We start from the raw sequence: 457,211 nt of genomic DNA, 5'->3' as shown, positions 1-457,211 counted from the left end.
AGCGGCCGAGGCGCTAAGGATTCCCACCCCCGAGCAAAGGCCGCCTGGTCACCGACTGGCCTCTCCTCCCGCTTCACATGAAGCCAGGCTCGGCTCGGCTCCCCCTGGCGCCCGGGCACAGGCTGCAGGCCAGGCGGGTACGGAAGTAAAGGCGGCCGCAGAAGCTGCTGGCGGCTGGGTAGGAGGGGAAGAAGGTGGTGAGTGAGGCAGGGCGACAGAAATAACAACAGAAAGTGCCGGAAATATTCAGCAGGCAGTAGCTGTGTTGTGAGAAATTAGTTAACGTTTCAGATCGAGGAACTTTCATCAGAACTGGGAAAAGTTAGAGATGTATTTGAGCAAAGGGATGGGGATGAGACATGGACAAAAGGAAGGTGACAGGGTGGATGACAGGAGAGATTAAATGACAAAAAACAAAATGGGGGGGGGGAAACACAGGTTATGGTGAGACAGCTCCTGGTGGAATAGCATCTCATCTCTTTATTAGGCACTTGATATTGAGTTCGACAATTTCAAACCGTAAACTCTATTTTGTTTCTTTATCTTTGCATATTTCCGTCTTTCTCATTTTCACTTTCAATTCGCAGCATACCTGCTCTAGGCATATTTTCTATTTCTTTTGATCCATCACCATTCCCTTTGACCCTGGAAGACTAATCCTTACATCTTTCAATCTCTCCTGATTTTCACCTAACACAGACAGACCTTGTTGTCCTCATCCCACCCATCCCTTGCTCAAAGCCTGTTATATCTCTAAACTTTTCCCAGATGAAAGATCATGAACCTGAAACATTAACTCTGATTCCCTGTCCATAGATACTGCCATAACCTGCTGAGTATTTCCAGCATTTTCTGTTTCACTTCCAATGTCCAACATTTGCAGTATTCTGCTTTGAGGAAGCATGACAGGATCTCGAAACTCATGGTCAGGAAGAAGCTGTAGCCTGGAAGCTGCTCTGCCTCCATAAGTCAGTTGGTAGCCAACATGGGAGAGTTCAGGATGTGGAGATAATTGATACTGATGAGCAATAAGATTGAAACCCTCTTGTTAACTGTATAAAATTCCTGTATTATAAGAAAGTGTCAAGGCTCATGCCAACTACATCAAACAGAGCCCCTTCTTAAAGCTTAAAATAAAGAAAATTGCAAGAGAATTCCGTCGAACCAGAAAACATACTGCTCCCAAATGAGTGGAGTCACAATTCTATCAATGACATTGTCCACACAGATGCCTTGTATAATCCACCCTGTAAATACTATTTACAAAGCGGTATTGTTTTCAGGAGCCACGGGCATTCACACATACTTTGACTGGCTGTCACCTTCCCAATAAATTGCATCTTCGCCATAAAAGAATTAAATGCTACTTCATTTTTGTTGATACCCTGAACCTGCCAACCCAGAAACTGTCAGACAACAACCACTGAAATTCTGTGAGAAGGGAAAGCCAATTTGATGCAACAAGGCATAAACCTGAGCCATTTCCATATGGCAGAATTTACCTACTTTATAAAAAGACCACATCTTTATGACATTTGTCCCCAAGATAAAAGCAAAATACTGCTGATGCTGCTCCCAAGATGGTGGTCATCAAGTCGACATTTTTTCCACATTGGTTAAATTCTTTGTTCTTTCCTGTATTGATTGTATTCTAGTTCCCTTACACTTGTATTATTTATTATTACACAAGTTCGTCCTCACTTTTTAAATTTTCCTCCAATCACCTTGCACTAAAAGTCTAACTAATAGCATTCCACCAAAAAATAAATCCAAGATATTGGCCCTGATTTAGCAGTGATTGCAAAACTGTCAGCATTTGCCATCATTACTCCATTGAAACTGACAGCTACTTCTGTGGTCTGCCTAGGCACAGAATAAAATGGAAACCAGAAGTTGCTGTCAGTGATTGCAATTGAGCAAAGATTGCTAGATCTTTTGTGGACAGCTTTCTTCAAAGGCAATGCAAATGCTGTTGCCAAGTCAGTGACTGCAAAATCCAGTCCAATGTCCCTGTTGTAGTCAAAAAATGGTATTGGGCACAGCAAGGTTTTACAAACAGCAATGAGGAAAAGCCCAGCTAATATATTTTAGTGGTAAAAACAAAAAACCAAAAAAAAACTGCGGATGCTGGAAATACAAAACAAAAACAGAATTACCTGGAAAAACTCAGCAGGTCTGGCAGCATCGGCGGAGAAGAAAAGAGTTGACGTTTCGAGTCCTTATGACCCTTCGTCAACTCTTTTCTTCTCCGCCGATGCTGCCAGACCTGCTGATATTTTAGTGGTGTCGGTTGAGGGATTAATGATAGCTAGGGCATTAAGGATAAGATTTTAACTCATTCAAAACCTATTCGCACAGAATAAAACTGAGGAGTCTAAAGGTTGAGTCTTCAAGCTCCCCCTCTAGAGACTTGAGTACATAACCTGGACTGACACTTCAGTGCAATACTGAGGGAGTACTGCACTGTTGGAAGTGCCATCTTGCATATGAGACATTAAATCGAGGCCTCAACTGCCCACTCAGGTTGAATGTAAAAGAGCCCTTGTGAAAAGAACAGGGAAGTTTTAGCCAATATTTATCATTCAACTAATATCACTAAATCAGATTATCTGGTCATTATCTCATTGTTGTTTGTGGGACCATGCTGCGTGCAAATTGACTGCCGTGGTTCCTACATTACAACAGTGACTTTCAAAAGTACTTAATTGACTATAAAGCACTTTGAGATCTCCTGTCATCATGAAATGAAGACATCAGGAGAACTACCCTACACTTAAAATGGTACCATTGGATCCTTTATGTTCATCTAAACAAACGGTCTCCATTTGACTCAGCATCTGAAAGACAAAAGTCTCTGTCAGTGCAGCACTCCCTCAGTATTGTACTGAAGTGTCAGTCTAAGTTTGCACTCAGAACTTGGAATGGGGTTTGAATTTATATTCTGAATCAGTGAGAATGAGAGTTTTGCATCTGTCCTGCTAAATGCAAAATGACAAATGTAACTTCTGACGAAAGGTCACAACCTGACTTTTTAACTCTTTTTCTCTCTCTCCACAGATGCTGCCAGACATGCTGCATATTTCCAGTATTTTCTGTTTCCTTTTCAAATTAAATTCCAACCTTTTCCCACTTCTTCACAAACTGTCTAGTGCCAGCCACAGGCCTCTGGTATCCCAGATTTTAGGTACATCCTTGTCCCAATACCTCACAATAATTGCAAGGCTAACTGCTCAGGATTGGAGGCCTGTTAATGTAGATGTCAATCTTCAAGTTCAACAAATGCATTGTTCCGGTGTACACCAACCCTTCTCCCAACACCTAAACCGCAATGCCCAGGAAACAGGAATACTGTTTTAAGGATAAGTGTGACAATGGGGGAGTCTTAGGCCATGAAGCCTTTTGTAGAAATGAACCATCTGCACTTTTCTGAGAGGCTAACCTTTATATATTCTCTCCAACTTCTGCAGGATGTTCAGGTTTGAAATCTTAGGAAAGTTAAAGTCACTTGTCAGTATTACAATTTTCTGTGCAGGTGTCTTTAATTAAGAGATTTGACACATGCATTTCCTTATTAGGGAACTTTTAGTTGACAAGATCATCAAAGACTTAGCTACTAAGATGAAACCTGAATTTTCCTTATTGTTGCCTTTGACTCTCTACCTCATGAACGCCTTCATCTTCGAAAGGTGGATGAGATGGAAGACTCTTGAAGAAGCACAGGATGAATGTCCAGACACTAACATTTTAGATGATTGTCATTGCTTCTTTTTATTGATTCACTAAGGATATTTGGATTGACTTGTGAAAGTGGTCTTCGCTGATCATCTGTGCACCTCATTGTTCACAAACTCAGTAGTTGTGCATCAAGGTTGCTTGACAAGGAAAGTCTATGACAGAGGAATAGTATCCTAACCTACTGAAAAGTTATTTAAAAGATTAGACTCACTGGCTAAGAGGTCTTTCTTATAAATATATGCACAAACAAAGGGTGTCACTTGGATCCACTAAATTATTTTTCCCACCAATGGACATTCAAGCTTTATACTGTGGTAAAGATTAATCATGGGCATGACCACTGTTTTATTGTGACTGAATCATCCATGTTCTATGTTTATGACATGGGATTTCTGGACATTTAACAATTTATTCAGGATTGCATTCTGCAATTCCATCCAATTTAGTTAGGCCCATCAGTTTATGATTGTCCAATACATCAAATTTAGTTTTTATTACAAGATTTTAAGATTTCCAAGAGCATTTCCAGGAATATGATCGAGGTGTACAAGATTATGAGGGGCATGGACAGGGTGGATAGGGAGCAGCTGTTCCCCTTAGTTGAAGGGTCAGTCACAAGGGGGCATAAGTTCAAGGTGAGGGGCAGCAGGTTTAGAGGGATGTGAGGAAAAACTTTTTTACCTAGACAGTGGTGACGGTCTGGAGTGCACTGCATGGGAGGGTGGTGAAGGCGAGTTCCCTTGCATCCTTTAAAAAGTACCTGGATGAGCACTTGGCACGTCATAACGTTCAAGGCCATGGGCCAAGTGCTGGTAAATGGGATTAGGTAGGTAGGTTAGTTGTTTCTCACATGTCGGTGCAGACTAGATGGGCCAAAGGCCCTCTTCTGCACTGTGAATCTGTGTCATTCTGTGATATTTTGGGAATGTTGTTCTTCATTTCTGTCTCTTATTGGTCTCACAAAACAGGCCTTACCATCTGCAATCTCACTAACTCATGGGGGAGTCTCTCTCAGATGTCAGGTTAAATCATGCAGCTGGTTGAGCTCCATCTTGACAGTACAAATAACAACACTTTAATTATGGTGTAGTACACAGGAGACTGAGTGGGATGCAACTAGCCTACTCCAAAAGGCCATAAATAACATACTGTCAAACTTCTAAGTTCAGGTTAAAATGGCTAGAATTATCTAAGTGAGATAATTACATTGTGAGGGACTAAGACCTCACCCTGTATATTTTTATAAAATATATATGGACATCTCATTGCTATTTTGTAAATTGTAAACCTGAACAAAGACCCTTAAAATGGCTGAAACTATGTCTGCCTGTGGCCCCGAACAAAAGAAACTACATTGCAATTTCAAGGAAACTCGCACCTCGTTATCTCTGAGGAGCTACAAGTGCCCACCTCTGAACTACACAGCCCAACTTCAAAGAGAGATACTACAAAGGCCAACTGCATTTAATATCCCAGGCTGGCCAGAAGGAGACAGATGGTCTGCTAAGGCAAAAGGCCCTGTGGCCTTTCTTACATCCGTGATGGCTGAGACATTTAGCAATCTTCAAAACCCAGCCACATTCCAAACAATGGATACACATCCTTTATTGGAGACCGGGTGGAGAGGTGGTGGGTCATGTGACATAGGCCTCTGGCTTGTTGAATAAGTTAACACTGCCTTGCTGAGCTGAATAGCTCAGTCCGCTCTTTATTATCTGACTAACAGCCTCACAGACAAGGAGCTCTGTCAGGTGGAACACTTGGCTCCATCTACTCTGTTTCTGCTGGAAATTCTGTACCATTGCCTACAAGACTGATTCATCTCTGTGTGCCTATCTCATCTTGTGAAGTCAGCACCATCCGAAAAGTGATTTATACAGCATTGGTTTTCAGTTCACCGACATCCATGAAGGAATACCTCACTGGACTTTGATTCTGGACTCTGGAACCCAAATGAAACCATATTTATTTTGTCTGTGGTCTCTGTACTATAAAATCTTCTCACTATCCCTCTTTTTGCTGTATGAATGCAAGGAGGTGACACTGCAATCATTCTTTCTGCATTTTGAGTGTGTGAAAATAAACTAATCCTTTGAGTTTACTGTGGGGTTATTAAAAGGAAATTGGGTCACATCAAAACTGAGGGGTTGGGAAATATGCCACCACTTATAAAGAGGGAAACAAGTCAAAACACCTTTCTGTTTATGGAAGGTGGGCAGAAGAGAAATTAATGCTGTTTAAATTAATCCCTCTCCTATCCGTAACAACGTAGAAGCAAAAAACACAACAAGGTGCAAACATTTCAATGCCAGTTACTATTGAAGCAGTCAACAATTGAAAATGTCCTTTTTAGGAGATAATTCTCGCACAGTTAGGTAGTTAGGTATCCTGCAAGATTTTTAGAGAATAGTATTTTGCAGACTTCCGATGTGGTGCATTATGAGTGAGGCACTATTCTTGTCAATGTTGTGGAGTTCAAGAGCCAAATTTTGCCATCCCAACACTGAGCAAACTCACATGGACTGAAAGTGAAGGTAGGGGTGTTGTAATTTTAAATTTCCAGGACAATTCATGCCAGACGCCATTTTGTCTGGTGAAGGAAACATGAATTAACCTGACAGTCATGCGAAGTGACGTCAGGATTGCCATAGGTTCTCCCTAGCCTAGCTAATGCAAAAACATCCATCTACACAGATACAGTATAGTTCCCTCTATAGACACATTAATCAAATCTCTCTGAAGCCTATGCTTCTCTTGGATAGTAAGACCCAGTTCTCTAATCCTTCTTCTTCAGCTCTCTGCCAGAAGGCAGATCTGACCCAGAGTGCCACGATCTCCATCGCAGATGGGGCAAGGCAGCAGCTTCTGGATCAGCAAACTTGTAAATAGGGCCTGGGCCATTTGTTCACCATGCAAACTTGATGCTGAAATAGGGCAGATCAAAGGCATCCTGTGGGATAATGGCTACCCTAATCAGGTCATTTCACACTGTATAAACGGGCCTAAGGCTGTCGCTTTCAGCACTGAAAAGTGCCCAGTCTACCTCAAATTACCCTGGTGGAGTAAAGTGTCTCAAAAATTTGAGCAACAGGTGAAGCTAGCTGTTTCACTCTGCTATGATGCAGTAGCAACACAAGTGGTATTCACCACTAACAGGATGCTGCCGCCAAGCTTAAAAGACGTTCTGCCTATCACACAAATGAGTAATGTGGTACATTAATTTCAGTGCCAGTGTGATGCTAGGTATGTAGGCTGTACATCCTAAAGGCTGGCAGATCATATCAAATAGCATGTCCCAGTTACTGTTCACAATTGGCAAGGCACAGACTGTACCCAACCAACCTGTGCTTGCAAAACTCAAAACACAATGTCTAACATTCGATGTGATTCTGCGATTGGACAACATTTACTCAATAATCCTCAATGTGCTAAGAATTACACTGACAACCAATTTAAGATTATTAGTCAGGCTCGCAGTGTGGAATATTTGCATGTACAGGAAGCTACATATATTAATACTCAGGGCCCTGTTCTTTGCAGGCAAAATGAAGTTGTATACACATTGCGCCTGTTTCAGCTAAACAAAATAAGTGACAGCTAATTCATTCCTCAGGGCAATGCCTTGACCAATCAAGGTCAAGCTGCCTGGTTTAAACTTCAACAATGCTTGGAAGTAAACTGTCAATCACCATCACTGGTGCATTTTCCATGGCAACGCCTCTACCAATTAGAGCCCACTTGCCAACCAATCAGCACTTCTTCTCATACAGTATAAATTGTTGTTTTTCCCTTATATTGGTATTCTTGCAAAGTGTCCTGGTGAGTGCAAGTCAAAAAGCTTTGACATGTCTCTTTTTTCAGTAATAGTCAAAGATTTTGAAGCCAGTGGAACAGAAAAAGGGATAAATAAGATTTCAAAATTAGCAGAACCAGTGGCACAGGGTGGCATTGGTTGTATCACCTCTGTGCCCCTGTCAGGGGCATCTGCGAAGGGATCAGTAGCCATCTCTTCAAGTGATATCCCTTGTCCGTAGGATCCACTTACACACTTTGGGAGTTGGAGTGAAGATATAAGGCAGCCTGGGCTTGCAGAGTATGAAAGGGTCATGACAGCTGCCAGGAAAGAGAGTGTGCACATAGAGGAAACTCCATGTCACAGACTTGTTGGTCGCTGAAGGAGTAAAAGACCTTTCTGTTGATGACAATCACTGGCCAACTATGGGTGCCTTGATGACCAGATGGACACAATCGATGAAGCCCTGTACCTGGATAAGTGTAGCGATGGAGGTGAAACTCAAAGCCCTCTGTTCCTATGAGGCTGTGTCTATGGTTAAATGAATATGCTGCAAAGACATCAAGCTTCTAAATGGCCTCATTTGGGAGGAGACCGAGATTCCCGTCCCTCCCATCCTTAGCAGCAAAGATTATTGTCAGCGCAAGGAATGACATCTTAACTTTGACACATCCCCCAGTGCCAATATTTTGAGGGCCCTTGCTCCTGTTCCTAACCTCAGGACCATCCAAAATTCATTCTTTTTCTCTCTAAACAGATGCTTCCTATCCTGCTGAGTATTTCCATTGTTTTCTGTTTTTATTTCAGGTTTCCAGAATCCACAGTATTTTGCTTTAGTAAAAGTTGGGGAAAGGCCAATTTTCGTCAGTGGGATGTGATTTGGCGAAAGTGGACTGGAACCAGCCACTTGAAGGTAATTCAGTGTCAGAGTATTCAAGGAGTAGATTGAAAAGATTCGTAACAAGTATGTTGCCACGAGGGAAAAGATCGGGCTCCCAAATCTAAACCCCCCTAGATGTCAAAGAGGTGAAAAGATAAAATTTATGTCAGAAGCCAAAATCTCAAAACTACTGAAAATCTCATGGAGTATAGAAAGTGTAGAGGTGAAATTGAAAAGGGAATTAAGAAGGCAAAGACAGGGCATAAAAATTTTGGCAAGTAAGATCAAAAAAACACCAAGATGAATACCTAAAGAGCAAGAAAATAACTGAGGAAAGAATGGGACCAATTAGGTAACGTGTGTATGGAGGCAAAAGATGTGGACATGGCTCTTAATGAATATCTTGCATTTGTCTTCACAAAAGAGAGGGAGAAGCAAGCATTGCAGTTAAGGAGGAACAGTGTGAAACATTGGATGGGATAAACAGTGAAGGAGGAAATATTAAAGTGTTTTGTATAATTGTAAGTGGATAAGAAGACTGGATGAAATGCACCCCAGGCTGTTAAGGAAAACAAAGGAAGACATAATGGATTTTCTAATCTTCTCTGGTTACAGGTGCGGTGTCCAAGGACTGAAAAACTGCTAATGTTGTACTGTTGTTTAGAAAGGGAGCAAGAGATAGCCCTTGTAGTCACAGGCCCGTCAGCCTAACCTCGGTGGTGGATAAATTATTGGAAAAAATTCTGCAAGATGGTATAAATTGTTATTAAGAAAGTATAATAAAGGACAGTCAATATGGATTTCTTGAGGGCAGTGCTACGATCACCTCAGAGATCAACAAACCAAAGTAACCAAATTGACTTAATCCCAATGATAAACCAATGGACAAGGTTTCACCTTTTTAAAATTTTACTGTAAAAATCAAACAGAATTAACATAAATTAAACATAAACTAACAAGCAAATCATGATCAATATAAGTTATATATTACACGTTAAATTGCATTTACAACAAAGATAGAGCTCACAGATTTACTGGGCAGATTACATGGCATCAATTTCAGCCAGGGTCCTTCAAGGCTCCAAGCTTCCAGATGCAGAATTGCAGCCCCTTTTCAAGGATTTAGCCGCCGGTTCTCATCAGACAGCAGCTCCCACTCAACCTGTACAACCTTCAACAAAATGGCGCATTTCTCCAGAAACTTCACAGCTCTGCTCCCTTCAGTTTTGGTTGCATGGATCCACCAAAATCACCATTATCTGAACTGTTAGTAATGGATGATTCTGGTCATTCCATTACTTGAACAGAAACAGAAGCAGTGACAGGGCATTGTATTTGCTTATTCATGCTCCTGGATCCACCCTTCAGGTTCTCCCTTTCCAACTATGCCATCACCTTCTTCTGCACAAACCTGGTCACATGGGCCCATTTCACATCCCACCCTCAAGGTTACAGGATCACGGTATTTTGCAGGCACACAAGGACAGGGCCTATGAATTTTCCAAACACTGCCCTTCCAAACCTGCTCTCTAGGAGGAGCCCAAGTAACTCGCTCCATGACAATGCCCATGCTCGAAGCTTCTCAAAATGCTCTCTGCAACTGTAGCTCATGAACCAAGCAGTTAAGGACAAACTTCCCTGCTGGAACATTGGAATATAGGAGCAGAAGTGGGCCATTCAGTCCCTCTTGCCTGCTCAGCCATTCAACTAGATTGTGGCTGATCGTCTATCGCAATGCCATTTTCCCATGCTATCTCCATGTCTCTTGATTGCATTAGTATCTAGAAATCTATCGCTTTCCGTCTTGAATATATACATTGACTGCGCCTCCAGCAGCCCTCTTGGGTAGAGAATTCCAAAGATGCACAGCCCTCTGAGTGAAGAAATTCCTCCTCATCTCAGTTATAAATGCTTACGCCTTATTCTGAGATTGTGTTTACTGGTCCCTTCAGCCAGGGGAAAAATCTTGTCTGCATCTACCCTGTCTAGTCCCTTAAGAATTTTACAAGTTTCAATGAGATCACCTCTCATTCTTCTAAACTACAGAGAATACAGGCTCAGTCTTCTCAATCTGTCCTCAGAACAGTACCACCATTCCAGGAATTAAAAATGGTGAACGTTCGCTGCACTCCCTCTATGGCAAGTATATCCTTCCTTAGGTAAGGAGACCAAAACTGTTCACAATACTCCAGGTGTGGTCTAACCAACGTTCTATACATTTGCAGCAAGACATCGCTATTCCTGCACTCAAATCCTCTTGTGATAAAGGCCAACATACCATTTGCCTTCCCAATTTCTTGCTGGATCTGCATGTTAGCTTTCAGTGACTTATGAACAAGGACACCCAGGTCCCTTTGGGCATTAACACTTCCCAATCTCTCACCATTTAAAAATTACTCTGCACCTCCATTCCCTGTACCAAAGTGGATAACCTCACATTTATCCATATTTTATTCCATCTGCCCTGTTCTTGCCCATTCACTAAGCCTGTCCAAATCCTCTTGAAGCCTCTTTGCAGCTTCCTCACAACTCATATTCCAATCTAGCTTTCTGTAATCTGCAAACATGGAAATATTACGTTTGGTCCCCATGTGCAAATCAATGATGTAGATTGTGAACAGCTAGGGCCCAAGCACCTGAAGTGCCAAGTACTCAAGTAAAAACAAAAACAGAAATACCTGGAAAAACTCAGCAGGTCTGGCAGCTTCGGTGGAGAAGAGCACAGTTGACGTTTCGAGTACTCATGACCCTTCAACAGAACTAAATAAAAATAGAAAAGGGGTGAAAAAGAAGCTGGTTTAAGGGGGTGGGGTTGTTGGGACAAGAAGAGCTAGGTAAAGGGCCAGTGATAAGTGGAGATAACCAAAAGATGTCACAGACAAAAGGAGAAAGAGGTGTTGAAGATGGAGATATTATCTAAAGGAATGTGCTAATTAAGGGTAGAAAGCAGGACAAACAAGGTATAGATAGCTCTAGTGGGGGTGGGGTGGGTGAAGGAATACTAAAAAGGCTAAAAGGTAGAGATAAAACAATGGATGGAAATACATTTAAAAATAATGGAAATAGGTGGGAAAAGAGAAATCTATATAAATTATTGGAAAAAACAAAAAGCAGGGGAAAGAAACGGAAAGCGGGTGGGGATGGAGGACCGAGTTCATGATCTAAAATTGTTGAACTCAATATTCAGTCTGGAAGGCTGTAAAGTGCCTAGTCGGAAGATGAGGTGCTGTTCCTCCAGTTTGCGTTGAGCTTCACTGGAACAATGCAGCAGGCCAAGGACGGACATGTGGGCATGAGAGCAGGGTGGAGTGTTGAAATGGCAAGTGACAGGGAGGTCTGGGTAATGCTTGCGGACAGACTGAAGGTGTTCTGCAAAGTGGTCACCCAGTCTGCGTTTGGTCTCTCCAATGTAGAGGAAACCGCATTGGGAGCAACAAATGCAGTAGACTAAGTTGAGGGACATGCAAGTGAAATGCTGCTTCACTTGAAAAGAGTGTTTGGGCCCTTGGACAGTGAGGAAAGGGGAAGTGAAGGGGCAGGTGTTGCATCTTCTGCAGTTGCGTGGGAAGGTGCCATGGGAGGGGGTTGAGGAGTAGGGGGTGATGGAGGAGTGGACCAGGGTGTCACGGAGGGAACGAACCCTAAGGAATGCCACCGGGGTTGGGGGGGGGGGGGGGGGGGGGGGGGGGGGGGGGGCTGGTGTGGGTAGGGGTGAAGAGAAGATGTATCTGGTGGTGAGTTTTTCCAGGTATTTCTGTTTTTGCTTTTGTTTTGGATTTCCAGCATCCGCAGTTCTTTTATCTCTATGTTTAATCGACTGCCACTTCTCTTCAAGGAATACCTACCTTGAAGAAGTTTTGCGCTACTCTCCGTCAGGATTTTCATATCTCTCTTTTGCCTTGTTCACCTTCATTGCTTTCCATTTCTCTCGTGGTGTTTGACAAGGTGTTTACTAAAACCGCTTTCAAAGCCATATTTCCTTTCTCAGTGACTATCTCCATCTCTGACTTACCCCCCGTGGATTTCAACTGAAATTCCATCCCTCATGTTTCGAACCCACCCATACAGGTATCTCCAGGACATGCAATGCCCCTCAGACTGCTGTTCTCGTCACATTCTGAGATCCACACTCAGTGCCAGGTGCCGCCATATGAACACACTCGACCTCTCCCTCCAGCACCACCGCCGCACCCTTTTTCAAAGCTGCACGTGCCCCCAGTTTCATTTTATTCTTCATCTCATCTGACGCCTCAACAAGAAACTTTTTCTCTTTCTCTCAAGTGCTAAGGAACGCTAGCTCCAACAACTCATCGACACTAACACCCATTCAGGACCCTCCACCCCTGCCTGTCCCTCTGTCTCCATCCTGTCTTCCAATCCCAGCCCCGGCCGTGTATTCACTATACCCCCTGACCTTCCCCTCTCCAATGCTGAATGCTCAGTGCTCAGCAAAGGACTTAGTTTCATATCCTTACGCCCTCATCTCAATGAATTTCGGGCTCAGCATGATGCTGAACTCTTCTTCCGCCGTCTTCGTCTCCGGGCTCACTTCTTTGGGCAGGAGTCCTCTCCCCATTCAACGGATCCTTTTACCCACCTCCAATATTCTCCCTTCACCTGGACCCCTCCCTCTGGATTCTTACCTTCTCTTGATCTTTTCATTGAGAACTGTCGGCGTGACATTAGTCGTCTCAATTTCTCTGCTCCTCTCACCCATTCCAACCTGTCTCTCTCTGAACTTGCTGCACTCCGTTCTCACAGGTCCAACCCTGACCTTGTCATCAAACCCGCTGACAAGGGTGGTGCTGTTGTTGTCTGGTGCACTGACCTCTACCTCGCAGAGGCTGAGCGTCAACTCGCAGACACTTCCTCCTACCTCTCCCTGGACAATGACCCCACCACTGAACATCAAGCCATTGTTTCCAGGACTGTCACTGACCTCATCTCCTCTGGAGATCTTTCTTCCACAGCTTCCAACCTGATAGTCTCCCAACCTCGGAAGACCCGCTTCTACCTCCTACCCAAAATCCACAAACAGGACTGTCCCGGCAGACCGATTGTGTCAGCCTGTTACTGCCCCACGGAACTCATTTCTCGCTATCTTGACTCCCTTCTCTCTTTCCTGGTCCAGTCCCTTCCCACTTGCATCCATGATTCCTCTGACACCCTACGTCGCATCAACAATTTCCAGTTCCCTGGCTCCAACTGCCTCTTCTTCACCATGGATGTCCAATCCCTCTACACCTCCATCCCCCACCGGGATGGTCTGGTGACTCTCCACTTCTTCCTCGAACAGAGGCCCGAACAATCCCCATCCACCGCTATTCACCTCCGTCTGGCTGAACTTGTTCTCACACTGAATAATTTCTCCTTTAACTCCTCTCACTTCCTCCAAATAAAAGGTGTGGCTATGGGTACCCGCATGAGCCCCAGCTATGCCTGTCTCTTTATGGGGTATGTGGCCCCCTCCCACAACTCTTTCTCCGGTACATCGATGATTACTTTGGTGCTGCTTCATGCTCTCGTCGGGACCTGGAAAAATTTATTAATTTTGCTTCCAATTTCCACCCCTCCATCATTTTCACATGGTGCATCTCTGACACTTCCCTTCCCTTCCTTGACCTCTCTGTCTCAATTTCTGGTGATAGACTGTCCATCAATATCCATTACAAGCCTACCAACTCCCACAGCTACCTCGACTACAGCTCCTCACACCCCGCTTCCTGTGAGGACTCTATCCCATTCTCTCAGTTCCTTCGCCTCCGTCGCATCTGTTCTGATGATTCCACTTTCAAAAACAGTTCCTCTGACATGTCCTCCTTCTTCCTTAACCTAGGGTTTCCACCCATGATGTTGACAGGGCCCTCAACTGTGTCCGATCCATCTCCCGTGCATCCGCCCTCACACCTTCTCCTCCCTCCCAGAAACATGATTGGGTCCCCCTTGTCCTCACTTATCACCCCACCAGCCTCTGCATTCAAAGGATCATCCTCCGCCATTTCCACCAACTCCAGCATGATGCCACCACCAAACATATCTTCCCTTCAGCCCCCCGGCGGCATTCCGTAAGGATCATTCTCTTCGTGACACCCTGGTCCACTCCTCCATCGCCACCCCCACACCTCAACCCTCTCCGATGGCACCTTCCCATGCAACTGCAGAAGATGCAACACCTGTCCCTTCACTTCCCCTCTCCTCACCGTCCAGGGGACCAAACATTCATTTCAAGTGAAGCAGCATTTCACTTGCACGTCCCTCAATTTAGTCTACTGCATTTGTTGCTCCCAATGTGGTTTCCTCTACATTGGAGAGACCAAACGCAGACTGGGTGACCGCTTTGCAGAACACCTTCGGTATTACCCAGACCTCCCTGTAGCTTGCCATTTAAACACTCCACCCTGCTCTCATGCCCACATGTCCGTCCTTGTCTTGCTGCATTGTTCCAGTGAAGCTCAATGCAAACTGGAGGAACAGCACCTCATCTTCCAACTAGGCACTTTACAGCCTTCCGGACTGAATATTGAGTTCAACAACTTTAGATCATGAACTCTCTCCTCCATCCTCACCCCCTTTCCAATTTTCCCCCTTCTTTTTGTTTTTTCCAATAATTTATATAGATTTCTCTTTTCCCACCTATTTCCATTATTTTTAAATGTATTTCCATCCATTGTTTTATCTCTACCTTTTAGCCTTTTTAGTATTCCTTCACCCCACCCCCACTAGAGCTATCTATACCTTGCTTGTCCTGCTTTCTACACTTAATTAGCACATTCCTTAGATAATATCACCACCTTCAACACCTCTTTCTCCTTTTGTCTGTGACATCTTTTGGTTATCTCCACTTATCACTGGCCCTTTACCTAGCTCTTCTTGTCCCAAACCACCCCCCCACCCTTAAACCATCTTATATTTTGCCCCTTCTCTATTTTTAATTAGTTCTGTTGAAGAGTCATGCGGACTCAAAACGTCAACTGTGCTCCTCTCCACCGACGCTGGCAGACCTGCTGATTTTTTCTAGGTATTTTTGCTTTTGTTTTTGTTTTTGTTTTGGATTTCCAGCATCCGCAGTTCTTTGCTTTTATTATGGTTGTATCCAAAATTGGCTCATTTGCAGAAAGCAAAAAATAATGATCTATGGATGTTTTTTGTGACTGGAAGGCTGTTTTCAGAGGGGTTCTGCAGGGCTGAGTAGTGTGTCCCTTGCTGTATGTGCCTCAAATGAATGACTTCAATTTAAATGTAGGGGCATAATTAAGAATTTTGCACATGATAATATGCAAATTGACCATGTGGTTGATAGTGAGGAAGGTAGCTATAGACTACAGGAAGGTATCCAGGGACAGGTCAGGTGGGCAGGAAAGTGGCAAATTGAATTCAATCCAGAAAAATGTGAGGTAATGCATTTGGAGAGGACAAACAAGGCAAGGGAATACATGATAAATGGTAGGATACTGAGAAGTGTAAAGGGGCAGAGGAGCCTTGGAGCGGATGTCCACAGATCCCTGAAGGTACCAGCACAGGTAGATAAGGTGATCAAGAAGGCATATTGGCTAAGTTTCCTTATTGGCCAGGGACTAGGGTATAAGAGCAGGAAAGTTATACTAGAATTGTATAAAACACTAATGAGATCACAACTAGAGTACTGCATACAGTTCTCAACACCACATTACAGCAACAATGTGGAGCCAAGAAAGAGCAGAAGGACCCATTTCTGTTGGCAGAAAAGTCAATAATCAGGGGCATAGATTTAAGGTAATTGGTAAAACAATTAGTGGGGTGTTAAGGAGTGATTTTTTTCACTCAGAGAGCACTGAGGGTCTGGAACTCTTTTTACCATCTGAAAGGATGGCAGAAGCAGAAGCCCTCATTGAATATGAAAACACTTGGATATGCAACTACAGGGTTACAGACCAAGAACTGGAAAGTGGGATTAGGCTGGATAGCTTCTTTTCAGCTGATACAGTCATGATGGACTGAAAGGCCTCCTTCTTTGGCATAAATCATTCTAGGTTCCAAATTTCTGTGCAATACAAAAACACACAGCTGATGGTAAATGCTGAGCTGCTCAAAGGGAAACTTAAAACAACTGTTTTGCATTTCGTATAAATTTCGAGATGTGGGCTTTGAATTCAATATTAATAAGACCATTGAGTCTTCTAGGTTTCTTACAAAACTACATTAAACCTTTATTAATAGAAGAAATGATTTTAAATACATACATTGATCTTCAAATTACTACTATGATAACTAGTTCATCTAACTCCCAGCTACACTTTCGTTAAGGCAATAGTAAAACACATAGGGCAGAATTTTGTCACCGGCAAGCAGGGGGCAGGGCCCACTCACTGATGTGTAAAATGGCGCGGGATGATGTCGGGGGAAACCCCCGATGTCATCCCGCCCCATTTAAATTTTCAGGGAGGCGGGGGCACAGCCAAATCAGCTGTGAGCCCGCCGACCTGTCAATGGCCAATTGAGGCAATTGACAGGATCATTAAAACAATTAAAGGACCTGCCCATCCAACCTTAAGGTTGGTGGGCAGGCCAGGAGCCCCGGTGGGCAATAGAAAATACATGAAACCTCACCCACTGGTGGGATGAGGTTTCATGCAGGGTTTTAAACATTTTAAGAAAGTTAGTATGTATATTATGAACATGTCCCATCTCATGTGACATTGTCACATAAGGGGTCATGTTAGGGAATTTTTTTTTCTATTTTTAACATTTTTAGAAGTGTAAGCGATCTCCCTGAGGCAGCACTTAGCCTCAGGGAGATGTGCGCTCTTTCATGCACATGCGTAAGAGAGTGCACTCTGACTTTTGGGGAATCCCCTCCCCCCTCGCCCCCCCCGCCTGCACAGGGAACGCATAGCGCTTCCCGCCAGATGTCACGCTGGGAGCGTCTTAATTGGCCTGCCCACGTAAAATGGCGGCGGGGCCCGCTTCTCTAGTGGGGATCGGCTCCCTGCCCGCCGGAGATTGGGTCGGGCCCGTCCGCCCAACAGGCAGAAAATTCTGCTCATAGATTTTAAAAGACCCAGACAAAGAAACATGATACCTTAAACAATCCAATTCAAAGTGAGTTTTCTTAACTTCGGTACTTTAAAGACAGCAGCGTGAGGCATAGATGCTGAAGGCTTTTTACACTTGTTCAATCTTAGAATGCCTAACCTTACACACAGCCTTTGCTCCTTTATACATATTTTTCAGTTTAAATGCAAATTCCCATTCTTTCACTATGTCTTTGGACTTTATATTTCTAATAATAAAAACCTCTCATTGTACCAAGTTTATCAGTAATCTTTGGGAAAAATAAACACACTGCTTCTTAACTTCCTCTGGCTAGGTGTAATATTTTACTCCCTCTCTTTGAATCCAAGCTAGTCTGGTTTATTTAAAATGCAAATGTTCCCTTTATCTCTTACATTCTAATACATCCCCATGTTTACCTACTTAACATCTCAAACCCAGCTTATTTTCTAATACATCAAAGTCTTCAGATCAGCTGCCTTTAATTCAATCAAATCACACACATAGTCATAGACACAAACCCTACTATTACTCTACTTAACAATGAATTCCAATAACATTATGAAAATTATTATATCTTCCTGACAAGCAGTAGAATAAAACATAATTTATTACATGGTAAAATTAATCTGTCCTCGAACACCTTTTGACTCATTGAGCAGCACTATGGGATAACCATTAGTGATATTTTTAAAATATAAATGCCATGCCCCAGACATTGAAATCTGTTCTTCACACAAGTTACAACTATATAACCATCTTAAAATATTGGTTGCTTCAAAGTTACAACCTCCAATAGTTAAGTACATTCTAGCTTGAAAATTTCACAGAATAACAATTAAACTCTGATTGTTCTGAACCTCTATTTGTATCTTTACAGGGTTGCAGCTCCACCTTGCTGGCAGAATAATACACATGACATTCCTTTTCTTATCAAACAGTAGTAAGTTATGATAATGTTGGTTGACTAATATAAATAAAAGCCTTGTGTCTTGTCTGTATTTTGCCTGTTAAATTTCATATGCCAAGGGCCCGATTTTTGTCTCCTAATGGAGCTGCAAATTAAGTCATGAAAATCTGAATGTAGCTTTTTATTGGAAAAACAATTTTCCTGTGCCTTTCCCACCCTACACCAATTTCATGTGGCCTTTTGGCAGGTCAAGAAGGATTAGAGTGGAAAACACACACGCACCTCCTCCGAGGTTGGAGCCTCCATTGTAAGGACCACAGAAAAATTATAATTCCTCCCATGCCTTATTTTCATATGCTGGTGTGAGTTTTGTAAGCCCTAAAAAAGGCATCTCCTTGGAGAGTTATGACCCCTGGGGGAAGCCTACTGGGAAGTTGGGAACATTCAAAAGCCATTATTAGATGCAGCATGTAATGTAGATGTGTTATGTGTTTTTAATGCAATGATTCATCATAGGGATCTGCCTGCAAAGATAAGTTGACCCTAACATTGACCAGCATTGTGTAATTGTTGTCATGCATTGCACTACTTTCCCAACTGTCAAAAGTGCTGTAACACATTTAAAAATGTAAAAAAAAGAAGTCTTGTCAGCCTTTGCTGTCACATTTTGTGTTATGATTTGAATTGACTAACAGCCCTGGCTGTTGAAAAAAACCCCTCCATTGATTGATAGGCACTCTATTTTAAAATACAAATGGGACACCATTCTGTTCTGTCAGTTTCAGGCAATATGACAGCTGTAGCCATTATGAATGCTTGGCTGAGTTTCAAAAGCCACTAATAGGTTCAGCTCATTAGGTTAGGTGACCTATTAACCCAAGAATGACTGAAAATTGTAAAAGGCTGTAATAACAGAATATGCTTTTGATATGACTTTTTTTTTTACAAACCTAATAGGTACTTGAAGGATTATATATTTTTTTGCACTGGAGTTTTTTTTCCCAGTGTCAATGATAGCACATTAAAGTACAGGGTTTTATTAGATTGTTAGAGGTTTTTTTCCCCCCAATGATTTCACAATAATTCCCATTGCTATTTCATGGCCACTGAGGACTATACATACTGCATACTGAGTGAGTGGCTATGGGGGAAATGGAGGTGGCATGGATGATCTGAGGGAGCATGCAGTGGCATGGGGCTGTGGGTGAGATGTAGGGTTCTTTAAATTAGGTTGGGAGCTATACTACCTTTTGGAGAACTGAGGTGGCCTCCTAACCGGCCTGTCTCTGCACCTACATTCCATCATGGCCCACAAAATGCACTGCAAACCTAACCCGTGTGAAAATACAAAAATCCCTGACAAAGTCACACATGGAGCAAAAGCAAAAATAGCTGGAAAAACTCAGCAGGTCTGATAGCATCTGCGGAGAGGAAGACAGTTAACCTTTCAAGTCTGCGTGACTCTTCATCAGAACCCATGGGTTGGGTGTGAATTTTGGAAGGTGCAAAAGTACGCAGGTCAGGTTTTTCTGAGCCAACATGAAAAGCCGGGACCAAATATGCCAGGCTTAGAAATTGCTGCAGCACACTTGCACCTGATTTCTAAAACAGTAACAAATCATAGCTAAGCAGATGGTGGATGTACTCATTAAAAGCTGTAAAAGAGGAAAGGAAAACAATGAATCAAGTACTAGTGAGGACACACAGAAGGAGTTAAATAAAACCACAACTGGGGTAACATGTGCAGCTTATGGGCTCCACACCGGGAAGGATATTGAGCCACTAGAGAAAGTATAGTGCAGATTCTCTGCCATACTGCCCAGTATGTCAAAATGAAGAAAACAAAGAAAGCAGAGGGCATGATCTGGTAAAAATGTTTAAGGTTATAAGGAAATAGGATAGAGTAGATTGAGGAATCTAAACTGAGGGGACATAATTGTAAGGTTAATGTGAGAGATAAAAGAGAAAGTGCAGGAGAAACCTTTTGACACAGGATTGGGAGGCAGTAGAATGCACTACAGAGTTAGTGATTGAAGCCAAGTCCTTGACTATACTTATGAATAGGTTAGATAGTTGGTTGAAGGAAAGAGGGGAAATGGGATAGGGGAACAGGGTATACTTATTGAATAAACAATATTGCTCATGCGGAAGATAGACACCAACGTGGGTGGCTTTAGCCAATCGGCTTGTTTCCATGCTGAAATTTCCACATAAATGTATGCATTAAAAAACACCAATCAGAAACAAACATCATCAAAAAAGCAATAGTGAGGAGAGAACAGGAAACCACTCAATCTTTTTAGCCACTGTCCTTTCTTTGCCAGTTGCCTTGAAAATATTTTTAGTATTCAAAAAACAGTTTAAAAATGCATTAATACTAAATTTACCCTTTGATCTTTGTGTGTCGAAACATGTTCATGAACATTTTTGTTTGGAGAAATGTAACGTTTTGGAGGTCTGATCTTCGGGTTTTGCTACTTCCTTATGTTCCTTACTGAAGAGGATGGATTACCAAGCAGACAGCCAGAATGTACTCATCTCAATGTGCTTGTCATTCTGATAGTCTACAGCTACTAAATTAAGTCTTCATAAACCATTACTGTTCTGATATAGGTGACACGAGCAAGATTACATAAAATTGTCCATTTGTAGCTGCTTTGTGAAGGTGGTGCTATGCCTTCTTAAGCCAAGTGGTCTTCCTGGTGAGGTACTGCCACATTAGTATTTGGTAAGGAATTTCAGAATACTGACCCATTTGTGTTAAGGGACAGCGATATATTTCCAAGTCAGGATGAGTGAGGGAAACTTGTAGGTAAGGGCGTTCTCATGACATTGGTCCTCTCTGCAAAGGAGGAATAAGTTATTGAAGTAATCTCGCTGATTTACTGCAATGCATCCTGAAAACTGTACATACAATGGGCACAGTGGATATCAGATCACTAACAGGGGAAATGATAAAATGGTTTTGGACCATTCTTGGCTAAATGAGCCATGTCTACAGAGCTTTGCTCTGCTCTATTAATTGTGAGACTGCTTAGCTCTGTCTATAATTTGCAACTTTTGTTGTATAGCATGCAGGTAGCCTTGTACCAAAGCTTCATTAGAATTGTACCTCATTTTAAGATATGCCCTGTGCTGTTCCTAGCCAAGCAGGTTTGGTCTTCTGGCTTGATGGTGATAAAGAGTGATGGATTTATAGATTGTGGTGATATACAATTCTGTGGGACCATGGCTGTCTGTGGCAGCAGAATCTGTTGCTTAAAGTGGCAGCGTTTGGCAGTTAGTACACTTTATTTCTTCACCCCTTTTAGGTTAACATAACAAATAAGGAGACAGTGAGAGGGCAGGGGGCCTTTAAACATGAATTCGTTTGCTTCCTGCTGGGCAGCTGCTAGTTGGCCAGTCATGTTTGATTTGCTGTGATGAAACAGCAGGGATGGGAGCAAGCAAATCACACACTTCCTGTTTCACCTCCACCAGCTTACCAGAAACCATAAAATCCAGCCACATATTAACTTTGCCTTATCATTCTATGATTTTCTAAGTGCATTGTTAAGACTTCCTTAATAACATACTGAAGGTCTTGTGGCACTGTGGTAGTGTCTCTATCTCTGGGCTAGAATCTACAGGTTCAAGTCCCACTCCAGGGCTTGATGGCCATTGAAAGTGTGTTCATAATGTGGCCAAATAGGTTTATTATCAGCCTGTAAGAGTGGGTAACGTGGTAAGAGTGGAGGAGTTTCCTTGTCAGCTGTACTGCAGAAGGCAATGGCAAACCACTACATTACTTAGCTAAGCATAAGCATGAACCAATCCAATGAAAGTCCATGCTCACCAACACCTTCATAGGGCATGATACCTGAAGGAGGAGGAATAATTAAGGCCTGTGGTCCCCTGTTTTCTGTCTCTCCCTCCTTTCTTGAAAAGTTGTGTGACATTTGCTAACTTCTAATCTGATGGGACTAATCCAGAATCTAGGGAATTTTGGAAAATCATAGCCAGCTCGTTCACTATCTCTGCAGCTATTTCTTTTAGAACTCTAGTATGTAGGACATTCAGTCCCGGGGATTTATCTGATTTTAATCCCTCATGCTTCTCCAGTACTCTTTCTCTGCTGATATTAATTACCTGAACCTTCTCACTCATTTTAGCACCTAGATTGACTTCTATTTCTGTTATGCAACCTGTGCCTTCTAGTGGGAAGACAGATAAAATGGGCGGAATTTTACAGCCCCATCAAGTGGGGGCGGGGCTATAAAATGCAGCGAGCCATTCGTAAGTCCATTGACTTCAGTGGGACCATAAAATACCACCAGCGTAAAATTCTACCCAAAATGTATGTTCAATGTTACTTCCATTTCCTCATTTCCTATAATTTTTTTTCTGTCCCTGCTTCTGTCTATCACTTACTGCTTCTGCTGCTTGGCATGCAAGTAGTCCTATGTTGTAGCTTCCCCAGGCTGACACCTCATTTTTAGGTATGCCTGGTGCTGCTCCTGACATGCCCTCCTGTACTCTTTATTGAACCAGGGTTGATTCCTTTGCCTTGGTGGTAATGGTAGAGTGGGGGATATGCAGGGCCATGAGGTTGCAGATTGCCTGGAGTACAATTCTGCTGCTGCTGCTGATAGCCCACTGGGCCTCATGGTTGCCCAGTCTTGAGCTGCTAGATCTGTTTGAAATCTAACCCATTTAACACGGTGGTAGTGCCAGACAACATGATGGTATCCTCAATGTGAAGACGGGACTTTGTCTCCACAAGGACTATGCGGTGGTCACTCCTACCGATACTGTCATGGACAGATGCATCTGTGGCAGACAAGTTGATGACGATGAGGTCAAATATGTTTTTACCCCTTTTTGTTTCTCTCACCACTTGCTGCAGACCCAGTCTAGCAGCTAGACCCTTTAGGACTTGGCCAGCTTGGTCAGTGGTGGTGCTACCGGTCCACGCTTGGTGATGGACATTGAAGCCTCCCACCTAGAATACATTCTGTGCCTTTGACACCCTCAGTGCTTTGTTCCTCCAAGTGCTGTTCAACATGAAGGAGTACTAATTCATCAGCTGAATGGGCTTGAGGGGGGGAATATGGTAGCGTTGCGTGGTAATCACAAGGAAGTTTCCTTGCCCATGTTTGACCTGATACCATGAGACTTGGGGGCCGGAGTTGATGTTGAGGACTCCCAGGGCAACTGCCTCTTGACTGTATACCACAGTGCTGCCACCACCTATGCCCTGCCAGTGGGTCAGGGCATACTGAGGGATGGTGTGGCGGTGTCTGGGATATTATCTGTAAGGTATGATTACGTTAAGCTGTTGCTTGACTAGTCTGTGAGACAGCTCTCCCAGATGTCAGTAAAGAGGATGAAAGGGCTGGCTTAGCTGCTGTTGTTTCTGGTGCCTAGGTCGAGGTCGATGCCGGGTAGTCCATTTGGTTTCATTTTTTTTTAAATTGGCTTTTTAGCGGTTTGATATAACTGAGTGGCTTGCTCAGTTATATCAAACCATATTGCTGTGGATCTGGAGTCAGACCAAGTAAGGATGGTGGATTTCCTTCCCCAAAGGGCATTAGTGAACCAGACGATTTATGACAGTGGACAATCATTGGATTTTTAATTCCAGATTTTTTATTGAATTCAAATTTCACCATCTGCCGTCGTGGGATTCGAACCTGCGTTTCCAGAGCATTACTCCGGGTTTCTGAATTATTACCGTAGGGCCTCCTCCTTTGATTAAAGCAAAAAACTGCGGATGCTGAAAATCCAGAATAAAAATAAAATACCTGGAAAAACTCAGCAGGTCTGACAGCATCTGCGGAGAGGAAGACAGTTAAGGTTTCGAGGCCAAATGACTCAACAAATCTTCCTATTGATTATTGGGCCAGCGTCCCTCATACAGATGGCCCAACTTGGTTTCCCTGTTGTCAAGCCCCCTTTGAGTGACAGCGTGTTCAGCTGTGTATGGGCGGGGTCAGCTGCTGTCAATCAGCCCGGGGTTTGTGGATGAATTCAGGGAGGAGGTCACGTGCATTGCCGGGTTCGAGGGACGGGCGTGGGCGGGGCCCGGGCGGTCTCCTAGCAACGGCTTGTTTTCCAGTTGGTGTGGAGGTTTGATGGTGGTTTAGAAGTGGGACAGTTAACCTACTGCCTCAATGGAGCCATTGCCCGCCGGCTTTTATGGGAAGTTCGATGAGAAAAACCCCGTTGTATCTTCACTCGAACAGAAGCTTACCCGCTTTATGAGAAACTTGGAGAGAGTGGCTTCCCACAGCTCGTACACCAGAGGGTAAGAGTAGAAACCCACCTCCCCTCCTTACAGAGCCAGAGCAGAACTCCCCAGCACATCATGTCAGACAGGCTCCTTCTTGTATTTGTATTCATTGTACTGGATCCTGTACAGATTTATATCCAATCAAAGCCAACTGTAATCGCAAATACAAAATCTCTGTTCCTGAGTTTTGGAAGAGCTGGACTGGAAAATGCTCCACCTAACTATTTTATATATGTGAATATATATATATATATATATATATATAACGGATACCTGCATTCATTTCCCAACTGCAAAACCTTACTTACCTTTTTTCTGCCACACTTCAACTTGTCAACTTTAAGCCATTATAAATTCTTTTTTTCTGCATTTATCAGGGAAACGACCAATGTAAACTTGTTATGCTGCAATTGCGCTCTCCTGCCAACTGTGGCACTGTAATACCTCTGTTATGCATGTCCTTGTTTGTCAGCCTGTGCTGCAGAGAAAAGCCTCTCTCCCCCAACTTGGTGAGGTGTGGGTGAGGATGTCAAATTTGATTCACGTGGTGGGCCTCATCTGACATTTGGCATCGTCCACATACAGCAGAGCTCTGAAGAAGAGTTATCCGGACTCAAAACGTTAACTCTGTCTTTCCCTCCACAAATGCTGTTAGACCTGAGTTCTTCCAGCATTTTCTGTTTTTGTTTCAGATATCCAGCATCCACAGTATTTTACTTTTATATCACAGCAGAAGTTATCTGGACACATGGTAGAACTTAATATTTACACTGTGTACCTCTGTAAACTCTTCCTGGCCTCTGATATCACTGGAACTTAGTGATGCATTTATTTTGCACCTTTAATGTATGTTTTTGTTGTTATGCCTGTTTTGGGTGTAAATTAAACCCACTGAATATCAATTTTTGAGTCTGAGATCGTGCATCTAATCTGCACTTCTCAAATTAACTATGCAAAGAAGAGCTGTTTCCAGATCCTTCTGTAAAAATGTTTGGAAAACAAGGTGAAGCAAACTCCAACAATTTTTCCAATCCCAAGAACAGTTGCTTAGGCTTTTGTAAAAGGATTGGTGGAGGCTGCTGAAGAAATGATAAGGGACATTTTTTTGACTTTGCCTTCTGTGAAGCCAGGAGATGCACGTGGAGCACAGAGGAGCAGGGCAGGAGTGCTCCTCCCAGCTCCACAGCACCAGTGTGGATCCTTGCCAGCTCATACTCATTCCTTCTGAATCTCACTTCTCCATGTACAATGCTTGTGATATAAAAATCAGAGGCTGCAGCTTCTTGGGCACAGTGAGAATCTTCCTCCTTTGTCCTCTAGTTACCCATTCTCCCACAAGTTGTAACATTCCTTCACTATACCCACAATAAAGTCTCCAGGTTTCACATTCCCATTACCAGCTGCTTCTCTCAGCCCACTCCCACTCACTATTTTGCTGCTGCTGCTCATAGCTCTGCAAGAAATGCAGGGCCTAATTCTCTAGTCCCTTGCTTTCCTCATTCCTTCTATTTGACTGTTAATTGGACTGATGTCCAGTCCCTCGTCTTCATCTCACCCCCCACCTGAGCCTCATTCTTTTGATCCCCATTGTCAAGTCTCCTTCCCACACCTCAGACCCTATCTTCAACCCCCAGTAACTCTCTTCTGACCACCCCCACCTCCCCTGCCCCCACCAAGTCTCCTGTCATCCTCTCCCCAAACCTTATTACCCTCCCCTTCGGTCTAGACCATTCTTCAGCTGTTGGGAAACATTTCTATCCTCTTACATAGTTCAAAAATACTTTCAGAGCTTTTCTCTTATTTATCTCCCCGATCTCACAACCCTATTACACCAAAGTGCCAACCTCCAAAGTTACATTTGCATGCCTTTGTCAAATTATCTCCAACTCTCTGATCCCACTTCATCTGAAGATGCATGGTCTGGAGTTTCTGTGCACAGATCCACAATAGATCAACTAATATTTTAAATGTGTGATTTTAATGACATGTTTTTAATAGCAGTAGTATGAACATCTACATATCTATTCACTTGTCCTTAAATTGCGCCTTGAAAGCTTAGATGTCTGTTTCCCCCACCCCTACCAAAGCAGCTTACTCAGTATCATTACTCTGTTTCAACTTATCAGAGCCAATGATTTATTCTGCATCTGGAACATGTATGAGAAACTGCTACCAGCTCGTTATTACCAAGAAAAACTGCTGAAGGTTGGAAGTTTTCTTGCGCAGCTGAAGGTACATCTGTTTGAATTGAATTGATACAATCAACACAAAATAAAATATTTTTATAATGCAATGAAATATTCTTCAAATTGTCTACAGTACTGTGTTCATTGAATATCTATTTATTCATATTGGATAAATATGTGTCAGCTTGGCTCCTGGACTCTGTCCACTGTGTCAGAAGGTTTTCAGTACAAATCCTGACAATTAAGTGCAGTAATGTGCTTTTTCAGATGAGACTGTAAACCGAGGTCTGACCTGCCTGTACATTTGAAAACAGAAGATCCTATAGCACAATTCAAAAAAGGAGAACCAAGCTCTTTTGGTTTCCTCAACCCACAACACCAAGAGCAGATTAGTCAGTCATTCATTATTTTGATGCTCATGGGACTTTGCTGTATGCATGTTGACTGCTGTATTTCCTTACATTACAAAAAAGACACAACTCTGACATACTGATGCCCTCCACGGAGAGGCTAACATGCATTTGACAGCCAATACCAATGCCTTGACATTTCCAGTTGACTGGGTGGGCACCTCTTTCTCCAATTCCATATATGCCTTTCATCACAAGCTTTATATTGTACCCTGAACTTAGCTTGCCAGATTACATCAGATGATTCTTTCGACACTCCAGCCATATATGTGGCACGACTCCACGGCTGCTCACCACCTCTACCATCCATGCCTGTTTGGTCTGACCAGCTAGTCTTCTCCCTTCCCAAGAAAACAGGACTTTCTTCCAAGGCCTTTCAGCCTCGAGGAGCACCTCCAGGGCGATATCAGAGAACCTGGACACCACCCTTGCTCTCCCTTCTGCCAAGTCATTATTTCTGTCGTTGCCAGAGCTCCCTTTAGGCTACTGACTTTAAAAGTACTGCTAGCTGCCTTTTAAAGATGGGGCCAGTCTCGCTTGCGCCGGTACTTCTGCCTGCTCAACCCCCCTCCATCCCCCCAACCCCAAGTAGTCAGCTCCTTTGCCTGTCAGCCATTAGTTGGGCAGCCCTGAGAATATGGCACTCCCACTTCTGCTCCCACTTGCATGGCCACACCATCCATTTTAGTTTCTGACGTTGGGACTTCATTACTGCCAGGAAAATTCCCAACCATAGAATGATCAATACTGTAATTAACTCTTCTCACACCAAGTAAACTAAATGTTTCCTATGAATATTTTGACTTTTGTGTTTTTTGTGGTGTGGTATTTGAATAAATGTTGGTATTCGTCTTCAGTTCTATAAGTTGGCTTCGTGGCAGTGTTATGGACGATACCTGCAGCAGTTCGGCTCTCCCAGAATTGATGACATTACAGATGTAAAGAAGTTTAAGGCCACCTTTTTACCGGGTCAATTTGAAATTGAGAATGCTAGTTTAACGGTATGTACAGAAATTTGTCATGGTGAGAAATGTAAAACCATATTCTTTTATATATTTATGTTATTATTGAATGTCTGAATCTTGTCTTAACTTATTTTTTGTTCCTGTCTTTCCCGCAGTTTTTTTCTTTTTTATATTCAATAATTGTTCTAAACTGATAGTTTTTTAGATCCTCAAGTGCTCACTTAATTTTTCTTTCAGCTGAAGCTGGGACTAATGGGATAGGGAAGGGCACTTGAGAAATGCTATGCTGTTTTACAATGTGTTCCTGTGCCACTTAGAAAATTTCCTGCATAACAATGTAAGCTAAACATAATCAAAGTACAGAAGCATTGCAATTATGTTTCTGTTTTTTTCTAAACTTAAATGAACAGTAAGTACTTGTTCTAAATGCAGTTATTTATTAGTCACATGCAATTAATATTAATATATGCTAAATGAAAACATACAGTCAGTATCAAAAAGACCTGGTTTTCCAACAGAAACCCAGTAAAGCGAGTGGATTAAACTTAGTGTAACAATCAGAAGCTAATAACTTCAACAAAACATAAGTGTTAATAACTTCCAGCTAATTCCTCCTAATTTATTATTCAGTTATTTATACCAGAAAAATCAATGTTGGGCTATGACATGGTTGTCAGGCTATATTTAGTCATTATGTTGACATAACAGCACAATTTTGATGTGCTGTTACAATCTCCCAAAAGACTGGTAACTTTTCCTAAAAAGAAAGGAATCCCCATGTCGCCAATGGAAAGTAAACCACAGGATAAGGTTTCACTTTTTAAAACTTTTACTGTAGCAAATCAACTAAAATCAACATAATTTAGACATTAATTGACAGGTGAAGAATATTTCAGACAAATAGATAAATTTCACTTTAAATAGTCGATACAACAAATATACGCCTCACATAGTTACATTATTCACACTTATATTACTTCTTGGACAAATGTGGCACCATGTGTAATCTCAGTCTTTCCAACTCGGCCACTGCTATGTAGGATCTCTCACTTCCCACTTAATTGTTTTTGCTCTTAAGTCGCATTCACCGGCAGCCATATTCCATCCAAAGTCCCCGGACACGGTAACCACCAACAAGGAGCACGTCTTATTTACAAGTCTCTTGACATCAAGGTGGCATTTGACCGAGTGTGGCATCAAGGAGCCCTAGCAAAACTGGAGTCAATGGGAATCAGGTGGAAACTCCGCTGGTTGGAGCCATACATAGCATAAAAGAAAATGAATGTGGTTGTTGGAGGTCAATCATCTCAGTTTCAGGACATCATTGCAGGAGTTCCTCAGGTCATGTCCTAGGCTCAACCATCTTCAGCTGCATCATCAATGACCTTCCTTCCATCATAAGGTCACAAGTGGGGAGGTTCGCTGCTGATTGCACAATATTCAGCACAATTCGCGACTCCTCAGATACTGAAGCAGTCCATGTTCAAATGCAGCAAAACCTGGACAATATCCAGGCATGGGCTGACAAGTGACAGTAACAGTGCCAGGCAATGACCAACTTCAACAAGAGAGAATCTAACTATCACCCCTTGACATTCAATGAAATTACCATTGCTGAATTCCCCCACTGTCAACAACCTGGGGATTACCAATGACTAGAAACTGAACTGGACTAGCCATATAAATACTGTGGCTACAAGAGCAGGTCAGAGGCCAGGATTCCTGTGATGAATAACTCACCTCCTGACTCCCCAAAGCCTGTCCACCATCCACAATGCACAAGTCAGGAGTGCCTTGGAATACTCTCCACTTGCTTGGATGAGTGCTGCTTCAACAACACTCAAGAAGTTTGACACCAACCAGAACAAAGCAGCCTGCTTGATTGGGACCACATCCACAAACATTCACTCCCTCCACCACTAACGCACAGTGGCAGCAGTGTGTACCATCTACAAGGTGCACTACAGGAACTCATCAAGACTCCTTAGATGACTCCTTCTGAACCCACAACTGCTACCATCTAAAAGGACAAGGACAGCAGATACATGGGAACACCACCACCTGAAAGTTCCCCGTCAAGCTTCATATCTTCCTGACTTAGAAATATATCACCCTTCCTTCACTGTCACTGGGTCAAAATCCTGGAACTCCCTCCCTAACAGCACTGTGGGTGTACCTACACCACATGGACTGCAGCGGTTCAAGAAGGCAGCTCATCATCACCTTCTCAAGGGCAATTAGGGATGGGCAATAATGTTGGCCTAGCCAGCGTCATCCATAGCCCAGTGTGAATAAAAATAAAGAAGTCTTTTCTCTTCTAGTGTGTAAGAAGCCCAACAAGGGAGGATTTATTTCTGAATCAAGTAATGGGGAATGAACCAGAGCAGATAAAAAAATTAAAAGTATGGATGATCTAAGCAATAGTGACCATAATATAATATGCTTTATTTTAATAATTGAGAAGGGCATAAGCATGACAGGGACTAGGGTTATAGATTGGAGAGATGCCAAATGAACATACAAGTTTGGAGCAGGAGTAGGCTGTTTAGCCCCTCAAGCTTGCTCTTGCTCTGCCATTCAATAAGATCATGGCTAATCTGATTGTTGCCTAAGCTCCACATTCTGCCTACCCCCAATGACCTTTGACTCCCTTGTTAGTCAACAATCTATCTACCTCTGCCTTAAAAATATTCAATGACCCTACCTACACCACTCTCCAGGGAAGAGAGTTCCAAAGATTCATGGCCCTCAGAGAAATAATTTTTTCTCATCTCCGTCTTAAATGGGAGACCACTTATTTTTAAACTGTGTCCCCTGGTTCTAGCATATCCCACAAGGGTAAGCATCCTTTCAGCCCCCACCCTGTCAAGTCCCCTCAGAATCTTATATGTTTCGTTAAGGTCACCTCTCTAAACTCCAGTGGCTACAGGCCCAACCTGTCCAACCTTTCCACATAAGATAAAGCTCCCATCCCGGGTGTCAGTTGAGTGAACTTTCTTTGTACTGCTTCCAATGCATTTATAGCCTTTGTTAAATAAGGAGACCAAAACTGTACACAGTAATTTAGATGTTGGGTGGAATTTTCCCAAATTTGCACTAAGTATGGTGGGCAAAATGGCGTTCCACCCACTGAGGGCGATGGCGGGTTTTCATGCCATATTGTCCCGAGCTCATCCCATATGCATTCCCAGGAAACACGCCATTTCCATGGCGGGTGGGCTGTCATTCGCCCACCTGCCTTCACCCCACCGTTGCATCACGCCGGCTGCCATAATTAAAAGGCAGCCGGCGACAAAGCGCTCATTGCCGCCAGCTCACCACTGCTGTCCGGGAGTCATGGCCAGCAAAGGAAAAAAGACTGCAGCCCTCTGCTTCAATGATGGGTCCCTTGAGCGACTGCTGGATGCCTTGGAGGCCTGCCGGAATGTCCTGTACCCCAGCTCTGGCTGCAGGATGGGCAGCAAGGTGATCAATCCAGCTTGGGAGGCGGTGGCAGCGGTGGTCAGCACCAACGTCCTTCAGAAGAGGACAGCCAGCCAGTGCCACAAAAAGATGAATAATCTCCTCTGTTCCACCAGGATAAGTCACTCTTCTCATCACTCTTATCTTACATACTCTCAAACCCATCACACATCCACAGGGCCCACACTCACTGCCAGTTCAAGGGACATCAGCTTTCACTCTCACTCACTGTCATTGTCCTCATCCCGTCCATCGGACCACTCACCACACCACCCAGGCATACTTATCATCTGGCCTGCAGGCGCCCTGCTTACACTTTCTCCATCTCTATCCATGCAGAACAAGCTGGCACACAACAAGAGAGAGAGGTCGCAGACCAGTGGCGGAATGACTGAAATCAAGGTCCTCACAGACTTTGAAAACAGAGCCATCCAGCTGCCGGCCACGATCTGGACCGGTCCTGCGCTGACGGTGAGGTTGGTGTTGCTCTACTAAGTGAGGATCCAGCAGTGTAACATCCATCAGACAGCCATGTAGTGAGTGATGTGTCCTGTTTCACAGGCCCCTGCCATGCACTAATTACCTCCCTTTGCTTTCGCAGGCACATCTGCCACATAGCCGACAGAGCCCATGACCCAGGGCCTCCAATCAAGCCCTAAAGAAACCTCTGAAGAGAACTCTGGAGGCACCCTCCCTGAAGTCCCGTCACAGCCCTCACCCACACCCACACCCTCCACCAGCGCAGAGACACACACCTCTGTGGGACCTAGCTTTAGAGTAGCCCTGGGATCACAATCTGGTGAGCACATCGTACTGTCTGATCCACAGCTGGTGATGGCAGGGATTTCTTAGGTGTCCACCACTCAGAGGACTGCTGGAGACCAGAACATTACTGAGTCTGAGTCAGATGACAAGCCTCTGGATTTGGTTATGTCACAGTTGCTGGAGCTGCCAAGGCAAGCTCGGGAACATCAGGAAGGGATGTCCGCTGCACTCCTCAGATTGCAAGGCATGATGGAGGAGTCCATCCGCCTTCAGGCTGAGGTGATAGTGCAGGCATGCCAATACACTGAGGTCAATACTGGTAGGATGGCGGCCGCCATGGAGACCTTGATCCAGGACTTCGCTCCTGCGTTGATGCCAGGGCTCAACTCCATCGCTGATGCTATAGTTGGCCTCCAACAGTGTGTACATGATAGGGGTGCTGGGTAGTTCGATCTCACTGCAGCTACCCCTGCTCCTCAAGGAGTCAGCCTGGGGCCCCCTGGCACCCATAGGGAGGAGGATCAGCCGGTGCAGACTCCAGCCCCATCCATCCAGGTGATTGAGAGCGTCCGGCCCATCCGACTCCCCTTTTCCTGTGACCTCAGCAGCTCTAGCTCCACAGGCCGAGGAAGGTGTCACTGCCACACAGCAGGACCCCAAAGGCAGGCTGGGGTCTTCAAAGTCTCGGCCCTCCAGAGGACGCCCACCAAAGTCATCACAGACAGGGCGTCACAGTCAGCAGGCTGCCCCAGCTCCACTGTGGATATTCGGGGAGCACCAAGACGTAGCGGTGAGGTTAGGAAAGTCAAGGAGAATTAGCCAGACTACGGGTGTTAATCACTTGTACATACTGTTCACTATTGTCAATAAACCCCTAAGAACATCTCCCTGCCTATGGCTCCTTGTTCTTAAGAGCAGTGTTCTTGTCAGTCAGATGTGGAACCTTTCTGCACAAGATAAAGGCAGGTGTATCAGTCCAAGGTCTCTTCCTTGTGCTCTGTGCAGCCTTCAGACCAAAGTGATGATCCAACCTCACACTCCCTGGAAACATTACTGATGCTTGCACCTTGCTGGTGCTTGTCATTGCTGCCAGAATGTAATGGGCAGGCACTACAGAGTTCTCTCATCCTCTCAATGTGCTCCCAGCACCTTTAAGGTGGGGTTGGCCCCTATGTCTTCAGCATCTGTGACTGCTGTGCTCCAGCTCCTGAAGGGCTCAGGTGCTGAAGGTGAACAAAGCATCAAATGCTTCTAAAGCTTCACAGCTGCATCTGTGATATGACCACGATCACAGAGTGCAAGCGAGCTGCCCTCAGCCAGACAGGTGTCAGACATTCTCAGAGGCTATGCGAAGATTTATGGAGTGTCCCCGCTGCATGTTGTCATCATCCTCCTGCAATTGAGCGACTATTAGGGCCTCCACTGCGTCTCAATGACAGGAGCATTCTCACAGAGGGTATTCGCACTGCCATAAGCCAGACTGGAGTCAAATGTTCACAGATGCGATGTGAGGATCTATGGGGTCACCTCACTGCATGTCATCATAACCCTCCACAAATAAATCAGCTATGAGGGCCTTCCAAGTACGCCTGCCAAGTCTAGCCAGTGCAAGAGCCTCATCCCCATCATCATCGCCTCCAAGGAACTTCTCACCCTCATCCACGTCAGCATCGTCCTCATTGGAGGAGATGTGTTGCTCCTTCATCTCTGCCTCAGCCAGCTCACATCCCCATTGGAGTGCCAGGTTGTAAAGGGCTCAGCAAACGACGACAATCCGAGACACCCTCTGCAGACTGTATTGCAGGCTCCACCAGACCGGTCCAGGCACCTCATTTTCAGCATCCCGATGATTTGCTCCACCAAATTGCGAGTTGCAGCATGAGCCTCATTATACTGTCGCTCTGCTGCAGTCTGAGGCTGCTGCACAGTTGTCATTGGCCACAGCCTGTAAGGGTAGTCCTTGTCCCCAAGGAGCCATCCCTCCAGCTTTTGTGGACCCTGGAAGACTCCAAGGATCTGTGACCGACTGAGGATGTAGGTGTCGTGCACACTTCCTGGAAACTGTGCATACACCTGCACAATGTGTTTCTGGTGGCCACATACCAGCTGCACATTCAGTGAGTGGAATCCCTTACAGTTGATGTAGTCCACTGACTGTAGCGATGGAGACCTGAGCGCCACATGAGTGCAGTCACTCGCAACCTGCACCTGTGGGAATCCTGAGATCCGAGAGAATCCTATGGCTCTTGCATCCTGGCTGTCTCGGTCTTAGGCGAAATCCACAAAGTTGTGTGCCATGGAGAACATGGCATCTTTGACCTCTTGGATGCATTTGTGGGCGGCGGCTTGTGAAATCCCACCCAGGTCATCTGTGCAGCCCTGAAAGGAGCCACTGGCATAGAAATTGAGCACCGCGGTCACTTTCACAGTCACTGGCAGTGGGTGCTCTCCATGTCCGCCTTGGCGACAAGTCCTGCAGTAAGTGGCAGGTGTGAGCGCCCAGATGCCTAGACATGTGCAGTCATCGTTGACACTGGTTTTCGGTCATCTGCAGGAATGACAGGCGACGTCTATAGACCCTGGGTTTCGCTAGGCGCCGACCAGCCACGGCTTGCTGTCGCTCCCGGGTAGTGTGTGCGGGAGTCTCAGCAGCCTCTTCTTCCTGAAGTTGCTGCTCCTGCCTTTGTGCAGCCAGGAGCCTCAGTCGCAATCTCCTCTGTCTTCTCCTCTCTCTGCAGGCCATCATGCATACACCAGGCACCATGCTGCTGATGTGGTCCTCCTGCGGCATGAAAGGGAGAGAGACGTGGTTAGCATGGGTGTACTTAGCACCTTTCCTGGCCCTGTGTGACGGTCCTTTAACCCTTCAAAGAGAGTGCTGGCCATCCCTCGGATGGCCACAGATGAGTGCGCTGCATGGCTGCCCTGTCAGCCTGTGACATTCGGGAAACTGCTCCGAACTGGGATGCTGAGGTTGCAAGGAGCTGTGAGTGCCTCCAGCAGTGACTGTCACAACATATGTTGTCATTTCCTGCAAGGGGAATGGAATATAGAAGTAGGGATGTTTAGCTACAGTTGTACAGAGCGTTGGTGAGACCATGGGTGGAATTTTCCATGCTTTCCTAATCACCTGCTGGACCTGCATACTAGCTTTTTATGATTCCTGATCCAGGACACCCAGATTATTGCTCTGTACTCAGGGTTCTGCAGTGTCTCCTTATTTAAATGTTACTTTTCTATTCTTCCTGCCAAAGTGGATAAGTTCACATTTCCCACATTATACTCCATCAAGCCGATTTTGAGGGACTGAGGTTACAACTTGGGAAACTAAAATTAAGAGAAATATTGACAAATATGATCATAGCTTAGAATTATGGAAATTTTCAATATTGTAGTAGGCCATTTAGCCCATTGTGTCTATGCCAGCAGTAAAAGAGCCATCTAGCCTAAACCCCCTTTCCAGCTATTGGTCCATAGCCTTGTCAGTTACAGCATGTTCAAGTGCATATTCAAGTACTTTTTAAATGCAGTAAGGGTTTGTGCCTGCACCACCCTTTCAAACAGTGAGTTTCAGACTCCTGGGTGAAAACTTTCTTCTCAACTCCCAACTATGCGTTCTATTGATTTCTTTAAATCCATGTCCCTGGTTATTGAATTCTTTGTTAAAGGAAATATGTCCTTCCTCTGTTTAGACAAAAGGCAAAGTGTAGGGATAAAGGGGTAACCAGTCAGAGTTTCAGAGTGGCAGTAGGTGGAAAGTGCTGGGATCAGTGTTGTTCATAATTTATATTAATATCTTAGACTTTGAAATCAAGAACACAATTTCTGAATTTGCACATGACATCAAATTAGGGAGGATAGTCAATACTGTGGAGGACTGCATAAGATGGCATTGATAAACTTGCAGAATGGGCATATAATTGGCACATGAATTTCAACACAGGTAAGTGAGAAGTATTACATTTTGGTAAGAAAAATAAAGAGGCTATATATCACTTGACAGATGAGATTCTAAACAGGGTAGGGGGAGGCGCAAAGGGATCCAGGAGTACAAATACACAAATCACTGAAAGTGGTGCCACAGGTTAAGAAGACCATAAAAAACAAGCAACAAACATATTTCCAAAGAGATTGAATTGAAAAATAGAGAAGCTGCTGAACACTACCAAACCTTAGGATCATAGACTCATAGATGTTTACAGCACAGAAGGAGGCCATTTGGCCCATCGTGTCCACACCAGTCAACAAAGATCTGACTACAATAATCCCATTTCCAGAGCTTGCCCTATTTCCCTGGAGGCTATGGCAATGCGAGTGAATATCTAAATACTTCTCAAATGTTACGAGAATTTCTGGTTCAATCACCCTTTTAGGCAATAAGTTCCAGACTCTCACCACCTTCTGGGTGAAAAAATTTCTCAACTCCCCTCTTAGCCTTCTACTTCTTACCTTAAATCTATGCCCCCTGGTTATTGACCCCTCTACTAATGGAAAAAATGCCTTCTTATCCACCCTATCTATCCCCCACATAACCTTATACACCTCCATCAGGCCCCCTCCCAATCTTTGCTGCTCCAAAGAAAACAACCCCAGCCTATCCAATCTTTCCTCATAGCTCAGATCCTCCACCCCAGGCCCCAACCTGGTAAATATCCTCTGTACCCTCTCCAGTGCAATCACATCCTTCCTATAATGTGGTGACCAGAACTGCATGCAGTACTCCAGTTGTGGCCTAACCGTTTTACACAGTTCCAACAAAACCTCCCTGCTCTCATATTCTACTCCTCGGCTAATGAAAACAAATATCTTATATGCCTTCTTAACCACCTTATCAGCTGCTCTGCTACCTTCAAGAATCTGTGCATATGCACACCAAGGTCCCTCTGATCTTAAGTACTTTCCAGGGTCCTACCATTCATAGTGTAATCCTTTGCCTTGTTCGCCCTCTCCAAGTGTATTACCTCTCACCTTTCCGGGTTGAATTCCATTTGCCACTGCTCAGCCCACCTGACCAGCCCATTGATATCCTCCTGCAGTTTATGGCTATCCTATTTACCACCCAAGCAATTTTCATGTCATCTGGGAACTTCTTGATCATACCCTCTACATTTAAGTCCGAGTCATTTATGTACACCACAAACTGCAAGGGCCCCAGCACCAAGCCCCATGGAACCCCACTAGAAACAGACTTCCAGTCACAGAAACATCCCTCTACCATCACCCCCTGCTTCCTGCTTCTCAGTTAATTTTGGATCCAATGTCCCTCTTTGCCTTGGGCCCCATGAACTCTTACTTTCTTGACCAGTCTGCCGTGAGGGACCTTATTAAAAGCCTTGCTAAAGTCCATGTAGACCACATCAAATCATCCTCACCAATAGTCCTGCTTGACTGAAAAAATTCGATCAAATTTGTCAAACACAACCTTCCCTTAACCAATCCATGCTGACTATCCCTGACTAATCCTTGTCTCTCTAAGTGCAGATATATTCTATCCCTCAGAATTCTTTCTACTAACTTCCCCATTACTGAGGTTACAACTGACTGGTCTGTAAATTCCTGGTCTATCCCTTCTTCCCTTTTTTAATAATGAGAGTGTTAGCAGTCCTTCAGTCTCTGGCACCTCACCTGTGGCCAGATAGGATTTGAAAATTACTGCCAGGTCTCCTGATATCTCTTCTTTTTCCTCCCTCAACAGTCTGGGATCCAGGCCTGTGGATTTGTCCACTTATAAGGACACTAAACCCGCTTGTACCTCCTCTTTCTCTATGTTAATTTCCTCTAATATTTCACAGTCCTCCAGCCTGACTGTCTATACCTGCGTCACCATTTTCCATTGTGAAGACTCTACAGACTCTCCTTAGACTGTACTTGGAATATTGGGCTGAAAGAGTGGAATAGGAAGGTGGGGCTGAAAGGTCAGTAGGGTGCGTGATTGCCCTGAACCATGAAATATATCGCTGTTCTTTCATCATCACTGACTCAAAATCCTGGAATACCCTCCCTAATGGCACCATGGATACACCAACACCACATGAATTTCAGTTCAAGGAGACAGCTCACCACAACCTTTTCAAGGGCAATTAGGGATGGACAATAAGTGCTGGCCTTACCAGCAACACCTACGTCCAATGAAGGAGCAACACAAAAAATTGCTTTCCTAATTGCTTATTGTACCTGCATTTTAACTTTTTGTGATTCATGTGCAAGGAAACCTAAATTCCTTTAAATCCAACATTTACTGGTCACTCATCTTTAAGAATAATTTGCTTTTTCATTCTTCCAACCATAGTGGATAATTTCACATTTCCTCACATTTTACGCCATCTGCCAACTTGTTGCTCAATCACTTAGTTGGTCTTAATTCTTTTGTGTCCCTCTCACAGTTTACTTTTCCACATAGCTTTGTATTGTCAACAAACGTGGATATATTGCATTCGGTACCTTCATCTAAGTTATTAATATATATTGTGAATAGCTGAAGTTCAAGTACTGATCCTTGCAGCATCCCATGAGTAACAGCTTGTCATCCTGAAAATGATCCATTTTACATAGGACCTAAAGCACAGAAATGAGCCATTCGTCCCAACCAGTCCATGTTGGGGTTTATGTTCTACTCGCGCCTCCATCCATCCTTCATGATCTATTGATGGCCTCTAGTTATGCCCTTCCCCACAAGAGGCAACATTCTCTCTTTATCCACTCTATCAAAATCTTTCATAGTTTCAAAGATCTCCACCAGGTGACCCCTCAGCCTTCTTTTTAGAAAAGCGACCAACCTGTCGATCCTTTCCTTATATGTATACCCATGTAATTCTGGCATCATCCTTGTAAATCTTCTCTGAACCCTCTCCAGTACCTTTATATTTATTTTTATAATATGGCGACCAGAACGGCGTGCAGTACTCCAAATGTGGCCTAACCAAGGTTCAATGTAGTTTCAGCTTAACGGTTCCTACTTTTCAATCCTATCCCTCTAGAAATAAAGTCTAGTGTTTGGTTTGTTTTTTTTAATGGCCTTGTTAACCTGTGGTGTAACTTTTAGTGACTGATGTATTTATACTCCGAGATCCCTTTGTTCCTCTACCCTACCTAAACTTACACCTTCCAAGTAACAAGTGACATTTCTATTTTTCTACCAAAATATGTGGACTCAAATTTATCTGTATTGAATTTCATTTCCGAATTATTTGCCCATTCTGAAACTTTTCAACAGGTTGATTTGATGGCCTGGTGTGCGGGTGAAGAGTGTTAGCATGGTTTCTGCTTTTGTGTGCTAGTTTGCCCCTCGTTTTCAGCCTGCACCACTGGCTAGAGCTAAATGTATAAGTCTCCCCCTGTCAATACGCAGCTTCTCAATGGGCAAATCCTCTGCTGTGCCTCCTCTGGCAACACACAGAAACTGGGTCCCTGACAGTCTAAGGCCAAAGCTTCAGAGGAACTCGGAGGTGTTTGGCTCCCAGACATGTAGTGTGCAGGCCCACAGGTATGTGGACATGCCCTGGCACTCATGTACCAAACTCCAGCTATGGCTGAATAGCTTCACTGCTTTCTGGATACCGAGAGAGAGTTGAAATCTAAAGGAGTAAATCCTCAAAAAATATTAGGAGTGGAACCCAAAGGTAGTCTGATGTCTAAATACATCTTCTTTCTGGAAACTCCTGCAACCAAGCCGATGCTAAATGTAATGCTTTGCATTCCTTTGGACTCATCTGGAGACATTAAGAAACCTGATGTTTGGGCAGCCCCAGGATCTCCATAAATTTTGCCCAGGCCTGTGCCCTGGAAAGGACACTCCAGTTTCACTGCAAACCATGAACACAACATGGGAGATAGCAGTTACAAGTGATAAGCCCAACTTAATTGGCATAGAGAATGGGTGCTACGAGCTGCATCTGATGGTGGGAGGACTACCATGACCCACTGGTCAGCCCACTTCAAGATGGGCAGTCCCTTCCATGGTCCTTCTACTTGAGTGGGTGCTTGGAGCTTGGAGTCTCTGCTCAACATTAACAGAATCCATTGCACCAGGCAATCAACCAAAACAAAAGAAAAGAAAGGTGTCAACTCTTTTATTGTCAAGCTGGAACATCAGAGACTGACAGACGACTTGCAGCTGGCCGATAACACGTGCAATACCGCTGTGATCGACATGGAACTTGATAGGCTGAACATTGACATAGAGTCCCTCCAAGAGATGAAGCTCGCTGAGAGTGGATCACTGAAAGAAAACCATTACACATTTGTCTGGCAGGGGAAGAATTCAGAGGAAACACGTGAGCAAAGTTTAGGCTTCGTTGTAAGGAACTTACTTCCAATGATAGAGTTCCCCACAAATGGTTCAGAAAGTGTTCTCTCCATTCGCCTCTCAATTCAAACAGGGCCACTCAATCACGTGAGTATCCACGCTCCAAACGCTGTGCCCCATTTGAGAGGTGAAAGATCAGTTCTATGAGGATGTTGGTACTGTTTCAGCAGAATCCCCAAGTCTTTATCTACTGGGAATTTCAACAGAAGAGTGGGCACGGACCATGAGCCATGGCTCTCCAGCCTTGGACATCATGGTCTGCTAAAGGTAAATAAGAATGGACAGAAATGACCTGAGTTTTGCTGCTACCACTTTGCCATAATATCCAAGTGTCTTGACACAGGGAATGCTAGGGACATGTATGAATGTTTCAAAAAGGCAACCAGTCTATCAGCAAAGAAAACAGCTCCATAGAAAACAAGGCGGGGAGGTCATCACTGACTGCAATAAACAGTTGGAGAGATGGGTGGAACACAGGCCAGTTAGCTCAACATCTGTCATAGGGAAATTGCTGGAATCTATTGTTAAGGAGGTTATAGTGGTACACTTAGAAAATCTCAATGCAATCAAGCAGAATCAACATGATTTTATGAAAGAGAAATCATTTTTGACCAATTGGAGTTCTTTGAGGAAGTAACAAGCAACGTGGACAAAGGAGAAAATGTGGATGTGCTGTACTTAGATTTCCAGAAGGCACTTGATAAGGTGCCACATCAAAGGTTACTGTGCAAAATAAGAGCTCATGGTGTAGGGGGTAACAGATTATCATGGATAGAGGATTGGTTAGCTAACAGGAAGCAGAGAGTAGAGAGATAGCTGCGTCTTTTTTTGGGTTGGCAATATGTGACGATTGGAGTGCCACAGGGATCAGTGCTGGGTCCTCAACTATTTACAATTTGTATCAATGACTTGGACAAGGGACCGAATGTATTGTTGCTAAATTTGTTGATGACACAAAGATAGGTAGGAAAGTAAGTTGTGAAGAGGACATAAGGAATCTGCAAAGGGAGATAGATAGGTCAAGTGAGTGGGCAAAAAATTGGCAGATGGAGTATATTGAACTTGCCCACTTTGGCAGGGAAAAGCAGCATATTGTTTAAATGGAGGGAGATTGCAGAGCTCTGAGGTACAGGTATCTTGGCACACAAATCAGGAAAAGTTAATATACAGGTTCAGGGATGTAAAAGTAGAGATGTTTTGCGACAGTTGTACAGGATGTTGGCTACTCGCTATCAGTCACACTCTCCCTTTCTTGAGACTGTGTTTTCCCTTGGGGTTTGACTATATTTTGGGTAAAATTGTTCAGAAACTCCTCTCCCTCTCTCATGATTATTTTTACTTATTCTTTCATGGGATGCTTACATTGCTGGCAAGGCCAACACTTCTTGTCCATTCCTAATTGCCCATGAACTGAATGGCTTTCTACGCCATTTCAGAGGGCAGTTAAAAGTCAGCCACATCACTGTGGGTCTGGAGTCTTATGTAGGCCAGATTGATTAAGGACAGCAGATTTCCTTTCCTAAAGGACATTCGTTAACCAGACGGGTTTTTACGACAATCGATGATAGTTGTTATGGTCACCGTTACTGACACTAGCTTTCAGTTCCAGACTGCCATGGTAGGGTTTGAACCCATGTCCCCAGAGCATTAGCCTGGGCCTCTGGATTACTACTCCAGTGTCAAAATCTCTTCCACATGCACTCCAGCTCAATGGCTGGAATTCTTTGCTCCCGCCAGCAGTGGGAAATGTGGTGGGCAGGGGAGCAGGAATTGGCAGGAAGCCAAAAATCAGTTTCCCGACGTTGGGAAGTTAGCTTTGGAATCTTGTTTTCCCGACTTTCATGGCAGCTTAAAGGCTAATCGAGTTTCCCGCTAATCTTTGTTGAGAAATCCATTTGTATCTCATGAATGCTCGTTAAAACGGCAATACACTGGAATCTTGTCCTCCCTCGAAACAGGGGAAGTTAGAACATTCTGTTTCATGGCTGCATATAAGTGCACCTGGCGAGGAAGACATCCTTGATTTACCAGGCACTCGATGCTGTCTTCCCCACTCTTGCACACTCCTCTCTGGTGCCAAGAGCCAAAGCTGCTGTGCATGGGGAGGGGAGTGGGGTGGGGTAGTGAAAGGCTGTAAATGGGGATGAAGGCTGGAAGGCTGGAGATGGGGTGAAGGCTGGAAAGCTGGAGGTGGGGATGAAGCATGGAAATGGGGCGGAAGGCTGGAGGGGGGGGGATAGGGCTTTGAAGGCTGGAAGGGGGAGTAGAGTGTTTTAGAGGGTATGGTCTGTGGAGTTGATGGTGGAGTCCTAGGGGGAGAACTCTGGGTACTTGATGATTAGAGAGAACAGTGAGCGGGAAAGGGTGGAATGCGGTAGGGTGAGAGGTTCAGAGTGTGTGTCTTTTTATTTAATCATTCACGAGATGTGGGCTTCACTGGCTGGGCCAGCATTTATTGCTGATCCTTAGTTCACAGAAACACACAGAATCACAGTGCAGAAGAGGCCCTTCGGTCCATCGAGTCTGCACCGACACATGAGAAACACCTGACCTACCTACCTACCTAATCCCATTTACCATCACTTGGCCCATAGCCATTGGTCCATGTTATGACGTGCCAAGTGCTCATCAGGTACTTTTTAAAGGATGCGAGGCAACCCGCCTCCACCACCCTCCCAGGCAGTGCATTCCAGACCGTCACCACCCTCTGGGTAAAAACGTTTTTCCTCACATCCCCCCTAAACCTCCTGCCCCTCACCTTAAACTTATGCCCCATTGCGACTGACCCCTCAACTAAGGGGAGCAGCTGCTCCCAATCCACCCTGTCCATGCCCCCCATAATCTTGTATACCTCAATCAGGTCGCCTCTCAGTCTTCTCTGCTCCAACAAAAACAACCCAAGTCTATCCAACCTCTCATCATAACTTAAATGTTTCATCCCAGGCAACATCCTGGTGAATCTCCTCTGCACCCCCTCCAGTGCAATCACATCCTTCCTGTAATGTGGCGACCAGAACTGCACACAGTACTCCAGCTGTGGCCTCACCAAGGTTCTATACAACTCCAACATGACCTCCCTACTTTTGTAATCTATGCCTCGATTGATAAAGGCAAGTGTCCCGTATGCCTTTTTTACCACCCTACTAACATGCCCCTCTGCCTTCAGAGATCCAGGGACATACACACCAAGGTCCCTTTGTTCCTTAGAACTTCCTAGTGCCATGTCATTCATTGAATACTTCCTTGTCAAATTACTCCTTCCAAAGTGTATCACCTCATACTTTTCAGGGTTAAATTCCATCCGCCACTTATCTGCCCATTTGACCATCCCGTCTATATCTTCCTGTAGCCCAAGACCTGGTAATGTGCAACTTGCTTTCTTCCATTGAAGCTTTGCTCAAGTAACCCTTGAGAAGGTGGTGCTGAGCTGCCTTCCGGAACTGCTGAAGTCCATGTGGTGTTGGTACAGCCACAGTGCTGTTAGGAAGGGAGTCCCAGGATTTTGACCCAGCGACAGTGACTTGGAGGGGAACTTCCAGGTGGTGATGTTCCAATGTATCTGCTGTCCTTGTCCTTCTAGATGGTAGTGGACATTGGTTTGGAAGGTGCTGTCAAAGGAGCCTTGGTGAATTCCTGCAGTGCATCTTGTAGATGGTACACACTGCTGCTACTGTGCGTCGGTGGCAGGGAGAATGAATGTTTGTGGATGTGATGCCAATCAAGCGGGCTGCTCTGTCCTGGACAGTGTCAAGATTCTTGCGTGTTGTGGGAGCTGCACTCATCCAAGCAAGTGGGGAGTATTCCATCACACTCCTGACTTGTGTCCTGTAGATGGTGGACAGGCTTTGGGGAGTCAGGAGGTGAGTTACTCGTCACACAATTCCTAGCTTCTGACCTGCTCTTGTAGCCACAGTATTTATATGGCTAGTGCAGTTCAGTTTCTGATCAATGGTAACCCTCAGGATCTTGATAGTGGGGGATTCAGTATTGGTAATGCCGTTGAATGTCAGATAGTGATCGTTAGATTCTCTCTTGTTGGAGATGGTCATTGCCCGGCACTTGTGTGGCATGAGTGTCACTTGCCACTTGTCAGCCCAAGCCTGGTCCAGGTCTTGCTGCATTTGGACTTGGACTGCTTTAGTACCTGAGGAGTCGCGAATGGTGCTGAACATTGTTCATTCATCAGTAAACATCCCCACTTCTGACCTTATGATGGAAGGAAAGTCACTGACCAAACAGCTGAAGATGGTTGGGCCTAGGACACTACCCTGAGGAACTCCTGCAATGATGTCCTGAAGCTGAAATGATTGACCCCCCAACAACCACAACCACCTTCCTTTGTGTTAGGTATGACTCCAACCAGTGGAGAGTTTCCCCCTCCCACCGCCCCAATTCCCATTGACTCCAGCTTTGCTTGGGCTCCTTGATGCCACACCGGGTCATATGCTGCCTTGATGTCAAGGGCAGTCACTATCACCTCACCTCGGGAGTTCAGCTCTTTTGTCCATGTTTGAACCAAGGCTGTAATGAGGTCAGGAGCTGAGTGGCCCTGGCAGAACCCAAACTGGAATGTTGTCAGGGCCCAAAGTCTTTGCAGTATGCTGTGCCTTCAGCCATTTCTTGATATCACGTGGAGTGAATCGAATTGGCTGAAGACTGGAATCCTTGATGCTGGGAACTTCTGGAAGAAGCAAAGATGTATCATCCACTCGGCACTTCTGGCTGAAGATTGGATCAAATGCTTCGGCCTTATCTTTTACTCCACCATTGAGGATGGGATATTTGTGGAACCTCCTCCTTCGGTGATTTGTTTAATTGTCCACTACCATTCACAACTGGATGTGGCAGGACTGCTGGATTTGATCCGGGGAGGTGATGGCGTAGTGGTATTGTCGCTTGTAACCCAGATACCCAAGGTAATGCTCTGGGGTCCTGGGTTTGAATCACGCCACGGCAATTGGTGGAATTTGAATTCAATAAAAATCTGGAATTAAAATGTCTAATAATGAACAGGAAACCATTGTCGATTGTTGTAAAAACCCATCTGGTTCATTCATGCCCTTTAGGGAAGGAAATCTGCAGTCCTTACCTGGTCTGGCCTACATGTGATTCCAGATGCACAGCAATGTGGTTGACTCTTAAATGCCCTTTGAAATGGCCTAACAAGCCATTGTTTCAGTTGTTTCAAACTGCTAATAAGTCTCAAAAAAGGAATGAAACTGGACGGACCTCCTGGCATCAACCGAGGCACCGGAAACGGCAGCTAACTCAGCCCTGCCAGCACTATAAAGACCCCCTTACTAACATCTGGAGGCGAGTGCCAAAATTGAGAGAGCTGTCTCATAGATTAGTCAAGCAATGGCCTGACATAGTCATCCTCATGGAATTATATCTTACAGATAATGTCCCAGACACTACCATCTGTCCACCGGCAGGACAGGCCCAGCAGGGGTGGCGGCATAGTGGTTGGGAGGGAGTTAGGGATCCTCAGCATTGACTCTGGACCCCATGAAGTCTCATGGCATCAGGTCAAACATGGGCGAGGAAACCTCAAACTAATTACCACATACTGCCCTCCCTCAGCTGATGAATCAGTACTCCTCCATGTTGAACACCACTTGGAGGAAGTACTGAGTGTGGCAAGGGCGCAGAATATGCTCTGGGTGGGGGGGACTTTAATGTCCATCAATAAGAATGACTTGTTAGCACCACTACTGACTGAGCTCGCCGAGTCCTAAAAGACATAGCTGCTGGACTGGCCCTGCAGTAGGTGGTCAGGAACCAACAAGAGGGAGAAACACACTTGACCTCATCCTCACCAACTTGCCTGCCGCGGATGCATCTGTCCATGACAGTATCAGTAGGAGTGACCACCACATAGGCCTTGTGGAGACAAAGTCCTGCCTTCACATTGAGGGTACCCTCCGTCCACCATGCTAAATGGGATAGATTTCGAACGGAGCTAGCAACTGAAGACTGGGCATCCATGAGGGCCATCAGCAGCAGCAGAATTGTACTCAAACACAATCTGTAACCTCATGGCCTGGCATAACCCCCCCTCTACCATGCCATCAAGCCAGGGGCCAAAACACTCCTTTCAAGTGAAACAGCATTTCACTTGCACTTCCCTCAATTTAGTCTACTGCATTTGCTGCTCCCAATGCGGTTTCCTCCACACTGGAGAGACCAAGTGCAGACTGGGTGACCGCTTTGCGGAACACCTTCTGTCTGTCCGCAAGCATGACCCAGACCTCTCTGTCGCTTGCCATTTCAACACACCACACTGCTCTCATACCCACATGTCTGTCCTTGGCCTGCTGCAATGTTCCAGTGAAGCTCAACGCAAACTGGAGGAACAGCACCTCATTTTCTGACTAGGCACTTTACAGCTTTCTGGACTGAATATTGAGTTCAACAATTTTAGATCATGAACTCTCTCCTCCATCCCCACCCCCTTTCCGATCCCCCTTTATCCAATAATTTATATATATTTTTCTTTTCCCACCTATTTCCATTTCTTTTAAATGTATTTCCATCCATTGTTTTATCTCTACCTTTTAGCCTATTTCAATCCGTTCTCCCCACTCCACCCCCACTAGGGCTATCTGTACCTTGCTTGTCCTGCTTCCTACCCTTAATGTCACCGATTAGCACATTTCTTAGCTAATATCACCACCGTCAACACCTCTTTGTCGTTTTATCTATGACATCTTTTGGCAATCTCCACTTATCACTTGGCCCTCTATCCAGCTCCACCTGTCTCACCCCCCTTAAACCAGCTTATATTTCACCTCTTTTCTATTTTTCCTTAGTTCTAATGAGTCATTCGGACTCGAAACGTTAACTGTATTCCTCTCCGCAGATGCTGTCAGAACTGCTGAGTTTTTCCAGGTATTTTTGTTTTTGTTTTGGTTAGAGGAGTGCTGTGCAGGAGAATGCTGGAGGTCAGAGACTGATGGCTGACAACTAAAAATGGTATACATCTTGCCTTTCCTGACCTAACAATGTGATTTAACCTTTTTTGACACTACATCCAGGTCCTCAGCACTCCTGTTGTTGACAACAACAACTACTTCTTGCCACTTGCTTCCATTTGTGGATACTGTAGTTACCACTCCCCTTGGTTTGCAGGATGTCGGAGAGATTGAGCAGAGGCAACACAGGGGAAGAAAAGCTGCCCACAGAGTGAGGAAGAGATTCGGGAGGAAGACTCTTAGTAGTAGACCATTGCCTTCTAGGATCATCAGGGAGCAATTCTTTTCCCTCAAGCCAAGGTTTTAAAGGAAGTAGCTGAGAACATTGCAGATGCCCTAACTATAATTTTGTGAAGTTTTCTTGATTTGGAAATGCTACTTTAGGTTGGAAAACTGTGCATGTCACTCCATTCTTTAAGAAATGTGAGAGGGAAACCAGTGAATTATAGATCGGGTTAGCCTACTGTCTGTTGTTTGGAAATTACTAGAATCTATAATTAAGGATCGGGTGAAATTTTGAAAATTTTCAGTTGATGGAAGAGAGCCAGCATGGATTTTAAAGGGTAGGTCATGCCTGATGAATTTGATTTTTTTTATGAGGTGACTAAAATATTAGAAAGGGGAATAACTATGCATGGATTTCAAGAAGCCAATTAACAAAGTTCCTTATAAAAGACTATTAGCTAAAGTTGAGACTCGTGGAGTTGAAGGCAAATTATTGACTGGTTAGGAAATTGGCTGAATGACTGGAGACAGAGGGTAGGGATAATAGGCAGGTACTCTACTTGACAAAATGTGACAGTGGTGTCCTGCAAAGATCTGTGTTGTGACCTCAACTATTTCCCATATTCTTAAACTATTTAAACTACTACAACCATCTTCAGCTGCTTCATCTGTGACCTTCCTCCCATCATATGGTTGGAAGTGGGGATGTTCGCTGATGATTGCACAATGTTCAACACCATTTGTGACTCCTCAGATACTGGAGCCGTCCATGTCCAAATGCAGCAAGATCTGGGCAATATCTGAGCTTGGGCTGGCATGTGGCACAGGTGGCAAGTAACATTCACTCCACAAAAGTGCCAGGCAATGACCATCTCCAGCAAGAGAGAATCTAACCATTGCCCCTTGACATTCAAGGCATTACCAAGGGTGTCCCCGCTCTCAACATCCTAGGGGTTATCATTGACCAGAAACTGAACTGCACTAGCCATATAAATACTGTGGCTACAAGAGCAGGTCAGAGGCTAGGAATCCTGCAGCGAGTAACTCACCACCTGACTCTCCAAAGCCTGTCCACCATCTACAAGGCACAAGTCAGGAGCGTATTGGAATACCCTTCACTTGCCTGGATGAATGCAGCTTCAAAAACACGCAAGAAGCTTGACACTATTGAGGACAAAGCTGCCCGCTTGATTGGCACCCCATGCACAAACATTCACTCCCTCCACCACCAGGGCACAGTGGCAGCAGTGTGTACCACCTACAAGATGCACTGCAGGAATTCACCAAGCCTCGTAAGACAACACCTTCTAAACCCACGACCACTACCATCTGGAAGGACAAGGGCAGCAGACACATATGGGAGCACCACCACCTGGAAGTTCCCCTCCAAACCATACACCATCCTGACTTGGAGATATATCGCCGTTCCTTCACTGTCACTGGATCAAAATCCTGGAACTCTGGCCCTAACAGCATTGTGAGTGTAGCTATAAAACATGGACTGCAGTAGTTCAAGAAGACAGCTCACCACCACCACCTTCTCATGGGCAGTTAGGGAAGAGCAATAAATACTGGCCTAGCCAGAGATACCCACATCCCACGAAAGAAAAAAAATGTTGGCATAGAAAGCCATTTACCCAGATTGGCAGATAAAAGAAAGATTTACGTTTACACAGCACCTTTCATGACCACCGGATGTCTCAAAGCACTTTACAACCAATGAAGTACTTCTGAAGTGAAGCCAATGTTGTAATGAAGGAAATGCTGCAGCCAAATTGCAATAAAACAACATGATAATGATCAGATAATCTTTTCTGAGATGTTGATTGAAGCATTGGCTAGGACACCAGGGGCAGGATTTTTCCCCCATTTTGACTCGAGGCTAAATGGCACGTCGCCATTTTACATGGGAAGGCCAATTAAGGCCCGCCCAGCATGATGTTCCCATCGGAAGCGCTATGTGCTCCCTGTATGGGCGGGGGAAATCCCTAAACCCAAGAGTGCACTCTTTCGTGCATGCGCATGAAAGAGCACACTCATCTCCCTGAGGTTAAGTGCTGCCCCAGGGAGATCGGCTCTACTGTCAAAAATATTAAAAATGGAAAAAGAAATTCCCTGACATGTCCCCTCATGTGACACTGTCACATGAGTTGGGACATGTCCATAATTTAAAAAAAACTTTAATTACATTTTTTAAAACCTATATGAAACCTCATCCCCCCGTGGATGGGGCGCGGTGACGGGAGTTCCACCTGAAGTCATCGTGCATCATTTTACGTGTCGGCGAGGGTGGGGGGGTGGGGGGGGGGTCTGCTTGCCAACGGGAAAATCCTGCCCCAGAGAAAACTCGCCTGCCCATCTCAAATTGTACCATGGGATCATTTACATCCACTGGAGAGGGCAGACAAGGGGGTAAAATAGACTCGAGGGGCTAAATGGCCTTCGCATGTTCCTGTGTTCCCATGTTTAATGCAGACTGCATGCTGCAAACATGTAAATGAGCAGGCAGTGCAAAGTTTGTATGCTGCCTTCATTGCAATGAATGAGCTTGGGTTTATTGTGCATCGCAATCTTTGTTCCTGTGTTCAGGCCTTATCCAATTTCTCCCCCTGCCTCTTCTGAAGGTCCTTAAACTAACAATATTAAATAAGTTGAAATATCACTGGATATCCAGAAATAAACAAAGTAGATCAGCTCATTACGAATAACATAATGCAGCATTACAAAATGAGTGTTTTTCAATATATTCAGGAACCGAAGGAGAATGAAAGTTGAATCAACAGTATTCATTTATGCGAATTATCCCATTATTATTTACCCTTCTCAGAAATTAATTATGCCTCATTATTCTATTTGCCACTCTGTAGATTCATGCATTGCAAATGAACAGCATTTGCAGTTACTATATGGTGAAAGAAGCTGATCCAAAACTGCTGAAATTGGAGTCCCAGAGGAAGTGCACAAGCATTCTTAAGTTCCTTCGACTTATTATGCAAGTGGCCCTGCCAAAAGAACAGCTTTGCTGGCTTATTCTTAATGGTAATGTATTCTTGATTTTCAAAACTTATATTAGATTTATCCCATAAAATACATTTATTGCATGTTCATGTTTGATTGTTCAGAAGTTAGAAATTATTCTTCTGTGTTGCAAATACCACAGTTATAAGTCAAGTATATTTTTTCCTTTTTTCATGTTGTATTTAGCTGAATTATCTATTAGGTTGGTTTTCTGAGTTTGTGGGGTTGGCAGGGAGTCTCGCTCATCAGCTACACATATTTGGAAATACAGGCACGCTGTCTGAAATTTCCATGATGCAGTTTAGAGCTGTGGTTCCCTTTTGACAACACAGATTCCAATGATTGACCCTAAATATGATAAGAATAAAATTGTTGTGTCTCTTTTGAGCAGTCTTACTGGCTGATAGTAAGCACATGATTGTCCTGGGCAGGCTGATGATTCTGATTCAAACAGAATACAGAATGTGGAGAGGAGAACTGAAAAAAGGAATAAGAAGGGCAAAGAGTGTGTATGATAAAAGGTTAGTGGGTTGCATAAAAAGGAACTGTAAAGTATTTTATAAACATACAAAGAGTAAAACAACAGCCAAAGGAAAGGTGGGGTTGATTAAGGACAAAAATAGGAATCTTCTTCTGGAGACAGGGTGTGGCAGAGATACTGAACGAATACTTTGTGTCTGTCTGTGCTAAAGAAGAGGATTCTGTCATGTCCTGTAAAGGAGGAATGGGCACATAACCTGGACAGAATAGCAGTTGTTAAAGTGAAGGCGCTTTAAAGATTGAGAGTGCTCAAAGTAGAAAAAGTCACCCAGTTTGAAAGGGTGAATCTTTGGTTGCTGAGGGGAGTAAGGGTGGAAGCAGCAGAGACTTTGGCTGCAAACTTCCAATTCTCTTTGAATATGAAAATGAGGATTGGAAGGTCACAAATGTTCATTAAAGGACAGAGAGTTGAATCCAGCAACTGTAGGCCAGTCAGCTTAATGTGGTGGCAGGAAATGTTCTGGAGCCCATAAACTGGGCTAAAATTGATTGTTACTTAATAGAGTTTGAGTTAATAAATTACAGCTAACATGGAATTGTCAAAGGTGAATCATGTCTGACAAACTTGATTGAGTTCTGCGATAAAATAGTGGAGAGGGTTGATGAAGTCAGTGCAGTTAATGTTGTGAACATGGACTTTCAAAAATCATTTTAAGAAGTGCCACATATTTGATTTGTTAGCAAAATTGAAGCCCATGAGATTGAAGAGAGGCACAGATCCAAAATTGGCTGAGAGATAGAAAGCAGAGAATAGTGGAGACCAGTTTTTCTGATGGAATAGTGATTCCCAGAGAGTGGCTTGGGATTATTGCTCTTTTTGATGTAGATTATTGATCTGTACTTTAGGAAGGATGTCAAGGCCGCAGAGAAGCTGCAGGTGAGATTTACTAGAATGGTACCAGGGATGAGGGACTTCCGTTATCTGGAGAGACTAGAAAAGCTGAGATGGTCCTTTTTAGACTAGATCCTCAGTAACCAATATATATTTTAAAACAGACATGTGCTGTCATCAGTAAGTGTTCCTTGTGCTCATTTCAATGTTAATTGTGTTGACACCTCTGTTACATGTGGTGACATCTTCCCCGTTACATTTTGTTACATGTGGTGACATCTTCCCCATTACATTTTGTTACGACCAGTCCCCGGGTGAAGTCCCCCAATTTGTTAACTGCCCAAACAGGATTGCAATTGTGTTATGCCCCCGGGTGAGGAGGAATGAGCTGGCTCCTCTTCTTTATTTAACCCCTTGGTTGGTCGTAACAAGGTTAATCTAAAAGGGATCCCTTCCCCCGTGGACACTTTTACCCAGCCCAAATGGTTTTTTTTAGAAGGAGCCAATTTAACCAGGCTTTCTTGAGTTAAAGAAGGAGTAAGTTTAGTAGTTACTAAAAACCCAAGAAAAATAATAAAAACGCAACACATATACACACAGATCAGAAATGAGAATGAACAGTCCAAATAAATGTTAAAAAAGATAAATGAATCAATATTTGGCTTGTCCGTGAGGAGTAGGTAGCAAAATGTTGGGCCGTTAAGTTGAGTGATTCTGGTAGAGCTGACCTTGGCAGTTTCTCAGTGGGTTTGGAGACACTTTGTTCGGCAGGATAGCTGAAGAAGCTGTCCTATTTCCTTTTAGATTGTGGCTTCCGCTGACCCTTGCCTTCAGCAACAGAGAGAGAGAGACTTTGCCTGCAACTTAAGGGGTGACTAGATGGGCTTCTTCTTGCTGTCACACACACAGCACACTAGCACTGCTTTGCAGCTAGGTTTTTAACCCGTTTTTCGCTGTGTATTCCTGCAAGGGAAAAAGAACCATGCCTTGTGCCCAGAACCTGTTTTCTTTGATCTCTGACTATTTTACACATTCTGAGATATGAATCAACAGGAGATGGATTTTAGGTGCCTGCTGAGACATGGCAATCAGTCTTTTGTCTCTGCAACCACAGGCAATTTATTTTTTACTCATTAATGGAATGTGGGCCTCGCTGGCTGGGCCAGCATTTATTGCCCATCCCTAATTGCCCTTGAGAAGGTGGATTGCTGCAGCCCATGTGGTGTAGGTACACCCACAGTGCTGTTAGGAAGGAAATTCCAGGATTTTGGCCCAGCGACAGTGAATTTCCAAGTCAGGATGGTGAGTGACTTGGAGGGGAACTTCCGGGTGGCGGTGTTCCCATGCACCTGCCCTTGTCCTTCTAGGTGGCAGTGGTCATGGGTTTGGAAGGTGCTGTCTAAGGAGCCTTGGTGAATTTCTGCAGTGTGTCTTGTAGATGGTACACACTGCTGCTACTGTGCGACGGTGGTGGAGGGAGTGAATGTTTGTGGATGTGGTGCCAATCAAGCGTGCTGCTTTGTCCTGGACGGTGTCCAACTTATTGAGTATTGTGGAAGCCGCACTCATCCAGGCAAGCGAGGAGTATTCCATTACATTCCTGACTTGTGCCTTGTCGACGGTGGACAGGCTTTGCAGTGTCAGGAGGTGAGTTACTCATCACATGATTCCTAGCCACAGTATTTATATGGCTTGTCCAGTTCAGTTTCTGGTCAATGGTAACCCCCAGGATGTTGATAGTGGGAGATTCAGTGATGGTAATGCCATTGAACATCAAGGGGCAATGGTTGGATTCTCTCTTGTTGGAGATGGTCATTGCATGACACTTGTGTGGCGCGAATGTTATTTGCCACTTGTCAGCCCAAGCCTGGATATGTCCAGGTCTTGCTGCATTTGGACGTGGACTGCTTCAGTATCTGAGGAGTTGTGAATGGTGCTGAACATCGTGCAATCATTAGTGAACATCTCCTCTCCTGACCTTATGACGGAAGGAAGGTCATTGATGAAGCAGCTGAAGATGGTTGGGCCTAGGACACAGATTAAAGTTCAGTCTTTTGCATCTTTCCTATCTCTCTTTCAAGTCCCTCTGCTTGAAGAAGGCCATGGCACCTTTTCAGGTGCGACATTCCATGTTCTCAGGCAGGTCTGTCGGTATAATCCACATAGAAATTTTCCAGAAAATGGTCACTTTACATTATTAGCCATCTTGTTCTTGCTTGTGTTTCTTTAAAAACACACACATATTCATTAAAAAGTTCAATATGCCCATGAGTAATTTGTGGCTTTTCATGACTACATTTTCAATGGGATTTTCGCATTACAATACTGTGACAGTTTGTGTCACTCAAATACTTTAAGAACTGTTTTAAGTGTGCCTGCTGTTGCTGAATCTGACCACTAGATGTCATAGTGGAGCAGTTTTTCAAGTTCTGGAGCTTTCACTATGTTCATCATTTCCATAGGTAAGAAATAGCTTTCCTTCTAAAGTTTGTTTTAAATTTAAATTTTTAAACTTTTATCATTCTTACAGGCTTGCTGGAATGTCAACACTGCCACTTCCCCACTTTGGGCATTGGAGACTAGTCCTGCTACCACTGCCCTCAAAGCCATTCTGGCTTTGAAGTGATCATCACAGCTACTTTATTGTGAACCCAGTTCTGTAATTATTGGCAGTCTTAATTGTCTGCCTACATCGTTTTCAAATCAATGGTTTAAAAACACTATGAACTTCAGAGAATCATAACCTTTTAGTGTTTTGGGAGCACAATAAACTTACTGCTATTATTTATGTGAATGCCAGATAATCTGACAATTGATGTAATATTTCCTTACAGTCGCTTCAATGTGGAATTTTTATTTTGCAGAAGACAAAATAATAAGATATAGTTATTAATCAATAGTTTCTGACTTTTCTAAATTGACATCAGTTGTCTTTAAGAAGAAAACGGAGTACATGTGTTTTTAAATTTAATTTTTCAATTATTGGTTGGAAATGCATTAACATGCTTCTATGTGTTTTTAGGTACGATTCACATTTACACCATCTGTAGACATATGATGGTTTTAGCACTTTATGCTAAGGTAAAGCAACATGTATATTAAATTTGATCTTCTATAGCTCTTTCTGTGGTGGTTGCTCTGGTAATGTAGTAGATTGTGTCAGTCTGGCAGCAGAGTAATTTTATTTTTATACTAAGTAGGTCCAGCTTCATCTATGATGTGCTGCTGCAACAGGTTTAACCTTCACAGTGAATGACAGATAACATTCATGACTCTGTGTCTATCTTTTGATTTTCTCTCTACAACAACAAAACAACTTGCACTTATATGGCATCTTTAATGTAGCAAAATATTGCAAGGTGCTTTATAAGAGCATTATTGAACAAAATTTGACATCTATGTGTTCTCTGTTTTTAATACTTTTTCTCTTTATTCATGTGTGTATTGATGATTCAGCCTTTTTCTGTCTCTTTTTAATGTATTTGATTCTCTCTCTATCTGTATGTGTATCAACTCGTCTTTCTCCAGCATTCTGTGTAGAACAATCAAAATTGCATCAGAAAAGCATCTTTAATAACATCAGAACATCCTAAAGTGTTTAACAGCCAATTAAGTACTTTTGAAAATGTAGTTGCTGTTGCAATCGATAACCTATTTTAGTGCTGCTAACTGAGAGGTAATTGTTGTCCAGGACATTGAAAAAAAAACCCCCCAGCTCTTCTTCCAGTAGTGTCATCGGCTGTTTTACACCCACCTGAGAGGACAGACAATGTCTCAGTTTTATCTACTTCTTTCTTGAGTTCTGTGGCTGAAGGCAGGTCCTTGGTGATTATTAACTGAACCAGAGCAAAGTTCCATGAGTTTTTACTATGAGTAGGACGAGGGGTCGGGTCTTGTGTTTACCTCTGCTAGAATGGGCCTCGAACCCTTTGCAGTTGGTGTTAATCAGATCAACACGCTAGCCCTCTAGCCAACTGAGCTAACCTCACCACCAGCAAACCCCATTGCCCACCTTGGTTTTATGTTTCATGCAACAGGTGGCACCTCTGATAGTGTAGCACTTCTTTAGTACTAAAGTGTCAGCCTGGATTATTTGCTTGGGTCTCATAACCTGATTCAGAGGAGAAGGTGCTACCACTGAGTTAAGGCCTATAAATTTATCATTAAAGCTTTTTTCTCTTTCTTAGTCACTCTTCCTCAATTTTTCACTCACTATTTGTGGTTTACTTATTGTCATAATGTGGTTGTTGTTCTCTCATGTATCTGTCACTGTCAGTACCATAGCCTGATCTCTCTTTTTCAGTGTGTGTGTGTTTCCCTTCTGTCCACACCAGTGCCTGTATTTCTCTGTCTGTGTAAAATCAACTGGGGAATTGGGTTAGCAGCAGACTTTCAGGAGAAGATAAAGTGCAGTTTGCTTTTGGATAGATACATGTGAAATTAGATTTGGGTAAGCTGAGAAGGAAAAGAGCAGAAGATAGCAAGAAGGGCAGAAATTCAGAGTAAATCCATAAGCCAACTACTAATTGTACAAAAATCTAACTATAACATCCTTAATGTGAGGAGAAAGTTCTAAGAAACATCATAATTGGAGGGAAATATACGATCTTTGAGATTTGGGCTGGATGAATCTAAAAAATAAGGAAAAATGATCGATTTAGCAAAAATGGGAGGTAAGATTTAAGAGCTGTCAAGGAGATAATAGGCGAGGGGTTGTCAGTGAAATGGAGAGTGACTTGCAGGGTTAATCTTAGACATGCTATAGGTCAACTTGGAGACATAGGGAGAAGAATATTGGAAAAGATTGGTGGAAACTCTGCAGTGTCAGGGAGGAAAAAGTACAGTGGGTATAATTTCATCTTCACCACAAAGACAGTGATCTGGCAGAGCAGAGTACCCTGCCTTAAATCACAGAGCTCTCCTAATTTCAGTTGGAATGGGTGTAATTCAGAGTGGACCCAGGAACTATTTGTAAACCATGCCAAACTCTAAAAATAGCATCCTCAATGTGGGGAGAAAATTCTAAGAGACATCATAACGGGACGGAAATATAGAATGAAATAACGAGTGGGTGCTTGATTTCTGCCCAAGCAGTGGAAAGGAAAATTTACTTAGTTACATGGAAATGGAGCAGAATCATGGAAGTAAATACCAGGGGTGGGAGCTGACAGCATGCAGTTGTTGTGGTGGATTTCCATGTGCTTGTTCTCCATACCCTTTATTTTGTATAGAGTGCTGCGAAGATTTTTTTCCTTTTTTTGAGGCTTAATAATATTTCTATTTCATATGTACTTTAAAGGATCCAATTTTTTAAAGCTAATATATTAATATTGCTAAATTTCTTTAGATGCCTGCTGATGCTGTCTGTATATGTGAGTGAGAGCCACTGTTTTAAAATGTATAAATGGGAGCTAGAGAACATAGATAATCATGTAAACGATATTACAGTGTAAGTTGGTTGGAATCAGTTATTTTCTGGTTGTCGCTCATGGTTATGTTAAGTACCTGATAAGTCTGAGAATATTACATAATTATTTTGCTGTTTGATCAGGCCTTTGAATATATACTGTGGGCAGCCATCTGCATGGAAACATCTTTTCCACTTTCAACAGTTCGCTATCTAAGATGGAGAGCTACTCTTTATACTGCTGTGTGTCAGTGTTACTATGACTGTGAATCTGACATACTTGCTGAGGTATAGTATTTTATTAGTATTATTGCACAATCTATCTGTTGCATTCTTGGCGTGAATCTCACATAATATCTTTTGAATATGCTGTTTAATGTCTATAATACATGTTTCAAAAAATACAATATAATGCATTGAAAAATACAAACCATCTCCAACCTATATTCATATCTGCCTGGGCTGTGTGTTGGTAGGAACATAACCTCAACAATTCCCTTCCACGACTCTTATTGTGGTCTTGAAAACATAAAGGCCCAGATTTTTGCTTCCAAGTTGGGTGCGCAGAGACGGGAGAATTCCTGGCTCTGCGAACCTAACCTTGAAAAATGGCGGCCTGCAGTTCTGATTTTTGTTCTGGGTTGTTGGGCTGGATTAGAAGTCAGGGCCGCTGCCCTCAAAAGATTAAAACAAAAAAAATAGTCCTTCACCTCTCATCCCCCATCTACCCCACACGCTCCCCATGCCAACATTTGCTACCTCATGTCCCTCACTGACTCCTCATACCCCCATGCCAAACCATGTCCCTCTACCCACCCCCTGGCCCCTCATGCCCCCTATGCCAACCCATGCCGCTCTACTCACCTCTATGTCCACTCACAGTCCCTATGCCAACCATGCCCCTGTACCCACCCCCATGGCCGCTCATATCCCCTATTCCTCCACAGTCATGCCCCAACTTAGTGCTAACTCATGCCAACCCATGCCCCCACTCACCACCCTTTGTTCTTACCTTCTCCATGCCAACTCACCTAGTATCCTGTGACAGCCGTTTCGTAACTTTGACAGTTCTTTGACAGCTTTGACTATTCCAATGAGTTTATGCACTTACAAACAATCATGTTTACTTTTAACAATCTCAAAGAGTACCTAACTCTCCCAAAGGTGTCCTGGCACCTTATCCAAAGGAATACCCTGACTGTTTAAATGAATCCACCAAGTTCAGATCAGTCCTTTCCTGGTCCAATCTGCACATGCCAGGTTTCACACTCCTGACCTACTAAAATCCCACTTCAGTGGAGGCAGCTGATGATTTAAATGCCCTGCTGCCACCATAAACTGTGCACGCACAAACCCTGGCCTGACTCCAGTCCCGGGGCGGGACTTTGGATTTCCAGGCTATTCTGCCATTTTTGCCACAACAGAGAAGGTATCCATCATGGTGAAAATCTGGGCTGGGCCATGATTTTTCTCCTTTTAATAAATTTTCTAATTGTACTTTCTATTTGATCTTTTCTGGAGCTCTTCTTATGCTTTCAAAGGTTTCTTGCCTAAATTCTTGCATGACCACGTTCTTACTTTTGATCTTGATTATGTTAAATGAACCTGTACAAAGGTTACTGGACCCCACATATATACTTGCTTCTGAGTTGGATTTTGTGAACCACTAAGCTCATATAACATGCTCAGGTTCTCTCTTTACATATTTTATGAAGATGCTGTCACTGTTTACCCTCCTAAAGTTGTTTGTACCTCAACCATTCCTTTCCAGTTATCCTGTTGTCCATGCAATTTACCTATCTACTTTACCACTTTATTGTTGTGAGATATTGAAATGCCCCCTTTTCAGTGTATGGCAATGGGATTAATTTTGGAGTTTTCTTGGAAAGAGCGCTGTTCTGTGAACCTCTATGTTTCTTTTATAATTTGATCACCTCTTTCAGATCTGCACTTAGAACATAAGAACTAGGAGCAGGAGTAGGCAATTCAGCCTCTCGAACCTGCCCCACCATTCAATATGATCATGGGTGATCTCATTTCGGCCTCAACTCCAATTTGCCGCCCTCTCCCCGTAACCTTTCAACCCATTACTAATTAAAAATTTGTCCATCTCCTCCTTAAATTTATTCAATGTCCCGGCATCCGCTGCACTCTGAGGTAGTGAATTCCACAGATTCACGACCCTTTGAGAAAAGTAATTCCTCCTCATCTCTGATTTAAATCTACCACCCCTTAGCCTAAAACTATGGCCTCTCGTTCTAGAATGCCCCACATGGGGAAACATCCACTCCATGTCTCCTCCCTTTAGCATCTTATATACCTTAATTAGATCTCCTCTCATCCTTCTAAACTCTAGAGAGTATAGGCCTAAGAACTTGAACTTAACCTTCTCTCATCCAGTGAATTCAGCCCAATATTTTTCAGGTATTTCATAACTGTATCTTCTCATCCCTGGTGACAACTTGCTGAGTCTATGACACACCTTTTGCAAGGCTCTGATATCCTTTCATTAATAGGATGCCTAAACTTTGCACTGTTATAGAATTATATAATCACACATTAATTTTAAAATGATGGGCATTAATCAATGAATTCCAAAGCACAAAGGAGACTATTAAGGTCAATTTTGAAATCAATAATTAAAACAGGAATGACATCCTTCTGACAACATTGTGAATAATTCAGTAATATAAATTAAGTTGCTTATGTAGATTAATTTTAACATGTGCAACATTTCACGGCAAGTTAAGATTGTACGTATTCTCTGATCTTTATACAGCATGTTAATGTTGTCTCTTATTTTAAATAGACATTTGCTCGCCGTGCTTTAGGCAAGATCAGTGAACTAAGCCAGATGGAAACCATGGGCTCCTCTCCTCAAACTCCTGAAGTTGCAAAAGCCTTTAGAGAGGCCACTGTCAAGGTACCAGGAGCAGCAACATTGAATGATATCAATTTAATAGAATGTAATATTCACTTCCACTTAACCAATACATTTAACTGAAAATGTTTTGCTTCCTTTAGGTGTCCATAATGATCTTTAAAAGAGCAGTTATTGAAAGTAGAAGAAAACCAAAAGGGATTTTGCGGCCTAAACAAAAAACTAACTACAAAGAGTCTCAAAATGTGAGTTTTTAATTAGCCCTAGTTTATTTACCAAATGTAAAGTTGTGATTGATTTCTAAAATGTTTTGCTTAAATTTCTTGCTGCTATGAGGTACACATTTTCAAGGCAGAGCTGCATCTGTATGAACTCAAACACAGCCATGAAATATTGTTCACTGTTAAACTTCTAACAGCCAGTCGGTGAAGGAGGAGACCAGAAGATAATCTTTACTCAGGTTTTAGATTTATTCCCAAAGTCAAACATTATAAATATATATCTCCTAACTCTACAACCCACTGTCATTGTTGTTGGCTGTCCCTCGATTCAAGTCTACTCAGGGTTACGAGTTTCTGCCAAGGGTCTTGATGTGACTGAACAGGCTGATCCTCAACCCCCAAATCTTTGGGCACTTGGGGCAGGACAGCCCACGAGGTAATGAGATTTGGAGTGCAGGATTTTCTTCCTTTTCTTTCCTTCTTTGCCACTGCTCTGCTTCACTATTAAGGTGTTTGGACTCGAAGCTTGATGCAGCTTGATGGACAAGTTATCACCATTTTGAATGATTGGAGCAGCTCCTCCCAATCATTGTCAATGCCGTCATGCTTCAAGGAGAACTTTAGAATGTCTTTGAAGCATTTTCTTTGTTCTCCCCTGAAATGCTGGCCATTTGAGAGTTGAGAAAACAGGACCTGGCAGGGGAGACACCCTTTGGTTACCTGGACGTAGTGTCCAGTCCATTGTAGTTGAGCTTTCAGGAGTTTTGCCTAAATGATTGTGGAGCATGGTTTCAAGAGGGACACCAATGGTTGTTTGATGGTCCTCCCATTGAATCCAAAGGATGCAGTGGAAACATTGCTGCTGGAATTTCTCTAGCGCTCTTATGTGTTGCAGATACACAGTCCAGGTCTCATTGCAGTACAGGAGCATGGTGACGACAACTAACACTAGAACTCCTGTTGGCTTACAGAGATTTTTGTTGTTAAACACTTGCTGTTGTAGTTCGAAGAAGTTTGAGCTGGCATGTCTGATCCAGTATCGGATCTCCTCTTTAACGATAGCCTTTTGAGAGAGGTGAGTGCCAAGGTTTGGGAAGTGCTCAACATATTCCAGAGTCTCTCGTTTAACATATATGGAGGTGGAATATTTGACTGACCAGGTCTGGGTTGATATGAGTTTTGTTTTAGCAACATTCAAGGACAGGTCAAATCCCTTGTATACAGAATTCAAGGGCAGGATATTCCCCCCGTCAGGGGTGAAGTTGAATTGCGGGCGTGCACAGGCATGCTTCCGATTGGCACCTCCAATCGGGGACGCGCGCCATTTTACGAGGGCGGGCCAATTAAGGCCCGCCCAGTGCGACGTCCACACGGATGCACTATGCGCTCCCTGTGCGGGCGGGGGGAATCCCTAAACTTGAGAGTGCGCTCTTTTGCACATGCGTACGAAAGAGCGTACTCATCTCCCTGAGGCTAAGTGCTGCCTCAGGGAGATCAGCTGTTCTGTGACAAAAATTAAAAATAGAGAAAAAAGAATTCCTGACATGTCCCCTCATGTGACACTGCCACATGAGTTGGGACATGTCCATAACTTTTACAAAAACTTTAATAAAATTTTTAAAAACCTACATGAAGCCTCATCCCGCCCGTGGATGAGGTTTCATGCATTTTCTAATTCCCACCGGGGCTCCTGGCCTGCCCACCAACCTTAAGGTAGGACGGGCAGGTCCATTAATTAGCTTAATGACTCTGTCAGTGGCCTCAATTGGCCATTGACAGGTTGACAGGTGCACAGCTGATTTTGCTGCACTCCCGCCAACCTTAAAATTTAAATGGGGCGCAGTGACGTTGGGACTTCCGCTTGACGTCACCGCGTGTCACTTTCCGCGTCGGTGAGCGCCCCCGTCCACCCCCTGCTGGCCAACGGGAAAGTCCTGCCCCAAGAGATCGATAGTGGCTCGCAAATCTGGTGTGGAGTGGGCAACGACATTATAGTCATCTACAAACTGTAGCTCATGTGTGTCTATGGTGGTCAGTTTAGTTTTGGCACAGTGGCAACTGAGCTTAAAGAGTTTTCCATGTAAGCCATATTTAATAATCACACCAGAGGACAGTTGATCTTTGATGAGGTGAATAGTCACTGTCAGGTAGATTATAAATACTATGGGGGCTATCAAACAGTCTTGTTTGACACTGGTCTGGATTTGGAAGGGGGACTGTTTTAGATCTCCCACTCAAGACAGTTGCAGTAATGTTATCATGAAGCAATTGTAGGACTGGGATGAAGTTTCTTGAACATCCAAATCTTTGGAGCACAATCTATAGAGCCTCATGATTTCCTGAGTCAAATGCTTTGGTCAGATTGATGAATACAATGAAGAGTTCCTGGTGTTGTTCTCAACATTTTTCTTGGATTTATCTGGCAACAAAGGCCATGTCAGAAGTTCCTATGGAAAGTCTGAAGTCTGCTATGGACAAGAGGCAAATACCTCAATACTTTCCACAGCATCATTTATCTCCCTTCTTGAAGATAGTTACAATTGTGGCATTCCTAAAGTCAGGAGGGAATCTCTTTTTCCTCCCAAATCCGTAGGATTAATGCATGGAGTCTTGATGTGAGCAAAAGGTCACCAGCTTTGAAGACCTCAGCTAGAATGCTATCAGGGCTGCAAGCTTTGTTTGATTGCCTGTTGCAGATTTTCCACTGATGGTGGTTCACCCATGGATTCTATCACAGGGTACTGGGGGATAACCTGGCGACTATCAGTTGCCACTGTGGATTCATGATTGAGAAGTTGTTAGAAATGTTCTTTCCAGTGTTGCCAGGTGGAATTGTCATTCTTAAGAAGTGAGATACCATCCTGTGAGCAAAGGGGATTTTGTCCATTTGACCTTGGTCTATAGATGGGCTGGTGGCTTCAAAAAAGCTTTGCGTGTCATGACGGTTAGCAGACTGTTGGATCTCTCAGGCTTTCTCTTCCAATCACTTTTCCTTTATCTTCCTTATTTTACAACCCACCACCAGTGTCCCTAAGTATATCATTATATGTGCTTAAGTACTTATCTAATGACTGCACCCCCCCCCACCCCCATCTATATACACTTTAATTTATACAGTTAACAGATTCCCTTTTTCTTGTTAAAATAAAAGCTAAATAATATTCACAATATTTCAAAACAAATGAAAAAATGATTTTCCATATTCTTTCTGAAGCATTACATTACAAGACGCCCCTCTTCCAGACCCCAGATAATCTTTTGGAACAAGCACTTCTTTTTGTGAAACAATCACACAAATGTTGACTTGCACCAGCCCATTTTATCTTGGAGATTTCTATTTTTCTAACATTTGCTAGCAAGGTCAATCTTTCATCTTTTATCACTTACACTTTTTGTAGCGTGTACGTTTCCCACAAGCAGCGATTATCTAACATTCAATGGGAAAACAGTTTTCAGTTTTCCCCATGTACAGAATTTCCCCTAAAATATTTGCCAAATAGAATCCCATATCCACTACTTCCATAATAATCAGAATTCCTCTGAAGCCAAAATACTTTTAATGACTCTTACTTTAATTACTTTTAAATTTACTCTCAGGCTAAAGGAAAACATTCATTACTCATTTTCACCCACCAAAAATATTATGTAACCCACTGCACTAGAATACCCATCAGGAAGGTTGACATAAGAAGCATCACAAAAAGTAACTAATTTAGTAATATAGAACTTGAGTGTTGATGAAAAGAAAAAGATTTTTTTTGTCGAATCTTTTTGTCTTGTGCTCATCAGGACAATGCACAAGAAAATGCCAATGTCAGGGGAAACAACAATTTACACAATATGGGAAGAGAGTGCTGATTGGTTGAGGCATTGCCATTGAAAATGCACTAGTTGCACCAAAGCTTCGACAAAAATACCTGTTTTTTTTTCAGCAATAACTAATTTCATGTTCTCTGGGTCACCCATGTATTTATCCATATTTAATTTTTTTTAATGTTTTATTTTTCCTTAAAGCATCCTGGACTTTAGCTTGTTTCATGATAGTACTTAATTCCAATACATAAAAGCTAGTATCTGGTCTTGTCTGAGTGCATAACCAATTCAGCTGACCAATTCAACCTTGCAACAATTCTGTCTCTTCTTTAGATGTGACATCACCATTCTGTGATGACCCAGCACAATTAACCGGGATAGGAGTAACACTCTTTAAATGGGATTGCTGATTCAAAGTTACTCCAGACCAATCGTGTTTAATATCTGAACCAATATAGTTAAAGTCCTCTTAAGCCTGACTTCCAATCTTAAATTCCATTTTAATCTTATTAATAATATATTTCTCAAATTCCACAGTACAACTTCAAAAGAAATCATTAACATGTATCATGAAAATGCCTGAAAGTTTCCCTTTTTGATATTCAATAAAACATTGCAGGATCTGCCTTTAAGTTGAAAACAGCCTACTTTCAACAAAGCAGATCTCACCTAAAAATACCACACCCTTGAGGTATCGTTTAGTTTCCATACATTGCCTTCTGCGATTTGCCTCTTTGTGTTTTCAGAAACACTTCTCTCCGATAACTTTGACCCTGCAGAAACGTGGCTTTTATGTCAATTGATCTAAACTCCCATGAATATGTGGTAGAAAGAACTAAAAGGACTGTCACGAATACTTTTCCCGTTGTGGGAGAATCCACTCCAACATCTGTACTGTCCAATGACTCTTCAAAAGCCTGAGCAACTTGTCTCACTAAGGCCACATAAGCCCCATCTGCAAGGACGTTTTCTGTACAAATCCATATATGTGATGAGGCTGGTTGTCCCCTGTTTTTTTATTTATTTATGGGATGTGGGATTTGCTGGCTAGGCCAGCATTTATTGCCTATCCTTAATTACCCCTTGAGAAGGTGTAAGCTGCTTTTTTGAATCGCTGCAGTCCCTGTGACGTAGGTGCACCCACAGTGCTGTTAGGAAGGGAGTTCCAGGATTTTGACCCAGTGACTGTGGAGGAATGACGATATATTTCCAAAATCAGATTGGTGAATGGCTTGGAAGGGAACTTCCAAGTTGCGGTGCTCCCATGTATCTGCTGCCCTTGTCCTTTTAGGTGGTAGTGGTTGAGGTTTGGAAAGTCCTGTCTAAGGAACCTTGATAAGCTCCTGCAGTGCATCTTGTAGATGGTACACACTGCTGCCACTGTTTGTTGGTGGTGGAGGGAGTGAATGTTTGTGGAAGGGGCGCCAATCAAGCGGGCTGCTTTGTCCTGGATGGTGTCAAGCTTCTTGAATGTTGTTGGAGCTGCACTCATCCAGGCAAGTGGGGAGTATTCCAACACTCTCCTGACTTGTGCCTTATAGATACTGGACAGGCTTTGGGGAGCCAGGAGGTGAGTTACTTGCTGCATGATTCTTAGCCTCTGACTTGCTCTTGTAGCCACGTATTTATATGGCTTGAACAGTTCAGTTTCGGGTCAATGGTAACCTGCCAGGATGTTGACAGTGGGGGATTCAGTAATGCTAATGTTAAGGGTTGATGGTTAGATTCTCTCTTGTTGGAGGTGGTCTTTGTTTGGCATGAATGTTACTTGCCACTTGTCCAGGCCTGCATTTAGACATGGATTGCTTCTGTACCTGAGGAGTCGCGAATGGTGCTGAACATTGGGTAATCATCAGCAAACATCCCCACTTCTGACCTTATGACGGAAGAAAAGTCATTGATGAAGCAGCTGAAGTTGGTTAGACCTAGGGCACCACCCTCAGTAACTCTTGCAGTGATGTTCTGGAACTGAGATGATTGACTTCCAACAACCGCAATCATCTTCCTTTGTGCTATGCCTGACTCCAACCAGTGTAGAGTTTTCCCCTGATTCCCATTGACTCCAGTTTTGCTAGGGCTCCTTGGTACCACACTCGGTCAAATGCGGCCTTGATGTCAAGGGCAGTCACTCTCACCTCACCTCACCTCTGGAGTTCAGCTCTTTCATCCATGCTTAAACCAAGGCTTCGTAAGGTCTGAAGGTGAGTGACCCTGGTGGAACCCAAACTGAGCATCAGTGAGCAGTTTATTGCTAAATAAGTGCCAATTGATAGCACTGTTGACGACCCCTTCCATCACTTTACTGATGATGAAGAGAAGACTGATGGAGCGGAAGTTGGCCAGGTTGGATTTGTCCTGCTTTTTGTGCACAGGACATACCTGGACAATTTTCCACATAGCTGGGTAGAAGCCAGTCTTATAGCTGTACTGGAACAACTTGGCTAGAGACATGGCAAGTCCTGGAGCAAAAATCTTCAGTACTATTTTGGAATATTGTCAGGGCCCATAGCCTTTGCAGTTTCCAGTGCCTTCAGCTGTTTCTTGATATCATGTGGGTTGAATTGAATTGGCTGAAGACTGGCATCTGTGGTGCAAGGTATCTCAGGAGGTGGCTGAGATAGATCATCCACTCAGCACTTCTGGCTGAAGATTGTTGTGAATGCCTCAGCTTTATCTTTTGTACTGATGTGCTGGGCTCCTCCATCATTGAGGATGGGGATATTTGTGGATCCTTCTCCTTCTGTGAGTTGTTTAATTGTCCATCACCATTCACAACTGGATGTGGCAAGACTGCAGAGCTTAGATCTGATTTGTTGGTTGTGGAATTGCTTAGCTCTGTCTATCACTTGCTGCTTATGCTGTTTGGTATGCAAGTCATCCTGTGTTGTAGCTTCCCTAGGTTGATAGGCTTAGGTATGCCTGATGTTGCTCCTGGCATACCCTCCTGCACTCTTTGTTGAACCAGGGTTAATCCCATGGCTTGAAGGTGATGGTAGATTGGGAGATATGCTGGGCCATGAGGTAACAGATTGTGGTTGAGTACAATTCTGCTGCTGCTGATGAACCACAGCACCTCATGGATGCCAAGTCTTGAGTTGCTAGACCTGTTTAAAGTCTATCCCACTTAGCAAGGTGGTAGTGCCACACAAACACGATGGAGGGTATCCTCAATGTGAAGACGGGACTTGGTCTCCACAAGGACTATGTGGTGGTCACTCCTACTGATACTATCATGGACAGATGCATCTGTGGCAGACAGGTTGATGAGGATGAGGTCAAGTATGTTTTTCTCCCTTGTTGGTTCCCCCCACAACCTACCGCAGATCCAGTCTAGCAGCTATGCCCTTTAAGACTCGGCCAGCTTGGTCAGTAGTGGCGCTACTGAGCCGCTCTTAGTGATGGACATTGAAGTCTCCCACCCAGAGTACATTCTGCACCCGTGCCACCCTCAGTGCTTCCTCCAAGTAGTATTCAACATGGAGGAGCACAGATTCATCAGCTAAGGGGGGCGCGGCACGTGGTAATCAGGTTTCCTTGCCCATATTTGACCTGGTGCTATGAGACTTCATGGTGGCCAGTGTTGATGTTGAGGATTCCCAGGGCACCTCCCTCCCGACTATATAACGGTGTGCCACCACCCCACTGGGTCTGTCCTGTTGTTTAGAGTAACCTCCAAATTCCTTCCAATGATCAACTTCCTGTCGTTTTGTCTCATTGATTTGTTTATCCTCTAGTCTATTGGCACAAATAAAACTTGGCTTCTGCCTCTAGTTCTATCTTGAGACTGTTCCATAGCCCTCATTTTATTGTGTAATAAGTTGTGGTGTTTACATGTCCTTTGATGTGTTTCAGGACTACCACTAATACTAGTGGGGCAAGGAAAGTGGGGAGGGGGAAGGTGAGAGTGAATGCCCTTGATAAAAGCAAAATACTGTGGATGCTGGAAACCTGAAACAAAAGCAAAAAATGCTGGAAAAACTCAGCAGGTCTGATAGCATCTATGGAGAGAAAGACAGTTAACGTTTCGAGTCCGTATGGCTCTTCTTCAGAGCTGAAAGAAAGTAGAAATGTGCTGAAATATATACTATTTAAGGCAGGGGGAGGGTTGCGGAACAGGAGAAGCTGGATAGAAGGCCAGCAATAGGTGGAGGCAAAGGAGGGAATGTGAAAGATGTCATAAACAAAAGGTTGTTAATAGTGGTGGTTCTGGCTAAAGGAGGTGCTCATGGTGACAATAGTGGTGGTTCTGGCTAAAGGAGGTGCTCATGGTGACAATAGTGGTGGTTCTGGCTAAAGTGATGCCCTTGATATCAGTGCAGCATTTGATCAAAAAACCCTGGTAAAATTGAAGTCAATGGGAATCAGGGGTAAACTCTCTGCTAGCTGGAGTCATACCTCACTCAAAGAACAATGGTTGCAGTTTTTGGAGGTTAATCATCTCAGCCCCAGTAATGTTGGATTTCCTCAAGGTAGTGCCCTAGGTCCAACTATCTTCAGCTGCTTCATCAAACATAAGGTCAGAGTTCGGAATGTTCGCTGATGACTGCACAATGTCGGATACCATTTCCAACTCCTCAGTTATTGATGCAGCCTGTGTCCATATGCAGCAAGAACTGAAAACATTCTGGCTTTGGCTAATAAGTGGCAAGCAACATTTGTGGTGCACATGTGCCAGGCAATGACCATCTCCAACAAGAGAGAATATAACCATCTCCCCTTCACATTCAATGCCTTGAATCCTCCTCTATCAACATCCTGAGAGTTACCATTGATCATAACTGGACCAGCCATTTAAATACTGTGGCTATAAGTGCAGGTCAGAGCTGGAATTCTGAGAGGAGTAACTTACCTCCTGACACCCCAAAGCCTGTCCAGCATCTACAAAGCAAGTCAGGAGTGTCATGGAATACCCTCCACCTGCATGAATGCAACTCTAACAACACTCAAGGCACTCTATACCATCCAGACAAAACAGCCCACTTGACCGGCACCCCATGCACCAACTTAAACATTCACTTCCTCCAACAACACACAATGGCAGCAGTGTGTACCATCTACAAGATGCGCTGCAGCAACTCACCAAGGCACCTTCAACAGCACCTTCCAAACCACCTGGAAAGATGAGGACAACAGGCACATGGTAACACCATTACCTGCACATTCCCCTCCAAGCCACACATCATCCTGACTTGGAACTATATTGGCATTCCTTCACTGTTGCAGGATCAAAATTCCAAAACTCCCTTTCCAATAGCATTGTGGGTTTACCTGGAGCAGATGGACTGCAGCAGTTCAACGAGGCGGCCCCACCACCACTTTCTCAAGGGCCCACATTGCATGAAAGAATGAAAAGAAATCTCTCTCTCACCTGGTTGGAGACTCTTCCTCTGGTACGTGATTATTTTCTAAGGCAAAAGTCACTCTCAGACCCACCATTAAAACTTGCAATGCGTTTTCTTACTTTCCAATCTTATACCCCATTTTGCTTGTCCATGGACCTCACATTTTGGCCATCATCTTGAAAATTTAACCGGTAATTAAACTTGCCAGTAGCTTTTCCTGCACTCCCACAATAGTTGCATCTTGCTGAAAAGAGAGACACATTGCCGAAGCTTTGTGTCTTGGCACTCATCAGGACAAATGCAAGCATGTCAACTTTCAAATGATCACAGCAATTTATTCAACAGGAGATAGGGTGCTGATTGGTTGGCAAGTTGACTCTGATTGGCCAAGGTGTTGCTATGGAAAAAGCAACAGAGAATTATAGGCTCCTGAAACTCCCATGTAATTCAAAAAGCCACAAGCTTGATTGTATTCCTTTTTTTTTTACTTTGTACAGGTCACTGCATATGACTGTATGTCGCTTCTAGCAAGTGTAAATGAACCACATTACGAGCTCGAATAGCTGCATCCCTTAATTCATTGGACCCTTCTGGAACATTTGCTAACCAAATACCCATTTCAGGCAATTGGCCTTTGGGTGTGATAGCCCTACACCTTTATATCCTTAACTTTAATATATATAATTAACATTCATTTTTGGCCATCCAATACGATGTTTTAATGCGTGAAAAGAGCTATCACACCAGCTCTTAGCCATTAAAATGTGAACTGTAGAACAAACCACACCAGTTGTTTATATTAGGACAAATTATTTTCTTTACAATCTACTTCAGCTGTTATTGCTAACAGTGTAGTGATGTTAAATTTATATTTTATATTGCACAATCAGGGCTGAATTCTTCCCATGTTGGTAGGTGACAGTTTATAAATTAAGGTTAAGTGTATACAGTTGGGGGTGGGTGGGCACTAATTAGATAATTACTTAAGCATATAAAGAGGCACTTATTGACACTTGTGGTGGGTTGTAGAGTTAAGAGCTATACATTTGTAATGTCACTTGGTGAACAAATCTAAAATTGAGTCAAAATTGATTTCAGGCCTCCTCCTTCACTAACTGGCAGTCAGAGGTTTCACACTAGGTCAGTGGTAGGATGGGAACTTTACCACCACTGTGACCCTGCTCTTACCCTGACCTTTCTTCTTTGGTTGCCTTTCACTTGGCATCATGTGAGCCCCTGCTTCACCATTAGGAGGGTGCCTGCTGCTGATAACACAAGCCCATGATTGCAGTGCCTGGAGTTGTGGCTGGGATTCCAAAGAGTGGGGGTGGGGGTTGTTGGTGGTGGTGGTGGGTGGTGTGTGCATGAAGGAAAACCCAAAGGAGAAGCAGAGGATTTCTTTTTTAAGATTTTAATGGTTTGCATTTGAAGTCTATACGGAGGGAGAGAGGCCCACTTACTGGGCTTTCTCCCAACATCCAGTAACTGGTTGCTTGTTCCTCTACCACAGAGGCTGCTGTCATCTTTGTCCTGATGGCCAGTGGTGATAGTGACCAGAAGCTGGGAAACCTGGTTATTTATCAGTCCTACCTTACTGCTGGCATTAATGTGCAAAGGGCAGGAAATGGATGTCCTGGTGAGGGTGGGGAGGAAAAAACTTGAAGTTGTGGCAGGGCTGTGAGGTAAGACTTACCACCCAATTTTTTCCTACGTTCTGCTGTTATTCTGCTTAACTTTGAGTAGGACAGCAGAGGAAAATCCAGCCCACCAGTGCTTGACCTATGTCAGAGAGCATGCTGCTGCACCAATGCTAAAGTGTAGTATTTGGTGATCAGTCTGTGCTAAAAAGGATCATCAAGCACTTCTTGTGCTTGGAGTGTGAAGCCCTATGGTGGATGTGACTGGCGCAGAAGGAATCATGGCAGCTCCCAGGCTCCCATGCATAGACATGTATAGAAACCATCCTGTGGTCACGTACCAGCTGAACATTGATGGAGTGGAATCCCTCCCAATTGACAAAAAATTGCTGATTGATCTGATGAGTGCAGCCTGTGTGGGAATCCAGCCACGGCAACAAATGTGAGAGCCTCTGATTCTGACTGTCCTATAAGTAGCAAATGCAAGTCCCTGATAAGTATGGCATCAGTCACCTGGGAGATGCACTTGTGGGCAGCAGATTGCAAAATCCTGCAGATGTCACCAGGACATTCTTGGAAGGAGCCAGAGGCATATAAATTCAGGACTGTGGTGACCTTAATGACCATATGCAATGCGTGCCTATCTGGTCCACTGGGAAGGTGGACTTGTTCCAGGAGGCCACAGATGTCAGCAACGACATGCTGTGCAGGTCTGAGCTTCCTGAGGCACTGTTGCTCCATAATGCTGAGAAAGCTCATCTTCTGCCTGTAATACAAAAAAAAATACCTGGAAAAACTCAGCAGGTCTGGCAGCATCTCCGGATAGGAGCACAGTTAACGTTTCTGTACCTTGCTCGTCCTGCTTTCAATCCTTAATTAGCACATTCCTTTAGATAATAGCATCACCTTCAACACCTCTTTGTCCTTATGTCTGTGACATCTTTTGGTTATCTCCACCTATCACTGGCCCTCTATCCAGCTCTTCTTGTCCCACCCCCCGTTTAAACCAGCTTATATTTCACCTCTCTTGTATTTTTACTTAATTCCGTTGAAGGATCATTCGGACTCGAAACGTTAACTGTGCTCCTATCTGCAGATGCTGCCAGACCCACTGAGTTTTTCCAGGTATTTATGTTTTTGTTTTGGATTTCCAGCACCCACAGTGTTTTGCTTTTATCCAAAAAGTTGGAAATCATCTATAAAGCAGTGAACGCACATTCTCAGAAAAAATCTTGTGAGAACAAGCCTTTCACATAGACAGGAGAGCAGCTGTGCAGTTTCACCCTAAATAGGCTTCCCAGGCTGTCTATTTCACTGAGTAATAAATCCCCATCGTGTTTTTTGTCTAGGCAACCCTAGTGAGCTTGACATAGCTAGGGAGTCCCATGCACTGGTTGTTAGAGCCAGAATGCTGGGTTAAAGTTAGAATAAATTAGCTCATAAAATTTTTAAATTACATACCTGACATCTCCACAGGAATTTCCCTCATGCCTCCAAATGTGTCATGGTAAAAGCCAGAAGTGATTGAGTTAGATCATAATGGTTTTCGGACCCACCATCAGTCCTTACCCCTGCAGCAGTTTTGAGGATTTAACCCCTCACCACCCATGCCAGAACCCATGACCCCCTACCCCATCCCCCTTCAGCAGTTACTTCAGGCTCAGGTCAGTGACCTTTTATTAAAACACAAGTGATAGGAGCAGAAGTAGACCATATGGCCCATTGAGCCTTCCCTGCCATTCAATATGATCTTGGCTGATCTTGGGCTCCACTTTCTCACACGCTCCCCATATCCCTTGATTTCCTGAGAGCCCAGAAATCTGTCTATCCCAGCCTTAAATATAGTCAGTGATGGAGCATCTAGAACTCTTTGGGGTAGAGAATTCCAAAGATTCACGACCTTTTGAGTGAAGAAATTTCTTCCCATCTCAACCCTAAGTGAGCGACCCTGATCCTGATTCTGTGTCCACAAATTCTAGATTCCCCAGCCAGGGAAACAATAGGCTGAACTTCCATGGAGTGGCAATCAGAGTCAGATTGCCACTCCGCTCCTAGTTATTCACCTGGAAATCCAGGTGATCCTTTCTTACCTGACCTTCTGACTCAGGCCAAGTGAGAACTGTATAGGGCAGCGTGCTCCTGAGGCCTTCAGTCGAAGGTTGTGGAGTTGGAAGTAGGCAAGCCATGCCCCCTTTATGGCACCAGTTTCCTTAAGGCAAATAAGTTTAAAGGTCCAGCCACTTTCAGAAGCCAGGGCCAAGCTTGAGAGGTGGGGGGATTTGGGAAGAATCAGGTGGTCCTTCAGAATCTTGTACGTTTCAATGAGATCGCCTTTCATTCTTCTAAACCTATATAGGCCCAATATACTCAGCCTCTTATCAAAGGACAATCCTCCTATCACAGCTACCACGCTAGCGTACCATAATTGTACAGCCTCTCATTTAAGTATATCCTTCCTTAAGTATGGGGACCGAAACTGCACTGTTCTCTAGTTTTGATCTCACCAAAACCCTGTGCAATCATAGCAAATCTTCTTTATTCCTGTACTCCAATTCCATTGCAATAAAGGCTAACACGCCATGTGCCTTCCAAATTGCTTCCTATACCTGCATGCTAACTTTGAGTTCCTTGAATGAGCACACCCAAGTTTCTCCGAACATCAACGTTTAGAAGTTTTACACCTTTTAAGAAACATTCTGTTTTTCTATTCTTACAGCCATAGTGAATAACTTCACACTTCCCCACATTGTACTACATCTGCCAGATTGTTGCTCACACATAACCTGTCCATATCTCCATGCAGCATCCCTGTGTCCTCCTTACAACTTAGATTCCCACCCAGCTTTGTATCTTCAGCAAACTTAGACACATTACTCTCTGCCTCTTCATCTAAATCTATAGATTATCATCTATAGATTAATCAATTCCTAATGAAAATAAAATTGAATGAATAATATCCTGTAGAAAGCCCACAAAGTTTGTTGGAGTGTGAATTGAAGTGCCACATTGGTGAAATAAGGGGAGCTTAGTTCTGTAGATGGCTGTGCTGTATCTGACCCTTTATGCACTGGGTGCCTGAAATATGGAAATGTTCACTCTGAGCCTTGATAACTTAGGAAAGTATTAACTTGTTAAGGCCACTTAAATCACAAGCAAAGACAATTTATTTTGGTGCTCTTATTCTTATTGTTTTCTTCCTGACTAACATTTTCTTTTAATTTCCTACAGTTGCCCTGGCCACACAATGCCACGGAATATCTGCTGGCAGAAATGTTTCCCGGCAGTGCAGCTCAGTTCCTTGCTATTACAGAGGCATTGTCAAGTGGTAATAGACGTGTACTACAGACTAGGCCTCCCTTTCCTGCTGAACATGAAGTAATCGACGTGACAACTGAACTTTTCTTGGCAGGTCTCCTACTCCTCGCAGGTGTGATTTTGAGTTTTTACATCAACATTGCACTGCATTGTGTTGCCTTTATAATGTTATAGCTATTATACCATTTAGGTTTTTCTGCAATTGTCATTATTTTTATGAAGTATCCTTGCATGAAGAAGTGTTTCCTAATTTCATTCCTGAAAGGCCTAGCTCTAATTTTTGACTATGCCCCCTAACCTTAGGCACCCCTTCTGGTGGAAATAGTTTCTCCTCATCTATCCAATACATTCCCCTTAATATCTTGAAACTGTTGATGAAATTACCCCTTCACCTTCTAAATTCTGAGAATACAATCCTAGTTTGTTTAATCTTTCTTCATACCTTAACCTTGAATTTCAGTATCATTATAGTAAATCTACTAGATTCACTTCTGATCAGGCTGTAACTTTGGAATATGAACGATGTTTTTCGGAACAGACGCAAATTCTCCAGAAGTTTTTTCCTTTTTAAATTTTCGAACGAACAATGAAAATGTTGGGCTTGATTTCAATGGTAAGCATCGAATTATAAATTTTGGATTATATACACGGAATATCATAGAATTTTACAGCACGGCAAAAAAGCCATTCAGCCCAGAAAGTCCATGTGAGCCTTCTATCTCCTTGCTTCATCTAACTCTATCAATATATCCTTCTATTCCTTTTCCCCTCATGCACCTATCTAGCTTCCAATTAAATGTATCTAGACTACTCAGCTCAACTGGTCGATGTGGTAGCTAGTTTTACTTTCTGACCACTCCCTAAGAAGTTTCTCCTGAATTCCTTTTTGGATTTATTAGTGACTATTTTATACTTATGGACTCTAGTTTTGCACTCCCCACAAATGGAAACAACTTTTCTATGTCTATCCTATCAAATTCTTTAATAATCTTGAAGACCTTTGTCTGGTCATCCCTCAGCCTTTTCAAGAGAAAAGAGCCCCTGCTTGTTTAATCTTTCCTGATAGCTGTACCCCATCAGTTCTGATAACATCTTTGTGGGCAGGATTTTCCCCCCGTCGGGGGCGAAGTTGAATTGCGGGCGCACACAGGTGCACCTCCAATCGCTGCCCCCAATTGGGGTGGGGGGTGGGGGGCGGCGCCATTTTATGTGGGTGGGCCAATTAAGGCCCGTCCAGCATGACGTCCACACGGAAGTGCTATACGCTTCCTGTGCGGCTGGTGGGGAATCCCTAAACCTGAGAGTGCACTCTTTTGCGCATGCACACGAAAGAGCGCACTCATCTCCCTGAGGCTAAGTGCCGCCACAGGGAGATCGGCTGTCCTGTCTAAAGTATTAAGAATAGAATTTAAAAAATTCCTGACATGTCCCCTCATGTGACACTGTCACATGAGTTGGGACATGTCCATAATTTAAAAAAAAACTTTAATAAATTTTTAAAAACCTATATGAAACTCATCCCGCCCATGGATGAGGTTTCATGCTTTTTCTAATTCCCATCAGGGCTCCTGGCCTGCCCGCCAACCTTAAGGTTGGACGGGCAGGTCCATTAATTACTTCAATGACTCTGTCAATGGCCTCAATTGGCCTTTGACAGGTCGGCGGGCGCACAACTGATTTTGCTGTGCCCCTGCCTACCTACAAATTTAAATGGGGTACGGTGACGTCAGGACTTATGCCCGATATCACTGCGTGTCATTTTATGCGTTGGCAAGCACCCCCCCCGCCACAACTTGCTGACAGGAAAATCCTGCCCTGTGTCTTTTTTTGCACTCTTTCCAGTGCTTCTATATCCTTTTTATAACATGGAGACCAGATCTGAGTGCAGTCCTCTTAATTGTTATCTAACCAAGGTTTTATGTAAGTTTAACATAACTTCCCTTCTTTTAAAGAATATTCCTCGAGAAACAGTGCAGGAGTATTTTGACATGTCTTAGGAAATATTTTTTGCAGAAGTTAGCAAATTATGGTGTATAAGCTTCATACAACCATTGCGAAGATGGTAAACATACTGAAACTTGTGTTGCTTTCTTAGGTGGTGGTGGTAATACTCAGCTTAGTGCAACTGCCTGCACAGGTCCGATTGGTGGGATAAACAAATCAAGTTCCCTAATGGAACTTGCAGCTGCTGGTAAGAATTTGTTGTCCTCTGTGCAGCAAAGAATTTGGTGGGGGGGGGAAACGGGAGAAAGGGTGGGGGGGGTTGTTGTTGGGGGGGGATGGGGATGGGGATGGGGGGCCAATGGCGGGGGGGTGTTCAGGATGGGGGTGGTGGGAGGGTTGTGGGGGGTGAATATTAACCCTGCCTGACTGGAAGAAATTGGGCCTTCTCTGAAGCCATGTGATGACTAGGACCAACCAGCAGGGTCCTTCATAACATAGGTATGTACAGTCATAGTGGTATCATCAGGCCAGACTATGGTATTCATGATAGGCTTGAGCAGGAAGTGGTAATGAGTTTCCTACTCGGTCAACCTAGTACAGAAGTGTGTTGAGTCACAAGAGGTCCATAAAGTTGTTTCATTTCTCATTTCAACTTTTCTTTTTGGGCTTGGGGGGAGATGGTGGCATAATGGTAATGTCACTGAACTAGTAATCCAGAGGCCTTGGCTATGCTCTGGGACATGGATTCAAATCCCACCTGGTGGAATTTAAATTCAATTAATTAAACTCTGGAATTGAAAGCTAGTCTCAGTAATGGTGACCATGAAACTATCATCAATTGTTGTAAAAACCCATCTGGCTCACTAATGCCTTTTAGGGAAGGAAATCCATACCCGGTCTGGCTTAAATGTGACTCCAGATCCACGGCAGTGTGGTTCACTCTGAACTGCCCTCTGAAATGGCCAAGCAAGCCATTCAGTTCAAGGGCAATTGTGGATGGGGGGCAACAAATGCTGGCTATGCCAGCGAAGCCTACACCCTGCGAAAGAATAAATAAAAAAATGGAAGCCACTTCTCACATTCTTCCTGCTTCAGATCAATATCCATTGGAATCTGTGGATATCAGTCACTGACAAAAATATTAGACAGTGCGTTAGTCTGATTTTTATTTTCTTCGCTAGCTTGCTATGATCCCTGTTCCTTATTTTCCTACCTTCACCTCACCCTCTTTCCACCACCTGCTTGTCATTTCCTGTTCCTCACTTTAAATGTTACTCGAAAATTTTGTTGTTATACTCATTGTCTAACCATGAGCTGTAAATCTGTATTTTAAATGGAATAATGGGCTACATTTGTTGTGAGGGCTGAAGTCCTTTAGGGGCCAATAACGGGAGGTGACCCCACTTCAGCAGGTGGTGGGACCTGGATTTGCATTTTGCCAGTGGCGGCCAATTAAATGACCGCTGGGGCCAGCGTTCCACTAAGGATGGTGGCCCGCCTGCAATGAGAGGGCTGGCCTTTAATGGTGGCCATTGCTGAAGCTGCAACTGCAGGGAAAAGGCGCCTCAATGGCTGGACACCCTTGAAGAGGGGTAAGTATTGTTGGGGGAAGCCAGGGTCAGGCAGGCCCTGATGCTCAAGGAGTGGGGTGATGGTGGGCTGAGCGCTGGCAGCACAATTCTGCGAGAGTAGCCATTACAATGCAAGGGGTCCCTCTGTGAGCCATGAAGTGCCCATGAAGGAGGACCCTCCAGAACCTGATGAGACACTGCCAGGTTTCATGTAGTGGTCTCCCTGTGCCAAGCTGGACCTTCCCAACATGGGCAAAATGCCTTAAGTGGCTCAATTGGCCTCCTGATTGATAGTCGATCTGCCAACTTTCTTGCCACTGGAAAAATGATGTGGAGGATTATGAGGATTTTGAATGATTATAGGACTGGGGGATATTACGGAGTTAGAGAAGGGAAAGGTCAAGGAAGGATTCAAATACAAGAATGAGAATTTTAAAATTGAGGCATTGTAGTGGCAGGAACCAATGTAGGCCATTGAGCAGAGGAGTGATGGGTGCGCAGGACTTAGTGCGAGTTAAGATATGCACAGCAGAATTTTGGAAAAACTCGAGTTTATGGATGTTGGAGAGCATTGGAATAGTTGAGCCTGGAGGCAACAAAGGCATGGATGAGGCTTTCAGCAGCAGATGAGGTGAGTGGGTGGGTGGTGATAGACAATATTACAGGTGCAGAATTAAGCAGTCTTGGTGATGGAGAGGATATGGGGCAGAAGTTCAATTCAGGACCAAATTGGATGCAAAGGTTGCAAACAGTCTAGTTCAGCCTCACACAGTGCCCAAAGAAGCGATGGTATCTGTGGCTAGTGTGACCAATAACTTTAAAAAAGAGATGAATTTCCCAGCGACTGGTGATAAGCAGAGGACAATATTTCATATTTTCAGACTTTTACTGTAACAAACTAAAATAAACATAGACTAAATATTACTTAACAGACAACTAATACACCAAACTAAAGAAAAGGTACTTTCATATTAACTAATTAACATAATCGAGATATACCTTATAACTCCTTTTGCTATACACTGCACTTCTGGCAGATGTGTAACAATATAAGATTAAGTCCCAAATTACTCCCAGCTTTCCAGCAGGCTCACTTCTCCATGCTGCGCTATGCCAGGTCAAATCTTCCAGTGCCCTTCAAAAATCATTCCACCAGCCTGGCCTATCTGTGACCCCTGACAATTTACTTGTAAGTATCCTCTGAAATGGCTCAACAAGGAATGGACAGTAAACAACAGCCTTGCCAGCAATACCCATCTCCCAAGAATGAATAAAAAGTATTATAGATGTTTGTGCAGTATTTCTCACACTTTCTTTCAATTGATATTTGTAGGTGAAGACGGTGTGTCCGTGGAGGCTGCTGTGCGGTTTGCAAAGATTGCATTCTGCTATGAATATTTGGAAATATTTGATGTCATCATTGCACCACTTCTCACTTTCTTAAGGGTAAAGCCTCTATATTATCCTGCACAAATGAACACAGTGAGCTGTAAATGGAATCACCTGTTTTTCTTTCAAAATTGCACTTTTTTGTCTTTTCCAGAAACATGAAAATATGGCCTGGAAGAGTTATGAGCTAGATTTGGATCTACTGATTGCTATGGAACCATTTGTTTCAGCACGCAAACCAAAGCATGGTCTTCCTATAGTAGGAAGCTGTGCAAGAGGTAGGTAATCTTAAGAGTTCGGCAGTCTAAAAGACCTGTACATCTTTGGGCAACAGAAACATCAAATGGATGTGATGGGCACAAAGGTCATGAGAATCATGGAAAAGGGGAAGGGAAGCAAATGGAGGAAGCTGGTGCAGCTGAGGACAGAAATGTAAGGAGGCGGAGACAAAATCATGGCACCGAATAGAAGGGATGTGTTGCTACAATTCTTTAGCGTTTTGCTCATGAATGGCACTCAAACACTTGCTGCTGGTTCTAGTAAAGCAGTGTTGTCCAATAGGATTTCAATGCTCGCCAAACTTGTGGTGATCAGGTCACCATATTTGCTACATGATACAAAATATATGCAATAAATAATAAAATAAATGTGAAAATAAGTGTGAAGTTCTAAATGGTCAGCAGTCAATTCAGATATACCCACTGCCAGAGGCCAAGAGGACAGCTTCAAAACTGTTTTACAATCCAGCAAACTGTTTTACATGCCAGCAAAGCAAGCCTGCTGCATATGCTTTCAAAAGGTGGTGACAATCTGTTAACTGAAATGTTCTATTTCAGACAGTGTGCAGCACTTCATTTCAAAAGCAACTTTCTTCAAAAATAAACTGTCTCTATTTTATTGGAATTGATATATTAAGAAATCCGGGGAATCACAGAATTGGTGCAGAAGGAGGCCATTCGGCCCATCATGTCTGTACCGCCTCTCCAAATGAGCATTATGACTCAGTGCCATTCTCCTGCTTTTTCCCCATAACCCTGCACATTATTTCTATTTAAATAATCATCTAATGCCCTCTTGAATGCCTGCATTGACTTTACCTCCATCACACTTCTAGGCAGTGCATTCCAGACCTGAACCACTTGCTGTGTGAAAAAGCTTTTTCTCACATCACATTTGCTTCTTTTGAAAATCACTCTAAATCTATGCTCTCTCATTCTCGACGCTTTTACAAGCGGGAACAGTTTCTCCCTATCTACTCTATCTAGCCTCCTCATGATTTTGAACACCTCTATTAAATCTCCTCTAAGCCTTTTCCTCTCCAAGGGGAACAGTCCCAACTTCTCCATTCTATCTACATAACTGAAGTTTCTCGTCCCTGGAACCATTTTTGTAAACCTCTTCTGCACCCTCTCCAATGTGTTCGCATCCTTCCTGACGTGTGGCACCTAGACCTGTATGCAATACTCCAGCTGAGGTCTAACTAATGTCCTATACAAGTTCAGCATAACCTCCTTGCTCTTGTACTCTATGCCTCTATTAATAAAGCCTAGGATACTGTATGCTTTATTAACTGCTCTCTCCACCTGTTCTGCCACCATTAATGACTTATGCACAGATAGACCCAGGTCCCTCTGCTCCTGCACACCCTTTAGAGTTGTACCCCTTATTTTAAATTGTCTTTCCATGTTCTTCCTACTAAAATGAATCACCTCACACTTTTCTGCATTGAACTCCATCTGCCACCTATCTGCCTACTCTACCAACTTGTCTATGCCCTTTTGACGTTCTACACTATCCTCCTAACAGCTTACAAACTTCCAAGTTTTGTATCGTGTGCAAACTTTGAAATTGTCCCCTGCACACCAAGATCTAGATTATTAATACATATCAGGAAAAGCAAGGGCCGCAATACCGACCACTACAAACCTTCTTCCAGCCTGAAAAATATCCATTAACCATTACTCACTGTTTCCTATCACTCAGCCAATTTTGTATCCACTTTGCTACTGTCCCTTTTATTCCATGAGCCATAACTTATCTCAAGTGTGTTTTGCGGCTCTGTATTGAATGCCTTTTGGAAGTCCATGTACACCACATCAAGAGCATTACCCACATCAACCCTCTCTGTTATCTCTTCAAAAAACTAAAGCAAGCGAGTTAAACACGATTTTCCCTTAAGAAAACCATGCTGGCTTTTCCTAATTGCCCCACATTTTTCCATGTGATCTATTAATTCTATACCGAATAATTGTTTCTAGAAGCTTCCCCACCACCGAAGTTAAACTGACTGGTCTGTAATTGCTGGGCTTATCCTGACAACCTTTATTGAACGAGGGCATAATGTTTGAAATTCTCCAGTCCTTTGGCACCTCCCCTGAGTCTAGGAAGGACTAAAAGATTATGGCCAGTGCCCCTGCAATTTCTACAATCTCTCACTTCCTTAAATATCCTTGGATGCATCTCATCTGGCCCCGGTACCTTGTCAACTTTAAGTACCAACAGTTTATCCAATCCTCCTCCTTATCAATTTTGAACCCCTCTAGTGACAGAGCTTCCTCCTCTGACATCATGGTCTGTGTAGCATCTGCTTCCTTGGTAAAGATGGATGTAAAGTACTTATTTAACGCCTCAGCTTTGCCCCCTGCCTCCATGTGTAAATAACTTTTTTGGTCCCCAATTGGCCCTACTTCTCCTTTTACCACCCTTTTACTATTAATGTGCCTGTAGAGGATTTTGGGATTCCCCTTTATGTTGGCTGCAAGTCTTTTCTCATAATCCCTCTTCGCTTCTCTTATTTGCTTCTCACCTCTCCTGTGAATCTTCTGTTTACAGCTTGGTTCTCAATTGTATTTTCTACCTGACACCTGTCATAAGCACCCTTTTTCTTCTTTATCTTAATTTCTATCTCTTTTTCCATCCAGGGAGCTTGGATTTGTTTGCCCTATCTTTCCCTTTTGAGGGATTATACTTTAACTGTGCCCGAGCCATTTCTCCTTTGAAGGTAGCTCATTGTTCAGCTATAGTTTTTCCCTCCGACCTTTAGTTCCATTCTCTCCAGCCCAGCTCCGTTCTTGCCCAATTGAAGTTGGCTCTCCCCCAATGGAATACTCTTTGTCCTTTTCTATTGTCATCCTAACCCTTATGATACAAGATCACTGTCTCCTAAATGGTCCCCTGCTGACACTTGATCTTTCCTTAGAGGAAAGAAACAATGGCGGGAGGTGATGTCGGAGTGGTATTATTGCTGGACTAGTAATCCAGAGATCTAGGGTAATGCTCTGGGTAGATGGTAGAATTTGAATTGAGTATAAATCTGGAATTAAAAGTCTAATGATGACCATGAAACCATTGTCAATTGTTGTAACTGTCCTTTAAGGAAGGAAATGTGCCTTACCTGGCTTGGCCTACATATGACTCCAGACTCACACCAATGTGGTTGACTCTTAAAATTCCCTCTGAAATGGTATCAAACCACTACAAAGTCTTAAAAAATGGAATGACACCGGACGAACCACCTGGCATCAACCTAGGCACCAGAAACCACAATGGCAAACTAAGCCCTGTTGACTCTGCAAAGTCCCCCTTTGCAAAGCCCCTAACATCTAGGGGCTAGTGCCAAAATTGGCACAGACTAGTCAAGCAACAGCCTGACATAGTCGTCCTCATGGAATCATATCTTACAGATAATGCCCTAGACACCACCATCACCACCCCTGGGTATGTCATTGGTAGGACAGGCCCAGCAGAGGTGGCAGCACAGTGTATACAATTAGGAGGGAGTTGGGAGTTCTCAGCATTGACTCCAGACCCTGTGAAGTCTCATGGCATTAGGTCAAATATGGGCAAGGAAACCTCCTGCTGATTACCACGTACCACCCCCCCTCAGCTGGTGAATCAGTGCTCCTTCATGTTGAACACTAATTGGAGGAAGCACTGAGTGTGGCAAGGGTGCAAAATATCCTCTGGGTGGGGACTTCAATGTCTATCACCAAGAGTGGCTCGGTAGCACCACTATTAACCAAGCTGGCCGACTCCTTAAGGACATAGCTTCTAGAGCATAGCTGGGTCTGTGGCAGGTGTTGAGGGAACCAACAAGAGGGAAAGACATACTTGACCTCACAGATGCATCTGTCGATGACAGTACCAGTAGGAGTGACCACCGCACAGTCCTTGTGGAGACGAAATCCCGCCTTCACATTGAAGATACCCTCTATCATGTTGTGTAGCACTACCACAGTATTGATTGGGATAGATTTTGAACAGATCTAGCAGCTCAAGACTGGCATCCATGAGGTGCTCTGTGCCATGTAGGAATCATGTTCAACCACAACCTGTAACCCCATGGCCCGTTATATCCCCCGCTCTACCATTACCATAAAGCTAGGGGATCAGCCCTGGTTCAATGAAGGGTGCAGGAGGGCATGCCAGGAGCAGCACCAGGCATACCTAAGAATGGGGTGTCAACCTGGTAAATCTATAGCACAGGACTACTTTCATACCAAACAGCAAAAGCAGCAAGTGATAGACAGAGATAAGTGATCCCGCAACCAACAGATCAGATCTAAGCGCTGCAGCTTTGCCACATCCAGTCATGAATGGTGGTGGACAATTAAATAACTCACTGAACGAGGAGACTTCACAAATATCCCCATCCTCAATGATGGGGGAGCCCAGCACATCAGTACAAAAGATAAGGCTGAAGAATTTGGAACAATCTTCAGCCAGAAGTGCCAAGTGGATGATCCATCTTGGCCTCTTCCAAAGGTCCCCAGCATCACAGATGCCTCCAGCCAATTCGATTCACTCCACATGATATCAAGAAATGGTTGAAGGATATTGCAAAGGCTATAGGTCCTGACAATATTTCGGCAATAGTACTGAATACTTGTGCTCCAGAACTTGTCGCGCCCCTAGCCAAGTCGTTCCAGTACAGCTGCAACACTGGCATCGACCCGGCTGTGTGGAAAATTGCCCAGGTATGTCCTGTACACAAAAAGCAGGAAAAATCCAACCCAGTCAATTACTGCCTATCAGCCTACTCTCGATCATCAATAAAGTGATGGAAGGGGTGATCAACAGTGCTATCAAGTGGCACTTGCTTAGCAATAACCAGTTCACTGACGCCCAGTTTGGGTTCGCCAAGGCCACTCAGTTCTTGACCTCATTACAGCCTTGGTTCAAACTCGGACAAAAGAGCTGAACTCCCAAGGTGAGGTGAGAGCGACTGCCCTTGACATCAAGGCAGCATTTGACTGAGTGTGGCATCAAGGAGCCGTAGCAAAACTAGAGTCAATGGGAATTTGGGGGGAAAACTCTCCACTGGTTGGAGTCATACCCAGCACAAAGGAAGATGGTTGTGGTTATTGGAAGTCAGTCATCTTGGCTCCAGGACATCGTTGCAGGAGTTCCTCAGGGTAGTGTCCTCAGCCCAACCATCTTCAGCTGCTTCACCAATGGTCTTCCTTCCATCATAAGGTCAGCAGTGGGGCTGTTCGCTGATGATTGCACAATGTTCAGCACCATTTGCTACTCAGATGCTGAAGCAGCCCATGTCCAAATGCAGCAAGACCTGTACAATATCCAGGCTTTGGGCTGACAAGTGGGAAGTAATATTTGCGCATCACAAGTGCCAGGCAATGACCACCTATGACAAGAGAATCTAGCCTTTGCCCCTTGACATTCAATGGTATTACCCTCACTGAATTCGCCACTATCAACATTCTGGGGGTTATCATTGACCAGAAACTGAACTGGAATAGCCATATAAATACTGTGGCAACAAGAACAGGTCAGAGGCTAGGAATCCAGTGTCGAATAACTAATCTCATCACTCCCCAAACCCTGTCCACCATCTACAAGGCACAAATCAGGAGTGTGATGGAATACTCCCCACTTGTCTGGATGAGTGCAGCTCCCACAACTCTCAAGAAACTTGACACTGTCCAGGACAAAGCCACCTGCTTGATTGGTACTACATCCACAAACATTCATTCCCTTCACCACCGATGCACAGTAGCAGCAGTGTGTACCATCTGCAAGGTGTACTGCAGGAACTCATTACAGCTCCTTAGACAGCACCTTCCAAACCCACAACCACTACCATCTAGAAGAACAAGGGTGGCAGATAGATGAGAATGCCACCCCCTGTAAGTTCCCCTCCCAGCCACTTACCATCCTGACTTGGAAGTATATCGCTGTTCCTTCATTGTTGCTGGGTCAAAATCCTGGAACTCCCTTCCTAACAGCACTTTGGGTGTACCCACACAACATGGACTGCAGCGGTTCAAGAAGGCAGCTCACCACCACCTTCTCAAGGACCAATGGAGATGGGCAATAAATACTGACCCAGCCAGTGAAGCACACATCCCACAAATTCATTTTTAAAAATCTTTATGTAATGGCTATTGCGCTGGCTCTTGCCTTCTTATACTCTGTCACCTGCCATTTCCAAGTACAGTGACCGGACATTTAATGGAAAGTTGGTTCAAGATCGACCTCCTCTAATCTCTGCTTCTCACCCCAGTAGCATCCTATTCCTTTCAATCACTCATTTCAACAGATGTAATAAGATGTAGGCTGAACGCATTTGCATGTTGCTGCAGCTCCTCAGCTTGCCAAAATTGCATACTTCAACCTTAATTGGCAGCCATGCAGCACTATCCGTCATTCAACTGTTTTGTGAAAACTGCCAACTACCAGCTGAAAAAAACAAGTTCTTCACTTAGCACCCCTCTGTCACTAGATTCCCCAAGGAAATTTCGAGAATAGTTGGACCGCTGTCCTTCTGAAGGCCAGCCCTGCTTTCATAGAGAGGTGCCACAGATCTAAATGTATCATCAGTTAGAGGTACCCAGTGAGAACAAGAACAGAGAAGGTAACAAACAAGATTTTCTTTGTTTCAATCAGCTATGGCTCTTCAGCCTCCAGGTCACTATAAACCTGCCAACTGAACTATATTCTAATAAATATAGTTACGATCTGACTGATATGTGGCTTCTGCCCTGTCTTCTTCCTTGTTTAATTAGGGAGAGATAACAAATAATACTCTAATGAGTGACACCCATACTCACCTGTGCAACTTCAATACTATTCAGTATTGTGTGGCTCTGAAAACAAACAGCAACAATTCGCCACATGTGGCGAGCGGTGAGCATATTGGACAACACTGTACTAAAGGTACATCCACTACAGGTCTTGCAACAGGGCAATATTATTTGGAATAGATGATAGCTCTCTCATTATGATTTGGGCATGTAAGAAAAATGGTGTGCAGGAAAACAGCACTCAGTTGTTCATTGTACAGTGCACCATGGCCATGCAACTTGCCTCTGGCATCAGCTATTATTGATGTAGCTGCTAGGAAACACTTGAGAGCACTGATGGGTCACTCTTATCATTTCCTCACTTCCATTGTTTGGAAGCATGTGGCTTTCACTCATCTTACGTCCTGACAGAACAACATAAATCATTGTGAGAAACCTACTACTAAGTGACCCCAGTGAAGCAACTGCCAGATTTCCTCCATCATGGCCACTGTGATCAGGAGAAGGAAAATCCCACCACCTCAATCTAGATATTGTAGGCAGAACCTTAGAAGCACTTGGTGAACTATTCCCATTCCATCAAACACCTTGGTCTCTGCAGAGGCTCATTTCAACAACTACATGTATATAGCAAAGTCTTTCTACTGGAGACCGATTTTAAATTCTTTAATGAATGGCATGTGCTGAAATACATTTTTCTGTGTCCCATATGCTATGTAGATTAGCAGCCTGTGGAGATTGTAACACTTAAAGTACAGATCTTTCAATGCTTGTTACATTTATTCCTGTCTAGTAACAAGGACAGCACCATCTTGGAGAGTTTTGAAAGGTCACCAGATTAGTTCAAGGATCAGTTTAAGTGAGTCAGTCAATCAGTTTTAATCATAAGTCAAGTGTCCCAGGCAGGGGATGGTGTTGCCAGAGGTCACCGGTAACAGTTGTTGGCTTAGTACAAAGAGGAGAAGAGTCAATTCTCTCTTAACTCTAAATTCACTTTATTCACATCATTACATCATCTACATATAGCTTATATGTCTGGTTAAATATAGACATGCAGTTTACTGCAGGTTATACAGTTTTATACCCAAAACTAGGATCTAAACGCACATCCACTAGGTTTCTCTGACACTCCCTGAGTGGTCACAGAATATAAAAGCTAATACCCGAAAAGGAGAGCTGACGCTGGCCAGGCATTCTGTTTTCTCTCTCTTATGTCTCTACATTGCTGATGTAGGTTCTTCCCTTTCTGCGATGGTTGGTCTCCAGAGTCTCGCTGCCTCCATGCTCGAAACTCTCCATTCTTATTCTGAAATTTTATCTCCCCAAGCTGTGCTGTCTCTCTCCTGTTGGTTTAGGCCTGCTTGCCTAGTCTGTGGCATATTCTCATTGGCTCTGTTCCAAGACTTAGGTAACATTAACCTCGTTATTCCTTTTCTAAATAAGGACTTGTGTCTCATCACATTTCCTTTATCTTTGCTAATTCAAACTGGTTCCAGCCAGCTCAGGCCAGGGACTGAGCTCAGGTTTCAAAAGTTGCTCAGGAGTTTCTCTGCAGCCCCTGGCTAACATCTTCCCCCCTTTTGATCCAAAGATACTTGTCTTAGGATCATTATTCTTCCTTTCTGTGTACCACTCCTGAGGTTGTCATTGTCCCTCAATGAGCATGTTACATCCACGATATCATATGGTTATATAAAAATATAAAAGAGATGCATATATAAAATATACTTCACACAGTGTCCTTATATTGATATTCAATCAGTGCAAAATTTCAATTTTCCACCTTCTAAGCTGATATATGTTGAATATGGCAAGTATTAAAGCACATATGATCACAACTAAAGCAGCATGTGATAAAATCCTGACCCATGGATGTATTTGAACATTAGATCCCCAATTCTAAATCTTATCCCAGAACCTGGGGTCCCGTAGCAGTTCCTCTGCTTTATCAGCATGAGTTCTAATTATTTTAATATGTTTACTCCATTGATGAATTATCTCATTGGCTTCCTCCGCTATTTGCGTCCAATCTGCAGTCAGGTGCGGAATGGGTGGTAGTTCAGTAGGAACGTATTTCCGCCGATCTTGGTCTATATCGGTACATTGGACTGTGTGGTTTGCATTTATTACCATTCTCATTATTGGCTTAGGCAGAACTTGTCCACTGATAACCAGGTCTAAGGTCACATTGTTAATAGCCATATTGTGTCCTTCCAGAGGGCACTGTTTCCATCCTTTGTTATAGTTCATAGCCGCTGTGGCTATCTAATACGTTTGTCCCACAAAGGCGTATTGTAAAAAGGACTGGATGTTAACAGGCAGAATGGACAATGAACGATTTTCATAAGTACTGACAATTGATGATGATCCAGCTAATCTTTCTAAAATGCCTGCTATATCCTCCCCAATCAATATCCCTCCGATATGAGTCTAGCTCTGTCAATATTCACATAGGTGTGGTCCCAGTGGACCATAATTTTACCTCGACCGTTGCTCCCTGATGGTCACTCAATAAATGGATCCACAAATTGACTAATGGTTTTTCCCTCTGGGATTACCAACAATGTCACCTCTAGAACTTTGTTGCATGAAAATTGTACTCCCGCTCCCTCCGGTATACCCAAAGTTTTCCCCGCGCACGTTAACCCATCCATTCCCATATAATACAAATATAAGTCCTCTCTTTTCCCTTTGTTGGTTCGGACTGTCTTATTCTGCAGAGCAAAGTTGTTCTTGGTCTTGGGATATCCCTCCTCCGTTGATACTGCTTCAGGCACGTTCATTCGTTGTGACGGCTCCGAGGCAGGTTCAACCGCAGTTCTGATGACGGTCAATCCAATAACAACAAAATGCATTATCCCCTTCATTTTAGGCTGGACCTGTAATGAACAAGTGTAGTTTCTGTTCTTATTTACAGTTTCTTTTGAGTACTATTTTAAGTCCACTCTCTCCATATACTGAGCCAGACCGTCCAAATCCTGTTCCTATTTTGTTTCAGATTCTAACTGTCAGTTTCTTCTAACCCACTTATTCCCCCTCTTTTTTTTATTTTTCTTTCATTTTTCCCTGGATTCGCCTCTGCATGTGAACGGACACTATCAAATTTGTTTTCAATCATTTCCTCTTTGATCTGTAGCTGCTCCTGTTCTTGATCTCCCTGACCTTTGGGATTCGGAACATCGTTAGCATCGAGCAGCACACGCCAATGGTGATTATCTTGTTTTTTTCCCACTAACCTTAGCTGATTAATGTGATACCAGCCACTCTTATCTGGTATCGTTAATGTCTTGTATACAGATGGGCTAGCTTTAACTACTATCTCATAGGGGCCAGCAAAGTTTGGACTCAAAAATGAGGTGGGCTGGTGTATTCTAATCATTACTCTTTGTCCAGGGCTCAACTCTATTGGGCTGACTTTTGCGTCAAAATAAGCCTTGCATTGCTGTTTTTTCTTTCCCTGTCGGTGAGCAGCTACATGATTTGCTTCTTTTACTGTTTTTACTAGCTGTTGTACCCATTTTTCTGATATAACGTGGTCTACCTCGGGTTCAGACAAATCCAAACCTACCAACCCCTCCATTCCCCTCATCCCCCTTCCAGTCATGAGTCTATAAGGAGTGTAGCCTGTTGATGAAGCCACCGTATTCCTGGTTAACATCAGCACATTGGGCAGAATGACCTGCCAGGTTGTCTTGTGCTGCTGCACCATTTTGGCTATCATGTTTTTCAATGTCCGATTCATTCTTTCCACAATTCCACTAGACTGTGGTCAAAGGGTATGTGGAATCTCTGTCTGACCCCAAAAAGGGTCATAACATCTTGCATTACTTGGGCTGTAAAATGTGTTCCCTGACCCGATTTTATGCTTCAGGGTAAACCCCAACGGGTAAACACCTTTTCTAATAGAATTTTCGCAGTAATTTTGGCTGTGTTCTGTTCAGAAAAGCTTCCACCCATTTAGTGAAGGTATCCCCTATTACTAGAATGTACTTGTATCCTCCTGGAGTGGGGGAAGGGGTCCTACATAATCTATCTGTAAATTAGTCCAAGGTCCTTCTACTGGTCTAGTATGTCGGAGGGCCCTTTTCTTAACATTTCTATCGGGGTTGTGTTGTGCACAGATCAAACAATTCTTGACATATTATTCCACGTCACCTTTCATTCCGGGCCACCAGCACACCTCCTTTATCTGATCCAGGGTGCTCTCCGTCCCTTTATGTCCCCATAAGTCATGGTACCAGTGGATAATTTGGTTATGTCCCTCCTCTGGCACCACAAATTTTCCCTCACATAAAACCACTCCGTATTGAACATAGACCCCTCATGCCTTTTGTATCTGTCTGACTCTGCTCCTCCTATTAGTTTTTTCAATTCTCCGTCTTTCTTTTGCTCCTCCGTTAAATCCATTACTTTAGCCTGCTTCTCTTTCTGGCCTCCAATTTCCCCAATCGGTGGCTGCCATTCCTGTCCACTTACAGCACCTCGTTTGGCTAGTTCATCAGCTTTCCTGTTCCCTTTGGGAGATAGTTTTGAATGAGCTTTCACTTTTGTGACCCCAAATCCTTTCCCTTGTGCTTCTTCAAAGATGTACCGTAAGAGCGGGGCCGAAGGAAGGGGCGTTCCATCCGCTGAGACAAATCCTCTCGCTTCCCATAGGGGCAAATGTTCTGTGAGGCTATTACAGACATACATGCTATTAGAGTATATGACTAATCTAGGCGGAAAGTATTCCGGGTGACCAACCACATGCGACGGCTGCAAGTTCTGCTGCCTACGCACTCATGGTTTTAGGTAATTTCAAAGCCGCACTATATCTTACCTGTCCATGTTCATCCTCCATGTATATCCCACAGCCAGTTCTCCTTTCCCCATCCTGTACTGATGAAGCGCCATCCACAAAAATTTTAAAATAGGGTTCTTCCTTTCCTGCTTCCTTTGTTTTTCTGCTTTCAGGCCCCGTCTTACTCCCTCCCTTTTTCTTTGATACAAATGGGCCTTTGGGATCATTTGTGATCATCAATTGACACTCATTGTTTTTCTCCCTGATAAACTAAGTTGTCTGCTAACATAGTGGTGGTTTTTTTAGCCCCTTTACGGTTATATTTCTCCCTTGCAGCAACAATGCCCATCTAGCGATTCTATTTTGGCTAACTGCACCATCCTTAATCCTTCCGTCTAACAGTAGCTGTTTTGTTAATATTGTAAGTGGGTTTGGTCCCACTATATAAGTAAAATGCTGCGCTGCCCAAAAGACAGCTAGCAAGTGTTTTTCGCATACCGTATACCCCTGCTCTACTGGTGAGAGCATACGTGTGGCATATGCTACTGGTCGTAATTTCCCGTGTGCCTCCTGTAATAGAACGGCCGAAAGGATGGTGTCTGTGGTAGGCACCTCCAATGAAAACTGCTCAGTTGGGTTTGGGGTCTTCAGAGCAGGCGCAGCAGTTAGTGCTTGCTTTGGAGCGGTCATGGCCTGGGTGTGTTCTGTTTTCCACTCCCAAGCTACATTCTTTTTTAATAATTCCTTTAGTGGGGCTGCTTTTGTCATGAATCCATCAATGTGGTCCCTGTAATATCCCACCAAGCCTAAGAAGACCTTAACCCTTTTACATCCCGCGGAACAGGAAGTCTGCCAACCATCTCTATCGTTCGCTTGTCAATTTCCCTCTTGGCGTCAGAATCATTCCCAAGTAAGTAACTTTTTGTTTCATGATCTGCGCTTTTTTAGGGTTAATCTTTAATCCAAAGTCATGTAACAACTGCAGTAATTCACTTAGCAGCTGATAATGTTCCTTTTTGGTTTTAGTTTATAGGAGTAAGTCGTCTACATACTGCACTAGACATTCAGGCCTCGAGAATCCTTTTAACCCTTCCCTCAGCCGTTGGTGAAATATGGACAGGGAATTGTGAAATCGCGGTGGCTGGGCAGTCCATGTATATTGCTGTCCTTGGAAAGTAAACGCAAATTTATATTGACATTCCTTCTCCAGTGGAATAGACCCAAATCTGTTACTTATGTCCAAAACTGTAAACCACTACGCATCCTCATTTTGTTGAACTACTGTCTCTGGGCTAGTTGCCACAGTAGGGGCTGTTGATGGGGTGACTTTATTTAATTCTCTGTCGTCTATCGTTAGTCGCCAGCTACCGTCGGGCTTCCTCACCGGCCAAATAGGTGCGTTGTTAGTAGAAGCTATTGGTCTTACTATCCCTTGCTGCAGCAGACTCTGTATCATCTTCCCTATCTCTTCTTCTGCTTGTTTTGGGAAACCGTATTGCTTTTGTGGTTTGGGGTCTGGACCTTGTATACACAAACTCCCGATCATTTCCCCACAATCATGTTTATGTTGGGTGAATACTATTGAGTTCTGTGCAATAATTTGTTGTACTTCATGATTATCATTCATTTCTCCTGGTTCTATCCACATTTCCCCGATCATGCATATCCTATCCTGATTTCCCCCACCGGGACGAGTGTGTGATTAATACTGCCTACGCCCAAAGGCATTTGCCAAATCATACAATCAATGGGGTCAAAGCAGAGTCCCACTTTGGCCATATAGTTACTGCCTAATATATGTTCTTATTCTCTGGGTAATTTGATAAGGATTACTGAATGGTCTATCAATATGTCTCCCACACCGACTTCCAACGGTACACTCACATATCTCACTTGTGAATGCCCTGTGAATCCATTTAGAATAATTTGTTTTGAATTTTCCAATCTACGTCATTGATCTGAGTGGTGTTAACGGTGGTGTGGGATCCCCAAAGGAATGTAATAGGGTGGCCTCCAACCCTACCATTCACTAGGGGTCTCCCCGTGTCATCCCACCGCGTATCTCACACCCATAACGGAGAGGCCTGAGACCGTCATTGCAGTTCGGGGTACAACCCGGAACTCAGTGGTATTTCTATCATATCACACTGAGGACTTGGTCTATCCGGCCCTTCCATGGGTAGGCTCTGGTTCCCTCCCCGACCTACATTCTCTCGTCTCGAGTTCGGGCAGTCCCTTGCGAAGTGTCCCTCTCAGCCATGGTTATAGCATATGGACACCTTGCCCTGAGTTCTCCCCGTTCCTGAGAAGTTTCCTTTTCCTCTGCCTCTACCTCTTCCCACTGTCAGATAAGCTGGAGGGGGTTCCCTCTGAGTAGGTCCCCTCCCTTCATTTCTCCAGGTTGTTGCCTGATCCTTAACAGGTATTGCTCTGATCCTGGATGTCTTGGGTAGTTTTGGTGTTTCCCTTTCCCATACTCTAATCATCTTCCTAATTATCCAGGGCTCTGTATGTGTGTCATCAGTGCGATCAAACCGATCTAATGCTTTCCTCGACTCCTTAGTGCCATGTGACACTAGCATTCTGAGCCATCAGTTTTTAATCTCCGGCTGTAAATTATCCCTTCCTAGGCCTTTGCCGTAGACCCCTTGAAACATCGCCCAAATACGAGCCGAAAATGCGACAGGGTTCTCACCTTTTCTTTGATATCATTTCATCAGCGCCTCCACTGGGTCCCCTCTGTTATTGCCCATGACAGACAATACTTGGTTTTTTAAGGCCTCATTTGTGCCTCTACCAAGTTTTTGTTCCTCCAATAGGGCGGAGTGTATATGTGGGTGTAGGCACATTAGAATTAATTTTCTTTCCTCAGCATCTCTGTTGCCTGACCGCTAGGAACAACTTCCTAGGATCATCCCCGGGCGCGCACAATCCAATATCTTTCATAATATCCCTCGATTCTTGTACCCCAAGTGGGGTGTGTTGCCGGAGGTCACCGGTAACGGTTGTTGGCTTAGTACAAAGAGAAGAGTCAATTCTCTCTTAAGTCTAAATTCGCTTTATTCACGAAGTTAGATCATCTACACATAGCTTAGACGTCTGGTTAAATATAGACATGCAGTTTACAGCAGGTTATACAGTCTTATACCCAAAACTAGGATCTAAACGCACACCCACTAGGTTTCTCTGACACTCTCTGAGTGGTCACAGAATATAAAAGCTAATACCTGAAAAGGAGAGCTGACGCTGGCCAGGCATTCCGTTCTCTCTCGCGTCTCTGCGTTGCTGATGTCGGTTCTTCCGCTTCTGCGATGGTTGGTCTCCAGAGTCTTGCTGCCTCCACGCCCGAAAATCTCCATTCTTATTCTGAAATCTTATCCCTCCAAGCTGTGCTGTCTCTCTCCCGTTGGTTTAGGCCTGCTTACCTAGTCTGTGGCATATTCTCATTGGCTCTGTTCCAAGACTTAGGTTGCATTAACCTCGTTATTCCTTTTCTAAATAAGGACTTGTATCTCATCACATTTCCTTTATCTTTGCTAATTCAAACTGGTTCCAGCCAGCTCAGGCCAGTGACTGAGCTCAGGTTTCAAAAGTTGCTCAGGAATCTCTCTGCAGCCCCTGGCCAACAATGGGGAGAGGTCCTAAAAGAAGAGTCCCAGAAAGGGGACAAGTAACGGTCCCAGTTAAGTTAAAACAAGAGGAGCTGAGAAAGATGCTTCCATTTGGTAAAGGGCTGTGGGTAGCAGACTCTAAATGAAGAGGGCCCAGGAAGAAACCTGAAGACCCAGAAAGGCAGCTGAAGGTTGGTGACTCCATGCTGTAGGCTGTTGGGGTGAAAGTTCTGCTTGGCTTGGACAAAGATCTGAAGCTGTGCTTGTGAGTTGGTGCTTGAGTGTACTTGGGAATCCAGGGCAGTGGAACCTTGGGAGATGAGGTGCGCTGTTGTTGATGCTGTCCGTGTTAGAGCGACTTCTCGATTGAATTTTCAGGTTGGATCTTCGAAGATGAAGACTGGAAACCCTCATGAGAGAACAGAGTTTCAGTGAGATTGGTTGACTCACAGTGAATTCTGGGTGGGTTGTTGAGAAATCCGTGGACTCTGTCTTGGTCGCATCTGCATTTATTGTGCAATGTGGTGCATTCGACCACAGTTTGCCTATTAATTCACATGTACATCATATATGTTAGAGTTTAAGAATTTTAGAGAATAAGATCGATATTGTAAATTGTTTATCTTTCTCACCTTGTACAGTAAAGTTTATTTTTATTTGTTCAAAACCTTGGAATCTTGAGGCTTTATTCACTGAGCAAGTGTTTTGAATCTCAAACTTTGTCTACTTTAATGGTCCCTAACTGGATCCCTTAACAACAACTTGGGGCTGTGGTCTCGGATCATGACAGGTATCATCTCTTTAGGAGGAAGATTGAATCAAAGCTGAACTGCAGTTAATAATGTACATTAATCTGATTCTTACAGGAGGAATACTTCAACCTGGTGGGGCCATCATTTTATGTGATGATCTTGTGATACTAGCAGAAGCATTGTTTGCTTATACTTGTACCCCTCTAGAGGTATGTTTGTAAAAATTTTGAGAATGAGATCTTCAAATTAGGACATTGGTGAACTGCAGGACCGCATCATGATATAGATTGCTGATATATTTAACATTTTAAAGGACTACCTTAGGCTTGCAACAGGGAAAAAGAAGCATTAAAATCCAAATCATGAACAGAAAATGCTGGAAGTACTCAGCAGATATGGCAGTGCTAGCAGGTGGAATTTAATGGTCACAGTGGTGGGCCCACCACCGACTGGAGAGCTGGTGACAACCCCGTTATGGCCATTTTGGGAGTCCCAATGGGATTTAATCCCAGTTAGCAGTCTGCTGGCTGCTTTTGGGGTTCCCAGGTCCCTGCAAGGGGGGGGAGATCCCCACAGTATTTTCTCCCGCAGGGTGGATGCCTCGCCTCCAAGGGATGCTAGCCAATCAGAGACTGACAGCTGTCCAGAACCAGCAAGGCCACGGGTATGATGGCCACTTCCGGTATTGCAGCAGGCCCAAGGTGGAGGATCGTCACTAGAGCCTTTGCAATGCAGGTAAGTTTAGGGCCTCAATTGGAAGGCTGTCCTCAACCATTCCTGCCCTGGACTTATTTGGGGCAGAGTTGGGAAGGTGATCTGCTCTCCACTCCTTACTTTTCTGGCCCATTTTACTCCTTCTCCCAGCTCTCTCCAGGGTGGAGTGGCATTAACTCAGACACGAGAAGGGAGTGCATTTGCATTAAAATTGCTATATCTGATTATTGGATTTATAATACTATATAGAGTATTTAATTTATACTGGTTGGGGCTGCTTTAAATCTGCTTGCCAGTTGGAAAGGAGACATGAGGTGGTGTGAGGTAAACTTTTATCTGGAAGCTCTCCACATCATCCCATCCCCACTGTTTTAACTCAGCAGGTTTTGGCTTTGGGCCAAATGTCTGCCACAGGCAAGCTTCATCCAAATTAAAAGGTCAAAGTGATGCCCAGATAACACCCTATATCTGCACCCACTGCATTTTAACACAAAATTACATTACCCCGTCAAGTCTTGGATCCATCAGCAAAGCTAAGCTTGACTGGTTCTGACAGTATACAAGGGAGCACTCAGCTGCAGCTCCCTAGATCATCAGCTCTTTTCCTGTCTGGTTTGCCAGATTCTAAACTTTCCAGCTTTTAAATCCCTACTTCTATACTTCCATTACCCTGCAATCCTGTAGTCAGCTATATCCCCCTACTATGGGAACCTATTCTTGCTTGTTATGCTGGCCTAGCAACCACTACCAGCATCTGATTTTCATAAGTCAACAGGTAATGGTGGTGGAGTGCTGTATGCAGGAGGCTATACCCAGCACACGAGGTCTGCAGGCCAAGAGACACCTTGTTGGACTTCTCTGTGCAGCAGTGTAGGTGGAGGCTGTGATTCTTCAGAAAGGCTATTGCAGACCCCTGGAATGGGATCTGCTACCTTCTGGACTGGGGGCCATGCCACAGTCCTAGATCTTTATGCCATTGAACCCTTTCAGAACCTACTACAATGGGCATCAGCTGCACCATTCAGTCTGCAGTGACCCTCTTTGCCAGGGCAGATAAGATTGCAGAAAATGATCAACCCCATCAAAGCCTTTATTCATTTGATCCACAAACCTCTCCATTGCAGTGTCTTCCCAGCAGTCACTTGAACTATCATCAAAGCTACAAAATCTGCTACCATGGACTCTTGTGAGAGCCTGGCTGCAGTGTCCCTGGAGGTGACTACATTTTCAAGGTAGATTGCTGGGCGATGAAGCCATGTGACACCTCACTGCTAGGGCTGGATGTGGATTCCTCCAAACTCTCCATAATAGTGATGAAACTCCTTGAAACAACTTCCAATACCTTGCACAGCTGTTTATGTAAGGTGAACAGATTTATTAACATGACTGGGCCTGTGTGAAGATGAGGATATTTGGGATTCCTCACCAGCCTTGTTTCTCTCCCTGGCATTATGCAGAATGAGAGGTTCTGTGTGTGTATTGAGATGGTGAGAAGAGATGGGTATTGTTCATATTGTGAATGCAATAAAGGGTGTAGCTGAAACAAATGGGACTCAAGACAGGGAGGTGTTGAATCTAAGGAATTTATGTGATGTGAAATGAAAAAGGAGTGGTAGTTGGTAGTTGTGCAAGTGTTTGTTTGGGAGAAGAGAATGTTGTTAGTATGTGGTGTAATGAGAGTGAAGGAGTAGGTGACTAGCTTGAAATGAGCAAGAGAAGTATCTTGGTATACATTGTATGTTGAAGAAGCGATGGAGTATTTAAGATGTGTGAGGGAGAGGGTGAGTTGAGAGGTGTACTTAGACTTAGACTTGTAAGGTCATTACATCTCTTTCTACATTGAACCCAGGTCCTGGGGTGTTGCTGCTTGTACTAACCCTAACAATCATCTCTGTCCAGGTCTGCCAAACAGCGGTCCTGGGGATGCTCCTACAGGTGCTGAGGAAGACTACCTTCCTCCTGGCCTTCACTTCTTTATTCAGGATATTCATAGAGGCATCAGGAAAACGGGGCAGCTCCCCCCCTCCCCCCCCACCCCCACTCATCTCTGCTGCAAGCAAATCTTCCATACTGATTCAGTAAGAAATGCAAGCAGAGGATGCAACCTTGCTTTTGAAGGTTCCCTGTTGGTTTTGTTTGGTTGGTAGTTTTAATTAGAGTTACCATATATATAAATCCTATTCTAGTTGATGTAAATACATATTTTCCACATTATCCTTTTAATAGTGAAAAAGTTGTCAAAATTAACAGCCATTTGGACAAGCATGAGTAAATAAAGGAAAGCAAGCACAGATTTTCTAAGGGCAAATCATGCGTGATTAACTTGTTTGCGTACTTTTTGATGAGGTAATCTAGAGAGTGGATATGGGCAGTGCAGTTGACATTGTGTATATGGACTTTGATAAGGGCCTTGATGGGGCTGCATAGGAGAGAATGCTGATGTTGAGCTGAGGTGCACTGGCTGGCGTGCTGGATAGCTTCCTATCGCTCTCAAGGAGCATGGAGGGGCCCAGCTGAAACTTGGCAGAGGGTTTCACATAAAGCTTGCTCTCTGCAGCATCTGCTTCAATTCCCTGCCATGCTGCAGACACAGAGGCAGTACAAGTGCAGCCTCAATACCTGTTCCAGCCTTTGTGTTATCACCAATCCTCTGCCCTCCCTGTGAAGATTCAGAAACACTCCCTGCCAAATCCTGGAACTCACTACAGTACCCCAAGAAACACTCCAGAGTACTTTCAGAAACTTGACAACAGAAGAAGTCCACTTTACCTGTAAATTGGATGTCTGATCTTGTAAGTGATGCGAGTGCAAGGCCCCTCTTGCAGCTGAATGCTTGATCTTTGAGTGATATACAAATTTGTTGAATGGATCTGTTGGTGGTTCAAATTTGATTAATGGGCATCACACAGCCGAAAAGGCTGTATGACATTAGCTTAGTGCTGACTCCATTGCTTGCAGGGAATGTCTGTATGACATTCACAAGATGGTATGTAGTGTGGGCCACGCTGGAAGCAACTGGTGGTGCACTGGTCATCCCAAGAAGGGTATTTGGCTTTAGTGGCACCATTGACCTGAATTTTGCATCCAGATACTTTACACTATTCAGTTGTGATGTGGTTGAAGGGTCTCGAGGTGAGGCATGAGAACTGATGCTAAAAAGATACCAGGGATGCTCAATGCTAATTCAGTCTACTGAATAGCCCAGTATATGTTAATATGTTAAAATATGAAGAGTAGTACAATGAGGAGTAGCATATCATTTGAAGTACTAGCGCAGTGTGGTGAGGTGTAAGCTTGATGCCCCATTCCAGTTAGCTGTGGTCCTGATGCAGATTAAGATAGCCTGGCAATGTCTAGGAAGGAAAACAAAATTCTTTCAGGAAAGACTGGTAGCAAAGGGTTAGCATCACCTGGTAGCACGAAGAATGGATCCTTTAAGTTGAGAGGTATAAATGGGCTCTTCATAAAAGTTCAAAACAATGTGCTAACCCAAAGAAAATATGAAATAATTAGAAAATTAGTTGTTTGGTAGTATAGAACTTGAGCATTGCTGAAAAAGAGACTTGCTATTGAAGCTTTTCATTTTGCACTCATCAGGACAGATTCACAAGAATACCAATTGTAAAGGGAACAACAATTTATATTGCATGAGAAGAGAGTGCTTATTGATTAGCAAGTAGACTCTGGTAGAGGCATTGCAATGAGAATGCACCAGGGAACAGTTAACTGCCAAGCTTTTGTTTAAACTCAAACCAGGCAGGTCAAGTCTGATTGGTCAAGACACTGCCCTGGGAAATGAACCAGGGAGTGGTGTCCCCCAAGCTTTTGTTTAGTTGAGAAAAGTGCAATGCATGAACTTGCTCCTTCTGTCTGCAAAGGACAGGGCCCTGTGTGTGAATATATGTAGCTTCTAGTATGCGTAAGTGAGCCACATGCGAGCCTGACTGATAATCTTAAATTGATTGTCAGTGTAATTCTTAGCACAATCAGGATTGTTTATTAAATGTTGTCCAATTGAAGAATCACATCTAATATTGGACATTATGTTTTGAGTTTTGAAAGCATGGGCTGGTTCGGTACCGTCAGTAATTTGCTTGTAGGAACAACCAGAGGGCCGTCCTTTTTAATAGGGTGTGCATGTCATTGAGATGTACGGTCTACATACTTGGTGTCACACAGCACTGAAATTCATATACCACATTACTCATTTGTGATAGGCAGAGTGTCATTTTGGCTTGATGGCAGCATCCTGTTAGTGGAGAATGCCACTCATGTTGCTACTGCGTAGTTGCAGAGTGAAATGGCTAGCTTCACCTGTTGCTCAAACTTTTGAGACTCCTTATCCTTCCAGGGTAAACTGAGGTAGACTGAGCACTTTTCAGGGCTGAAAGTGGCAGCCTTAGGCCCATTTATGAGTTTGCACGATATAGAAGGAGCAATGATCTGATCAGAGTAGCCATCATGCACAGGATGGCTTTGATGCCCTATTTCAGTATCAAGCTTGCACTGTGAGCAAATGGCTCAGGCCCTATTTGTGAGGTTGCTGATAAGGCCAATCCTGTAGCATGTGGAACTATAGGAATCCTAACGCATGTATTGACCAGTGAAGCTAGGCTTGCAGTAGACAGTAGTAGAGAACCCATTGGCAGATTTCTCAACTAGCATGTCGAGGAAAGGGAGCTCATTTGACTGTTCCATTTCAAATCTGAATTTTGGTATTCTTGCGAATCTATGCTGATGAGCGCAAGACAAAAAACTTTGATAGCATGTTTCTTTTTTCCGGCAACACTCAATTAGAAAATTGCATGTTATCAAAGATTATCTCATAAAATAAGCCAGTTGTCATTGAAGTTTTTAATTTTCAATTCCAGGGTACCACTCCAGACATAGACATGGTTGTGGATGCCATTCTTTTTCTGTGGCAGAAGTGCAAGACAGTTCTACAGAGAGGCAACTTCGGGATTATTGGTTCTACTAAATACCTAAAGAAGATGGATAACTTTGGAAAGGTATGAGCATTCATTAACCATCAGCCTGATTGCAGACTCATGACAAAAAATACTGTGGTTGCTGGAAATCTGAAATTAAAAACAGAAAATATAGGGAACACACAGTAAGTCGAGTAGTATCTTGGAGAGAGAAACAGAATTAACATTCCAGGTTGGTGACTTTTCATCTGAATTGGAAGGTGTTCAAGATTGACTGTTTTTAACTAAGCATGAAGACATGGAAAAGTGAGGGGGTGGTGGGGTAGTGATTGTTGATGCATGGTGATAGGTTGGAAGGCAGAAATGATTTAATGACAGAAGGGATGATGGTGCAGGGCCAAAGTGAATGGCAATGGGACAAGTCAAGAAATAAAAGAATGATCCAGGAAAGAGTAAATAGTTATAGCAAAATAGGAGAGAGGGAGGGAAGCATGAGAATTCTGGCAAAAAGAAGAAGGCTGCCATGGTGGAGAAGAGAAGGGATTGTGCACAAACAGGAGAGCCGCATCCCAAGCACCAGCTCATATTCCCTCCATTAGATAAATGTCTCCAGTTTCAAGGAGGTACTTCAAATCATACATTGTATGTGTTCTCCTGAACTGTTCATTGTTGATGACAGTAAGAACTGCAAAAACCACCGTGCAAGTAAAATCCAAATTCATTACAGAGCAATATCACCATCAACTGGACAAAAAATGCCATTATAGTTATTTCTGACTCATTAAAGTGATGTATTAACTTTGAGGGGAGAAGAATTGCACTAGTTGATTTATATGTATATAGTGTCATTGTGAGTACATTCAGAAAGAATGGGTAGAATTTAATGACCTTCCCCCCCAACAAGAGGTGGGCTTGGAGGCTGTTTGGGCAGACGGGTGTGGAGATCCCACTGCCTCCCTGCCTCTGATCAAGTCTGGGCGCAGGAAGGCTTGCGGGTACCTTCCTGCCCAAGACGTTAAACCAATGTCCCGTTTGGGAAAAGATCCCTTGGCGCTACTTCAAAGAAGAGCAGGGAAGTTATCCCTGGTGTCCTGGCCAATATCTGTTCCTCAATCAACACCACAAAACACATTATCTTGTCATTATCACATTATTAACCATATTGATTTATAAATGCTGGCAGAATATGGCTGTTAGTCTGTGATGCTGACACAACCAAAGAAGAGGTGCAGTTCCTCAAATTTACCCTGAGCCTCGCTGGAACAGAGCAGCAGGCCAAGGACAGAGATGTCAGCATGAGCACAAGGTGGATAATTAAAATGACTGGCCACTGGAAGCTTAGGATCATGCTTGTGCACTGAATGGAAGTGTTATGCAAAGCGGTCACCCAATCTGTGTTTGGTCTCCCCCCTTGTAGAGGAAACGCACTTCTGATGAAGGGTCATCGACTTGCAACGTTTTCCCTGTTTCTCTTTCCACAGATGCCTGACCTGTTGAGTATTTCCACCATTTTTTTGGTTTTATTTTGGATGTCTAGCATCCACATTATTCTGCATTTTAATTAGTGAACATTCTTGTTCTCTTCATTTAACTTTTATTAACTATAACAATATTTACTGACCCCTTTGGGCATAAGCTATCTTCTTTCTTTAGTTTTCAGTACTAAGATAGTAGTTTACACTTTCACATGGCTGACATCTATGCATTTGTCTTTTTTTCTCAGTGGATGCATATCCTGTCCATACTTCAAGAAGTGACTATTTGGTGCAACTTAGGGGATGTTGACCCTGTAGTAATGGCAGATATTACACTGTACTCAGCAGGGTTGCTTGAAACCCTGGCTGATTCAAGTGTGAAGACCAAGAGAAAGCCAGGTATGATGTTTAATTATAGGGAACTAATAGATGAAGAAAAATTAGATGTTTTGTTTCTGACATTGTGTTTAAACAAAGTAGCATATTTTTTGCTACTCACATGATAACAAGTCAAAACAGAAAAGAGAGATTTGCATTTATATAGTGCCTTTCACAACCTTAGTGAGTTGGAAAGTACTTTACAAAGTGTTTTTGAATTGTAATCAGTGTTGTAATGTAGAAAACACAATAGACAATTTATAAATAACAGTGTCCCACCGACAGCAATGTAATAATAACCAGGTAATTTATTTTAATGATCCAACAATAATTACCTTCTAGAGGAATGAAATTTCACATTCATAAGATTAAATTTTCAGGGCCAGGGAATATTTGGCAACAATTATTAATTAACACGCCATTAAAAATTCACTTATTCCTAGAATGCAACAACCCTAACTTCCCCTAGCATCTTCAGTGGGGAACTAATGGACAAGAACCTGAATATCACACCGTAGGCTGATTTTACATTGCGAAAGTGGGACTGCTGTAATCCTGCAGAAGCGTAATATCTGTGTGATGACCCAGGTCATGAACCTGCATCATCACATGAATCCATAATAGGGTAGGCGGCTGGGCTCAGAAATCGGCAGCCCACCTGCCATTTTGAAATTATTAATTAAAGGCTGTTTAAACTACTTAATAAGCCAATTGACTGCAATAAAACATTCCCATCAAAATAATGAGGTGGGAGCATGTGAAACACGCCTGGTAGGAAGCATGATTTTTTTCAGGTTCTCATGAAAGGGCAGATATAAAGGCTGGAGGTGGATCTATGCCTGATTTTAGCAGGAGAGGCTGCTGATAATCATTTCTTTTGGAGATTGTTATTATTCATAAACCTCTAATCATAATCAGGGCTATCCCTCAGGGGAGGGTCCAAAAAAATTAGTGCTCTGGTCATCTTTGAGCACCGCACCATGTGTGGTGTGAAACATTGTCCCCTTTTGGCATTGTATATTCTATGGGAGGTACCTGTCGGGAAGGTGGGCAAGCTGCTGAGAAGCGAGAGGCTGGAGAGGGAAGGCAGCAGCAGGCATTCAGAAGTAGGCGAAGGCCGAACCGTGCTAACCGCGTTTACATGGTGCGAATGTTGTAACTTAAGCTGACAGAACAACAATGTCTCCACAGACTTCGCCTTTCATGAGATAGTATCACATCCCTATGTGACATGCTTGAGCCTAAGTTAGCCTCCAATTATGTGGGTAACCAATGCCTGTGGCATTAAATCTGACAGTCGCGTTGAACATCTTTGCCTCTGATTCTTTTCAGGTGGCCTGTGGATACTTGAGTGGGATCACCCATCACTGCATAAAGGTATTCACAGATACCATGTTTAGGTGTGCCTGTCAATATGTCTCCTTTACTACAGAACATCGGTCAGTTGGAAAGAACCATAGGCATTGCAGCCTTGGCTGGTTTCCTGCGGGTGCAAGGGGTCATTGATTGTACCTATGTAGCCTTCAAAGAACCAGCAGGGCAGCCAGGGTCATTCATCAGCCACAAGGGATACCACTCCATTAATGTGTAGATTGTGTAGGTTTTTGCAAGGTACATAGGAAGCAGCAACGACTCTTCATCCTCAGACACTCCCAGGTACCTGGGATATTTATGGGGCTGAATGCTTTGGATGGATGGCTGCTTGGAGACAAAGGATACCCTCTGAAACAGCGGCTGATGACTCCAGTTTGAAGTCCAAGGACGGAAGCAGAACAGTGATAGCCAGGCATCAACCAGGTCCATCATTGAACAGAACATTGGTCTGCTGAAGATGAGATTAGGGTGCCTGGATAGATCAGGTGGAGCACTCCAATATGCACTAGCCAGAGTCTCCCACATGGTGGTAGCTTGCTGTGCGCTGCACAACCTGGCCATCCAGAGAGGGGAAACTCTGTCAGAGGATGAATTAAGGAAGACAGCCCAGTCCTCTGATGAGGAATCAGAGGAACAGGAGGCTAAGCTGCATCAGGCATATGTCCAAGCCTGTCCCATGGAGGGTCTTGATGGCCGTGACACAAGGGAAGCTCTGATAATCAGAAAATTCATCAGCTGAGTCTCTCCAACTCACTCAGCTTCATGACTAGTAACACCTTCTTCAGCACTTCCATGACATGAACACTCACGCCATGTGTGGGCAATGGAACATAATCACAGAATCAAAGAAGAGCATCATTTGAATCCACACAGTTAATGAAGGAACGTGGCTAGATAAGATTTGGAAAACAGCAATCATTTATGTATACACTTATGAGGAAAATGTGCAAATCTCAAAAATAAACAAGGCACACATGTGCATCCTGTTTCTTGAATCTTTTCTGGATGTTACAGTGTAGTGCTCCCCCCTCACAGCCAGCAGCTGCAGAGGCAGGCTGCTGACCCTTATTCCCCCTTGTCTTAGTGGCCCTCCTGTGGTCGCCTGATGGCGAGAGTGCCATCACTGGGGTTACCTGCACAGTGGAAGGCTGGCCCATCAGTCACCATGGCACTTGAAGGTACCTATGCCAATGGCGGAGGGACGGAGGAGAGGTTGTCCCTATTAGAAGTGCCTTGACAGTTTCCCCCATTGACGTCAGCTGCTGCTCACCTGCTGCCATAAGATCCATTTGGCCCCTGCCCCTGCTTTCCTGAGAGAGACCAGGAGCTAGATGTGACTGCAGGCTCCTCATCCCCATCTTGGGCCATGGAGCGCAGGTCAGAACGCATACCCACTATGACATCACTGATCTGCTGTGTTTGGCCCCCTGTGACAGTCGCCAGGCTCTCAGTAGAAGCCATGCATTCTGTAGAGTGGGTGATTGCAGTGCCCATGGCCTGCATGGACTCCTACAAATCTGTGCCAGAACACCCAAACCCTCTGGTGTCTCTGCCATATCTACACAATCCTTCCATTGTATGTCTAGCATCTGCTGCATGACAGACGACTATAGAGGCTCGCCATCAGTCTAGAGCTCAGCAGCTAGGTTGCTTCCAGTACTCCTGTGACTGCCAGAGGCCTGCTCCATCTCAGTCTCTGTCACCTGTATATGTGACTGTGATGTGCTTTCGCCAGTGTGTGTTTCCCTTACAGTCAAGGTATACATAGCCACTAAGGTGCGTGTATCTGCACTGGCGCTGGGTGCAGAGTAAGGATATGATGTTACACCCTCTGAGGCATCCTCTTCCTCCTCAGAGGTTAATGCCAGCCTCTCGTGCTAGTGCCAGCAGCTGCTGATGTTGCACCTGTGTAGGAAACAAAAGGAAGGTGAGTTAGGGGCACCTTCAACCTTCAGGGTCCATGTGTTGAGACATGCTTCTTCATTGCAAACACTGGAACCATTGGGAGATGTGACTCAGTGTTTGGACCGTACACCATACAACATGGAGACACACCTTCCTCCCTGATACATGTAAGCCTTCACAAAGTATCAATGCTTCTTTCCTGACAGCTTGCCCAGCCTCATGTACCATTCCCTCCCCAGCCCTCTTAACAAATGTTCGGTGGAATTATAAAAATGCTCCCTTGAAATCTTGGTGCCTTCCTCCTATCTTGCCTCCAGCAATGGCCCAGCTCCACTCATGGCCAGCCAACTGCAGCATCTCTTCTTCGATGGGAGTCAATATGGCCAGGTTTGGCACACCACCTCCGGTCCTCTTTCTCTTCCTGGCATTGTGCACCCTCTTCTCCTGTAATTAAAGAGGGAAATTGTAATGATGATGATGCTTTCCTACAGTCATGTCTTTAAATGTATGGCCATTATGTATTCAGTTGGCAGCACACTTTTCTCAATGTACTTTGCCAATGAACAGGTGTTGCAATTTCCCCTCTTCATAAACCCTGTTGCCCTGCTGAGTGGCATGTGTGCATCATGCCGGCTTGCACGCTTGGACAACACACAAGACAATGGACACATGATGGACCCAGAACAAAACCTTCCATTTATGTCCATCTCAAGAATAGTGACACACTCACCCTTGCAGATTTCAGATCTTTGAGTCTTTTGGGGTACTGAAGCCAGGTCATTCACTGGACGACCCCAAAGCTGCTCTCCTACATCCGGGCTGCTTTGGTCGAGCTGGGTGTTCTCCTCTTCCCATCATAAGGATGAGGACCTTCCACCTATCAATTAGAGCCTGGAGGAGGGCTCACAGGGAGTCATCGTCAAACATCGGGGTTGCCCTTGTTCTTTTGCCCTCCCCAGGTTCTGGCTCCATTATCTTGGACATCTTTGGAGAGACACCTGATATTCATCAGGGGATGCCTAGCTGCATTCCAGTGCTATTCCTTTCCTGGCAAAAGTCCTGAATACTTCCAAACTAGAAGAAAAGTCACACACCTTTAAAAATAATCACTTTTTTTTATTCCTCCATGGGATGTGGGCATCACTGATAGGCCAGCATTTATTGCCCATCCCTAATTGCCCTTGAGAAGGTGGTGGTGAGCTGCCTTCTTCAATTGCTGCAGTCCATGTGTTGTAGGTGCACACAGTGCTGTTAGGGAGGGAATTCCAGGATTTTGACCCAGCAACAGTGAAGGAATGGTGATCTGTTTCCAAGACAGAAACAGTAAATGCATTGATTGTAATCTTCCAAAGTTCCTTAAATTCTGGAACAGCCTCAGAAAGTTTGAAAACTGCAAAACCTAACACTCCCATTCATGGAAGGAGGGAGGCATAAAGCAGATAACTATAGGCCAGGTAGCCCAATACCATCATTGCTGGAATCCTTTATTAAAGAAGTAGTAGTGGGACATTTTGAAGATCATAATGCAATCAATGTCAACTTGGTTTTATAAAAGGAATATTGGCCAGAATTTTCCAGTCTCCCGTGGCAGGATCGGCGAGCCAATGAAATCTCCATTCACATCGACAGGACTGGAAGATACTGCTGGCGAGAGGGGCTGGAAAATTCTGGCTGTTATATTTGACAAATTTATTAGAGGATATAACATGCAGAGTGGATAAAGGGGAACCAGTAGATGTTTGGGTTTTCAAAAGGCATTTAATAAGGTGCTACATAAAAGGTTACTGCACAAGATCAGAGCTCATGTTGTTGGGGGGTAATATATTAGCATGGATAAATGGTTGGCTAACTAATAGAAAACAGAGTTGGGTTAAATGTATCATTCTCAAGTTGGCAAACTGTAACTTAATGGGGTGCCACAGGGGTCAGTGCTGGAGCCTCAACTATTTACCATACATATAAATGACTTGGATAAAGGGGGGCTAAGTCCTCACACTCTATATTTTTATAATATAGATGTATCATTGTGGCTAACTTCTAAATTTTTAAAAACTGGACATTGACCTTTTAAAATGGCTGAAGCTATAACTGCCTGTGACCCTGAACAAAATTTGACAGTATCGAAGAAGATTGCACCTTTTCATCTCTGAAGAGACTCTAATGGCCCCGTGTGGGCTGCAGAGACCAAAATCAAAGACAGAGGCCATCTACATTTCAGCTTGCGAATTCTTCCACCTCTTCCCCAAAGGGAAAAAAAAATTGTGTCTAGGTTCAATTAAAAAAATGCATGTTATTGTTGGCTCTGTCATTGTAGTATTTGGTTACTCTTGCAAAATGTATGGAGGATGCTAAATGGAAAAAGAAAGATATTGAAGATATACATCCTCCACAGACACTGTCCTGACCATCTTTTCAGTAGTTGCAGTGAAATTTAGTTTTAGGATTTTAGACGAGCTATAAGTTAAAATAAATTTGTGACCAGTGATTATGCAAGATTCAAAACTAGATATCACAGGCAGAATCTTGTGGAGGTGACGGGAAACTTGACTGCTGATTGGACAGCTAGTGAGACTCCTGCGAAGGTTCTTTCAAGATGGCCTGCCTCATTGTGTGCCACTAAGGCAGTTAACAGGCCAGAGATGGACCTTCCCTCAGGATCAAGGACCCTGACGACTGAGGTCCCACCCACCAAGTGCTACCAGCCAATTAGAGGCCGGCAACTCTTCTGTACTTAGCAGTGTCACTGGGGAGGCAATGGTGGCTGTCGATGCGACACCCACCCAAGGCCTCAGATTGAGGAGGGACCCAGGCACACATGAATGATAACGGTAAGGGGGTCACTGGAAGTGGGGGAAGCACAACATTTGCAGAAGAGCTGGGGTGATGGCTTCAGTGGCCTTCCCCCTTCCTGATGCTCTTCCTCGAGCAGGCATTAACTGCCCACTTAAGGGCCTCAATTGGTGCCCTTCCGTCAGAGTTAATTAGGATGGAGGCAGGAAGGTGGTAAGTTCCCCTCCTGTCACCCTCTCAACTAACTAAATGCAACCCCCCACCAAATTTGCCATTGGGTAGGACACAAAATTTTGCCACACATGTAGCACAACATTTCTCTGCAATGTAATTAAATAAGCTTACATAGAATAAAAGTAAAATACTGTGAACGCTGGAAATTTGAAATAAAAACAGATAATGCTGGAAAAACTCAGCAGCCTGATAGCATTTGTGGAGAGAGAAACCGAGTTAATGTTTCGAGGGGTTTAAACAGTATAAATTCCATCTCATTTCTACTTCTCTTTAGCTCTGAAGAAGAGCCATACAGACGCGAAACGTTAACTGTTTTTCTCTCTCCTCAGATGCAGTCAGACCTGCTAAGTTTTTCCAGCATTTTCTATTTTTATTTAAACTTACATTGAACATGGTTTCCCCCAAAATAATCTTGTCCTGATTTTACTCCTGGATGAATGTTTTTCAAAGAAAAAAGAGCCTAAAAGTTGTAATATCCAATTTTAATTTATTTTAAAATTCAAATTTCATAGTTAAAGACTTATAAGCCACTTTACATTGAAATAGCAAATTGTTCCCTGAGTTACAAAGTTAAAACATGGATGTTTTTGCATTCTAAAGGTTTGGTGTTAGCTAATTTGGGAGAGGTACGACTGTGGATATTGCTTTCAGCAAGTAATTACTTTAGTTACTAGATTATAATGCTTTATTATCAGTTTCAGCACTTGCCTTGGCAGGTAGTAACGCTGCACATGAGGATCAAAGTGACACAGCAACATCTACACAAACTCCAGCAATATCCACGCAAACAGAACACTGTGCTCCAATGAACTTATTAATGGTGAGTTATGTTATCAAGTTGTAAACTGAAGAATATAAAATAAATAGGAATGATATAATGTCTCTGACTAATCCAGATTGCCTCCATCTATCCTTAATACCAGTCTTGTATCCTTTCTTGATCAGAAACAGGGCTTTTGCTTCTTAAAAGGTTATACAGGTACAGTTCCTGCTTATTGTGTGTGTTGGTGTTAATGGCCAAAATCTTCCAGCCCCCCGATGGGTTTCCTCGTGGAGGGACCAGCGAGCCATTGAAATCTCCATTCACATCACTGGGGTCGGAAGATCCTGCTGATGTGAGGGACTGATAATTACAGCCAATGTGATTTGCCCATGATATGTGGTGAATGGTAAAACCAAAAAGGTGAGTTACCAACAAATAAAAAAACATGAAATCTTACTTAGCTGCTTTCTGTCCTAATTGTTAGCACTCAAAATCTAGAGTCTCCTTATTAAGATAATTAATTTGGTGCAAACAGCTGAATGAAACTGCCTGAAGACCCAACTGTGGCGTAAGTCAGGAGAGCTTTTTGAATAGGTAACTATAGGGTAAAAATTAATGAACTGTCTGAAGTATATGGCACACTTAATGTTTTTGGTGGTGCCTTTGCAATTGACACCTTGGGTAATGGAAGATGGTTAGCGCTATTTGCCTAATACAGCTGTTTACCTGTGCTAAGCATGGCTGTGTATGTGTTGGGAACAATACTGCATCCATTGTACTCAATGGAAATGTAGTCTGTAGCTTTACAACTCAAAGTGCAAAATTAAACCTTAAAGAATGTCTAATATGTGGGTTCCAAAGCTTTTATTCTCAATTGTGGCAAGGCTTCAGAGGTCAGCCTTAGGCTTCTGAGGCTTTGTTGCTCTGTCATGTTAAGGACACTGGTCCTCTGCTGGGTGTGTTGCTTCCTTTGAACTGGACCTCTGTGTCTTTCTCTGCTGTCCCACTAAGTGCATGTGGAGAAGGCAGCTACTGTTGGTATTGTAGCAATCTTCCATGAGTTGCAAGGGTGAGTTCAATTTCCACTCGAGAGTGGAGTTTATTGTAATGGATCCACTTGCGCTGCTCAATAATTGTCCTTGTGGATATGTGGTTCTTGTACCTCACCTCGGCATTAGTGGTTGGGCTTCTCACAGTAATCATCAGCCAGGTCCTCAGAAGGTAGCTCATGTTTCCAAGGAGGCACCTGCTCCATGCTCTGTGGGGGCGTGAAGACCTTTGGCAGATGTGACTGTTGCAGAATGAAGGAGTCATGGCACTTTCTAGGATATCTTGCACAGACATTCATGATAATGTCCTTGTGGTGACATTTGAGCTGAACATGGAAGGAGTGGAATCCCTTCTGATTGATAAATGCTCTAGCAGATTCCTGGCAGGAGGCTGAGGCAAAGGAATTCAGGGCTGTGGTGATCTTGATAGTCACTCACAATGTGTGTCACCTGGCCCTCTTAGAAGGAGGTCATTTTTTCATTTAACATTTTATTAACAAGGTTGAGGACACATAAACCTCTGGAAGAGGTCAGACTCCACAGCTTGTGCTCACTGATCCTTCAGCTCCTGCAGACAGCGAATTGCAGACTTTACTATAATGGTGGAGGTGGTGTTGTCGGCCCATGCTCCTCCAGCCACTGTTTTTATGCAAGACCCACGATGCCAGATACCGACTGCCCTTCACTTCATCTTTGTTTTCCCACAGAAGGAGCAGGTATATTTGGCGTGTTGGCTGATCCCAATCTTTTTCACTATCTTAGGAGTGAGGCTCCATAACGGGTTCCATATTTTCCCACAACCCCCACCTTCTTGGTGCACTTCACCATCTTGTTGCACAAGGCGGCAGATGTCAGCAATGACCTGCTGCGAAAGCCTGAGGTTCCTGAGACATTGTTGCTCTGTGCTGGGGTATTGCTTCCTTTGAACTGTTGCCCTGTGTCTATATCTGCTGTCCCATTAAGTGCATGTGGCTGTGGAGAAGGCAGCTACTGTTGACATTGTTGCTGCTCCTGGTGCTGCTTTGTTGACCTAAGTTCGTAAGAAATAATGGGAGTAGGCCATTCAGCCCTTCAAGCCTGCTCTGCCATTCAATAAGACCATGGCTGATTTGATTGTGTCTTCCTGTCAACCTCCCATAACCCTTGACTCCCTTGTAGATCAAAAATCTAACTCTGCCTTGAATATATTCAATAACCCAACCTCCAATGCTCTATGGGAAGAGAGTTCCAAAGATAATGACCCTCTGAGAGAAGAAATTATTCCTCATCTTAGTCTTAAATGGGAGACCCCTTATTTTTAAATTGTGCTCCCTAGTTCTAGATTCCCTGACGAGGGGAAACATCCTGTCAGCATCTACCCTGGCAAGCTCCCTCAAAATCTTACATATTTGAAGAAGAGGGAGAAGCAGAGACGTAGTGGTAATGTCACTGGGCTAGTAATCCAGAGGCTCAGTCTAATGCTGTGGGAACATGCATTCAAATTTAAATGGTGGAATTTAGACTAAATTAAATTTTAAAAAAATCTCAGTAATGGTGACCATGAAATTATATCGATTGTTGTAAAAACCCATCTGGTTCACCAATGTCCTTTAGGGAAGAAAATCTGCCATCCTTAACTAGTCTGACGTACATGTGACTCCAGACCCACAGTGATATTGTTGACTCTTCACTTCCCTTGAGGGCAATTAGGGATGGGCAACCAATGCTGGCCTTGTCAGCGATGCCCACATCCCATGAAAGAATTTTTAAAAAATCACCACTCATTCTTCTAAACACCAATAGACCTATCCAGCTCAATCTTTCCTTATAAGACAACCCTTTTATCCCAGGAATCAGCTTAGTGAACCTCCTCTGAACTGCTTCCAATGCAAGAATACCCTTACTTAGGTAAGGAGACCAAAACTGTACACAGTACCCCAGGTGCAGACTCATCAATGCCCTGCACGGTTAGAGCAATAAAGGCTGGCATTCTAGTGGGTTTTGAATTATTTGCTGCACCTGCATGCTAATCAACTTGTAATGATTCATATGCAAGGACACCCAGATTCCTCTGTACCAAAGCATTTTGCAATCTCTTTCCATTTAACTAATATTCTACTTTTCTATTCATCCCACCAAAATGAATGACCTCACATCTTCTCATGTTATAATCCATCTGCCAAATTTTTGCTGACTCATTTAATTAGCCTATATCACTTTGCTAACTCTGTGTCCTTCTCACAACCTGTCTTGTGTAGTAACTTTTTATGCAGTAACTTATGGAAAGCATTTTGGAAATCCAAATGGACGACTACTGATTCCCCTTTATTTACCCTGCTTGTCACATCCTCAAAGAACTAATAAATTTGTCAAACACAATTTCTCTTTCAAAAAACCATGTTGAATCTGCCTGATTGTATTATAGTTTTCCAAATGCCTGCTACTACTTCCTTAATAATGGATTCCAGCATTTTCCCAAATGACAGATTTTAGGGAACATAGAATACCTGGCACAGAAACAGGCCTCTCAGCCCAATAACTCAATTTTTAAAATTCATTCATGGGATGTGGGCATCGCTAGGCCAGCATTTATTGCCCATCACTTTTTGCACTTGAGAAGGTGGCTGTGAGCTGACTTCTTGACCTGCTGCAGTCCATGTGATGTAGGTACACAGTGCTCTCAGGGAGGGAGTTCCAGGATTTTGTCCCAGTGGTGGCGTTGTTCCTATATGTCCGCTGCCCATGCACTTCTAGATTGTAGCGGTTGTGGATTTGGAAGGTGCTGTCTAAGGAGCCTTGGTGAGTTTCTGCAGTGCATCTTGTAGATGGTACACACAGCTGCCACTGTACATCGGTGGTGAAGGGAATGAATGTTTGTGCATGGGGTGCCAATCAAGTGGGCTGCTTTGTCCTGGATGGTGTCAAGCTTCTTGAGTGTTGCTGGAGCTGCACTCATCCAGGCAAGTGGAGAGTAATCCATCATACTCCTGACTTGTGCCTTGTAGACGGTGAACAGGCTTTGTGGAGTCAGGAGGTGAGTTATTTGCGGCAGGATTCCTAGCCTCTGACCTGCTCTTGTAGCCACAGTATGGCTGGTTCAGTTCAGTTTCTGGTCAATGGTAACTCCCAGGATCTGGACAGTGGGGAATTTGGCGATGGTAATGCCATTGAATATCAAGTGCTGATGTTTAGGTTCTCTCTTGTTGGAGATGGTCATTGCCTGGCACTTGTGTGGCATGAATTTTACTTGCCACTTGTCAGCCCAAGCCTGGATATTGTCCAGGTCTTGCAGCATTTGGACATGGGCCGCTTCAGTATCTGAGGAGTCGCGAATGGTGCTGAATATTGTGCAATCATCAATGAACATCCCCACTTCTGACTTATGATGGAAGGAAGGTTTCGCAGCTAAAGATGTTTGGGCCTTGGACATACCATGAGGAACACCTGCAGCGATGTCCTGGAATTGAGATGATTGACCTCCAAGAAGCACAACCACCTTCCTTTGTGCTAGGTATGACTCCAACCAGTGGAGAATTTTCCCCCTGATTCCCGTTGACACTAGTTTAGCTTGTGCTCTTTGATGCCACACTTAGTCAAATACTACCTTGGTGTCAAGGGAAGTCACCCTTATGTTAGCTCTGGAGTTCAGCTTGTTTCTCCATGTTTGAACCTAGGCTGTAATGAGGTCAGGAGCTAGTGATGCTGACAGAACCCAAACTGACTGAGAGCGAGCAGGTGATTGCTAAGCAAGTTCCACTTGATAGCACTGTTGACAACTCCTTCCATCACTTTACTGATGATCGAGAGTAGACTAATGGGGCAATAGTTGGCCAAGCTTGATTTGTCCTGCTTTTTGTGTACAGGACGTACCTGGGCAATTTTCCACATTGCAGGGTAGATGCCAGTGTTGTGTGGCAAATTCTGGAGCACAAGGTTTTGGTTCTATTGCCGGAATATTGCTAAGGCCCATAGCCTTTGCAGTATCCAGTGCCTTCAGCCATTTTTTTATATCATGTGGAGTGAAGTGATTTGGCTGAAGACTGGCATCTGTGATGCTGGGGACCCCTGGAGGAGGCTGAGATAGATCATCCACTTGACACTACTGGCTGAAGATTGTTCCAAATTCTTCAGCCTTATCTTTTGCACTGATGTGCTCAGCTCCCGTATCATTGAGGATGGGGCTATTTTTGGATTCTCCTCATTCAGTGAGTTTTTTAATTGCCCACCACCATTCACAGAACAAGTAACTGAAGACTGGGCGTCCATGAGGCACTGTGGCCAATAGCAGCAGCAGAATCATATTCACCACAACCTGTAACTCCATGGCATGGCATGTCCCCCATTCTACTATTACTATCAAGCCAGGGGATCAACCTTGGCTCAATGAAGAGTGCAGGAGGGCATGTGGCAGCACTGCAGCACTTAGATCTGATTCATTGGTTGTGGAACCACTTATCTCTGTCTATCCTTTGCTGCTTATGCTGTTTGCCATGCCAATAGTCCTGTGTTGCAGCTTCATCAGGTTGACACCTCATTTTTTGGTATGCCTGGTGCTACTCCTGGCACCCTCAGAGCTTCCTGCAAGTTGTGTTCAACATGGAGGAATACTGATTCATCAGCTGAAGAGTGAGTGAGTGTGTATGTGTGTGTGTGTGTGTGTGTGTGTGTGTGTGTGGTTAGGGTGGGCGGAAAGTGGTAACCAGCAGGAGGCTTCCTTGTCAATGTTTGACTTCATGTCATGACACTTCATGCAGTCCAGAGTCGATGTTGAGGACACCCAGGTCTAAGCCCTCCTGACTGTATATCACTGTGCCTCCACCCCTGGTGGGTCTGATGATTGGAAAGGACAAACCCAAAATAGTGATAGTGGTGCCTGGGACATTGTATGTAAGGCAAAAATCCACGAGTCTTACTATGTCAGGCCATTGCTTAACTAAAACAAAAACAGAATTACCTGGAAAAACTCAGCAGGTCTGGCAGCATCGGCGGAGAAGAAAAGAGTTGACGTTTCGAGTCCTCATGACCCTTCGACAGAACTTGCATTCGAGTCCAAGAAAGAGTTGAAATATAAGCTGGTTTAAGGTGTGTGTGTGGGGGGCGGAGAGATAGAGAGACAAAGAGGTGGAGGGGGGGGGGTGTGGTTGTAGGGACAAACAAGCAGTGATAGAAGCAGATCATCAAAAGATGTCAACGACAATAGTACAATAGAACACATAGGTGTTAAAATTAAAGTTGGTGATATTATCTAAACGAATGTGCTAATTAAGAATGGATGGTAGGGCACTCAAGGTATAGCTCTAGTGGGGGTTTTTTTTTATATAATGGAAATAGGTGGGAAAAGGAAAATCTTTATAATTTATTGGAAAAAAATGGGAAGGGGGAAACAGAAAGGGGGTGGGGATGGGGGAGGGAGCTTACGACCTAAAGTTGTTGAATTCAATATTCAGTCCGGAAGGCTGTAAAGTGCCTAGTCGGAAGATGAGGTGTTGTTCCTCCAGTTTGCGTTGGGCTTCACTGGAACAATGCAGCAAGCCAAGGACAGACATGTGGGCAAGAGAGCAGGGTGGAGTGTTGAAATGGCAAGCGACAGGGAGGTTTGGGTCATTCTTGCGGACAGACCGCAGGTGTTCTGCAAAGCGGTCGCCCAGTTTACGTTTGGTCTCTCCAATGTAGAGGAGACCACATTGGGAGCAACGAATGCAGTAGACTAAGTTGGGGGAAATGCAAGTGAAATGCTGCTTCACTTGAAAGGAGTGTTTGGGTCCTTGGACGGGGAGGAGAGAGGAAGTGAAGGGGCAGGTGTTGCATCTTTTGCGTGGGCATGGGGTGGTGCCATAGGAGGGGGTTGAGGAGTAGGGGGTGATGGAGGAGTGGACCAGGGTGTCCCGGAGGGAGCGATCCCTACGGAATGCCGATAAGGGGGGTGAAGGGAAGATGTGTTTGGTGGTGGCATCATGCTGGAGTTGGCGGAAATGGCGGAGGATGATCCTTTGAATGCGGAGGCTGGTGGGGTGATAAGTGAGGACAAGGGGGACCCTATCATGTTTCTGGGAGGGAGGAGAAGGCGTGAGGGCGGATGCGCGGGAGATGGGCCGGACACGGTTGAGGGCCCTGTCAACGACCGTGGGTGGGAAACCTCGGTTAAGGAAGAAGGAGGACATGTCAGAGGAACTGTTTTTGAATGTAGCATCATCGGAACAGATGCGACGGAGGCGAAGGAACTGAGAGAATGGGATGGAGTCCTTACAGGAAGCGGGGTGTGAGGAGCTGTAGTCGAGATAGCTGTGGGAGTCGGTGGGTTTGTAATGGATATTGGTGGACAGTCTATCACCAGAGATTGAGACAGAGAGGTCAAGGAAGGGAAGGGAAGTGTCAGAGATGGACCACGTGAAAATGATGGAGGGGTGGAGATTGGAAGCAAAATTAATAAATTTTTCCAAGTCCTGACGAGAGCATGAAGCGGCACCGAAGTAATCATCGATGTACCGGAGAAAGAGTTGTGGAAGGGGGCCGGAGTAGGACTGCAACAAGGAATGTTCCACATACCCCATAAAGAGACAGGCATAGCTGGGGCCCATGCGGGTACCCATAGCCACACCTTTTATTTGGAGGAAATGAGAGGAGTTGAAGGAGAAATTGTTCAGTGTGAGAACAAGTTCAGCCAGACGGAGGAGAGTAGTGGTGGATGGGGATTGTTCGGGCCTCTGTTCGAGGAAGAAGCTAAGGGCCCTCAGACCATCCTGGTGGGGGATGGAGGTGTAGAGGGATTGGACGTCCATGGTGAAGAGGAAGCGGTTGGGGCCAGGGAACTGGAAATTGTTGATGTGACGTAAGGTGTCAGAGGAATCACAGATGTAGGTGGGAAGGGACTGGACAAGGGGAGAGAGAAGGGAGTCAAGATAACGAGAAATGAGTTCTGTGGGGCAGGAACAAGCTGAGACGATCGGTCTACCGGGGCAGTTCTGTTTGTGGATTTTGGGTAGGAGATAGAAGCGGGCCGTCCGAGGTTGGGAGACTATCAGGTTGGAAGCTGTGGGAGGGAGATCCCCAGAGGAGATGAGGTCAGTGACAGTCCTGGAAACAATGGCTTGATGTTCAGTGGTGGGGTCATGGTCCACGGAGAGGTAGGAGGAAGTGTCTGCGAGTTGACGCTCAGCCTCCGCGAGGTAGAGGTCAGTGCGCCAGACAACAACAGCACCACCCTTGTCAGCGGGTTTGATGACAATGTCAGGGTTGGACCTGAGAGAATGGAGTGCAGTAAGTTCAGAGAGAGACAGGTTAGAATGGGTGAGAGGAGCAGAGAAATTGAGACGACTAATGTCGCGCCGACAGTTCTCAATGAAAAGATCAAGAGAAGGTAAGAATCCAGAGGGAGGGGTCCAGGTGGAGGGAGAATATTGGAGATGGGTAAAAGGATCCGTTGAACTGGGAGAGGACTCCTGCCCAAAGAAGTGAGCCCGGAGACGAAGACGGCGGAAGAAGAGTTCAGCATCATGCCGAGCCCGAAATTCATTGAGGTGAGGGCGTAAGGGTATGAAACTAAGTCCTTTGCTGAGCACTGAACGTTCAGCATCGGAGAGGAGAAGGTCAGGGGGTATAGTGAATACAAGGCTGGGGTTGGGATTGGAAGAAAGGGTGGGGACGGAGGAACAGGCAGGGGTGGAGGGTCCTAGATGGGTGTTGGTGTCAATGAGTTGTTGCAGCTTGCGTTCCTTAGCACTTGAGAGAAAGAGAAAAAGTTTCTTGTTGAGGCGTCGGATGAGCCGAAGGATAAAATGAAACTGGGGGCACGCGCAGCTTTGAAAAAGGGTACGGCGGTGCTGCTGGAGGGAGAGGTCGAGTGTGTTCATATGGCGGCGCATGGCACTGAGTGTGGATTTCAGAATGTGACGGGAACAGCAGTCCGAGAAACGTTTTATGTCCCGGAGATACCTGTAATCCTGGGTGGGTTCGAAACATGAGGGGTGGAATTTCAGTTGAAATCCACGTGGGGTAAGTCGGAGACGGAGACAGTCACTGAGAAAGGAGATATGGCTGTGAAAGCGGGTTTTAGTAAACACCTTGTCAAACACTAGGAGGGAAATGGAAAGCAAGGAAGGTGAGCAAGACAACAGAGAGATACGGAAATCTTGTCGCAGAGAGGAACAGAACTTCTTCAAGGAGGTAGGCATTTCTTGAAGAGCAGTGGCAGTCAATTAAACACAGAGATAAAAACAAAAAAACTGCGGATGCTGGAAATCCAAAACAAAAACAGAATTACCTGGAAAAACTCAGCAGGTCTGGCAGCATCGGTGGAGAAGAAAAGAGTTGACGTTTCGAGTCCTCATGACCCTTCGACAGAACTTGCATTCGAGTCCAAGAAAGAGTTGAAATATAAGCTGGTTTAAGCTGTGTGTGTGGGGGGCGGAGAGATAGAGAGACAAAGAGGTGGAGGGGGGGGGTGTGGTTGTAGGGACAAACATTGCTTAACTAGTCTGTGGGACAGCTGTCCCAATTTTGGCACATGCTCCTCCTCTTTCTGGGTGCCTGAGGGCCCCTCCCTGAATCTTTGAAAGGAAGGGGCACCTGGAAGATTAAGGTGCCCTGCTCCTTGCCTAGCCACTGCTGAAATGACCCAGGGCTAAAGTGATGGGGTGCAGGTCCGAGCGCAAATCCCGCAAAAACTGTGTGTTTTGTTGGACCTGGGTCTCCAAGCCAGATGCCACCCTTCCTATGGAGATTTGGATGTGCATGCATGCCAGAGCCATGACATCAGACAGAACATGGATGGGATCCTCCATCTCTTGTCCCAGTCTGTTGATGGCCTCTGACAGCTCTTACTGATGTTTCCTGCCTCTGTTTGCATCCCCAGCATGTGTCCTATGGTGGATTGTAGAGGCTCATTATCTGACTCAGGCTTTGGAGGGGCCTGGTCTCCAGCAGTCCTTTGAGTGCCAGAGACCTTGGTTCTCAATGCCTCCGCCTAATGTCAACAGGTGTCCATGTAGTAACCACCACTGCGTGACCCCGAGCCTACCGCGCTGGTGGAGGGTGCAGGTGAACGCAGTGACAGCTCTACAGGTGAGAAAGTGTTGTCTTCCTCCTTCGAGTGGCCTAGGGGCTGGGGCTTTCTTCTTTGGGGGCTGCTGGCCTCCCTTTCTTCCTGTTGGTACCTGGAATGGAGAAAAGAGTGAATGAGTGACTGCCTAGGCTGACTCAAACATTCCACACATTACTTACAGTCATTGTCCAAATGTTGTCTCTGTATAATAGATGCTGCCTCACTGGGTTGCTGGGAGAGGCCAACGTCACCCTCGGCACAGGCATGGTCTGCATCCTCTGCTGCCAGCTTTGTAGCCTGCTGCTCAAATTTGGTGAGGTTCCTCGGCTCCTGTTTTCTCTCTCTCCATCCTGTTATCTACTCTTGCATAAAGACAGATCGATTGAGTGTGAGCACTGTGGATGAAAGAGCAGGTCAGAGCCTGGGTAATTCTGCGAAAAGTAACTCACCTCCTGACTCCCCAAAGCTGGTCCACCATCTACAAAGCACGAGTCAGGAGTGTGATGGAATACTCCACATTTGCCACGTTGAGTACAGCTCCAACAACAAAGAAACTCGACACCATCCGGGACAAAGCAGTTGGCTTGATTGGCACCCCATCCGCCACTTTAAACATTCACTCCCCCCACCACCGACACATAGTGGCAGCAGTGTATACAATCTACAAGATGCATTGCAGCAACTCAACAAGGCCTTTTTGATAGCACCTTCTTAACTTGTGACTTCTACCACCCAGAAGGACAAGGGCAGTAGATCGGAACACTACCACCTGCAAGTTCTCCTCTCAGCCACACACCATCGTGACTTGGAATTATATCGCCATGCCTTCACTGTTGCTGTGTCAAGATCCTGGAACTCCCTAACAGCTCCATGGGTGTATTGACACCACAGGGACAGTAGCGGTTCAAGAAGATGGCTCTTCACCACCTCCTCAAGGGCAATTAGGGATGAGCAATAAATGCTGGCCTAGCCAGTGATGCTCACATCCCATGAAGGAATACAAAAACAAAACAATGCTAATGTTCCATCTGTTAACAGTATGTGACATCTCTGTGGACTCTAACCCTTAGACTTATGAGTGTGAGTCTGCAGTGTGTAGAAGCTTCACTTACCCTCATGGAGCGGATGAGATCGTTCATCCATTTCTTGCGCTGCAGGGCAGTGCTCCCTAGGACCTCACGGAGGCTGACCATCCTGGCGACTTCCTCCTAGGCTGCCGTGGTCAGACAGGAAGGCCTCCTGCTCCCATCTCTCAGAAAGAGAACTGCCATCTTTCCTTGACTGCCTGGAGGAGAATCTCAAGGGAGGCTTCGCTGAACCATGTGGCCGGAGGTTGCTGCCTTCTCCTTGAAATTCTTTCCCGGAATGAGTGGTCCTGGCCTAAAGTGAGTGAACGGCTGTCCGGGTGCTGTTTAAATATGGCGCCGGGACATGCTGGTGGGGCGGGCCACTTCCTGTCACAATGCATTTGGACAAGAGGTACAGGTTGCCTTTAAGTAGCACCTACAATATCTACCCCTTGCTGATGCATGCAGCCAATGAACAGTGTGGGGTGTGCTAGTTGCATGCAGCAAGCAACAGGCAGTACAAATTTAGCATACTGCCTGCATGGCAGTGAGTGGCCAAAGGTTAATTGCTTGTTGTAATCTTTGTGCCCATTTCAGGTAGTATCCAATTCTCTCCCTCGGTTTGTCTGATTGGCTGGACTTTCTCAATTACGACCCAGGTTTTCTGATCATGAACATATTTGTTTTATATTTGATCTTAAAAATCCAAAAAAAGCTTGCAGCTGATTTTAACCATTTTTTCCTACAAATTCTGAAAAAAAACCCCTAAATATTAAGGTATCTCTTTAAAGGGAACCACAAAGCTGTAAGTGGTATATACTGTGCTTACCTTTCAGAAACACCCAGCTGAACAACTTGATATTGCGTGTAAAATGCTCGAAAAGGCAGTGGACAGCATAGCGGCAGCTCGCTCTGTTTCAACAGAGAAAACCTTGCTGATTGACAATAGCTATATAAAGGTAAGAAAAGCTATCAATTGACCTAATGATGAGTGTTTTTAGCAGGTCAGCTAAGACGATGGCGTCTGTTACACAAGTCCACTGAATAAGCCATCTTCTCAAATTATTCAGGATACCATCAATGCATATGAATTCAAGCTGCATTTTAAGGGCTGATTTTAACCCACCTTGCCTGATGGAAACCAGGCGACAAACAGTTAAAATGGCCTTAGCAACTTACCTGCATTGCCTACCCCCTACAGGTTGCAATTTAAATCAGCTTCTTGGAACACCTGCTGAAAGTCAGCGAGGTTCTTCTCTAAAGGTGCTGATGGGAATCTGATGACATCCTCGAGGTTCAACTGCAATTTTAACTAGTGGCTTGTGTGGGAAAGGTGCTGTAAATTTCCTGTCAGGCCACCCAGGTGTCAAACAGATCCAAGATCAGAACAGGCAAAAAAGATTGGTTAACCATTTTCTTTTTGTTTGCTTGCAGGCCAGGAAGAGCAAGAATGCTCGTCACAGCCCTGCAAGGAGACCTCAGGCCGCCTCTGCCCTGGGCTCTGCTTCCTCTCCCTGAACCCAAGCCCTCCCGGCTTCCCTCTCAACCACTTAAGTGTGTTAGGGACCATTACATTGGATCCTCAATGACGTACTTCTTCCACTTGTCGCCAGGTTTAGACAATAGACCTTTTAGATGAGACTTGGGACTTAGAATCTCATTGGTCTTATGCTGCCGTGGGCCAGCCAATTTTCCATCCATCTTGGCCTCTGGTTGCACGATTCTCATTATCAGGACTGTGAAGCACAATGTACGTGGTAGCCTTGCGTCTGGGAGCACCAAAGTCGAATGCACTTGAAATAGAGATGTCAGGGCTAGGAATGCACCCTCCTGCCCCAAGTTTGGCATGCACTGAATCATGGAATCGTAGAAATTTACAGCAGAGAAAGAGGACATTCGGCCCATCTCGTTTGGGCTGGCTGACAAGTAGCCATCTGAACTACTTCCACTATCCAGCTCTTTGTCTGCAGTCCTGTAGGTTACAGCACTTCAAGCATATTTAAGTACTTTTTAAATGTGATGAGGATTTCTGCCCCTACCACCCTTTCAGACAGTGAGTTACAGATCCCCACTCTCGATTCCCGCCTCCTACCTCTTACACTAAATCTCTGTCTCCTGAATATGGATTCCTCAACCACAGGAAATAGAGTTGTCTTATCCACTCTATCTAGACCCGTCATAATTTTATATGCCACATCAATTAGGTCTCACCTCAGCCTCCTCAGTTCCAAAGAGAAAAACCCTAGCCATCTAATCTTTCCTGATAACTAAAATTCTCCAGTCCTGGCAACATCCTCATAAATCTCCCCTGTACCCTCACCAGTACAATCACATCTTTCCTATACAGCGGTGACCAGAATTTTCTTTAGTTATTCTCTAGCTCTTTAGGCATTCTTAAAATTTTTTTGGGTTTTCCATGATCTTACTTGCCAATATTTTTCCTTCCTTCTCTTTGTTTTCCTCAATTCCTTTTTAACTTCACCCCTACACTTTTTATACTTCTCCAGGTTTTCTCAGTTTTGAGCCCTCATTATCTGTCATAAGTTCTTTAGCTCTGAAGAAGGGTCATACAGACTCGAAATGTTAACACTCTCTCTCTCCACAGATGCTGTCAAACCTGTTGAGTTTTTCCAGCATTTTTATTTTTATTTCAGATTTCCAGCATCCACAGTATATTGCTTTTATCCCTTTCTTCTTTATACTTTCTTTAAGTGGCTTGACATCCAGGGAGCTCGGAAGTTGTTAGTCCCATCCTTTTTCTTTTAGGGAACGTACTTGCTTTGAACCTTCACTATCTCTTTCTTGAAATCCTGCCACTCAGCTGGCTGTTTCCAGTTCACTTTAGCTATATTACTGGACTAGGTACAGGACTAATTACTGTTACTGGACTCGTAAAGACCTGGACCAATGTTCCAGAGACATGGGGCAGAATTTTACCAATCGGGTGGATGGCCCGCCACTGGCTGCAAAAGTTGTTGGCTGAACGCCTGGGTGGCTGGCTGGATTTCCCCTTCAATTTTATGGACGATTTCAGGACAGGCGCCCGCCCCGAGTGCTGCCAGCCCAATCAAAGGGCCGGTAGCCCAGGAGCCTCTGTAGCACAACCAGGTATGGTGGTCACTTCTGAGGCAGGCTGAAGACCTGTTGCATTCTGCTGATAAATGGAAAAACAATTAATAAAAAAATTACATCTAAGTGATGGAGGGGTAACTCTTCCAGGGAATACGCTGGGGCCAAGTGGGGTTGCCTTCCCTAGCCGTGGCTCCCTCTATGCTTTCAAAAACAATCACCCCCTCCCCACAGCCCCCACTGGGCTGCCACTGGGAGGCTGCCTTTGTTTATATGGCAGCCTCCCCATATGGCGGGGGAGTTAATCCACCATTGACAAAATAGTGACTCTAGCCACCACCTAAGCTCTGAAACCTGGAGCTCAAGCTGCTCTAGCTGGCAACACTTACTGCACGTGTGGTCATCCAGGCCACAAAAAGTGTTCAGGATTTCCCAGATGGCACAGGATGTGCATTGCATGAGGCTGAGGCTCCCTGTCATGCTTTTACTTTCAGCTACTCATCAATATGATGAGTATTAAACTCCAATGATGGAGTTTAATCCAGACAAATGCGAGGTAATGCATTTTGGAAGGTCTAATATAGGTAGGAATTATACAGTAAATGACAGAACCCTTAAGTGCATTGACGGGCAGAGGGATCTAGTGAGTGTCTGGAATTGGCTGTCAGAGGAGGTGGTGGAAGAAGGTACGATAGTGGTGTTTAAGAGGCAGCTTGACAAATACATGAATAGGATGGGAATAGAGGGATACGGACCCCAGAAGTGCAAAATGTTTTAGTTTGACAGGCAATATGATCGGCACAGGCTTGAAGGTTCCTGTGCTGTACTTTTCTTTGTTCTTAATAGGCTCCTGCCCTTTTTGGGATGTCAATGTAGCTGTTGCTTTTATAGTTGGAGATTTCCCTCTACAGGAATTTCCCTCTCTACCAAACCCCCCCCACCCCCCCCTTCCACCCACCGTGCCACCCACCCCACCTCCTCCTCTTGAACTCCTTGGTTGCTGTGCTCGGTCACCAACCCAGGTCTGCTACTGCCATTTCTGCCCTTGAGCCTTTCTTAAATTCTCTGAGTTCAGTACTCTGTCGAACTGATGTTCCTGCTACTTATCCTGCTCTGCTTCTCAATTTTGGAAAACCTGAGCAGCATAAAGGTGTTCAGAGACTTGACAAAATGTGTTTTGACTCTGTTTTCTGGCCAAGGCACCTGGAATTTGGACATTTTCCAAGAACAAAATGCAAAAAAAGAAAATCGACAAGCATTTTTATCTCCTTTGTTTAATTTTTATTGCATTGCTGAATTTATTTTGTCTTTGTTGCAGTTAGATGAACATATTTACCAGTCAACTAGCCAATTAGATCTACAGGAACAAAATAATGTTCCGCAAGAAGATTCTTATAAAGCAACAGCTCTCTGCAGTCTCATCATGGATTTACATCTGGAGCTTATTCAGGTTTATTACAGAGTGGCATTTAAACTTCTCAAAATGAATCATGGTTAGTTATCATACCTCTTACAACTCTGTCAACCTTTAAGTATTTAATAGAATATTATGATAATTAAAATTACATATTTGTAACATTTAAAACTGTATATGAGAAAATTACTTTTGCTGTCAGAGAGGAGTAACTTTTGTGAAAATAAGAATTCCTTAATTCTCTCCCCAATACTTGCAGCTATAAGTTATGAGTAGTTGAGGTGACTTTATTAGGCACTATCAATGTTGCTTTTAACTGGCTGTCTGCTCCTTTCTCTTTGTGGAAGAAGTCTCCATGTAGCAGCACCACTGAAGTCAGCAACTCTGCTAGGTGGGCATTTCCTCTATTGTAGCATATTGTTTGCCTATTTTGCTGTGACACTTTGCTACTTATACAACATCTGTTAATATGCTATAAAATCTACTTTTTTGCCTCAAAGTGGTTAATAAATTTGAATGCTGATTACTCCCAGTTATTTTCTGGCTTTCTGTCTGTTGGTGACATTTCCCCCTGAGTTCAATAGTGGGTTTGCTTCTGTAATAGTAGTATTCAATGTTATGTGAAAACTTACAAATGGTCTGGCCAGAGCAGACGATCATTTCCCCGGATTTGTCCATCCTCGCACGGTTATTACTCCCTCCCTCTGTAATCTACTGCCTGGAATACTGGAAACATAGGCCAGAATTTTTCCATCGGTGATTTGGAGGCGGGACCTGCTTGCTGACGTGGGATGATGTCAGGACGAACCCCCGACATCATCCCGCCCCATTTAAATATTCAGGAAGGCGGGCGGACAGCGAAATCAGCTGTCCGCCCGCCGACCTGTCAATGGCCAATTGAGGCCATTGACAGGATAATTAAGCCAATTAAAGGCCCTGCCCATCCAACCTTAAGGCTGGTGGGCAGGCCAGGACCCCCAGCGGGCTTCTGAAAAAACATGAAACCTCATCCACAGGCGGGATGAGGTTTCATGTCTGTTTTAAAAAACTTTAATAAACTTTATGTGATATTTATTAACATGTCCCATCTCGTTTGACGTTGTCACATGAGGGGGACATGTTAATAATTTTTTTATTTTTCTATTTTTTAAGTTTATAAAACTATCAGTGCTCTCCCTGAGATAGCACTTAGTCTCAGGAAGCTGTGCGCTCTTTCATGTGCATGTGTGAAAGAGTGCACTTTGACAGTTGGGAAATCCCTCTCCTAACCCCCGCACAGGAAGCGCATAGCGCTTCCCGTTGGATGGCCCGCCCACTCAAAATGGAAGCGGGGCTGTTTCAGCGGCGGCGATCAGCTGCTCGACGGCCGCCGAGCCAGTGGGGCCTATTTGACTATGGAAGAGCAGGGAGATATAGGGACCCAAGTATTAAAATCACTAAAAGCGCCTGGATAAATGCAAAAAATCATTACAAGGCTAATGGAATGGCAGCTTTTATCTTAAGGGAATTGGAATAGAGAGAACTAGTTCCCCTGAGGGGTAGCCTAGAACAAGGGGGCAAATCCTTAAAGCTAGACCAAGGCCATTCAAGATAATGTCAGGAGGCACTTCTTCACATCCAGGGTAATGGAAATCTGGAACTCTCTCTCCCAAGAAGTTGTTGAAGCTAGGTGAGTTGAAAGTTTCAAAACTGAGATTGATAGATTTTTGTTAGACAAAGATGTAAAGGCTATGGAATCAAGGTGGGCCACACTTTCACAAAGGTTCCCCCTTGCCCTGGCACTGAACTTGCATCTTTCTCCAGTTTCTCTTCCATCTCCCTTTATATCGCCTCTGAGCTCATCTTGTCCATGAGACCCATCTACTGCTCCCTTGACCCTATCCAAACTGCTGGCAACCTAGCTTGCCTTCCTGGCCCCAGTGAAGGCTGATACTGTTAAAGGTACTCCCTTCTCAGGTACTGTCCTCCCTCTTTCAAATCTATAGAAATAACACCCATCCTCAAATAAATAATCCTTGACCCCTCCATCAATGCAAACTACTGCCCCAAATCCAGCCTTTCTTTTCTCTCCAAAGCCCTTGACTTGTTGCCTTCCAATAACCTGTCCATTTTTCCTGGAGCTCCATATTTGAATCCTTCCAATCAGATTTCTTCTTTGTCACAATACCAAAATGGCTTTGATCAAAGTCACAAATGATACCCTATGTGACTGAGACAAAGGTAAACTTTCCTTCCTCCTCCTTCTTGACCTGTTGGCAGCCTTTGATATGGTTGACCACAACATCCTCCTCAAACACTTCTCTGCTTTCGTCCAGCTGGGTGGAACTGCACTCACCAACTCCATTCTTATCTATCCAGTCATAGGCAGAGAATCATCTGCAATGGTTTCTCTTCTGACTCTCACTCCATTGCCTCTGGTGTCTCACCAGGATGTGTACTTCTATACTTGACCCCTCAACCATTTCTCATCTATAATCCATCAGCATCAACATCGCATATACTCTGGTGATACCTAGTCTACCTCACCATTACTTCTTTTGACCCCTCCACTTGTTCTAAAATGTCAGATAGCTTGCCGACACCCGGGAGTGAATTTCACCCAACTCAATATGATGAAGACCAAAGCCATTGCCTTTAGCCTCCACCACAAACTCCATTCCCTAGTCACTGACTCTATTCCTCCCCATGGAAGTTGTCTGAAAATTAATCAGAATATTCACAGCCTTGGTGTCATATTTGACCCCTGGTTGAGCTTCTGACTGCATATCAGTACCAGCATTGACTATTTTCACCTCTAACGTTGGCCAACTCCAACGCTGTCTCAGCTTATCTATTTTTTCATTCATTTATGTCACTGGCTAGGCCAGCATTTATTGCCCATCCCTAATTGCCCTTAATAGGTGGTGGTGAGCTGCCTCCTTGAACCGCTGCAGTCCCTGTGGCGTTGGTACACCCACAGTGTTGTTAGGGAGGGAGTTCCAGGATTTTGACCCAGTGACAGTGAAGGAATATATTTCCAAGTCAGGATGCTGATGGCTTGGAGGAAAGCTTCCAGGTGGTGGTGTTCCCGTGTGTCTGCTGCCCTTGTCCCTCTAGATGGTAGCAGTCGTGGGTTTGGGAGGTGCAGCCTAAGGAGTCTTGGTGACTTTCTGCAATGTATCTTGTAGATGATACACACTGCTTCCACTGTTCGTCAGTGGTGGAGGGAATGAATGTTTGTGGAAGGGGTGCAATCAATCAGCTGTTGGAAGCTCTAGATTTGGCACTCATTGCCAATCTCCCATTTTCTACCCTCAGTAAAACTTCAGCTCATCCAAAATTCTCCTTCCAATGTTTAACTTGCACCAAGGCCATTCACCTCTGTGAATTCTGTGCTTGCACACCTACATTGGCTGCTGGTGAAGTACCCCTCAAGTTTCAAAATTCCCTTTCTAGTTTTCAAATCCTCCATGGCCTCCCCTCTCCCTATCTCTCCACTGCTACAACCTTGCGAGATATCGGCAATTTTTCAATTCTGGCTGCTTGCGCATCCCCAGCTTTAATCACTCCACCATTAGTGTCTTCAGCTGCCAAAGTCTGAGCAATGGATTTCCTTTCTTAAACCTCTCCACCTCTCAGCCTCTCTTTCATCCTTTAAGAAGCTTCTTAAAACCTATCATCTGCTGTAATACCTTCCGAGGTGCCTCAGTATCAAATTTTATTTGATATCACCCCTGTCAAACACCTTGGGATGTTTTAGTACATTAAAGATGCTATATAAATAAAAGTTGTTGTTGTTGCTAAATGGAGTGAAGATAAAAATCAGCCAAGATCCAATTGAATGGTGAAACAGTTTTGAGGGGTTGAATGGCCTACTCCTGTTCTGAAGTTCCAGAATTACCTGAATTATTGAGACTGGTGAACTTTCCAGTTACTACTTACTTGTGGGAAAGTGCTCTGGTTCTCCATTGATGCTCCTAACTGTTGATATCAGCAACTTGATCCAGCACAAATCGCTTTTGTCACAGATATCACCAAAATCCTTTTCCTTGTTTACAAATGCGTGCATGCCTTCAGTGTACTCAACCTCTGCAGCTTTCTTCAACTCTACATCCATGCTCAACCAACTATTGCCTATTGTGTATATCCCCTCTCTACTCTGTAGCGTCGATGACAGATATTTCACAGAATCACAGAATTGTTACGGGGCCATTCAGCCCATCAAGTCTGCACCGGCTCTCCGAATGAGCATTATGACTTGGTGCCATTCTCCTGCCTTTTCCCCGTAACACTTCACATTGTTTCTATTTAAATAATCATCTAATGCCCTCTTGAATACCTTGATTGAACTTGCATGACCACACTTCCAGGCAATGCACTTCAGACCTGAACCAGTCTTTGTGTGAAAAAGCTTTTTCTGACAGTGCATTTGCTTCTTTTGCAATCACTTTAAATCTGTGCCTTCGCGTTCTTGATCCTTTTTGGAGCGGGAACAGTTTCTCCCTATCTACTCTATTGAGCCCCCTCATGATTTTGAAAACCTCTATTGAATCTCCTCTTAGCCTTCATCTCACCAAGGACAACAGCCTCAACTTCTCGAATCTATCTCATAACTGAAGTTTCTCATCCATGGAACCATTTTGTAAACCTCTTCTGCACTCTCTCCAATGTGCCTCCCTATAGTGTGATGCCCAGAACTGTAAACAATACTCCAGCTGAGGTCTAACTAGTGTCCTATACAAGTTCACTCTGTGCCCCTAATAGTAAAGCCTAGGATACTATATGCTTTATTAACAGATTTCTCCACTCTCCTGCCATCTTTAATGACCCAGGTCGCTCTGCTCTTGCACACCCTTTAGAGTTGTACCCCTCATTTTATATTGTCTCTCCATGTTCTTCCTACCAAAATGAATCACCTCACATTCCCTGTATTGAACTCCACTTGTCTGCCCATTCCATCAACTTGTCTATGTCCTTTTGAAGTTCTACACTGTCCTCCTTGCAGTTTACAATGCTTCCAAGTTTAATATCATCCGCAAACATTGATATTGTCCACTGCACACCAAGATCTAGATCATTAATATATATCAGGAAAAGCAAGGGCCCCAATACCGACCCCTGGGGATCTCTACTACAACATTCCTTCAGCCTGAAAAATATCCATTAATCATTACTCGCTGTTTCCTATTACTCAGCCAATTTTGTATCTACTGTTGCTACTGTCCCTTTTTTTCCCTGAACTATAACTTTTCTCATGTTTGTTTTGAGGCTCTGTATCGAATGCCATTTGGAAGCCCATGTACGCCACATCGACAGCATTACCCTCACCAACTCTCTCTGTTATCTCTTCAAAAAACTAGAGGAAGTTAGTTTAACATGATTTTCCCTTAAGGAATCCATGCTGGCCCTTCCTAATCAAACCACATTTTTTCGAGACTATTAATTCTGTCCCATAGAAACTAGGAGCAGGAGTAGGCCATTCAGCCCTTCGAGCCTGCTCCGCCATTCATTATGATCATGGCTGATCATCCAACTCATTAGCCTGCTCCCGCTTTCTCCCCATACCCTTTGATCCCTTTCATCCCGAAAAATTGTTTCTAGAAGCTTCCCCAGCACCGAAGTCAAACTGACTGGCCTGTAATTGCTGGGCTTATCCTTACCTATTTTGAACAAAAGCGTAACGTTGTAATTCTCCAGTCCTTTGGCACCTCTCCTGAGTCTATGGAAGACTGAAAGATTATGGCCTGTGCCCCTGCAACTTCCACTCTCATTTCCTTCAATATCCTTGGATGCATCTCATCTGGTCCCAGTGCCTTGTTAACTTTAAGTACCGACAGTTTATCCAATACCTCCTCTTTATCAAGTTTGAATCCTTCTAGTGACAGAGTTTCCTTCTTTGTCACCATGGCCTGGGTAGCAGCTGCTTCCTTGGTAAAGACAGATGAAAAGTATTCACTTAACATCTCAGCTTTGCCCCCTGCCTCCTTGTGTAAATCCTCTTTTTGGTCCCTATTTGGCCCTACTCCTCCCTTTACAACTCTTTTACTATTTATGTGCCTATAGAAGACTTTGGGATTCCCCTTTATTTTGGCTGCTAGTCTATTCTCATAATCCCTCTTCGCTTCTCTTATTTGCTTCCCACCTCTCCTCTGAACCTTCTATTTTCAGCTTGGTTCTCAATTGTATTTTCTACCTGACATCTGTCATAAGCACACTTTTTCTTTATCTTAATTTCTATCTCCTTTTTCATCAAGGGAGCTCTGGATTTGTTTGCCCTACCTTTCCCTTTTAAGGGAATGTACCTTTACTGTGCCTGAACCATTTCTCCTTTGAAGGTAGCCCACTGTTCACCTACTATTTCTCCTAACCAACCTTTGGTTCCAGTCTCTCCGGCCTAGCTCCATTCTTGCCCCATTGCTCTCCCCCAGTTAATTATTCTCACTCTGAATTGCCCATTGTCGTTTTCTACCATCATCCTAAACCTTATGATACAATGATCACTGTCTCTTAAATGTTCTCCACTGATACCCATTTCAACCATGTGCTCCCATATGCAGGAATTCTTTCCTTCAAAAGCTTTCTTTGAATCTGATTCTCTAGAGTTAAATTCTCTAAAGGCCATTTCCATTATTTGCCGTACTGCTCCTCTTGGGTTTGACCCTGAGTCTTAAAGCAATTTGGGGCATTTTTTTAAATCTAAAGCGCGACATGAAGGCATTGTCCTTTAGGAGCCACTATTCATCATGTTGAAGAATAGATAAACTTTTAAATTTGGATAGAAGAAACAGTACAGAAACAAGAAAGGAGAGTAGTAAGTGAAATTGGGTTGGAGTATGTACTTCAACATTTGAAAATAGTTCCAACAGTTGTGTGTGACAATCCCAAATCACTGGGATAAAAGAGAGCTTGTAATTCAATATTTGTGGTATAATTCACAGAAAATTAATAATAAGTCTCCGATGCCTCAACTGTTCCTTCTATTTTTTACCCACTGAAGAGAATTCTGAAAACAACAGTCAAGAAACCATTGGTGCTAATGAAAATTATGACTTTACCATTTCTACAGGTAAGTCCAAATGGAATAGTTTGTGGAAATCAACAAACAGAATTTCTCATATTTTGGTTTTTGGTGCTCTTGGAAGTGGGCTTTGGGGTGAGAGGACTTCACTGGGTGGTGGAACTGAGTGGAGACACCAAGGCCAGTGTAAGGTTGGGGAGAGTGAGACTGTGTTTGGGCACGTGCCAGCGGGGGAATGAGATGACACCAAGACTTGGGGGAAGTGGTGCTTCTGGGGCTGGGGGAAGCAAAGGGACACCAGTGCCTGTGGGGAGCAAGGCTACCGGGGTTGGGTGGAGTGAGACTATAGGGGGGGCTGGGTGGGGGCGGCGAGCGAGACTACCCCAGGGTTTGGGGAGCAAGATTACACCGGGGCAGGGGTTAGCACGGGTACTTCATGGCTTGGGGAAGTGAGGTTACACTGGGTGCCAGGAATGGGGGGAGCAAGACTACACCGGTGCCAGGTGAGCAAGACTACATTGAGATCTGGGGGGAGTGAGACTACACAGGGGCCAGAGGTAGGAGCAAGACCACATTGGGACCTGGGGGGTAGTGAGACAATACCGGGACCTGGGGTTGTGAGAAAACACTGGGGACTGGGGGAGTGAGACAACACTGGGGCCTGGGGGAGTGAGACAACATTGAGGCCGGGTGGGAACAGTAAAAACTGGGAAATAAGTATACTGTTTACCTTAAAATGGAACACCAGTAAAATCTGGGAAATAAGAGTCCAAACTATGGAGAGTGGGGAGCGAGGCTACCAGGTCAGGCAAAGTCGAGGAGAGTAGCTGCCGAGGTGGAGCAGGGACATCACGTATGACCGTCACAGGAACTGCAGCCTTGCAAGTTACACCTGTAAGCCTGTCCGTGTGAGTACCAACAAGAAATGACCTGTATCCAGGGCTGAAACAGGCAGAGGGGGAAATGAGGGGGTATGAGATAACGAATGAAAAGGAGAGGGAAAATTCTACCACTTATAGTCATTGATCTTAGTAATGCAAGGTCATTGAGAAATAAGATTGCTGAGATTCAGACCTGCACAAGACTTTTGTCAGAATTCAGGGACTCGAGTGTGTTCTGTTTCCCCAAAATCTGGTTAACTTCAGACATCTCAGACAATGCAAATGATATTGATGGATTTGATCTATTGTGCCAGGATAGACCCACTACTGCGACAAAAAAATCCCGAAGAGCAGGCATATATGTGTATATCACGTTGGTGCCAAAATTTTCAGGTTAAGAAATATATTTGCCTTGCTAACATTGAATTACTGTGCATGGCTTTTAGACCCTTCTATCTGCATGGTGAGTTCAACCAATTACACATTATTTTGGTATCTATTCAACCGGACGAGTGTGTGGAGGAGGAGGCAGGATTAGTTTATGAAACAGTCCAAGAAATGACTGCTTCTTCTCCAGGTTACCCGAAAATCATCCTTGGCACGATTAATCCTGCGACTTTGCTTTGATGGTCACCCTCTATAACTGCACTAGGTGTGTGCCTCATGGACAGAAGACACTGGATCAACGTTTCTATTCCATTCTTGACTCTTGCATGTCTTTGATTCGACCAGCAATTGGAGATTCAGATCATAATGTTGCATATCTCCTCCCTAAGTATCGACAAAAACTGAAAAAGTAAAACCAGCTGGCAGGAAAGTGGTTAAAGTTTGAGATAATGTTAAAGTTTGAGATCTGTAAATCTGCTTTGATAACACATTAATTAGGATAATTTTATGAAGGATGAAGACATAAATAAGACACAGATAGCATAAATGATTATATCTTTTCTACTTTGCATGTAGGGAGAAAGCGTGAGATATCGGAGATAATTTGGAGATCACTAAGTTGACAGTGAGAGAGCACGAGAGGAGTTGGGACATGAACAGAGAGAGGAGCAGGACCATTAACAGTGAGAGAGAGTGAAAGGAGCAGGGCCATTAGCAGTGTGATAATGCGAAAGGAGCGGGGCCATTAGCAGTGTGATAATATGAGAGGAGCAGTGGGGCCATTAACTATGAGAGGAATGGGGCCATCAACAGTGAGAGAGTGCAAGAGGAGGGTGGCCATGAACAGAGAGCGTGTACGAGAGGAGTGGTGCCATTAACAGTGAGAGTGTGAGAGGTGTGGGACATTAACAGCAAGAGAGTATAAGAGAAAAGGGGCCATTAACAGCAAGAGAGTGCGAGAGGTGCGGGGTTATTAATAATGAGAGCTTGCAAGAGGAGCAATGTCATTAACAGTGAGAGTGTGTGAGAGGAACAGCGGGGTAATTAACGCAGTGACAGAGTGTGAGAAGAGTGGGGCCATAAACTGTGAGAGAATGTGAGATGAGAGGGGACATTAACAGTGAGCAACTGCATGTGGAGTTGGGCCATTAACGGGGAGGGTGCGAGAGGAGCAGTAGGGCTATTAACAGAGAGAGAGAGTGCAAGAGGAGCGAGGACATTAACATAGAGTACAAGAAGAGCAGTGGGGCTATTAACTGAGAGAGTATGGGGGGAGGAGCAGGGCCATTAACAGTGGGAGGGTGCAAGAAGAGCAGGGCTGTTAACAGAGAGGGTATGCGAGAGGTGCAGGGCCAAAAACAGTGAGAGAGTGTGAGAGGAGCAGTGCCATTAACAGAGTGTGTATGAGAGCAGCAGGGCCATTAAGAGTAAGGGTGCACGAGGGGTTGTGGGCACATGAACAGTGAGAGATTATGAGAAAAGCGGAATTATTAACAGCGAGAGAGCTCGCAGCGAGCAGGTTCATTAACAGAGATAGTGTGAGAGGTGCAGGGCCATTAATAGCGAGAGATTACGAGAGGAGCAGTGTCATTAACAGCGAGAGTGTGCGAGAGATGCGGGGGCATGAACAGCAAGAAAGTGCGTGATGATCAGAGTCATCAACAGCAAGGTTATGTGAGAGGAAGAGGGTCATTAAGAGTGAGAAGTAGCGAGGGGTTGCAGGGACATTAACAGTGAGAGAGTGCTTAATGAGCAAGGTCATTAACACGGAGTACAAGAGGAGCAGTGAGCTTGGCCTAAATAGCCAAGTGGTTATGGTACTGGGTTTGTAACCCCAAGATCAAGAGTTCAAATCTCACAATAGCAAACTATGAAACAATGTAACTTCATCTGAAACAGATGGAAACGAGTTTGTACTTGAAAGAGTTACAAGAGGAGCAGTGGGGCTATTAACAACGAGGAGTGAGAGAGCAGGGTCATTATCACTGGGACAGTGCGAGAAGAGCTCGGCCATTAACAGTGAGAGAATGCGAGAGCGGCGGGCCATTAACAGTGAGAGAGTGCGAGAGCAGGGGAACCATTAAGAGTGAGAAAATGTTGGGGGAGCAGTGCCATTAATAGAAGGAGAGTGCAAGAAGAGTGGTGCCATTAACAGAGAGAGTGCAAGAGGAGTGGGACCGTGAACAGTGAGAGTGTGCGAGAGGAGCTGGCTCATTAACAGAGAGTATGAGAGGAGCAGTAGGGACATTAACAGTGAGAGGTTGCAAGAGGAACAGGGTCATTGAGAGTGAGCAACAGGAACGATGCCATTAACAATGAGGGTGAAGAGTGCGAGACAAGAACAGCGAGAGTGTATTAGGAGTGGGGCCATTAACAGCGAGAGAGTGAGTGTTGAGCAGGGTCATAAACATAGAGTACAAGAGGAGCACTGGGGCTATTAACGTAGAAAGGGTGTCAGAGGATTGGGGACATTAACACTGAGAGAGGATAAGAGGAGCAGTGGGGCGATTAACAGAGGAATGACAAGTTGGGTCATTAACACTGGGATAGTGTGAGAAGAGCAGGGCCATTAACAGTGAGAGATTAGGAGTGGAGCAAAGTAATTAACTGAGAGAGAATGCAAGAGGAGCAGGGCCATTAACTGAGAGTAAGAGCAAGAAGACCATGGCCATTAATAGTGAGAGAGTGCGAATAGAGCACTGGGGTTATTAACACAGTGAAAGAGTGTGAGGGGGGTGGTTTCATTAACAAGGAGAAAGTGTGAGAAGAGCGGGGTAATTAACAGAGTGCATGATGAGAGGGGACATGAACAGCGAGCGACTGTGTGTGGCCAATTCTTGACCATTAAGAGTGAAGGGAGTGGGGACAGAAAGATAAGATTTGACACAACATTGAACAGGAATTTTTTTAAAAAAAACTGACATATGAAAAGAAACAACTCACTGAGCAAAACAAAAATGTCATAGACGTCCACAGCACAGAAAAAGGCCCTTCGGCCCATTGAGTCTGCGCCAGTCAAACAAGTACCTACCTATTCTAATCCCATTTTCCAGCATTAGACCCATAGCTTTATATGCCATGGCATCACAAGTGCACATCCAAATATTTCTTAAATGTTATGAGGGTTTCTGCCTCTACCACCCTTTCAGGCAGTGAGTTCCAGATTCCCACCACTTTGTCTGGGTAAAAAAATTCTCCATCACATCCCTTCTAAACCTCCTGCCCCTTACCTTAAATCTATGCCCCCTAGTTATTGATCCCTCCACCAAGGGGAAAAGTTCCTTCCTGTCTACCCTATCGATGCCCCTCAATTTTATACACCTCAATCATGTCCCCCCCTCAATCTCCTCTGCTCCAGAGAAAATAACCCCAGTCTATCCAATCTCTCCTCATAACTAAACCTCTCCAGCCCAGGCAACATCCTGGTAAATCTCCTCTGTACTCTTTCTAGTGCAATCACATCCTCCCTATAATACGGATTCCAAAACAGCAAGCCATACTCTAGCTATGGCCTAACCAGGGTTTTATACAGTTCCAGCATAACCTCCCTGCTCTTATATTCTATGCCTCGGCTAATAAAGGCAAGTATCCCATATGCCATCTTAACCACCTTTATCTACCTGTCCCGCTACCTTAAGAGACTGGTGGACATGCACATCAAGATCCCTCTGATCCTCGGTTCTTCCCAGGGTCCTACCATTCATCGTGTATTCCCGTGCTTTGTTTGTCCTGCCCAAGTGCATCACCTCACACTTATCTGGATTAAATTCCATTTGCCACTGATCAGCCCATCTGACCAGCCCGTCTATATCCTCCTGTAATCTAAGGCTATCCTCCTCACTATTTATCACCCCACCAATTTTCATGTCATCCGCGAACTTACTGATCAACCCTCCTATATTCAAGTCTAAATCGTTTATATATACCACAAACAGCAAGGGACCCAACACCGATCACTGTGAAACCCCACTGGGCACAGGCATTGAGTCACAAAAACACCACTCGACCATCACCCTCTGCTTCCTGCCACTCAGCCAATTCTGGATCCAATTTGCCGAATTGCCTTGCATTCCATGTGCTCTTAACTTCGTTATCAATCTCCTATGCGGGACCTTATCAAAAGCCTTGCTGAAGTCCAAGTAGACTATGTCAAATGCATTGCCCTCATCGACACATCTGGTTACCTCTTCGAAAAATTCAATCAAATTGATCAGACATAATCTCCCCTTAACAAAACCATGCTGTCCTTGATTAATCCCTGCCTCTCCAAGAGTAGATTGATTCTGTCCCTCAGAATTGCTTCCAATAGTTTTCCCACCACTGAGGTTAGACTGACTTGCCTGTAGCTCCCTTGTTTATCCCTTCCTCCCTTCTTGAATAATGGTACCACATTGGCTGTCCTCCAGTCCCCTGGCACCTCACCTGTGGCCTGAGAGGTATTAAAAATTATTGCCAGCACCCTTGCTATCTCCTCCCTTGCCTCACTCAACAGCCTGGGATACATTTCACCTGGACCTGGAAAAATTTATTAATTTTATTTCCAATTTCCACCCTTCCATCATTTTCACATGGTCCATCTCTGACACTTCCCTTCCCTTCCCTGACCTCTCTGTCTCAATTTTTGGTGATAGACTGTCCACCAGTATCCATTACAAGCCTACCAACTCCCACAGCTACCTCGACTACAGGTCCTCACACCCCGCTTCTTGTAAGGACTCCATCCCATTCTCTCAGTTTCTTCGCCTCCGTCGCATCTGTTCTGATGACGCCACTTTCAAAAACCGTTCCTCTGACATGTCTTCCTTCTTCCTTAACCGAGGTTTTCCACCCACGGTGGTTGACAGGGCCCTCAACCGTGTCCGGCCCATCTCCGGCGCGTCCGCCCTCACATCTTCCTCTCCCTCCCAGAACCATGATAGGGTCCCCCTTGTCCTCACTTATCACCCCACCAGCCTCCGCATTCAAAGGATCATCCTCCGCCATTTCCGCCAATTCCAGCATGATGCCACCACCAAACACATCTTCCCTTCACCCCCCGTCGGCATTCCGTAGAGACCATTCCCTCCGGGACACCCTGGTCCACTCCTCTATCACCCCCTACACCTCAACCCACTCCCACGGCACCTTCCCATGCAACCGCAGAAGGTGCAACACCAACCCCTTTACTTCCCCTCTCCTCACCGTCCAAGGGCCCAAACACGCCTTTCAAGTGAAGCAGCATTTCACTTGCACTTCCCTCAATTTAATCTACTGCATTCGTTGCTCCCAAAGCAGTTTCCTCTACATTGGAGAGACCAAACGCAGACTGGGCGACCGCTTTGCAGAACGCCTTGGTTCTGTCTGCAAGCATTACCCAGAGCTCCATGTCGCTTGCCATTTCAACACTCTACCCTGCTGTCATGCCCACATGTCCGTCCTTGGCTTGCTGCATTGTTCCAATGAAGCTCAATGCAAACTGGAGGAACAGCACCTCATCTTCTGATTAGGCACTTTACAGCCTTCCGGTCTGAATATTGAGTTCAACAATTTTAGATCATGAACTCTCTCCTCCATCGCCACCCCCTTGCTGATTTCCCCTTCCTTTTTTTCCCAATAGTTTATATAGATTTTTCTTTTCCCAACTATTTCCATTATTTTTAAATTTATTTCCATCCATTGTTTTATCTCTACCTTTTAGCCTTTTTCGATTCCTTCACCCCACCCCACCCCCACTAGGGCTATCTGTACCTTGCTTGTCCTGCTTTCTACCCTTAATTAGCACATTCCTTAGATAATATCACCACCTTCAACGCCTCTTTGTCCTTTTGTCTGTGACATCTTTTGGTTATCTCCACCTATCACTGGCCCTTTATCCAGTTCTACTTGTCCCAGTCCCCCTTAAACCAACTTATATTTCACATCTTTTCTATTTTTACTTAGTTCTGTTGAATGGTCATTCGGGCTCGAAACGTTAACTGTGCTCCTCTCCGCAGGTGCTGCCAGACCTGCTGAGTTTTTCCAGGTATTTTTGTTTTTGTTTTGGATTTTTCCAGTATCCGCAGTTTTTTGCTTTTATCCCACTAGATTGGAAGTTGGCAAATGTTACACTGCGTTTCAAGAAAGGAGGGACCGAGAAAACAGTGAACTGCAGACCACTTAGCTTAATATCAGTTATGCTGATTAATCTGTTATTAAGGGAGTCTTAACAATGCAGTTAGAAAAGCATTGTATGGTTGGAAAAAGTCAACATGGTTTTACTAAAGGGAAATCATGTTTGAAAAATTTATTCAAGATTTTTGAGAATGTAACTGGTAGGGTAGGTAAAGGGGAACCTGAACATGTAGTATGCCTGGATTTCCAAAAGGCATTCGAAAAGGTGCTGCACAAAAGGTTAATAGGTAGAATATGGGCTCATGGAGTTGGGGGTAATATTTTAGCATGGATAGAGGATTGGTTAACAGATAGAAAGCATAGTGGACATAAACGGGGCTTTTTCAAGTTGGCAGGCAGTGAATATTGGAATGTCGCAAGGATCAGTGCTGGGGCTTCAGCCATTTACAATCTACATTAATGACTTAGATGACAAGACAGAGAGTAATATATTTAAGTTTGCTGATGATACTAAACCAGGTGGAAAGGTAAGCTGTAGGGAGGACACAGGCTGCAAAAAGATATAGACAGGGCAAAAAGGTGGCAGATGAAGTATAGTATAGGGAAGTGTGAAGTTATTCACTTTGTTCTTAAGAATAAAAAAGCTGAATATTTTTTAAAAGGTGAGAAACTTGTAAGTGTTGACGTTTAGAGAGATTTGGGTGTGCTGGTGCAAAGAATGCAGAAAATTAGCTTGCAGGTGCAGTAAGCAATTAGAAAGACAAATGGCATGTTAGCCTTTAGTGCAAGGGGATTGTAGTTGGACAATAAAAAAGCCTTGCTACAGTTGTACAGGGTGAGGCCATATCTGGTGTACTGTGTGCAGTTTTTTTCTCAACATTTAAGATCAGATATACTTGTATTGGAAGCAGTATAGCGAAGGTTCACTAAATAGTCTCTGGGGTGAGGGAGTTGCCCTATGATGAGAGGCTGAGTAAATTGTGTTTATATTCCCTGGAGTTTAGAAGAATGACAGGCGATCTCACTGAAACCTACAAAATTCTGAAGGGGCTTGATAGGGTGGATGCTGGGAGATTGTTGCCATTGGTCAGGGAATCTAAAACATGGGGGCGTAGTCTCAGGATAAGGGGCCGATCATTTAGGACTTTAGGCCCCTTTCTTCACTCAAAGGCTTGTGAATCTTTGGAATTCTCTTCCTTAGAGGGTCATGAATGCTCTACCACTGAATACATTTAAGGCTGGGATAGACAGAGTTTTGGTCTCTCATGGAATTAAGGGAAATGGGGAGCGAGCGGGAGAGTGGAGTTGAAGTCCAATATCAACCATGGTCATATCTGTGCTGCTTCACACTGTCATCTGGACCTGGAAAAATTTATTGATTTTGCTTCCAATTTCCACCCCTCTCTCACTTTCACATCTCTGACACTTTCCTTCCCTTCCTTGACCTCTCTGTTTCCATTCCTGGTGGTAGACTGTCCGTCAATATTCACTATAATCCCACTGACTCACACTCGACTATAGCTCCTCACACCTTGCTTCCTGTAAGGACTCCATCCCATTCTCTCAGTTCCTCAGCCTCCACCACATTTGTTCCGATGATGCTACCTTCAAAAACGGCGCTTCTGGCTTGTCTTCCTTTTTCTTTAACCGAGGGCTCCACCCCCACTGTGGCTGACAGGGTCATCAACCGTGTCCGACCCATCTCCCACGCCTCTGCCCTCACTCCTTCCCCTCCCTCCCAGAACCATGATAGGGTCCCCCTGTCCTCACTTTTCACCCCACAAGCCTCCGCATTCAAAGGATCATCCTCCTCAATTTCCGCCAACTCCAGTATGATGCCACCACCAAACACATCTTCCCCTCACCCTCCCTATTAGCATTCCGTGGGGGCCATTCCCTCCGTGACACCCTGTTTATTCCACCCCCAACTCCTTATCCCCTTTCTATGGCACTTTTCCATGCAATCGCAGAAGGAGCAACACCTGCCCCTTCATCTCCTCCCTCCTCATCATCCAAGGCCCCAAGGTTTTTCAGGTGAAACAGTACTTCACATGCACCTCTTTCAATTTGGTCAATTGTATTCGCTGCTCCCAATGTGGTCTCCTCTACATCGTGGAAACGAAATGCAGACTGCTTTGTGGAACACTTTTGCTCAGTCCGCAAGCATGACCCAGATCTTCCTGTCGCTTGCCATTTCAACACACCATCCTCTCCCATGCCCATATGTCTATCCTTGGCCTGCTACAATGTTCCAGTGAAGCCCAATGCAAACTGGATGAACAGCACCTCATCTTCCAATTAGGCACGTCACAGCCCTCTGGACTTAACATTGAGTTCAACAACTTCAGATCATACTCTTTCCTCCATCTTTACCCCTTTTTAATTCATTTTAAATTTTTTATTTATTTATTCATTTTTTTTTATTCCTTCCCCTCACCCCATGGTCGATCTGTCACTTGTTTTATGTTTTGCTTTCACAGAGTGCTGACCCTTGTTCTTCTATTAACACATCCTGCTATCTTACCTTTATGCCACTCTCAGCATCTTCTTTAGTCTGTAACACTACCATTAACATTCCCTTTGTCCTGTGTCCATGACACCTCTGTGAAATTTCATTTTTGCTCTCACTTATCCCTGACCTTCTATTTTCCTCCACCTGCTCCACACCCTCTTAAACAGTATAAAATCCATCACATTTCTATTTCTGTTTAGCTCTGAAGAAGAGTCATATGAACTCGAAACGTTAACTCTGTTTCTCTCTCCTCAGGTGCTTCCATACCTGCTGAGTTTTTCCAGCATTTTCTGTTTTTATTTCAGATTTCCAGCATCTGCAGTATTTTGCTTTTACCGACATGATTATGTTGAATGGTGGAGCAGGCTTGATGGGTCATGTGGCTGAGCCCTGCTCCTATTTCTTATGTTCTTATAAGACAGTGTGAGATAGACTTTAATTCTGTGAATTTGGTGTATTATAACAGTGTGTATAAAGAATGGAAAAAGCCTGGTAAGGCAATAGGGTGTGATGGTAAGACAGTGGTTATCCAACTTGGCAATCATTCCTTGCAGTTAATTTGGATTGGCTACAAACATGCAGAATCTGAGCAGCTGATAGAAGGTGCAGAGGCACCCTGTACCTCACATACTCATGTGTTTTTTGCTGACAGTTCTGAGAAGCAGAATACAGTAGATCAGGGGTTGGATGGTGGTAGGTAGGCTGAGTGATCGTGATGCACAGGGCAGGACTAACACACCCAAAGGCCAATTGCCTGAAGTAGGTAATTGGGGACATATCAGAAGGGCCCAGTGTGGAAGGATGTGATTATTGTGGGATGTGCAGGGAAAGCTACTGGCAAGTTTAAATATGAGTTAACTGTTCATGATGATAGCCAAGAAGTGAGGTCCATGGACTGGCAGAATGGGGTAAAAAAATGGAAAGTAAGAAAGCGCAGTTTGAGTTCTAATAGTGAGTTTGAGAGTTGCTCTTGCGTTAGAAAGTTATCATGTACAGGAGAAAGAGTCTTTGACTGCATGAGAGGGAGAGATCTTATAGTACTTGTCCCAAAAGACATCAAAGTGCAATCGGAGGCCACAGCTTGAATAGATTACACAATGAAAGGAGGGTTGCAGAATAGCCTCGAGTTAAGAATAGAAGCATAAGTCCATATGACTGTGAAATTTTGGTGCCTGCCAATAAACTAGAGGGTAAACTAATAAAAAAGGGAAAACAAAAAGGATTACGTAGTTGAAAAGAATTTGGAGTTTATTCTGATGTACCAGATAGGGGACAGCCAATCTTGTTGCAGATGGATTTGTAAGGGAAAGGTCCTTGCACAGATCTTTGAAGATGGCAGGACATACTGAGGGAATGGTTAGCAAAGCGTATGGGATCTTGGGCTTTATACATGGAGGGATTAAGTACAAAGGCACAAAAGATATGCCTAACCTTTACAAATCTCTGGTTAGTCCACAACTAGTGTATTGTATCCAGTTCTGGTTACTGTACTTTGGGAAGGATGTGAGGGTCCTTGGGAAGGTACAGAGGAGCTTTACCAGAATGTTTCCAGGGAAGAGAAGGGGGAGGTTAGGTTGGAGAAGCTGGCGTTGTTCTCCTTGGAGCAAAAGAGGTTGGGAGATTTTATAGAGGTGAACGAGATTATATCTGGTTTGGATAAAGTAGACAAGGACAAACTGTTCCTATTAGCTCATGTTGCAAGGACTAGGGGACATAGATTTAAGGTTTTGGCCAAGAGATGCAGGATGAATGTAAGGAATGAATATTTTATCCAGTGGGTGCAAATGAGCTGGAATTTGCTGCCCATAAGGGCGGTGGAAGCAGAGGTGATCAGTGATTTCAAAAGAGAATTGGAGGGGCACTTGAAGGAAATAAACCTGCAGAGCTATGGGGATAGAGCAGGAGAATGGGAGTTACTGGATTGCTGAATGGAGGGCTGATATAGACCCGGTCAGCCACATTCACTCCTTCTGTGCTGTAAACAACTCTATAGCTCTCTGACTCTTTTTATTCGTTATGTTGATTCATCTTACTACACAGATACCCGAATGGGAATTCTATTGTACTGTAGCCACTGTTTATCTTCTTGTTAGAAATGTAGAAGTTAAATTAGATACAGTTCAGGATACCTCTGAAATTTATAAAAATAAGCCAATGACAGGTTTGTAATGCATTTAGATATTGTGTAGTACCTTTTCATTTCTGTCCAATCAGAGGCAGACATCATTAAGAAAGTCAAGAAGAACTACGTGTTGAAGGCTATGTTTCTAATTCAAAAAGTGATGATTCTATACAGCAAGGAGCAGGACCAATCTTCCAAATATCACCTTCTTGAGGTAATCACTGCTAACATACATAAAGGATTACTTCAAAATCCGTGAGTTCTTTGTAGATTTAGTTGAAAGATACTAGAAAATTTGATGTCTATTCAGTTGTTTTCATAAATCCATGCCGTTGATATAGTATGCAGTTATTAGAATTTAAGTTATTGTTGTTAGTTTAAAATGGGGGTCAAAAAATCTGTTTCAGTTGAACTTGCATTATAAATGCTGCTTGTGCGCAAACTGGCTGGCAAAGTTTCTGAAAAACAACCGCGACTATATTTAAAAAAGCAGCTCATTGTCTGTGGAGCATGTATGGACTTCCTGAGGATGTGGAAGATGCTATATAAATACAGTTTTTTTTCTCCATTCTTACATGGCTCTGTTAAATTTCAGACTGGAGGCTGATGTAACATCATAGTCCTTTTGTCAGTTAGCACATATTATATAAACCTTTTTAAAAGATCTCTGAGGCAATTTTCCCCTGGATGCTTCAGGCACTCAAGAGCCTCTGAGGTAGCCAAAGTGGGGTCTTATGCTGAAATGCTGATTTAGCCTTTGTTTACTGCAAATAACATCTTGGTAAAGGATTTGCAGTTTGCACTTGGAATGGGCCCTCAAATCAAAGGATTGTTAAGCAGCTGATTGCAACTTAAATTACCTGCTCGCTCTATTTAACTGGGCTGCATGGCATCTTGGTGGCTTGCACTTGATCAAATGCCTTCTCATGACATTGACCATCTGACTTGGAGTAAACTAGTCATTGAAGAGGATTTCAAGCTCTACTTATATGTGTATCACCGTTTACTGTTCACTTAATTGGTGCTGAACACTTAAAGAGCACTTTTGAAACAAATGGTGTTAAAATCCAGACAGCCATGCAGTGAAGGTGAAATACTGGAGCCTAGTTTTATTTACTTACATGCTTTTATTTCCAGAAACACACATCGTATATCATGCATCTGCAACAAAATGAACCTTCTTTTGGCCTGCTCATATACGTAAATGAGCACAGGTATGTCCCCGATTAATACCTGTCACCTGAACATAATTAACATCCAACTGATATACAAATTAAAATGTTCCCTTCTCCCTCTTTAAATAAAATTAAAAAATGACTTGTACAACCAGAAGTTCAAAAAATTACAAATTTCCATACTCTGTGCAAAGCATCACATTGTGAGATTACCCTCTTCCAGCATTCCTTCCAATTTCTATGTACGTGCACTTTAAAACAATTTGACAATTGACGGTTACCCATCACTTAATTTTATTGCAAAAACAGAATTACCTGGAAAAACTCAGCAGGTCTGGCAGCATTGGCGGAGAAGAAAAGAGTTGATGTTTCGAGTCCTCATGACCCTTCAACAGAACTAGGTGAATCCAAGGAGAAGGGTGAAAAATAAGCTGGTTTAAGGTCGGTGGGGGGTGGTGTGGGGATGGTTGGGTGGGGGGAGAGAAGTGGAGGGGGGTGGTGTGGTTGTAGGGACAAGCAAGCAGTGATAAGAGCAGATCATCAAAAGATGTCACAGACGAAAGAACATAAGAACACAGAGGTGTTGAAGTTGGTGATATTATCAAAACGAATGTGCTAATTAAGAATGGATGGTAGGGCACTCAAAGTAGAGCTCTATTGGGGGTGGGGGGAGCATAAAAGATTTAAAAATAATGGAAATAGGTGGGAAAAGAAAAATCTATATAAATTATTGGAAAAGACAAAAGGAAGGGGGAAGAAACAGAAAGGGGGTGGGGATGGAGGAGGGAGTTCAAGACCTAAAGTTGTTGAATTCAATATTCAGTCCAGAAGGCTGTAAAGTGCCTAGTCGGAAGATGAGGTGCTGTTCCTCCAGTTTGCGTTGGGCTTCACTGGAACAATGCAGCAAGCCAGGACAGACATGTGGGCAAGAGAGCAGGGTGGAGTGTTAAAATGGCAAGCGACAGGGAGGTTTGGGTCATTCTTGCGGACAGACCGTAGGTGTTCTGCAAAGCGGTCGCCCAGTTTATGTTTGGTCTTTCCAATGTAGAGGAGACCGCATTTGGAGCAACGAATACGGTAGACTAAGTTGGGGGAAATGCAAGTGAAATGCTGCTTCACTTGAAAGGAGTGTTTGGACCTTTGGACGGTGAGGAGAGAGGAAGTGAAGGGATAGGTGTTACATCTTTTGCGTGGGCATGGGGAGGTGCCATCGGTGGGGGTTGAGGAGTAGGGGTGATGGAGGAGTGGACGAGGGTGACCCGGAGGGAACGATCCCTATAGAATGCCGCCGGGGGGGTGAAGGGAAGATGTGTTTGGTGGTGGCATCATGCTGGAGTTGGCGGAAATGGCGGAGGATGATCCTTTGAATGTGGAGGCTGGTGGGGTGATAAGTGAGGACAAGGGGGACCCTATCATGTTTCTGGGAGGGAGGAGAAGGCGTGAGGGCGGATGCGCGGGAGAAGAGCCGGACACGCTTGAGGGCCCTGTCAACCACCGTGGGTGGAAAACCTCGGTTAAGGAAGAAGGAGGACATGTCAAAGGAACTGTTTTTGAATGTAGCATCATCGGAATAGATGCGATGGAGGCGAAGGAACTGAGAGAATGGGATGGAATCCTTACAGGAAGCGGGGTGTGAGGAGCTGTAGTCGAGGTAGCTGTGGGAGTCGGTAGGCTTGTAATGGATATTGGTGGACAGTCTATCACCAGAGATTGAGACAGAGAGGTCAAGGAAGGGAAGGGAAGTGTCAGAGATGGACCACGTGAAAATGATGGAGGGGTGGAGATTGGAAGCAAAATTAATAAATTTTTCCAAGTCCCGACAAGAGCATGAAGCAGCACCGAAGTAATCATCGATGTACCGGAGAAAGAGTTGTGGAAGGGGGCCAGAGTAGGACTGGAACAAGGAATATTCCACATACCCCATAAAGAGACAGGCATAGCTGGGGCCCATGCGGGTACCCATAGCCACATCTTTTATTTGGAGGAAGTGAGAGGAGTTGAAGGAGAAATTATTTAGTGTGAGAAAAAGTTCAGCCAGACGGAGGAGAGTAGTGGTGGATGGGGATTGTTTGGGCCTCTGTTCGAGGAAGAGGCTAAGGGCCCTCAGACCATCCTGGTGGGGGATGGAGGCGTAGAGGGATTGGACGTCCATGGTGAAGAGGAAGCAGTTGGGGCCAGGGAACTGGAAACTGTTGATGTGACGTAAGGTGTCAGAGGAATCACAGATGTAGGTGGGAAGGGACTGGACAAGGGGAGAGAGAAGGGAGTCAAGATAACGAGAAATGAGTTCTGTGGGGCAGGAGCAAGCTGACACGATCGGTCTACCGGAATAGTTCTGTTTGTGGATTTTGGGTAGGAGGTAGAAGCGGGCCGTCCGAGGTTGGGCGACTATCAGGTTGGAAGCTGTGGGAGGAAGATCCCCAGAGGAGATGAGGTCAGTGACAGTCCTGGAAACAATGGCTTGATGTTCAATGGTGGGGTCATGGTCCACGGAGAGGTAGGAGGAAGTGTCTGCGAATTGACGCTCAGCCTCTGCGAGGTAGAGGTCAGTGCACCAGGCAACAACAGCACCACCCTTGTCAGCGGGTTTGATTACAATGTCAGGGTTGGAGCTGAGAGAACGGAGTGCAGTAAGTTCAGAGAGAGACAGATTAGAATGAGTGAGAGGAGCAGAGAAATTGAGACGACTAATGTCGCCTCGACAGTTCTCAATGAAAAGATCAAGAGAAGGTAAGAATCCAGAGGGAGGGGTCCAGGTGGAGGGAGAATACTGGAGGTGGGTAAAAGGATCCGTTGAATGAGGAGAGGACTCCTGCCCAAAGAAGTGAGCCCGGAGACGAAGACGGCGGAAGAAGAGTTCAGCATCGTGCCGAGCCCGAAATTCATTGAGATGAGGGCGTAAGAGTATGAAACTAAGTCCTTTGCTAAGCACTGAACGTTCAGCGTCGGAAAGGAGAAGGTCAAGGGGTATAGTGAATACTGGGGCTGGGATTGGAAGATGGGGTGAGGACGGAGGGACAGGATGGGTGTTGGTGTCGATGAGTTGTTGGACTTTATTTTATTGATTTTTTTTCCACAGCATTTGTTTCAAGCCAGTAAGGTATCTTTTCTTACTCACATTTTTGTAGAGTATATTATACCACAATAGCTGATTGTTTATGTAACTTTCGATGGGCATACTATTTTCTGTACAGGATGCTACTTCAGATATTTGCCAAGTAGAATCCGATATCCACAGCCTCCACAAGAGTTTCAACATCCAGGATACTTCTAACAATTCCTTTATCTTCCTAACTTTCTAAGCTAAGGGACATTATTTTTCATTCTCACCCATAATAAAAATTATGAAACCAGCTGCACTTAAATACCCATCTGGAAGATTAGCCTGTGACGCATGGCTAAAAATAACTAGCTTCATGTTCTTTGGATCACCTAAGGATGGGATCTTAGACAAACATTTCTACAAATTTATTTTTTGTAATGTTTTATTTGTCCTTAATTTTATTTGTCCTTAAAACATTCTCTTCGTTGGGGTGTTTCATCGAAGTACTTAACTCCATTACATCAAATCTAGCATCTGGTTTAGCCTGAGTGCAGAACCAGTTCAAATGACCATTCAAACTTTGCAATTGCTCTGTCTCTCCTTTAGACATAACATAATCTTTCTGTGATAACCTAGTAAGATTAACTGGGATGGGAGAAACATTCTATATAGGATTGTTGATTTAAAGTTAAACTGTGTACACTTTGCTTAATATCTAAACCAATTTATTTGAAAACCCAACAAACATGAATCCCAATATTAAATTCTGCTCAAATCTTACATTAATGACAAATTGTTCAAATTCTGCAGTACTGCCGTATAAGAAAACATTAACGTATATAATAAAAATGCCTGAAGATGCAGTGCTCCCAGTTATGCTCAATTCCATTTGGAAGGTCTACCAGGGCACCCATATCTGGAAACAATTTAATTCAGCATAAATTTTCACATCATCAGAAAAGTACTTAGCACCACCAGACAACTCCCACAGAAATTTTAGGCATCTACAGGAGACCATCTTCTCTTTGTTGGGCCAACAAAATATTGCAGGATCTGACTCACTGGGCTGGATTTGGAAGCCTGCTTGTTGAAGAAATGGATGCATGGGGGGCTGGAGGAAGTGGTTGGGGAACTCAGAATTTCTCAAAGCTGACCGGTAAGTTTGCTGGCATCTTCCCATCTCTGGGCAGGTCTTTCTCTTAAAAAAAAAACCCAGTAATTATGATAAACTTCTTACAGATTGGCAGGAAATAGCTCATGGAGTATCCCTGGGATTTGTACTGGCAATCCTTTTGTTTTTCATTTCCATAAATGATTTGGATTTTTCATAGGGAGCAGATGTTAAAGATTTTTGATATTACCAAATCAAGGAGTGTGACAACATCTGAGGAATAATGTGTGTGATTGGAAGAGTACAGTTATGGATGAATGGAAGGGACAGGAAGGAAGCAGATTCAAGGAAGTATATCATAATGGGGAGAAATTGGATACTGTTGCACCTATTCTTTAGATGCTATGCGGCTTCCTAATGCTCCAAAACAACATCTGAGATGTGTGCACCCATGACCACTGGACTCCATCTTGGTGAAGGAGTTTGTGTACAAATACCTAATAATGCCAGCAGCATGCAGTGCAGACAGATTATCTCAGTGTGCAGTGTATAAAGCAAACTTGATGCCAGCTGTGCCATTTTTGAATAACACACTTCAGCCTTTGTCCTTTCTTAACTTCACACAACTGCTGAAGGACCTTCTCCTATCAGCGCTACTTAAAAATACCACAAAGTACTGACAGGTTAGTTGATGGATTATTTCTTCTGGTCACTGGTGCAATTGCTTGAGTTTTTGGAGCTCTCCTGTAGATGCCTAAAGTTTCAGTGGGAGTTGTCTGGTGGTGCTGAGGTTCTTTTCTGATGATGTGAAAATTTATACTGAAATAAATTGCTTCCAGACCTGGGTGTCCTGGTAGACCTTCCATATGGAATTGAGTATGACTGGGAGCACTGCATCTTTTGGCATTGGATCCACATCCTGGAAGATAAGCTCCAGCATAAACTTCCTCTGTGATTTTTTTCCCACTGTTCGCAGAGTTGTTGGCCTGAACAGCTTTCTCTGCACTTCTGGTAATAGAATCTCCCTCCTCCAATGCGCTGCCTGTGCTATTTCCTCCAAATACCATCTAAGAACCTGGGGCCATGATCTGCAGGCCCAGCAGCCAGTTCTTTGTTCAGAATTAGTGTTTTCTTCCTTCTACAGCCAGAGTATATCTCCTTCTTGAGAGGTGTTCACTTTAAGTACTGTCCACTGGTCAATTTTTAGCTCACTCAGCAACAACAAGAATTTGCATTATAAAGTGCCTTTAATGTAGTAAAACATCCCAAATCACTTCACGTTAGCATGATGAAACAAAATTTCACTGTGAGCAACATAAAAAGATATTAGGACAGCTTGGTCAAAGCGGTGAGTTTTAAGAAGTGTTTTACAGGAGGAGGGAGGGGTGCAGAAGTTTAGGGAAGCAATTCCACAACTTAGGACTGAGTTAGCTAAAGGAATGGCCACCAGTGGTGGAGTGATTAAAATTAGTAATGCAAACGTGGCCAGAATTGGAGGGGCACAGAGATCTTGGAGAATTTCAGGCCTGGTGGAGGTTATAGAGATTGGGAGGGGTGCAGCTAATGAATATTACAAATCGCCTGGGACAACGCTAAGAAGCACATGCAGTGGATGCCCTGCTTAATGTTCAGCCCCATTTAAGGAGACCGTCTGCCTCCATTTCTATTTCAAAATCATGTTGATTGGGTTTTCGAGGCCTTGGAAAGCTTGACAGGTAAAAGGTTTTGAGAATGCTGGATCTGGAAGTACAGCTTCTGAGATAGGAGGGGTAGGTGCATTTCCTAAAGAACCAACAAACTAACCCGAGAAGCCAATCCTTGCCTACATCCACTGACCTCCCCACATCAAATGCCCCCAGCTCTACTGTGTCTCCATTCCTCATCCTCTGGAATCTCTCACTTCCATGGCCACTAAACCCACCAGCAGCCTTCCTCACTGGACAACCTGGCGATAAAAAACATTGTTGACCCTGTAAAGACCTCCTTACGAACATCTGGGGGCTAGTGCCAAAATTGAGAGAGCTGTCTCACAGACTAGTCAAGCAAAAGCTTAACATAGTCATACTCACGGACTCAAAATTTACAGATAATGTCCCAGACACCACCATCACCATCTATAGGTACGTTCTGTCCTACTAGCAAGACATATCTGGCAGAGATGGTGGCACAGTGCTATGCAGTTGGGAGGGAGTTGCCCTGGGAGTCCTCAACATCAGCTCTGTACCCCATGAAGTCTCATGGCACCAGGTCAAGCATGGGCAAGGAAACCTCCTGCTAATTACCAGATACTGCACCCCCTTAGCTGATGAATCAGTGCTCCGCCATGTTGAACACTACACGGTAGAGGTACTGAGGGCGGCAAGGGCACAGAATGTACTTTGGGTGGGGAACTTCAATGTCCTTCATCAAGAGTGGTTCAGTAATACCAAAACAGACTGAGCTGGCTGAGTTTTAAAGGACATTGCTGCTAGACTGGGCCTATGGCAGGTGGTGAGGGAACCAACAAAAGGGAAAAACCTACTTGATCTCATCCTCATCAACCTGCTTGCAGCAGATGCATCTGCCCATAACAGTATAAGTAGGAGTGACCACTGCACAGTCCTTGTGGAGACAAAGACCCATCTTCACATTGAGGATGCCCTCCATTGTGTTGTGTGGCACTAGCAACATGCTACATGATTTTGAAGAGATCTAGGAACTCAAGACTGGGCAACCATGTGACGCTGTGGGTCATCAGCAGCAGAATTGTACTCAACCGCAACTTGCAACCTCATGGCCCTGCATATCCCCCACTCCACCATTACCACCAAGCCAGGGATTAACCCTGGTTCAATGAAGAATGCAGGTGGGCATGCCAGGAGCTGCACCAAGCGTACCTTAAAATGAGCTGAAGCTACAACACTTGCGTGCCAAGCAGCATAAGCAGCAAGACATAGAGCTTAGCTATTTCACAACCAAGTGATTAGATCTGATGAGGATGAGATCAAGTAGGTTTTTCCCTTTTGTTGGTTCCCTCACCATCTGCCATAGGCCCAGTCTAGCAGCAATGTCCTCTGGAACTGCAGTCCTGCCACAACCAGTCGTGAATGGTGGTAGACAATTAAACAACTCACTGGAGGAGGAGACTCCACAAATATCCCCATCCACACTGATGGGAGAGCCCAGCACATCAGTGCAAAAGATAAGGCTGAAGCATTTTCAACATTCCTCAGCTAGAAGTGCCGAGTGGATGACCCATCTCAGTCTCCTCTGGAGGTCCCCAGCATCACAGAGGCCAATCTTCAGCCAATTCAATTCACTCCATGTGATATCAAGAAATGGCTGTAGGAACTCGATATTGCAAAGGCTGTGGGCCTTGAGAATATTCTGTCAATAGTACTGAAGACTTGTGCTCTAGAACTTGCCGTGCTCCTAGTCAAGCTGTTCCAGTACAGCTACAACACTGGCATCTACCCAGCAATGTGAAAAATTGCCCAGATGTGTCCAGTATACAAAAAGCAGGACAAATCCAACTCGGCCAATTACCGTCCCATCAGTCCACTCTTGATCATCAGTAAAGTGATGAAAGGGGTCATCAACAGTGCTATCAAGCAGCATCTACTTAGCAATAACCTGCTTATTGACACAGTTTGGGCTCCATCAGAGTCACTCATCTCCTGACCTCATTACAACCTTGGCACAAACATGAACAAAACAGCTGAAGAGGTGAGGTGAGAGTGACTGCCCTTGACTTCAAGGCAGCACTTTACTGAGTGTGGCATTAAGGAGCCCTACCAAAAGTGGTGTCAGTGGGAATCAGGAGGAAAACTCTCCGCTGGTTGGAAACATACCTAGCACAAAGGAAGATGATTGTGGTTGTTGGAGGTCAATTGCCTCAGTTCCGGGACATTAATGCAGGAGTTCCTCAGGGTAGTGTCCTAGGCCCAATCATCTTCAGCTGCTTCGTCAATGCCCTGTCCATTATAAGTTCGGAGGAAATGGGGATGTTTGCTGATGATCATACAATGTGCAGCAACATTCGTAATTCCTCAGATACAGCCCATGTCCATTTGTAGCAAGACCTGTACAATATCCAAGCTTGGGCTGACAGGCAAGTAACATTCGCACCACATTAATGCCAAGCAATGACCATCTCCAACAAGAGAGAATTTAACATTCGCCCCTTGACATTCAATGGCATTACCATCACTGAATCCCCTACTATCAACATTCTGTGGGTTACCATCAACCAGAAACTGAACTGAACTAGCTATATAAGTACTGTGGCTACAAGAACAGGTCAGAAGCTAGTAACCCTGTGATGATTAACTCACCTTCTGACTCCCCAAAGCCTGTCCACCAAGTCATGAGTGTTATGCAATACTCTCCACTTGCCGGATGAGTGCAGCTCCAACAACACTGAAGAAGATTGATACCATCCAGGACAAAGCAGCCCGCTTGTTTCACACTCCTTCCACAAACAGTCACTCACTCCACCATCAACACACAATGGCAGCAGTGTATACCATCTACAAGATGCAATGCAGAAACTCACCAAGGCTCCTTAGGCAGTACCTTCCAAATCCATGACTGCTACCACCTAGCAGGACAAGGACAGCAGGTAGGTGGGAACACCACCATCTGGAAGTTCTCCTCCAAGTCACACACCATCCTGACATGGAAATATATCACCGTTCCTTCACTGTTGCGGGGTCAAAATCCTGGAACTCCCTCTCTAACAGCACTGTGGTTATACCTACACCACATGGACTGCAGCAGTTCAAGGAGGCAACTCATCACCACCTTCTCAAGGGCAATTAAGGATGAGCAATAAATGTTGGCCTCACCAGCAATGCCCACCTCCCATGAATCAATAAAAGAAATGTACAACTCCAAGGCCTCTGGTTTTTCTCACGCTTCTTAAAGTAAAATATATTCCAAAGAGGCAGAAAGATGGTAAGAGGGGGAAAATGTATCCATGGCTAAGCAAGGAAGTTAAAGAAAACGTAAAGGCAAAAACTAGGGCATACCGAATTGCAAAGGTCAGTGGCAGGCTGGAAGACTGGGAAACTTTTAAAGATCAACAAAGGGTTACTAAAAAAAAATAAAAAGAGCAAAGGTCAATTATGAAAGAAAACTAGCGCAAAATGTAAAAACTGATAGCAAAAGCTTCTAGAAGTACATAAAAGGAGAGTAGCTAAAGTGAATGTTGGTCCCTTGGAGGATGAGACTGGGGAGTTAATAGTGGGGAACGCAGAAATGGCAGAGATGCCTAATCAATATTTTGCCTCAGTTTTCATGGTGGAGGACACTAGTACCACCCCAATAGTAACAGGTAGTGTAGAGTGTATAGGGAAGGAGGAACTTAGAACAATCACCATCACTAGAGAAAAAGTACTGAGCAAGCTATTGGGATTAAAGGGTGACAAGTCCCCAGGACCTGATGGCTTACATCCCAGGGTCTTAAAGGAAGTGGCAGCGGAGATAATGGAAGCATTGGCTATAATATTCCAAAATTCCCTGGATTCTGGAAGGGTTCCAGTGGATTGGAAAAATGCTAATATAATGCCCTTATTCAAAAAGGCTGGGGGGAGGCAGAAAGTAGGAAACTATAGACCAGTTAGTTTAACATCTATCGTTGGGATATTGTTGGAATCCATTATTAAGGAAGTAGTAATAGGGCATTTGGAAAGTCAAAATGCAATCCATCAGAGTCAGCATGGTTTTATGAAGAGTAAATCGTGTTTGACTAATTTGCTAGAGTTCTTTGAAGATGTGACAAGCAAAGTGGATAATGGGGACCCTGTGGATGTAGTATATCCGGACTTCCAAAAGTCCTTTGATAAGGTGCTGCACAAAAGATTAATACACAAGATAAGATCACATGGATTTAGGGGTAATAAATTAGCTTAGATAGAGGATTGGCTAACCAACAGAAAGCAGAGTCAGGATAAATGGGTCTTTTTCTGGATGGCAGGCTGTAACTAGTGGGGTGCCACAGGGTTTGGTCCTTGGGCCCCAACTATTTACAATCGATATTAATGACTTGGATTCAGCGATAGAAAGTACTATAGCTAAATTTGCAGATGACACCAAAATAGGTGGGAAAGTAAGTTGCAATGAAGAAATAAGAAATTTACAAATGGATATGGACTGGTTAGGTGAATGAGCCAAAATTTGGCAGATGGAGCTTAATGTGGATAAGTGTGAGGTTATCCATTTTGGTCGGAAGAATAAAAAGGCGACTCATTATTTAAATGGAGAGAAATTTCAGGATGCGTCAGTGTGGAGGAATCTGGGTATCCTCGCGCATGAATTGCTGAAAGCTAGTATGCCTGTACAGTAAGGAAGGCAAATGGAATTTTGGCATTTATTGCTAAGGGAATAGAGTATAAAAATAGGGAAGTGTTGTTGCAACTATACAAGGCATTGGTGAGACCGCACCTAGAGTACTGTGCACAGTTTTGGTCTCCTTACTTGAGGAAGGATGTAGTTGTATTGGAGGCGGTTCAGAGGAGGTTCACTAGATTGATTCCAGAGATAAGGGGCTTGTATTTGGACCATTACTTTCCTTGACCTATATTAATGATCTATACTTGGGTGAACGGGGCATAAATTTTTCATATGAAAAAAACTTGGAAGTATTGTGAACTGTGAGGAGGAAAGTGATAAATCTCAAGAGGACATAAATTGGTGGAATGGGTGGACATGTGGCAGATTAAATTTATTGCAGAGAATTGTGAAATGAAAGATTTTGGTCAGAAGAATAAGGAAAACCAATATAAAATTAAGGTTGCAATTTTAAAGGAGATGTAGGAGCAGGGGGACCTGGGGGCATTTGTGCACAAATCGTTGCAGGTTGACAAAGTGGTTAACATGACATGCAGTATCCTGGGCTTTATGAAGAGAAGCATAGAGTACAAAGGCAAGCAAGTTCTGGTGAACTTTATTGTAACAGGTTCGGCCTCAATTGCAGTATTGTGTCTAACTCTGGCTACTACACTTTAGGAAAGGTATGAAGGCTTTAGAAAAGGTGCAGAAAAGACTCATGAGAATGAGTCCGGTGATGAGAGACTTCAGTTACGTGGATAGATTAGCAAAACTGGGACTGTTCTCCTTAGAGAAGAGTTTAGGGAGATGTTCAGAAATATGAGGGGTCTGGAGAAACTGTTCCTATTGGCAAAAGGGTCGAGAACCAGATACATGCCTGATTACTTCGGAATAGCACCAGGCCTTCTGGAAAAAAGCAACGTTGGGTTTTTCCAATGTAGGCCAATTTTTCAACTAGTGGGCAACACAGCCATCACTTACATTAAATCCTGGCATCTGTTTCTTGTTCGATAGCCAGTTCTCTATCTGTGCTAATATACCACCTCAACATCTTGTTGTCTTACTTTATGTAGTAACCTTTTGTGTGGCACCTTATCAAATAAAATACCCAAAAACACTCCATCTGCTGGTTCCCATTTATCCATCCTTCTTGTTACACCCTCAAAGAACTCTAATAAATTTATCAAACATGATTTCCCTTTCGTAAAACCATGATGATTCTGCTTGATTATATCATGGTTTTCGAAATGCCCTACTGTAATTTATTTAACCACGGACTCCAGCATTTTCCCAATGACAGATGTTAGGCTAACCGGCCTATAGTTTCCAGCTTTCCCCCCTTCCTTGAACAGAGGTTTTTTTCAGTTTACATTTTTTACATTTGCGATTTTACAATCCACTGGGACCTTTCCAGAATCTAGGGAATTTTGGAAGATTACAATCGCTGCATCCACTGCCTCTTCCATCACTCCATTTAAAATCCTAGGATACAGGCCATCAGATCTTGTCAGTCTTTAGTCCCTTTTATTTTCCTGGTACGTCTTCTCCAGCGATAGTGACTGCTTGAGTTTCCTCCCTCCCTTTTGCCCCTTCATTTTCACTTATTATTCTTGGGATGCTTTTTTATCTTGTGTCGTGAAATATTTGTTTGAAGTCTCTGCATTATTTCCTTGTTTCCCATTATTAATTTCCCAGTCTCATGGTTTAAGAGACCGGCACTCACTTTTGCTAATCTCTGCCTTTTATGTACCTATTCAATCTTTTACTGTCTGTTTTTTTTATTTCTTGCTAGTTTACTCTCATATTCTAATATGTCCCTTTCTATTTGTTATTAGTTATCCTTTGCTGGTTATTTTACCAATCTTCTGCCATACCACAAACCTTTGCAGCATTGTATGCCTATTCTTTCAATTTGATACCATCCTTAACTTGCTTAGTTAGCAACGGATGGTCCATCCTGCTCATAGAGTCTTTCTTTGTTGAGAGTTTGAGTTTTGATTCTACTTGACCCGGGTAGATGTGTGAGGCTGATTCCCCTGGCTGGAGAATTTAGAATTTGGAGACACAGTCTCACAGTTGGTCATTTAGGACTGAGGTGAGGAGAAATTTATTCACTCAGAGGGCTGTAAATCAATGGAATTATCTACCCCAGAGGGTTGTGGACTCTCCATCATTGACTGTAGTCAGATAGATTTTTTGGTCTCTCAGGGAATGAAAGGGACATGGGAAGGTGGGCGGGAAAGTGCAGTTGAGGCAGAGGGTTTTTTTTATTATTCGTTCATGGGATGTGGTCATCGCTGGCTGGGCCAGCATTTATTGTCCATCCCTAATTGCCCTTGAGAAGGTAGTGTTGAGCTGCCTTCTTGAACAGCTGCAGTCCATATGGTGTAGACACACCCACAGTGCAGTTATGAAGGGAGTTCCAGGATTTTGACCCAGCGACAGTGAAGGAACGATGATATATTTCCAAGTCTGAATGGTGAGTGACTTGGAGGGGGACTTCCAGGTGGTGGCATTCTCATCTATCTGCTGCCCTTGTCCTTCTGAATGGTAGTAGTTGTGGGTTTGGAAGGTGCTGTCTTAAGGAACCTTGGGAATTCTGCAGTGCATCTTGTAGATTGTACGCACTGCTGCTACTGTGCATCAGTGGTGGAGGGAGTGAATGTTTGTGGATGTGGTGCCAATCAAGCTGGCTGCTTTGTCCTGGATGGTGTTAGACTTCCTGAGTGTTGTGGGAGTTGCACTCATCCAGGCAAGTGGGGAGTATTCCATCACGCTCCTGACTTGTACTTTGTAGATGGAGGACAGGGTTTGGGGAGCTAGGAAATGAGTCACTCATCACAGGATTCCTAGCCCCTGACCTGCTTTTGTAGCCAGAGTACTTGTATGGCTGGTCCAGTTCAGCTTCTGGTCAATGGTAACCCGCAGGATGTTTATAATGGGGGATTCAGTGATGGTAATGCCGTTGAACATCTAGGGGCAATGGTTAGATTCTCTCTTTTTGGAGATGGTTGTTGCCTGGTACTTGTGTGGCATGAATATTATTTGCCACTTGTCAGCCCAAGCCTGGTTATTGTCCAGGTCTTGCTGCATTTGGACATTGACTGCTTCAGTACCTGTGGAGTTACGAATGGTGCAGAATATTGTGCAATCATCAGCGAACATCCCCACTTTTGACTTTATGATGGAAGGAAAGTCATTGGTGAAGCAGCTGAAGATGGTTGGGCCAAGGACACTACCCTGAGGAACTCCTGCGGTGATGTCCGAGAACTGAGATGACTGACCTCCAAAAACCACAATCCTGTTCCTTTGTGCTAAGTATGACTCCAATGATTGGAGAGTTTTCCCCCGATTCCCATTGACTCCAGTTTTGCCGGAGGTCCTTGATGGCACACTCGTTCAAATGCTGCCTTGATGTCAAGGGTAGTTGCTCTCAACTCACTTTTCGAGATCAGCTCTTTTGTCCATGTTTGAACCAAAGCTGTAATGAGATCAGGAGCTTAGTGGCCCTGGTGGAAACCAATCTGAGTGTCAGTGAGCAGGTTATTGCTGAGCAAGTGCCACTTGATAGCACTGTTGATGACCATTTCCAGCACCTTACCGATGATGGAGAATAGACTGATGGGGAGGTAATTGGCTGGGTTGGATTTGTCCTCCATGTTGTGTACAGATCACACCTGGGCAATTTTCTGCATTGCTGGGTAGATGCCAGTGTTGTAGCTGTACTGGAACAGTTTGGCTAAGGGTGAGGCAAGTTCTGGAACACAAGTCTTCAGTACTATTGTTGGAATATTGTCAGGGCCCATAACCTTTGCTCTATCCAGTGCCTTCAGCCATTTCTTGATATCAGGTGGAGTGAATCGAATTGGCTGAACACTGACCTCTGTGATGCTGGGGATCTCCTGAGGAGGCCGAGATGGATCATCCACTTGGCACTCCTGGCTGATGATTGTGGCAAATGCTTCAGCCTTACCTTTCGCACCGATGTGCTGGGCTCCCCCATCATTGAGGATGGAGATATTTGTAGAGTCTCCTCCTCCAGTGACTTGTTTAATTGTCCACCACCATTCATGGCTCGATGTGGCAGGGCTAGAGAGCTGAGATCTGATCCATTGCTTGTGTGATCGCTTAGCTATATCACTTGCTGCTTACGTTGTTTGGCATGCAAGTAGTCCTGTTTACTAGCTTCACTAGGTTGACACCTCATTTTTAGGTATGCCTGGTGTTGCTCCTGGCTTACCCTCCTGCACTCTTAGTTGAAACAGAGTTGAACCCCTGGCTTGATGGTAATGGTAGAGTAGGGGAAACTGTGGGCCATGAGGTTACAGATTTTGTTCAAGTACAGTTCTGCTGCGGCTGATAGCCCACAGCGCCTCGTGGATGCCCAGTCTTGAGTTGCTAGATCTCTTCGAAATGTATCCCATTTCGCATGGTGGTAATGCCACACAACACGATGGAGGGTATCCTCAATGTGAAAGCAGGACTTTGCCTCCACAATGACTGTGCAGTGATCACTCCTACCAATGCTGTCATGGACAGATGCATCTGCAGCAGGCAGGTTGAAGATGATGAGGCCAAGTATGTTTTTCCATCTCTTGTTGGTTCACTCTTCACTTCCTGCAGACCCAGACTAGCAGCTATGTCCTTTGGGACTCTGCCAGCTCGGTCTGTAATGGTGCTACTGAGCCACTCTTGGCGATGGACATTGAATGCCCCCACCCAGAATATGTTCTGCACCCTTGCCACCCTCAGTGCTTCATCCAAGTGGTGCTTAACATGGAGGAGCACTGATTCATCAGTTGAGGGAGGGCGGTACATGGTAATCAGAAGCAGGTTTCCATGTTTGATCTGCCATGAGACTTTATGGGGTCTGGAGCTGATGTTGAGGACTCCCAGGGCAACTCCCTCCTGACTGTATACAGCGGTGCTGGCACCTCTGCTGGGTTTGTCCTGCTGGTGAGACAGGATATACCCAGGGATGGTGATGGGGGTGTCTGGTACATTATCTGCAAGATATGATTCTGTGAGGATGATTGTGTCAGGCTATTGCTTGACTATCTGTGAGACAGCTCTCCCAATTTTGGCACTAGCCCCCAGATGTTAGAAGGAGAGCTTTGCAGGGTCGACAGGGCTGAGTTTACTGTTGTCATTTCTGGCGCCTCGGTCAATGCCGGATGTTCCGCCCGATTTCATTCCTTTTTTGGGATTTTGTAGCGGTTTGATGCAACTGAGTGGCTTGCTAGGTCAGCCACGTTCATACTGAATGGCAGAGCAGGCTCAAGGGAAGGTGTGGTTCATTTCTCTGAATGTTAAAGAATTTAATTTGACGTACAGTACCACAGTTTATGATAGAAAGAAAATAGTAACTTTCTATGCAATCTTTTCCTTACCAAGTATAATTTAGAACAAAAAATTGGTTAACTTCTTGTTTCTGGGAGAAAATGAAGTTTACTCACCTCTGCACTTAATGTAGTTCTCCAAAAAGGTGTCGTTGAATGGGTCCTTTTAAATTATTTTCTTTTAAAACCCTTCCATTACCCTATGTTACATAACCTGATTTAAACAACAAAGAACCTCTTATCAGTTTCCAGGCTTTGTTTCCTTATCTCTGCAACTGCCAGCATTGTCCCTATCAGTTACTCAAGTTTTATGGGTTATGAAGGCTCCCTTCAGTTTTACAGATATATTTCTCCAAATATGGAGAATTAGAAAAGGCCATTATGCATCTTGATTTTGGTCAAGCTGATAGTTTTATGTTCAGGAAGGTGGAAGACATCCTGAAAACAGAGAAAGGGGACTTATAATTTTCTCTCTCACCAGAGAGAGACAGGAGGAGCAAGCACCTGGCTTTGCCAGGCCAGCAGAATTCCCAATTGGGCAGGGGGACTTTGACTGCAAGCATGCGGCTTTGCAGGCCCAAATATTATTAAGGAGATGGACTCCAACCACAAGGACTACCATTCCATGAACATGCGGTTTGTGTGTGACCATGCTCAGTGAATCATATTGGTGAATGCCTGCTATCCTGGTCGTGACCGTAATGCATTCATCCTGCGTCAGCGAGACTTGCTCACCACTGTCGGGGAACCAGGATGAACCAGATGCTTGCTGCTTGGTAATGAGGTCTACCAGCTTTAGAGTTAGCTCATTACTCTCATTTGCGAACACATGTGGAGAATGCATCTACAATGAAAACCATGCTGTCGCCAGGAACATCATGGAGCAAACCATTGGTATCTTCAAACAATGGCTTGGGAAAACCCTCCAGTATTCTCCAAAGCATGTCCTAAATTCACGGTGGTCTGCTGTGTCCTGTACAACCTCACTCTAATGAGGACTTCTACTTTGTGCATTCCCTTAAAGGCTGTCTTTGTGGTGCCTTTGTCTATTCTAGTGCTGCAACGCAGCCTTACCCCAGTGGTTGCAGCGTGGCTGGTGGAAGGCTGCTGATTTTCAGTGGGGGAGACTGCAGATGGTCTTGGAGGATGACCTTGAGCAGAGTTGGGCCTTGAGGGCCTGACGTTGGATAGCACTGCCTTGCTATGGGCAACAGCAGTTTGTGCTGGCTGACTGAAAGATGACAGCAAAGATATTGGCAGAGTGGTAGTTCTGTGAGGATGAATGCTGTTATCCTGAGAGAAGGTTCATGCTCCACAGAGCCACTGCCACTCCCCTGGGCTGATTTTTTTGGAATAATATACTTTATTCATAAAATATCTGGAAGAATATTCCAAAACATTTCAAAATCACAATCACAAAAGTACAATCAGATTCAACTTTTACACATAGATCACAATGTGCATCAATACAATCAATGAATATTACAATCATTTCAATATGGTCAATGCAGACAATCAGACAATGATATTGGAGTTATCAACATACATCATGTTGCACTCTGAGGTGCTTTAATACAATTATAATACAATTAGTATTCAATGCATACATTCATTTTGAGCTGTACAGCCCGAGGGGCTCTCAACAGTTCCCAGCCCCTCGGTGCACTGTGGCAGCAATGTCTTAGACAGCGACCTTTCCCCATTGTGCCGGCTGCCCCAAGCTTTAGTGCGTCCCTCAGCACGTAGTCCTGGACCTTGGAATGTGCCAATCTGCAACACTCGGTCGGGGACAACTCTTTGCGCTGGAAGACCAACAAGTTTCGGGCAGACCGAAGAGCGTCTTTCACCAAGTTGATGATCCTCCAGCTGCAGTTGATGTTTGTCTCGGTGTGTGTCCCTGGGAACAGTCCACAGAGCACAGAGTCCTGTGTCACAGAACTGCTCGGGATGAACCTCGACAAAAACCACTGCATCTCTCTCCAGACCTTCTTTGCAAAGGCACAATCCACAAGGAGGTGAACAACAGTCTTGTCTCCACCACAGCCACCTCGAGGGCAACGTGCAGAGTAGGTGAGACTCCTGGCGTGTTGGAAGGATCTGACGAGGATGGTCTTTCTCACCACCAGCCAAGCTACGTCTTGGTGCTTGTTGGAAAGTTCTGGTGATGAGGCATTCTGCCAAATGACTTTGACAGTCTGCTCGGGGAATCATCTGACAGGATCCACCCTCTCTTTTTCCCACAGGGCCTCTAAGACGTTACGTGCCGACCACTGCCTGATGGACTTGTGGTCAAAGATGTTTCTCTGCATAAATTTTTCCACAAGGGACAGGTGGTACGGCACGGTCCAACTACTTGGCCAAACCCATCCTTCGCAACACCGGGGACAGGTAGAACCTCAGCACGTAGTAACACTTGGTGTTTGCGTACCGAAGGTCTACACACAGCTTGATGCAGCCGCACACGAAGGTGGCCATCAGTATGAGGGCGATGTTGGGCACGCTTTTTTCCCCTTTATCTAGAGGCTTGTACATCGCGTCCCTGTGGACACAATCCATTTTCGACCTCCAGATAAAGCGAAAGATCGCTCGGGTGATCGCCATCGTGCAGGAGTCTGGAATGGGCCAGACCTGCGCCACGTACAGCAACAGCAAGAGTGCCTCACACCTGATGACCAGGTTCTTACCCGCAAAGGAGAGGGAGCATTGCTCCCACATGCCTAGTTTTCTTTTCACCATAGGCACTCGCTCCTTCCAGTTTCTAACACATGCCCTGGTCCCTCCGAACCATATCCCCAGCACCTTCAGGCCATCAGCCCTGACGGTGAAGGGGACAAAGGATTGGTCAGCCCAATTCCCAAAGAACATGGTCTTGCTCTTCCCACGATTTACCTTGGCTCCCGAGGTCAGTTCAAACTGGTCGCAGATGTGGATCAGTCTGCGCACCGACAGCGGATCCGAGCAGAAGACGGCGACATCGTCCATGTACAGGAGGCTTTGACCTGAGTGCCTCCATTGCCTGGGATTGTCACTCCTCTTATACCTGGATCCTTCCTGATGGACTCAGCAAAGGGTTCTATGCAACACACAAACAGGACAGGGGAGAGAGGGCAGCCCTGCCTGACTCCAGATTTAATAGGAAAGCTATCCGATTCCCACCCATTGATTGAGACTGCACTACTGATGTTAGTGTAGAGCAGTTGGATCCAATTGCGAATTCCCTCCCCAAACCCCATTTTGGAGAGCACATCCACCATGTAGGTGTGCGATATTCTGTCAAAGGCCTTCTCCTGATCCAGGCTGATGAGGCAGGTGTCCACACCCCTGTCCTGCACATAGGCAATTGTATCCCTGAGCAGCGCGAGGCTGTCAGAGATCTTCCTGCCTGGCACAGTGCAGGTCTGGTCAGGGTGGATCACCAGTTCTAGAGCGGACTTGACCCAGTTGGCGATGACCTTGGACAGAACCTTATAGTCCACATTCAACAGTGAAATGGGTCACCAATTTCTAATTTCCTCCCTTTCCCCCTTGTGCTTGTAGATGAGGGTGAGGATACTTTTCCTCATGGACTCTGATATGCTGCCGGCCAGAAGCATACTCTGGTACACTTCTAGCAGGTCTGGGCCCATCCAGTCCCACAGAGCCAAATACAACTGCGCCGGCAAGCCATCAAGCCATCGCTTCTGGGAGTTTTACTGTTCTTGAAGGACTCAAGGGCTTTAGTCAGTTCGTCAGGAGCTAGCGGTTTGTCCAGGCTCTCCTGTGTACTGTCGTCTAAGACCTCCATGATAGAGGACAGGAAGGACTGGGAGGCCAAGCTGTCTGTGGGCTTCACGTCATACAATCCGGCATGAAAGGATTTGCTGATCCTCAAAATGTCGGACTGCGATGACTTTACTGAGCCGTCTTCTTCCTTCAGGCTGGTGATCACAAGCTCTCTCTGTGTGCCTTTTGGAAGAAGAAACGTGAGCACGTCTGATCCTGCTCCACGGAGCGGTCTCTGGAACGGAAGATAATCTTGGAGGCCTCTGAGGCAAAGAGCGAGGCTTGCTAGCTCTTCACCTCTTGGAGTTCCTCCTTGACATTGACCCCCATCGACCGCAGCCGGAGCAGATTCTGCATGTTTTTCTGGAGTCGGGACATTTCCCTCTGTTCTTTTCTAGCTTTCTGGGTGCCTTTGAGAATGAAAAACCTCTTGATGTTTCCCTTGATTGCTTCCCACCAGTGTGTCAGGAACTCAAAGAGGGGTTTCACGGTTCTCCAACCTTTGTAATCCCTCTTGAGCTCCTCAATGTTCTCTGGGGTCAGCAGTTGCACGTTTAGCTTCCATGCCCCCCTGCCCACCCTCTGGTCTTCCTCTAAGTGACAGTCAGCCAGTAGGAGGCAGTGGTCAGAGAAGAACACCGGCTTGATGTCGGTGGATCTGACTGCGAATGCACGGGACACAAACAGGAAGTCTATTCTGGAACGGATGGACTCGTCTGGCCGCGACCAGGTATATCTACGCTGCGCTCCGTCTGCAGGGTTGCTGAAGACGTCGTACAGCTTGGCATCCTTAACTGTTTCCATCAGGGATATGGAAGTAGCATCCAATCTGCTGTCGGCCCTGCTGGATCGTCCAGCCGCATTGATGATGCAGTTGAAGTCACTGCCCAGAATGACAGGCCTGGAGGTCGCCAGCAGCAGTGGGAGCTGCTGAAAAACCGTTTTGTGCTGGGGCATACACATTAATTAACCGGAGTGGAGCGTTCTTGTACATTACGTCTGCTACGAGGAGGCGCCCGCCCACCACCTCCTTAACCTCGGAGACGGTGAAGTTGCCTCCCCGCAGCAGAATACCCAGGCTGGAGGAATGAGAGTCGTTTCCTCCCAACCAGATTAATGGCCCGTGGGACCACCATCGTGACCATTGCTTGTAGGAGCTGAGGTGCGGAATTGCACACTCCTGCAGAAACAACAGGTCAGCTTTGACCTTGGCAAGGTAGTCCAAGGTCGCAACACATCGCGTAGTAGATTTAATGCTATGCAAGTTTATGGATACAATCTTTACACCCATTTTAAAGCCTTTAGTCTATTAACAAACCCGTTGTCTCTGAGAATCCCAGACCTTTGGTCTGCTCCTGCATACCCATAATGCTTACAAATTGCCTCACTTTGGATGGGCTGGTATCCCCTGGGGTGATTTTTTTTTTGATGATACCTTAGCAATCCTAGTAATGTGCAGGAGCACAGATTGCTGGACTGGTGTGAGAGCCTGCATGTTCCTTTGAGTAGTAGTCTTCACAGCCAAGGTGACTTCTGTTTGAGCTGCTATGGAAGCTGAGACACAGCCATTATCACTGTTCGCAAATACTGTCATGGTGTTTGCACCACTTGCACACTGGAACGAATGGGCCCTAACCTCTGTACAAAGCCTTGTGCCAATTTGAAGCCAGAATTAACATGACTGCAGGCTTTGTGACAGACGTGTTTGCATCGAGCATCTCTAAGTGCATGCCCATTAACCTTGTCCTGTGCACCGCCCATGTGGAGCCCTCTGTAGTGTAACTCACCCTCCGGTGAGCTGGGACACAGAATCACAGAATCACACAGTGTAGAAGAGGCCCTTCAGCCCACCGACACGTGAGAAACACCTGACCTACCTACCTAATCCCATTTACCAGCACTTGGCCCATAGCCTTGAATGTTATGACATGCCAAGTGCTCATCCAGGTACTTTTTAAAGGATGTGAGGCAACCCGCCTCCACCACCCGCCCAGGCAGCGCATTCCAGACCATCACCACCCTCTGGGTAAAAAGGATTTTCCTCACATCCCCCCTAAACCCTCTGCCCCTCACCTTGAACTTGTGCCCCCTCGTGTCTGACCCTTTGTTCCTCAGAACTTCCTAGTGTCATGCCGTTCATTGAATACCTCCTTGTGAAATTACTTCTTCCAAAGAGTATCACCTCACTCTTTTCAGGGTTAAATTCCATCTGTCACTTATCTGCCCATTTGACCATCCCGTCTATATCTTCCTGTAGCTCAAGACACTCAACCTCACTGTTAGCTACCCGGCCAATCTTTGTATCATCCACAAACTTACTAATCCTACACCCCACATAATCATCTATTTAATCATTGTTTATATAAATGACGAATAATAGGGGATCCAGCACAGATCCCTGTGGAACGCCACTGGACAAGGGCTTCCAGTGACTAAAGCATCCTTCTGCCATCACCCTGTGTCTCCTACAACTAAGCCAATTTAGAATACACCTTATCAAATTACTCTGTATCCCATATACATTTGCCTTCTTTATAAGTCTCCCATGTGGGACCATGTCAAAGGCTTTGCTGAAATCCATATAAACTACATCAACTGCACTGCCCTCATCTGCACGCCTGGTCACCTCATCAAAAAATTCAATCAAATTTGTTAGGCATGACCTCCCTCTGACAAAGCTATGCTGACTATCCCTGATCAAACCCTGCCTCTCTAAGTGGAGATAGATTCTCTCCTACAGAATTTTCCCCAATAGTTTCCCTACCACTGATGTGAGACTCACTGGTCTGTAGTTCCCTGGCTTATCTCTACAACCCTTCTTAAATAGCGGAACCACATTAGCTGTTCTCCAGTGCTCTGGCACCTCCCAAGTGGCTAGAGAGGAATTAAAAGTATGTGTCAGAGCCCCTGTGATCTCCTCCCTTGCCTGCCTCAGCAGTCTGGGACACAAATCATCCAGACCTGGAGACTTGTCCACTTTTAAGCCTGTTAACACCTCCAAAACCTTGTCACTCCCTATATCAATTTGCTCAAGAACCTCGCAGCCTCTCTCCCTGAGTTCCATACCTTCATCCTCATTCTCTTGGGTGACGATGGATGTGAAGTATTCATTCAACACTCTACCGATGTCCCCTGGCTCCACCCATAGATTGCCCCCTTGTACCCTAATGGGCCCTGCTCTTTCCCTGGTTACGCTTTTCCCATTGATATACTTATAGAATATCTTGGGATTTTCCCTACTTTTACCAGCCAGAGCTTTCTCATATCCCCTCTTTGCTCTCCTAATTGCTTTCTTAAACTCCACCCTGCACTTTTTGTGCTCCACGAATGCCTCCACTGATTTGCTTCCCTTGTACATGCTAAAAGCCTCTCTTTTCCTTCTCATCCTATCCTGAATATCTCTGGTCATCCATGGTTCTCTGGGCTTGTTACTCCTTCCTATCACACTAGAGGGAACATGTTGAGCCTGTACCCTCCCTATTTCCTTTTTGAACTCCCCCCCCCACCCCCCGCCCCCCCTCGCCCCCACTGGTCTTCTGTAGATTTCCCCACAAGTAGTTGTTCCCAGCCTACCTTGGTCAGATCCTGCCTTATTTTACTAAAATCCGCACTCCCCCAATCCAAAACATTTTTTTTGCAACTTGTCTATTTCTTTGTTCATAACAAGCTTAAATTGTACTATGTTGTGGTCGCTATCACTAAAATGCTCCCTCACCACCGCCTTAGCCATCCCTTGTTGGACCCTCTACATATTGACCTAAAAAGTTCTCCTGTACACATTTCAAGAAATCCACTCCATCTAAGCCCTTAACACTGTCTATCCCAATTAATGTTGGGAAAGTTGAAATCACCCAATTTAATTACCCTATCATTACTGTTTTTACAAACCTCTGCAAATAGTGTACATATTTGCTCCTCAATTTCCCACTGACTATCTGGGGGCCTATAATAAACACCTAACAGTTTGGCTGCCCCATTTTTATTCATAAGCTCTACCCACAAATCTTCCTTCGATCCCCTCTCCAAGATATCATCTCTGCTTACTGCAGTAACTAACACCTTAACTAAAAATGCAATGCCATGCCTCCTCCTCTTTTGCACCCCCCATCTCGCCTGAAGATTCTATATCCCAGAATGTTGAGCTGCCAATCCTGCCTCTCCCGCAACCATATCTCTGTGATGGCTACTATATCATAATTCTACATGTCAATCCTCACTCTTAACTCATCCATTTTACCTGTAATACTCCTACACAGACTACACTTTTCCCATGCCCTTGCTGCAGCCCATTCATGCATAGTAACTCAGCACATGCTGATCCTGCACTTCCACTAGCCTCTATAATGTATCTGAGCTGGTGGGTCTGAGTGTCAGATCAAGTGACAGTCCTTCTTTATCAGCGGTCATCAGCAGTCTACACTTGTTCGTGCCCTTCGGGGTGAGTTTGCACTAGTTGACTGGGCAGCAAAACTTGGGGTATCTGAAAACAAAAATGCAGAAGGGAAAGGTTGGGGTGATGGAAACAGGGAGGGATAGAAGGCAGTAGGTCTGTTGTTGCATCAGCTTGCAGTTCGAGCCAGGTAGCAGGATGATGGTGAAGTGGGATTTGAGAAGGCAGGAACATAAGAACATCCTGAATGTTCTCAGCAACAGCAGATACAACAGCCTCAATGACTGCCAGTCCTATAATGTGGAACACCATCTCCTCCAAACAGCTGAGGAGATGCTGTTGTGCCTGTCCTATGCTGCTCCATGCAGTTACATGCAATCATGTTCTGCAAAAGGGAGAGGAGAATGTTAGTGAATATGTGTGGGTGATGTGCCTGCTATAGCCGAGTTGCTGGAAGTTTGTAAAAGCTGCAAGAGGTACATTTGATGTTGGCATGAATCCTGGTTGCCAATGGAAGAGTAATGGGGTTGTGATGGATTAAGTAGTGTGAGAGATTGATGTTGTGATGAGCAGAAGATGGCATTTGAAGATGCATTCACTGGCTTTCACCACTTGTGTGAGATCATAGATTTTTTGCAGCACTGCAGCCAGGTCCTTGGGGCTAGACTCTGGGAATTGACCTCCATGGTCATCTGCTCCTGTTCCCTTTGGAAGTTACTTCTTGTGGGCCTCTTGGGCCCTTGTGGCAACATCACCTTTCTCCTCCTTTCTACCTCCATCACTATAAGGACACCAGCGTCACATCCGAGAAGTTGAGCTCTCTCTCTAGCCTGGCACTTCATTATCAGTCTTCTTTCTTCTGTTCAAGCTTTCCTGAGGCTGTTTGAGCAGCTGTTGTAGCCTGGGTGCACCTCTAAGATGCGCAGACTGCCTTTAAGCGGTCATACTTACCATGTATGCTTCTTGTGCTCCCTGTTGAGCATGCAATCAGTCAGCAACATACTTGAACTAAGATGTATGCTACGATCATGTTGGTGAGAGAGCAGCTGAAAAGTTTGTGAAAGTTTGAAATTGCTGTCTGCCTCAATGGAGCCAAGGCTGTGGTAATATCCCATTTCGATACCGGTGCCAGAAAATGGGACTTATTGCAATTTCCATATTGAAAATTCCAAATACTTTAACTTCCACAGTCCTCAATCTAACCTTGATAGTTGGAGTATTACATGCAGTTCTGGCCATCTTATCACAGGAAGGTTATTAGAGTCCTGAAAAGGAAACAATTGATATAAATATTGAAAAGTTATTATGAAGAAAGGCCAGAAAAATTTGGACTGAGATGGTTATAACTTTTAAAAGGTTTTGAAAGAGTGAGGAATAATTGAATGTTATCAGCTTTTTAGTGATTTGGTAACAAAGGGATCCAGACACAGGATTATCATCAGGTGAATAAAGGGGAAAGCTAGGCGAAATTTTTCTTACCATGGTTATCATAGCATGGTATGCTTTACCACAAGTCAGACATAGACCATGACCTAATTTAAAAAGGAATTGGACATGTTTTTAAAAAGAAAGATTGTAAAATGACATGTGGTGACGGAAGGGAAATGTGGTGATAGTAGATCGCTCCTACAATGATTTTTGAAAAAAGGGAGTACATTTGCTCATATCATTCCAATCTGCTTGCACTGATTGCCCAACATCCATTAGTTGGATATTATGTCCCAAATTGAACAGGCTAAGACTATGAGATCAAGGTAATTGCAGCCACAGTTATTATTAGTGATACTGTTCAGCAAGCAGAGTGATATCTCAGAAAAGAATATCTGCTTCTTATTTGGAATGGCCTGCCCAACTTCAGAAGATATAAGATTTGGAGAGCCATTTTTGGTGAGAAAATCAATTAAGAGAAACAGTTAATGTCTGACTAGATAGACTGAGATGTTTGTTTCTCTGGCCCTGTAAATTTTTACATTCCGAAGACCTTTTGAAAGAGGTTGTGTCTTCCAAGCAGAAGTATTTGTTCAATGACAGTACTCCAAAATACAAAGGGGAAATGGATTGGTGTTTAAAATGTGTAATTAATTATGCCTTTTTTATGCCCGATACTTTATTTTGAGCTTTGATTATTAAAAGTTTGGAAGAAGAGAATTGGTGAATGAAAGCATTTTAAAACGTATTATGAGCAACTTCATTGATTAAGTTTCTGTTTACATATTGGTAGATTTTGCTCACTGTTAATGGTTAGATTTCTGATTTATTACTATTCTATAAATATTGCATTTATAGTAATCAGCTTCAAGAAATTTCCATAAAAGAAAACGTGCTAATGAATTGTAACCCAGGATTTGTGGTGGATTGGAAATACATAGTTTGCTGTTTTCTTCGATTTTTAGTTTTTGCAAAACGAGTGCAGATGATGTCATCAAGCCTGAATAATTTAATAAAATATGAGATGTTGAATAGCATGAGTAAAATTATGTTGAACATTTCCTCATGGTGCCTTGCACTTCACCATTACTTTATCGGAAACTTGGTGAAAAGCCCGATAATGTGTGTAAGTAGGGTTTCTGATAAACATTTGCTGAAGTTATATTGGTAGAGCAGGAGAAAGCATGAAGGAATTCCCACCAACAGTCATTAATATACTGTTACTTCAGTGTCAACAGTATAGGTTATTTTAAGACCATAATTTAAACATAAATGTCTTCAAATTAGCAAATGAACATGACAAAAATGATAATGTAATCATAATTGTGCATAATTAGTTAAATTTTAAAATTGTTCTTGATGATGAGAGTTCCTACTAAAGAAAATATATTATTTTGTAGAAAGCTGTGACTCTGCTGCAGAAGGCTGAAGATGAGGAGAAGATGCTATATTTGTTAAGCACACCACAGCCAACAGCAGAAAACGAGGAGCTTGATGTTGTACCAGCCCCCATCCTGCTGTCCAGAACACACAATTCTATGATATTCAAACCTGCTCCTTTTACTTCATCCAAAAAGGTTGATAAACTTTTAAAGTATTCTTTTAGACAACGTTGTGTTAATTTATATTTTTGCTGGTGCAAAAATGGACATCACCATGTTCATAGTGGTTATAATGCATAACATTTTAACACTTTTATTGTAGGACTAGTAATGGTTGGTTCAATGATTGTGGGAAATGGTAAAATAGTAGTAATGTCACTTGACTAGTAATCATAAGGCCTGGACTAATGACCCTGAGCACAACAGCTGGTGGAATTTAAATTCAATTAATTAATAAATCCGGAATAGAAAGTTGGTCTCTGTAATGGTGATCATGAGCTGTTGTAAAAACCCACCTGGTTCACAATGTCCTTTTGGGAAGGAAATCTGCTATTCTAACCTGGTCTGGCCTACATGTGACTCCAGATGCACAGCAATGTGGCTGACTCTTAACTGTTCTCTCAAATGGCCTAGCAAGTCATTCGGTTGTATCAAACCATTGCAGAAAAATCAAAAAAGAATAATACTAGCTCATTTGGAGTACACTTGCCTCTGAGTCACAAGGTTCCGGGTCAAAGTCCCACTTCAGGGCTTGAGTGCAAAAATCAAGGCTGACATTCCTGTGCAGTATTGGGGAGCGCTGCACTGTTGGAGGTGCCGTCTTTTGAATGAATCATTAAACTGAGGCCCCATCTGCCTGCTAGGTGGATGTTAAAAGTCCCATGGCACTATTTTGAAGAAGAGCAAAGGAGTTCTCCCTGGTGTCCTGGCCAATGTTCATCCCTTAACTGACATCACAAAATACAGATTATCTGGTCATTATCACATTAATGTTTGTGGAAATTTGCTAAGTGCATATCAGCTGCTGTGTTTCCTACATTACAACAGTGACTTCATTTCAAAAAGTACTTCATTAGGCGTAAAGCGATTTGAGATGTATGGTGATTGTGAAATGTGCTATATAAATGCAAGGTCTTTCTCTTTTTAATGTTTGTTAAAAGAAGCAATGAGGGTAGCAGTAGTGCAAAATGTACTCTGGGTTGGGGACTTCAACGTCCGTCACCAAGAGTGACTTGGTAGCACCACTACTGACTGAGCTGGCTGATCCTTATATATGCCAAACTGAGCCTGTGGTAGGTGGTAAGGAAACCAACACAAAGGAAAAACTGACTTGACCTTATTCTCAACAATCTACCTGTTACAGATACATCTGCCCATGACAATATTGATTGAAGTCACAGTCCTTGTGGAAATGAAGTCCAGTCTTCACATTGAGGATACCCTTCATTGTTATGTGGCACTATCAACGGATAAATGGGATAGATTCGGATCAGACCTAGCAGCTCAAAACTGGGCATTCATGAGGTGCTGTAGGATCGCAGTAGCAGAATTGTATTCAATCACAATCTGTGACCTCTTGGCCAGGCATACCCCTCATTCTATCATTAACAACAAGCCAGGAGATCAATCCTAGTCTATTTGATGGGTTGAAGAGCTATGCTCTTTCTTGTATTGTTCACGGATGTCCCAGACCCCCTGAAGAAGACCCTGTGTTGGATCAGATGCCTGATGACAGCAAGTGTCCGCTCAAAAACCCAGTGGCCAGTTGTCAGCATAGTGAATGGAGAATGCTGTTCCTTTGCTGCTGACCACAAAATCTGAACCATAAGGTGAGATTTTTCCCTCTGCGGGCTAATTGCAGTGGTGGTCGGGAAAAGCAGCTTTTTCCCCGCTGACCTCAACGGCACGTTTTCATACCCGATTTTCTGTTTCTTGCCTTAATAAATATACATAAGCTAGAATCACACCATTTCGCTCGCAGGCGGCCTGTGATTCACCTGCCCCGCCATGACCTCAGTGGATCCTCGCTCCGGGTACCATATTTAAACTGCACCTGCACACAGACCTTTCAATATCTGCAGCCCAAGATTGCTGCAGGCGAGAGATGGCCCCCAAGAAGAGTGCAGCCCCCAAGTTTAGTGATACCTTGCTGGATCATCTGGATGCTGTAGAGGCCTGCTGTGAACTTGTCTACCCAGGGGATGGTCGGTGGAGGTCCAACAGGGTCACCATCCTGGCTTGGGAGGAGATGTCTGCAGTGGTGAGTGTCAACCCAACCCACAGGAAAACAGTGATACAGTGCTGCAAATGGATGGATGATCTCATCCGCTGAGCCAGGGTAAGTAAAAATTATCCTTCTAAGCTCACTCTCTCACAAGCCCCTCACACGTTTGCAGGATGATAGTCCATAAGGATCTCATACACTACCAGCACAAGGGACATCACCACACAATCTCCCCCAGACACCCTGACATCTCATCTGGGCTCACATCCTGTGCTGTTCAGGTCCTAATCGCGTACATGACTCCATTCAGCCCCCACAGAAGGCAGGCATCCTTATCATCTGCTGTGGCATACTTCTTGTTCAAACTCTCTCCATCTGTCTTCATACAGGCCAAGCTCGCTCATAATAAAAGTGAGAGGTCCCAGACTGGTTGCAGGGTGCCAGAGATCAGTGCCCTCACCTAGTATGAGGACCGTGCAATACACCTAGTTGGAGAGGATCGGGAACGTGCCTGTAGTAACGGTGAAATCAGTGGCGCACACCCAAGTGAGGATCCTGCACCAGCTGACCCTTCAGACAGTGAGACTGTGAGTGCAATGTTACGTCTTGGAGTCTGCTGCCATGCACTAATTATCTCTACTCTTTCATAGGCATCACAGCCAAGTGCCTTAGGGACACCGGGAGCCAGCCCCTCATCTTGAGCCCCGAAGATGAGGATTTTGAGGACCCACTTGTGGAAGACCCATCACAGTGCTCACCCACACCCTGCAACAGCGCGGAGACACACACCACCATGGGGCCTAGATCTACAGCAGGCTCATTGTCATGATCTGGTGAGCACAGCACAGATTCTGGCCCACAGCAGGTAGAAGCTGGGACATCCAAGGTCACCGACACTTGGAGGACTGCTGGAGTCAGGATTCTGTTGAGTCCCAGTCAGATGATGTGCCTGTAGACTTGGTTTCAATGCAGATGTTGGAGGTGCAGCAACAAACATGGGAATATCAGACAGGTTTGTCAGCTGCATTCCACAGATTGCAACGTATGGTGGAGGAGTCCGTTTGCATTTAGTCTGAGGCAATAGCACTGGCAGACGGACATATAAATTAGGGCCAGGAGTAGGCCATTCGGCCCTTCAAGCCTGCTCCACTATTCAATAAGATCATGGCTGATCTGATTGTAACCTCAACTCCACATTCCCGCCTACCCTCAATAACCCCCTTACTTATCTATCTATCTCTGCCTTAAAAATTTTCAAAGATTCTGCTTCCACCGTCTTTTGAGGAAGAGAGCTCCAAAGACTCACAACCCTCTGAGAGAAAAAATTCTCCTCATCTCTGTCCTAACTAGGTGACACCTTATTTTTAAACAGTGCCCTGTAGTACCAGATTCTCCTGCAAGAGGGAACATCCCCTCTACTTTGACCCTGTCAAGTCCCCTCAGAAACTTATGTGTTTCAATCAAGTCTCCTCTTACTCTTCTAAACTCCAGTGGATACAAGTCTAGCTTGTCCAACCTTTCATTATAAGATAACCCGCCCACCCCAGGTATCAGTTTAGTAAACCTCTGAACTGATTCCAAAACATTTACATCCTTCTTTAAATAAGGAGACCAATATTGTACACATTACTCCAGATGTGGTCTCACCAGTACTCTGTATAACTGAAATATAACCTCCCTACTTCGGTGATCAATTCCCCTCTCAATAAGTGATAACATCCATAATGATATCAGTCAGCTTTCTTAATTACTAGCTGTACCTACTAGCCTTTTGTGATTCATGCACCAGGACACCTACATCCCTCTACATCTCAGAGCTCTGCAATCTCTTACTATTTAGATAATATGCTTTTTTATTTTTCCTGTCAAAATGGACAATTTCACATATTCCCACATTATACAACATTTGCAGGTCTTTGCCCGCTAACTTAACCTATCCATATCCCTTTGCAGAATCATTGTGTCCTCTTCACATTTTACTATCCTACCTTTTTGTCATCAGCAAATTTAGCAACAGTACCTTCAGTCCCTTCATCCAGGTCATTTATATAAATTGTAAAAATTGAGGCCCCAGCACTGATCCCTGTGATGCACTACTTATTACATCTTGCCAATCAGAAAAAGATCTATTTATGCCACCCCTCTGTTTCTTGTTAGCTAGCCAATCTTCTGTCTGTGCCAATATGTTACCCCCTACACCATGAGCTTTTATTTTTTTCTGCAATAACCTTTGATATGGCACCTTATCAAAAGCCATATGGAAACCTAAATATGGTACAACCTTTATCCACAGCATACTTGAAAGAACTCCAATAAATTGGTTAAATATGATTTCCCTTTCACAAAACCATGTTGATTCTGCCTGATTGTCCTGAATTTTTCCAAGTTCCCTGCTGTAATGTCTAATAATAGCATGCCAGTGCACCGAGGTCAACACTAGTAGGAACTTGGTTCAGGACATCGTGCACGTGCTGCTGCAGGAGTTGCACTCCATCACTGTAGGCATTTGCGATATGCAATTAGTAACTACATGAGAGGGGGCCAGGGCACCTAGATATAACTCTCGGTGCATCCTCTCTTCAAAAAGTCATCCAAGGGCCCTTGGGCACACATAGGGATGAGACCATCCACCCAGATAACGCAAGGAGCATCCTGCCCATCCCAATCCCCTCTGCCCGTGACCTCATCACCTCCAGCTCCACAAACCAAGGAGGGTACACCTGCCCCACAGCAGGGGACCCAAAGCAGCCTGGGGCCCTTAAGGAGTTGGCCCTCCAGAGGACACCTGCTGAAGTCATCACAGACAACAGGGCTTAGCCGTCAGCAGGCTGCCTCCATCTCCTCTGTGGATGTTGGGGATGCACTAAGACACAGCGGTAGGGTTAGCAAGATCAAGAAATAGTAGGACCACAACAGTGGCACGGGTGTTCGCCACATGTATATACTTTCCACTAATGTAAATAGAATTGCACCATTCCACATCTCCTCTTCTGTATGCCTCCTCTGTATGTTGAGTTGTGTTATGCTCGGTTAGATGTGATACCATGTTCCCTCCCCCACAACTTGTCACAGATTTTGTATCATGTGCCACTGGTTGATGTATGCGGTCATCTCATCATAGTGTTCTCAGTTCATTATTGGCTTCAGTAATGCCTCACCCTCAATGTAAATTGTGCTTGTGCAAGGCATCTTGTTGAAATGCATTGCATGTTTGAGTGACGTTCATTCTTGGCTGTGTAAAATGGAGGCTCATGTAGTGCTCCATTTCACCTGCATTGTGAAAAGGCGAAGATATCATGTAGAAGGGGAGATGTAGAGGTGCATCGAGGAGGATAATCTTTCTTTGAACTCCATGTTCTCTGTCATCTGTGAGGGTTTGCAATTTATAAGTCCATACTCAGAGGTTGTGTGCACTTGTGCCAGCCTTAACACGTTGTCGACTCTGACTGTAAAGCTGCTAAGCTGTTCATAAGTGTGTGCACCTTCCCACCTCAACGTGCCACTGCTCTGTCCTTCATGGGCACAATTTTGTCCTGGCTCTCAGAACCACAGCTTTAACTGTTTTGCATTTTGGAATTGTCTGTATAGTGCCCACAAGGCTACTGTCAAAAAGAAAGGATGTACCACTGGCCCAATCATCTGCTTAGCCTCCCCTCCCCTAAACACTCGCTGAGCTCAGCGATATTACATCCATGTGGAAATGTGTTGCAGTCAATGGAACTGTTGATCACAGTCTCAATGCTCAGATGTTAGCTTGATGGGCAGGCAATGCTTAGGGCATAAAGGGGCTGACAGCTGATGTGTACTTGGTATTATCAATATAGTGGAACTTTGAGGGCTCCATGGTGTGTCTGCATTTTTGGGGTTGCAAGGGCCAGGGCTGACCATTATGGGAAACTGATAATGTCAGAAAGGAGGCTTTTTCATGTCTGTCAGGCAAATGTGTGAAGATGGTCATCCTGAGGTGATCTATGTCCATTGAAAGGCCAGGCTAACTGAAGCCCCGCATCCCTAACTGAGAGTGGAGGGCCTCAGTGTAATGGGGATCAGGGTAATGCTGAGGACAGAGTGCTTTGAACAAGTGTTAACACGTCTTGACCTTCCTTGTCTGCCTTGGCCCAAGTCTAGCCTCACAGCATCACCATCGGAGTGACACGTAAGGTGTTTTTCTGTTGTTGGAGATGGACCTCCTTGAGGCACTTTGTTAGACTGAAGGGACATTGCTATGAGTCCTCTAGACTGCAGAGCGACTCCTGCCTCTTGTAGGCTGCCTTAGCAGCTGGGATGCTGAAGAGACGCTTGAAGAGGCAGCACCTTCTGTCGTGTGATTTTGTAATGACTTCCTGCAGTTGGTACCTCATCTCAACAAGGACATATACCCCCGAAGGTTCATCATCCTTCAAAGGATGGGGACGTGGTGAGCAGAATGTGTAAATACTCAATTTCAGAATGAAGAGGATGGTTGAGAACACTAGCCATGCTGGTGGTAACATGGTCTCATCATGGAAGGCACTGGCCAACAGGATAAGCACTGCTGCTTGTCGTTATCCTTCTGGAATCTGGTGGCTATGAGTGCCTCACGTGCACGCTTGCCTCGTCTGGTCTGTGCTATGGCTTCTCCCCTTGCAGCCTTGGCTTCCAAGACCTCATTGCCCTTATCCCTCTCAATGTCCTCCTCACCGTTGAAAATGTGCTGCCCCTCCAACACGGCATCTGGCAAGTCCTTCCCACCTTTGCAGCACCAGGTTGTGCAGGGCGCAGTAAATCACGATGATCCATGATATCCTTGGGGAGTGTACTGGACTGCTCCACCAGATCTGTCGAGGCATCGGAATTGCATCTTCAAAATGCCAATGGTCTGCTCTACCAATGTTCATGTGGCAGAATGACCATCATTGTACCTTCCCTCAGCTGGAGTTTATAGCTGTCGGACTGGCGTCATCAGCCACGTGCTTTGCAGCTACCCTTTGTCACTGAGGAGTCAACCTTGGATGTTGTGTGGTCCCTTAGGGTTGACCATGATCTGCAATCTACTTAAGATGAAGGAGTCGTGGCAGTTTCCCGGGTATCTCGCAAAAACTTGCATGATATATTCCTGGTGGTAGCAGACCAGCTGCACATTGAGTGAGTGGAAGCCTTTCCTGTTGATGTATTGTACTGCCTATTTCCAGGGAATTCCTAAGGCCAAATGAGTGCTGTCAATGGCACTCTGCACCTGTGAGAATCCAGAAATAGCAGCAAAGCCCAGTGTTCTGGTGTCCTGGCTTGCTTGATCTTTAGCAAAGTCAAAGTAATTGTGGGCCTTGGTAAAAAAGGGAATCTGTTATTTCCTGTATGCACTTGTGCTTGGAAGCTTGAGAGACGTCCCAATGGAGCACTGGAAAGAGCCACTCACATAGAAGATAAGAGCTGTGGTGACTTTCAGAACCACTGGCAAATGATGTCCTCCTAGTCCCCACGGCGTCAACTCATGGAGGATGTGAACTACGAGATCCTTGAACATGCGAATGCATTGACAACACTGTATCTTGTTCAAATGCAGAAAAGAAATGTCTTCTGTACACCCTTGAGAGGCGCCCATGTACAGTGTTTCTGTGAGCCTCGTCCTTTTTTTAATTCATTCACGGGATGTGGGCTTTGCTGGCTGAGCCAGTATTTATTTCCAATCCCTTGTTGCTCTTGAGAAGGTGGTGAGCTGCCTTCTTGAACTGCTGTAGTCCATGTGGTGTAGGTACACCCACAGTGCTGTTAGGAAGGGAGTTCCAGGATTTTGACCCAGCGTCAGTGAAGGAACAGCAATATATTTCCAAGTCAGGATGATGAGTGACATGGAAGAGAACTTCCATGTGATGGTGTTCCCATCTATCTGCTGCCCTTGCCCTTCTAGATGATAGTGGTTGTGGGTTTGGAAGGTGCTGCCTAAGGAGCCTTGGTAAATTCCTGCAGTGCATCTTGTAGATGGTACACACTGCTGCTACTGTGTGTCGGCAGTGGAGGGAATGAATGTTTGTGGATGTGGTGTCAATCAAGTGGGCTGCTTTGTCCTAGATGGTGTCAAGCTTCTTGAGTGTTGTTGGAGCTGCACTCATCTAGGCAAGTGGGGAGTATTCCATCATACTTCTGATTTGTGCCTTGTAGATGGTGGACTGGCTTTGGGGAGTCGCTTGTCGCATGATTCCTAGCTTCTGACCTGCTATTGTAGCTAGAGTACTTATATGGCTAGTCCAGTTCAGTTTCTAGTCAATGGTAACCTCCAAACTGTTGATAATGGGGGATTCAGTGATGGTAATGCCATTGAATATCAAGGGGCGATGGTTAGGTTCTCTATTGTTGGAGATTGTCATTCCCCAGCACTTGTGTGGTGTGAATGTTACTTGCCAGTTGTCAGCCCAAGCCTGGATATTTTCCAGATCTTTCTGCATTTAGACATGGACTGCTGCAGTATCTGAGGAGTCACGAATGGTGCTGAACATTTTGCAGTCATCAGCAGACATACCGACTTCTGACCTTATGATGGAAGTAATGTCATTGATTAAGTAGCTGAAGATGGTTGGGCTGAGGACATTACCCTGAGGACCTCCTGCAGTGATGTCCTGGAGCTGATATAACTGACCTCCAACAACCACAACCATCATCCTTTGTGCTAGGTATGATTCCAACCAATGGAGAATTTTCTCCCTGATTCCTATTGACTCCAGTTTTGCTAGGGCTCCTTGATGCCATGCTTGGTCAAACACGGCCTTTATGTCAAGGGCAGTCACTCTCACCTCACCTTGGGAGTTTAGCTCTTTTGTCTATGTTTGAATTAAGGCTTATAGTAAGGTCAGGAGCTGAGTGGCCCTGGCAGAATCCAAACCAGACGTCAGTGAGCAGGTTATTGCTAAGCAAGTGCCACTTGATAGCGCTGTTGATGATCCCTTCCATCATTTTACTGATGATGGAGAGTAGAGGGTCAGTAATTGGCTGGGTTGATTTGTCCTGCTTTTTGTGTACAGGACATACCTGGGCAATTTCCCACATAGCCGGGTAGATGCCAGTGCTGTAGCTGCATTGGAAGAGCTTGGCTAGGGACGTGCCAAGTTCTGGAGCACGGTCTTCAGTACTATTGCTTGAATATTGTCAGGGCCTATAACCTTTACATTATTCAGTGTCTTCACCCGTTTCTTGATAGCATGTGGAGTCAATCAAATTTGCTGAAGACTGGCCTCTGTGATGCTGGGGACCTCCGGAGGAGGCCGAGATGGATCATCCACTCGGCACTTCTGGCTGAAGATTGTAGAAAGTGCTTCAGCCTTATCTTTTTACCTGATGCGCTGGGCTCCCCCATCATTGAGGGTGGGGATATTTGTGGAGCCTCCTCCACCACCATTCACGAGTGGATGCGGCAGGACTGTAGAGCTTAGCTCTGATCTGTTGGTTGTGGGATCACTTAGCTCTGTCTGTCACTTGCTGCTTATGTTACTTGGCACACAAGTAGTCCTGGTGTTCCAGCTTGATACCTCATTTTTGATAGCTGGCTAGGGTAGGAGTGCTGTGTGCCGGCTTGTCTTCTTATCCCACACCTTTAAAAATGCCATAGGCTGGAATGGGGGTGGGAATCCTGGAATCAGGTCCCATCCGACATTTTTAAAACCCTGCCTGTGTCCATTCCAACACAGACAGAGGCCTGAAGAAGTGGCCCTCAATCTTGATCACCACATTCTTTGTCTGAGTGCATCATAGGTTAACCTAATAATCTAATAAGGTATGGCAAGTTTAATAGTCTGGATGCATGATTTAACTAGTTTTTATATATTTACATTTTTAAGAATTAAAAGCATGCTGAAAGTTTTTCATTCCTCTTTGTTAAGGTTTACTGGTATCGCATATTTGGTCGTACTGCAACAGGAAGCATTCTCAAAGTACGGCTGAAGGATTCTCACTTTGGGGGTACTGGGCAAGAGGTACAGAAAGAAAATCCATTTATGATCCAATGATTGAATGGCGGTTAATTATTATATTATGATATCTAGTGAAATACAATTTCCATTTAATATATTTGAATAAGGTATTGGGCTGTAACCTCCAAGCTCCCCAGCATCGGATTTGGGGGGAATACCAAAGATGCACTGGGGAATCCCTCTTAGAGGTTCTCAGGTAAGAGTTTGCATGGCAATTGCCCAGAAGGCCACACTTACTCTGGATCATTGTCCTGCACTGGGAACCACCCGAAAATGCGGTTTAAATCACAAACCTCGGATGGCTCCATCAAGGTTACACCAATAGTTACTCAGAAAAAGTTAGAAGAACTAAAACCTCTTCTGACTTCTGGGTAATTATTGTAAACACCCAGACCGACCCCACAGGACTCTCCTGACTCCCCCTCCATGGTTTCCCCCCACATCCCTGACCGTCACTACAGGACTACCCCCACACCCCGTCTTCCAACTCCCCTGCCCCACCCAACCTCTGACCTCCGCTATCCCCGACCTCCAAACCCCTCATACCCACACTGCTCTGACCTCTGATCCCCTCAACCCCTATCCCCTTTGATCTCTGACACCCCTCACCCATCAGCCCTCTGACCTTGGACCTCCCAGCCCCCAGAACTCTGAGCCGCCCACCGCCACCACAGAACTCCCTCCACACCTCCAGCCTGCCCGGACCTCTGACCCACCCCCATACACCATCCCCCAACCTCCAACACCCTCCACCCCCAACCTCCAAGCCCCTCACCCCTCCCTTACCTCCGGCACCCCCATCTACCCCGGGACCTCTGACACACCCACCCCCCCCACCCACCATCCGAATTCTCCCATCGCCCGCCCCCAATCCCGCACCCCCCCCCACCAAACCCTCCCCCGGTCCTACCCACTTACCTTAGGCACTTAGCTTCCCCCGGCCTGACACTTTCATTGGGCCCTTTAACCTTACCTGCTTTACGGCAACTGGTGCTGTAAAAAAAGGGGCGCGGCCTCCTTGAATCCGCTGGAGCTGTACTTTGCTGGGGCCTGTGAGGAGTCTTTTGATGCAGGTGCCAAGCAGCTCCGGTGGATGGAAGTATCAATGTAATTTTCAAGGACAGGTATGTATTTATTTCTTCTAATTGCAGCAGGCTATCTCTTTCCGACACTAGTTGAGAGTTACAGCCCATTATCTTTTTGATGTTATATATTGATCTAGATTTTTGCTGAGCGGGAGTCCTTAAAAAATGGCACCCGAGACCCAATTCCAGATTTCTTGCACCCATTCATGTCTTCAGCCATTTTTTGCTAGTATGGGATAATGTTGCGGGTTGTTAGCCTTCATGCAGCACCCTTGCCCTTGAATGCCCCATTGCAGGTTTGGGCATTTCAAACCCCACTGCAATTTTGATGAAACAAGGCCTGTTCTATTAGTAAACATGGTTCATGCACTCTCAGAGGAGTTGTGAACCCTCTTCCTGAGTTGACCATAAAAAATGCCAACCGCTCAACAGTCCCATTGAAATAAATTTCCCCACCTACCTTCTCATAAAACTGCCAATCAATTACAGCCATTCATAGTACCATTGTCAAAAAGTTTTTAATCTAGTTCAGACCTCTTAATCTTGTGTAAATGAATATACTGGCATTGAAAACCACATCAAAGAAAGATTAAGTTATTACAAGATAAAATATTTGTCAGTCAAGCAAAGCTTGCACTCCCTTTCAAGCTGTGTGCAAATTGCCTGCTGAGCTAAGTGCAATTCTTGGAGTTCAGCCAGGCATTTGTAATGAGGCCATCTGGCAACTGTATCAACAGACATTGTTGTTCTAGATTACCTCATTATGAATGCTTGACTGAATTCCAAGAATGATGAAATAATGTAGCTCAACAGGCAATGTTTATACAGCTTAAAGGAAAGTGTAAGCTCTATTTGATTGACATCTCTATTACCTTGTAATAACCTGATCTTTATTTGATGTGGTTTTTCAATGCCTGTGTGTTTAGTTACACAAGATTAAGAGGTCTGATGTCCATAAAGGTTTTTTGAAATAGATACTATGAACTACTGGGATTGATTAACACTTTTAAGAGGTTGTAAGCTGAGCAGTTTATTTTGAAGTATTTTTCAAAACTTCTGCTTATGTTGTCAGTTTCAGGATAATTTCAAAGAATTGCCAGATTTGCTGCAAGCTTATTTCTTCTGTATATATTGGATACATGGAGAGTGGATGTGGATGATACGTGGGAGTATGGAAGGGTCTTGGGGGTAATGAAAGGGGCATGGAATGGACATGGGAGATATTGAGGGCATGGAAAATATGAGGGGGCATGGAGGGTGGATGGCAGAGTGCAGGGGTTGAAGGGTGAGAGCTTGAGGGCCTAACAGGATTGATGTCCCAGTAAACAGAGATGGACCTTCTAGCTTGCCAGTATTGCCATCCGGCCACCCCGTTTGTCAACTCAGGTTTGTTTCCATCCCACACCCACTCCCTGACAGTCAAATAGTGCAGGCAATGGCCTCCTTAATGGGGAATATGTTTGCAGGGTCAGAAACGTTCCTGACTCCTGATACTTGTCTCTTTGATGAAAATCAAGCCCATTGTGTGAACATTGTGAATTGTGTGAAACAATAATATCACCTTTCTTCTATCTGAAGGTACCAGCACTTGGAGAGTGTTTACTGGAGGTAAAAGACATCGAGCCCAATGAAAAATACATCTTTGCAGTTGCTGCTTATTCAGAAGATGGAACAATCATTGGAGATGGAATAGGACAGACAACAAAGCCAATTCTAGCATATTATCCTCTTCCCATCCTTACAGCATGGACCTGCCTTTGTCAGGTACAACCCGGTTCTGACCTGGACTAAATGTGGTTAATTTTGACTTCGCATGGTAGTGGGTGATAGTGACTCTGGAACATTTTGCATCTTTTCTTATTTTCCATTGCAGTAAAAAGGTGGAATGTAAAATGGCCTGCCAACTCATTTTCACTGTCACACTAAAGTAAAATCATGTTCAAGGTTGTGCTTGGGGGCCTAGGCTGACCCAACACCAAAGTCTGGATTTTCCTTTTGGGATCATGAAATGCAAGTCAGGCACTTTTGTGGTTTCTGAAACGCACACCCGACTGATGACTGACTTTGTCTACGATTTTTGTTTTTTTGCACAAGGGGCAGGTACTATGTGCAGTTTGCAAGCTGCAATGTAGTGTGGGAAGAGTGTGGATGTACAGGTGGGCTGGTTAGAATGCCCGCCTCTGTTCTCGTTCAACAACATCCCAACATCATTCTTATGCCTACTAACCCTCATCCCTCAACACTCATGCTCCCTCATTTCCCCCATGCCTCTCCCATGTCCCCATGTATGCTTCATAGCCACTCACCCAGTATCCACTATGCTCAGTACTTAGGATTCATGCAATAGCAATGGGTGTAGATGAAAAAAAATTAAATGTGTAACGATCTAATAAAATTCACATTCAAATCTCTGTCATTGACACTGCTGAGAAAATCTGTAGCCCCATTGGAAAAAAGTTTAATCCCTTAAGTGGTTATCAAGTTGTGTAAGCAAACAACCAAATACTCAGGAACCACATCAAAGGCAGGTTATGTTATAACAACCTGGTAAAACTGTCAGTCCCTCCCAGAAACAGCTATGTCAACAGAGCTGAGTACTCCATAAGCTTTTGGAACTCAACCAAGCATTCATAATGACCAGAACTATCAAAACATCAGCTCTTATCTCCAGACATCGCTTCACCGCAAAACTGAAAAAAAAGATGTTATCTTTTCCATCTCAAAGCAGATTGCCTTTCAATCAATGGAGTGGATCTGAGCAATTTTTTTGAAGTAAAAGATATCTAGACAATTAAATCTCAGTCCAAAGTTTGACAGGAAAGTTTCCCAGCACATTTTCTACAGTTTTGAATACATTATGGCACTATCTCCATTGATAAAAGCACTGTAAAGAGGAAAGGTTGGACAGACTATGCTTATATCTGTTGGAGTTTAGAAGAGCACGAGGAGACTTGATTGAAACATGTAAGACCCTGAGGGGTCTTGACAGGGTGGATGTAGAAAGGATGTTTCACCTTGTGGGAGAATCTAAAAGTAGGGGTCATTCTTTAAAAAAATAAGTGATTGCACAATTAAGACAGATGAGGAGAATTTTTTTCTCTCAGATTTTTATGAGTCTTTGGAACTCTCTTCCTCAAAAGCTGGTGATAGCAGAGACTTTGAGAGCTAGATAGATTCCTGATAAGCAAGCGGATGAAAGGTTACCAGGGGTAGTTAGGAATGTGGAGTTGAGGTTACAATCAGATCAGCCATGATCTTATTGAATGGTAGAGCAGGCTCAAGGGGCTGAGTGGCCTACTCCTGCTCCTAATTTGTATGTTCATATGTATTGCATGTCAACAGTTACACAATCTGGTGAATGTAACGGTCAATTTACCTTTTGAAGGACAGAGCCCTCTCATGAATCACTGCATTAAAATCATATCTACATTTCAAAACAGCACCTAAGTGTGATATTTAAAGGTGTCAAAACATTTAACACTTGTCTGAATAATTCCAGCTCCTCAGCTAGCTTCCCCCAGTGGTCATGAACTCTCCAAGGAGGTGCCAAAAGCTGCACCAGCATACGAATATAGCATGCAAAGGAAATTCAAATTTCCTATGGTCCTCACAATGGCGACCCTGACCTCAGAATAGGCCCATGTGCAGTTAGCACCTAAGCACTGGTGGAAAGGCCAGACAAAAATAGTGCTGGGTCAGGAAGGCAGAGGAAATTTGTTTTTGTAGGTAAAAAAATCACAATTTCAGGTTTCCTGACATGATTGTCACCTTATTTGGCCTCAGGCCACACTGACCCCACTGAATGCTGATGTACAGCAATGTGCTGGATGTATTTTCACCAGTTGCTCATGTGAATTAAGGAAGCCTTAATAATGCATTTAAAAATCATAATTTGATCAGATAAGGTCAACACAGTTTTACAAAAGGGAAATTGTGTTTGACAAATTTGTTAGATTTTCTTGAAGTTGTAACTAGTAGGGTAGATTAAGGGGAATCAGTAGGTATAGTATACTTGGGGCTGAATCTTCTGTGAAGTGGATTCTTCTGAATTATCATCGGATTGCCACTCCACTCCTTTTTACTTACCCTAGATTGGAGCTGCACATTTCTCGCCTGGATTTCCGACCCGTGCCTGCTGAGAAATGTGCAGCGCAGTTCTGGGAGTCCCTTTGGTGTAGTACAGATTGGCAGGGGGGAGTGAAGCCATGTCCCCTTTTTATGCCATTAGCTGCCATAAACTGGTAAGTTTAAAGGTCCCAGCCACTTGGACAGGAGAGAAGGTAAGTGAGTGAGGGGATAGGGTGGTCAGTGGGATGGGTGATCTGGGTAGGGTTGTTTGAGGGGTGGTGGGTAGGGTGTCCAGCGGGGTTGGGGCTGAAGGGCTGGGGAGGTCAGGTAGCCAGGGTAGTTGGGGGTAGGGGGGGGTCGGGTGGTCAGTTGCGAATGGGGGGCGGGGGTGTAGTTGGGCGATGGTGGGTGGTTGGCTGGGGGATGGGGTAGGTCCAGTGGGGGTTCAGGGGGGTCAGTACCATATTTACCAAGGAATTAGAAGTGGTTTTAATCCTTCTAACCATTCTTGGATAACTGTTCAGAGAAGAGAGTTGGAACCAGCCAAAGTCTCAGGATAAAGGGCTAATCATTTAGGATTGAGATGAGGAGAAACTATTTCAATGGTTTGTGAATCTTTGGAATCCTACGTTCCAGAGCGTTGTGGTTGCTCCATCACTGAATATCTTTAAGGCTGAGATAGACAGATTTTTGGTCTCCGGGAATCGCTGGATATGGGGAGTGGGCATGAAAGCGCAGTTAAAGCCAATGATCGGCAATGATCGTACTGAATGCCAAAGCAGGTTTGCTGGTCCATTTAGTCAACTCCTTTCTTAAGTTGTTATGTTCTTAAGCAATAACACCTGGAAAAGAATTTGAAAGTATATCTTAGTCTTAGGTCTCTGCCATTCTGGATATACCCTCCTCACTCCCTGCACTGACCACCTATCCCTTCACTCACTTTCCTTACACACTTACTTTCTCTCCTGTCAAAGTGGCTGGGACCTTAAACTTACTGGTTTATGGCAGCTAGTGCCGTAAAAAGGGGGCATGGCTTCATTTCCCCTCAACATTCTGCACTAGACAGAAGGGACTCCTGGAGCACTGTGCTGCACATTTCTGAGCAGGTCATTTTTTCACTGAGGGATAGAAGCTCCCCAGTTTGTTGCTTCAAAATGTCACTCCGTATCACTGCAAAGCAGAATTTAATGCCACCGCCACACCCCCCACACCCCTATGTTGGTGGGTGGTACTGTTTAGTGAAGCAGGACGGTGCATGATCCCAATTAATTCTGGGTTGAGGAAGAACAAGGTCAGCCTTTCCATCCGCTAGGCCAGTTGAGGCCCTTATGTGGCCAGTTAACAGTCTCATCCTGCCTTTGCTGAAATTCTATCAGCAGTGAGGGTGGGGCCACATCACATGGGTAGGCCGCCACTTTACCCTAGTAGCCTGGCTGTGGGCTGGTGTTGAGGCCCCTCATGTCCTGGTACCCTATGCTCAACGGAGAGTTCCAATGGCAGCAAGGGAAGAACCCCCTCGTCCTTCAAATCAAAACCCCTCCCACCTCTCCGCCCTCCTCCACAACCAGGGCCTGTCTTCCCAGCCCTGATGAGGCAGCCCCACAAATCTGGGTTCTGGGGCATCCATGGCTGCTCTATGAGCAGGGCATTCTGTTGCCCCAGCAGCGGCCAGCATTTCGGCTGGCACTACTGGTATTGAAGGTCTGTTGGCCTCTGATTTTCTGGAGGCAGGACTTTCATCCTGAAAGCCCAGGAACCCTAGCAGAAGGCAGGTAAACATCGTATTGGGATAAAATCCCATCATGGCTTCCGGAAATGGCTGCAACAGGTTGTCACAATTTGCAACTCCTCAGTTACTGAAGCAGTCCACGTCTATATGGAGCAGGACCTGGGAAAAACTCAGACTTCGGCTGATAAGTGGCAAATAAGGTTTGTGCCAGATAAATGCTAGGTGTTACGAGGATGTGTTTTTTAAAGATATAATTTCTAATATTTCTTTTCTGTCTGGATTTTTAAAAAACGCTACATGCAATGGAAAACTGTGTAGACTGTGGCAATCCACACAATCCCAGATTGGGACGGGAAAAACAGACACTCAACTCCCTGGTGACTGTCAAAGAACCCATCACCCTGCGTTGACTTCACACCCCATCCTGATACATTTTAAATGTTTCTGACATTATACGAAAATCCAATTATCTGTTCTAAAATAAAAACTGCAGCAGAAATGAACTAATAGAATTTATCTGGAATATACAGCCAGCAAGGTACTTTTAAGCACTGTTTACAAATATACTAACAGGGAGCAGGAGTAGGCCATTTGGCTCCTTGAGCCTGCTGCGGCATTTAATAAGATCATGGCTGATCTGATAGTAACCTCAAATCTGCATCCCACCTATCCCTGATAATCTATCACTCCACCTTGCTTATCAAGAATCTATCCACCTCTGCATTTAAAATATTCAAAGACTCTGCTTCACTACCTTTTCAGGAAGAGATACCCAAATAGTCATGACCCTCTAAGAAAAAAAATTCGCCGCATCTTTGTTTTAAAAGGGCAACCCCTTATTTTTAAACAGTGACCGCTAGTTTTAGATTCTCCAAGAGAGAATCCTCTCCACACCCACCCTGTCAAGACCCCTTGTTTCAATCAAATCGCCTCTTATTCTTCTAAACTCCAGCGCCAGCGATACCCAGGTCCCATGAATGAATAAAAAAAACCTTCCCTGAACTGCTTCCAACAGATTTACATCCTTCCTTAAATAAGGTGTCCAATACAGTACACAGTACTCCAGATGTGGTCTCACTAATGCTCTGTATAACTGAAGCATAACCTCCCTACTTTTGTATTCAATTACCCTTGCAATAAATGATGGCATTCTACTTGCTTTCCTAATTACCTTTTTTTAATTCATTCACCAGATGTGGGCGCCGCTGGCTGTGCCAGCATTCTTGCCCATCCCTAATTGCCCTTGTGAGCATGGTGGTGAGCTGCCTTCTTGAACCGCTGCAGTCCATGTAGTGTAGGTGCACCCACAGTGCTGTTAGGGAGGGAGTTCCAGGATTTTGACCCAGTGACAGTGAAGGAACGGTGATATATTTCCAAGTCAGGATGGTGAATGTAGGAACCTTAGTGAATTCCTGCAATGCATCTTGTAGATGCTACACACTGCTGCTACTGTGTGTCGGTAGTGGAGGGAGTGAATGTTTGTGGTTGGCGTGGCAATCAAGCGGGCTGCTTTGCCCTAGAAAGTGTGAGTCTTCTTGAGTGTTGCGGGAGCTTCACTCATCCAGGCAAGTGGGTAGTATTCTGTCACATGCCTGATTTGTGCCTTGCAGATGGCAAAGGCTTTGGGGAATCAGAAGGTGAGTTACTCGCCACAGGATTCCTAGCCTCTGACCTGCTCTTGTAGCCAGAGTATTTATATCGCTAGTCCAGTTAAGTTTCTGATCAATGGTAACCCCCAGGATGTTGATAGTGGGGGATTCAGTGATGGTAATGTTATTGAACATCAAGGGGCGATGGTTGGATTCTTTCTTGTTGGAGATGGTCATTGCCTGACACTTGCGTGGCGTGAATGTTATTTGCCACTTGTCAGCCTAAAAATGGATATTTCCCAGATCTTGCTGCATTTGGACATGGACTGCTTCAGTATCTGAGGAGTTGCGAATGGTGCTGAACATCATGCAATCATCAGGGAACATCCCCACTTTTGACCTTATGATGGAAGGAAGGCCATTGGTGAAGCAGCTGAAGATGGTTGGGCCAAGGACGCTACCCTGAGGAACTCTGGCATTGATGTCCTGGAGCTGAGATGACTGACCACCAACAACTGCCACCATCTTCCTTTGTGCCAGGAATGACTCCAACCAGTGGACAGTTTTCCCCCTGATTCCCATTGACTCTAGTTTTGCTAGGGCTCCTTGATGCTGCACTCGGTCAAATGCAGCCTTGATACTAAAGGCAGTCACTCTCACCTCACCTTGGGAGTTCAGTTCTTTTGTCCATGTTTGAACTATGGCTGTAATGAGGTCAGGAGCTGAGTGGCCCTGGCCTAACCCAAACTGGGCATCAGTGAGCAGGTTATCGCTAAGCAAGTGCCACTTGATAGCACTGTTGATGACCCCTTCTCTTACTTTACTGATGACGGAGAGTAGACTAATGGGGCGGTAATTGGCCTGGTTGGGTTTGTCCTGCTTTTCGTGTACAGGACATACCTGGGCAATTTCCCACATAGCTGGGTAGATACCAGTATTATAGCTGTACTGTAAGAGCTTGGCTAGGGGTGTGCTAAATTCTGGAGCACAAGTCTTCAGTACTATTTTGGAATATTGTCAGGGCCCATAACCTTTGCAGGGTCCAGTGTCTTCAGTCGTTTCTTGATATCACGTAGAGTGAATCGAATTGGCTGAAGACTGGCAACTGTGATACTGTGGACCTCCAGAGGAGCCCTAGATGGATCATTCATTCGACACTTCTGGCTGAAGATTGTGACAAATGCCTCAACCTCATCCTTTGCACTGATGCTTTGAGCTCCTCCATCATTGAGGTTGGGATATTTGTGGAGCCTCCTCCTCCAGTGAGTTGTTTACTTGTCCGCCACCATTCTCAACTGGTTGTGGCAGGACTGCAGAGCTTAGATCTGACCCATTAGTTGTGGGATTGCTTAACTCTGTCACTTGCTGTTTATGTTGTTTGGCATGCAAGTTGTCCTAGTTATAGCTTCAGGTTGACACCTCTTACTTGCTGTACCTGCGTTCAAGCCTTTTTAAATTCATGCACTAGGACACCCAGATCCCTCTGCATCTCAAAGCTCTGCAATCTCTCACCATTTAGATAATATGCTTCTCTTGTAACCTTCCTGCCAAAATGGACATTTTTACATTTTCCCACATTTTACTCCATTTGCCAGATCTTTGCCCACTTACTTAACCAAGCAGATAAAGATTGAACAAAATCAGTGCTGTACTGAACAGGCTGTTTGAAGCTGTGTGCCTTTCTGCTGCTCTCTCTGGGAAGTGCTGCCTGGTTTTGCAATGTAACCATCCTGAAAAGAGACATCTACTGTGAACTGAGAGCTTTTGGAATAAAACATGGAAATCCACTCCAAATAATGACACCCAGTAAGACAACTGAAAGAATGGTTGCAACATGGAACCATCACGTTGAGACTAGCCAAGGAACAGCTAATTGTTTACTCCTCTTTTATTTTCATGAACTGTAAAAATCCTATAAGGATATCCTCTTACTCTGCCATCTGTCCTGGTATGTGTGTGGGTCCAAATGAATGTGTGTGCTGTATGAATGGTGATTGCGATTTACCTAGCCGTTTTTTTAAGCTCAGGAATAGTTTCAATAAACCCACCTTGTTCTTTGTTTGACCCAAGAAAACCTGCCTGACAAACTCTTTACAATAAATAGTGGGACTGTTCCATCAAACCTGGAGTAGGAGTATAGCAAGATCATTTCACCCCTCCTCATGTGGCCATAACATAAGCAATGACCATATCCAACAAGAAAATCTAACTATCTCTTCCTAACATTCAAAGATATTACCAATGCCGCATCTCCCACTATCAACATCCTGAGGATTACCATTGACTAGAAACTGAACCAGACCAGCCACATATATGCTGTGGCTACAGAAGCAGATCAGAGGCGGGGAATTCTGCAGAGAGTAACTCATCTTTGGACTCCCCAAAGCCTGTCCACCATCTCCAAGGCACAAGTCTCTGATGCACAGTAGCAATAGTGTGTAACATCTACAAGCTGCACTGTAGCAAATCACCAAGGCTCCTTAGACAGCATCTTCCATACTCACACCACAACCACTACCATCTAGAAGGTCAAGGGCAGCAGACAGATGGGAACACCAGCACCTGAAATCTCCCCTCCAAGCCACTTACCATGCTGACTTGGAAATATATTGCTGTTCCTTCACTGTCATTGGCTCAAAATCCTGGAACTCCCTCCCTAACAGCACTGTGGGTGTACCTACATCACATGGATTGTAGCAGTTCAAGAAGGCGGCTCACCAGCACCTTCTCAAGGGCAATTAGGCATGAGCAGTAAATGCTGGCCTAGCCAGCAACACCCATATCCCATGAATGAGTTAAAAAAATAAAAAGTTAAAATCTGTGCATAAACTGGTATTATAATAGGAACTCTAGCACCTACTGTGACAATAAAACAGTGGAGCAAAGGGAGTGGCAGACAAAAGGAGAAGCTATAATGTTGAATGAAAAGTGATTTAAAAAAATGAAGATTAAGTGAAGCTGAGAATCATTAGTTCAAGAAATGGTACTAGATAATTGAGGAATAAAATGACGCAGTGAATTAATAAATCAAGAAAAAATAGAAACAACATCACCATTAAAGAAGGGAAAGTGAAATGAGTACCAGAAGAATAAGGAGTAGAATTCTCTTTGGCGCGGAATTCCGGCAGGGTTGTACTTCTGCTCATTCCTGCATATTCACCTAGACCTGACATATTTTCACTGTCAAGCTCAAAACATATATCTGGTGAGCTCAGTGCGATTTCACTGTCAAGAGCCAATCTGTGTGTGCAAAGAAGGAAATCCAATGGTGCTGTATCAGTAATAAATGAACATAGAGAATGCATTCTCCCTCCATCAACATGAGTCAGGGTACTTAGTGCCATTTCCTTGTGCCTACTGCCTCATCTGCATGGCAGTGCCTGGGAAGTGTTGGTAACATAATCAGAAAGATGGAGAATGTACCAGACCCAGGCATCACCACCTGCCACCATTTGCATGTGGCAAGTGAAGATGGAATGGGCAAAAATGGTGATGGTGAAAACCCGTTTGGGAAGATAAGGCAGTGGTAGTCCTCACTGCCCCATTCTTCTGCTTTTCCTGTCACAATCCCACCCGGACTGAAAGGGGAGCATAAAGGACCACCCTCCCCCCCCGCTTCCACTGCACCAAACTCCTTTGGATGTTTTTGCCTTGAAAATAAAACAAAATCCTAACAGAGAGACAAATAAATGAAATGGGAAACACTGAAATCAAAGGATTCTTTGCCAGTTTTGGTTAATGAATTTACTTAATTCTCAATAATTTTATGAAAAAACTGCCGATTTTCTGTCACATAATCATTGGATTTTTTCCCCCCAGAGAATATTACATTCTAATTCAATTGCAATTTTAATTTAATGTTTGTTTTTAGGCTGCATACCAATTGGGATATTATCCAGTGGCAAAGGTAGCTTTCTCAGTTTTGTGGAAGCACTTTGTTTCACAGGAATGTCAAACATCAGAATCTAACTGGCTTGTTTCTGAGAAGACTGATTGGTGCATCACTCAGAAAAGGTACAATTGTTACAAATTCTATGACTGTTTTGCCTCCATTCCAGATGCAATTTATTTTGCCTCAGAAGATGAATTTGAATATTATTAGCCTTCCATTTGGAAGAAGTATTTCAGTATCCCATTCAGAATTGAAAGCTGATTTCAAATCAAATAGAAGTAAACAAATTTTATTCAAGGTATTTAATTAATAACCAGGGGTGCAAAACTACCTGATGAACACTGTAGCTTCTGTCTGTTTGCCAGTCGCTTCCTGTGTGCTTCACACAGTGTTGCTGGATTACGGGGCGCTTGCAGGGATGTGCCATACATGTCTGGAAGACCTCTAATGGGAACTATGCCCATGAATGGGTGCTTTCCTGGAGACACACAGCCCGACCGACTAATGTAATACCTGGATTCCAAAATTGAAACATTGAATGTGCAGGCAGTGTCACTGTTGTTGACTGTGCAAGCAACAAATGTGAAGCTGCAAGTTGCGCCCTGCATTGTTATTTGAAGGGTAAGGCACCCAAGCTTGTAGGAAAGGTCATGTTTTGTCCTGTTTTCCATTGCATAGTGTCTGGAATTACTCGAGTGTTTTTTGAGGTGTTTTGGTGTCCTGTATTTGCCGGAGATTGTTGCCATATCATCATAGCGGAGGAAATAGGGATAGGTGACTTGTCAACAGAAAGGCTGTGTCGGCTATGGGGACAGCATGGCAGTGCCGAGGTCATGCTCTTTGTGATACCCTCTGCCTTGTTGGAGCCGGACTCCTCCATGCTCTTTGGTAGTGACAGGAGGCTAACCAGCAGGTCAGCAAGTGTTCCCAGCATTTTGACGTGTGTGCCATCGGCGTTCACCCGTATGCTACCTCAAGTTCCTCATTTGAGTTCTGTGCAGCAAAGACAAACCATCCTTTACCCTTGGCCTGGCTGCAGGCCACTCGTGCCCAGATAACTGATCCATAACAAATATCTAGTTCAAGGTTCATGTTAATATTTTAGAGGTAATGTTTAGTTCTGGGAGGATTGTTGTTGTGAAATAAGGTAACTAAAGTGCTGAACTTTAGAGATTGCCAGAACACCCAAAATAAAATGGCAATTCAGAAGGTTACCCAAATTTGTTTAATAGAGTCAGAATAGAAGTGATGGAGCCATAAAACAGCAGGGGGACTTATTTAGCTGGGGAAATTGTAAATGAGGGATAATTGACTTGGAGGGCAGTTTGAGGATAGATCAGAGCACATTACATTGTCATGGAGATGGGTGGAGCTTAAGAAGTTTCTCTGGTTTAAATTTCATCTGTGCGTTTGTTGGAGAGACAGTGGTTGCAGTTTGGACCTTGTGTGCTTTGCAGCTCACAGAGAAGCCCTGGAAGCTGTTAGCAGGTTCTAGGTAGTTAGAGCTCAGAGAAATCCTGGGGAGCTGAGAAGGTGGTGGAAAAACATTGGTTCCATGTCAAACAGTTAGGACTCAGGGAAGTCCTGGGAGCCATTTATAGCTCAGTGTGGCTGGGAGACTGGAGTTTAGACAAATGCAGGGCGGTGCCAGCTTAGTGAAGCTAGTTGTATGTGAAAGAATTGGAAATGTGCAGTTTTGTGAATCCTTTGGAACACAGTTTCAGGAGAGGAGACTGGACCATTGGGAGGTGAACAGTCATTGAGACAGTCCGTGTCAGACCGGCTGTTGAGGGGATTCAGAGGCTAGATCTTTAAAAGTGAAGAGTTGAAATCCCTCATGAGGGAGACAGAGTTTTAATAAGACATTGTGACTCACAGCGGTCACTGACATCTGGGTGTGTTGCTGAGAAATTTATGGGATTTGCCTTGGCCACATCTGCCATTTAATGTGCATTGTAGTGTGTTCTCCAACAGTTTGCCTGTTAATTCATATTTATCTCATGTTAATTCTGAATATTAGAGTATAAGATAGATACAGTAGATGGTTTTACTTTTCTGACTTTGTATAGTGAAGTTTATTTTATTTGTTTAAAACCATAGAACCTTGTGACTTTATTCTCCTAGTGGGTAACTGGTATTTCAAACTTTGTCTACTTTAAACAATGTGCTGATCTCAACTCTGCATTAGGCTTAAAGGTATGTGCAGTGCCAGTATCTGAGCTGGTGATAGTGAGTGTCAGATCAGAGGTGGCTAATGAAGTAATTGATGAGCTGGTGCTAATTTTACAAAATTCATTAGATTCTGGAAAGGTTCCATCTGACAGGAAAGTAGCAAATATAATCCCTCTATTCAAGAAGGGAGGGAGTCAGAAAACAGGAAACTATCGGCCAGTTAGCTTGACGTCTGTCATGGGGAAGTTGTTAAAATCAATCATGAAGGAAATTATCGCTAGGCACTTAGAAGAACTCAAGGCAATCGGGAAGAGTCAGTATAGTTTTGTGAAAGGAAAATAATGTTTAACCAATTTATTGGAGTTTTTTGAATGAGTAACATGTGCTGTGGATAAAGGGGAGCCTATAGATATACTGTGCTTGGATTTCCAGAAGGCATTTGATAAGGTGCCACATCAGAGGTTATTACGGAAAATAAAAGCGCATGGTGTAGGGGGTATCTTATTAGTATGGAAAGAAGATTGGCTGGCTGGCAGAGAGCAGAGAGTATGCATAAATGGGTCTTTTTCTGGTTGGCAGGATATGACAAGTGGAGTCCCATAGGGGTCTGTGCTAGGGCCTCAACTTTTTACAATTTACTTCAATGACTTAGATGAGGGGAGTGAAGGCATGGTAGCTAAATTTTCAGGTGTCACAAAGATAGGTAGGAAATTATGTTGTGATGAGGACTTGAGATTGCAGACAGACATTGATAGGTTGAGTAAGTGGGCAAAGACCTGGCAAATAGAGTTTAATGTGGGAAAATGTGAAGTTGTTCACTTTGGCAGGAAGAACAAAAAAGCAGACAATTACTTAAATGGAGAACGGCTGCATAATTCTGAGGTGCAGAGGTGCAAAGTGAGCAAAGCTGACTTTGTATAATGCACACATCACTCTAATATTTGAGTGACACAAAAGGCTGAATGTTCCAGAGGTTGGCTGGACGGGGTAGCGGGATGGAGTGGTAGGGGGCGATTGGGTTCTGAGGTTGGAGGCCCAACTTGAGTGTTACTTGAGTGGTGTTAGGCTGGCAGCCCAACTGGACAAGGTAGGTGCTGCCGAGACAGGCAGGTGCCCTCATATGCCTGCATTGAAGCCATCAAATCATCAAATAAAGAGGCCTGAAGCTGGTAGGGCCATCAGGTTGGAGGGGAAAGCTCTATGCAGGAATGGTGATGAACATGGCTGTGTCCTTTCATTCCTACAGCCTGTCATTGGGGCATGGACCCTCTAGCTCCGATGGCAAATGGCTTTCTGTCAAGAGGCTGCCTCAATTGAGCTGGCATATTCCACATGATGGTGGGCCACTATGATGGCGTGAAAATACTGGCAGTGTTGCAAACTGGTGCACTAGTGGACTGTTAATTGCCTTAATTGGCCACCTGCCAACTTGGTTCCCAGTCCACCCCGGCAAAGTTCCCTGGAGGTGGAATCCATTGGGGAGCTGTCCTGACACGACTCCCTGCTAGTTTATTGATACCCCTGCTCCATGCCTCCAACGCTATCAGCTCAGAAATGAAGATTAATTAAAATGTGTTGAAATATCTAACATGAGTGAAAATATCTACTTTGAACAACACTACATTTCAAAACCATGTTTTTACCATATTAACAATCTTCTCAATTTTTCACTTTTAGCTTAAGTAAGGATGCTGTATCTTGGGCATCTCCCATCCTTCTGCGGAATTTTCTGGGAAGCATCTTCATCGATTCCGATATTAGTTGCCAGGAAGGTGCTGTTTACTGTGACTCTCTGTCCGATAACGGACCACTCTATAAAGGACAAGTATGTTCTGGAATAAAATAGGTGACTAAGAATAGAACAGGAGATTATATATATGCAATAGATTATAGTAAGCTCAAGCCATAAAAGAATAGTTTCTTCACCATTTAACTGCAGTTAAATAGTATTCATGAGGTTTTGTGGCATAGTAGGTAGTGTCCCTGCCTCTGAGCAAGAAGCTTCGGGTTCTGGTCCCACTCCAGGACTTGATGGCCAAGGAAGGTGCGTTCACAATGCAGCCAAACAAGTTGAGCATCAACTTGTAAATCCTTCCGACCCACACCAATGGCAGGTGGTAAGAGCAGGAGAGATTCCTATCAGCCATATGATGGAAAGAAATTGGAGCCTTCACCATCACTATCCATTGTTCCTGACTACAACATGCATGTAAAAGTGTACATTGCCACAGCAACTTGGACTCCTTGGAGGGCTTGTTAGCTCAGTTGGCTGGACGGCCGGTGTGAATCAGATTGGTGCCAGCAGCACTGTCCTGGTTGGGGTGGATTCAGGACCTGCCTCTTTGCGCTGTCCGTGGTGGAGATCACGTTGCTATGGGTCGGACCTGCTTTTGGGCAGAGAACTGAAGATGAAAAATAATTTTCATTGTAAAGTAAATGGTTGATTTCCTGAAATAAAAACAGAAAATGCTGGAAATACTCAGCAGGTCAGGCAACAGAGTTAGTGAGCAAAATTTTACAGTGCCATGGTGGCTAGCTTGCAGGTGGGGGGAGTCGCATCGCGACAGTTCCATGATGCATACTCACAGCTGAGGAGTTTTTCCAGGCGTGGGCGCACAGGTGGTGTTGGGAATCGGACAACAATTAGGATGTTTAATACTCCAATTACAAGCCATAATTGGCCTCAGACATTTTGCCACTGAGAGAGCTGCTCACTGCTGTGTGTGGGGGCTGCCAGTTCAGTGGTTGCGACCTCCTTGTGAAAGGCCGAGGAGCCATCAAAGCCAGAGGTTCCTTGCATCGATAACAGTAAAAATGATTCCGCTAGAGGTGGTTCCTCTCTACTCTTGTGGTACCTAAAGGCTTTGGTCCTCATAGTTTTTGAATTGCATCCATGCTTCTGAGGGCACCTCCATGTTGAAGCGCCCTCGTTATCTCTCAGACCTGCCACAGCAATGCCTATCCCTCCCTGTGGGGCTGCCAAGGCTCTACTGCAGGCGGCCCTCTGACTGGACCAGTAGCATCGGGAGCCTCCCTGCCGTCCTTAACAGGACCATGAGCATGGAGGCTGCCAATCAGGAGATCTGCTCCAAGAACATTGTGTTGCTAGTCTCTGCTGGCAAGTTTTGATCTGAACCCTGGAACCCCATTTAGTCCCGACATCGGGGTCCTGAAACCCACAGGAAAATCTAGATGAATGTTTCTGATATTACCTGACTTGTTGCGAATTTCCAGCATTTTTGTTTTTATTTCAGATTTTCAGCATCTGCAGTATTTTTCTTTTGTATTTGTAGCTGATTTTCCTTTTAGATTAGGGAAAATTGGTATGGAACTGTTCCAGCGACTCCCTGTGACATGATTGACCCTTGACATTTTCCACCAGAAATGATATTCACCATTTATTACATTTACCCAAATATATGTGGTATATTACAAGGAGATGTAAGTGGTGAGATGATGTCATGTAATGTATTTTTCAGTATTTGTGCCATAGCAACACTGGGTGCTAGGAACACATATGGAACCCTGACAACCAATGTTACTTTAGGTCACAGGGCTTTCTTTACAGTTTGAATGCCTAGTTTACCATCAGTTACATTCAGCAAAATGCGAACTTTAAAATCTTTTAATATTTTTCCCAAACTTCTGCCAACAATGCTGAGCATCCTATGCAAAACACCACAGCAATTTCCGTCACACTCCTATCTGCCCACCACCCCCCACCCTCAAACCTAGGCTGGCATCCCAGCAGAGCAGAATCAGGGACATGGAAAATGGGAAGGTGTAAGTCCAGTACCGCCCTTGGTCTGTCAAAATTCCACTGCCACTATGACTTAAAAGAAACTCAAGACCATTTTCATTGAATGGTGATAGTATCTTTGACAATATTAGAATCAGACTGAAAATTGGATACTTTTTGTTTATATTACTAGATATCTTTGACCAAGTTGGCTGTAAAATTATATTATCTATATATTTTTATTAAAATCATGCTTGTTTAACTCATCTAAGTTCATTGCTGACTCTATTAGTCCAATCAAGTCTTCCACAATTTCAGACAGGAGTGTAAAATTGGCTAGTTTGCCACTGGATTGCAAATATTCCAGTTGAATGAAAGGGAAAGATCAACATTTCCAATTTTGGCAGATTGTCAAATTAATTAAAATGAAAAAGTTAGTGAAAGCCTATAACTGTTAGTTATACAGCACTATCTTCTATAATTCACAAATTAGCAGTAGAATCCAATACTGGGCTCCTCAAAATTAACCATAGGGTTCAAAAAGCAAGGGAATCAAAACAAGCATCTGCAAGAGAAACAAAGGTATGAGATTAATGAACCATTTGTTAATTCAAATTATTTTATCAATTAAAGTTTTCCGAACATTGTTCATTTTTCTTTTTACAGTGACGATAAATGGCATCATTCCTTTAAGTACCATCAAAATATACATCTAAGTAAGGCAAACTAAGCAAATACAGAAATCATAGATTATTTCTAGACAGTCATAGTCTTTGAATAGAAAAAACATGTTTCAGTTTGAAATCAAAGCAAAGTGCTCCACAGGTTACTAACCTGTTGTTTTAATTTTCAGCTTGGTAGACTGGCTAAATGTGAAAGAATTCTGGTGGCCATTGAAATTGCCGGCTGGATCAATGATGCCAATCAAGCATTGCAGGCTGTTGTCCAATGCTATGGACTTCTTGCACCCTTGATCTTTCACAGAATTCCTTCAACTCCTGTTGTACAGGTCAGAATGCTTGAAAAATAGGAGGGCCAGTGAGCTTGTTATGCTTGGTTTCTTGGTTCTATGAATACTATTTTGCATCCATTTTTCTACATTACAAGAGTGACTACACTTTCTTGACTACAGTGCACTTTGGGATGTCCTGGGTTGTGAACGATGTTATATAAAGGCATGCCTTTATTTTTCTTTCCAAAATGATGTGTGTACACTTCTGCTATTAGCCATGCTGGATGCCATTATAGTGAGGAAGTTAGCAATGTGCAGGGGCCTCAGGCTGCATGTAAAATAGGTAAATCATGACTTCAATTAGCAAGTAATGCTGATTTGACACCCAGCGCTGCCATTCAGTGCAGAGAAGTGATTTAGTTTGATGCCTGCGCTGGAGTGCTGCTTTGGGCGCATTGGAGTGATTAAATTGGGGTTTGATGAGTGAGGGAGTTTTAAGAGTTATTTTAAGGTTAATTTAATTTAAGGGTTAATTTCTATCTAAAGAAAAGTAGTCTTTTCTTTCATTTAGCAATTAACTAAAAGTTGCTGTTTGGGTTGGGAGAAGTTGAGCTTTATTCCAGCTTTAAAGCACGGGCTTACAGGCTCTCCTTGGAGATGCAGCTAGTTAATTAGATAACTGGCTCAAACTGGTTTTTAGAAGCTTGAATCAGGGAGCATAAATAACAGGCCTTCTCCAGTGCTGCTTCTCTGTGCTGGAGTGCTGCAATGGGTTCATTAGAGTGCTTAAGTTAGAGTTTGGTGAGTGAGGGAGTTCAGTGAAGAGGGGAAGGAGGTGCTCCTTTCTTTTGCTACCTTTCTTCAGCCTCCAGTAGTTGGCTCTTACTTTGCTACAGGGGAAGAAGCTGATTGAATGTCATAGGAGCCCATAAAGTAGCGGAGAGGGAGAGCCAGGAGTTTATAGATAAAATCTAAAAGCGGTGTCATAGGAGTTCAGCAAGTTGATTGGTTGGTAAGTATTGGCCTTTCCGGACTCTGCACAAAGGAGACAATTGGTGAATGATAGGTGAGTTATCATGTTATATCATACTGTAATAAACACTTTATGTAAAGTTTAAGGTATGTCAATGCAGCTCGGCCATGTGGAATGTGCATCCTGGATGTAGGAAGTCATGCAGGCACAAGATGCCCTGGATGACTACATCGGTAGGAAGTGTCACCAGTTGTAGAAACTTGATATCCGGGTTGCGGAACTCGAGCAGCAATTCGAGTCACTGTGATGTATCCACAAGGCTGAGGATTATATGGATAGTACATTTAGAGAGTTGGTCACACCGCAGCTAAGAAGTACACAGGCAGAGAGGAAATGGGTGACCGCCAGAGTATCTAAGAGAAACAGGCAGGTAGTACAGGAATGCCTTGAGACTACCTAGTCCTCCAACTGTTTTTCCATTTTGGATACTGGTGAGTGAGATGGTTCCTCAGAGGACTACAGCAACTGCCAAGTTCGTTGCACAATGGGTGACTCAGCTGCATAACAGTGGAGGAGGAAGAGTGGATGTGCTATAATGGTAGGGGATTCCATAATTAGGGGAAGAGAAAGACATTTCTGTGGCTGTAAATGTGACTCCAGAATGGTTGCCTCCCTGGTGCCAGGATCAAGGATGTCACAGAGGCTGCAGGACATTCTTTTGTGTGAGGGTGAACATCCAGAGGTCATGGTCCACATTGGGGCAATGACGTAGGTAGGAAAAACAATGAGATCTTGAAAGCAGATATTAAGGAGTTAGGAAGCAAATTAAAAATCAGTACCCCAAAGATCAGTAATCTTAGGATTACTCGCAGTGCCACGTGCTAGTGAGCATAAGAATAGGAAGATTGAACAGTTCAACATGTGGCTGGAGAAATGGAGTAGGAGGAAGGCTTGAGATTTCTGAGGTATTGGGACCGGCTCTGGGGCAGGTGGGATCTGTACAAGAAGGATGGGTTACACATTAACAGGATTGGGACTAATGTCCTCACAGGGAGGTTTGCTAGTGTTGTCAGGGAAGGTTTAAACTAGCTTGGCAGGGGGATGGGAATCTGAGAGGCAATTCAGAGTGGAGAGGAGAGGAATTGGCAGTCAGAAGTAAAGAAGTATTAACTGATAACGAGGATATAGCAGAGAGTAGTATCAAGTTAGATATAATACTTGGAGAATTTGATAGAATTAGAGTAGGCGTAAGTCATTAGATGGGATCAGAGTAAGGGGGAAAGTAAAAAAGCTTAAATCAGTGCTAATGTGCATGTATGTGAATGTACAGAGTGTGTTTAATAAGATTGGTGAACTACAGGCAGAGTTTGACAAATGGAGTTATGATATTATTGCTATAACAGAGACCTGGCTCAAAGAAGGGCAGGACTGGGCATTGAATATTCCCAGGTACAAGGTGTTTAGGATAGACAGGAAAGGAAGAAAAGATGGGGAGTGACAGTATTGATTAAAGATGGCATTACAATACTGGGGAGAGAGGATGTTCCAAAGAGGTCAAGGACAGAATCTTTCTGGCTATAGGTAAGGAATCAAAAAGGTGCTATAACATTGATCGATGTAGTATATAGACAACTAACTAGTGGAAGGCGTAGAGAAACAAATCTGCAAAGAAATTACAGAGAGGTTCAAGAATTATAGAGTAATTATAATGGGGGACTTCAATTATCCAAATATAGACTGGGAAAGGAATAGTGCAAAGGGACAAGAGGGGTGAGAGTTTCTGGAATGTGTTCAAGGTAATTTTCTGCAGCAGTAGGTTTCCTGTCCAACGAGAGGGCAGACACTGTTGGACCTGGTTCTGGGGAATGAGTTGGCCCATGTGGATCAAATATCAGTGGGAGAGCATTTAGGGGACAGTGACCATTGTATCATAAGGTTTAGGTTGGCCATGGAAAAGGCAAGGAACAATCCAGAGCAGGGATAATTAATTGGAGGAAAGCCAACTTCGATGGGATGAGAATTCATCTGAGTCGAGTGAGTTGGAATCAAATGTTGGCAGAAAAGATGGTGGCTGAACAATGGGCCTCCTTCAGAGAAAAAGTATTGGAGGCAATGTCAAAGAATATTCCCTTGAAGGGGAAAGGCAGGACAAAGTCAGAGCACCTTGGACGATGAGAGAGATAGAGGTGAAGATGAAAAGGAAGAAGTGCGCATATGACAGATGTCAGGAAGAAAATACAGTGGAAAATCAGGCTGAATATAGAAGGACAAGAGGGGAAGTGATAAAACTTATCAGAAAAACAAGGAGAGAGCAAGAAATGAGACTGGCAGCTAACATAAAAGGGAATCCAAAGGTTTCCTATAAGCATATAAATATCAATGGGTAGTTAAAAAAAAAGTAGGGCTGATTACGGATAAAAAATGGGGCTTGCATGTGGAGGCAGGAGAAATAGCAGACATATTAAACGAGTGCTTTGCACCTGCCTTCACAAAGGAAGAAGATGCTACCCAGACCGAGGTGAGAGGAGATAAATGGTACACTAGAAGAATTTACAACTGAGAAGGAGGAGGTATAAGAAAGGCTATCTTTACTTAAAATATATAAGTCACCAGGACCAGATGAGATGCATCCAAGGGTACTGAGGAAAGTGAGAGTGAAAATTGCAGAGGCATCAGTGATAATCTTCCAGTCTTCCTTAGACACAAGGGTGATGCCAGAGGACTGGAGAATTGTGAATATTACACCCTTGTTCAAAAAGGGGTGCTAGGATAAATCCAGCAACTCCAGACCAGTAAGTTTGACTTCAGTGGCGGGGAAACTTCTGGAAATTATAGCTCGGGACAAAATCAATGTCACTTAGACAAGTGCAGGATAATTAAGGAAATCCAGTATAGATTCATTAAGAGAAAATCATGTATAATTAACTTGCTGGAGTTTTTAGAGGAATTAACAGAGAAAGTTGATAAGGGCAATGCTGTTGATGCAGTGTATATAAATTTTCAAAAGGCATTTGATACAGTGCCACACAACAGACCTATGAGCAAAATTCTAGCTCATGGAATAAAAGAGAAAGCAGACACTTCAATAAGAAATTGGCTGAGTGACAGGAAATAGAGAGTAGTCATAACTGGTTGCTTTTTAGATAGGAGTAGGTTTGTAGCAGAGTTACCCAGGGATCAGTGTTGGGATCCTTGCACTTCCTGATATATGTTAATGACCTAGGCGTTCAGGGCATTATTTCAAAATTTTAAGATGATACAAAGATTGTAAACATTGTCAGCTGTGATGAGGATAGCTTTGAACTTCAAAAGGATGTAGTCATGTTGGTGGATTGGGCAGACAAGTGGCAGATGAAGTTCAATGCAGAAAAGCGTGAAGTGATTCATTTTGGCAGGAAGAATAATGAGAGATAGTATAAAATAAAGGGAGAAACTTTAAAGGAGGTGCAGGAACAGAGGGACCTCAGTTTGTACTTAAGTCATTGAAGATGGGGGCACGTTGAGAGAGCAATTAATAAAGTGGATAGTACCTTAGGCTTTATTAATAGGGGCATTGAGTACAAAAGTAAAGAGATCATGTTGAACTTATATAAGACACCAGTTAGGCCTCATCTGCAGTACTGCATCCAGTTCTGGGCGCCATACTTGAGGAAGGATGTGAAGGCATTTGGAGAGAGTACAGAGGAGGTCCACAAAAATGATTTCAGGGATAAAGAGCTGAAGCTATGAGGATAGGTTGGGACTGTTTTCCTTGGAGAAAGGAAGGCTGAGAGGAGGCTTGATAGAGGTATTCAAGATCCTGAGGGGTATGGATAGGGTAAATAGTGAGAAGCAGTTCCCATTCAAGAGACCATCAAGAACCAGAGGGCACAGATTCAGAATAATTGGAAAAAGGAGTAAAAGTGATGTGAGAACATTTCTTTCACCCAGAGAGTGGTTGGAATCTGGAATGAACTACCTGAGAAGATGGTGGAGGTATTCAAAAGGGATTGCTACCTGAAAAGAAAGAATGTGCAAGGTTATGGGGATAAGGCAGAGGAGTGGGACTATGTAAAATACGCTTTCAGAGAGCCAATGCAGCCTCGATGGGCCGAATGGCCACCTTCTGTGCTGTGAAGGTCCTGTGATTCTGTGATCCTGATAAGAAGAATATAGAGAGACAATCTAAGATAATTATAACAAGGGTGCAGAAGCAGAGGGACCTGGGTGTATATGTGCATAAGTCATTGAAGGTGGTATAACAAGTTGAGAAACCAGTTAATAAAGCGTACAGCATCTTAAGCCTTATCAATAGGAACATGGTGTACAAAAGTAAATAGGTTGTGTTAAACTTGTATAAAACATTGGTTTGGCCTCAACTGAAGCATTGTGTCCAGTTCTGGGCACCACACTTAAGAAGAGTATTAAGGCAGTAGAGAGGATGCAGAAAAAATTCAGAAGAATGGCTCCAAGGATGAGGAATTTCAGTTACGTAGAAAGATTGGACAAGTTGGGACTGTTTTCCTTGGAAAAGGGAAGGTTGAGAGGATATTTGAGAGAGGGATAGAGGGGTCTAGACAGAGTAAATAGGGAGAAACTGTTCCCATTCATGGAAGGATTGAGAACCAGTGGGCATAGAATTAAAGTAATTGGCAAAGGAAGCAGTGGTGATATGAAATTTTTTTTTCCCCGCAGTAAATGGTTAGCATCTGGAATTTTTTTATTCATTCACAGGAAGTGGGCTTCGCTGGCTGGGCCAGCATTTATTACCCATCCCTAGTTGCCCTTGAGAAAGTGGTGGTGAGCTGTCTTCTTGAACTGCTGCAGTCCATGTGGTGTAGGCATACCCACAGTGCTGTTAGGAAGGGAGTTCCAGGATTTTGACCCAGCAACAGTGAAGGAACGGTGATATATTTCCAAGTCAGGATGGTGAGTGACTTGGAGAGGAACCTGCAGGTGGTGGTGTTCCCATCTATTTGCTGCTCTTGTCCTTCTAGATGGTAATGGTCGTGGGTTTGGCAGTTGCTGTTGAAGGAGCCTTGGTGAATTCCTGCAGTGCACCTTGTAGATGGTACACACTGCTGCGACTGTGCGACAGTGGTGGAGGGAGTGAATGTTTGTGGATGTGGTGATCCACATCCAATCAAGTAGTCTGCTTTGTCCTTGACTGTGTCCAGCTTCTTAAGTGTTGTGGGAGCTGCATTCATCCAGGCAAGTGGGGAGTATTCCATCCCACTCCTAATTTGTGCCTTGAAGATGGTGGACAGGCTTTGGGAAGTGAGGAGGTGAGTTACTCGTCACACGATTCCTAACCTCTGACCTGCTCTTGTAGTCACAGTATTTATATGTCTAGTCCAGTTCAATTTCTGGTCAATGGTAATCCCCAGGACCTTGATAGTGGGGGATTCAATGATTGTAATGTCATTGAACATCAAGGGGTGATAGTTGGATTCTCTCTTGTCATTGCCTGACACTTGTGTGGTGGGAATGTTACTTGTCAGCCCAAGCTTGGATATTGTCCAGGTCTTGCTGCATTTGGACATGGACTGCTTCAGTATCTGAGGAGTCGTGAATGGTGCTGACCATTGTGCAATCATTAGTGAACATCCCCACTTCTGACCTTATGATGGAAGAAAGGTCATTGATGAAGAAGCTGAAGATGGTTAGGTCTAGGACACTACCCTGAGGAACTCCTGAGTGATGTCCTGGACCTGAGATGATTGACCTCCAACAACCACAGCCACCTTCCTTTGTGCTAGGTCTGACTCCAACCAGTGGAGAATTTTCCCCCCGATTCCCATTGACTCCAGTATTGCTAGGGCTCCTTGATGTTACACTTGGTCAAATACAGCCTTGATGTCAAGGGCAGTCACTCTCACCTCACCTCTGGAGTTCAACTCTTTTGCCCATGTTTGAACCATGGCTGTAATGAGGCCAGGAGCTGAGTGGCCCTGGCAGAACCCAAACTGAGCATCAGTGAGCAGGTTATTGCTAAGCAAGTGCCACTTGATAGCACTGTTGATGATCCCTTCCGTTAATTCACTGATGAATGCATTGTCTGAAAGTATGGTGGAGGCAGGTTCAATCGAAGGAATTTGATTATTATCTGGAAAGGAAGAATGTGCAGGGCTATATAGGGAGAAAGCAGGAGAATGCTGAGAGCCAGCACAAACACAGTGGGCTGAATAGCCTACTATGCTGTAACCATTCTATGATTCTGTGATAATTGGATCCTCCGCCTTCCACTCCAAGTTCATCTCTAGCTGTAAGGCAATGTCTTTAATTCTGCTAGTAGGCAGGCAACATAATCTTCAGAACTCCCGATCATGGCTGCATAGAACAGTATCTATTTCCCTGACTATGCAATCCCCTATTGCAACCATGTTCTTTTTTCTTCCCCCATGAATGGCATGATTAGTGGAGATTGTTGGCAGGTGGATGATTAGAATGCCGTGCTTTGAGCACTGTGTGTTGGTAGGATATGGCATTTAAAGATACGTTCACTGACTTTAATCACTAGTGTGAGGTTATTGAACTTCTTGTGGCACTGCATCCAGGTATACCTGGCATTGAATGCTGTGACTCTATTTTCGTACTGGTTTCCCAGAGTTTGACTGGAGTTCCTCTTGGTCCCCTGTGGATAGATTACTTCCCTCCTCCTTTCTACCTCCTGCATCAGGAGCCCATTCTCTGCCATGTTGTGACACACTTCTGCCTTTCCCCGGTCAGAATCAGATGTATAGGACTTCCAGCACCTGTTGTAGTCACAACACACCTTCTATTTAAAAGGTTCAGGCAACCTTTATGCGGGCTAGCAAAACAACAAGAGAGGGAATATTGCTTGTGACACAGATTTAAACATCCCACAAATGGAAACATCATCTCCAAGTCTACACCATCTCCCTCCATCCCTTGTACTGAGCTAATAAATCTCGCCTGTAATCTTTCCAAGGCCCTGAACCCCTTCCTAAAGCTCGGTGTCTAGGATTGAACTCAATACTCCAGCTGAGTCCTAACCAGCATTTTGTGAAGGCTTAGCTTTTGCCTCCATAGAGCCAATTCCTACGCCCTTCCCATGGCGAGTGGCAGGGAGGCATTTAATCATGTAGTAGGGTGGCAAAGGAGGCCCTGCCACCTTCCTGTTTCCGCCCTGTTTAAGTCCCGGATGGGAAAGCTAGTAGGCAGCCTCCCTGCCTTCCTGTGAATTGAGTCCCTTAAATGGACAATTAACGCGCTTCCATTTGGGAATCTATTCTTCACTAGTTTTTTGGTTTCTAGATATTATTGATGAATTGCTAATTCTCTCAGCAAGCACTTTTATTTTTATTTTCTGTATATATATATTTTTTTTCTTGGTTGTAAATAATTGCATACTATTTTGTTGCATGTTTGTATATTCCAAAAATTTATGTCAGCCTTGTAATAGGCTTGAAGTACTCTTGGTATTGTCAGCTTAACAGTTTTAGTGAAGTAATGTTCAGCAAAGTATTCTTAATTTACTGTTACAAAACATATCTACAATAATACTGGCTTAAGGAAATTTCCCATGTATTACTGCAAAAAGAATGATTACATCTTCAATAATTGTGTGACAGATTCTCACAAAATGTCTGTGTATTCTACAAGACGTTGTTGGTGCCTACAGGCAAAGGAAACAGTTTGGAATAACCGAAAGTTTGCAACACATGACAGCTTGCATCACTTACTATTTAGCAAAGGTATAGTATTTACATTTGTCTACGATTTTTGCCTTCTGCTTTTTACTGCAGTAATGGACAGTAAGTTATTTTACCATAATAATAGGTTCAGGAACAGGCCATTCAGCTCCTTGAGCCAGCTCCGGTAATCAATTAGATCTCTGCATCTATCAAGACATTTGTATACTCGGACTTCCAAAGCTCTGTCTTTCTATAGTTCCTAGTTTCCCACCATTTAAAAATGCTGCAATTTATCTTTCTTGTGACCAAAGTGGATGACTTCATACTTGCCGCATGAAATCCACGTGACCTAGTTTTGCCCATTCACATAACCTTAAGTCCCTTTTCAACTTCCTGATTACATCTGCACACCTTACCGTCCCCCCCTAATTTATTCATTATAATAATTTTCTCCCCTGGGTTGGGGGGGGGTGGGGTATCCCAAAGATGCACTAGGGAACACCTGTCCCTGCTCACCCCAGGTAAGGATTGCCTGGCAATTGCTAAGGAAGTTGAAACTTCCTTTGGGCAATTGCCCTGCACTGGGAATCATCCGAAATTATGATTTAAATTGCAAACTTCCTGACTCACCCCGCAGGCTGACTCACCACCCCCCCCCCAACTGACCCCCCTCACTGATCATCCGACCCCCGCCCACCATCCGACCTCCACCCGGACCAACATCCCCCTGATTGACCCCCCTCGACTGGCCACTCCCCAATTAATGCCCCCTGACTGGCACAGCCCTGCTCCACTGACCAACTCGACTGACCCAACCGAACCTCCCCAGACTACCTGACTCTCAACCCCTTACTGATCACCAGACTGAACCCCCCAACCAACAACACCCGGTTGACTGCCCCACTGACCAATTGACCTCACCTGACTAATCCCTCCAGACCAACATCCCCTCGATCGACCATCCTCCCGATCCACCCCCCTTCCCCAACCAACCACCCCCAACACCCCACTTACCACTTGACCAGCCCCCCAAGACCACCTGATCCCCCCTGACTGACCCGCTGGCAGACTCCCCCCACTGACCACACGACCCCCACTGATGCCCCTCCTGACCGACCCGGCAGGGGGATGGGGGGGGTAGAGTGAACATTGTTGGGGATGGGTGTTGAGGAGAGGATGAACATTGTTTGGGGGAGTGAGGGGTGGGTAAGCATTGTTGTGGGGGGTAAGGCGAGGGTGAGCATTATCAGGGGGCTGGGGAGGGTGAACATTGTCAGGGGGTGAGGGGACGGTGAGCATTTTCAGCGGTTGGGGGGTGGTGGCGTTGAACATTGTCTGTGGAGTGAGGGGAGGGTGAGCATTGTTGGGGAGTGAGGGATGGGTGAGCATTGTTGTTGAGGGTGAACATTTTTGGGAGCGGTGAGAGGAGTCTGAACATTGTCAGAGGTGGAGGGGAGGGTGAACGTTGTCAGGGGGTTGAGCATTGTCTGAGGCACTGAGGGGATTGCAAACATTGTCGGTGGTTGAACGGAGGGGGCGCATTGTCCTGGGAGTTGAGTATTGTTGGTGGGTGGGGAAGGGTGAATATTATTGGAGGCTGAGAGGAGGGTGAACATTGTCAGGGGTGTGGAGGGGTTGAGCATTGCCAGGGCGTGAGGGGGGTTAGCACTGTCAGTGAGAGGAGGCTGTGCAGTGTTGGAGTAGACAGCTCCATTTATAACAGTCTAAGCCAATGAAATGAATACAGACTTTAAGGGGGGACGTGTCTGCAGTTCCTGATAAGAAAAGGGGGTAAGGCAACGTTGGAATTATATCGGACAGTTGTTCTGCAGACTCTGTTCATCCCTACGTTCCTGCTGAAGCCGGCATCGGAGGGTGCAAGGGCTCCATCGTAAAATGTTAAGTGGGCAATCAGCATTTGAAACATCTCCACCGCTGTCTGGAAGATCTGGGCCATTATCTTCACCCACCTTCAGGGGCACCAACCATGTAGCACCTGTCCAAAATGGTGCTGAACTCCAGCTTAAGATTCTAAACCATATTGTGGAGCTAGGAATATAGTGCACAAATCCTCTTTGCCACCTTCACTTACCCATAATATTGGGTGTTGCAGTATGTGTATGTTCTATGTATGTTGTAGTGCACTGTTAGCCTATGGTTTAATTGCAAAATAATGTGAGGTTTCTGCAGTAGATTTTCTAAATATATTATCAACCCTTAAAACTTTCTACTTTCATTCTTGGATTGGGATTTCTAACTTTACATATAACTTTATAAATTTTGAGGTAAGTTTATTATCCTTACCCAGTTCAATTGTTTGGTAACAGAATTGATACTCCAGAAACTAAAAATTTTAAAATGTTTTTTGTACTACATTAATAGACATTACGATGCTGGAAAGAGTATGATCTTGCTTTAGAAGTCGTAATTATTGGAAAAGAGATTCTTCATTCTGCACTTCAGGAAACTGCTGCAGAACAAAAGGCTGGCGGAATCGAGGATGAAGCTGAAACATTGCAGGTATGGATCTAAATGCCTTTTCATTAGCAATAGAATAAACATATTTGTGTCTTTTAAAATTGAGGGGCCAGATTTTACTGAAAAAAGTGATATGTGAATGACAGATGTGCAATTTGGCCAGCAACTTTTATTGAGGAATTGGAAGAATGACTTCCTTGTGTGCAATAAATGACTAGATGACTCTAAATAACACAATGTGAAGTGTGAATCCCAAAAATGGCATAGTTTCTTTAAACCCCCCCCATGACTTTTAAGGAATTACTACTTTTGCACATTAATTGTTCATTTGACTTGGCACAGAAAGTTAAGTCTAGTATCAGCGTAAGTACCCTTTTAGCAACTGTCAGTCAGCTTCCCTTGCTGTGAAAGTAAACAATTATAAGTGTGTAGCCTTATTCCTTTGGGTCATGAATCATTTCAGGAAATTTTAAACATGCCGATTTTATATTTTTTCATTTTTTATTGATTTTTCTTTCCAAATCTTTTTAATCACACTTATGCTAAAGTTTCTGCCCTTCTCTTTATTTCTCTTCAGCTAACCTTTCAGCTATTCTTTCCATTTATTCTTCAATCCTTTAATCTTATTGGTTAAGGAGATACACTTTTTGTCCCATTGTTTACCAGGTCCCAGTTCCCTGTTGCCTTTGCCTCACTATTATCAACTCACACATTTAGTAATTTTGTTGGCAAAAGTTTTTGAAACCTAAATGTGCAATTGCCTAACTAATGGGGCACCCCATGAGATGCCCCATTCCAGCAAACTGACCTAAGGACCTTGATGCTGAGCACCTGAGTTAATATGGAGCTTAGGGTTATATCAGTTTTGAAAGGTAGAAGCGTAATCATTATTTCTTGATGAAAATATGTTAGAGGTATCACAAATTTTTGTATTTGTATGCAATTCAATGAAATTTCATCTTTCCCTTTTGCTCAAGTTCCATGTACAAAGTGAAGAAAGTTAAGTGATCTTACCCCATTATACTATTTACCATGTCTCAATCCAGAACTTATCTTAATGACTTCTCTTCAATGAATGGCATCAGATTTTTCAGTTGCATAATATCAGCCAGAAAAATATCAGTTATAGTTCTGCTCCTGATTATGCCCATTCATGGTTCCTCAAAGTGCAGCTGGTGTAGTGGTGTTGACTAAGGAAAGGATCAGACTGTCCCAGATGTTTTGAGCTCCTATCTGGGTGTCCTGTTTGAGTCCTTGCCAACACTCATTGCCCAAGTTCATAAATTAAGCATGGTCCCTCAAGTGAGTTATTCAGATGACTGGCATTGTTATGGAACCCTACGACAAAATGAATCGGCACTTGCAGAATGAGGGAAAGGTGACAAAAAGACAATTTTTTTTTAGGTTTCATAAGCTTTAATTGTAGTTTAGCCATCAACGTTAAAAATGTTTTCTCACCAATTCCATTATAGGAGCAGCCCACTGTGTACTACTGTGATTGAACTGATTCTAGTCAACCTCGCCTGGGCCACTGATTCTCTTTGCTGTCTCCTGTCATTCCACAATTTTCTTAAATATATATGCTTAAACTCAGCAGAAAGGTCCAACAGCTACAGCTCATTTGTTGGGTGATAGTCCTCCAACAACAGAGGTTAAAAATCAGCTTTTATCAGCACAGAATGAATTTGGAGTCCAAATCAATCCAGAAGGAAGTCTTCATCCTTAAGTCAGAAGAGAACTGAAGCATGAACAAGGATCATTTGCAGGAAGATATTTACAGCAATGCACCAGCTGAGCCATGTTCTGAATCATCTCCAATACTAGGAAGATAAGATTAAGGGAAGAATGAATGTCTCCAGGCCTTATAGGAGCTTTGACATGTTAACTGAACCTGTGGATTAATCTCTGCTTTGATGTTAATTCAGTATTGGTTCTGGTGAAGTGCCTAAAGCATTGAGAAAATCATTGGCATTCATGATCCTTACCAGTTCAACAGTCCTCCTTGAAAGTCTTAGCTCCAAAATTGATATTGATCAAGGTTGATTGTAAAGCTGAATCACATTGAGAGTACCAAGCAGAACGAATCTTCTAATCGTAACATTCTACCCACAAAAGTAATGACAAATGGATAGATCTTCCTCCTTTGTGCTTCCAACTAGTATACCAAAAGCATGTGCAGTGTAAAGGAAAAATAGGTGCTAATCCTTTGCACTTGAATAGCATTGTATCCAAAGTTCTTCTGGCTTTTTTAGTGACCATACCTGACTGCAACAGAAGACATAGCAGCATAAACACCATGGAAAGGAATGCAAGCAAGCTTTCTCAAATAGAGGCAGATGGAGATTGGAGGCAAAGCATCCTCATGGAAAACTGTCAGTATTACTTCCTGAGCTGTCTTTTAGGTGCTTTCTGTCTTAAAGAGGCAGCCTAGTATATTGATGAAAGCTTTTAATCTTTAGCTTTTGGCATTCAAAGGTGTTGCAACTTTAATACTTGTTGCAAAATGCTTTAGTCTACATTTATTGATGATGATGATAGTGTTTATTACTGTGTAACCTACATTTTTTACATTATAACTTACCTGGTGGAGGCTGACAAGAGGAAACAAAGCACAAAACCTTTTAACAGCTGCTGAAGAAATTTGATCCTCTTGATAGTTTCCTTGCCGCTAAGCAAGGATCCTCCATGTCTCTCATCGTAAAATTGTTGAATCCCACCTTAAACAGAAAGAGAAGCCATGCAGGTTAAGCAGTAGCTTCCACCTGAGCCTACACCACCATTTTCTTATCTGTACAATGTTTTCCTTGTTTCTCTACCTACTGCTTGATACTATGGTTTTGTCCCTTGACCAACTTCTTCAGCCTGAGATAATGGTATGGTCGGTGGGGAAGGTGCGCGGGGATGGAGTTGCTGGTGACATTGCAGAATTGGTGATGGGCTTGCAAGCATTGGATCAATCTCTGAGGAAATACTAAATGCTAGTGACAATGGTAACTTTTGCGCTATGTATGACAATATCAAAAGAACACTCAGGCCCATCATCATCAAAGTTCTTCCTTTGGCGGAGTATTCACTGTCAGGGAACAAGTAAATTGACTGCAAGGTAAGAGGAAGTGAGGCAAAGTGACCGCCTTTGACATCAAGGCAGCATTTGACCGAGTGTGGCATCAAGAGGCCCCAGCAAAATCAGCGTCAATGGCAATCAGGGGGAAAACTCTCCACTGGTTGGAGTCATACTTAGCACAAAGGAGGTCATGGTTGTGGTTTTTGGAGTTCAATCATCTTTGTTCAAGGCACTCACTGCAGGAGTTCCTCAGGGTAATGTCCTCGGCCCAATCATCTTCAGCTGCTTCATTAATGACATTCCTTCCATCATAAGGTCAGAAGTGGGGATGTTTACTGATGATTGCACAATGTTCATCACTATTCATGACTCCTCAGAGACTGGAGCTGTCCATGTGCAAATGCAGCAAGACCTGGACAATATCCAGGCTTGGGCTGACAAGTGGCAAGTGAGGGGAGGCAATTGTGTAGTGGTATTGTCGCTGGACTATTAATCCAGAGACCCAATGTAAAGCTCTGGGGACCTGGGTTTGAATCCCACCACGGCAGATGATGAATTTGAATTCAATAAAAATCTGAAATTAAAAGTCTAATGATGACCACAAAACCATTGTTGATTGTTGTAAAAACTCATCTGGTTCACTAATATCCTTTAGGGAAGGAAATCTGTTGTCCTTACCTGGTTTGGCCTGCATGTGACTCCAAACCCACAACAATGTGGGTTAAATGCCCTCTGAGCAAAGGTATTTAGGGATGGGCAATAAATGCTGGCCTAGCCAGCCAGCAATGCCCACATCCCATGAATAAGTAAAAAAAAAATTTGCACCACACAAGTGCCAGGCAATGACTATCGTCATTTCCAAGACAGAATCGATGGCATTACTATCACTGAATCCTCCACTATCAACATCCTGGGGTTACCATTGACCAGAAACTGAACTGGACCAGCCATATAAATATTGTGGCTACAAAAGCAAGTCAGAGAATTGTGTGGTGCAAATTTTTTTTTTTTACTTATTCATGGGATGTGGGCATTGCTGGCTGGCTAGGCCAGCATTTATTGCCCATCCCTAAATACCCTTGCTCAGGAATCCTGCGGCGGGTAACACACCTCCTGACACCCCAAAGCCTGTCCACCATCTGCAAGGCACAAGTTAGGAGTGTGTTGGGATACCGTCCACTTGCCTGAATGAGTGCAACTCTAACCACATTCAAGAAGCTTGACACTGTCCAGGACAAAGCAGCCCACTTGATTAGCATCCCTTCCACAAACATTCACTGCCCCCACTACAGACGCACAGTGGCAGCAGTGTGTACCATCTGCAAGATGCACTGCAGGAACTCACCAAGCCTCCTTAGACAGCACCTTCCAAATCCACAACCATTGCCATCTGGAAGGACAGGGACAGCAGACACGTGGGAACACCACCATCTGGAAATTCCCCTCCAAGTCACTCACCATCCTAACTTGGAAATATATCGCCATTCCTTCACTGTGACTGGGTCAAAACCCCGGAACTCCCTTCCTAACAAGCACTGTGGATGTACCTACATGCCATGGACTGCAGCAGTTTAAGAAGCCTGCTCACCACCAGCTTCTCAAGGTCAATTAGGAATGGGCAATAAATGCTGGCCTAGCCAGCAACGGCACATCCCGTGAACAAATAAAAACAAAGCCATCAAAAAAACGGCAGCACATGACCTCACCAAAGTTCTGAGGATGCATTCCTATCATCTCTCACAAATGGAAGGATGCCAAGATGGAAATATGATGGCCTTTGTCTCCCCACTTTTAGCTGGAAGAAATTTTGGCTTTTCCAAGACTGGGTGTTGGCAGGCAGCTTTTTTTTAAGATTGCACCTTTACTGTACCCATGTAAGTAGTTTCTAGTAGTTAATAAATACTTACTGTTGAACTACCTAAGACTACGAATACCTAATAAGGCCGACCCAACTTATCCCAACAACTTTCAACGTAGTGGCAGTGAATGGAACAACTGAAAACCTCGCAGAGATTGCAGAAGAAAATTGAAATCCTGGAAAACTAAAGAAAAAATCTAAGAAGCATTTGGACCTGAAGAAAAGCTCAAGAAACAGAAGGAAATCGTCAGAGAAAAGCTCCAAAGAAAGGCTTGGAATCTGAAGGCAGAAATTAATTTCTCCACTGCAGCAGAAAACTCCATTGAATACCATGGAAGCCCAGCTTCAATACGCGGAGTGTACAGAGTCAGCAGACCTAGCAGGGGTTTTGAATTTTAAATACCTGGACAATACAAATCCTGAAAAAAGTTAAATACTGCACTGGTTAGAAATTGCCCTTTAAGCCCAGTCCGAGAAACCTGATTCCTGAGTTGCGCTTGAACGTGAACCAGCTCACTCTGAACAAAGAAAAGAAATTAATAATTAAAAATAAATTGTGACTGAGTAGGCAACTTAAAAAACCCAGCAAAAGTCAGGATTCAATGTTTCCACGACTTGAGAACATTGCTCTAAAGCGGTGAAGACTCTAAGCAGTCGATCTAGGCAGCCGTTGTTGAAAAAATTTAAATGCTAAGATTGTGAACGCCATTATTGTGGAAGCCCGCCGAAACCGGCAAGCGTTGGAAAATCCTTTGTGCAGAAGTGTACAACGATGCCATTTTGGATTTTCAGGAACCTCTTAAAGCTGAAGATTGTAACCATCGATCAGAAATCCACTCTTTCCAGATCAATTTGGACTTATATAAGGCCCAGAACAATCACAAAATTTGGGACTTTGAAGAAAGAGGTTCCTTACTTACATGATTGCTTCAGGTCTGGATAAAAGACAGAAGCTGAACAAATTAGCTTACTGCTTCATTTGGTGGTCCAGATAGCCGGTGATATAATACCTAGACAAGGAATCAACGAACCAGCTGCAAAATTTGATGAAGTTTAAAAATGATTTGACACTCATTTTAACCTCAGAAGTAGCAACATCCTTGAAAAGGCTAAAATAAACATGTCCAGCAGCCAGGAGAACCTGTCAACTCCTTCAATAATGAACTGTACAGAATGGCTGAAGGCTGTGATTACGCTGACCTGAAATCTGAGCTAATCAGGGATTGAATAGTTGTTGGAGTGGCCGATGATGCATTCTCAGACATGTTTCAAGGAAGGAAGATCTAACCCTTGAGAAGGCCGTCCAGATTGTCAAGCAATCTGAAATCTGTTTGCAACACGGATCCATATTAAGGGGAGAAAGCAAATGATGGTACAAAGTAAACTCCACTGTCCAGTTAGTGAAACTGCACAGAAACAGGGACACTCCACGTCAAGGGAAGCAATACCCTAACTGATCAGTAGAGCGACCATGCCAGTGCTGTGGAGCAAAACTCCCCACAGGCATGATCAATGTCCAGCAATTTCAGCCCAATGCTTTCAATGTAACCGAATAAGACGCTTTGGGAAGCTGTGCAAAGCCAAAACATCAAAATGTACTGAAGATCCCGAGAGGATTCACAAGGTTGAGACAGCACACCAAGAGGACACACAAACATGCTTCTTGGTTGAGGTCAAAGATCTTGGATTTTTATTGTGGAATGTGGACATCTCGCTTCACGGCCATCTCATAAAATTTAAATTGGACACGGGAGCCAGTGTTACAGTCCCTATTGGACAAAGAGCCATGGCTGAGAGACCTCTGGCTGAGAACAACAGACACACCACTTTATGTGCTCAGAGGAGTCTGACTTGGTCATAGGCATGATTCCGGAACCATTAAGACAGCAAACAAATCTTTGAGCTAATGCACATCATCCAAAGCAGTCCTTTTTTCCCTTGAGCAGAGATGCCTGTGTAACTCTGAATCTCCTCAAAATGGCAGAAGATGTCATGACAACCACTGTCGTAAATTATACAGAACTGCAAGTTTCTAAGGGCTCCAACAAGAAAGATTCTCTTGACTGGGACTTCAGCTCTGAATTGTCTTCTCTCTTTGTAGTTCAGGTTTGTCCACGTTCATTACAGGTACCAGAAGGCCTTCATTGGTCAGACCAGCCAACCACTCAGATGGTTTTCACAACACCTTGAGTAGATGACAGTCAAGAGAGAAACCAGCAAAGATAAGACCCTCAACCTCCAGCTCCGATGCCAGTTGGAGAGAGAAACCCTGAGAACACAGAGCAGAAGCTGTAATTCCTAGCCAGCATGACAGTGCCACAAATGATGTTGGAACCCAGTAGCAGCCATCCATTGATGACAGTGTACCATGCAGCCAAACACAAAGGTGAGCTTACTACTAAGTCACACTCTCACAACTGAAAGAGCCATCTTCCATCCTGGCATGTTTCATGGTGAGCTGCATGAAGGAAGAAGAGAAACAAATGCTATAGAGATGAGACCAGAGCTTTGTCTGTTCTGTAAAGAGCAGAATAAACCAACCGCCATCGATCACTACAACTGGAGAATCAACAAAGTGCAATTTGATGCCAAAGAATAGAAAATGAGTCTGAAAAGACTCCCAGATGCCAGAAGAACCTCCGATTCAACAAAGTTTACCTGCAGGAACAGAGCCCACTATTCCTACAACAGTAGCTAGAACAAGATATGGAAGGGCTATAAGGCCTCCAGACCGCCTGAACCGATAACTTTAAGACTTGAGGGGGGGGTGTGGGGAGGGGCAGATAGGTCATTGTAATGATGCAATACATGGGATAACTTGTAAATGTAAACTTGGATAATTTGTAAATACATTGGATAAAGACTTGGGGGGAGCTGTAGTATAAGGGCCTGACAAATAAAGGGTTAATGTGGGACTGAGTATAGTACCGCCCACACAGTGATGTAAGAGAACACATGACCTGCACCTAGGGATCAGTGTAATGTTGTACAGAGTGTGTGTAGGAACAAGCATGGAATCAGTTCCTAGCTTGGACCTTTACTGTACCTATGTATATAGTTTCTAATCGTTAAATACTTACCGTTGAGACTATGGATATCTTAATAAGACCTACTGAACTATGCCCAACCTCTTACAACAGTTTGGACAGTTTTATTGCTGTGGGAGGGACTGACACCCAATTTGGGGGATTCAAACTGGAGCTGTTAGAAATGGGTACAGATTTAGGAGGTGACTTTTCTTCCATTGAAAAGGAATATCATTTAGTTAATCTGTAGGAAGCTTTAGAATTTTACTCCACCATGGTGCAGATAAGAATTTCATAGACTGTTGATGAGCCCATTATGAAGTAAATGTTCACAAAATCAAGTTGGGTATACATATACATGTGAGATCATTCTTTTTTTGCTGGCTACAGTACACATTCAAGTTGGTTTCAAGCTAACTTGAAGGAGTAGGCTTCCAGACTTTCAGTGCCAATTTATCTACAACTTGCCTTTCCTCCTGACTATGTCAAGAATTGGGACCAGAAGATGATAAGAACTCTCATATCTTATGATATACGTCATTCTTTGAAATAAGTAAAACCATCCATGCATTGTCCTTCCCGTATCCCTTGTTTCTTATCTGACTTAGTATAGCTTGGAGCCACACCAATATTCTATTCCATTCTTGCTTTTACTTAAAGAAAAACCTTGCATTTATATAGCTTTCTCTATGGCCTTAAGCCTTTCGTAGGGCTCTTCATCACCAGTGAAGTATTTTTGAAATGATATCACTAGTGTAATGTAGGGAAGCACAACACCAATTTGAACACAGGAAGGTCCAACAAACAGCAATGAGAACTGTCCTGTTTTCCTTCAAATTGTGCCATGGGATCTATTACGTGCACCTCAGAGGGAAGTCAGAGCCTTGATTTAACATCTCATCTGAAAGGTATCACCCTCCTCAGTAATGTATTGAAGTGTCAACCCAGTTGCTTAAGTCTTCAGAGCTTGAACTCCTGACATCTTGACTAAGATAAAAGTGCTTCCACTAGGTTAAGCCTCAGGAGGGCGGGATTTTGGACTGAAGCACTTAGACCTATCCCTCAGGTTGCCATGACAGTTTCTCAATACAAAACCAACACACCCAAAGTTTAAAAGGCTCCGAAGAGAGTGGTAAGTGGTAACCCACCCAAAATGGATAAATGGCCAGTTAAGGCTCTTAACTAACTTGTCAGTTCATTAAGGGCCAGTTTGTAATTTTCTTTATAAGGGACGAGATCCACACAAGGGAGGAGGAGGCAGTGATACAGTGGGGAGTGAGTCAGAATGGTGGGACAGCAGCAAGACACACCATTGAAGATGGAAGGCCCCGAGAAGGCCCTTATTCACAGGCAACCAATTGTAGAGCCCCAGGAAAGATATCTGCAATGTCCCTTCACTTGATGAGGGCATTTTGAGGGGGGTGGTGGGCAGGTCCTTCTGCATTGTTTGTAAGAAGGGAAAAGTTCAAGAAGACTGGGCATTATAATTGAAAGGAAGGATGTAACAAGAAATGGGATTAAACTATTCCAAGATTTGATTGACCAACAATGAGAAGCAGCATCTGTAGGAACACAGGCAGAATCCTGGGCAACAGGGGTGCAGGTGTGAATGATGAGGGGCAGGAAGGCATTGAAGGCAATACTTTCAGCATAGGGTCTGCTACCAAAGGAGAAATTACCTGGAGCGACAGTGTCATAGAAGGCTACGCCTGTCCAGGCAGATAATTGCTGACCTCTGTGCTCCCTTTGAGGGTCATCGGAGAGTTTGCAGATGTTTTGTGATTTGACTCGTGGCCAAACCTATTCTGGGAAGATTTCTCTTTACTCACGTGTGACTCAGATTAGACTCAGGAAAGTTACTTCAAAACTACTTTAGTACCATTATGTACATGATAGGATACTAGGTAGTGTAAAGAACATATCTTTTTATTTCTGTTGGACAGTGGACTGCAATGGCTGCAGTTTGAAAGACATGACTATTGAAACAGTGTCAGGGATATATACAATGTCGCTGTCCTAGAACAGAGTGTGCCATGAAAGACAGGATAGTGCTGGAAAGAAGTCCTGGTTTAATGGGGAACTGCCTGGCAACAACGTTTTAATTGGCTCCTGACCAGGTGACCAGGTTTTGTGTGAGGGCAGTGCAGCAATATAACTCCTAGTCTGAAAGGAACAAGACCCAAAACCTCTGTCTCCTGTGTGTGGAAGATTTCAGTAATTCCACAATAGTAGCTAGCTGGCTTTTTCTTCCCATATCTCTATAACCTACTGTCTCTCTGAAAACCCCTGTCAAGCGGCAAAGGGGAAAATCACTGTTAGATATATTGAAAGGCAAAAGCTCAACCAGTGAAGTAAATACCGAAAATGGTGGAAGACCACCTCGTGTCATCAACAAGGAGTGAAATAAATTTGGAAGACATCAATCAAAATCAACCCATCGAGTCCTGTACCCTAAAATTGGTGCTATTGAACTATTTTATCCCACCCTTAAAACACATGTTTTGTGGGTCTTATGTGTCTTGTGTGTGTTTGTGTGTGTGTATAAGGATTTAAGAAGGGGTAGAGTTTAAGTTATAGAGTTAGAAACTAGCAGCTCATATTTCTTACTTTTGCCACTGGTTAACGACAGTTTTTTCAATAAACAGTTATTTACTTAAGTTTATAAACCCGGTGCTCGTATTCTGTTAACCTAAATTCAACAGTTAAGTAGAATTGGGGCAATCTGGTGGTTTGGTCAAATTTTTCACATTTGTCGCGGCTCAAGGAGCAGTGAGGTTTGATCTTACAGTGCACTATCCCAGTAATTTGTGACAAAGATTGGGGGCTCTACCGAGATATTTTGGAACAAAAGACAATTTGGGTATAGATTTAGTAAGTGAAGAGCTAAAAGGAAACACCAGGTTTGTATTGTCAAAAATAAGGTGGCACCGGAAACTGTTGAAGTTTTCCTGCTGGAAGAGATGTCCCTGACTACTTTACAAAAGCCAGGTTAATCGAATTGGCAAGTAAGTTAAGAATAAGATTGCCTGCCAAAGCTAGGAAGACAGAGATAATTGAAGAGATGGCACAGCATTTGAAATTGGAAAGAATACCTGAGAGACCGGGTTCTCCGAGGGGCGGTTCATTGGAATGACTCAAATTCAGTTGCAAATTTAAAAATTGGAACTAGAAGCAGCAGAAAAGGAAAGATAAAGAGCATTTCAAAGGGAGTTAGAAATGGCGAAGTTAGAAAAGGAGGAAAGAGAAAAAGAGAAATAATTCCAGCTTAAAATGTTGACAGTTAAAAAAGAGATGCCAGTGATTGAGGCATATCAGATCAGAACCCAATGGGGAGATATTTAAATTTGTACAAGACTCTTCCAAAATTTGAAGAAAGAGATGTTGAAGCATTCTTTATTTCATTTGAGAAGATAGCTAAACAGATGAACTGGCCGAAAGAAAACTTGACATTGCCCATGCAGGGCAGATTGACAGGTAGAGCACAGGAAATTTATGCTTCACTGTTAGGAGAGGTTTCTAGGGATTATGATGTGGTGAAAAAGGCTATTTTGAGTGCATGAGTTGGTCCTTGAAGCATACAGACAAAAGTTTTGAAATTTAAGAAAACAGCCTGGGCAAACTTACATTGAATTTGAAAGGATTAAGCAAAGTAGTTTTGCTTAGTTGGATACGAGTATTAGGAGTTGAAACTACCTATGAAGTTCTCAGAGAGACCATCCTCTTGGAAGAATTTAAAAACTCCCTTCTGTAATAAGAACCCATGTTGAAGACCAAAGGGTTGCAACTGCTAAACAGGCAGCAATGATGGCTGACGATTATGACCTGATCCATAAAACTAAATCTTTTTTCCATCACCCCCATAAATTTGAAAAGGATAGCAAGTGGGAGAGTGAAAGGAAGGCAAGTAGCCAGGGTAAAAAATGGATAGCTGGGAATGCCTTGAGATCTCCTCCCTAGATTAGGAAGGAAGGTACTGAGGGTGGAAGTGAAACTAATAAAGTGGGACACATTCATTCAGAATGCTGGAAGTTGCAAGGGAAGCCCATGGGACTTATTGGAGTTCGTAAGAGTGAGTCCGAAAAGGGAACTCAAAAAGAAAATGCCACGGATCAAATTGTATTTTTAACTACACATAAGGGACTGGAGATAAACACTGCTGTGAATACAGGTGAAGTGAATAAGGTAGATGAGGGATATAAAGGGTTTTTGTCTAAAGGAAAGATAACCCCTTTTTCATCAAATGATTCAGCTAAATCCATGACTATATTAAGAAACATGAGTTACTTGACTCTTTTGCTGGAGAAGGACCTAGTTTTCCCTCCAGAGGGTACAGTGGAAGCTAAAGTATTAGTAAACAGAATAAGTGGAGAGTATAACCCCGTCCCATTGTACAAAATGCAATTGGAATGTGACTTCTTATCCAGATCAGTGGTTGTAGGAGTGGTTAAGAAATTACCCATGGATGGAGTTGATCTTCTCCTGGCGAATGATTTGGCAGGAGCGGAGTTTATAGCTTCGCCCACAATTACAGAAAGTCCGAGAGAGGCTAAAGAGATGGAGCAGTTACAAGAGCAAGCTCCTGGTATTTTTCCATTGTGTGTGGTGACCAGAGCAATGGGCTAAACAAAGTCTTTCAGCAGAGGTCAAAGTAGTACCACAAACAGATGTTAGAGTAGCTGAAACTTTCTTTAAGGATGAGGATAATTCAAAGAAAGTGTTTAGCGGGTCTTCATTAATTGAGGCCCAGAAAGCAGATCCAGAGTTTAAAAAGTTAGCATAGTCAGCTCACAATGAAGCTGAGACTGAAGGAGTTCCAGAGTGCTATTACATTAAAAACAGAGTTCTGTTGAAGAAATGGAGCCACCCACACAGAACTGCGGATGAGGAATGGACAGTTGTTCATCCGATACTGGTATTGCCCAAATATCGTAGGGAGATATTGCAAGTAGCACATGACATCCCTATGGCAGGACATGTAGGAATACGGAAAGCCCAAGCATTGATAAACAGGCACTTTACCTGGCCAAGACTTTATAAAAACGTAGTGCAATTTTGTAAAATGTGTCATACATGTCAGGTAGTAGGTAAACCTCAACATGTAATCAAACCAGCACCTTTAATATCCATACCAGTTTTTGAAGAACCATTCAGTCAGGTATTTGTAGATTGTGTCGGACCATTACCCAAAATGAAAGCAGGACATCAATATATCCTTACATATGACAACCTGATTTCCAGAAGCTATTCCTGTAAGGACAATTACAGCTAAGATGGTAGTGGAAAAGTTAACTCAGTTTTTCACTGGTTATGGCCTACCAATTGAAATACAATCTGACCAAGGTTCCAACTTCATCTCTAAAATTTTCCAGGACATAATCAGCAATTTGGGTATCAAACAACTAAAATCTACCGCCTATCACCCACAGACACTGGGAGCTTCAGAGAGATACCATCAGACTCTCAAAACCATGATTAAGACCAATTGCCATGAATACCCAAAGAATTGGGACAAAGGATTAGATTTCTTATTATTTCCTACCAGAGATTCTCTGAATGAATCTACTGGATCAAGTTCATTTGAATTGATCTATGGTCATGAAATGAGGTCCATGAAAAGTGATTAAGGAAAAGTTCCAAAAGCAGAAAGATGAACCTCCCCATGTTGGATTACATTCCCATGTTTCTAGAAAGACTCACAGGAGCATGTAAAGTAGCACAAGAGCACTTAAAAATTTCCTAAGCCAAAATGAAAGAATGGGCAGACAAACATGCAACAACTAGAACGTTCCAAGCAGGAGATGAAGTATTGGTATTATTACCTTTGCAGGGTGAACTCCTGAAAGTGAAATTCAGTGGCCCCTACAAGATAGTTAAGAGAGTTAGTAAAGTGACTTATCTGATAGATACTCCTGAGCGCAGGAAGAAGAAATGGTTATGTCACATAAACATGTTGAAGCAATATCATCGCAGAGAAGATGATAAGACAGAGCAAATGTGCTAGGTAGTAGGAGTAGTGGAGGATGACAGAGACAGTTAGGGCAAGGTAGAAGGAGAAGTAGACAGTGCCCAAAATGAACCTTCTACAATTCAATGAGCCAATACGACAATAGTGGGACGGTTAGACACTGCGTTCTCATATTTAGAAGAAGGACCAAGGGAAGATCTAACAAAGTTACTTAGGAAATATAAGGGAATTTGTAGGGATAAACCTGGAAGCTATGTTAACTAAACATGATGTGGACGGAGGAGACTCAGTGCTGATAAAACAACATTGTTATTGGTTGAGCCCAGAAGAACAAGCTCGGTCGGAAACAGAGATCCAATAGATGCTGGACAATCATTTCACTGAGCCTAACCAACGTGGCTGGAGCTCACTGGTAGTATTGGTTCCTAAACCAGATGGATCCACTCGATTTTGTATAGACTGCAGAAAAGTGAATGTAGTAACAAAAACAGATTCGTACCCAATTCCTCAGTTGGAAAATTGCATCCATAGCGTTGGCAGTGCCTCATTTCTTTGTAAAATTGATCTATTGAAGGGGTACTGGCAAGCGCCATTAACATCAAGGGCTAAAGAAATATCCGCCTTTGTTGCACAGAGTGGGTTGTATAAATGTCTGGTCATGCCATTTAGGTTTAAAAACACCCCAGCTACATTTCAGAGACTTATGAACCAAGTCATAGCTGAAGTACCTAACCGTGTGGTTTATTTTGACAATGTTGTAATATATAGTAACACATGGGAAGAGCATGTAAAACAATTAGAGGACCTGCTTAAGCAATTGCAGTTGGCTGGCTTAGTCATAAGTCTGGTCAAAAGTGAATTTGCAAATGCAAGGGTAACTTACCTTTGTCCCATAGTTGGACAAAGGCAAGTGTTGCCAAGAGTAGCCAAAGTGAATGCTCTAATAGAATTTCCCATTCCTAAAAATAAACGAGAAATCCTGAGATTTTTGGGAATGTGTGGGTTTTATAGGAAGTTGGTGCCTAACTTTAGCACAATAGCTGTACCTCTCACCAACTTGTTTAAAAAAAACAGGCAAAAGTGGTATGGTTAGCAGAATGCTAAGCAGCCTTTGAAAAGCTGAAGGCAATCTCAATAAATGAACCAGTGTTGGCTGCCTCTGACTTTACCAAAACTTTTAAGTTGGCAATTTATCCGAGTGACTTGGGGGTAGGTGCAGTCCTATTACAAGATGATCAATTAGGGGTAGAGAAGCCAGTGGGGTACTTTTCCAAAAAACTAAATAAATATCGGAGGAGGTACTCTCCAGTAGAAACTCAAGCATTATTGTTATCTCTTCAACACTTTGAAGTTTATGTCCAACACGAAAACAAAGAAACATGTAGGAGTTCATTGAAAAGTTTAAAATTCGAAATGCGAGACTGTTTAGATGGAGTCTATTGTTTCAACCATTCAGTGTAAAGATTGTTCACATTGTCGGTGAAGATAATGCGATCGCGGATGCATTGCCCCAGGTGTAAAATACTGAAATAAGTCCTGGAACAGAGTGTGCCATGAAAGATAGGATGGTGCTGAGGAGGAGTCTGGCCTAATGGGGAACTGCCTGGCAACAACGTTTTAATTTGCTCCTGACCAGGTGACCAGGTTTTGTGCGGAGAACAGTACAGCAGAATAGCTCCTAGCCTGTAAGGAACAAGACCTGAAACCTCTGTCTTCTGTGTGAAAGATTCTAGTAAACCTACAGTAATAGCTAGCTAGCTTTTTCTCCTCATATCTCTGTAACCTGCTCCCTCTGAAAACCCCTGATAAGAGGCAAAGGGGAAAATCGCTGTTAGAGACATTGAAAGGCAAGTGTTCAAACAATGAACTAAATACTGAAAGTGCTGGAAGACCACCTCGTGTCATCAACAAGAACTGAAAGAATTTGAAACACATCAATCAAAATTAGCCCATCAAATCCTGTACTGAACTGTTTTATCGTGTGTGTGTATTTGTGTGTGTGTGTGTGTGTGTGTGTGCGTGTATTTAAGAAGGGGTAGAGTTTAGGTGAAAGAGTTAGAAATTAGAAGTTCATATTTCTTTCTTTTGTCACTGGTTAACAACAGTTTGCTCAATAAACATTTATTTACTTATTGGGCAGAATTTTATGGCCCCGTTTTGGCGGGAGCGGGGCCATTATAAATGCAATTGACGACAGCGGGAACGTAAAATCCCGCTGTCGTAAAATTCTGCCCATTAAGTTTACAAACCTGGTGCCCATATTCTGTTAACCTAAATTCAATAATTAGGTAGAATTGGGGCAATGTGGTGGTTTGTTCAAACTTTTCAGATTTGTCATGGCTCAGGGAACAGTGGGGCTTGATATTACAGTGTACTATCCCCAGTGAGTCGTAACAGTAAGTACAACTCCCTTGTTTACAGACCATTCCATTTGCTGTACACAGTCTCTGGGACATGACTGCTGATATCACTGTTACATCATGATTCACATCACTATCTTATTACTGTCAAGAAGAGATATTAACGTATATCATGTTTTGGAATTTATTTTTTTAAAACAGAGCGTTAGTCTGTGTGTGTGTTAATTGAATTAAAGCCAGGTAGTCTGGGTATATATAGTAGTTTTGAAATGTAAACAGTAAGGTAGTGAGGACATTTGCATTTTGTTGAATAGAGCATTCAAGATTGGGAGTGGAAGCTTGCATCTAGCTGGGAGACACCAAGCAATGTTTATATTATCAATATATGAAAGGGGTTCAAAGGGCCTGGTGATCCATGAGAATTTGCATTCAAAGGGGAAGGCTGGGTGTAACAGAAGAGAGTTTTGTGTATGCAAGTCAGAGACGTGTAAGATCTAAGCCTGTAAGCCTACAACTGTCTGCAAAAGAACAAATTGAAAGGAACCTCATCCTGAATTCGTAAGGTGAAATTGCTTTGCCTGGTTAAAATAAATCCAAAATACTGCGGATGCTGGAAATCTGAAACAAAAACAAAAGTGGAAAAACTCAGCAGGTCTGACAGCATCCGTGGAGAGGAAGACAGAGTTAACGTATCGAGTCCATATGAATCTTCATCAGAACTACAGAGGAATAGAAATGTGGTGAAATATAAGCTGTTTAAGAGGGGTGGAACAGGTGGAGCTGGATAGAGGGCCAGTGATAGGTGGAGGCAAAGGAGAGATTGCTAAAGATGTCATAAACAAAAGAGCAAAGGGGTGTTGACGGTAGTGATATTAGCGAAACGATGTGCTAATGGTGACATTAAGGGTAGAAAGCAGGATGAGCAAGTGGCAGATGGCCCTAGTGGGGATGGGGTGGGGGGAAGGGATTGAAATAGGCTAAAAGGTGGAGATAAAACAATGGATGGAAATAAATTTTAAAAATCATAATACAAATAGGTGGGAAAAGAAAAAGATACATATAAAATAATAATAATTATTAAAAAAAGGGGAATCAAAAAGGGGTTGAGGATGGAGGAGAGAATTCATGATCTGAAGTTGTTGAACTCAATATTCGGTCCGGAAGGCTGTAAAGTGCCTAATCAGAAGATGAGGTGCTGTTCCTCCAGTTTGCATTGAGCTTCACTGGAACATTGCAGCAGGCCAAGGACAGACATGTGGGCATGAGAGCAGGATGGTGTGTTGAAAGGGCAAGCGACAGGAAGGTCTGGGTCATGCTTGCGGACAGACCGAAGATGTTCCGCAAAGCGGTCACCCAGTCTGTGTTTGGTCTCTCCAATGTAGAGGAGACCGCATTGGGAGTAGCGAATGCAGTAGACTAAATTGAGGGAAGTGCAAGAGAAGTGCTGCTTCACTTGAAAGGAGTGTTTGTGCCTTTGGACGGTGAGGAGGGGGTAAGTAAAGGGGTAGGTGTTGCACCTTCTGTGTTGCATGGGAGGATGCCGTGGGAGGAGATTGAGGTGTAGAAGGTGATGGAGGAGTGGACCAGGGTGTCCCGGAGGGAACCGTCCCTATGGAATGCCGATGGGAGGGGTGAAGGGAAGATGTGTTTGGTGGTGGCATCATGCTGGAGTTGGCGAAAATGGCGGAGGATGATCCTTTGAATGCGGAGCTTGGTGGGGTGATAAGTGAAGACAAGGAGGACCCTATCATGGTTCTGGGAGGGAGAGGAAGGTGTGAAGGCGGACGCACGGGAGATGGGCTGGACACAGTTGAGGGCCCTGTCAACCACCATGGGTGGAAAACCTCGGTTAAGGAAGAAGGAAGACTTGTTAGAGAAACTGTTTTGGAAAGTGGCATCATCGGAACAGATACGTCGGAGGTGAAGGAACTGAGAGAATGGGATAGAGTCCTTACAGGAAGCAGCTAAGGAGCTGTAGTCGAGGTAGCTGTGGGAATCGGTGGGCTTGCAATGAACATTGGTGGATAGTCTATCACCAGAAATTGAGACAGAGAGGTCAAGGAAGGGAAGGGAAGTGTCAGTGATGGACCATGTGAAAATGATGGAGGGGTGGAAATTGGAAGCAAAGTTCACACATTTTTCCAGGTCCAGACGAGAGCATGAAGTGGCACCAAAGCAGTCACCGATATACTGGAGAAAGAGTTGAGGGATGGTGCCAGAGTAGGACTGGAACAAGGAATGTTCCACATACTCCATAGACAGGCATAACCGGGGCCCATGCGGGTACCCATGGCCACACCTTTTATTTGGAGGAAGTGAGATGAGCTTAAGGAGAAATTGTTCAGTGTGAGAACAAGTTCAGCCAGAGGGAGGAGAGTAGTGGTAGATGGAGATTGTTTGGGGCTCTGTTCAAGGAAGAAGCATAGAGCTCTCAGACCATTCCGGTGGGGGATGGAGCTGTAGAGGGATTAGACATCCATGGTGAAAAGGAGGCGGTTGGAGCCAGGGAACTGGAAATTGTTGATATGATGTAGGGTGTCAGAGGAATCACTAATGTAGATGGGAAGGGACTGGACAAGGGGAGAGAGAATGGAGTCAAGGTAGCAAGAAATGAGTTCCGTGGGGCAAGAACAGGCTGACACGATCGGTCTGCTGGGACAGTCCTGTTTTTGGATTTTGGGTAGGAGGTAGAAGCGGGCTGTCCAAGGTTGGGAGACTATTAGGTTGGAAGCTGTGGAGGGAAGGTCGCCAGAGGAGATGAAGTCAGTGACAGTCCCGAAAACAGTGGCTTGATGTTCAGTGGTGGGGTCATTGTCCAGGGGGAGGTAGGAGGAAGTGTCTGCGAGTTGGCGCTCAGCCTCTGCAAGGTAGAGGTCAGTATGCCATTAACAACAGCACCACCCTTGTCAGCAGGTTTGATGACAAAGTCAGGGTTGGACCTATTTTCACATGGTCCATCACTGACACTTCCCTTCCCTTCCTTGACCTCTCTGTCTCAATTTCTGGTGATAGACTATCCACCAATATTCATTACAAGCCCACAGACTCCCACAGCTACCTCGACTACAGCTCCTCACACCCTGCTTCCTGAAAGGACTCCATCCCATTCTCTCAGTTCCTTTGCCTCTGTCGTATATGTTCCGATGATGCCACTTTCCAAAACAATTCTTCTGATATGTCTTACTCCTTTCTTAACTGAGGTTTTCCACCCATGGTGGTTGACAGGGCCCTCAACCGTGTCTGACCCATCACCCAAGCATCCGCTCTCACATCTTCCGTTCCCTCCCAGAACTATGATAGGGTCCCCCTTGTCTTCACTTATCACCCCACCAAGCTCCACATTCATAGGCTCATCCTCCGCCATTTCCGCCAACTCCAGCATGATGCCAGCACCAAACACATCTTCCCTTCACGCCCCCGTCGGCATTCTGTAGGGACCGTTCCCTCCAGGACACCCTGGTCCACTTCTCCATCACCTCTGACACCTCAACCTTCTCCCAAGGCATCTCCCCATGCAACCACAGAAGGTGCAACACCTGTCCCTTTATTTCCCCCCTCCTCACCGTCCAAAAGCACAAACACTCCTTTCAAGTGAAGCAGCATTTCACTTTCACTTCCCTCAATTTAGTCTACTGCATTCGCTGCTCCCAATGCGGTCTCCTCTACATTTGAAAGATCAAACACTGACTGGGTGACCGCTTTCCGGAGCACCTTCGGTCTGTCCGCAAGCATGACCCAGACCTTCCTGTCATTTGCCACTTCAACACACCATCCTGCTGTCATGCCCACATGTCCGTCCTTGGCCTGCTGCAATGTTCCAGTGAAGCTCAACACAAACTGGAGGAATAGCATCTCATCTTCCGATTAGGCACTTTACAGCCTTCCAGACTCAACATTGAGTTCAACAACTTCAGATCATGAACACTCTCCTCCATCCCTACCCCCTTTTTGATCCCCCTTTTTCTAATAATTATTATTATTTTATATGTATCTTTTTCTTTTCTCACCTATTTGTATTATGATTTTTAAAATTTATTTACATCCATTGTTTTATCTCCACTTTTAGCCTATTTCAATCCCTTCCCCCCACCCCACCCTCACTTGCTCATCCTGCTTTCTACCCTTAATGTCACCATTAGCACATCCTTTAGCTAATATCACTACCGTCAACACCCCTTTGTCCTTTTGTTTATGACATCTTTGGCAATCTCTCCTTTGCCTCCCCCAATACTGGCCCTCTATCCAGCTCCACCTGTTCTACCCCTCTTAAACAGCTTATATTTCACCACATTTCTATTCCTCTTTAGTTCTGATGAAGAGTCATATGGACTCGATATGTTAACCCTGTCTTCCTCTCCACAGATGCTGTCAGCCCTGCTGTGTTTTTCCAGCAATTTTTGTTTTTGCTTTGCTTGGTGTCTGGTTATGTCTATTGATTATCATTGCCTTAGTGGAGACTAACTTGGGAATTTGTTAAAATTTATGATAGTAGTAATTTGAAGCCATGTGCATGTGTTTACTTTGTTTTAAAGTATAAATGTTTCATTTAGTTTAATATAAAAACCCCTTGAGAACTGGAGGTCTTATTCCTGAATTTAGGGCTGCAACTCAAAACATACCAACTGAAAATATAGGTTATGACAGTTGTTTAAAATTTCCCTCTGAGATTTTAAATAATTCAGCCTTTTCAAACTGCTGTGTCGTAACAATTACCATAACCAGGAATTAATTATACTACAGCAGGAACAGGTGTCATGGCCTTCCCTTGGTTGTAAAAGTCACACTGGCCTTGTGTTTGTTTGCAACCAGTTCATTTCAAGTAGTGGCAGCAGACAGTGGTCGCCACATTATCGGAAGGATGTGATTGCACTGGAAGGGGATACAGAGGAGATTCACCAGGATTTTGCCTGGGATGAAACATTTAGGTTATGAAGAGAGGTTGGATAGACTTGGGTTGTTTTCGTTGTAGCAGAGAAGACTGAGGGGAGACTTGATCGAGGTGTACAAGATTATGAGGGGCATGGACAGGGTAGATAGGGAGCAGCTGTTCCCTTAGTTGGAGGGTCAGTCAGAAGGGGGTATAAGTTCAAGTTGAGGGCCAGGAGGTTTAGGGGGGATGTGAGGAAAAAACTTTTTTATCCAGAGGGTGGTGACGGTCTGGAATGCATTGCCTGGAAGGGTGGTGGAGGCGGGTTGCCTCACATCCTTTAAAAAGTACCTGGATGAGCACTTGGCATGTCATAACATTCAAGGTTATGGGCCAAATGATGGTAAATGGGATTAGGTAGGTAGATCAGGTGTTTCTCACATGTCGGTGCAGACTGGATGGGCCGAAGGGCCTCTTCTGCACTGTGATTCTGTGTGATCTCACAGTCAACAGCATCACTGCATCACAGCAGTGTCAGATGCTCTATTCAAAAGGAAAGGGGATTACATTGAATTTAAGGTGGATAGTAACTCTCAAGCTTAAAGGGCAGTAAGATTTGTCTCCTTCATTGGATTACCTCAGGTGAATGGGATCATTGCTTGCACCCAGGTGACTATCAAGGTACTGACTGACTAGCCAGGGAGGTTCCTCAATAGATAAGGATTCCACTCACTAAACATTCAGCTGGTATGCAGCCACAGCAAGCCTTTATGCAGGTTTGTGCATGCTACCCTGGAAGCTGCCATGATGCCTTCATTCTCTGGCAATCACAGGCTGCAACTCTTCATGGAGCCATCAGAAATCTGTGGATGGCTGTTAGCTGATAAGCCTTATACTGTGGGGAGCTGATTGGTGACTCCAGTGCATTAGCTTGCCATGGAGACTGAGAGAGACATGACAACTGATGGCACCTGAGCACAAAGGTCATCATTGTACAGGCCAACAGCCTCCCGCAGATGAAGTGTAGGTGCTTTGACAGGTTGGGGTGTGCCCTCCAGTACACTCCTTTAAGGGTCTCATGCACTGTGGCAGTCTCTGCATAACATGGCCCTCCAGAGAGGTGTCGACCTTGAAGAGCGAGTAGTGCTGGAATGCCACAGCCCCTTAGAGAGAGGAAGAGGAAGAGGAAGAATAGGATGAGAAGGAGGCTGAAAGAAAAATAGAGATTTCATAATGTTAGGCTCAGGAGGTGATGTGCTGATCAGGATGGCAGGGATGCTGGCGCCACTCTGATCCAAACAGGTTTCATCTGAGCATGACTCAGTCTGCAGGACATTCAGAGAGGAGCGTCTCCTTCATCTGAGTGAGAGCAAGCATCTGTTAACAACCAAGGTCAGCAACTTTCTAATGGCACAACCACTGCAAGACTTCAGAGTCTCCCTTGACATACTCTTCACCAATGCACTCCTTTGCTTTGCTAACCTTAATTTTCACTCTATTGCTTTCACTATGATGAAATAAAGACACACAGGCTGGATTTTATGGAGCACTGTGTTCCCTGCACCTCCCCCCAACCTGACTAAAAAATCAGCTGGGAGCCTGCCTGCGATAAAGCTGGTTACCCCACAGCCACTTAATGTTTGGCGGGGCGTTAATCAGCTGAGAGCAAGATTCCATCCCAATCTTTAGAATAGGTTCCGCCTTATAGAGCTGTCTACCAATCGGATTGGCTGGCAGTTCTGTAGTCCCAGCGGCGGCATGAGGTTATGGAGGCTGGACTTCAGGTATGTCCAGGGTATCACAAGGGCCCCAGCGAGGAGGGGTTGTGATGATGTGAGGTGGGTTTGAGAGGCCGGGGGGAGGGTGGATGGGTATCATGACCTTGTCTTCAATGGGGACCCCCAAAGAATATATCCTGGCCAAATGCCAGCCTGCACAGCTAAAGTGACTGGGTAACCCACTAGGCGTGGGCCTCCACCTGCTGCAGCAGGGTGGATTGAGGCCTTTGACGGGCCATTAATTGGCCCAAAGGTGGATGGGCTGTCCAATACCTCCACTGCCCCTTGTAAAATTGGAGGCAGGTCGGGGATGGATGTAGGCGGTGGGCAAGTCACAGGCTGCATTTTACGAGGCCCCTGTCTTCAGACCTGCTAGCGGGGAAACGTAAAATCCAGCCCACAAGTTTGCCTTAGTGTCACATACCCAGTACTTTATTATTTAGCAATTTAATATTACTTACAACAGAAACACCCAATTGACTAACACCTGTCATCACTGACACGGTGACCTTTGCACGGTCACTCCTATAAATTGTTCCCCTTGTGGCAGAGGATGAGGTGAAGGCAGACTGCTGGCTAATGTCTGTCTGGGATTGAGATGCCCGTGCAGTTGGCCTCGGTGCAGAGGTGCTAGGCTGGGGGAGGGTTGCCTCCAAAGGCTGCTGCACTGGCATCAGTGCAGGGGCAGCCTCTGTCACAAAGTGTAACTCTATGGATGCTTCACCCATCAGAGAAGCCATGGAGATGGCTGGTGATGATGGAGCCTCATGAAAGGTGGACGCCTCATTACCATCTCTTGCATCCTCAGCCCTTTCATGCAACCTCTCCAGCTGCACCTAGCCCTGTGGGGAACAAAAGAGAAGTTGGTTGTGAGAAATCGGCAAAATTAAAAGTTACTGCTGCTACCTAAAATAATTAGATGACAGATTGTGCATTGGCAACTTGTTGCATGGGGAGGATTGCAAAGCATCCTCTGAACCTGGAGGTGTTGAGATCTTTTCACCCTGTCTGTGTTGGACCCACATTTCTCCATCTCTAACATCTCAGCGGCTTGCCACTCTGGTCAGATCAAGGGCCAGCTCATCAAAATTCACCAGTGATATGAGCTGGAGAACCTCATTATCCAAACATACTCTCTTGCTTTCCTGGTGTTGTACTCCTATTTGGTCTGCAAGGTGAAGAAAGATGCCATTAGGACAATGCCTCCCTCCATCACCACTTAGAGTTTTTATTTGTATAAGATGTTGCAGTCTTCACTTTAGCCCACTATCTAAAAGGACTGGGGGTATGAACTATGCAAATGGGTCATCAATGTTGTTGAGATTAACTCTCTGCAACCTCAGGATGCCCCTCTCCTGGCATTCTGGTGACTGTTGACCAGGAGGCATGCCATCTGGGTCTATCTTTGGACTCAACTTTCTAGACCTAAGCTGGTCATTGAAATTACTTCTGCATTGGACTCAGTTACTTCCCACACTCCTCTGCTGCTGACCTCATGAGCCAGTTCCAGCCATGCCTTTTTGCTCAGCCTTGCAGACTTTCTTGTGCCTCAGGGAAAAGGATATGTCTGTATGCTATCACTGCCTCCAGCAACACCTTGTGAGAAAAATGGAGAGTTGCCCCGGCATGGGAGCCCTCTCTGCCCACCTTCCACTGCTCAGATACTCTTTCCATCCTTGAGACGACAGCAACCACAGCAATGGCTTTCACTTGCACTTTAAATTGGGCCATTGCCTCATGTTTTCTACCTCTTTCTCACGCATACCGTTGCTAATTGGATGGTAAATGTGACTTTGGCCCAATTAAGTTAATTTTCAATTATATTTAATCACATTCAGTAGTGTGTTTATTGCTGACATGGCGCAGGGTCAGGACCTGGAAATTAACTTGACATTAGTGTCCTAACCCCAGAATTGAAATCTTGCTCAATATGTCAGAGTGCCAATTTGCTATGCCTAATCCATGTTTCTGACTTCTTACTTGTTAAAATAATTGAGTGTGATTCTTAAGCCAAGTCACAGCTACTTTGGCATTCAATGATGCCTCTTGCAGGCAAATATTTAATTAAGGCATTGTCCAGAAAGAGCCTGACAAGATGATTGATTACAACACTGAGAGCTGGGAGCTAAAAATAAGAAGATTACCTATTGGACAACAAACTTTTTATTGAGGGTTGTCCAGAAATAGGAGTACTATTTAAGTCTTGGACAGACTTGGAACTTATAGACATTTAAGAGTTTTTGAGGAAAAAGATAGTGTTTACTTCCAAGGATAAAATAAGCAATGGTGACTGTTTTGACAACAACAGAATTTCATTTGTAATCAAAAAGGCTATCAAGTGGGTACGTGAAAAGTAAAAATTGGTAGTTGTTGGCTAGAATTCTGAGATTGTATGTTGTGCCAGGGACTGGAGACTAACCAATGTAAAGAGAAGAGAGAAAGGGAAACCAGCTAACTAGAGACTGGCTAGTCTAATAGCAGTTGTGGGAAATCTCTTAGAATTCATAATTCAAGGTAAAATAGCGAACATTTAGAGATGCTTGGGATAATATAGGACCACCCTCCATATTTAAAGTATAATTGTTACTTTTATGTTGATGAATATAATTTTCGTAAAATACTACATAATGTTAATCAGTTTAGAAATGCGCAGTGCCAGAACCTGTCAAATGCTTTGGAGATGACCCAAAGTAATGACAAATACAGCAGTGTGTAAGAGCAGAATTCCAGAGGTCCATAATTCAGGCAACAAGATCATTAATGCAGTGACTATACGGTACACCACAGTTGGTCAGTGGTTGAAAATGCAAAGCCACGAGTATAAAATTAAGAAAAATTATCCTTTTAATTCAAGATTTAAGTGTGTAGAGGTGTATGGTTGGATGGAAAATATTTTTGTGGAATTACTTGAGAGCTTTAAAGATATAAATCATGCATATGAGAGTTCCTTTCTATTGAAATGGCCTCTTTCAATATAAACAGAATAAGCAACCATCTGACTTTTTTCTAAATATTCTTACACTTTGTTTTTTTAGAACAAATGGGAAAGCACCATTGACCAACAGAAATTAGTCATTGAGAACTCTATGCAGATGAAGTCAATGGATGAAGTTTTGGCTGATCTGAAAAAGGAAGGTAGAAAACTTTGTATAAAGTTCTGTCACTACATTTTGGCAAAGTATGATGTTTCTGGACAGTTTTTACTGTTCAAAATTTGTAGTAAAGCAGTACACTTATCTCTCATTTAGTACTCCTAATGTGTTCCGAACAAATTGTGTGCTAAATAAAAATGTTCTTAACAAAAATCACTTTCCCGTAAGAAAACATCCTGACCTGTAATATTTACATTAAAAACCTATTGGCTGATTTGAACATAACTGGCACAAAATCCTCTTACCACTCTTACTAACTAATGACCTTTACTAACTTACTACTCTATCTACTTATTACCCGCTAACCTCTTCCCGCCACTTACATGCTGCTGCTCTCCTGGCCCCCTCAATCCCTCCCACTTGCTGCTTCTTTCTCCCTCCTATTCTCTGCTTCCCTCTCCCGACCTCCTCAATGCTTCCTCTCGCCACCTCACTTGCTCCCTCCTGCCTACTCCTTCCCTCTTGCCTCCCCACTTCTGAGCCCTCATTCAGCATTGTTAAATGCGGTCATTGGTTATGGTCCATGTAGGTACCAGCAACACAGGTAGAACTAGGAACGAGGTTCTGTGTAAAGTGTATGAGGAGCTAGGCACTAAATTAAAAAGCAGAACTTCAAAGGCAATAATCTCTGGATTATTACCTGAGCCATGCGCAAATTGGCGTGGGTTAATTAAGATTAGAGAGATGAATGTGTGGCATAGTGGAATTGTCTCTGGACTGGTAATCTAGGGTTATGCTCTGGGGACCTGGGTTTGACTCCCACTACGGCAGATTGTAGAATTTGAATTCAATAAGTATCTGGAATTAAAAGTCTGATGACCATGAAACCATTGTCGATTGTCGTAAAAACCTGTCTGGTTCACTAATGTCCTTTAGGGAAGGAAATCTGCTGACCTTACCTGGTCTGGCCTACATGTGACTCTGGACCCACAGCAATGTGGTTGACTCTTAAAGATGTCCTCTGAACAATGGGCAATAAATGCTGGCCTAGCCAGTGACGCCCACATCCCACAAATGAATTAAAAAAACTAGTTTAAACAAGGAACTCCAAGATATTAAAATATGTAAAAAAAATAGTGCTAGAAAAATTAATGGGACTTAACGTAGATAAATCCCCTGGACATAGGAGCAGGAGTAGGCCATTCAGCCCATTGAGCATGCTCCACCATTCAGTACAATCATGGCTGATCATTCACTTCAATGTCTTTTACTACACTATCCCCAAATCCCATTTTGTTAGTGGCGTTTGGAAATCTGCCAACTCTGCTTTAAACATACCCAATGACTGAGCTTCCACAGCCTTCTGGATTAGAGAATTCCAAAGATTCACAACTCTCTGAGTAAAGAAATTTCCCCTTATCTCTGTCCTAAGTGGCTTCCCCCTTATTTTGAAAGTGTGTGCCCTGGTTCTAGACTCCCCAACCAGGGGAAGCCTCTTACCTGCATCTACTCTGTCTATCCCTTTAAGTACTTTGTAGGTTTCAATGAGATCACTTCTCATTCTTTGAAACTTTCGAGAATACAGGTCCAGTATCCCCAATCTCTATTCATAGGACAGTCCCGCCATCCTGGGAACAAGTCTGGTGAACCTTTGTTGCACTACCTCTATGGCAGTAATATCCTATCTAAGGTAAGGGGACCAAAACTGCACACAGTACTCCAGGTTGAACCAGGGTTCTATACAATTAAAGCAAGACTTCGCTACTTCTGTACTCAAATCCTGTTGTAATAAAGGCTAACATACCATTAGCCTTCCAGTTGCTTGTTGTTCCTGCATGTTAGCTTTCAGTGACTTATTGATGAGGACACCCAGGTCCCTTTGTAGCTGTACATTTTCTAATCTCTTACCATTTAAGAAATACCCTGCACATCTGTTCCTCCTACCAAAAAGGATAGCCTCATATTTTTCAAAATTATATTCCACTTGCCATGTTCTTGCCCACTCACTTAGTCTGTCCAAATCCCCTTGAAGCCGCTTTACAGCTTCCTCACAACACAGATTCCCATCGAGCTTTGTATCATCTGTAAACTTGGAAATATTTTGTTTGGTCCCCACATCCAAATCATTGATATATATTATGAATGCCAGGGCCCAAGTACTGATCCTTGCGGCACCCCACTAGTCACAGCCTGCCAACGTGCGAATGACCTGTTTATTCCTACTCTCTGTTTTCTGTCTGTTAACCAGTCCTTAATCCATGGCAGTATATTGCCTTCTATCCCATGTGCTTTAATTTTGCTAACCAACCTCCTGTGGGGGACTTTATCAAAAGCCTTCTGAAGATCCAAGTACGCTACATCCACTGACTCCCCTTTATCAATTCTGTCAGTAACACCCTCAAAAAACTCCCATGGGTTCACCAAACATGACTTTCCATTCATAAATCCATGTTGACCATGTCCAATCAGATCATTATTATCCAAGTGTCCATTTATCACACCCTTTAGAATAGATTTTAGCATTTTCCCTACTGCTGATGAAAGGCTAACAGGTTTGTAGTTTCACATTTTCTCTCTACCCCCACCCCCCCACCTTCTTAAATAGTGGGGTGACATTTGCTACCTTCCAATCTGCAGGAACCAATCCTGAATCTAAAGAATTTTGGAAGATGATCACCAATGCATCATCCAGTATTTCCATAGCTACCTTTTTCAACACTCTGAGATGTAGAATATCAGGTCCCAGGGACTTATCAACTTTCAGTCCCATTAATTTCTCCAAAACAACTTTTTTACTTATACTAATTTCCTTCAATTTCTCATTCTCCCTAGTTCCTTGGATCTCTAATTCTGGGAGATTTCTTGTATATTCCTCAGTGAAGGCAGGCACAAAGTAATCATTTAGCTTCTCTGCCATTTCTCTATCCCCCATTGTAAATTCTCCTGTAATAGACCCACATTTGTTTTAGCCAAATGTTTCCTTTCTGTATACCTATAGAAGCTTTTACAATCTGATTTTATTATTTTTGCTAGTTTACATTCATATTCTGTTCTCCCTTTCTTTATCAGTTTCTTGGTCCTCCTTTGCTGTATTCTAAAATCTTCTGAATCCTCAGGTTCACTACTATTTCTGTTCTGGCAACTGTATAGACCCTTTCTTTTAATCTTATACAATTCTTAACTTCCTTTGTTAGCCACTGATGATCTGCGTCCCAGAGTGTTAAAAGAGTTTGCTGCAGAGATAACAGATACATCGGTGGTCATCTTTCAAAATTATATATATTCTGGAAGGTTCCTGCAGGTTGGAAGGTGGCAAATGTAACCCCACTATTTAAGAAAGGAGGGAGAGACAAAACTGGGAACTACAGCCCTGTTAGCCTGACGTCAGTAATAGAGAAAATGCTAGAGCCTATAATAAAGGATGCGATAACAGGACACTTAGAAAATAATGGTAGGATTGGGCAGTCAACATGGATTTATGAAAGGGAAATCATATTTAACAAGCCTCTTGGAGTTTTTTGAGGATGTAACTAGCAGATAAGGAAAACTGTAGATGTAGTATATTTAGATTTTAAGAAAGCTTTTGATAAGGTCCCATAGAAGAGGTTAGTAAACAGAATTTAACCCTTGGGATTGGGGGTAATATTCTGGCATGGATTGAGAACTGGTTAACAGACAGAAAACAGAGAGTAGGAATAAATGGGTCACTTTCAGTTTGGCAGGCTGTGACTGGTAGGGTACCACAGGGATCAGTGCTTGGGTCCCAGCTATTCACAATCTTTATCAATGATTTGGATGTGGGCATTAAATGTAATATTTCCAATTTTGCAGATGACCAAAAACTAGGTGGAAGCGTAAGTTGTGAGGAAGGTGCAAAGACGCTGCAAGGGGATTTGGTGAGGCTAAGCGAATGGGCAAAGATTTGGCAGATGGAATACAATGTGGAGAAATGTGAGGTTATCCACTTTGGTAGGAAAAACAGAAATACAGAGTATTTCTTAAATGACCAGAGCCTGGGAAGTGCTGAATTTCAAAAGGACTTGGGTGTCCTTGTTCATGAGTCACTGAAAGTTAATATGCAGGTATAGCAAGCAACTAAGAAGGCAATTGGTATGTTGGTCTTTATTAGAAGAGGATTTGAGTATAGGAGTAAAGATGTCTTACTGCAATTATATACAGCCTTAGTAAGACCACACATGGATCATTGTGTGCAGTTTTGGCTTTTTTACCTAAGGGAAGATATATTTGCTTTGGAGAGAGTGCCATTAAAGTTCACTAAATTAATTCCTGGGATGGAGGACTTGTCCTTTGAAGAAATATTAAGTAGACTGAGCCTTTATTCTCAGGAGCTCAGAAGAATGGGAGATGCTCTCATTCAAACATGCAAAATTCTTGCAGGGCTTGTTAGGGTAGATGCAGGAAAGATGTGGGGGCCTAGAACCAGGAACACAGTGTCAAAATAAGGGGCAGGCCATTTAGGACTGAGATGTGGAGGAATTTCTTCATTCGGAGGGCGGTGAATCTTTGGAATTCTCTGCCCCAGTAGGCTGTGAAGGCTCAGTCGTTGAGTATGTTTAAGACTGAGATCGATAAATTTCTGCATATTATATCAAGGAATACGGGGACAGCGCAGGAAAATGGGGTTGAAGTAGAAGATCAGCCATGATGTGATTGAATCACAGAATTGTTATGGTGTAGAAGGAGGCCATTTGGCCCATTGTGTCTGCACCGGCTTTCTGAGCATTTTAACTTAGTGCCAATCTCCTGCCTTTTCCCTGTAACCCTGCACATTGTTTCTATTTAAATAATCATCCAATGCTCTCTTGAATGCCTTAAGTGAACCTGCCTCTACCACACTTCCAGGCAGTGCATTCCAAACCCTAACTACTCCCTGTTTGAAAAAGATTTTTCTCACCTCGCATTTATTTCTTTTGCAAAACACTATAAACTGTGCCCTCTGGTTCTTGACCCGTTTACGAGTGGAAACTGTTTCTCCCTAACTACTCTGTCCAGACTCCTCATCATTTTGAAAATTTCTATCAAGTCTCCCCTTAGCCTTGTCCTCACCAAGGAAAATGGTCCCAACTTCTCCAATCTTTCCTCATAACTGAAGTGTCTCATCCCTAGAACTACTCTCGTAAACCTCTTCTGCACTCTCTCCAAAGCGTTCACATCCTTCCTATGGTGTGGCGCCCAGAACTGTCCACAATACTCCAGCTGAGGTCTAACCAGTGTCTTATATAAGTTCATCACAACCTGCTCTTGTACTCTATGCCCATATTAATGAAGCCTATAATACTGTATGCTTTAAAAACAACTCTACCTGTCCTGCCACCTTTAATGACTTATGTACAAATACACCCAGGTCTCTCTGCTCCTACACACCCTTTAGAATAGTATACTTTATTTTATTCTGTTTCTCCATGTTCTTTGTACCAAAGTGTACCGTCTCAAACTTCTCCGCATTGAACTTCATCTACCACCTGCCTGCCCACTCCACCAATGTGTCAATGCCCTTTTGATGTTCTACACTGTCCTCCTCACAGTATACAATTCTCCCAAGTTTTGTGTTGTCTGCAAACTTTGAAATTGCCCTCTACACACCAAGATGTAGATCATTTATATATATCAGGAAAAGCAAGGGTCCCAATACCGACCCTTGAAGAACTCCATTACAAACCTTCTTCCAGCCCGAAAAATACCCATTAACTATTACCCTCTGTTTCCTATCCCTCAGCCAATTTTGTATCCACATTGCTACTGTTCCTTCTATTCCATGACCTATAACTTTCCTCACAAGTCTGTTGTGTGGCACCTTTTGGAGGTCCATATACACCACATCAACTGCATTGCCCTCATCAACCATCTCTATTACCTCTTCAAAAAAACTCTAGCAAGTAATTTAGACATGATTGAATGGCGGAGCATGCTCAAAGGGCTAAATGACCTACTCCTGCTCCTATTTCTTATGTTCTTCTGTTCTTATTATCACAATGCTGTTTGTGGAACCTAGCTGTGGACAAATTTACTGCCATATTTCCCACATATCAAAAACCACTTCATTAGCTGTAAAACACTTTGGGACGTCTGGAAGTTGTTTTTCTTTCTTTTAATGTTGTTCTTTATCACTGTATTTGCAATTTTGCTATTAATATTCAACTTGGGTAATCTGTCCCTTTTATATTTCCACATTTCATTAATTAATTGATCTACTAATTAACATTTCTAGAATGTATTAGACAAATTTTGGATTAATATCCAATTAGTTTCCACTTTTGTAATTGTGATGAATTCCTAAGTTAATGATATATTTCTTCTCCATTTTAAATTATTTTTCCAGAGAAACCAGAAGCATTGTCTGGAAATGAAGCGGTGATTTACACAACCATCTTATTTGCACCTATAAATATTGCTTACAATGCAGGTCGAACTTTTAATCTTTGTGACACTTTAAATAATTCAATTATATTTGAATATTATATGGTAAATTTTCATACTATATATCTCTGACAATCACTGGGACCGTGCCTATTGGGAACCTCCACCGCTGACCCCAGGGGGGACGTTTTCCAAAGTTGGAGCACAGTCCATGCCCTTGGCAGCTGCCCACAACCTTGGGAGATGGTGGGTGAGAAATCAGAACAAATGTGGATGTGTTGAAAGAATATTGAGTTGGATTAGGGAGGTGATCCTGTCATTTTCTAACTCAATGATGCGACCACAGTTAGAATACTGTGTACACTTTTAGTTGCAGAGGTACAAAAAGGATGGGCGGAATCTTGTCATAGAGGTCTACAGCACAGAAAAAAGCCCTTCGGCCCATCAGGTCTGCGCCGCTCAAACAAGCACCTGACTATTCTAATTCTATTTTTCAGCACTATGCGCATAGCCTTGTATGCCATGGTATCGCAAGTGCACATCCAAATACTTCTTAAATGTTATGAGGGTTTCTGCCTCTACCACCCTTTCAGGCAGTGAGTTCCAGATTCCCACCACCCTCTGGGTGAAAAAACTCTTCCTCACAATCCCTCTAAACCTCCTGCCCCTTACCTTAAATCTATGCCCCCTGGTTATTGATCCCTCCACCAAGGGGAAAAGTTCCTTCCTGTCTTGACTTTGTGCTATCCACTGTGGTGGGTTTGCTGGTGGGGGGCATTTAATCGAGTGGGAGGGTGGCAGGTGGGGAAGCCTTCCCACCTTCACACCAGTTAAGTCCATGGCGGGAAGGCATGGACAGGGCATATTCAGGAATGGTGTTGCAAGAGTCTGAATCGGCTGGAAGGTATAATTCTGTGAGTTTGACTATGTAAAGTGATTGCATGACTGATCTGTGAGTCAGCTCTCCCATTATTTGCACAAACCTCCAGTTGTCAGTGAGGAGGACTTTGCAGTGTTGACTGGGCTGGGCCTTTGTCATATCCAATCCAGTGCCTTGATTGATCATGATGGGCCATCCTGTTTTATTCTTCATAATTTGCCACGTTCTTGCTTGTATAACGTATACTGATCTGGCAGAGTAACCCTGTAAAAAAATATGATTGGATTTCCAACCAACAGAAACATTATCTTGTTGAAAGCCATTTTAATATCTCCTCTGTTATAGTCATGAAGTTTAAAGACAAAAGTCGATTCCTGGAATATTTTGTACTGTTCCTGCACAGACTGGTACAAAAGGAGCATTTTGCACACATATCAAATTGGGTGATTGAAGTTGTCGGGTTTCTACGAAAGTAAGCACATTTCTACTTAAATGAAACACCTCTAATTAATGTTCATAAACATGAGCAAATTGGAAAATGTCCTGTTGCCCAAAAAGTTGTTTTTCACTCTAGAAGAAAATTTGCTTTGACAAGCTGAATCTCCAATTTGATTTGCCTCTGGTTAGTATTGTAAGTATCCCATTGGAAAGAAAGGCTACAAGCCAACATGAACATGTTCAGAAAAAGAGAAATTATAGACATTTGTAACTTTCTGTTAGGAATTGTTAATTTTTTAACCAATGGCTGGGATTTTCCGCCCCGGATCGGTGGCGAGATCGGAGAATCTTGCGAGAAGACCCGAGTCGTGTTCCCCGACAACGTAAATCCAGGACACGATTGTTCCCTCCCTCTGTCAATGGCGGGCTGCGTTTCCTGCTGTCGAACGTTGGGAACTTAATTTCAATAAATTTGCATAACATTGTTGTGGCCACACGCTGGAATCATCCTCCCATGTCATATTTAAATCCTGTTTTGGCCTCATTTACAAATGAATTGAAAAGGCGTGCACCTGGTGACCTCAACTTCGAGGGGAACTTGGAAGTGGATGCACATAACCTAGCACTCACGATGATCCCAGCAGCTGTGCAGATTCTGGGCGGGGGGTGGCAAAGGCATGTCTCTGCAGCAGTTTCTTCATGGCTGGCTTGTGGTGCCAAGGCAAGGGTGGAGTGCAAGGGGGGAAGGGGGAAAAGGCAACCTCAGGGCAAGGGCAACAGTGCTGGGGAGGGGGTTCATGGCTGCACCAACTGAAGTTTGAGCTCATGTGTGGGGTGGTGGAAGAAGGAAGAAATGGCCAGGCTTATGGCAAAACATGTCAAAGATGAGCAATCCACTGCAGCTGAAAGCGTTTAGCTTGTGCTTGATTGACATACTTGGTGTCAGCCTAGTCAAGCAAATGTGCCCATTCAAGAAGCATTAATTCCTCACAGTGTCAGTGATTGCTCCTCTACTGTTAGCCATGCACGTGCCCACTTCAAACTCAAATGAGTGTTATGGTGCTGCAGAGCCATTGCATGACTGGGCAAGCCTGGATTTCCTGTTGGGAAAGGTGGTTATCGAACACTGACAGAGGGGTGCGCTTCTAGTCCCTTGCATTATTTTTCAGTTGACATTGAAAAGTTGCCCTCATGGTACAAGTAAACTGTGAAGTCTTGGTGTCTAGGTTAGGAAAATGTCTGCACCTGAGATGAGAGGTCAGGATGCAGTTGAGTGACCAAAGCTGCCATCACTCGGTCATGTGGGAAGTGGAAGGAAGATCACTGCTTCCAGATTAGCGCCAGTCAGATTTTCCATAGGGCAGAATCGTCCCAGATTTGCACTAAATGTGGTTGCAGGCAAGTAATGCAATGGCGGGTTTTCATGCCATATTGTCCTAAGCTCGCCACATTATTTATGCATTCTCGGGAAACACTCCGTCTCCATGGCAGGCGGGCTCTCATTCGCCCACCACACCATCACCTCACTGCTTCATCACACCGGGCACCATATTTAAAGTCCAGCCACATCTCAGTGGTTCTAGCCTGCGACTGCTGCAGGGAAGATTTCCACGAAAGGCAAGAAGACTGCAGCCCCCAGGTTTATCGCTAATGTAACCCCCCTGTTTAAGAAGGGAGTGAAGCAAAAGACGGGAAATTACAGGCCGATTAGCTTGACCTTAGTCGTTGGTAAGATTTTAGAGTCCATTAGTAAGGATGAGATTTCAGAATACTTGGAAGTGCATGGTAAAATAGAGCAAAGTCAGCATGGTTTCATCAAGGGGAGGTCATGCCTGACAAATCTGTTAGAATTCTTTGAGGACGTAATGAGCAGGTTAGACAAAGGAGAGCCAATGGATGTTATCTACTTGGACTTCCAGAAGGCCTTTGACAAGGTGCCGCACAGGAGGCTGCTCAGTAAGATAACAGCCCATTGTGTCAGAGGCAAGGTACTAGCATGGATAGAAGATTGGCAGTCTGGCAGGAGGCAGAGAGTGGAGATAAGGGGGTCCTTCTCAGGATGGCAGCCGGTGACTAGTGGAGCTCCGCAAGGGTCAGTGTTGGGAACACAACTTTTCACTTTATACATTAATGATCTAGTTGAAGGAACTGAGGGTATTCTGGCTAAGTTTGCAGTTGATATAAAGATAGGTGGAGGGACAGGTAGTATTGATGAGGCAGGGAGGCTGCAGAAGGATTTAGACAGGTTAGGAGAATGGGCAAAGAAGTGGCAGATGGAATACAACGTGGGAAGTGTGAGGTCATGCACTTTGGTAGGAAGAATAGAGGCATGGACTATTTTCTAAATGGGGAGAGAATTCAGAAATCCTCGTCCAGGATTCTCTTAAGGTTAACTTGCAGGTTGAGTCGGTAGTTAGGAAGGCAAATGCAATGTTGGCATTTATTTCGAGAGGACTAGAATATAAAAGCAGGGATGTGCTGCTGAAGCTTTATAAGGCTCTGGTTAGACCACATTTAGAATATTGTGAGCAATTTTGGTCCCCTTACCTCAGGAAGGATGTGCTGGCCCTGGAGAGGGTCGAGAGGAGGTTCATGAGAACGATCCCAGGAATGAAAGGCTTAACATATGAGGAACGTTTTAGGACTCAGGGTTTATACTCGATGGAGTTTAGAAGGATGAGGGGGGATCTGATTGAAACTTATAGAATACTGAAAGGCCTGGATAGAGTGGACGTGGGAAAGATGTTTCCATTAGTAGGAGAGAGTAGGACCCGAGGGTACAGCCTCAGAGTAAATGGAAGACCTTTTAGAACAGAGATGAGGAGAAACTTCTTTAGCCAGAGAGTGGTGAACCTATGGAATTCATTGCCACAGAAGGCTGTGGAGGCCAGGTCATTGAGTATATTTAAGACCGAGATAAAAAGATCCTTGATTGGTAAGGGGATCAAAGGTTATGGGGAGAAGGCGGGAGAATGAGGTTGAGAAACTTATCAGCCATGATTGAATGGCAGAGCAGACTCGATGGGCCGAATGGCCTAATTTCTGCTCCTATGTCTTGTGGTCTTATGGTTTAGCGACACATCACTGGAACACCTTTTGGATGCCATGAAGTCCCGCCGGGATGTCCCCTACCCCTGCACTGGCTGCAGGATGAGTAGCGGTGTGACCAACCAGGCTTGGGAGGTGGTGGTCAGCGCTAACACCCTTCAAAAGAAGACAACCTTCCAATGCTGCAAGAGGATGAATGTTCTCCTCCATTCTGCCAGGGTAAGTCACTCTTCTCATCACTCTCAACTCACACACAAACCCATCAAACATCCACAGGGATCTCACTACTACCAATTCAAGGGACATTACCATTCACTCTCTCAAACAAATACCATCATTGTCCTCATCCCATCCATGGGACCACTCATCATCCACACATGCCAGGCATACTTGTCATTTGGCCTGGCAGGCATCCTGCTTACACTCTCTCCATCTCTATTCATGCAGGACAAGCTGGCACAAAACAGGAGGGGGAGCTGCAGATAGGTGGAAGAATGCCTGAAGTCAAGGCCCTCACGGACCTTGAAAGCAGAGCCATCCAGCTGGCCGATGATAATCTGGACCGTTCCTGTGCTGACGGTGAGGTTGGCAGTGCTCTACCAAGTGATGGTCCAGCAGCATAACTCATATCAGACAACCAACAACTGTGAGTGATGTGTCCTGTTTCACAGGCCACTGCTATGCACTAGTTATCTCCCTCTGCTTCCACAGGCACATCTGGGAAACAACCGATGGAGTCCATGACCCAGGACCTCCAATCAAGCCCCGAAGAAACCTCTGAAGAGGAATCTGGAGGTGCACCCGCCTTGTAATCCCATCACAGCACTCACCCACACCCTCAACCAGCGCAGAGACACATACCTTAGTGGGACCTAGCTTTAGAATATCCTTGGGATCACAACCTAGTGAGCATATCATACTGTCTGATCCACAGCAGGCAGTGGCAGGGTCTTCCCACGTGCCCAGCACTTGGAGGGCTGCTGGAGTCTGAAAATTTGCTGAGTCCGAGTCAGATGATGAGCCTCTGGACTTGGTCATGTCACAGTTGCTGGAGCTGCAAAGGCAAGCTCAGGAACATCAGGAAGGGATATCCACTGCACTCCTCAGATTGCAAGGCACGATGGAGAAGTCCACCTGCCTTAAGGCTGAGGTGATAGTGCTGGCGTGCCAGCACACTGAAGTCAACGCTGGTGGGATGGCAGCTGCCATGGAGACCTTGGTCCAAGATGTCGGTCCGACACTGCTGCGCGGGCTCAACTTCATCGCTGATGCCTTGTTGGCATCCAACAATGTGTGTGTGACAGGTGCGGGACAGCTCGATCTCACTCCAGCTACCCCTTCTCAAGGAGTCAGCCTCGGGCAGCCATAGGGAGGAGGATCAGCAGACTCACGCCCTGGGCCCATACAGCCAGGTGACTCCAGGACTGCCGGGCCCATTTGAATTCCCTCTACCTTTGACCTTAGCAGCTCCAGCTACACAGGCCAAAGAGGGTGCCAATACCACACAGCAGGACCCCAAAAGCGGGCTGGGCCCTCCAGGTCTCAGCCCTCCAGAGGATGCCTGCCAAGGTCATCACAGACAGGGTGTTGGAGTCAGCAGGCTGCCTCTTCCTCCACTGTGGATGTCCAGGGAGCACCAAGATGTAGCAGCAGGGTTAGGAAGGTTAAGAAGATGTAACTCTTTTCATGTCAACACAAATAAACTAAATTAAAAAATCAGGGACAAATTAAAAAGCAGCCCCTTAAAGGAAACTGCAAAAACAAAGGCAAAATTTCAACAAGGAGGTCTTTCTTTGAGCTGGAATTGAACCAATAACTTAAGGATGCCAGTTTTAAAGTCACCTACAGTCCTCCGCTCTACCAGCTGAGCTATTGAAGTGGAATACCATTAGCCTGAACTTCTGGATGACTGGTCCAGTGACATTGCAACTAGTTGCACAGCCTGGACATGGGTGTTAATCACTTGTACGTACTGTTCACTATTGTCAATAAACTCCCAAGAATGTCTCCCTGCCTATGGCTCCTTGTTCTGATGAGCAGTATTCATGTCACTTAGATGTGAAACCTTTCTACACAAGATAAAGGCGGGCGTCTCAGTGCAGGTCCTCTTCCCTGTGCTTTGTGCAGCCTTCAGACCAAAGTGATGGTCCAGCCTCTCACTCCCTGGACACATTACTGATGCCTGCAACACTGTTTGTCATTGCTGCCAAGATGTCGTGGGCAGGCGTCACAGAGTTCCATCATTCTTTCTGTGTGCTCTCATCACCTTTAAGGTGGGGCTGGCCCTCATCTCTTCAGCATCTGTGACCAGTGATGCTGTGCTCCTGAATGGGTCAGGTGCTGAAGACGGGCAAAGGATCAGATGCTTCTAAAGTTTCATGGCTGTGTTTCTATTATATGGCCTTGATCACGGAGCGCAAGCGAGCTGCCTTTGGCCAGACAGGAGTCAGAGATTCACAGGGGCTATGTGAAGATCTATGGAGTGTCCTCACTGCATGTTATCAACATCCTCCTGTAATTGAGCGATTATTAGGGCCTCCACTGCATCTCCATGACAGGAGCATTATCACAGAGGGTATGTGCGCTGCCATAAGCCAGACTGGAGTCAAACATTGACAAATGCAATGTGTGGATTCTATGGGGTCTCCTCGCTGCATGTCGTCGTCCTTTACAAATCTAGCTGCTATGTGGGCCTGCCGAGCACGCCTGCCTTGTCTGGCCAGTGTGAGGGTCTCATCACTGTCATCGTCGCCTTCAAGGTCCGCCTCACCCTCATCCCCATTGGCATCCTTCTCATCGGAGGAGACATACAGCTCCTTCCTCTCCTCCTCAGGCAGCTGCTCTCCCTGTTGCAGCACTGTAAAGGGCACGGCAGATGACAACGATGCTGGCTTCTGTGGACTGTATTGCAAGACTTCACCAAACCGGTCCAGGCACCGGAACCGCATCTTCAGCATCCCGATGGTCTGCTCCACCAAGTTGCGAGCTGCAGCATGAGCCTCATAATATCTTAATTTTGCTGCAGTCTGAGGACGGTGCATGGGTTTCACCAGCCACGGCCTCTATGGGTAGCCCTTGTCCCCGAGGAGCCACCCCTGCAGTTTCTGTGGACTCTGGAACACTTCAGGGATCTCTGACCGACTGAGGATGTAGGTATCATGCACACACCCTGGAAACTGTGCGCACACCTGTAGCATGCATTTCTGGTGGTTTTATACCAGCTGTACATTCAGTGAATGGAATTCCTTGTGGTTCATGTGGTTGACTGCATGTTGTAAAGGAAACCTGAGCATCACATGAGTGCAGTCGATTGTACCCTATACCTGTGATAAACCCGAGATCTGGGTGAATCCAATCGCCCTTGCATCCTGGCTTTCTTGGTCCCAGGTGAAATGCACAAAGTTGTGTGCCCTTGCAAAGGTGGCATCCATGACCTCATGGATGCATTGGTGGGTGGAGGCTTGAAGGATCCTACAGAGATCACCTGTGGAGCCCTGAAAGGAGCCATTGGCGTAGAAAAGAAATGCTGCTGTCACTTTCACAGCCACTGGCAGTGGATGCCCTCCATGTCCCCGTGGCACCAAATCCTGCAGCAGGTGGCAGATGTGACTAACCAGTTTCCTAGACATGCACAGTCTTTGGCGACACTGCTTCTTGGTCATCTGTAGGAATGAAAGGCGGTGTCTATGGACCCTGGGTGTCGCCAGATACTGACCATGGTTCGCTGTGGCTCTTCGGTGGCATGTGCGGGAGCCCCTGCCGCCCCTTCTTCCAGGGGATGCTGCTCCTCCCTCTGCACAGCTAGGAGTATCAGTTGCTCTCTCCTCCGTTGTATTTGCTCTCTGTAGGCAATCAGGCATACAGCTAATTCACCAGGTTCCATACTCCTGATGTACTTCTCCGGCCAGATGAAAGAGAGAGACATGTGGCTTAGCATGGGTGAACTAAGAAACTGTTCTGGTCAACTCTGAAGACCCCTTAACACTTCCCGGTGAGTGCTGGCCACCACTTGGATGGCCAGAGATTAGTGCTGCCCAAGGCCCCACTCACCTCCGTCCCACTTTACCTGCAGCTTTGCCCATTGGACTGTATGCTGTGTTCTCAGCTCAGGCGCAGGCACTCTCCTAACCCATGCTCAAGTCAGCACTATTTGCTTGAACTATCGTGGAGACTGGTCCAAACCGGGATGATGACATTGCAAGGGGCTGTCAGCGCCTCCGCCAGTGACTGCTCCGTGTCCAGCTTTAGCGAGGAGATTGCACAATGTGTGCAGTCGTCCAACTGTTCTGCAGTCCACCAAAACACTCATGGCATTGCAGTCTGTGTGGGGGGTGGTGATAAGCTCTAAAGCACTTGGTGACACTTTGATGCCTCTGCGTTGCTTGAGTGGGCAGATAAACTAGAAGCCCAACTCCATTCATATCAATGGCTGCACTTGAACTGTCTCAGTTGCAAAGGAATGGTCACTTTATATAAGGTGTCCCTAATGCATAGCCACTTCCCTCACCCACCACCCCAAATGCTTGTGCGCATTAAATGATGGCAAGGCAGCCCTTGCTTCCTCCCCCCATAAGTCATTTCAATGGCAGGGCTGCCCCTGCCCACCCCGTCCCCAACCATAAGTCGCTCATTGGCAGGGTTAACCCCCCCCCCACCCGCCTTCACAATTCACCTCAATGGCAGGGATGGCAGGGCTGCCCTTTACCCCACAACAAGTCACCTCAACCACAAGGCAGCCCTTGACCACCAGCCGCAGCCCCCCCCCCCCCAACCGGCCAAAACACCTTAAGCTTGAAGACCATGGCAAGCACTGCACATCGTTTCTGTGTGCTCACCTTTGGGTTCCCGTTAAAGTGCACTCTGCCAAGTGCATGCCTTTTATATGCTGTTGTTAAATACGTCGACATGCCTTCTCGCTGATGTCGATGGAAGATCCAGTGCAGGGGGGAGGGGGGAATGATTCTGCCGGGCTGGCCTTATAATGATATGCTGATGTATTACACTAAGGTTTGCTGACATCTGTTGGCGGGAAATGCGTCCTGCCATTGGCGGTCTGAGCGGACGATCACAAACTGGTTTCACGCCATTGTGAAATCGATCGCGCCATATTGTCCGTTCGTGCCACTGAACATGCCCAATGCCAGCAGGCGCAGAATATCCTGGCCAAAGTGCTGTTTTGCTGATAAAGGCAGAGGTAAAGAAAACTAAAGAACATTTCTCTTGTTGATCATTGCTCTTGTGGTTTCTACAGTTTAAGTGATTACAAAAGGTTTTGCCTCTACTATTCCATCCAGGAGCTCATGAAAAGTGGTAACCACTCTGGATGAATCAGAGCCTCAAGATTTCAGTTTTTAAATTTCCATTTGCCAAGAGGCTACTCTGCTTTCTACCTGCTTTGTGAAGAAGCCTTAAATCAGCATTCCAAGGTACGAGGAACTAAAATCAATTGAAGCCTAACTAGAGAGACGGGCACCTAAGAAGAAAACTTCAAGAATAAGTTGAAGAGGCCTCTGCACAGAGTTGTAAGTTGAGGAATCCACCAGAGTGAGTGGAAGTCCATCGCAAGACCCTGAAGAAATTGCTGCAGTTTTAAAGGTTTTCAAAAAGAAGGAAAGTTAAAGACCAAAGGATAATAAACAGCAGTACCAGTGAAATGCAGCACAGGCTGTGAATACATTTTGGAAATGCTGAAATCTGAGTTTTTATAAGCACTCTAAACTCAAAGGGAAATGGCCCAAACATTCTTTTTAAATATGGAGAACAGATTTTCTCCCAAACTAAGAGAGAGACATAACCAAGTTTCCAAGCCTACTGTGGTGTAGGTCAGTACAAAAAACACTCTGAAGCTGCATTGGCACATTTGTGGCAAAATACAACACCTGCAAAGTTTTTTCTTAAAGATCTGCCCAGCAGCAAGAACTCAGAAAAAACAGAGGGAAGTCAACTGGACCTCAGCAACTGCACCCTGAGTAAAAATTGGTTACTGCCTTAAAGTGGCAACACATTTAAAGCAGTAAAATATAAGAAGAAAAAAATGGCTGTGGATAGCATCTAGCAAATTAGATTTTACAGTTGGGGATTTGAAATAAACTGGCACGAGGACAGAGCAAGAGTTCCAGCGAGAATCAGGACTTTGGAAAAAAACAGCCCGAGGAACGAGTGAGAGTTCCAGTGAGAAAAGGGGCTTTGAAAAAAAAACTGGTGCGAGGACAGAGCGAGAGTTCCAGGGCTGCTCATCTGACTCGGACTCAGCAGATTTCTGGCCTCTGGCAGTCCTCTGTGTGCCAGAAACCTGGGAAGACCCTGCCTCCGCCTGCTGTAGATCAGACAGTACAATGTGATCACTAGATTGTGACCCTGAGGCTATTCTGGAACCAAGCCCCACCTTGCTCTCTGTGCTGGTGGAGGGTGTGGGTGAGCGCCGTTATGGGCCTTCAGTGTCAGTGTCTGTGGATTCCATTTCCGTGGTGTCCTCAGGGCTGGAGTCGAGGACCTGACTCATGGACCCTCTGTTCCTGCAAAAGCAAAGAGAGATAATTAGTGCATGTCGGGGGACTGTGAAACAGGGGACCTGAATCACAGCATGGTTGTCTGATGGATGTTGCACTGCTGGATCCTCACTTGGCTGATCTCACCGTCAGCACAGGTATGGTCCAGCTTGTTGCCAGCCAGTTGGATGCTCTATTTTCAAAGTCTGTGAGGGCCCTAATGTTGGGCATTCCTCCACCAGTCTGCGACCCCTCCTTTTTGTTGTATGCCAGCTTGTCCTGCATGAATACCGATGGAGAAATTGTAAGCAGGACGCCTGCCAGGCCAGATGAGAAGGATGCCTAGCATGTGTGAGTGCTGAGTGGTACCATGGATGGGATGAGGAAATAGCTTGCAGGCAGATGATGTTATTTGTGTGAGAGAGTGAATGGTGGTGTCTCTTGAACTGGCAGTGACTGAGATCCCTGTGGATGTGTGATGGGCTTGTGAGTGTGTGAGTTGAGAGTGGTGAGCAATGAGAAGAGTGACTTACCCTGGCAGAACGGAGGAGATCATTCATCCTCTTTCGGCACTGAGTGGCTGCCCTTTTTTTGCAGCGCGTTGTTGCTGGCCACCGCTGCCACTGCCTCCCATGCTGGGTTGGTGACCTTGCTTGCTAGTCTTTGCCCAGAGTGGAGGATATCGTGGCAGGCCTCCACTGCGCCCAACATGTGCTCGAGGAAGGTGTTGCCATGTTTGAGATAGCATGTTTCCTCCCTCTGGCAGCCATGACTTTTCAGCAGCTTTCGATCCCTTAGAGAATGCTAGCTCTGTGCAGGGCGCCCTTTAAATACGGCGCCCGGATCACTGAAGGCCTGAGGTCACGGTGGGGTGGGCGAATCAGAGGCCATGCCACCAGCGATTTGAGTTGAAACCCGTACCTCTGCATTTTTCAACAAGGCGCCACACGATACCATGGAGAAAACTGCCATTGCCATCGACAGGACATATCTCTTTCCCCACCTGATATTGGACTTTGCCGATTTCTGGGATGATTCCGCCCAATGAATACAGTACAAGAAAGTGAGGGGGGTAGCATTAACTTCCCAAAAACTAGTGAGTTAAGGTTGGATGGAAAGTTAAACTTAAAAATCTGAAACAGGAACCCAGTGATATTCAGTTGGAACTGAAGCGGGATTAGGGCAACCAATTAATTCTCAGTGGGAGATTGGTTATTGATACCTCTTAAAGATCTGTGTGCTGCCAATTTAACAGTGATTCTATTTTTAAGCACAGTTGGGCTTCCTGACCCTTGGAGAACCTAATAGGTAAAACAAGGCAAGAAGGCCTGGATCCAATAGGTGCATGCCTTTACATACTTCTTACGGGCTAGGAGGAACAGGTGTCTTTCCTCAGGCCAAACAAGATAACACTGTAAACCCCTCCTCCATCTCCATGATCTCCGCTGACACGCTACCCCATCAGCAACTTCAGCCATTTTTTACCAACTGGCTTCTTTGACCCGTATAGCTCCTTCTGTCCTCTAATCCCCTCACCTCTGTCCCCAACCTCTAACCCTTCTCCATTCTCTCCTTGCACCCCACCCCGTCTTCAACTCTCCCCTATTCCCCATCTCTGTCTTCGATCCCTAAGCCCTTTGATTTCTTCTTGACACACCCATCAACTGAGCTTTCCTGACCTCCCACAATCTCTATCACCCTCAGTCAGCTCAGATCCTCTTAACCATGCTGTACCCCGACAATCTCTATCTACAGCAAGCACTCACTTGTGCCCTTTTCTTGGGTGTTCCCTACCCAACAGGCAGCCAAGCCTGCCAGTAAAGTTGGCTTCGGGGCTGGGAACCTGTTCAAAGCTGTTGGGCCCATAACTCTTCCACCAATGAAGCTTGGCCCCAGTAACTATTGGAGCTAAGGTGTCTATCAACATATTTATTAGTTCTTTGCTTGCCTAAATACATAACAGCATTTTGTTTTAACTGAACAGGCGGAACAGAGCTCTTCTTGGCAAAAAGAAAACATCTGGAAAAAAATCTGCAATTAAACACCTGAAAAATGCAGCAGTTGTGATAGAGTATCACAATGTAAGTTATAGCTGACATACTCGGTGGTGATTTCTGGTTGTACTTACTAGTTACCTCGTTTGGATTTACTGCAACAGGCATTATTCTAGCAAAAGTGTAAACATTTTATACCAAGTGTTGTGGATAAGCTGAAATCCATTGTGATTGAACGTGCAGAGAATAATTTGGGGAAAATACAGGATTGCCAAGATTTCTTGTGTAGTAAATTTTGCAAATTTTGTGCTGTTCTGCCAGTGGAACTATTTATACTTGTACACAACATGTACAAGGTGGGGAGGCAATAGAGTAGTGGTATTGTCACTGGGCTCGTAATCCAGAGACCCAGGATAATACTCTGGGGATCTGGGTTCAAATCCTGCCATAGCAGATGGTGGAATTTGAATTTAATAAAAGTCTAATAATGACCATGAAACCATTGTTGATTGTTGTAAAAACCCATCTGGTTCACTAATACACTTTAGGGAACGAAACCTGTCGTCCTTACTTGGTCTGGCCTATATGTGACTCCAGACCCACAGCAATGTGGTTGACTCTTGGGCAATAAGTGCTGGCCTAGCCAGTGATGCTCACATTCCATGAATTTAAAAAAATGTTGTCTGGGAAATACTTTATCACTTTCCTAATGGAAACAAGAATCAAGTATAGCACAGATGGAGCCATTCATCCTATCAGGACTGTAGCTCTATCGAAGAGCAATCCAGATAGTTCCACTCAGGTTCTTTCCCATTTCCGTGTGATTTCTTCTCCTTCAGTATTTGTTCATTTCCCTTTTGAAAGCTACCACTGTATCTGTTTCCACCATCCTGTCAGGCAGTGCATTCCAAATTCTAACCTTTTGTTGCATAAATTACCATTGCCTCATGTCGCCTCAGCTTTTTTTGCCAATCGCTTTAAATCTCTGGTTATCAGTCGCTCTGCCATAGGAAGCATTTCTGTTTTTTGCTCTGTCTAAAACCTTAATGATTTTAAACACAAGTCAATTTCCTCCTAGCCTTCTATGCATCAGGAGAACAACTCCAGCTTCTCCAATCTATGCAAGTAACTGTAATTCCGCATCCTGGGAACTGTTCTAGTAAATCCCTTCTGTACCTTTTCCAAAGCCTTTGTGTTCTTTCTATTAAGCTGCGGTGTCCAGAATTCAGCACAATGCACCAGTTAGGGCCCAACTACTGGTTTATGTTGAATGTATAGCAATTTCCTATATATTGGGGAGACCAAACACAGATTGAGTGACCACCCTGTGGAACACCTCCTTTCAGTCTGCAAGTGTAATTCCAAGCTTCCTTTCACCTGTCATTTCAATTGTTCTTCCAGTCCCACTCCCACTCAGCCTCCTATACTATTCCAATGAAGCTCAAACAACAGCATCTCATCTTTTGACTAGGGACTTCATAGTCTTCCAGACTCACCACTGAGTTCAACAATTTCAGAGCCTAATCTCCGTCCTCTTTTTTTCCTCTGTTATGGTTTTCTTTGGTTCTCTTGTGTTCTTTTTCTGTGGTTGTGCTTGGATGTCAACAATTAGTAATGATTCTACTTTTCCATTTACACTCCCTCTAGATACATTTTTATTTCTTTACTTGTCCCATTACCATCTCCTTTTGACTTGCTCCATCATGTCCTTTGTCAGTTAACCTGTCCTGCCTTCCAGCCGATCACAGATTTCCCTTTTGCTCTTTCCTCCACTCCTTTTTCCCTACTTTGCTTAAAAACTGTTATCTCTCTAAGAACTCCCAGTTCTGATGAAGGATGACCAACCTGAAACCTTGGACATAATTTTGTGCACCCTCGGTTCCCACGGGCTGTCCGGCAGGTGGGCGTGGGGGCATAAAATCGGGTGGCATGCCAGTGGGCATGTGGCATCACCTACTCACCTCTGCTACAATTTTACCAGTAGCAGCTACTTCAGAGCCCCCTTCTGCCACCACTGGAGGGTGCCCATGACATGCAGAAAAGCCGCCAGGCTTTGGTCTCGAGGGGGGTTTGTGGGCCTCCTGTTTAGGCATCAAGCCCATCTGATGACCCCCCACCCCTTCTTGTTGTGGCCACCCCTGGCCCTCAATCTTGACCTCTCCACACGCCTTGCTGGGCCTGCTTGGCTGGTCCCAGCAAAGGTATCCAGCCTCTTCCATGTCTCCTCGTGGTGGTCTGCTGCACTTTCAGCAGTGTCCACCACTCCTGATAGTGCTAATGGGACTGGAGAGCTGGCATTTCTTGAAGGCGGGTATCCTCTCACGTTGGGGTGAGGTTATAAGGCAGCCTGATAACCATAAATCTGGTCAAGGCTTCCGAGCCCGGTAGAGGCCTACTCACCCCCGACTTTTCAGCTGGAGAATGGGGCCACTGCCTCTACGAAAATTTCTGGCCTATAACCCTGTTTCTGCCTGAACAGATGTTGCTTGGACCGGCTGAGTATTTCCAGCGTTTTCTGTTCTTATTTCAGACTTACAGCATTCTGCAGTATTTTGCTCTTGGATCATTGGTTTATGTAGGTTTAGCATAATTTGTGGGCTTTTCTACTCAATGCTGCTATTTGTAAAGTCCAAAATCCCAAATGCTTTATTAACTTGATGACAAGGGTAATACCAGAAATGTGAGCTTATACCTATGAAAGAATGAAGAGGCTCTGTCTCTTTTCTCTTGAAAGGAGAAGGCCGATACGAGTTAATAGGAGTTTTGATTTTGATAGAGTAAACACAGAGAAAATGTTTCCACTTTTGCGCAAGAACAAAACTAAAGGCTGTTAAAGTAAGATAGTCACCAAGAAATCAAATAGAGCATTACGAAGAAGCTTCTTCACCCAAAGAGCGTTGAGAATGTGGAACATGTTACCACAAGGAGTGGTTGAAGTGAATAATATAAATGCATTTAAGGGGAGGCTTAGATAAGCACAGGCAGGAGAAGGAAATAGAAGTTTTGCCCTCTGCTGTTAGAGTTAGATAAGGAAGAATGGGAGGAGGCTCAGCTGCAGCTTAAATGCCAGCATGGATTGGTTGGACCAAATAGCCTGTTTCTGTGCTGAATATTCTGTGTACTGTATGAAATGCTGTGCTTTGTTAACCTATCTGGCTAACTTCAAAGATTTGTCCTTAAACATTCTAGGCCTCTCTGTCCTTGCACCCTCTTTAAATTTGTACCATTTAGTATTTATTGTCTTTCTTCATTCTTCCTACCAAAATGTATCATCTCACACTTTGTTTTGTTGAATTTCACCTGCCATGTGTCTGGCCATTCCACCAACCTAGCTTTGACCTCTTGAAGTCTATTCCTATTCTTCTCTCTGTTGACCAAACTTCTAAGTTTTGTGTCGCCTGCAAATTTGAAATTGTGCCCTGTACCCATTGTGCCCAAGTTATTATTGAGTATCAAAAGTAACACTGACCTTAGTACTGAGCCCTGGGGAACACCACTGTATATCCCCCTCCAATCTGAAAATCAGCCATTCAGCACAACTCTGTTTTCTATCCCTTAGCCAATTTTGTATTGGCTACTTCTCCCTTTATCCATTGGGCCTTGGTTTTGCTAAGAAACTTATTTGTATATTATCAAGCTCCTTTTGAAAGTCCATATACACAATGTTAACTGCACTGCCTTCATTTACTGTTATGTTATCTCATCATATAACTCAATCAAGTTGACCAGACACAACTTGCCCTTAACAAATCCATGATTTATTCAGCCATACTTGTCCGAATGGCTATTAATTTTCTCCCAGGTTAATGTTTATAAAAGCCTCCCCACCTTCAATGCGAAACTGACCGACCCGTAATTTCCAGGCTTGTTCTCCTTCCCTTTTTTAAACAGGCATGTAATGTTTGCATTCCTCCAGTCATAGAGTCATAGAGTTATACAGCACAGAAACAGTTTTCAGCCAATTTCACTGCTTTGCCACACCAATAAGCTGTTTGAACGCCTGGTACTCAATAGGATAGCACCAACTGTAAATGAGAACATCATTCCAGAGCAAGCACGTTTCTGTCCTGGCAAATCAACAACAAGCCAACTGCTCAACCTCACACAACATATCTAAGATGGTTTTGAGCAAGGGATGATAACAGGTGCTGTTTTTGTAGACCTGTCAGCAACATACGATATAGTGAACCATAGACGTCTCCTCTGCAAGATCCTAGAGATGACAAAAGATGTTCACTTAACAGAGCTGTTGGAAAGCATGCTTCAGAATTGCAGGTTCTATGTTGAACTAGGTGGGAAGCGCAGCAGGTGGCATATTCAGAATGTCTTCCTCAGGGAAGCATGCTTGCACTACTGCGGTACAACATCTACACGAATGACCAACCTATAGACGGTGTCACACGCCGTTTTATATACGCTGATGACTTATGTGTCACTGCCCAAAGCACTGATTTTAACACTGTGGAGAAAACGCTTTCTGAGGCCTTGGAGGGACTAACATCCTACTATGAAGAAAACCACCTTCGCGCAAACCCATCAAAGATGCAAGTTTGTGTGTTCCACCTCAGAAACTGTAAAGCCAAATGCCAGCTTAAAGTAACCTGGTGTAGAGCAATACTGGCGCATTGTGAGCACCCTATCTACTTAGGAGTCACCCTTGACAGAAGCCTCACCTTCAAGAACCGCATCGAAAAGACAAAGGCAAAAGTGAGCGCATGAAACAACATCCTGAATAAGCTCACTAACACAAAATGGGGAGCAAGCTCGAAAACATTGCGAGCCAGTGCACTTGTCCTTTGCTATTCCACTGCCGAATATACCTGCCCTACATGGGAAAGAGCTACTCATGCTAAGAAGATGGATGGCGTTCTGAATGCAAGCTGCCGACTTATCACAGGTTGTTTAAAACCAACAAACACCAACAGCCTATATATCCTGGCGAGTATTGCTCCCCCTGATATAAGAAGAACGGTAGCTAGCAAGAAAGAGCAACTCCGTCAAACATCAGATGAGAGGCACCCTCTACATGGTCATACATCTACACCCAACCGCCTAAAGTCAATGAAGAGCTTCATGAACAGTGTTGTCCCATTACAATCAACCCCATCTGAAGCCCGCATCGCCTTGTGGAAAGACTCGCTCACCAGTCTCAAACAACCCCCAGCGATGGAAATCCTACCAGATGAAAGCCTTCCCCCAGGGGCTAATTGCAACTGGACAACCTGGAAGTGCCTTAACAGACTTAGGACTGGTGTAGGTCGTTCAAATGGGGATATACAACCTGCCTGACAACTTGTGAATGTGGAACTGAGCCTCAGATTATGCAACATCACCTGCAATGCCTATCGCTAGAGGAACCCTGCAGTGTTGCAGATCTTGCCAAATTCAACAACAAGTTGCAGAATTGTGTCCAGTTCTGGCTGGGCCATGTATAGACTGTCCGTGGACATGATTAGAAGAAGCACAGAAACAGGCCCTTCAGCCCATTGTGTCCGTGCTGGCCATCAAGCACCTATCTATTCTAATCCCATTTTCCAGCATTATGCCCGTAGTTCTGTATGCTATGGCATTTTAAGTGCTCATCTAAATACTTCTTAAATGTTGTGAGGGTTCCTGCCTCTACCACACCCTCAGGCAGCTTGTTCCAGATTCTAACCACTCTCTGGGTGAAAAAAAATTTCCTCAAATCCCCTCTAAATCTCCTGCCCTTTACCTTGAATCAATGCCCCCTGGTTAATGATACCTCCAATAAGGGGAAAAGTTTCTTCCTATCTACCCTATCTATGCTCGTCATAATTTTGTATACCTCTATCAGGTCCCCCCTCAGCCTTCTCTGCTCTAAGGAAAACAACCCTAGTCTATCCAGTCTCTCTTCATAGCTGAAATGCTCCAGCCCAGGCAACATCCTGGTGAATCTCCTCAGCACTCGCTCCAGTGCAAGCACACCCTTCCTATAGTGTAGCGACCAGAACTGCACACAGTGCTCCAGCTGTGGCCTAACTAGCGTTTTATACAGCTCCAATATAACCTCCCTGCTCTTATATTCTATGCCTCAGCTAATAAAGGCAAGCACCCTATATGCCTTCTTAACCATTTTATCTTTCTGTGCTGCTGCATTCAGGGATTTACGGACATGTACACCAAAGTCCCTCTGATCCTCTGTACTTCCTAGGGTCCTACCATTCATCATGTATTCTCTTGCCATGTTAGTCCTCAAAAAATGCATCACCTCACACTTCTCAGGATTAAATTCCATTTGCCACTGCTCTGCCCATCTTACCAGTCCATCTGTATCGTCCTGTAATCTAAGGCTTTCCTCCTCACTATTTACGACACCGCCAATTTTCGTGTCATCTGCAAACCTACCTGACCATACCTCCTATATTCACGTCTAAAATCATTAATGTACACTACAAACAGCAAGGGTCCCAGTACCGATCCCTGCCTTACACCACTCGTTTTGGACCCAGTTTACCAAATTGCTATGGATCTCATGGGCTCTTACCTTCTTGACCATTCTTCCATGCAGGACCTTGTCAGAAGCCTTACTGAAGTCCATGTAGACTACATCAACTGCACTACCCTCATCTACATATCTAGTCACCTCCTCGAAAAATTCAATCAAATTTACTATACATGATCTCCCCCTGACAAAGCCATGCTGACTATCCTTGATTAATCCCTGCCTCTCCAATTGGAGATTAATCCTGTCCCTCAGAATTTTTTCCAATAGTTTTCCTACCATTGATGTTAGACTCACTGGCCTCTAATTACCTGGTTTATCCCTACTACCCTTTTTAAATAATGGTACCACATTTGCTGCCCTCCAGTCTTCTGGCACCTCTTCTGTGGCCAGAGAGGATTTGAAAATTAGTGTCAGAGCCCCTGCAATCTCGTCCCTTGTCTCACATAGCAGCCTGGGATACACCTCATCTAGGCCTGGGGGCTTATCCACTTTTAAGCCCGCTTATACCGTGAATACCTCCTCTCTTTCAAAATTTGCTCAAGTATATCACAGTCCCCTCCCTGATTTCTACACCTACATCATCCTTCTACATAGTAAACAGAGATGAAAAGTAGTCATTCAAAACCTCACCTATGTCCTCCAGCTCCACCCACAGATTTCCACTTTGTTCCCTGATGGGCCCTACCCTTTCCCTGGTTATCCTCTTGCCCTTAATATATTTATAAAATGCCTTGTGATTTTCCTTTATCTTGCCTGCCAGTGTTTTTTCATGCCCCTACTTCGCTCCCCTAATTACTTTTTTAAGCATCCCCCGACACTTTCTATACTTCTCGACTTTTGCAGTTTTCAGCCCTCTATATCTGCCATAAACTTCCTTTTTTCTCTTATCCAATCCTCTTTATCCCTTGACAACCAGGGCTCACTGGACTTGGTGCTACCCTTCATCTTTATGGGGACATGTTGGCTCTGAACTCTCACCATTTCTTTTTTGAATAACTCCCACTGGTCTGATGCAGACTTTCCTATAAGTAGCTTCTCCCAGCCCACTTTGGCTAGATCCTGCCTTATCATATTGCAATCGGCCTTCCCCCAATTCAGGACCTTCGTTTCCGGTCCAGCTTTGTCCTTTTCCATAATTACCTTAAATCTTACAGAGTTATGGTCACTATCCCCGAAATGTTCCCCCACTGACACTTCTACCACTTGCCCGGCTTTGTTCCCTAAAATTAGGTCCAGTACCTAATTCTATTGTTGGACTTTATACGCGCTGGCTCAAAAAGCTCTCTTGGATGCACTTTAAGAACTCCAACCCCTCTAAGCCTTTCACACTTAGACTATCCCAGTTAATATTGGGGAAGTTGAAATCCCCTACTATGATTACCCAATTATTTTTACACTTCTCTAAGACTTACCTATATATCTGCTCTGCTTTCTCCCCCTGACTGTTTGGAGGCCTATAGTACACTCCCAGCAAAGTGATTGCCCCCTTTTTATTTAACTTTTACCCATATGGTCTCATTTGAGGAACCTTCTAAGATACCATCCCTCCTTACTGCAGTAATTGACTCGTTGATCAATAGTGATTCTCCTTTTTTATGCTCCCCCCACCATCACGCCTGAAGATTCTATACCCTGGAATATTGAGCTGCCAGTCCTGTCCTTCCCTCAACCATGTCTCTGTGATAGCAACAATATCATATTCCCATGTGTTAATCAACGCCCTCAATTCATCTGCCTTACTTGTAAGACTCCTTGTATTAAAATAGATGCAACCCAGCCTTGCATTATTCCCTTGTGCCTTAACAGGTCTACATTTGCTTTGCCTTCCAGACTGACTTAGCTTCTCTTCTATATTTGGCTGTGCATCACCCCCTACTGTACCTCCAATCCCATCCCCCCAGTCCTCTGGCACCACCTCTTTTTCTAAGGAGCTGGAAGATTGGGCCAAGACCTCCGCTTTCCTCAGCAACATAGACTTGCCCCATCTGTACTGAGTGATTTCTCCATTTTAAGCACTACCACCCTTTCTTTATTTTTAACTGATCCAGCATCCCAATAACCTCCTTGTTTACTGTGGCATGGGTAAAATTGTGTTCCTTGCTAAACACCAAAGCAAAGTACTCACTTTGTACCTCATTTAGCCCTTCTGTCCCTGCCATTCGATCTCCATTTTGGTCCTTAATTGATGCCACCATTGCCCTAACAGCCCTTCTTCTGTTAATATGAAAACCTTCGGATTCCCCATTATGTTAGCTGCCAATCTATTTTCGTATTGCCTTTTTGCCCCATCTTATTTTTCACTTTTCCTCTGTATTTTTTATATTCAGCCTTGTATTATCAAACTGATATATGTTTCATCCTATTTGCTAACTTCATCCAGGGAACTTTGGCTGCCGCCCTTGCAGGAATGTGCCAAGACTGTAGTAGAATCATCTTCCTTTTAAAGGCCACTATTACATTTCAGTTTTTTACTCCAATTCACCCAGTTCTTCAGTTCACTGAAATTACTCCTCTTCCAGGTTATCCTTGTTCTTCTCCAAACCACAATGACATCGTAATCACTTATCTTGAGATGCTTACCCACAGTGACATTCTCTACTACTCTATCACTGCGCATTAGCCCTTGCAACTTCTAGTAATTTCCCTGCAAATCAACTCCTCCATCTCCCTCCCACTGTTTGGTGGCCTATAATATATACAAAATAATGTCATAACCCCTCTATTACTTCTTAACTTCAACCAAATAGATTCTATCTTTGACTCCTCAAGGGCATTCTTTCTTTCTAGAACTATAATATTTTTCTTAATAACAACTGCAACTCCTCATTCTTTTTCTCCAACCTTATCATTGCTGAATATTTGAACCCAGGAATATTAAGCATCCAATCTTCCCCTTTTTTGAGTCAGATCTTTATCACTATCAGTGTTCTGAATGTTAATATTGACCAGCAACTTAACTGAACTAACCATATAAATACTGTGGCTGCAAGAGCAGGCCAGAGGCAGGGAATTCTGTAATGAGTAATCACCTCCTGATCCCTCAATGCCTGTCCACCATCTACAAGGCACAAGTCAGGAATATGATGGAATGCTCTCCATTTGTCTGGATGAGCGCAGCTCCAACAACACTCAAGAAGCTCAACACCATCCAGGATAAATCAGCTTGCTTGATCAGCACTCAATTCACCACTTTAAGCATTTGCTCCCTCTACTACCAAAACACACTAGCAGAAACGTGTACCATGTACAAGAAGCATGCAGTAACTCACCCGTTTGCTTTGATGGCACCTTCCAAACACGTGACTTCTGCCATCTGGACAGACAGGGGCAGCAGATGAATGGGGACACCACCACTTGAAGGTTTCCCTCCAAGCCACACACCACCCTGACTTGGAACTACATTGTGATTCCTTTACTGTCGCTGGATCAAAAGTCCTGGAACACCCTCCCCAACAGCACTGTGGGTGTACCTACAGCAGAGAGACTGCAGTAATGCAAGAAGTTGGCTCGCCATCACCTTCTTGAGAGCAAATAGTGATGTGCAATAAATGCTGGCTTTGCCAGCAACATTCATATCCCATGAAAGAATAAAAAAAAACACCTTTGTATCCTGATCACATGTGGCTATTTGCATCTGCAGCTCACCAACCTTCTCAACATTTTGTGTATTCGCACACAACCATGCCAAACCTAATTTAGATTTCTTTGTATGATCCCGCCTAATTCTGTATTATTTCTAACTTTGGCTATTCCACTCTTCTTTGCACCTTGTTTCTACATATTTTAGAAGGAACCCATTTGGCTATCAGGGCTCCACATGACAATCTAATTGCCTACATGGATAGCGAGAGATATGCGTTGTGTAAATATGTGGATGGGTTCTGGTTACAGAAATGTGATTTTGGACATAAATGCATTTTATTTTTTTCTGCTTTTATTAGCACTTGGTGTTCATTATTCGAACATCCCAAAAAATGAATGAATGGCTGGCTACTTGAATTTTCCACTTTGGAATCTCAGTGAGCTTACATTAAATCAATGGTTCCGCCCACACCAGACCCTGGTGGATTGTTCTCTGCCTGGAATAGTTTATTCCAAGTGGGATTCCTGTTTCCATGGAACAGACCATCTCTTGCTAGAGGAAGATAGCTGCAATTTAGTACACCTGTATGTCAGCTGCTTCTGGAGCAACTGAAGAGAATACCTGAAGCTGCTGAAAGAACTTTTAATTTTACGGAACTGGAGAGTTGAATTGATCACTCCTTGATTGGCTAAAAATGGCTTGCAATCCTTCAAAATTTAATTTGTCTTTGCCTAAGCAATGGTGGATGCCAGGAATGTACTGTTGTTATTAAGATGGCATATTCTTGTCACTTGTACAGTGCCTGCCTATACTTGTGACCCATGATACTTCCAGCAATAAAATCTCAGAAATAGCAGAGGAGAGCAGAGAACCAGGAGTGATGACCCAGACTTCTGGTTCATATGAGCTTGTGTAATGCTGGGTGGTTGTTAACCTCGGCAAAAAAATCCTACCTTGTGGCTCATGAATCCTACTAAAATCCCCTACACAGTAGCAGTGCATGAATACAGTAAGCTCAGTGTCACTGCAAGAGTGCTGTGTGTCAAAAAGCATGGTGATCAGGCTGGAAGAGGTGGAGGGGGATTGGAGCGCTTGACCACAAGATGATTAGCGTGGAATTCTGTGATGAAGGGCTATGGTGGGCCTAGAAGATTCATCTGATCAGCTACCTTCATCCAAGCAGCTCACACTTGGATATTTTCCTCAGCATCAAAAATGGCCATCACCTTTACATGACACTTTTTGCAGCAGCACCCTGCTACTGAAAGAGATTGGCATATACTTATTGTGCTGTGCCTTTAGGCTCAAATTTCCTTATTATTTTAACTTTGTACATTAGAATCATAGTCATTTATTACATGGAAGGAGGGCATTCAGCCCATCGAGTCTGTGCCAGATCTTCACGATGGACATCCATTCAGAATCATTTCCCTATCCCTGTAATGCTGTAAGCTTGTTTCCTTCAAGAGCCCATCAAATTGATAGTCACCCAGCTTTCACACCAGATTCCCCTCAAACATTTTCCATGTGCAGAGAGCCTATTGAAATCAAGGGGATTGCCTCATAAAATTCAGTAAAACCAGTCATCCCTACTTCTAGTAAAGTCAAAATTGAGCCTTATATCCTTCCTTCTGTCATAAGTTACTTCATTGTCCATGTGTTCAAACATTTTATAGCAATGTACAATATTTGACTGATTTTAAAGCATTGCTCACAAAAATTAAGATTCTGTTATTGGTTTTCGATTATAAAATTGTGCTGGAGTCAGTGATGTTGATTGTAAATGCACAGATGACTAATGTTGCCTTAATTCACAATAGTTATAGAATTTAAGAATTAATGGAATAATTCTTTTGGAGATTTGCAGTTTTAATGTAACAAATATTATTTCTTGCTGTTCAGAATCCTGTGAGCAAAAAACCAAAAAAAGAAAAAGCAACGTTGAAGGAACTCCTGCAGACCATTCACAATAATCCAAGCATTAAGTTGAACCCATTGGCACAAAGGTAGCTAAGATTTTTCCTTGTTTGGAGGGCCCCAGTATAATATTTTGGGTTCGGGAGTCACAGATACCCAAGAAAGGCAGTTGAGCATTAGTAAGTAATTTTAAGGTAGTTTATTAGGAGGCAACAGTTTAGATATGATGCATTAACTAAATAGACAGGAAAAGTACACAACCTGTGATGGTTGAGAATGGTTCACTGATCCCAGAAGACGAATGGACGGATGGCACAGAATGTGTTGATCTCAGTAGCTTGTGGTAGCAACATTCTGTTCTCCATTTGAAATGTTAGGGAACTTTTACTATGTCGTCCTCTCTCTTTCCTGGTCTATCTTCCATCTGAAGAAGGCGGCTGCCTGATGAGGACTTCTCCTGACAAGGACTGCCCCCTGACGAGGACTGCCCCCTGACGAGGACTGTCCCTTGAAGAGCCCTGCCCACTGACGAGGACTGCCCCCTGATGAGGACTGCCCCTGAAGAGCCCTGCCCCCTGAAGAGCCCTGCCCCCTGACGAGGATTGCCCCTGAAGAGCCCTGCCCCCTGACGAGGACTGTCCCTTGAAGAACCCTGCCCCCTGACGAGGACTGCCCCCTGACGAGGACTGCCCCTGAAGAGCCCTGCCCCCTGAAGAGCCCTGTCCCCTGACGAGGACTGTCCCCTGAAGAGCCCTGCTCCCTGACGAGGACTGCCGCCTGAAGAGCCCTGTCCCCTGATGAGGACTGCCCCTGAGGAGCCCTGCTCCCTGACAAGGACTGTCCCCTGAAGAGCCCTGTCCCCTGACGAGGACTGTCCCCTGAAGAGCCCTGCTCCCTGACGAGGACTGCCTCCTGAAGAGCCCTGCTCCCTGACGAGGACTGTCTCCTGAAGAGCCCTGTCCTCTGACGAGGACTGTCCCCTGACGAGGACTGTCCCCTGAAAAGCCCTGTCCCCCGACGAGGACTGTCCTCTGAAGAGCCCTGCTCCCTGAAGGGGACTGCTACCCGACGAGGACTGCCCCCTGATGAAGACAACCCCCTGACAACAACTGCCTCCTGTCTCTGTGCACTCATTAATATACTCTATTTTTGGGGTAGCTTATCCAGTGTCAATCGCTGGTTCAAACCCTTCTGACCAATGGATACAGGGCAGATACCCAAGATATCAGGGTGGTCACATCCTCTCCTATTCTACACCCTGGCTTGGGGTTGCTGGTGTACACAATGCGCCAGGAGGCTATTGGTTCAGGAACGTTTATAGAGTCTGGTGACCCTCACTGCAGGGAGCACAATTTTCGTGACCTTTATCTCTACCATGTCTTGGTCGCTGATTGCTTAGAATCTTTTATGTTTCTTTTAGAAAGTGAGAGAATTAAATGCTGTGTCACCTAGTTCCATTAGAGTTCCATACAACTTAAAAAAACACAATTTCTTCAAGGTCCCTATTTCTGACACCAGCTCTATGTCTGAATGGTTTTTTAATCACTGGCCTTGATTGCTTTTAATTTGCTATCACTGCTGCTTTTTCACCCTAGTGTATGTTCACAACTTTTGTTTACCATCTTCTTCAATCCTTCCTCTCTGTCCATTCTTTCTCTCCTCAAGCACCATTGGTGGAAGACTATGGCCAGCCAGATGATTGATTTATCTATATCCCAGATTCACTTCATGATTTTTTTTGGCTTTGATGAGTTGCCTTAATATTGGCGCTGCATGTATAATTCAAAATTTATAAAACTTTTTGGAGCGCCAAATTTTCGACATCCTCAACAGCTCTGCACAATTGTAAAAACTCATTCTTTTACTCGAATTCTTTTACAATAAAGGCCAACATGCCTTTTGTCTTCTTAATTGCTTGCTGTACAGCATGCTAACTTTCTGTGTTCCATGTACAAACAAGTTTCTCTGAATAACATTTTAAAGTTTCACTCCTTTTAAACAATTCTGCTTTTCTGTTACTATGATCGAAGTGAATAACCTCATAGTTCCCCACATTGTACTCCATCTGCCACCTTGTTGTCCAATCAGTTAATCTTTTTGTATCTTTCTCACAGCTCACATTTCCACACAACAAATGTATTAACAAACAGTTATATTACTTTTGGTCTCTTTGTCTAAGTCATTAATGTAGATTGTAACTAGCTTAAGCCCCAGCACTGAGCCTTGCAGCACCCCAACAGTCACAGTCTCCCAACTTGGAACTGTCCCATTTATCCCTAATCTCTGCTTCTTGACAATTAATCAATCCTCTATCCACTATAATATATTACATCCAGCTCCGTGAGCCCTTATCTTGTGTAGCAGCCTTTCTTGTGGCTCCTTATTGAATGTCTTCTGGAAATCCAAGTGTCAGACACCTACTGTTTCCCCAGATTTCTGCTGGGCCTTGTGTGGTAAAAGTGGTTCCTTATTTTCTCCTAAATAACCTATCTGTAAATCTAAGACTATGCATTCTTGTTCTGGATTCATCAACCACAGGAAATAGTTTCTCAGTGCTAGTGAATCACTTAACATCTACCTCATTTAGATCATCCTTGAACCTTCTATAAACTCAAGGAAATACAAGACAAGTTTTTGCAACATGTTCTGATAACCTCTTGTGTCATTCTGGTAAATTTGTATTGTACTCCTTCCAAGGTCAATGGAAGGCAGATGTTCAGCTCCTCTTGTCTGTGCATGTCAATGTGGGATAAAAATACTTTTTAGATCCTTTTGTGCTACTTTTGGGGGCAGGGTTGGTGGGAACAACCCCATGATACTATTATTCGTGTAAAAGTTGACCTCTACTTTTTTGGCTAATAATTTAATCGTAGAAACTTGACTTTTACACGATCATGTATGGTAGTTTTTTTTTTACTTGTGTGATTTTCTTTCAATCAACGATATGTGTACATTTTTGATCATTTTGTTTAGGAAACAAAGAGAAAAATTGGAAAAGAAAGCTAAGGAAGTTTTTCGAACTCTGCTTAGACCAATTGTACATCGCTACCTGCAACTTAAAAAATTCAACAAATTTTGCATGATTGAAATGCCGTGGCGTAGTCAGTTAAACATGCTATTGGGAATTCTCTGTTTTAATTCATTCATGAGGTATTATGAAGAAGATGGTTGGACCTCAAAAAGCATTAGCAGGTATTTTGAAATCAACTGCTAAGTACTTTCACAAATTGCCAATCTGCACATGTAATAAAAGGAGTGATCCATAGGTCACTGGTAGCGCTCCACCTCTGAGTCAGAAGATTGTGGGTTGGGGACCCACTCCAGACAGTCCAGGTGAGCAGCGCTGAGGGTTCTGATCTCTGAATATCAAGGTTGACTGAGGTTGACTCAGTTGCTTGCATTTGATGTGAGTGGAAAGGTAATCCTCTTCACAGATAGTGGGTTCTCCTGGTTGTGGATTGTGATTCAAGCTAAAACTGTCCACAGAAGAAGGAACTTTGTTATGGAAACAATCCAGAACAATATTATTTCTGTTGGATATAATAATGAAAGAAATGGGCCATGACACGCATGCCAGACTCAGAAGGGAAGAAAACTATCTCATGTAAAAGCAATTCTTTGCTTGGAAGAATGGGGAAAGGTTAGATTTACCTGTCAGGACAGTCTGACTTTTCAGAGATTTGCAATTTTACACCATTGTGCATAAAAAATGATGGGCTATGCCCTCATAAGCTGCTGATGATGTGGGTTTTAGAGAATTTAACATCATTAGCTAAACAGTAACAATAGAAATATTTTTGTCAATCTCCCATGAGATTACATGACCTGACAGAACTAAGTGCAGTTTTTAAGTGAAGTGGAGGATAATTAGATTGGAGCCTAGAAATGATTGTGAAATGGTGAGCAGAGCTAGAGACTAGAGGGATTGAACGTAAAGGAGGCTTAAAAGGCAGGGGCCATTGGAGTATTCTTAGAGGTGGATAAAGATAGTAACAGTAGAAGTTAGAGATGGGTTAGAAGATCAAAGTTGCATAAAAATGTAGCAATGCTGGGGAAAGGTGAGAGCATGAGAGCAGGGCTGGAATGAAGAAGAAGTGCCTGCATTGTTGCAACCAGTGACACTTGTCAAGCCTGGCCAGACAAAAACTGAGCTGTTAAATGGGTAGGGGAAAAGGATGGTTAGAGCTAAGAGAGGCAGGTAGAGTATGCCACTTCCTCTGTATTGTCAGACTTGTCCGATGTTCAGCCCTGAATAAATATCTGTTTCTCCCATTTAAGCACTGGCATGGTTTTTGGGCTATTTTCAACTTCAGCAATGGTGCAGGATGAAATGAAATTGACTACATGTTACACTTCCAGCTGAATTTTCCTTGCCATTAATTTCAGAAATTATGGGGTGGACGTAATTGCAGATTGTGGTGAGGGCAGCATGGTGAGAATGAATGTTTGGAAATCACATTAAGCAGTCAATATTGCGGGGTGGAGGGGTGCGCAGGTGGTGGTACTTTGAGGAGGGTAGTGGAAGATTCCAGTGGGAATCAGATATAATGGGGTCTGACCGCCTGGTATATAATGAAGGTAATTTGAAGGCCAGGGGAAGCACTCCAGCTCTTCCTGGCCCACAAACAGCACTGTTAATGCACGTACAGCCTCCATGTTTTAAAAATAAAAATGTAGGTGAAATGCCCTTTCAAACCTGCACAATCCTCCATACCCCTTCACACCTGCACAACCCCCAATGCCCCTTCACACCTGCACAACCCCAATGCCCCATCACACTTACACAACTCCCAATGTCCCTTCACACCTGTTCAACCCCAATGCCCCTTCGCACATGCACAGCCTCACCCCACCTGCCCACACTCCAGCACAGTCCTTCCCACCCTTCCACTCAATGCCAACTCACCCATTCCATGACCCCTGTCGAATCTCTCTCTTTCCCCTACCACCCCCAACCTCCCACTATGCCCCTCTAGTCCTCCACACCCGCCCACCTCTTTATTCTTCTCCTCCATGTCTAATCCCCCCACCCTGCCAACAGACCATCACCACCCACCAGACCCTCCTGCAGCCTTCCACCTGCGGCTTGATGATCTGAACCCTGGGTGAAGCTGCTGCTTGAAGATCTGAATCCTGAAAAAAGTTTCTGTTTGAAGATCTGAACCCTGGGAGAAGTTTCTGTTTGAAGATTTGAACTCCGGGAGAAGTTTCTGTTTGAAGACCTGAACTCTGGGAGAAGTTTATGTTTGAAGATCCGAACCCTGGGAGAAGTTTCTGTTCGAAGACCTGAACTCTGGGAGAAGTTGCTGCTTGAAGATCCGAACCCTGGGAGAAGTTTCTGTTCGAAGACCTGAACTCTGGGAGAAGTTGCTGCTTGAAGATCTGAACCCTGGGCAAAGTTGCTGAGCCAAGAACAACCCCCTCCTGGATGCTGTTGCCTAGAGAAGATCCACATGGTTGATGCTCCACCCACCCACTGCTGCACATGATGTTCCAGGGTCCGGTCACTGGAGCCCTCCATCTTCTCTTCAGATCTCCGTGGGCTGCCCCAGGCTTTTGTCAGGTAAGTGCCAAATTGGCCCACATGCTCTAGACTGGCGTGAATTCCCGCTGGTGGCGTGGGCAATCGGGTGGAGTGGGGGTGTTTCCAGTTGGATCTTCATCTGCATCCGATTAACGGGATGCAATTCTGTTTTACGCTGGCTTCTAGTGGGTATGGCGACCCGCCATAGTGGGCAGGAGTGCAAGATCCTACTGTTATTTTACGGTGGCAGGAAACAGATTTTTCAATTCCTGCCACATTCTCCTCACCCGGCCCTGCCATTAAACCCACTGTGGGGGGGTGGGAGACTGGAAAATTCCACCTTATATTTTTTAAATGAAAATTGCTGTAGTAAATTGTGCTCCGTGAGTGACTCATATTAAAGAAAACAAGTTTACCTATAACAAATTGTTGCTTTCATGTTGTTTACAGATATTCCTTTTTGGACCCTGATATTTTTACTCTACATAATTGTGGTGGTCTACTCATAGACACAGAGATTGATGATTCAGAAATGATACAAGAAATTCCTGAAGTGTCACTGTACTCACTCAGAAGAAATGAAAAGTCATCAGAATCAGAACATGGCTGTACGTTGCACTGCATTTAAATGTGGTTGGGTTGCTTAAACATCCAATTCATAAATATGTGCGCTTTTTTTCAACAAACATTAAAAGAATATTCCAGAATAGTTAAGGGCAGCAGGCGCATGGGCACACACCACCTGCAAGTTCTCTTGCAAGTCACACACCATCCTGACTTGGAAGCAAGTCACTGATTCTTCAATGTCACTGAGTCAAAGCTCTGGAACTCCCTCCCTAACAGCGCTGTGGCTGTACCCACATCATACGGACTGCAGCAGTTCAAGAAAGCAGATCACCACCATCTTCTCAAGGGCAATTAGTGATGGGGAATAAAAGCTGGCCTTGCCAACAATGCTCAAATCCCATAAAGAATTTTTTTTTTTTACAAAATGACTCATAATTAAGGCTGCCATCTTTGTTTTAAAATAAAGGTGGGCCCTGAACTATGATGTACTCACTCAGCTCTGTCCCCAGCACTTATTGCTCCTGCTGGAAAAATGGGAACTGAGGCTTGAATAGAAACATGAAATGCCTATTCTGGAATGTGTTAATTGTAACATCTGCCTATTGCTGCACAGAAAATATTAGCCCAGATATGAATGTACTTTGATCAGCATTATTGCTAGTTTGGATATCCTGCTGTTAGTTTAACAAAGTAACAAAAGCCAAATGTTGATGAACTTAAAAAGTAGCTAATTACCAATCATGTAATCAAATTTAATCTTAATGTTGCAAATTTTGCATCGTAAAATAGAAAACTTCACAATACAATGCACTTGATTTGCTGCCGAATGACTGAAAACAATTTAATTCCCTTTTTTTAAAACATCTGGCAGAATTTACAGCAAGACCTAAGTCATGCCAACCTACTGTGTGCAGAAGCATTGTGCAGTAGTAAGGATGGGTTTTACATTCTCTTTTATTTTGGGAATTGATTCAGTATATTAAGCCCCCAACTTTTACCAGCGTTCTACCAGTCTCCTGCAGTAACGTCAGCAGAAGGCCTATGGAACCCCCATAGAAGTGGAAAGATCAGTTAAGATTGGTTCTCCACCTTTTTTGGGGAATTTCCCAATTATCGTGTAAGGTTGTAATTAAGGCTTGTGGGTGTCAGACTGTGGGTGGGAACTCCCCATGCACATGTGGACCCCATTGGGTGGGAATCCAGATCAGGCAAATGGCTGGACCTTGAAGAAGAAAAACATTTCTTTAAAAATATTATTCTTGATCAGGCCTGAAGGGAGCACTGCCAGCATTGAAGAGGAAGCATCTATCCTCTTCCCCTCTCACCATGCTGAATTTCTGCTGCTGGGGCAGGCAGGCACCACAAATGCACCCCAAGTGGCACCTGTTCTGAGCTTGGGTCCTTCTGTCTTAAACTCTGGGCATGGGACTTGGTTTTTAGATAGATTGTAGACATACTCTGGTATCTGCTTAACACTTGTTTATTAGTACCACTTCAAACAGATTACAGAGTAGGCACGTAGTTCTTTGGCATGTTTTCAAACTCTCTTTTGAGACCCTAATGCATGACAGACAAATGTCAGAGGTACATCATCATCTACATCATACATTAGCATATCCCATCTGTTAACTCTTTATTCTTAAGCACTTACACCCGCCCACCTCATGCAAATATCACTGACCCCTGATAACTCCACCGGGATCACTGGTCATTAAATTTTGAGGCCTGATTGTATATCTTGGATATAGATACCTTAACTGTTGAACCTTTCCTGTGACTCTTCTCTGATAAGGAAATTACTCCATGCTCACAGATAATGTTTCATATGTAGGTTGAAAAAATATTCAGACTTTATTGTTAAGTTGGAGTTGTGCCATTTAAAGCTCTATTGCAAAATCTTGTTTTTGATAAAATTTAAAACTCATTTGTAGTTGTCTGGTTGTGGCAATACACTTAAAAAAGTAGAATTCTGAATCTGCTATTTATGTTTATGCTAACCATAATTTATTTGTTGTATAATCTTTTAAAAGGGAACGATGCCATTTCTGACAGCACTGAAAGTGCTCTGAACACATCACTGACTCAAATGACCACTGAAGAATTTGAACCCACTACAGGAGAAGGGAGCACACCAAGCATTTCTGCCATTTTGATTAAAGACCAATTAAACAAAGCCTTTTTATACATCAGAAGAGCAGTGGTATTTTAGTTTACAAACAGTTTTGGTGGATATTACTAAAATGATGGTTATTGAAATTGATACTCATTTCTCTAAAGTTATTTTTTTTCCAATGAAAAGGAATTAGATGATTGATATGTAGACATTGCTTACAAAATTATTTCTGCCTCACTCATTCGGTCTTCATATATAAATAGGCATGGCTATTACTCATGGAGAACAATTATCTGATCTCTGTAACAAAAATCATGCTGTGTGGTCACGAACACCACCTACTCAGCTTTGTAAAATATTTTGTTTTGGGCCATGTGTTATCTCTGCTCATAGAATAGGTGACAGATATTTGTTCTGTCACCCACCAGGAGAAGTGCACTGGCATTATTGGATGAGCTGCCTCAACCAAAGTCAGCTGAAATCTTCAAAAGAAGTTGAAGCAAATGTCATTTGTAATATTATTGGAAATGGCCTGTCACAGACATAGCTCAAAATAAAACAGGTTATCAGATGCCTTGCAAATTGTACTTCCCTATTCTGTACACTTGGATGATGTCTGGAGCAGAAATTGATGAAGGTCTAAGAAGGTATTCCCTGACCTTCAACAAGTCCACTGCCAATGCACTCTGCAATTACTGGCCAGTGCTCAGGTTATATGGTGTTGTAAGGAGTAGATATGGACCTATCTGTGGCACCTCCAAGTACTGAGCAAAAGGACATTTCTAGATGATTAGAGAATCTCAATGTCTCAATCAGCCTTCCCAACACTAGAGCTGACTGAGATCATGTTGTCAGTATCTGGTCTCTTGTAAAGATCCACCTTTGAAAGAGTTATGTGTCCAGCCTTCAAGTTGGAAGGTGAGATTCCAGAGAAAGAGGAGAATGATGGGGATTATCTGCATGAGGTGATTTGCTTGATGAAATTTGAAGTATTCAATGCTTGGGTGTCCCTGAAGTTTAACCAATGTAACTCAGCAATGTTTTCTGCTGATGTTTTGAAATTTAAATATAAGGGAAGCATATCTACATTTAACATGGTATCTCAGTTGCCACTTTTTATCATGCTCTATGCTTTAAAATTGTTAGGCATGAAGACAGATTAAATATTTATTTGGGTAATTTATTCAGAATTTGATCAGATGATACCAGGACTGATGGTTGTGAGAAGTACTATCAGCACTTTCATGGCTTCTTAATAAATTGTTTATCTAAAATATCAGTGTTGCTTTCACAGAAATCTTGATTTTTTTGAAGTACTATTTCCTTGATAGTCCCTCTCCATAGTTACCCATAACAGACAGTCTGATTAGGTGGAAAAAAACAGCATTATGAATAATATAGCTTAAGTTTACATTTTCATTGAAGAGTTGTTCTGTAATATTAGGTGCTTGCACACCGTGGAGGCCATTGGACAACTTTGCAGAATGCTTGTCGACTTCTATGGAACTGTGCACAGACTGCAATGATGTATGTTACCTCTATGGACTCGGCGAAAGAAACCATTTTAACTACAGACGTAATCAAGAATATCCTTTGCCTGCCATTCTACTTAGCAGCACAGAATCTCCTTGATATGGTAGTGCAACTACAGAGCACCTACAATAATATCAAGGTAGCAGCATCACAATTAAATTAATGAGACTGAAGTGTGTAGTTGAAGGCCAGGAATTTCCTGGGAGCTTTTGCTTGCTCTGTTAGTAGTAATGGTGGAAGATGGAAGCACTTTTGAGTAATTTCTAGGTCCAGGCAATTTAGAGAAAAACAATCTTAGTGAAATAATTAAATTTGAGACCTATTTTGCACCAATGTTCACCCGTTGCCCCTGTGCTCACTAAGCAATGTCGACTTCTGGTTAAGCAGCACCTATATTTAAAATTCTCATCCTTGTGTTTAAGTCCCCCCATGGAATGATTTAGACTTGAATGTAAGAGGGTTGATCAGTAAGTTCGTGGATGACACGAAAATTGGTGGGGTGGTAAATAGTGAGGAGGATAGCCTTAGATTACAGGAGGATATAGACGGGCTGGTCAGATGGGCTGATCAGTGGCAAATGGAATTTAATCCGGATGAGTGTGAGGTGCTGCACTTGGGCAGGACAAACAAGGCACGGGAATACATGATGAAATAGGACCCTGGGAGATACCGAGGATCAGAGAGACCTTGGTGTACATGTCCACTGGTCAAGGTAGCAGGACAGGTACATAAAGTGGTTAAGAAGGAGTGTGGGATACTTGCCTTTATTAGCCTAGGCATAGAACGTTAGAGCAGGCAGCTTATGCTGGAACTGTACAAAACACTGGTTAGGCCACAGCTAGAGTATTGCATGCAGTTCTGGAATCTACATTATAGGAAAGATGTGAATGCACTAGAGAGAGTACAGAGGAGATTTACCAGGATGTTGCCTGGGCTGGAGAGTTTTGGTTATGAGGAGAGATCGGATAGACTGGGGTTATTTTCCCTAGAGCAGAGGAGATTGAGTGGGGACATGATTGAAGTGTATAAAATTATGAGGGGCATAGATAGGATAGACAGGAAGGAAATTTCCCCCTTGGTGGAGGGATCAATAACCGGGGGCATAGATTTAAGGTAAGGGGCAGGAGGTTTCAAAGGGATGTGAGGAAGAATTTTTTCACCCGGAGGGTGGTGGGAATCTGGAACTCACTGCCTGAAAGGGTGGTAGAGGCAGAAACCCTCATAACATTTATGAAGTATTTGGGTGTGCACTTGCGATGGCATGGCATACAAGGCTATGGGCCTAGTGTTGGAAAATGGGATTAGAATAGTTGGATTGGCACAGAGTCGATGGGCTGAAGAGCCTTTTTCTGTGCTGTAGACCTCTATGATTCTCTGGCCTCTCCCCTCCCTAGCTCTGTAAATGCCAGACTTACAACACAATGAAATACCTGCACTCCTCCAATCCTGGGCTCTTGAACATTCCAGATGTTCATCACTCTCCCCTCCTAAATCTCACTGCCTCTCTCGCTTTCTTTTCTCATTGAAGACACTCCTTAAAATCCACCTATTTTGATTAAGCTTTTGGTTAAATGGCCCTGTGTCAACTTTTGTTTGATAACTGTACTGTGAAGCATTTGGGAGGCTTAATTATGTTAAAGGTGCAATGTAAATGCATGTTGTTTGCAAAGTTTGTTACTTTGCAATTTAACCGTTGTCATATTTAAAGTGGCCAGTAATTACAGCGTGCAAATCTTTTCCCTTTGACTGGCATCAGGCTCGTCAATTTCATTTCCTTTTTACTATAGTGGTAGAAATATCAAATACATCTCAGTTCATATGATTGCATTTCATGAAAGGTAAATCACTTTCTGTATGTTTATGCAATGGTTAACTTTCTCTTTTCATATTTTCTTAAACAGTTTGTTGATCCAGATGGCATCTTTACTCTACCTAGCTGTGTAGGAAGTATATCAGATGATGCTGGTGGATTTAATCTGAAATTTCAACCACCATTTGATGATGTAAATGTGGTTGATTTACACTTGGTGTGTTCCATGGCACTGTACTCTATAGAAATGCTCTGCAATCAAAAAAAGTGGGAATCCTTAGCCTACTTAGCCATCTACTTCAATGCAGTTACACAGTGAGTGATGTTTTAATCTGTCCCATTTCATGTTGTGTTTTTCTATCATTTTAGGAGTGCTGAGCTGTGCATAATTAATCCTACCATGGAGAAGCACCTTGATTTCACCTTATGTTTCCTCCAAATGAACAGCAAAACATGAGAAATTTGCAGTGGGATTGAAATATTGTGCATTATTTTAGTCAATGCATTTCCGCCAAATTTTTGTCAGTTACTTTAACAAGGATGTAACTTCATTTGAAATAATGGGCCCAATTTTACTGCAGGTTTTGAATTCTAACATCAGGACCAAATAGGAAGCCTGCGCCTGCCGGCAGCGGGACTGGCTTGCTGATTTTACCAGAGGTGACCTCCAGATGGGTCATCCAATTGAGGACAGCAAGTAGGCTCTTGATGCTGCTGACCTAATCAGAGGGCCGACAGGTCTGAAGCCTCAGCAAGGAGAAGTGGGTACTATTGGGGCTTGTTGATTACTTTGGTAGCAGCCAGAGGTGGAGGTGGCCTAGAGAGTTAAGTATAATCCAATATTCAAAATGGCCACAGGGCAAATCCCTCTTGGGGAATCACTGGGGCTGTGAGGGCTGCTATTTATGTCCATGGGCTCCTCGGTGAGGCATAGAGCCTCAGGCTCTGATTGCCCCTCAGACTGCCTCAGGGAGGCTGCTTCAATGATTCTGCAGACTCCCCATGTGGCAGGGAGCCATCTTGCCATTGTCAAAATGTTAGTGACCCTATAAAATGTCTTTAATGATGAAAATTGGCTGCCCGCCTCCTTGGAGCGGGCAGTCAATCCACCTCATAACCCGCTGCTGGAAAACTTCACTGGCGGTGACTGCATCAGGAGCCATCTCGACATGCCTTTGTATTATTTTACTGGTTCACCACCTCCCAGGACTGGTAAAATTCTGCCCAATATAACATATGCAGGAATTTGACTTAAATGGATTACACATTGTCTAAAAGTGCTTTGAAGGATTTCAAGCCAAATATGGGGAATAATTGAAAAGATCCTTCACCCTGTCATGCTGTGCCACCACGTAAGTGAAAATCATTGAGCAAAATGCATTTCCCTGAATGTTTTTCAAATACTATAAAGGGGGAGGGGTTTGTTGAACACCTGTTTGTTAAACATTTGTTGACTAGTAAAATAACTGCTTATTCCAAATAATGGTAAATCTTAAAATGGAACAATTATATAAATACTAGTCACCAGCACAAAAAGCATTAATTTAATGCTGAAGTAAAAAGAGAAAATGCTGGAAAGATTCAGCAGGTCTGGCAGCATCTGTGGAAAGAGAACCAGAGTTAATGTTTCAGGTCGATGACTTTTCATCAGAATTAGGGAAATTTAGAAATAAAGTAGGTTTTAAGCAAGTGAATGGGAGATGGTGGAAAAAGAACAAATGGGAAGGCCTGCGATTGGGTCGAATGCAAAAACGATTAAATGACAAAAGAAATGATGATACAGGTTAAATGAAACTATGGGCTGGATTTTCATCTTGGAGGGAGTTGGGCCATTTCTCAATGTTAGGATTGCACCTCCTGCCCTACAGTGCCTGACTTGCTGTCTTCATGGCATGGAAGGGCTGGAGTCAGGGTCGCTGCATCCCGGAGCTGGACTGAGGTGGAGACAGAGGCAGGTGGATGTCAAGGTGGCCAGGTTAAAAGGCCTGCCTCTGTTCGCTGGGAGCTCTGTCCAGTTCTGGAGGTAAGTGTGAGCCCCTAACCCTCAACCCCTCACCTCCTCATACCTCCTTACTTCCATACTCCTCTGGCCCCCTCCATACCCCCATATCCCCTCGACCCCTTACCCCCATGCTCTCTATCTCATAACCCTCATACCCCTTCATGCCCTCACTCCATAACCCCTTTCACCTCCATACCCCCTTACCCCATACACCCTCCATTCCTACCATCACCCTCCCAAATCCACTCACCCAATATCCACTATGTACAGAATTCACACATCCTGGAATAACATTGGGAAGTCTTTGAAACGCACATAAATCTGTCAAGATAAACAGTCATTCAAAATCCACATAATAAAACACAATTCTATTAACTGTTCATAAAGCTGCAAATATAGGCAAGCTCATTGTCCCCTTGCCAGCTGTGATAACACCTCTGAGCTGAATCCATTAGTGGGTTTGGAACTCAGTAAAGCATTCATAATGAGATTCCATTGCACACTTGTATCAACAAAACCTCCAGAGCTGAATGCATAAGCCTTTGAAGTCACCTGGAAGCTCAGCCATCTGTCAAGCTTTGAAACAGTCAAACAGATGTCTGAGCTGAACTTCAATGAGTTCAGCCATCTGTCCAAGCTTTGAAATAGCCAAACAGATGTCTGAGCTAAACTACAATGAAAACATGAAAGCAAAGCAGGCAATTAACACAGTTAAATCTGAATTTCAATATTGTATAATGCAGAATAGCACTTTATCCATGTCTAATGTACTTGAATGCATCTGAAAACCTTTTCAATGTCACAATGCTGTACTATTTAATGGTTACTTATCTTTTCAAAACAAAACCTGTCATCAATGACTGTATTAAAAACTTCTTATATAGGATTTTTTTATGACATGTGAAGTTGACAACGCCTTTTGAATTTGCCTGTCAAACGGTTCCCAACTCCAAAATAGGATTCCCCATGAATCATGACATTTCTGAACTGGTGTCAGCCACGTTACCTTCAAAAGCTGGCCGAACTCCATGAAAATTATGGTGGGCGTGAAATGCCCACTTCCATAATGGAGCTGGCAACATCATGACAGCTGGATGTGGCCTCGAGGCCCTCCCCCTTTTCCTGCACCAATCAAAATTGCTGGTGATGGGAACGGTGCTGGGAATCCCAGAATTGGGCTCTGCCCACATTTTTATAGCCTGCCTGATGTGGCTTGGAGTGAACTCAAAGGGTCAAATGGCTTACTCCTTTTTTATGTTCTTACGTCCTGTGGAATAGCACTTCCCCCTTGTTTGGCACTCCTTTCCAAATGGCTTGAATGAGATCAGGAACCAGATAAATGCAATTGAGGAAAGCATTTCACTCAGCTTAGATTATCCATTTTGATGGGAACATCAATAGTCCCTATCAAGCCATCTAGCTGACTCTTGTATAAGCCCTGTTGATTAGTTCAGACAAGATTTTACTTTGTCTGACTTTTATCTTACAGTCTTGGCCTGGTAGTTGTGAATTCAGTTTGCCTTGTTGATAGAGGAAGCGTCATATTTTAGATTTCAGTTGTTGTCTTTCCAGCTCTTTAATTCAGTGTATCACGACATTATGTTATCGGCTGATTTCTTGCTTTGTCTGTTTATTAGCGAAAGGTACACTGAGAAAGTGACTCCCCTCTTGGTCTTTGCCCAGCGCCAACTTCTGAAAAGAATCAAGGAGTTCAATGGCCCAATGCCTCCACAGCCTCATTTTGTAGAAGCTGCAGCTGAATCAAGAACAGTGGTAAGTATAGTATCTGTTTCATCTGTTCTGTGGTTTACGATAAATTACCTTGAAGCTCAATTAAGAGGACACTTATTTCTGCATGCTAGACAGAAAAAAAGGGGGCGTAAGATCGATGCTGGATCATTGCTCCATTTTGCTGCACTCATAAGGCAAGTTCTTCAAAAGGCAGAAAAATTGTGACGAGGGAAGATGTAAATTGAATAGCAATGAGGCACAGATGATGTCATTAGTCCTCCTATCTCAATTTGCTCAGTCTGCACATGGCAGGGACCCATTGCGGGAGTGCCCATAGCACGTGGTCCTTAGTGTTTGTGTCCAGCTCTTTCAGATCAGTGAGTCTAAGAAAAAGTATGCGGCTAACACTTGGAAGCATGGAAATGGCTTGTAGTTTCATTTTTATAGGGCCAGCAGGACCAGAATTGGCTGTAGGCATTCTGTCTGTTCTGAAGTGGGCTACTTTCACAGCTGCTACAAACCTCTTGGGTGGTAGCTTCTTCCTTCATTTTTGTCTCAAGCTTGTTCCAGGACCTTTTCCTATGCCATTAGAGTGTGCATACATGGTCCAGAAATATGGTAAGTCCAAGTCTCATCAGTCAGTTAGTACTTCAGAGGTGGGATTTAATAAGGCACCGGGAGCAGGTTGGGAGGCAGAGGAGGGGGCCAAAAATTGAGAGGAAAGGTGGGGGGTTGGGCTTGGGGGGAGAATTGTTGGAGTGCCTATTACCTTCCTGGCATTGTGGAATTCTCTGAACGGTGGGGAAGGTGGAGGACAGGATGACCTTCTCACCCAAAGGTCAATTGAAGCTTTTGTGGCCAAATAGGGGCTGCTTAAGACCCTCTTCCTGCCGCTACTGGCATTTAACCATTGGCAGGGGAACCCTCTGCCCCATTTGGTGACCACTCAGTAAAATATAGTGGCTTTCCTGCAAGCTTGGGGGAGTGCCATCCTGTGGTCCATGAAGGGCACCCACAGTGGCAAATGCCAGCGGCCTGAGAAAACACCCATCCTGCCCTCACCAGCGACCATTTCCCCACCTTGCCGGAGCTAGCCAAGTTGGTTCGAGGGCAGCATCCATGCTGCTTCTCTGGGCTGGGTACAGTCCTAATAATGGCCTTTGCTTTAGGTGGCGCTGTTGGGACTGAACAGCTGCAGACCCTCCGATTGGTCACTGCTTTTGGAGGTGGGATATCATACTTTAAAGGACAGGTTCCCCAATGTCAGGCAGTTAATTGCCTGACTGCTACAGAATCAGGTCGGGGTTCCCTGAAATGGCCGACACATCCCTGGCTTTTCTGCCTGCAGTTGGGACCATTGTCACGTGGGCAAAATTAAACCCCAGATGTTGCCCTGTCTGCTATGTTCAGGTGGAGGTAGGAATAGAGGGAAACTTGTCTCTGAGAAACATTGTGAGAAGGTAACAAACTGAAAGAAGTGAGCTGAACACTGAGCTGAATGAGGCATTAGATTTTCACTAAGGGCAGTTAGTAAATGCTGCTAACTCAACTGGACAGGTTATTTATTGCATTTCTGACACATTGGATAGAATTTTCCAATCCAGATGTTCAGGAGAAACTGGGATGGGAAAATCCTGGAAAAGGACCTCAGGTTGTGACCCCAAAGTGATCCTGTACTCTTCCAGTATTCCTAGGGGCAGCTTATGAATGCAGTGGGGAACTCCCACAGGCCTGAGAAGGCAGATGGGATATTTGCCTTTATTACCCGAGGCATAGAGTATAAGAGCAGGGAGGTTATGCTGGAACTGTATAAAACGCTGATTAGGTCACAGCTGGAGTATTGCATACAATTCTGGAATCCACATTATAGGAAGGATGTGATTGAACTAGAGAGAATGCAGAGGAGATTTACCAGGATGTTGCCTGGGTTGGAAAGTTTTAATTATGAGGAGAGATTGGATAGACTGGAGTTATTTTCCCTGGAGCAGAGGAGATTGAGGGGGGACATGATTGAGGTGTATAAAATTATGAGGGGCATAGATAGGGTAGACAGGAAGGAACTTTTCCCCTTGGTGGAGGGATCAATAACCAGGGGCATAGATTTAAGGTAAGGGGCAGGAGGTTTAGAAGGGATATGAGGAAGAATTTTTTCACCAGAGGGTGGTGGAAATCTGGAACTCACTGCCTGAAAGGATGATGGAGGCAGATACCTTCATAACATTTATGAAGTATTTGGATGTGCGCTTGCGATGCCATGGCATACAAGGCCATGGGCCTAGTTCTGGAAAATGGGATTAGAATAGTTAGGTACTTGTTGACCGGCGTAGAGTCGATGGGCCGAAGGGTCTTTTTTGTGCTGTAGACCTCTATGACTCTATGCCTGGCAAGAAACCAATTAAGGTTATTTAAACGGCAATTTAGAGGCTTTTAAAATATGGAATTTTTCCCCCCAAAATATACTTTCTTCATAAAATTTGTAAAAATATAACAGTTCAAATTTGTGATTACATAAAGTGTAATATAGATCAATTCTTTCAATGCAGGACATGAGGTACCTCACTGCGTTTGCCATTACAGATTACATATGTAATGTACATTTACAGTTCATGGCAAGTATTCTGTTGGAATTTTTCTTTGCCAACAGCGCAAGGGTTACATGCTGTGTCTGCAACTCGCCAGGTTAGAGAAGGCAAGTGTGCAGCGGGAAATCATTCTAGTGTGAAACTGACCTGATCTGAGCTGTATAAATGGTGAAACCAGTTTGGTCAGCCACAGTGAAAGGCTTGGGCTGACAGTAGCAGTTCCATCGACCTAAATTCACTGATTTTGTTGGGGACAGCAACTTTGTAAAACCTATTGCAAGTGCCATGGAACATCTGAGTGTCATCTCACCTTATTTTTAAAAATTCTTTCATGGAATGTGGGCACTGCTGGCGAGTCAACATTTGTTGCCCATTGCTGTGGATCTGGAGTGACATGTAAGCCAGAACAGGTAAGGACTGCGATTTCTGTTCCTAAAGGACATTTGTGAAACAGATGGGTTTTTGTGATGCTTGACAATAGTTTCCTGGTCACCATTACTGAGATGAGCTTTCCATTTTAGAATTACTATTCAATGAATTTAAATTCCACAAGCTGTTATGGTAGGATTTGAACCCATGTCCTCAGAACATCAGCCTGGGCCTCTGCATTATTGGTGCAGTGACATTAGCTGTCCCCTGTGAGACTTCCGTGTGTCATGGGACCTACATATTCAGAGGAGGAGGTGTAGTGACTTCCAGCTCAGCAGCCACAGCAGCGCCTTCTCCACAGCCACATGCAGCCGGATGGAACAGCAGGATAGAAATAAGACTGCGCCACGAAAGAGGCAATATCCTTAGCATAGGATCTATAGGCCAAGGGCCCTGGACCTTCTTGAACAGCAGTGCCTCTGAAAGCTCAGGCCCTTGAGCCAGGTAGTCACAGACCTCTGCAGCCTCTTGGAAGAAGCCCTCTTAGAGGAACAGGTGGCTACCATTGCCCGTGGCTGTCAAGGTGACCACAGTCCTCAATCTCTTGACATCCAAGTCTTTCCAGGGCTCAGTTGGTGACATCTGTAGGACCTCACAACCTGCAGCCCAAAACTGAATCAGCCTGATCAACGATGCCTTGTTTGGGAGTGCTTCAACTACATCAACTTTGAGATGGATGAAGCCATTCCAAGTCATTTCAACAGGTTATTTCCACTGTATATGTGGCAATTAAGGTGCCATCAGAACAGCCAGGTGTACTTGTCAACCAGAAGGGATTCCACTCCTATTCCGCCCCCACCCCCACCAGAAAACTTCCTCCTTACAGACGTGGGTTCCATTCATCACTTTCACAACCTTACTTATGTATCAAGGCTGTTCATGCCATTCACTGGAAGTTAATTGCCCAGGGTCAATAGGGGATCTAATAAAGTAGAAGCCACAACAATAATTAGCTCACAAAACTCATTCTTTCATTGAGATAAAGAGCAGCAATACGACAGCAGCAATGTAATAAACACCCAAGTGATTCCTTTGGTGTAAATAAGATTTTTCCCTTGTACATTTTTTTGTTAATTCTACATGTTGACATTTTTGTGCCTTCAGCAAACCTCGAGGCTGGCTTCTCATCACCCTGCTTTGACACATGAGATGCTCATGGCATGGTCCTCTGGGTTTTGGGACCAATGAGGTCTGTGCCAAAGACAGCCTCACCTGCATCTGTGCAGGGTTAGACTCGGTCATGGAAAGGAAACAGTGTGTGTGTCTCTGTCAAAGGGGGTGAGGCCAAGGACTGTCGTGGGATGCCTTGAGGAGAGCCCCCATTGCAATCAGCCCTTTCTCTTATCTTCCATCTCAAGGCCCACCTGCAATTCCTTGCTAACTAAGAACAGAAGAGCAAAGCTGAATGTGAGTGTGGCATTCACCGTAGCAATCAATGTTCAAACTGACAGCCAGAGTGTGAAGGCTGTTGGTGTGGGTTAGAATGCACTCAATGGTCGCTATCTCAGTGAGATTGGCCACTCTTTCAATCAGGGCAGTCATCACTGAGGATGAGCCATCACTGAACCATCATGGCACACATACTAGAGATGGACTCCATTTTCTGTGCAAGGGTACACACTGGGCGGAATCTTCTGGTCCTGCCACAAGCAGGAAACTTGGCTATCGGGGGAACATAATTTGGCATGAGGCCCAAAAAACCAGTTTCCTGACAGCAGGATGAACATTTTTTTATTAATTTACAGGATGTGGGCATCAATGGCTAGGCCAGCATTTATTGCCCAGCCCTAATTGCCCTTGAGAAGGTGGTGAGCTGCCTTCTTGAATCGCTGCAGTCCATGTGGTGTAGGTATACCCACAGTGCTGTTAGGAAGGGAGTTCCAGGATTTTGACCCAGCGACAGTGAAGGAAAGGATGGTGAGTGGCTTGGAGGGAAACTTCCATGTGGTGGCGTTCCCATGTATCTGCTGCTCTTGTTCTTCTAGATGGTCATGGTCGTGGATTTGGAAGGTGCTGTCTGAGGAGCCTTGGTGAGTTTCTTCTTCTTTATTCATTCACGGGGTGTGGGCTTCGCTGGCTGGGCCAGCATTTATAGCCCATTCCTAGTTGCCCTTGAGGAGGTGGTGGTGAGCTGCCTTCTTGAACCGCTGCAGGGGTCCATGTGGTGTAGTTAACCCACAGTGCTGTTAGGAAGGGAGGTCCAGGATTTTGACCCAGTGCATCTTGTAGATGGTACACACTGCTGTTACTGTGTGTCGGTAGTGGAGGGAGTGAATGTTTGTGGATGTGGTGCCAATCAAGCGGGCTGCATTGTCCTGGATGGTGTTAAGCTTCTTGAGTGTTGCTGGAGCTGCACTCATCAGGCAAGTGGAGAGTATTCCATCACACTCCTGCCTTGTGCCTTGTAGATGGTTATCACGCTTTTGGGAGTCAGGAGGTGAGTTACTCACCACAGGATCCCTCGGCTCTGACCTGCTCTTGAAGCCATAATATTTTATATGGCTGGTCCAGTTCAGTTTCTGGTCAACTTTTGCAATTATGTTCTTTGGACTTTAAAGGTGGGTTGAGTTTCCCGACGAACAATGTCAAGAAGCCTCTTGATTGGGATCGGGTGCTAGTAGGCCAAGCTGCGCACAGGCTGGACGTGGGAGGCAGGCTAAGAGTGGAAGGGTTTGTGGCTGTCCAGGGAAGCAAGGCAGACTCTTTGGAGCAGGGAGGGAGGCTGTCCAGGGAAGGAAGACAGAATGCCTGGAGTAGGAAGAGAAGGAGGCAGCGAGGGTGTGGGGAGGTGGGATGGAGGGAAGGGCCTTGCTTCTTAGGTCTGAGGCTCCTATGTTTGGGAGCGGGAGGGGTAGGGCAAGGCGGTTTCTAGACTTGGATGTTAGTAGAGAGATGATCCTAGAGGTGGGGCTGGTGAAGGTATCTACGGTGGGATCCTGGGGGTTGAACTGAGGGTACTGAGCAGCAGGGGGAACAGTCACAGTGAGGACGGGGAGTGGGATGTGGTAGTGTGGCAGGTCCAGGGTAATAGCTGAAGGTTTTGGTGGTGGGGTGGGTGGGGTGGTGGTGGTGGTGGGTCACGGAAACAGACAAAACAGTCTGGAATGTGACACATACCATTGTTAATATTCTCTGCTATTCAACGCTGTCGTTCTGAAACTGCGATCCCTCAAAGTGGGAGGAGGGTCTTTTCAGGAAGGTGGAGTTCAAGGTGAGCATAATTGGCCAGCTAAAGAGACACCCTAATGATCATGAGGCATTTGGCTGAGAACCATGCTCAGTTGTGTTCCCTTCTCTGTGGTGAAGAAACAGCAGGTTTATTCCCAACTCATGGGTCTCATCGCATCGCGATCCCAGCAACGTTTGGAGCTGCCATTTATTCTGTGCTATTTCCCATCTGCTGCTGTCAAAGGCAGGGATAAAGGGAGAGAGGCAGGGTGATGCCTCCAAGGGGCACGGCTGGTGGACAGCAACAAACTCACATCTCCAAACCTCCATCCTACTGGGTGAATGGTCATGGCTAACAAGGGCTCATGTGGTAAGTCTTTCTTTGCTGCCAAGACAATAGTCTCTCTATAGAGTCTCGAGGGTAATGGAGGCAGGCGGAATAGTGTCTGAGAGAGGGTTCTTGCACGTGGCTGGTATCACCCCGGTCAAAAAGCAATGTCTCTATGCACAGTCATGTATGAATGGGAGGAACACATATCTCTGTTCTTCCAGGATGTCCTTCACCTGGAAAAGGTGGGATGGGGTTGTCATGTCTGGACAGAAGCCAGGCACAGGGCTTAACATTGGCTTAGTTGCTCAGAGACGAAAGCAAATCTGAAAAGAATATGCTCACGAGACTGAATACGGCAATCCATTCACAGATCCACTGAGGGCTAGATGATGCAGGTTCCAGGGCATCACTGCCTTGCTACTGGCTCTCATTCAGATGTGGAGGAGGAGGGATGAGCACAGGTTGGCATAGGGCCAGGAGGAGCAACAGCCTGAGCAGCAAGAAGCTTGGGGCCTCAAGAAGGTCAGGATGCTGGTGACCAGCAATGTGATGGCATTGGGCCGAACATGGGTATTTTGCAGACAGTGCACCGATCGACAGATAAGCGAAAGACAATGCTGGAGGCACCTTAGAATGTTCTCGTGGTAGCTCACATCTGCCAGCTTCTCCATGGTGACCTGTGGCCACAAGGACTTGGAAGCAATCCCATGCCAATGGCATTAAAGGTCACTGCCACATTAAACTTCACTGCCAGTGGTTCCTTCCTGAGCTCCACTGAGGACCTGTGCAACATCTCCCAGCCAGCAATACACAAGTGCATCTGAGAGGTGACAGATGCCCTGTTCAGGAGAGTGCACTAATTTGTCCAATCCTGCCTAGACTTCAAAAGTCAGGTTGTAAGAGCTTTGGGTTTTGCAGCAATGCGGGTTTCCCACAAGTGCAAGGGACTATTGACTGCACACATGTGGCCTTGAGAGCTCTTTGGCAACAACCAGTCACATTCATCAAGAGGAACAGTTTGTGCACTTTTAACGTGGAGCTGATATGAAGAAGATCACAGAAGATGAATCCTGCATGTCTGTGCTTGGTTCCCAAGGAGCTCTCATGATGCCTACATTCTGACCCACTCCCAGGTACCACAGGTTTTCGAAGGACCTCAGCAATTGCAGGGCTGGATCCTTGGGGACAAGGGATGGCCCCAGAATATCAAACTGATGACACCAGTTCGTCATCCGCAGAGTGCTGCTGAGGAGAGGTACAATGTCACACATGCCTCTACAAAGTCCATGATTGAGCAGACGATGACCCTCCTAAAGATGCGGTTCAGATGTTTGGACTGCTCAGGCGAGGGTCTCCAATACTCACCACAGAGAGTGTCCCAGATCATCATTGTCTGCTGCACCCTGCACAACCTCGCGCTACAAAGAGGGAACAGCATAGAGGACTGAGATGTCTCCTCTAACGATGAGGACCGTGAAGGGGATGGTGATGATGAGGGCCAGGATGACTCGGAGGCACATGCAGAGGCCACTGGAAGGGGACGATAGATAACAGATTCCAGATAGAATAAACTGCCGAAACATTTCCTTTACTATTTGGTTTTCTCTCCTCTGCTGACTGGCAAGTCCCAGCTTCTTTTCGATAACAGACATTATACTTTGCCCAAATGGTCTTAGATTTACAATAGCTGAATTAAATTGTACTACTTAATGTCTGCCCTCCTGGTTGTTTGATCCTTTGCATTCACCAAACTGTGCTGATATACAGAGCCCAGGTGCTAAATGTGCGCATTTCAACCTGCAAAGCACTCCATTCCCCCACGACCTCAGGCACCTGTAAGTGGAACTGAGATTTTTCCCATGCCCTCACAACGTTCACATGCATGGCAGCTTGGAAATAATATCAAATCTAACCTCAGCAGGAATATACTCATGTCGCCCTCACACCTACTCTCAATGGGGGCAAACCTGGCAGGGATCTCTTTCAGGTAGAACCAAATATGTAGGTCTACAGGGCGGGGCAGCATGAGAACACCATTTGGCCCCTCGACATTGCTCCTCCGTGCAGATTAACCAGGGAAAATCATGTTCCTGCCCCCGATTACTACTCACTCACTCACAGTAAACTCGTATCCATTGATATCTTTATCATGCATCAGGTTACTTTGCAGTCCACTCACTGAGAGTGCCTCATCTGCAGTATGGGGTGTTGAGTAGCGACCATTTCTGACCCTCCAATTGCAGAAACTTCTACAAGTCTCTGCCCTAGATGGCCTTACTCCAAGTGTGAGATTGCAATCTAAGATTGTGAACACCCCTGCCAAGTTAAACAACTTACCTGCGTGGACCCTGCAGAGGCCTGTTAGAGCTGCTGATGCCTCACATGGGTTCACATTCCTTGGCACGGTCCAGCACACAGGCCCATTCTACTCTCTCACACCCCATGGACGAATACTCCAGTCCTTCCAGAGCTCCAGTGCACTTTGGTTGCAGACCCTTTATGCAAGGTCCAAAGCAACACTTGATAATTTTTTTAAAATTGTTCAGGGGATGTGGGTATTGCTGGCTAGGTCAGGATTTATTGCCCATCCCTAATTGCCCTCGAGAAGGTGGTGGTGAATGCCTTCTTGAACCGGTGCAGTCCATGTGGTGTAGGGAGGGAGTTCCAGGATTTTGACCCAGTGACAGTGAAGGAATGGTGATATATTTCCAATCTGCATGGTGAGTGACTTGTAGGGGAACTTCCTGGTGGTGGTGTTCCCATGTGCCTGCTGCCCTTGTCCTTCTAGATGGTAGTGGTCGTGGGATTAGAAGTTGCTGCCTAAGGAGGCTTGGTAAGTTTCTGTAGTGCATCTTGTAGATGGCACACACTGCTGCCACTGTGGTGGAGGGAGTGAATGTTTGTGGACAGGGCACCAATCAAGTGGACTGCTTTGTTCTGGATGGTGTCAAGCTTCTTCAGTGTTGTTGGAGCTATGCTCATCCAGGCAAGTGGAAAGTATTCCATCACACTCCTGACTTGAATCTTGTCGATAGTGGACAGGCTTTGGGGAGTCAGGAGATGAGTTACTCGCCACAGGATTCTTAGCCTCTGACCTGCTTTTGTAGGCACAGTATTTATATGGCTAGTCCAGTTACGCTTCTGGTCAAGAGTAACCCACAAAATGTTCATAGCGGTTGATTCAGCAATGGAAATGCCATTGAATATCAAGGGGTGGTGTTTAGATTCTCTCTTGTTGGATGGTCAATGCCTGGCACTTGTGTGGCATGAATGTTACCTGCCACTTGTCAGCCCAAGCCTGGATATTGTCTATGTCTTGCTGCATTTGGGAATCACAGAATCACACAGTGCAGAAGAGACCCTTCGGCCCATCGAGTCTGCACCGAACCGTGAGAAACACCTGACCTACCTACCTAATCCCATTTACCAGCACTTGGCCCATAGCCTTGAATGTTATGATGTGCCAAGTGCTCATCCAGGTACTTTTTAAAGGATGTGAGGCAACCCGCCTCCACCATCCTCCCAGGCAGCGCATTCCAGACCATCACCACCCTCTGGGTAAAAAAGTTTTTCCTCACATCCACCCTAAACCTCCTGCCCCTCACCTTGAACTTATGCCCCCTTGTGACTGACCCTTCAACTAAGGGGAACAGCTTCTCCCTATCCACCCTGTCCATGCCCCTCATAATCTTGTACACCTCGATCAGGTCGCCCCTCAGTCTTCTCTGCTCCAACGAAAACAACCCAAGTCTATCCAACCTCTCTTCATAACTTAAATGTTTCATCCCATGCAACATTCTGGTGAACCTCCTCTGCACCCTCTTCAGTGCAATCACATCCTTCCTATAATGTTGCGACCAGAACTGCGCACAGTTCTCCAGCTGTGGCCTCACCAAGGTTCTGTACAACTCCAACATGACCTCCCTACTTCTGTAATTTATGCCTCGATTGATAAAGGCAAGTGTCCCATATGCCTTTTTCACCACCCCACTAACATGCCCCTCTGGCTTCAGAGATCCATGGACACACACGCCAAGGTCCCTTTGTTCCTCAGAACTTCCTAGTGCCATGTCGTTCATTGAATACTTCCTTGTCAAATTACTCCTTCCAAAGTGTATCACCTGACACTTTTCAGGGTTAAATTCCATTTGCCACTTATCTGCCCATTTGACCATCCCGTGTATATCTTCCTGTAGCCCAAAACACTCAACCTCACTGTTAACCACATGGCCAATCTTTGTGTCATCCGCAAACTTACTAATCCTACCCCTCACATAGTCATCTATGTCGTTTATATAAATGACAAATAATAGGGGACCGAGCACAGATCCCTGTGGCACGCCACTGGACACTGGCTTCCAGTCTCTAAAGCATCCTTCTGTCATCACCCTCTGCCTCCTTTAACTAAGCCAATTTTGAATTCACCTTATCAAATTGCCCTGTATCCCATGTGCCTTTGCTTTCTTTATAAGTATCCCATGTGGGACCTTGTCAAAGGCTTTGCTGAAACCTATATAAACTACATCAACTGCACTACCCTCATCTACACATCTGGCCACCTCCTCAAAAAATTCAATCAAATTTGTTAGGCATGACCTCCCTCTGACAAAGCCATGCTGACTATCCCTGATTAAACCTTGCCTCTCCAAGTGGAGATAGACACTCTCCTTCAGAACTTTCTCCAAGTTTCCCTACCACTGACATGAGACTCACTGGCCTGTACTTCCCTGGCTTATCTCTACAACCCTTCTTAAATAGCGGAACCACATGAGCTGTTCTCCAGTCCTCTGGCAACTACCCCGTGGCCAGAGAGGAATTAAAAATTTGGGTCAGAGCCCCTGTGATCTCCTCCCTTGCCTCCCTCAGCAGCCTGGGACACAAATCACCCAGATCTGGCGATTTTTACCACTTTTTTTTTAAACCTGCCAACACCTCCAATACCTTGTCACTCCCTATAGCATTTTTCCTAAGTACCTCGCAGTCTCTCTCCCCGAGTTTGATACCTTCATCCTCATTCTCTTGGGTGAAGACAGATGTGAAGTATTTGTTCAACACCCTACCGATGTCCTCTGGCTCCAGCCATAGATTGCCCCCTTGGTCCCTCATGGGCCCTACTCTTTCCCTGGTTATCCTCTTCCCATTGATATTCTTATAGAATATCTTGGGATTTTCCCTACTTTTACCAGCCAGAGCTTTCTCATATCCCCTCTTTGCTCTGCTAATTGCTTTTTTAAGCTCAACCCTGCACTTTCTGTACTCCACTAATGCCTCTGCTGATTTGCTTCCCTTGTACCTGCTAAAAGCCTCTCTTTTCCTTCTCATCGTAACCTGAATATCTCTCGTCATCCATGGTTCTCTGGGCTTGTTACTCCTTCCTATCACCCTAGAGGGAACGTGTTGAGCCTGTACCCTCCCCATTTCCTTTTTGAACACCCCCCAGTATTCCTCTGTAGATTTCCCCACAAGTAACTGTTCCCAGTCTACCTTGGCCAGATCCTGCCTTATTTTACTAAAATCCACTCTCGTCCGATCCAAAACATTTTTTTGCAACTTGTCGATTTCTTTGTCCATAACAAACTTAAACTGTACCATGTTGTGGTCGCTATCGCTAAAATGCTCGCCCACCGCCACCTTAGCCACTTGCCTGGCTTCATTCCCCAGAATTAGGTCCAGCAATGCACTGTCCCTTGTTGGACCCTCTACATATTGACCAAAAAAGTTCTCCTGTACACATTTCAAGAAATCCACTCCATCCAAGCTTTTAACCCTATGTCTATCCCAATTAATGTTGGGAAAGTTGAAATCACCTAATATAATTACCCTATAGTTATTGTTTTTACACACCTCCGCAAATTGTGCACATATTTGCTCCTCAATTTCCTGCTGACTATCTGGGGTTCTGTAATAAACACCTAATAATGTGGTTGCCCCTGTTTTATTCCTAAGCTCTACCCACAAAGCTTCATTCGATGCCCCCTCCAAGATATCATCTTTCCTTACTGCAGTTACTTGTGGGGAAATCTACAGAGGAACAGTGGGGGGTGTTCAAAAAGGAAATGGGGAGGGTACAGGTTCAACATGTTTCCTCTAGGGTGATAGGAAGGAGTAACAAGCCCAGAGAACCATGGATGACCAGAGATATTGACTCCTTAACTAACAATGCAACGCCTCCTCCTCTTTTACCCCCTCCCCTGTCTCACCTGAAGATTCTATATCCTGGAATGTTGAGCTGCCAATCCTGCCCTTCCCTCAACCACGTCTCAGTGATGGCTACTATATCACAATTCCACCTGTCAATCCTCAGCCTTAACTCATCCGTTTTACCTGTAATACTTCTGGCATTAAAGTAGAGGCCATCCAGCTTGCCTTACTCCCTTGAAGCTTATTGCAGCTGTACTCCCTCTGACTTGATTGTTTTACTTTATTATGATGTGTCCCTATTCTGCTAACATTCTGTGTCCCCTCCCCCTGCTGAATTAGTTTAAACTCCTCCCAACAGGATTAGCAAACCCGCCCACAAGGATGTTAGTTCCACTCTGGTTCAGATGTAGACCGTCCCACTTGTACAGGTCCTACCTTCCCCAGAAACGGTCCCATTGATCCAGGAATCTAAAACCCTCCCTCCTCCACCAACTCTTAAGCCACGTATTCATCTGCGCTATTCTCCTATTTCTGAGCTCGCTAGCATGTGGCACTGGGAGTAATCCAGAGATTGCATTCCGAGAGCTCTTGATTTTTAATCTACTGCCTAACTCCCTGAATTCTTGATGCAAGACCTCACCCCTCTTCCTACCTATGTCATCGGTACCAACATGTACCATAACCTCTGCCTTATCACTCTCCCCCTTCAGGATGCCCTGCAGCCATTCAATGATATCCCGGACCCTGGCACCAGGGAGGCAACATACTATCCTGGAGTCATGTTGAGGGCCACAGTAGTGCCTATCTGTTCCCCTGACTATAGAATCCCCCATTACTATTGCTTTTCCTCCCTTCCTCCCCTCCTGTACAGACAGGCTGCTTTTGGTGCCAGAAGCTTGGCTCTGTCCGCACACCCTGGAGGAAAAAGCGCCCTCATCAGCCTCCAAAACGGAATACCGATTTGCGAGCAGGACCCCAGGGGACTCCTGAACTACCTGCCTGTTTCTCTTGGACTGCCTGGTGGTCACCCATTCCTTTCCTTCCTCAAGTCCCTTCATCTGTGGTGTGACCACCTCTAAATGTGCTATCCACGATGCTCTCAGACTCGCGGATGCTCCACAGTGTCCCCAGCCACCGTTTCAGCTCTGAAACCCGAGCTTCGAGGAGCTGGACACATGTCCTGCACACGTGCTGGTCCCGGGCACTAGACACGTCCCCGGCTTCCCACATGGAGCACGAAGAGCACACCATCGCTTTGAGCTCTCCTTCCATGACTTATCCCTTTAAATTAAACCTTTTAAGTCAATTACTCTAGGGCCCTTCTTTCCTGATCCTCGTTACTGTGGAATATACAAACTGTAAACCACAAAAAGTCCTTAAAGTATAAGTGATTAAAGTAGTAAATACCTTCCCCACCACTTACCAGTGATTCCTTTCCCTTGCAGCCTCTACTGCTGCAGCGTGCTCTGAAGATTTAAGAAGTTGGATAGCAAGGAAAAAATACAACGAGCACCTCGTCCCCTATGTACTGAATTCCCGCTTTGCACCAAATTCCGAATACCCACTCTGGCTGTGTCCCACTCAGGAACTGCTGTTTTTGTGCAAACACACTGTAGCTTCAGTATCTGAGGAGTCGCGAATGGTGCTGAACATTGTGCAATCATCAGCGAGCATCCCCAATTTTGACCTTATGATGGAAGGAAGGTCATTGATGAAGCATTTGAAGATGGTTGGTCCGAGAATACTACCCTGGGGTACTCCTGCAGTGATGTCCTGGAACTGACGTGATTGACCTCCAACAGCCACAACCATCTTTATTTGTACTCGATATGATTCCATCTAGCGGTGAGTCTTTCTTCTGATTCCCAATGACTCCAGTTTTGCTCAGGCTCTGTGATGCCACACTCGGTCAAATGCTGTCTTGATGTCAAGGGCAGTCACTCTCACCTCACCTCTGGTGTTCAGCTCTTTGTCTGTTTGAACCAAGGCTGTATTGAGGTCAGGAGCCGAGTGGCCCTGGTGAAACCCAAACTAAGTGTTAGTGAGCAGGATATTGCTGAGCAAGTGCCAATTGATAGTACTGTTGATGACCCCTTCCATCACTTTACTGATGAATAAGAATGGACTGATGAGGTGGTAATTGGCCGGATTGGATATGCCCTGCTTTTTGTGTACAGGACATACCTGGGTAATTTTCCACATAGCCAGGTAGATGCCAGTGTTGTAGCTGTACTGGAACAGCGTGGCTCGAGGCGCGGAAAATTCTGGAGCACATGTCTTCAATACTATTGCCGAATATTTACAATATGCAATGCCTCCAGCTGTTTCTTGATTTCACATCGAGTGAATTGAATTGGCTGAAGACTGGCACCTGTGATGCTGGAGACCTGAGGAGGAGGCTGAGATAGATCATCCACTCGGCACTTCTGGCTGAAGATTGTTGCAGCCTTATCTTTTGCATTGATGTTCCGTGCTCACCTATCATTTAGGACATTTATGGAGCCTCCTCCTCCAGTGAGTTGTTTAATTGTCCACCACCTTTCACAACTGGATGTGGCAGGCCTGCAAGCTTGGTCTGTTGGTTGTGGAATTGCTTAGCTCTGTCTATCGCTTGCTGCTTATACTGTTTGGCACACAACAGTCCTGTGTTGTAGCTTCACCAGGTTGACACCTCATTTTTAGGTATGTTTGGTGCTGCTCCTGGCATGCTCTCTTGCAATCTTCATTGGGCCAGGGTTGATCCCATGGGTGGATGGCAATGGTTGAGTGGGGTTATGCAACGCCATGAGGTTACAGACTGTGGTTGAGTACAATTCTGCTGCTGCTGGTGGCCCATAGCGCCTCATTGTCACCCAGTCTTGAGTTGCTAGATCTGTTTGAAATGTATCCCATTTAGCACAGTGTTAATGCCACACAACATGACAGAAGGTATCCTTAGTGTGAGCGAGGCACAATGATTTCTACTGATGCATCTGTGGCAAGCAGGGTGTTGAGGTTGAGGTCAAGTGTGGTTTTCTCGTACACCTGCTGCAGTCCCAGTCTGGCAGCTATACCCTTTAGGACTCGGATAGCTCAGTCTGTACTGGTGCTACTCTTGGTGATGGACATTGAAGTCAGGTTTCATTCTTTTTAGTCTTTTTAGTGGTTTGATACAACTGAGTGGCTTGATAGGCCATTTCAGAGGGCAATTAAGAGTCAACCACATTGCTGTGGGTCTGGAGTCACATGTAGGCCAGAACAGGTAAGAATGGCAGTTTTCCTTCCCTAAAGGGCATTAGTGAACCAGATGGGTTTTTACGGCAATCGACAATGGTTTCATGGTCATCATTAGACTTTAAATTCCAGTTTTTTATTGAATTCAAATTTCGCCATCTGTTGTGTTGGGATTCAAACCTCCACATTGCCCTGGGTCGCTCAATTACTAGTCCAATGACTGTGGTGTAGTGATATTGTCACTGGATTCATAATCCAGAGACCCATATTAATGCTATGGGGACCTGGGTTCAAATCCCACCACGGCAGATGGTGGAATTTGAATCCAATGAAAAATCTGGATTTAAAAGTCTAATGATGACCATGAAACCATTGCAGATCGAAATGGCCTAGCAAGCCACTCAGTTGTAACAAAGCCTCAAAAAAGGAATGAAATGGGACAGACCACCTGGCATCAACCTAGACACCAGAAACAACAACCTCAGACTTGGCCCTGTCAACCTTTCAAAATCCTTTTTACTAACTTCTGCAGACTAGTCAAGCAACAGTCATACACACAGAATCATACCTGACAGATCATATCCCAGATACCACCATCACCATCCCTGGGTATGCAGCAGGACAGACCCAGCAGATGTAGCAGCACAGTGGTATACATTCGGGAGGGAGTTGCCCTGGGAGTCCTTAACATCGACTCCAGACCCCATGAAGGCTTATGGCATCAGGCCAGACATGGGCAAGGAAACCTCCTGCTGATCACCACCTCCTTCCACTGATGAATCAGTGCTCCTCCATGTTGAACACCACTTGGAGAAAGCACTGAAGATGGTAAGGGCATAGAATGTATTCTGGGTGGGAAACTTCAATGCCCCTCACCAAGAATCGCTTGGTAACACCACTACTGACCAAGCAGGCCAAGTCCTAATGGACATAGCTGCTAGACTGGGTCTATGGCAGGGGATGAGGGAACCTACTTGACCTCATCCTCACCAACCTCCCTGCTGCAGATGCATCTGTCCATGACAGTTTTGGTAGGAGTGACCACCGCACAGTTATTGTGGAGATGAAGTCCAGCCTTCACATTAAGGATACCCTCCCACTACCACTGTGCTAAATGGGATACATTTCGAACAGATCTTGCAACTGAAGACTGGGCATCCACCAGGTGCTGTGGGCCATCAGCAGCAGCAGAATTGTACTAAAACACAATCTGTAACCTCACGGCCTGACATATCCCCCACTATACCATTACCATCAAGCCAGGGGCTCAACCTTCGTTCAATGAAGAGTGCAGGAGGGCATGCCTAAAAATGAGGTGCCAAGCTCCTGAAGCTACAACACAGGACTACTTGCGTGCCAAACAGGATAAGCAGTGACTGATAGCCAAAGCTAAACAATCCCACAATACAATGGATCAGATTTAAGCTCTGCAGTCCTGCCACATCCAGTTGTGAATGGCGGTGGACAATTAAACAACTCACTGGAGGAACAAGCTCCAGAAATATCCCCATCCTCAATGATGGAGGAGCCCAGCACATCGGTTTAAAAGATAAGGCTGAAGCATTTTTTACAATCTTCAGCCAGAAGTGCCAAGTGGATGATCCATCTCGGCCTCCTCCTGAGATCTCCAGCATCACAGATGCCAGTCTTCAGCCAATTCAATTCACTCCACGTGATATCAAGAAATGGCTGAAAGCACTGGATAGTGCAAAGGCTTTGGGCCCTGACAATATTCTGGCAATAGTACTGAAGTCTTGTGCTCTAGAACGTGCTGCGCCCCTGGACAAGCTGTTCCAGTACAGCGGCAACTCTGGCATCTACCTGGCAATGTGGAAAATTGCCTAGGTATGTCCTGTACACAAAAAGAGGACAAATCCAATCCGGCTAATTACCATCCCATCAGTCTAAGACCATAAGACGCATGAGCAGAAGTAGGCCATTTGGCCCATCGAGCCTATTTCACCATTCAATGAGATCATGGCTGATCTGATAATCCTCAATTCCAGTTTCTGCCTTTTCCCCATAACCCTTGATTCCATTACTGATTAAAAATCTGTCTATCTCAGTGTTGAATATACCAAACGACCCAGCCTCTACAGCCCTCTGTGGTAAAGAATTTCATAGATTCACTACCCTCTGACAAGAAATTCCTCTTCATCTCTGTATTAAATTGGTGACCCCTTACTCTGAGATTATGCCCTCTGGTCCTCGAGTCTCCCACACAGGGAAACAACCTCTTGGCATCTACCCTGTCAAGCCCTCTAAGAATCTTACATATTTCAATAAGGTCGCTTCTCATTCTTCTAAATTCCAATGAGTACAGGCCCAACCTACTCAGCCTCTCCTCATAATAAAATCTCTCCATACCTGGGATCAACCTAGTGAACCTTCTCTGGACTGCCTCCGATGCCAGTATATTTTTCCTTAGATAAGGGGACCAAAACTGTTCACGGTATTCTAGGTGTGGTCTAACTTGTGCCTTGTACAGTTTTAGCAAGGGTTCCCTATTTTTATACTCCATTCCCTTTGCAATAAAGACCAACATTCCATTTACCTTCTCTATACCTGCTGAACTTGCATGCTAGCTTTTTGTGATTCATGTCCGAGGACCCCCAAATTCCTCCGTGCTGCAGCTTTCTGCAGTCATCTTTCTCCATTTAAATAATATTCAGCTGCTCTATTCTTCCTGCCAAAGTGCATGACCTCACATTTTCCCACATTATATTCCATCTGCCAAGTTTTTGCCCACTCACTTAACTTGTCTATATCCCTCTGTAGACTCTTAGTGTCATCCTCACCACTTACCTTCCCACCTATTTTTGTGTCATCTGCAAACTTGGCGATAGTATATTCACTTCCCTCATCTAAGTCATTAATATATATTGTGAATAATTGTAGCCCCAGCACTGATCCCTGTGGCACTCCACAGGTTGCCATCCTGAAAATGCCCCCCTTATCCAACTCTGTCTTCTTTTAGTTAGCCAATCCCCTATCCATGCTAATATACTACCCCCAACACCATAGGCTCTTATTAAGTAGCCTTATGTGCAGTACCTTATCCAATGCCTTTTGGAAATCCAAATATATTACATCTACTGGTTCCTCTTTATCTATCATGCTTGTTACCTCTTCAAAGAATTCTAGTAAATTTGTCAGGCATGATTTCTCCTTCATGAAACCATGCTGACTCTGCTTGATTACATTATGTATTTTTAAATGCTTTGCTATTACATCCTTTTTAATAGGCACTAACATTTTCTCAATGACAGATGTTGAGATAACTGGCCTATAGTTACCTGTTTTTTGTCTTCCTCCCTTTTTGAATAAGGGTGTTACATTGGCAGTTTTCCAATCCTTTGGGACTTTTCCAGAATCTATTTGTGTAACTACTTCCTTTAATATCCTAGGATGCAACCCATCAGGTCCAGGGGACTTATCGGACTTTAGCTCCATTAGTTTCCCTGGTACTTTTTCTCTAATGATAGTTATCGTATTTATTTCCTCCCTTCCTTTTGCTTCTTGATTATTTGGTATTTTTGGAATGCTATTAGTGTCTTCTACTGTGAAGACTAATGCAAAGTATTTATTCAACTCCTCTGCCATTTCCAGGTTCCCCTTTATTATTTCCCCAGCCTCATTCTTTAAGGGGCCTACGTTCACTTTGGCCTCTCTCTTCCATTTTATATATTGTCAGAAGCTCTTACTGTCTGTTTTTATATTACTTGCTAGTTTACCCTCAAAGTTTATTTTCTCCCTTTTTATTTTTTTTTGGTCAACTTTTGTTGTTTTTTAAAACTTTCACTATCCTCTGGCTTACCACTAATCTTTGCCAAATTGTATGTTTTTTCTTTCAATTTGATACTATCCTTAACTTTCTTGGTTAACCATGATTGGTTTATCCCCTTCCTAGAATCCTTCTTCCTCACTGGGATATATGATTGAGTCATGAAATATTTTCTTAAACACCTGCCATTGTCCATCAACCTTCTTTTCTGCTAAACTCCTTTCCCAGTGCACTCCAGGTAACTCTTCCCTCATTCCTTTGTAATTTCCCTTATTTAAGTTTAGCACAGTTGTTTCTGACCCAAGTTTCTCACTCTCAAACTGAATGCTAAATCCTACCATGTTATGACCACTGTTTTCTAGGGCCTCTTTTACTCTGAGATCATTTATTAAACCTGCCTCACTACAGATTACCAGATCCAAAATAGCTTGATCCCTGGTTGGATCTACAACATATATAAAAACAAAAAAACTGCGGATGCTGGAAATCCAAAACAAAAACAGAATTACCTGGAAAAACTCAGCAGGTCTGGCAGCATCGTCTGTCGAAGGGTCATGAGGACTCGAAACGTCAACTCTTTTCTTCTCCGCCGATGCTGCCAGACCTGCTGAGTTTTTCCAGGTAATTCTGTTTTTGTTTTGGATCTACAACATATTGTTCTAGGAAACTATCCTGAATACACTCTATGAATTCTCGCTCATGGCTACCTTTGCCAATTTGATTTTCCCAATCTACATGAAGATTAAAGCCATCCATAGTTAATGTACTGCCTTTTTTACATGCCCTCATTATCTCCTGATTTATTGTCTATCCTATATATAGCTACTATTAGGGGGCCTATTGAGTACTCCTACCAGTGTCTTCTTCCCCTTGTTATTTTTTTACCTCTGCCCATATGCATTCTACATCTTCTGATTCAAAATCACTTCTTGCTATCGTATTTATTCCGCTTTGTACTAACAAAGCTACCCCACTATCCTTTCCTTCCTGCCTATCCTTTCGAAAAGTCACATTCCCCTGAATACTTAGCTCCCAACTTTGATCTTCCCAGTCTTGTAACCGTGCCTCCGTAACGGCTATAAGGTCATACCCATTAACTTCTATTTGTGCTGTTAATTCATTTATTTTGTTCTGAATACTATGCGCTTGAAGGAAAGAGCCCTTAAATTTGCCTTTTACCATTTTTCCCCTTTGACCCTATTTGCTGCTGTCTTTTATGTTTGTACATGCTGTCCCTTCCTGTCACATTCTGGGTATCATTACCTAAATAGCTGCCCTGCAATGCTGCCATATCCTTTTGCTTTGTAAGCCTACGTACCCCCTCTCCAGAACCACCCCACCCCATTTCTATTTAGTTTAAGGCCCTCTCTCCAGCCCTAGTTATTCAATTCACCAGGACACTGGTCCCAGCATGATTCAAGTGAAGCCCATCCCTCCAAAACAGCTCCCTTCTACCCCAGTGCTGTTACCAGTGCCCCGTAAACTGAAACACATTCTTCCTGTACCAATTTTCGAGCTACGTATTTAACTCCTTGACTTTATCCTATGCCAGTTTGCCCATGGCTCAGGTAGTAATCCTGAGATTATTACCTTGGAGGTTCTGCTTTTTAATTTACTTCTTAATTGTTGAAATTCTTTCAGCAGAACCTCCTTTCTAGTCCTATCAATGTTGTTGGTACCAATGTGGACGACGATAACTGAATCCCTCCCCTCCCACTCCAAGTTCCTCTCCAGCCCTGAGGAGACGTCCTTAATCCTGGCACCAGGCAGGCATCACAGCCTTCGGGACTCATGCTCATGGCTGCAGTGAACAGTATCTATCCCCCTAATTGTGCTGTCCCCTGCCACTGCTAAGTTCCTATTTCCTTCCCTACTTGAATGGTTCCCTGTACCACGGTGCTGTGGTCAGTTTGCTCATCCTCCCTGCAGTCTCCACTCTTGTCTACACAGCTTGCAAGAACCTTGTACCTGTTGGACAATTGCACGGGCCAAGGTTCCTCAAACGCTACCCTTTGGGCCCCCATACCTGCCTCACCTGCAGTTACGCCCTCCTGTCCCTGATCACAGAACAAATTTGAATTACCTAATGTGTAACTCGGACTCCAGCTCTTCAACTCGGATCCGCGCTGCAAACACTTAGTACAGAGTCTACTCTCGATCATCAGTAAAGTAATGAAAGGGGTCATCATAGGTGCTATCAAGTGGCACTTGCCTAGCAATAACTTGCTTACTGACGCCCAGTTTGGGTTTCACCAGGGTTACTCAGCTCCTGACCTCATTACAGCCTTGATTCAAACCTGGACAAAAGAGCTGAACTCCCGTGATGAGGTGAGAGTGACTGCCCTTGACATCAAGGCCATATTTGACCGAGTGTGGCATCAAGGAGTCCTAGCAAAATGAGAATCAATGGGAATCAGGAGAAAAACTCTCCACTGCTTGGGGTCATACATAGCACAAGGGAAGATGGTTATGGTTGTTGGAGGTCAGTCATCTCAGGTCCAGGATGTCACTGCAGGAGCTCCTCAGGGTAGTGTCCTTGGCCTAACCATCTTCAGCTTCTTCATCAATGACCTCCCTTCCATCATAAAGTCAGAAGTGTCGATGTTCGCTGGTGATTGCACGATGTTCAGTACCATTCACGATTCCTCAGATACTGAAGCAGTCCATGTTCAAATGCAGCATGGTCTGGAAATATCCAGGATTGGGCTGACAAGTGGCAAGTAACATTTGCGCCACACAAGTGCCAGGCAATGATCATCTCCAACAAGAGAGTATCTAACCATAGCTCCTTGACGTTTCATGGCATTCCCATCACTGAAGCCCCCACTATCAACATCCTGGGGGTTACCATTGATCAGAAACTGAACTGGACTAGCCATATAAATACTGCGGCTACAAGGGCAGGTGAGAGGCTAGGAATCCTGTGATGAGTAACTCACCTCCTGGTTCTCCAAAGCCTGTCCACCATCTACAAGGCACAGGTCAGGATTGTGATGGAATACTCCCCACTTGCCTGGATGAGTGCAGCTCCAACAACACTCAAGAAGCATGACACCACCCAGGACAAAGCAACCCACTTTATTGGCACCACATCCACAAACATTCACTCCCTCTGCCACTGACGCACAGTAGCAGCAGAGTGTACCATCCACAAGGTGCACTACAGGAATTCACCAAGGCTCCTTAGACAGCACCTACCAAACCCAAGACCACAACCATCTAGGACGACTAGGGCAGCAGATAGATGGGAACACCACCACCTGGAAGTTCCCCTCCAAGTCACTCACTGTCCTGACTTGGAAATATATCGCCGTTCCTTCACTGTTCCTGGGTCAAAATCCTGGAACTCCCTTCTAAACAACACTGTGGGTGTACCTGCACCACATGGACTGCAGCAGTTCAAGAAGGCAGCTTACCACCACCTTCTCAAGGGCAATTAGGGATGGCCAATAAATGCTGGCCCAGCCAGCGAAGCCAAATCCTGTAAATGAATAAAAAAAAAAGCACTCTGCCACTGGCTCCCCGGGGGGACGAGCAGGCCAAAAAAATCTCCATGTCAGATCTCACAAAAGTTCAGTTAACTGCACACACGCCTCTTTAATCCTACCCTCAATCCCTCTTGTGTCAAGGCTAACTTGCCCATTGTCTCCTTACTTGCAGCCTTCACCTGCATGTTTGCTCAAAATGACAAATTACCAAGGGCAGAATTTTGCACTTGTCAGGCGGGCTCGGCGGGAGTGGTCGGGATGCTGACCACTGCCCATGATCGGGGCTGGACCATGATTTCCTACTGGCAGCTGCAGCGCTGCCTGTGTGGGCAGGAGAGTAGGCTGTGTGCGAACTTCGCGAATGCACGTGCATGCTCACTTGAAAATCTCCCCAAGAGCTCGGAGCTGCCTCAGGGAGATGAACAGTTTTCCAAAAAAAAATTTTAAAAATGTTATAAAATATGTCCCCTCATGTGATTCTGTCACCTAAGCAGGGACATGTTATAAATGAAATGTAAACTGTTTTATTTTTATTTTTATTTGCTGTTGGAAACTTCACCCCGCCCTTGGATGAGCTTTCCTAAAAAGTGCAAAGGCTGCTTGGCCTTTTCGTCTGCCTGCCAACCGTAAGGTTGGATGGACAGCGAAAAATTTAAGTTAATTATCTTTGCAATGGCCTTAATAGGCCTTTTAATTGTTGGCGGGACGTTTTGCCGATTCCCGCACGTGCCCACCGACCAAAATATCGCACAACTGCACGATGTCAAAGCATGTCATTTTACGCTGGAGCGGGTTGGGCACCCGCCTGCCCGTCAATATAAAAATTCTGCCCCAAGGGTGGCCTGTAACAAATGGACATGCCCACCACAGCTTTCTCCAAACATGTAAGGGAGCTTCTGGTTCCCATTTTGTGACCATGAGCCTACTCCAGAATGTGCACTCACTGAGGTGAATGTATCTGCACTGGTGAATGGTGCAGGACAATGCCATGATAGTGCATTCTCTGAGCCTTCTCTGCTATCATTGTGGGTTTGTGGCTGGTTCTGTGGCTGGTCTCCCTCCCGGATTTCTTGTTGGTACCTGGAATGGAGAAAAGAAAGATTTAGTGAACGCCTAACCAGGCTCCTTAATGAAAGCAATGTGCTACTCTGTGGCCCCACCTGACAACTGCAGACTGGAGGCATCCTCACGGTTTTGCTCCTCCCCGGCTAGCTCGGCGGCCTCTTAGTCAAAAGGGGTGAGGTCTTAAATGTCTGGAATGCCGCCTCTGTTCTTGGCCCAGTCCCTCCTGTTGTTCGTGTTCTTGTCCTGCAGAAATACAGAAGGATTCCTTGTCATTGCAGTAGTTATTTGAACAGTTTAGGACAATGCACAATAATGCACCTTCAGAAGCCTCCCCAGTAAGTGATTAACAAGCAGGATGTCCTGCAACTGATAGGAGATTGAGAACACGGCACACATTCAATTCACATGTCCCATCTACTGCTGAATTCTGCAACCCAAACTCCTGATTGATATCCCTGTGCACTATCACACTTAGACTGCCTGATGCCCTCATGATTGTCAGTTTGCAGGGTACCACTTACCCCGGTGGAGAACAGCAGATCATTCATCCTTTTTCTGCATTGCTGGCCAGTTCTTTTGTGGGCCCCACAGGAGTTCGCTGCTATGATCAGATGGGAGGGCCTCCTGCTATCGTCCCTAGGACTCAGCACCTCCCGCCTTTCCCAGAATCATACAGTGCAGAAGAGGTCCTTCAGCCCATCGAGTCTGCACCAACATGTGAGAAACCTGACTTACCTACCTAATCCCATTTACCAGCATTTGGCCCATAGCCTTGAATGTTATGACATGCCAAGTGCCCTTCCAGGTACTTTTTAAAGGATGTGAGGCAACCCACCTCCACCACCCTCCCAGGCAGTGCATTCCAGACTGCTACCACCCTCTGGGTAAAAAAATTTTTCCTCACATCCCCCCTAAACCTCCTGCCCCTCACCTTGAACTTGTGTCCCCTCAAGACTGACTCTTCAACTAAGGGGAACAGCTGCTTTCTATCCACCCTGTCCACTCTCCTCATAATCTTGTACACCTCGATCAGGTCGCCCCCTCAGTCTTCTCTGCTCCAACGGAAACAACCCAACTCTATATCCAGCCTCTCTTCATAACTTAAATGTTTCATCCCAGGCAATATCTTGGTGAATCTCCTCTGCACCCCCTCCAGTGTAATCACATTCTTCCTATAATATGGCGACCAGAACTGCACACAGTACTCCAGCTGTGGCCTCACCAAGGTTCTATACACCTCCAACATGACCTCCCTACTTTTGTAATCTATGCCTCGAATGATAAAGGCAAGTGTCCCATATGCCTTTTTCACCACCCCACTAACATGCCCCTCTGCCTTCAGAGATCTATGGACACACACGTCAAGGTCCCTTTTTCCTCAGAACTTCCTAGTGCCATGCCATTCATTGAATACCTCCTTGTCAAAATTACTCCTTCCAAAGTGTATCACCTCACACCTTTTAGGGTTAAATTCCATCTGCCACTTATCTGCCAATTTGGCCATCCCATCTATATCTTCCTGTAGCCCACGAAGAACCTGCAGTGAGGATTTGCTAAACTGTAGGGCCACACGTTGTCTGCTCTGTGACATTCTGGTTGATGCAGAATCTGGAGCACCTTACTTGCAGTGAGTGGTTGGCTATCCAGGTGTCTTTGAAATATGGTGCCCAGACCTTCAACCCCAAGAGGTAAAGGCTGGGACCATGACTTCCTGCCCACCCCCGCTGCATGAATTGGTGAGCTCCTCGTAGATGCACATGTAATGAGCTGAACAGTGCAAGATCACATGTGTTCAGCCATCTCCCCCACCCGCCAGCAGAAATCACTTTCACTTCCACGCCTGCCACTGAACTTAGACTCCACAACAGAAGATTCTGGCCACTGCATCTGGAAATTTTGACAGATGCACACCTTATTTCCTGGTTTTGTTCCACCAATACCCATTTAGCATATAAACCCTGAGGATCCGCATCTGTGTCCAGCTGAGCGGAGCTTCGAATGTCCTGTGTCCCACCACTGCTGTTCCTGTTTCCAGCACCTGCAACTGCTCACGTATGATGTGCTTCTCATCATGTACCACCCTACTTAACTGAGAAATTAGACCCACCAAGGTGTGCATATCTGAGCTAGTGGAGGGTGGGCAGTAGTCATGAGGTGGTACATCCTCAGTGTCCTGTCCCTCCTCTGAAGAACCCTTGGGCTCCTGTCTCATCTCCTGTATCAGCTCCAGCAATGCATTTTTGGGACATGAAAGATGAATTCATGCTGAATATTGATGAGATAGAATACCAAGGTAGCATTGTGCAAATCATGACATTTAACATGTTGGTGACATTGTTTCAATATAAGTGACAGTTAAGTACCTTTGGACCACCCTGAACTCTCCATGCATAATAGTACTGGTATCACCCTGCCAATCTCAAAGGCTTCCTTTTTGATTGATGTCATATTTATCATGGCTGCAACTTCATCACCTGGTTCTCTGCCTCTGCTTGGAGTTCTGGGCTCTCCTCCTGCGATGGGAAAATGCAAAGAGTTAGGAATGTGAGGAGTTAACTGATTGGTGAGGATGGAGAGTAGGCACTTGAGGAGGATTGCTTTAGGGAAAGGGCCTGAGAAGGCAGTAGGTTGCTGCTGAGTGTGTGCGCTGTCTCCTGAGATGTAGATTTGAGAAAGAGGCTGGAGAAAGAAATGTATGTCACGGCAAGGTATCGGTCAAAGGAGTACTGTGCAGAAGACTGCTCTGGAGGTAAGAGAGGGATGGCTGCCAGCTGAGAGTTGTACAACCTTACCTTACCAGACCTCGTAAGAATTTCAGCCTTCTTTGACACTGTATCTGGGTTCTCGGCATCACCGTCAAGCCATGCCTGCTTGGTGAAGCTGTCTGGCCTCATCCTGCCAAACTCAGAGACATCTCAGCTTGCCCTCATTGCTTGAATCGTGACCTGCAGAGGTGAGTCAGCAAACCAGGGAGGGCAGCCTTTCCACATCTTGCATCTGTGCTCCTGCTCTTTCTCCCCTCATCTGGATGTTTTCCTCCAAATGGTGAATCCTGTTGGGGTCAATTTAAGTATACATCCTTCGTTACTGCATTATCTGTGTCATCCCAGGCCCTCCTGATTAGTCAAGGAACCTGGAGACAAGCTGCTAATTGGTTTGTTCTGGGAAAGAATAATCACAAGGCATGCAAATCAGGGAGATGGCTTCCAGGTCAGAAACAGTCTCACCATTGTGGCAAGGTATAAGGTGAAAAGATTCCACCCCTTGGCCCCAATATTATCTCAGAGATGCATTAAGAGCAAACAGGTTCATTTACCTTTAAGGCACCTTTAAGCTCAATGTTCCAGTTGCTGGTTTATTAACATTGCCAGCTCATTTGGACAGTGGGTGTGCTGTGGACCTGCATGGCACAATCTCCAGTATTTAAAGAAATAATCTGAAGATGGAATTTCATGGTGTTGCAGTTGGAAAAATGGAAATGGCAGTTTAAGAATAGATCATAGAACAGCATAGGTTATCCTGCTTTGCAATGATGCCTCCCTTGATGGGTGCTGCTAGGGTTGGTGAGAAACCAGAGAGAGATATTTGTCCTTAACAACTGTAGGAAGAAATCTTCAGCTCACATCTTCTTAGATCTGGGGCTGGTGCCAGAGAACTGGACAATTGAAAATTGAACCCTTGTTCAAAAAGGATGTCATGATAAATCCAGTCAGTTTAACCGCAGTGGTGAGAAAGCTTTTAGAAACAATAATCAGGGACAAAGCGAACAGTCACTTGGACAAGTTTAGATTAATTAAGGAAAGCCAGCATGGATTGGTTAAAGACAAATCATGTTTAACTAACTTGATTGAATCTTTTACGAGTCAATAGAGAGGGCTGATGAGGGTAATGTAGTTGTGGTGTATATGGACTTCCAAAAGGTATTTGATAATGTGCCACATGATGACGACAGCAAAGTTAAAACCCTTGGAATAAAACTGAAAGTGGCAGCATGGTTACTGTGTTGGTTGAGTGACAGGACACAGAGAGGAGTAGTAAAGGAATTGTTCTCTTTGACTGGAGGAAGTTATACAGTGGGGTTCCCAGGGGCCATAGGGTCATAGTCATAGAGTCATTGAGGTCTAAAGCATGGAAAAAGACCCTTCGGCCCATCGACTCTGCACCTCCAATCCCATTTTCCAGCTCTAGGCCCATAGCCTTGTATGCCATGGCATAAATGTAATGAGGGTTTCTGCCTCTACCACCCTTTCAGGCAGTGAGTTCCAGATTCCCACTGCCCTCTGGGTGAAAAAATTCTTCCTCACATCCCCTCTAAACCTCCTGCCCCTTACCTTAAATCTATGCCCCCTGGTTATTGATCCCTCCACCAAGGGGAAAAGTTCCTTCCTGTCTGCCCTATCTATGCCCCTCATAATTTTATACACCTCAATCATGTCACCCCTCAATCTCCTCTGCTCCAGGGAAAATAACCCCAGTCTATCCAATCTCTCCTCATAACTAAAACTCTCCAGCCCAGGCAGCATCCTGGTAAATCTCCTCTGCACTCTCTCTAGTGCAATCACATCCTTCCTATAATGTGGATTCCAGAACTGCACGCAATACTTTAGCTGTGGCCTAACCAGCATTTTATACAGTTCCAGAATAACCTCCCTGCCCTTATATTCTATGCCTTGGCTAATAAAAGCAAGTATCCCATATGCCTTCTTAACCACCTTTTCTACCTGCCCTGCTACATGTACACCAAGGTCCCTCTGATCCTCGGTACTTCCTAGGGTCCTACTATTCATCGTGTATTTCCGTGCCTTGTTTGTCCTGCCCACATGCATCACCTCACACTAATCCAGATTAAATTCCATTTGCCACTGATCAGGCCAACTGACCAGCCCATTTATACCCTCCTGTAATCTAAGGCTATCCTTCTCACTATTTACCACCCCACCAATTTTCGTGTCATCCGTGAACTTACTGATCAACAAGTCAAATCTAAATCGTTTATATGTACCACAAACAGCAAGGGACCCAACACCGATCCCTGTGGAACCCCACTGGACACAGGCATCCAGTCACAAAAACACCCCTGTGCCCTCAACTCACCTGCCTTATCCGTCAGACTCCTTGCATTAAAATAAATACCATCCAACCTTGCCAAGCTCCATTGTGCCTTAACCGGCTTATAATTTCTATGTCTTCCAGACTCACTTGCTCTCTCTTCTAATTTTGGCTGTGCATCTCCCCCTGCTGAACCTCCTCGCAGGATCCCATCCCCTGCCAAGTTAGTTTAAACCCTCCCCGATAGCACTAACAAACCTTCCCGCAAGGATGTTGGTCCCATCCCAATTCAGGTGTAACCCATCAGCCTTGTACAAGTCCCACTGCACCCAGAAACGGTCCCAATGTCCCAGAAATCTAAAGCCCTCCCTCCTGCACCATCTCTGCAGCTACACATTCACCTGGGCTAACCTCCTATTTCTATACTCACTGTCGTGGGGCACCGGAAGTAATCCAGAGATTACTACCTTTGAGGTCCTGTTTTTTAATCTGCTTCATAACTCCCTAAATTCTGCTTGCAGGACTTCATCCCTCTTTCTACTTCTGTCGTTGGTACCAAAGTGTACCACGATCTCTGTCTGTTTGCCCTCCTCCTTTAGAATGCCCTGCAGCCATTCAGTGACACCCTTGACACTGGCGCCAGGGAGGCAATGTACAATCCTGGAGTCACATCTACGGCTGCAGAAATGCCTATCTGTTCCCCTTACTATAGAGTCTCCCACCACTATTGCTCTTCCCCTCTTTTTCCTCCCCCGCTGTGCAGCTGAACCACTCACAGTGCCATGAGCGTGGCTGCACTCCCCAGAGGAACTGTCACTATCACCGTTTTCCAACACAGAAAAACGGTTCTCAAGTAAGATGCACCCTGGGGATTTCTTGACTACCTGCCTGACACCTTTCTTCTGACTGATGGTCACCCGTTCCCCCTCTGTCTACACTTCCCGTAAGCTGTGGGGTGACTACGTCTAAAAACGTGCTATCTATGAAACTCTCAGCCTCGCGGATGCACCTCAGTGCTTCCAGCTGCCACTCAAGCTCCTAAACTCTGAGCTCAAGTAGCTGCAGCTGGTGGCACTTCCTGCACACATGGTCAGTTTGAGCGCAAGGAGCGTCCTGGACTTCCCACATATTGCAGGCGGTACAGAATGCAGGACTGAGCTGCCCTGCCATGTTGAATAAAAAACCCTTATTTTAAGTTAAATGCAGTAAAAAATGTTAAATTATTTACGTACTTTAAATAAAAACTAGAACCCTTACCTTTCCTTAGCTTAATCCATTTTATACTGGAGAAAAACTGGAGAAAAAAATTGGAGAAAAACACTTACCCACTATTACTTGGTACTGGGAACACTGTTTTTCTTAATCTATATTAATGACCTAGATTTGGATGTGGAGGGAACAATTTCAAAATTTGCAGATGACACAAAACTTGGAAGTATTGTGAACAGTGAAGAAGATAGTGATAGATTCAAGAAACTGTAGACAAGCTGGTAGAATGAGTTGACACATAGCAGATGGAATTTAATGCAGAAAAGTGTGAAGTAATACAGTTTGAAATGAAGAATGAGGTGAGACCTTTTTTTATTCGTTCATGGGATGTGGATGTCGCTGGTTGGGCCAGCATTTATTGCCCATCCCTAATTGCCCTTGAGAAGGTGGTGATGAGCTGCCTCCTTGAACCGTTGCAGTCCATGTGGCGTAGGCACACTCACAGTGCTGTTAGGAAGGAGGTTCCAGGATCTTGATCCAGCGACAGTGAAGGAACGGTGATATAGTTCCAAGTCAGGATGGGGCATGGCTTAGAGGGGAACTTAAAAAGTGGTGTTCCCAAGGCTCTGCTGCCCTTGTCCTTCTAGGTGGCAGCGGTTGCAGGTTTGGAATGAGCTGTCCAAGGAGTCTTGGTGAGTTGTTATTGTGCATCTTATCGATGGTACACACTGCTGCAAATGTGTAATATAACATAAAAAGTACAATTCCAAAGGTGTACCGAAACAAATAAACTTGGGGGGTACATGTGCATAAATCATTGAAGGTTGCAAGGCATTTGAAGAAAATGGTTAAAAAGGCATTTGGAATCCTGGGCTTTCTAATAGGGCCATAAAATACAAAAGCACCTTTATAAAACATTAGCTCACCGTCACTTGATGTATTGTGTCCAGTTCTGGGCACTGCAGTTTAGGAAGGATGTGAAGGCATTAGAGAGAGTGATGAAAATATTTACAGGATAGGTTCCAGGGATGAGGAACGTCACTTATGTGGATAAATTGGAGTAGTTGGGGCTGTTCTCCTTGGAGAAGGGCTGTTTGGCTAAGAGCTCAGACAACTACTACTATTGTTGAAACAGCTGTGCCCTAGAGAAAACATTGTTTGATTGACAGCTCAGGCTCTCTGATCTCTGCTGTCAATTTCACAATGTTTCTTTACACCATGTTAAGTGGTTTCAAGGGTTTGTGGTTTTTGTTTTGATGCTTTAAAGGGTCTGGATGATTGACAATTGTATTTGCTTTCGTGAAATAATTTTTTTAATATAGAGAAAGTTATGAATGAATTAATTTTTTAAAGCTTTTTTTTAAAACACATCCTAGTGTCACAATAGGATCCATTGGTTCTAGACAGTGTGTAGTGAGTCAGTGGGCATAGGAGTTCCATAGCTTAGCATAGGGAGCGTGAGGGACCATAGAGAGTGGGTGGAAGGGCAGAGCTTGGCATAGGGGAATTAGGAGCCATAAGGGGTGAATGGAAGGGCAGAGTCTGGCATAGGGAGGCATGAGGAGGACCTTTTTTAATTTACCTTTTAAATGGCCCCCTTATGTAGATGAGAGTTCATGACTCCTCTGAGTCTTTAAAAACTCGGCCTGACTTCATGAAAATTGCGGAGGAGTAGGACATGCCTAGCTCCGCAATAGAACTGGCCAGATCGGGGACGCTGGATGCCAGTTTTTTTGACAGGAGCTCACCCACACCCTTTAAAGGCACTCCCAAAAATCAGACAACCTGGGAATCAGGTCAGTAATCCCAGAATCAGGATCTGTCTGCCATTTTTTAAGGCTCCTGAGTCATCACGACTCATGAAAACACAGGCCACTGCTTCACCTCGTGAAGAATCTAGAACAAGAGGGCACAGTTTCAAAATACGGGGTCTCCCATTTAAAACAGATGTGAGGAGGAATTTCTTCTCTCAGGGGGTCATTAATCTTTGGAATTCTTGACTGCGTTCCTTGATGAAGGAACAGAGAGTGTTAATGAAAGGCAATACAGTAGATGTATATATGTCCTTTCAAAAATTATTTGATAAAGCACCACATAACAAAATTATTCTGAAAATAGAAGCACATGATATTAAAGGGACAATGGTAATTTCGGTCGATGATTGGCTCAAGGATAGGAGGCAGAGAGTAATGGTGAATGGATGTTTCTTCTGACTGGTAAAAAATATGCAGTGGGGTCTTCCATGGAACTGTACCAGGAACTGCTTTTTCTGCGATATCTAAATGACTTATTCTTGGGTGCAGGGAATAGAATTTTGAAGCTTGTAGATGCTATAAAACTTGGTAATGTAGTAAATACTGAACAGGATAGTAGCAGGCTTCCAGAGTACACAAACTGGTGAAATGGGCAGACACATGACAATTTAATGCAGCTCAGTGTGAAGTTATGCACTTTGGGAGAAACAGCATGGATAGACAGTTTAATATAAATGACACTTTTGAAGGGGCTACAAGACTAGGGTGACCTATGTTATTGAAAAATTCACTCCAAGAAAATTAAATGTTTGAAAAGTGTCTTTAATTCAGTATGTATAAAGAACTTTCAGATTTTCAGCAGATGCAGATTTGTTTCAAGAGAGATTTTGTATGAAGCAGCAGTGATGGATTTGAAAGGTTCATCATGATTTCTTTGTTTTTATCTGGGAATCGAAATTAGTCCTGCAGAAATAATCCAGCCTTGAAATTCCTGACGTGTCTGCCTTTTGTAAAAGGTGATGTCCATCTCAGACAGAAACAGGTCCAAATCTCGCTCCACCACACAAACCGACATTCTGTTCCAAAAGTTCATTATCCTTGAGAAAAGTACTACTCCCTGATATCTAACCTAGGTCTGCCCTCACACAAATCAAAATTGTGACCCTGCTCCTTCCTAACCTAATTGGAACATAACCTATTTCCTTCATCATTTTATAAAATTCAATAAACCTACTCGTCTCTAAGTGTAGAATCCCAACTCTTTTATGCTGGGAATTCGTCTGGAGGCCCTCTTCTGCACCTTTTTCAAAGCCTCAATATCACTCACCATTGAGGAGATCAACATTTGACACAATGGCCAGAAATTTCCCCCTATCGGGGGCGTTGTGTGGGGGCGGGCGCAAACCCAATCGGCACCCCCGATCGAGGACTCGCCACCATTTTATGTCAGCGGGCCAATTAAGGCCCACTCGATGTGACGCTCACCCAGAAGCACTGAGCGCTCCCTCTGCGGGCGGGGTGGATTCCCTGAGAAGTTCACGTGCATGTGCGTGAAAAAGCACAGAGGTCTCCCCGAGGCATGGAGGTGCCTCAGGGAGATTTGTTTCAGTGCTAAGGTTTTAAATAAAGGTTTTTAACACTTTTAAAACATGTCCCCTCATGTGACACTATCACATGAGCTGGGACATGTCAAAGAATAAATGAATAAATTTTTATTAGATTTTAAAACACTTCATGGAACCTCATCCTGCTCCTGGATGAAGTTTCATGAAAAATGCGAAGGCCCCCTGCCTGCTAACCTTAAGGCTGGATGGGCAGCTCATTAAATTGAATTAATAATGTTTTAAATGACCTTGATAGGCCTTTGACAGCTCGGTAGGTACGCAGCCGAGTTGGCTGTGCACCCACCGAACTGAAAATCTAAATGACACGCGGTGACGTTGGGATGCCCACCCGACGTCACCACGTGTCATTTTATGCGTTGGCGAGCAGGCCCTGCCCCCGTTCGCTGATGGGAAAATTCTTCCCAATATTCCAAGTGAGGGCTGACAAAGACTTTAAAGGACAAGATGGTACACTGCATCTTACAATCGATTGATTATGAATGTACCCTTGCTTTTAGAACCTTTAGGGATATATGCACTACAATGCCTTTATCCCCTTTCTCCAACTTTAATGCCTTTACAAACATACAAATTAGGAGTAGGCCATTTGGCCCCTCGAGCCTGCTCTGTCATTTGATAAGATCATGGCTGACAGATTGTGGCCTCAACTCCACTTTCCTGTCTACCCCTTTACCCTTTGACCCCCTTGTCAATCAAGAATCTATCTAACTCTTTCCCAGAAGAATGTTAAGCTTTCGCCCTTCCTACATGTACAACACAGCACTTAGCTAAATTAAACAATCACTTGCCAGTGATGAACCCAATTTCCCAATACATTAAGATCCACCTGAAGCAGTAGAGCATCATCTACAGTCCTAAAACAAATTGTAGATTGAAAACAGGCATGATTCGTGATTTTGTGAAACAGTATATGGATTTTTGCACAGGCTTAAACATGCAAGCTGAAAATCTGCAGAAATACTCTATTATAAAAACAATTTATTATTATTAAAATATATAGAAATGTTTTCAACCTCTTGATTCAGTGATAAGAAACATAGGGCAGAATTTTCTGCCTGGCGGGGGTGCGGAGTGGGAGCAGACACGGACCCGATCCCTGCTCGCAATTGAGTCTGCACCACCATTTTACGCAGGTGGGCCAATTAAGGCCCGACCAGCATACCTCATGACTGCCATGCATAGCAGGAGTGGGCAGGTGGCAGTGGGTGCACTCAGCCCGCCGGGCCCAATGGCGACCCGGCGGCCTGTACAAAGGAAGGCCCTGGCACCCTTGGAAAGGCTGCTCGCAATTGCTGGGTGAAGGGCTCTGCAGAGGGGCAATGGAGGTGACACTAGTCCGGAGGGTAGGCCATCGGGGCAGGCCAGGCTGGAGGTTAGTGTGCCCCTCGTTTTTCCAATGACTGCTTTGCTGCTCTCCTCGAGGAGGTGGCAGCACAACGGGAGGTGCTGGTTCCCCAGGACAGGAGGAGGAGGCCCCCCCCACCTGATGAAACGTGCCTGGGAGGAGGTGGTGGAGGTGGTGAGCTTCAGCGACATGGTGCGGTGCACCTGGATCCATCCAGTGTCGCAAGCACCTCAACTTGTTGCGCTCTGGAAGGATGAGGACAATGTCGACATTGGTCACTTAACTCAGCAGGTTGGCTTACTCCCTTGCTGTCATCCCCCCCAAGTCTGAGTGTAGTGACTGCATTGAATCATTGACAGCACGTGTCCTTTGCTGGGTGGGCCAGCAGATATAGCTCATGCCAAGGTCAGCCTGGGAGGATGGTGAAGAGATGGGTTCTGTGCCCACAGCATGTGATACATTGAGACCCACGTGACTGTTTGGGGGCAACCTCAAGGAACTGCCCCTAGGCACTGTGCTTGAACTGCAGGACATGTCCAAGTCAGGGTGATGACATGCACCGGGCTTACCTGCTGGCACCCTGAAGGCCACATGTGTACAGTCTATTGCACCCTGGACATGGGGGAAGCCAGCAATAGCTGCGAAGCCTCTGGCTCGCTGTGCCTGGCTTGCATGGTCCCAACGGAAGTGGACGAAGGTCAGTGCCTGCCTGAACAGAGCGTCTGTAACCTGCTTGACACAAGTGTGGACAGCTGATTGGGAGACACCGCAAAGATCACCCACCGAGCCCTGGAAGGAGCCAAAGGCATAGAAGTTGATGGCAGCTGTGACCTTCAGAGCCACTGGCATGGGGTCCCCGCCCACACAGTTAGCGGAGATCTCAGGCCCAATCATCTGACAGAAATAATTGACTGTCTTTTTTGAGAGCCTCCTTTGGCACTGCAACTCAGACATATTGAGGTAGCTGCTTCACCCACTGGAAGCCCTGGCAGCAGGATAGTGGCGTCTGCTGTGGCCCTTCTGCTTTGGTCTATCTCTTGGCCCTGCGCCCCTTGTGCGTGCGCCTATCCTCCCAAATGTGGCTCCCCTGGAGGCTGAATGTGCACCCCTAGCCTCCTCCCCCTTCTAACCCTCTCTTCCTCCTCAGAGGAGGTGCCTCCAGTAGACAGTTCAACTCCCATTCCCAGGCTAAGGGAAATCCTCCTGAAACCTGCAGGCCCAAAAAATATTCCTAACTTCAGAGTGCTGACCTGAAGGTTAAGAGTCCAGACAAAGCAGCTGGTATGCGTTTTGAAGTATTGCAGATCACACAGGCAAGTTTCAATAACTTTGAAAAATCAATACTTGAGAGAGCACACTTGCGACCCCAGTGAGCCCTCTTATCCTGCCCGTGGATGAGGGTTATACAAATGTGTCCTACCCACCTGCCTGTTGTGCCCATGCGCCAACCCGAAGATTGCACAGGCACCGAAAAATTAGCATCAGTTGGTGAGTCAAGGGCCTTAAGTGGCCAATTAATTAATGGCGGGCGCCCGATGATATCCGATGCGCGCCCACCCAACAAAATATCGCGATGGTGCGTGGTGACATCAGGACATTGGGAAAATTCTGCCCTTAAAGACAATAATATTGAAATAATTATTTTTCAGAGCAATTCCAGAAACTTTATAGGAACACAGTTGATTGTTGCAACATCTATCTACCAAGATGGCCCTTTTGATCTTGATAAGAACAACGTGTTCTCAGGTAGGAATATTCACATATGTATTGTTTTTTTTTACATTTGACAGCCATTGGAAGTTTTTGAAGACATTCTAAGGACTTTTAGCTGGTTTCAAAACCACAAATATATTGCAATTTTCTGTATGTCTGAGTCAGTTTTTTTGGCTGGTGTTTCATTTGCACAGGGAAATAGTTTCCAATGCAATGAGTTAATATGCTGGTCATTCTGTCCTCCTTCGATGCCTCTTCTCCATTGTACAGCTGGCTGGGACTGACTCCACTTAGTTCCATTCCTATCCAATGCATAATATCCAGAGAACCTGCTGCAGTTGCAACTTTTCCCACATCGGCACTGTTACCTCTGAAATCCCCAGAATCTATTCTCGGCGTTCTCCTATTTACACATTGATAAATATTTGTTTGAAAAGACACATGTTGCACAAATGTATCTCCATATCCAGCCTACACAGTTTCAAATCGCTCCTATATATAGGAGCACAAGTAAATCCCCAGTTAATGCCCACCACCTATAGAATAGAAGCATTGAATGGTTACAGCAGCAGAGAAAGCTTCAAAGCTAGTTCCAGTTCCCTGGAGCCCTGCACATTTTTCAGGTGCTCATCCAATTTCCTTTTGAAAACCATGAATGAACCGTGCCTCCATCACACTCTTAGGTAGTGCATTCCACATCCTAATCATTCACGGGGTAAAAAAGCTTTCCCATATGTTGCCTCTGGTTTGTTTACCAATCGATGTTCTCCACCCTTCAGCCAATGGGAATGGGAACCCTCATCATTTTGAACACCGCTATCAAATCTCTTTTTAATGTTCTCTTCCTGAAGGAGAACATCCTTTGCCAATCTATGTAACTGAAATCTGAACCCCAGAACCAGTCTTGTAAATTTTTTCTGCACCCTCTCCAATGAATACAATTAAACACCCAACTGATATACAATTGACAGATTCCCTCTCTCTCTTTAAATAAAAATTAGAGTTCATATGTACAACCAGAATTTCCAAAAAAATTAAACATTCTGTGCAAAGCATTACAGTGTGATACACTTCTCCTTTCAGACCTTTAACAACTTCTATTTACATGGACTCCTTTTAGTGAAACAATCTAACGGTTGGTGACTTGAATCCACCCATTTAATTTTAGAAATTTTCTTTCTCTCCAGCATTTGGCAAGGTCAATTCGTAACTTTTGCTCACTCACTTTTTGTAGAGTGTCCATTATTCTACAATGAACAATTACCTACATAACATTCATTGGGAAAACTATGGGCAGAATTTTAACCTTGGCGGGCGGGCACGCATCTGACCTGCTCGAGCATAAAATGACGCGCGTTGACATCGAGCGAGTGTCCCGATGTCAACACGCAATCGCGCGATATTTCACTTGGTGGGCTCACGCGAGAATCGGCAGTGCGCCCGCCGACAATTAAAAGTCCTATTAAGGCCATTAAAAAGATAATTAACTTAAATTTTTTGCTGCTCGTCCAACCTTACAGTTGGTAGGCAGGCAAAAAGGCCAAACAGCCTTTGCACTTTTTAGGAAACTTCATTTAGGGGCAGGATGAGGTTTCTAACAGCAAATAAAAATTTTTAAAAATATTTAACATTTTACATTTATAACATGTCCCTGCTCAGGTAACAGAATCACATGAGAGGACATGTTTTATAAAATTTTTAAAATCTTTGTTATTTTTTTGAAAGGAGTTCATCTCCCTGAGGCAGCTCTGAGCCTCAGGGAGATTTTCAAGCGCGTACTCACGCGTATGCGTGAAGTTCGTGCTTGCCCTGCTCCCCAGCCCATACGGGCAGCGTTGAGCCCACCCGACAAGGGCAAAATTCTGCCCTATCTTCAGTATGCCCATTGTACCGAATATCACTGAAAATATTTGTCAAATTGTGTCCCATTTACACTGCCTCCGCAAAAGCCAATGTTTTCTATTTTTTTAGTTTCCAAAGCTAAAGGACAACTGGCTGAATATTATGGTTAGGCCGCAGGTCCTGATGTTGGGACCAGAAGCGAGTGATGGTTCCTCTTGGGTGTTGCCAGCCCTCTTCTGACCAGCCAATTAACTGTGGGGAGGCATGGGGGCCGATCACAGAGTGCGGAGGCAGAATGGAGGGCAGTGGAGATGGCTTCGGGTGAGGCCGCAGCATTTTTAAAGGGCTGTCAGCACTGTATGTCATAGAAAGACTGGAAAGCTGAGAAGTTTAAGGAAACCTACAGCCAGAATAGCAGAAGGAAGACCCCGGGTAGCCCCAGAGTCAGCAATGCCTTCATGCAGCTTCAAAGGGAGGAGGACACATGCCTGTCGACTAAGCAAACCTGGATGGAAATTTCAGAGGATGTCAACCAGCCATGGTCAGCCCCACTGAACTCGGATCTAGTACTGCAAGCACATCAATGACCTTATTCGGTCTGTCAAGATGAGTGCTCCATATCTCTTTGCCCTTTGAGGCTTTCTTGTGGCAACAGACAAAGGTGCGATTGATTGAAACAGAGTGACCATCTAATCTGTGGCAAAGCAGTCAGATAGTAATATATCCTGTCAGAGGTATGGTTGCATCTTGGTGACCCTCAAAAGGTCCCTCGTGAGCAGCTGTATACAGGGGGCATTCATCTGTCCCTTTCATGGACTGCAGGGCTACAAATATTATAAGTATTGTGCTTGTCCCTGTGGGGCTCATCATTATCTTCATCATTATGCTTTTAGAACCATAGAACTATAGTAAGGTTACAGCACAGAAGGAGGCCATTTGGCCCGTCTTGTCCATGCCAGCCCGCGGACACCCAGGTGCCCTTTCTAATCCCACTTTCCTGTACCCGGGCCATAGCCTGCAGCTTACAGCGCTTAAGCTGCAGATCCAGGTACTTTTTAAAAGAGTTTAGAGTTTCTGTCTCTACTACCGACCCGGCAGCGAATTCCAGACACCCACTACCCTCTGTGTAAAAATGTTCTTCCTCATGTCTCCCCTACACCTTCTGCCACTTACCTTGAATCTGTGCCCCCTGGTTCTAGAATTCTCCACCAAGGGAAACAATTTTATCCTGTCCACTCTATCTATTCACCTCATAATTTTGTACACCTCAATCAAGTCACCTCTCAGCCTTCTTTGTTCTAAGGAAAATAACCCCAACCTATTTTCTCAATTTCTGGTGATAGACTGTCCACCAATATCCATTACAACCCTACCAACTCCCACAGTTACCTCGACTTCAGCTCCTCACACCCCGCTTCCTATAAGGACTCCATTCCATTCTCTCAGTTCCTTCGCCTCCGTCGCATCTGTTCTGATGATGCTCCCTTCAAAAACAATTCCTCTGACATGTCCTCCTTCTTCCTTAACCGAGGTTTTCCACCCATGGTCGTGGACAGGGTCCTCAACCCTGTCTGGCCTATCTCCCGTGCATCCGCCCTCACGCCTTCTTCTCCCTCCCAGAAACGTGATAGGGTCTCCCTTGTCCTCACTTATCACCCCACCAGCCTCCGCATTCAAAAGATCATCCTCCACCATTTCCGACAACTCCATCATGATGCCACCACCAAACACATCTTCCCTTCACCCCGCCCTGGGGGCATTACGCAGGGATCGTTCCCTCTGGGACACCCTGGTCCACTCCTCCATCACCCCCTACTCCTCAACCCCCACCTATGGCACCTCCCCATGCATACGCAAAAGATGCAACACCTGCCCCTTCACTTCCTCTCTCCTCACTGTCTAAGGGCCCAAACACTCCTTTCAAGTGAAGCAGCATTTCACTTGCATTTCCCCCAACTTAGTCTACTGCATTAGTTGCTCCCAATACGGTTTCCTCTACATTGGAGAGACCAAACGCAAACTGGGCAACTGCTTTGCAGAACACCTTCGGTCTGTCCGCAAGAATGACCCAAACCTCCCTGTCACTTGCCATTTTAACACTCCACCCTGCTCTCTTGCCCTCATGTCTGTCCTTGGCTTGCTGAATGGTTCCAGTGAAGCTCAACGCAAACTGGAGGAACAGCACCTCATCTTCCGACTAGGCACTTTACAGCCTTCTGGACTGAATATTGAATTCAACAACTTTAGATCTTGAACTCCCTCTTCCATCCCCACCCTCTTTCCGTTTCTTCCCCCTCCCTTTTGCTTTTTCCAATAATTTATATAGATTTTTCTTTTCCCACCTATTTCCATTATTTTTCAATCTATACCTTTTATGCCATGTTAGTCTTATTTCCCCCCCACCCCCCCACTAGAGCTGTACCTTGCGTGTCCTGCCATCCATTCTTAATTAGCACATTCTTCTGGATAATATCACCACCTTCAACATCTCTTTGTTCTTTTGCCTGTGACATCTTTTGATTATCTGCTCCTATCACTGCTTGCATGTCCCTACAACCACACCCCCCCACTTCTCTCTCTCCCCCCCCCCCAACCTTAAACCAGCTTATATTTCACCCCTCCCCTATTTTTAATCAGTTCTGTTGAAGGGTCATGAGGACTCGAAACATCAACTATTCTCTTCTCCGCTGATGCTGCCAGATCTGCTGAGTTTTTCCAGGTATTTCTGTTTTTGTTTTGGATTTACAGCATCCGCAGTTTTTTGTTTTTATCTCTGTGTTTAATTGACTGCCACTTCTCTTCAAGAAATGCCTACCTTGAAGAAGTACTGCTCTTCTCTCCAACAGGATTTCCGTATCTCTCTTTCACCTTGTTCACCTTCATTGCTTTGCATTTCTCTCCTGGTGTTTGACAAGGTATTTACCCAAACCCACTTTGACAGCCATATCTCCTTTCTCAGTGACTGTCTCCATCTCCGACTTACCAGACGTGGATTTCAACTGAAATTCCATCCCTCATGTTTCGAACCCACCCAGGATTACAGGTATCTCTGGGACATAAAACGTTTCTCGGACTGCTGTTCCCGTCACATTCTGAGATCCACACTCAGTGCCATGCGCTGCCATATGAACACACTCGACCTCTCCCTCCAGCAGTATGGCTGCACCCTTTTTCAAAGCTGCGCTTGCCCCCAGTTTCAGTTTATTCTTCGTCTCATCCAACGCCTCAACAAGAAACTTTTTCTCTTTCTCTCAGGTGCTAAGGAACGCAAGCTCCAATAACTCATCGACACCAACACCCATCTAGGACCCTCCACCCCGCCTGTCCCTCCGTCCCCACCCCATCTTCACCCCAGCCCCAGCCGTGTATTCACTATACCCCCTGACCTTCCCCTCTCCGACGCTGAACGTTGAGTGCTCAGCAAAGGACTTAGTTTCATACCCTTACGCCCTCATCTCAATGAATTTCGGGCTCGGCACGATGCTGAACTCTTCTTCCACCGCCTTCGTCTCCATGCTCACTTCTTTGGGCAGCAGTCCTCTCCCCGTTCAACGGATCCTTTTACCTCTAATATTCTCCCTCCACCTGGACCCCTCCCTCTGGATTCTTACGTTCTCTTGATCTTTTCATTGAGAACTGTCGGTGTGACATTAGTCGTCTCAATTCTCTGTTCCTGTCACCCATTCTAACCTGTCTGTCTCTGAACTTACTGCACTCCGTTCTCTCAGGTCCAACCCTAACATTGTCATCAAACCCGCTGACAAGCGTGGTGCTGTTGTGGTCTGGCGCACTGACCTCTACCTCGTGGAGGCTGAGGGTCAACTCGCAGATACTTCCTCCTATCTCTTCCTAGACCATGACCCCACCACTGAACATCAAGCCATTGTTTCCAGGACTGTCACTGACCTCATCTCCTCTGGAGATCTTCCTCCCACAGCTTCCAACCTGATAGTCGCCCAACCTCAGATGGCCCACTTCTACCTCCTACCCAAAATCCACAAACAGGACTGTCCCGGCAGACCGATTGTGTCAGCCTGTTCCTGCCCCACGGAACTCATTTCTCGTTATCTTGACTCCCTTCTCTCTCCCCTTGTCCAGTCCCTTCCCATATCCATGATTCCTCTGACACCTTACGTCACATCAACAATTTCCAGTTCCCTGGCCCCAACCGCCTCCTCTTCACCATGGACGTCCAATCCCTCTACACCTCCATCCCCCACCAGGATGGTCTGAGGGTCCTTAGCTTCTTCCTTGAACAGAGGCCTGAACAATTCCCATCCACCATTACTCTCCTCCGTCTGGCTGAACTTGTTTTCACACTGAACAATTTCTCCTTTAACTCCTCTCACTTTCTCCAAATAAAAGGTGTAGCTATGGGTACCCGCATGGGCCTCAGCTATGCCTGTCTCTTTATGGTGTATGTGGAACAATCCTTGTTCCAGTCCTACTCCGGCCCCCTCCCACAACACTTTCTTCGGTACATCGATGATTACTTCGGTGCTGCTTTATGCTCTTGTCGGGACCTGGAAAAATTTATTAATTTTGCTTCCAATCTCCACCCCTCCATCATTTTCACATGGTCCATCTCTGACACTTCCCTTCCATTCCTTGACCTCTCTGTCTCAATATCTGGTGATAGACTGTCCACCAATATCCATTACAAGCCTACCGACTCCCACAGCTACCTCGACTACAGCTCCTCACACCCCACTTCCTGTAAGGACTCCATCCCATTCTCTCAGTTCCTTCGCCTCCGTCGCATCTGTTCCGATGATGCTACCTTCAAAAACAGTTCCTCTGACATGTCCTCCTTCTTCCTTAACCGAGGTTTTCCACCCACGGTAGTTGACAGGGCCCTCAACCGTGTCCGGCCCATCTCCCGCGCATCCGCCCTCACGCCTTCTCCTCCCTCCCAGAAACATGATAGGGTTCCCCTTGTCCTCACTTATCACTCCACCAGCCTCCGCATTCAAAGGATCATCCTCCGCCATTTCCGCCAGCTCCAGCATGATGCCACCACCAAACACATCTTCCCTTCACCACCCCCTCCCCCCCCCCCGGTGGCATTCCATAGGGATCGTTCCCTCCGGGACACCCTGGTCCACTCCTCCATTACCCCCTACTCCTCAACCCCTACCTATGGCACCTCCCCATGCCCACGCAAAAGATGCAACACCTGCCCCTTCACTTCCTCTCTCCTCACCGTCCAAGGGCCCAAACACTCCTTTCAAGTGAAGCAGCATTTCACTTGCATTTCCCCCAACTTAGTCCACTGCATTCGTTGCTCCCAATGCGGTCTCCTCTACATTTTAGAGACCAAACGTAAACCGGGCGACCGCTTTGCAGAACACCTGCAGTCTGTCCGCAAGAAAGACCCAAACCTCCCTGTCGCTTGCCATTTTAACACTCCACCCTGCTCTCTTGCCCACATGTCTGTCCTTGGCTTGCTGCATTGTTCCAGTGAAGCCCAACGCAAACTGGAGGAACAGCACCTCATCTTCCGACTAGACACTTTACAGCCTTCCAGACTGAATATTGAATTCAACAACTTTAGATCTTGAACTCCCTCCTCCATCCTCACCTCCTTTCCATTTCTTCCCCCTTCCTTTTGCTTTTTCCAATAATTTATATAGATTTTTCTTTTCCCACCTATTTCCATTATTTTTAAATCTATACTTTTTATGCCCTGTTAGTCTTATTTCACCCCACCCCCCCCACTAGAGCTGTACCTTGCGTGTCCTGCAATCCATTCTTAATTAGCACATTCTTCTGGATAATATCACCACCTTCAACATCTCTTTGTTCTTTTGCCTGTGACATCTTTTGATTATCTGCTCCTATCACTGCTTGCTTGTCCCTACAACCACACCCCCCCACTTCTCTCTCTCCCCCCCCCCCCCCCCCCCCCCACCAACCTTAAACCAGCTTATATTTCACCCCTCCCCTATTTTTAATCAGTTCTGTTGAAGGGTCATGAGGACTCGAAACATCAACTATTCTCTTATGCTGCCAGATCTGCTGAGTTTTTCCAGGTATTTCTGTTTTTGTTTTGGATTTACAGCATCCGCAGTTTTTTGTTTTTATCTCTGTGTTTAATTGACTGCCACTTCTCTTCAAGAAATGCCTACCTTGAAGAAGTACTGCTCTTCTCTCCAACAGGATTTCCGTATCTCTCTTTCGCCTTTTTCACCTTCATTGCTTTGCATTTCTCTCCTGGTGTTTGACAAGGTATTTACCCAAACCCACTTTGACAGCCATATTTCCTTTCTCAGTGACTGTCTCCATCTCCGACTTACCCCACGTGGATTTCAACTGAAATTCCATCCCTCATGTTTCGAACCCACCCAGGATTACAGGTATCTCTGGGACATAAAACGTTTCTCGGACTGCTGTTCCCGTCACATTCTGAGATCCACACTCAGTGCCATGCGCTGCCATATGAACACACTCGACCTCTCCCTCCAGCAGTACGGCTGCACCCTTTTTCAAAGCTGCGCTTGCCCCCAGTTTCAGTTTATTCTTCGTCTCATCCAACGCCTCAACAAGAAACTTTTTCTCTTTCTCTCAGGTGCTAAGGAACGCAAGCTCCAATAACTCATCGACACCAACACCCATTCAGGACCCTCCACCCCGCCTGTCCCTCCGTCCCCACCCCATCTTCACCCCAGCCCCAGCCGTGTATTCACTATACCCCCTGACCTTCCCCTCTCCGACGCTGAACGTTGAGTGCTCAGCAAAGGACTTAGTTTCATACCCTTATGCCCTCATCTCAATGAATTTCGGGCTCGGCACGATGCTGAACTCTTCTTCCACCGCCTTCGTCTCCATGCTCACTTCTTTGGGCAGCAGTCCTCTCCCCGTTCAACGGATCCTTTTACCTCTAATATTCTCCCTCCACCTGGACCCCTCCCTCTGGATTCTTACGTTCTCTTGATCTTTTCATTGAGAACTGTCGGTGTGACATTAGTCGTCTCAATTCTCTGTTCCTGTCACCCATTCTAACCTGTCTGTCTCTGAACTTACTGCACTCCGTTCTCTCAGGTCCAACCCTAACATTGTCATCAAACCCGCTGACAAGCGTGGTGCTGTTGTGGTCTGGCGCACTGACCTCTACCTCGTGGAGGCTGAGGGTCAACTCGCAGACACTTCCTCCTATCTCTTCCTAGACCATAACCCCACCACTGAACATCAAGCCATTGTTCCCAGGACTGTCACTGACCTCATCTCCTCTGGAGATCTTCCTCCCACAGCTTCCAACCTGATAGTCGCCCAACCTCGGATGGCCCACTTCTACCTCCTACCCAAAATCCACAAACAGGACTGTCCCGGCAGACCGATTGTGTCAGCCTGTTCCTGCCCCACGGAACTCATTTCTCGTTATCTTGACTCCCTTCTCTCTCCCCTTGTCCAGTCCCTTCCCATATCCGTGATTCCTCTGACACCTTACGTCACATCAACAATTTCCAGTTCCCTGGCCCCAACCGCCTCCTCTTCATCATGGACGTCCAATCCCTCTACACCTCCATCCCCCACCAGGATGGTCTGAGGGTCCTTAGCTTCTTCCTTGAACAGAGGCCTGAACAATTCCCATCCACCATTACTCTCCTCCGTCTGGCTGAACTTGTTTTCACACTGAACAATTTCTCCTTTAACTCCTCTCACTTTCTCCAAATAAAAGGTGTGGCTATGGGTACCCGCATGGGCCTCAGCTATGCCTGTCTCTTTATGGGGTATGTGGAACAATCCTTGTTCCAGTCCTACTCCAGCCCCCTCCCACAACACTTTCTTCGGTACATCGATGATTACTTCGGTGCTGCTTTATGCTCTTGTCGGGACCTGGAAAAATTTATTAATTTTGCTTCCAATCTCCACCCCTCCATCATTTTCACATGGTCCATCTCTGACACTTCCCTTCCATTCCTTGACCTCTCTGTCTCAATATCTGGTGATAGACTGTCCACCAATATCCATTACAAGCCTACCGACTCCCACAGCTACCTCGACTACAGCTCCTCACACCCCACTTCCTGTAAGGACTCCATCCCATTCTCTCAGTTCCTTCGCCTCCGTCGCATCTGTTCCAGTGATGCTACCTTCAAAAACAGTTCCTCTGACATGTCCTCCTTCTTCCTTAACCGAGGTTTTCCACCCACGGTAGTTGACAGGGCCCTCAACCGTGTCCGGCCCATCTCCCGCACATCCGCCCTCACGCCTTCTCCTCCCTCCCAGAAACATGATAGGGTTCCCCTTGTCCTCACTTATCACTCCACCAGCCTCCGCATTTCAAAGGATCATCCTCCGCCATTTCCGCCAGCTCCAGCATGATGCCACCACCAAACACATCTTCCCTTCACCACCCCCTCCCCCCCTGGTGGCATTCCGTAGGGATCGTTCCCTCCGGGACACCCTAGTCCACTCCTCCATCACCCCCTACTCCTCAACCCCTACCTATGGCACCTCCCCATGCCCACGCAAAAGATGCAACACCTGCCCCTTCACTTCCTCTCTCCTCACCGTCCAAGGGCCCAAACACTCCTTTCAAGTGAAGCAGCATTTCACTTGCATTTCCCCCAACTTAGTCTACTGCATTCGTTGCTCCCAATGCGGTCTCCTCTACATTTTAGAGACCAAACGTAAACTGGGCGACCGCTTTGCAGAACACCTGCAGTCTGTCCTCAAGAAAGACCAAACCTCCCTGTCGCTTGCCATTTTAACACTCCACCCTGCTCTCTTGCCCACATGTCTGTCCTTGGCTTGCTGCATTGTTCCAGTGAAGCCCAACGCAAACTGGAGGAACAGCACCTCATCTTCCGACTAGACACTTTACAGCCTTCCAGACTGAATATTGAATTCAACAACTTTAGATCTTGAACTCCCTCCTCCATCCTCACCTCCTTTCCATTTCTTCCCCCTTCCTTTTGCTTTTTCCAATAATTTATATAGATTTTTCTTTTCCCACCTATTTCCATTATTTTTAAATCTATACCTTTTATGCCCTGTTAGTCTTATTTCACCCCACCCCCCACTAGAGCTGTACCTTGCATGTCCTGCCATCCATTCTTAATTAGCACATTCTTTTAGATGAATCACCACCTTCAACACCTCTTTGTTTTTTTGTCTGTGACATCTTTTGATTATCTGCTCCTATCACTGTTTGCTTGTCCCTACAACCCCCCCACCACCAACCTTAGACCAGCTTACATTTCACCCCTCTCCTATTTTTACTTCGTTCTGTTGAAGGGTTTTGAGGACTCGAAACGTCAACTTTGTTCTTCTCCGCCGATGCTGCCAGACCTGCTGAGTTTTCCCAGGTAATTCTATTTTTGTTCTCCCAACCTATTCAATCTCTCCTCATAGCTACACTTTTTTAACCCTGTCAACATTCTTGTAAACCTCCTCTGCACTCTCTCCAGAGCTATTACATCTTTCCTGTAATGCGGTGACCAGAAATGCACACAATACTCCAGCTATGGCCTCACGAGTGTTTTATACAATTCCAACATTATATCCTTACTTTTATATTCTATACCTCTGCTAGTGAAGGAGAGCATTCCATCTGCCTTCTTTACAATCTTGCCTACTTGAACTGCTGCCTTCAGGGACCTGTGTATTTATACACCAAGATCTCTCACTTTATCTACCCATTTTAGTATATTCCCATTTATTGTGTAATCCCTGTAACTGTTTGACCTCCCTAAATGTATGACCTCACACCTCTCCAAGTTAAAATCCATCTGCCACTTTACCGCCCACTCCACCAACCCATCTATATCCTTTTGAAGATTATGGCTATCCTCTACACTATCCACTACTCGGCCAATCTTTGTGTCATCTGCAAATTTCCCAATCGTGCCCCCCACGTTCACATCCAAATCGTTAATATATAACACAAACAGCAAGAGTCCCAACACCAAGCCCTCTGGGAACACCACTTGAGACAACTTTCCATTCACAAGGGCATCCTTCGACCATTATCCTTTGTTTCCTATTACAAAGCCAACTTTTTATCCAGTTTGCCACATTACCCTGAATCCCATGGGCTTTTGCTTTCTTGACCAATCTGCCATGTGGGCCCTTGTCAAATTCCTTGCTAAAATCCATGCACACAACATCCACTGCACTACCTTCATCAACCCTTCTTGTCACTTCCTCAAAGAATTCAATCAAGTTTGTAAGGCAAGACCTTCCTTTAACAAATCCATGCTGACCATCCCTGACTAGTCCATGCCTTTCCACATGACAGTTAATCCTATCTTTCAGGATTGATTCTACTAATTTGCTCACCACTGATGTAAGACTAACTGGTCTGTAATTTTTTGGCATTCCCTTTGATCCCTTTTTAAACAATGGAACTACGTTTGCATTTCTCCAGTGCTCTGGTACCTCCGCTGTATCTAGTGAAGATTGGAAAATCATCCTCAGAGCATCTGCCATCTCCTCCCTGACTTCCTTCAGCAGCCTCAGAAACAATCCATCTGGCCCTGGTGACTTATCAACTTTCAAGGATTTCAACCCTTCGAGTAGTTCCTCTCTCTTTATGACTATCCTGTCCAATATCTCGCAGTGTTCCTCCTGGACTACTATAACTCTATCCTTCCTTTCCTTTGTAAACACGGAGACAAAATATTCATTCAAGACCCTTCCCACCACCTCTGCATCTACACACAAGTTTCCATCTTCATCTCTGATAGACCACACTTATTCCTTAACTAACATTTTAGCATTAATGTATTGGTAAAACATCTCTGGGCTATCTTTAACTTTACTTGCTAATCTTTTTTCATGCTCTCTCTTTGATATCCTTATTACTTTTTAACTTCATCCCTGCACTTCCTATATTCGTCTAGGCTATCTGCAGTGCTTAGTTATTTGTGCCTATCGTACGCTTTCTTTTTCTGTTTGATCTTCCCCTGTATTCCTCTAGACAGCCAGGAGGGTCTAGATTTGGCAGTACCACTCTTATTTTTGTACGGGACATGTCTACTTGGTACAATTAGGATCTTGCTTTTTAGTGCTTCTCACTGGTTTTCCACTGTTTTATCCTCCAGCAGTGCTGTCCAGTCCATCTCAGCCAAGTCCCTTCTCATTTCTGCAAAATTTGCCTTCCCCCAGTTCAAGACTTTTACTTCTGCCTTATCTCTGTCTTTTTCCATGGTAATGCTAAATCTAACTGAATTGTGATCACTGTCCCCAATATGGTCGCCAACTATCAGTTCACCCACTTGGCCTTCCTCATTCCCCAAGACTAGGTCTAGAATTGCATTTCCTCTCATTGGGTTTTTCACTAATTGTTTGAAAAAATTTTCCTGGACACACTGCATGAATTTTTCTCCCTCAGTGCCCCTTATATTGTTTGAATCCCAGTTGATATTAGGATAGTTGAAGTCTCCTACTATTATTGCCCTCTTGTTCTTACAAGCAGAAATTTGCCTACATATTTGTTCTTCTATTTCTCTTTCACTATTTGGGGGTCTGTAGTATACTCCCACTAGTGTGACTGCCCCTTTATCTCAATCCATAAAGCCTCATTTGTTGACCCATTTAGTATATCAACCCTTCTCACAACTGGAATTGATTCTTTAACCATTAGTGCTACCCCCCTCCTTTTTGACCTCCTACTCTATCGTGTCTGAAGACTCTATAACCAGGGATATTAAGTTACCAGTTTTGTCCCTCCTTTAGCCAGGTCTCCGTTATAGCAATGACATCCTGCTGCCATGTGTCTACCTGTGCTCTTAACTCATTCACCTTGTTTGTAATACTCCTTGCATTGAAGTATAAATGGTTTAACCCCATCAATTTCCTTTGCTGGGCACTGGTAAAACTTCTCCTGTAGCTCCATGTCTATCACAACATCCCTAGCTAATGTTCTACCTCCATTTTTCTGATCTGAATCTGACCTATCTGATCCTATTCCTGGGATCCCATCCCCCTGCCACACTAGTTTAAATACTCCCCAACAGAACTAGCAAAAGTCCCCGCAAGGACACTGGTCCCAGCTCTGCTTGGGTGCAGCCCGTCCGGTTTGTACAGGTCCCACCCTCCCCAGAACCGGTCCCAGTGCTTCAAAAGTCTGAATCCCTCCCGGCTATACCAGACACGTGTTCATTTGGTCTATCCTCTTATTCCTGCTCTCGCTAGCACGTGGAACTGGGAGTAATCCTGAGATTACTACATTTTAGGAGAAGGCAGACCATAACTTTAAAGACAAAAGCAAAATACTGTGGATGCTTGAAATCTGAAATAAAAACGGAAAATGCTGGAAGTTCAGAGCAGGTTTGGCAGCATCTGTGGAGAGAGAAATGGTTAATATTTCAGTTTGTGACCTTTCATCATAACTTGAAAGAATGAGCCAATACTAGCGGAGGAGTACTATTCCAGTCCATCCTCTGCCCATGTAAGAGGAGACCTTAGAGCTGGCAGGGCACCATAGTGGCTGCTCCATTATTGATGTCAAAACAGGCATGCCAACCCAGCAGAGTGAGTGGCTGAGTACAGGGTGCATCTGTAATGCACAAGGCACAGTGCTCATGTATCCGCCGCTGGACATGTGGAGCTTCACAGTACTAATAGTTGGAATGCTACAATGAGAAGTTCATAATCCTTCAATCTATTCTCTCATGTAGGTCAAGTTAGGCTGAAGAGCAGAGAGATGGTGGGGCAGTTTACACCTCGGAAAAGGAGGGATCCTCCGACAATGCACCATCACATCATCTTCCCACAACCACCACCAGTACAGATACTCTCACATCGATGAATAGCCCTTCATGCTGAGATTTGGGAATATAACTTGATGAGCACAGCACAGGTGCACCCAAGTAGCTGACCAAAGCTGAGACAGCTGAGACCACTGACAGTCGGCGGACTATTCGAGGCCAGGGAGATGCTGAACTCCAGGTTGGCAATGTGACAAATGCTGCAGTTGTAGCATGAAGTAAGGGAACATCTCACAGAGCTTCCAGAGGGTATGTGGACCCAGCAGAGTCCATCCAAGCCTTGATTGCCACCCTATCTCTGATGGTTGCATGTTTGGCTTCCTCCAATGAGAGATTGGTGACCCTCATCAAGAGCCAGATCTAGCAGACCTGTCAGTGGATACCAGAAAATCGTGCAGACCTGCATGCCATCATCTTGTTTATGAGTGGCAGTGACAAGGCAAGAGCGGGACAAGCTGCCTGGGGTCTCCACCAGGTCCTTGCAATCCTCATATGCCTTGCAAGCAAGGAGAAGCAACTGCCTTCTGCATCTAGGCCTCCTCTAGGGCTCCTGGCGTGGACAGCAGCTACTCAGCCCATCTGTCAGTGACACCAGCACCTTGAGTAGAAAGTTTATCTTTATGGTATGGGTAAAACATTACTGGATCAGCTTCTCATTATAGGACAACCCTCTCATCCAGACTTGTACCTTTGCTGTAATGCCTCCAAGGCAAGTATATCCTTCTTTAAATATGAGGACCAAAACTGCATAGAGTACTCCAAGGCCAGGATATTCCATGCCTGCTGGCATCGGACATGTTCGGTGGCATGAACAAACAATATGGTGAGAAGGCAAAAATCGGTCTCACGACATTGTGAAACCAGTTTGTGATCGTCTGCTCCACCTGCTGATGGTGGGAAATGTGGCCCACCATTGGACGTTGGGAGCCTCATTGTAATACATCAGCATATCATTATAAGCCCAGCCTACCAGACCCTGCTGGATTGTCCGCCCATTTCGGCAGGAAAACACGCCGAAGTGTTTCACAACAGCACATAAGCAACGTGCACCTGGCAGGCTGCAGTTCACCTGGGACTTCAAGATTTGTTTGCCTACCTTGCTTCAAGCAGCACTTACAGTCATTGGCGCCAGGCTTCGCATACAGCACCACATCACTTTTAGGAGGTCTCACAGACAGGCCTCTACCTGCAAGAACAGCCATATGTGGGTGGCTTTTCAATGGCTGCAGGGCTAGGGCTTGCTTGGGGAAGAGGAAGAAGCTGCCTCAGGCAAGGGAAGAGGCTGCAGGGTGAGGGCTGTACTGGGGAAGGAGGATACCCCATGGTGTGTGTGGGGGCGCATGTTGATCTGTGCAAGTGACCTCAAGATGGTGAGGGCTGAGGAGGCAGTCTCCAGAGGAGATGAGGCCAGATAGGCGAATGGAAAGTTGTCTCAAGTGGTGCTCCACAGGGCTCGGTATTGTTACTCTTGCTGTTTGTGTTATATATTAATGATTTGGATGTGAACATGGGGGGCACGATTGGGAAATTTGCAGATGACACAAAGATTGGCCGAGTAGTAGAGGATAGCCATAATCTCTAAAAGGATATAGATGGGTTGGTGGAGTGGACGGTAAAGTGGCAGATGGATTTCAACATAGAGAAGTGTGAGGTCATACATTTAGGGAGATCAAAAAGTTACAGGGATTACACAATAAATGGGAATATACTAAAATGGGTAGATGAAGTGAGAGATCTTGGTGTACAAGTACACAGGTCCCTGAAGGCAGCAGTTCAAGTACACAAGGTTGTAAAGAAATAAAAACAAAAAACTGCTGATGCTGGAAATCCAAAACAAAAACAGAATTACCTGGAAAAACTCAGCAGCTCTGGGAGCATCGGCGGAGAAGAAAAGAGTTGACATTCCGAGTCCTCATTATCCTTCAACGGAACTGAGTGAATATTAGGAAAGGGGTGAAATAGAAGCTGGTTTAAGGTGGGGGGGGGGGGGGAAAGAAGTGGGGGGGGTGGTGTGGATGTAGGGACAAGCAAGCAGTGATAGGAGCAGATTATCAACAAGACAAAAGAGAGATACGGAAATCTTGTCGGAGATAGGAGCAGTACTTCTTCAAGGTAGGCGTTTCTTGAAGAGGAGTGGCAGTCAATTAAACACAGAGATAAAAACAAAAAACTGCGGATGCTGGAAATCCAAAACAAAAACAGAATTACCTGGAAAAACTCAGCAGGTCTGGCAGCATCGGCAGAGAAGAAAAGAGTTGATGTTTCGAGTCCTCATGACCCTTCAGCAGAACTGAGTGAATATTAGGAGAGGGGTGAAATGATGGAATGCTCTCCTTCATTGGCAGAGGTATAGAACATAAAAGTAAAGATATAATGTTGGAATTGTATAAAATACTTGTGAGGGCACAACTGGAGTATTGTGTGCAGTTCTGGTCACCACATTACAGGAAGGACGTAATAGCTCTGGAGAGAGTACAGAGGATGTGTATAAAATTATGAGGTGAATAGATCAAGTGGACAGGATAAAATTATTTCCCTTGGTGGAGAATTCTAGAACCAGGTGACACAGATTCAAGATAAGTGGCAGAAGGTGTAGGGGAGACATGAGGAAGAACTTTTTTACACAGAGGGTAGTGGGCATCTGGAATTCGCTGCCAAGTTGGTGGTAGAGGCAGAAACTCTATACTCTTTTAAAAAGTACCTGGATCTGCACCTTAAGTGCTGTAAGCTGCAGGCCTATGGGCCGGGTGCAGGGAGGTGGGATTAGAAAGGGCACTTAGATGTCCTCGGGCTGGCATGGACAAGATGGGCCGAATGGCCTCCTTCTGTGCTGTAATTTTTCTATGGTTCTAAAGACATGTGAGGGTATGTGTGTAAAAATGGGTGGTGATGTCCCTTGAGCTGGCAGTGAGTGAGATGCCAGTGAATGTGTGATGGGCTTGAGTGTGTGAGTTAGAGCGCTGAGATAGTTGCTATACCCTGGCTGCACAGATGAGATCATTCATCCTCTTTCCGCACTGGATGGCCAATCTCTTCTATGCAGCATTGGCACTGACCACCGCTGCCAATCGCCTACCATGTCGACATGGTAATGTAGCTGCCCCTCCTGCAGCCAGAGTGGGGTTAGAAGTCATCGAAGTGCGCCTCTACAGTGTCCAAAAGGTACTCAAGGGCTGTAGTCTTCTTGCCTTTTGGGGCCATTTCTTCCTTGTTGCACTCCTGGGCTGGCAGCACTGAGCAAAGCTGTACTTTAAATGTGGTACCTGGCGTAAAGCGGCGAGGTGATGGCGTAGCAGGCAAATGAGAGCCATGAAAACATGTTCCCTGGGAATGCATAAATAATGTGGTGGGTTTTGGACGATACAGCGTGAAAACCTGTCATCGTAACTGGTGGGTAAAACCCACTCTCTACCGCACTTAGTGCAAATCTGGGAAAATTCTGCCCTTAGTGCAATTTCAGACAGCGGGCCTAATGGTGATTATAGCCCAAGGAAAATATCAAGAACTAATGAAAGGAAGTCTAGTCACAGGAGGGACAGGTCAAGTAGTAGCAGTCCAGAAAGGGATAGGAGGTCTAGTAGGGAACATACTTTAACTAGGGTAAGAATCACAGAACAGGCGAGGAATGACACAAGAAGTAGGAGTTCCTACAGTGGAGAAGCTCTGGTGGCTACGAACAAGTTAGATCATAAAGTACTAAAGGAAGCAAGACAAAAAGAATTTGACAGTTGGAGAGAGTTTGGCATTTACACGGAGGTGCCAGGCAAAGGACAACCAGCGTTGTCCCATAGATGGAAATGTGTAGAGAAAATACTTTGCGATGGGACATATAAAGCTAAGGCTAGACTGGTGGCTTGGGGATTCGAAGAACAACTGGGTGACCAGGAAGTTAGAGCAGATTCCCCAACAGCAGGAAAAAGTAAGTTTGAGGATTTTCCCAGCACCTCTAGCGACATACCCTTGGGAATGTAAATCCATTGACATCAAAGCAGCATTTTTGCAAGGGCAGCAATTTCAAAGGGAAGTATTCTTAAAGTCTCCAAAAGAAGCTAGAGATATAGAGGGGAAATTATGGAGGTCAAATAAGTGTGTTTACAAGCTAAATGATGCATCCAGGGTATGGTATTTTTCAGTTAGGTCTGTTCTCGTAAAAACTGGTTGTGTTGAGTTAAAAGCAGATCCAGCAATGTTTTATGTGTGTTATGAAGGAAAACAAGTGGGCATTTTCTTATTGCGCATAGATGATTTCTTGTGGAGAGGATCTGCAGTGTTTGAGAAATTTGTAATCGATAAAATAATAAGAAACATAAGAAATAGAAACAGGAGTAGACCATTGAGCCCCTCGAGCTTGCTTCACCATTCAATAAGATCATGGCTGACCTTCTTGTGTTTCGATTTCCACATTCCCATCTAACCCTGATAACCTTTGATTCTCTTGCCTAACAAGAATCTATCTACCTCTGCCTTAAAAATATTCAAAGACCCCACCTCCACCACGTTCTGAGGCAGATAGTTCCAAAGTTGCACAACCCTCTGAGAGAAAAAAAATTCTCCTCATCTCTGTCCTAAAAGGGCGACCCTTAATTCTGGACTCACCGACAAGAGGAAACATCCTTTCCGTGTCCACCTTGTCAAGACAGTTGAGGATCTTATATACTTCAATCAAATCACCCCTCCCTTTTTTAACCTCCAGTGAAATCAAGCCCAATCTGTCCAACCTTTCCTCATAAGAGAACCCACTCGTTCCAGGTTATAAATCTAGTAAACCTCCTCTGAACCGCCTCTAATGCATTTACATCTTTCCTTAAATAAGGGGATCAAAACTGCACACAGTATTCACGGTGCGGCCTCACCAATGCCCTGTATAACTGAAGCATAACATTCTTATGTTCAATCCCTCTCGTAATAATGGATAGCATTCCATTAGCCTTCTTAATTACTTACTGTACCTGCATGCTAACTTTTTGTGACTCGTGCTAGAATACCTAGGACCCCTGCACCTCAGAATTATGTAGCCGTTCTCCATTTAAGTAATACTCTGCTTTTTTGTTCTTCCTGCCAAAGTGAACAACTTTGCATTTTCCCACATTAAACTCCATTTGCCAGATCTTTACCCACTCACTCAACCTATCTATATCCAACTGCAACCTCCTCATGTCCTCTTCACAACATACTTTCCTACCTATCTTTGTGTCATCTTCAAATTTAGCTACCATGTCTTCACTCCCCTCATCTAAGCCATTGATGTAAATCATAAAAAGTTGAGGCCCCAGTACAGACCCCTGTGGGACTCTACTTGTCACATCCTGCCAATCAAAAAAGGACCCATTTATGCACACTCTTTGCTTTCTGCTTTCTTATGAAGGAATTCAAAATTGGAAGTTGGACTGGAGCTATTAAGTACATAGGTTTGGATATTAGGCAGACTAAGTTGGGAATAACCCTGACTCAGCAGCCTTACTTAGAGAATGTTAATAGGATCCCGATAAATTGGGCTAGGTCCTCACAAAAGGAAGACTCTGCAACCAAGGAAGAAGCAGATCAGTTAAGAAACTTAATTGGGCAATTAAACTGGCTATACATGCAAACTAAACTGGATGCGTGCTATGATGTATTAGAATTGAGCATTGTGCTGACATATGCTACTGTTGGGGAAGTGCTAAAAGCAAATAAGACATTGTACATTCCTCTGAACTTAATTTCTTCAATCAGATTTCCAGACCTGGGTGACCGGAAGGGATAAAATTAGTTATTTTCAGTGACGCCTCATACTGGTTATTCGAGTACAGCAGGATTCATTATATTTTTAGTGGGAAGAAATGATAAATGTTGCCCATTAGCTTGGGAATCAAAGAAGATAAAGAGAGTAGTTAAAAGCATGGAGACACTTGCACTGGTAGAGTTGACATATATGGCTATGTATTTATCAAGTATTTTAAAGGAACTCCTATATAAGGGGCAACCGTGGGAAAAATGTGCCTATAGAATGTTACATAGATAATTTTTCATTCTCGGACAATGTCCATTCAACAAAGAGTGTCACAGAAAAGAGGCTGAGGATTGATCTCATGAGTATGAAAGAGATGTTGAAAGGAAAGAAATTTCCAAAATTAAATGGGTTGATGCAAGTCACCAGGGATTTGATCTTGAACTCTCTCCTCCATCCCCACCCCCTTTCTGTTTCTTCCCCCTCCTTTTTGTTTTTTCCAATAATTTATATAGATTTTTCTTTTCCCACCTATTTCCATTATTTTTAAATGTATTTAAACTGTCCAATATCCACTGTTTTATCTCTATCTTTTAGCCTTTTTAGTATTCCTTCATCCCACCCCACCCCTACTAGAGCGATCTGTACCTTGTTTGTCCTGCTTTCTACCCTTAATTAGCACATTCCTTTAGATAATATCACCACCTTTAACACCTCTTTGTCCTTTTGTCTGTGACATCTTTTGGTTATCTTCACCTATCACTGGCTTCTTGTCCCAACACCCCCCTCCCCCAAACCATCTTATATTTCACCCCTTTCCTATTTTTACTTAGTTCTGTTGCAGGGTCATGAGGACTCGAAACGTCAACTGTGCTCTTCTCCACCAATGTTGCCAGACCTGCTGAGTTTTTCCAGGTATTTCTGTTTCTGTTTTTGTACCAGGGATCTGATTGTTTCATTAAAAGAACTGCTTGTTCAAATAAATTGTTGAATATCCTTGAAGAGGGATGCCTTATATTATAATGGATTGTGACAACATGGAAATTTTCATGTTATAATATTAATTTTTTATTTTATTTTTATAACAAAGGGGAATTTGGATTATGTCAAAGAGTGATGGTATAATAAGATAAATGATATTTTCATTTTGTATGAATCTTTTAATGCATATCAATTTAATTTAAAGAAAATGGGAATCTGTTCGCATCTAATAGGTTCTGTTTAATGAATGTTAAAAACCCAGTACTTGAAAGTAATAAGTGAACAGGTGCTGGGTGTTGATTTGTTAATGATACTCATTTGTATATAAGGATGAGTTGTCCTTTGTTGCAGTTCCCCTTTAAGGGGCTGTCCCTATAACTTAAACAAAAACAGAATTACCTGGAAAAACTCAGCAGGTCTGGCAGCATCGGCGGAGAAGAAAAGAGTTGACGTTTCGAGTCCTCATGACCCTTCGACAGAACTTGAGTTCGAGTCCAGGAAAGAGCTGAAATATAAGCTGGTTTAAGGTGTGTGTGTGGGGGGCGGAGAGATAGAGAGACAGAGAGGTGGAGGGGGTTGGTGTGGTTGTAGCGACAAACAAGCAGTGATAGAAGCAGATCATCAAAAGATGTCAACAACAATAGTACAATAGAACACATAGGTGTTAAAGTTAAAGTTGGTGATATTATCTAAACGTATGTGCTAATTAAGAATGGATGGTAGGGCACTCAAGGTATAGCTCTAGTGGGTTTTTTTTTATTTTATATAATGGAAATAGGTGGGAAAAGGAAAATCTTTATAATTTATTGGGAAAAAAAAGAAGGGGGAAACAGAAAGGGGGTGGGGATGGGGGAGGGGACTCACGACCTAAAGTTGTTGAATTCAATATTCAGTCCGGAAGGCTGTAAAGTCCCTAGTCGGAAGATGAGGTGTTGTTCCTCCAGTTTGCGTTGGGCTTCACTGGAACAATGCAGCAAGCCAAGGACAGACATGTGGGCAAGAGAGCAGGGTGGAGTGTTAAAATGGCAAGCGACAGGGAGGTTTGGGTCATTCTTGCGGACAGACCGCAGGTCATGAGGACTCGAAACGTCAACTCTTTTCTTCTCCGCCGATGCTGCCAGACGTGCTGAGTTTTTCCAGGTAATTCTGTTTTTGTTTTGGATTTCCAGCATCCGCAGTTTTTTTGTTTTTGTCCCTATAACTTGTTCATTGGATCTTTTCCTAATTTGTTAATTTTTCCCCTTTATTTGTTAATTTGATGCTCAGAACAATATATAAGGAAGAGTCAGCCAGCACTAGCTCCACCATTGGGTATCTGGGGTGGAGCATGTTGCACATGGCAGTTCTGTACAACCGTATAAAAACAAAAAAACTGCGGATGCTGGAAATCCAAAACAAAAACGAAAACAGAATTACCTGGAAAATCTCAGCAGGTCTGGCAGCATCGGCGGAGAAGAAAAGAGTTGACGTTTCGAGTCCTCATGACCCTTCGACAGTTCTGTCGAAGGGTCATGAGGACTCGAAACGTCAACTCTTTTCTTCTCCGCCGATGCTGCCAGACCTGCTGAGTTTTTCCAGGTAATTCTGTTTTCGTTTCTGTACAACTGTATGTTGTCTTGGTTCTTGAGTCCCAAGATGCCTGTGCGTTTTACGGTCTTGAGGAGTCCGTAGACCATGTCTATGTTTCGTGTCGTAGGCTGCACCCCCTTGGTTATTTAAAAAGCCTTTTGCTTTTGTTTTATTTGCACTTCAGCTCCATGCTCCTGGATCTTTGGACACCCAGTGCAGAGAGGGGCTGGGAGGGAGAAGGAGCTGCTTGTGAACCTGCTCCTGGGCCTGGCCAGGCTGGTCATCAAAAGGTCCAGGCAGCGGGTGACCGAGGGGGTCAGCCGACCCGACTGTCTACTCCTCTTCCGCGGCTATGTTCGTGGCCGGATGTCCCTGGAAAGGGAGCACGTAGTATCTACTGGCACAATAGAGGCCTTCTGTGCTCGGTGGGCACAATGGGGACTGGGGTGCTTTATAGATCCCTTTGATCACATTTTGGTTTAATGTTTATAAGTTTCTTTTAACGTTTGAATTTTAGTTCACAGTGCCCCTTTAAAGGGCTGCATCTTGTTCCGTCCCTTGTTTTTCCTCATTTAGTTTAATTGGTTTCATCAAAAGAAAAGCACTGGCTGTCTGGTGTGTTCGAGGGGAGAACTCCACTCTGTAGTGGGCAATACCTAAGCATCCTCATCTCTCGTATCCTTCACATCCAGGCTTAGGAGTTAGCCAACACCATGGCCTCACATTGCTGCTGCTGCTGCTGCTGCTGCTGAAATTCTGAGTTACGCTGCAGCAGTTGCAGCAGCAGCAGCACCAACAGCAGTAACCCTGCTGTGAAGCTGCACATATAAAAAAAAACCTTACAACCCCCTGCACTCAGCTTTCTCATAAACAGGCATTTCAGCATCTTTGAAGCACAAGGTTCTTAGGATCCAAAGCAGCATCAATATCCCCAAACAACCTGCTGTGTTTGCCTCCTGAACATTAATTCCTTGGCTGCGATAGCTTGAGGATGTGAAATGCAGTGATTGTATTCCCTGCTGGCAGCTTTACAAAGAATTTACAGTGCAGAAGCAGGCTATCTGGCTCACCTCATCGAGATTGGTCTTTATGTTCCACACAAGACTCATCCCACGCTTCTTGATCACACTGTCAGGGTAACCTTCAGCTTCTTTATTCCTTATGTGTTTATCAAGTCCCTTGAATGTATCAATTCTAGAATCATAGAATAGTTACAACACAGAAGGAGGCTATTCAGCTCATTGTCTCCGTGTCAGTTCTCTGCAACAGCAACTCAGCTAGTCCCACCCCTCTGCTTTTTCCCTGTAGCCCTGTAAAATGTTTTCTCCTCAGATAATTATCCAGTTCCCTTTTGAAAACCACAGTTGAATCTGTCTCCACCACACACCCAGTCAGCACGTTCCAAATCCAAACCACTTGTTGCATGAGAGGTTTTTCCTCATATCACAACTGGTTCTTTTGTCAATCACCTTAGGGTTCCGGATCTTCTGCTGATGGGAAGTTTCTTCCCATTTACTCTATCCAGACCCCTCATGATTTTGAATGTGTCTAATAAACCTCCTTTCAACCTTCTCTTCTCAAAAGAGAACAGTCCCAGCTTTGCCAATCTATCCACATAACTGAAGTCACTCATCCTCAGAACCATTACTGGATTGAAACATATGAGATCCTGAGGGATCTTGACAGGGTGGATGTGGAGAGGATGTTTCCTCTTGTGGGAGAATCAAGTACTAGGGGACACTGTTTAAAAATAAGGGGGCTTAGTGTGAAGTTATCCACTTCAGTAGAAAAAACAGAATGGCAGTGTATTATTTAAATGGTGATAGATTGGGAAATGTTGATGTACAAAAGAACCTGGGTATCCTTGTACCCTAATCACTGAAAGCAAGCATGCAGGTACAGCAAGCAGTTAAAAAGGCAAATGGTATGTTGGTCTTCATTGTGAGAGGACTTAACTACAGGAGCAAAGATGTCTTACTGCAGCTGTACAGGTTACACCAAACCTGGAGTACATTGTGTGGAGTTTTGGTCTCCTTACCTAAGATTTGCCATAGAGGGAGTGCGGTGAAGGTTCACCAGACTGATTTCTGGGATGGCAGGATTGTCATATGAGGAGAGATTGGGTCGTCTTGGCCTATATTCACTTGAATTTAGAAGAATGAGAGGGGATCTCATTGAAACGTATAAAATTCTGACAGAGATGAACAGAGTGGATGCAGGGATGATGTTTCCTCTGGCTGGGGGTTGTAGAACAAGGGGTCACAGGCTCAGGACACGGGGTAGGCCATTTAGGACTGAGATGAGGAGAAACTTCTTCACAGAGGGTGGTGGACCTGTGGAATTCTTTACCAGAGAAGGCTGTGGAGGCTAAGTCACTGAATATATTTAAGAAGGAATTAGTTAGATTTCTGGACTCTAAACATAGAAACTAGGAGCAGGAATAGGCCATTTTACCCTTCGAGCCTGCTCTGCCATTCATTATGATTATGGCTGATCATCCAACTCAATAGTCTGCTCCCGCTTTCTCCCCATGCCCTTTGATCCCTTTCGTCCCAAGAGCTATATCTAACTCCTTCTTGAAAACATACAATGTTTTGGTCTCAACTACTTTCTGTGGTAATGAATTCCACAGGCTCACCACTCTCTGGGTGAAGAAATTTCTCCTCATCTCAGTCCTAAATGGTCCACCCCATATCCTCAGACTGTGACCCCTGGTTCTGGACTCCCCCACCATTGGGAACATCCTTCCTGCATCTAGTCTGACTAGTCTTATTAGAATTTTATAGGTTTCTGTGAGATCCCCCCTCATTCTTCTGAACTCCAGCAAATATAATCCTAATCGACTCAATCTCTCCTCATATGTCAGTCCCATCATCCCAGGAATCAGTCTGGTAAATCTTTGTTGCACTCCCTCTATAGCAAGTACATTCTTCCCTCAGATAAGGAGAACAAAACTGCACATAATATTCCAAGTGTGGTCTCACCAAGGCCCTGTACAATTGCAGCAAGACTCCCTGTTCCTGTACTCCAATCTGGCTATGAAGGCCAACATACCATTTGCCTTCTTTACTGCCTGCTGCACCTGCATGCTTACCTTTAGCGACTGGTATACAAGGACACCCAGGTCTTGTTGCACATTCCCCTCTCTCAACTTATAGCCATTCCTGTTTTTGCTACCAAAGTGGATAACCTCACATTTATCCACATTATACTGCATCTGCCATGCATTTGCCCACTTATTCAGCTTGTCCAAATCACACTGAAACATCTCTGCATCCTCCTCACAGCTCACCCTCCCACCCAGCTTTGTGTCATCTGCAAATTTGGAGATATTACATTTAGTTCCCTCATCTAAATCATTACTATATATTGTGAATAACTGGGGTCCCAGCACTGATCCCTGCAGTACCCCACTAGATATTGCCTGCCATTCGGAAAAAGACCTGTTTATTTGTTTCTTGTCTGCCAACCAGTTTTCTATCCATCTCAATACACGATCCCCAATCCCATGCACCTTAATTTTACACGCCAATCTCTTATGTGGGACTTTGACGAAAGCCTTCTGAAAGTCCAAATAAACCACATCCACTGGCTCCCCCTCATCAACTCTACTAGTTACATCCTTGAAAATTTCCAGTAGATTTGTCAAGCATGACTTCCCTCTCAAAAACCCATGCTGACTCTGTCTGATTCTGCCACTGTTTTCCACATGCTCAGCTATTAAACCTTTTATAATGGACTCTAGAATTTTCCCCACTACCGACGTCAGGCTGACTGGTCAATAATTTCCTGTTTTCTCTCTGCCTCCCTTTTTAAATAGTAGGGTTATGTTAGCTACCCTCCAATCTGTAGGAACTGTTCCAGAGTCTATAGAATCTCGGAAGATGACCACCAATGCATCCATTATTTCTAGGGCCACTTCCTTAAGTACTCTGGGATGTAGATTATGAGGCATCAAGGGGTATGGGGACAGACTGAGAGTATGACATTGAGATAGAGGATCAACCATGATCATATTGAATGGCGGAGCAGGCTCGAAGGGCCTAATGACCTACGCTGCCCCTATTTTCTATGTTTCTATGTTTCCATATTACAGATGCCAGTCTTCAGCCAATTCGTTTCACTCCACATGATATCAAGAAATGACTGAGTGCACTAGATATGGCAAAGGCTATGGGGCCTGAGGATATTCTGGCAATAGTACTGAAGACGTGTGCTTCAGAACCTGCCGCGCTCCTAGCCAAGCTGTTTCAGTACAACTGCAATACTTGCATCTACCTGGCTATGTGGATAATTGCCCAGGTATGTCCTGTACACAAAAAGCAGGACAAATCCAACCCGGCCAATTACCGCCCCATCAGTCTACTCTCCATCATTAGTAAAGTGTTGGAAGGCTCATTACAGCCTTGGTTCAAACATAGACAAAAGAGCTGAATTCCAGAGGTGAGGTGAGAGTGACTGCCCTTGACATCAAGGCAGCATTTGACCAAGTGTGGCATCAAGGGGCCCCAGCAAGACAGGAGTCAATGGGAATCAGGGGGAAAACTTCCTCCTTAGTTGGTGTCACACCTAGCACAAAGGAAGATGGTTGTGGTTGTTGGAGATCAATCATCTCAGTTCCATGTCATCACTACAGGAGTTCCTCAGGGTAGTGTCCTAGGCTCAACCATCTTCAGCTGCTTTATCAATGACCTTCCTTCATTAGGTCAGAAGTGAGGATATTCACTGATGATTGCACAATGCTCTGCACCATTCGTGACTCCTCAGATACTGAAGTAGTCCATGTCTAATTGCAGCAAGACATGGACAATATCCAGTCTTGGGCTGGCTAGTGGCAAGTAACACACATTCCACACAAGTGCCAGGCAATGACCATCTCCAACAAGAGAGAATCTAACCATCGCCCCATGACATTCAATGGCATTACCATCGCTGAATCCCCTACTATCAGCATCCTGGGGGGTTATCATTGACCAGAAATTGAACTGGGCTAGCTATATAAATACTGTGGCTCAAGAGCAGGTCAGAGACTAGGAACCCTGCGATGAGTAACTCACCTCCTGACTCCCAAAAGCCTGTCCATCATCTACAAGGCACAAGTCAGGAGTGTGATGGAATACTCTCCTCCTGCCTGGATGAATGCAGCTCCAACAACAGTCAAGAAGCTTGACACCATCTAGGACAAAGCAGTCCACTTGATTGGCACCCGATTCACAAACATTCACTCCCTCCACCACCAATACACTGTGACAGCAGTGAGTACCATCAACAAGATGCACTGCAGGAACTCACGAGGCCTCCTTAGACAGCACTTCCAAACCCATAACCATTAACACCTAGAAGGACAAGGGCAGCAGATACATGGGAACACCACCACCTGGAAGTTCCCCTCCAAGCCACGCACCATCCTGACTTGGAAATATATCGTCGTTCCTTCACTGTCGCTGGATCAAAATCCTGGACCTCCCTCCCTAACAGCACTGTGGGTGTTCCTACACCACATGGATTGCAGCGGTTCAAGAAGGCAGCTCACCACCACCTTCTCAAAGGCAATTAGGGATGGGCAATAAATGCTGGCCTAGCCAGTAAAGCCCACATCCCATGAATGAAATTTTAAAAAATGAATCAAGATAAGCTGTACACACCACCCCCAGCCAGTAGTAAATAAAGTTTTCCATAAGTCATGGGTTTGAATTAAATAATTAAACTGTTGCATAATGAAATTCTAGCTATGCTAAATGCTATTGAATCAAAACACCACGTGGTTCAAAATAAAATGCTTGCCAGCACTAATATTTTTCACTTAAGAAGCACAGTTTTACTGATACAAAACAAAAATAAAAATACCTGGAAAAACTCAACAGGTCTGGCAGCATCTGCGGAGAGGAACACAGTTAGCATTTCGAGGCCATATGACTCTTCAATAAAACTAAGTAAAAATAGGAAAGAGGTGAAATATAAGCTGGTTTAAGGTGGGGGGTAGAGCTGTATAGAGGGCCAGTGATAGGTGGAGATAGCCATAAGATGTCATTGACAAAAGGACAAAGAGGTGTTCACCCCGCAACCCCCCCTCCTTAAACCAGCTTATATTTCACCTCTTTTCTATTTTTACTTACTTCTGTTGAAGAGTCATACGGACTTGAAACGTTAACTGTGCTCCTCTCCGCAGATGCTGCCAGACCTGCTGAGTTTTTCCAGGTATTTTTATTTTTGTTATAGTTTTACTGATGTTTGAGGACTGAAATGATGAATCCCTAGGAAAACAACATAATAGTAGATTTAGAAATGATGTGGCTAACACATTTCCTTCGAGATCCTGTACCTTAAAATTTGGCACTCCACACCTGGGGTGGATATTTGGCTTAACAGTAGGTGCACAATTCAATTTTTGAAGAAACCGTGATGGGTAGTCCACTCACTGCACATGCTGTACACTGCTGAAATCAGGCCTGCTTGGACACAGTGGAAGGTACAGCTCTAGCTTTAGATTTAATGAGTTGATAATTCCTTAAGCTGCTGAATGGTCCTTTTTTACCTGCCACATGTAGCTGGAGCGATGTTGAGCTGGTAAAAAAATCCAACTTGCCATCCAGATGTGGGTCGCATTGCATGGAAAACGCAGAACAATTAAGCCCTATACAGTGACATGCTCACAAAAGTATATGTGAGATGGGCACACAAAATGAAAACCCTTCCGGATAAACAAATGGAACCATTTTGCACTTGGTACAACAAGCACAGTATCAGATATGGTAAAAACAAAAAAACTGCGGATGCTGGAAATCCAAAACAAAAACAGAATTACCTGGAAAAACTCAGCAGGTCTGGCAGCATCGGCGGAGAAGAAAAGAGTTGACGTTTCGAGTCCTCATGACCCTTCGACAGAACTTGTGTTCGAGTCCAGGAAAGAGCTGAAATATAAGCTGGTTTAAGGTGTGTGTGTGGGGGGCGGAGAGATAGAGAGACAGAGAGGTGGAGGGGGGGCGGGGTGTGGTTGTAGGGACAAACAAGCAGTGATAGAAGCAGATCATCAAAAGATGTCAACGACAATAGTACAATAGAACACATAGGTGTTAAAATTAAAGTTGGTGATATTATCTAAACGTATGTGCTAATTAAGAATGGATGGTAGGGCACTCAAGGTATAGCTCTAGTGATGCCACCACCAAACACATCTTCCCTTCACCCCCCTTATCGGCATTCCGTAGGGATCGCTCCCTCCGGGACACCCTGGTCCACTCCTCCATCATCCCCTACTCCTCAACCCCCTCCTATGGCACAACCCCATGCCCACACAAAAGATGCAACACCTGCCCCTTCACTTCCTCTCTCCTCACCGTCCAAGGACCCAAACACTCCTTTCAAGTGAAGCAGCATTTCACTTGCATTTCTCCCAACTTAGTCTACTGCATTCGTTGCTCCCAATGTGGTCTCCTCTACATTGGAGAGACCAAACGTAAACAGGGCGACCGCTTTGCAGAACACCTGCGGTCTGTCCGCAAGAATGACCCAAACCTCCCTGTCGCTTGCCATTTTAACACTCCACCCTGCTCTCTTGCCCACATGTCTGTCCTTGGCTTGCTGCATTGTTCCAGTGAAGCCCAACGCAAACTGGAGGAACAACACCTCATCTTCCGACTAGGGACTTTACAGCCTTCCGGACTGAATATTGAATTCAACAACTTTAGGTCGTGAGCTCCCTCCCCCATCCCCACCCCCTTTCTGTTTCCCCCTTCCTTTTTTTTTCCAATAAATTATAAAGATTTTCCTTTTCCCACCTATTTCCATTATAAACAAAAAAACCCCACTAGAGCTGTACCTTGAGTGCCCTACCATCCATCCATTCTTAATTAGCACATTCGTTTAGATAATATCACCAACTTTAACTTTAACACCTATGTGTTCTATTGTACTATTGTCGTTGACATCTTTTGATGATCTGCTTCTATCACTGCTTGTTTGTCCCTACAACCACACCCCCCCCTCCACCTCTCTGTCTCTCTATCTGTCTGCCCCCCACACACACACCTTAAACCAGCTTATATTTCAGCTCTTTCCTGGACTCGAACTCAAGTTCTGTCGAAGGGTCATGAGGACTCGAAACGTCAACTCTTTTCTTCTCCGCCGATGCTGCCAGACCTGCTGAGTTTTTCCAGGTAATGCTGTTTTTGTATCAGATATGGTGCCTATTTCCTTAAAATATGGACAGCTACTCATTTACTATTTAAACCTATTTATGTACCCATGAAGGAACAACCCCACTCAAAGCTGTTTTCGTAAACTACCGGTTTCACTATTGGATTGAATGGGTAATTCAGCTGTCCATGAGGAAAGGTTGCATTTACATGAATATTCCATTAACAGACTGTCTATTAACTAACACAACAACAACAACAAAAACAAAAATAGCTGGAAAAGTTCAGCAGGTCTGACAGCATCTGTGGAGAGAAAGACAGAGTTAACATTTCGAGTACGTATGACTCTTCATCAGCACTGATGAAAAGTTAACTCTGTCTTCCTCTCCACAGATGTTGTCAGACCTGCTAAGTTTTTCCAGCTATTTTTGCTTTTGTTTCAGATTTCCAGCATCCGCAGTATTTTGCTTTTATCTTAATGTCTCTTAACTAACATGTGATGTACTGCTTGTGTAATGAATTAAACTTTTATTCAAGCTGATTCTCTGACTTGAAGGTAGGTTTAACATGATCTAATGTTGAGATTCTGAACCTGTAACTTCTCAATTAGGGGGCAAAAGAGCAAATGCTTTGGTGTCAGTTCCAGTGAATGTGATGGATACGCTCTGCAACTTCAGGGAATCACTGATCAACACTAATTATGTCAGCAGTGCCCTCAGGCATAGCAGGAAACTCTTGGCATTACTCATGGCTTACACACAGAAAAGTAAGTGCAAATTATGTCCTAATGTTAAAATAGGAGTATTTTCAGCTCTGTTCAATTAGTTGATTACTCTTAAATAGTGGCAGTGCATATTAAAAAGGAGAGTGCGGATATGAACAAAGAATGAACGGCCAAACATTTACAAACTAGAATCGGCCCCAGCTGAAATATTGGGCGGATTTTAATAGTAGACCAGGAAGCAGGGAAAGAGGCGAGTGGGGGAACTTAATCGGATGGAAGGCGAATTTTCAGCTTCCTGATGTCAGGGTAAAGTTGCTGAATTAAGTCGACAGTGGTTTGAAGGCGGATTGGAGTACCAATGACAAGGAGCATGACCCTATTTGTAATGCATTAGCATGACATGAATACTCATTTAAACACATGTTATTCTGATAAAATTGTACCTTTGTGATTAAGCCAGCAGTGAACAGGAAACATGTGCCTTCACTTTCATGCCTGGTTAAAGCTACTGTGGAGCAAATGAGGTAGTTTGTGAGGTGGATTTGGAGTGAGCAGGAGCTGCTTTTCTTGTCTGGCAAAGGTTGAGTTCCTTCACTGTCCGAGAGAGGGTGAGCATTGGCAGTCTCAGGGAGGTTGGGCGCCAGCTGTCTGAGAGAGGCTTGACGCTGGCTGTCTGAGGGAGGGTGGGCGCGCACCGGCTGCCGGAGGGAGGGTGGGCAGGCGCCGGCTGCCGGAGGGAGCGCTGACTGCAGCTGCCGGAATGGGCTCCTGCAGTTGGACAACACCGGGAGGGTCGAGGTTGATTGAGGCGAATTAAAGTTTGATGAAGAGGAAGTCCAGGATGATAGAGGAGAGTTGAGGATTGCTGAAGACAGGTCAAGAGTGATGGATGCAGGTTGACACTTAGTGGGGGAGTTGAGGGTGACAAACAGAAGGTGGAGAGTGACTGAGAGTAGTTCAACTGCGATGGTGGGATTGAAGATGATTGAGGGAAGCATAAAGGTGGATGGAGGATCAAGCTGATGGAGGTAAGGTCACAGGTCACTGAGGGAAGGTGGAGAGTGATGGCTGAAACATCCAGATTGATGGTAGGAGTGTCAAGGGACATCACAGCAACAGGCTGAGGTAGCAGGAGATGAGGCTGAGGTTGGAGGAGGCCAAACTGGGTTTGTGGAGACCAGGGTGTGTTTGAAGCAAAGCAAAGGGATTCTCGTTGGCCCACAGGTGCAAGGTTAGGAACAAGGGCCATGTAGATAATAGTGCACATATCTTTACCCGCCTTTAGTCCACAATCACTTTCTGCATGCTACATGGGTCTGGTTCACTCAGTGTTTTTGGAGGCTCGGGTGGAGGAGAGGAACCAGGAGAGGATGGCCTTGGGTCATGCACAACAATGGTCAGAAGGCCAACAAAGGGTGGCACAAGAGGGTGAGCCTTTCAGGGTGTCAGCAACCAAGGGCCTGTGTGACATTGGGCATCAACTGTACAGGGCACAGACCAACCCCCTTCAGATGTCTGAGAGACAATGTTGGAAATAGCTGAGGATGTCTTGGAAGGCAGTAACTGACCTGTCTGTGCTCATTCATGAAGATCTATGGCCCCATAGGATGAGAGTTAACCTCATGTCACTTGCCTTAAAAGTCATTGCAGCATTGAATTTTTATGCCACCGGATCATTGCAGGCCTCCACTGGGACATGTGTGGCCTCTCACAGGCGGCCATTCACAAATGCATTAGGGAGGTCGTGCTGTTCAAAAGGGCCAACAGTTCTTGAAATTCATCTGAGAGCCAGGCTGCGAGAGCTGTGGGCTTTGGAGCTAACCCGGGTTTCCCATAAATCTAAGGGGTTATAGATTGCTCTCATGTGACAATCAAAGCTCCCTGGGAGCAGCCAGCAGCATTCACTAAACAGAAAAGGATTCCCTCCATCAATGTGCAAGTTATCTGTGATCACCGCAAACAAATCCTACAGGTGTGTGCTCTCATGATTCTCATATTCACTCACAAGTGCTACAGCTGTTTGAGGCCCTCACACAACTGCAGGGATGGCTCCTGGGTAACATCTGAACAAAATCGCAAAGGAGAGGTACAGTGCTCCCCATGGCTCCACAAGGGCAACAATTGATCAGACCATAGGGCTGCTAAAGATAAGGTTCCGTTGCCTGGACTGCTTAGGTGGAGTGCTACAGTCTGTGCCACAGATGGTGTCCAGAATCACTGTGGTCTGCTGCATACTACACAATCTCGCCAGCCAAGAGCTGAGGACTTGCCAGCTGGGTAGATGAAGGAGCCACAGTTCTCTTCAGATGAGAATGAAGGGGAGGAATCAGCTGACCTTGGAGGTGTGGTTTCATCTCGGGATGCCAGGGTGATGGAGGGGCACGAGGGGAGGCCCATGAGACCTTCATTCAGACTTATTTTCAGCCAGAGTGAAGTTCCTGTAAGCCCTAATGATCACTGCCTCACTCATTGTTGCTGTAGATGTGCACCAAATTTGGCCAGCCTCCCTCCAGAACAACCTACAGTCCCTATCACACCTACCACTACCTACTACCTAGAAGAGCAAAGGCTGCAGGCCTTTGGCAAGAACACCCCCCATCTGCAGGGTCACCTCAAGCCACACACAATCCTGATTTGGAGCTAGGCCACAGATGTTTCATTACCACACAGTCAGAATCCTGGAACTCCCTTCCTAATAGCACCGTGTGCAACTGCGGCAGAAGGACTGCAGTGATTGTGGAATCCATCGACTTAACACCTTCTCAGGAAGTTAAAGGAAGGGCATCATATGCTGGCTTGCCAGCAATGTAATAACCACATGAAAGAATAAAGCTTGAAAAATCCAAGAACACCCAATTAGCAATGACTGCAGATACATCACAATGTCCTTGCCTCCATAATAAATGACCTGTAACTGACTCCCCTTAAGGCATTAATCATTGCCATTGATGAGGCAAACCTTTACAAGCCATCGTTTGGCTAGACAATTCCCACCAACATGACCAATCATCACTAATGAATAAAGTAATCAAGAGTATATATTTACACATAATATTAGAATGGCATCAGATGGTTGGGCATTTATGCCATCCTCTTCTTAGACAGTCCCTTGGGATTGAGAATGGCTTACTTCCACTCCATTTCAATTGGCTTTGAAATGGTTGATAAGTCCAATGTGTGATCTGTAGGCTCTGCATCTTTGTGGCCTTTGCGGCATTAGCTAGGGAAACAGGCAGGTGAGTGGGCGGGCATTCATCTGACTCTTCAGGGTCATCGGCCTTATTGGGCTTCTCGGTTGAAGAATGCACTGCACCTGAGATGGCATCATCTGTCAGTTCCATCATGCACTGTATGGCATCATCCACCTCTGTGCAAGTCTCCATGGTTGTCTCTGCTGAAATTTGCTGATACATTTTGTCCACTTTCCTGATCCATGCCTCAAAATTGCTGGAGGTCATCCAGATGGTTTTGTTAGCCTCGCACGCATGAGTAGTGTCACAAAACAATATGGCTTCTTGGACTTTCCAATTACAAGAAGTGGCAGCTTTTCAGTGCAATCCGTGTTGGCACAGAACCATAACAGTGGCACATTCCTTGCTCCGCCTTCCACTATTATATGTTTCATCTTTAAACATCATACAGTGGTTTGGCAAAAGATGGTAAAGCAACCTGATTTCATCCGTGTTAAAAATGTCTAGAGGTGCATACTTGTTCAAGACATGAGTGAGATGATTTTGGAGCCAATCATCTGTCTTTGGTGCTGTAACTGCTGCATTTCACTGCTCACCATGTGGAAGACGATGCTACGCCTTGTCTTGAATCGTTCCAGCCATCTGTCGCTGCAGGTGAATGCCATGTGGCCCAGTTTCTTTGCCAGGGTGACTCCCCTTTCCTACAGGATTGGACCGGAGATGGGAACATTCTTTGTTTGGGCTGTCTTGAACCACATAGGCAGAGCTTCTTCAACTTCAGGATAAGCAGATTTCTCATCCTCTGCCTTGCTGGAGAGAATGCCTGTTTGTTGAAATGCTCCAAGATGTTACCCTTTATTTCATAATGCTGGACAAACTTGATGGTGGAATCTCCCACTCCTGCATGATGTCCACTTTCCACTTCATGCCACGGCTTTCCACTTGCTGTATCAGCTTCACCTTCTCTCTAAAAGACAACCCTTTTAACTTTCTCTTGGGTTTAGCCACACTCGCAGGTTTTGCACGTACTTCCACAGGGAGATCTCGATGTCAAATGATGTCTTGCACAGTACTCCATAATTTCACACTCTTATGTTGTCTAATCCTGCTCTGATTGGTTGGTGCATTCATATGACAAGCTTAGACAAGTTCTGCTAACCTGGAGTTACCAGTGTGGAATTTCAGCTTATCATGGGCATCGTTCAATGGGATATGTTATTCTGCTGCCAGGAACAGTTGATGACTTCGACATAACAGAAATTTTGGGTCCTCCAGTAGCGTGCAGGGACCTTCAGCATGTTTACTCTCCTAAGTCAGCAGCAACTTCGTTGGCTGGGTCATGTGAGCTGAATGGTTGACAGCCGCATCCCCAAAGACAGGCACTATGGCGAGCTTCCTACTGGCACGAGACCAGCAAGTCACCCAAGTCTGTGATACAAGGATGTTGTGAGCGAGGCCTCATGTTCACTGGGATTGGAGTCGACTCATGGGAAGACCTCACTGTTGATCAGGATGCCTGGAGACTGGAAGAGTGTGAAAAAGTAGAGGATAAAAAAGCAACTGGATGGTGTAAAATAGAGCACACCAGAAGGAAAAATCACCAGTTGACCTTAGGTCAACGCTTTTCATCATGAAAGACGGGATTATGAATTGGCCTCTACACCCACAACAGATGATGTTCAATCCAGAAGCGACATGCACTGTGCATAGTCCATCGTCTCTTGAGACAGACAGATGCAATGCTTCTGTTGCTCCCGCTGTTTGGGGACCAGATTGATGGACATAATAGATTGGATAAGTCAGTGGTTGGTCCAGCAGTTATCAGTACCTGTCATGGCGCAGGTGATGTGGACATCTCTGAGATTCCTTGCTTGAACAATGACCTAGTTGTGCAGGTGCCAGTGTTTGGATCATGGGTGTTGCCATGAGGTCTTGTGCCTGCCTTACTGGTGGTACACCCTTCCAGAGATCCGCATCCTCTCCAACATAAACCATTTAGTTTCTACTATGCAAAAGGTTACGAAGAGTAAAACTCAACAAACCACTTGTCTTCAACCTAGACATTGACATCAGACACAGTGAAGGCTCATTCACCCCATTCAATTCTGCAAAGTCTTTTTAAAATTATTTCATGGGATGTGGGTGTTGCTGGCTAAGCTTTGTTGCCTGTCCCTAATTGCCCTTGAGAAGGTGGTGGTGACCTGCTTTCTTGAACCGCTGCAGCACATATGATGTTATTAGGAGAGGAATTTTAGGATTTTGATCCAGCAACAATGAAAGAATGGTGATATAATTGATGAAAAAAGAGACAAGCTATAGAAGCTTTTCACCTTTACTCATCAGGACAGATTTGCAAGAATACCAAATCTCAAAGGGAACAACAATTATTACTGCATGAGAAGAGGATGTTGATTGGTTGACAAGTGGACTCTGATTGGTGGAGGCATTACCGTGGAGCATGCACCAGCTAACAGTTAACTGCCAAGCTTTTGTTTAAATTCAAACCAGGCAGGTCAATTCTGATTAATCTAGGCATTGCCATGGGGAATGAACCACAGAATGGCTGTCCCCGAAGCTTTTGTTTAGTTGAAAAAGGCGCAATGTGTGAACATGTTATTTTTGTTTGCAAAGGACAGGGCCATGTGTGTGAATATATGTAGCTTCTGGTACACGTAGGTGAGCCACTCTGCGAGTCTGATTTATAATCTTAAATTGGCTTTCAGTTTAATTCTTATAATCAGGATTGTTTAGCAACTGTTGTCCAATTGTGGAATCACAAGTAATGTTTATTCCTAGAATAATTCCTAGTCAGGATGTTTTGTGACTTGGAGGTGATTGTGCAGGTAGTGGTATTCCAATGATTCTGTTGCCCTTGTGCTTCTAAATGGTAGTGCTCGCGGGTTTTGAAGATGCTGTCTAAGGAGGTTTGGTGAGTTGCTGCAATGTATCTTGTATGAAGAATCATGTAGGGTTCATGATATTCAGATGGCCTTGGTTCCCACCAGGTCTTTATTGTGTGCCACTTTGCCCTGCATGAAAGAGGGCAGAACATGATTGTGTAACACTGTGATTTGGGGATTACCTGTCATAGCTGAATAACTGGAGGTATACAGAGGCAATGAGGTGGATAGGAGGCAGGCAGTGAATGGCCAATGTGAATAGGAGAGATGGAGTACCTGCATGAGTCCTGAGCGCTAAGGTGACTGCTGAGGGTGGGGTGCACTGAGCAGTGTGAAAGACTGGCGTTGTGGTGGGTAGGAGCTATCTTGTGAAGATGACACCCATGTCACGTAATTAAACTTCTTCTGACACTTCTGCTAGGTCTTCAGGTCCAAACTCCAGGTGTTGAACTTCCTGAGCACCTGCTCCCATACTATTCCAAGGGTGGTCCTTGAGGGTCTCCTGGTCCCTGCAGACACCTGACATATCTTCTCCTGTCTACCTGCACTGCTGATGCTTCCAGCTCACATCTGTTGCATTAAATTCTGCCCTGGTGTTAACTTTATGATAACTTACATTGCAGCATTACTTTTCCTTTTAAGATACAGCCTGCCTTTAAGAAGTGCAAGCTAGCTGTGTACCACATGGTCTGCAAACAATTTTACCGGTCCCTCCTGCTGTGCACAGGGACCACAGCTGTATTCGGGAGTAGAAAACAGCATGGGGACTGCTTGGTCTAATGTACAATCATGCAGATGAGTTGGGTACACAAAGTTTGCATGTTGTCTATTTCAATGTGATTGGGTATGACACATTATAAAAAGTGACATTTTTGCCCAAAAAAATAGGCTAAGCAATTTCTAGCCTCAGCAATCCTACCATTTTTGCCATCACTTCTACACCATAAAAGCTGCAGACATATATTAAAAATCCTAATGCAACTCCTACTGATAATGTTTTTCTATCTTTCAATGTCTTATCCCTTCCTGAAGTTTACTATAAATCCTCATTCGTTGTGGTCAATAAGTGGTCTTTTGTGTAGAATTTCTGTCAAATGCTGGATGAGGCACATTGGGTGAATTTTCAGTTTGCCATGCAGGAGTAAAACTGAAATTGCGGGATAGCATATGCACATTAATGTTCTCCAGAAGTATGCAGAGCGACCAGAATATGCAATATTCCATCTGACATCATACAGCTGGCTGTGTGTTAAGCAGTATAACACCCCCATCTGAGCTGTTTAAAGGTATTAGCAATACTTAGTTGCCGATTGATTTCTTCTGGCTACTCACCATGTGTCTGGAGGGCCTCCTGACCCCTGTGGATATAGAACATCTCCTATAAGATTTTGATTTAGGATTTTATATTAACTAGGACTAACATTTTGGGACGTCATCCTATTCCTCTTTCAAGTACCATGCCCTAAAAGGGGCATTGGCGACCTTGGACTTCCATTGCATTGGTACATGATTATGCTTGGCAAAGTACTGCAGTGATTTGCCATTGTCTCCTGCAGTATGGCTGACCAAGCAACTCTCTTGCTTTTACAGCCTGCCATCAGGCATATTGGAAGGATATATTGGCTGATAATCAATCCATTTGGCCATGTTATGAACGCACCTTCCGTGGCCATCAATTCCTGGAGTAGGATTTGACCCTGGAGCTTCTGGCGCAGAGGTAGAGATGCTACCACTTATGCCACAAGGCTCCCTGATCTCATTCTAACCACACTTTAAATAGACTAGCTTAAGTTCTTGCCTGCTAAGAGAAGGGTTATTAAAAATTGATCAGGCTGCCAGCAATTGCAGCTGCGAGAATCAAGGCATGTCAGTACTGTGGGAAGAACTATCTTACTGGTGAGAGTTAACATGCTTGCTAGTATGGAGTGTTCACAGACAGCACTGTTTTGTTTTAAGGCCTCTGAACAAATCTCAGTATGAATCCCTTCCTATCGTGATAAAGGTTAGTACCAACATATATACTTTTTAATTAGAATAGTTTTCTAACATATTGATCATTCAAGAATATAGGGCAAGTCATTTCAGACAACTGCTTTGCTTATCTTTCCTGTTTTACCTGAGAGACACTACTTAACCCTGGTGCTAATAGCTTTGAGGCCATGTGTTTGGTGGTGGACAATTAAACAACTCACTTGAGGAGGAGACGCCACAAATATCCCCATCTTCAATGATAGAAGAGCCCAGCACTTCAGTGCAAAAGATAAGACTAAAGCATTTGCTACAATCTTCAGCCAGAAGTGCCGAGTGAATGATCCATCTTGGCCTCCTCCTCCAGTCTTCAGCCAATTCGATTTACACCATGTGATATCAAGAAATGGCTGAAGGCAATGGATACTGCAAAGGCTATGAGCCCTGATAATATTCCAGCAATAGCACTGAAGAATTGTGCTCCAGAGCTTGTTGTGCCCCTAGCCAAGCTGTTCCAGTACAACTACAACATTGGCATCTACCCGCCTATGTGGAAAATTGCTAAGGTATGTCTTGTACTCAAAAAGCAGGACAAATCCAACCCGGGCAATTACTGCCCCATCAGTCTACTCTGCATCATCAGTAAAGTAATGAAAGAGGTCACCAACAGTGCTATCAAGCGGCACTTGCTTAGCAATAACCTGCTCACTGGCCAGTTCGAGGTCCGCTAAGGCCACTCAGCTCCTGACCTCATTACAGCCTTGGTCAAACATGGACAAAAGAGCTGAACTCCCGAGGTGAGGTGAGAGTGACTGCCCTTGACATCAAGGTCGCATTTGACCAAGTGTGGCATCAAGGAGCCCTAGCAAAACTGGACTCAATGGGAATCGGGGAAAACTCTCTGCCGGTTGGAATTATACCCAGCACAAAGGAAGATGGTTATGGTTGTTGGACATCACTGCAGGAGTTCCACAGGCTAGTGTCCTCGGCCCAAACATCTTCAGCTGCTTCATCAATGTCCTTCCTTCCATCATAAGGAAGTGGGGATGTTCGCTGATGATTGCACAATGCTCAATACCATTTGTGACTCATCAGATACTGAATCAGTCCATGTCCAAATGCAGCAAGACCTGGACAATATCCAGGTTTGGGCTGACAAGTGGCAAGTAACATTCACACCATGCAAGTGTCAGGCAATGATCATCTCCAACAAGAGAGAATCTAACCATTGCCCCTTGACATTCAATGGCATTACCATCACTGAATCCCCCGCTATCAACACTCTGGCAGTTACCATTGACCAGAAACTGAACTGGACTAGCTATATAAATACTGTGGCTACAAGAGCAGGTCATAGGCTCAGAATTGTGTGATGAGTAACTCACCTCCTGACTCCCTAGAGCCTGTCCACCATCTACAAGACACAAGTCAACAACGTGATGAAATGCTCCACACTTGCCTGGATGAATGAAGCTCCCACAATGCTCAAGAAGCTTGACACCATCCAGGACAAAGCAGCCTGATTGATGACACCACATTCACGAACATTCACTCCCTCCACCACCAACACACAGTAGAAATAGCATGTACCTTCTACAAGATGCAGTGCAGAAATTCACCAAGGCTTCTTTGACAGCATCTTCCAAAACCATGACCACTTCCACCTAGAAGGACAAGGTTAGCAGCTAGATGGGAACACCACCACCTGGAAATTCCCCTCCAAGTCACTCACTATCTTGACTTGGAAGTATATCGCTGTTCCTTCACTGTCACTGGGTCATAATCCTGGAACTCCCTTCCTAACAGCACTGTGGGTGTACCTACACCACATGGACTGCAATGGCTCAAGAAGGCAGCTCACCACCATCTTCATAAGGGCAACTAGGGATGGGCAATAAATGCTGACCCAGTCAACGAAGCCCACAAGACGTGAATGAATAAAATAAAAATGTGACCAGTTTCTATGTGCGTGTGAAAGAGCATGAGAAGGTCAACCATAACACCAAGAGTACAAAGAATGAACATCTGTTTTCACGTACTGATTACATGATTTGAGCCATAAAGGTAGGGAGAGAAAGTAAGTGACCACACTTTCAACCAATTGATTGGGTTAATATAAGCTACTTCCAAATATGGCACAAAGACTTTCAGAATTAAGGATAAATATTGAAGGTATCAAGATATCATTGGCAAAGCATCACCATCATTCTTATTGGGATAACTCCCTGATGATACAGCTCAAATGAGGGCAAAGACAAATACCTCACCTCTGCTGCCAGAACCTGAGGGATCCTGGACTCTCAGTGGAATAAGAATATCCTGGCCATCCTCACTACCTTTTGTTGAGTATATTTACCAATTTTGCTTGGTAAAATTCTACTTTGATTCAGTACACCTGATTGTCTCCATCACTTGATTGTACCTTGTGGGTCAGCTCAGCAAGACCCATAGAAACTATTTGTTTGGATTTGGATACAATGTTAAATCGACTAAAGGTACCGGCAGCCCTAAAAATTAATCACAGCCAAATTTTTACACTCCTTTCCACCTCCTCCACTAAGACCTCCAGTGGACCAGAAAACCTTGGTGTATACTCTGATCCATGGTCAGCTGTTGTTTTTTGTTGCTAGCACCTTTCTGAATCATGTCAGCACCTCCAGCAGTCACAATGCACCTCCCCTTTAAGAGGTGCAAAGTCGCTTTAAGTAGTGCTATAAAGTACAATATTGGGCCCCCTGTTGATCTGTGCAGCCAATGAGCAGGCACAAGTCATAATAATGAGCAATGTGTTACATTGAACTGACGTGGGGTAATTGTGCATTGTGATCCCCCTGCCTGTTTTCAGTTACATCCAATTTAGGCCCCATAATGTTTAAGGTGTAGGTATGTTATTAAATAATGAGAAAATCATATGCATTAGGTAAGAATGAATTATATAATAAATTTATTTTCACTGTGATAACTGGAATGACATTTGTCGGCAGTAAAATGTCGTGGCTTTCTTGAATTTCACTAGATAAGAACATTGTCACATTGCAGTAAGTGCTGTAATAAAAGGCTGAAAGGCTGAAGCTCCCTCTGCTTACATTTTAGGATGGAGAAATATCACGAAACATGTACCTGGAATTGTTGGGTTCAGTGCATTACCAACACCTATTGAAAATTCCAAGCCTGCTGACCTGTCAAATGAAGACTTTCTTATGTTTGATGATATCTTGTGTAAGCCACTGCCTTGGTCACAGGTTCCACTTGTGATTTTATCATATGAGAATACCATTGGTAAGATATTCACATTACCGTCTACTTTTAATGGTACATGAGTATGTACCTAAAAGTATCTATCAATACAATAGTAGAGCTTTTAGAGGTACATTATTACATTGTGGTTCTGCCTATTGTATTCAAATGTCTGAAGATGAACAAGACAATATGGGTAATTCAATTATAAGCATGGACCAACAAAGGAATACTCAAAATACAGACTCAGTTAATAGTTTAACTAACCATAAAAATACTGTGTGCCCTCATTCAGTTTTAATAGATTTAATTTTAAGAAATATACAATGTTAGTGCAATGCTGGACATACATTTATGTGAGTTTAGGTGCTGTGGTCACTTTTGCAAAACAATCACAAAATCTACATAACCAATCAGAAATTTTAAAATGATTCCAATCCACAAGTATCCAAAATGCTCTTCGTAGCTATTTGTTCCTCAAAAAGTAACAGTCATTTGCATGGGTTGATGGGGACATGCATTGCATAGTGTGATTTTGTGCTGAGTGATTATAGATTCTTTGTATAGTCTGTAACCAGTTTGCTGATTGAATCTGGGGGAGACAATGATAAAGGTGTTGTAATTAAAACCAGAAAATGCTGCAAAAAATCAGCAGGTCTGGCAGCATCTGTGGAGAGAGAAACAGAGTTAATGTTTCGAGCCCATATGAATCTTCTTCAGAGCTAAAGAGAAGTAGAAATGTGATGGATTTTATATTATTTAAGAGGGGGTGGAGCAGGTGGAGCAAAATGGAAGGCCAGGGTTAGGTGGGAGCTGAGGAGAGATTAACAAAGATGTAATGGACACAGGACAAAGGGAATGTTAATGGTAATATTAAAGACTAAAGAAGGTGCTGAGGGTGGCATAAAGGTAAGAAAGCAGAATGTGTTAATGGCAGAACATTGGTCAGTGTTCTGTGACAGCACAACATAGAAAAAAATGACAGATGACTCTTTGGAGGAGGGGTGGGGTTGGGTAAAAAGGATTAAAAATGAATAAATAAATAAAATTTTGAAAACAAGATTAACAGAGGGGTGAAGATGGAGGAGAGAGTTCATGGCCTGAAGTTGTTGAACTCAATATTAAGTCAGGAAGGCTGTAAAGTGCCTAATTGGAAAATGAGGTGCTGTTCCTCCAGTTTGCGTTGGGCTTCACTGGAACATTGCAGCAGGCTAAGGACGGACCATGTGGGCATGAGAGCAGGATGGTGTGTTCAAATAGTAAACAACAGGAAGGTCTGGGTCATGCCTGTGGACTGAGCGAAGGTGTTCCGCAAAGAGGTCACTCAGTCTGTGTATAGTCTCCCCAATGTAGAGGAGACCGCATTGGGAGCAGCGAATACAGTGGACCAAACTGAAGGAGGTGCAAGTGAAGCACTGCTTCACTTGAAAGGAGTGTTTGGGGCCTTGGACAGTGAGGAAGGAGGAGGTAAAGGAGCAGGTTTTGCACCTTCTACAATTGCATGGGAAGATGCTGTGGATTGGGGATAAGGAGTTAGGGGTGATGAAGGAGTTGACCAGGGTGTCATGGACGGAACGGTCCCTATGGAATGCTGATGGGGGGAGGGGAGTGAGGCTGAGTGCCAACTCTCAGACACTTCTCCCTACCTCTCCTGGACCATGACCCCAACTGAACATCAAGCCATTGTTTCCAGGACTTTCAGTAACATCATCTCCCCAGGAGAGCTTCCCTCCACAGCTTCCAACGTCAAAGTCTTCCAACCCGCACAGCCCACTTCTACTTCCTTCCCATAAATCCACAAACAGGGCTGTTCTGGTAGGCCTATCATATTAGCATTTTCTTGCTCCATGGTACTCATTTTTTCCTATCTTGACTCCATTCTCTCTCCACTTGTCCGGTCCCTTCCCACCTACATTCATCATTCCTCTGATATCTACGTCATATCAACAATTTCCAGTTTCCTGTCCCTAATCGCCTCCTCTTCACTATTGACATCCAATCTCTCTACATCTCCATCCCCTACTAGGACAGTCTGAGGGCTCTCCACTTCTTCCTCTAACAGAGGCCTGAACAATCCCCATCCACCACCTTTCTCCTCTGCCTGGCTGAACTTGGTCTCTCACTGAACAATTTCTCCTTTAGCTTGTCTAAATTCCCCCAAATAAATGGTGTGGCTATGGGTACCCGCAAGGGCCCCTGTTATGCCTGTTTTGTCGGGTATGTGGAACATTCCTTGTTCCAGTCCTACTCAGAACCCCTCTTTTTCAGGTACATCGATGGTTGTATCGGTGCCTCTTCATGCTCTTGTCTGGACCTGGAAAAATTTATCGATTTTTGCTTCCAATTTCCACCCTGTTCTCATCTCCGATGCTTCCCCTCCTTTCCTGGACCCCTCTGTCTCCATTTCTGGTCATAGGCTATCTACCAATATTCATTACAAGCCCACTGACTCCCACAGCTTACCTCGGCTACACTTTCACACCATGTTACCTGTAAGGACTCCATCCCATTCACCCAGTTTCTCTGCTTCCATTGCATCTTCCAAAATGGTGCTTCCGACATGTCTTCCTTTTTCTTTAACTGAGGATTCCCCCACTGTGGCTGACTCATCTCCCACACCTCTGCCCTCACCCCTCCTCCTCTCTCACAGAATCAGGATAGGGTCCCTGTCCTCACTTTTCAACCCACCAACCTCCGTATTCAAAGGGTCATCCTCCGCCAACTCCAGCATGATGCTACCACCAAACACATCTTCCCCTCACCCCCCTTCCCCCATCAGCATTCTGTGGGGACTGCTCCCTCTGGGACACCCTGGTCACCTCCTCCATCACCCCCAACACCTCATCCCCTTCCCACGGCACCTTCTCATGCAATCGTCGAAGATGCAACACCTGCCCCTTTACCTCCTCCCTCTTCACCGTCCAAGGGACCAAACACTCCTTTCAGGTGAAGCAGTGCTTCACTTGCACGTCCTTCTATTTGGTCTGCTGCATTCGTTGTTACCAATGCAGTCTCCTCTACACAGGGGAGACTAAACACAGTCTGGGTGACCTTTTATCGGAACACCTTCACTCAGTCTACAAGCATGACCCAGACCTTCCTGTTGCTTGCCATTTCAACACAGCATCTTGCTTTCATGCCCAAATGTCTGTCCTTGGCCTGCTGCTATGTTCCAGTGAAGTCCAACGCAAACTGGAGGAACAGCACCTCATCTTCTGATTAGACACTTTACAGCCTTCCTGACTTAATATTGAGTTCAACAACTTCAGACCTTGAACTCTCTCCTCTATCTTCACCCCTTTTGCCATCTTATTTATTTATTGATTGATTGAATGCATTTTTATTGATTTATTCATTTTTTCCATTTCATTTATTTATTTTTATTTTTTAAATCCTTTTTTATCCTTTTCCCCCAACGATGCCCCCCACACCCCACCCTTCACCATCTGTCACCTTTTTCTATGTTATACTGTCACAGGACACTGACCACTGTTCTGCCATTAACACATACTGCTATCTTACCTTTATGCCACTCTCAGCACCTTCTTTACTCTTCACCATTACCATTAACACTCCCTTTGTCTTGTGTCCATGACAACTTTGTTGATCCCTCCTTAGCTCCCATCTAACCCTGACCTTCCATTTTGATCCATCTGCTTCACCCCCTCTTAAACAGTATAAAATCCATCACATTTCTACTTCCCTTTAGCTCTGAAGAAGAGTCATACAGACTCAAAATGTTAACTCTGTTTCTCTCTCCACAGATGCTGCCAGACCTGCTGAGTTTTTCCAGCATTTTCTGTTTTATTCAGATTTCCAGCATCCACAGTATTTTGCTTTTATCAAAGTGTTGTAGTTATTTGTTTCCAATTTACAGAATGGAAAATCAATTAGGGTCCCCTTTCCAGAATACTGTCCAATGACTTTCACTGTAAAGTGTGTATGAGGATAGTTGAGGCTTTGTTGTGATGCCCACACAGTCAAACAGACTGCTAATAATCATGGTCTAGACTCATGAACGGTTGATGGCATCTGTGGAACCACACTCTAGGATGAATCTAAGCCTTCAGGAGGAACGGAGAGAGACAAAGAAAACTGGAAACAAGTCCTGCCTTACAAGGTGTAGAATTATATTTGAATGCACCATTGGGGAAAAAAGAACCTTGGAAAGGAAATTGAAGGCTATTCTGAATATTAGTTTGTAAAATTTTCTAAAAATATATAGGATAAAACAGTGCTTCAGCATACAGAAATGCTAGTGGATCAATATGAGCCATAGTTTCGAAACAAAATTTAGTTTTGAATGATTAAAATCGGCTGTCATAGAACTTACAAGATACTTGATAATGTTTCTCATATTCTGGTTTAAATAGAGCTACTTCGAATAAATGGCCAGAAGAGTTTGTGTGCACAGGCCCTCCATGAGCAAGGAAATGTTCATTTCTATGCGGGAAACAGGAGGTATTTTTAAAACTTAATTAGATATTTGAATACGATATTATCCTGTCAAACAATGTTACAAATGACTTGGGGAGACTTCAATCAATTTAATTTTGCCAGCCTGTATATGAATATATGTTGTTCTAGAAAGCGTAAGTGCATTGCAGACCCAACTGATAACTATAAATTGGTTGTTAGTGTAATTTTTAGCACACTCGGGATTGTTCAGCAAGTGCTATCCAATCACAAAATTACTTCCAAAAATCGACATTATGTTCGGAATTTTGCAAGTATGGTGGGTTCCCTACTTATTGCAAACAGCTGAAGGGATGTGCCTCAAACAGGAGCCTGAACTTCCTCAGAGAGACAATCAGTGTCTGTTTGCTGCTTTGCTCCTTGTGTTTTACCTTAAATTTTTTTCCATCCTGTCTCGCCCAACCTTCCAACTCAGGCCGGGTGAGATTTGAGTAGTGCAGCATGTCCCTGGGGTCTAGAGTTGAAGGGCAATTCTATCGAAGGGAAGGAAGCCATGCCCCCTTTCTTATGGCACTAGCTGCCATAAACCAGGTAAATTAAAAGTTCATTGAAGTTTAAAGGTCCTTGAAAGGCCAAGGAGAAGGTAAGTGTGTAGGTAAGTGGGTAAGATTTGGGGAGTGGGGGGATTTACTCAGGGTTGGGGGGTGTGGGGTCGGAAATTGGGTTGGGGGGAGTGTCTCTGGCCTTGGGGGTATGGGGAGATTGTCAGGCCTCGACGTGGGTTTGGGGTGGGGGTGGGGGGGGGTTGTCAGGTCGTGTTGGGCCTGGGGGTGGTGGTGGTGGGATAGGTGGAGGAGAAGGGTCCCCATGGGAGTGGGGAAAATCCTATGGGTTGGAAAGTTCCTGTTGGGTGGTGTCGTTCTTTGGTTTGGGGGAGTTCTGTGGGGGGGCGTAGTTGGGGGAGGTGAGGGGAGACCCCTGGCGGGTCGGGGGTTGGGGGAGTCCCATGGTGGGGAGTAGTCAGAGGTTTGAGAGGAGTCCTGTGGGTCTATTCAATAGTTACCCCAAAGTTAGAAGAGGTTTTAATTCTTCTAACTTTTTCTGGGTAACTATTGATGTAACCTAGTCAGAACCATCTGAAGTTTGCGATTTAAATCGCATTTTCAGATGGTTCCCAATGCAGGGTATTTGCCCAGGGAATGTTTGTACTTCTGGGCAATTGCTATGTAATGCTTACCTATGAACTTCCGAAGGGGATTCCCCAGTGTATCTTTGGGCTCCTCCCCCACCCCAATACAATGCCCTGGAGCTTGGAAGTTATAGCGCAGGCCTATTTCAGCATCAAGCTTGCACGGTGAGTAAATGACTTGGGCCCTATGTCGAGATTGCTGATAAGGCCAATCTTGCAGCTATCCTGCAGGATAATGGCAACCTTGATCAGATTATTGCTCACTATGTATCATGCATATTCAGGAATGGGGCCTGAAAACTCTAGAGTCTACCTCAAACTATCTTATAAGGATAAAATATCTCAAACATTTGAGCAATAGGTGAAGTTAGCTATTATGCAGTAGCAACATGAGTGGTGTTTTCCACTAACAGGATGCTGCCGTCAAACGAAAAAGATTTTCTGCCTCCCACACAAATAAATAATGCGGTATATAAGTTTCAGTGCTGGTGTAATGTCAGGTATGTAGGCCGTATGTCCCAATAACTGGTGGATTGTATCAAACAGCATGTCCCTTTGGCTTTTTGCAATAGGCAGAGTATTGTCTGTTTTCAACCAACCTGTGCTTGCAAAACTCAGAACATAATGTCTAATGTTAGATGTGTTTCTGTGACTGGACAGCACTTGATGAACAATCCTAAGTGAGCTAAAAATTGTATGAGCACCCAATTTAAGATTATCAGTTTGTCTCACAATGTAGATCACTTATGCTTACTAGAACTACATATACTCAAATGCAGGTGCCTGTCCTCTGCAGACAAAAGGAATATGTCCAGACATTGCACATATTTGAATAATTTTATTGTATTTATTTCATGTGCCTAGTAGTAATTGGAGTGACTATTAAGCATATAGTGAGCATTCCAAGGAAGAAAATAGGAAATTGAGTGGGGTAGAAAAGCAAAGGAATCTAGGGATATGGTTGGCAAATTATGAAAATTACTGTTACAGGCCAGAGAAGCAATTAACAATGCTAACAAAGCATTGGGATTTATTTCCAGGGGTGTAGAATTCAAAATTAGTGCAGTTATTCTAAAAACTGCCAGCACCTTGGTCAGCTGCACTTCGATTACTGTGCACAGTACTATTAAAAAAGGCATAGAAGCAGTGGAGAAAGTGCAAACAAGATTTACAAGGATGATACCAGAATGAGAGATTATAACTCTCGAGAAGGATTGCACAGGTTCTTTTCTTAATGGAAGACTTAATAGAAACCTGATAAAGGTCTTTAAAATTATGAATGGGTTGGACAGTGTAGATGTGAAGAAGATGAAAAGCTGGCACCAGAAATACATGATAGTTACTAATGAAGCCAATAAGGAAATAAGGATAAATTTCTTTACTCAGAGAAAAGTTAGAATGTGAAATGTGCACACACAAGAAGTGATTGAGGCACTAGCTTAGATACTTTCAAAATGAAACTGCACAAATATATGAGAGAGAAGGAAATAGAATGATACGTTGAAGGGCTGAGATGAGGTAGATAGGGCTGTTTTTTGTGCTGTATATTCTATGATACTCTTTGTAATGTATCATTTAGTACCTCAGCCATGGTCTCTGCCTGCATGCATTAATCCCCTTTTTCGTCCCTGATCAGCTCTACTCCTTTTAACATCCTTTTCCTATTTATAAGTCCATAGAAGATTTTTGGGTTCCCTTTTGTGTTAGCTACCAGTTTCTTCTCATGCTGTCTTTTTGATTCTCTTATTTATTTTTCACTTCGTCTTTGAACTTTCAACATTCAACCTGGTTCTCACTACATATAATCAATGTGACATATGTTACATGTGCCCTTTTTCTCCTTCTATGATGACCTTCGGCCTGAAAGCAGTACAATAAGGGAAATTTTTAATTTCTTTAAAATGCCTGTGGGATCTATATCGTTTTTAAGCTCGTTTGAAATGGACTTTTAAGAGTTTGCATCAATGTAAAGCGATCAATTGTAATTTTCTTGGATAATAAGCAATACTGGTCCATGTGACCAGGAGACCCTTGACCTTGAAGCAGTACCTACAAGAAGGAAGCTAAGTCAGAGGTCAGACACAAAGGACAGCTACAATCAGGAGAGCTGGAGGGAAAAGGCAATCTGTACACAGATGCAGACACAAAGAGAAAACTGACAGAGACAGAAAGAGGAACACAGAATCCTTGTGAAGTGAAACCAGTAAAGCTGTCTATGAAGAGGTCAGTTTTCTGTTTGGCAATAAGAATAAAATTGAATCCCAGAAATTTTTGGGGCAGTGATATATGGGTCAGCTAAAAGGAACTGAATCCTAAAAAGCAGTGTGAATAACTCAGGCATGGCAAAAGAGCTAAGAGTTTATATCAGAAGAACAGATCATGAACCAAGTTTGTTGGTTGAAAAAGCTGCGCCATCAGAACTGACATGACCTAAGTGAGAATAGGTTCATAGGTGCTTGCCTTGTCTGTATTAACCATACCCAGGGACCTTGGATGGAATACAGCTTTCGATGAATGCAATTTGAGGGCCAAATCGATTGAGTGGAAAAGTGAGAGATTCTACATACCAGAGAGGCTGAATTGGAAAGACTGTGGGATTGCACATGGTGCCACAGTTGTGTGGGGTGTGATGCGGGCAGGTAGTTGTAGTTGTGTAAGATGCATCTTTGTTATATCAATTGTTTAAAGTGAAAATTACCTTTTTTATTTGAAGTAACCTTTGTCTGTTAATTCAAGTGTAATTTGTGTTGGTTCTGATACGTGTTAAAGTAAAAGCTACAAAAGTGAAATCTTGTTGGTAATTTCTTCTTTTGGGGGTATTTCAGTAAATTTTTTTATTTTGGTTTATGGTTCCCACACGGGGATTGTAATACTTCATCTTACGCTCTATCTCTTAGGCCATCCAAGGTGTTCTGGCTTTGTTGTTCTTGCCTTTTTCCCTCATGGGTCTGTACCTCAACTCTATCCTACCTATCTCCCTTTAGAGGCAGCCAATTGCTCCATTACAGTTTTGCTGGCCAATCTTTGACTTCAGTTTACCTGAGCCAGATCCGTTCTCACCTCAATGAAATAGGCCCTCCCCCAGTTACTTATTTTCACTCTGGATTGCTCCTTGTCCTTTCCACATCTAACCTGAACCTAATGATACCATTAGTTCTGAAGAAGAGTCATATTGGACTCAAAACATTAACTCTGTTTCTCTCTCCACTGATGCTGCCAAACCTGTTGACTTTTTCCAGCATTTTCTGTTTTTATTACCAATGATACCATGATTATCGTCCCCTAAGTGATCCACCTGACACACCTCATTCCACAGAACCAGATCCAGCAATGCCTCCTTCCTCAATGGACTGGAAATATACTGCTCTAGAAAATTATCCTGAATACACTACAGAAACTCTTGCCCTTCTCTGCCCTTTACATTATAACTATCCCAGTTAGAATAATTAAAGTCCCCTATTATACTATTCTATAGCTTTTGCACATCTCTGTAATTTCCATGCAAATTTATCCCTCCGCATCTTTCCCACTAGTTGATGGCCCAGTAGTGTAACTGTTTCTTAGTTTTAATGAAATAGGTTCTGCCCTTGACCCCTCTAGAACATGCTCATTCTTTGACACTATTATATCCTCGTTAATCAATATTCATAGAATCATAGAATGGTCACAGCACATTACGAGGAACCATCACTGACCAGTATTCAGAACTGAATACTGGTTGGAGAGTCAGGTGCTTATAAAGACATTTTTCTCTCAGCTACCAGTGTGATGAAGTATGCCCAATTGTTTGTTTCTCTTCCTCCCTCACTCCCCAGTTTGTATCAGTCCCTCTCTCAATTGCATTCTTGAAACTCATAGGGTCTCCAAGTGATTTTTGTTGACCACAGTGCTGCCATCCTCACAACTGGCAATGAAGCAGTGTTTCTGAATAGCGAGGAGACCAGCAGAGCCAGAAATGTGAATTGGCTACAAGTTATGACAGCCGGTCACTATGCATGTATGAATTGCACATACAAGGATCATTGCTCAAGAAGAGTCAACAATACCAATAATCTGGAGACAAATTGACCATTCTGGTCAACTTCTGCCAAAAGCAAGATGGTTGCAAACCTTAATGTTTATGCCATTTAAAGTTTGCTTTATTTTACAGGGCAGCGTTTCGATGTTGGAGCCAAGCAATTGATACAATATTAAATATGACTGACTTTATAAATAACTGGCAACACTTGGAAAGCATTAGCACTTCATTGGAACATTGCAAAGATTACAGTGAAGCTTTGTTAGATCGGGCTGGTATTTGGGGTTGTTTACAGGCTGGAGTTTTATCTGCGAAAATAGCTCAGTAAGTACCACCTAGCTATACATTATTCTACAGTGCATAACAAACCAAAAATTGCTCCTTGCTTCCTGGTGGCATATAAGGGTACAGTTTACTAATTGGCACACCAAATTGAGTTAATCGGGAGAAAAGTGGGATGACCTTGCACTCCCTAGGATTTTGTTGAGGAAATTATGTGGGCACACTGGCTTCTACACAAGGCTCTACATTAATTTCACAAACCTATTTCATGAGATGTTCTTCCATTCTGATGTTTGCTGATAAATTGTTACAGTTCTACAACTTTTTTATTCGTATATTTCAGCAAGTAGCTGCAAATTTTGTGTCACTATTTAATAATTGTTGTATAAACCTTTGGAAGTGGAATACCGAAAAAGTTTATCTGTGTTTGCAATGGCTTGTCTTAAATTGTATGAGAATGGCTGACAGATGTGTACAACAACTTATATTTATATAGTGTCTTCTGCTTAATAAAATATCCCAAGGCACTTCACAGGAACATTATAAAACAAAATATGACATGGATCCACATAAGGCGATATTAGATTAGGTGACCAATAGCTTGGTTAAAGAGGTAGGTTTTAAGCAGTGCCTTAAAGGAGCAAAGCAAGGTAGCAAGGTGAAGAAGTGTAGGGAGGGAATTCCAGAGCTTAGGACCTAGGCAGCTGAAGGCACGGCCACCAATGGCAGAATGATTAAAATTAGGGATTCTCAAGAGGCCAGAAGTAGATGAATGCAGATATCTTGCAGAGTTGTGAGGTTGGAGGAGATTACAGTGATAGGGAGAGGAGAGGCCATCAAGCGATTTGAAAACAAGGATGAGAATTTTAAAATCAGCTTGGCTGGGAGCCAGTGTAGGCCATTGAGCACAAGGGTGATAAGCAAACGGAACTGGGTGTGCGTTAGGTCCCGGGCAACAGTGTTTTGGATTATTTGAAAGACCAGTCAAGACTATGTTAGAATAGTCAAGCCTAGAGCTAACAAATGCATGAGTGAGAGATTCAGCAGCAGATGAGTTGAGACAGGAGCGAAGTCAGGCAATGTTACAGAGCTGGAGATAAGCTGCCTTAGTGATGGCACAAATTGAGGTCAAATGTGACATCAAGGTTGCAATCAGACTGGTTTAATCTCAGACAGTTGCCAGGGAGAGGGATAGAGCTGGTAGCTAGGGGCCAGAGTTTGGAGTGCAGACTGAGAACAATGGCTTCAGTCTTCCCAATATTTAATTGGAAGAAATTTCTGCTCATTTCATACTGGGTGTCAGATAAGAAGTTAGATAATTTAGCAACTTTAGCATTTAATATTAACTATTTAGTAACTTAATAATTAAGTACAACTTAAGTATTCATGAAGCAAGCCTTTGGTACACTTTCTAGAAATAGAGGTAGCCCAAGTATATTTATAGACTATGACAATAAATTGGAGGTTCTGAATATACTGAAAAGGTTCCAAATTCATTCTCCAAAACATGCAATGCAGTTGGCCAGTCCCAAAGTTTAACTGTACATGAACTCTTACACCTCTTTACAGCTTCTTTAATCAAAAGTCCATTTGTTGTCTTTATCTTCCTCTGCTTTCTCTTTGGGCAGTCTGTCCCATTCATTCATCACACGTGGGTCAATTTTGAGAAACTGACACTGACCGATGGAATTTGCCAGCCAAAATGGTCCAACAGTAGTAAAGACACTGGGATTTGGAGGCCACAGCCTCATTAGCTCCCACTTCATTCTGCTCTCTGCATCGCCCAGCACTAGTTGACACATTGTTGGCAACAAATGTAAAATTCTTGCAAACAAAGCTATTCATTGTATCTTAACTTTGCCTTTGTGATAAGGGTTAACAAATCTCACTCTTTATCATTATGTCTAACCAGCCATTGAAAATGTATCAATTGTCACCAAGCATTATAAAAGAGAGGCAAAAATACTGTGGATGTTGGAAATCTGAAATATAAACAGAAAATGCTGTAAATATGCAGCAGGTGTTACCTAGTCTGCTAAGTATTTACAGCAGTATTTCAGGAGTGCTGAACCAAAAGGAAGGAAGAGCAATGTTGTGGAGAGAACATTGTATTTTTAATATGTGGAATAAAGTAAAGTTAGGAGGTCTGGTTATATAGCAGTTATGTTACAGGACTAGTATACCAGAGGCCTGGATTAATGATCTGGAGACTCGAGTTCAAATCTCACCATGATAACGAGGGAATTTAATTTCTATTAATTAAATAAACCTTGAGTGTAAAGCTAGCATCAGTAATGGTGATCATAAAACCTCTGGAATGTTGTAAAAACCCATGTAATGTCATTTTGAGAATGAAATCTGTTGTCCTCGCCAGGCCTGACCTATGAGTGACTCCTGACTACAGTAATGAAAGTGATGCTTAACTGCCCCCTTAGCTGTATTCCAAGAAATTGGAGCCTCTATCATCACTATCCATAGCTCCAGGCGACAACATGCATATAAAATTGTATGTTGACACAACTCAGACTTCTTGGGGGGTCTGATGGGCTCAGTTAGCTGGACAGTCAATGTGGACCATACTGGTGACAACAGCCCAGGATTTGATCCCTGTTCCTGCTGGGGTGGATTTGGGAGTTATTTCTTTTCCCTACCCATGGTGGCGCACTGTGAGTCAGGCCTGCCTTCAGATAGAGAACTCAAGAAAAAGAAGTTGTGTTCCAGAAGGTGACACTCAACAGCCTTTTCACATTAAAGATGGAAAATAAATGCTGGATTTACCAGTGATGCCCAGTGAATGAATTAGAAAAAAATAATTTCAATCATAATTTGTTTCATGCATTTTAGGACATCATGTTATCAGCTACAGGATCAAAGTAAATAAGCCCCTATGTCTTTATTGAGTGTGGCAGATGCACCTGGGAAACCTCAACCATCAAATTACTTCATCCATATTATCTTTTTATTCAAGCAGCTTCATGTTATCAGCACATAATTAAAGTTAATCCTTTTGTTTTAGTTGTTTGCATGTTTATCAGTTAAGTTGATACATTTTCTGTGATTGTCTGCACTATGATAACATAGGCCGAATTAATTTAAAAGCCTGAAATTAAACTAAAATATAAGATACTCAGTTATCCTTGAGCAGCTCTTCTGTATCGCACTTCTCCCATTAACTGATATGAGCAATTCTGCACAACTCATTATTTGTTGTGTTATTAACGTGCCATGCTTTTGACTTAGGTTTATGATATCATCAGACTTCAGCTTCAGACTTGACTGCTGCATCTTATCATCATTTTTCTTTAAGGTACAGTACAATCATATTTATGACCCCACTAGAAGAGATGTATTTATTGCACACTTTATACTTACATGGTACTGTCCCACTCCCTTTAAAACTGCCACCATCACTCTCCTCAAAACATCCATGCTAAACTTGTTTGTCCTTGCAGACTACCATCCTATCCCCACTATCCCTTTCTCTCCTAGTCCTTGAAAGTGTCATTGTTAGGAACAACTATTTGCCAAACTCCTCTGCCTATAAGCACTTGATGGTGGAATATACAGAACAGACTTTATTCAAATGCAGCACAGGTGATCAGCCTATGTGTATGTAGAGTAACTTTCTGTTTCCATATCTAAATTTTTATTGTTGAAACCATGCTTCTCCGTACACCTTAGTTTGCCTACATCAAAGGCACACATCAGACCTCATGATGTACCTGTTCCTGAATTCTATGAAAATAGTCTGTTTATGCAAACAGTTCTGGTTATTTGCTTCCAAGATACTTCCTTCAAACAAGACTTCCTGACTTAACTGTCTCGAACTCTTTAAGTGATAGTTTTATTAACAGCTTAACCATCTATACCATATCCTCTGACAATGTTTATTACACTAGCCACTAAAGGCATACCCAGTGAAGATCTTGTCCCAGTCACTTAGCTCCGTGCACAGGTACTTCTTGTAGATAATACATTAAAAGCAAAAGATAAACCATGCTTTCTTCTCATGGTACCCCACTGCTATCCTATCTACCTTGGAAAGCCTCTTGCTCCAAGATACAGGGCAAGTCAGTTATTAACCTTAACTTTCCAAGATGCCCAACAGTCATTACCTCTCAAATCTGTGCCCATCTTTCCCCGAACTCTCTGTTGACTCTCTTCAATCAGGATTCTGCCCTGCCACAAAGCTAAAACAACCTTATTAAATGTAACAAATGGCCTCCTCAGTGACTGTGATGGTGCTGTATCAGTACATCTTGTAAATGGTACACACTGCTGCCTCTGTACATTGTTGGTAGAGGGAGTGAATGCTTATGGATAGGTGCCAATCAAGCAGGCTGCTTTGTTCTGGATGGTGTCAAGCTTCTTGAGTGTTGTTGGAGCTGCACCATCCAGGCAAGTGGGAAGTATTCCATCACATTCCTGTCTTGTGCCTTGTAGATGGTGGACAGGCTTTGGGGAGTCAGAAGGTGAGTTATTCACTGCACGATTCCTAGCCAATCATTTCAGCTCCTTGTTTTCCTCATCCCATCTACAACCTTTGACATGGCCAACTGCACAATCCTCCTCTTGTTGGTTCCACTCTGATCTACCAAATCCAGTTTCCTGCAGCTGAACATTGAGAAGATCAAAAGCAACATATTTGGCCCCTACGACAAATTAGGCATGCTTGTCACCTATCTCCCCCCCCCACTTCCCCACCCTCCCACTCCCAATTCCCTGACTGTTGTCTTAGGCTAAATCTGAATATTTGCAACCATGATGTCCTGTTGACCTTAATCTGTGCTTCATATCCATCCTCTCCAGATTCAGAAGATTCTGAGCATCTGCAAAGATGGTCTCTGTTATTGCACACTGCAAAGTTTGTCACCTCCACAATTTGTCAAGGATCTTTCTTTCATCCTCTCTTCTGCCATATCTATATAAAATAGTTATTTTTATATAATTTGCAACCTAAGGCATCCCAAACTCAGTTCTTTTTGAAGTGTAGCCACTGTTGTAAAGAAGCATGGCAGCCAACTTGTGCATGACAATCCTCCACAAATATCATTGTGATAATGACCAGATAGTCTGTTTTAGTGATTTTTGATTGAGGGGTAAAATGTTGGCCAGGAGACCAGGCATAACTCCCCTACTCCTGTTTAAAAGAGTGCAACAGATTACTTATACCCACCTAAAATGCAGACAGGACCTCAGTGTAACATCCCATTTGAAAGATGACATCTCTGGCCATTCAACACTCCCTCAGTACTATACTGGAGGCCAATCATCTCAGCCCCAGGACATTGCTGCAGGAGTTTCTCAGGGTAGTGTTCTAGGCCCAACCATCTTCAGCTGCTTCATCAATGGCCTTCCCTCCAAGATAAGGTTAGAAGTGTGTTTACTCATAATTACACATTGTTCAGTACCATTTGCAACTCCTCAGATAATGAAGCAGCCTGTGCCCGCATGCAGCATAGACCTGCACAACATTCAGGCTTGGTCTGATAAGTGGCAAGTAACATTGGTGCCATGCAAGTGCCCAGCAATGACCATTCCAACAAGAGAATACTCAACCATCTCCCGTTGACATTCAATGGCATTACCAGTCCATGTCCAAATGCAGCAAGACCTGGACAATATCCAGACTTTGGCTGGCAAGTGACAAGTAACATTCGCGCCACACAAGTGCCAGGCAATGACCTTCTCCAACAAGAGAGAATCTAACAATCTCCACTTGGCATTCAATGGCATTACCATCACTGAATCCCCCACTATCAACATCCTGGAGGTTACCGTTGACCAGAAACTGTACTGGACTAGCTATATAAATACTGTGGCTACAAGTGCAGGTCAGAGGTTAGGAATCCTGCAGTGAATAACTCCCCTGCTGACTCCCCAGAGCCTGTCCACCATCTACAAGGCACAAGTCAGGAATGTGATGGAATACTCTCCACTTGCCTGGATGGTGCAGCTCCAGCAATGCTCAAGAACTGTGACACCATTCAGAACAAAGCAGCCTGCTTGACTGGCACCCATCCATAAGCATTCACTCCCTCCACCAACAATGTACAGTAGCAGCAGTGTGTCCCATCTACAAGATGTAGTACAGGTACTCAACAAGGCTTCTTAGACAGCACCTTCCAAACCCACGACTGCTACCCCCTAGAAGGACAAGGGCAGCAGATGTATGGGAACATAACCACCTGGAAGTTCCCCCCAAGCCACTCACCCCATCCTTACTTGGAAATATGTCACCATTCCTTCACTGTCACTGGGTCAAAATCCTGGAACTCTCTCCCTAACAGCACTGTGGGTGTACCTACACCACATGGACTCCAACGGTTCAAGATGGCAGCTTACCACCACCTTCTCAAGGGCAATTAGGGATGACCAATAAATGCTGGTCTAGCCAGTGACGCCCACATCCGATGAATGAATATTTTAAAAATTATCATGGCTGAATCCCCCAACCATCTCCCATCTCCCCATGAGATTCAATGATATTACCTTGGCAGATCCCCAACTTCAACATCCTGGAGGGCTACCATTGGTCAGAAACTCAGCTGCACCAGCCATATAAATACTGTGGCTACAAGAGCAGGTCAGAGGCTGGGAATCCTAAAGCGAGTAACTCACTTCCTGGCTCCCAAAGTCTGTCCACCATCAAGCTTCTTGAGTGTTTTTATAGCTGCACCCATCCAGGCATGTGGAGCATATTCCATCATACACCTGGCTTTTGTTTGGTGATGGTGATGCTTTGATGATTCAGGAGCTGAGCCAGTGATTGCAGAGCACCCAGCTTCAAAACTGCCCCAGTAATTTATTTGGCTGATCCTATTGAGTTTCTGGTCCCTGGTGGCTCCTAGGATGTTGATCGTGGGGATCTGCCATGGTAATATTGAATCTCATGGGGAGATGGTTATACTCTCTCTTGTTGGAAATGCTCACCGTGTACAAATAAAACTGAACTCTGTGCAATCATCTGCCTTTAAGTGCAGTAATACTGTGTCTAGTAATCACAATCATCTTTCTTTCTGCCAGGTGTGGCTCCAATTAGTGGACTGATTTCCCCTTAATCCCCATTGACTTTATTTTTGTGAGGACTCCTTGGTGCCACCATCTGTCAAATGCTGCCTTGATGTCAAGCTTAGTCACTGTCACCTTCTTACTGGAATTCAGAACTTCTTTCCATATTTGAATCAATGCTATAATGATGCTGGAGCTGAGTGATCCTGACTAAGTCCAAACTGAGCATCAGTGAGCAATTTTTTGCTGAGCAACTTCCACTTGATGATGAATGAAAGTAGACTGATAGAATGGTAATTAGTCAGATTGGATTTAACTATTTTTGTGGTCATCAAATAACACATTATGGGTCATGTGTTCATTTTTTAAACCTTTCCAGATGAACATGTGCACTGAAGTTATCCCAATAAATGCAGGTCTGCACCTACAAATTCCCAGTCTCATCCATGCAAGATTGAGAGACACAGAATGGTGACATTAACCTCAGAAGAATGGCCTAAATCATGTGACACATCCATTTCCTGCACCATTGAACCTTGTGGCTTGTTTGAATGATATTGCAAATTAGTACCATACTGTGGATGGTTCTATGATGCAGACAAATTTTGTTCAAAAAATTGATTACGAATAGTAAGTATCATAAAATATAACAAATTATAAATTTAGTCTAATATTTTCACTTTTTATCCTCCTCTACCCCTTAGGGTCTGTTCAGGACCACACTTCCACACCCAAGGTCTGATCGTGAGTATGCATCATATGAAGTAGGATTTGACTGTAATGTTGTTGAACTCATTCCTGGGATTGATCTCTTCTCAGACCGATTCAGAGCTGATATACGCACGGTGGTGGGAAGTCTAGATTTCCTGCTCCATGAGCTACACAGTGCTAACCAAAACCTAAAGGTAGGAAAATTTTACATTACAGATTCATTATATGTTGAGTTCAAAGGACAAATACTATGGGAAGGATTTTCATTCCCTGTCAGGGATGGATATGGAGGCAGTCAGGACTTGAAAATATTGGACCTGTCTGATGTGCTGGTCTCCCGCCCCCATTCCTGGCGCTTCTTTGTTCTCCTCCACCTCTGCAGTATTTCTGATTATGAACTCCAATTACTAAACACTATACCTCTTTGATGAATTGGTGGATGATGTATAAAAACTACCAAATTAGGATCTGGCCATTTTCCCAGCCATTTTTGCCAAGGCATATTTGGAGCCAGTAGTGCTTGTGGAGGGTAACCCATTAGGCTTGTTAATAGCTTTGATAGCTCAAATTAAAAGCGGTCAGCTGGAATTTTCCCAAAACAATGGCAGCCAGTTTAACTGCCTGGCAGGGGCCAGGGCTTGAGGCTCTCCCTGTTTGCCTGGATATGAGTACAGTCACAGCCCGCCTTATAAGGGGATTTCACTCTCCTCCATGGCTGCAGGAACCATTTTTTATTTTGAAAATGTTGGTGAGAGGACATCTCCATAATTAAGTGCCCTCTCAGTTAATTACCATCCATTGAAGGCATCTAATTGGCCTCCAACTTTGAGATCTTACACTCTACCCTTACTTGGAGAGGGAACCTGTCTCCATGCCCATTAAAGAAACCCCTCTATGAAGATCCCAGAGAGTGACTTTTCCCCCAGGCCATGTTTAGGACCCGGAAATTGTCCCGACTCTTGTTTCCCACCCCCAGAGGTAATATCTGGGGAGGCAGCGGAGTAGTGGTAATGTCACTGGACTAGTAATCCAGAAGTCCAGACTATTGGTCTGGGGACATGGTTTTAAATCCCACCACGGCAGCTGGTGGAATTTAAATTCAATTAATTAATTTGGAATATAAAGCTAGTTTCATTAATGATTACCATGACAACTATCATCAATTGTTGTAAAAACCCATCTGGTTCACTAATGTCCTTAAGGGAAAGAAATTTGGTGCCTTACCTGGACTGGCCCACATGTGACTCCAGACCCACAGCAATTAGCAAGCTAATCAGTTCAAGGGCAACTAGTTAATAAAGTATACAGTTAAGCAACAAATGTTGGCCTTGACTGCAACACCCACATCCCATGAAAGAATAAATCACAGAATTGTTATAGTGCAATAGGAGGCTGTTCAGCCCATCACGTCTGCACTGGCTCTCTGAGGATTTCACCCAATGCCATTCCCCTTATCCCCATAACCCTGCACATTGTTTCTTTTCAAATAATTATATAGTTTCCTCTTGAATGCCTCGATTGAAACTACCTCCACCACACCCTCAGGCAATGCATTCCAGACACTAACCACTCGCTGTTTGAAAAAGTTTTTTCTCATATCACTTTTTCTTCTTTTACCAATTATCTTAAATCTGTGCCCCTGTGGTTCTCAATCCTTCCGCTAATGGGAACAATTTCTCCTATCTACCTTGTACAGGCTCACATGATTTTGAATATCTTTATCAAATTACCTCTCAGCCTTCTTTTCTCCAAGGAAAAGAGTCCCAACTTCTCCAATCTATCTTCATAATTGATGTTTCTCATCCCTGGAATCATTCTCATAAACCTCTTCTGCACTCTCTCCAATACCTTCACCTCCTTCCTAAAATGCAGCGCCCAGAACTGTATGCAAATCACCAGCTGAGGCCTAACTAGTGTCATATACAAGTTCAACATAACCTCTTTGCTCTCATACTCTATGTCCCTATTAAAAAAGCCTGGGATACTATATGCTTTATTAACTGCTCTCTCAACCTGTCCTGCCACCTTTAATGATGTACACACATATACACCTAGGTCCCTCTACTCCTGCACCTCCTTTAGAATTGTATCCTTTATTTTCTACTGCCTCTCCATGTTTCTCCCTCCAAAATGTATCACCTCACTTTTCTCTGCATTGAACTTCATCTTGTTTTTTATTCATTCATAGGATGTGGGCATTGCTAGCTAGACCAGCATTTATTGCCCATCCCTAATTAAATCCCTAATTAAGGCGATGGTGAGCTGCCTTCTTGAACTGCTGCAGTCCATGTAGCGTAGGTACATCCACAGTGCTGTTACAGAGGGAGTTCCTTGATTTTGACCCAGTGAAGGAATGGCGATATATTTCTAAGTCAGCGTGGTGAGTGGCTTGGAGGGGAACTTCCAGCTGGTGGTGTTCCCATGTATCTGCTGCCCTTCTAGATGGTAGTGTTCATGGGCTTGGAAGGTGCTGTCTAAGGAGGCTTGGTGAATTTCTGCAGTGCACCTTATAGATGGTACACATTGCTGCCACTAGTCGCCGGTGCTGGAGGGAGTGAATGTTTGTGGATGGGATGCCAATCAAGCGGATTGTTTTGTCCTGGATCATGTCGAGCTTCCTAAGTGTTGTTGGAGCCGCAAGTGAAGAGTATTCCACCACACTCCTGACTTGTGCATTGTAGATGGTGGATAGACTTTGGGGAGTCAGGAGGTGAGTTACTCACCGCAGGATTCCTAGCCTCTGACCTGTTCTTGTAGCCACAGTATTTATATGGCTAGTCCAGTTCAGTTTCTGGTCAACAGTAACATCCAGAATGGTGACAGTGGGGGTTTCAGTGATGGTAATGCCATTGAGTGTCAAAGGGCGATGATTAGATTTTCTCTTGTTGAAGATGGTCATTGCCCGGCACTTATGTGGTATGAATATTACTTGCCACTTGTCAGCCCAAGTCTGGATATGGTCCAGGTTTTGCTGCATTTGTACATGGACTGCTTCGGTATCTGAGGAGTCACGAATTGTGCAATTATCAGCGAACTTTTGACCTTATGATGGAAGGAAGGTCATTGATGAAGCAGCTGAAGATGGTTGGGCTAAGGGCACAACCCTGAGGAACTACCGCAGTGATGTCCTGGAACTGAGATGATTGACCTCTAACAACTACAATCATCTTCCTTTGTGCTCAGTATGACTCAAACCAGTGGAGAGTTTTCCCCCTAATTCCTATTGACTCCAGTTTGCTCGGGCTCCTTGATACCATTCTGGGTCAACTGCTGCCTTGATGTCAAGGGCAGTCACTCTCACCTCACCTCTGGAGTTCAGCTGTTTTGTCCAAGTTTGAATAAAGTCTTTAATGAGGTCAGGAGCTGAGTGGCCCTGGTGGAACCCAAACTGAGCATCAGTGAGCAGGCATTGCTAAGCAAGTGCTGCTTGATAGAAACTGTTGATGACCTCCTCCATCACTTTACTGATGATCGAGAGTAGACTCACGGGGTAATAATTGGCCAGGTTGGATTTGTCCTGCATTTTCGGGGACACGACATACCTGGGCAATTTTCCGCATTGCCGGGTAGAGATGTCATTGTTGTAGCTGTACTGGAACAGATTGGCGAGGGAGCACAAGTCTCCAGTACTATTGCAAGAATATTGTCAGGACCCATAGCCTTTGCAACATTGAGTCCCCTCAACCATTTCTTGATATTGAGTGGAGTAAATCGAATCGGCTGAAGACTGGCAGTGTGATGCTGGGGACCTACGTAGGAGGCAGAGATGGCTCATCCACTCAGCACTTCTGGCTGAAGATTGTTGTAGTCGCTTCAGCCTTATCCTGGTCGTGGGATTGCTTAGCTCTGTATATCACTTGCTGCTTATGCTGTTTGGCATGCAAGTAGTCCTCTGCTGCAGCTTCACCAGGTTGGCACCTCATTTTCATATATGCCTGGTGCTGCTCATGGCATGCCCTCCTGCAATCTTCATTGAACCAGGGTTGATCCCCTGGCTTGGTGCTAATGGTAGAGTAGGGGATATGCGAGGCCATGAGGTTACAGATTGTGGATGAGTACAATTTTGCTGCTGTTGATGGCCCACAGGGCTTTATGGTTGCCCAGAGTTTCTAGATTTGTTTGAAATCTATCCCATTTAGCACATCTGCCCATTCCACCAACTTGTCTATATGCTTTTGAAGTTCTATGCTGTCCTCCACACAGTTTATAATGTTTCCAAGTTTTGTCTCATCTGCAGATTTTGAAATTGTCCTCTCTACGCCAAAGTCTAGATGAAATGAACATGCAAATTAGAAGCAGAATTAGGCCACTTGGCCCCTCGAGCCTACTCCGCCATTCAATAAGCTCGTGGCTGAACCTCAACCCCACATTCCTACCTACTTCCGATAACTTTTCAACCCCTTGTTAATCAAGAATTTATCTAGCTCTGCCTTAAAAATATTGAAAAACTCTGCTTGTACCACCTTTTGAGGGAGTTCCAAAGACTCAGCCCTCAGAGAGAAAATATTTCCCCTCATTTCTGTCTTAAATGAACGACCGCTTATTTTTAAACTGTGACTCCTAATACTAGATTCTCCCACAAGAGGAAACTTCATCTCCACATCCACCTTGTCAAGACCCCAGAGGATCTTTAAGATTTCAATGAAGTCTCCTCTTACTCTTCTAAATTCCAGTGGATACAAGCCTAACCTGTCCAACCTTTCCTCATAAGACAACCTGCCCATTCCTGGTGTTAGTCTAGTAAACCTTCTCTGAATTGCTTCTAATGCATTTACATCTTTCTTTAAATAAGGAGACCAGTACTGTAGACAATACTCCAAATGTGGTCTCACCAATGCCCTGTACAACTGAAATATAACCTCCCTACTTTTGTAATCAATTCCTCTCACAATAAATGATAATATTCTATTAGCTTTTCTAATTACCTGCTGTACCTGCATAATAACCTTTTGTGATTCATGCACTAGGACATCCAGAACCCTCTGAATTTCAGAGCTCTGCAATCTCTCACCATTTAGATAATAAACTTATTTTTTATTCTTCCTGCCAAAATGAACAATTTCACATTTGCCTACATTATTCTCCACAGTGGCGTAGTGGTATTGTCACTAGACTAGTTTGCTGGAGACCCAGGGTAGTGCTCTGGGGTCCTGGGTTTGAATCCTACCAGAGCAGTTGGTGAAATTTGAATTCAATAAGAATCTGGAATTAAAAGTCTGATATATCCACAAAGCCATTGCCAATTGTCAGAAAAACCCATCTGGTTCACTAATGTCCTTTAGGGAAGGAAATCTGCCATCCTTACCTGATCTGGCCTACATGTGACTCCAGACCCACAGCAATGTGGTTGACTCTTAAATGCCCTCTGAACAATGGCAGTTAGGAATGGGTAATAAATGCTGGTCTAGCCAGCAATGCCCACATCCCATGAATGAATAATAAAAAAATAGCCAGATCTTTGCCCACTCACTTAACCTATCGATGTCACTTTGTAGCTCCTTACATCCTCTTCACAATTTACTTTCCAATCTATCTTTGTGTTGTCAGCAAATTAAACCACCATTCCTTTGGTCCTTTCATCCAAGTCATTTCCATAAAGTGTAAGAAGATGAGGCCCCAGCACTGATCCCTGTGGCATACCACTCATCACATGCTGCCCACCAGAAAAAGACCCATTTATGCCAATTCTCTCCTTCCTGTTAGCTAGCCAATCTTCTATCCATGCCAATATGTTACCCTCTACACCATGAGCTTATATTTTCTGCAATAATCTTTGAAATGGCACTTTATCAAATGTCTTCTGGAAATCTAAGTACAGTACATCCGCTGGTTCCCCCTTATCCATAGCACATGTGACTCCTTCAAAGAACTCCAATAAATTGGTTAAACATGATTTCCCTTTTACAAAACCATGTTGACTCTGCCTGATTGCCTTGAATTTTTCTAAGTGCCCTGCTAAAACATCTTTAATAATAGCTGCGAACATTTCCCCTATGACAGATGTTAGGCTAACTGGCCCATAGTTTCTTGCTTTCTGTCTCCCTCCCTTTTTGAATAAAGGAGTTATATTTGCTATTTTCCAATCAAGTGGAACCTTTCCCGAATCAAAGGACTTTTGGAAAATTAAAACCAGTGCATCAACTATCTCACTAGCCATTTCTTTCAAGATCTTAGGGTGAAGTCCATCCGGACCTGGGGATTTGTCAGCCCACATCCCCAATAATTTGCTCAGTACCACTTCCCTGATGATTATAATTTTCCCGAGGTCCTCCCTCCCTCCCATTTCCTGATTTACAGCTATTTCCGGGATGTTACTTCTGTCCTCTACAGTGAAGACCGAAGCAAAATACCTGTTTAAGTCATCCATCATCTCCCTACTTTCTATTATCAATTCCCCAAGCGCACTCTCTTTCGGACCAATGGTCACTTGTGTAACTCTTTTCTTATTTAAATATGCATAGAAACCCTTACTCTCCGTCCTTATATTATTGGCTAGCTTTCTCTCATATTCTAATTTTTCCTTTCTTATTAATCCTTTTGTCATTCTTTGCTGTTCTTTATATTCTTTGCAATTTCCTAACCTGCCTGCCATATATTCGTTGCCCAGATCCATTCTTACCCCATTGAAGTTGGCGTGTCCCCAGTTAATTTTTCTTACTTTGGATTGTTCATTGCCCTTTTCGATATTCACCCTAAACCTTATGATACAATAATCAATGTCCCCTAAATGTTCTCCCACTGTCACTTGATCTGCTTGGCCCACTTTATTTCCAAGAACCAGGTCCAGCAGTGCCTCCTTTCTTTTTGGACTGGACATACTCTAGGAACTTTTGCCCCTCTCTGCCCTTTACGCTACCACTGTCCCAGTCTATATTTGGATAATTAAAGTTCCCCATTATAACTACTCTATAATTTTTGCATCTGTCTATAATTTCCTTGCAGATTTTTCCCTCTACATCCTTCCCACCAATTGGTAGCCTATAAACTACACCGAGCAATGTAATTGCTCTTTTTTGTTCCTTAACGCTGGCTAAATCAATTCTGAAAATTGACCCCTCCGGGACATCCTCTTTCTCCAGCACTGCAATGATCTCTTTAATCAATGCTGCCACCTGTCCCCCTTTTCTTTTTCCTATCTTTCCAGAACACTATATATTTCACCCAGCCTTGCCCTTCCTTGAGCCAAGTCTTTGTTATAGCCACAACTCATTAATCTTTCTTAGCACATTCATGCATTCACATAGATGCACTGTAACCCTGATTTAGACTCTATTACTTTCTTCCTTACTCTGACCCCACCTGTTAACCTACTACTCTCCATTTTCGTGCTATCTGCCTCTCTCAGTATTTTGTGCACCCTGGTATTCCTCTCCTGTTTTTCTCCTGATATTTTCTCCAGGTTCTCACACCTCTGCCAAGTTAGTTTAACCCCTCCCCAAAGGAAAAAAAGATCCAAATCTTTGTTTTTGATTGTAACTGAAACTTTTATTTTTACATCATTTGGATTGCTTCAGGCTATTAAACATGATAGAAAATAAAATAAAATTTGCTACATTAATATATATGGTAACAAAGATGACTTTGCCTTTGAACAACTTGGTATTTTGCTACAAGTGGTGCAATTCTGATGTGAAGAAAAAGTGTAAATTATTATAAAAACTTAATAAAACTTTTTTTGGTTCTCAAGTGCCTCTGCGGCATTTTCGAACTTCAAATGCTAAGCAATATGCATCTTTAACTGGCTTGCAGATGATCTATAAAAATTATCAAGATAGGATGCATTAATTATAAATCTGAGTGAATAGATTTCTGTATTGATTTTTTTGCTCCGATCTCAATTTTGTTATCATATTTTTAACAAAAATCATTTCAACTTAAAAAAAAATTGTTGACATTTTTCAAGGTACTAAAGAACAAGTTGATGAAGAATACATTTCATTAAAAAGCAAAAAGTAAGAAAGATCCATCCATGGCTTAATAGACAAGTTAAACATAACATTAAATTAAAAGATGAAGTCCATCTGCTGCAGGTACACCCACAGTGCTGTTAAGAAGGAAGTTCCAGGTTTTTGACCCAGCGACAATGAAGGAACGGTGATATATTTCAAGTCAGGGTGGTGTGTGATTTGGAGGGGAACTTGCAGCTGGCAATGTTCCCATGCATCTGCTGCCCTTTTCCTTGTAGGTGGTAGAGGTCACAGGGTTGGAAGATGTTGTCGTCTTGGTAAGTTGTTGCAGTGCATCTTGTAGATGGTACACACTGCTGCCACTGTGCATTAGTGGTGGAGGGAGCGAATGTTGAAGGTGATGGATGGGGTGCAGATGAAGTGGGCTTCTTTGTCTTGGATGTTGAGCATTTTGTGTGTTTTGGAGCTGCATTCATCCAGGCAAGTGGGGAGTATTCCACCACACTCCTAACTTGTGCCTTGTAGATGGTGGACAGGCTTTGGGGAGTCAGGAGGTGAGTTACACTCCACAGAATTCCCAGTCTCTGACCAGCTCTTGTAGTCACAGTATTTAAATGGCTGGTCCAGTTCAGTTTCTAGTCAATGGTAACCCCAGGATATCGATAGTGTGGGGATTCAGCAATGGTAATGCCATTGAATGTCAAAGGGAGATGGTTGCATTCTTTCTTATTGGAGATGGTCATTGCCTGGCACTTGTGTGGCATGCATATTACTTGCCACTTCTTAGCACAAGGCTGAATGTTGTCCAGGTATTATTGTATATTTGTATATGGGCGTGGACTGCTTCAGCGTCTGAGGTGTTGCAAATGATGCTGAACGTTGTGCAATCATCAGCGAACATCCCCACTTTGATGATTGATAAAACAACTGAAGATGGTTGGGTCTAGGACAGTACCCTGAGGAACTCCTGCAGTGGTGTCCTTGGACTGAGATGACTGACTTCCAGCAACCACAGCCATCTTCCTTTATGCTAGCTATCAATCCAACCAGTGGAGAGTGGTAATTGGCCCGGCTGGATTTGTCATGCTTTTTGTGGACAGGACATACCTGGGCAATTTTCCACATTGCCAGGTGGATGCCAGTGTTGTAGCTGTACTAAAACAGCTTAGCTAGGGGTGGGACTAGTTCTGGAGCACAAGTCTTCAGTACTATTCTTCAATACTTCACAAGTACTGTTGCCGGAATGTTGTTAGGGCCCATAGCTTTCGCAGTATACAGTGCCTTCAGCACTTGATATCAAGTGGAGTGAATTGAATTGGCTGAAGACTGGCATCTGTGATGCTGGGGACTTGGCACTTATCGCTGAAGATGGCTGCAAATGCTTCAGACTTGTCCTTTGCACTGATGTGCTGGGCTGCCCCATAATTGAGGATGGAATATATTTATGGAGTTTTCTCCTGCAATTAGTTGTTTAATTGTCCACCACCATTCTTGACTGGACATGAACTCCAGAGCTTAGATCTGATCCGTTGGCTGTGGGAATGCTTAGCTATGTCTATCGCATGCTGCTTCTGTTGTTTGACATACTGTTAGTCTTGTGTTGTAGCTTCAGCAGGTTGATACCTCATTTTTAAGGAATACCTGGTGCTGCTCCTGACATGCCATCCTGCACTCTTCAATGAACCAGGGTTGATCCCCCGACTTGATGGTAATGGTAGAGTTGGGGCTATGCTGGGCCATGAGGTTACAGATTATGGTTGTATATAATTCTGCTGCTACTGGTGGTCCACAATACCTCATGGATGACCCAATTTAAGTTGCTAGATCTGTTCATAATCTGTCCCATTTATCACCATGGTACTGCCACACAACACAATAGAGGGTATCCCAACTGTGAGGACGGGACTTCGTCTCCACAAGGACTGTGGTCCCTCCTGCCAATACTTCCAGGGTGAGGTGAAGTAGCTTTTTCCCTCTTTTTCCCTGCACAACCTGCTGCAGATCCTACAGCTCACCACCACCTTCTCAAGGGCAATTAGGGATGGGCAACAAATGCTGACCTTGCCACATCCAGTGAACAAATCAATGCATCCTGACATTGGCCAAACTGACAGCTTTGATCTTTACCAAGAAAGTGAGTGTTTCAGTGATTCATACCTGTAATATGCCATAACCAGGATTCAGTACCTCCAGAGAGAGGGGAGAAAATTGGCAAAATACGGAGATAAAATATTATGTGTAAATATGCTACTTGTCATGCACCCTGAAGCTGTTTAGGAGCAATACTGGCAAAGGCATGGGAGCGGTCAGTCAGCAGATGAAGGAATTGATCAACAATAGTGTGGAAAGTAAAATACCTGAAAAACTGGGCTATAAATATGATTCCTGATTTTCTGTCCACACCTGTTTATACATTTGTAATAGCTAGTCCCAAGAAAAAGAATAATTCATGAATGCTGAATGTCTGAAATAAAAGGAGAAAATGCTAGAAATATGCAGCAGGTCAGTCAGCACCTGGAAAAGAAGAAGTCATGTTAATGCTTTGAGTTTATCAGAACTGAAGCTGAAAGATAAATATAAGTGTAACTGATCAAAACAAATGGGAGAACCAATAGGGTAGTGACACTTCAGGAATGCTAACCTCAGTAATGAGTTGGATTGCTCAGCAAGCAACGTTTTATGATGCCTTGCACAATACAGAGCTTACCATTAGTTCAATTTAAGAAACTTATTTTAATAATGTATCTCTTATTTCACATGGTAGGCTCTACCTTTGTTCACACTTTACCAGTACTTTGTCAGTGCAATCTGTCATGATGTGCACAGAAGTGTTCACGCAAGGATACTAAAGGTAACAAACAGGATTATTGGGGTATGTTGTTGTTGGGGTGATTTTCTTTGAAATGTATGTCTTAATGCTTGGTCAATGAGTTGCTTTTTAAGAGATTTCAAAATTCAAACCTGACAAGACTTCTTGGAAGGCTTTATATTGCATCATTGATGATAGAACATTCATTTCAATATGTTGCCATCTCTATTAACATTACAATTGAAACATAGATCCTTTACTGTTTCCTAAACATTGTAAAATGAAAATTGCTTAGATTTAGCTATACAATCATTTACTGATAGATTACAATGGATTTATTTTTGTTTTGACAAATTTAAACAGGTCAGGGTTTTGACAGACTTGGGCCTTTTTGCAGAAGCTTTTGATGAACAAAGTTTCTTGTTTAATGGTGAAAAACTCCCACATGCACTTCTAGGGTGTTTCAGATTTCTAGCATCCAAGGTATGTAATGGGATTTTCATTCAGTTAACTGATGGTCAACATTTTTTGTAATATGTGTTTTGATAATATGTTCTAATAACATGCTAATAACTACTGTTCCCATCTCTCCTTCTATCAATATTTAACGCAGTAAGGGGTACATTTTTCTCAGCATGATACAAAACTAAACAAAAAATAAGAATAAATTGAAAAGGTATGTGTAGAGATGTACAACAAAGATGCTTCTTTAGCTGAACAATGAACTTTATTTACAGAGTTGCTGGATTAGCTGCAGGCCTCTAGTAAGGTTACAATACACACGCTAGACAGGAAAACTCCGCCCTTTATAAACTTCCTCGCACTCGGTGCTCATTGGCTGGTCCGACCACGTGACCCTTACTCAGTAAGGCTGGCCTTAAGCAACAATCACCACACCCCTCCCCCTTTAATTTTTTGTTTTACATTCCTCATTTACACAAATTACTTTATACAGATGAATAGAAAACAATATCAAAAATCTTAGAACTAATCATACTGGCATTTTGTCATGAATTCGGATAATAGACTTATATACACAGGTCCAGTAGTTACAAATCAAGTTGTTGCGGGGGTTTTCTGTTTTGCATAGAGTGGCGTAATTCTAAAGCTTAAGGCTCTCCTTCAGGCTCGACACTAACAGGAACTGGAATAATGCGTACTTCTTTTGGCACAGGCAGTTCATCACTATTTGATTCAATGGAGACATCAGTTATGTCCATAACAGGTTGATCAGGTACTTTGGTACTTACAGGTTCAATAACATTCCTTGGTGGCAACACTGACTGTGGAAGTGTCTCCCTTCTCCTCAAGTAATCCATGTGTTTATGAACGATCCGGCCTTCCACCTCTACTTGGTTTGAAATGGGTCTGTCTTCACAGACAATAATTCCTGGGATCCAACATGGACCACTACCAAAGTTTCTTACATATAAGGTTTTATCTACTATAAATTTCCAGCCCCAGCTATGCAATCGTGGCTTGTTTTCTCATTACTTTGGTTCTTCTCTACCCTCCCTGGCAAATTTGGAAATTCGAGGTTCAGTCTTATTCTGAGACGACGCTTCATAAGCAGTTCTGCTGGTGGAACTCCTGTTGTTGCATGTGGATTGTGCGGTAGCTAAGAAGGAAGCATGAGATTTTGGTCTCCAAGGTTCCTCCCAACAATTTCTTTTGTCCTGACTTGAAAGTTTGGAGGGTTCTCTTGGCTAGTCCGTTTGATGCTGGGTAATAAGGCTCAGCTTGGATGTGTTTAATGCCATTTAGATTGCTGAAGTTTTGAAATTCAGCACTTGTAAATACGGCTCCATTGTCTGATACAATGAGGAGAATTTTCCCCATATCGGGAGGGGAGGGTGGGTGCAGGCGCTGGTGGGCGTGGCGGCAATCAGGACCGCGCCACCATTTTGCACAGGTGGGCCAATTAAGGCCCGCCCAGCATATTTGGTGACTCCCAGGGACAGCGGGAGTGGGCGGGCGCAGGCAGAACAGCAATCGCCGCCGGGTCCAATGGCGACCCGGCCGCCTGTTTAAAGGCCAAGCTGCAGCCGCCAGAGGTTGGGGGCAAGCCAAATCAGAAAGAGACATGCAGGACGGTAGGGCCGGTGGCCAGTTTGCACCCAGGTTTTCAGATGAGTGTCTTGCTGTCCTCCTCGAGGAGGTGGCAGCATGGCGGATGTGCTTGTCCCCGAGGATAGGAGGAGGAGGCCACCCCACTTGACAAAGTGTGCGTGGAAGGAGGTTGCGGAGATTGTAAGCTCCCATGACGTGGTGTGGCGCTCATGGACCTAGTGCCACAAGCTTTTCAATGACCTGCTGTGCACAGGAAGGGTGAGTAGCATGTTGGCATCATTCACTACACCCATCATGTAACCTTCTCTCCCACTGGTGGACCACCCATGTCTGAGTGGCCTGAGTGCAATGAGTTAGTGACGGCATGTGTCCTTAGCTGGACAATCCAGAGATTGTCTATGCGTTCAGCATGAAAGGGTTGACATGAGATGGATTCTGCACCCGCAGCATGTGGTGCAGACAGCGACATGACTGCCATGGACTCAACCTGGAGGAGCTGCACCCAGGCGCGCTGGTTGAACTCCAAGACATGTGGAAGTCAGGGTGATGACATGGGGTGAGGGGATCTTCAAGGTTCTATGGCACCAATGGATGTGCTGCCCTCTGTACTCCACACCATTGTGCCTCCTTGCAACGGTTGGCACAACTGTGTGTTCCCAACCATGATGAAGGTGGCATGTAGGGGTGGGGGGTGCAGGGTAAAGGACACACCAAGCATATTTGTGTGAGTGCCAGTCACCAGAGAGGGTGCAGATGCACTGCAGACCTGCAGTGGCCGACTGGGCTTGGCCGCGAGGAGATTGACGGTACAAGTTATCACTTAGCAATGCAATCTTTTCATTTGCAGGAGAAGAATTCTCATAACAGTGACGAGTGGCTGAGGACTGGTGGTGGGCCAGCCCAGATCTTGATGCTCAGCCACTTTGAGCAGGAGGCACTGGACCTGGAGAGGCAGCATGCACCCAGGTCCACTGGAGCCGGAGAGGCTGGGGCTCCACAGGCAGGTATGTATGGCCAGCACTCACGTCACCAGTAGTCTCCCAACATCCATGCCATTGCTGATTGTTAAGTGAATGGCGTTACCAACAAGGCTTGTCCAGTGCGTGTAAAATGATGAGTGCTTGATGAGCCAGGGGACAGGCATGTACATTGACATTGCCCACAGGCTAACTGATCAAATTTCCTTACTTTTCCTTTCAGCATCATTGGCGCACGGCCGGGAGCAGGAGCACTAGGGGCCCTCTCTGACACCTGAGGGGCATGAAGTTGCACCATTGGAAGCGTCGCACCATCTCTGCTAGGCAGGTACCAGCACAAATACTGGCACCTCGGTGGGCATCATATCTTCGGCTAGTGTCCCGGGTCATAGCAGTGAGGGCACTTCACAGTTGCTGGAGTAGCTGGCAGAGACAGAGTGCCGATGCCGCCAGCAGTCAGAGGACTGAAGGGGCCCAGGCACGTGCTCAGTCCATGGCAGATGATGAGCCTCTGGAGTCGTGGGCGATGCAGCCAAGTGCCGATATGCGGCCGGGTGCTCGGGAACATCTGGCGGAGATACATGAGGCTGTGTTTGACTTGGTGTCAGTGGTGGAGGAGTCTATGCGGGCCATGGCCAATACATTGAGCATCATGGCTGAGCGCCAAGCTTCCTCCATGGAGGGATTGGCGACTCTCATGGAGACGCAGCTCCAGGGACAGGATTAGGGGTTCCTGGGGTTGCGCTCGGACCTGCAATCCCTCAAAGCGGCATTCACTTCGTCTGGTTTGGCCACCAGGTATCCCATCTCGGTGCCATCTATCTATGGTGAGCAGGGAGGGCCATATGGACCTCACGTCAGGGGAGCAGCTGCCTGTTGTCTCTGCTGGTGCCTCTCACGGCACTGCGGATGAGGGCAGCAGCTCTTCTGCTGCTCTGCCAGTGACCGAGGCACCCAATGAGGCTGAGACGACTAGGGAGATGCCAGCTGAGGAGCTGGCAGCTCCTTCCCAGGCAGGTCCATCACAGGCTCAATGGGCCAGAGGACGTTCGCCAAGGTCATCAAGGCCAACAGGACATCAGAGAGAGCAGGCTGTCTCAGATGCCACTGCCAGCAACAAGGCACCACAAAGACGTAGCATCCACAAACGAAAGATGAAGGCATCTTAAGCACAACCTGGGTTCATCACTGGTGCTTTTCTGTTGCCCCACCCCCCTTCCAAGAGTTGATTAGAATTTTGTGTGAAGTCCAACACATTTTGATTTCTGTAATTTGAATATACTTTGGTCACAGTATTAATGTTGTTTCAAATGGCTGTGGGTTTCTCTCTATTTGGAATGGTGCATGGATTCCTGAGATTGGATGAGTGATTTGTGTGTCTTTCAGATTTATTGACGGTGCCCATTACCATTCCTCCTATTCAGACAGATGTGGTCGTCAGGATGGAGGATACATGCCAGGCTTGTGTTGCACATCTATATGTGCTGTGCTAGCTAAAGATTCCTTGGATTAGAGCATCCCAGGTATCCCTGCCTCCCTGGAGCATGCCTGGGTCAGCCTGTGCCCCCTCATCATTTCCTTGTGCGTGCTCATCCTTAGACTCACTGCTGGACTCATCATGCTCAGCCCCAGCCACTCTGTCTACATCTTCTTCGTCCACAGCATCCCCCCTGTGCAGAGCTTGATTGTGCACAGTGCAGCATGCAACCACTATAGGCGACACTTGATCTGGGGGGTACTGGAGTGCGCTCCCGGAACGGTCCAGGCATCTGAAGCGCATTTTGAGAAGACTGATGGCTCTCTCCACCACAGCCCTTGTGGAGGCGTGACTTCTATTAAACCGCTGCTCAGCTTCTGTTCTTGGATGGTGGAGAGGGGTCATGAGCCACCTTTTGAGGGGATAGCCCTTGTCTCCCAGCAGACATCCATCCAGCCGGGCAGGAGCACTGAAGAGCCCTGGCACGTGGGAGTGTCTGAGGATGTAGGCATTGTGGGAGCTGCCTGGGTACCTTGCACAGACTTGCAGAATCAACATCCTGTGATCACACACAATCTGCACATTCATGGATTGGAAGCCCTTCCTGTTGACGAAGGCACTGGATTCACCTGCTGGCGCCTTGATGGCCACGTGTGGGCAGTCTATTGCACCCTGGACACGGGGGAAGCTAGCAGTTGCCACGAAGCCTCTGGATCACTCTGTTTGGCTGGCCTCATCCCAGCAGTATTGGATGAAGAACGTTTGTCACCTACTTGACACAAGTGTGGACAGCCAATTGGGGGACACCGCAGAGATCACCCACTGAGCCCTGGAAAGAACTGAAGGTATAGAAGTTGAGGGCAGCTGTGACCTTTAAAGAGACATGCATGAGGTGTCCACCCACACAGTTAGCTGATATCTGTGGACCAATCATCTGACAGATAGTGTTGACTGTCTCCCTCGACAGATGGAGCATTCTTCGGCACTGCACCTCAGACATATTGAGGTAGGTGTTTCACGCTGTGTTTTCCCTGGCAGCAGGATGGTGGCGTCTTCTGTGGCCCCAAGACTACCCCTTGGCCCTGCACCCCTCATGCCTGCGCCTGTCCTCCCAAACGTGGCTCCCCTGGAGGCTGAATGTGCACTCCCTCCTCAGATGAGGTGCCTCCAGTGGAGAGATCACCTCCCAGTCCCAGGCTCAGGGAGGCTTGCTGAAACCTACAGCCCCAAAACAAATCCTTACTGAAAAGTGCTGACCTGAACGTACTGAATGCAGTCCAAGTAGTTGCTATGCGTTTGAGACTTCTCCACCTCACACACGCAACTTTCAATAACTTCTGAGCACTAACTGTTAAATGTCTGGATTCGCAAAAACAATGATCCCTCTTTCCCGCCCATGGATGAGGATCATTAAAGTTTCAGATAGCCACAAGCCCGTTGCATCTGTGATGAGCCAAACGCCACACAGACGCCTTAAAATCTAGGACAATTGGAGCCATAACTACCTTAATTGGCCCAGTAATGACTGGCAGCCACGCAACAGACATAGTTGCATGCCCACCCAGGGAAATATTGGGATGACACGCGGTGATGTTGGGACGTGCGCCCAGCATCATTTTACGCGTCGGCATGCGGGTCCTGCCCCCTGCACAGTGACGGAAAAATTCTGCCCAATGACTTTGGGCAATCCATGAGTCGAAAAGCATTGGCATAACCTTTTGATGGTAGCAACGTAGGTGATTTAACCTCAAAAATCTCCATCCATTTTGAGTATGCATCAATTATGAGCAAAAACATTGTGCCTAGGAATGGACTCACAAAGTCTCTATGGATCCGCACCCAAGGTCGGCCAGGCCATTTCCAAGGGTATAGTGGGGCTGCAGCTTACCACTTTTGTTGCAGTTGGCTCTGTTGACAGTGCTTGACTAACTTCGATATCTGCATCTATACCAGACCACCACACATAACTCCTGGCAAGCATTTTCATTTTAGAAATGCCGGGATGAGTGCTGTGTAATTCGGTTAGGGGCAGTTCTCTGCCAGGTACAGGAATAACTACTCTTGCCCCCCAGAGTATGATGCCATCCTGACAACTCGATTCATATTTGCGGGTAAAAAATGTTTTAATTTCCTTGGAGACTGACTCATTTAATCATCCCGTAAGTATCTGGTCTCTCACTTTGGAGAGAAGCAGATCTCGATTGGTCCACTTCCTGATCTGTTTCGTGTAGACGGGCAATGTGTCTAAAAAATTCAATGCAAAGATTATTTCTTGGGGTACAGAAGTGCACGAGATGCTTTCTTGCAAGGGTAGGCAGCTAAGGGTGTCCGTGTTCACTATGTGTATCCCGGGTCGATGCTTGAAAGTATGTTTGTAGGCGGACAGAAATCTTGCCGAGGCTATTGGTGGGATAGTCTTGTCTTCTTTGAAAAGGCCCAAAAATGGTTTATGATCAGAGATAATAGTAAAGTGCTTAACATGTAAGTATTGGTGGAATTTTTTAACTCTGAAGACTATTGACAGCCCTTCCTTCTTGATCTGCAAATAACCTTTTTCAGTCACTGAGAGGGTTGTTGATACATAACATATTGGCCTCTCAGAGCCGTCATCCATTTCATGGGATGATACTGCACCAACGCCGTATGGAGTGGCGTCACAGTTCAATATCAATTCTTTAGATGGATCAAAGTGCACTAACAAGGTTGAGGAGTGCAGCAGTTGTTTTAATTTTTAATATCTGCTCTAAATTTGTTAAATGCTCGGCCTCTGTAGATCCAGTTATGAGGACGTCATCAAGGTAAACTACGATCCGTGGTAATCCTTGTAGCTAACTCTCCATCATCCTTTGAAATATTGCACATGCCAAATTCATGCCAAAAGGTAGGCGTGTATACTGGAATAGGTCTTTGCGTGTGTTTATTGTGACATAGCCCCGGGATGTGTTATCTGACCGAGCTGCTGGTACGCGTGGCTCTTATCCAATTTAGTGTAGGATTGACCTCCTGTAAGCTTTGTGTACAAGTCTTCAATTCTTGGAATTGAATATTTATCCAACTTGGCGGCCTGATTAACTGTTAGCTGACAATCGCCGCCAATGCAGATGGTCTTATCTGGTTTCAGTATGGGGACGATAGGTGCTGCCCATTCAGAAAATTAAACCAGCTTTATGATGCCTAGTTCCTCCATCCTGTTTAACTCAGCATCCACTTTTTCTCTGAAGGCATATGGTACCGGTCTTGCCTTAAAAAAAAACCGGTGAGTTGACTCTGTATCAACATAAATCTTGGCCTGCAAGCCTATGATTTTTCCTAATTTGTTGTGAAAGATGCTGTTTTATTTTAATTAAACAATTCTAGCGGTCCTCCTGACTGCACTTGAAAAATTTCAGAGCAATTTAACTTGATTTTTTTTAGCCAATCATGGCCCAGAACGCTTGGTCCTTCCCCAGTCACTATTAATACTGGGAGCTGGGCTGACTGCTGCCCATAGCTCACAGGTACCATGGCGGTGCCTTTTACTTTTATGGTTTCTCCCATGTATGTGTTCAACTGGGCAGAAATTCTCTCCAGGCTTAAGCGTTGGGTACCTTCTCTCAGGTACTGAAATGTGTGCTCACCCATCACTGTGGCTGATGCCCTTGTATCCACCTCCATAACTAGAGGCTTCCCATTTACATGGAGTGTGACAGTAATAGGGTTTGCCTTGACTGCTTTAATATTAAAAAGAGAGTGAATGTCAGAATCAATTATTTCAGGCTCTTTCACATTATGTATTTCTAACATTTTTGCTGGCTGGTTATTTAGGACTTAGCTCTGCACTGCTTTATCAAATGTCCTCTTTTGCGACAGCACTAGCACTTGGCCTCCTAAAATCTATATGTTTCAGGAGTGGTTAGTTTTGGTGCCACGCCTGGTTGCAAGTTCTTGTCCAAACTGGTAAATGGCACCATTTTGCGAGCTCTGTAGCTCCTGCGAATCTTTTTCAGCATTTTCCCTGGCCAGTGCTATCCTCATTACTCATTTAAAATTTATGTTGACTTCTGTCAGCAAGTGACGCTGAATGGTGTTGTTGCGCACACCACAAACTAACCGATCCCATAGTGTGTCATTCAAGGTTGCTCTGAAATCACAATGCTCTGACAATTGCATCAACTTAGCAATATAAGTCACGATCAATTTGTCTGGGGCCCTCACCCTCATATTAAATTTGAATATTGGCATAATGACTGAAGGTTTGGCCTGAAAATGGCCCTGCACTAAATCCATGAGCTCGTTAACGATTTGGAGTCAGGCGTGCTTGGGGCTGTGAGACTGCGAATAAAGTTGTAGATTTGACTCCCACAGATGCTCAAGAGAATTCCTTGCGCTTTGCCTCCTCCTCTATTTTGTTGGCCTGAAAATAAAACCCGAGGCGCTTGATGTGCTGAGGCCAGTCCTCTGTGGAGGAGTCAAATGGGTTGATCCTCCCAAAGAGAGGCATTCTGGTGACTATATTTTTTGCCTTCTTTAAAATGAGATACTCACAGTTGTAGGGCAAAAGCAGTAACAGGATCATTTATCCTCATCACCAACTGTAGAGATGTATGACCGAGGGGCTTCTTTAGTTGAACAACAAACTTTATTTACAGAGCTGCTGCCTCCAGCAAGGCTACAATACATGACCTAGACCAAGAAAACTCCACCTCTGATATCTTCCCTGTGCTTGGTGCTAATTGGCTTTTCTGACCATGTGACCCTTACTCAGTAAGGCTGGCCTTAAAGTGACAATCACCACAGAATGCGAAATATGTTTATGAATTTGTTGGAAAATGCATTCTATTCACCATATGAGTCTTTCTTTAATGAGTAATGTGTTGCAATTCAGACAAGGTGGGGGATGACCTCTTTAAGATTTTGTTAACTGTTTGGAAAGTGTGTAGTGGAGTTGGATGGAGAGAAACAGTTAGAGTTTTCCTTATGGGAGAATTAATTTGACAAGAGTTCCATCTTCACCTGGTAGGATCTACCATTAATTTTTGAGGCGAGGCCAAATTATAACTATGTCTCTTCAGAGTACCATCAGAAATAATGTGGTTGTTTTTCATGGGATGTGGGAGATGATCCTGCTAACCTGATGTCTTCTCTGTCATGAATTCCTGGACTGGATTTTTAGAATAGGTTAGAGTTCAGATCAGAGGCAGGCAGGTGTGCATCTTTTCAACTTTGCTTTTAAAAGCTCCTTCTTGCAGGCTATAGTTCACAACTCCTCTGAGGTGCTATAAACCATGAATCCTTTAAAACCTGACCTGATCCCAATTGGACATTTCCCCAATTGGAAGAGGACCAGAACATACCTATCACTGCAATGGAGCTGACCAGGTTGGGAGTGCAGGGTGGCGGCTTTTGACCCAAACCAGCCCACAGCCTTAAAAGACCCAGTTGAAAATTGGATAGCCTGGGGATGGGATCAGGAATCCCAGAATCTGATCCCGGCTGCCATTTTTAAAGGGCTCCTGAGTAATCCCAATACAGTGAAAATCCAGGCCAATGTTCTTGACTCCTCAAGCAGGCTGCCCCAGTGTTCACAAACTCTCCAATAAGGCAGGTTTTTTAAGAGCTTACAAAACGCTGAACCAGTCCACAAAAATAGCACGGGGTCAGGAAGGCATTGCGTTTTGAAATTACTACAAAAAAGCAAAATTTTTGGGGGGGTTCTGAACCCTTAATTGCCAACAAGTTCAGCTGTGAGACTACTTTAATGAAATAAAGTCGGAACACGTTTATTAAGTTCTCAAAAAACCTACTGCAATAGCTCAGACAGTGATTTTCAGTCTAACGTGCGCTATATATTTCCCGTATTATGACTGGACGGGGGGCGCATAATGACTTCTCTTCTTGCAACTTTTGATCTTCAGGCTCCTCTTTTCTGTTTCTCCACTGTCTCTCTCTTTGTGTCTTGTCTTGTTTGGTCTTGTCTCTGGACAGTTTCTCCCCATCACAAAGACAAGGTTGGAGCATCTTTTATGCTGGCTGTTATCCAATTAACCCCTCCCCCACCCCAATCACCTTTAGCCCTGTGTGAGGTTACTTTCCCTGATCGACCAGGTATCCTTCATGTGAGCATCACACCATTACATAATGTTTTTGACATCCACTTATGTCCCTTATCTCAAAGTTCTAAGGTCTTACCTCCGAGAGGGTCCCAGATATTCCAACTCTGTTTTGTCTCACAGGCAGGCTCAAAGACTTAGTATGGAATCGTCCCAGATTTGCACTAAGTGCGGAAGTGGGCAGGAAAAAGAATGTTTTAGCCACCAGCTGCAATGGCGACTTTTCATGCCTTATTGTCCCAATCCCAACTCATTAATTATGCAATCTTGGGAAACACACTGCCTCATGGTGGGTGGGCTTTCATTTGCCTGCCACGCTATCATCTCACTGCTTCATTATGTCGGGTGTCACATTTAAATTGCAGCAGCGCACACATCTCTCAGTGCTTCAGGAACTGGATTGCTGCATGGCCCTGAAAGGCAAGAAGACTGCAGCACCCCCCCCACCCCCCCACCCCCGGTTTAATGACGCATCCCTCAAGTGCCTTTTGGACACAGTGGAGGCCCGCCTTGATGTCCTCTGCCCCCGATTTAGCCACAGGAGGGCCAGCAACATCACTAATCCAGCATGGGAGGTAGTGGCAGCGGTGGTCAGTGCCAAAACCCTGCAAAAGAGGACAGCCACCATTGCCAAAAAAGGATGAACAATCTCCTCTGTTCCTCCAGGGTAAGTCACTCTTCTCATCACTGTCAACTCACACACTCACAAACCCATCACACATTCACAGGGATCTCACTCACTGCCAGCTCAAGGGACATCACCATTCACTCTCTCACAAGCACTGTCATTGTCCTCGTCTTGTCCATGGGGCCACTCACCACCCACACATGCCAGGCATACTTATCATCTGGCCTGGCAGGCGTCCTGCTTACATTCTCTCCATCTCTATTCATATAGGACAAATTGGCAAACAACAATATGGAGAGGTCGCAGACTGGTGGAGGAAGGCCTGAAATCAAGGTCCTCAGGGACTTTAAAAACAAAGCCATCCAGCTGGCCGGTGATGACTGGGACAGGTCCTGTGTTGACAGTGAAGTCAGCACTGCTTTCCCAAGTGAGGACCCAGCAATGCAACATCCATCAGACAACTATGCTGTGAGTGATGTTTCCTGTTTCACAGGCCACTTCCATGTGCTCATTACCTTTCCTTGCTTTCGCATGCACATCTGGGAAACAGTCAACTGCGTCCATGATCCAGGGCCTCCAATCTAGCCCTGAAGGAACCTCTGAAGAGGAATCTGAAGACGCCTTCATTGAAGACTTGTCACAGTGCTCACGCACACCTTCCACTAGTACAGACACACACCTTGGTGGGACCTAGCTTTAGAGTAGCTTTGGGATCATAATCTGGTGAGTGCACTGCACTTTCTAATCTAGAGCAGGCGGTGGCAGGGACTTCCCAGGTCTTCGGCACTTGGAGGACTGCTGGAGGCCAGAAATCTGCTGAATCCGACTTAGGTGATGAGCCTCGGGACTCGGTCACGTCTCAGTTGCTGGAGCTGCAAAGGCAAGCTTGGGAACCTCAGGAAGGGATGTCCGCTGCACTCCTCAGATTGCAAGACACAGTAGAGGAGTCCATTCGCCTTCAGGCTGAGGTGATAGCACCAGTATGCCAACGCACTGAGGTCACCACTGGTAGGATGGCGGCCACCATGGAGACCTTGGTCCAGGACATCACTCCTACACTGCTGCATGGGTTTAGCTCCATCGCTAAGGCCATAGTTGGTCTCCAACAGTGTATACATGAGAGAGGTGCGGGGGTAGGTAGATCTCATTCCAGCTATCCCTTCTCCTCAAGAAGTCAGCCAGGGACCCCTGGGCACCCATTGGGAGGAGAATCAACAGGTACACACCCCAGGGCCATCTACCCAGGTGACTCCGCAAGTGTCTGGCCCATCCAAATCTCCTCTGTGACCCCAGAAGCTCCAGTTTCACAGGCCGAGGAGGGTGCTGCTACCACGCAGCAGGACCCCAAAAGCAGGCTGGAGCCCCCCCAAGTCTCAGCCGTCCAGAGGACACCCACCAAGCCCATCACAGACAGAGCATCTCAGTGGGCAGGCTGCCTCCACCTCCGCTGTGACTGTCGGGTGAGCACCAAGACGTTGCCGGCAGGGTTAGGAAGGTTAAGAAGATATAACTCTTTTCATGTCAAAACCAAATAAACTAAATTAACAAAATCAGGGATGAAGTAAAAGGCAGCCCCTTAAAGGAAACTGCAAAAACAAAAGTCAAAGTTTAAAGGAAACTTACTAACATTAAATCAAAATGTGATTGAGGGTCAATAAAACACCCCAGTCCCCACGGTGCCCACCGAGCATGGAAGGCTTCAACAGTGCCGGCAGGCGGCATGTGCTCCCTCTCCAGGGACTCACGTAGCAGTGGAAGAGGGACAGAAAGTTGGGTCAAACAACCCCCTCGATCACCTGCTGGCTGGATCTATTAATGGCTTCACGAGGAGGTCCTCCTCCATCCCGGCCCCCCTCTGCACCGGGTGCCTGTAGATCAGGAGCGTGGGACTGAAGTGCAAACAAAGCAACAGTAAAAGGTTTTTCAAGAAACTAAAAAGGGGTGCAGCCTTCAACAACCAACAGACATGTGGTCCACAGACTCCACAAGGCCGCAAAAAGCACAAGCATCTTGGGAGTCTGTAAACTGACACATGCTATGATTGCACGCAGCAGTCTCATACAACACCCTCCACCCCGGGTCCCCGATGGAAAATGGGAGGACACCCCTGTAGATGGCCCCCCACTGGGGACATCCGCCGCCAGACAGCAACAAGGCACTCCAGGGCGTGTCCGAGCAGCGGGCGAGGGCAATGAAGTGAAGGGTGTGCATCAATAGCCTATACAGGAAACTCCTCCACGCCCAATTAAAGGACACAGAGGGCATTTCCACAAGGCGACTCAGGTGGCGAGGCTCTGGCTCCCAAGGGAGGGTTCGGGATTTTGGGCCAACGTGGGGACTGGTTCTGCGTGGGCCGTGTTCCAGACTTTAATCAGGTCCTGGTAAAAGACAGGCAACACCAGTAAGGAGCCATGAAGGCCCCTCAGCTCTACAAACAGGAGCTGTATGTCATAATTCAGACCATGCACCTGGCGGAGGAAATACGTTGCCAGGGCACATCATCTCAGTGGGGGCTCGATGTAAAGGTATCACTGCAGGGCCTGAAGGTGGAAAGTCACCACCCGGGTGCATAGGCACATCAGCACCTGACTGCCCTCCTTAAGCGGGAGACTCAGAACCTTAGTTGTGACCCAGTGCAGCCTTTTTACTCCAGAAGAAATCGACGAGCGTTCTCTGGATTTTTTTGACAAAATCCGGGGGGAGTGGTTAAAGTGACCAGCCGGGACTGCAACATGGCATCAATCAACTGGTCCTTCTCCAGGTAAAAGGCCAGAGCTACTTGGATAGGGGATCCATCTGCCACTGACCAAGACCAGGAGTCCAGAACACTTGCCCCAGTTGATCCTGGCAGAGAACGTGGCAGAGTAGACCTCCTGGCACTCGCGCATCCTCTGCAGTTCAGCCAGGTCGGCGAACATGAGGAGCATGTCATTGGCGTAAGTGAAAAGGACTACCCCAGTGCCCGGCCAGTGCAGAGCCAATCCCGACAACCTCCTCCGCAAGAGGCGCAGGAAAGGCTCCATGCAGATAGAATACAATTGGCCAGACAGGGGGCAGCCCTGACTCACCCTTCTCCCAAAGCGAAGGGGCCCGTTAACCTTAACTAGACATTCTGCGGCAGCATACAGAAGTCGGATCCGGGCAACGAAATGCGTCCTGAACCCGAATACTCGCAGAGTCCCGAATAAATATTCGTGATCCACCCTGTTGAACTCCTTCTCCTGGTCGAGAGACAGGAGGGCACTCGACAGACCAGCCCTCTGGGAAAAGTGGATGATGTCCTGGACCAGATGAATATTGCCATAGATGGTACGGCCTGGGACGGTGTAGGACTGGTCAGGGTGGATCATGTGGTCCAGCATGGCGCCAAGGCAAGAAGACATGGCCCTGGCAAAGATCTTGTAATCCGTGCTGAGGAGGGAGACTGGGCGCCAATTTTTAAGTAGGCGGAGATTCTGCTTCTTAGGCAGCAGGGCAATGACCACCCTGCACCACGAAAGGGGCATCTCCCCGGTTGCGATACTCTCCTCCAGGACCCCTGGGTAGTCGTTCCCCAGGATGTCCCAGAACGTCCTGAAGAACTCCATGGTCAACCTGTCCAACCCCGGGGATTTGCCCTGAGTGAGACTGTCGAGAGCGCTGATCAGCTCCTCCAGACGTATTGGGGAGTCAAGCTTTCCGGCACCCTCTAGGCCAACCTGCAGCAGGTCCTCCCACAAAACTCTGCAAGCATCCTCGCTGGATGGATCCAGAGGGAACAGGGCAGTGTAGTAGGTTCCGGCAATGGCCCTGATGCCCACTGGATCCGAGACAAGGGATCCGTCGTTGGCCAGCAGCGTAAGGAGCTGCTGACGGACCCCGTGCCTTTTTTCCAGTGAGTAGAAGGGGGAGCCACGGTCCTGATCCTTGAGGAACTGGATCCGCAACCTCATGTACATGCCGCATGACCCGATGAGTCACAAGTCCTGCAGTGCGCCCTCCTTCTCATTGTACACCAGCCGCAGAGCTGGGTCTGCATCGGGCTGACAGAGATGTGCCTCCAAGTTGAGCACCTCCTTCTCCAACTCCTCCACCCTGGATTTCTGCCTCTTTGTCGACCCCCTTGCATACTCCTGACAGAAGATGGGGAAGTGAGCCTTGTCCACGTCCCACTATAGCCTCAAGGAGGAGAAGCCTTCCCACTTCCTTCTCCTGCTGGCCCAGAAATGACGGAATGAGTTGAGGAACAGCTCGTCCTCCAGCAGCAGGTTGTTAAAGTACCAATATGTGGACCCCGTCTGAGCGCAGAACGAAGCGATCTCCACCCACATCAGACGGCGGCCCGTGCATGGCGCCCACCGCACAGAAGCCGATGGAGTGCAGGACACGTACGCCCTCGAAATGTAAAGGCGGTTGGGTCTGGACGCTCCAACTCCAGGTGACACGAAAGTGAAAACCCTGGAATCAGGTTGGAGATTTCGCCAGACATCCACCGAGTCGAAGGACCCGATCAGGTCCCGCAACTTACTCATACCTAGCCACCGGGTACCGTGACGGCCCCGGGCCTCGAGAGTGCAGTTGAAATCCCCCCTGAGGACAATGCACTCGCCTGCGTCAATGGAGCCCAGATGAGTGGACACTTCCTCAAAGAAGCTCGCTTGCTGCTGCGCGTCCAGGGGAATGTACACATTCACAAAGTGAAGCGCTGCACCCCCTAGGTGCACAGTAAGGTGCAGCAACTGACCTAGCACCGGCTCCTTGACCCCCAAGATCTCTGGCTGAAAATGTGGGGCCTACAAGATAGCCACCCCGCCTGAATTGGAGGTTAGGTGACTCATGTAGACCCCCCCTAGCCACTCCAGCTCCATCTCCCGGAACGGTCTGGGTTTCCTGCAGGAAGCACACCGCATACTTCCCATCCTGGAGGACTGAGAAGTTCTGGAATCTGCGCTGTGCTTCCCTGCTGCTGTGGATGTTGAGGCTGGCTATGGTAATCTTCATTGTCAGAAGTATGTGCTACCAACACTTGAAATAAAAGGAGGAGAGGACTTTTCTAAGTCTTCCTCTCCTTCAGGAGCCTAGCAGGAAACATATGGACCCTCTGCCAGGTGTTCCTGTCCAACTCAGGGGCCTTTAGGACCTCGCGGGTGGACCAGAACACCAGCGGAAACGAATACCACCGGTTTATGGCCAACTGGACTCTGTCTCGGCGACTGTAATTACTCGCTAAAAAGTCCTGGAGTTCCTGCAAAGGGATGAGTGGAGAGTCTGTGGGGTCACCAGGGAATCCACCACCTCACCTGACAACAACTCTAAGTCATCCCACCACTGAAACTCTGTCCTCCTCCAGGTTGTCACCTCCACCAAGCAACCCTCCCCCATATTGACTATGGGGCTGGTTCGGAGCTCCCAGTCGGCTCCACCTCCACCTCGATCTCACCCCCAGGATCAGAGGGATCATCCTCTCTGGTCTCCTTTATGGTTTCTGGGTCAGAGGGCGGCGACAGCTCAGAGCCCCACTCCCCCTCAGGCACTGGGTTGTCCAGCGAGTCCGGAAGTAGCTTTGGACTTAATATGGTGACGCTAGATGCTAAAGTTTGGGATGGAGCAGGGAGGCCTTCTTTGCCACCGCCACCCAATGACCCAATTATGGGGGCTAAAAAGGGTCTGCTGCAGCCCCTGGTGGGCTGGATAATATCTCGGAGGTATAAGGTGGGTCTTGGTGAGGCACCTCCACAAGCGTGGCACCCTCAGCGACCCCCAAGGGGCCCTGCTCAGGGGACTGCAGCAAGATAATATGGGTAACGGGGGTGACGGGTTTGGGCTCCCCCCAGAGGACAGAGAGAGGACTTGCAGTGTAGAGACGCCACCCCCTCTTCTCTGGAGCAGTCGGAATGTCCTCCTCCTCCGAGGGGTGAAATCTCTTCCAGCGTAGGCTGGGGGATGGGGAGACCTCCATCTGCAAGGCCACCTCCGCCTCATCCAGCCCTCCTGGGCGCGCCATCCTCTGGGGTTTGGGTAGCTCCACCCTTTTTGAAAGGACAACCGGCTCGGGATCTCGCGCCTCACTCCCGCTGACCCCGGGAACCTGCGCAGGGACGCCGCCGGGCCCAGCACATTGCACCAAGACACACGTGGGCCCGGGATCACGTGCAGATACAACGCTGGAGCCGGATGTTTTTTGTTCCCCCAAGCTGGTGTCTTCGGGGGTCTGGTTCACAGTGTGGTCTGAGGGCTCTGGGGAGTCTTGGGGGCCGCCCCCAGGTGGTGGATCTTCCTCCGCGCCTTCTTATGGCGCGGGGGCTCTCCCCTCGCCTCACCGGCAGCCGAGATGGCGGTGGCAGCCAGCGGCACCCCGCCTTGCGGGGAGGAAGATGGAGTGATGGCGGGGGGAGGAGCCGCGGTACCAGCTGCAGCCGCGTGGATGTTGCTGGCGGCCTTGAAGGTGGAACAGTTCTTCCTCACATGCCCCACCTCCTTGCAGGCATGGCAGCGCACGCCATCCACAGTCCAAAATACTCTGTAGGTGGCCTCCTCGAATTCTAGGTCAAAGGCCCCCTCCACGCACTCCACCCGGGCCAGGCAGATGAAAACCTTGTACCGGAAGGAGTAGACATGGCAGAGGGCTGCATCCTTGAAGCCGAGCGAGATCGTTGCAACCCCTGACCTAACCTCCCCCAGTTGATGGAGGTGGGGCAGAAGGAGCTCACTGGGGACAAAGAGCCGGACATTTGAAATTATAATCCCCTAAGCAGTGGCCTCCAAAGGGTCCAGAAAAGTCCCGCCCACAGTGAGCACCTTTTCCAGGGCTCGGTGCTCAGGAAAAAGACGGCTTTGCTGTGCATCTTGGAGGCTGTGACAATGGCCGAGGGGCCGACCACCCTGGCCATCACCTTTACATAGGCCTCAGTAGACATATCAGAGTGGGTATAGCTCTTAACGCTGTGCTCCCGGGTTACCAGACAAAAAGATGACGGGGCTACTGGAGCAGCAGAAGGTGGAGTAACCACTGCCCCTGCATAGGTGGTTTTTGATGGCCCCGCCACCACAGGAGACAGTGTCGCCATGGTCGATCAGAACCGCACCCACCCCAGAAATGTATTGTTATTCGTATAGTATTGGGAGACAAAGGTGGGAAACGTATGTCCCAAATGAAAAAGGTCAGAGAGGAGGGTAGAGAGAGAGAGAGAAAGGCATAGGAGGGAGGATGGAAAGGCACAGGGTTGTCAGATGCCGCTGGTGGGTAGGTGGTGGATGGGGGCGCGGGTGGAGGTGGTTGGTGGGGAGGACCTTTCTTCACAGAGGATGTCTTCACACAAGATGCCTTAAGCAAGTCTTTGCCCGGGTAGCTAGAACTGCCCAGCACACAGTCTTCTGGGCCGGTGGTTTCCTTCATGAAGTAGCCCTGGTTAGCCCGTCTCAAAATGAAGGTGGAAGGGTGGGGTAGGCACAGATCGTCACAAGATGTTGAAGAGAAGTCCACAAACACAGCCACACCCCACTGATATTACTTGCTCTTCAGCTCCCTCTGTCAGCATTAAATCCCCTGGAGAGAAATCTTCTCCCCTCCTGCCCTCAGGTCCACAAAACCCACCTCCAACAGTTCTTTGTTCTGGAAGTAATTTCCTCTCTCCTGGTCTTCTCCTCCCTCCAAATGGAGTTAGGTCGAAAGCCTGAGGCCTCTGGATATAGTAACTCTCTTTCCCTTCTCAGCAGTGTTCCTCCTCTCTCTCAGCAGATAAGAAAAACTCCCTGGGAGAAATGTCTCCCTGTTCTTGCCTTGTAGATCACAGTACTAATCCAAAACAGGAGCAGCAACCAAAGCAGTCAGCAGCAGCCAACACCCAACTCTCCACACTCCCAGGCTGCAGCAGCAACAACATCACACAGCTCAGGCTTAATGAGGTGCACCTGAGCTCAATCAGGAAGATGTTATTTTCTTTATTAGCAGGAGCTCTACTTGGAGCTGGTGTACTTGGTGACTGCCTTGGTGCCCTCAGAGATGGCGTGTTTGGCCAGTTCCCCTGGCAGCAGGAGGCAGACAGTGCTCTGGATGTCCCGGGAGCAGATAGTCTGCTGCCTGGTGTAATGGACCAGGCGGGAAGCCTCACCGGCGACCCGCTCGAAGATGTCTCTGATGAACAAGTTGATTGACACTCATGGCCTTGGAGGAGATGCCAGTGTCAGGATGGACCTGCTTCAGCACCTTGTAGCTGTAGATGCTGTAGCTCTACCTGTGCTTCCTGCTGCCCTTTCTGGACATTTTCATCACCATTTTCTTCGAGCCTTTCTTGGAGACGGAGGCCTTGGCGCCGACAGCTGTGGTGCTGATGGAAACAGCGATGGTCGGCATTGCAAAAGCTTCAAATCCTCCTCAATATTCACTTCACCTGCTGAGACACTCAGCAGCAACTAGATGTTAATTGCACAGCCTGGGCATGGCTGTTAATCACTTATACATAATGCTCACTATTGTAAATAAACTCCCAAGAATGTCTCCCTCCCAATGGCTCCTTGTTCTGATGAGCAATGTTTTTATCACGAAGACGTGAAACCTTGGTTCCTGCACAAGATAAAGGCAGGCATCTTAGACCAGGGCCTCTTCCCTTTGTGTAGCCTTAAGACCAAAGTGATGGTCCAAACTCACACTCACTGGAAACATTACTGATGCCTGCACTTCAATGGTGCTTGTCATTGCTGCAGGGGTGTTGTGGGCAGGCTTCAGAGTTCCATCATTCTCTCTGTGTACTCCCAGTATCTTTAAGGTGGGGCTGGCCCCCATTTCGTCAGCATCTTTGACCAGTGACACTGTGCTTCTGAAGTGGTCAGGTGCTAAAGGCTGACAAAGGATCAGGTGCATTTAAAGTTTCATGGCTGCGTCTCCATGGTATGACGCTGATCAAAGCGCAAGCAAGCCACCCTCGGGCAAACAGAAGTCAGACATTCACAGGGGCTATTGAAGATCTATGGAGTGTCCTCACTGTATGTTGTCATCATCCTCCTGGAATTGAGTGACAATTAGGGTCTTCGTGTCATCTCCATGACAGGAGCATTCTCACAGAGGGTATGTGCGTTGCCATAAGCCAGACTGGACTCAAACATTCACAGATGGAATGTGAGGAACTATGGTGTTTCCTCACTGCATATCGTCATCATCCTCCACAAATCTAGCAGCTGGGAGGGCCGCCCGTGTGCCTGCCTTGTCTGGCCCATGTAATAGCCTCATTGCTGTCATTGTCGCCTTCAAGGACCTCTTCATCCTCATCACCATCGACATCCTCCTCATCAGAGGAGACCTCCAGCTCCCCATCTTCTCCTGAGCCAGCTCTTCTCCCCGTTGTAGCGATAGTTTGTAAAGGGCGCAGCAGATGATGCTATGTGTGACACCCTCTGTGGGCTACATTGCAGGGCTCCACCAGGCTGTTGCAAACACTGGAACCTCATTTTCAGCATCCCGTTGGTTTGCTCCATCAAGTTGTGAGTTTGAGCATGAGCCTCATTATACATTCGCTTTGCTGCAGTCTGAGGCCATCAGATGTCATCAGTCACGTCCTTTCCAGGTAGCCCATGTCCCTAAGGAGCCATTCCTGCAGCCTTTGTGGACCTTGGGAGACATCAGCACTTTGTGACCTACTGAAAATGTAGGAGTCATGCACACACCCTGGAAACCGTGCGAAGACCTGCAGGATGCATTTGTGGTGGTCACACACCAGCTGCTCATTCAGCAAATGGAAGTCCTTGTGGTTGACATAATTGACCGCTTTGTTTTGACGGAGATCTGAGCGCCACGTGACTGCAGCCGATGGCACCCTGCATCTGTGAGAAACCTGAGATCTGGGCAAATCCAATCACTCTTGCATCCTGGCTTTCCTGGTTCTCGGCAAAATGCACAAAGTTGTGTTCCCTCGTGAAGATGGCATCCGTGACCTCATGGATGCATTTGTGGGAGGAGACTTGCAATATCCTACAGAGGTCACCTGTGGAGCATTGAAAGAAGCCACTGGTGTAGAAATTGAGTGACAGTGGATGCCCTCCATATCCCCATGGCGCCAAACCCTGCAGCTGGCTGATGTGACTGACCAGTTCCCTAGATGTGCACAGTCTTTGGCAACACTGGTTCTCGGCCATCTGCAGAAATGAAAGGCAGTGTCTGTGGACCCTGGGTCTAACTAGGCACCAATCAGCGACGGCTCACTGTGGGTCTTCAGCGCCCTGTGCAGGAGCCCCAGCTGCCTCTTCTCCCTTAGGGTACTGCTCCTCCCTCTGCGCAGCCACCAGATGCCTCCATCGCTCCCTTCTCCTTCATTTCCCCTCTCTCTATGTCATGTGGCATACAGCTAAGTAACCAGGCTCCATGCTCCTGATGTACTCCTCTTGCAGAATGAAAGAGAGAAACACGTGGGTTAGCTTGTTCTAAAAACCTCTCCTGGTTAAGCCTGAAGGTCCCTTAATGCATCCCGGAGAGTGCTGGCCAACACTTGGATGACCATAGTTTAGTGCACTGCACGGCTGCCTGACGCCCCACCCACTTCCATCCCACTCAACTTTACCCATTGGTGGCAATTTTGCCGATTGGACTGCCTGCTGTGCTCTCAGCTCAGACGCAGGCACTCTCCTAACCCACACTGCAAGGCTGCACTGTTGCTTGAACCATGGAAGAGACTGGTCCAGACTGGGATAATGACATTGCAAAGGAATGTGAATGCCTCCACCAGTGACAGTTCCATGGCCAGCATTCTCAAGGAGGTTGTACAATGTGCGCAGTCGCCCAACTGTTCTGCATTCCACTAAAATGCTCATTAATTTGCAGTTTGTGCCCCCAAGGGGTGAAAAGCTCTGGAGTATTTGGTGGCAGTTTTATGCCCTTACGTTGCTTGAATGAGCAGATAAGCTAGAGGTCCGACTCCAAGCATGTCAATGTGGCTGTGTCTGACCTGCCTCAGCTGTGGAGAAATTATCACTTTATACAAGGATTTCCCTAATGCATAGATAAAAGCAAAATACTGCAGATGCTGGAAATCTAGAACAAAAACAAAAATACCTGGAAAAACTCAGCAGGTCTGACAGCATCTTCAGAGAGGGATACAGAAATGTCAACTGTATCCCTCTCCCAAGGTGCTGTCAGACCTGCTGAGTTTTTCCAGGTATTTTTGTTTTTTTTCCCTAATGCATGGTCGCTTCCCTCCACCTATCCTGCACTTGTTTGTGCACTATCATCAACTGCAGTACAACCCTTGCACTGCCCCCCCGAGTTGCCTCAACCGCAGTGCAGCCCGTGCACCCCCTGCCTCAAGTCACCTTGACCACAGTGCAGCCCTTGCAAGCCCCCCACAGCTCGCCTCAGCCGCAGGACAGCCCTTGCCCTGGCACCGCACTGTCAGCCAACCGGGAAAAAGCAACTTGCCTGTGCCCTCATCTGAATGCGTGGCGCCTCAACCTTGAAGTCCAGCAGGCGACCCTTGCGAGCGCTGCGCAGTGTTACTGTCTGAGTTCCCCTCGAAGTGCAGCTCGCAAAGTGCACACCTTACATATGGTGTTGTGAAACGTGCTGGGTGCTCGGATAATCCAGCATGGGGAGAAGATTCCGGTGGGCTGGGCTTATAATGATATGCAGATGTATTATAATGAGGCTCCTGATGTCCAACGTTGGGAAACGTGGCCCACCATTGACGGGCAAAGCGGACGATTGCAAACTGGGTTCATAACATTGTGAAACCGACCTTTGGCCTTCTCGCCGTATTGGCTGCTTATGTCGCTGAACACACTCGACACCAGTGGGCACTGAAAATTCCTCCCTTAGTTATTTTGTTGTGAGTAAGGTCTTTTAAAACTTGACAATTTTCCCATTGTTCCACTACCTAGGCATCTTTCTATACTGTGCCCTGTTTTTAAGTTTGCCCACTTTACTATACGAAGGTTCACTATATTAAGACAAATTCCTAACAAAGTTAAGTGTTAGTTTCTAATAATAGTTAGATTATAACAAATTAGTATTCTTGTAAGTAAGCTAATAATCCTGCATAAAGTTTTTGTCATTCCCAACCCCATTCTCACCTCCATCAACAGACAAAAATCCAGCCCTCTGACTACAATTTTTCAATCCTCCTTAAATATTCAAATTGTACTATAGAGTAACCAAGATTAGTTTAAGGATGCAGAGAAGGGGAAAATTGGTAACTATGGACCAGTTAACCTAAAGTCAGATGTAGACAAAGTCTGAAAGTGGAATCTTACCGCCTCAGTAAGGAGCAACAGCAGAACCATTTTTGAGTTTGAAAACCCATCCCTCGATGTGCATGCTCTGTGGTTGCTGTTTACCAGAGCAAACCGATTGACAGCCCATTTCCAGGATCCCCTACCAATTAGGGAGGGAGAGCAGATTACTCTGGAAGGGTCAGACATCTCAAAACTTTGAGCAACAGGTGAAGCTAGCCATTTCACACTGCTACTATGCAGCAACACGAGTGGTATTTGCCACTAACAGGATGCTGCCATCAAGCCAAAAAGACTTTTTGCCTGTCACACAAAGGAATAATGTGGCACATGAATTTCAGTGCCGGTGAGATTCTAGGTATGTAGGCCAAACGTCCCAAAGACTGGTGGATCATATCAAACAGCATGTCCCTTCTGCTGTTCATAGCGGGCAAGGTACCACCCGTACCCAACCAGTCCATGCTTGCAAAACTCAAATTACAGTGTCCAACATTAGATGTGATTCCATGATTGGACAACATTTGCTAAACAACTTTGAGTGTGCTAGGAATTACGCTGACAATCAATTTAAGATTATCAGCTGGGCTCACAGTGTGGCACACTTATTGGAAGCTACATATATTAATGCACAGGGCCATGTTCTTTGCAGATAGAAAGAGCATGTATACACATTGTGCCAGTTTCAACTGAACAAGGATAGGTGGCAGCCATTCTCTGTCAGTCAGCCAGGGCAATCCCTTAACCAATCAGAGTCAACCTGCCTGTTTTGAATTTAAACAAAGCTTGGCAGTTAACTGTCAGTCATCAGTTAACTAGTGCATCCTCCATGGCAATGCCTCTACCAATGAGAGTCCACTTGCCAACTAAGCAGCACTCTCTTCTCGTGAAGTACAAATTGCTGTTCCCTTTATATTTGGTATTCTTGCGAATCGTCCTGATGACTGCAAGATGAAAAGCTTTGACAATATGTCTTTTCTCAGCAATACTCAAATTCTGCACTACCAAGCATTTATTTGGGCACTTGTTTAGACAGTGAGGCTGCTGGCCCTCTGCTCTCCTGCTTGCTCCAATCCTCAAAGCAGCAACAAACCCAGTTATGTCTGCCATCTGCTTTTGAGATTTGCCCATGCAATGAGGCCTGGAGTGAAAATTGAAATTTGAAGGAACGGGATTCCCTCCGGATTCCCACCCAGCCAACCACGTAGCGATTTTATGTTGGGGTGGACAAGTCCTCGCACTGGAAGTCCGTCCTTGCCCCAGTTGAGGCCCTTAAGTGGCGGATTATTGGCTGCTCAAGGACTGTTTTCCGCACAGCCTCAGTTTTTAGGTTGGTGGGAGGACTGACATTGTGTGGTGGAAATGCAAAAAACAATGGATTTAGATCTTGGCTGGGAAGGATGGGGGCCGGGGGGGCACCTCCATCAGAAGCCCCTCTTTTGGAGTCGGGTGCTCCCCTCCCCCCAAGATTTGGTGGCTTCCAGACCACCTTCTTCCCCTAAGACCCCAATTGCTCTCTACACACTCCCCCAGGCCTTACCCATATTCCCATGCTGGGACTCTTTAAACTTACCTGGGCCTCTGGTACCCAGACTTAGTCACAGGCGTCCTCAAGCAATTTGTCTTCAATTCACTGCAGCTCTTGTCGCTGCAGGGACTGGGGAGCTGCCGGCCAATCAGATTGTTCAGTAGCTTTCTAAGGCGGGACTTCTTCCTGAGTGAGGGGCAAAAGTCCTGCCCCCAGCCACTTAATGCTCATTCAAGTGTGAAATGGTTGCGGAGCGCTCAGAGTCAGCGGGTATGTGTTCCCCACTGACTCTTCAGATGACAGAAAGCGACACCCCACCTTCCGAAAATTTGAGGCTCGTGTGTGGAACTGCCACACTGGGAACAACAGGACTGCCTGGGCTGCAAAAGGACTTGAAGCGTTCAGTATGTGTTAACCCGGACCACAGGGAGAGATCAAGCTTTCTGGATGGACTAACCTGAGCTATGAACTAGACCAGAGAATTGGAGAATACCACACTGGCTAGAGTATTCAAGGCAACATTTGGGATATTATACCACAAGCCACTGAACAGTCATTGCCATTCCCTAGACTCATTCATAACCAATCATGGACCAGTCAACTCTCTTGAATGTGACACTCAGTCAACCAATCCACAACCTCAAAAGTGATGCTCCTTCAATTTGTTGCGTAATATGTATTCTGTAAATGAAAGTGTATTGTGCATATCCTAAGTGCATGTGATCTCAAGTGCCTATCTGTAGCAGCTCACTATGTGCTTAACACTGCTAAAATAATGTAGCTATAGTAGGTACATCCCTATATGTAGTGTCTATAGCCTTGAACTATTAGCTGAGGGACAGAGGTTCTTGTTTGCTGATCAGAATTGCAACAACCTCTTGCATTTTTTTAAATAAGTGACAGGTGTAACTTGCATTGCAGTTATCCAAGTATACTTGACCTTTGAAGCAATTTGGAGAGGATCGTATACTGGTAGAGATGAACCTAACATCTCATATTTGGTTGCTCCCCTGCTTTTACAATATTGCTATTGATGGAGGGCAAATCTGAGATTGCTCATTAAGTTGCCAATGTGCAACTATGAGGTTCTGAAATCCCTTCCTGATAAATGCTTGTAATTATTCTGTGACAACATAACACTTTGATTCTTGCACGCTTCATAAAAATAGGTAGGATTACAAGAGATAGCCCTTCGCTGAGTTTCAAAATGGAAGACAAGTGGTGGCCAACAAATGGCTTTTCTTCAGAAATCAATTTTGATTATTTCAATAAAGTTGCTATTGTACTCCTATCAGAGTTCCTATCAACTGTCAAAATAAATAAACTGTTCATCTCGAGGTTAAGGGCAACAAAGCTATTGGAGCACCAACTTCAAATTCCCCTCCAAGTCTTACACTGTTGTAACTTGCACATGTAACGCAACTCTTTCACTGCTGCTGGGTCTAAATCCTGAAATTCCTTAACAGGACAGTGGGAGTAACTGCACCGCATAAGCTGCAGTGGTTGAAGAAGGCGGTCCACAATACCTTCTCAAAGGCAACTAGCTACAGGCATTTTCTGAAGAGTGAAAAAAACATTCTGCTCAGAAACCAGCAATTTCCAAGTGTTACCTCTCGCAAGGTGTGAAGGCTGTTATTATAGGTTGCCTAATGATTTCAAAATAAATGGATTAACATTAAAGAAATTCTGCAGAATAAATATTGTAGCCTGGCTGCTAACTTATATTTGAAGAATCTTTTCCTAGGCTCTGTAAAATCACAGAAGTTACCTCACCTCGAAAGGCCAAGGATTCACCAGCTGATTTATTTCAAAGAACAATTGATGTTCCCAACACTATAACAAGATCCACTTTCTAAAATGGACACAAGAAGCTTTTATAAGTCAAGATCTTCAACTGTGATAGTGATCAGAAGACCTGTTTCTAGGCCATTGTCAGTGTTAGTTTATAACTGTTTGTAAGAACAGCAGTACAGAGTGAGTACTCTGCACTTATTGCCTCTCTGAGTGTCAGCTTGACTCAGTTGCTGGAGTTTTTCCTTCTGTGTCTGAGGGTTGTGGGAAAATCCCATTGGAGACTTAGCCTTCTCATTGACTCATAGACGTTTACAGCACAGAAAGACGCCATTTGGCCCATTGTGTTCATGCTGGCCAGCAAAGATCTGACTGCACTAATCCCATTTTCTAGTGTGTTTCCCATAGACCTGGAGGCTATGGCAATGCAAGTGAATATCTAAGTACTTCCTAAATGTTATGAGAGTTTCTGACTCAATGACCCTTTCAGGCAGTGAGTTCCAGACTCCCACCACCTTCTAGGTCAAAATATTTCTCCTCAACTCCCCCTCTTAGCCTTCTACCGCTTACCTTAAATCTACACCCCCTGCTTATTGACCCCTCTACTAATGGAAAAAGTGCCTTCCTATCCACCCTATCTACGCCCCTCATAATCTTATATGCCTCTAACAGGCCTCCTTTCAACCTTCACTGCTCCAAGGAAAAGAACCCCAGCCTATCCAATCTTTCCTCATAGCTCAGACCCTCTAGCCCAGGCAGCATCCTGGTAAATCTCCTCTGCACCCTCTCTTCAATCCCTGATCCTGACTATCACATAGCCTATTGACTGCCAGTGCTTCAATCTTGGATGTTGACAGGATATCTTGAAACAGTTTTTTAACAAATAAGAGTGTTAGTGACTACAAGATCATGTTCAGCACACAGGATAAGGAGGCATGCGCTGTTGCGATTAGACTTTCCAAATCCATGCTTTCCACTGGTGTTCAGCCAAGGGTCGTGATTGTCCCCCACCCTGGCATTAAAATCACTGAGAAGTGTGACCTTTGACTGTAATGGCATAGCTACCAGAGTCCTGTCTAAGATAAAAGCAAAATACTGCAGATGCTGGAAATCTGAAACAAAACCAAAAATTGCTAGAAATACTCAGCAGGTCTGACAGCATCTGTGGAAAGGAAGACAGAGTTAATGTTTTGAGCCTGTATGACTCTTCATCAGAACTAGAAGTCCTGTCTAAGTTGGAATAGGTTTCTTTCACTTCGCCCTGGGAGTTCAAGCTAGGTGCATAAATGCTGATGCGGGTGACAGACAAATTGTCATTAAGCTTAAGATTATGTGTCATAAGATGCTCAGTGATCCCAACAGGGGGTTAATAGGTGTCTCTTCATGAGTTTATTTTTGATGGAAATCCGTGAATTCTACAATTTCTACATGATTCCCCTTTCCAGAAGAATGTATAGCCCCCTCCATGTTCTTTAATTTGTTCCTTGTTTGCTCCACAGGTGTCAATAAGGGCTACTTTGTCAATGCCTAGGCATCGGAGCTCGGATGCTATTCTTTCCACTCTTGTGGTCTTTCTCCCCCTTTTTTCACTCTTTTGCTCTTTCTCTACTTATTTCCCCACAGTGACACAAGATAGATAGACTGTATGGCAATTATTAATGTAAATCTTCCCTGTCACAATTTTTTCTTTGTATTTACGTTGGAAAAGAACAGTTTTGTTAAATTAAGCAGCATAAAGCCAATTCAAAATTTTAAACATTTCCTTTTACTTATAGGTTCAAATGAAGTTTGATCAATCAAGTGCACTTATCACTGATAATTTGCAGGTAGGAAAATTCATCAATATTATTGAGGTAGAATTTGATTTTTTTTTTGTTAGACCACAAATTAATTTTGCCGTTGGGATATGGTAAAGTTGGCAGTGTATATTATCTATCCTCAATGACTCTGAGGGTCTTAAAGATTACATGTAGGCCAGGCCATGTAGTGATGACAGGTCCTCTTCTTTGATAAATCAGTTGGGTTTTTAAGAATCCATCATGTTCCATGGTGTTAACCCACTATTTATTTGCTCCATTAAATTTACTTCTGCAAGTTATGGAGTAATATGAATTTCATATTTTGAAGTTGTTAGCCCTGTACCATAACCACTGTCCAGGTTCAATGAATTTGGAAGGCCACTGTCAATAAGGTAATCAACTTTATTCAATCATTTAATTTTAGCAGATAGCCAACTAGATTATCTGTTAATAGACAAGATTCCATGGTATGACCATACTGTATTAGTCATTAATTATTCTAGACTTTTACCAAAATCTGGTAGTACTAAATATTTTGAAATATTTTTGTTTATCTTACAGCTGTTCAGTCAATTAGAAAACTAAATAGCCACTTTGGAGTTTTTGATCCTCGTTTGCATAAAATCACAGGCTATTCAGCCCAACTGGTATTTGCTATTGGTTATACTCCCATCTATGCATCTTCCCACTTTAATGACCTCCTCCCATCTCTACCTGAACACTTTGACAGCATTTTGTGTTTAATGCACTCAAAGACTATCAGCAATCAGTTGACACCAGATGTTCTAATTTGGAATGAGTTTGAGCACAGATCAGCAGTGTTTTGCCATCTTTGGCATCAAATGGCAAAAGATGCTCAAAGGCATCAAGTGCACTCAAAGGTATCCTGCACTCAAAGCTATCCTGCGCTCAAAGCTATCTTGCGCTCAAAGCTATCCTGTGTGCTCAGCAAACTGCATTGAAAAATACAAGGAAATTAATTACTTAAATAATATTTGAATTTATTCAGTTTTTTCATTTAGACCAAAAATTCTTTCCACTATACATTTCATGCTTGAAAGCACCCATCAGATCCCCATCAATCCTTAATTCATTTCAGTCCCAGGGTCTGTACTTTTCATCCACTCATCCCCCAATCTCAGGGGCTAAATTCTCCACCGCTCCCACCAAGATTCAGGATATATACCTCCTACCCCACCGCCCCTCCAGTCTCAAGGTTTAAACCCTCTCCTCCATTCCCCCACCTCCTCACCCAGAGCCTCAGGGTCTAAACACTCACCCACCACCACCACACCCCACCCCCAGTCTCAAGGTCTAAAATCTTCCCTCAAAAGCCTCTCTCTCCAGCCTCCACAGTCTCTAAACTTCCCCTTTTCCCTCCCCCACCCCTCCACCCTCCGGTCTCCAAACTCTTCCCCCCCACCTCCATTCTCCAAACTCTTCTCACCCCTGTTCCCCACAAGTTTCCCAAACTCTTCCCCCTACCCACCTCCAGCCCACCTCCTTTTCCTTTAGACTCCAAACTCTTCGGACCACAGTCTCCAAACTCTTCACTGGTGGTCATCTTCCGAGATTCTATAGACTCTGGAACAATTCTTACAGATTGGAGGGGAGCTAATGTAACCCCACTGTTTAAAAAGGGAGGCAGAGAGAAAACAGGGAATTATAGACCAGTCAGCCTGACGTCAGTAGTGGGGAAAATTCTAGTCCATTATAAAAGATTTAATAGCTGAGCACTTGGAAAACAGTGGCAGAATCGGACAGAGTCAGCATGGATTTACTAAAGGGAAATCATGCTTGACAAATCTACTGGAATTTTTCGTGGGTGTAACTAGTAGAGTTGATGAGGGGGAGCCAGTGGATGTGGTTTATTTGGACTTTCAGAAGGCTTTCGACAACGTCCCACATAAGAGATTAGCATGTAAAATTAAAGTGCATGGGATTGGGGGTAGTGTATTGAGATGGATAGAAAACTAGTTGGCAGACAGGAAAGAAAGAGTAGGATTAAACAGGTCTTTTTCTGAATGGCAGGCAGTGACTAGTGGGGTACCGCAGGGATCGGTGCTGGGACCCCAGCTATTCACAATAAATATTAATGATTTAGATGAGGGAACTAAATGTAATATCTCCAAATTTGCAGATGACATAAAGCTGGGTGGGAGGGTGAGCTGTGAGGAGGATGTAGAGATGCTTCGTGTGATTTGGACAAGCTGAGTGAGTGGGCAAATGCATGGCAAATGCAGTATAATGTGGATAAATGTGAGGTTATCCACTTTGGTAGCAAAAACAGGAAGGCAGATTATTATTTGAATGGCTATAAATTGAGAGAGGGGAATGTGCAACGAGACCTAGGTGTCTTCATACACCAGTCGCTGAAGGTAAGCATGCAGGTGCAGCAGGCGGTAAAGAAGGCAAATGGTATGTTGGCCTTCATAACGAGAGGATTCGAGTACAGGAGCAGGAATGTCATGCTGCAATTATACAGGGCCTTGCTGAGATCACACCTGGAATATTGTCTCCTTATCTGAGGAAGGATATTCTTGCTATAGAGGGAGTGCAGTGAAGGTTTACCAGTCTGATTTCTGGGATGGCGGGGCTAACCTATGAGGAGAGATTGAGTCAGTTAAGATTATGTTCGCTGGAGTTCAGAAGAATGAGGGGAGATCTCACAGAAACCTATAAAATTCTAACAGGACTAGTCGGGTAGATGCAGGAAGGATGTTCCCGATGGTGGGGGAGCCCAGAACCATGGGTCACAGTCTGAGGATACGGAGTGGACCATTTCGGACTGAGATGAGGAAAAATTTCTTCACCCAGAGAGTGGTGAGCCTGTGGAATTCACTACCACAGAAAGTAGTTGAGGTCAAAACATTGTATGTTTTCAAGAAAGAGTTAGATATATCTCTTGGGGTGAAAGGGATCAAAGGGTATGGGCAGAAAGCGGGAGCTGGCTATTGAGTTGGATGATCAACCATGATCGTAATGAATGGCGGAGCAGGCTCGAAGGGTAGAATAGCTTACTCCTGCTCCTAGTTTCTATGTTTCTATGTTTCCCTCTCCCCCATGCCCCGCAACTTCGGTCTCCAAACTCTTCCCCCCGCCACTCCCTCGAGTCTCCACCAAATTCTTTTCCCCTCTCCCTCTGGTCTCCAAACCTCCAAACTCTTCCCCCCTTCCAATCTCTTACCTCCATCCATACACTTACCCCCCCTCTCCCAACAATCTCTTGCCCCACTGTCTCCCTCCAGTCTCCAGGCCTTGAAACCTGCCCTCACTGCCGAACTCCAGGCTCTGGCCCCCACAGAACTTCCGGTCTTGGGCTGCTGCCACAGAACCAGGAGACCCTGGCCACCCCAATTCTCTCCACATCCCCATCCAAAATACTTACCTTGTTGCTGGTGCCATTGCTGCTCCCATGCCGGTTCAAAACTGTATCAGGGCTGGCCTCACTGTCACTTCTGGTTCCGACTGGCCCTGCCACCTGAGCTTTAGGTTGGAGGAAGGGGGAGGGAGGGGGATGGGAGAGAGAGAAGGGGAAGAGGAAAGGGGCAAGGGGAGGGGTGAAGGGAGTGGAAGGGGAAGGGAGGAGGGGGGAGGGGAGGGGTAATGGAAAGGGAGAGAGGAAAGGAAGGGGGATGGGGAAGGGAGAGGGGAGGAGGGGGCGAGGGGGAATAGACTAGGGGGAGGTGGAAGAGAGTGAGGGGGGGAAGAGGGAGAGGCTTGGATGAGGAAGAGAGAGGGGGATGGGGGAGAGAGAGAAAGAGGTGGAGGAATGATGGGTGAAGAGAGGGAGAGGGAGGGGGAATAGAGAGAGAGTGGGAGGTGGGAAGAGAGAGTGGGTGATGGGAGAGGGTGGGGGAGAGAGAGGTAAGGTGGGGAGACTTCGGGGAGGGAAGAGAAATGGAGAGTGAGGGAGAGTGAGAGGTGGAAAGGTGAGGGGGCATTAGAGTTGGAGGGGTGAGGTGGAGGAGGAGAGAGAGAGAGTGATGGAGGGGGAGAGAGAGAGGTGGAGGAGAGAGGAGGAGAGTGAGATGGAGCAGGAGCGGGGGAGAGAGGGGAAGAGAATTGCTGTAATTTTTAGCGATGGTGGGTTTCGGGGATAGAAGAAAATTGCTCAGGTGGGTGATGGGGGAGAACAGTGAGAGTGGTGGGGGAGAGAATTTCTCCGGGGAGGGTGGTAGTGGGGAGAAAACTGCTGCAATCTTTGAGGGGTGGGTAGTGTGGGGGCGTTGCTGGCCTGGTTGTGCTGCACTATAAGTTATGAAGAAAAACACAAAACTAACTTGTTAAAACTTACATTAAATTGAGTATGCGTTTTCTAACATTAGCTCAGTTTTAGGGTCTTTGAAGCTATGGAAATTCAGAAATGTGGGACGGAATTTTCTGAGCCTGCTGGCAGTGGGGCTGGCATGCACGGAAAATGTGATGCAACCTGCTCCACGACGGCATGAAGGCAGGTCATGATCGTCCACTCAGCTCGCCGATGGCAGGCCACATTAGCTGCCATCAGTTGGCAGGGAATTAATTGTAATACATCAGCATATAATTAAAAGACCACTCCACCAGGCTCTTGGAACCCAGCCAGAGCATCTGTCCACATCGGCGGGAAAGCACGCCGAGGTGTTAAACAACAGCACGCAGGTAACAAGCACTTGGCAGCTGGAACTGGGGGAACTGAGTTGAGTGAGTGGGAGCGTTCTCCACAATTTGCCTTTGTTTATAGGCCTCAGGCACCGGGTACAGGGGCAACTGGCGCCTGGCCTTGGAGGCGATTGCTGTGGGGGCTGTCCGGTGGCAAGTGCTGGCCAGCCTCGGAGATGATCGAGTGGTGGGGTGGGTGGGGGTGGGTGTCAAGTGCTGTCCTGGCGCTGAATCCCACGTGCAGGCAATTGAGGTTGGGGTCAGCGTAAACAAGGGAAGTGGCCATGCATTAGAGGCACCTGTATAAACTAATCATACCCCTGCAACTGAGACAGATCAGGCGCAGTCACAGTGATATGATTGGGATTGGGCTCCTAGCCTACTTGCCCATGCAAGTAACACGGTAGCACCAAATGGCCACCAAACGCTCCACACCTTAGCCCCCCGAACACAGACTTCAAGTTCGCCACCACTTTACTGGATCACGGAGCAGTTGGATTCCACACACATTGTATAATCTCCTCGCCAATGCTGGTCATGTGGCAGACACTGCTGGAGATGCTCACAGCCCCTTGCAATCTCAGCATCCTGGTTTGGACCAGCATCCTCCAAGTCACAGGTTGACAGGGCAGCCATGCAGCGCACTCATCTCTGGCCATCCGAGGGGTAACCAGCACTCTCCGGGAAGCATTAAGAGGAGGTCATACCGGGCCAGGAAAGGTGCTAAGTACAGCCATGATAACTACGTCTCTCTCTCTCTTTTACGCTGCAGGAGGACCACATCAGGATCATGTATCCTGGTGACCTAGCTGTATGCCTGATGGCCTACAGAAACTGTAGAAGTCGGAGGAGAGAGCAACTGAGGCATCTGTCTGTGCAAAGGCAGGAGCAGCAACCTCATGAAGAAGGGGCAGCGATGCTTCCGCACACTCTGCCCAGGGGCGACAGTGAGCTGTGACTAGTCGGTGCCTAGCGACACCCAGGGCCTATAGACACTGCCTACCATTCCTGCAGATGACTGAGAACCTGTGCCACCAATGACTGTGCATGTCTAGGGACCTGGTGGCTCACATCTGCCACTTACTGCAGGACTTGGCGCCAAGAGGACATGAGGGCATCATTGCCAGTGGCTGTGAAAGTGACCGTGGTGTTCAATTTCTATGCTAGTGACTCCTTTCAGGGCTGCACGGGTGACCTTTATGAGATTTCACAATCCACCACCCACAAATGCATCCATGAGGTCACGGATGCCATCTTTTCCATGGCAACAACTTTGTCCAATTTGCCCGGGACCAGGACAGCCAGGATGCAAGAGCCAATGGATTCTCCCGGATCTCGGGATTCTCACAGGTGCAGGGTGTGATTGACTCCACTCGTGGTGCTCAGGTCTCCGTTGCTACACTTGATGGACTTCACCAACTGCACGGGCTTTCAGGCTTCCACTCACTGAATGTGCAGCTGGTATGCGACCACCAGAAACGCATCCTGCAGGTGTATGCACAGTTTCCAGGGAGTGCGCATGATGCCTACATCCTGAGTTGTCTGCAGAGCCTTACAGCCTTCCAGGATCCACAGAAGCTGCAGAGTTAGCTCCCTGGGGACAAGGACTACCTACAGAGGCCGTGGCTGATGACACCCATGTGGTGGCCTCAGACTGCAGCAGAGCGACTCTATAATGATGCTTATGCAGCTGCTCGCAACTTGGTGGAGCAGACCATCGGGATGCTGAAGATGCAGTTCTGGTGCCTGGCCGGTCTGGTGGAGCCCTGCAATACAGTCCGCAGAGGGTGTCATACATCATTATCATCTGCTGTGCCCTTTACAACCTGGCGCTGCAACGGGGAGATGAGCTGGCTAAGGATGAGATGGAGGAGCTGGAGGTCTCCTCAGATGAGGAGGACGCCAACAGGGATGAGGCAGAGGGGGTCTTCAGTGGTGACGATGACTGGGATGAGGCCCTCGCATGGGCTAGATGAGGCAGGTGTGCTCGGGAGGCCCTCATAGCTGCCAGATTTGTGGAAGATGATGACAACATGCAGTGAGGTGTCCCCATAGGTCCTCACATCGCAGTTGTGAATGTTTGACTCCAGTCTGGCTTATGGCTGCACCAATAACCTCTATGAGAATGCTCCTGTCATGGAAATGCAGTGGAGGCCCTAATAGTCGCTCAACCGCAGGAGGATGATACCAACATGCAGTGAGGACACTCCATAGGTCTTCACAAAGCCTCTGAGAATGTCTGACTCCTGTCTGGCCGAAGGCAGCTTGCTTGCACCATGATCAAGGCCACCTCAGAGATGCAGCCATGAAACTTTAGATGCATCTGTTGCTGTGTCCACCTTCAGCAGCTGAGCCCTTCAGGAGCTGGTGTGATGGGGGCCAGCCCCACCTTAAAGGTGCTGAGAGCACACAGAGAGAATGAGAGAACTCTGTAGCACCTACCCACTACATTCTGGCAGCAATGACCAGCACAGTTGAGGTGCAGGCATCAGTAATGTTTCCAGGGAGTGTGAAGCTGGACTATCACTGTAGTCTGAAGGCTGCACAGAGCACAGGGAAAAGGTCCTGGCCTGAGACACTTGCCTTTTACCTTTTACAGAAAGGTTTCACATTGAATGACAAGAGCACTGCTCATCAGAACAAGGAACCACAGGCAGGGAGACATTCTTAGGAGTTTATTGACAATAATGAACAGTATGTACAAGTGATCAACACCGTGCCCAGGTTGTGCAACTACTTTTACTTAACTGTCCTAACCCTGCCGCTATGTCTTGGTGTTCCCTGGACATCCACAGCAGAGGTGGAGGCAGCCTGCTGACTGTGATGCCCTGTCTGTGATGACTTTGGCAGGTGTCCTCTGGAGGGCTGAAACTGGGTGGGCCCTGGCCTGCTTTCGGGGTCCTGCTGTGTGGCAGTGGCACCCTCCTCGGCCTGTGAAGTTGGAGCTGTGGAGGTCACAGGAAGAGGGGATTCGGATGGGCCGCTCACTCCTAGAGTCACCTGGGTGGATGGCCCTGGAGTGTGTACCTGCTGATCCTCCTCCCTATGGGCGCACGAGGGCCCCAGGCTGACTCCGTGAGTGGGAGGGGCAGCTACAGTGAGATCCAGTTGCCCAGCACCCCTCTTGAGTACACACTTTTGGGGGCCAACTATGGCATCACCGATGGAGTTAAGTCCATGCAGCAGTGCAAGAGTGACATCTTGGACCAAGGTCTCCATGGCAGCCGCCATCTGCTAGTGTTGACCTCGGTCCATTGCAACACCGTCTCTATCATCTCAGCCTGAAGATAGACAGACTCCTCTATCATGCCTTGCAATCTGAGGAGTTCAGCAGAAATCCTTTCCTGATGTTCCCTAGCTTGCCTTTGCAGCTTCAGCAACTGAGCTATGACTGAGCCCAGAGGCTCATCATCTGACTCGTATTCAGCAATGTTCTGGCCTTCAGCAGTCCTTCAAGGGGATCTGGGAAGTCTCTGCATCCGTGGATCAGAAAGTGCAATGTGCTCACCAGATTGTGACCCTGAGGCTACTCTAAAGCTAGGTCCCACCGAGGTGTGTGTCTCTGTGCCGGTGGAGGGTGTGGTGAGCGCTGTGACGGAACTTCAGGGAGGGTGTCTCCAGATTCCTCTTCAGAGGTTTCTTCAGGGCCTGATTGGAGGCCCTGGATCATGGACTCTGTTGACTGTTTGGCAGGTGTGCCTGTGAAAGCAAAAGGAGATAATTAGTGCATGGCAGTGGCCTGTGAAAGAGGACACATCATTCACGGCATGGTTGTCTGATGGATGTTGCGCTGTTGGATCCTCACTTGGTAGAGCAGCGCCAACCTCACCGTCAGGACAGGACTGGTCCAGATCCTCGCCGGCTAGCTGGATGGCTGTTTTCGAATTATGTCAGAACTTTGATCTCTGGCATCCCTCCACCTGTCTGCAACCTTTCCCTCCTGTTGTCTGCCAGTTTGTCCTGCATGGATAGAGATGGGGACAGTGTATCAGGATGCCTGCGGTCCAGGTGATAAGTATGTCTGTCCTGTGTGGGTGTGAGTGGTCCCGTGGACGGATTGAGGGCAATGAAGGTGTGCATGAAAGAGTGAATGGTGATGTCCCTTGCACTGGCAGTGAGGGAGAGCCCAGTGGATGTGTGATGTGTTTGTGAGTGTGAGAGTAGGGGGTGATGAAAAGAGTGACTTAACCTGGTGGAATGGAAGAGATCATTCATCCTTTTGCGGCACTGGATGGCTGTCCTCCTCTGCAGGGCTTTTGCGCTGACCACCGCTGCAACCGCCTCCCATGCCGGGTTGGTGACTTTTCCACCCATCCTGTAGCAAGAGCTGGGGTAGAGCATATCACTGCGGGCCTCCACGACATCCAGCAGTCGTTCGAGGGATCTGTCATTGAAATGGGGGGGCTGCAGCCTTTTTGCCTTTGCTGGCCGTGTCTCCCAGGCAGCAGTGGTGAGCTGGTGGTGATGAGCGCTTTGCTAGCGGCTGCCTTTTAAAGATGGCAGCCCTTGTGATGCAACAGCGGGATGATGGTGGGCAGGCGAATAAGAGCCCTCCCACCATGGAAACAGCATGTTTCGCTGGAATAAATGAATAAATAATATTGTGCTTGCACACGAACAGGTGAGAGAGCTCATCCTGAGTTAGATACAGCCAGAGTAAGTGTGGGTATTGGCAACCTCGTGCACAGTGGGAATTCGGTGCATAGGGGAAGAGGTGCTCTTTGCATTTTTTCTTTGCGATTCAACTTCTTAAATCTTCAGAGAGTGGTCTTGCCCTGCTGCTACAGTAGAGGCTACAAGGGAAAGGAATGACTGGTAAGTAGTGGGTCAGGTCGAGTAAGTTTTTATGACTTTAATCGCTTATAGTTTAAGATATTTTTGTAGTTTATAGTTGTATATTCTGCAGTAATGAAGATCAGGAAAGAAGGGTTCTAGAGTAATTGATTTAAAAGGTTTAATTTAAAGGGATAAGTCATGGCAGGAGAGCTCAAAGCCATGGTGTGCTCCACATGCTCCATGTGGGAGGCCAGGCACATTTCCAGTGCCCGGGACCAGCATGTGTGCAGGACGTGTGTCCAGCTGCAGCTCCTGGAAGCTCGGGTTTCTGAGCTGGAACAGTGGCTAGGGACACTGTTGCGCATCCGCGAGTCTGAGAGCACGTTTAGAGAGGTGGTCACACTGCAGCTGAAGGGACTTGAGGAAGGAAGGGAATGGGTGACCACCAGGCAGTCCAAGAGAAACAGGCAGGTAGTTCAGGAGCCCCCTTGGGTCCCGCTTGCAAATCGGTATTCCATTTTGGAGGCTGATGAGGGTGCTGGTTTCTCCAGGGAGTGCAGAAAGAGCCAAGCTTCTGGCACGACAAACAGCCTGTCTGTACAGGAGAGGAGGAAGAAAGGAAAAGCAATCATAATAGAGGATTCTATAGTCAGGGGAACAGATAGGTGCCACTGTGGCCGTCAGTGTGACTCCAGGATGGCGGGTTGCCTCCCTGATGCCAGAGTCCGGGATGTCACTGAACAACTGCAGGGCATCCTGAACGGGGAGGGTGATAAGGCAGAGGTCATGCTACATGCTGGTACAAATGACATAGGTAGAAAGAGAGATGAGGTCTTGCATCAAGAATTCATGGAGTTAGGTAGTAGACTAAAAAGCAAGACCTTTCAGGTTATAATCTCTGGATTACTCCCAGTGCCATGTGCTAGCGAGCTCAGAAATAGGAGAATAGTGCAGATGAATACGTGGCTTAGGAGTTAGTGCAGGAGGGAGGGTTTTAGACTCCTGGATCACTGGAACCATTTCTGGGGAAGGTGGGACCTGTACAAGCGGGACGGTCTACATCTGAACCAGAGTGGGACTAACATCCTTGCTGGGTGTGTTTGCTAGTGCTGTTGGGAGGAGTTTAAACTAATTTGGCAGAGGGAGGGGACGCAGAATGTTAGCAGAATAGGGACACATCATAATACAGTAAAACAATCAAGTCAGAGGCAGTACAAAAACAGAATTACCTGGAAAAACTCAGCAGGTCTGGCAGCATCGGCGGAGAAGAAAAGAGTTGACGTTTCGAGTCCTTATGACCCTTCAACAGAACTAGGTGAATCCCAGGAAGGGTTGAAATATAAGCTGGTTTAAGGTGGGGGGGGTGTTGGGTGGGGGGAGGGGGAGAGAAGTGGAGGGGGGTGGTGTGGTTGTAGGCAAAAGCAGTGATAGAAGCAGATCATCAAAAGATGTCACAGACGGCAGAACAAAAGAACACATAGGTGTCGAAGTTGGTGATATTATCTAAACGAATGTGCTAATTAAGAATGGATGGTAGGGCACTCAAGGTATAGCTCTAGTGGGGGCGGGGAGAGCATAAAAGATTTAAAAATATTTAAAAATAATGGAAATAGGAGGAGGGAAAAAGAAAAATCTACATAATTTATTGGAAAAAAACAAAAGGAAGGGGGAAGAAACAGAAGGGGGGTGGGGATGGAGGAGGGAGGTCAAGACCTAAAGTTGTTGAATTCAATATTCAGTCCGGAAGGCTGTAAAGTGCCTAGTCGGAAGATGAGGTGTTGTTCCTCCAGATTGCGTTGGGCTTCACTGGAACAATGCAGCAAGCCAAGGACAGACATGTGGGCAAGAGAGCAGGGTGGAGTGTTGAAATGGTAAGCGACAGGGAGGTTTGGGTCATTCTTGCGGACAGACCGCAGGTGTTCTGCAAAGTGGTCGCCTAGTTTACGTTTGGTCTCTCCAGTGTAGAGGAGACCGCATTGGGAGCAATGAATGCAGTAGACTAAGTTGGGGGAAATGCAAGTGAAATGTTGCTTCACTTGAAAGGAGTGCTTGGGCCCTTGGACGGTGAGGAGAGAGGAAGTGAAGGGGCAGGTGTTACATCTTTTGCGTGGGCATGGGGTGGTGCCATAGGTGGGGGTTGGGGAGTAGGGGGTGATGGAGGAGTGGACCAGGGTGTCCGGGAGGGAACGATCCCCACGGAATGCCGACAGGGTGGGTGAAGGGAAGATGTGTTTAGTAGTGGCATCATGCTGGAGTTGGCGGAAATGGCGGAGGATGATCCTTTGAATGCGGAGGCTGGTGGGGTGATAAGTGAGGACAAGGGGGACCCTATCAGGTTTCTGGGAGGGAGGAGAAGGCGTGAGGGTGGATGCGCGGGAGATGGGCCGGACACGGTTGAGGGCACTGTCAACGACCATGTGTGGAAAACCTTGGTTAAGGAAGAAGGAGGACATGTCAGAGGAACTGTTTTTGAATGTAGCATCATCGGAACAGATGCGATGGAGGCGAAGGAACTGAGAGAATGGGATGGAGTCCTTACAGGAAGCGGGGTGTGAGGAGCAGTGGTCGAGGTAGCTGTGGGAGTCGGTAGGCTTGTAATGGATATTGTTGGACAGTCTATCACCAGAGATTGAGACAGCGAGGTCAAGGAATGGAAGGGAAGTGTCAGAGATGGACCACGTGAAAATGATGGAGGGGTGGAGATTGGAAGCAAAATTAATAAATTTTTCCAAGTCCCGACGAGAGCACGAAGCAGCACCGAAGTAATCATCGATGTACCGGAGAAAGAGTTGTGGAAGGGGGCCGGAGTAGGACTGGAACAAGGAATGTTCCACATACCCCATAAAGAGACAGGCATAGCTGGGGCCCATGCGGGTACCCATAGCCACACCTTTTATTTGGAGGAAGTGAGAGGAGTTGAAGGAGTAGTTGTTCAGTGTGAGAACAAGTTCAGCCAGACGGAGGAGAGTAGTGGTGGATGGGGATTGTTCGGGTCTCTGTTTGAGGAAGAAGCTAAGGGCCCTTAGACCATCCTGGTGGGGGATGGAGGTGTAGAGGGATTGGACGTCCATGGTGAAGAGGAAGCGGTTGGGCTCTCACCGTGTCCGGCCCATCTCCCGCACATCCGCCCTCACGCCATCTCCTCCTTCCCAGAAACATGATAGGGTCCCCCTTGTTCTCACTTATCACCCCACCAGCCTCCGCATTCAAAGGATCATCCTCCGCCATTTCCGCCAACTCCAGCATGATACCACTACCAAACACATCTTCCCTTCACCCCCACTGTCGGCATTCCGTAGGGATCATTACCTCCGGGACACCCTGGTCCACTCCTCCATCACCCCCTACTCCCCAACCCCCACCTATGGCACCACCCCATGCCCACGCAAAAGATGTAACACCTGCCCCTTCACTTCCTCTCTCCTCACTCCTTTCAAGTGAAGCAGCATTTCACTTGCATTTCCCCCAACTTAGTCTACTGCATTCGTTGCTCCCAATGCGGGCTCCTCTACATTGGAGAGACCAAACGTAAACTGGGCGACCACTTTGCAGAACACCTGCGGTCTGTCCGCAAGAATGACCCAAACCTCCCTGTCACTTGCCATTTCAACACTCCACCCTGCTCTCTTGCCCACATGTCTGTCCTTGGCTTGCTGCGTTGTTCCAGTGAAGCCCAACGCAAACTGGAGGAACAACACCTCATCTTCCGACTAGGCACTTTACAGCCTTCCGGACTGAATATTGAGTTCAACAACTTTAGGTCTTAACCTCCCTCCTCCATCCCCACCCCCCTTCTGTTTCTTTCCCCTTCCTTATGTTTTTTTCCAATAAATTATGTAGATTTTTCTTTTTCCCTCCTCCTATTTCCATTATTTTTAAATATTTTTAAATCTTTTCTACTCCCCCCACCCCCACTAGAGCTATACCTTGAGTGCCCTACCATCCATTCTTAATTAGCACATTCGTTTAGATAATATCACCAACTTCGACACCTATGTGTTCTTTTGTTCTGCCGTCTGTGACATCTTTTGATGATCTGCTTCTATCACTGCTTTTGCCTACACCGCCCCCCTCCACTTCTCTCCCTCTCCCCCCACCCAAACCTCCCCCCCCACCACCTTAAACCAGCTTATATTTCAACCCTTCCTGGGATTCACCTAGTTCTGTCGAAGGGTCATAAGGACTCGAAACGTCAACTCTTTTCTTCTCCGCCGATGCTGCCAGACCTGCTGAGTTTTTCCAGGTAATTCTGTTTTTGTTTTGGATTTCCAGCATCTGCAGTTTTTTGTTTTTATCAGAGGCAGTACAGCTGCAATAAGCTTTAAGTGAGTAAGGCAAGCTACATGGCCTCTATTTTAATGCCAGGAGTATTCCAGGTAAAACAGATGAGTTAAGGGTGAGGATTGACAGATGGAATTGTGATATAGTAGCCATCACTGAGACGTGGTTGAGGGTGGGGCAGGATTGGCAGATCAACATTCTGGGATATAGAATCTTCAGGTGAGACAGGGGAGGGGATAAAAGAGGAAGAGGCATTGCATTATTAGTTAAAGAGTCAGTTACTGAAGTAAGGAGAGATGATATCTTGGAGGGGGCATCGAATTGTGGGTATAGCTTTGGAATAAAAAAGGGGCAACCACATTGTTAGGTGTTTATTATAGACCCCCAGATAGTCAGCAGAAAGGAGCAAATATGTGCACAATTTTTGAAGGTGTGTAAAAACAATAACGATAGGATAATTTTATTAGGTGATTTCAACTTTCCCATCATTAATTGAGATAGCCATCGTGTTAAGGGCTTGGATGGAGTGGATTTCTTGAAATGTGTACAGGAGAACTTTTTAGGTCAATATGTAGAGGGTCCAACAAGGGATGGTGCATTGCTGGACCTAATTCTGGGGAATGAAGCTGGATAGGTGGCTGAGGTGGTGGTGAAGGACCATTTTAGTGATAATGACCACAACATGGTACAGTTTAAGTTTTTTATGGACGAAGAAATAGACAAGTTGTAAAAAAATATTTTCGATTGGAAGAGAGTGGATTTCAGTAAAATAAGGCAGGATCTGGCCAAGGTAGACTAGGAACAGCTACTTGTGGGGAAATCTACAGAGGAGCATTGGGGGCGTTCAAAAAGGAAATGGGGAGGCTCAACGTGTTCCCTCTCGGGTGGTAGGAAGGACTAACAAGCCCAGAGAACCATGGATGAGCAGAGATATTCAGGTTACGATGAGAAGGAAAAGAGAGGCTTTTAGCTGGTACAAAGGAAGCAAATCAGCGGAGGCATTAGTGGAGCACAGAAAGTGCAGGGTGGAGCTTAAGAAAGCAATTAGGAGAGCAGAGAGGGGATATGAGAAAGCTCTGGCTGGTAAAAGTAGGGAAAAGCCCAAGATATTCTATAAGTATATCAATGGGAAGAGGATAACCAGGGAAAGAATAGGGCCCATAAGGGACCAAGGGGGCAATCTATGGGTGCAGCCAGATGATATCGCTAAAGTGTTGAATGAATACTTCACATCTGTCTTCACCCAAGAGAATGAGGATGAAGGTATCAAACTCTGGGGAGAGAGAGTGCGACGTTTTTGAGCAAATTGATATAGGGAGTGACAAGGTATTGGATGTGTTGGCAGGCTTAAAAGTGGACAAACCTCCAGTTCTGGGTGATTTGTGTCCCAGACTGCTGAAGGAGGCAAGGGAGGAGATCGCCAGGGCTCTGACCCAAATTTTTAATTCCTCTCTAGCCACTGGGGAGGTGCCAGAGGACTGGAGAACAGCTAACGTGGTTACGCTATTTAAGACAGCTGTAGAGATAAGCCAGGGAGCTCCAGGCCAGTGATTCTCACGTCAGTGGTAAGGAAACTATTGAAGAAAATTCTGAAGGAGAGAATCTATTTCCACTTGGAGAGGTAAGGTTTGATCAGGGATAGTCAGCATGGCTTTGTCAGAGGGAGGTCATGCCTAACAAATTTGATTGAATTTTTTGAGGAGGTGACCAGGTGTGTAGATGAAGGTAGTGCAGTTGATGTAGTTTATATGAATTTCAGCAAAGCCTTTGTCAAGGTCCCGCCTGGGAGACTTATAAAGAAGGCAAATACACAAGGGATGCAGGGTAATTTGATAAGGTGGATTCAAAATTGGCTTATTTGTAGGAGACACAGGGTGATGACAGAAGATGCTTTAGTGACTGGAAGCCAATGAATAGTGGCATACCACAGGGATCTGTCCTGGCTCCCCTATTATTTGTCATTTCTTTAAACGACATAGATGACTATGTGGGGGGTAGAGTTAATAAGTTTGCAGATGACACAAAGTTTAGCCAGGTGGTTAAAAGTGAGGTTGAGTGTCTTGGGCTACAAGAAGATATAGACGGGATGGTCAAATGGGCAGATAAGTGGCAGATGGAATTTAACCCTGAAAAGTGTGAGGTTATACACTTTGGAAGGAGTCATTTGGCAAGGAGGTATTCAATGAACAGCATGACACTAGGAAGTTCTGAGGAACAGAGGGACCTTGGCATGTGTGTCCATAGATCTATGAAAGCAGAGGGGCATGTTAGTGGGGTGGTGAAAAAGGCATATGGGACACTTGCTTTTATCAATCGAGGCATAGATTACAAAAGTAGGGAGATCATGTTGGAGTTGTATAGAACCTTGATGAGGCACAGCTGGAGTACTGTGTGCAGTTCTTGTCGCCACATTATTGGAAGGATGTGATTGCACTGGAGGGGGTACAGAGGAGCTTCACCAGGATGTTGCCTGGGATGAAACATTTAAGTTATGAAGAGAGATTGGATAGACTTGGGTTGTTTTCGTTGGAGCAGAGCAGACTGAGGGGCGTCCTGATCGAGGAGTACAAGATTATGAGGGGCATGGATAGGGTGGGTAGGGAGCAGCTGTTCCCCTTAGTTGAAAGGTCAGTCACAAGGGGACATAAGTTCAAGGTGAGGGGCAGGAGGTTTAGGGGGGAAGTGAGGAAAATCATTTTTATCCACAGGGCGGTGACGGCCTGGAATGCACTGCCTGGGAGGGTGGTGGAGGCGGGTTGCCTCACATCCTTTAAAAAGTACCTGGCTGAGTACTTGGCACATCATAACATTCAAGGCTATGGGCCAAGTGCTGGTAAATGGAATTAGGTAGGTCAGGTGTTTCTCACGTGTCGGTGCAGACTCAATGGCCCAAAGGGCCTCTTCTGCACTGTGTTATTCTGTGAGATGGGCCCCAGACAATACGACGGGTAGGTCTCCATTTTACTTGCCCGCTACTGCACTTTGTGCAATTCTGGGAAAATTCACGGAAAATAAACTCTGATCATTTTTGTTGTCCGAATGTTTAAGTGATGTTACTAATTACAAATGTTTGAGCGCTGTGGTTTGGAACAATTGATTACATTGATGTCAATTACGTCACTTGTAATATTAAATGATTGCTTTTGATTGCAGTTGATTTCAAATGAGTGCAAATGAATGCTGTTGAAAGCAAATGATGTCAAAATGTGCGGTGATTCCCTGCCACCATATCCCCCTACTCGTTTGTCCAACACGGATCTAAAAAAACACTCCATACTCCTTGGCCTGAGATGAATTACACATAGATTTGTCACGTTGCTGTTATGTTAAATCATTTTATTTATTTATTTGCAGGCAATTCAGGAACTACTCAGGGCACCTTTATCTCAAACTTTACATAAACTTTATGGTCCTTACCTTGTGAATAAATTTGAACTTGGCCGGACCTACCTTGCCATCAAACTTGCTGAAACTATAAACAACATCCCAGAAATCGCAAGTTTTGAATGTGCAAGCGACAATATAACAACATCAGCTTCAGGTAATTTCATAGTATTTTATATTTTATACATTTATATATTTTATAAAATATTTTATATTTTATACATGCTTAATAATTATTATGCAGCACAGAAGCAGGCTATTTGGTCTAACAGATCCATACCAGTAATCATGCTCCACATAAACCATCTCCCATTCTATTCAGAGTCCTATGCCCAGATTTTCATCTCAGGCTTGGAAAATATGAGTCAGACCTGTTCCCAACCTCTAAAACCCAAGTCTGCCTCCAAATCCCACTCCCGTCATATTCTTGTCTGAGATGTGGGTGGTGAGGGGTGAAATATTTCAAGCCATGATACACTGCGGGAGGAATATGGGTGCAGAGGTGTGCTGGTTAGAAGACCTATCTCAGTTCTTGGAGCTGGCAGCCCAGCTCCCAATATTGTTCCTATGCCCCCTAAAACTCACCCTCACCCCCTCAATCTCACCCCTCAGCCTCTCAACCTCCACCCATCACTATCTCCCCATCATGCCCCAGTAACCCTGTCATTGGTGCCCCTTCCACCGATACACAGGATAGAAAAGGGGGTAAAAAGGGGATAGAACAATTTTCAAAACTGAGATTGATAAGATTTTATTAGGCAAGAGCAGGCAGGGTTATGAGACCAAAACAAGTAGTTGATATTGAGATGCAAATCAGCTAGGGTCTAATGAATGCCAGAAAAGGCTTTCTGGCTGAATGGCCTTCGCCTATATGTTCCTGTTGTGTGGGCTCAGAGCTGCTGAACTGAACTGCAGCAGGACATTCATTCATTACTCAAAATTGACCGATACTCCAACTGGCATGAATGGACGGCTGCTCTGTCCATTCAATCCAGGATTTGAGTTAAGATCTACCCAATATGTCAAACCCAACCTCGGTCATTAATTTTATCTTGGCTTGGCTCTAACATGCCTTTAAACACCATGTCATTTCTTGAACCCAGTGAAAGGTTTTTTATATTACTTCTTCTATTCATATGTATCACTTCTGTTGAAGTCTAGTAAGTACTTCTTTGTATTTGACATTGTGGCGATAATATTTGGCTGTTTATGGAGTAGAGCATCTAAAATACAACTACCTAAGAGCATGACAGACTAAAAATTGCCTCAGAAGAAATATATTTTGAAACAAAAGTAACAAAATGAAGGAACTCCTGTGTTCAGTATTTATTGGGAAAATATTTGTTACTGTCCCTTTTGAGATCCATCGCGCGTGATTTCTATTTCATCTGAAAATATCCTGTCACGTAAAATTGCTGGGAGGGAACCAGGCAAGAAACAAGCTTCATCCCTTTTTCACCACCCTCCCTACTCCTGCTCACAAATCTTTAGATTTGTGGGTGATCTACCCTTAACTATCAGTGCTAAATTGAAGATTAGTTATGCTGCTTAGTTGATTGAGTTGAGTTGACAAAAATATATGATGAATTATCATTATTATTGTTCAGCAACATTCTATTTGTCTTGACAAAAGTTCATTTATTAATCCTTTGAAGTCATACCTAACACATTGGAAGATAGTGGAGGTCAATTATCTCAGTTCCAGGACATCACTGCAAGAGTTCCTCAGGGCGGTGCCCTTAGCCCAACCATCTTCAGCTGCTTCATCAATGACCTTCTTTCCACCATAAGGTCAGAAGTGGGGATGTGGGTATGTTTGCTGATGATTGCACAATGTTCAGCAACTTTTGTGACTTCTCAGATACTGAAGCAGTCCATGTCCAAATGCAGAAGACCTGGACAATATCCAGACTGGTGCTGAGAAGTGGCAAGTAACAATCGCACCACACAAGGGCCAGGCAATGACTATTTCCAAAAAGAGAGAATCCAACCATCGCCCCTTGACATTCAATGGCATTACCATTGCTGAATCCCCCACAATCAACATCCTAGGGGTTACCGTTGAGCAGAAATCGAACTGGACTAGATGCATAAATGCTGTGGCTACAGGAACAGGTCAGAGGCTGGGAATCCTGCGGCAAGTAATTCATGTCCTGACTCCCCAAAGCTGATCCACCATCTACAAGGCACAAGTCAGGAGTGTGCAGGAGCACACACCACTTGTCTAGATGAGTGCAGCTCCAACAACACTCAAGAAGCTTTACACTGTCCAGGACAAAGGAGTCTGCTTGATTGGCACCTCATCCACAAACATTCACTCCCTCCACCATCGACGCACAGTGACAGCAGTGTGTACCATCTATGATGCACTGCAGGAACTCACCAAGGTTCCTTGGACAGCACCTTCCAAACTTACAACCACTCCATCTAGAAGGACAAGGGCAGCAGACACATGGGTACACCACCACCTGGAAGATCCCCTCTAACCCACTCACCATCCTGACTTGGAAATGTACCACCGTTCCTTCACTGTCGCTGGGTCAAAATCCTGACACACCCTCCCTAATAGCACTGTGGGTGCACTTACACCACATAGACTGCAACAATAAATGCTGGCCTAGCCAGCAATGCCCACATCCCATGAATGAATAAAAAAAAAATCAGCATTTGTTGTACATCAGGATGGAAAATGTTTTGTTTACTGTTTATAATGTTTATATGATTTATTTCTCAGACCATGTCAGGGTAAACTACTTTTGCTCCATATTGCAGATGAAAGGATTATCGATCTGGATACTGATGATGTGCGTATTATAACTGAATTCGATCATGCACGAGGTGGTTCAACAATATGCCAAACCTTCACAAACGAACAGGACCTCTATTCCTTAAGGAACAAATTAAATCTGTCCCAGTTGAAGGTAAGTATGCAAAATAATCCGGGGTAGAAAAACTAGATTGATCACTTTAAGCCAGTTTTATATCTAGTTAGGCGTTATGACCAATGCAGTTTGGTAAAGTGGAGTTATTTAAAAAATCCCAGAGGGAAACTTTAAACAACTGTCATAATCAATAAGTTTAAGTGTTATGTTTGAGATGTGACTCTAAATTCAGGAATCAGACCACTAGTTCTCAAGGTTTTACATTAAACTAAATAAAACATTTTATTAATTTACACAGGTTAAAATATATATACACATGGCTTCAAATTACTACTTTCATAACTTTTAACAAAATCCCAAACTAGTCTCCATTAAGGCAACAGCAACCTATAGACTTAACCAAGGACCAGGCAAAGCATTTTCACCTTATGAATTCAAAATGAGGTTCCTTTCACTGTGGAGCCAGCTGGAGGCTTGTAGCTGCCTTTTGATCTTACACTGCCTCTGCCCTGCACACTTGAAAACTACTGAAGTTATATCTACCACCACTGACTGAATTCAAATTCTCATTGTTTCATCAGTCTGTTTGAACTTTACCTTTTAACAATGAAACACCATTCATTGTACCAATTTTGTTAGTAATATAAACATATTGCTTGGTAGCTGCTAGAAAGGCGTCAAGTTTTCACCCCACTTCTTGAAAGCCCTATTCAAAAAATGCAAATGCATGCTATCTCTCTTACATATCAAAACTAGTACATATCAAAGCACTCAGAAGCTAGCTGGCTTTAATCCAATTAAGACAGACCCGCAGACTAAACCTCTATTTTAAAAGGAAAATGTTTTCCAAAATATTATATACATTAATAGCTTCATGACACTAGGTAGTAAACAGTGAAGGTAGTAGAATGATGACAAATCCAAGGAAATCACAATCTTTGTGGGATCACGAGATTATTTTGTTTTTTGCTCATGCAGTGATTTTTTTTTTGAAGTGATCTATTCTCAGGATATAGATGATGCTGATGAATCCATATTTATTGCCTGCCCCTAGTTGTCCTGAGACAGTGGTGGTGAGAATTTGTAACGATTATTGTAGAGCCTAGCTATCTTGGTCCTGTAATTCTTAATATCCTTGCCAAACAAAGATATCTATCAATTACAGTTGTGAAAGTTTGCTTACGAGGCCATTTCAGAGGGCATTAAAAGTCAGGGGCATCTGCTGACAATGAAACTGCAGGAGGTAATGGTCTAAGCCCAAGTGCAGTTCCAATAATTTTTCCTTGGCAGAGTGACTGCAGGCTCTTCAGCAACTTCCAAGCTGCGCATGTATCCTAAGGTGTAAAGACGGCCACAGTGCGGTTGTCCTGGAAAGAGAAACTAAATAGTTTAAAGCAAACCCCTCCCTGCTTTTTACAACTTTAAGCCATACCCAGAGGAAATTGGAACAGGCACTCCAGGGATATAAATCTGTGAACCAGCAGATTCAAACCATGGAAAATACATGACTCAGAATGATTAACCATGCATGGGCACACACTGAATAATGCTTTTGCCTCTCCTGGCTACTGCCCTCAATTCCAAAATGATAGTAAGGCCATCCTGGGGTGAAACAACAGCAGGACCACCGATCCACTTCAAGCCTATCACCTCTAGGATCAGTTATAACAAGCCACGAGGGTTTAGGAACATACGATTTAGGAGCAGGAATAGGCCATTCAATAAGATCATGGCTGATCTGATTGTTGCCTCAACTACACATTTCGCCTATCCCCGATAACCATTGATCCCTGTTAGTCAAGAATCTATCGACCCCTGCCTTGAAATTATTCAATGACCCTACCTCTGCTGTTCTCCAGGAAAGAGAGTTCCAAAGATTCACCACCCTCTGAGAGAAAAAAGTTCTTCTCACCTTAGTCTTAAATAGGAGACCGTTTATTTTTAAACTCTGCCACCTAGTTCTAGTCTCTCCCACAAGTGGCAACATCCTTTCAGCATCCACCCTGTCAAGTCCCCTCAGAATGTTATATATTTCAATAAGATCCCCTCTCAATCTTCTAAACGTTAATGAGCAGGGACCCAGCCTGTCCAGTCTTTCCTCATAAGATAACCTCCATCCCAGGTATCATTTTGCTGCTGCATGGAGAACTGACAGCTCAGTGTGGATGTGGGATGAAAGAGTTAGTTAGTTGCATCTTTATTGTTTTTCACAACTGAGGAGGATAGGGAATTTGTATGTTCACTTCATAAATTGCACATTGTTCATTCCTGTTATCTATATACCAGTTGCAGCCTGAATCTGTGTTTCTTCTCAGTAAAGTCCCATTCAATCCACCTTCCCTAAAGAAAAGGGAATTCACATAGTGGCCTGTATATTTCATTAGCTGGTGTATAGAGAGTTACAATGCCTGGTCTCATTATTGTTTAACTACATATTGAAGATAATCTCTTAGATGTTACATAAGCATAATCACATATAGATTGTAGAAATAAAACAAGATTCCACCCCCCACTCCAATTTCTCTCTTTACCCTTAGTGTCCTGAAAGAGTCAAAGTGAAAGCAACACAGCTCTACAGTGGTACCTCAGCTCTTTGGTACCTGAGCTGTATGCCTCTTACTCTTGTGAGCCAGATCAGGGAGTTTTAGTCAGCTGTTGTCCATTGAGCTGTCACATTTGTGCTCAATGCTTTCATTATCTATTGTGTATCTGCAGATACTTCCAACACAGCACTCAAGCACTCAATCCCAAGCAGTAATCATTACCCGAGAGCATTATTCAATTCTTCCTAACCAAAGCATCCTTAAATTAATTCAGCAACCCCTGAACTATTCTGACTGAGATTCAAAGTCAGCATAAAACAGGGATCAAACCTGGGGCTTTCCTAACCTTTGTCATTCATTGCTGCACCATGTGACACATTTACTCACTGAACTATTAGTGGGTGTGCCTTAAAAAGTCACTAATACAGTACCAAACAAATAGAAATCAGCTGAAGAAATCAGGTTTGTGTATGTTAATAACGAAATGCGCAGTATAAGTGAGTTTTATTTCTAGCTTTATCCTGCATCTAACCCATGCCTTATTCCTTACCCCCAGAGCATTTGATAGCACAGTTCAGAGGGAGCTTAGCTCTGTACCTAACCTCTACTGTACCTGTGCTTGGATTGTTTAATGAGACAGTTTAGAGGGAGCTTGATAGATACTTCCAGGGCAGGTTCAGCATGGATTAGATAAAGAGTAAAGCTCTGTCTGCACTCAAACCTATCAAACACTCCTTGATCATGTGCAGTAGGCCAGATGCTGTACTGGTACATCTTGGCTAAGGGTGCAGTTAGTGCTGGATCTGTAGTCTTCAGCACAATAGCTGGGATGTTCCACAGTCCCATACAGGAGGAGCACTCATTCCAAGGCCCAGCATATCTTTCCAATCCAAATGAAGTAGAATAGTGTAGACGGATGTTGTTTCCATTTCATTTTAGTTCAGTATCGCTAACAGTCCCAGTCTCAGACCAGAGCAACACTGACTATCAGATTGAAAATAGTGTGCAAATGAATTACAAGAATAGAACTGATATAACGATACAAAAACTTCTGCAAGCTGCTCCTCCCTGCTGCTTCCCTCTCTCTTTGGAGCTACAAGTCTGTTAAGCAGCAGGCTGCTGCTGTTACTATTGTTGGTCTTCTTGGGTCAACAATAGCAACCTTATTTAAGGTCCAATCTAAGACAACGTAAGTGGCAGCTATCCTGATCTGGTCCGAAGTGCAGTTTAGACCTCCAAACCTCAAAATTGTGTAAAGAAACTAAACAGAACATCAGTGAATTTTTGTCCTGTGTTCTAAATGGTTTCACCACCAACAATTCCTTATTTTTATGTCATAATTCCAAGTGATCAGGAAAACTGAAGATGCAAATAAAGTGTGACAAATTCTGGGAACTGCTGTACCAATATTCATGTTCGGATGGCGTTCTAATGAAAAGTCCTGAATATGTAAACTTAACGTTTCATATTAATAAGACCAACTATTGTTGAAGTGATATTTTCTATGGAAGACCATTCTTTTTTAGGCATTATTTGGTCTCCAATATAAAGTCACAACATGACAAGATGGATGGCAATTACTGCTGCAACCCCATATTATATGGGAATATTAATGCAAACACTATTTAATCTCTCAGAACTACCACTAAAATTTCTGATTGCTAAATAAGCACAATAGATAGTAGACAAATGCTCAAGAATAATATCTGAAACAATATGCAATTATTTTCCCAATTTAATAATGTTTTCTGTCTCTTGATGGAGCATCTAACCAAAAGGTTCAAAAATCGTGCTCAATAAAGGTATGTAAGTACATTTGATGGCATCACCACATTAAGTGAACATAGGTGTGCATAATGATGTCACCATGCAAGAATGGAATTCACACAAGCAAATAATTTGGACAATTTGTGCATGTGCAAACTCAGCTACCGATGGAGGACAATTACACATATCTGTTTAATTAAGAAACATATAACTTTTGGTAGTAAGTGGTATTGGCATTTAATGAGCGCAGTAAATTATACTATACATAGGAATTATTCTAAGTTAATTAAGAAAGTAATTAAATTAACTAAATAACATAAGTAACAATGGCAGAACAGGTGTTATGTTGTAGATGTGGAATGTGGAAGCTTTTGGACCCTAAGGCGATCCATGATAAACAAATCTGCAGAAAGCCTAAATAGCTAGAGGAATTCCAGATCAGAATTTTTGATCTGGAAGCCGAATTGCAGACACGGTGCAACATAAGAAAGGATGAGAAATACCTGGACACTGTTCCAGGAGATGGTCACACCTTTGAGAATAGGGTCATCTGTTTTGGGTAGTGGTGAGGGACAGGAGGATGTGACCGTGAGTGAGGGCCCGAGCAGACAGGAGTGGAGAAAACTCAGACTTTGCAATTGTCAAAAATGTTTGAAGGGCTTGCAACCTTTGTGAACAAAAGTGAGGTCTACAGGGTGGATAAGCAGACTGGCCATGGCACCATGGTACTGGAAGCCATTCAAGCGGGGTGAGCAAAAAGGATTGTAGTGGCAGTAGAGACAGTAAGGGCGATTGACACTGTTCTCTGCAGCAAAGGTCAAGAGTCCAGAAGGCTGTGTTGCCTGCTTGGTTCCAGGGTTCAGGATATCTGCTCAGGGCTGAAGAGGAACTTGCAGTGGGAGGAGGAGGATCTAGCAGTTATGGTCAATGTAGGTACCAACAACATAGGCAGGACAAGGAAAAAGATTCTACATAGTCACTATGAGGAGCTAGGCACCAAATTAAGATGCAGAACCTCAAAGGTAATCAGGGGTATAGTGCCAAATTTTGAGGTGTCGGAGCCCAAAGAAAATGTGCTTGCCATGTCATTTCTAAATCTACTATTACGTCTTTTTCCCATGTATTAATCATTTGAGTCCCCAAATGTCAGTAAAGCTATGCTTTTTAAATGAAAAATATCAGTGCCAGGAGGCATTTTATTTTGAACAATGTGGTGTTTGAATCATTAGTCTTTAGCATAGCTAGAATTTCATTATGCAAAAGATTAATTATGTAATTCAAGCCTGTTAAAAACATGAATTACAGAAATCTTTACTTACTTCTGATTGGGGGATGGTTATACAGGGAAACCACTGCTTTTCTTGATTTATATTAATAACCCAGGCTTGGATGTACAGAGCACAGTTTCAAAATTGTGCAAGACTTAGAAGTATTGTGAACTGTGAGGAGGATAGTGATAGACTTCAAGAGGATATAGACAGATTGGTGGAATGGGCAGCACATGGCAGATGAAATTCAATGTCGAGAAATGTGAAGTGATACATTTTGGTGAGAAGAACGAGGTGACATAAAATAAAGGATACAATTCCAGTTCCCTTTTGAAAACTGCAATTGAATCTACCTCCATCACATGCTCAGACAGTGCATTCCAGATCTAAACCACTTGTTGTATAAAGAAGTTTTTCCTCATGTCGCCTCAGGCTCTTTTGTTAATCACTTTAAGGTTCTCGACCTTTTTTTTAATTCATTCACGGGACGCGGGCCAGCATTTATTGCCCATCCCTAATTGCCCTTGAGAAGGTGGTGGTGAGCTGCCTTCTTGAACCGCTGCAGTCCATGTGGTGTTGGTACACCCACAGCACTGTTAGGGACGGAGTTCCAGGTCTTTGACCCAGCGACAGTGAAGGAACGGTGATATATTCCCAAGTTAGAATGGTGAGTGACTTGGAGAGGAACTTCCAGGTGGCGGTGTTCCCATGTATTTGCTGCCCTTGTCTTTCTAGATGGTAGTGCTCGTGGGTTTGGAAGGCGCTATCTAAGGAGCCTTGGTGAATTCCTGCAGTGCACCATATAGATGGCACACATTGCTGCTACTGTGCATCAGTGGTGGAGGGAGTGAATGTTTGTGGATGTGGTGCCAATCAAGCGGACTGCTTTGTCCTGGACGGTGTCAAGCTTCTTGAGTGTTGTGGGAGTTGCACTCATCAAGTCAAGTGGGGAGTATTCCATCACACTGCTGCCGATGGGAACAGTTTCTCCCCATCGACTCTATCCTGACCCCTCATGATTTTGAACACATCTAACAAATCTCCACTCAGCCTTCTTTTCTCCAAGAAGCACAGCCCCAGCTTTGCCAATCTATCCACATAACTGAAGTCTCTCATCCTCAGAACCATTAATTGATTGGAACATATAAGATCCTGAGAGGTCTTGACAGGGTGGTTGTGGAGAGGATGTTTCCTCTTGTGGGAGAATCTAGTGCTTGGGGCCACTGTTTAAAACTAAGGTCGGCCATTTAGGACAGAGATGAGGAGATTTTTTTTTTCTCTCAGAGGGTTGTGAATCTTTGGTACTCTCTTCCTCAAAAGGTGGTTGAAACAGAGCCTTTGAATATTTTTAAGGCAGAGGTAGATAGATTCTTGAAAAGCAAGGGGAAGAAAGGTTATCAAGGGTAGGTGGGAATGTAGAGTTGAGGCTACAGTCAGATCACAAGATCTTATTGAATGATGGAGCAGGCTCAAGGGGCTGAGTGGCCTACTCCTGCTCCTAACTCGTATGTTCGTAATGGCATCACTGAGGCTTATAGAACTGTGCATGTGCGAAATAGCGAGGTTTGACACATGCACAGAAAACATTTCCAATTCGATTTTCACTCCTAAAAGTCACACAAAGGAAGGCAATCTCCTAATCCTATCTTTTATCTAAGTTATATAAAGGCCTGCAGCAGAGCTCCCTTTTCTTTTGCCTTCATAACCCCCATTAGATTTCAGTGCCCACTCACATAACATCCCCAATATTTAAATAAGTCCTGTCAGGACATGTTGCTGTGCATATCCAGTGCCTTTCCTGTGTTTGCAGTTTTTGTTTGTTACGGCTTGGAAATTCAGCAGACATTTCAAAATGAAGTTAAGCAAGTGTATATCAGTGCAGATAGGGCTGGTACATCAGTGATCTGCTTTCCTTATTTCATTCTTTTCATTGCTTTATTTTGCAATTCCAATGGCATGGTTTCTGTCTTTGATAATTGATCATTTTATGTTGCAGGATATCATCTTGTCAGAAGCACAAAAGATATTGAACATTTTCATGGACAAACTGAAGAATGAACATCAGTTTATATTAGCCAATCTTGCACCTGCTGAACTAGAGATGGCCATTGATGCTAAATGTCAGGCTGCAGCAATTGCTTTTCAAAGGTTGCAGTTAGCGTTTAGGTATATAGCAGCATTACCCTTGCACAGCTGCAGTAGTGATATTGAAAAAATATTTTCAGTTTACACGATACATTTTCCCATTGCTACCCAACTCTGGCTTCCCACCTAATCCGGAAACACCATGCACAGAATTTTCAGGTCATTGGGCGATCACAGTGGGTGGGCCTGGGAGCAGCCAGGAAACAGTCCGCTGCCCGCATTCAGCCCCTGACCACAATTTCATGCTGGCTGGCCAATTGACCGCACGTGAAAGACGTGCTGAAAGGCTCAGCGCTGCTGGAGTCAGGGTGGGAGGGGGGCAAACGCTGACATTAGAGCGGGAGCTGGGGAGTGCGCAGTGAAAGCTTCCTGAAGGCAGAGAGCCTCAGGGAACTGAAGAATTTAAAACCAAGAAATAGGGATGTAAAAATGCAGAAAGAAATGTCCACACATCGGACTCACTCACCCAAGCATACAGAAAATAAAGATTCTGCCCAAATATTTTTATTTCTTTTTAATTGATATCAGAAACATCATCCTGCACTTGGATGAGGTTTCCTGAAAAACCCGAAGGCCGCCTGGCTGACTCACTCACACGCCAACCGTAACATTGGACGGGCAGCAAAAAATCACCGTCAATTGAAACTTTAATGGCTTTAATAGGCCTCTTAATTCTCGGTGGACACGCTGCCGACTCTTGCATGCCCGCCGACTGAAATATCACGCAAGTGTGCAATGATGTCGGGATGCTGAACTGACATCATCGTGTGCTATTTTACGCCTGATTGGGAGGCATGCGCCCACCGTGGAATGTAAAATTCTGTCACATGGAACTGGAATTTATGAGGTACAGTGGTCCCCCATCTCCCAGATAACAAGTTGGGGATGTGCCCACACATGACCCTAATAGCTGCTCACAGCAAATTAATGCTAGGAGCAGCATTAATTGCTTTAAGGCAAGATTTCTGCCCCATCTTAGAGAGCTGCAGGCAAACAGATGGCTGGCAATTCTGTAGCCTGAGCAGTCCTAGCCGGAATGGTGGCCACAGCTGGGACTACAAGCAGTCCCACCACACTGAGGAGCATAACTAAGTCTGGGGTCAGGCGTCTCCGTGAGGCAGGTGGAAACCAGTTTCAAGAGGCCAGGAGGGAGGGTTAAAAAGGGGGGATGACCTTGAGGAGGTGGGAGGCATGTGAGAGGGTTCCTCCGATGGGCCCAGGGGGCCCACAAAAGATATCCCTCCCCTTCCTGAACACAAGCCCATGTAGCTAAAGCCGCCGGGCTTCCCACATAGTGTGGGCCTCCTCCTACCACAGGTAAATACTGATGGCGGCGGGATGAGGCCATTAACTGAGCTCAATATGCCTTAGGCTGGGTGATGCCTTGTTGCCCATCATAAAATTTCAAACAGGTCAGGGGCAGGTGGTAGGTGGCGGAAAGGCTATCTGCTGGGTTTCATGTGCCCCCCACCCACCCCCCCTGCAACCTTCAAACTCATCAGCAGGAGTGGGTAAAATCCAGCCCACGGACACAGTAGCCTTGTGATTTAACTTTATGAGGCACAATTTCCTTTGATGAACAGTTAAGTATTGCTAATACCATAAAATGTGTGAAAAAATATTGGTGGATAAACAAATTCTAAACAAGGACTGTTAAGACCTTTTTTAAAACAACAACAGCAGCAATATAGCGCCTTTAATGTAATAAAATATTCCAGGGCACTTCACAGAGGCATTATAAAACAAAATATGATAACGAGCCACATGAGGAGATATTAGGTCAGGTGATCAAAAGGTTTGTCAAAGATGTGGGTTTAAGGAGTGTCTTAAAGAAAGAAATAGAGGTATAGCAATTTAGGGATCGAATTCCAGAGCTTATGGCCTCAGCAGCTGAACGTACAGTCACCAATGGTGGAGTGACTAAAATACTTAAGAGGCTGAAATTAGAGGAGTGTAGACACCTCAGATGGTTCTAGGGCTTAAGGAGATTATGGAGATAGAAAGGAGCTAATCATTGGAGGGATTTGAAAACAAGGATGAGAATTGTGAAATTGAGGTGCTAATTAACCCTGAACCAGTGTAGTTCAGCAAGTACAGGGATGATGGGTGAACTGGACTTCATGCGAACTGAGATATAGGCAGCAGAACTTTGTATGACCTCAAGTTTATGGAGGGTAGCATCTGGGAGGCTAGGCAGGAATGTATTCTGATAGTCAAGTATAGAGGTAACAAAGGCTGTCAGTAGCAGAAGAGCTTAGATGTGGCAGGCTTGGTTAGAGAGGTGGAAATAGCAGTCTTAGTGATGTTGCAGGTTTGTGGATGAAAGCTCATCTTGTCAATTATGATAATGAGATTGCAAGCAATGTGGTTCAGCCTTAGATAGTTAGCAAGATGGATGGAGACTTTGGACAGAAAGTGCAGTTTGTGGTAGGGACTGAAAAGGATAGCTTCATTTATCCTGATATTGGAGTGCATTTTTGCTCATCCAGTACTAAATATCAAATAAGTGGTGTTATTTAGAGTTATTTAGGGTTTAGAGTTATTAGAGGGGTTAAAAGAGATGTTAGTGGAGAGATGTTAGTGGGGTAAAGCTGTGTGTTATCAGCATACATGTGGAAACTGATGTTTTGTTTTCAGATGATGTCACTCAAGGACAGCATGTAAAAATAAGAGGGTGCCAAGAATAGGTCCTTAGCAAAATTATAGGTAACTGCAAGAATCGGACAAAAAGCTATTGATGGCAATTCTCTGGCTATGATGAGCTAGATAAGAATGGAACCAAGGAGAATGGTCCCATTCAGTTGGAGAGATGTTGGAGAAAATATGGTTTGATTAACTGTGTCAAAGGCTGCAAATAGGTCGAGAATGATAAGGTGAGTTAGTTTTCTTTTCCAACGATCACATAGGATATAATTTGTGACTTCCTTGAGAACCATTTTGCTGCTGCAGGGTTGGAATCCTGATTGGAGGGATTCAAACATGGAGTTCTGGGAAAGATGGACATGAGTTTGGGAGACAACAATATGCTCGAGGACTTTGGAGAGGAAAGGGAGGTTGGAGATGACATGGTAGTTTGCAACGATGGTGGGGTCAAGAATAAGTTTTTGAAGAGAGGTTAGATTAAATTTGAAGGAGAGAGAGACAATACCTGAGGAGAAAGAATTTCAACAATGTCAGCTAACATAGAAGCCAGGAAGGGAAGTTGGGTGTTGAGTAGTTTAGCAGGAATAGGATCAGGAGATGTGTCCTGTGATTAAGATTAACATAAGGGAAGGTAGGAGAAAAAATATAGCAAAATACAAGTTCAGGGCTAGGGCAGGGGGCAATCTTAGAAGAAGTTTGGCACAGTGGACTAGAAGAACGGAGGGAAATGACAGAGGCAGCTGAGCAGATGATTTCAATCCCAGTAACAGGGAGGGATCTGTGGAGTCGATGACTGCCTCCTGGGGAGCGAATTAAGAGTGAGCATGGTCGGAGGGAATGGTGAGAATGAGAGAGGACAGAGTGAGCTGGTAGGGTGGGAGGGAGCTGGTGTGATGATAACGATAGAATGGACGGCGAGGGTATTGGTGGGGACCCAGAGGCAGACACAGACCCTGGGGATGGAAAAGAGGAGGTTGAGGAGGTCAATGGGGTTGGGATTCTCAGGAAGGTAGGGAATGTGTATGTTCACCTGGACATCCTGGAAAGACAAGGGTTTAGGTTGGTAGGTGATGGTGGGGAGGTGGAAGGTGATGCTGGGGGGTCGGCTGTGATGGGGGAGAGGACATAGGTGACTGGGGGAGAGGAAAGGATGGGGGAACTAACAGTATACTTCACCACCACCATGGTTGTTGATATCGAAAGTGAGAGGAGCCTCGTGTTGGGCAGCACAGGTGGTGCATGGGAGTGCAATCAGTGAGTTGGCGGAGATGCAGGTCGGCTCAGATGGACAACTGAAAGAGAACACCAGCAGGCAGCACTGAAAATGCTCAGGACAGTGAGATGAATGTGAAGAATGAAGGCTGCACATGCGTGGGAGAGTGCTTGCAAGAGACTTCGAAAGGCCCAGCCATGTGCACACTTCCTTCTCCAGAATCACCTGTGGTCCGGCTGCCTGCAGCTGATCTTCTAGTGGCAGGGGTGATGCAGTGGGAGGACTCGTGAAGCCTGTCAATGAAGCTGAAGGACAACATTATACATTATTAATTGAAAGTGAATATATTTTCAATTATAAAGTGACAAAATGTGCTCACCCCTGCAACCACTCATGATCAGAATTTCTTAGCTTTTCTAGGTCTACCAGTTCTTCTAGGTGCTGCCCTGGCATCCACAGCAGGGTTGGAGACAGCTTGTGCAATGTTTGGCCCTGTTGTATCTGATGACTTCGGCATGCATCCTCTGGAGAACTGAGGCCCTGAGGGCCCTGGCTTGCTTTGGCTGTCCTCCTGTGGGCCAGCTGCTCCCATTGAGGTGACAGATGATGTGTTTGAGGGGGTCACAAGCAAAGGGGACTTGGAGGGAGAGGACAGCCTCTGAGATTCCTGATTGGATGACCCTGAAGTGTCCAGCTGCCACTTCTCCTCCCATTTGGGTGCCCAAGGGCCCTGGCCTGAGTCATTGAGGGGAAGGAGCATCTGGAAGGACATCAAGGTGTCCTGTTACCCTCTCGCGTTGCCGCTGCAGGAACTCACTCATAGCTACTGTGACGGAATACAGGTCTATTCACATCTCTGCATTCTGCTGGACCAGGATCTCCATGGCGCCTTTCCATGGAGACCTCCAGACATGCACATCTGAGCACCACTTCATCAGAGAGAAGGTGGACGCACTCCTCCGACTCATGTGCCACTCTGTTGAGCGCTTCCAACAGCTTTTCGTGATGTACCCTGCCTTCTGCTGACTCTCCAGGATGAGTTGGGAGGCCAATTCCAGAGGCTCGTCATCTGACTCAAACCTCACAGATGCCTTTTCCTCAGCAGTCCTCCAAGTGTCGGGAGCTTGGCTGAACCTGCCACCTCCTACTGCGGACATGTGCCTGTGCCGTGACCACCAGACTGTGAACCCAAGCCAGCTCTAGATCAAGGTCCCACTGAGGTGTGTGCTTCTGTGCTGTTGGAGGGTGTGGTTAAGCGCTGTGACAGGTCTTGCAGGATGCTTATTTCCAGCTCTTCAGTGGAGGATGTGCCCTCTTCAATGGAGGTGAGGACCTGGATGGAGCTGAGGGACTGTCTGGCTGAAGGTGTCAGTCGCTTGGCAGAGCTCCCTGTGAACCAAAGTAGAGATAATTAGTGCATAATAAAGTGCACTCTGGTGCGCTTTAAATTTGACACCCGGAGTGAAGAAGCACTGAGGTCGTGGCATGACCGGCAAATTCAAGCTCGCCTGCCAGTGATCCAGTGTGTTTCCTGTGAATGCATTATTAATGAGGCAGGATGCGAAAACCCGCCATTGCAAGCCGGAGGGTAAAATAACTTTTTTCATGTCCGTTACCACACTTAGTGCAAACTTGGGACTAATCGCCCTTTGTCATGGCTGACCAAAACATCCTTCTCCCATGCTTCTCATGCCTTCTCCAGCTGGGTGGGATTGCTCTCAGCTGCTTCCATTCCTATTCATCCAGTCATGGCCAAAAAATAATGTGACTATTCCAGTGCTCCTTTCACCTCCCAAATTGCACCATCTTTGTACCAAATCCTATTCATCCGTCGCTCCTATACTAACTGACCTACCGTGGCTGCCATTACAGCAATGCCTCAAGTTTAAAATTCTTGCTTTTTTATGGTAAAAAGTTTAAAATGCTTGTTTTTAAATCCATCCATGGCTTCACCTCTCTCTGTCTCTAGATTCCTGCAGCCCAACAACCGTTCTCCAATTCTAGCCTCTGGCACATTCCCAATTTTCACTGCTGTACCATTTTTGGTCATGCCTTCAGCTACCTAGGCCTTAAGGATATGTACCTCCCTAAGTCACTTTGCTTCTCTATACACTTAAAATCTGGCTGTTTAACCAGCTTTTGATTACCTGCCGGAATATTTCCTCTGTGGCTCAGTGTCAAATGTTGTGCTTGATAATGCGAATGTGTCTTCAGATGTTTTATAATGTTAAATGTATGGATGCAAGCTGTTGTTCTGGAAGTTTAGATATTTCAAACAATCACTAACTGATCCCTCCTTGTCCTTGCTCTTGCAGATTTATATTTGGTATTATAGGTGATGATTTCTCAGTATAACAAGCTGTTTCAATAAACCTTTAAAAATATTCCTTGTCTTCATATGATCAAAAAGAGGCAGAGTTCCAATTTTTTCTCGTGCCAACTGTTTGACTAATATTCGAGAAGAATTTTAGCTCTGGTGTGTCTCACAAATTAAAGATTAAATTATTTTTCTACACTAGCTTTAGAGTTTTTTTTTAAACTTTCTTTACCTGATGGAAAGTGAACAATTGACAATGAAAATATCTTCAGCAACTTAGCTATGCTGATTCTCCATTCTTGCGGGTTGTAATTTAAACCTGTTTTTTTGAGCGGAAAACCCACTGGAAGGCAATGAGGTCCTTCTCTAAAGATGTTGATGGGCTCCATTAGCACCCTCAGGGCTCAACTACAATTTTAATCTGAAGGCTATGTAGGTTTCCTTAACAGGCCAACCTGGCAGCCAGCAGATCCAACATCTTACCAGGCCCAGAAGGATGAGATAATAATTTGCTGTTTGT

At 44.7% G+C, this 457,211-nt stretch overlaps 2 protein-coding genes and 1 pseudogene across 2 annotated transcripts; 1 reads left to right on the top strand and 2 right to left on the bottom strand.

Moving 5' to 3' along the window:
- Window positions 1-24,462: 24,462 nt before the first annotated feature.
- LOC121286091 (cilia- and flagella-associated protein 54-like) lies at window positions 24,463-279,094 on the top strand. Its single transcript, XM_041203086.1, has 39 exons — window positions 24,463-24,634; window positions 26,746-26,851; window positions 28,073-28,216; window positions 50,779-50,950; window positions 55,324-55,382; window positions 57,853-57,996; window positions 60,518-60,631; window positions 60,733-60,834; window positions 74,831-75,029; window positions 77,013-77,108; window positions 79,766-79,878; window positions 79,976-80,099; window positions 96,122-96,216; window positions 101,593-101,730; window positions 103,373-103,523; window positions 104,835-104,879; window positions 110,522-110,625; window positions 122,540-122,662; window positions 126,091-126,265; window positions 133,163-133,231; window positions 145,268-145,389; window positions 173,133-173,309; window positions 183,189-183,281; window positions 185,942-186,127; window positions 195,621-195,763; window positions 199,491-199,638; window positions 202,406-202,561; window positions 211,052-211,174; window positions 213,497-213,634; window positions 239,546-239,645; window positions 245,943-246,026; window positions 247,206-247,332; window positions 258,819-258,915; window positions 270,780-270,883; window positions 273,768-273,986; window positions 276,047-276,187; window positions 276,292-276,357; window positions 276,769-276,926; window positions 278,916-279,094. The coding sequence occupies exons 1-39, from the start codon at window positions 24,501-24,503 to the stop codon at window positions 279,092-279,094; spliced, it is 4,968 nt and encodes a 1,655-aa protein (XP_041059020.1). The 5' UTR covers window positions 24,463-24,500.
- LOC121285536 lies at window positions 112,168-112,445 on the bottom strand (annotated as a pseudogene).
- Window positions 279,095-413,459: 134,365 nt separating the features above from the next.
- LOC121286090 (histone H2B 5-like) lies at window positions 413,460-413,856 on the bottom strand. Its single transcript, XM_041203085.1, has 2 exons — window positions 413,738-413,856; window positions 413,460-413,637 (listed from the first exon to the last, which is right to left on the bottom strand). Exons 1-2 carry the CDS (start codon window positions 413,854-413,856, stop codon window positions 413,460-413,462), a joined length of 297 nt encoding a protein of 98 aa, XP_041059019.1.
- Between the last annotated feature and the right edge of the window lie 43,355 nt (window positions 413,857-457,211).

This window comes from Carcharodon carcharias, chromosome 13 (assembly GCF_017639515.1).
Source record: "Carcharodon carcharias isolate sCarCar2 chromosome 13, sCarCar2.pri, whole genome shotgun sequence".
Taxonomy (NCBI): Eukaryota; Metazoa; Chordata; class Chondrichthyes; order Lamniformes; family Lamnidae; genus Carcharodon; species Carcharodon carcharias.
The sequence above is the reverse complement of the archived record's forward strand: the minus strand, read 5'-3'. Positions and strand labels throughout refer to the sequence as shown.

What these genes read in the sequence shown, in the direction of transcription:
- LOC121286091 (XM_041203086.1), top strand. Translation starts at nt 24,501, where the DNA reads ATGGAGCCATTGCCCGCCGGCTTTTATGGGAAGTTCGATGAGAAAAAC. An exon ending in CACTTCTCACTTTCTTAAGG is followed by an intron (nt 79,879 to 79,975) that starts GTAAAGCCTCTA and finishes TGTCTTTTCCAG; the next exon opens with AAACATGAAAATATGGCCTG. An exon ending in TGGTGCATCACTCAGAAAAG is followed by an intron (nt 195,764 to 199,490) that starts GTACAATTGTTA and finishes TTTCACTTTTAG; the next exon opens with CTTAAGTAAGGATGCTGTAT.
- LOC121286090 (XM_041203085.1), bottom strand. Translation starts at nt 413,856, where the DNA reads ATGCCGACCATCGCTGTTTCCATCAGCACCACAGCTGTCGGCGCCAAG. An exon ending in AAGGGCAGCAGGAAGCACAG is followed by an intron (nt 413,638 to 413,737) that starts GTAGAGCTACAG and finishes CTTGTTCATCAG; the next exon opens with AGACATCTTCGAGCGGGTCG.